Here is a 576716-nt window from a genome sequence, read left to right as displayed (position 1 = left end):
CCCTGTTGGACCCCAGGAGTGTGTGATGGGATGGTGTGGCAGGACATTCACCCTGTCTGACCGCGGGCGTGTGTGATGGGACAGTGTGGAGAGAGCTTCATCCTGTCTGACCCCAGACATGTGTGATGGGTCGGTGTGGAGGGAACTTCACTCTGACCCCGGGCTTGTTTGATGGGACGGTGTGGAAGGAGCTTCACTCAATGTCTGACCCTGGGAGTGTGTGATGGACGGTGTGGAGAGATCTTCACTCTGAGTAACCCCTGTGGTGGTGATTGGATGCTGCGGAGGGAGCTTCACTCTGACTCCTGGAGCGTGTGATGGGACAGTGTGGAGGGAATTTCACTCTGTCTGACCCTGGGATTGTGTGTTGGGAAGGTGCGGAGGGAACTTCAGTCTGAGCCCGAGCGTGTGTGATGGGACGGTGTGGAGGGAGCTTCACTCTGTCTGACCCTGGGCGTGTGTGATGGGACGGTGTGGAGGTAATTTCACTCTGTCTGACCCTGTGCGTGTGTTATGGGATGGTGGGGAGGGACTTTCACTCTGTCTGACCCCAGACGTGTGTGATGGGATGGTGTGGAGCGAGCTTCACTCTGTCTGACCCCGGGCGTGTGTGATGGGATGGTGTGGAAGGGACCTCTCTCTGTCTCACCCCGGGCATGCGTTTTGGGACGATGTGGAGTGAGTTTCACCCTGTCGGACCCTGGGCGTGTATGATGGGATGGTGCGGAGGGAGCTTCACCTTGTCAGACACCAGGAGTGTGTGATGGGATGGTGTGGAGGGAGTTTCTCTCTGTCTGAGCCCAGGGGTGCGCGATGGGACGGAGTGGAGGGAACTTCACTCTGTGTCTAACCCCAGGATTGTATGATTGGATGGTGTGGAGGGAGTTTCACTATGTCTGACCCAGTGCATGTGTTATGGGATGGTGGGGAGGAAGTTTCACTCTGTCAGACCCCAGACGTGTGTGATGGGATGTGGTGGAGGGAGTTTGACCCTGTCTGACCCAAGATGTGTGTGATGGGACGGTGTGGCGGGAGTTTTACCCTGTCTGACCCCGGACGTGTCTGTTGGAAAGGTGTGGAGGAAGCTTCACACTGTATGACCCTGGGCGCGTATGAAGGGACGGTGTGGAGGGACCTTCACCCTGTCTGTCCCCGGGCATGTGTGATGGGACGGTGTGGAGGGAGCTTCACCCTGTTTGACCACGGGTGTCTGTGATGGGATGGTGTGGAGGGAGCTTCACCGTGTCTGACTACGGGCATGTGATTTGGGACGGTGTGGAGGGAGTTTCATTATGTCTGACCCTGTGCGTGTGTTATGGGATGGTGTGGAAGGAACTTCACTCTGTGTCTCACCCCGGTAGTGTGTGATGGGTCGGTGTGGAGGGACCTTCTCTCTGTCTGACCCCGGGCGTGCGTTTTGGGACGATGTGGCGGGAGTTTCACCCTTTCTGACCCCGGGCGTGTGTGATGGGATGGTGTGGAGGGAGCTTCACCCTGTCAGACCCCAAGAGTGTTTGATGGGATGGTGTGGAGGGAGTTTCTGTCTGAGCCCAGGAGTTCGTGATGGAACGGTGTGGAGGGAACTTCACTCTGTCTGACCCTGGGAGAACGTGATGGGATGGTGTGGAGGGAACTTCACTCTATCTGACCCCAGGAGAGTGATGGGAAGCTGCAGAGGGCGCTTCACTCTGTGTCTGACCCCAGGGGTGTATGATGGGACAGTGTGGAGGGAGTTTCACTATGTCTTACCCGGTGCGTGTGTTATGGGATGGTGGGGAGGAAGCTTCACTCAGTCTGACCCCAGACGTGTTTGATTTGATGCTGCGGAGGGAGCTTGACCCTATCTGACCCTGGATGTGTGTGATGGGATGCTGCGGAGGGCGCTTCACTCTGTGTCTGACCACAGGAGTGTATGATGGGACGGTGTGGAGGGAGTTTCTCTATGTCTGACCCGGTGCGTGTGTTATGGGATGGTGGGAAGGAAGGTTCACTCTGTCTGACCCCAGGAGTGTGTGATGGGTCATTGTGGAGGGAACTTCACTTTGACCTCGGGCGTCTGTGTTGGGATGGGATGGAAGGAGCTTCACTCTGTGTCTGACGCCAGGATTGTGTGATGGACGGTGTGGAGAGAGCTTCACTATGTCCCCTGGAGTGTGTGATGGGACAGTGTGGAGGGATTTCACTCTGTCTGACCCTGGACGTGTGTGTTGGGAAGGTGTGGAGGGAGTTTCACTCTGTCTGACCCCAGACGTGTGTGATGGGATGGTGTGGAGGGAGCTTCACCCAGTCAGACCCCAGGAGTATTTGATGGGATGCTGTGGAGGGAGTTTCTCTCTGTCTGACCCCAGGAGTGCGTAATGGGACGGTGTTGAGGGAACATCACTCTGTCTGACCCTGGGAGAGCGTGATGGAATGGTGTGGAGGGACCTTCTCTCTGTCTGACCCCGGGCGTGCGTTTTGGGATGATGTGGAGTGAGTTTCACCCTGTCTGACCCTGGGCGTGTATGATGGGATGGTGCGGAGGGAGCTTCACCTTGTCAGACACCAGGAGTGTGTGATGGGATGGTGTGGAGGGAGTTTCTCTCTATCTGACCCCAGGAGTGCATGATGGGACGGTGTGGAGGGAACTTCACTCTGTCTGACCCTGGGAGAGCGTGATGGGACGGTGTGGAGGGAACTTCACTGACCCCAGGCGTGTTTGATGGGACGGTGTGGAAGTAGCTTCACTCTGTGTCTGACCCTGGGCGTGTGTAATGGGACGGTGTGGAGGGTGCTTCACTCTGTGTCTCACCCTGAGAATGTGTGATGTGACGGTGTGTAGGGACCTTCTCTCTGTCTGACCCCGGGTGTGAGTTTTGGGACGATGTGGAGGGAGTTTCACCCTGTCTGACCCTGGGCGTGTGTGATGGGATGGTGTGGAGGGAGCTTCACCCAGTCAGACCCCAGGAGTATTTGATGGGATGCTGTGGAGGGAGTTTCTCTCTGTCTGACCCCAGGAGTGCGTAATAGGACGGTGTTGAGGGAACATCACTCTGTCTGACCCTGGGAGAGCGTTATGGGATGGTGTGGAGGAAACCTCACTCTCTCTGACCCCTGAAGTGTGTGTTGGGAAGGTGTGGAGGGAGCTTCACTCTGTCTTATCCCGGACGAGTGTGTTGGGAACGTGTGGAGGGAGCTTCACTCTGTCTGACCCTGTGCGTGTTTTATGGGATGGTGGAGAAGAAGCTTTACTCTGTCTGACCCCAGATGTGTGTGATGGGACGTGGTGGAGGGAGCTTCACCTTGTCTGACTCCGATCATGTGATTTGGGAAGGTGTGGAGGGAGCTACAACCTGTCTGACCCCGGGTGAGTGTGATGTGACGCTGTGGAGGGAGCTTTACCCTGACCCCGGGAGTGCGTGATGGGTCAGTGGGGAGGGAGCTTCACTCAGTCTGACCCTGGACGTGAGTGATGGAACGTTGTGGAGGGAGTTTCACTCTGTCGGACCCCGGTCGTGTGTGATGGGACGGTGTGGAGGGTGCTTCACCCTGTGAGACCCCAGGAGTATTTGATGGGATGGTGTGGAGGGAGTTTCTCTCTGTCTGACCCCAGGAGTGCGTAATGGGACGGTGTTGAGGGAACATCACTCTGTCTGACCCTGGGAGAGCGTGATGGGATGGTGTGGAGGAAACCTCACTCTCTCTGACCCCTGAAGTGTGTGTTGGGAAGGTGTGGAGGGAGCTTCACTCTGTCTTATCCCGGACGAGTGTGTTGGGAACGTGTGGAGGGAGCTTCACTCTGTCTGACCCTGTGCGTGTTTTATGGGATGGTGGAGAAGAAGCTTTACTCTGTCTGACCCCAGATGTGTGTGATGGGACGTGGTGGAGGGAGCTTCACCTTGTCTGACTCCGATCATGTGATTTGGGAAGGTGTGGAGGGAGCTACAACCTGTCTGACCCCGGGTGAGTGTGATGTGACGCTGCGGAGGGAGCTTTACCCTGACCCCGGGAGTGTGTGATGGGTCAGTGGGGAGGGAGCTTCACTCAGTCTGACCCTGGACGTGAGTGATGGAACGTTGTGGAGGGAGTTTCACTCTGTCGGACCCCGGTCGTGTGTGATGGGACAGTGTGGAGGGAGCTTCACCCTGTCTGACCCCAGACGTGTGTGATGGGTCGGTGTGGAGGGAACTTCACTCTGACCCCGGGAGTGTGTGATGGACGGTGTGGAGAGAGCTTCACTCTGTGTAACTCCTATGGTGGTAATAGGATGCAGCGGAGGGAGCTTCACTCTGACCCCTGGAGTGTGTGATGGGACAGTGTGGAAGGAGCTTCATTCTGTCTGACCCCTGTCGTGTGTCATGGGTTGCTGCGGAGGGAGCTTCACTCTGACCCCTGGAGTGTGTGATGGGACAGTGTGGAGGGAATTTCACTCTGTCTGACCCTGGGATTGTGTGTTGGGAAGGTGCGGAGGGAACTTCAGTCTGAGCCCGAGCGTGTGTGATGGGACGGCGTGGAGGGAGCTTCACTCTGTCTGACCCTGGGCGTGTGTGATGGGACGGTGTGGAGGGAATTTCACTCTGTCTGACCCCAGACGTGTGTGATGGGACGGTGTGGAGGGAGCTTCACTCTGTCTGACCCCGGGCGTGTGTGATGGGACGGTGTGGAGGGAGCTTCACCCAGTGAGACCCCAGGAGTATTTGATGGGATGGTGTGGTGGGAGTTTCTCTCTGTCTGACCACAGGAGTGCGTGATGGGACGGTTTTGAGGGAACTTCACTCTGAGTCTGACCCCGGCAGTGTGTAATAGGACGGTGCGGAGGGTACTTCACTCTTAACCCGGGAGTGTGGTGATAGGACGTAGTGGAGGGAGCTGCACTCTGTCTGACCCTGGGAGAGTGTGATTGGACAATGTGGAGAGAGCTTCACTCTGTCTCGCCCTAGTAGTGTGTAATGAGATGCTGTGGACGGAGCTTCACTCTGACTCCTGGAGTGTGTGATGGGACAGTATGGAGGGAGTTTCACTCTGTCTGACCCCGGACGTGTGTGTTGGGAACATGTGGAGAGAGCTTCACTCTGTCTGACCCTGTGCGTGTTTTATGGGATGGTGGAGAGGAATCTTCACTCTGTCTGACCCCAGATGTGTGTGATGGGACGTGGTGGAGGGAGCTTCACACTGTCTGACCCCTGGAGTGTGTGATGGGACGCTGCAGAGGGAGCTTCACTTTGATCCCAGGAGTGTGTGATGGGATGGTGTGGAGGGAACTTCACCCTGTCTGTCCCGGGACATGTGTGATGGGACGTAGTGGCGGGAGCTGCACTCTGTCTGACCCCAGACGTGTGTGAGGGACGTTGTGGAGGGAAGTTGACACTGTCTGTTCCCGGATGTGTGTGATGGGACGGTGGGGAGGGAGTTTCACCCTGTCTGACCCTAGGTGTGTGTGATGGGACGGTGTGGAGGGAGTTTCACCCTGTCTGACCCCGGGTGTGTGTGATGGGATGGTGTGGAGGGAGCTTCACCCTGTCGGACCCCAGGAATGTGTGATGGGATGGTGTGGAGGGAGTTTCTCTCTGTCTGACCCCAGGAGTGCATGATGGGACGGTGTGGAGGGAACTTCACTGTCTGACCCTGTGCGTGTTTTATGGGATGGAGAGGAAGCTTCACTCTGTCTGACCCCAGATGTGTGTGATGCAACGGTGTGGCAGGACATTCACCCTGTCTGACCGCGGGCGTGTGTGATGGGACAGTGTGGAGGGAGCTTCACCCTGTCTGACCCCAGACGTGTGTGATGGGTCGGTGTGGAGGGAACTTCACTCTGACCCCGGGAGTGTGTGATGGACGGTGTGGAGAGAGCTTCACTCTGTGTAACTCCTGTGGTGGTAATAGGATGCTGCGGAGGGAACTTCACTCTGACCCCTGGAGTGTGTGATGGGACAGTGTGGAAGGAGCTTCATTCTGTCTGACCCCTGTCGTGTGTCATGGGATGCTGCGGAGTGAGCTTCACTCTGACCCCTGGAGTGTGTGATGGGACAGTGTGGAGGGAATTTCACTCTGTCTGACCCTGGGATTGTGTGTTGGGAAGGTGCGGAGGAAACTTCAGTCTGAGCCCGAGCGTGTGTGATGGGACGGTGTGGAGGGAGCTTCACTCTGTCTGACCCTGGGCGTGTGTGATGGGACGGTGTGGAGGTAATTTCACTCTGTCTGACCCTGTGCGTGTGTTATGGGATGGTGGGGAGGGACTTTCACTCTGTCTGACCCCAGACGTGTGTGATGGGATGGTGTGGAGCGAGCTTCACTCTGTCTGACCCCGGGCGTGTGTGATGGGATGGTGTGGAAGGGACCTCTCTCTGTCTCACCCCGGGCATGCGTTTTGGGACGATGTGGAGTGAGTTTCACCCTGTCTGACCCTGGGCGTGTATGATGGGATGGTGCGGAGGGAGCTTCACCTTGTCAGACACCAGGAGTGTGTGATGGGATGGTGTGGAGGGAGTTTCTCTCTGTCTGAGCCCAGGGGTGCGCGATGGGATGGAGTGGAGGGAACTTCACTCTGTGTCTAACCCCAGGATTGTATGATTGGATGGTGTGGAGGGAGTTTCACTATGTCTGACCCAGTGCATGTGTTATGGGATGGTGGGGAGGAAGTTTCACTCTGTCAGACCCCAGACGTGTGTGATGGGATGTGGTGGAGGGAGTTTGACCCTGTCTGACCCAAGATGTGTGTGATGGGACGGTGTGGCGGGAGTTTTACCCTGTCTGACCCCGGACGTGTCTGTTGGAAAGGTGTGGAGGAAGCTTCACACTGTATGACCCTGGGCGCGTATGAAGGGACGGTGTGGAGGGACCTTCACCCTGTCTGTCCCCGGGCATGTGTGATGGGACGGTGTGGAGGGAGCTTCACCCTGTTTGACCACGGGTGTCTGTGATGGGATGGTGTGGAGGGAGCTTCACCGTGTCTGACTACGGGCATGTGATTTGGGACGGTGTGGAGGGAGTTTCATTATGTCTGACCCTGTGCGTGTGTTATGGGATGGTGTGGAAGGAACTTCACTCTGTGTCTCACCCCGGTAGTGTGTGATGGGTCGGTGTGGAGGGACCTTCTCTCTGTCTGACCCCGGGCGTGCGTTTTGGGACGATGTGGCGGGAGTTTCACCCTTTCTGACCCCGGGCGTGTGTGATGGGATGGTGTGGAGGGAGCTTCACTCTATCTGACCCCAGGAGAGTGATGGGAAGCTGCAGAGGGCGCTTCACTCTGTGTCTGACCCCAGGGGTGTATGATGGGACAGTGTGGAGGGAGTTTCACTATGTCTTACCCGGTGCGTGTGTTATGGGATGGTGGGGAGGAAGCTTCACTCAGTCTGACCCCAGACGTGTTTGATTTGATGCTGCGGAGGGAGCTTGACCCTATCTGACCCTGGATGTGTGTGATGGGATGCTGCGGAGGGCGCTTCACTCTGTGTCTGACCACAGGAGTGTATGATGGGACGGTGTGGAGGGAGTTTCTCTATGTCTGACCCGGTGCGTGTGTTATGGGATGGTGGGAAGGAAGGTTCACTCTGTCTGACCCCAGGAGTGTGTGATGGGTCATTGTGGAGGGAACTTCACTTTGACCTCGGGCGTCTGTGTTGGGATGGGATGGAAGGAGCTTCACTCTGTGTCTGACGCCAGGATTGTGTGATGGACGGTGTGGAGAGAGCTTCACTATGTCCCCTGGAGTGTGTGATGGGACAGTGTGGAGGGATTTCACTCTGTCTGACCCTGGACGTGTGTGTTGGGAAGGTGTGGAGGGAGTTTCACTCTGTCTGACCCCAGACGTGTGTGATGGGACGGTGTGGAGGGAGTTTCACTATGTCTGATCTGGTGCGTGTGTTATGGGATGGAGGGGAGGATTCTTCACTCTGTCTGACCCCGACGTGTGTGATGGGACGTGGTGGAGGGAGCTTGACCCATTCCGACCCCAGATGTGTGTGATGGCTCGGTGTGGAGGGAACTTCACTTTGACCCCGGGCATGTGAGTTTGGATGGGATGGAAGGAGCTTCACTCTGTGTCTGACGCCGGGAGTGTATGATGGACGATGTGGAGAGAGCTTCACTCTGTCTGACCCCTGCAGTGTTTGATGGGATGCTGCGGAGGAGGCTTCACTCTGACCCCTGGAGTGTGTGATGGGACAGTGTGGAGGGATTTCACTCTGTCTGACCCTGGACGTGTGTGTTGGGAAGGTTGGGAGGGAGTTTCACTCTGTCTGACCCCACACGTGTGTGATGGGACGGTGTGGAGGGAACTTCACTCTGACTCTGGGTGTCTGTGATGGGATGCTGCGGAGGGAGCTTCACTCTGACGCTTGGAGTGTGTGATGCGACCGTGTAGAGGGAATTTCACTCTGTCTGACCACGGGTTTCTGTGATGGGATGGTGTGGAGGGAGCTTCACTCTGACCCCGGGCGTGTGTGATTGGATGGGATGGAAGGCGCTTCACTCTGTCTGACCCCGGGAGTGTGTGATGGACGGTGTGGAGAGAGCTTCACTCTGTCTGACCCCTGTAGTGTGTGTTGGGATGCTGCGGAGGGCGCTTCACTCTCACCCCTGTAGTGTGTGATGGTACAGTGTGGAGGGAGTTCCACTCTGTCTGACCCCTGAGGTGTGTGTTGGGAAGGTGTGGAGTGAGCTTCGCTCTGTCTGATCCCCGAAGTTTGTGTTGGGAATGTGTGGAGGGAATTTCACTCTGTGTGACCCCTGGCGTGTGTGATGGGACGGTGTGGAGGGAGCTTCACCCTGTCTGTCCCTGGGCATGTGTGATGGTACAGTGTGGAGGGAGCTTCACCCTGTCTGACCCCAGGAGTGCATGATGTGATGGTGTAGAGGGAACTTCACGCTATCTGACCCTGGGAGAGTGATGGGACGCTGCTGAGGGCGCTTCACTCTGTGTCTGACCCCAGGAGTGTATGATGGGACAGTGTGGAGGGAGTTTCACTATATCTGACCCGGTGCGTGTGTTATGGGATAGTGGGGAGGGCGCTTCACTCTGTGTCTGACCACAGGAGTGTATGATGGGACGGTGTGGAGGGAGTTTCTCTGTCTGACCCGGTGCATGTGTTATGGGATGGTGGGGAGGAAGCTTCTCTTTGTCTGACCCCAGACGTGTGTGCTGGGACGTGGTGGAGGGAGCTTGACCCAGTCTGACCCTGGATGTGTGTGATGGGTCATTGTGGAGGGAACTTTACTTTGACCCCTGGCGTGTGTGTTTGGATGGGATGGAAGGAGCTTCACTCTGTGTCTGATGGCGTGAGTGTGTGATGGACGGTGTGGAGAGAGCTTCAATCTGTCTGACCCCTGTCATGTGTGATGGGATGCTGCGATGGGAGCTTCACTCTGACCCCTGGAGTGTGTGATGCGACCGTGTAGAGGGAATTTCACTCTGTCTGACCCTGGGAGTGTGTGTTGTGACGGTGTGGAGGGAGTTTTACCCTGTTGACCCCAGACGTGTCTGTTGGAAAGGTGTGGAGGGAGCTTCACTCTGTCTGACCCTGGGCGTGTATGATGGGACGGTGTGGAGGGAGCTTCACCCTGTCTGACCACGGGTGTCTGTGATGGGATGGTGTGGAAGGAGCTTCACTCTGACCCCGGGCGTGTGTGATTGGATGGGATGGAAGGCGCTTCACTCTCTGTCTGACCCCGGGAGTGTGTGATGGACGGTGTGGAGAGAGCTTCACTCTGTATGACCCCTGTAGCGTGTGTTGGGATGCTGCGGAGGGAGCTTCAATCTGACCCCTGGAGTGTGTGATGGGACAGTGTGGAGGGAATTTCACTCTGTCTGACCCTGGGAGTGTGTGTTGGGACGGAGTGGAGGGAGTTTTACCCTGTCTGACCCTGGACGTGTGTGTTGGGGAGATGTGGAGGGAGCTTCACTCTGTCTGACCCTGGGCGTAGATGATGGGACGGTGTGGAGGGAACTTCACTCTGACCCCGGGAGTGTGTGATGGGACGGTGTGGAGGGAACTTCACTCTGACCCCGGGCGTGTGTGATGGGACGGTGTGGAAGGAGCTTCACTCTGTCTGACCCCAGTGGTCTGTAATGAGATACTGCGGACTGAGCTTCACTCTGACCCTGGAGTGTGTGATGGTACAGTGTGGAGGGAGTTCCACTCTGTCTGACCCCGGAGGTGTGTGTTGGGATGGTGTGGAGGGAGCTTCACTCTGTCTGATCCCGGAAGTTTGTGTTGGGAATGTGTGGATGTAACTTCACTCTATCTGACCTTGGGAGAGTGATGGGACGCTGCGGAGGGCACTAAACTCTGTGTCTGTCCTTGGGAGTGTATGATGGGACGGTGTGGAGGGAGCTTGACCCTGTCTGACCCCGTGGATGTGTGTGATGGGACAGTGTGGAGGGAGCTTCACTCTGTTTGACCCCTGTAATGTGTGATGGGATGCTGCGGAGAGAGCTTCACTCTGACCCCTGGAGTGTGTGATGGTACAGTGTGGAGGGAGTTCCACTCTGTCTGACCCCTGAAGTGTGTGTTGGAAGGTGTGGAGGGAGCTTCACTCTGTCTGACCCTGGGAGTGTGTGTTGGGACGGTGTGGAGGGATATTCTCTCTGTCTGACCCTGGGCGTGTATGATGGGACCGTGTGAAGGGAGCTTCACCCTGTCTGACCCCAATAGTGTGTGATGGTGTGGAGGGAGCTTCACCCTGTTTGGCCCTTGGAGTGTGTGATGAGACAGCGTGGAGGGAACTTCACTCTGACCCCAGCTGTGTGTGATGGGACAGTGTGGTGGGAGTTTCACTCTGTCTGACGCTGGGAATGTGTGAGGGGATGGTGTGGAGGGAACTTCGCTCAGTCTGATCCTGGACGTGTGTGATGAAATGGTGTGGAGGGAGTTTCACTCTGTCTGACCCCGGGATTGTGTGATGGTACGGTGTGGAGGTAGCTCCACTTTGTCTGACACTGGGAGTGCGTTTTGGGACGGTATGGAGGGAGCTTCACTATGTCTTGCCCTGTGTGTGTGTTATGGGATGGTGGGGAGGGAGTTTCACACTGTCTGACCCCAGACGTGTGTGATTTGACGGTGTGGAGGGAACTTCACTCTGACCCCGAGCATGTATGATGGGACGGTGTGGAGAGAGCTTCACTCTGTCTGACCCCTGTAGTGTGTGTTGGGATGCTGCGGAGGGAGCTTCACTCTGACCCCTGGAGTGTGTGATGGGACAGTGTGGAGGGAATTTCACTCTGTCTGACCTTGGGAGTGTGTGTTGGGACGGAGTGGAGGGAGCTTTACCCTATCTGACCCCGGGAGGGTGCTATGCGACGCTGTGGTGGGAGCTTCACTCTGACCCCAGGAGTGTGTGATGAGATGGTGTGGAGGGAATTTCACTCTGTCTGACCCTGGGAGTGTGTGTTGGGACGGTGTGGAGGGAGTTTTACCCTGTCTGACCCCGGACATGTCTGTTGGGAAGGTGTGGAGGGAGCTTCACTCTGTCTGACCCTGGGCGTGTAAGATGGGACGGTTTTGAGGGACCTTCACCCTGTCTGTCCCCGGGCATGTGTGATGGGATAGTGTGGAGGGAGCTTCACCCTATTTGACCCCGGGATTCTGTGATGGGATGGTGTGGAGGGACCCACACCCTGTCTGACTCCGGGCATGTGATTTGGGACAGTGTGAAGGGAGCTACACCCCGTCTGACCCCGGGAGCGTGTCATGCGACGCTGTGGAGGGAGCGGGGCAGTGGGACTGGGGTGGAGAGGAGAGCGGGGCAGTGGGACCGGGGTGGAGAGGAGAGCGGGACCAGTTGGGCCTGATACGGGGCTGTGGGGAGAGAGCGGGACCAGTTGGGCCTGATACGGGGCTGTGGGGAGAGAGCGGGACCAGTTGGGCCTGATACGGGGCTGTGGGGAGAGAGCGGGACCAGTTGGGCCTGATACGGGGCTGTGGGGAGAGAGCGGGACCAGTTGGGCCTGATACGGGGCTGTTGATAGAGGGTGGGATAGTTGGACTATGGTTTTCCTGCTGGTAACTGGAACAGTGGAAAGTGAAACCACATTTCACCAACGTTTCAGGCCTGACCCCATGAGTGTGTGATGGGACAATGGGGAGGGAGCTTCACTCTGTCTGACCCCGGGATTGTGTGATCGGACGGTGTGGAGGGAGCTTCACTCTGTCTGACCCTGGGAGTGCGTTTTGGGACAGTGTGGAGGGAGCTTCACTATGTCTTACCCTGTGCGTGTGTGTTGGGATAGTGGGGAGGATACTTCACTCTGTCTGACCCCGGGCGTGTGTGATCGGACGGTGTGGAGGGTGCTTCACCCTGTCTCACCCCGGGCATGTGATTTGGGATGGTGTTGAGGGAGTTTCACTCTGTGTCTGACCCCAAGAGTGTGTGATTTGTCGGTTTGGAGGGAGCTTCACTCTGACCCCGGGTGTGTGCTTTGGGACGGTGGGGAGGGAATTTCACTCTGTCTGACCCCGGGTGTGTGCTGGGACGGTGTGGTGGGAGCTTCACCCTGTCTGTACCGGGCGTGTGTGTTGGGAAGGTGTGGAGGGAGCTTCACCCTGTCTTACCCCGGGAGAGCGCGATGCAACGCTGCGGTGGGAGCTTCACTCTGATCCCAGGAGTGTGTGATGAGATGGTGTGGAGGGAATTTCACCCTCTCTGATCCCGGGCGTGTGTGATGAGACGGTATAGAGGGAGCTTCACCCTATCTGACCCTGGTCGTGAATGATGGGACCGTGTGGAGGGAACTTCACTCTCTGACCCTGGGAGTGTGTGATGGGACGGTGTGGAGGGAGCTTCACTCTAACTGGTGTTTTGCTTTTAATTGCAGTGTGAAAAGTGTGACCTGCATTTTCGACACAAAAGTCAGCTGCGACTGCACCTGCGGCAGAAACATGGGGCTATCACCAACACCAAGGTCCGCTACAAGATCGTCCCTGAGCTCTGCCGGGGAGCGCTGCAGGCCTGCTAGTCGCCCGACCTGCGGCCGTCCAACCCTCCCCCATCCCCCACCGCCTGGCCCAATCGATACCCCCCCCCTCCTCCCAACGGACCCAGGGATCATTCCCTATCGCTGCCCCGGAGGTGTTGAGGGCTGATCCTGGGTGAGGAGGTGGACAAGTCTGATCGAGCTCGTTGGAACTCCTGGGTGTCAGCTCCTATTCCCTGTTAATGGACAGGAGAGGGTGGCTCGATTTTGGGGGTGGGTTTGCCTTGTCGGGAGAGGTTTTCAGTGAGGATGGAAGGTGGGCCACCACCTCCCCTGGCCATCCGAAATCCTTGCTGAGTTTGATTGCTGGGTCTGTGGGTTCGTGACTGCAGGAAGGTTACAGAGGGTAGCATGATGTGGGGGGTGGGGGGGGGCTGTTGATTAGCTCCCTCCCGCTGCCCCTTCTGTACGGAGCTCATTGGGGGGGGTGGGGTCACACGTATGCCAACGGCCATATTCCTCGCCTTTCTTCCTGCTCCACCTTTGCTGCTGGCTCCCATTTTAATGCCACTGCAAAAGCTAACGTCCCTCCCGATGGGCAACAGAGGGCTGGTCACTCCCAAGATGAGCCTGCCCCACGGCTCGTTCTATCTCCACTGCCCCCGGTGCTGAACGATTCTTGTCGGCCACGGCTGGGTGAGCGTCTCTAGCAACCATTCTGGTGTAGGTTCGTGGGTTCACCCCCCTGCCTCGTCCCCGATCCCCGCTACTGCCAAGGCTCCGTGAAAACCAAGTGGGCACCGATTGCATGCCCCACTTACAACACGGACCTTCCCAGACCAGACCTGTCTGGGGCCGGAGAGTCAAAGTGTAATTCTGCCTCTGGTTAGAGAATCTCTTCACCCTCCACAGATGCTGCCCGACCCACTGAGTGTTTCCAGCGTTTTCTGATTTTTTTTGTCTCGCATTTGTGGCGTCTGCACTTTTTTTGGTTGTGACTTTTAATTCTTTTCCCAAACGTCCGGGTCTGGGTCGAGAGCTCCCAGCTCCTGCCTGAGGTTTGCTGGATGAATCAAGAGATCTCAAGAGGATGAGGCCTTTCAAATTAAAACCAAAGCCCGCAACAGGATCTGCGCGATACTGCCGGTTCCGAAAACCTGAGAGCAGCTCGCTTTCCCTCCTCCACTCACCCCACCCCGGGATCCTGGGCTAGTTTCCCAGCTGGTCACAGGCCCCCCCCCCCCCCCAACTCTCGGGATCCCTGCGAGCTCCAGTTCCGCCCAGAGTCACACCTTCCCCCTGCCCCATCCACCTGTCGCTAGCAGCTTCAACACTGCAGAACTGTTTGGGACCCAAATCCCAGTTTTCCTGCGCTGAACTGTTGCTGTGAAACCTGCCCGAGTTTGAATCCCACCCCCGGTGCCTTGTGGAAACACAGGCCCGGGAACGCAAGCCCATGTCCGCCTCTTCATCCTCGAGCCATTTGTGAAGGGCGACACAAGTTGGCACGGCGCTTCAGCGCCAGCGACCCACGTTCAAAACCCCCGCTGTCAGGAGTTTGTACGCTCTCCTCATTTCTGTGTGGGTTTCTTCCCACCCTTCAAAAACTATCTGGGGGTGGGGGGGAGAGGTTGTAGTCATTGGACGGCACGGGTTCGTGAGCCGAAGGGCCTGTTACCGGGCTGTATGTCTACATTTAATAAATGTTTCAGGGGCATCGCAGGGAATGCTGGTTCTTCCCTGTGGATACAATGGCTCTCTGAGCATCTTCCCATTTCCACCCTCCCCTCTCACTCTGAATGGGACCCTATCTCTCCCAGCACCCCCCTCCCCCACTGTGCCTTGGGGCCATTACCCTCGCTGTGTGAAGGGGATCCTATCTCCCACCACCCTCCCTTTCATCCCGTGGGCCATTCCCCTTACCCTGTGAGTGGGCCCCATCTCCTCTTCCCCTCCCTCAGTCCCGTGGGCTGTTCCCCTCTCCCACCCAATCCCCGGGTCCTGTGGGCTGTTTCCCTCACCCCGTTAGCAGGACTCTATCTCCTTTCCCCCCTCCCCACCAGTCCCGTGGGCCGTTCCCCTCTCCCCATGGGGCCCTATCTCCTCCCCCAGTCCTGTGGCCCGTTCCCCTCCCCATGGGGCCCCAGTCCCGTGGGCCATTCCCCTCGCCCCATGGGGTTCCCCTCTCCCCATCGGGCTCTATCTCCTCTCCCCCTCCTCCAGTCCCATGGTCCATTCCCCTCTCCTCCTGCTTCGAGTTCTGAGCTTATCTCTGAATAATTTGCATTTTTTAATTGTTGGAAATTTCTGTAAATTTATCTTTGGCTTTAAGCAATTTGCTAAACCGTTTTGCTGAGCAAAAAAAAAATCAAAGAACTTTTGAAAATAAACAATTTTTTTTTACAAAACTGAGAAAAGAACCTGGATCGTTATTTAGTGAAAACAATCCTGGAGAAACTCGGACGGTGAATGTCACAGAGCGAAGATCACGTACTTCACCAATGTTCTGCGGGGAGGGTGGGGGGGGGTCACAAGGGGGGGAGGGAAGCAGGGTAGTGAGGGGATTTGCGTGAAGGAGGGGGGTTGGGGTTTGTGGGGAATGGGGTCGCTTTGGTCTGGGAGGGAGGGAGGGAGGGAGGGAGGGAGGAGAGGCTATTGCGCTGTTGGGGGGAGGGTGGGGGAAAATGAGGAATCTCCCTGTATAAATGAGTAGAACAGCAGGGAAACAGGCCCTTCCACCTCTGTGGTCCATGCTGACCTCTCATTTTACTCTCCATTCCTTCCCCACATTCCACCTGGACTTGGGGGGCATCGACAGCAAATGATCCTGACCTGCTCCCCGCTGTGCAGCACGGTCACGGGGCAACGTGCCCGATGCATACAATAACAGGGACCGGTGTGGGGAGAGTGCGGGGCAGTGGGACCGGGGTGGAGAGGAGGGCGGGGCAGTGGGACCGGGGTGGAGAGGAGGGCGGGGCAGTGGGACCGGGGTGGAGAGGAGGGCGGGGCAGTGGGACCGGGGTGGAGAGGAGGGCGGGGCAGTGGGACCGGGGTGGGGAGGAGGGCGGGGCAGTGGGACCGGGGTGGGGAGGAGGGCGGGGCAGTGGGACCGGGGTGGAGAGGAGGGCGGGGCAGTGGGACCGGGGTGGAGAGGAGGGCGGGGCAGTGGGACCGGGGTGGAGAGGAGGCCGGGGCAGTGGGACCGGGGTGGAGAGGAGGGCGGGGTAGTGGGACCGGGGTGGAGAGGAGGGCGGGGCAGTGGGACCGGGGTGGAGTGGAGGGCGGGGCAGTGGGACCGGGGTGGAGAGGAGGGCGGGGCAGTGGGACCGGGGTGGAGAGGAGGCCGGGGCAGTGGGACCGGGGTGGAGAGGAGGCCGGGGCAGTGGGACCGGGGTGGAGAGGAGGCCGGGGCAGTGGGACCGGGGTGGAGAGGAGGGCGGGGCAGTGGGACCGGGGTGGAGAGGAGGGCGGGGCAGTGGGACCGGGGTGTGGCGAGAGTGCGGGGCAGTGGGACCGGGGTGTGGCGAGAGTGCGGGGCAGTGGGACCGGGGTGTGGCGAGAGTGCGGGGCAGTGGGACCGGGGTGTGGCGAGAGTGCGGGGCAGTGGGACCGGGGTGTGGCGAGAGTGCGGGGCAGTGGGACCGGGGTGTGGCGAGAGTGCGGGGCAGTGGGACCGGGGTGTGGGGAGAGTGCGGGGCAGTTGGGCCTGATACGGGGCTGTCGGGAGAGAGCGGTACCAGTTGGCCCTGATACGGGGCTGTGGGGAGAGAGCGGGACCAGTTGGCCCTGATACGGGGCTGTGGGGAGAGAGCGGGACCAGTTGGCCCTGATACGGGGCTGTCGGGAGAGAGCGGTACCAGTTGGCCCTGATACGGGGCTGTGGGGAGAGAGCGGGACCAGTTGGCCCTGATACGGGGCTGTGGGGAGAGAGCGGGACCAGTTGGCCCTGATACGGGGCTGTGGGGAGAGAGCGGGAGCAGTTGGCCCTGATACGGGGCTGTGGGGAGAGAGCGGGACCAGTTGGGCCTGATACGGGGCTGTGGGGAGAGAGCGGGACCAGTTGGGCCTGATACGGGGCTGTGGGGAGAGAGCGGGACCAGTTGGGCCTGATACGGGGCTGTGGGGAGAGAGCGGGACCAGTTGGGCCTGATACGGGGCTGTGGGGAGAGAGCGGGACCAGTTGGGCCTGATACGGGGCTGTGGGGAGAGAGCGGGATCAGTTGGGCCTGATACGGGGCTGTGGATAGAGGGTGGGATAGTTGGACTATGGTTTTCCTGCTGGTAACTGGAACAGTGGAAAGTGAAACCACATTTCACCAACGTTTCAGGCCTGAGCCCTTCAAGGTGTGAGCAAATAGCAGGCAGATGCCTGGATTTCGGACAGAGGAGTACAGACAGAAGGTGTTAATTCAGGATTGAAGGGCATCCACCTCGAACAGAGGAATTTGTTCAGCCAGAGGGTGGTGAATTTGTGGCCACAGGTGGTTGTGGAGGCCATGTCATTGGGTATATTAAGTTTTGATTAGCCAGGGCATCAAAGGTTATGGGGAGAAGGCCAGGCAGTGGGGCTGAGTGGATCAGCTCATGATTAAATGGTGGGGCAGACTGGATGGACTGAATGGCCTACTTCTGCTCCTGTCTTATGGTCTAATTGGCTGTTGCAGGCAGGGGAGAGGAAAGGTGAGAATTGATGAGGGGAAGGTGGGGTTTTGGCTTTGAGAATGCAGGACTGGGGAGTTCTTCTCAGGACGTGCAGTCGCTGTTCCGCCTTCCTGACAAATGAGGAGATGGTGGGCATCTCGGCGACGTGGGGGGTGACTTTCAGAGATTTTCCCCTACCCTCCGTGACTGGACGCTTCCCACCTGACTGGATGCGCGGGGGCTCCAACCCCAACCTGGGACAAATCGGCCACTCGATTGCCTCCCCACCCCCCTCCCTCCAGCCCCCAGTGACTGCAGAGGGAACCGTCATCAGAACGCTCTGCAGTCACTCCGACAGGACCTCCTGTACTCCGACCCCTGCTATCACTTGTCAGTAAGGCGCCACAGTGACCGCATTTCCTGAGAAGACTGAAACAGGCATGGCCACTGGCCTCCATCACGCCAACCTCCTGCAGGAGCTCCATCACAATGGCATCATGAGGGTTGGTGTCCCCCCACCCCTCCCCTCCCCATGGACCTCCTCCCATACCAGACCATACAGAACTGTTAGGAATTCAGGGAATCTGGGCTCGATCACTCGCTCTGTGGGTTGTGGCCTGCACGTGCTGGCGTCCCTTCCACCAGCAGCAGCCAGATGGGCACAGAGACCCGACCCTGAGCCAGGTGCTGGGTGCCTTCGTGAACCATGCCCCCTTGCAAGTTGCCCATTGCCCTGACTTCAAAAGTAGGAACCCCCCCTTCCTGAATAGTCCCCGACTTGAAATCCAAGATGGCCTCCCCAACAGCACTGTGGGAGCCCAGAGGGACAATTAGAAATGGGCAATGAGGACCACAGGAGCAGAAATAGGCCATTCACCCCACCATTCATCATTTCCCCACTTCCCGGCCTTCTCCCCATTGATTCCATGGCTAATCAAGGACCACACTCCACTACACATCAACAACCCTGGAGTGGAGAGAGAGGAGAGAACAAAGTTCCTTGGAGTTCACTGAACCAGTGACCCATCATGGACACTCAACATCTCACTTGTCAGGAAGGCACAACAATGACCACCGGCCACCATCGCCTCAACCTTCTACTGGAGCTCTATCGAGAGCGTCCTGGCCGTCTGTATCACAGTGGGGGTCCGGTTACTGCAGCGAAATGGATCCACAGAGTGGCAGAGAGGGTCGCATGCTCCAACCGGCACTCCGAGACCTGCCCGCTCCTGGATCTCGCGCATGCGTGATAGCAAAGATGGTTGCGAAAACCCGCAGACGCTTCTGTCGCTCGTGGAAACCAATGGGACGCCGACCTGGTCCCTACGATGCCAATCAACTCTGATTCGGATGCCGGTGAGCGCACTCTCCAGGCTGCAGGGGGTGCGCGCCGAGGGGTGCAGCCAACGTGAGGGCGCTGTGGTGAATGGAGCACAGTCTGGAGTCCGTCCGTCACTGGGCACTGAGACCCGGGGGAAGCTGCTTAACCAATCGGGGGTGGGGGATAACGGTGGCAGTAATAGAAATATATGGATACAAAACTATGGGTGTTTTTCTTTTGCAAATAATTTATTGTGAATAAAGTTTATTTTTGGTTTCTTATATTTAAAAAAATGCAAACATACAGCTCGGTAATAGGACCTTTCGGCCCATGACTCTGTGCAGCCCCATTACATCTCTTTCCCCCCCCCCCCCACTTTTGAAAGGTGGGAGGAAACCGGAGCCCCCGGGGAAAACCAACGCAGACATGGGATGAACGTGCAAACTCCTTACAGACAGCGCGGGATTCTAACCCATGTCACTGGCGGCTGTACTAACCGCTACGCCAATGTTGGAATCTAGGGGTTAAAACATTATGAAAGAAATGATTAATTAATAAGTTTATATGTACTGCATGGGTCAGGGAAAAAGAGGAATGTGATTAAGTGGCAATCACAGCATGGAGCAAAGTTGGCTGAGCAAAATGGTCTGCTCCCAAATACAGGGAGAGGAAATGCAGAAAATGATTTAGGAGGAATGCTCAAACTGAAGGAGGTGGTGAGTAGCACAGGAGACACAGGCCAGACCAGAACAAAGAATGGCCTGCAAGAAACAAAGGGAATGGAAAACCAGTCTAGGAGGAAGATTAAGGCAGGAGGAGGTGTTAAAGAGAACAACAGAAATTGGCCAGACAGGGACAGAATGGTGATTAGAAATATCTGGGGATGAATTAATTTCTGATCAAAACTACAGGATAGTCTGGCCTGGAGGATTAAGATGGGAGCGCTACACCCCAGATAGCTGCAAAACAGGAGATGACTTGTGATAACCCTTATGCAAAAAGATCTAGCAAAGGAAGCCAACTTTTGTTCTGTATGATAAGGTTGATCTATATAAACTGAGCCAACTGGACAATAGGGGTCAGTCTTGGGGAATAGCTCAATGTGCAGGTGACCTATGAACTAACGACTGACCCAGAGCTCTGTTAAGTTTTATTCTTGTGCTGTGTAATAAACTGACTGTTGAACCGAATACCTTCTCCTATCACTTCATTCAAAGGACACGCTGGACTCAGACCACACATAGACTAAATTAAGAGTAAGGTAAAGCCAGAGTCCAACAATTTGGTGACCCCGACGTGACGAAGATGGAGAAGTGACGGAAGAAAAAGATACGAAACACCGGTCGATTGTGCTGTGGTGATAACAAGTGACCATTCAACAAAGGGAGGTAAGCAGACGTCTGCTATTGGCAACGATAAAATTGTGTGTTGTCACTACTCTGCAAAAGTCCTAATTAAAGCCAAAGAATAAAGCTTCAGGGGTTAGAAGCCCCTGTAAGAAGCGAGGGTTAGAGTCCCCCGTAAGGAACTGGGGTTAGAGTCCCCTGCAAGAAAAGGGGGTTAGAGTCCCCCTAGTAGAATGGGGTTAGAGTCCCCTGTAGAAAAAGGGGGTTAGAGTCCCCCTAGTAGAACGGGGTTAGAGTCCCCTCGTAGCGATCTCGAGATATAGGTTTAGACACTTGGCCAAATAGAATAAGGTGTATTGTGTTATAGTTATTTGTTTCTATAGTGTATAATAAGTATTTGGTTAAGAATCGTGTAGTGTATCATAATAGTTTATGATAAGTATTTGTTTAAGGATTGTGTACGGTGTGCCGCTGGTGTTTATAATAACATGGGAAGGGTTGAAGTAGATTGCAGGGTGGCAAAATCCTACCAGGGGAGAGACCCAGTGAAGTACAAAGTCTAAAGGGTTAAAAATCGGAACATAAGATGGAAGGAGTAATTAGGGATGTAGGGCAAGAGTTCGGGGAAGACAGATGGGTTCCCCCATCTGTAAACCGACAGTGGGAAAAAACAAGGAATCAATTTCTGGGAGGATTACCGAAGGGAGAGGAGGTACAGGCTATGATACGGTACGAACAGCTATGGAAAGAGCTGCAGAGTCAGGGGAAGGTACCGCGAGGGTTTGAAAAAATCCGGCTGGTAATGTACTTAGGAGAAGCAGAGAGGGAAGCGGCAAAGGAGGTACGGGAACATGAGGCAAAGGGACAAGGATCTATATGGAATAGAAGAAGGCTTAAACAGCAGAAAGAAGTGAAGGAACAGAGAAGGGCAGATTTACACAATATGACATTGGCTTGCATGGCTGTGGAAGCGAACCTTCAACATGATATTAAAAAGGGACCCCCCTATCATAAAGGAGAAAACGGGGGAGGTTAAGCCATCAGCCCCGCTATATCCAAAGTTACCAGAGACGTTGCCACCACCTTATCCGATTCCACAGATGCCAGTGATGCAGATAAATGAGGGAATAGTGAATGTCACTGAATTAGCAGGTCACGAACTCCAGGAGGTGAAGGAGAGACTTAAGAGAGTTATGCAGGAAAGGGTGGAGGAAATGAAGGAGTTAACAAAGGAAATACAGAATGATGTATGTAAAGTAAGGGAAACTAGTATGCGACTGGAAAATACAGATGAGAGAGAGCTGGGACAAGAAGAGGAGAATAGGAAGGGAAATGACCCAGCGAGTGTCAGATGGGAGCGGGAGAGAGAGCAGAACGAGGAAACTGATATAGCTAGTGTGAGTGTTGAGAGTGAAGAGGAGGAACAGCCAGTCACGATCAGGGGAAGCATGATCACACACAGAAGACAGGGTCAGGATAACCCTCGCTCCCCTTTGGGATATGCGTTGCGGGACAGGGAGGAAGTACGGCTTCCAGAAAGGTATAGACAGATGCCGCTAATTTATGAGGGTCCGCAAATTGGGGAAAGGTATCAACCCTTCTCATTCACCGACATGAATTGTATTTTGGACAAAATGCCACCTCCGACTGAGGGAGGTGGAGCGTGGATGGGAAAGTTCTGCCAATATACGATGGGACATAAGATAGCTATAGGGGATTGGAGAGCATTATTGGGTAAACAGCTTGGGCTGTGGGAGATACAGCAGGTAGAAATGATCACAGGAATCACTAGGTGCCTCGATGCCGAGCCATTTGCCAACCATGCTACGGCAGTAGGAGGGGCAATGCGGGATAAGTTTCCCGTTCCCCCTGGTGTCATGCAGTCCCTGACCTTCTCCATAAAGGAGGATGAGGAGATCTTGACTTTTTTGAGTCAGTGTAAGGAGAGTTGGATGGATAAAGCAGATCCCTTGCAGACTACACTCTTTAGGGCTGCAGTAACGAGCGGACTGCCAGCTGTAGTTAGGGAAGCGTTAGAGAATAACCCTGATATTCCTGGCTGCTCGAATGAGCAATGGGAAAAACATTTGACCCATCACATGAAACGTTACAGGGCTAAGCAAAAGGAGGACAAACATACTACGGAGTCGGCACAAGTGCAACTCCTTAAGCTTCAATTGGAAGAGGCTAGGAAAAAGGCAAATGAGACAAAAAAAGATTTCCTCAAAGGGTGCGAACCAGATGATTCAGCAGCCACCGCAGCCACCACAAGGGAATAATATGAGTTGGCACCCGGCCCCATATTGGGCACCGGGTCCCACCTATGTGGGCAGAACGGGAGGTCCAATGGGGGGATTCCGAGTAAGAGGGAGAGGTCGGGGTGCTCCACGAATGCAGCCAGCCGTATGTTTTGTATGCGGTCAGCCAGGACACTGGAAGAGAGACTGCCCCCTAGTTTGGGGTCCTCAGGACACTGGGGGAAGGGGATATGGACCACCACAAAATGAGCATTGGGTCCAGCCCCAGAGATCGTCAGTGCCACCCCCGGTACATCAGGCACCCCATGCGGCTCTAGCTCCAAAGAGACAATTCCCTTTGCTGACAGAGGAGGAGCAATATTGCCCACAGTGACGGAGCCTGAGCACCCACGAGCAGGCTAGGTTGGCAGACCCTTTCCTCCAGATTAAAGTAATGGACATGGAGGTATCCTTTTTAGTGGATACGGGAGCCAGATTTTCAACACTCACTGGCGCTGAGTTTCAAGCTAAAACATCATCCTCTAGCGTCCAGCTGATAGGGTTCTCGGGTACACCAGAAAATCTGCCATTTTCTACACCACTAGTCACTTCTGTGGCGGGACAGACTTTTACACATCAATACATTTTGTCAGCCAGGTGCCCTACCAATCTTTTGGGCAGAGACCTGTTGGTCAGGTGCGGAGCATCGATCCTTTGTGGACCCAGCGGAATGGAGGTCACCTTTCCAAATGGATATTCTATGAACTGTTCAGTAACTACACTTCATTCCGGTTCTCAGATGTTGTTGGCGGCAGCTGGAGGATCCGCGTCTGAGGGACAATGGGCTGACATTTACTGGGGGCTGTTGGAACCAGAGGACCCACAGAAGGGAGGGCTGCTAAAGCTTTATAATCAATGGAAGCCGTGGATCCAGACGTTACACCAGTATACCCCTCCCTCGGACCCCCCCCCATATGACCCTCTTTTACGATAGGGATGGGGATGAAATGTATCAGCATGCCTTTTATGAAGAGGTAGAGGGCAGGCAATGGGAGATTAATTCGGACTACATAGTGGTAGGAAAGGAGGGAGTGGCCGCTACATCTGACATCTGAACAGCTGGAATGGTACGAGATGGCAGATGAGGACATTCCTCATGTCACCCTTGCAATTGGCACTACTCACCAGGCAAAAGATTTGGGACCGATGTGTCGGAACTTGATGTCCCTTAGTGACTGGTCTGACACCCAAATACCGACAGTGCAGTTCTCCTCATCTGGTCAGGCATACAGAATTTTGTCTCCGACATATGATCAAGTCCTCCTTGAGCATAGACAGATTGAACGCTTTCATGGTAGAGAGAAGATGGATCACCCCGACTCGGCCCCTATGCTAGATTCTCTCCCTGAGAACCTGTGGTCAGTGGGATCAGCAGATGTGGGTTTTTGTCAGCAGGTTGATCCCATAACCTTCGAACTGTCAGATTACACCCCTACTTGGCAGATGCAGTATCCCCACAAACCTGAAGCTGAGGAAGGTTTGGCAGATACCATTGATGGCTTTATGTATTCAGGGGTGTTGGAACATTCGTGTTCTAGTTGGAATACACCCATCTTACCTGTTCCGAAACAGGACACGGGCAAATATCGGATGGCCCATGACTTAAGGCGCATCAATGGTATTGTGCGAACACCCACAGTTTCAGTACCAAACCCATATACTGCCATGACTGCTTTAACCCCTAACCACAAGTGGTTCTCTTACATAGATTTAGCGAATGCTTTCTTTTGCTTGCCGCTGGCAGAACCATTAAGAGATGTGTTTTCGTTCACGTATAAAGGTAGAAAGTTACGGTATACTAGGCTTCCGCAGGGCTTTATCTTATCTCCAGGGATTTTCAATCAGGTGTTGAAAGAACAGCTGGGGGGGCTAGCACTGCCAGGTGGGGTAGTTCTGATCCAGTATGTAGATGACATCCTATTAGCAGCACCTGATCATTCTTCCTGTTTGGAGGCCACCTGTCTCCTGCTAGTGCAGCTGTTCAAGGCAGGCTTTAAAGTCTCTCGCTCAAAGCTGCAATGCTGCAGACAGGTGGTCACCTTTTCTAGGTAGAATGATCTCAGCGAAAGGTACAGGGATATCCCCTGTGCATCGTACAGCGATACTACATCATCCAAAACCAAAGACAGTTAAGGAAATGCCTTCGTTTTTGGGTTTGTCAGGTTATAGTAGGCAGTTTATCCCATCGTATGGTGAGTTGACACATCCACTGCGAACTTTGGTGAATGAGCAGGGGATGAGGAATCTGGGAGCTACACTTGATTGGACTGCACAGGCTGAGATGAGTTTTATTCTATTGAAGCAAGCTCTTACAACAGCTATAGATTTGGCGATTCCAAATTATAGACACCCTTTCTTTTTGGATGTTTCTGAAAAAGCACACACGATTGTTGGTGTCCTTTTTCAGAAAAAAGGGGGTGGAAGATGTGTGCTCATCTATGTGAGTATCACACTAGACCCGACGGAAGACAGACACCCACCATGTATGAGACATGCAGTGGGAGTAGCAAAGATTCTACAAAAGGTGGCACACATAGTAATGGGACATGGCCTGACGGTATTAACAACACATAGTATTGTAGCATTTGTGAGCTCGACAGCATTTACAATGACTTCGCTAAGGCAGACGAGACTAGAAAAGATCCTGAATACTCCAAATGTTACGTTTACCCATGAAGGCATTAACATGGCAGACAATATGGGAGAGGGAGAACCACACTGTTGTGAGAAGAGGGTAGTGAAGGATATTAAAATAAGACCTGACTTACAGGCTACACCCTTAAGAGAACCAGATGAAACCTTGTTTACAGATGGGTGTTGTTACAGACACCCCACAGATGGATTGAAAGTTGCCTATGCGGTGGTACGAAAAACTACAGGAGGATTTGAAGAAATCATTACAGGGACAGTGAGAGGAAAGGAGTCAGCACAACTCGCAGAACTACAGGGAATGATAGCAGCATTAGAATGGGCAGAAGGGCAGGAGGTCAATATATATACAGACTCGGCATATGTGGTAGGGACAATACAGGTTGAACTTAGTCAATGGATTAGAAGTGGGTTTTTAACAGCAGCAATGACCCCAATTAAACACGAGAAGGACGTTAGGAAACTGGCTGAGGCCCTCCTGAAACCAAGGGCATTAGCAGTTCTTAAATGTAAAGGACATGATAGAACAGATACGATGGTGGCTCGGGGAAATCAGGAAGCGGACATGGCCGCTAAAAGGGCAGCAGGATATGGCCCTCAGTTTATTATGATACAGGCAGACAGAACAGCACATGACTTATTACCACCGTGTAGGGTAGAAGTAATAATACAGGAAAAAGCAAAGGCATCACCTCAGGAAAGGATGGTATGGGAGGAAAGGGGGGCAACCGAGGATCAAGGACTATGGAGATCGATAGACGGGAGGCCAGTTTTACCATCTGGACTCATGAAACCCCTCCTCGAGGAGGCGCATGGCCTAACACACTGTGGAAAGAAGCAGATGTTAAGGTACTTGATACATTGGTGGCACCCCTTCCTGCTGGCGATGGTGGAGAACCATATTAGAGAGTGTGAGGTATGTATAACTTTCAATGTCAAGGTGACTGTAAAGCCACATGAAGGACAGTTCCCGTTACCTAAGTTACCAGGGCAGGAAATCGTACTTGATTATACGGACATGATTGAGAGGGTAAGTGGCTATCGATACCTCTTAGTAGCAGTAGATGTGTTCACAGGGTGGCCGGAGGCAATCCCTGCCAAAAGAGAAGATGCAAGGACGGTATGTAAATTCCTGATCAACCAGAATATTCCGAGACACGGATTTCCTAGAAAAATTAGGTCCGATAATGGAAGTCATTTTAAGAATAACAATCTACAGGAGGTAGAAGCAATGTTGGGATTGAAACATGCCTTTGGAACGGTGTACCATCCACAATCCCAAGGGAAAGTGGAGAGGATGAACCAAACAATAAAAGGTAAGATCGGGAAAGTACAGGCACGGACCAAACTAAATTGGGTGGATGCGTTGCCCCTGGCATTAATGTCAATAAGGAGTTCGGTAAGTTCTGTGACAGGATTTACTCCATATGAACTACAAACAGGGCACCAGTTTCCGGGACCGGGGCCAGAATTCAGACTACGAAGAATGAGGTAAGTTCAATGGGATGCAAGCTTTATTATGATAAACTAACGGTTCTGGTGTCAGATTTTTCACAACAGGTCACAAGTCCCAACAGAGAAGGGGAAACACCGATACCTTCAGTCACGGAGTGGGTTCTGCTAAAGGTCATCAAGAGAAAGTGGTCGGAGCCCAGGTGGACAGGACCCTACAGAGTGGTGGAGAGGACGTCCCACGCGGTTCGACTACAGGGAAAAGGCGAGACGTGGTATCATTGGAGTCAGTGAACAGCAACGGACCCACCGAAACGGACACTGGAACAGATTCGAATGGAGGTGACTGGGACTCTGTGAAGAAACCACGGACTAAGAACACTTAACGTCCCTTTAAAGAGACTATTGGATTACGGTGACTGTATTTCAGTATTTGAAGTGATATTTCTATATTGAAGTCAACAGAATTTAGGGGGCTGTGATGGACACTATGTGGAGCCTATGGGTGATGTTGTTCCTAGCCCTTGAAGCATCTGGAGAAGGAAACAACTGTACAAAGTGTTTGTGGTCAGCCTGGGAGGCCCATAACGAACCGAAACAGTACTTTGCGGATTGGACTGACGTTCCTGAACACTGTGTTGGGGCCCCCACTGGACTGAAGTGTGTTCATAATGGCCAACTTTGTGAGGTTAAGTTTAACAAGGGGTCGGAGATGCCGGTCCTTGAAAAAACTCCTGAGGTCTTGGTCCCATAAGTTAACTGGTGGTTGGTCTCATTTTCATGAGACCAAAAGGAGGACTGTTGGAATCTAGGGGTTAAAACATTATGAAAGAAATGATTAATTAATAAGTTTATATGTATTGCATGGGTCAGGGAAAAAGAGGAATGTGATTAAGTGGCAATCACAGCATGGAGCAAAGTTGGTTGAGCAAAATGGTCTGCTCCCAAATACAGGGAGAGGAAATGCAGAAAACGATTTAGGAGGAATGCTCAAACTGAAGGAGGTGGTGAGTAGCACAGGTGACACAGGCCAGACCAGAACAAAGAATGGCCTGCAAGAAACAAAGGGAATGGAAAACCAGTCTAGGAGGAAGATTAAGGCAGGAGGAGGTGTTAAAGAGAACAACAGAAATTGGCCAGACAGGGACAGAATGGTGATTAGAAATATCTGGGGATGAATTAATTTCTGATCAAAACAACAGGATAGTCTGGCCTGGAGGATTAAGATGGGAGCGCTACACCCCAGATAGCTGCAAAACAGGAGATGACTTGTGATAACCCTTATGCAAAAAGATCTAGCAAAGGAAGCCAACTTTTGTTCTGTATGATAAGGTTGATCTATATAAACTGAGCCAACTGGACAATAGGGGTCAGTCTTGGGGAATAGCTCAATGTGCAGGTGACCTATGAACTAACGACTGACCCAGAGCTCTGTTAAGTTTTATTCTTGTGCTGTGTAATAAACTGACTGTTGAACCGAATACCTTCTCCTGTCACTTCATTCAAAGGACACGCTGGACTCAGACTACACATAGACTAAATTAAGAGTAAGGTAAAGCCAGAGTCCGACACCAACCGTGCGGCCCTTTCCGTTCATGGTCTCTACCCATTCATGTTTGAACGGGATCCTCCCGTGTGTGTTTCCGCCTCTGTGCGCACGTCGACCTCTCACTGTGATGCTCCCCCTCGGGTTGTGTGTGTGTGTCTCTCTCTCTCTCTCTCTCTCTCTCTCTAGGCAGTGGCGGGAACTGCAGTCCGCATCCTTGATCATCGAGCTCTGTCTCCGCAGGCCTCCCTCCGCCTACCCCTCTCCCTGGAGGGGGGAGGGGTGCAGTGTCATTTCCTTGATGCCTTGGGCTCCTGACCTTCCTGCTCAGCGAGTGGAGCTGAATGGTTCAGGATGCAGGTGGGCAGGTGGAGAGAGCTCTCTGCCCTTCCTGTTTTCCCCCTCCCACCACCAGTCCCAAGCAACTTCAAACTGTCTCCTCCCTGTCCAAGGCTTGGAACACTTTAAATAATTAATTAACTTTATTTTGCTATCTTACTTGCTATCTTACCCTCTACAATACATACACCATACTGGGTGTCAATAGAACACATGACACTGACCACGTCTGGGCAGCCCGGTTAGCGCAATACTGTTTCACCACCGGGGTTAACACCCCTCTGGGGTTTATTCTTGTCCTGAGAGTTGGCGCCTCTGTACCAGGCAGTGATGCAATCGGCCAGAATGCTCTCCACGGTCCATCTGTTTGCGAGAGTCTTTGGTGACGAACCGGATCTCCTCAGACACCTCACAAAGTCTAGCCGCTGGCGAGCCTTCTTCCCAATCGCATCATCACGGAGGCTCCAGGATAGATCCACGGAGATGTTGACCCTCAGGAATTTGAAGTTCTTGACCCCCCCCCTCCACTACTGAGCCCTCAATGAGCACTGGGTCGTGTTCCCTCCCCCACCTCCCTCCTGAAGTCCATAATCATCTCCTTGGTTTTGCTGACGTTAAGCGCAAGGTTGTTGTGACACCTCTCAACGAGCTGATCCATCTCCCTCCCTTTAAAAGACAAAAGAACGAACTAAGTCGGTTGTGATCACATGTTACAATGCACGTGGGATGCAGATGATCAGGGCAAGGAATTTTATAAGCAAGTTCTGCAAAACAAGGACCTGTTGAGGAGAGTCAAGCTATCAGTGAAATATAATTAAAGGCATGTCATTTAAATACTTATATTTTAATTGGATAAGAAATGAATATTTTGGTAACAGGCTCTGGAATTCAGAGCAAAGCCAGATCTGTGAATGACTGGGCAGGAGGGTCTGTTGGGAAGCTAAATGCTTCATTTTGACTAACAGGGAAGGTCACTTGGAGAGACCGATGCCAGGGTCCTGGAAGCCTCGTGGAGGCCATCCAGTTGAAGACTTGTCTACAAAAGTGAGTGGGAGCATGTTTAGATGGACATTTCTTCAAAGGCAACGCAAGGAGAATGCGGCAGCTGCGACTGCAGCCTCTCCCATCAGTTCAACATTAATTCTGGGCACCAAAATTCAAAGCAAACACTTCCAACACGGAATTTAAACGACTGAAGTAACTTTCTAGATTTTGGCCTGGACTATAATAGCTTAGGTATATCACCTGCAAACACAATGACTACATGCACACACAACACACACTGACACGCAATGCATGCATGCACATGCAACACACACTGACACGCAACACATGCACACACACTGGCACACAACGCATGCACGCACACGCCACTCACACTGGCACGCCACGCATGCACGCACACACAACACACACTGACACTCAACACATGCACACACAACACACACTGACATGCAACGCATGCACGTGCAACACACACTGGCACACAACGCATGCACGCACATGCAAAGAACAGATATGTAAAACACACACGTAAAACATGCACACAAAGCAGATACACAAAGCCCACATGGACGCACCAGCCGCCATCCCCACCCACACACTAGTACCTCTGCGCATAGCTGGATATATTTTTTAGAGTTAAGGAGAGTTGAAAAGTGAAGCCTATAGTTTAAAAGTGTGAGAGATGAGTACAACTGATATAAAAATATGAAAATGAAGAAACTAAAATTGATACATGGGTAGATGAATAAAGCCAGTATGAATAGGATAGGACATGGATATTAGAATGCAGGAAGCAGAATCAGTCTGAGTAAGATAAGATTCTCCTAGCCAGAGATCAGTAACACTGATCATGATCATTGTGAGAGATGAGTAAAACTGATATAAAAATATGAAGATGAGGAAACTAATATGGGTAAATGAATAAAGCCAGTATGAACAGGAAAAGAAATGGATATTAGAATGTAGGAAGCAGAGTCAGTCTGAGTGAGATAAGAATCTTCTAGCCAGCCTTTAGACTGAATCAGCAAGTTCACCATGAATGAGATAAGGATAGACAATAGATAATAGAATAGATAATGGACTTTTACCCCCTCCATAAATCTTCGTCCCCGAAGCCAAGCCAAAGATAATAGAATGTAGGAAGTAGCTGAATAAGATAAGGGTTTTGCATATGTAATTAGTAAGCCCTAGACAGTGTTAGCAAGTTCTACATATGAAGAGTTGGGAAGGTGTAAATTAGAACAAAGACAGTGTGAATAAGGACAATGAGGATAATGACATGATGAGACACCGATAGGATACCCCCTGGTCCTCCAAGTTCACAGAAACAGCACGTAGGCAGGCAGGATTGCCTAATGCCAAACCTATCCAGGAGGCAGAAGAATGTAAGGGGGAGGGTATTCCTATTCTGAAATAAACTGTTAAAAGTTAGGTGAGCCCCAGTGTATGTGTGTATTCCCAGGGTAAGGGGAAGCACCCAACTTTGCATTGTTGTATAATAAATGTTCTTTGTTCTCAATTTTTGTCTCGAGCAATTTCTGTGAAGGTACTTCTGTTTCTTCTCTGGACAGGACGGCTTTGTAAGGTGAGCCTGGTGGGCAGCTCGCTTCTTTGCCAGCAGCTCCTTGATTTCCTGGCTGTTTTCGTCAAACCAGTCCTTGTTTTTCCTGGAGGAGAAGCCCAGTACCTCTTCAGTGGATTGCAGTATGGTAGTCTTCAACTGATCCCAGAGGGTTTCAGGGGACGGGTCCGTGAGGCGGGTTGCATCGTCGAGCTTTGCTTTGAGGTTTGCCTGGAAGTTTCCTCTCGCTTCGTCTGACTGCAGGTTTCCAACATTGAACCTCTTTCTGGGGGCTTTATTGTTCCTGGGCTTTGGCTTGAAGTGAAGGTTGAGCTTGCAGCGAACCAGCCGGTGGTCAGTGTGGCATTCCACGCTAGGCATGACCCTGGTGTAGAATATTCTCCCAGAATCACAGTGCGGCTTTCGCGCAAACAGAGGAACTACTGACATGGTCTTTGCCCTCAGACAGCTCCAAGAAAAGTGCAGAGAACAAAACAAAGGACTCTACATCACCTTTGTTGACCTCACCAAAGCCTTCGACACCGTGAGCAGGAAAGGGCTTTGGCAAATACTAGAGCGCATCGGATGTCCCCCAAAGTTCCTCAACATGATTATCCAACTGCACGAAAACCAACAAGGTCGGGTCAGATACAGCAATGAGCTCTCTGAACCCTTCTCCATTAACAATGGCGTGAAGCAAGGCTGTGTTCTCGCACCAACCCTCTTTTCAATCTTCTTCAGCATGATGCTGAACCAAGCCATGAAAGACCCCAACAATGAAGACGCTGTTTACATCCGGTACCGCACGGATGGCAGTCTCTTCAATCTGAGGCGCCTGCAAGCTCACACCAAGACACAAGAGAAACTTGTCCGTGAACTACTCTTTGCAGACGATGCCGCTTTAGTTGCCCATTCAGAGCCAGCTCTTCAGCGCTTGACGTCCTGCTTTGCAGAAACTGCCAAAATGTTTGGCCTGGAAGTCAGCCTGAAGAAAACTGAGGTCCTCCATCAGCCAGCTCCCCACCATGACTACCAGCCCCCCCACTTCTCCATCGGGCACACAAAACTCAAAACGGTCAACCAGTTTACCTATCTCGGCTGCACCATTTCATCAGATGCAAGGATCGACAATGAGATAGACAACAGACTCGCCAAGGCAAATAGCGCCTTTGGAAGACTACACAAAAGAGTCTGGAAAAACAACCAACTGAAAAACCTCACAAAGATAAGCGTATACAGAGCCGTTGTCATACCCACACTCCTGTTCGGCTCAAAATCATGGGTCCTCTACCGGCACCACCTACGGCTCCTAGAACGCTTCCACCAGCGTTGTCTCCGCTCCATCCTCAACATCCATTGGAGCGCTTACATCCCTAACGTCGAAGTACTCGAGATGGCAGAGGTCGACAGCATCGAGTCCACGCTGCTGAAGATCCAGCTGCGCTGGATGGGTCACGTCTCCAGAATGGAGGACCATCGCCTTCCCAAGATCGTGTTATATGGCGAGCTCTCCACTGGCCACCGTGACAGAGGTGCACCAAAGAAGAGGTACAAGGACTGCCTAAAGAAATCTCTTGGTGCCTGCCACATTGACCACCGCCAGTGGGCTGATAACGCCTCAAACCGTGCATCTTGGCGCCTCACAGTTTGGCGGGCAGCAACCTCTTTTGAAGAAGACCGCAGAGCCCACCTCACTGACAAAAGGCAAAGGAGGAAAAACCCAACACCCAACCCCAACCAACCAATTTTCCCCTGCAACCGCTGCAATCGTGTCTGCCTGTCCCGCATCGGACTTGTCAGCCACAAACGAGCCTGCAGCTGACGTGGACTTTTTACCCCCTCCATAAATCTTCGTCTGCGAAGCCAAGCCAAAGAAGACTTCTGTTTCTAACATTAACAAGCTTTTCCCATGGAGTAATATTATTTTCTCTCTGTATGTATAATGCAAATTAATTTTGAACAGGACGTCCTGTATTTCTCTTTGGTGGTAAATCTGTTACCAAAAGTGCTGGAGGTGAATGCATGGACCCTCGGTGAATCTGGGGAGGGGACTGAGGCGGGCACAGGTTCTGGCCACCTTCTACAGGAGCTCTATCACGGTGCCGCCCAATTGTTGCCAGCATCGGCGGCGCCAGAACGAATGTTGTGGGGGGGGGGGGCATGGTGACGCTCAGTTGGCGGAGAGGGGGTGGTGTTGACATCAATCGCTCCGTTGCAGGAGACGACAGTGCTGGTTTTCTTTGGCTTGGCTTCGCGGACGAAGATTTATGGAGGGGGTAAAAGTCCACGTCTGCTGCAGGCTCGTTTGTGGCTGACAAGTCCGATGCGGGATAGGCAGACACGGTTGCAGCGGCTGCAGGGGAAAATTGCTTGGTTGGGGTTGGGTGTTGGGCTTTTTCTCCTTTGCCTTTTGTCAGTGAGGTGGGCTCTGCGGTCTTCTTCAAAGGAGGTTGCTGCCCGCCAAACTGTGAGGCGCCAAGATGCACGGTTTGAGGCGATATCAGCCCACTGGCGGTGGTCAATGTGGCAGGCACCAAGAGATTTCTTTAGGCAGTCCTTGTACCTTTTCTTTGGTGCACCTCTGTCACGGTGGCCAGTGGAGAGCTCGCCATCTAACACGATCTTGGGAAGGCGATGGTCCTCCATTCTGGAGACGTGACCCACCCAGCGCAGCTGGATCTTCAGCAGCGTGGACTCGATGCTGTCGACCTCTGCCATCTCGAGTACTTCGACGTTAGGGATGAAAGCGCTCCAATGGATGTTGAGGATGGAGCGGAGACAACGCTGGTGGAAGCGTTCTAGGAGCCGTAGGTGATGCCGGAAGAGGACCCATGATTCGGAGCCGAACAGGAGTGTGGGTATGACAACGGCTCTGTATACGCTAATCTTTGTGAGGTTTTTCAGTTGGTTGTTTTTCCAGACTCTTTTGTGTAGTCTTCCAAAGGCACTATTTGCCTTTGCGAGTCTGTTGTCTATCTCGTTGTCGATCCTTGCATCCGATGAAATGGTGCAGCCGAGATAGGTAAACTGGTTGACCGTTTTGAGTTTTGTGTGCCCGATGGAGATGTGGGGGGGCTGGTAGTCGTGGTGGGGAGCTGGCTGATGGAGGACCTCCGTTTTCTTCAGGCTGACTTCCAGGCCAAACATTTTGGCAGTTTCCGCAAAACAGGACGTCAAGCGCTGAAGAGCTGGCTCTGAATGGGCAACTAAAGCGGCATCGTCTGCAAAGAGTAGTTCACGGACAAGTTTCTCTTGTGTCTTGGTGTGAGCTTGCAGGCGCCTCAGATTGAAGAGACTGCCATCCGTGCGGTACCGGATGTAAACAGCGTCTTCATTGTTGAGGTCTTTCATGGCTTGGTTCAGCATCATGCTGAAGAAGATTGAAAAGAGGGTTGGTGCGAGAACACAGCCTTGCTTCACGCCATTGTTAATGGAGAAGGGTTCAGAGAGCTCATTGCTGTATCTGACCCGACCTTGTTGGTTTTCGTGCAGTTGGATAATCATGTTGAGGAACTTTGGGGGGCATCCGATGCGCTCTAGTATTTGCCAAAGCCCTTTCCTGCTCACGGTGTCGAAGGCTTTGGTGAGGTCAACAAAGGTGATGTAGAGTCCTTTGTTTTGTTCTCTGCACTTTTCTTGGAGCTGTCTGAGGGCAAAGACCATGTCAGTAGTTCCTCTGTTTGTGTGAAAGCCGCACTGTGATTCTGGGAGAATATTCTCGGTTTTATTGTGTGGTCATTGGACGCTACTGATGCTTGTCACACACTCGTGACAGGGCCAGGCGGAGAGTTGCGTGCAAGACTTAGTGTTGCGGGAGGGGGCAACCACAGCACCTCGCTTGGGGCGGCAATACCCTGGTTGTCAATCCACAGGACCATAGGTGTGGCAGAGAGGATCAATGGGGTCTCTCTCTATCTCCCCCCATCGATGTAATCTACTGGGATAATTGTCTGAAGAGGGCGCATAAAATCGTCTGGACCCCTCCCCCCACTCAGCGCCGACCCCCTCCACCCCCCCGCCCTCAGCGCCGACCCCCTCCACCCCCCTGCCCTCAGCGCCGACCCTCTCCACCCCCCCCGCCCTCAACGCCAACCCCCTCCACCCCCCCCCCCCCCCGCGCTCAGCGCCGACCCCTTCCACCTCCCCGCACAACAATTTAACAGCGGTTAGTGTGGCCTCTGTCGTCTTATACAACGGGCATATTTTAGATGGGAGTTCTGTGTCGTCTTATACACCAGGCACCCAATACAGACAATGGTCCTCCTGGTGCTGTTCGTCCTCCTGGCCGGCAGGTGGCGCAGGCGCAGTGCGCCGCCTGCCGGTCATTCGGCACGTGCGCGGGGCAGGAGCGGAAGGCTGGAGCCGGCGACCACGGGTATGGGGGGCAGCGACACGGTGAGCCGGCCCTTCGGGAGCGGCGCTGGCGTCGGGGAGCGGGCGACTGTCCTCGCGGACGTCGGAGACACCTTCAGTACCCCTCCCGGGATCGAGCCCTAGTCTTCCCATCCCCCGAGAGCGAGCCCTGGTTCCCCCCCCCTCGAAAGCGAGCCCTGGTGTTTCCTCCCCCCCCCCCCTCCGAGAGCCCTGGTTCCACCCCTCCCGGGAGCGAGCCCTGGTACCCCCCCCCCTCCCGGGATCGAGCCCCTGGTCCTCCCCCCCCCCCCGAGAGCGAGCCCTGGTCCTCCCCTCCCCCGAGAGCGAGCCCTGGTTTCTCCCCTCTCTCCACCCCAAGAGCGAGCCCTGGTGTTGTCCCCGTTCCCCCCCCCCCCCCCCGAGAGTGAGCCCTCCCGCCCTGGAGCGAGTTCTGATCCCCTCCCCTCCTGGAAGCAAGCCTTGGTTTCCCTCCCTCCCGGGTGCGAGTCCTGTCCACCACCCTTCCCCACCCCACTCCTCCTCCCACCGATTGAGCATAGGCCCCCTCAGGAACGAGTTCTCCCCTTTCAAGTGAGTGCCAACCCTTGTTCCCCTTGGAACGAGCACTGACCCCCTTTTGTCCTCTGGAGTGAGCATAGACCCCTTGGTCATTAACAGGGGGGGACCTTGGGGTCCAAGAACATGCATCTCAAGGTTGCTGTGAGGGTTGATAGGAGAGTTAAGAAGGCCTGTGGATGTTGGGCTTCATTAGTCCGGCGATTGAGTTCAGGAGGATTTCGGAGTATCCGATTTCAGATAATTGGAGTTGTACTATCTGCCTCCTGACCAGAGCTGGGATTTTCTCGTTGAAGCAAAGAAGGATGAGAGAAGACTCAATAGAGGTTGACAGGATTCTGAGAGGCATAGATAGGGGCAACGGCCAGTCTGTTTCCCAGGGCAGGAGTAGCAAACACCAGGGGACGTCTGTACAGAGTGAAGGGGAGACATCAGGGAGTTGTAGGTGCTTGAAATGCCTTAACAGGGATGGTGATGGAGGCTGGAACATTGGGGGCATTTAAGAAACTCACATGTATGGAAGTAAAACAGGGTTGCAGGATAGGGCGGGTTTCGTTTTTTTTTAAAGGAACAGTATATTGAGGGCCTGTCTTGTTCTGCAATTTTGTGTTCTAAATTACTGTAGTGGTCAAGGCAGATTCAGCAGATTTCCAAGTTGAGTTAGATGATTTATTGGACAGTGGGATAGGTGGGGAAGTATGGCCAGAGATTTTACAATGACCTGATGGCCCAGCGCCAATTCACTTTCTGGGTTGAACTGAAGTTGTGTAATGATTGCTTGGAAAATTCTTGGACAGAAGAACAATTATTGACAGGTGTCCTCTTCTGTTTTTCTTGTGATCTGCTTCCAATGGCAGGGAGGCAATGAAATGTGACAGTATCTTGGTGGGGGGTGCTGAATTCTAACAGGTGGATCTGCTGGGCGGCACATCAAGCTTCTCGAGCGTTTGGTCTGTCAGTCTCCCATAAAACCAGGGCCGTGGAACTGGAGGCTCTCCAAGCAGGTTAAAGATGCATCCACCTGCCGGAACCTCGCTTGGGAGATAGATTCAAGATTCCCGTACAGGTGCTTAACCTTTTATCCGAGATTCCGAAAAACATCAACCTCCTACAACAGGCACTTTTCTCAGTAGATGACATCTGCTCATCTAAGATGGAGTTTGGCAGCAAACATGACCCGACGCAATCCTTGCTTAACTCCTGTGTATCCCATTGTGTTTCGCGTCCCTAACTAGTGGTATCGTTATAAAGGCCCTACCCATTGAGCACGACCCTCGCTCAACTCACTTTGGAATATCCCAGTTGTTCCGCTACTTTCTAAGCGCCTCCAATTCGCCCTATACTGAGGTCCATCCAGCGTTGTGGCGCTTTCAGTCGTCCCCGGTGACGGCTCAACGTGGGATCACTGGCTGTCGTTGCTACCCTTAATTCCCTATGGGGCTGAAACAGCTGTACCAGTGCCAGGGCAAGGGAACTGAGAAGGGGCTGTTTCCTGGTGCTGGTACAGTAGTAGGGGGTGAGAGCGGGAGAGAGATGGTAGTGCAACATGGGCAGGTGGATGGGGAGAGAGACGGCAGTGCAATTTGGGCAGGTGGGTGGGGGGGGGGTGGTTATAGAGAGATGGTACCATGTCTTGGGCAGCCTTTGGGGAGGAAGAGCAACCTGCGTGTTCTACACCCTCACTGATCCACCACCATGGATTGTCTCTTCTCAAACGGGTTGGGGGGCGGTGTTCTCCCCATTTTCTGGTGTCTGGTGCCAATCCTCAACTTTCCAATGTCTCCTGGCCGCTGCCGATCACAGGCGCCGGCATCTTGGATGCAGACCCCGCGGTTGCAGAACTTTGAAATAAAATCACTGTCAGCTCCAAAAACAGGCCTGTGCGGAGAGGACAGCAGTCACACTGAGCAATTGGACCCTGCGGAGGAGAGCTGTGTCTGCGCTTCCTTCTCTTCGAGGGTCTGCACCAGTGGCAGGTCAGCCATTTTCCACTCAGTTGATAGGGTCAGGATTTTATACCAGGCAGATTTAAAAGGAATGATTGTATTAGTTTAAATAACCCTTCATTTGTCCTGGCAATGAATTGCTCGTCACATTCTTTCAGTGGCACCTTGCTACTCGATGGAATTCCATTTGTGGTGAAGGAGGTGAATGGAGTGAGATGTTCATGGTAAAGTTATTGAGGTAGAAATCACGAGTTTAAGGCTGATAGGATGCACTGCGGGAGGGGCAGTGCTGAGGGAGCTCTGCACTGTTGGAGGGGCAGTACTGAGGGGTGGGAGGTAGGGGGGAGGAGGGAAGAATGGGGGGTAGGATGGTAAGGGGCAGGGAAGGAGGGGTTGGGGAGGAGCACAGACCTACAGCCAAGAGGTCATAGGTGGACATTGGATGGGTTGGCAGGAAAGAAAAGCTGGAAATTTAGCAGCTCATCTTGGGGCCAGACAAGAAGCAGCAAATTTGGACAGTATTTGTTTTAAGTCACTTCTGCTTGTAATTGTTGAGAACTAATCATTCACCAAGATACCAGGGACAAACTCCCCGTATATTCTGGAAACAAATCATTTGGTCATTCCATTTCTACATGAATGGACATTTGTGAGCTTGAAATGTCTCACATCAAAGAGGGCATTTAGGATCATTTGACATGCCTCAATGCTTTCACCGCCAAGTTTGTGTACTAACGATAGCGTAGACGGAAGATTTAGTGCGGGCTCACAGCTATGTGGGATCTAATCATTCTTTAGTAGTGCAAAGGTTCAAAAGTGGAATATTTGTGGTTTTCCTGACAAACAGTTATTAACATTATCAGTGTTAACAGTATCAGCATTGACTAGGTCCCCTCCCTCCCTCCCCCAACATTTAACTAACCACAGTTACACACGACATTCAAGATGTTCACGGAAAAGGTATGAAACATATCAGGAGTTTATGGGTTTGTCACAACATGGTGGGTTTTTTTTCTTGACTTTTCCTGGTTAGGATGGGATGGCCCCTCCCCCCCCCCCCCCCCCCCCCCCCCACTGATTGAGGTATAGATGGGGAAGGGCGAGGCGCAATGGTCCACACTATAATCGTGCTCCTATGGAATTTAAGTCTGGTAGCCAAATTTTCACAAAGGTGTTACACTTTTTCCTTAAGTTGTAAGCAATTTTCTCCCGGGGAACACAACCTTGCAGTTCCGTGTTTCAGCGAGTAATGTTCAGGCAGGAGTCAGATTTCCAGGTAACGTCCTGGCCACTGCCAATGCAGTCATCACAAATTGGATTTGAAATTTGGAAAGGTTCATTGTAAGTCTGATGTCCATTACGTTTCCCAACAGGAGCAACTCTGGGTCCTGTGGGAATTCTTCCATCCAAAAGGGTCTCACCTTGGTACATGTCCAGGTTGTGAAGCATTAGTCTGACAATTCTGATTCAGGTCTGGTCAGTTTTTTTTGTGCAGGAATTTGTACCAGCCTGTACCGCAGATTAATAATTACAGTCATGCTGGTCCGACTCAGGCATGAAAGGGCCCTAATGTCTCACTATGTGACTCTTAAAGTGGAGCTGTCTCCAATAACACCCCTGACTCCAAATAGATTAATACCATTGACGGTAAGTAACAAGATCCTGAACGCCTGACAGCCCCACTTTGATTCCTAGATATTGGTTACTTTTACAAATGAAAATAATTTGTTTTAGTGTAGGGCTACCTGTTTTTCCACATAACAATTTAGCGTCCCATTTATAAATAAAGTCCTCGGCTACCTTCTCACCGATAATGTGCAGGTCATTTTGTTCCCAGGATGGTCCACCTCCCCCTTCAAAAGAGTGAGGCATTTGGCCCTTCCATGCAGTGAAAAAGCCCGACTGTAAAGGCAGAGATTTTCTGCCCTTACCTCGGGAGGTTTACTTCCTTGAAGGCACTGGGGCCGGCTCCAAGGTACCTACTGCGACCCCTCTCGGAGACGGGTGATTGGCGGAGTGCCGCGCATGAATGTAATTCCACTGTAAGCGGCTGGTTAGAGGCAGGCTGATGATGTCAGTCCGAGACACAGGAGTGGGATTTAATGACCTTAATAACGGTGCACGGGATTTCTGCTTGGATACTAAGACTGGCTTCAAACATCGTGATCATCTGTCTTGCCTGCTCTGGGGTTGCTGTGATCCATTATAGGGCTCTTTCTGCGTCGGTGGGCATGAAACTCAGCAGGCAACACTACAGCAGAAGTGGCTCCGGCTCCGGAGAGCGCTACGAGGCATCGCTCAACATAAATGCGACTCAAGAGTGGCCTTTTAGGGCTGCTCTGTGAAAAGTAAATTTATATTTTCCCTCGCTTACAGCTGGCCTCCAGACAGAGGCCTGGGCTGAAAGGGCCTAATATATCTCAACTGGGCTGCCCATTAATAATATACTCAAGATTCTACCAATGTTATCCGCTGCCTCTTTTTTTGCACAAAGCTTGCTTGGTCTTTATTATTTTAAGCAAATGTTTTTCCAATCTACTTGCCAGGCCTTTGTCTAGTATCTTATAGTCTGTGTTTAACAGTGAAGTTGGTCTATAAGAAGATGGCGTTAGCAGATCTTTGTTGTAATGATTGCTGTTGAAAAAGATTCCAGGAGGGTATGGGTCTCCATTACCCAGTCTACCTCCTCCTTATGGAGAGGCATCAATAAATCTTTAAATTTCTTATAAAACTCGGGTGGAAACCCATCCTCCCCTGGAGACTTGCTTTTCCTATATCTTCCTCTGTATAAAGGAAGATCTATGGCTTCCTGTTCTTGGTCTAAATTTGGACAGGAACTTGCTGGCTTTATTGGCCCCCCTCTCAGTTAATTCTGATTTATATAAGCCCTCATAGCCCTGAAGGTCTCATTAATCTCTTTTGGTTTATGTGTGGTCCTGCCGTTTCCCAGTTTCTGTCGCTTTGATCATCCTTGAGGTCTGTTCAGTCCTCAACTGCCAAGAAAGGTCTGTGGGCTCTCTTTCCAAATTCATAGTATTTTTGTTTTGACCACATTATGCCCTTTTCCATTCTATACATTTGGAGCATATAGTATTCCAGTTTTTTTATTTGTTAGAACCCTGTAATGGTCCTTTGAACCTGATTTTTGAAAATCCGTTTCTAGACGAGTAATTCCCTGATCTAATTTGTCCACCTCACTTTTTTTTTACTGTTTGGTGTATTCAATTATTTGACCTCTCAAATATGCTTTGAGGGTATCCCATAGGAGGAATTTATTTGGAGTAGAGGTACAGTTGGTCTCGCAGAACATGTATATCTGTGCTCTTACAAAACTGGTTTCTTTAACGGCAGCGAATTAAGACACCATCTGACACTTCTATTGTTAGTATCAGGAGTGAGTGGTCTAAGAGAAGTCTCGTTGTGTACTCAGCCTCCATAATCCTACCCTCTTCATGGGCTGAAGCCAAGAAAATATATTTTTGAGTAAGAGTAATGTTGTTTTAAGTAGAAGGAATAATCCCCCCTCCCTCAGATATTTCTGTGTCTATCAAGTTCAACTCCTTCATAAATTCAATGGTAGCCCTCACTGCCTTTTAGTTATTTTCTTTGTGGACCTTTTGAAGGATCCAGAAAAAATTTAAAATCTTCCCCAACCAGAATGTCCTTCTTTCCCTCTGCCAATCCCAGGAAAATGTCCAGTATGAATGTCATCAGAGCACGTTTGCTAAGGTCAAGGATTCTGAATATATCTGGCAGTGCACTGTTACAAATCTTCCTGTTTGTGATCACATTCTACACTCTCACTGGAACACTCTTCCCTATAAGGATTTCCACACCCCCCCCCCCCCAGATAAACATTCTTGCGTTCAGTATTATTACTTAGCAATGAATGGCTTCAGTTGGATAAAAACCCACAGAGATGCTGAAGGAACTCAGCAGGTCTCGCAGTGTCCATAGGAAGTAAAGGTACATTACTGATGTTTCGGGTTCAAGCCTTTCTTCAAGGTGTCGGCTAAAAGCAGCCAAACATCTGAATTAAAGACTGGAAAGAGAAAGTGTGAAGAAGGGGAGGGGGAGGAGCCCAGACCAACAGACGAAAGGGATTAATTGGGTATGATAGGAAAGGAGAGAATTGATTTTGGCTCTGTGAAAGGAGACAGAGAAAACAAGGAAATGAGAAGGGGAAGAAGTGAGGGGAGGTGGGTGTTTAACAGAAACCAGAGAAGTCGATGTTAATGTCATCTGGTTGGAAGGTGCCCAGATGGAAGATGAGGTGTTCCTCCAATTGGGGGTGGGGTAGGGAGTCTCAGTCTGGCAGTGTGTGAGACCATGGATAGATATGTCAGCAGGGGAAGGGGTTGGGGATTTGAAATGGGTGGCCACTGGGAGATCCATGCTATTCCGGCAGATGGAGTTGAGGTGCTGAACAAACCATAGTGGGAGCACCGGATGCAGTAGACGACCCCCATTGCTTCATTTAGAGGGGATGCATTGGGGCCTTGAATGGTGGCAAGGGAGGAGGTTTGGGCACAAGTGATCAAGGGTAGGTGGAAGGAGGAGAGGGGAATATGCTTCTGGTGGAAGCATATGTTGGTCACAGGCTAGTGGTGTGGTAGGTGAGGATGAGGGGATTTGGTGCACATGGAAGGGGGCTGGGGCAGATATTTGGGTATTGGAGGATATGTAGGTGTGGGCTGTGTTGATCAAAGTAGAGGGGAAGCTAGGTTTGAAGAAGCCTGGATTGGAAAATTAGTCTTATGAAGCAAGGTTAGCAGAGTTAGGGCTTCTCTCTGGAGTGAAGAAAGATGAGAGGTGACTAAATTGATGTGAAGATTTTGAGAGGCATAGATAGGTGGATGGCCAGCACCTGTTGAGTAGCAAACACCAGAGGACATTGTACAAAGTGAAGGGAGGAAAGTTCAGGGGAGAATCAGGGGTAAGCTTTTTACACAGAGAGTTGTGGGTGCCTGGAACGAGTGATGGAGGCTGGAACAATTGGGGCATCGATTTGACAGGTACATGAATGAGAAAAATCGAGGGTTATGAGGTAAAGTTGACTCGTGATGCAATAAAAACAGCAGCAGAACCGATGGGCATGCAACCAACGTTATGACGTTAGCGGGAGTGAGGGGTACAAAGATTGAGTGGGCTGTGTCACTTGTTCCCTGCACTGAACCTCACTCCATTTATACAGCGTTTTAGTTCATCGTATAAGAATACAGTTTTACATATTTCTTGCAGCTGGTTTGTTCCTGATTTTGTTACCGTCTATTCTTGAAGTGTCTTTAGACATACAATCACAATAATTTTAGATAGGCTAATCCCACTCAATTCCAGTCAAGCTACCTTTGCCAGGTCACTCCATGGCCCTGTGGCTTAGTTTTCAGTCATGTCATGCAGCCTGGTATTTGTGGAACCTTGCTCATATTTCTTAATCATGGTTCTTCACCTGCAAGATGAGCTAATCTCCACTAGCCTTCACCCAACCACAAAACCCTTCCCTTAATGCATTATATTCTTTCACAGTAGGGAGGGTTCCGTTTTTGTTTATGGGTCAGCACAGAACTGTCGGTTGAAGGGCCACTCTTACGCCCAATTAACCTGGTACATTTTTTTAAACGGTGGGAGGAAACCAGAGCACCCGGAGAAAACCCACGCAGACACATGTACGAATTCCTGGCAGTCAGTGTGGTTTTTGAACCCTTGTGCCAACTGCTGGTGCTATAACAGCGGTGTGCTGCCCCCAATGCTCTAAGTGGGGACTTGACGGGAAACATTTCTTCCACCTTGGTGAGTTCTTTCTAAAGCCCTTTGTTTACGCACTGAAAAGCTGTGTTATGTGCCCCCACTCTGGAAGCAGGCTTGCTTGTTCACACAGAAGAAAAGCCGGATCAGTGAGTCCTTTAACAGCAAGCCAGCTTCCCAAAGCTTAAGCTGTTTTCAGGTGGAATCGCTGGGAGAATGCGGCTCCAGAGCCGGATGCGGGTGTCTGCGAAGTGATGTTCAGGTGGTAGCACTGAAGGCGGTGTTCTGCCACCTGAAAGGTCTGCAGCGGGGAGGTGCCACGGAGCAAACACTGGTTCCGGAGTCGGGTCAGGAGCTGCCGGCATGGGATGTCGGGGCAGCCGCCTGACTGCCCCCACCCCGCTGCTGATAGCCCCCAGCGCGGGACGACAGGGCAGGAGTGGCCAACATGGGATTACGGTGCAGGACGATGGGGCTGGCCGGCCGCTCCTGCCCCATCGTCCCACGTTGGCCACTCCTGCCCTGATGTCCCGCGCTGGCCGCTCCTCCCCCGGCGCTAGCTGCCCTAGCCCTGATGTTCCACGCCAGGGGGCTATGGGGGCGGGGGGGGGCGGGGGCTGATTGTCATCCGCCCACTCTCTGCTCGGCACCTGAAAGCGGCTTTCAGATGCTTAGGGGGAGCGCTTGGAAGCAGAGACTACCCCGAGGTGGGTTGAGTAAATGCTCCTTGGAGATGGGCTCGCTGCTTTCAGGTGGCCTCTCGACAGTCGCATTCGGGTATTTTAGGCGGCTTTACATTCGGGTATGATACGTTTAGCCCCCCACCCCCAATCCGCACAGCGCTGGAAAGGCGGACAATACCCGGCTTTCAAGCGCTGAGATATCTTCCCCCTCTATCCCGGGCGCTGTTCTGCACTGTGCACAGATCCTCTCCGTTCTGCGAAGCGTGAGCGACCACCCCGTCCCCCTTTTGCTAATCTCCAGACGCCCCGCTGGGGAAAAGTTTGCCGCCAGGGGAAGAGGGGAGAATTGCAATGGGCAGAGCCTGGTTTTCAAATGCTCTGATCAGCACTTTGGAGACTGTCCCTTGCAAGGTGTTTGCAAAGTTGCGAGCTGGAATTCGAGTTAGTGCAGGTATTTTGGTGGCGGGAGGAAGGCAGGGTTCGGAGATCTTCCGAGACAAAGGGCAGCGAGCAGACCAGGGAGCCTCTGATCGTGGAGGCGCGGGCAGGGCGCGCCGTTCAAAACACGGGCGTGTCGGTGAACTTGGGACCATGTTGAGGTGTCGGAACGTCCCCTGGGGGGACTGCCGGATGGATGGCAGTGAAACAGCTGATTCACTGTCCGGGGGGGTGGGGGGATAGGAGGCAGCCCTGCAAGTCCGAGAGCTCCCCTCAGGGCCGGAACCTGCCAGTGCGTCGGTCCCCAATCTCCCATTGTTTGACCTTCGCCTGTTCTCCACAGGGCAGCTAGGTGGGGCAGAGAGTGGCAGCGTCACGAAGACCACTCGGCTCCGGGCTGGTAAGGAGGGAGGCTCAGTGGGGAGAAAGCGCACCAAGCTCTCCATACGCACTCATCCACACACCACCCCACACACTCACACACACACACTTCCACACACACTCAAAAACACACCCCCACACACACTCAAAAACACACCCCCATACACACTCTCAATCACCCCCCCACAGTTCCACTCTCAAACACACCCCCCCACACTTCCACACACAAACACACACCCCCACACTTCCACTCTCAAACACCCCCCCACACTTCCACTCTCAAACACCCACCCACACTTCCACTCTCAAACACCCCCCCACACTTCCACGCACAAACACACCCCCCACACTTCCACGCACAAACACACACCCCCACACTTCCACACACACTCAAAAACACACCCCCATACACACACACTCATACAAACACTCTCAAACACATCCCCCCACACTTGCATCAAACACATCCCCCCACACTTGCATCAAACACACCCCCCCACACTTCCAACAAACACACTCCAACAAACACACCCCCCCACACTTCCACAAAAACACACCCCCATACACACACACTCATACAAACACTCTCAAACACACCCCCCACACTTGCATCCAACACACCCCCCCCACACTTCCACTCTCAAACACCCCCCCCACACTTCCACACCCCCCCACACTTCCACACACACTCAAAAACACACCCCCACACACACACTCATACAAACACACCCCCCACACTTCCACTCTCAAACACCCCCCCCCACACTTCCACTCTCAAGCACACCCCCCCACACTTCCACTCTCAAGCACACCCCCCCACACTTCCACTCTCAAACACACCCCCCACACTTCCACACACAAACACACCCCCCACACTTCCACACACACTCAAAAACACACCCCCATACACACACACTCATACAAACACTCTCAAACACACCCCCCACACTTGCATCCAACACACCCCCCCCACACTTCCACTCTCAAACACCCCCCCCACACTTCCACACCCCCCCACACTTCCACACACACTCAAAAACACACCCCCACACACACACTCATACAAACACACCCCCCACACTTCCACTCTCAAACACCCCCCCCCACACTTCCACTCTCAAGCACACCCCCCCACACTTCCACTCTCAAACACCCCCCCACACTTCCACTCTCAAATACCCCCCCACACTTCCACTCTCAAGCACACCCCCCACACTTCCACTCTCAAACACAACCCCCACACTTCCACACACACTCAAAAACACACCCCCATACACACACACTCATACAAACACTCTCAAACACCCCCCCCACACTTCCACTCTCAAGCACACCCCCCCACACTTCCACTCTCAAACACACCCCCCACACTTCCACACACAAACACACACCCCCACACTTTCACACACTCTCAAAAACACCCCCATAAACACACACTCATACAAACACTCTCAAACACACCCCCCACACTTGCATCAAACACACCCCCCCACACTTCCATCAAACACACCCCCCCACACTTCCACTCTCAAACACCCCCCCCACACTTCCACTCTCAAATACCCCCCCACACTTCCACTCTCAAGCACACCCCCCCACACTTCCACTCTCAAACACAACCCCCACACTTCCACACATACTCAAACACACATTCTCACTCACCCACACTTCCACACATAAGTACACTCAAACACATACACACTCATTCATACACACACTTCTGCAGACACAAACACCCACACTTTCACACACATGCTCACACACACTTTCGCATAGACACACACAGCCCCACCCCCACGCTTCCGCGAACACACGCGCACACTTCTGCACCCTGTGGTGGGATTATTTTGCATTGTGGATTTATGGACAGTTTTCTGCTGCTGAATATTAAAACCAGTTCCCTTTTACTATCCCACTTTGCAAAAGGTGAATCAACCTGTTTTTAGAAATTAATTACTGTCACAACCAGTCATCCCATATTTTAAATTTTGATCAGCCGCCAATCTCCAAAGGGAGGCACCGCAGGGCTGACTCAAAAGTTCCATTCAATTTCCCTCTGATATTAGCCTGTCTGTCAGTTCCTTCCTGGAATAATGCACCTCTTTTCTCAGCTATATCTGCTTTCCTGAGGAAAAGTCCTGGGGGAAAGTTGCGCCAAAAGGGTCATCAAATGCTGTCTCTGTCCAAATCGGTGAGGAATCTTGGATATCAGAGAACTGATTTCTCAGACTGAGTGGCTGGTTTCTGTGTCTGTACGTGTGTAGCTCTGATTGAAATCTGCTCCTGTTGAAACTGAGAGAGGGTGGAGGTGGTGGTGGTGGGGGGGGGGCAGTGGAGAGTGAGAGAGGGTGTGGGAGAGGGACTGAGGGGGAGAGTGTGAGAGAGGGACTGGGGGAGAGTGGTAGAGGGACTGGGGGGAGAGAGAAAGGGTGTGGGGGAGTGAGAGGGTGGGAGAGGGACTGGGGGAGAGTGAGAGAGGGTGTGGGAGAGGGACTGGGCGGAGAGAAAGGGTGGGAGGGACGGGGAGAGAGAGTGTGGGAGAAGGACTGGGGGAGAGAGAGAGGGACTGTGGAGAATGAGAGGATGTTGGAGAGGGACTGGGGGAGAGAGAGGGATGGGGGAGTAAGAGGGTGGGAGAGGGACTGGGGGAGAGAGAGGGTGTGGGAGAGGGACTGGGGAGAAAGAGGGACAGGGGAGAGTGAGAGAGGGACAGGGGGAGAGAGAGAGGGTGTGGGGGAGTGAGGGGGAGAGTGAAGAAGTGGAGGGGGAGTGTGGGAGAGGGGAGGTGAGAGTGTGGGAGAGTGGAGAGAGTGGGAGAGGGACTGGGAGGAGAGTGGGGGAGGAGAGGGTGTGATGGGGAGAGAGGAAGAGGGTGATGAGAAGTAGGGAGCGGTGGTGGTGTTGGGGGAGAGTGAGGTATTGGAGTGAGGGTGCGTGGGGGAGAGTGGGAGGGGGAGAGCTATAGGGTGTGGGAAGGTGGGAGGGGAAGTGGAGGAGGGAGGGAGTGGGGAGAAGGTTCATGGAGAGAGGGTGTGGGGAGAGAAGGTGGGGGAGTTTGATGAGGGGAAGGAAGGAGAGAAATGGTGGGATAGGCGTGGTGGGAAATGCAGTGTAGAGAGGGAGAATGAGAGAAGGGAAAGGGGAGGTTGTGGGGGAGTGCAGTGGAGCAGGAGTGTGGGAGAGGCAGCAGTGGGGAAAGAGGTAGGGGAATAGGAGTGGGGGTGAGGGAGGTGATGGGGGAAAGGTTGGGAATGGGGAGAGAGTGGAGCAGGTGAGGGAGAGGTGGGGGTGAAGAGGAGAGGTAGGGGACGAGGGGAAAAGGTAGGGGTCATGGGAAGGGTAGAGGGTGTGGGGAGAGGTAGGGGCATAGGGAGAGGTAGGGGGCGAGGGGGAAAGGTAGGGGGTGTGGGGGCGGTGGGGGAGAGGTAGGGAGTGGCAGGGAAAGTTAGGGGGTGAGGGGGAGAGTTAGGGGGCCTGGGGAGAGGTAGAGAGTGTGGGGAGAGGTAGGGAGCGGTGGGAGAGTTAGGGGGTGTGGGGAGAGTTAGGGGTCATGGGGGAGAGGTAGGGAGCGGTGGGGAGAGTTAGGGGTCATGGGGGAGAGGTAGGGAGCGGTGGGGAGAGTTAGAGGGCGTGGGGAGAGTTAGGGGGTGTGGGGGTGAGGTTGAGGCAGTGGGGGCATGGGGGAGAGTTAGAGGGCATGGGGAGAGGGGAATGTGGGGGCGAGGTAGGGAGCGGTGAGGGAGAGATTGAGGCAGTGGGGGTATGGGGAGAGGAAGGGAGTGAGGGGAAAGTTGGGGCGTGGGGAGAGTGGGGGGGGAGGGAGGAGGCGGTGGGGAGAGGTAGAGGCTGTTGGAGAGAGGTAGGGGGGAGAGCAGGCAGATTGTGCATCAGAACATTGAACTGTTGAGTTTGCTTTCTTGTTTCTCTTGGGAGAACGGAGACTGAGGGCAGGGAAAAAGATGGTTGTGATGGTAAATAATAACTAAAAATAGCTTGATTCATCTTTTGTGCATCGCAGCTGCAGGTTCCCATCTGCCAAGTCCAGGTATTTTTAATTAAAACATCGAAATGCTGGAAGCTGTGGAAACATACTGAGCTCCACCAGCGTTTGTGTTTCTACTATAATCACAGAGCCCGCAAACGTTTGTGTTTCACTCAATGTATTTTTAAAACTTCCTTTTTTTATTTCTATTTCCCGGTATTGTAATAGTCAGGTTCTAATGGTCTTCTATTTTTTTCTCCCAGGTTGAAGGTGAGCCCTGGGGCTCCGTGGGCAAAATAAGGCAGTGTCGAAGAGCGAAGGAGCTGTTTAATTTGTTCATTATCCATGACTCGATCGTCATGGGCAGGCCGGCATTTACCACACATCCCCAGTTGTGGTGAGTTCCATCTCGAACCTCTGCCTCCCGCTTTTTTTTACGCCAGCCATTGCAAGGCAGCCATACCGAGAGTCACGCGGGGTGATGCGCTGGGTGGGAGAAGGATGCATCTGTCAGCGGCGTGGGGAAGGGTGGGGAGAGCCCTGTTCCTGGCTCCATCTTGCCATGAGGAGGCCACTTGAGCCTATTCTGATATTCGGTGAGGTTGTAATGAATAAAAGCATAGAACATTACAACCCTTCGGCCCTTCTCATCTGTGCTGAGTCCCACTCCCATTCATGTACCTGTCCAAATTTTTCTTAAATGTTAAAATCTACCCCACATTCACCACTTCAGCTGGCAGCTCATTCCACACTCCCTGTGTGAAGAAGTTCCCTCTAAATGTTTCTCTTTTCACTCTTAACCCATGTCCTTTGATTTGTATCTCACCCACCCTCAGTGGAAAAAGCCGACCTACATTTACTCTGTCTGTCCCCCTCATAATTTTAAATACCTCCATCAAATCTCCCCTCATTCTTCTACACTCCAGGGAATAAAGTCCTGACCTGTTTAACCTTTCTCTACAATTCAGTTCCTGAAGACCGGGCAACATCCTAGTAAATCTTCTCTGCCCTCTTTCTATCTTATTGATATCGTTCTTGTAGGGAGGTGACCAAAACTGCACACATTACTCCAAATTTGGCCCCACTCATATCTTGTACAACTTTATCATAACATGACGGCACGGTGGGTGTAGTAATTCCTTTACAGTGCTGGCGATTGGGACCAGGGTTCGAATCTGGTGCTGCCTGCAAGGAGTTTGTACATTCTCCCCTTGTCTGTGTGGGTTTTCCCCGTGGCTCTGGTTTACTCCCAGCCTTCAAAACATACCGGGGGTTGTAGGTTAATGGGTGTAAGTTGGTTGATACGGACTCGTGGGCCGAAATGGCCTGTTGCTGTGCTGTATAAATTAAAAAAAATTAAAACTCCTATATTATCTGGACATCTAAACTCCGGAAAGCTCCAAAATCTGGCAAGTGGGGACCGGTGGTCGGGGGAGGTGGCCGGGGAAGACTGCTGGGTGGTCGAGGGACCAGCGGCCGGGGGAGACTGCCGGGCGGCTGAGAGAGCAGCGGTTGGGGAAGGCAGCCGAGGGACCGGCGGTCGGGAGAGGCGGCGGGGGAGACTGCCGGGCAGCTGAGGGACCGGTGGCTGGGGGAGACTGCTGGGCGGCCGAGGGACGGGCGGTCAGGGGAGGCAGCTGAGGGACCGAGGTTGGGGGAGGCGGCTGAGGGACCGGCAGTTGGGAGAGACTGCCAGGAAGCTGAGGGACCGGCGGCCAGGGGAGACTTCCGGGCGGCCGAGGGATGGGTGGTCAGGGGAGGTGGCCGAGGGACCGGCGGGCAGGGGAGACTGTTGGGTGGCCGAGGGACCGTGTTCGGGGGAGACTGCTGGGTGGCCGAGGGACCATGGTCGGGGGAGACTGCTGGGTGGCCGAGGGACCACGGTTGGGGGAGGTGGCCGAGGGACCACCAGTCGGTGGAGGTAGCCGAGGGACCGGTGGTCAGGGTAGACGTCCGGGCGGCCGAGGGACCGCGGTCGGGGGAGGCCTCCAGGCGACTGGAGGGGGGTGGGGGTGGATACAGCAGCACAATTCGGGTGGGCTTTCTGAAATTCGGAAAAATCCAAAATTCGGAACACACTGTTCCCCAAGGGTTCTGGATAAAGGATCGTGTACCTGTACTTTGATTTATGATGGCCAATGTGCCAAAAAGCTCTTCTAATCCCCTCCCCCTATCTCTCACTCCCAGATCTAAGATGCATAAACGTGCTGTAAAACTCAGCAGCATCTGCAGGAAGTCAAGATTCAATGTTCCTTTATTGTCATGTAATAAAGCAGGTGTAACATTACACAAAATTTGTTGTAGTCTGCTGTATGGTTATCCATCAGCAGAAATTTCCCAGCAGACCTTGCAGTCAGAAAGAGAAGCAAAAGAGAGTGTTCTCCCCCCCCCCCAACCCCCCCCCACCCCCCCGAGTTAATGAGTGCCCTGGATTTGCCTCCAGCTCTCCCGCAGTTCCCTGGCGCGGAGACATTTTGTCCCCAGCCTCACCCACCCCCCCCCCCCCCCACCCCACCTCAGCAAGTTTGGCTCTGACTCCCTCCTCCTTCCCACTGACTAGAAGACTGGTTTCTGCAAGGATGCCAGATGTCAGAGCAGGAGTTGGCCTCTCCAAGCTGCTGCCTGGCCAATCCGATCATTGTCCTCAGCTGGGTTTTCCTGCACGTCCCTATAACCTTCAACTCCTCCCAAGTGAAAATAAATCTTCTCTATCTGTGTGTTACATATGTTCCCTGACTCTACGCGTGGAATTATCTCTCAATGCACTGTGGAATATTTTAGAACATAGTGGAATTTTCTGGCTGGTTCAGTGGAGTTTCTGTCTGGGAGGGGGGGGTTTGTACAGACAAACACCCCTCCTGGCATCTCTCAGACGTACGACGTCTTTTAAGATGCACGATTCTTTTATTGTCATGTAATAGTGCAGAACATAATATTACACAAAATTGCCATCTGCCTGCCTTACGGATAATCGGCAGGACTTTGTGAATGGAAGGTCATGCCTCACGAGTCTAATTAAGTTTTTTTGAGGAGGTAAGAAAAGAAATTGATGAGGGTTGGGGAGTAGATGTGGTCTACGTGGATTTTAGCAAATCATTTGACAAAGCCCCCTCTCCACTGTGAAAGACTCATCCAGAAAGTCATGGATGGGATCAGTGGAAAATTAGCTGTATGGATAAATAATTGGCTTGTCGGAAGAAAACAGAGAGTAGAGGTGGACGGAAAGTATTCTGTCTGGAGGTCGGTGACTAGTGGAGGGGCCGCAGGGATCTGTTCTGGACCCCCTGCTTTTTGTGATTTTTATAAATGACCTGGATGAAGAGGCGGAAGGATAGGGCAGTAGGTTTGCGGATGACACGAAGGTTGGAGGAGCTGCGGATGGAGTTGAAGGTTGTTGAAGGTTACGAGAGGATATGGACAGGATGCAGAGTTGGGCGGATAAGTATGAGGTGATGCAATTTGGAAGGACAAACCAGAAGGCTGAGTACAGGGCTAATGGTCGGTTACTTAAGAGTATGGATAAACAGAGGGACCTTGGGGTCTCCACACAGGTTGATAGGATAGTTAAGAAGGCCTATGGGATACTGGACTTCATTAATAGGGGGATTGAGTTCAGGAGTAGAGAGGTCGTGTAGTAACTCTACAAATCTCTGGTGAGACCCCACTTTGAGTATTGTGTTCATTTCTGGTCACCTCATTATAGGAAGGATGTGGAAGTTGTGGAGAGGGGATTTTCCAGGATGTCGCCTGGATTTGTTTTATGAGGCAAGGGTAGCAGAGCTGGGACGTTTCTCTTTGGAGCGTAGAAGGATCAGAGGAGACTTGATAGATTCTGAGAGGCATAGACAGGGTGATGGCCAACCCTTGTTTCCCAGGGCAGGATTGGCAAACACCAGAGGACGTCTGCACAAAGTGAAGGGAGGGAAGTTTAGAGGTGACGTCAGGGATGTGTTTTTCACACGGAGAATTGTGGGGGCCTGGGGATAATGGTAGAAGCTGAAACATTGTGGGCATTTAAGAGTTTCTTAGACACATGGATAGAAGGAAAATAGAGGGTTACGGGGTGGGGAGGGTTTAGTGCTTTTTTTTAAAGGTACGAATATATGGGTCGGCACAACATTGAGGGCTGAAGGGCCTGTACTATTGTGACAGAGTATATAGAGGTATTGGAGATAAATTGGGAAAGGTTTGTTAGAGCAGGTCACACACAAACACTTTAAAACACAGAATTTTTACAGGAGCTTTTGCAAGAGGGTTCACAGACTCACGATGGACTGTCATTTGCAAAAGGCAACAAATGTAACAACAGGCAGTAGCAACTTTAGCTGCTTTCAGGTGGCCAGAATACCCGACTGTAAAGCCACCTATTCTACCCCCATGCAGCTGTCGGGTGGACACCTATAGGTATATTCTCCGGCTCCGAGAAACCCCCATTGCACCTGAAAGCAGCAGTGGGACCACGGCCACAGTCCACGGGAGCTGGCATTCACTCGGACGCGGCTCTCCTTTAGCCGGCACGTTCAGGCGACAGAAAGGCGGCTTCTCCGCGGCCACCTGAATGTCCCAGTTGCACTTCCCCAAGCCACGTCTGCCGACGCATTATCTGCATCCGAGTACCTGAAAGCGGCTTTTGTCTGGAAAAGAGCATTTACTCTCTGGCAGGACATGTGATCTTTGCAGGCAGAGAGCAGAAAAAAAACAGGCTTTGCTCTCGGAGTTGGAGGGAGTGAGAGAGAAGAGAGACACAGGGACAAGCTGGCTAGCTTTGGAGGACAGCCTACTCAAAGGAGAGGACTGGCTGTCTGGTGTTTCCCTTGGAATAGGAGAAAAAGAAAGGAACTCTGTGGTGAATTGAAACAAGAAAAACTCTCTCTCTGAGAACCAACAAGAACCCTTCTGAGTGGTAACCATTTATCTGTTATAGACCAAAGCCTGGCGAACTTTATTAATGTTAACTTCTGTGCAGAATTGCCTGCAACCGGTGAGATTGGACTGTGAACCAAAGAACTTTGCAGAGCTTACACACACTTGCGCTTAGAATTAGAAGGGGGTTAACTGAGTCAATAGAGATAAGTTAAAGTTTGATTCTATTTGCATGTTCAAAGATAATTAAAAGCAACTTTTTTTAAGTAACCCTTTGTCGTGGTGCTGCTGGGTTTTGGGGTCCTCTGGATTTGTAACAGTATGCTGTATTGTTCTATGTTCTGTTAGGCAGACAAAGTTAAGAGTCACCATTAGTGTCGTCCGGTGACCCGCAAAAGCGGGTCCCTCCACTGTCACTGAGTGTTCGTGGATTCACCTCTAGTACTCCTGAAGCCTCACGACTCCAGTTCCAACCATCGGCCGCCCGAGCTCCACATCTGAACCTCCGGCACGATCAGGAAACCTTCAGTGCCTGAGGCCCTCCTTGCTCTCGTGAATCCTGGCTCCATTACCTGGTTCCCACGAGCCCGTTTCTAGCGGCCCACAGCCCCTGCGGGTGCCCTGACCATGAGTCGGCAGCAGCCTATCATTGCCCACGGTGCCCACACTGGTGATTTGGAAGTGTTATCCAGCTCGGCTCCACTTCCATCCTGCCCCCCCCCCCCCCCATTTCGGAGAGCAGCTTCTCAAAGTCATGCATGAAACCTTCAGTTTTGCATCTGAATTGGGAAGTGACACAGGGGGCTGATGATTTAATGTTTAGTGGTTCTCAAATGATGCTGACTCTAGTCCTGCCTTTCATCTTCTCTCTGTGATTCACTGTCTCTCCTTTTTCTCTCCATCTCTGCTTACATCCCTTTTCCTCCTCTCCCCTCCCCTGCTCTGCTCTCCTCCTCTCTCTTTCCCTCCCCTCCTCCCTCTCTCTCTTCTTCCCTCCCCTGCCCCCCTCCTCCCTTCCCCTCCTTTTCTCCCTCCCCTCCTCTTCCCCTCCTGTTCCCTCCCTTTCTCTCCCGTCCCCCTCCCTTTCTCTCCTCTCCCATCCCCTCCTCCCCTCCCTTCCCTCTTCCTCCCTCTCCCCACCACTCCCCTCCCATCCTCTCGTCCCCTCCCATTTTCTCGTCCCCTCCCCTCTTCTCCCTTTCCCTCCTTTCCTCCTCCTCCCCTCCCTTTCTCTCCTCTCATCTCGTCCCCTCCCCTCCTCTTCCCTCCTGTCCTCTCCTCCCCTCCTCTCCTCTTGTCTCGTCCCCTCCCCTCCTCTCCCTTTCCCTCCTTTCCTTCTTCTCTCCCCTCCTCTCCTCCCCTCCCTTTCTCTCCTATCCCATCCCTTCCCCTCCTCTCCTCCCCTCCCCTTCCCTCTCTCTCTCCTCCCTTCCCCTCTGTTTCTATCTAATTCTTGCCGTCAGTCTGCTGCTCTTGCTTTCTTTATCACTCTCTCTTGTTCTCTTTCACCCCTTTCCATCCCTTGGGCTCTCGATCTTTCTCAGGGAACAAAATATTCAGGGTTGGATGTCCAGTGGAAGTGAATCTCCTGTGTGGCAACTTCAAATGTGAGTCCCTTTCATAAATAGCCATTGCCTTCCATAAATTCCAACCCCCCCTCCCCCCCCCTTCATATATCTTCATTAGATTTGGACTTTTGGTGGAATTGGAATTGTGTGCCTCTTTACCTTATTTAATGTCTTCCTCCCCCAGTTGATGACTGTAGAATTCTGCGGCACCCGTGTTCTCTAGAACGTCAGTGGCCAGCGACTTCTGAGGTCTCAGAGGGGGGACGGCAAGACCAGGTAGGTTATGGAGGACAAGGTGACTGAGGGGGTGGGGTGGTGTCCTGGGTAAACTTGTATCTCTCACCTTGTTCGTTTTAGATTGGTCACAGTGTTTGAGCTACCGAAAGAAAATAGACATCCACGCTGAGGACACTTCAGTTTATACAAATCTTTATTGCAAATTCTAAAGCTGATATCAAACTACAATATGCAAGCCCTTCCCAATTATACTTATCAACGCCTGGACTGGTCCCAACTGCCGAGGCGAGGCAATGACCGCACACTTGTAGTAGGTTGTCGGGGCGCCGGTAGCAGCTTCTCCACCTCCCCCGACCGGGACGTTGGCTGGACTCTAGAAGTTCTTCTTATTGCTGAGAGATGTTGCCACCTCTCGGAGAGTCTCAAACTTCAGCAGCAGGACCATGGCTTATATTACCCAAAAACTGCTTACCCAAGCACCTATTCCCAGCAAAGAAAGAAAGATAAGCAAGCAAGCCTTGGCTTCTATCGAATAACACAACTTTCAGCTTATCACTTTGAATACAATGGTTTATTTTGCATCAAGGCTAGGCCTCTGACAGTCTGTGACCAAAACAGGCAGGAAGATTAAATGTTCTTGGTACACAGATGTCCTTTTGTCAGATAACTGCATCTTTGGCCCCTCGGTGGCATTTAGCTTATGTCTGCTGATTCTAAAAAACAAGCAGGTTCTCAGCCTTGCAGAAGCAAAGGCTCCAAAAGTAAAAAAAACATGGTTTAAATATGAAGCAAAAAGCATGGTTTAAATTCTCCAATACAGGTGGAGATGGTGGTCACCCTCCTACACAAGTAGGGAGGCACTGAGCATGTGGAAAAGTGTCTGGGCTGCTTGTGTTGCAGAGGAGGATGGAAGACAGCCCATTGGTGTCCCATTGACTCCCTCGGTGGAAGTTAAGAAACTTCCCATTGGAGCAAGGAACCTCGATGCTCCCTCACCCTCTCCAATAGATGATGGACTTGCTTGAACTCCCTGAGATCTGATGTTAAGGATGGTGATCGGTTGAAAGAAGAGATGAGCAGAATTGTAAAAGCACGACGCTGGAGAAACTCAGTAGGTCAAACAAGGTCCTTGTATATAGCAAAGATAAAGATACATCACCAACATTTTGAGCCCTTCATCACGGCATGGATAAAATGTCAGCAGGGGCCCAAACAAAATGGTAGGTTGGGAGGAGCACAGTCCCATGGCAGGAGGTAATAGGTGGGTGAGGGCACAGCAGCGAGCAGAATGGAGAGAGAAGGGGGTGGAAAACTGAGGGGGACGAAGACCAGAGGAAAAGGGAAGGAAGGGAGAGTGGAGAACAGGTTAGCAGAAGTCGATGTTAATGCCGTCCGGTTGGAGAGGGCCCGGACGGAGAATCAAGTGTTGTTCCTCCAATTTGTCTCCTTGCCCTAATGAGTCTTTAAATGAGTATAGATATCCCTATGGTTCAGGAGTCTGGTAGTCGAGGAGTAGTGCGAGTCTCGTGGCACCGAGTCCTCCTTCCTGACGGCAGCAGTGAGGACAGAGCATGTGCTGGGTGTGTGTGGGGTCCTTGATGATCGCTGCTGCTCTCCGACGGCAGCGTTCTCCATAGATGTTCTCGACAGTGGGAAGGGTTTTGCCTGTGTTGTTCCAGGCTGCGTCCACTGCCTTTTGGAGTATTTTTAAAGCTATTTGTTGGTACAGTGCCACTGAAAGGGATAGTGGAAAACATACAAACCGGGAGCCTTGGGAATATTGTATTTGTACAGTTAGAGGGTTGGTAGACTCCCTCTTGTGAGTGAGGAAACAGGTTTGGTGGGTCTCAAAGGCAAGGACTCTGAACACAGTTTTGGTAGGGAAGGATTTTATTTACAGAAGACAAGTGTGGGAAATGGTAACTGATAGAGCACACACACACACACACAATATGAACTGGTACATACAATGATCAAGAAAAATCACTCCGATGCCCCAGGGGTGCCTTGGCTCTATGCTACAGGGGACACTAATTAAATGATCCACGCTATTGCGGCGGACAAAGCCGAGGTGCTCTCTACAAAATGGTCTCCCTGTCTGCGTCCAGGCTCTTCGAAGTAGTGGTGTCTATAATGGGAGCCCTGGATGAAGCGGGCGACCCCCCCCCCCCCCCCAGCAGATTCGCAAGTGAAGAGTTGCCTCACCCGGAAGGACTGTTCGGGGGCAGGTGGAGCCCCTCCTGCGGGCACAGGGGTCGGTCCCAAGGAGGTAATTGGTGGGGAGGGAGGAGCGGACAAGGAAGCGGTCCCTGCGGAAGGCAGAGAGGGGAGGAGAGGGGAAGATGCATCTGGCGGTGGGATGAAGTAGTACGTGGCGGAAATCGTGGAAGGGGATATATTGAATGCGGAGACTGGTGGAGGGGTAATTAAAGATAAAGGGAAACCTGCCCTTGTTGCACATGGGGGCGGAGGGGGCTAGGGCAGTTGTGCAGCTAATCCATGGTATTGCCGATTACATGAATATATGCTGAATGCATCTTTATCTTTGCTATATATAACCTACACTGTTTGGCCTGTTGAGTTTCTCTGACATTGTGCTTGTACTTCATATTCTTTGTCATTGTCTTGTTATCAAGTTTTCAGGATGTGCCAACCCTTCGAGAACTGCTCAGTACGTTCAGGACAGTGTGTTTACTGCGTCTCCCCCCCCCCCACCTGTCCTGCATGGTGCACTAGATCACGTGGGTTGGAACCAGGGAAGTGTCCAGGATCAGGGGATTGGTCTCACTGAGCTGAAGGGAGGAGGCTCCACGGAGCGAGGGCCTATGGGCGAGCAACCTTTGGAAGAGGAAGTCCCTCAGAGTAAGAGGTGGCTCGGGTGGGTCCACTTGAAAGGAAGGGTAGGGGGATGCAGGGACGGGGCGTCCCACGGGACAAGTGATGAGTGAGGCACGACCGTATGGCTGAGATCCGAGGCAATTTGGACGCCATGCCCTTGCCGTTTTTCCCGTATCGAACTTGAGCTGCCTCTCTTAACACAAGGCCACACTTCGGGAGGGAGTCCGGGGACAGAGCTGGGAACACTCAGCAGGCTGGGCAGCCTCTGTGGAAAGGGAAGTGGTTGACGTCTCAGGTCCGTGACTTCATTGGAGCGGGCCAGGAGGAGGAGGGAACAAAGGAGATCCGTGTGTGAAACAAAGGGAATTTCTGAAAATGGGGAGGGCGTGGGGTGAGCTGCCAGCTGGAGCGGTGAGCGCAGGCCCAATTTTGACATTGAAGAGAATTTTGGATAGCTACGTGGAAGGGAGGGGTCTGGAGGGATATGATCCCGATGCGGATCAATGGGACTTGGGCAGAGGGGCAAGTAAGACACGAGAGTCTGCAGACGTTGCGGCTGACGCTGGAGAAACTCAGCAGGTCAAACAGTAACAAAGATAAAGATACAGAACCGACGTTTCGGGGTTGAGCCCTTTCATCAAGATACGAGCAAAATGCTGGCAGGCGTCCAAATAAAAAAATATTTGTTAGTACCTTGATGAAGGGCTCGAGCCCAAAACGTTGGTTTTGTATCTTTATCTTTGTTACTCTCTGACCTGCTGAGTTTCTCCAGCGTTCCACTCAGCAGGAATAATAGTTCGATCAGTGGAAATTTCTGCTTCTTTGCTGTAGTTTTATATTTAACTTTTACATTTTAGACGTACAACACGGTATCAGGTCCTTTCAGCCCATGAGTCCGTGCTGGCCAATTGACCTGCAAACACCCCCCCCCACAATGTTTTGAAGGGTGGGAGGAAACCGGAGTACCCGGAAGAAGCCCACACAGTCACGGGAAGAAAGTACAACTTCCTTACCCGGGTCGCCGGCGCTGTAACAGCGTTGTGCTGTGCTAACCGTGTTGCCCCGTGGTTTTCTGGTCTGGTATGAGAGAGAAGGTTGTTGAAAATGCTTAATTGGTTGTAAAACACTTGGGGAAGGTGCTTTGGGGATGTCCACTCTTGAGGGGAATGGGAAATGTATGTGCGACTTTCATGGAGCATTGGAAAGATGTAATCTTGAAGAAGGGTCACCAGTTGCTGACCTTTGTGAGGTGTTTAAGGCCATTCGGTTCGTCACTGAAGACTCCTGAAAATGACAGGTTGATCGCGGGGAGCATTCTGGCCAGTTGCATCACTGCCTGGTTTGGAGGCACCAACTCTCAGGACGAGAATAAACTCCAGAGGGTTGTTAACTCGGCCCGCGACATCACGGGCACCAGACTGCACTCCATCGAAGACATCGACATGAGGTTCTGCCTTAAAAAAGCATTCTCTATCACCCACCACCCAGCCGTGGTCTCTTCACCGTGCTACCATCAGGAAGGAGGTCCAGGAGCCTGAAGACGAGCACCCAGCGGCACAAGGACAGCATCTTCCCCTTCGCTATCAGATTCCTGAATGATCAATGAACCACAGACTCGGCCTCATTTTGACTTTTCGTGCACAATTTTTATTTATATTTGTAAGGTTTAATGCAAAACAATGTTCATGGCGATATATTCAGATTCTGAAAATGAAGCCACATTTTCCTGTTTTGTTTGTCAGCAGCGAGAGGTTGCAGGCATGGCAACCAAGGTGATAAAGGAAGCACCTGATGGTGGCTGGGGATGGATGATTGTCCTGGCGGCGTTCATGCAGTCAGCTCTGGTGTTCGGCGTCATCCGCTCGTTTGGCGTCTTCTTCGTGGCCTTTGTGGACTATTTCGCGGCAGCCTCGAGCACGGTGTCGTGGATCACCTCCATGGCGGTCGCTGTGCAGCAGTTTTGCAGTGAGTAATGAAGCTGGAGGGCTGTACCCATGGCGATACCCCCCCCCCCACCCCCGGCCAAATCCTGTTTCACAACCACTGCAGAAGAAGCAGCACCATTTGGTTGGGGGTGGGGTGGGGGGGGGGGGGGGGTGGCGGTGCAATCTGCATGTATAAAATGACCTGGAATTTTCACCTAAAATTAGGGTTTCAGGCCAGGCCGTCTGGCTTTCGAGCCGTCTGCCCTCCGTCCGGCGTGACCTCGAGCCGGTCGTTAATTTTTCCTCCATTTGGGAGTGTAGGGGCAGAAAGGGGATGGGGGGGGGTTAAATGCGGCATCCCAGGGTCCGTAGGCTGTCTGCGGCCATGTTTCTGCTTGGGTGCATGCATGAATGCAGCATGGTGCATACACGATCGATTGAGTACCAGGGCCGGCTGGTGGACGCGCGATTGGTTAGTGTACTGGGGCCTGGTTGGCGTGTGCGTGGTGGGCCTGTAGTGTTAGCACGCGATATAAGGTTTGTGCGTTTCGTCGGAGAGGGGAAGGGAAAGTGTGACGGTGGTGCACGGAGATTCACGGCAGGTAAGGCACCCGCACATTTCTCCCCCACCCCCCCGCAAATTTTCCACTTAAACATCCTGGTGTTGAAGATCAATTGGGTTAATTAGGCAGCATGGGTTCCTGGGCCGCCAAAATGGCCTGTTACTGTGCTGTATATCTGTTTAAAAATTTTAATTTACCGCTGACCAGTGGAAGCAAATCACAATATTTTAAGACCGGGTTATCACATATCAGTTTTAATTTTTAATAGAGATATGCAGTGGGGGAACAGGCCCTTCCGGCTCACAAGCCTGTGTCGCCTGGTTGCACTCAATTGACCTACAACCCCCCCCCCACCGAATGCTTTGAGCACCTAGAAGAAACCCACGCAGACAGTGTCAGGTTCGAATCCCGGTCACTGGCACCGCATATTTTAAAATAAACCTCCGTTGGCTGCTTAAAGCCCACACAGAGCTGTGGGCAGTCGGACTGGGCAGATGGACCCCACGGGGGAGTGCTGAGACCCTGGCATTTTTAAGCTGCGAGGATCGTCCTAAGCGATGGCGATGAGCAGCAGCTCCACAAAATTTGCAGAGTCAGCGATTAGTCAGAGTGAAGGTTGCTCACTTTGCAACTTTTCCCAGTGGCTGCTTGTTCAGTTATAAGGGTCGCTCACGCTGGTACTGTACAGAAATGACGTTAATTCACAATGTAGCAGACAGTTAGGGGACAGAAATGTTGTTTTATTCGTAAGGTGACGCACTGTTTCTGTGCCATTGGTCAGGCCCACTCTGGCCAAAAGCAAAATAAAACTGCATGAATATGATGGATGGATATACTGTTGTGTAGGACGATCCTCCAAACTTAAATTGGCCTAAAACAGTGGTTCTCAACCTTTTTCTTTCCACTCACATCCCACTTTAAGTCATCCCTAGGCCATCAGTGCTCTGTGATTAGTCAGGGATTGCTTAAGGTGGGAAGTGGGTGGGAAGGGAAAGTTGAGAATCACTGCTCTGCACCCAATTGTTACTGATATATTTTGCATGAGAAAAATTGTCATTGGCCCATTTCCTTTGGAGTTGTGAAACAGTGCACATAATGAGTCAGTGAGGGACGGTTCAAACAGTGCTGCCCTCGATGCAATCTCGCGCAAGGCCCTTTAGTTATCAGCGAAGACTCAGCTCTTCTCCATGGGGTCCATCCGCCCGGTCCGACTGCCATCGGCTCTGTGCAGGCTTTGTAACGGCCCGTTACAGGAGCTGACGGTGGTTTATTTTAAAATGTCCAAGCAAAATTTAAACCTTAAAATGATAATTTGTCATGAAATTATTGTGATTTGCTTTTAACAGCACCACTGGTCAGCGGTAAGTGGCAGATTTTGGCAAGGGGGGTGTTTGTTTTATACAGAGATGATTGCTCATAAGCCAACATTTTAGGTGGAAATTCAGGAGTCGTCCTATACAGAGTCGTTGTATGCGATGACATATAGGGTACTCGCCTACGGCAGTATTTGAAGAGAGAGAAAAACGCCATTAGTGTTTCAGTCAGTGACCTTGCAGAAGAATGGTGGGGGAGGGCCTCATATTTCGAATGTTGAAAGGCCTGAATGTGGCAAAGTTGTTACCCATGGTCGGGGAGTTTAGGACAAGAGGGCACGACGTCAGGATTGAAGAGTGTTAATTTAAAACAGAGAGGCGGAAGAATTTCTTTAGCCAGAGTAGTGAACCTCAGGAATTTGCCACCACGGATGGCTGTGAGGGCTGGGTCATTGGGTATATTTATAAGGCAGAGGCTGAGAGAATAGTCAGGGCATCAAGGATTATGGGGAGAAAGCCGGGGTGTGGTGCTGAGTGGGAGAACAGACAGGGGAATGGCGGAGTGGACTCGATGGGCTTCTATGTCTTATGGTCTTTTGCCAGAACAGGGAGAATTTAGAAACGAAGTCTGCAGTTGCTGGGGTTGAGTACAATACACAAGCCTGCTGGAGGAACTCAGGAGTATCCATAGGACGTAAAGGGTAAACAACATTTCGGGTCTGGGCCCTTCGTCAGGTACGAACTGCAATCATCTACCCTTTTTTGGCTTATACAGTAGAATCCCCATTTTCCGGCACTTATGGGGATTGCGGATGCCGGATAGGCGAAGTTTCTGGTTGACTGAGACTCACTCTTGCAATGCCTAACGTATACTCCTGCATTAAGAATACACCATTCAAAAAAGACAGTGCAAAATGAAAAGTGATTTGAAAAAAAAAGTCAGCATTGTGTAGTCATGTAAAATTCACTTTATTCAGGTAATTCCTGAATTTAAATGCGAACCCCGGTCACTAACACTGTAACAGCATTGTGGTAACCGTGCCACCATCATAATTAATTTCCCCCCCCATCCCCCAAGTTTACAGATAAAGCCTCACTTAATAATATACTAACAAAACTTTAAAAAAAAACTTATTTATCAGTTTTCAAACTCATACAGTGATCGACGTTCATCAAAACATACAGTCATCATTTCTGTGCAAGGTTCGCCATCGAGTTTGAGCCTTTTTTTCTAGCCCAGGTCCACCCAAAAGTTTCTCTCACAATCTGAATCATTGGTCTGAGATTTCGGAATTTTGATCTGTTCAGTTTTTTGTGGCGTCAGGTGTAGCTGGTGAAGAAAGTTGTACAGGTACACAATCCTTTATCCAGAACCCTTGGGGGACAGTGTGTTCCGAATTTCGGATTTTTCCGGATTTCAGAACAAATGGCAGCTGCCCCAGATTTAAGCCCACCCGAATTGTGCTGCCGTATCCATCCCCTTCCAGTCATGCTGCCGTCTCTCTCTTCCCCCCCCGCCCGTCCGAGTCATGCTGCCGTCTCCCTACTCCCCCCGCCTGCTTGAGTTGTTCTGCTGTCTCTCTCTATCTCTCCCTCCGCTATACCATCACCAGGAAAAAAATGCCAGATTTTGGAGCTTTCCGGACTTTCGATGTCCTGATAAAGGATTGTGTACCTGTACTACATCAGCTTATACTGCGCATTAATGATTGCCGTCGTGCTGATCCGACACAGGGCCGACCAGCACCACTCGTCACACTTTATTCTGAAGTCTGACTCCCCACCTTCACCTTGACTTGTGAAGACCTGGTTTAGGGGCCCCCCCACCTGAATTAAGAAATACTTTGCCAAAAATAAACTTTTCCTTTCAAATCAGGGTCTCGATGTCACTGCACGCTGGTCAGGCCACAGTCGGACCCAGTTTGTCCCTTAGAAATCTTATTTGTATATTTCAGTGGGATGTCCTATTCGAAAAACCATATTTGTTTCTGAGCTGCTCAGATGACATTAACTAATGTAGGCTCTTGCCAGGCAGGGATAGGGAGAGTTGCCCCAGCAGCAAGCAGCATCGGCTGGCTCTTCATCCTGGGTGCCACCGTTTTATTCAAACACAACTTTATTCAACTAGCTGCTGCGGGTGGTACACGATTGGGGCACTCCGCTGGCTGACAGTTTACTCCCAAGGGGGTTGTGCGTTGCTTTGGAGAACATTTACTCCTACAATTTTATTTATTAAAAAAAAATGTTTATTTCCTCGATTTTTTTTTGGCCGGTGGCTTGAGTTTCTGGTTGATTGAATTTCCAGCCCCTGCAGCTTTTGTGTTTCTCAGGAGAAACCTGAGTTGTTGTTGAATTCAGAGCCACGCGCTCCAATCTACCTAGAAGGTTCTGGGCTTTCTTGGAACAATGTAAGACGCCCAAGGCCAGGTTGTAAAAGGGTGGGCAATTAGTGACAGGCAGGTGGAAGCCCGTGGTCACCCTTGCAGACTGAATGGAGGTGTGCAAAACAGACACCCAACCTTGCACTTGATTCCCCGGAGACCACGAATGTGGGGTCAGCTTAGCGCCTACCCTGACGCTATTACACCGTCAGTGACCCGGGTTTGAATCCGGTGCTGTCTGTCACGAGCTTGTACGTCCTCGTGACTTGCATGGGTTTCTTCTGGGGCCCCGGTGTCTTCCCACGTTCCAAAGATGTATGGGGGGGTGGGGTTGTAGGTTAATTGGTCACATGGGTGTATTTGGTAAGTGTGGACTGGAAGGACCTGCTGAATCTCTAAACAAATTAAAAAAAACATACCATATAGTTGAGATTAGGGGACAATCTTTTCAGGTCAAATTTGGGAAGGGGGGGTCGAGTCATACCTGCATCGTTCAAGATGTTGGGAATTTGGATGGCCGGGTCTGGGTGGTAAGTCCGCGTTCGGGGCGTCAAGAGCTTGGATGGGTGGGCGAGCCGGGGCAAGGATCTGCGTCTGGGGGCTTGAATGAGTGGGCGGCTGGGGCGAGGACCCGCAGTCAGGAGCTCGGTTAGGTGGGCAGCCGGGGCGAGGGTCCGCAGTCACGACACTGGGAGTTCCAGTGGGTGGGCGTAGGGAGCTCTGGGTCGGTGGGCAATCGAGGCAAATGACCGCAGTCGGGGCGTTGGAAGTTCCGGTAGGAGGGCGGCCGGGATGACGGGAACTCGGATCAGCGGGTGGCTGGGGTGAGGGTTCATGGCCAGGGCATTGGGTAGCTCTGGTGGGTGGCCGGCCGGGGCCAAAAATAGGAAGGAGGGGTCGACTTTTACACGGGTCGTACAGAAATATTTGGGCCAGAAAGGAGGGTGGGATTGACTATTACACGAATATATACAATACTTTGGATGACGTGCAGCTAAATCACCTGGAGGGAGTACTTGGGTCCCTGGAAGGTGGTGAGAGGGTGAAAGGAGAGGTGTTGCATGGCTTGCAGTTTGGAAGGGGAGTTGTCGGTGGAGTTTGAGTGAAGGTGTTGGGAGGGAGTAATCTTTCTGGAGTGCTGAAAGGGGAGGGGAAGACAAGACTGGCAGTGACACCAAAGACGCCGGGTGATCTGCTGAATGTGGAGGACAAAGGCAACACTTCCTTGCTGTCGGTGGGATTAGGACTGAGAGCTCTGCAGTGAAGTGGGCCATGCAGGCGTTCAGGAGGACAGAAAAGCTCATGGGTGGTTAGCGAGGTGCTATTACAGCGCCAGCGGCCAGAGTTTGAATCCAGTACGGTCTGTGCGGAGTTTGTATGTTCTCCCCGTGTCTGCATGGGCTTCAAAACACACAGGAGTTCTGGATGTAATTGGGCGTCACGGGCTCATGGGCTGAAAGGGCTTGTTTACCGGGCTGCGTATTTAAATTTAAATGTCAGTACAACTGGAAACTGTTGCCCTCCGAACTGATGCTGTGTAAAATAACCACCGTTTCCCCTCCCTCAGGTCCCCTGGCCAGTGCTCTCAGCAACTATTTTGGAGCTCGGCTGGTAGTGATGTCGGGCGGAATCATTGCCAGCTTGGGTCTGATCTTTGCGAGTCAAGCTACAAACCTGATCCACCTCTACCTCTCCATCGGGCTCCTCTCCGGTGAGTTGGGGAATGGAGGCTGGGCAAGGGGGGGGGAAAAGCCTCGGGTTTCCTGCCACTGAGCCATCAAACAGAAAATGCAGTGAAAGTGGAGGCCATTTCCTCCTACCCCCCCAATTGTGTCGGCGCTAGTCCCCTTTCATGGAGCTGTCCACCCTGGTAGCAATTTCCCCCCTCCCCGCCATGAATTGGCCGAGTTTTGGGGGCCACTCACCCACTCTCTTGCCATTCTATGCCTGGCTGATGGTTTATGTGAATGTTAATGCTGTGATTTTGCCGCAAAACAACAAATTTCGTGGCTTGTTCTTGACAATAATTTCTGATACTGAATGTGCACTTTAATTAAATGTAAATTGTTTGATTACAAATTTAAAACTGTAATGTACAGGGCCCTCCATAATGTCGGGACAAAGATACTTTTTTCCTTTATTTTCCCCTGTCATGTCGAGGTTCTCGATGGAGTGGAGTCCGGTGCCCGTGATGCCACAGGCCAAGTTCACAACCCTCTGGAGTTTATTCTTGCCCTTCAATGTGGTCAAACCAAAATGTACACAAATACCCTTGAATAGAATCTGGAATGTGCACTTTAGTGACATGTGAATTGTTTGAATACAGGGGCAAATAAAAGGAAAAAAAAGTGTCTTTGTCCCAAACACTGTATATTCCTGTTGAATTGTTGTCCGATGATGGGGGCAGACACTTACTGCTCTCCCCCATGGAACTCATCGGGACGAAGGCAGGGTTCATTTCTCCATTGTAATCAAACTTAATTTCAAAGCCGACTTGGATGAGCTTTGACCTTCCATTCCCATTTCAGGAGTTTGGTTATTAGTATCAGTAAAGCGCACTCAAGACTGTCGTCCTGTAACCATGGGAATCTGAGTGGGAACAGTGGCTTTATTCTTGGGCAGAATCTGGAATCTGATGTAACCTGTGAGAAAGTTTCACAGGAAATGTAAATTAGATGGAGCTAGACTCCAAATCATGTGACAAAATGGATTTGGGGAGTTATACAGCACAGAAATGGGCCTTTGACCTAAAGGTTCCATTATTGTCATGTAATATGAATGAAATTCTTTAACTTTGTCCACAGTAAAGCAGGCGGGGCCCCTCACAGAAATGAGGCCTCAGTGGGGAACAAACTCACAGCCCCTGGTTTACAAGGCCAGTGCTCTAACCACTGGGCTGTCAGAGCCAAACTTGTCCTTGCTAACCAAGATGCTGATCTAACCTACTCCAATTTGCCCCTATCCTTCTAAACCGTTCCTCTCTGTGCCCCTGTCAAAATGACTTTAAAACAAAGCACAGCAATATCCCCGTTAACTGGAATTCAAGCAACTGGCAGCCTCAAGAAACCGGCAAAAGAAATTGCAGAAAATAAATACCATTTGTATTGGAGCAGTCCATCAGGATCGAGGGTGAGTTGCTTCCGCTCCAGTTCAGAGGAGTGGAAGGTGGCTCTGTGTGGACTCTTTTCTCGCGAGGTGACAAGGGCCCAGATTCTGCTGCATTGATTTGGCACACTCCTGTCCTGTAAGCATTCTGACCATAGGCTCTTTCTACTGTCCTTACTCCTTCACAGCCCCCATCTCAACACCCTCCACCCCCCCCTCCATCCTTTCTTCCTTCAGTCTCACCATCCCACATTTTCTATGAGAACCACTAATCTTCTGTCCGGGCGCTCCCCAACCGGGTGCCATTAACATCGACTTATCTGGTTGTTCCCCATCCTTCCAGCTCTCCATCCCCTTCCCTCTCCATTCACAGGGCTCTCCCTGTTCCCCTCCCTCTGTTTGCTGCTGTACCCTCCCTCCCTCACCTCCTCCTGCTTGTGCTCCTCCCCTGCCCGTGGCCCCCACCATTTTATTCAGACGCCAGCCTACACTCTACTCATACCCTGATGAAGGCCTCAGGCCTGAAAGTTGGTTCTGCATCTTTATCTTAGCTTTTTTGATGGGCTGAGTTTCTCCGGCTGTTTTTGCTTCAACCATGGTGTCTGCATACTTTTGAGTTTTCTCACCATCCCACAAATGGAAACCTCTCCAAGTCTGATGTTACGAGCCCAGAGGACCCCAAAACCCAGCAGCAATAGAAATTCACCAAGACAGATCACAACTTAAACAAAAGTTGCTCTTAATTTTCTTTAAACATAAAAACATGATCAATCTTTAACTTATTACTATTAACCCCCTTCTAATTGTAAGCGCAGGTGTATGTAATGTGTATATGTTCAGTAAAGTTCTTTGATTCAGAGTCCAATCATTCACTTCTCACTCCTCCAAGTTCACCAGTATCAGGCAATTCTTATTCTGTGCACAGAATTTAACATTTATGAATTTTCACCAAGCTCTGGTGCTGAAAGATAAATGGTTACCGCTCAGGAAGGTTCTTGTTGGTTTCAGAGAGATTTGTTGTTCGTTGGATACACACAAACTGATTCCCTCCGATCAGTCACTTTAGTGCTGAAGAAACTTGCCCCATCATGGGTTTTCCATATGATAACCTCTTCTCCCACGTCACCACAGAGTTCCTCTTGTTTCCTGAGAATAGCCAGCCATTTCCTCTTGTATGAACCACAAGGGTTTTCAACAGACTGAACTCCGAACTCAGAACCTGTCTTCAAAATGGGGGTTTCAACAAGCCAACCAGCTCGCCATGATAAGCATGAGGTGTGAGGTGCTTCATTTTGGTAAGAAGAATCAGAACAGGACATACGTAGTAAATGGGAGAGCATTGATGAATGCAGAAGAGCAGAAAGATTTAGGAGTAACGGTACATCGTTCCCTGAAGGTAGAAACTCATGTGAACAGGGTGGTGAAGAAGGCTTTTAGTATGCTGGCCTTTATCAATCATTGCATGGAATATAGGAGTTGGGAAATGATGTTGAGATTGTATAAGGCATTGGTGCGGCCTAATTTAGAGTTCTGTGTGCAGTTCTGGTCGCCTAATTATAGGAACGATATAAACAGAGTGGAGAGAGTGCAGAGAAGATTTACCAGAATGTTACCTGGGTTTAAGCATCTAGAGTATAGGGAGAGATTGGACAGATTAGGTCTTTATTCTTTGGAGCGTAGAAGGTTGAGAGGGGATTTGATAGAGGTATTTAAGATTATGAAAGGGATAGACAGAGTGGATGTGGATAGACTATTTCCGTTAAGAGTAGGAGAGATTGAAACAAGAGGACATGAGTTAAGGGGCAGAGGTTTAGAGGTAACATGAGGGGGAACTTCTTTACTCAGAGAGTGGTAGCGGTGTGGAATGAGCTTCCGGGAGAAATAGTGGCGGCAGAGTCAATTTTATTATTTAAGAAAAAGCTGGACAGGTATATGGATGAGAAGAAGGTGGAGGGTTATGGTCATTGTGCAGATAGGTGGGACTAGAGAGGAGTGTTTGGTTCAATGCGGATTAGAAGGGCCTAATGGCCTGTTTCCGTGCTGTAATTGTTATGTTATGTTGCAGCCTCCAAAAGCTACTGCAGAACTGACCTCTCTCTCTCTCTCTCTCTCTCTGCTTGTAAAAACCAGAACTTCTCCCAAAGCTCCAAACCCAATCTTTGAAAGATCTTTACCAGCACTTGAGCCCAGACTCCTCCACTTGCACCTGCTTCTGAAGTTCTTTCCAAAGTTCCCTTGTCTTTTGCAAAAATTACTGGTGCCTGAATGTCTGGCTTCAGCAAAGCTCTGGCATTTTAAATGAGGTGTGTTTTGTTACCCAGTTTGTGAAGTGACCTACACTGAAACCCCACCCCCCTCCCCGACAATCTATCTCTTTGAAAGACATATTTATATAAAATATCTGTAACACTGAGAAACCTGAAAGCTGAGTTCCTCCAGGAATTCTGTGTCTTTATCTCTCTATGTCTCTTTGCTTTTGATGACATTCTTAACCTCAAAAACTCTCTAACTGGCCAAATTTCTTGAGAAAAAAAACCCAACCACTTTAGTTCTGCAAAGTGCTGCCACAAAAGTCAGCGGACTGTTTTGTAGAAGACAGAAGTGGTTCAAGAGTGGAAAGGAACGTGGCAGTTTTTAAAGCCGTCTTTAGCACAGGTTCTAATTAAAATTTGAAGTTTCGTGAGCATGAAACTTTTATCTGAAACTTCCCCTTCCTCTCTCCCTCTGGTCTTCTCCTGAGCCACCTATTCACGATCTCTGCATTCATTTTGAGCTGCCAAGTACCTGCCCCTTTCACCGATCTGTTTTTGCCCTCCAGAAATATTTCACCACCTTGCCAACTGCTCCTGCTTTTCCAAAAGTAGCAAGAAAACTTGGAAATTGTCTTGGGGTAAGCCGCGAGGAGCCACGTTGTAGTGTCGCCAGTTGTAATCCTAGAATATTCCCGCACAGGAAGGAGGACCTTCTGGTCTGTGTCGAACTATTATTCTGCCTTGTCCCACTGACCTGGACCCTTCCAGACCACTTCCATCCATGTACCTGTCCAAATGTTTCTTAAATGCTAAAATTGAGGCTAGATTTACCACTTCAGCTGGCAGCTCGTTCCACACTCCCATGACTCTCTGTGTTAAGAAGTTCCCCCAAAACTTTTCTCCTTTCACCCTTAACTCACGTCCTCAGGTTTGTATCTCACTCGCCCTCAGTGGAAAAACCTGCCTACATTCACTCTGTCTATAAACACCTCCGTCAAATCTCCCCTCATTCTTTTACGCACCAGGGAATAAAGTCCTAACCTGCTTAACCTGTAACTCATTCTCGTCAGGTCCCGGCAACATCCTTGTAAATCTCCACGACGATCTGGTTCTTCATTGGACATTTTAAAAAATTCTGCACTGCTCTAACATTGTCTGCCAGCCATTTCCATGTCGGCAGCTACGATCAGCCTTGACAGTAGCAAAGGTTAGGATGCCTCACCAACCTTTTGGGCTTGAGCCCTTCATCAAGGTGGGGGGGGGGGGGGGGGGATCATACAGGCACTGTTTGACCTGCTGAGTTTTGCCAGCATTTGTGTGTTTTTTTTCCACTAAACCCACCGTGTCAACAGAATCCTGTGTTGGCAGTAGCTCATTAATCTCAATAAACAAACGAGTTCTTTGCTATCCCCATGTCGTATGACATTTTGGCTCATGGTTGTCTCCTTTCTGCCTCTGTTTATTTGCTGAATCCGCTTCTCTGGCGCCTGCCCTCATATCTGAGACAGATTATGACCCACTATTCCAGCCTTGTTTCCCTCAGGAGGACTTTCTATCAGTTCTTGGCCAGTCCAATCTCCCTCGTCCCTTTCAGTACTCTGATGCAGGACCACCCCTTCTGTTGTTAGGGCAAAGTTTCTTTACAAAGAGGAATAGAATATAAGAGCAGGGATGAGAATTAAGGGATTGGGGAGACCTCGCTTGGAGAATTGTGAGCAGTTATGGGCTCCTCGTTTAAGAAAGGATGCGCTGATGTGAGAGAGGGTTCAGAGCAGGTTCACAAGGATGATTCTGAGAATGAAAGTGTTATCACGTGAAGAGCATTTTGACAGCTCTTGTTGGAATTTCAGAGAATGGGGGAATCTCATTGAAAAATTTGAATGTCAAAAAGCATGTAGACGTAGAAAGGTTGTTTCCCCCACAGTGGGAGAGTCCAGGACAAGAGGGCACAACTTCAGGATTGAAGGGTGACCGCTTAGAGCAGAGGAATTTGTGGTTGTGGACGTTAGGTCATTGTGTGTATTCAAGGCAGAGATCAAAAGGTTCTTGATTAGCTAGGGCATTGAGGCAATGGAGAGAAAGGCTGGGCAGTGGGGCTGAGTGGGGAAAATGGATCAGCTCATGATTAAATGGTGGGGCAGACTTGATGGGCTGAATAGCCTACTCTGCTCCTAGAATATGCCTTATGGTTTCCACTTTAGAGATGTCTCTGTATGAACAAGCCCCTTTTGATTCCTAATCTTCCTTTTGTTCCTGAAAACATTGTGGCTGACTTTAAATCTCTCTCAGTGCTGCAACATTTCCTCATACACTCTCTCTTCCTTTTTGGCTCCCATTTTGAGTGCTCTCTGTGTTATAACATGGAATTTTTCTCAAAGCCGACCCTTGCAACCCTTTAAAGTTCTTTTTTGTGGAAAAAGTTGGCAAATCTGGTAATGGTCTCCCAGAACCAGCCAAGAGATCATGACCATATAACACTGGACAACACTGCTTCCTGAACACTTTTGGGTGTATTTTATGGATTTTGGGCTGCTGATCACAAAAATCACCTGAAAAAATTTCCTATTAAGTGCCTTTTTTTTTTAGATACAACCTATTTTTGTGATTTCCTGTCATATTTTAAGCCTACTAGTATATTGCCCACAAAGCAAGCTGTTTTGGTCAATCCAAGCATGCCTGGGCACGCACTCAGTGCAGGCGCTATACAAATGTTGTCTTAGACCTGGGCAGGATAGATGCAGACAGGCAATAAAAGCAGCTGATGTATACTGATGCTGTGCATTACATTGATATAGATTGAATGCATGTTCTTCAGGCAATAGCACAGTGAGTGTACTTAATAATAGCATTAATTGCCTTCAGGAAGATTCAATACAGGAGAAACGTTTTGTCAATGTCGCCACAGCTGCGATACATTCTGTTACATTTGTGGTGAGTATATGCTTAAGGCACAAAGACGCAGCATGACTGCACTTATTAAGAAAGCCTATGAGCTCTACTTCAGTTGTAAAATTGGTGACCAAGACAAACCCTGGGCTCCTCACATTTGTTGTTCCACACGTGCAGGCAACCTGAGAGCTTGGCTCAGAGATACTCCGCAGTAAATTTGATTTAAAATTGATTTAAATTGATTTAAAATTTTAAACTTAGACATAGAGTGTGGTAACAGGCTATTTCGGCTCACGTGTCCGTGCTGCCCAATTAACCTACAACCCTCGGTAAGTTTCGAATGGTGGGAGGAAACTAGAAACCCATCCAGACACGAGGAGAAAGTACACACTCCTTAAAGCCAGCATGGGATTTGAATCCCAGTTCCATTTGCTGGCGCTATAATGGCGTTGTGCTAACATGATGTTTCTCCAACTTCCTATGTGATGCAGAAAATCTGAAATTATCTTTGTGTTCAGCTCAAAGTTGTGTATTATAATCCCCATTTTTTTTTCAGGAAGCAAACCTTTGACAAAAAGTTGTCCAGTGTTATTTGTTGGTTGATTTATTTTCTCTTGCCTTTAGAAGCAGTGGTAGGGAAGTTTCTGAGGAGAGGGAACATGTTGGCTGGTGGAGTGCAGTATTGGGGGTGGCAGACGTGGTCATGTAGTCAAGTTCCTGGAGTCCACAGTGTCGACCGGGACAAGCGAGCACAGTTCGTTCCCGCTGAACCCTCTGGGGGGTGGGAGCGGGGGGAGGTGTGTTGAACAATCTGAGATTCCGTGCTTGAACTCTTGTCTTTTCCCATTGTGTGGCAGGCTTCGGGTGGGCTTTAGTCTTCACCCCGACGGTCGCTGCTGTCAGTCGCTACTTCACCAAGCGGAGGACCCTGGCGATGGGGCTGGCGTTCACTGGGGTGGGAATTTCCTCCTTTGCCTTCTCCCCTCTCTTCCAGTACCTGCTGGACTCGTACTCGTGGCGGGGAGCGCTGCTGATCATTGCTGGAATGATGCTCAACCTTCTCGCCTGTGGGGCACTGATCCGGCCCCTGACTCTGCAGGAGGACGTGGTGTCTGCGCCGATGCTGAATGCTGGACACGCCTGTTGCCCGGCCCCCTGCAGGATGATCTTTGACCTGCTGGACCTGACGCTGCTCCAACACTTGCCCTTCCTTACCTTCGTGCTGGTCATCACCTTGATCAACACGGGATACTTTGTGCCTTACATCCACTTGGTGGCTCACGCCCGCTCCATTGGCTTCAGTGAGTACCAGGCGGCCTTCCTGATGTCGGCGACGGCAGTGGCAGACCTGATCGGCCGCCTCCTCTCCGGCTGGTTCTCCGACCAGCGCAAGATGCGGCTGGTCCACATCCTGGCACTGTGGACCTCGCTGACGGGATTCAGCCTGATTGTCATCCCCTTGGGCCAAACCTACACACTGCTGATGCTGATCGGCATTGCCTACGGCTTCCTCTCAGGAGCCCTGACGCCTGTGGTGTTCTCCCTGCTGCCAGAGATTGTTGGGATTGGCCGGATTTACGGAGCACTGGGACTGCTGCAGATGCTGGAGAGTGTGGGGGGACTGCTGGGAACTCCCTTATCAGGTAATGGTTGGTCCCGCTCTGTGTCCCGTCAGGGAGGGGGAGGGGAGGTGGTGAGGATAAACGGATCAAGGGTACGAATTGGCCAGGATCTTAGGCAGTGGCAGCGCTGGTTCCAGGAGTAGAAATTCAATCATTATTTACAGTGAGAGGCACAGTTAGCGTAAAGCGACAAGGGATTCAAATCTGGCGCTGTCCGTAAGGAGTTTGTACGATCTCCCCGTGTCTGTGTGGGTTTCCTCCGGGTGCTTTGGTTTCCTTCCAGCATTCAAAACATACAGGGGTTGTAGGTTAATTGGGTAACATGGGCTGGAAGGGCCTGTTGCCATGCTGTACGTCAAGTTTATTATCATCTGATTGTATAAGTACAACCTGGCGAAACTGCATTCTCCAGTCCTCGGTGCAAAACACGCCGACACACAAACAGTCAGGGCACACAATACATATTCCGAACAAGTATAAATACTGAAATATTGTTTTTTTTTAAAATTTTTTTATTTTTCACACCATAAATCACATTAGCCATGATATACACTTTTTCTTTTTCACACATATACAGTGACTTTTTCTCCCCCCCCCCTCCCTCCTCCCAAGCCGCCACCCCCCCCCTCATCCATTTTAGGTATACAATCTAGGTTGCATTAAGCCAGTCAGACAATGTTGTCATTCAGCAAAAATACACCAGAAATTCTACTGAGTCCATTCTTTTCTTTCCTTCTCCTTCCATCAACTTAGGTAATGTTTGTCCCCGGTAGGTTTTCGCTATTGTTTCATGAATACGAGAGTCTCGGAGGGTCAGTGTGAGCAGTTCCTTTGGTCGTTCAGCGTTCTCGTTGCCCGTGGAAAGAAGCTGTTCCACAGCCTGGTGGTGCTGGCTCTGATCCTCCTGTATCAGAAAAATGCCGTGTGCGGGGTGGAAGGGGCCCACGATGATTTTGCGCGTCGTCTTCTGACAACGATCCCGGTAAATTAATTTAGAGACGCAGCCTGGTAGCAGGTCCTACCATCCTGCGCCATCCATGTGACCAATTAACCTAGTAACCTTGCACGTATTGGGAGGGTGTGAGGAAACCGGAGCACCCGCAGGAACCTCGCGCAGTCATGGGGTGAATGAACAAGCTCCTTACACGACAGCGCCAATTCAAAACCGCTAACTGTGTTGCCCTATATTATGTCATGACTCATCCATTTAAACGGTGGATAATTTGAACTGGCCCCATTCACTGAACGTCAGTGGATCTGCACCTTGCCCACCATAATTGAGCTGTGTATGATTAACGCCAGCCCCTGCACAGGCAGCGTTTCAGAGAGACGTCGTTTGAGATCTTAAATGAGTTGGGAACCATTGATTGGGGTGTGTCTGTACTCCCTTTGCCAAACTCTGCAGCCTGGGGCTTGAGCCTCCTGGCATCCACTGTGGATGGTCACTTTTCAGCCTCCTTTGTCCATGTCCAGGGTGGTGCTCTGTTCTTCAGGAATGAAAGGAGTTCTCGGACATTTAAGTTTCCCTAGTACTCCTTTATTACACACAAGCTCGGTGGGAGGTCCATCAACCCCCCTCCCCACCTCACAACGCACCCGAAGGGAGATTCAGGAGCACTCCGAACATACAAAGACATGGGTTTAAATTCTCCATTCTCAAAACAGTCACTCCCTTGGCTGCAAGCATTAAACCATCAACATTAACCCAAAGTCCATCTGCACGAGGCACCACATTGTAGGTCAATCATGTAGACCCGTCACCCCTCCCCTCGGGTATCTTTCCAGTGTCCATTCCCCTCGTTGTAAATCACATGACTCCAGAGAGAAACAAGACTGTTGGAAATTTATCGTCAAGTTGTTGTTACCAGGCAACACACAGGCCCTCTCGCTGACCTTGTTCAGGGTGAATGGAATTTCAGATTGCTGTCTTTGGAAGGCAACGCACATCCTAGCCCCCCACCTCACTGCCCTTAGTTACTGTATATGCTGTATAGGACAATTCATGTAAGGGTCGACCCCAGAATTTACACAAAATATTGACCTTGAGCATCTCCCTTTGTATAAGATTATTCCCCCAGCCCCCTGCAAAATCTGGCACTTACCGCTGACCAGTGGATGCTGTTAAAACCAAATCACAGTATTTTAATGACAAATTACCCTGTAAAAGTTTCAATCATATTTGGATATTTTAAAAGAATCCACCCTCGGCTCTGGTAAAGGCTGTGCAGAGCCAGACAGACTGAGCGCTGGACCCCGGGGGAGAGCACGGAGTCTTCTTGGACAACTAACGGGGACACGCGCGAGATTGCGTTGATGCCAGTAGGAAGATGGCGGCAGCAGAGTTGAAGCATCAGTGGGCAGACTTTAGACCCGGTGTATTAGGACGAATCAGAATCAGGATTTATTGTCACAAACAAGTCATGAAATTCAGTGTTTTGCGGCAAACATTCATGCTTGATTACAACCGACCGGATCGACCTCTAAGATGGCATATACGGTATTTGCAAGTGTCCTAGGATAAGCAAGTTATATTTACTGCATGTGTTAATTAACAGCCAATCTCAAGCAGGAAGACCCTTACCTCCACACCACCTTACCAAGATGATCAGAATTTATCGAACTATTAAACCCCAAAGTAATCCCACCTCTTTGGAAATCAGCTTCTCAGAAAGCAGTCCACTGAATCTAAGCTGCCCCCAAGTAGACCTTTCCTCAATCTATGAATTCCAGGAGAGCCGGCCATTCATTTGTCTCCTTTTACCTTTCATGAGTGGCCTGGTGGGAAGTTTGTGCCCCATCTCTCAGGATCTGCTGTGGTGGACCAGCTCAACTGAATCACCTGCTGGTCTTTTGAACTTAAGGCAGTTATGGCCAACTGCATGTCTCCAAAATCATTCAGGTGGACCCGACCTCACTTCCTCAATGAAGGACTCTCCTTGTGCAGGGGAGCTGCCTAGTGATCTGTGATCGTAGTTAATACAGTAGAATCCCCAGTATCCAGCACCTATGGGGATCGCAGATGCTGGATAGGCAGATTTTCCAGTTGACCGAGACTCATTCATCCAATACCTAACTAAGACACCTGCATTAAGATAAAAGACAGGGCAAAATATAAAGTAATTTGAAAAAAAGATCAGTATGGTAATATAAATTCGAACCCCGGATGCTGGCACTGTAACAGCGTTGCACAGCCACCACACTAAGTTCCATCATCATAATTAACCCCCCTCCCATTCCCCCAAATTTACAGATAAAGTCTTATTAAAATACCTAACTTTGAGAGAGTCGCCCCAGTTGGTGTATTGGACGACCCTCGAAATTTAAAATCTAAAATCCGAACCTGACGGTAAAGTCTCAACATTGCTGCCATCTTCACCCTCCCCCTCCACATTCTCTCCCCATCCCGCCGGGCTCCGATGCAAGTGCCCCGGTTGGTCCCTCGACTCACCCCCCCACCCCCCGTAAGTGTCCCGGTCTGGCCCTCGGCTCAACTTCCCTCCTCCCCACAAATGTCCCAGTCAGACCCCCCGGCCCACCCCCCCCCCCCTATAAGTATCCCGATCAGGCCTCCCGGCGCACCTTCCTTGCGCTGGTGACCGACTCACCTCCACACAAATGGTGACAAAAGAATGCACGTGTGTTGAGGGGCACCGTGGGTTAAACGGGGCAAACCTGCACATGTCAGACGAAGCCTCAGAGCTCCCCCGCAGGCTCCATCCACCCAGTCGTTTCTATTTGTTATTTATTGATTGCCTCGATTTTTACTTTTGCCGGTTTTTTGAGTTTGAATTCCGGATAATGGGGATTCGACTATACACAGAAGTGCAGGAGAAACCCGACACGTCCCGCAATGACCATGGGAGGCAAAGCTGTATTTTAATTTGAATTCGGACGTTCAACACGGTAACAGGCCCTTCCAGCTCATGAGCCCGCGCCAATTGCACACAACTGTCCGTTTTTTTGAAGGGTGGGAGGAAAGCGGACCCCCCCTCGGAGGAAACACATGTAGAATGTACAAACTCCTTACAGACAGCGCCAAATTTGAACCCCAGTTCCAGTTGCTGGCAGTGCAGCAGTGTTGCACTAACTGCACCGCTCGGTATGTGGCCAACGATTTGGGCCTGGGCCCTCCTGTGGACTTTTGTGTATGAACTGCTTAAAACTGAGCACAGTCACTCCAGGCAGATTGCAGTCAAACTCCCGAGGTAAAGTCTAACAAATGCTGTTGTTTCTGGTCAATGAGGAGTGGGAGACACAAACCTTTTCCCCACCAGAGGTCAATTTTAAAAATGATCTGTAGACAACCAAATATCCGTCAATATATCTAGTTCAAAAGTTGTTAAGGACTCGATTGAACCTGCAGCGGCCACAAACAGCACAGTTCTTTCCTACATTCCATTTATAAGGGAGTAAAATGTTAGTTTTTAAATGTTTAAATTTTATTTGCAACAAGGTAGAGCTGATTCTGGCCCCCGTGCCGCCCAATTACTGTATCTGCGGTCATATAGGATGACTTGTGTATAGGAGTATTGGTTTTACCCTTTGTATAAGACAACCCCAAAAGTTTGGCACTTACTGGTGACCAGTGGGTGCTGTTAAAAGCAGATCACAGTATTTTAATCATAAATTACCATGCAAAATGTTTCCATTTAATTTGGATATTGTAAAATAAACCACTGTCAGTGCCTGTACAGGCCGTTTGAAAGCCTGTACAGTGCCGATTGGTGGTCAGACTGGGCAGCTGCGCTGACACTTCGCTGATAACTAACAAGCCACACTCAAGATTGCGTCGGAGCCAGTGGGAAGATGGCGGTGTGTGGAGACCTCTGTCAAGGTATGGATTTTAGACCCGCTGTTTACGACGACCCCGATTTTAAGGTGACTTTTAAAAGTTTCCTATCCAATAGTATATTCCGTATACCCAAATTAACTAACAAGCCCATACGTTCTTAAAGGGCGGGAGCGCCCGGAGGAAACCCATGCAGACACGAGGAGAACGTACAAACTGCTGATGGTGCGGGATTCAAACCCAGGTCACTGGCGCAGTAATAGTGTCGCGCTAACCCTGCCACCCAGTAAGGGTTAGACAGAACAAAGCTCCCCCGACATTGTCCTAATGCACACTCCCAAAGCAAGGGTCACCAGTGTTAGGATATTGTAAGAGGGTTTGACTGTCTTTGTTTTGTACAGTTATTTTTGGGGACTGTGCCAGCAGTTACAGGTACTTCAGAGGAGAGGGACTGCATTCATTGGGGATTCCTGGGAATATGTTAATATTCACAGTTGATTTCTGGAAATGTGACAGTACTTACTAGGGAGGATTGAGAAATGAGTCAATATTTACTGAAAGTCCCCAAGAGTGTGTCCGGGTTAATAGTGATCCTTGGGTTGCGTCAGTATTTACAGGGGGGGGGGAGGTCCTGGGAGTTTATCAGTATTTATAGGGGGGGGATCCTGGGAGCGTGGCAGTATTTAAGGGGATGTCCTGGGAGTGTGTTAGTATTTACAGGGGAAGGGGGGGAGGGTCCTGGGAGTGTGTCAGTATTTACAGGGGGAGTCCTGGGAACAGAACATGTCAGTATTTACATGGGGGGTGGGGATCTGGGAATATGTCAGTGTTTACATGGGGGTGAGACCTGGGAGTGTGTCAGTATTTATGAGGGGGGGGGAGGGTCCTAGGATTGTGTCAGTATTTACTGATGGGGGGTTCCTGGGAACATGTTAGTATTTACAGGGGGTGACCTGGGAGTGTGTGAGTATTTACAGGGGGGTGGGAGTGTGTCAGTATTTATGGGGGATTCCTGGAAACGCAACATGTCAGTATTTACATGGGGGGTGGGGTCCTGGGAACATATCAGTATTTACAGGGGGTGGGACCTGGGAGTGTGTCAGTATTTACAGAGGGAGAGGGTCCTGGGAGTGTGTCAGTATTTACAGGGGGTGGGACCTGGGAACGTGTCAGTATTTACAAGGGTGGGGTTGTGGGAATGTGTCAGTATTTATGGGGGGGGTCCTGGGAATGATTCAGTATTTACAGGAGAGGGGGTCCTGGGAGTGTGTCAGTATTTATGGGGGGTCCTGGGAACGTGTCAGTATTTACAAGGGGTGACCTGGGAGTGTGTGAGTATTTACAGGGGGGTGGGAGTGTGTCAGTATTTATGGGGGATTCCTGGAAATGCAACATGTCAGTATTTACATGGGGGGTGGGGTCCTGGGAATGATTCAGTATTTACAGGGGATGGGACCTGGGAGTGTGTCAGTATTTACAGAGGGAGAGGGTCCTGGGAGTGTGTCAGTATTTACAGGGGGTGGGACCTGGGAACGTGTCAGTATTTACAAGGGTGGGGTTGTGGGAGTGTGTCAGTATTTATGGGGAGGGTCCTGGGAATGATTCAGTATTTACAGGAGAGGGGGTCCTGGGAGTGTGTCAGTATTTACAAGGGGTGACCTGGGAGTGTGTCAGTATTTACAAGGGGTGACCTGGGAGTGTGTCAGTATTTACAGGGGGGTGGGAGTGTGTCAGTATTTACGGGGGATTCCTGGGAACGCAACATGTCAGTATTTACATGGGGGGTGGGGCCTGGGAACATGTCAGTATTTACAGTGGGTGGGACCTGGGAACGTTTCAGTATTTACAGCGGGGTCCTGGGAATGTGTCAGTATTTACAGGGGGTGACCTGGGAACGTCAGTATTTACGGGGGGGGGGGAAGGGGGTCCTGGGAATGTGTCCGTATTTACATGGGGGGTCGTGGGAATGTGTCAGTATTTCCGGGGCGGGGTGGTCCTGGGAATGTCAGTATTTACAAGGGGTGACCTGGGAGTGTGTCAGTATTTACAAGGGGTGACCTGGGAGTGTGTCAGTATTTACAGGGGGGTGGGAGTGTGTCAGTATTTACGGGGGATTCCTGGGAACGCAACATGTCAGTATTTACATGGGGGGTGGGGCCTGGGAACATGTCAGTATTTACAGTGGGTGGGACCTGGGAACGTTTCAGTATTTACAGCGGGGTCCTGGGAATGTGTCAGTATTTACAGGGGGTGACCTGGGAACGTCAGTATTTACGGGGGGGGGGAAGGGGGTCCTGGGAATGTGTCCGTATTTACATGGGGGGTCGTGGGAATGTGTCAGTATTTCCGGGGCGGGGTGGTCCTGGGAATGTCAGTATTTATGAGGGGTCCTGGGAACGTGTCAGTATTTACAGGGGGGTGGGGTGGGAGTGTGTCAGTATTTACAGGGGGGTGGGAGTGTCAGTATTTACAGGGGAATCCTGGAAACGGAACATGTCAGTATTTACATGGGGGGTGGTGTCCTGGGAACGTGTCAGTATTTACAGGGGTGGGGTCATGGGAGTGTGTCAGTATTTATGGGGGGGTCCTGGGAACGAGTCAGTATTTACGGGGGAGGGGGTCCTGGGAGTGTGTCAGTATTTACAGGGGGGAAGGGAGTGTGTCAGTATTTCTGGGGGAATCCTGGAAATGGAACATGTCAGTATTTACATGGGGGGTGGGGTCCTGGGAACGTGTCAGTATTTACAGGGGTGGGGTCATGGGAGTGTGTCAGTATTTATGGGGGGTGTCCTGGGAACGAGTCAGTATTTACGGGGGAGGGGGTCCTGGGAGTGTGTCAGTATTTACAGGGGGGAAGGGAGTGTGTCAGTATTTCTGGGGGAATCCTGGGAATGGAACATGTCAGTATTTACATGGGGGGTGGGGTCCTGGGAGTTTGTCAGTATTTACGGGGGGGGGGTGTCCTGGGAACGAGTCAGTATTTACGGGGGAGGGGGTCCTGGGAGTGTGTCAGTATTTACAGGGGGGTTCCTGGGAATGTGTCTGTATTTACAGGGGGGGTCTTGGGTGTGTGTCAGTATTTACCAGGGGTGGGACCTGGGAACGTGTCAGTATTTACGGGGGGGGGGGGGTCCTGGGAACGTCAGTATTTACGGGGGAGGGGGTCCTGGGAGTGTGTCAGTATTTACAGGGGGGGTCCCGGGAATGTGTCTGTATTTACAGGGGGGTCCTGGGAGTGTGTCAGTATTTACCATGGGTGGGACCTGGGAATGTTTCAGTATTTACAGCGGGGTCCTGGGAATGTGTCTGTATTTACAGGGGGGGTCCTGGGAGTGTGTCAGTATTTACCATGGGTGGGACCTGGGAACGTTTCAGTATTTACAGCGGGGTCCTGGGAATGTGTCTGTATTTACAGGGGGGGTCCTGGGAGTGTGTCAGTATTTACAGGGGGTGACCTGGGAACGTCAGTATTTACGGGGGGGGGGAAGGGGGTCCTGGGAATGTGTCCGTATTTACATGGGGGGTCGTGGGAATGTGTCAGTATTTCCGGGGCGGGGTGGTCCTGGGAATGTCAGTATTTATGAGGGGTCCTGGGAACGTGTCAGTATTTACAGGGGGGTGGGGTGGGAGTGTGTCAGTATTTACATGGGCGTGGGAGTGTCAGTATTTATGGGGGAATCCTGGAAACGGAACATGTCAGTATTTACATGGGGGGTGGTGTCCTGGGAACGTGTCAGTATTTACAGGGATGGGGTCATGGGAGTGTGTCAGTATTTATGGGGGGGTCCTGGGAACGAGTCAGTATTTACGGGGGAGTGGGTCCTGGGAGTGTGTCAGTATTTACAGGGGGGAAGGGAGTGTGTCAGTATTTCTGGGGGAATCCTGGAAATGGAACATGTCAGTATTTACATGGGGGGTGGGGTCCTGGGAGCGTGTCAGTATTTACTGGAGGGGGGTGTCCTGGGAACGAGTCAGTATTTACGGGGGAGGGGGTCCTGGGAGTGTGTCAGTATTTACAGGGGGGGTTCCTGGGAACGTGTCAGTATTTACGGGGGGGGGCGGTCCTGGGAACGTCAGTATTTACGGGGGAAGGGGTCCTGGGAGTGTGTCAGTATTTTCAGGGGGGGTCCTGGGAATGTGTCTGTATTTACAGGGGGGTCCTGGGAGTGTGTCAGTATTTACGGGGGGTCCTGGGAACGTGTCAGTATTTACGGGGGAGGGGGTCCTGGGACTGTGTCAGTATTTACAGGGGTGGGCTCGTGGGAGTGTGTCAGTATTTACGGAGGGGGGATCCTGGGAATGAGTCAGTATTTACTGGGGAGGGGTCCTGGGAGTCTGTCAGTATTTACGGGGGGTCCTGGGAACGTGTCAGTATTTATGGGGGAGGGGGTCCTGGAATGTGTCAGTATTTACGGGGTGGGGTGGGACCTGGGAACATGTCAGTATTTACAGGGGTGGGCTCGTGGGAGTGTGTCAGTATTTACCAGGGGTGGGACCTGGGAACGTTTCAGTATTTACAGGGGGAAGGGGTCTTGGGAGTGTGTCAATATTTACAGGGGGGGGTCCTGGGAATGTGTCCGAATTTACAGGGGTGGGACCTGGGAACATGTCAGTATTTACAGGGGGAGTCTTGGGAACAGAACGTGTCAGTATTTACAGGGGAGGGGGCGGTCCTGGGAACGGAATGTGTCAGTATTTACAGGGGGAGGGGGTGGTGGGGTCCCTGGGAGGGTGTCAGTATTGAGAGTGTCCCGGGGAGCGTGTGTTAATAGAGATTCTCCAGGAGTATATTACAGGGGATAATCGTCTGGAGTATTTCTATATTTACAGAGGGGCATCCCTGGGAGTGTGTCAGTATTTTTAGGGGAGATGGGACAGGGGGATCCCTGGGATTGAAATGTGTCAGTATTTACAGGAGGAGGGAGTGGTGGCGGGGCCTTGGTAGTGTGTCAGTATTTACAGAGTGTCCAGGGGAGTGTGTTAATAGAGATTCTCCAGAAGTATATTACAGGGGATAATCGCCTGGAGTGTTTCTACATTTACAGATGGGGGTCCCTGGGAGGGTGTCTGTTTTAGGAGGACGCTGGGAAATGTGTGTTTTGCAGAAGACCCCAGGAGTGCGTCAGTATTTCCGGGGGTTTCCTCGTAGCCTCTATATTTACTGAGCAGGGTCCCTGGGTGGGTGTCAATGTTTGCAGGAGTGTGTCGGTATTTACAGTGTGGTGGGGTGGGCTGAAGAGTTGGCATGAGCGTGCTTGTATTTAGACGGTGGTCCCCAGGAGTGTATCCATTTGCAGGGCGTTTCACTGAGGTCTGCGTGACTTGTCAGAGGCTGATTATCTGACATGCTTGATGCTGCTGACTGATAAACAAGGGAACTTTGACCTTTCCATAGAACACTGCAGCGCAGAAACAGGCCCCTTTAGCCCTGCTCATCCGTGCCGAACCATTCTTGTGTCACTGACCTGTGCTTACCGCTATGCCGCCTCATTCAATCTCCCCTAATTCTTCGACGATCTGGGGAATAAAGTCCTAACCTGTTTAACTCAGTTCCTGAAGTCCAGGTGGCATGGTTAGCACAGAGTTGTTACTGCACCAGCAATCGGGACCGGGGTTTGAATCCTGAGCTGTCTGTAAGGAATTTGTATGGACTCCCAAGGGTTTCTTCTGGGTGCTCTTGTAAATGTACTGGGACTTGCAGGTTAATTGGACGGCACGGGTTTGTGAGCTGAAAGGGCCTGTTACTGTGCTGTAGGTCTAAAATTTGATATTAAATTTAAAATATTACAGATCTTTTGAGCTTCACTGTATTGTCCTTTGTTTAATGCCTTACCCAAAGGCATTACCACGTGCTGACACGGCGTTGGCGGTCCCTTACCCTAAACTTTCATCCCTCTCCCATCCAGGTTGGCTGCGGGACACCACCGGCAGTTACACGGCTTCGTTCGTGGTGGCAGGCCTTTTCCTCCTGGTTGGCAGCCTGGTCCTCTTTGGCCTGCCCAACGCCTTGTCCTGCTCCCCCTCCCTGCCGGCCAGCCAACCCCAGGGAGAGGAAGAACGCAAGCCCATGGCCGTCCAGAATGACCTTGGATCGAATCAACCGGTGCCCTCAAAAGCGCCAAGTGACACCGCTTCGATGAATATTGAGATTGCCCCCGCGTAGAAATTTGACCTGATGAGGATTGTCAACCACTTGTGTTAAAATCAGAGCTGATAACCAATGTCATGTTGTGCCTCCTTGAACAATGGCTTCCTAACTGACCTCATGATTGAAACTACTGAAAAAAGGATTAATTATTGCAGCAAAGTGCTGTGGCTAAAAGATCACGAATTCAGCGTGTGAAATGAACTTGAGTACAACAGTGGTTGTGATTGGCCGTCATCCAGTCTAACTGGGTCATTTAATGCCAATTTAATACATGATTAACCCTCTCCCAGCTATCCAGGCAGACTTGCAAGATTTCTGGTACCCGTGCAAGTCTGTGCCTGAATGAAACTGATCCTGGACTGGGAGGGGGGGGGGCGGTTAGATGGGATTCCAGAGCAGGGTGTGAGGATGGGGGAGGGATTGGCTTGCTGACCTGCTGCATTGTCTAGCACTAGAAGAGCAGGAGACAGTGCGAAAGCTTTCGCTGTTGAATATCTTGTCTGTGTTTATCCCTGTGTGCTGTTTTGCAACCTCTGGTGGGCGCCCATCGGCGAGAGGAGCAGCCCACGTTTACAGAGCTCCCGCCTTGGCACGGACGAGAGAACTGGGACAGCTGTAGTGGGAGAGGAGGTGGATTCTATTCCCTCTTCCACCAGTGCCTCTGACATCCCAAACCCCACAGCCTGTCAGCAGCGGCCTTTGGTTGGCAATGCTGCCTGCGATTTGCGAACTTGCTGTGTGGCTGCATTCCTGAGAAATGAACTCTGCCCCTTAAATACTCAGGGAAACATCACCCCCCACCTCACTGTCACGGCCCATCCTTTAACCTTGGACAACCGTGATTCAATAATGCTTTACATTCCGAAGATTTTAGTTTGATGTTTTCAACCTTCCTTGAACCCACGGGGGAATAAAAAAGTAAGGCATATTTTGGAGTAGCAAAGGTCACCAAAGGTGGAGGAGGTCCTTGCTCGGAACTCAGGAACTGCATTTAACGACCTGGGGATAAGATGGGGGAGGAAGTTGGGTGAAAGGGCCGTTGGGAGTCGGTCCGTTCAAAACCTCAGGAAATCCTGATGCCTGATCCATCTGGAAAATCCCACCCAGTGGTTACTGCATTTCCCAGAAAGAGAGAATGTTTTAAAATAAAATAAAACATTCTGACGTTTTTTTTGCTGCCCTTTTGTTAAAACCGGTTGTGTTCACCAACGAGACTGTTATTGAAATTGAGTACTTAATCCCTAATAAACAGGGTCAGAAATTTCAATTTTCGTAGTGTTTTATTTAATTCATGTCATATTCTTGAACAGAGTTAGAGAAAATACATCTTTCTAGGGCTTCACCTTTTCTTACCAACGCAAATCTCCACACATTGTAGAGTTTGTGTTTGTTGATAACACTGGACAACAAAGATTTTGCTTTCTGAACACTTTTGGGTGGATTTTATAAATTTTATGATCATGAAAATCACCGTAAAATTTCCCTATCACGTATCCATTGGTGCCAGCCGACTGTTGTTGGACACTGACACGAGAGGCATCAGATGCTGAGGTCAAACGAAAATCAGCGGCAAAGCATGATTAAACATGCAGTGAACTGGAATTCACTGTCTATGGGTAGATTAGACGACCGGCCCCTCCTCTTGGCTCTGCCCCCATCAGTCCCAATAGAAACCCTGTTTTCCCACCTTTCCTCCAGTTTACCTGAAGATAGATACCAGCCGTTAATGGTAAGCTAATAAAAGTGCGTGTGTGCTCCGAGTACCATCAATCACATTACAACATGCTAAATTCAATTAAAGTTAATTTAATGTTTCTCCAACTTCCTACGTGATACAGCAAATCTGGAATTACCTTCGTGTTCAGCGTGAAGTCGTCTATCATAATTTCCAATTGTTTTACAGGAAGCAAACCTTTTAAAAAATCTTTCAGTGCAATCTATCATGTTTTGGATTTCATTTATATATACGAAGAGAATCATGGTATATTCTGTTAATTTCCTTGCAGTATTTTTTTATTCATACTGTGGAGCTGACTCTTGAACTTCCCAAGGCTGCTATGCGTTCTAATAATCTCGAATCCGCTGCTGTTGGTACGTTGGCGTGCTCGCCCCGTGTCCGTGTGAGTTCCCTCCCATGTTCCCAAGACGTACGGTCAGTAGGTTGATTAGTCAGATCGGTGTATTTGACGGTGTGGGAAGGGCCTGTTGCTGCATTGCGTCTCCAAAATTAAATCTACTCCCCATGTCTTTCTGATAAATGACATTTTAAATTAAGACGTACATTTTAAAAAAAGTTTACGGTAACAAGATCTCGGAGCAGGAGTCGCCCCATTAGGCCCGTTGATCTGCTCCGACATTCTAATCATGAGGTGATCCATCCTCCCACTTAGCACCACTCCCTGGCTTCCTCCCCATAACCCCTTGATGCCCCGACTAATCAAATACCCGTTAATCTCTGCCAACGACCCGGCTTCCGTGGCCACCTGTGGCAACAAGCTCCACAGACTCACGACCCTCTGGCTAAAGAAATTGTCTGTTTGCTGTCGTGAATCTGTGAATTTTTAAAATTTAAATGATTAAAAAAAAATCTTGGACATACAGCGCGGTAACAGGCCCATCCAGCCCTCGAGCCTGTGCCACCCAATTAGCCTACAGCCTTAGTATGTTTTTGAACAGTGGGAGGAAACCAGATCACCTGGGGAAAACCCACACAGCTCACAGGGTGACCGTGCAAACTCCTCACAGTCAGCTCAGGATCTGAACCGGAGTCGTTGGACTGTAGCAGCATTGTGATTACCGCTACACTAACAGGGTCAACCTTTTTTGTGGCCATGTATCCAACTAATTATTTAGACATACAGCCCAGGGTAACAGGCCCTTTCGGCCCATGGCGCCCAATTGCACCCAATTGACCTACAACTCCCTGTACACTTTGAAAGGCGGGAGGAAACCCACGCAGACACGGGGGAGAATGTACAAACTCCTTACAGACAGCGTGGGATTCAAACCCACGGTTGCTGGGCCTGTAATGGCGTGACGCCAACTGTTATGCCCTCTGAGCCGTTTGAATGTTTTAAGGAAAGATCTAGACGGGCAAAAAGGGTTGGTGTGCACCGAAGAGTCTTAGCTCCGCGATGTGCTTTTGCACGTGCCCCATTTTGGAATGTGTTGACTGCAAATGATGCCAAGTTGTTGTGACTCAGCAGCTTTCAGAGAGGATGAGCCAAGCAGAAGATTACACAGAGGCTGTGAAGGGACAGACTTTCTCCGTTCAGAAACAGAATTGATTGTCATGAACAAGTCATGAAATTTGATGCTTTGCGGCAGCGTCACAGGGCAAATATTCATATTATAACCATCTTACAACATTACTGTAAAAATAATCGTGCACGAAAAGTCAGGCAGGGTCTGTGGTTCATTCAGGAATCTGATGGTGGAGGGGAAGAAGCCGCCCTTGTGTAGCTGGGTGCTCGTCTTCAGGCTCCTGGACCTTTTCCCTGATGGTAGCAGAGTGAAGGGCATGGCTTGGATGGTGGGGGGTTCTTGAGGTTAGAGGCTGCTTTTTTAAGACTGCCTCGTGTCGATGTCCTTGATGGAGTGAAGTCTTAGTTCATGACCTTCTGGAGTTTATTCTTGCCTCTGTACCAGCCAGTGATGCAACCGGCCGGAACACTCCCCATGATCCACCTGTAGAGGTTTACGAGAGTTTTCGGTGACCAGCCGAATCTCCTCAGACACCTCAAAGTCTAGCCGCTGGCGAGCCTTCTTCATGATCGCATCCATGTGGAAGCTCCAGGATAGATCCTTGGAGATGTTAGCCCCCAGGAGTTTGAAGTTCCTGACCCTCTCCACTACTGAGCGCTCGATGAGTACTGGGTCGTGTTCCCCTGACTTCCCTCCTGAAGTCCACAATCATCTCCTTGGATTTGCTGATGTTGAGCGCAAGGTTGTTGTCGTTTCGGCACTCAACGAGCTGATCCCTCTCCCTCCTGTACGCCTCCTCATTGCCGTTGTTGATTCCTTTGACTTTAAATTTCGACATCCAGAATGGCAACAGGCCCTTCTGGCCCATGAATCCAACCCTCCCAATTACACTGAATTGACCTACAACACCCCTCCCCGCCGGTACGTTTTGAAGAGTGGGAGGAAACCGGAGCCCTCGGAAGAATCCCGAGCAAACACGGGGAGAACGTGCAAACTCCTAACAGTGCGGGATTGGAACTTTAGTTGCTGGCCCAAATCGGCTCACTTGAGTGCTCAATTTCACCTCTGGAGGGAGGCACTGATCCAGGAGAGAAGGTAGCACGGGATATTGGATAAATTCTGAGACGGGACCTGTCACCGGAGACGGAGCGTAATTTAATAGAGCAGAGTTTTATTTTAGGGCTGGGCTTGAGGGCAGGACTGGTGAGTGAGAGGTGTAACAGAATCAGCATTATTCCTTTAATCTTTCATCATCTTCCCGACTTGAAAACAATCTGCGTAACTTAATACTAGACTTGAAACATTACCGAGATTTCTTTCCACAGATGCTGCCTGACTGAATGTTTCCAGCAGCCCACTCTCAACCTTTTTTCAGCTATCGAACGCCCGTTGAGGACAGTGCGGGGGTAGAAATCCCTCTGTACTGTATTTCCAACAGAGTGGCCTTCCCTCAGTTCTCCCCGGCACAGCGATGCCCTCTGTCTTGTCCTGGAGCAGCTTGTTCTGCGGAGACCGGAAAAAAAGCAGCAGAACCCAGGACCGTTTCCAAGAGCATTTCCACTTAGAGTCGTTCAGCAGGGTTTCTGGAATGAGGACATACTGGAAATGCTGGTGTATAGGATGATCCCCGAAACTTAAAACATGTGGCCTCAAAATCAGGGGTCGGGTTATGCTCTGGGTCTAAGATCTGAACTTGATGGCAGTCTCCACTCTGCTGCCATCTTCCCCCTCCATATCCTATCCCCCATCCCGTCAGCTCTGACTCGAGTGTCCCAGTCAGGTGCTAGGCGAACTCTATTACTTCCCCGTTCTGACAACCTGACCTTGCCAGTGTCCCGGTCAGGCCCCTGGCCCTGGCCCACCTCCCCTGTGCTGACAAACCTGGCTCACCTCCACACCAGTGTCCCAGTCAGGCTCCTGGCCCACCTTCCCCGTGCTGACAACCTGACCACGCCAGTGTCCCGGTCAGGCCCCCGGCCCACCTTCCCCGCACTGACAAACCCGGCTTACCTTCACGCCAGTGTCCCGGTCAGGCCCCCGGCCCACCTTCCCCATGCTGACATAACCGGCTCGCCTCCATGCCAGTGGTGACCATGAAAAGAATGTGCCTGAATTGAGGGGCATTGCTAGTTCAGCGGGGCAAACCTGCGTGTGTCCTATGAAGTCTCAGTGCTCCCCACCGCAGGGTCTGACTGCCGTCGGGTCTGTACGGGCTGTAAACGGGCTGTTACAGGAGCCAACAGTGGTTTATTTTAAAATATCCAAATAAAACCTTTACAGGGTTATTGGGTATTAAAATATTGTGACAGCATCACTCCATTGGTCAGAGGTCAGAGCCAGATTTGGGGGTGGGGAGGGGTCATCCCTTACAAAGGGTATAGCTTAAAACCTGTATTTTAGGTGGGAAATCCGGAGGGGGAGGGGGATGTCATCCGACATCGAGTGTTCTATTCATGGTATGATGACAGAAGGAGAGGAGATGACCCACGGCAGCAGGCCAGTGAGGCTCGAGGCGAGGACCCCCCCACCACCCCGCGGGCTGCTGGCAACTGCAGTCGAGGGATTCGCACCGGGCTGCTGGAGACCGGCTGAAGGGGGCACCAGGTATTGGAACTGGGAGCCGAGGGCGCTGAAGGGGGTCCCTGATTCTGTGGGAGGTTGGAGCTCGGGTGGCTGATGGTTTGGACTGGACTCTGCAGGGAGCGCTGGAGGCAAATTCACGGACACTCGGGGGGCTGGGGGGGGGGGTGGAATTCTCTTTGGCTTCTTTCTCTCCGACTGTGAGAGGCACTTCAGGCAATTTCTGTAGATGGCGAATCTGCCTTCCAGCCGACGCAAACAAATTCTGTGTAATGAATTAAATCTTGAATGTTAAATGTCGAATTTCCTGCAACACTTGAAAATCAGCAACTCATTAGGTGCAAAAGCAAAATCCCACAAACAAGAATAGCCCACCAGTTTATTTTGGTACAACGGTCAGGCCCTGGGGAACCACAGAGTGTTGTTGGTTTTCTTCGAGGACTTTAATGGATTCTTACAACTCTATCAGATTTCAGATTTGTCTTAGTACGTACATGACTTCACTTACAACCCTGAGATCTTTTTTCCTGTGGGTGAGGTAGAGTTATCACTTACTGGCAGTGCAAAAATAAACTACTCAACCAACACATGTAAGCATATAATGAACTGTAAGCAGAGAGAGGGGGGGAAAAAACCCATTAAAGTTTCTGGTGTATTTTTGTTGAATGACAACATTGTCTGACTGGTTCAATGCAACCTAGATTGTATACCTAAAATGGATGAGAGGGGGGGGGGTGGCCTGGGAGGAGGGGGGGGGGGGGGGAAGAAAAAGTCACTGTATATGTGTGAAAAAGAAAAAGTGTATATCATGGCTAATGTGATTTATGGTGTGAAAAATAAAAAATTTAAAAAAAAAAGTGCACAAGTCCTAAAAAGAGTCCCTGATCGAGTTTGTCATTGAGGAGTGGAGGGGGAGCAGCTGTTCTCGAAGCTGGTGGGTGCGAGTCTTGTGGCCCCGAGACCTCTTTCCTGATGGCAGCAGTGAGAACAGGTGGTGTGGGGTCCTTGACGATTGCTGCTGCTTTCCGACAGCAGCATCCCCCGTAGATATTCTTGATAGTGTGGAGGGTTTTGCCTGGGATGTCCTGGGCTGTGTCCACTACCTTTGCGCTCAGGGGGATTGGTGCCTCGTACCAGACCGGTCTGCTCACTTTCCACCACTCCTCGAGAAATTTGCCAGGGTTTCATACCAAACCTCCACAAACTCCTGAGGAAGTAGAGGCTTTCTTCACCATGCCATTGGTGTGTTGGGTCCAGGAAGGATCCTCCGAGATAGTGACTCCCAAAAACCAAAAAGTGCTCCCCCTCTCCACCTTTGATCCCCCAACGATCACTGCATCGTCTACCTCTGGTTTTCTCTTCGTGAAGTCCTGGTTTCGGTAACATTGAGTGCAAGGTTGTTGCTGGTTCATCATGCATACAGATACATACACGACATCATATCCAACCCAAAGATTCTTTTACCTGCGGGCGAGGCAGAATTACTACTGTGACAGAGTATATAGAGTATATAGATATGTTTTTGGGAGATAAATTGGGAAAGGTTTGTTAGAGTGGGTCACCTACAAACACTTTAAAACAGATCTTATTTAAAATATTGGAGCTCTGCCCCATGCTAGACATGTCAGTGCCTCAGAGCTTTTGCAAGAGCTTTGGAGAGTGCCCAAGAGACTTCACTAATGGATTGTTGTTTTCAAAAGGAAACAGATGGAAGATCTTACTGAAGCCGCAGATTGTCTGGAAGACAGCTTGTTGTTCTAAGAGGGTCATGTGGTTGCAAGGAGGGAGAGTCAAACAGGCTTTTCTCTGTGTGTGTGTGTGTGTGTGTGTGTATATGAGTGAGTGTGTGTGTGTGTGTGTGTGTGTGTGTGTGTGTGTGAGAGAGAGAGAGAGATTGAGATCAATTCTGCAGAGTTACAGCCAACAGAAGCAGCTAGGACTGGAACAGGACAAGCTGGCAAGCTTGTAGAATGCCCCAATTTGGAAGATGGCCTGGTCACAGCCTTGTGGTTCATGCAAGAGGAGAGGACTGGCTGTCTAATGTTTCACTTGGAATAAGGGAATTATTGGTAATGCAAAAAAGCCTTTACTCAACAAACTGCCATGCAAAGAGGAATAAAATCAATAAAGTGCAAAAGTAAGAGCCCATGATTGAGTTTGTTGTTGAGGAGTCTGATGGTGGAAAGGGAACAGCTGTTCCTGAACCTGGTGGTGTGAGTCTTGTAGCACCGAGATCTCTTTCCTGACGCCAGCAGCGAGAACAGAGCATGTGCTGGGTGGCGTGGATCTGAGGCATCCCTGTGTTTTAATGCTTCAATTAAGTTAATATAGAGCCATAGATCTCTATGGCACAGAAATGGGTCCTTCTAGTCTAAGCTGAACTATTTTTCTGCCTTGCCCCACTGACCTGCTCCTGGACCACTTCCCTCCCATCCATGTCCCTGTCCAAATTTTTTTTCAATGTCAACATTGAGCCTGCATCTATCAATTCATGCTCTGTGAGAAGAAGTTAGCAGAAATAGGCCATTCGGCCCATCAAGTTTGCCCCTGCTGACCTATTTCCCCACTCAGTCCCAATGCCCCACGACCTTTGATGCCCTGGCTAATTAAGAACCCATCAATCTCTGCTCCAGAGATCTCTGTTCAAGCTCCAGATCCGTCTGGGGTCACAGCCCCAACTCCCTCCCCACACTTGGCCTCGTCAGTACACAAACGATGAGCCAACACAGCAAACACTGGGGGATCTCAGCTGGTCTCCCAGCGTGCATCGGAGGTAAGGATATATTACCGATGTTTCAGGCCTGAGCCCTTCAAAGTGTGAGCTAAATGAGACAGACGTCTAGGTTAAAGGCTGGGGAGTCCAAACCAACAGACAAAAGATGCCATTTGGATATGATAAAAGGAAAGGTGAGAAATGACATAGGCTCCATGCACAACTGTACTCCCACCATCAGACCCTCAACAGCAAACACTGACTTCTGCACTTAATTGATTTTTCCCCTCTCTGTATTGCAGAGTCAGTTTGTTTACATTTCTTTCTTTTTTTACACGTTTACATTATATACAGTTTTATTTTGCACTGCCGATAAGTGGTAATTCTGCCTGGCCCACAGGAAAGAGTCTCAGGGTTGAATGTGATCTCATTCTGACAATCATTCTGAAATCTGAAAGGAGAGAGGGAAAAAGGGAAAGAGAGAGAGAGAAAGAGAGATGGAGAGATAGAGAGAGGGAGGGGTCAGAGATAAAGACAGAGAGAGGGAGAGAGCTAGAGGTAATGAGATGGGAGAAGAAGAGGGGTGGGGTTTCTAACGGAAACTGGAGAAGGCAACATTAAGGCCATCCAGTTGGAGCGTTCCCAGACCGAAGAGGAGGTGTTGTTTCTCCCATTTGCAAGTGGTCTCAGTCTGTCCGTGTGTGAGACTATGGACAGACATATCAGGAAGGGAATGAGACAAGGAATTGAAATGGAAGGGGGGCACTGGGAGACCCTCCCTATTGCGGTGGACAGAGCTGAGGTGCTGTAGGAGGCAGGCAGGTGTCTCTACTGAAAGGCTGGTGGAAAGGTGGGGGGAAGGGAGGAGAACAGGTGTTGGATAAGAGGGCAGGAGAGAGAAAGGGTGAGGCACGTGGGTGTGGAAGCGAGTCTGGGCGAGGACATGGTCGCAGAGCTTGAGAACAGCAGGGATTCCAGATGGGGAGCAGTGACAGAACTCCCTTCGAAGAGGGAAGGAGAACGTTTTCAGGGGTCAGCGTCCCTTGAAAGAGATTTCGCAATGGATCAACTGAATGGAGTGAATGATGAACATCTGCAGGCGCTGTGTGGTGAAAACGCACAGAGTTGCTGGAGGAACTCGGAGCAGACAGTTGGGTGCAATCACAACACCATCAATGCAGGGACTATTTAATGTAGGAAGGGTCGGTGAGTCGCCTCATGACCAGAGGAGGTGGACGCCGTGGAAAGGGCGCAGAGGTGACTGAGAAGGACGTCGCCCGGTTTAACGAGACGCCTTAGGAAAGCAGGTGGAGTGGACTCAGCCTTTTCTCCTTGGAGGATGAGAGGTGATCTGATAGAGATGAGGGGCATTGATCATGTGGATAGCCAGAGGGCTGAACTGGTGAATTTAAGGTGGTGGGGAGTAGGTACAGAGGAGATGTCAGGGGTAGGTTTTTTTACACAGAGAGTGGTGGGTGTGTGGAATGGGCTGCCGGCAACGGTAGTGGAGGTGGATACATGAGGGATCTTTAAGAGACTTTTGGATAGGTATATGGAGGTTAGAAAAATAGAGGGCTATGGGGAAGCCGAGGAATTGCTAAGGTAGGGATATGTTCAGCACAACTTTGTGGGCCAAAGGGCCTGTATAGAGCCCTAGTTCTGAGTCAGTACTAGATGAGCACATCGATTGTCCAAATGGGCATTGTCTGTCCAATCAGGGAACTGACAATGGTCACAGGATGAATCCTTCTCAAAAAAATCAATTACCCATCACTGAAAATCGATTGTACACTAATTCAATTTTAATTTAAAATTTAAATATTTATATTTCATTTTAAAAAATTAAGTTTAGACATACAGCGTGGTAACAGGTCCACGAGTCCGCCAAATTTACATCCCATTGATGGGAGGAAACCGGAGCCCCCATGCAGACACAGAGAATGTATGGACAGCGCGGGACTTGAACCCTGGTTCCGATCGCTGGTGTTGTAAAGGCATTGCGCTAACTGCTACCCCAACCATGCCTCCCGGTTAAAATGAATGAGTGTCTGCACAGAGCTACAAAGATTTCAGTGGAATTGCAAATTGGCAGCACGGTCGGTGTAGCGGTGTGGGGGGGGGGGGTGTCAAGGGTCAAGGTTTGTTTCCCCGTGGTGTCATCATGCATTAAAAATCACGAGAAAGTGGTGACACAGGATTAGGTGAGAATGGTTTAGCTCAGGGTGGATTTGCGGAACAGACTCAATGGGCTGAATAACCAACTCCTGTTCTTTGATCTTATGATTAGAAGATATAGAATCATTGTGGGTTGAGTTAAAATAGTCATGTGATGGTCAAGTTTTGGGGACCTATTTTTTTGGGTCAAATTTAGGGGGGGTTGACTTTTACATGGATAGTACTTTTGACCATGGTGGGTTCAAGGCATCGGGAGCTCGGATGGCCAGTACCGGGTGGTAAGTCTGTGTTCTGGGTGGGTGGCCGAGGTGAGGATCTGCAGCCAGGGTGTCAGGAGCTCAGATGGGCAGGCGGACAGGGCGAGGAACTATGGTCTGGGAACTTTGATGGGCGAGCGGCCGGTGGCATCAGGAGCTTGGATGGGCTGGTGGCTGAGGTAAGGATCTGCGGTCTGGGCATTGGGAGCTTGGATGTGTTGGCTGTCGGGGCTCTGAAACGGTGCACAACGAGTCATGAGGGACGATTAAAACCTATTTCTTTCCACTCGTATCCCATCTTAAGCAATCCCTGACTAATCACAGAGCCCTGATGGCCGAGGGATGTGAGTGGAAATAAAAAGGTTGAGAAGTTTCTGCTTTGAGTGGGAGCATTTCAGCATTGACTGTTTCCATTTTAAATTTCCAGCCATCAGCACTCACCTCGTGGGATCTATCCCTTGATTGTTACATGACTCAATGTCTGATTTTGCCTGGACATTACAGGCTGTACCTTTTTAATCTGGCAACGTCGGGACCTAGCCATCGAAAATGACGGAAAACAGAAATTGACCGCTGAGGGAGCCCCCCGATGTTAACATATCAAAGGTAGAACAAACCTTAAAACAGGAAATAACACTGTGGGGCAGCACGGTTAATGTAATACCTTTACAGCACCGGCGATTGGGGAATTAGGGTTCGAGTCCCACGCTGTCTGGAAGGAGTTTGTATTAATGGCGGCAGATTTGACCTTAACAGCGTCAGCTATCGGAACTGGGATTTGAATCCCGTGCCGTCTGGAAGGAGTTTGTACTCACGGTGGCAGATTCAAGCATGCCGGACTGTAGAGCAATGGATAAGAGTGGTACAACCTGCACTGCTGCGGAGTACCTTGGAACATTTAATCGTTTCTAATCTAAAGGTGTGGATTTTCCTCTGGGCGCTCCGGTTTCCACCCTTCCAAAAACGTACAGTTGGTGAGCGTATTCAGAGGGGAGTGAAACACGAAGGCCCACAGTCTGAGATTGTAGTCAACCGGATGGACTTCTCTGGTTTCTGTGGAAAATCCCTGCCCCCATCTTTTTCCCTCCTGTCTCATTTCCCCCAGCTCTCTCCCCCTCTTCCCTTTTCCCTCCGTCTCCTTTCACAGAGCCAAAATCAACTCTCCATGTCCAATTAACACCTTTTGTCTGTTGGTCCTTCCCCTTCCCCCATTCTTCCCCCTACCCCGGTCATCTTCGGAATGTGGGTGGAAACCCAAGCGGTCACAGGGAGAAAGTTTTGTGCCTCCTGCATTGCGACAGAGACAATATTTCAAAACCAACTAAAATGTTGGTAAAGTACTTTGAGATGACACGAGGCCATGGAAAGGTGCTACACCAATGCAAGCCTTTCTTGTTTTCAATAGCGCCTACGATAGAATAATCGGCTTTGACCGCAATAGTCAGGCCTGATTCCCCTCGTGGGGTGAGAAGATTGAGATGAAGAGCTCGCTTGGTCTTGTTTGTCCTTAGAAAACAATTGAAAAGAAACCTTGAATATCTTTTCAACTTTACTCCAGGCGGAGCTACGACCCAATCCAGTAACTGCTCTTTTTCGGGGTTATTGACCCAGACATAGAGAGTTTTTCTGCACCTGTTCAATGGGTTGAGGCCTTCTCTACGTTGCTGGCTAGAAGAGCCATCCTATTCAAATGGAAAGACTCTTGACCTCCAACAGTGATTCACTGATTTTCTCATATTATGTCCTGTTGAAGTTCAGAAGAAATTGGATCCCATCGGTGAAATTTGAAGAAACACGGTGACCTTTTATGCCTTCTTTTCATTTGATGATTAGATGTCCTTCCAGATAAGATATAGTTTTACCTTTGACAGTAGGAACCAAAAGCCACAAAATATACGTAGCCCTGGGGCGAACCGCGTCACTCCATTATCCGTAGTTGCGGCCCCCCCCCACCGCAGGATCAGGAGGAGTTCCCAGAGGGCTGGCTAGAGGGTTGGGGGGTGGGGCACGACGAACTCTGGGAGGCGGGTGATTTCAGAGGTCGTGTGACGGAGGCCGCGCGCGAAGACCTTCCTGTGAAGATCCAGTTCGTCAGTTGTGTGGGGTCCAGCTCGCAGGCAACGTCTGCTGTGGCTTCATTCGCTGCAACCCTTGGGACCAGCTGCTCTGCTGCTTTTTGGTAGTTGGTTAATTCGATCAGAGTCGGTTAGGAAGGGGTTTTTTGTACAATGCTTTTGAGTTTTTATTTCATTTTCCCCCATTGAGGTGGAGATGGGACTAAGTTTCTACTGTTTGAAGTTTTATATTAATATATGATATTGTATTTTCTTCTTTGAACTGTAATTCCTGTAAAAACCAATCAAAAAGATTGATAAAGAAAGGAATGAATTTCAGTATTCCTTGTTGAATGTCTATCCATGGTGGCACGGTTAGTGTAACGTCACGGTTTGTGTAGGGGGGTTTCACGGTTAGCAAAGGGTGTGTGACCATTATCGTAGGGGCAGCATGGTTAGCATAGGTGGAAGCTTGGCTAGAAGGGCCAAATGGCCTGTATTCTGCACTGCAGTTTTCAGTGGTTTAGTCCTCAGGGTGGTCCTACTATATTTAGCACCTAACTAATACAAATGTGTTTGTTGATGAGAGAAGTTGTTGAGGCTTTAACATGAAAATGGATGATAATGTTGGGGCCTCGCTCCTTTTTGACCTGGCACCGCATTCTGCTGCTACCAGTAGCTACCTTCCCAAATCAGCCAATAAATACTTCTGTGCCATTTCCACGAGCTGCTGCCTGGATCGGCTGAGCTCCAGTCATTGTCTCGAGGGGGGAATGTGTTGGGCGCTAGGCTCGTGGTTGGCAGGGCCTCCGGGCCTTTGATCGGACGGGATTGAGGTGCAGACGAAGAATCCTGGGAGGAGGAGGAGGGTAAGCGAGCCGGCCAGGATGAAGCCCCCTGATACCATGAAGGAGGTGTTGTAACTTCCAGTCTGGTCCTCCAGGAGCCCTGGGAGTGGAAAATCAAGCTGCGTTGAGTCATCACCATTGCCGCTTCCCATCTTGAGCTCCCTCCCCATTCCCACTTCGTCCCTCATTTAACACGGGGGAGCCGAGTAAGTACAGGTAGGCTTTTCCCACTGGGGGTGGACAAGAGACAAACTGGAGGATATGGGTTAAGGACGAAAATTTTCAGGGGGGGCATTGGTGGGAGAATGGAACGAGTTTCAAGCTGAAGTGGTGAAGGCCAAATGGAACATTGCAGCACAGAGACCGGCCCTTCCTTCCACCTGCACCCACCACCTCCTCCTATGTCACAATTCGGGGCCCCAATGGTCCTCCCATGTGAAGCAACTTTGTGGATCTGTGGGGGGACCCCGGGTCTGCTGCTCCTGCTGTGGTCTCCTCGGCATCGGAGATACGGCTTCGCCGAGCGCCTCAGCTCTGCCTGCCGTAGCAGTGCAGATCTCCCGGTGCCTGCCTGTTTCGTCTCCCTGCCCCATTCCCTGGCTGACATCCCTGCCCGTGATCTCATGCACCAATAGACTGAGACCCACCCCCCCATCCCAATAAATTGGAGGGCGCCACCTTCATTTTCCAACCGGACAGCATTAACATCGACCGCTGGCTTTCGTTAAACTCGCCTGTCATCTCTCCATTCCTTTTGCACAGATATGAAAAATTCTCACCTAGTCCCTGATCACTTTGAGACATTTAGTTGGTCTGGATTCCTTTCCTGTTGTTTGAATTCGGAGACTCTCTGATTTATCCTGTTCCTGCCTTTTCTGATGTTTCCTTGAGGAAGGGCTCAGGCCTGAAATGTTGGCGACCTACCTTTGTCTCCTACGGATGCATTTCGGGGCTTCTCCTTCAGCCATTCTAGTCTGTGCTGAACTATTTTTCTGCCTCACCCCACTGAATTGCCACAGCCCATACCTCTCCCATCCACGTGCCTGCCCAAATTCTTCATTAAAAAAAAATTGAGCCTGCATTCAGCACTTCAGCTGCCCACTCGTTCCAAGCTCTCTGGGTGAAGAGGTTCCCCCTAATGTTTAAGTGTGAGATTCTAGCATTAAATTTAGACCTACTACACGATAACGGGGCCTTCTGGCCCACGAGCCCGTGCTGCTCAATTACACCCAATCAACTTACAACACGCCCCATCAATACGTTTTGAACGGTGAGAGGAAACTGGAACCCCCCCCAGAGGAAATCCATGCAGACATGGGGAGAACGCACAAACTCCTTACAGAGGTGAAATTGGCTCGTAGGGGGTCCCCCCTAAACGTTTCCCCTTTCACCCTTCACCCAAACCTGTCTAGGTTTTCTCCAATGTTGAAATTAAATTTAAATGGTTGAATTAACGGGGAGGCGGAGAGTGCAACGCTGTTACAGCGCCAGGTTCGGATCCTGCATTGTCTATAAGGAGTTTTACCTTCTTCCCTCCCATGTCTGCATGGATTTTCCCCGGGGGGAAGGCCCTAGTTTCATCGCACCCTCTGAAAGGAGGTGTGACTGGGGGGGGAATGTAGCTTAACTGGGTGTAAATTGGGCTGAAAGGGGCCTGTTATCGTGCGGTATTGTCTAGGCACCAGAGAGTCACGGTGCCGAGCGGTGGGCCTCAGGGATCGGTGTTGGGTCCTTTGTTGTTCATCATTTATATTAATGATTTGGATGACGGAGTGGTAAATTGGGTGAGTAAATATGTGGATGACACAAAAATAGTGGGGGGGGGGGGTTGTGGATAATGAGGAGGGTTTTCATGGACTACAGAAGGATTTGGATTGTTTGGAAATGTGGGCTGAAAGGTGGCAGATGGAGTTTAATGTAAATAATGTAAATAAGCGTGAGGTGCTTCATTTTGGGAAGAATATTGAAAATACGATGTATGCAGTGAAGTGGAGGGGATTGAGGAACAGAGGGATCTTGGAATAATGGTTCAGCGTTCCTTGAAGGTGGATTCCCATGTAGATAGGGTGGTGAAGAAGGCTTTTGGTATACTGGCCTTTATAAATCATGGCACAGTGTATAGGAGCTGGGAGGTGACTGTTCAAGGCATTGGTGAGGCCAAGTTGGAATATTGTGTGAAGTTCTGGTCTCAAAATTATAGAAAGGATATCAATAAGGTAGAGAGGGTGCAGAGAAGAGTTACTAAAATGTTGTCTGGATTGCAGTATCTAGAATACGGAGAAAGATTGAGTCGACTGGGTCTTTATTCATTGGAGCATAGAAGATTGAGGGGGGATTTTATAGAGGTATTTAAAATTATGAAGGAAATAGATAGAATAGATGTGAATAGGCTCTTTCCACTGAGGGTAGGGGAGATTGGACCGAGGGGTCATAAGTTAAGGGTTAGGGGGCAAAACTTTAGGAGTAATATAAGATGTTTCTTCACAAGGAGAGTGGTGGCCGAGTGGAATGAGTGTAGTTGCATCAGGGTCAATTCTGTCATTTAAGAGGAGGTTGGATGAGTACATGGATGTGAGGATTTGGAGGGTTATGGGAATGGGAGTGGGTAGGTGGGACTAGTGGAGTTTCACGTAAATCGGTGCGGACTAGAAGGGCCAAGATGGCCTGTTTCTGTACTGTAAAATGCTATATGGTTATTAAAGAACATCTCACATTTACGAACCACGCGTGGAGTCTTGGAATAAACCGATGGGAGCAGCGAGACCCAGGAGAAAGTGAGGAGGGGTACCAGGAGAGAAGGAGGACTCTGGAAGCCCAACATTCATTACCTGATAGGGGAGGTCCAAGGAGACCTCCGATACTGAGGAGCATCAGAAGGAGGCCGGTTGCATTGAGAATCCGCCAAATCCCTACGATATCTGGGAGAGTGGAGAAGAAGAGAGGGGAGAGGGCTCCGGCACAGAAGCCATAGAAGAGACCGAGCCCCATCAGACTGAAGTATGTGCGGCCCACAGGCAAGAGCAGAAGGCTAAGGCCAGTCAGAACACTCCAGAGGAGTAGCATGTGGATTGACCGGATGAGCTTGAGATCCGCCAACCAGCCCACAAAGAGGCGAGCCACGGTGTCGGAGATGGCCGTGGTGGACAGCAGGAAGGCCGCCTCATAATCTGACAGTCCGAGGTTCTTGCCATGGGCCACGAGGTGGACATAGGGCACGAAGTAGCCCGTGGTCATCAGCGCCAAGGCAAAGGCGTACACCAGAAATCCACGGCGGGCGAGCAGCGTCAAGTCAGCGGCGGAGGTCACTTTCTCCCAACACCCCGCGCCTCCTGCACGGCTATTCGAGGCTGCAAACAGGTCCTCCTGCAAAGTGATGGGTCGGAGCAGGGCTGCACAGACGCACAGGTTCAACATGATTGCGGACAGAACTTGCAGGGCCCCACGCCAGGTGTACTCGTCAATCAGGAACTGAAAGAGCGGTGAGAAGAGAAAAGATGCAATTCCTACTCCAGTAAACGCCAAACCGGTTGCCAAGGCTCTCCGTTTCTTGAAGTACCTGGAGATCATGGCCATCGTGGGTGTGAAGACCAATGCCCAGCCAATACCTGCGGGGAATCAAAACAAGAAACATCGGAGTTGGGGATCACATTGTAATAAGATCATAAGATTTTGGAAGGGCAAACCGAGGCAGGTCATACATAGTAAATGGCAGAGAGACCTGGGGATACAGATACGTTGTTCCCTGAAGGTGAGGGGGTGCAGGTGGACAGGGTTTTAAAGAAAGCTTTTGGCATCTTAGCCTTTATAAATCAAAGTATTGAGTATGGCAGTTGCGATGTTATGTTGGGGTTGTTTAAGAGATTGGTGAGGCCAAATTTGTGTGCAGTTCTGATCACCGAAGATATCAATAAGATTGGAAGAGGCAGAGAGGATTTACTTGGAAGTTGCCCGGACTTCAGGAAAAGGGAAAGTTTAAACTTTATTCCCGGGAGTGTAGAAGAAAGGGGAGATTTGATTTTTAAATTACAGACAGAGTAAATGTCGGTCGGCTTTTTCCACCGAGGGTCGGTGAGATACAAACTAGAGGTCATGGGTTAAGGGTGAAAGTAGAAAGGTTTAGGGGGGACTTCTTCACTCAGAGGGTGGTGGCAGCGTTCAATGAGCTGCCAGCTGATGTGGTGAACGCGACCTTGATCATGCGCTCTGAGAATAAATTGGATAGGTGCATGGATGTGAGAGGCCACAGACTAGAGGGGGCCAAATGGCCTGTTCACTGTGCTGCAACGCTCTATGTTTCTAAGACATACTCAGCTCGAGAGTTCGGTGGCTAGCACGTCGCTGTTACAGCGCCAGCGTCTGGGACTGGGGTTCAAATCCGCCGCTCTCTATAAGGGGTTTGTACATTCTGCCCCGTGTCTGCGTGGGTTTCTTCCGATTTTCTTCTGCCCTTCAAAACTTACTGGGGATTGTAGTTTAATTGGCTGTAAATTGGGCAGCACGGGCTTGTGGACCAGAAGGGCCTGTTACCGTGCTACATTAAAATTAAAAAAAAATCTAAACTAAAAATCGTTAATGTTAACTGACTTCTCTGATTTCTGCTAGCTCACTTCTCGTTCACCCTCTCTTCCCTCTCACCATTTCAATTCCCCATCCCATTCCCTCACTGACATGTCCGTCCATGATCTCATTCCCTGCTGGACTGAGATCACCCGCAAATTGGAGGAAAAATACCTCGTCTTCTGTCTGGGCCCCCTCCAACTGGATGGCGTTAATGCCGACTTCTCCAGTTTCCTTTAGAAACCCCCACCCCTCAGCTTTTTTCCCTCATCTCTCTCCTCTCTCTCTCTCTCTCTCTCTTTCTCTCTCCCCCCCCGCCACCCCTGCCCCCTCCCCTTCCCTCCACCATTTAGTCTGGGCCCTTGTCTACATTTTGCTTATTCTTTGATAAGGGCTAAAACGTCAGTGATATGTCTTTACCAATGTTTCTCCAGCATTGTCTTTTTACTTCAATTGCAGCCTTTTACTCCATTCAGCCCATCGAGTCTGCCCCATCATTTAATCACGAACTGATCCATTTACCCCGCTCAGCCCCACTGCCCAGCCTTCTCCCCAAAACCTTTGATGCCCCTGGCTAATCAAGAACCTGTCAACCTCTGCCTCAAATACACCCAATGACCCGGCCTCTGCGACCGCCTGTGTCCACAAATTCCACAGATTCACCTTCCTCTGGCTGAAGAAATTCCTCCGTGCCTCTGTTCTGAGAGGACGGCCTTCAATCCTGAAGTTATGCTCTCTTGTCCCGGACTCTCCCACCGTGGGGAAACAACCTTTCTACATCGACTCTGTCCACGCCTTTCAACATTCAAAATGTTTCAATGAGATACCCCCTTCATTCTCCAAAGTTCCAACGAGTGCAAGCAAAAAGTTGTCAAACATATCTCACACGGTAATCCTTTCATTCATAGAACATAGGCTGTTACAGCACAGTACAGGCCCTTCAATGTTGTGACAACCTATATATACCTACCAAAAAGTATTAAACCTTCTCTACCCCATAACCTCTATTTTCCTTCCATCCATGTGTCTCTTTAAGAGTCTCTTAAATTCCCCCAATGTTCCAGCCTCCACCCCCTAGCAGTACATTTCAGGACCCCACAACTCTCTGTTCCCCTGATGTCTCCCCTAAACCTCCCTCTCTTCACTATGTACAGACGTCCTCCCACCTAGTAAACAGGCGCTGGCTGTCTACCCTATCGATGCCTCTCAAAATCTATCAAGTCTCCCCTCCTCCTTCTTCACTCCAAAGAGAAAAGTCCCAGCTCTGCTCACCTTGCCCCATGAGACTTGTTTCCCAATCCAGACCACATCCTGGTGAGTCTCCTCTGCCCCCACTCCACAGCTTTCACATCCTTTCTGTAAAGAGGTGACCAGAACTAAACCCAATACCTGAAGTGGGGCCTCGCCAGAGATTTGTAGAGTTGCGACATGACCTCTCGACTCTTGAACTCAATCCCCCGATTAATGAAGCCCAGCGTCCCCTAGATAACTATCCCATCAACCTGCATGGTGATTTTGAGAGATGCACGGATTTGGACACCAAATCCTTGTGAACTTCCTCTGAACCCATAATTTCCTCATCAGGATCTTAAAACCGTCACCTCCTTTTGTCGAAAAACAGTAAAAAATGTTGGAGGGATTCAGTAGGTCCCACAGCGTCCAGGAGGTTAACAGGTATCACCAACATTTTGGGCCTGAGCTCTTCTTCATGTTATGAGACAGAGAGAGAGAGAGAGAGAGAGAGAGAGAGAGAGAGAGGGGAGGGATGGGGAGGGAGAGGGACAGAGAGAAAGAGAGGAGAGGGATGGGAGGGAGAGGGACAGAGAAAAAGAGAGAGGAGAGAGATGGAGAGGGAAAGGGACAGAGGGAAAGAGAGGAGAGGGATGGGAGGGAGAGGGACAGAGAGAAAGAGAGAGAGGGATGGGAGGGAGAGGGACAGAGAGAAAGAGAGAGGAGAGTGATGGAGAGGGAAAGGGACAGAGAGAGAGGGGGAGGGATGGGGAGGGAGAGGGACAGAGAGAAAGAGAGGAGAGGGATGGGAGGGAGAGGGACAGAGAGAAAGAGAGGAGAGGGATGGGAGGGAGAGGGACAGAGAGGAGAGGGATGGGAGGGAGAGGGACAGAGAGAAAGAGAGAGGAGAGGGATGGGGAGGGATGGGGAGGGAGAGGGAGAGAGAGAGAAGGGGAGAGGATGAAGAGGAGAGAAAGAAAAGAGGGAGAGAGAGAGAGAGAGAGGCTGCAGGCTGCTGGAAGCCCGATTCATGGGAACCAAGTATCAGAATCGGGATTCAAGAGGGCGCTGAGGGCAAGAAAGGCGCCTGATGGGCCTTGGGGTGCTCAAGGGCTTCCTGATCGTGTTGGAGCTTTGGATCCGGAGCTCAGGCGGCTGATGGATCGAACAAGGATCTGTGTGGCTGCAGAGGCTGCGGGAGGAGCTGGAGGTGAATCCAAGGACACTCGGTGTCTCTGAAGTATCTCTCTGTTGCTTCTCTATCTCTCATACTGTAAGGGGCGCTGGGCAGTGCTCACTGTTTGCTAAGGCAGACGTACATGTCCTTTTAAATGTAGGCCCTTGTCCACAAGTCCATTGCCCAAAGACCACCCAATTAACCTACAGGTAATATATCAAGTATATTACATATTTCATGTGTTATTACATGACAATGAAATGAACCTTTGCGATCACCGTGTAGTGGTTAGCCGCAACGCCAACGACCCCGGTTCGAATCCGGTGCTGCCTGTGTGGAGTTTGTACATTCTCCCCGTGTCTGCGTGGGATTCCCCCGGGGGCTCCGGTTTCCCCCCCACCCTTCAAAACGCATGGGGTCTGCAAGCTGCTGGGGTGTAATTGGGCAGCATGGGCTCATGAGCTGAGAGGGCCTGTCGTCAGGCTGTATAATATGGGGCCTGGGTTAAGGCTGTTTAGATTGCTTTCAAATATTTACCACCTCCGCATTCTTGAGACAAACAAGGACCTGAAATAAACTTAAATGGAGAGATCAATAGCAGCTGACCCGTAAGTAATCCGATGGAGAGATACAGGTGGAGGAGTCTTTGGGCAAATGAACCAGCAAGCATGCCCACAGAGGCCAAAACTCCTCCAACCATGACGACTGTCCGAGATCCATAATGCTTCCCAAAGACACTCCCTAATGGACCTGTGAACACAGTTAATGCAAGAATTCATTACCTGACACCGACCAACAAAAATTCTCATGAAATCTTAGCTGTATAGATTTCAGATTTATTGTCGAGTACACTGCATTCAACCCTGAGATTCCCTTATCCTGCGGGCGCGGCAGAATTATCACTAATTGGTCGTGCAAAAAATAAACTGTACACATGTAAACAAATAAAAAAATGTAAATAGATAGCAAATGTAAACAAACTGACTGTGCAATACAGAGAGCAAAAAGAAAATCAATGAAGTGCACAAATAAGAGTCCTTAAACGAGGCCCTGATTGTGTTTGTCATTGAGGACTCTGATGGTGGAGGGGGAGCGGCTGTTCCTGAACCTGATGGTGCGAGACTTGTGGCACCGAGACCTCTTTCCTGATGGCAGCAGCGAGAACAGAGTGTGCGCTGGGTGGGGTCCGTCTTTGATGATCGCTGCTGCTCTCCATATCATGTAAAAGACGATGCCCATCCCCCCCTATTTTGGACCAGATCTGAAGGGGCCCTCCTTGTCCTACTGTTAAGGACACCGGGCAAAAAGTCAAGTTATTGCCATCCGATTGTACAAGTCTAACACGAAGAAACAGCATTATCCAGTCCTTGGTTCATAACACGCAGACACATAACCAGACGTGATGCACATACAGACAGACAGTACATATTCAGGACAAGGAGTACAAACTCCTTACAGACACCGCAGGATTCAAATCCCAGTCCCAGTCGCTGGCACTGTAAAGATGTTGCACTAACCGCTACGCCAACCATTTCCCCGCTCAGCCCCACTGCCCAGTCTTCTCCCCATAACCTTAGACACCCTGGCTAATCAAGGACCCATCAATTTCCACCTTAAATACACCCAATGACCCGGCCTCCACAACCCCCTGTGTCAAGAAGTTCCTTGCCCTCTAGATAAACATTTCTCCCCATCTCTCTTCTAAGCGGACACCCTTTAATCCTGAAGTTGTGCCCTCTTGACCTAGACTCTTCCACCATGGGAAGCAACCTTTCTACATCTACTCTGTCCACGCCTTTCAACATTTGAAATGTTTCCATGAGGTTCCCCCACCTCCCTCCCCTCCCCTCCCCTCCCCTCCCCTAGGTCATTCTTCAACCTTTTAATTCCCAGAATCACCCTTGTGAACCTCCTCTGAATCATCTCTCACATCAGCTTCTCCGAGTGTCTCTGAATCGATGATCCGAACTCTGGCCGTTCAGGGCTATCATACCCTAAGACATGCAGGTGAGAGGGGGCCACAGTAACAAGAGGGATACAATCAGATGACAACAAACTTGACTTGCCTGGCACCCCTAACAATAGGAGAAGCAGATGCAAAAGGAGATTCCAAAATAGGGGGTGGGGGCATCGACTTTTAGATGATATGGGGAACACTACCATCTGAGAGCAGCAGCGATCATCTTGGACCCCACGCCACCCAGCTCATGTCCTGTTCTTGCTGTTGCCATCAGGAAAGGGGTCTCAGTGCACCATCAGGTTCAGGGACAGCTGCTCCCCCTCCACCATCAGATTCCTCAACGACAAACTCAATCAGGGGCTCGCTTAAGGACTCTTAACTTGTGCATGTTATTTATTACTGAATGTTGTTTTCTATATTGCAGTCAGTTGGTTTAAATTTCTTTCTTTCTTTGCATTTTTCTCTCTTGTCTACATATCTTTTCTTGAGTACAGTTATTTTTTTACCCTGACAATTAGTGGTAATTCTCCGCGCCCGCAGGGAAAAGGAATCTCCGGGTTGTATGTGATGTCACGTATCTTCTCTGATAATAAATCTGAAAGAAAATTACCAATTATTTAAATCAGTGATTTTCAACCTTTTTCTTTCCACTCACATCCCGTGTTAAGTAATCCCTGTGCCATCAGTGCTCTATGATTAGTGAGGGATTGCTTACTTCCTCAGTGCTGGTCAAGAAACTACAAACCCTGGGGCTCTGTACCCCCCCCCCCACCACCCCCACAACTGGAACCTTGACTTTCTCATGCAAAGACCACAGCCCGTACGAATTGGAAGCAATAGTAGAGGGGGAGACATTAGCCCTTTTCCCACTGGCACCCCAGTGAATTGGCCAGGCAGTGTCCCCGGGATAGGAAGCCCTTTGTGCTGTTTCCACTGGGCACAACTCATCCCCGGGCATTGAGGTGTTCAACCTTCAACGGGGGACATTCTCCTGTGTCAGCAAATGCCAGGGACATGAGTAGAGTTCGAGGCTGTCACTCCCCGACGTGAAATGACATCATTTGACACCAGCATTCGAACAGTGTTCCTTTTCCACTGGACCCTGACTTGGTAAATTCTCCGTTAATTCCTGGGACAGGGCCTGGTGGAAAAGGGGCTATTGATCATCAACACAGGCACACCCCAAGGTTCTGTGCTTAGGCCACTGCTCCACTCGTTATACACCCACGACTGTGTGGCCAGGCATGATTCCAATCCCATCTACAAGTTTGCTGATGACACAGGTTGTCGGCAGAATCGAGACGGCAACGAGGAGGTGTCCAGGAGGGAGATGGATCAGCTTGTTGAATGGTGTAACAACAACAACCTTGCGCTCAATGTCAGCAAAACCAAGGAGATGATTGTGGACTTCAGGAGGGAGTCAGGGGCCCAGTCCTCATCGAGGGCTCAGTAGTGGAGAGGATCAAGAACTTAAATTCCTGCGTGTCAATATCTTTGAGGATCTGTCCTGGAGCCTCCATGTCGATGCGATCATGAAGAAAACTCGCCAGCAGCTGTACTTTGCGTCTGAGGAGATTTGGTTCATCACTGAAGACTCTCGTAAACTTCTACAGGTGGACCGTGGAGAGCATTCTGGCTGGTGGCATCACTGCCTGGTATGGAGGCACCAATTCTCAGGGCAAGAATAAACTCCAGAAGGTTGTTAACTTGGCCTGCAGCATTGCAGGCACCAAACTCCACTCCATTGAGGACGTCTACATGAGGCGGTGTCTTAAAAAAGCAGCCTCTATCCTCAAGGACCCCCTACCACCCAGGCCGTGCCTTCTTCACTCTGTTTCCATCAGGAAGGAGGTCCAGGAGCCTGAAGACGAGCACAAGGACGGCTTCTTCCCCTCCGCCATCAGATTCCCGAATGATCAATGAACCACAAACACGACCTCACTTTTTGTGCACTGTTATTTTTATAGTAATGTCATAAGATGGTTATAATATGAATGTTTGCTCCGTGATGCTGCCACAAAAACCCCAAATTTTGTGACTTGTTCATGACAATAAATCCTGATTCTTATTTTGACTTAAGGTGGGACATGAGTGGGAAGGGAAGGTTGAGAATCCCTGCTCTAGACCCAATTGTTACTGAAGTACTTTGCTTGAGAAAAATTGTCATTGACCCATTTCCTTAGGAGCCCTGAAATGGTGCACATAATGAGTCAATGAGGGACGATTAAAACAAGCCTGGATGTCTATATCTTAGAGTCTAATTGTAGAGTCTACATGTGTACGTTGTCTACAGTTTTCATTTTTGCACTGCTAATAAGTGGTAATTCTGCTGCGTCCATAGGAGAAGGAATCGCAGGGTTGTACATGATGTCATGTATGTGCTCTGACAGGAAATCTGAACTTTGAAAGAAAATTACAAATGACGCAAACTTCTTCAAACCATAGGGCAACAAAAGGACCATGGAACATTACAGCACAGAAACAGGCCCCTTCGGCCCTTCTGGTTTGTGCCGACCCATTTTTTCTGCCTCGCCCCACTGACCTGCATCCAGTACAGAGCCTTCTGGACCCCTCCCATCCATGTACCTGTCCAAATTCTTCTTAAATGTTATAATTGAGCCCACATTCACCACTTCAGCTGGCAGATTGTTCCACCCTCCCACTGCTCTCTGTGTGAAGAAGTTCCCCCTAAACTTTTCCGCTTTCACCCTTAACCCACATCCTCCCCTCATTCTTCGACGCTCCAAGGAATAAAGCCCTAACCTGTTTAACCTTCCCCTGTAATTCAGTTCCTGAAGTCCGGGCAACATCCTAGTAAATCTCTGCACTTTTTCTATCTTATTGATATCTTTCCTGTAGTTCGGTGACCAAAACTGAGCACAATTCTCCAAATTTCTTATACAATACTCCAATGTCGTATACAGTACAACTCCGATAATTCAAAATCGAATTTTCCGAGATCCAATTAAAAAAAAATTTGATAAATGAAGGTATCTGAAACAGATCAAAAGTCGTCATTTATCCAATGTTTTTTCAGAGCAGAACTGACCTCATAGGTTGAAAAAAAATTCACCGGACATGAAATTAGAATAATGATTGTCCTCATTTCAGGTAACTCCCTCTCCTCTCTTGTTCCATTTCTTCTTTATCTTCCCCTAGTGACTTTTCTCTCCAACTCTCCCTCTCCCAACTGCAAGCAGTTGGAAGAATCCCTTGTCCTGGCGTCATCAATGAGAGTGGGATCTCGGGCTCAGTGGCGTTTCCTCCACTTTCCTCCCTTCCTCCTCAGCACCCCGGACTCCAACGCCCAACTCTGAACCCTCCCCTCGGCCTACTCCCGGACTCCCCCAGTGCACGGCAGGCCTGGGGGAGGATTCGGAATTGGGCATTGGGAGCTCCGGTGGCCAGGGAGGCAGGTGTCCACCGACTCGCCAGTGAGCCTTCCACCGGCCTGGGAGTGGCAGTGGTAGGGACGTGTTGGGTCAGTGGTGGGGAGGTCTTGGTGATTGATGGCAGCCAGCATTTTTTTTTTGGTGAGAATCAAACATTATTTTAATGCTTAAAAAGTCTTCCCTTGTTGTTTGTTGATGTTTAAACATGGTTACAAGTGATCTGCTGTTGCTACTGGGCTGTTTTTAAACCATTTACCCGACATAGACCCGGTCCCGACCATTTTGGATATCAGAGTTGTACTGTAGAAACGTTACCATAGAATCCCAACTCCGAAACCCAGTACTTTGAATGATGAAGGCCAAAAGACTAACTTGCAAACTGCTGGGTTGCCATAGCGATGGAAGTTATCCAAGAGACCCGGCTTGATGATTCCTGAAAGTATTGCATGAAGTGGACGAAGAAGACACCGAGGGATCGGGCCACGCCCACCAAAAGGCAGTTGTTCAAAAAGCCAGCCAGGACGACCATCCAACCCCAGCCTCCGTCTGGTACCTCGCTATAGACAGGCTGGGCCATCTCAGCTCGCGGAGCAGAGCTGCAAGTAGAACAATATTGCCGAGAGGCTTAATGGCGAGATCCTAACCGACCATTAGTCTCTGAATATTCAGGTGTAGTTACGAAACTAGGGCGTCCCTATGCAACATTTCGGAAGTGTTTGATTTCTGTGGGAAAAAATTTTAAGCGTTGCCAGATCGAAACCCCCCCCCACCAAATAACACACAAAAGGTTTATTAAAAGCAGGATTGATATGATTTAAAGTCGAAATTTGCTTTTTGAACCTTCCGGTCAGAGCCTCCGATCCCCCACCACTTAGCGTCCCTGCCACCCCAGACATACAAGCGGTATTTCTTCTATGCTTAGTCCATGAGGGGGGTGGGGGTGGGGAGGGTGACACCAACCCTAGGGACGCCAGTGAGTGGGAGGTGCAGGAGACTGGGTCGTAGGAGAGAGGGGAAGAAGGTCACCCTACCTATTGACATCCCATTGTGGATCCCGGGGTAGGGGCCGCATCTGTCATGGCTTGTGAAAGTGACACAGGTTTCTTTGTAAAGGGTGAATCTGTGTAAAGCAAGTACTCGTAAGGCAGGGCGCATCTGTATTCTGTAGCCCACCTTGTCCAAACATCACTGTGTGATTTTCCCTCGTCGGGTACAGTTTCTGTTCTGGGAGAAGAGGGTAGAGGGGGCTCTGGGCAGGAAGGAGGCAGGGGCACCTCGGCTCCGCCCCACCCATTTCAATTCCCCGTCCCACGTGTCGGTCCATGGCCTCGTGCCAGACTGAGAACATCCACAAATTGGAGGAACAACTCCTCATCTTCCGTCTGGGCCCCCTTCAACCGGTCGACATTAACATCGACTTCTCCAGTTTTCGTTAAACCCCCCTCACTCTCTCTCTCTCTCTCTCACACACACACACACACACACACACACACACACACATACACACACACACACACACACACACACTTTCTCTTTTTCTCCCTTTCTCTTTCTCTCTCAGACACACTTTTTTTCTCTCTCTCCCTCTTCCTCTCTCTTTTTCTCTTTCTTTATCTCATTCTCTTTCCCTCTCTCTCCCTCTCTCTCTTTCTCTTTCTCTCTCTTTCCCTCCCTCTTTCTCTCTCTCTCCCCCTCCCTCTCTCTCTCTTTCTCCCTCTTCCTTTTTTCCCTCTCTCTCCTTTCACAGAATCAAACTCAATTCTCACCTCTACTCTAATCATATCCAGTTAGCACCTTTCATCTGTTGGTCTGGAACCCCTCCCCTCCCCTTCTTCCCCCTTTCCATCGCCAGCCTGTAATTCAAACGTCTGCCTGCTTTTTGCTTAGATCTTAAAGAAAGGTTAGAGCAGGCGTTTAAATGTGAAAATCGGCTGCCTGATGCTGGTTCAGACCTGTGGAGAGCGCGGAGTGGGACACAGTGCTCCTGCAGTGTCCAACCGCAGTCTGACAGCTGCCAGCTCCGGGCAGGCTTTGAATGGCCTGTTAAAGGAGCTGATGGTGGCTTTATTTAAAAATCCCGTGGGGTTTGCACCCAAGATGGCGGCGCCTGTGTTCATTAGCGGCCACGAGGGGGCTGCAGACCCCAGGTGTGGTGATATGTTTCCTCCATTGTATATAGTTATGGTTGATGACCGTATATATGGAGCTGGCCTGCCCACTGATGACTATTACCCTATGACTCTTCCCCTGTGGTTCTGGGCCATAAAGGTCGAGCCACCTCTACCTTCCCGCCATTCCTATACCTGGATCCGGGCCAGCAAGGTTCTTCTGTATATTAAAGTCTATCGTTCCCTCAGCCCAGTCTTGGTGGTTACTGGTAGTGCACTACACTGGGGAAGTGAAGGACTGGCGCTGGGCCCCAGAAAACAAGCTCCCCACGAGAAGAAGCAGTGGAGACAACCCACAGGATGGCGACCGCGGTGGTGGACCAGCGAGGGGGGGCTCTATGGCTGAAGAACCAACAGGGTTGTGGTGCTGCTGGCGTCTTGAGGTGAGGGAACCCCCCCCACCACCCATTGTGGGCTGCTGGCAGCAAGGATTCCCTCCGGGCTGCTGGCTCGAGACCAGCTGCACAGGGGCACCAGGTATCGGAACCGGGACGCGAGAGGGCGCTGAGGGGCACTGATCGTGTCGGAGGTTTGGACCTGGAGCCCAGGCTGTGGGAGATGTGACTGTGGTGGGGGAGCGGGAGGAGCGGTGGGGGAGGGGGGACTCTCTTTTGCTTCTCTGTCTCTGGCCGTAAGGGATGCCGGACAATTTTTCCTGATAGTGAAACTTTGCCTCATGATAGATCAAAGGAAATTTTGTTTAATATCATATTTTCTGTTTTATTTTTTACATGACAGTAAAATAATCTTAAATAATAATAAGAAAATGTGAGGTGTTGCATTTTGGAAGGACAAACCAAGAAAGGACGTACACGGTGAATGGTTGGGCACTGAGGAGTGCGGTAGAACAGAGGGATTTGGGAATACAGGTACAGAATTCCCTGAAAGTGGTGTCACAGGTGGACAGGGTTGGAAGGAGAACTTTTGGCAGCTTGGCCTTCATCAATCAAAGTATTGAGTCCAGGAGTTGGGATGTGATGGTAAAGTTGTATAAGACATTGGTGAGGCCAAATTTGGAGCATTGTGTGCAATTTTGATCACCGAACTACAGGAAAGATATCAATAAGATGGAAAGAGGGCTGAGAAGATTTTAAATTTAATTGAGACGGTTACAGGCCATTTCGGCCCATGCTGTCTGATTTACACCCCATTAAACTACACCCCCAGTACATTTTGAAACTGGACCCCACCCCCCCCGTGAAATCCCACACAGACATGGGGGAGAACGTGCAAACTCCTTTCAGAGAGCACAGGCTTCGAAACTCTGGTTCAGATTGCTGGCACTGTAACGGCGTTGCGCTGACCACAATGCCAACTAGGATGTTGCCCGGGCTTCAGGAATGGAGTTACAGGTCAGGACTTTATTCCCTGGAGTGTCAAAGAATGAAGGGAGATTTGATAGAGGTATTTAAATTTATGAGGGGGACGGACAGAGTAAATGTAGGTCGGGTTTTTCCACTAAGGGTCGGTGAGATACAAACTAGAGATCATGGGTTAAGGGTGAAAGGGGAAAAGTTTAGGGGGAACTTCTTCACACAGAGAGCGATAGGAGTGTGGAATGAGCTGAAAAGATGAATGTGGGCTCGATTTTAACATTTAAGAAGAATTTGGACAGGTGAATGGATGGGAGGAGTCCATAAGGCTCTGGACTGGATGCAGGTCAGTGGGACGAGGCAGAAAAAAATGGTTCAGCTCAAACTAGAAGGGCCAAAGAGGCTTGTTTCTGTGCTCTAATGTTCCATGGTCCTTTTGTTACTTTCCTGCACTATTCACTTCATGTTTTGAAGAGGTTTATTTGTAATTTTCTTTCAAAGTTTAGATTTAATGTCAGAGCACGTACATGACATAATGTACAATCCTGGGAGGGGTATGGAGGGCAAGTCTGCAGGATGAGGCAAAAAGAAAATCTTTTGGCACGGACAAGAAGGGGCCTGTTGCTGTGCTGTAATATTTCATGGTTCTAATTGGTACCGGACAAGAAGTTTCAGCGGAGTCTCTGAACTTGGACCTGGACCCTGAAGTTGGACACAATCCCACAAAGTTGTATCTGGGCCGAGAGTGAGACATGGTTATTGCCCCTTACCGATGAATGGTGAACAATTCCAAAACATTGAACTGTTGGTGTGCTATTCCCCACTCCCTTCATACCCTTCTCGTGCCCTCTCACCCCTGCCCCCTGACCCCTCCGTTTTGATCAGGCGCCTGCCGACATTGGCGGAGGGCTCAGGCCCAAAACCTCAGCTCACATGGCGACCTGAAGGACGTTATGCGACCCGCTGAGTGTCTCCAGCATTTTTGTGAAAGCTGCCATCCCAGCGTCGGCTGATTGAACCATGATCGCCCCTGCTGATTTAATGCCTGAGAACGTGTGGAAGAAGAATTTAATGTGGCCTGTGGTTCCTGATCAATTTATTTGAATAACTTACCGACTGCTGTCCGATCAGACGCACCAGGTCAGAGGAACAGACACGAGGGCTTTGGTCAATAGACTTCCTCCCAAAGACGGGTTGGAGAGAAATAGTTCTGGGCGGAACGAGCTGGTTAAGGAATAACCACGGCCACTCTTGGAGTTAGGGATTGTGTTAAAATCACTTCCACTGAAAACAAAGGGAGCAGACATCACAGGCAAAACCCTTCCCCACCGTCGTGAACATCTACGGGGGAACACTGGTGTCGGAGAGCAGTGATCATCAAGGATCCCACACCGCCCAGCACACGCACTGTTCTCACTGCTGCCATCAGGAAAGAGGTCTCAGGGCCACAAGACTCGTACCCCCAGGTTCAGGAACAGCTGCTCCCCATCCACCATCAGACTCCTCAACAACAAACTCAATCAGGGGCTCATTTCGGGACTCTTTTTAGATGTGCAGCATGGTAACAGGCCCTTCGTCCCACAAGTCCATGCTACCCAATTATATCCGAATTACATCACATACAACCCTGAGATTCTTTCTTTCTCCTGCGGGCCTGCTTTAAAAAAATGCATTCAATAAATTACATGAGATTTTCAACACTTTATTCTAGAATGGGCTTTGTGTTAGATGATTTTGCCTAACTGTAGGCTACGGTAAGTGGTCTGAGCTCATTTAAGGTAGTCTAGGCTAGGTCCTTCGGTCCTTGATGTTGTGCTGACCCAAATATTCCTTCATAAAAAAAAGTATTAGACCCTCCCTACCCCATAATCCCTCCATTTTTCTTCCATCCGTTTGTCTGTTTCTTAAATTCCCCCAATGTTCCAGCCACCACCACCACCTCTGGTGAGGTGTTACAGGCCCCCGCAACTCTCTGTGTAAACAAATCTATCCCTGACGTCTCCCCTAAACTTACCTCCCTTCACTCCGTACAGACATCCTCTGGTGTTTGCTGACCCTGCCCTGGGAAACAGGTGCTGGCTGTCCGTCCTGTCTACGCCTCTCATAATCTTGCAGACCTCTATTAAGTCTCCTCTCATCCTTCTACGCTCCAAAGAGAAAAGTCCCGGCTCTGCCAACCTTGCCTCATAAGACTTGTTTCCCAATCTAGACAACATCCTAGTAAATCTCCTCTCCACCCTCTTCATGGCTTCCAAATCCTTCCTATAACCAGAGATTTGTAGACCTCTCTACTCCTGAACTCAATCCCCCATTAATGAAGCCCAGCGTCCCATAGGCCTTCTTAAATGGCGACCTTGAGGGATATATGGATTTGCACCCCAAGGTCTTTCTGTTTACTCTTAAGTAACCGACCATTAACCCTGTACTCAGCCTTCCCGAGTACAATCCCTGGCCTCTGCAGACACCAGCGTTGCGATCAGGCAAGTGTAGGATGGGCAATTGCATTCTGGGATAGAAATGACCCAGGTTTTTTTCATGAGTGCAGGAACGTGAAGGAAGAAAAGATTAAAATGAAGGTATAAACTTTGCCGGGGAATTTGCAGTGTGTGAGAGAGAGAGAGGAAATAAAGAGCAAAAGTGGACAATTTTTAAACAGCATGGGAAAGTTGGTAGCGATATAACGCACAATTTATACAATGTGGGGAAAAAGCTAGCAGTTTCCCCAGTCCCTTATAAAGGTTTATATAGGTTGGAACAACAACAACAGGGGCTGAAGTGGTCGTACTGTGCTGTACATAAACCTTAATTATGTTATGACTAATTTTGCTTGAATATAAGATCATAATACCTTGATCAGGATTTAGGGCAGGTCCCCCATCGCTTGATGCATCATGAGGACACTGGTAGAAGGGAGAACAGTCCTAACCCCAGGGATGACTTCTCGCAAGTGTGAACACGTTCAGTGTCCCAGTTAGGAGTGGTCAGGTGTGAAACGCCAAACACCTATTCCTGTCCCGGGACACTGAACGGCCAATTTAGTGGGTCGCAATTGTATAAAGGGGCTAAAGGTTCAATCCCTTCTCTTACAAATGAGGTGGAGGAGTAAGATCTGTAGCCACCATTTTATATACACAATGCTGGGGAAACTCAGCAGGTCAAACAGTGTCCTTTCTGCATTCAGGCTGGGAAGGAGGGTCAAACTCTCAGGCCAAGAAAAAAAATCTCTATAGGGTTGTGACATCACTCCATTGACGACATCCATAAGAGGTGGGGTCTTAAGAAAGCAGCCTCTATCCTCAAGGACCCCCCTCCCACCAATCAGGCCAGGTTCTCTTCCCTCTGCGACCATCGGGGAAAAGGTCCAGGAGCCTGAAGATGAACACAAGGACGGCCTCTTCCCTTCCGCCATCAGATTCCTGAATGAACCACGGACACGGCCTCACTTTGACTTTTCGAGCACAAATTTTTATTTATTGTTGTGTGGTGGTTTATATGAATGTTGGCCCAGTGACGCTGCTGCAAAACACCAAATTTCGTGATGTTCATGACAGTAAATTTTGATTCAAAGATAAAGGTACATAACCCACAGTGAAATAATGTGAGGTTCAGTCTTTGTAGTTCGTCAATGATGACATGGTAAACCTACAGCACTATACAGGCCCTTCGGCCCACAACGTTGTGCTGAACATATCCCGACCTTAGAGACGACTAGCCCTCTATTTTTCTAACCTCCATGTACTGATCCAAAAGTCTCTTAAAGGACCCTAACATATCCACCTCCACTACCTTTGCCGGCGGCCCATTCCACGCACCCTCTGCATGAAAAACAAGTAGCCCTGATATCTCCTCTGCACCTACTTCCCAGCACCTTAGACCCGTTTCCTCTTGTGGAAGCCATTTCAGTCTCTGACTATCCACACGATCAATGCCCCTCGTCTCTATCAGGTCACCTCTCATCCTCCAAAGAGAAAAGGCCGAGTCGACTTCACCTGTTTTTATAAGGTGTCTCCCAAAACTGGGCGATGTCCTTGTCAATCTCCTCTGCGCCCTTTCCACGGCGTCCATGTCCTCCTGGTCGTGAGGCGACCAGAACTGTGTATTGGAATATATTGGAAACTTGCTATATGTTGAATCTCTGCAATCAAAGTAACCCCAAAACATTTCAATCGAAAGAAATATGTAAACAAGAACTCTATTTATAAAAATTATTTATTTTTTTCCAAACTCTCAAGCAAAGCTCTATTTTAATATAAATATGTTACAAACTAATGTAATAAAAGGGTTTAAAATTAAACTTTATCACAATGCAACTTCAGTCTCGGATTTGGGGTAACGTCTTAGACTCGTCTTTCTGAATGTTAGTTAGCAGGTTGGGAGCCAGAGAGGTTCTCAGAGGGAAAATGTCCTGATTCTGAGTCTGAACTTGTTTTGATCTGTAGATTGAATGATCTCGGAGATAAGGAGAGGGTGAATTTTGAGATTTCATCCAAGACCGCCCTGAGATCTCAGCATTGAGGAAGACTCATGTAGGGCAGGGAGGAGAAGTTGGTGGGACCAGGTGGGATTGGTGTCAAGGGAGAGGGTAGATGGGCGTGCTCTCATCGCTGGAGCGGGAGTGGTGTTTCTCATCAGAGGCCACTCCAAGCTCTGCCAGCACTGTGTGGCCATTCCCGCTGCGCCTTACACTCCGCTGAGTTGAGGAGACGGGGCCGTTTGAAGTCCCGTTCTCCCCAGGCAATTGGAAAATGGCAGTGCTAAAGCGTAGACGTCCTCAATTCATGGCTCTTGCGTTTTAACTTCTCTGGGTTGTTGGAGGCCATTTGAGAGAAATCTCGGAATATATCATTATAGGTTTCATCTCCTGAAGAGAAGGAGGAGAGAGAAAACAGGATTAGAAACGGTGTTCACCGCCAACCAGAGCCTCAATTATTATTTTCATGAACCCATTTAGTTAATAGATATAAATAGTTAATTGATCTGGAAGAAAGCATGTCAGCCCCTCTACTGGATCCAATAGCCCTGTGGAGAGTTTCTGATAGCTCAGTGGTTAGAGCACTGGTCTTATAAACCAGGGGTTGTGGGTTCATTCCTTGCTGGGGTCTCATTTCTACGAGGAGTGCTGGACAAAGTGGTGACTCCCTGTCTGCCTTACGGTGGATGAAAGTTTAAGAAGTTTGTGTAGTTACATTCTAGTTTTACATGACAATAATGAAACCTTTTACCTTTTTACTTCCTCAGGAGTTTGCAAAGGTTTTGTTGTGACATTGGAAACCCTGGCAAATTTCTGCAGAGGGGTGGTGCAAAGTGCGCTGACCGGCCGCGTCGCGGTCTGGTTACGGGGACATCTGAGTGTAAAGCCCTGCAAAAGGGAGTGGACACAGCCCAAGGACATCACGGGCAAAACCCTCCCTCACCGTTGAGATCATCTATGGGGGGGAGGGGGGAACGCTGCCGTCGGAGAGCAGCAGTGATCGTCAAGGACCCCTCCCCAACCAGCACACGCTCTGACCTCGCTGCTGCCGTCAGAAAAGAGTGCCACAAGACTCGCCCCACCAGGTTCAGGAACAGCTGCTCCCCCTCCACTATCAGACTCCCCGATCAGGGACTAATTTAAGGACTCTTGCACTTTACTGATTATATATTTTGTCTGTTTTGCACAGTGAGTTTTTTTACATTTTTTTGCTTACATATGTTGTGAATTTTTTTTTTAATTTGTGCATTTTTTTTGCACTATCAATAAGTGGTAATTCTGCCTTGCCTGCAGGAAAAGGAATCTCTGGGTTTTATGTGATGTCTGACAATAAATCTGAATCTGAGTTATCTATTCAGTCTTGACTAAAAAATTGATAATTCACCCAGTAATTAAGGCATCAATTTCACTCCATCAAGGATATCTACTTGAAGTGGTGTCTTAAAAAAGCAGCCTCAATCCTCAAGGACCCCCCACTACCCAGGCCGTGCCCTCTTCACTCTGCTACCATTGAGGAGGAGGTCCAGGAGCCTGAAGACTGAGAGCACCCAGTAGCACAAGGACGGCTTCCTCCCCTCCGCCATCAGATTTCTTAATGGACCACAGATGTGGCCTGACTTTCTCCTATTTTCTGGCGCTGTATTTATTTTTGAAATGTGATTTATGGAAAGGTTTGCACTGTGATGCTGCCACAAAACAATGAATTTCGTGGCAATAAATTCTGATTCTGAGGTGGATGGTCTGAGCTATCCTCAGGAATGATCTAGCAGGTTCTCCAGCTTGTACTGGCAACTACTGCACGTGGCAGGGGACAGCACGGTTGTGTAGTGGTCAGTGCAGTGCAGTTACAGAACCAGCGACCCGGGTTTGAATTCCACCCCACCCTGCTGTCTGCATGTCCTTCCCGCGTCTGCATGGGGTTTCCTCCAGGAGCTCTGGATTCCGCCCACCATTCGATACGCATCGGGAGTCGAAGGTCAAATGGGTGCAATTGGTCAGCATGAGTTCGAGGAGCAAATGGCCTGTTACCGTGCTGTATGTCCAAATTAAATGAAAAAGTTGTTGGGAGTGTCGTGACCCGCGTGGGGCTGCTGTGGTTCAGGATGGTGGTTAACCACTAGGATCTCAATGCGTGGGTGAGAAATAAGTGCCCCACCAACCCCCACCAGGAAGAAACACAACAATAAACAGCTGGCCTAGTGGTCAGCACCACGCTGTTACAGAGCCAGCAATCGGGACTGAGGTTCAAATCCTGTGCTGTCCGTAAGGAGTTTCTATGTTCTTCCCATGTCTGGGTGGTTTTCCCCGGGGGGGGGGGGGCCTTCAGTTTCCTCAAAATGTACAGGGATTGGAAGCCAGTGGGGTGTAAATTGGGCGCACAGGCTTTTGGAACGAAATGGCTTGTTACTGTGTCTAAATTTAAATTTAAAACATCCCTCCAATTTTCTAGGGCCTAAATTTTAACAACCTGTGGTGTTGAACAGTGGCTGCTTCCTTTGCATCGAGTTAAGGCAGTGGCCTACCACCTGTCTACCCCAACCACCCCCTCGACTGCAGATCAAAGGCAAGAGGTACTGACCCGACTGTCCGAAGACCCCCTCTGCTTCCCGCATCTCTTCATTCATCTTGGCAAGTCGAAGCCTGAAATTCAATGGAGAGATCAAGTCAAGTTATTGACATCTGATTGTACAAGCACAACTACAACCTGATGAAACAGTGTTCTCCGGTCCTTGGTGCAAAACACGCAGACACACAACCAGACGTTACACACGGACAGACAAACAGTACATGCGCAGGACAAGTATTCTTCTGTACAAATAAATAAATAAGTATAGTTTTGTGCAAATTAGAGTCTCGGACGGTCAGTGTGAGCAATTTCTTTGGTCGTTCAGCATTCTCACTGCCCATGGGAAGAAGCTGCTCCTCAGCCTGGTGGTGCTGGCTCTGATCCTCCTGGATCTCTTCCCCCGACAGGAGCAGCTGAAAGATGGTGTGTGCAGGGTGGAAGGGAGTCCTCGATGATTTTACGTACCCTCTTCAGACAATGATCCCGGTAGAATCACGTCAATGAGGGTGGGTGGTGGGGGAGACCCCAGTGATCCTCTCTGCTGCTCTTACGGTCCTGTGGATTGACCTCCGATCATTTCTCTGAACCAACCGTACCCACACTGTGATGCAGCCGGCCAGGACACTCTGGATAGAGCTCCTGTAGAAGGTTGACGTGACGGTGGCCTTGCCCGCTCCAGTCTTCTCAGGAAATGCAGTCGCTGTTGCGGCTTCCTGACAAGTGAGGAGATGTTGAGCGTCCACAATAGGTCACTGGTTCAGTGAACTCCAAGGAACCTGGTGCTCTCCACTCTCTCTCTTCTACAGAGTTCTGCTACCAACCTGGGCAGACTGTGGTCCTTCCGTTAGGAAGCCCAGACCTAGTTACAGAGAGGGGATGTTGAGTCCCCAGCGAGGGCAACTTCTCCACCAGCCTCAGGGGTTGTATTAAACACTGATATGAAGTCAAAGAACAGCGGGCTGTGAAATCGGCCAGCACCATCATCAGTCTTCATCGAGGACATTTGCAAGGGGCGGTGTCTCAAGAAAGCAGCCTCAAGGACCCTCACACCCCACCCCCAGGTAGTGCCCTCTTCACTCTGCTACCATCAGGAAGGAGGTCCAGGAGCCTGAAGACGAGCACCCAGCAGCACAAGGACAGCTCTTTCCCCTTCGCCATTAGATTCCCAAACAGATAATGAAACATCAAATTTCGTGACCTGTTCCTGACAATAAATTCTGATTCTGAATATAGAAACATAGAAGATTCAATGAGATCATGGCTGATCTTAAAGTTCAGTACCCCATCCCCGCCTTCTCTCCGTAACCCCTAATTCCCTTATACTGAAGAAATATATCTAATTCCCTCTTAAATATATTCAATGAACCTGCCTCTACTGCTCTCTGTGGCAATGAATTCCACAGATTCACCACCCTCTGGGTAAAGAAATTCCTCCTCATCTCGGTTCTAAATGGTTTGCCTATTATCCTTGAACCATGGCCCCGGGTTCTGGACTTCCCCGCCATTGGAAACATCCCTTCTGCATCCATTCTGTCCAGTCCTGCCAGAATTTTATATGTCTCTATGAGATCCCCTCTCAATCTTCTAAACTCCAGCGAGTACAATCCCAAATTGCGCAATCTTTCCTCATAAGTTATTCCTGCCATCCCAGGTATCAGCCTGGTGAATCGCCTTTGCACTCCCTCCATTGCAAGAACATGCTTCCTTAGATAAGGTGACCAAAACTGCACACAATACTCCAGGTGTGGTCTCACCAAGGCTCTGTACAGCTGCAGTAAGGTATCCCTATTCCTATACTCAAACCCTCTTGATATGAAGGCCAACATACCATTTGCCTTTTTAACTTCCTGCTGTACCTGCATGCTCACCTTCAGTGACTGGTGCATAAGAACCCCTAGGTTTCTCTGCACTTCCCCATCTCCCAATCTATTGCCATTCAAATAGTAATCTGCCCTCCGGTTTGTATTACCAATGTGGATAACCTCACATTTATCCACATTGTAGTGTATTTGCCATGTATCTGCCCAGTCCCCCAATTTATCCAAATCACACTGGAGCTTCCTGACCCCTTCTTCCGTGCACACAACCCCTCCTAGCTTAGTGTCACCTGCAAATTTGGAAATATTACATCCAATCCCCTCATCTAGATCATTAATGTAAATTGTGAACAGCTGGGGTCCCAGTACAGATCCCTGTGGCACCTCACTGGTCACCGCCTGCCACTCAGAAAATGAGCCGTTTATCCCAACTCTCTGTCTTCTATCTGCCAGCCAGTTCTCAATCCACATCAATACCTTTCCCCCAATCCCATGAGCCTTGATTTTGCATGCCAGTCGTTTATGTGGGACCTTATCGAAGGCCTTTTGGAAATCCAGGTACACCACATCCACTGACTCTCCCCCATCTATTTTACCTGTCACCATCTCAAAGAATTCCAATAGATTTGTCAAGCACAATTTACCTTTTGTAAATCCATGTTGACTCTATCTGATCCCTTCTCTGCTAGTCATATGCTCCGCTATTATATCCTTAATAATGGATTCCATCATTTTGCCTACTACTGATGTAAGGCTCACTGGCCTATAATTTCCCACTTTTTCTCTACCCCCCTTTTTAAATAGTGGGGCAACATTAGCTACACTCCAATCCATGGGCACTGATCCTGAGTCTATCGAGTTCTGGAAAATAATTCTTAAAGCATCTGCTATCTGAATGTCCACTTCTTTAAGTACCCTAGGATGTAGATTATCAGGCCCTTGGGATTTATTGGCCTTCAATCCCTTCAATTTCCCCAAGACCATGTCCTTAGAGATACTGATTTCTTTCAGCTCCTCCCTTGCATTAGTCTCTATGTTTCCCAAAATCCTTGGGAGGTTATTTGTATCCTTTCTTGTGAAAACAGAACTAAAGTAAGAATTTAATTGGTCTGCCATTTCCTTACTCCCCATTATATATTCCCCTGATTCTGACTGCAAGGGACCTACTCTGGATTTCACCAATCTTTTCCTCTTGACATATCTATAAAAGCTTTTGCAGTTGGTTTTTATGTTTGCCGCATGCTTACTTTCGTAATTTATTTTTGCCCTTTTGATTAATCCCTTTGTCATCCTTTGCTGCATCTTGAACTGTTCCTAGTCTTCGAGTTTGGTACTTTTTTTGGCTAATTGATATGCTCTCTCTTTGGACTTAATGCTGTCTCTAATTTCCCTTGTTATCCACGGTTGAATCATCTTTTTTGGTTTATTTTTATGCCATTAGATCTTTGAATGTTTTCCATTGTCTATCAACCGTCAACCCCCCCATAAACACCACCCAATCAATCTTACTCAACTCCCTTCTCATACCATCATAATTCCCTTTATTTAAATTCAGGACCATAGTCTCAGTTTTAATTTCTTCATTCTTCATGTCGAGTGACAATTCGATCATAATGTGATCACTTCTACCCAAAGGGCCTCGTACAACAAGATTGCTGATTAGCCCCTTTTCATTGCATAATACCCAGTCTAAAATGGCCTGCTCCCAAGTTGGTTCCTTGACATATTGGTCTAGATAACCGTCCCATAAGCATTCAAGGAATTCCTCCTCCTCAGTATTTTTATTTTTACTTCCTCATGAATCTTTTGTCTCCCCTTTAGTGGGCGCCAAGTGGGGAAACTCCTGCAGTCACAGGCGTAGCTGCCAAGGTGGGGGGGGGCGATTAGTGGGGAGGGAGTGGCCCCCATGGAAGGCGGAGGAGGGCAGAGAGGGGAAGACGTATCTGGTGCAGATCCCAATATTGGCTCAGTATTAATGACAAGCGCTGGCGAGGAACAAGCGCAGGGAATGAACATTCGGGCCAGTACGAGGAGTGAAACACGAAAATCTGCAGACATCAGATGGTGAAAGCACAGAATTGCTTGAGGAACTCAGCAGGTCTGGCTGCTGTGACAGAGTGTATAGACATGTTTTTGGGAGATATATTGGGAAAGGTTTGTTAGAGTAGTTCACATACAAAAACTTTAAAACAGATCTTATTTGAAATACTGGAGACACCTTTTTGCAAGAGCTTTGAAGATATTTCAGAGAGGTCACTGATGGGTTCTTGTTTACCTAAAAGCAACAGATGAAAGAGCAGGCTGGAGTCTGCAGGAGAGTTGCTGTTGTAAGAAGGTCATGTGGTTTTGCAAACAGAGAGAGTCAAACAGACTGTCGCAGTCTCGGAAGGTGTGTGTGTGTGTGTGTGTGCGTGTGTGTGTGTGTGTGTGTGTATGAGAGAGAGAGAGAGAGATGGGGAGGGAGAGGGGAGAGAGAGAAAGAGAGAGAGGGGATAGGAGGGAGAAGGGAGAGAAAGAGAGAGGAGAGGGATGGGAAGAGAGAGGAGAGGGATGGGGAGGGAGAGGGACAGAGAGAAAGAGAGGAGAGGGATGGAGAGGAGAGGGGGAGAGAGGGGAGAGGGATGGGGAGGAGAGAGAGGGGGAGAGAGATGGGGAGGAGAGAGGGGGGAGAGGGATGGGGAGGGAGAGAGAGAGGGAAAGAGAGAGAGAGAGAGAGAGAGAGAGAGAGAGAGGGAGGGAGGGAGAGAGAGAGAGGGAGGGAGAGAGAGAGAGAGAGAGAGAGAGAGAGAGAGAGAGAGAGAGAGAGAGAGAGATCAATTCTACAGTGTTACAGCCAGCAGACAGCAGCTGGGACGGATTGTAAGTGCTTGATTCAGCCTGGTCAAAGCCTTTGTGGTTCATGCAAGAGGAGAGGACTGGCTGTCTAATACTTCACTTGGAATAAGAGAAACAAAAAGGAACTCGGGGGTGACCTGAAAGAAAGAGGTTATCATCTGGAGAACCCTGAGGGGGCAAGATTCGTCAGCAAGACACTGAGGTGACTGATGGAAGTACCTCAGTTGTGGATGTCCTGGAACAACAACTCTCTCTCTGAAAACCAACAAGAACCTTCCTGAGCGGTAACCATTTACCCTTCGAGCACCAAAGCCTGGTGAACTTTATAAATGTTAAATTCTGTGCACAGTATAAGAATTCCCTGCAACCAGTGAACTTGGAGGAATGAGAAGTGAGATTGGACCGTGAACCAAATAACTTTTTTGAGCTTACACACACATTACACACACGTGCGCTTAGAATTAGAAGGGGGTTAAGTTAGGTTAATAGATAAGTTAAAGTTTGATTCTATTTTCATGTTTAAAGATAATTAAAAGCATCTTTTGTTTAAGTAACCATTTGTCTTGGTGAATATCTATTGCTGCTGGGTTTTGAGGTCCTCTGGGCTCGTAACACAGCATCCATAGGAGGATAAGGTATTTCTGATCAGATACTATTTAATTGCCATGTAATGAAACAGAAATGTAATATTAAGCCAGACAAAAAATTTGCCGTGAGCATTGCCCGGTGCCCCTAACAATAGGAGAATGAGAAGCAAAAGAGAGTCCCTTCAGAGTTGCCAAGTGTCCGTGGATTTACCTCCAGCCACTCCCACAGACTCTAGTTCAGGACCGACCATGGGCCGCCTGAGCTCCAGATCCAGACATCTGTCACGAAGAGCTTGGGGCCTTTCCTGGAGTTCTCCTTGCCCCTCAGTGCCCTCTCGAACTCTTCTTCCTACACCTGGCTCTCCAGCAGCCTGGTGCGGGTCCTTGGACCTCAACCCACCAGCGGGTTGCGCGCCGCCTGTGGGTGTGTCCTTCAGCCACTGGGACCCTCACTGGCCCACCACCGCGGGTCTCCACCGGGGTTGGGGGGGGAATGGGGTGGTCTTCTCGTTACTGATATCCTGTGCCAGTCCTCTGCTGCCTCGGAGTTTGCAACCCTTCAAGGCCGGTGGCGAACAGAGGCGCCGCCATCTTGTGCCCTGACCCCCACGTTCGCAGGATTTTCAGATGTCCATCCGCATTCTTTTTCACTTGAACTTAGAAGAAGGGTTCAGGCCAGGGTGGCCATTTCAAACTTATCAAGTCGGAGGACATGCAGGGTCAGCTTGGAACAGGGGGGCACTTCCCCCTTGTCGAACGTGCGCAAGCCGACACCCGAGATGAAACATGGCCACATTTAACCCAGTAAGTGCCCTTTCTGCCGCTTAATTTGTCCTCCATTAGGACTGTCCAGCCTAAAAGCAGGTGTCTGGCTACCCTAGTTCGGGCCTGAAACGTTGGTAATACATCATTACCTCCTACAGTCGCCGTGAATTTTACCAGCAGTTCTGAATTTTCCCTATTGCACAAGGAGGTTGCCAGAAACTTAAATCTCAGCTGAGGGGATGCATCTCTTACCATTAGGAGTGAGAGAGAAGAGACAAACATGGGTACTCACAAAGTCACAATGTCTGCGTTTGCTGTGTCGATGGCGATTGTAATGGGATCTTTGCCGTTTTCATCCACCGCTGTTCGACGGGCTCCTCGCTTCAAGAACAGGCACACGAGACTATAACAAAACAGGTAAAAAAGGACCGTAAAATATTTTAAAACAGAGTAAAAAACTCACATTGATCAAATTAAACTTAAATTTGGACATGCAATACGATAACAGGTCCTTTCAGCCCACGAACCTGTGTCGCCCCCTTAACCTACTAGCCCCCGGTACTTTTTTGAAAAGTAGGGGACAACCAGGGCCCGCCCCCCGGAGGAAACCCACGCAGGCATGGGGAGAATGCACAACCCCCTTACAGACAGTGTTGGATTTGAACCCGGATCCTGGTGCTGTAGCCGTGCTGCGCTAAACGCTACGCTGAGCTGCCCAATCTTGAACCCTAACCCTAATATGCTGCGAGACCAGGTGATTTCCTCTGGGCATTTCAATGTTTTTAACTACAATCACGGCGTCTGCAGATTCTCATGCTGCACCTTGAGGAAGTGCTCAGGCCCGAAACGACAGTAATATACTTTTACCTTCTATGGACGCTGTGAGACCAGCTGAGTTCCTCCGGCATCTCTGTGGTTTTACTACAACCAAAGGGCACAACTTCAGGATTGAAGGGCGCCCATTTAAAACAGAGACATGGAGGAATGTCTTTACCCAGAGGCATCTGAAACCCCTGACAAATTTCTACAGAGAAAATGCGCTGACCGGCTGCATCACAGTCTGGGACGGGGGACACCAATCCTCCTGAGCATAACACCCTGCAAAAGGTAGTGGATGCAGCCCAGGACATCACAGGAAAAACCCTCCCCACTCTCGAGAACATCTACAAGGAACGGTGCCGTCGGAGAGCAGCAGTGATCATTAAGGATCCACCCCACACAGCACATGCTCTGTTCTCACTGCTGCCATCAGGAAGGAGGTATTGGTGCCACAAGACTCGCCCCACCAGGTTCAGGAACAGCTGCTCCTCCTCCACCATCAGACTCCTCAACGACAAACTCAATCAGGGACTCATTTAAGGACTTTCTTGGGCACTTTCTTGATTTTTTTAATTCTCTGTTTTGCACACAGTTTGTTTACATTTCTTTATTTGTTTACGTGTATGTTGTGTACAGTTTTTTTTGTACTGCCAATAGTGGTAATTCTGCCTCACCCGCAGGAAAAGGAATCTCTGGGTTGTACGTGATGTCTGACATTAACTCTGGAATTTGGTGAACCTCTGGAATTTGCTATCACGGGCACCAGTGGAGACCCAGTTGTTGGGTGTTTTTATGGCAGAGATCGGTAGGTATCTGAATAGTTGCTGATATAGTTGGCAGCATGGTTGGCATAAGGTTAGTGCAACGCTGTTAAACCTCCTGCAACTGGGACTGTGAGTTTGAATCCCGCGGTGTCTGTAAGGAGTTTGTACGTTCTCCCCCCGGGTCTTTCCCAGGGGCTCTGGCTTCCTCCCACCCCTTCGAAACGTACCGGGGTGGGCGTACCCGCTTTACGCAAATTCGTTTTTCTGAAGAAACTTGAGTTCGCTATCACAAAAGGATTTTCGCTTTCCTGAAAGCAGCGAGCTGTAACAGGTGCTGGCCCATGCCCCAAGGAGCTCCTTCCCCAGGAACTAAGATGGGACATCAATAGATGACCCTCTTCTCCCCTACATCCCGTCTCCCCCACCCCCGGGAGGGGCGCTGGACAATGTGGTGACTCTCTGTCTACCTTCCGGTGGACAAAATGTGGAAGAGTTTCATGCAGGTCACATTCTACATGTGACAATAATGGAACCTTTACCTGTAGATACATTATTTCTACTTTTCAGGCAGTGTATTTAAAATATTATTCCTGGTTTTATGATAGAGTATGTAGATATGTTTTTGGGAGATAAATTGGGAAAGGTTTGTTAGAGTAGGTCACATACAAACATTTTAAAACAGATCTTATTTAAAATACTGGAGCTCTGCTCATGCAAGACATGTCAGGGCCAACAGTCTATGCAAGAGCTTTGGAGAGTGCCCAATAGACTTCACTAGTGGATTGTTGTTTACAAAAAGGCAACAGATTGAAGAACTTGTCAGAGCCGCATACAGTCCAGAGGGGAACTTGATGTTCTAAGAGGGTCATGTGGTTTTGCAAGCAGAGAGAGTCAGAGAGAGAGAGAGAGAGAAAGAGGGAGAGAGAAAAGAGGGAGGGAGAAAGAGAGAGAGAGAGAGAGAGGGAGGGAGGGAGAGAGAGAGAGAGAGAGATTACTTCTCAGTGTTATAGCCAGCAAGAGCAGCTGAGACTGGAACAGGACAAACTGACAAGCTTGTGGAAAACCCCATGCGGAAGATGGGTTGTAAGTGCTTGATTTAGCCTGGTCAAAGCCTTTGTGGTTCATACAAGAGGAAAGGACTGGCTGTCTAATGTTTCACTTGGAATAAGAGAAACAAAAAGGAACTCGGGGGTGAATGTTTCACTTGGAATAAGAGAAACAAAAAGGAACTCGGGGGTGACCTGAAAGAAAGAGGTTATCATTTGGAGAACCCTGAGGGGGGCAAGTTTCGTCGGCAAGACACTGAAGTGACTGGGTGTCCATAGTACAACAAATGTCTCTCTGAAAACCCACAAGAACCTTCCTGAGTGGAAGGTTACCATTTACCTTTCGAGCACCAAAGCCTGGTGAACTTTATAAATGTTAAATTCTGTGCACAGGAAAAGAGTTGCCTGCAACCAGTGAACTTGGAGGAATGAGAAGTGAGATTGGACTGTGAACCAAAGAACTTTTCTGAACTTGCACACACATTACATACATGTGCGCTTAGAATTAGAAGGGGGTTAAGTTAGATTAAGTTCTTCTTTGGCTTGGCTTCGCGGACGAAGATTTATGGAGGGGGTAAAAAGTCCACGTCAGCTGCAGGCTCGTTTGTGGCTGACCAGTCCGATGCGGGACAGATTAAGTAAGTCAATAGTGATAAGTTAAAGTTTGATTCTGTTTTCATGTTTAAAGATAATTAAAAGCAACTTTTGTTTAAGTAACTATTTGTCTTGGTGAATATCTATTGCTGCTGGGTTTTGGGGTTCTCTGGGCTTATAAAATTTTAAATAAATGTTAGTGTTATAGATGTGCTATTTGGTATAATTTGATGGGTTTTTTTGGGTCTGGGTACGTTCAACATTTTCCCATAGAAATTAATAGTAATCGCGTCTTCATTTACACCATTTCGGCTTACGAAAGGTTCTGTAAGAATGCTCTCGTTTCGTAAAGTGGGGTAAACCTGTAATTGGGTGGCACAGGCCCAAATGGCCTGTTTACCACACTGTCAAAGGTTATGGGGAGAAGGCGGGGGGGTGGGGAGAGGGTCTGGAATGGCTTAGTGGACTTGATGGGCCTACTTCTGCTCTGGCACCTTGTGGTTTTCAGCAGGACTGCTTTAATTTGTAGGTCCCCATGAAGCACAGCTCACTCACCCCGTGTGCCCATGGATAGTGGCATGGTGGAGGGGGCCACGGCTGTGGATGTCCACCTGGTTTACGTGGGCACCATTCTGCAGCAGAAACTCGCACGCCACCAAGGAACCCTGGGAGAAGAAGAAACAAGGCAGAAAGGACAAGGTAAAAATAAGTCCAATTATGAGCTCCCAAATGTCTCCAGTCATGGGGGTGATTTTTGTAGGAGACACTCAACCCTGCTACCCTCGGCTGTCTAAAGATCCCCCTCTTCTGTTTCAAGCCTCACTCATTCCAGGCCAGGGGTAGGAGTCCGACATGGAGGACCGGGGATGACCACCCTTCCACTGTGTGTTCATAGCTCAGAGGTGGAATGAGTAGAGGGCATCACGTTCCAGGTTCTGTGGTTCTCTGGAAATGGTCTTTGCACACATTTGGGGCCCAGCATGTTGTGACTCCACAGATCTTGAATGGATCCAAAATCAGTCAATGCCAAGACGTGCTGTTGACTCGGAAGGCTCTTGATCAATGCAGGTTATTTCTTTTTTCTGGTTATAGGGCTGCCAGGGACGAAATGATCTCCTCCTGTATTAAAAAAAAATCTTCAAAGTTGCCATGGAGCAGCAGAGAAACAGGCCCCTTCGGCCCTTCTGGTCTATGCCGAGCTATTTTTCCGCCTCGTCCCACTGAGCTGCACCTGTCATACCCCACCCATTCATGTACCTGTCCAAAATCAAGCCCGCATTCACCACTTCAGCTCTTTCCACACCCCCACTGCTCTCTGTGTGAAGAGGTTCTCCCAAAACCTTTCCCCTTTTACCCTTAACCCATGTCCTCTGGTTTGTATCTCACCGACCCTCAGTGGAAAAAGCCCGACTACATTTATTCTGTTTATCCCCCTCATAATTTTAAACACCTCAATCAAATCTCCCCTCATTCTTCCACACTCAAGGGAACAAAGACCTAATCTGTTTAATTTCTCCCTGTAACTCAGTTCCTGAAGTCCCCGCAACATCCTAGAAAACTTCAACGAACTCTTTCAATCTTTGATATCTTTGCTGTAATTCAGTGACCAAAACTGCACACAATCCTCCAAATTTGGCCTCACCAATGTCTTGAACAACTTTACCATAACATCCCAGCTCCTATACTCAATTATTTGATTTATGAAGGCCCAAATCTCTCTATGACCTTATCTACCTGTGACGCCACTTTCAGGGAATTATTCATCTGTATTTCTAGATCTAGAGTTCGAACCGACTCCTCAGTGGCCTACCATATACAGAACAGAAATAGGCCATTCAGCCCATTGAATCTGCCCCACCATTTAATCATGAGCTGATCCATTTTCCCACTCAACCCCACTGCCCGGCCTTCTCCCTGTGACCTTTGACACCCAAGTCTGTCAATCTCTGCCTTAAATCCACCCTATGACCCAGCCTCTGCAACTGCCAGTGGCAACAGATTCCACAGATTCACCACCTTCTGGCTGAAGAAGTTCCTCCGTGTCTCTATTCTAAGTGGGCAAAAGTTATGCCCTCTTGTCCTAGACTTTCCCACCGTGGGGAAAAAAATCTTTCTACGTCTACTCCGTCCACGCCTTTCAACATTCAAAACGTTTCAATGACATCCCCCCCATTCTCCTAAATTCCAATGAGCACAGACCAAAAGCTGTCAAATGCCCCTCATAAGATAACCCTTTCATTCCTGGAATCATCCTTGTGAACCTCCTCTGAACCCTCTCCAACGTCAGCACATCCTTTCTTAAACGATGAGCTCAAAATTGCTCACATTCCTCCACGTGAGGCCTTGACAGGGCCTTGTAAAGCCTTAACATCACATTCCTGCTCTTAGGTTCGATTCCTCTTGAAATGAATGTCAGTATCGCCCCCGACTCAACTTGCAGGTTGACCTTCAGGCCGTCCCGCACGGGGACTCCCAGCTCCCTCCGCCTCGGGGAATTTTCAATTTTCTCCCCATTTTTTTGTCCCTATGGAGGTGCCTGACTGTGCACTTTCCGACTTACTTTTCCACGTTTAGCAGGGCCGTGATTAGATTCGCTAGTCTTCAGATCTTGGTGAAAGCCACTTAAGGTTTAGCTAAACTAACCATAACGCTCTGCAGGGGTTGGTTGGGGTGGGTGGGTGGTGGGTGGGAGGTTAACGTTATAGATTGCCCTTTTACCGGTGTCACTGCCTGTATAAGTGGAGTTTTGTTCTCATCTGATGTGTTCACCCAGTTGACATCAGCTCCATGTGCTAGTGCGTCAGCCATGACTGGGAGATTTTGGAGTGTGGCGGCTCGGTAAAGCAGAGCCCCTGGATGTAGATCTCGCAGGTCTTCTCTGCTTTCCATGGCTGATGGGTTTTTGTTATTCATGTCTGCAGACAGGGAATATAAGCACATCTGAATTAGGGCCAGGAGTTGGCCGTCCATTCAATGATGAGGGGCTCATCTCCACCCACCTGCCTTTTTCCTTCATACCCCTTAATTCCCCAACTATGCAAAAATCCATCCAACCTCATCTTAAATATATTTACTGAGGTCGCCTCCACTGCCTCAATGGGCAGCGGATTCCACAGATTCCCCTCCCTCTGGGAAAAGCCTCCTCATCTCCATCCTGAATCTACTGCCCCGAATCTTGAGGTGATGCCCCCTGGTTCTGGTCTCCCCACCAATGGGAACGACTGACCGACCTCTATTTTATTTATGCCTTTCATAATTTTATATATTTCTGTAAGATCCCCTCTATGTTCCACCCCAGTCGACTCAATCTCTCCTCGCCGGCCGACTCCCTCATCTCTGGAATCAGCCTGGTGAACCTCCTCTGCACCACCTTCAGAGCCAGTCTGTCCTTCCTCAAGCCAGGAGACCGGAACTGCACGCGGTTCTCCAGATGCGGCTGGCCAGGACCATGTACAGTTGCAGCATAACCTCCCTGCTCCTAAATCCAACCCCTCCAGCAGTGAAGGCCAACGTTCCAGTTGCCTTCTCGATAGCTGGCACCTGCAAACCAACCTTTCATGCAACAATACTCCCAAGTCCTTATTTACAGCTGCAATCACTTGTGATTTACATCATAATCTGATCTTCCATTTATCCTTTTGAAATAGATAACCTCCCAAGAGACAAGAGGATGGCAATGGAAACAGGTTCCAGTTCGCATCTCAGTGCCTTCAGAATATATTGAAGCATTTCCAAAGGGCAGGAATTCAGGCAAATGGAACGCACTGAGGCAAATACGAAGAGACCAGGAATGGTAGAATTGAGGGGTTAAAACACCATTGGAAGGGAAGTGTCTTCAAAGTTCAAAGGTTCAAATTTCAGATGTAAAGTCAGAGAACAGTGGGCAGCACGGTTCGTGCTGCCACGCTGTCACAGCAGCAGTGACCCGGGGTTTCAATCCCATGCTGTACGTAAGGAGTTTGCGCATTCTCCCCATGTCTGCGTGGGTTTTCCCCGGTGGGCTCTTGTTTCCTCCAAAACTGTACCGGGGATGGGGGGTAGGTCAATTGGGGAATTTGGTCAGCATGGGCTCGTGGGGCGGAAGGGCCTGCATGTCTGAACTTTTTTAAAAAATATTTAAAAAATTTAGATTTTACATTCATGACATCACATACAGCCCTGAGATTCTTCATCCTGTGGGCCAGGTGGAATTTATAGTTCTCAGTAGTCAAGAAAAGGAACATGTACAAAAGGGAGAAATGTAAACAAACTGAACACAGAGTGGAACAAAATCAATAAAGTGCATGTTGGAGCCTTTAAACAAGCCCCTGATTGAGTTTGTCGTTGAGGAGTCTGATGGTGGAGGGGCAGCACATGAACCTGGTGGTGCTGGTCTTAACATAGAACATTGAACACTATAGCACAGTACAGGGTCTTTGGCCCTCAATGTTGCGCTGACCCATATATTCATTTCTAAAAAAAATACTAAACCCTCCCTACCCCGTAACCCTCTATTTTTCTTTCATCCATGTGTCTGTCTAAGAATCTCTTAAATGCCCCCACCACCACCCTCTGGCAAGGCATTCCAGGCCCCCACAACTCTCTGCATAAAAAACCTACTTCTCTTCACTTTGTACGGACATCCTCTGGCCGTCTGCCCTGTCTATGCCTCTTCATAATCTTGTAGACTTCTACCAAGTCTCCTCTCACCCTTCTACGCTCTAAAGAGAAAAGTTCCAGCTCTGTTAACCTGGCCTCATGAGACTTGTTTCCCAATCCAGGCAACATCCTGGTCAATCTCCGCTTCCCCATTCCTTCCTATTTTGGAGGTGACCAGAACTGAACACAATACTCCAAGTGTGGTGTCAACAGAGATTTGTAGAGTTGCAACATAACCTCTCGACTTCTGAACTCAATCCACCCTATTAATGAAGTCCAGTATCTCAATGGCCTTCTTAACTATCCTATCAACCTTTGCGGTGACCTTGAGGGATGTATGGATTTGGACCCCAGGTTCCTCTGTTTATGTTAGTTTAGGGGGCACGATTAGTGTAGAGGGGGCACAGTTAGTTTAGGGGGCACGGTTAGTGTAGAGGGGGCACAATTAGTGTAGGGAACATGGTTAGTGTAGGGGGGACATGGTTATTGTAGAGGGGGACACAGTTACTGTAGAGGGGGATGCGGTTAGTGTAGGGGGGACACGGTTAGTGTAGATGGGGCACGGTTAGTGTAGAGGTGGCACGGTTAGTGTAGGGGACACGGTTAGTGTAGATGGGGCACGATTAGTGTAGAGGGGGCACGGTTAGTGTAGGGGACACGGTTAGTGTAGAAGGGACACGGTTAGTGTAGAGGGGGCACAGTTAGTGTAGGGGACATGGTTAGTGTAGAGGGGACATGGTTAGTGTAGAGGTGGAGTGGTTAGTGAAGGGGACATGGTTAGTGTAGGGGGAACACAGTTATTGAAGAGGGGGACACAGTAACTGTAGAGGGAACGCGGTTAGTGTAGGGGAGACACGGTTAGTGTAGAGGTGACACAGTTATTGTAGAGGCGGACACAGTTACTGTAGAGGAGGATGCAGTTAGTGTAGGGGACACGGTTAGTGTAGAGGGGGACACAGTTAGTGTAGAGGGGGACACGGTTAGTGTAGAGGTGGGACGGTTAGTGTAGAGGGGGCATGGTTAGTGTAGAGGGGGCAAAGTTAGTTTAGGGGGCACAGTTAGTGTAGAGGGGGCACGGTTAGTGTAGAGGGGGCACAGTTAGAGTAGGGGACATGGTTAGTGTAGAGGGGACACGGTTAGTGTAGAGGGGGTGCGGTTAGTGAAGGGGACATGGTTAGCGTAGGGGGGACACGGTTATTGAAGAGGAGGACACAGTAACTGTAGAGAGGACGTGGTTAGGGTAGGGGGTCACGGTTAGTGTAGAGGGGGACACGATTAGTGTAGAAGGGGACATGGTTAGTGTAGAGGGGGCACGGTTAGTGTAGAGGGGGGCACAGTTAGTTTAGGGTGCACGATTAGTGTAGAGGGGGCACAGTTAGTTTAGGGGGCACGGTTAGTGTAGAGGGGGCACAATTAGTGTAGGGAACATGGTTAGTGTAGGGGGGACATGGTTATTGTAGAGGGGGACACAGTTACTGTAGAGGGGGATGCGGTTAGTGTAGGGGGGACACGGTTAGTGTAGATGGGGCACGGTTAGTGTAGAGGGGGCACGGTTAGTGTAGGGGACATGGTTAGTGTAGAAGGGACATGGTTAGTGCAGAGGGGGCACAGTTAGTGTAGGGGACATGGTTAGTGTAGAAGGGACACGGTTAGTGTAGAGGTGGAGTGGTTAGTGAAGGGGACATGGTTAGTGTAGGGGGGACACAGTTATTGAAGAGGGGGACACAGTAACTGTAGAGGGAATGCGGTTAGTGTAGGGGAGACACGGTTAGTGTAGAGGGGACACAGGTAGTGTAGAGGGGGACATGATTAGTGTAGAAGGGAACACGGTTAGTGTAGAGGGGGCACGGTTAGTGTAGAGGGGGGACAGTTAGTTTAGGGGGCACGATTAGTGTAGAGGGGGCACGGTTAGTGTAGAGGTGACACAGTTATTGTAGAGACGGACACAGTTACTGTAGAGGAGGTTGCAGTTAGTGTAGGGGGCACGGTTAGTGTAGAGGGGGACACAGTTAGTGTAGAGGGGGACACGGTTAGTGTAGAGGTGGGACGGTTAGTGTAGAGGGGGCATGGTTAGTGTAGAGGGGGCAATGTTAGTTTAGGGGGCACAGTTAGTGTAGAGGGGGCACGGTTAGTGTAGAGGGGGCACAGTTAGAGTAGGGGACATGGTTAGTGTAGAGGGGACATGGTTAGTGTAGAGGGGGTGCGGTTAGTGAAGGGGACGGTTAGTGTAGGGGGGACACGGTTATTGAAGAGGGGGACACAGTAACTGTAGAGGGGACGTGGTTAGGGTGGGGGGCACAGTTAGTGTAGAGGGGGACACGATTAGTGTAGAAGGGGACATGGTTAGTGTAGAGGGGGCACGGTTAGTGTAGAGGGGGGCACAGTTAGTTTAGGGGGCACGATTAGTGTAGAGGGGGCACAGTTAGTTTAGGGGGCACGGTTAGTGTAGAGGGGGCACAATTAGTGTAGGGAACATGGTTAGTGTAGGGGGGGACATGGTTATTGTAGAGGGTTCACAGTTACTGTAGAGGGGGATGCGGTTAGTGTAGGGGGGACACGGTTAGTGCAGATGGGGCACGGTTAGTGTAGAGGGGGCACGGTTAGTGTAGGGGACACGGTTAGTGTAGAAGGGACACGGTTAGTGTAGAGGTGGAGTGGTTAGTGAAGGGGACATGGTTAGTGTAGGGGGGACACAGTTATTGAAGAGGGGGACACAGTAACTGTAGAGGGAATGCGGTTAGTGTAGGGGAGACACGGTTAGTGTAGAGGGGACACGGTTAGTGTAAAGGGGGCAAGGTTAGTGTAGAGGGGACACAGGTAGTGTAGAGGGGGACATGATTAGTGTAGAAGGGAACACGGTTAGTGTAGAGGGGGCACGGTTAGTGTAGAGGGGGGACAGTTAGTTTAGGGGGCACGATTAGTGTAGAGGGGGCACGGTTAGTGTAGAGGTGACACAGTTATTGTAGAGGCGGACACAGTTACTGTAGAGGAGGTTGCAGTTAGTGTAGGGGGCACGGTTAGTGTAGAGGGGGACACAGTTAGTGTAGAGGGGGACACGGTTAGTGTAGAGGTGGGACGGTTAGTGTAGAGGGGGCATGGTTAGTGTAGAGGGGGCAAAGTTAGTTTAAGGGGCACAGTTAGTGTAGAGGGGGCACGGTTAGTGTAGAGGGGGCACAGTTAGAGTAGGGGACATGGTTAGTGTAGAGGGGACACGGTTAGTGTAGAGGGGGTGCGGTTAGTGAAGGGGACATGGTTAGCGTAGGGGGGACACGGTTATTGAAGAGGAGGACGCAGTAACTGTAGAGAGGACGTGGTTAGGGTAGGGGGTCACGGTTAGTGTAGAGGGGGACACGATTAGTGTAGAAGGGGACATGGTTAGTGTAGAGGGGGCACGGTTAGTGTAGAGGGGGGCACAGTTAGTTTAGGGTGCACGATTAGTGTAGAGGGGGCACAGTTAGTTTAGGGGGCACGGTTAGTGTAGAGGGGGCACAATTAGTGTAGGGAACATGGTTAGTGTAGGGGGGACATGGTTATTGTAGAGGGGGACACAGTTACTGTAGAGGGGGATGCGGTTAGTGTAGGGGGGACACGGTTAGTGTAGATGGGGCACGGTTAGTGTAGAGGGGGCACGGTTAGTGTAGGGGACATGGTTAGTGTAGAAGGGACATGGTTAGTGCAGAGGGGGCACAGTTAGTGTAGGGGACATGGTTAGTGTAGAAGGGACACGGTTAGTGTAGAGGTGGAGTGGTTAGTGAAGGGGACATGGTTAGTGTAGGGGGGACACAGTTATTGAAGAGGGGGACACAGTAACTGTAGAGGGAATGCGGTTAGTGTAGGGGAGACACGGTTAGTGTAGAGGGGACACAGGTAGTGTAGAGGGGGACATGATGAGTGTAGAAGGGAACACGGTTAGTGTAGAGGGGGCACGGTTAGTGTAGAGGGGGGACAGTTAGTTTAGGGGGCACGATTAGTGTAGAGGGGGCACGGTTAGTGTAGAGGTGACACAGTTATTGTAGAGGCGGACACAGTTACTGTAGAGGAGGTTGCAGTTAGTGTAGGGGGCACGGTTAGTGTAGAGGGGGACACAGTTAGTGTAGAGGGGGACACGGTTAGTGTAGAGGTGGGACGGTTAGTGTAGAGGGGGCATGGTTAGTGTAGAGGGGGCAATGTTAGTTTAAGGGGCACAGTTAGTGTAGAGGGGGCACGGTTAGTGTAGAGGGGGCACAGTTAGAGTAGGGGACATGGTTAGTGTAGAGGGGACACGGTTAGTGTAGAGGGGGTGCGGTTAGTGAAGGGGACGGTTAGTGTAGGGGGGACACGGTTATTGAAGAGGGGGACACAGTAACTGTAGAGGGGACGTGGTTAGGGTGGGGGGCACAGTTAGTGTAGAGGGGGACACGATTAGTGTAGAAGGGGACATGGTTAGTGTAGAGGGGGCACGGTTAGTGTAGAGGGGACACAGGTAGTGTAGAGGGGGACATGATTAGTGTAGAAGGGAACACGGTTAGTGTAGAGGGGGCACGGTTAGTGTAGAGGGGGGACAGTTAGTTTAGGGGGCACGATTAGTGTAGAGGGGGCACGGTTAGTGTAGAGGTGACACAGTTATTGTAGAGGCGGACACAGTTACTGTAGAGGAGGTTGCAGTTAGTGTAGGGGGCACGGTTAGTGTAGAGGGGGACACAGTTAGTGTAGAGGGGGACACGGTTAGTGTAGAGGTGGGACGGTTAGTGTAGAGGGGGCATGGTTAGTGTAGAGGGGGCAAAGTTAGTTTAGGGGGCACAGTTAGTGTAGAGGGGGCACGGTTAGTGTAGAGGGGGCACAGTTAGAGTAGGGGACATGGTTAGTGTAGAGGGGACACGGTTAGTGTAGAGGGGGTGCGGTTAGTGAAGGGGACGGTTAGTGTAGGGGGGACACGGTTATTGAAGAGGGGGACACAGTAACTGTAGAGGGGACGTGGTTAGGGTGGGGGGCACAGTTAGTGTAGAGGGGGACACGATTAGTGTAGAAGGGGACATGGTTAGTGTAGAGGGGGCATGGTTAGTGTAGAGGGGGCACGGTTAGTGTAGGGGACATGGTTAGTGTAGAAGGGACATGGTTAGTGCAGAGGGGGCACAGTTAGTGTAGGGGACATGGTTAGTGTAGAGGGGACACGGTTAGTGTAGAGGGGGTGCGGTTAGTGAAGGGGACGGTTAGTGTAGGGGGGACACGGTTATTGAAGAGGGGGACACAGTAACTGTAGAGGGGACGTGGTTAGGGTGGGGGGCACAGTTAGTGTAGAGGGGGACACGATTAGTGTAGAAGGGGACATGGTTAGTGTAGAGGGGGCACGGTTAGTGTAGAGGGGACACAGGTAGTGTAGAGGGGGACATGATTAGTGTAGAAGGGAACACGGTTAGTGTAGAGGGGGCACGGTTAGTGTAGAGGGGGGACAGTTAGTTTAGGGGGCACGATTAGTGTAGAGGGGGCACGGTTAGTGTAGAGGTGACACAGTTATTGTAGAGGCGGACACAGTTACTGTAGAGGAGGTTGCAGTTAGTGTAGGGGGCACGGTTAGTGTAGAGGGGGACACAGTTAGTGTAGAGGGGGACACGGTTAGTGTAGAGGTGGGACGGTTAGTGTAGAGGGGGCATGGTTAGTGTAGAGGGGGCAAAGTTAGTTTAGGGGGCACAGTTAGTGTAGAGGGGGCACGGTTAGTGTAGAGGGGGCACAGTTAGAGTAGGGGACATGGTTAGTGTAGAGGGGACACGGTTAGTGTAGAGGGGGTGCGGTTAGTGAAGGGGACGGTTAGTGTAGGGGGGACACGGTTATTGAAGAGGGGGACACAGTAACTGTAGAGGGGACGTGGTTAGGGTGGGGGGCACAGTTAGTGTAGAGGGGGACACGATTAGTGTAGAAGGGGACATGGTTAGTGTAGAGGGGGCACGGTTAGTGTAGAGGGGGCACGGTTAGTGTAGGGGACATGGTTAGTGTAGAAGGGACATGGTTAGTGCAGAGGGGGCACAGTTAGTGTAGGGGACATGGTTAGTGTAGAGGGGACACGGTTAGTGTAGAGGGGGTGCGGTTAGTGAAGGGGACGGTTAGTGTAGGGGGGACACGGTTATTGAAGAGGGGGACACAGTAACTGTAGAGGGGACGTGGTTAGGGTGGGGGGCACAGTTAGTGTAGAGGGGGACACGATTAGTGTAGAAGGGGACATGGTTAGTGTAGAGGGGGCACGGTTAGTGTAGAGGGGACACAGGTAGTGTAGAGGGGGACATGATTAGTGTAGAAGGGAACACGGTTAGTGTAGAGGGGGCACGGTTAGTGTAGAGGGGGGACAGTTAGTTTAGGGGGCACGATTAGTGTAGAGGGGGCACGGTTAGTGTAGAGGTGACACAGTTATTGTAGAGGCGGACACAGTTACTGTAGAGGAGGTTGCAGTTAGTGTAGGGGGCACGGTTAGTGTAGAGGGGGACACAGTTAGTGTAGAGGGGGACACGGTTAGTGTAGAGGTGGGACGGTTAGTGTAGAGGGGGCATGGTTAGTGTAGAGGGGGCAAAGTTAGTTTAGGGGGCACAGTTAGTGTAGAGGGGGCACGGTTAGTGTAGAGGGGGCACAGTTAGAGTAGGGGACATGGTTAGTGTAGAGGGGACACGGTTAGTGTAGAGGGGGTGCGGTTAGTGAAGGGGACGGTTAGTGTAGGGGGGACACGGTTATTGAAGAGGGGGACACAGTAACTGTAGAGGGGACGTGGTTAGGGTGGGGGGCACAGTTAGTGTAGAGGGGGACACGATTAGTGTAGAAGGGGACATGGTTAGTGTAGAGGGGGCACGGTTAGTGTAGAGGGGGGCACAGTTAGTTTAGGGGGCACGATTAGTGTAGAGGGGGCACAGTTAGTTTAGGGGGCACGGTTAGTGTAGAGGGGGCACAATTAGTGTAGGGAACATGGTTAGTGTAGGGGGGGACATGGTTATTGTAGAGGGTTCACAGTTACTGTAGAGGGGGATGCGGTTAGTGTAGGGGGGACACGGTTAGTGCAGATGGGGCACGGTTAGTGTAGAGGGGGCACGGTTAGTGTAGGGGACACGGTTAGTGTAGAAGGGACACGGTTAGTGTAGAGGTGGAGTGGTTAGTGAAGGGGACATGGTTAGTGTAGGGGGGACACAGTTATTGAAGAGGGGGACACAGTAACTGTAGAGGGAATGCGGTTAGTGTAGGGGAGACACGGTTAGTGTAGAGGGGACACGGTTAGTGTAAAGGGGGCAAGGTTAGTGTAGAGGGGACACAGGTAGTGTAGAGGGGGACATGATTAGTGTAGAAGGGAACACGGTTAGTGTAGAGGGGGCACGGTTAGTGTAGAGGGGGGACAGTTAGTTTAGGGGGCACGATTAGTGTAGAGGGGGCACGGTTAGTGTAGAGGTGACACAGTTATTGTAGAGGCGGACACAGTTACTGTAGAGGAGGATGCAGTTAGTGTAGGGGACACGGTTAGTGTAGAGGGGGACACAGTTAGTGTAGAGGGGGACACGGTTAGTGTAGAGGTGGGACGGTTAGTGTAGAGGGGGCATGGTTAGTGTAGAGGGGGCAAAGTTAGTTTAGGGGGCACAGTTAGTGTAGAGGGGGCACGGTTAGTGTAGAGGGGGCACAGTTAGAGTAGGGGACATGGTTAGTGTAGAGGGGACACGGTTAGTGTAGAGGGGGTGCGGTTAGTGAAGGGGACATGGTTAGCGTAGGGGGGACACGGTTATTGAAGAGGAGGACACAGTAACTGTAGAGAGGACGTGGTTAGGGTAGGGGGTCACGGTTAGTGTAGAGGGGGACACGATTAGTGTAGAAGGGGACATGGTTAGTGTAGAGGGGGCACGGTTAGTGTAGAGGGGGGCACAGTTAGTTTAGGGTGCACGATTAGTGTAGAGGGGGCACAGTTAGTTTAGGGGGCACGGTTAGTGTAGAGGGGGCACAATTAGTGTAGGGAACATGGTTAGTGTAGGGGGGACATGGTTATTGTAGAGGGGGACACAGTTACTGTAGAGGGGGATGCGGTTAGTGTAGGGGGGACACGGTTAGTGTAGATGGGGCACGGTTAGTGTAGAGGGGGCACGGTTAGTGTAGGGGACATGGTTAGTGTAGAAGGGACATGGTTAGTGCAGAGGGGGCACAGTTAGTGTAGGGGACATGGTTAGTGTAGAAGGGACACGGTTAGTGTAGAGGTGGAGTGGTTAGTGAAGGGGACATGGTTAGTGTAGGGGGGACACAGTTATTGAAGAGGGGGACACAGTAACTGTAGAGGGAATGCGGTTAGTGTAGGGGAGACACGGTTAGTGTAGAGGGGACACAGGTAGTGTAGAGGGGGACATGATTAGTGTAGAAGGGAACACGGTTAGTGTAGAGGGGGCACGGTTAGTGTAGAGGGGGGACAGTTAGTTTAGGGGGCACGATTAGTGTAGAGGGGGCACGGTTAGTGTAGAGGTGACACAGTTATTGTAGAGGCGGACACAGTTACTGTAGAGGAGGTTGCAGTTAGTGTAGGGGGCACGGTTAGTGTAGAGGGGGACACAGTTAGTGTAGAGGGGGACACGGTTAGTGTAGAGGTGGGACGGTTAGTGTAGAGGGGGCATGGTTAGTGTAGAGGGGGCAATGTTAGTTTAGGGGGCACAGTTAGTGTAGAGGGGGCACGGTTAGTGTAGAGGGGGCACAGTTAGAGTAGGGGACATGGTTAGTGTAGAGGGGACACGGTTAGTGTAGAGGGGGTGCGGTTAGTGAAGGGGACGGTTAGTGTAGGGGGGACACGGTTATTGAAGAGGGGGACACAGTAACTGTAGAGGGGACGTGGTTAGGGTGGGGGGCACAGTTAGTGTAGAGGGGGACACGATTAGTGTAGAAGGGGACATGGTTAGTGTAGAGGGGGCACGGTTAGTGTAGAGGGGGGCACAGTTAGTTTAGGGGGCACGATTAGTGTAGAGGGGGCACAGTTAGTTTAGGGGGCACGGTTAGTGTAGAGGGGGCACAATTAGTGTAGGGAACATGGTTAGTGTGGGGGGGGACATGGTTATTGTAGAGGGTTCACAGTTACTGTAGAAGGGGATGCGGTTAGTGTAGGGGGGACACGGTTAGTGCAGATGGGGCACGGTTAGTGTAGAGGGGGCACGGTTAGTGTAGGGGACACGGTTAGTGTAGAAGGGACACGGTTAGTGTAGAGGTGGAGTGGTTAGTGAAGGGGATATGGTTAGTGTAGGGGGGGACACAGTTATTGAAGAGGGGGACACAGTAACTGTAGAGGGAATGCGGTTAGTGTAGGGGAGACACGGTTAGTGTAGAGGGGACACGGTTAGTGTAAAGGGGGCAAGGTTAGTGTAGAGGGGACACAGGTAGTGTAGAGGGGGACATGATTAGTGTAGAAGGGAACACGGTTAGTGTAGAGGGGGCACGGTTAGTGTAGAGGGGGGACAGTTAGTTTAGGGGGCACGATTAGTGTAGAGGGGGCACGGTTAGTGTAGAGGTGACACAGTTATTGTAGAGGCGGACACAGTTACTGTAGAGGAGGTTGCAGTTAGTGTAGGGGAACGGTTAGTGTAGAGGGGGACACAGTTAGTGTAGAGGGGGACACGGTTAGTGTAGAGGTGGGACGGTTAGTGTAGTGGGGGCATGGTTAGTGTAGAGGGGGCAAAGTTAGTTTAGGGGGCACAGTTAGTGTAGAGGGGGCACGGTTAGTGTAGAGGGGGCACAGTTAGAGTAGGGGACATGGTTAGTGTAGAGGGGACACGGTTAGTGTAGAGGGGGTGCGGTTAGTGAAGGGGACATGGTTAGTGTAGGGGGGACACGGTTATTGAAGAGGGGGACACAGTAACTGTAGAGGGGACGTGGTTAGGGTAGGGGGTCACGGTTAGTGTAGAGGGGGACACGATTAGTGTAGAAGGGGACATGGTTAGTGTAGAGGGGGCACGGTTAGTGTAGAGGGGGGCACAGTTAGTTTAGGGGGCACGATTAGTGCAGAGGGGGCACAGTTAGTTTAGGGAACATGGTTAGTGTAGGGGGGACATGGTTATTGTAGAGGGTTCACAGTTACTGTAGAGGGGGATGCGGTTAGTGTAGGGGGGACACAGTTAGTCTAGATGGGGCACGGTTAGTGTAGAGGGGGCACGGTTAGTGTAGGGGACACGGTTAGTGTAGAGGTGGAGTGGTTAGTGAAGGGGACATGGTTAGTGTAGGGGGGACACAGTTATTGAAGAGGGGGACACAGTAACTGTAGAGGGAATGCGGTGAGTGTAGGGGAGACACGGTTAGTGTAGAGGGGACACGGTTAGTGTAAAGGGGGCAAGGTTAGTGTAGAGGGGACACAGGTAGTGTAGAGGGGGACATGATTAGTGTAGAAGGGGACACGGTTAGTGTAGAGGGGGCACGGTTAGTATAGAGGGGGGACAGTTAGTTTAGGGGGCACGATTAATGTAGAGGGGGCACGGTTAGTGTAGGGGACTCGGTTAGTGTGTAGAGGGGGCACAGTTAGTGTAGGGAACATGGTTAATGTTGGGGGGGACATGGTTATTGTAGAAGGGGACACAGTTACTGTAGAGGGGGATGTGGTTAGTGTAGGGGGGACACGGTTAGTGTAGATGGGGCACGGTTAGTTTAGAAGGGACACGGTTAGTGTAGAAGGGACATGGTTAGTGTAGAGGGGGCACAGTTAGTGTAGGGGACATGGTTAGTGTAGAGGGGACACGGTTAGTGTAGAGGGGGAGTGGTTAGTGAAGCGGACATGGTTAGTGTAGGGAGGATACAGTTATTGAAGAGGGGGACACAGTAACTGTAGAGGGGACGCGGTTAGTGTAGGGGAGACACGGTTAGTGTAGAGGGGACACGGTTAGTGTAAAGGGGGCAAGATTAGTGTAGAGGGGACACGGGTAGTGTAGAGGGGGATGCGGTTACTGTAGGGGACACAGTTAGTGAAGTGGGACACTGTTAACGTGGGGTGGCATGGTTGGTGTAGGGGACGTCCCGGTTATTGTAGAGGACAGCCTGGTCAGCGTTCAGACGGCCCACTTAGAGTAGGGACAATATGGTTAACAAGGAGGCGGACCAGTTAGTGTGACACTGTTCCAGCGCCAATGACCTGGTTTCGAACTCAGCCTTGCCTGTACGGAGTTTTTACATTTTCCCCGCATCGCGCGGGTTTCCTCTACGGTCTCCGGTTTCCTCACCTCGTTCAAAAACATATGAGGGTTGTCGGCCTATTGGGAGTATTTAGGTGGATTGACCTTGTGGGCCGGAAAGGCTGTACATCCAAACTGAAAATTTAAAAACACTAAAATCATGTTACCTCTTCCCCGAGGCTTTACGAAGGGCTTAGGAGGTTTCTCCGGTTTGGGTGGTTTTTCCAGGGTGGTGGTGCGTGGGGCAGGTTTTAAGCTGCCTTTATACAGCTGAACAGCACTTTCGGGCAACTTCTGAATGAATTTCTTCTCCACGTACTTGGCCTGGATCCACGCCTCTTTCTCTTGCCTGTGTGAAGAAGCAGTGAGAGGCCTTTGTTTACCGCCAATCATCGGGACAAAACGGGCCCTCCCCGAGCGATGGGCCCTCCCTGAACGTAGGGCCAGCCTTCACCATTCTTACCTAGGAGATCCAGGGTGAGGTTTCTTAACTGTCATCTCTTCTACACGAGCTTCGTAGATCTGGTTGATGTTGGAGTTCCCCAGCTCGCACATCAGCTGTGGGCGGGACGGCAAGGAGAGTGAGCGAGGGTGACGGGGAATAGCGGCCACAGAGCTGGTGGCGGGGGGCGGGGGTGGAGGGGGGTAGAGAGAGAGCAAGATGGCAGTGCATTTGTTTGGAAGAGAAGGAGTATGCAACAAGAAAGAGTAGGGGGAATGAGAGAACATCGAAAATCACAGGCCCTTCAGCCCACAGTATTGTGCTGACCTACTCAACAATTTAAACCAGTGGTTCCCACACTTTTTCAGGCTGGTGCCCCCTTGGCCTCCAGTCCACATTCAAGCGTCCCCCTCCCATACAACAGCACTGGGGGGGGGGCAGGGTTAGTGGCGGTGCTGAGAGGGAGTTAGTGGCGATGCTGAGAGGGGAGGTTTAGTGGTAGTGCTGACCACTCCCCTCTTCTCTCACCACCCCAGACCACCACTCATTTCCTCACTACCCCTGACTGCCCCCTTGGATCTTTCCACCGCCCACAGTGGGAGGTGGCAGCACCCGCTTTGTGAATCACCGATCGAAACCTTCCCTCCCCCACACCTATAACCCTCTATTTTTCTTGCATCCGTGTTGCCGGTTGCAAGACACACAATGTGGCCACCCTCCGCTGGGCAGATGTGACAGCAAACCGTGAAGTAAGTTCGCAGAAATGAGTATCGCCCTTCAACCTCTGAGAGTGAAAGACTCGGTGGAACTGTAACCAAAAAGCAAACTGAAGGAATGGTAATATCAAAGAAACCCAACAGTCCAAACTGTACTGGGAAATGAAATTCTGAAACAAGTTCACAACTTGGATCACGGCCAATAACCGATGGCAAATGCAACAAAGACATGAAAGCAAGGCTAGCAGCATTTTTTAGAAATGGGAAGCTTCCCAACAAACAAGACGTCTGTTCTATTACTGACTGTCACTCACACAGATGTACTTGTGTATTGGCTACTGCTGTTGGAATGTTGGCCTAGCTGGTCTATCAGATGGTGCTCTGTGTCCCACTGGCCAGACTAAGGTAGCATGGAGTCTGTTAATAACAGCCAAATATTATTCCATTCACTTGTCTGAACGCTCCTACACAGATGTACTGCTGTGTGGACCATCACAAATGCAATGGGACCAAGAATCAATGCAGTTGAGATGTGGTTCTTCGGGAGAATGCTACGCAGATTGTAGTCGGACATACGAAGCAGTTCTACAGAGAACGGAAACAAAACGTACATTCACTTAAAAGAATCCGAAGAATCGTTTGGACACGTTGTGCGATGAGACGCTCTGCAGCTGGAAGGAGAAGCAGAGGTGGAGAGAGGAGAGAGAGAGAGAGAGAGAGAGAGAGAGAGAGAGAGAGAGAGAGAAGAGAGAGAGTGAGAGAGAGAGAGAGAGAGAGAGAGAGAGAGAGAGAGAGTGCAAAAACCAGAGATGGATTAACGTGGTGGTTAGAAACAATTTGGAGGATCAGGGATCGTGATGGGCGTGATTGGCCACCGTGGGCGGCAAAGGCGCCTGGACGAATGATGTGCCTGTCGTTTGTCCTTAATGTACCAGCCTCCATGATCTCGCGCCCTACCCCTCGGCAAATCGTCACTAGGAACTCATGGTGTCAGCCCCACACCCTGGACTTCCTCCCGTACTAGACCATACAGAATCCTTAGTAATGCTTTTTGTACTAAGGTTAACGGAAATTCCCTTTAGATCACCGAATGTAACAGTGATTGTAGTGAGATAAACAACCAGCAAAATTAAAATTACACCTTTAAACTACAATATCATACACATGGCTTCATTGTATTTACATTTACGTCATTTCATAGGGTTAAAGTGAAAATTCAGTAAGAAAAAATAGAATTTGAAATGAAAACGTTTAAGAACTACATCAAAGTTATGTTGATTTAATGTTAAACTTTATTAAGACCTCAGTCAGTACGAACTAGAAACATCTCCTCCTCGCTGATTATCAACACTGGCGCACGCCAAGGACGTGCCCACTGCTCTACTCATTACACACTCACAACTGTGTGGCCAGGTACAATTCCAATGCTATCTACGTTTGCTGATAACACCACAGTTGTCGGCAGAATCGCAAATGGCAACGAGGAAGTATACAGGAGGGAGAAGGATCAGCTCGTTGAGAGGTGTCATGACAACAACCTTGCACTCAATGACAGCAAAACCAAGGAGATGATTGTGGACTGTGGGAGGGTGTCGGCAGAACACGGCCCAGCCCTCATCGAAGGCTCAATGGTGGAGAAGGCCGAGAACTTCAAATTCATGGGTGTCAACATTTCTGAGGATCTGTCCCGGAGCCTCCATGTTGATGCAATCACAAAGAAGGCTCACCAGTGGCTAGACTTTGTGAGGTGTCTGAGGAGATTCAGTACGTCACCATAAACTCTCGTAAACCTCTACAGGTGGACCATGGAGAGCATTCTGACTCGTTGCATCACTGCCTGGTATGAAGGTGCCAACTCTCAGGACAAGAATAAACTCCAGAGGGTTGATAACTTGGCCTGCGACATCACGGGCACCAGACTCCACTCCATTGAGTACACTGACATGAGGCGCTGTCTTAAAAAAGCAGCCTCTATCCTCAAGGACCCCTCCACCACCCAGGCCGTGCCCTCTTCACTCTGCTACCATCGGGGAAAAGGTACAGGAGCCTAAAGATGAGCACAAGGACAGTTTCTTCCCCTCCGCCATTAGATTCCTGAATGATCAATGAACCACAGACACGGCCTCACTTTTTGTGCACTGTTATTTTCACAGTAATGCTGAAAGATGGTTATAATATGAACGTTTACCCTGTGACGCTGCCGCAAAACACCGAATTTCGTGACTTGTTCTTGAGAATAGATTCTGATTCTGATTGTTACGAGATCCTTCTTTTCCTTTAATTACTACTTCATTCTCAATAAAGTTATTGATATCAGTTCTCAAATACTAATGACCCCAATATTGTAGCTAAAACACCAGAAAATATGACAAAAGCAGCGACTATAAAAACACCGGCAGCAACACAAACAACAGCGCTTGCTGATGGGCACGTGCAGACGGGACCACGTGATTCAAAGCGCCATGGTCATAACGACAGTTCTGACCGGAGCGTGTTAGAAGGTTCAAAGAGAAAATCAAGTTTTAGTCTCGTTGGTCTATTCATACATGTCAGCTGGGCTGATGAAAAATGTTTTTGTTGTTATTACAAACAACTGGGATATTTTTAATAAAAAAATACATTTCTGCTGAAACACTGAACAAAAATTTTGGGGTCACCCCCCCCCCCCCCCGATGGTGTCACCCAGTGTGGTCTGCACCCTCCTCGTGTTACGTCTGGTTGTGTGTCTGTGTGGTTTGACACCGAGGACCGGAGAACACTGTTTTGTTGGGTTGTACTTGTCCAATTGGATGACAATAAACTTGAACGTGGTCAGCATTTCAGCGCAGGGAGGGATGCGAGAGGTGTGAGAAAAGCAAGCAGGTAAGGGTGAATGGGATTCAAACGGAGAGGGGTTGGGTTCGAGGGCATAACAGTGAGGAGAGATAGAATGGGAAGAGAGGAGATAATCGGAGCAGAAAGTTGGGGCGGGGGAAAGAGAGAGAAAGGGCGAGTCAGTGAAATGATCAGGAAAAGGGTGAGAGGGAAAGAGAGAGTTTCATCTCTTGCTGGGTGGAGCTTGGATTTTCCTCACCTTCAGTAATTCTGGTTCCCAGGAATCAAGGGTCAGTGACCGGACTTTGGAAAAATGCACTCCTAAACTCCTGTCAAACACAAGAGAAACGCTTAGTTCTCCCACTCTCGGGGTTCCAGGATCTGGAGATTTAGACACACAGCACATGGCGACGGGTCCTTGTGGCCTGGAGAACGACATTTCATGTGCCAGGCTGCCGTTCATCGACTTTACCTCGGCGTTTAACCCTCCCTTTCAACCCTCTGGCGTTTTTTGACCCCTTGGATAGTCCCATCAACCCCCAGGGGTCAATAACAACCACTTTGGAGACCCCTAATATGTAATTTAATGTAACTTAATGACACTTTATTCTATTCAACGAAGGGTGGGGCAGGGGGGCAAGGTCAGAGGGAGTCTTATTAAAGCTCAGCCCATGGGCCCAGGTGGTAGTTAATCCAACACTGTTTACAAGAGCATCACAGTGGGATCCGGTCACTGCAGAGAAATGGATTGGAGGTCAATTCACAGGACCATCAGAGCAGCAGAGAGGATCATTGGAATCTCCCTCCCCCCACCACCCCTCCATCGATGTGATCTACTAGGGTCATTGTCTAAAGAGGGCAAAATAATTGAGGACCCCTTTCCACCCTCCCTGTGCACAGCATCTTCCAGATGCTCCCATCGGGGAAGAGATACAGGAGGATCAGAGCCAGTCAAAGAACAGCTTCTTCCCATAGGCAGTGAGAACACTGAACGACCACAGGAACTGCTCACACTGACCACCCGAGACTCTCATGTTTACTAAAATATTCATTTATTTATTGGAGAATGCTACTTCGTTGCTGTTAGTATGCAACCTCAAGCAACCGGAAAATGTACTTATTCGGCATCTACCAATCCCCATAGGTGCCGGATACCAGAGGTTCTACTGTAATTTAAACTCACGTAATCTCCATGTGGCACCAATTGTGGACATTTCTGTGCATTTCATTAAGATGTAATGTGAGATTTTTAAACTTAATTTTTAGGATAGATGTGTCACTGAATTGGACCATTTCAAAAGGGAGTTAAATTCGTTGATATGTGCCTGGAGATATACATTGGCCAGAGAAGGTTAAGAACTGAAGCACGCAAGGAAACCGAAGAGATTTTAATGGCAACCTTAACTCCATTCAGGGGCAGGACGGTTGGCGTAGCAGTCAGTGAGACACCTTTACAGTGCCAGCGATCGGGACTGGGGTTTGAATCTGTAAGGAGCTTGTATGTCCTCCCTGCGTCTTTGTGGGTTTTCCCCACAGTGTGGGGGGGGGGGAGGGGGGGAGGGGCTCCGGCTTCCTCCTACCGTTCAAAACGTACTGCGGGTGTAGGTTAATGGGGTGTAAATTGGGCAGCACAGACTCGAGGGCCGCATTGGCTTGTTACTGCGCAGAAGGTCTAAATTTAAAAAAAGTTAAGAGAGAATAGCTATTCTTTTTAAGTTGAGATTTATTCCATTAATGGAATTTAAATTTCCCAGCTGCTGTGACTGATTAAAATTTTAAATTGCGACCTGCAGTATGCTAACGGGCCCTTTCGGCCCACGAGTCCGTGCCGCCCAATTACATCCATTCGATCTACGACCCCACCCCCAGTATGGTTTGAAGGATGGAAGGCGGGGACGGGGTACTGAACTTTAAGATCAGCCATGATCTCGTTGAATGGCGGAGCAGGCTCGAAGGGTCGAATGACCTACTCCTGCTCCTATCTTCTATGTTTCTATGTTTCTATGTTTCTATGGAAGGAAACCCCCACGTGCACGGGGAAAGCACGCAATCTCCCAACAGGCAGGATTCGAAACCCAGGTCGCTGGGGCTGTACTAGCGTGGCACTAACCGCCGCCCTCTTGCACTCTAGATCAGCCAATCTCAACGTGGGGCCTATGGCATCCCAGGGGCGGGGCACAGCACATAAAAGTAAAAGCCTTGTTTTTATCTCGTGTAACATACATTAAAAAAATTTTTTTATGTAGTCAGTAAGAAAGAAACAAAAACCTGACTGTTTCACGGGGTAAGGGGGCCAGAGCCCAAAGATTGAGAATGGCTGCTCTTGGTCCAGGCCTGCACGATTACTAGTCCAATCACGGATAAGACAGGCTCAGACGGAGCGTGTTTGAGCTGCACCCAGGCTCTCGTTACCTGTGGATTCCCGAGCATTCAATACAGAGGGCAATCCCCAGGTTGATACTGGCCCATTCTGGCAGCGGCTCATTGCAGTCACAGCACTGGGCATTGCCAGGAATGGTTTGCACTTGTTCCAGCACCTTTTCCTTTCCTGGTTTGGCCTCGCTGGGGAACGCAAAGACACCCGGTGACATGGTGGCTGAATGCTTCAACTTCTGGAAAAGAAAAGCCAGGATCATGACTTGTTATCGTGAACGAATCGCTTTGCATCACAGGGAAAACATTTCATATTTACAGCAGTAAATAAAAATCGTGCATGAAAAGTCAAAGTGAGGCAGGGTCTGTGGTTCATTCAGGAATCTGGTGGCAGAGGGGAAGAAGCCGTCCTTGTGCCGCTGGGTGCTCATCTTCAGGCTCCTGGACCTCCTTCCCGATGGTAGCAGAGTGAAGAGGGCATGGTCTAGGTGGTGGGGTTTCTTTGAGGATAGAGGCTGCTTTTTTTTAAGAAGCCGCCTCATGTAGATGTCCTCGATGAAGTGAAGTCTGGTGCCTGTGATGTCGCAGGTGGAGTTAACAGCCCTCTGGGGTTTTGTCCTGAGAGTTGGCGCCTCCAGGCAGTGATGCAACCAACCAGAATGCCCTCCACGGTCCACCTGTAGAAGTTTATGTCTTCGGTGACAAACTGGATCTCCTCAGACACCTCACAAAGTCTAGCCACTGGCGAGCCTTTTTCACGATCGCATCAATGTGGAGGCTCCAGGACAGATCGTCAGAGATGTCGACACCCAGGAATTTTAAGGTCTTGACCCTCTCCACTGCTGAGCCCTCGATGAGGACTGGGTCGTTTTCCCCCGACTCCCTCCTGAAATCACCAACGCCCATGTTCACAACTCCATCTCCGACAATGTACAGAAGGGAAAGCTCAAAATAGGTGCACCCTTGAGTTCAGCAGGAGCACAAGGCCATTCAGACCCTCCTTTGATCATGGCCAATTCAAGTCCATCTCCCACCCAGTACCTCCTGCCCATGGGACCGTGCTCCTCCCCCTGGCCCCTCCTTTCCCACCATTTTGTTTGGATGCCTGCAACATTTTGGCCACACCTTGATGAAGGGCTCAAGCACAAAACGTCGATGATGCATCTTTATCTTTGCTACATAAAGGACACCATTTGACCTGCTGGCTTGTGTTTTTGTTTCAGTGTTGGAAGACTAACCACCCCAGAAACATCGCTCTCGCCCTCTTTCTCTCCCTTTTCACCACACTCATTTCATCTCTCCCTTACTCTCTCTCTCCCATTTACACACTCTCACTTTCTCTGGTTCACCCCTCTCTCTCTCTCTCTCACACACATTCTTTCTCCCTCTTCATTAAACTTTCTCACTCCCTCTCGCTCTCTCCACCTTTCTTTCTATGCTCACGTGCTCTGTCTCCCATTGACTTTTTGTCACTTTCTGCCTCTCCCTCTCTCCACTCTCTCTCACTCACTTTCTCTCCTTCTCCCTCTCTACCCCACCCCCACCCCGCCACTAATTCTCGTACACTGTCAAACTGAGGCTACCTGTAAATTGGAGGATCAACACCATCTGAGCCCTCTCCAACCAGGCGCTGTTAACGCCGACTTCTGCTAGCCCACTCCCTGTTCTTCCTCTCCATCCCTCTGCCTCCTTTCCTCCAGCTCTCTGTCCCCTTCCCTCTCCCTTGGGAGGATTAATCAAAAGAGGTTATATGCAGTGAAGGGGAGGGCATTGAGGAATGCAGAGGAACAGAGAGATCTTGAAAGGTGGATTCCCATGTAGATAGGGTGGGGAAGAAGGCTTTTGGTATACTGGCCTTTATAAATCAAAACATAGAATATAAGAGCTGGGAGGTGATGTTGAGACTGTTCAAGACATCTGATGAGGCCAAGTTTGGAGTATTGTGTGCAGTTCTGGACCCCAAAGTATAGGAAGGATATCAATAAGGTAGAGAGGGTGCAGAGAAGATTTACTAAGATGTTGTCTGGATTGCAGTATCTAGAATACGGAGAAAGATTGAGTCGACTGGGTCTTTATTCATTGGAGCATAGAAGGTTGGGGGGGGGGATTTGATAGAGGTATTTAAAATTATGAAGGGGAAAGATAGAATGGAGATGAGATTGGAACGAGGGGTCATAAGTTAAGAGTTAGGGGGCAAGAGTTTAGAAGTAACATCCCACCCTAAGCAACCCCTTACTAATCACAGAGCACCAATGGCCTAGTGATTACCTAAAGTGGGATGTTAGTGGGAAGAAAATGGTTGAGAACCACTGGGTTAGGGTCAGTGTGGGACCTGACCCCAGTGAGGGTCAGTATGTGTGTGGGACCCATCCCCCAGTGAGGATCAGTATGTGTTTGGAAGCCGTCTCCCAGTGAGGGTCAATGTGGGACCCGTCCCCCAGTGAGGGTCAGTGTGAGTGGGACCCATCCCCCAGTGAGAGCTTGTCAGGAGTAAGGGAGATAAAATATCACGTGGTTGTACATCCGTACCGTGTAATTATCCTCTTGCCTCTCATTAAACGCCGTTGCAATACTTGACTGTACCGCCTGGATCCACGTTTGCTGGTGTTTTTCCGAATCAGCTTGAAGCACACAGCTCCTAGTGGGATATGCAACAAGGGGTTGAAAATAGATGGCAAGCAACCTTTCAAAATCAGTCTCACTGATTTACACTGGACAACGAAGATTGTGCTTTTGGAAAGCTTCCTGAACCTTTAAAGTTTTCCTATCAAGCACCATTTTTCAGATATAACCAATTTTTGTGATTTCCTGTCATGTTTTACGTCTTCAAAACCATGAAGTGCAATGTGTCATTGAAAGTTCATTTCCTGCATTCGCCCTTAGACGTCTTCCCTGCTGATCTCGGCGTGGTCAGCGACAACCATGGTGAAAGGCTTCACCGAGACATTGCAACCATGGAAAAATGCTATCAGGGCAACTGGAATCCATCAGTGCCGGCCGACTATTGTTGGACACTGACATGAGAGGCATCAGATGCCGAGTACAAATGAAAATCGGCAGCAAAACATCTTTAGGTCAGTTGAACCAACGCAGTGTGTCAGCATCAGGCTAAATTCAATAAATGTTTAAGGGTTCTCCAACGTCCTGCGTGATACAGCAAATTGGAAATGATCTTCACGGTCAGCTTGAGGTTGTTGATCATATTCTCAATTTTCTTTCAGGAAGCAAACCTTTTGAAAAAAAATTTGTCCAGTCCATTTGATGCTTTTGGTGAAATTGCTTGTTGCCGGCAGCTTGTACGCAGGACGGGGTAAATGCAAAGTGAACTGTCCCACTACAGTTCCCCAGGGTGGAGCAGCATTACTTGGTGTGCTCCGGGCATGATGGGCTCGCGGGCGGGAATAGCATCTGTACGTGCTGCATGTCTAAATTTAACTCTAAAGCCGAACACCGATTAATTTAAGTACATGTTTAGACAGGCCCAATTACACCCAATTAACCTACAATGTTTTTGAACGGTGCTGGGAAACCAGAGCACACGGCAGAAGTCCATGGGAGAACGGACAATCTTCTCTGAACCCTCTCGAATGCCAGCACGTCCTGAAATAACACTGTTCCCCATACTTCAAGCGGGGCCTCTCTTTATTGACCTGCAACCCCCCCCCCCCCGGTACATTTCAAAGGGTGGGAATAAATAGGAACCCCCCGAAGACAACCCATGCAGACTCAGGGAGAACGTGCAGACAGCGGCAGATTCGAACCCGGGCTTCTGGCGCTGTAGCAGTGCTGCGCTAACCGTCCCACCCCATTTTGTGAAGTGGGCATCAGAGGACCGGAAGAAATTTGCTCAGATTGTTGGTGGAAAGGGCTGGCAGGCCTAAGGGCCTTGTTATTCAGGGAGAACCTGTGCTTATCTGTCACACCTGCAGGACGTCTTGTCCATGTTGAGTTTCTGGTTGTTAGTTTTGTACCGTATCACGAGTTTTCCCACTTCTTCCCCGTAGGGCGACTCCTTGCTGTTGCTGATGAGGCCGACGACTGTGGAGCTGTTGGAGCTGGATCTGGCGATGCCGTCGTGGGTCAGTAGCGTGGACAGGAGCGGGCGGAGCACGCGGCCCCAGGTGTGCCACAGATCAGCATGATGGTGCTTGACATTTTGCTACTGACCCGGATGGGAGGGTGGGTGGGGTGTCGGGAGCTCGGATGGGAGGGTGGTTGGGGCATTGGGAGCTTAGATGGGCGGGTGGTCGGGAGCTCGGATGGGAGGGTGGTTGGGCGTTGGGAGCTTGGACGGATGGGTGATTGGGGCCAAATATTGGAGGTTGACCATTACACGGGCATAAACGGTAAGCAAAATATGAAATCACATTACCGTTGCTACATTGGGCTACACGGTTGGTAGTGGCAAACACAACACCTTTAACAGTGCCAGAGAGCTGGACCAAGATTCCAATCCCGCGCTATCTATAAGCAGTTTGTACGTACTCCCCATGTCTGCCCAGGTTTTCCCTGGGGGCTCCGGTTTCCTCCCACCTTTGAAATGTACCGGGGGTTGTAGGTTAATGGGGTGTAAATTGGGCAGCGCGGGCTCATGGGCTGAAAGGGCCTGTTACCATACTGTGTGTCTACATTTAAATTTAAGGATGTGTGTCATACGTGTTTGACGTTATATATTCAGGGTTACATTGTATGGGGAAGTTCAGTTTGGTGCTATTTTGGCCCGAATAATGTTGCTTCCAGGTTCTCCCAAGTGAGATTATTTCCAAAGGGAAAGTACACGACAGCACGCTGTGTGACATTTCTGTGTCAACTACAACTGCAGGCGTTCTTGTTTAACTGGTGGGGAGTCCACATCAAAGTGCTAGCTCTGCTAAGAGTGCAATTAGACAGCCAATAAATGCTGGCCAGGCCATTAAAACCATGATCTGAAAAATTAATAGCTTAAGAAGGCTAACATCAGTAAGTAGTAAACACGGACAGAGATGCCGGAGGAACCCAGCCAGTCTCGCAGCATCCGTAGGAGGTAAAGATACATCACTGACATTTTGGGCCTGAGTCCTTTCTCAAGGGATACGATGAGGAAGGGTTCAGGACCGAAATGTTTGAGGTATCTCTTTACCTCCAGTTGATGCCGCCTGACCGGCCGAGTTCCTTCAGCATTTCTGTGCGTGTTTACTACAAGCCCAGCATCGTGTTTCACTCAATATCATCAATATCCCTAGAAGTTGGGAGCCCACGGAAAGTTTCAGTCCAGTTACTACAGGTAAATGCTCCCTTTCACTGGAATGAGTGTGTGTGTGTGTGTGTGTGTGTGTGTGTGTGTGTGTGTGTGTGTGTGTGTGTGTGTGTGTGTGTGTGTGTGTGTGTGTGTGTGTGTGTGTGTGTGTGTGTGTATGTTTATGTGTGTGGGTATGTGTGTGTGGGTGTGTGTGTGTGAGAGAGAGAGTGTGGTGTGTATGCCTGCGTAAGTGTGCGTGCATGTGTCCAAGTGTGTGTGTGTGTGTAAGTGTAGGTGGGTGTATAAGCATGTGTGTGTGTAAGCATGGGTGTGTGTGTAAGTGTTGGTGGGTGTGTAAGTGTGTGTGTGTAAGTGTGTGTGTCACTGTGGTTGCTTCTCATCAAAGTCCTGAGATTCAGGGGAAATTAAGCAAATCTCGTTTCTGACTTCTATTCATTCACTAAACTCTCTGTCGAGGCTGTAACTCCGTGGAATGACAGTCAAAGGCCGATTTCCTTCTCTAAACAGGACTCGTGAACCCCTTCCATTTCCATGCACGTTCACAGCCACTTTATCGATTCCTGAATCGATGAGCCGAATTCAAACTCTAAACCGCTTTGCCGGGGATTTAAGCTCTTTATTTGCCCAGTAAAGTGACTGAGGCTCTCTTACTCAGCAGGACGTCAGCAGGCGTTGTGTTTTGACAACTCTCTCCTTACAATGAGCTGGGAAATAACAGATATCGTTCCTCAGCAGCCCGTTCCTGTGTGGAATCTGATAGTGCTGCGGTGTTCCAGTCGTGGAACAGACAGGTAGTCAGTAGGGACTCGTAAGGGGGATTGGCTTCCACTGACAGGATAATTACACTGTACAGTTTCCAAACAACAGGAATGAAAAAGCAGGAGAGGCGTGGATATCCAGCACGTGCTGAGCTGAAATATCCTGCCAAAAAGACCGGTGAATTTAAGGGTGTAGCGGTTAGTACAACGCTGTTACAGTGCCAGCGATTAGGACTGGCGCTGTCTGTAAGGAGTTTTCACCTTCTCCCCATGGGCTTTCCTCTGGGGGCTCTGGTTTTCTCTCAAACTTTGAAACGTACCAGGAGAGGGGTGTGTGTATGTTAATTGGGTGTCATTGGGCAGCCTGGGCTCGTGGGCAGGAAGGGCCTGTTACTGTGCTGTATGTATGAAAAAAATGACCTTCTCATGTCGTGGGAGGCTGCCATTTGGCCTCACAGGGCAAATCCCACATGAGTTTTTTTCCCCTTGTAATCTATTTCCTCTCATTCGGGTATATGGTTTCAGGCCCTCGCGATGGAGCCATTGGCTGGGTGGGTAGTAGGACACCCCGAGATTGTAAAACAGGTCACTGTGGGAGGGCACTTGGGGAGGATGTCACATCTTGTACCTTCCCCATACAGCTTGGAACGGTCGTGACTCATGCCTCAGGGTCACAGTTACATTAAGTCAAGTTTATTGCCATCTGTCCAACTTGACGAAACTGCGTTCTCCGGTCCTCGGTGCATAAATGCACAGGCACACAACCAGGCGTAACCCATACAGACAAACAACACATATGCAGGACAAGTACTTCATCTATACAAGTAAATATTGTTTTGTGAATAAAAGGGTCTTGGAGGGTCAGTGCAAGCAGTTCCTTTGGTCATTCACCATTCTAGCTGCCCATGGGAAGAAGCTGCTCCTCCTCCTGTATCTCTTCCCCGATGGGAGCAGCTGAAAGATGCTCTGTGTGGGGGTGGAAGGGGGTCCTCAATGATTTTGCGCACCCTTTTCAGATGACGATCGCAGTAGATCACGTTGATGGGGGTGGGGGTGGGGGGAGGAGGGAGACCCCAGTGATCCTCTCTGCCACTCTTATGGTCCTGTTGATTGGCCTCCGATCCATTTCTCTGCAGCAACCGGACCCCTACTATGATGCAGCTGGTCTGGACGCTCTCGATAGAGCTCCTGTAGAAGGTTGATGTGACGGTGACTGGTGGTCTTGCCCGCTTCAGTCCTCTCAGGAAGTGCAGTCACTGTCGCGCCTTCCTGACAAGTGAGGAGATGTTGAGTGTCGATGATAGGTCACGAGTTACATGAACTCCAAGGAGCTGCTCCAGTCGGGGGGAAGAGATATGGGAGGATCAGAGCCAGCACCACCAGGCTGAGGAACAGCTTCTTCCCACAGGCAGTGAGAACGCTGATCGATCAAAGGAACCGCTCACAATGACCGTCCTAGACTTTCATGGTTACGAAACAAAATTTATTTATTTATTTTTATAGCTGAATATTTGTCCTGTGGATGTGTTGTTTGTCTGCCTGCAGGCATGTGTTACATCTGGGTGTGTGTCTGCGTGGTTTTGCCCTAAGGACCGGAAAACGCTGTTTTGCCAGGTTGTACTTGTGCAATAAGATGACAATAAACTTGACTTAACTAAAGAACCCTATTTGACTGGAGAACAAGGAATGAAATATGCTCTCTTTATCCAGTCTGAACTCTACGTGACTCCAATTCTTGCCCTACAATTGACTCCTAACTGCTGTCAAAATTGGCCAAGGTAGTCATATGACCGGCCAAGCCAAGGACAGCCACTCTCCAAAACAGAGTGGCTATGACTGATTGAATGTTTCGTTCTCTGGCTCAGTGGGATTTCCATCAACTGCCGTAGGTAATTGGAGATTAAAATCTAATCTGAATAAGGGATTTAGTAGTACGGTTGGTGTAGCTTCAGCGCAACGCTGTTACAGCACCGACGATCGGGACTGGGGTTTGAATCCCATGCTCTCTGTAAGGAGTTCGTAGGTTCTCCCCCTGGGGGGCTCTGGTTTCTTCCCACCATCTGAAATGAATCGGGGTGGCGGGGGGAGTAGGGGTGTAGGCCAATGGGGTGTAAATTGGGCGGCGCGAGCTCGGGGACTGGAGTGGCCTCTTACTGCGTTGCGTGAAATTTACTCACTTTGAAGGGGACACGACTTCAAAACAGAATCGCCGCTCACTGTCAGCTCCGGTCTTCACTGTACACAGGCGAAGGTCTTCAACCACAACCGTTAGATGATCCTGCGGCCGCAAAAATAACGGGAGAAGATGTATCGTCAATCAACCGAAGAACACGTTCCGCAAGCACGTGGGCTTTCTAAACATCTCGTCATTCAGGATGGAATTCGAGTTGACTTGTTGGTAGCATCGATGTGTTTTTCAAACTTTTTCTTCCCACTCACATCCCACCTTAAATAATCCCTATGCCATTGGTGCTCTGTGGTCAGTAAGGGGTTGCTTAAGATGGGATGTGGGTGGAAAGTTTGAAAACCTCTGTTTTAATCGTCCCTCATTGACTCATTCTGTGCACTGTTTCAGAGCTCCAAAGGAATGACAATTTTTCTCGAGCAAAATATTTCAGTAACAATTGGGTCGAGAGCAGTGGTTCTCAACCTTCCCTTCCCACTCACATCCCACCTTAAGCAATCCCTTACTAATCACAGAGCACTGATGGCCTAGGGATGACTTAAAGTGGGATGTGAGTGGTAGGAAAAAGGTTGAGAACCATGGTTTTAATCATCCCTCATTGACTCATTATGTGCACCGTTTCAGGGCTCCAAATGAAATGGGCCAATGACAATTTTTATCAAGCAAAATCTTTCAGTAACAATTGGGTCTAGAGCAGGGATTCTCAACCTTCCCTTCCCACCCACATCTCACCTTAAGACTTCTTTCAATTCCTTTCAGTCAGTTTGTGGGGGTTGATATGAGGACATCCCACTCCCCAGACGGGAACAGCATGTGCGTGAATGGATATTCAGTGAGTCAGGTGGGGGGGGTTGCACAGGTCTAGACCCACCCTCTCAACATCCCGTCCCCGGATCCAACAGCACGGTGAGGTCCAAGACAGCTGGGGGGTGGGAGAGGGAGGAGTTCTGTCACAAGTGAATGGCTGGACTGAGCTTCCATGCAGACAATGCCCTTCCCGTGCTTCACGGCGCGCACTGGCTCGGTGGCCGTTGATCCTACGAGAGGGTTCGCCCGCCCTTTGACGGGTCTTGTTCCACATCCTAGTCTAGCCTCCCCCTCTCTCCACACCAGACAAAGCTGGTGGGGGGAGCTGGTTTAGTCACTGATCACCCGACCATGTGGCAGGTAGTCCTGGGTCACATGATGAGTGACCTGACCACCTTAAGCAGCCCCTTACTAACCACAGAGCACCTATGACATAAGGATTACTTAAGGTGGGATGTGAATGGGAAGAAAAGGTTTGAAAACCACTGATTTAGATGGATGCACCTATGAAACGTGTAAGGAGCGCTGCATGGTTGCACATGGGGCCATTTTGAATGGGGGGGGTCAGGTAAATCGGCCTTCTTGGGGCTGATTTAAATCCAGCGAAAACCGGAAAATGTTGGAGGAACTCAGCAGCGTCCATTGGAGGGAGCAATACATCCCCGACGTTTCGGCCCCTTCCTCAAGGTGTGAGTTGGGAGCAGGGGGGTGCCTGAATTCATAGGCTGGGGAGAAGGGAAGAAAGGTGGCAGGGGTCAAGGCTGACAGGCAAAAGGGATGGATAGGAGGACAGGAGGAGAGAGTTGATTGGGGAAGGATCTGTGAATATACAAGCCGGTGCTACCCCAATTAACCTTAACCCCCCCAACCACTGCTGTGGTGGGAGTAAACTGGAGCCCCTCAGGGGGTGGGAACCCACGCTTACGTGGGGAGAACGAACAACTCCTTACAGACAGGGTGGGATTCGAACCCTGGTCTCTGGCGCTGTAACAGTGTTATGCTAACCGCTGCACCAAGCGTCCTGCACCTGATGTTAAAGATGTTGCAAATTCCCCTCCCCACAACCCCAGCCTCCTCTTAATCCATGATTGGCTTGAGTGATAAATAAAGTCAAGTTTATTGTCATCTGATTGTATAAGTGCAACCCGATGAAACAGCGTTCTCTGGTCCTCGGGGCAAAACACAACCGGACATAACACACATGCAGACAGACAATACTTAAGCAGGACAAATATTTCATCTGTACAAATGAATATTGCTTCATGAATACGAGAGTCTCGGAGGGTCAGTGCGAGCAGTTCCTTTAGTCGTTCAGCATTCTGTTCCTCAGCTTGGTGGTGCTGGCTCTGATCCTCCTGGATCTTGTCCCTGATGGGAGCAGCTGAAAGATGCTGTGTTCGGGGGTGGAAGGGATCCTCAATGGTTTTGCGCGCCCTCTTCAGGCAATGATCCTGGTAGATCTTGTCGATGGTGGTGGAGGGGAGTGGTGAGGTAGACCCCAGTGATCCTCTCTGCTGCTCTTACAGACCTGTGGATTGACCTCTGATCCACTTCTCTGCCACAACCACACCACATGGTGATGCAGCCGGCCAGGACGCTCTCGATAGAGCTCCTGTAGAAGGTTGACGTGACGGTGCCTGCCTCAGTCTTCTCAGGAAGTTGCAGTTGCTTCTTGAGGAGATGTTGAGTGTCCGCGATAGGTCACTGGTTCAGTGAACTCCAAGGAATTTGGTGCTTTCCGCTCTCTCTCCACTACAGAGTTGCTGATGTGTAGTGGAGGATGGTCGTTCCTGGTCCTCCTGATGTCCACGACCATCTCCTTCATTTCATCCAGGTTGAGATCCTGGTTTTCGACGTGCTCTGCAGCTAGTTCTCTTTTCTCATGAACTGGAAACCCCACCTCCACAAACAAGGCCCCACCATGACTGTCTTACCTTTAGCTTTTTCTGATACACCAGTTGGTTGTTCTGGATGGAAAACCACCGTCTATCAACAGGAGAGACATTGATAAGATCAGAACAATGAATATGGGCAGAGAATACGCTACAGTTAGCCCACACACCATTTTCATCGGACCAGTTCCCTAGCAGGAAGAGCAAGACCCCATCTCCCAGCACTCATTTTAGTAATACCTCCCTCTGTTAATCGACATAGACTATTGAAGACACAAAATACAGTGCAGAACGGTCTGGAGATACAACCTCCCGGTGGCCAACTAATTCCGCGCCCCACTCCGGCGATGACATGTTCCACCAAGACCACCTGAGCTTTGGAGGAACAACACTTGGTTTTCCATCTGGTGGCATTGACAGCGACTTCTCTGGCTTCTGCTGCTCTGTTCTCCCTCCCTTCCCCTTTCCCTTCAGGGTAACTCTGTCTGCATGCAGACATGGATTCCTCAAGGGAAAATCTTGCTCGACCCACCTCTTGAGGAAGTTAAGAAGCAGGCTGGGTTAAAGGATGTTCTGTATTTGGGATTTTCAGAAGGCCTTTGGCAATGCCCCGCACATTTGGCTTGGCTTCGCGAATGAAGATTCAGGAAGGATTGTAGACGTGGGCATGTCCTTCGAGCCTGAGCAATGGTTTTTTTTTAGGGGGAGTGCAGAGTGCAGAGTACAGGCCCCATCCGTTACACTCGGGGGTTTGTCTGCCATGGCCCAGGACGCTGGGATGGTGACAGCCAGGTCCGTGGGTTGCAAGTGTTATGTTGGAGGGTCCTTCTCCCAGATGGATGGTCTGATGAGGCTAACGTCCCCCTTCTGCCTGGGTTTTCCTTCTCTTAGGTTGATTGATGAGCCCAGCCTACCCGTCCAGTTCTATCGCCGGTGAAACCGGGAGGGGGGTTGTGGGACCAACGAGAAGGTGTTGTGACAGACGCCGTGATGTAGGAGAGGCCATTTGCAGTGACCTCCCGCATGATGAGCCAGACAGCGGCCACACAGCTACACCGAGGAAGGATTACGCGTGCACTTTCCCTGGGTGAGTGGGACATTAGGTCCAGACCTCACCCTTCCATGGTAATGAGGAAGCGTGGGTAGAGTGCTGACTGACTGGCAGCGAGTTGGATTCCAGGGATCCTGCTCTGGTCAGCTGTCAGTTGCTGGTGGCATTCCACAGAGGTCGGGGTCGGGGCCGTTTCATTTTATGTAGTGATTCAGATTATGGGTTGAATGGCTTTGTGGCCAAGTTTGCGGATGAGACGAAGGTCGGTGGAGGAGCAAGTGGTGTTGAGGCAACAGGGAGGCTGCAGAAGGCGTCCTGGGCCATGACAGATTGGGAGAAGGGGGCAAATGAGATATAATGTCAGAAAGTTCACTTGGGTAGAAAAAATAAATGGGCCGACTATTTTTTTAAATGGGGAGAAAATATCATACAGGATGGCCTGAAGGAAATTTGCAGGTTGATTCAGGAGGCAAAGAAGGCGTTCATTTCAAGAGGTATAGAATCTAAGATCAGGGATGTATTGCTGAGGCTTTACAAGGCCCTGGGGAGACCTCACTCGGAGGATTGTGAAGAGTTTGCGGCTCCTCGTTTATGACAGGATGTGCTGATGTTGGAGAAGGTTCAGAGGAAGTTCAGAGGATGGTTCTGGGAATGAAAGGGTTATCACATGAGGCTCGTGGCCTGGGCTCATTGGAATTTAAGAGAATGGATCTCATTGAAACATTTGGAATGTAGATGCAGAAAGGTCGTCTCCCTGCGGTGGAAGAGTCCAGGACAAGAGGGCAGATCTTCAGGACTGAAGGGTGTCCACTTACAGCAGAGACACGGAGGAATTTCTTCAGCCAGAGGGTGGTGAATCTATGGAATTTGTGGCCACAGACGGACCATTGGGTAGCTTTAAGTCTTGATCAGCCAGGGCATCAAAGGTTATGGGGAGAAGGCCGGGGAGTGGGGAAAATGGATCAGATCATGATTAAATGGCGGGGCACTCTCGATGGGCCGAATAGCCTACTTCTGCTTCTATGTCATGGTCTATGGTGTTAAAAATGGTCCATTTCTTCTCTAAGTCACGCATATTGGTTCAATTTTTCTCTCTCCATTAGTCCCCGTGTATGTTCACAATTAGCAATATATCATGGTTCTTTGTCTACATCAGCCATTCTCAATGGGGGCAATACAGCCGTCCCTGGGGGTGGGGGGGTGGGGGGCACAGCACATTTAAAGGGGGCCATAAATTGAAATCGTAACGTTTTTAACGTTACTTTGTGTTGTTGGTGGGAGAGAAGTACAGAAGAACCCAACGAAACTTGACTGCTTCTCAGGGAAGAGGGCCCAGAAAGTTTGGGCGGCACGGTTGGCCAGCAGTCAGGGCCGGGGTTCGAATCTCTCGCTGTCTGCAAGGAGTTTGTATGTTCTCCATGAGTTTGTATGTATCTGCATGAGTTTTCTTCGGGGGGGGCGGTCCGGTTTCCTCCCACTATTCGAAACGTACTGGGGGTTGTAGGTTAATTGGGCAGCATGGACACGTGGACCAAAATGGCCTGTTACCGTGCTGAATATCTAAATTTTAAAAAATTCTCTAACTCCCTTCAATGATCCCTATACAATTCATATTTACAGTGATCCTTCCCTCCACCAGGACAGTTTTTTTAAATGATTTTCTTTTACTTGGATACAAATTTGGAGGATTGTGTGGAGTTCTGGTCACCGAACTACAGGAAAAATAGCAATAAGATTGAAAGAAGGCAGAGAAGATTTACTAGGACTTAGTCAGGACTTCAGGAACTTCAGGTTAAACAGGTTAGGACTTTATTCCCTGGAGCGTAGAAGAATGAGGGGAGATTTGATATTTAAAATTATGAGGAGGATAGATCAACTTTTATCACTGAGGGTGGGTGAGATACAAACCAGAGGACATGGGTTAAGGGTGAAATGGGAAAAGTTTAGGGGGAACTTCTTCACACAGAGAGTGGTGGGAGTGTAGAACCAGCTGAGGTGGTGAATGCCGGCTCGATTTTAACATCTAAGGAAAATGTGGACAGGTACATGGACAGGAGGGGTATGGAGGGCTACGGGCTGGGTGCAGGTCAGTGGGACGAGGGAGAAAAATAGTTCAGCACAGACTGGAAGGGCTGAAGGGCCTGCTTTCTGTGCTGAAATGTTCCATGGTTCCAAGGCTCTTGCCCAGGGCTGTAAGAAAGCATTGTTCTCCGTCTCAGAAGATGGGTTGATGGATGGCCCATTACGCGATTCGTAATCCCGGGCATAGAATGATTACATCACCTGTTCCACGTTTTAAAGGCATTGCTCGCTCGCTTGTACAAGTAACCCTCCATTACCACACCGTTTGTGGCCTCCATGTTAAACTCCAGCAACGAATCATCGTAAATCACATCCTGTTGGAAGTAGAAATGATAATTAAATCCTTACCCTTCACCTGTCTAAAAACTCTATCCCGGAGGTTATCCAGAACTGAGCTCGATTGGACTATCAGTAGGACTGTGGCAGTCACATTCCAAGGTTCTCAAAACATGTGGCTTCCCCTGTCCCGCCATCGACTGAGCTCTTACCTGTGTCTAGATTCCACGCCCAGCTGACACAAGGATAGGATTCCCTTTGGTCCTTACCTACTGCCCCACCAGCCTCCGCATCCAACATATTATCCTTTGTGATTTCTACCACCGTCGACATGACACCGCCACCAGGCACACCTTCCCCTCCCCTCTCCACAGGGATCACTCCCTCCATGATTCCCTTGCCCACTCATCCCTTCCCCAAGCACCGCCACCCCGACACCGGCCCTGGTGACCCCAAGAAATGCGCCCCCTCCCTCACCACCATCCGGGGCCCCAGGGCGGTCCTTCCCATGTGAAGTGACTCTTTTCTTGAGAATCTGCAGGGGTGGGCATCTGCAGCAACCCAATGCTCCCGCTGCAGTCCCCTCTGCAGACTAGACGCAGACTGGGAGATCGTTTCGTGGAGAGCCTTCATTCTGCCTGCTGCAGTAACAAGGAAGCTCCCACTTCACTCCATACCCCTCCCTCCCCGCCACGACGATCCTGTATGGCCTCAAACACTGACAAACTGAGACCATCCACAAATCGGAGGAACAGCACCTAATATTCTGTCTGGGAACCCTCCAACCAAATGGCATTAACACTGGTTTCTCCGGATTCCGATGAACCCCTTCCCCCTGAGTCTCCCTCTTTCCCTAACCCTCTGTCTCTTTCCCACCAGCTGCCCACCCCCTTCCCTCTCCATTCAGAGATATACTTGTTCAGAGTTTGAGGAGATTCGGGACTATCACCAAAGACTCGCAAATTTCGACAGTGGAGAGCATTTGGTCCAGTTGCATCACTGTCTGGTACGGAGGGTCACATGACAGGATACAGAGAGGTGTGGACTTCACTTAGTTAAGGACATCTTCAAGGGGTGGCACCTCAAGAAGGCAGCTTCTATCAAGGACCCCACCACCCAGGCAATGCCCTCTGCTACCATCTGGATCTGGGGGGGGGGGATACGGGAGCCTGAAGATGAGCACAAGGGCAGCTTCTTCTTCTCCGCCATGGACATTACCTAATTAGTTAAAATTAAAATTTAGACATACAGCACTAAATCTTGGCCCACTAGCCTGTATCACCCAATCACTTTCAAGTGACCTACAACCCCTGTACGTTTTGAAGGGTGGGAAGAGTCAAGATCTTCAAATTCCTGGGGGATCAACATGTCCAAGGATCTGTCCTGGAGCCCCCACATCAATGCCATCACAAAGAAGGCTCACCAGTGGCTAGACTTCATGAGGGGTGCTGAGGAGATTCAATTCATCACCGAAGACTCTCTAAAGCTTCTACAGGCGGACCGTGGAGAGCATTCTGGCCAGTTACATTACTGACTGGTACGGAGGCGCCAACTCTCAGGACAAGAATAAACTCCAGAGGGTTGAGAACTCAGCCTGCAACATCACAGGACCCAGACTTCACTTCATTGAGGACATCAACACGAGGCAGTGTCTTAAAAAAGCAGCCTCTATCCTCAAAGACCCCACCACACCCCAGGCTGCGCCCTCTTCACTCTGCGACCATCGGGAAGCTGAAGACGAGCACTCAGCAGCACAAGGACAGCATCTTCCCCTCCTCCATCAGATTCCTGAATGATCAATATACCGCAGACACAGCCTGACTTTTCGTGCACGATTATTTTTACAGTAATGTTGTAAGATAGTTATAATATGAATGTTTGCCCCGTGATGCTGCCCCAAAGCAACGAATTTCATGACTTGTTCACGACAATAAATTCTGCTTCTGATTCTGAAAAACCGGAGCACCACGCAGACACGGGAGAGCATACAAATCCCTCACAGACAGCGCGGGATACGAACCCCGGTTGCCAGTGCTGTAACGGCATTAGCGCTAACTGTGCTGCCCGTTTTTTTTCCATCTTATATTTACCAAATTGTAACTTATAGTAATTTTTGCACCTTTTTCTCCACTGCCGCAAAACAACAAATTTCAATACACGTGTTCATGTCAATAAACCTGATTCTGAGTTTCTCCAGCAATTTTGTGCATGACCTGAGCTTAAATTTCCCAGGAAAAAATTCCACCTGCTGTTTGCTCTTTACTGAGCCTGGCATGAGGGGCACTAATCCCTTCCACCGACCCCCCCCATCGCCCTCGAGCCTGAAGTCCTGCTGAAGGTAGTGGACACAGCCCAGGAGATCGCGGGTAAAGCCCTCCCCCCACCATCGAGAACATCTACAGGGAACGCTGCCGTCGGAGAGCAGCAGTGATCATCGAAGATTCCCACACCGCCCAGGGATTAATGGAATTTTATCCACTATTGGTATATTATGGAACAAATTAATTGGTTCACAGACCTGCCAATGAATTATGGAACAGACTCAAGTGGTTAAGTAACATCTTCCTGCTTCTATGTTCTTGCAAAACTTTCTCGACTTTAAAAATTTTTTAGACATACAGCACCATAACAGGCCCTTTCGAGTCTGCCATCTAATGTATGCCCCATTAACCTACAACCCTCCCCAGTAAATTTCGAACGGTGGGGGGAAACCGGAGTCATAGGGAAAACTCATGCAGACACGGAGGAGAACGTACAAACTCCTTCTCGAATCCCAGTCCCAATTGCTGGTACTGTAAAGGCTTTGTGGTAACCACTAAGCCAACCATGCTGGCCGACCCTTACGCTAACTGTGCTTCCCTGTTGTGGTCTGATGCACCATCTCTGATCTCATCACTCCCTTCCACGGCCTCCAACCTCATTGCTTCCAGCCCCCCATTGCCTGGTTCTACCTACCTCCTACTCAAGATCCACAATCCCAATTGTCATGGTAGACCCATCGCTTCCGCCTGCTCCAGCTTCCCCCAACCCCACCCCACCCCGAACTGGCATCTACCTACCTCGACTCCACTTTGACTTCCCCCACCTCCCCCGCCCAGTCCTTCCCCACCTACCTCCGCAGTACTTCACACACCCTCCGTCGCTTCGACAGCTTCCAGTTCCCCGAGCCCGACCACCCCATCTTCAAGGTTTGTGTTGCAGTTAACGGGAGACTTTTAAGCGCCAGCAACGCAGGTTTGAATCCTGCGCTGTCTATAAGGAGTTCATACATTCTCCCCACAGCACCATGGTTCATTGGGAACATGGAATTTTAGGTGGGGGGGGTGGGGTCCAGCCTCCAGTGGTGATGTATTATATACTCGTGGGGCAATGAAATCGTAGCGGGAATAAAGCACGTGTTTAAAAGGCCATGGGAAAAATCGCACATATTTTAATAAGACATACAAGCTCAAAGTATAAAGGACATGGAAAATCTACTGCAGTTCATACTGTTCACATGTACGGCAAACCCACAGACCATTACTCCCTAAACAATGGAGTATAACACCTATTTACATAGCATTACATTGTATCAGGTATTGGAAGTAATCTTGAGATGATTTAAAACACTGATAAGTGCTGACAGCCCTGCCAGGCTCACTGTGAAATCTAACTGGCAGTCGGCTGGGCTGTCAGAGCATGGCCGGTGATGACGTCAGCTCGTACCTGTGCTTTAAATCATCTAAAGATACTTACCAGACTGAAACAAGCACGCAGGCGCTAATGTCGCTAACGGTACCTGGTAACTTCGAGTAGACCATTCATACCACCACAGAGTGATTAACATGGCCAGGTTCTGACACTTGTCCACCCCCACCAAAATGTCAGAGCCCGGTTGAATTTAACTCATCCTGTCTGGTTGGGACCTTTCACACCACCTGATTACCTGCTACGGACCTGCTAAATTGGCCGGTTCAACCCACATGCACTTGGGTGGAATTTGCTGTGTTATGTAGGAGGCCTTGGGAGGGCTTGTGCATGAAGGTTGGTTTGCAGGTGCCATCTATCGAGAAGGCAAGTGGAACGTTGGCCAATGCTGGAGGGATTGAACTTAGGAGCAGAGAGATTCTGCTGCAACCGTACACGGTCCTGGCGAGGCCGCGACTGGAGAACCGCGTGCAGTTCTGGTCTCCTTACTTGAGGAAGGATGGACTGGCTTTGGAGGAGGTGCAGGTTGATTCCAGGGATGAGGAGGTCAGGCTATGAGGAGAGATTGAGGAGTCTGGGACTGTACTCACTGGAATTTAGAGGAGATCTTATAGAAATGTACAAATTATGAAAGGCGTAGATAAGATAGAGGTAAGTTTTTTTCCATTGGTGGGGAGACCAGAACTAGGGGATGTGGACTCAAGATCCAGGGGAGTAGATTTAGGACAGAGATGAGGAGGCTTTTCCCAAAGGGGGGGGGGGGGTGAATCTGTGGAATTCACTGCCCGTTGAAGCAGTGGAGGCAACCTCAGTAAATAGATTCAAGACAAGGTTGGATGTATTTTTACATAGTCAGGGAATTAAGGGATATGAGGAAGAGGCAGGTGGGTTGAGATGAGCCTGTCGTCAGATCAGTCACAAGGAAGATCGTGGCTGACTCCTGCTCCTCCTTGTTATGTTGCTATGTTGAGTTCCATGGCCGGTCTGGGCTGATTGTCGGCCACTGCACGTGGAGACGCAACGGCTCTTGGAGACTCACCTTCTGCTTGATAACAGTGTGTCTCTGTTCCATGTCTCTCTTATCCCGTGCTGAGTTGAGCTCCAACTGATGTAACTGGGGCAGGGAAAGAAACGCATCAAACAGGTCAATGCAGGGAACTCTCTGCCCTGCTCCCCACCTCCCCATCCCATCCCCTACCCTCCCATCTGTGATACCTTGAAATTCGGGGTTCTCAAGAAAGGTACTATCAAGTCATCATTTGTAAACATTTGCTGGAAAACGGGCATGACATCGGAAACCCTGGCAAATTTCTATAGAGGGGCGGTGGAAAGTGTGCTTTGTGGTCCAGTATGGGGGAACACCAATACCCCTGAGCGGGAAGTTCATCAGAAGGTAGTGGACACAGCTCGGGATATCAAAGGCAAAATCCTCCCCACCAATGAGAACATCTACGGGGAACGCCGCCGTCGGAGAGCAGCAGCGATCACCATCTGTTCTCACTGCTGCCATCAGGAAAGAGGGGTCGGTGCCACAGGACTCACACCCACCAGGTTTAGGAATAGCCACTATCCCTCCACCATCAGACCCCCCATCGACAAACTCAATCAGGGACTCGTTTAAGGACACTTACTTGTGCACTTTACTGATTACTGAATATTTATATTTCAGTATTTGCACAGTCAGTTTGTTTAAAGTTCTTTCTTTGCTTCTTTGAGTAGAATAGCAAAATCAAGGAGATGATTGTGGACTTCAGGAAGAAGTCGGGGGTACACAACCCAGTCCTCATCGAAGGCTTAGTGGTGGAGAGGATCAAGAACTTCAAATTCCTGGGGGTCAACATCTCCGAGGATCTGTTGATGCGATCACAAAGAAGGCTCGCCAGTGGCTAGACTTTGTGAGGTGTCTGAGGAGATTCAGTTCGTCACCGAAAATTCTCAAAAACCTCTACAGGTGGACTGTGGGGAGCGTTCTGGCCGGTTGCATCACTGCCTGGTATGGAGGCGTCAACTCTCAGGACTAAACTCCAGAGGCTCACTAACTCGGCCTGCGACATCACAGGCACCAGATTTCACTCCATTAAGGACATTGACATGAGGCTGTGTCTTAAAAAAGCAGCCTCTGTCCTCAAGGCCGTGCCCTCTTCACTCTGCTACCATCGGGGAGGAGGTCCAGGAACCTGAAGACGAGCACAAAGACGACTTCTTCCCCTCTGTCATCAGATTCCCGAATGATCAATCAACCATAGACATGGCCTCCCTCTGACCTATTGTGCACACTTTTTATTTACTTTTGTAAGGTTTTTAATAGCACTGCTTCCGCAAAACAATGAATTCTGTGACTTGTTCATGACAATAAATTCTGATTCTGGGTACGTTACTGGCAATTAGAAATTCTACCATGCGTGCAGTGAGAAAGAACCTCAGGGTTGTATGTGGTGTCTCTCCGACTTTGAAACAACTGTCTGAGGATTTTAATTTCAGGTTCCCTGATATGTAGTTTTTTTTGGGGGGGTCAGCATGGTTGGCGCCAGCAACCTGGTTTCGAATCCCACGCTGTCCATAAGGAGTTTGTATGTTCCCTTACCATGGATGGGGGCTCCGGTTTCCTCCCACCCTTCAAAGTGTACAGGTTTGTAGGTCAATTGGGTGTAATTGGTCAGCATAGGCTTGTGGGTTGAAAGGGCCTGTTACCATGCTGTAGGTCTAAATAAGCAGTCATCTTAACAAATACTCCTTTGTGTCCATAGAGATGCCCATCCCCGTGAACCAGGCAGGCAATATTATTGGTCTTCAGGAAAGCTGGGCTGAATTAGGTATCCGAGCACATTCAGGGGACGATGCTACAGGTCAAGGTCACATCTGCCTCCTGACATCAAAACAGGAAGAGATAGGTTACTGGGAGGTTGCAATATTCAGAGGAGAATTGGAGGAAGTAATTCAAAAGATAACTTACTGAGGGTGGGAACAGCTCCTCATTGAAGGAACAGATAAGGCGTGGACAGAGTAGATGTAGACTCTGTTTTTCCTGCTTAGTTACATCCACCAACTCCCCGACCCCATCCTGGGGATGTTGATGGAATGTAACAGCGCAGAGTCAGGCCCTTCGGCCCTTCTGGTCTGGGCCTAACTATTATTCAGCTTCATCCCACTGACCTGCACCTGGGCCCATACCCCCTTCCCATCCATGTACCTGTCCAAATCCTTCCTCAGTGTTAAAATTGAGCCTGCATTCACCACATCCCCCCCACCCACAGCTCTCTGCATGGAGATGTTCCCCTTAAACTCTTTCTCTTTCACCCTTAACCCACGTCCTCTGGTTTGTATCTCACCGAGGCCCTAGTGGAAAAATCCTGCTTGCATTTACTCTGACTACACCAGTGGTTCTCAACCTTTTTCTTTCCACTCACATCCCGCTTTAAGTAACCCCTAGGTCATAGGTGCTTAAGGTGGGACGTGAGTGGGAAGGGTTGAGAATCACTGCTCTCGACCTGATTGGTACTGAACTATTTTGCTTGAGAAAAATTGTCATTGGCCCATTTCCTTTGGAGCTCTGAAACAGAGCACATAACGAGTCAATGAGGGATGATTAAAACAGTGGTTTTCAAACGTCTTCTTTCCACCCACATTCCACCTTAAGCAACCCCTTACTAATCACAGGGCACCAATGGCAGAGAGATTACTTAAAGTGGGATGTGAGTGGGAAGAAAAAGGTTGAGATCCGCTATTCTGGACTCTCCCACTGTGGGGAAACCACCTTTCTACATCTACTCTGACCACGCCTTTCCACATTCGACTCATTTCACTGGGATCTCCCCTTGTTCTCCTCAATTCCAACAAGTTCAGGCCAAGAGCTGTCAGAGGATAACCCTTACATTTCCGGAATCATCCAGGTGAACCTGCTCTGAACCTTCTCCAACGTCAGCATGCCTATGTTGAACGAGGAGCCCAATACTGCTCACAATTCTCCACTTGAGGTCTCACCAGGGCCTTGTAAAACCTCAACATCACATCCCTGCTCTTAGATTCTCTACCTCTTGGGCAGCACGGTTGGGGTAACGGTTAGCGCCATGCTGATACAGCGCCAGCGAGCAGGACTTGGGTTTGAATCCCGCGCTGCCTGTAAGGAGTTTGCACGTTCTCCCTGTGTCTGCGTGGGTTTCCCCCGGTGGCCTCCGGTTTCCTCTAACTGTTCAAAACGCACCGGGGGTTAATTGGGCGGCGGGGCTTGTGGGCTGAAAGGGCCTGTTACCGTGCTGTATGTCTAAGTTTAAAATTAAAAATTAAATTATAACACTGGGTAGATAGGTCAATGGTCACCTGATTGGGCCCTTGGAAGCCTCTCCTGACAGGGCAGGGTTCTCAGAGCCCTGACCTCGGGAATACCAGACCGAATTTTCTGCTTCAGTCCCTGGACTGGGGATTGAACCCGCAACTGAACTCACAGGAAAGAGAGGATTCCGCCCACTGTCTTAAGGTTAGAGGACGAGCACGCCTTTCTTGCGCAGTGAACTGATACTGACCCTGCCCCTCTCCTGGAGCCAGCAGATCCAGATTGGAAAGCAAGAAGATTCAATGCCGCTCCTGGTCATCGTGGAGGATGTCTTGGAACTGCTTTCCTGATGCTCATCCCTGGTTTTTTGCCTTGCCTCAAGTATCCCTGAGAGTAAATTCTGCAGGAACATCCTGTTGTTTCACGAGAGCCGGGGCAGGATTACAGGCTTTTGCCTGGCTTCCTGTTGGGCTCCTTCTGTGGATTGGGGGCAGGCTGTTAACCGGTGCTCACTGGACTCCTGGTCCATGCACTGTGGGTCAGAAATCAGCACAGGAAGATGTTTAATGGACAGGGAGGCAGGACTCTGTTTTGTGGCGTATGGGAGAGAGCAGGGGGTTAAGACCATACAACAGAAGAGCAGAAATACCGTATGATAGTATAATAGTTAAGTATTTTGGTCTAATTTTTTGGGGCAAATTTTCTGGATGGGGGTGGGGTTTGAGATTTACACGAGTCATAATTTTGACCGTGGTAAGGCGTCGGGTGGCCAAGGTGTCGGGTGCTCGGATGGCCGGGACTGGGTGGTAAGTCCGTGTTCGGGGTGACGGGAACTCGGACGTTCAGACGGCTGCAGCAAGGGTCCATAGTCAGGGCGTCGGAAGCTCCATTGGGCAGGTGGCTGGGGCATCGGGAGCTCAGATGGGCAGGAGGTCAGGGCCAAAAATGGGGGAGGGGGGGTCGAATATTACACGGGATCGATCACATACAGAAGGCTATTCAGCCCTTGATGATGTGTGGGATAGAGGAGGGGATAAGATGATAAAACATAGGAGCAGAAATAGGCTATTCAGCCCATCGAGTCTGCCCTGTCATTTAATCATGAGATGATCCATTCTCCCACTCAGCCCCACTTGTCTGGCCTTCTCCCCATAACCCGGCTAATCAAGAACCCGTCAATCTCTGTCTTAAATATACCCAATAACTCGGCCTCTACAACCACTGGTGGCAACAAACTCCACAAATTCACCGCCCTCCAGCAGAAGAAATTCCTCCGCGCCTCTGTTCTGAGCAGACGGCCCTTCAATTCCAAAGTTGTGTCCTCTTGTCCGAGATTCTCCCACCGTGGAAAGCGACCTTTCTACTCTGGGATGGAGGGCGATGGTAAAGGGAGCGGAGAGAGGGGAAGAGAAGCAAGTGAGAGCAGATGAAAAGGGAGGAAACGTTTTTTTTAAACCCCTTCTGTCTGTGCCTTTCCTGCCTTAGTCCAGCTGCCAGTTATATAATTGCTTTGCAACACTTGGCTGGAGATGTGGCTAATTCTGGAGCACAGATCTCCAGTCCCTCAGCTGGACTGCCTTGTGGTTTTCAGTAGTCACTCATCTGGCTTCAGTGATGGTGGGGTAGAGATTTGGGTGAACGTGCTGCGCCCCACCATCATCAAGGGTGGGGTTGCTTCTTGAAGGCTTCTTGTCCCACCAGCTGTTTAACTGTCTGCCACCATTCCTGACAAGGTATGGGGTTTGTTGCATGCTCTTCGGCGAAGACACAGAAATGCTGGAGGAGCTCGCAGGTCGTTTTCTCCTCTCCCCCCTTATCCGCTGGGGGGGATATGTTCCAAGACTCCCAGTGGACGCCTGAAACCACAGATAGTACCGAACCCCACAGGTACCCCCACCTTACGAGTACTCGCTTTGCGCAGTCTCGCCCCTTACAAAGAAACCTGCGCCACTTTTACGAGCCGTGACACATGTGACCCCTCCCCTGGGATCTGCGATGGGATGCCAATAGGTAGGTGGCCCTCTTCCCCCCTCTCTCTCTCTCCTATGACCCAGTCTCCTGCACCTCCCACCCACTGGTGTCCCTAGGGTTGGTGTCACCCTCCTCCCCCCCCCCGCTACCACCTGGACCAAGCGTAGAAGAAACACCCTTGTATGTCTGGGGTGGGGGTGGCAGCGCTGAGCGGTGGGGGGGGTTACAAAACGTTCTGCTCTAGCTTTGTAAAGCGAGATATGTTTTTTTTCCCTGAAGCACCCCCCTCACCTAAATTGCCATCTGGTAGGAGGTACTGTGGCACTCAGGGCCCTTATGTCCACATCGGGAAACAAGATTTTCCCCCAAGCCATCAGGTGGCTGAACTCTCAGGACATTTGTGGATGGTGGACTTCACCGTATATGTCTTAATATTTTAATGTTTCAACATGTTTAACTTCTGTTCTAACGTATATTTATGAAAATAATTAGAATGTCCAGAGTGTTCACGGACATTTTCGACCTCTCACTGCTAGTCAGGGGTTCCCACCAGCTTCAAAAGGGCATCAATCATCCAGGTGCCCAAGGAGAGCAGCATGGGCTGCCTCGACGACATCTACTTGAAACGCTTTGAGAGGCTGGTTACGGCCAGAATTAACACGCACCGAAGTAAAGATCTGGACCTGCTGCAATTCGCCTATCGTCACAACTGCTCCGCAGCAGATGCAATATTGCTGGCTCTCCACTCAGCTCTGGATCTCCTCGAAAACAGCTGCTCTTCATTGACTACAATGCCATTATTCCCTCAGTGCTGGTTAATAAGCTCCAAACCCTGGGGCCTCTGCACCCCCCTCTGCAACTGGATCCTCATTGGAAGATCACATTCGGTGCAAATCGGAAACAACATCTCCTCCACCTTGATCATCAACGCAGGCGCACCCCAAGGGTGCGTGATTAGCCCACTACTCTACTCATTGCACACCCACAACTGTGTGGCCGGGCACAATTCCAATGCCGTCTACAAGTTTGCCGATGACACCACAATTGTTGGCAGAATCGCAAACGGCAATGAGGAAGCATACAGGAGGGAGATGGATCAGCTCGTTGAGTGGTGCAACGACAACAACCTTGCGCTCAACGTCAGCAAAACCAAGGAGATGATTGTGGACTTCAGGAGGGAGTCAGGGAACATGACCCAGTCCTCATCGAGGGCTCAGTAGTGGAAGAGGTCAAGAACTTCAAATTCCTTGGGGTCAACATCTTCGAGGATCTGTCCTGGAGCCTCCATGTTGATGCAATCACAAAGAAGGCTTTCCAGCGGGTGGACTTTGTGAGGTGCCTGAGGAGATTCGGTTCATCACTGAAGACTCTCGTAAACTTCTACAGGTGGACCTTGAAGAGTATTCTGGCTGGTTGCATCAATGCCTGGTATGAAGGCGCCAGTACTCAGGACAAGAATAAACTCCAGAGGGTTGTGAACTCGGCCTGTGACACCAGACTTCACTCCATCAAGGATATGAGGTGGTGTCTTAAAAAAAACATCCTCTATCCCAGGCCAGCCCTCCTCACTCTGCTCCCATCAGGGAAAAGGTCCAGGAGCCTGAAGATGAGCATCCAGTGGCACAAGGACGGCTTCTTCCCCTCCGACATCAGATTCCCGAATGAGCCACGGACACTGTCTGACTTTTCGTGTACTATTATTTTTTCAGGAATGCTATAAGATGGTTATAATATGAATGTTGGCCCCTGTGATGCTGCCACAAAGCACTGAATTTCATGACTTATGACAATAAATCCTGATTCTGAAATCTGCTTCGTGGTCCTGGAGAAATGCTATCTTGTCTTTACCGTGGGAGCAGGGTATGAACGATAAATAAACTATGATAAGGTTTAATTTATAAATTAGGCACATTAAGTGATTTAACCGCAATAACTACTAATAAAATAGAACAAATTATAACAATATTAAAAAAGGGTCACTTGAACACACGTACCGTGATACTGCGACAGATGGTCTGGTAACCGAGATGGCTACGAGATGACTAATGGGTGGGTGGTGTCAACAGAATGGATACGTTGGACAAAGGGATGGTGCGCGGGACAGCGCGAGATTTCATCACGCTTCTCAGAAGGGCGCACAATTCAAAACCTACGAATTGTTTATTTCTTGGAAATTTCCATTTGATATTTTCGGACCGTGGGCAACTGAAACCACGGAGAACAAAGCCGCGGATAAGGGGGAAGGCCACTATATTACCGACGTTTTGGGCCTGAGCCCTTCTTCATGGGCAGGCAGGCAGGCAGGCAGTCGTCTGAATTAAAGGCTGGGGGAGAGAAATGGTGGGGGGGGGGGGTAGAGTCCTGACCAACAGACACAAGGTGTCAATTGGATATGGTAAAGCAGACAGGGAGTTGCCACTTTGACCAACTTAAGGTGGGATGTTAGTGGGAAGGGAAGGTTGAGTCCATGTGGACAACATCCATTGCCTTTTCCTCATGAACCTACCTGAAAAATGCTATTCGATTAGTTAAACATGACCTACCAGGTACAAAGCCACACTGACTATCTCTAAGCATTTCCGGTCCATCCAAATACTTGCACATCTGATCTCTTCGAACACCTCCCGACTTAAAGCAGGATAGGTAAGTGAGGGTGTGCAGAGGGAGATTAACTGTCATGGCCCATGTGCAGCCTGAGGGACCAATGAGGATTTGCAACTCACTTAAGAAACATAAGCAGGAGTCAGCCATCCAGCCCATCGAGCCTGCCCCGCCATTCGATGAGACCACGGCCGATTTGATGATCAGCTCATCTCCACTGACCTGCCTGTTCCCCATAGCACTACGATGTAAAAATCTGTCCAACCTCACGCACCTGCTCTGCAAGTTTCTTCTTGTATGTATCAAGTTGACGGAGTGTCTCATAGCCTTGAGTGAAGAAACTGGATTGTGCATCCATAAAAGATATCATCTGCAAATAATCAGATTACAGATATTGAGTGTCCAAGTATATTTTTATCACCTGTCACAGAATATAGATATGTTTTTAGGAGATAAATTGGGGCAGGTTTTTTAGTGTAGGTCACATACAAACACTTTAAAACAGATCTTATTTAAAATACTGGTGCTCTGCTAATGCTAGACATGTCGGGCCAACAGTTTTTGCAAGAGCATTGGAGAGTGCCCGAGAGACTTCATTAACGGATTGTTGTTTACAAAAAGGCAACAGATGAAAGAGGTTGTCGGAGCCACAGACAGTCTGGAGGGGAACTGGAGGGTCATGTGTGTGTGTGTGTGTGTGTGTGTGTGTGTGTGTGTGTGTGTGTGTGTGTGTGTGTGTGTGTGTGTGTGTGTGTGTGTGTGTGTGTGTGTGTGTGTGTGTGTGTGCATGCGTGCATACATGAGAGAGAGCGAGAGAGAGAGAGAGAGAGAGAGAGAGAGAGAGAGAGAGAGAGAGAGAGAGAGAGAAAGAAATCAGTTCTGCAGTTTTAGAGTCTGGGACAGTTTTGCAGTAGCTGGGACTGGAAGAGGACAAGCTTGTGGAAAACCCGATTTGGAAGATGGGTTGTGAGTGTTAAGTTCAGCCTGGTCAAAGCCCTTGTGATTCATGCAAGAAGAGAGGACTGACTGCCTAATGTTTCCCTTGAAATAAGTGAAACAGAAAAGGAACTCTGCGGTGACCTGAAAGAAAGAGGTTATCATCTGGAGAACCCTGAGGGGGCAAGTTTCATCAGCAAGACACTGAGGTGACTGATGGAAGTACCTCAGCTGTGGATGTCCTGGAACAACAACTCTCTCTCTGAAAACCGACAAGAACCTTCCTGAGCGGTAACCATTTACCTTTCGAGCATCAAAGCCTGCTGAACTTTATAACTGTTCAATTCTGTGTGCAGTTTAAGAATTGCCTGCAACCAGTGAACTTGGAGGAGTGAGTTGAACCGTGAATCAAATAACTTTTCTGAACTTACAAGCACATTACACCCACGTGCGCTTAGACTTAGAAGGGGATTAAGTTAGGTTAGTTAAGTCAATGGAGATAAGTTAAAGTTTGATCTTGTTTTCATGTTTAAAGATAATTAAAAGCAACTTTTGTTTAAGTAACCATTTGTCTTGGTGAATATCTATTGCTGCTGGGTGTTGGGGTCCTCTGGGCTCGTAACACACTCAATCAAAAGATAGTGGAAGCTCATTTGATACAGTTAGGATCACAATTTTGTTCAATGTGATGCTGTAAAGGCGCAGAAATGCTGGAAGAATTCAACAGGTCCTGTTGTGTCCACAGGAAGTAAAAATGCACCATGGACATTTCGGGCCTGAGCCCTTGCTCAAGGTGTGAGCGTAAAGCAGGCAGGTGTCTGAATAAAGACTGGGATTGTGCATGGTAGGTCATGTTTCACCAATCTTATAGAGTTTTTCGAGGAGGTTACCAGGGAATTTGATGAAGGGAAGGGCTGTGGATGTTGTCCACATGGACTTTAGTAAGGCCTTTGACAAAGTCCTGCATGGGAGGTTAGTCAGGAAGGTTCGTGGTGAAGTAGTGGATTGGATTCGGCAACGGCTGGATGGGGCAAGTCAGAGAGTGGTGGTGGATGGTTGCTTCTCAGACTGGAGGCCTGTGACCAGTGGTGGGCCTCAGGCATCGGTGTTGGGACCATTGCTATTTGCCATCTCTATCAATGATCTGGATGATAATGTAAATCACAAAAAAGTATTGTTGAAGTAAAAAACACAAAATGCCGGAGGAGCTCAGCAGGTCGAACAGTGTCCTTTACACAGCAAAGGCAGAGATACGTCACCGACATTTCAGGCTTGAGCCCTTCACCAAGGTGTGGGAAAATGCCGGCAGACATCTGAACAAAATGTTGGGTGGGGGACGTGGGGGCAGGGTGGGGGATGGTAAGGCAGGAGATGATAGGTGGAGAAAGGAGGGAGGGGACAGTAGCAATGAGGGGGAGGGGGAATGGTAGGTCTGGATAGGTAGAAGGAAAGGCAGAGGGGGGAAGAAAAGGCAGGCAGGTCTAGTGGAAGACAGTGAAGATGCCATGTGGCTGGAGGGGGTCCAGATGGAAAATAAAGTGGTGTTCCTCCAATCTGCAGGTGGTTGGGGTGGGTCAGTACATAAGGCCATGGACAGACATGTGAGTGTGAGAGTGTGACCCAGAATTGAAATGGTTGGCCACTTGGAGGTCACCGTTGTGGCAGACGGAGAAGAGATGTTGAGGGAAGTGATCTCCCAGTCTGCGACCAGTCTCTCCGATGTAGAGAAAGCCACAAAGGGAGTCCCGTACACAGTAAATAAGTCCTCTGGATGTACAAGTGAAATGTTAGTTCACTTGAAAGGCCTGTTTGGGGCCCCCGGACTCGTGGTGAAGGAGGAGGTGTGGGGGCAAGAGTTGCACCTCCTGCAGGCATAGGAGAAGGTGCCGGGGGATGTGACGGGTGGGGAGGGATGAGTGCACCAGGGAATCGCGGAGGGAGCGGTCACTGTGGAAGGCCGAGAGGGGGAGGAGAGGGGAAGATGTGTCTGGTGGTGGGATCCTGTAGTAAGTGCTGGAAGTTCTGGCAGATCATGTGTTGGATGCGGAGGCTAGTGGGATGATAATGTGGCGAATAGGATCAGCAAGTTTGCAGATGGCGCTAAGATTGGAGACGTTGTGGCCAGTGAAGAAGGATTTCGAAGCTTCCAGAGGGATCTGCACCGGCAGAAAAATGGGTTGAAAAATGGCAGATGTGTGAGGTGTTGCATTTTGGAAGGACAAACCAGGAAAGGACTTACGTGGTGAATGGTCGGGCACAGAGGAGTGCGGTAGAACAGACGGATCTGGGAATACAGATACAGGTACACCATCCTTTATCCGGAACCCTTGGGACACAGTGTGTTCCGAATTTCGGATTTTTCCAGATTTCGGAAAGCCAGATTTAAGCCCACCTGAATTGTGCTGCCGTATCTACCCCCACCTCCTTCCAGTCGTGCTGCCATCTCCCACCCCCCCCCCCGCCCAACTCGCGCTGCCGGTCTGTCGCCTGCCCAACTCGCGCTGCCTGTCTCCCCCTCACTCGCTCAACGTGCTGCTGTCTCTCTCCCCACTTTCCGGTTTTTGGAGCTTTCCGGATTTTAGATGTCCAGATAAAGGATTGTGTACCTGTACATAATTCCCTGGAAGTGGTGTCACGGGTGGGTAGGGTTGTAAAGAGAGCTTTTGACATATTGGCCATAAATCAGAGTATTAAAGTACAGGAGCTGGGATGTTATGGTGTGGTTGTACAAGACATTAGTGAGGCCAAATTTAGAGCACTGTGTGCAGGGAAGATATCAATAATATAGAAAGATTGGGAAAGTCGGGGAGAGAGGGGGGGATACAGCTAGAGGAAAGGAGATGCGGAATGAAGATGGGGTTTGTGGTCATGGAAATGGGAGAAGTCGATGATAATATTATCCAATTGGAGGGTGGCCAGATGGAAGAAAGTCTTACAACGAGCCTCTCTCCGTCTCAGACTTGTTGCTCACACCCTTTTGCAAATTATGAGGAAGTGGGGATTTGCTGATCACAAATTTCACGGACACATCTTACTCCGAGCGCCTATTCCCTGACAGCAGTGGAAGGGGCTGACTGGAACGGCCCGTCTCTGCATTCAAGATCAGGGTGACGTAAAGCTCGCTGGACACTGTAACACCACTCCCCCCACCCCTGCAGCAAGTTCCCTCTCGGAAATCGCCAATGGCGTACTCACAAAATGCAGCAACTCATTCTTCTTCTTTGCTTGGATGACGTTGATCTGAAAACAAGAGGACGACTGGTCAAAGAATTTGGAAGCATATTCATGGGGAAAGCTCAGGTTAAAGGGACGCAAAAAATTCCCCCTGCACCGTGAAGTCTCAGACTTGGAGAGTGAGTTTAACACAGAATGGTCATCCCTCTGCAGTGTCTTGTCACATACAACCTGAGCGCGGGTCAGGCACGTAAGGGAAAGGTAAAGGTTCCATTACTGTCACGTAACGCCACATTTAGAATGTAACATACCTGAAATCCTTTCCCTTTTTGTCCACTGTCAAGTAGACGAGGAGAATCCATTTTGTCCAGTGCCCCTCACAGAAATCTACAGCCCCTGGTTTTCCCCTCTGACTTCTGGCCAGGCCCGAGCCTGCTTAGCTTTCCAAGGTCAGACTATGGTGGTAGACCACTGTGTATATGTGCTAGGACACGCCCCTCACTGACGGTGCCTGAGGCTCCACCCACTGACCCCTGACTAAAAGCGACTGTGCCACGGGACCCCCCCCCCCCACCACCGCCAGTCCAGTTGACCCACCATTCCTCCATTCGGTCGTGAATAAAAGCCTATCGGTTTCTCTGCAGCTTTTAGCCTTTGAAGTCAGTGATGGTGCATCGATTGTATTCACGACTGTGGGGCTGCTGGTGGCTTGCAATGGTAGGACGTACATCAAGGCTGCAGAATGTCGGAGGCAGGCGCGAGACTGGCCGAAGGGGCATCAGCACCGGAATGCAAGAGGGTGCCGAGGGCAGGAGGGTCTCCTGGGCGCTGAAGGCCTCCTGACCATGTCGGAGGCTCTGATCTTGAGCTCGGGTGGCCGATGGTTTGGAATGGGGCTGTGGGAGCGCTGGAGGAGAATCCACGGACACTCGGTGACTCTGGGGGTGGGGAGGGGGCACTGTCTTTTGCTTCCCTTTCTCGGACTGTAAGGGATACTTAGCAACTTCTGCTGAGGGCGAAGCTTTATCTGCCTCACGACAGACTAAAGGCAATTTCATGTAAAATTACATCTGCTTTATTACACGGCATTTAAAAATAATCTTATTGTGGGGAAATGATTGTGGATCCCAATCAGCTGTCATAGGATAAGATTGAGGTGTTACCTGGAGCACGTAATCCAGCGAGATTTGGCGGAAGGACCTTCGGGCTATCACAAGAGCGCTGGTGACTTCATCCATCTCGTGTTGCTTCTTCGGGGTTGCCTGAGCATTCCTGTTGAGGGCGTTCTCCAGGTCCTCACTGCTTTTATCAAAGTGCTTCTTTGTATCCTTAAACATCCTCACATCCCTGCCAAGGAGAGAAAGGCGTCGTAAATTGCGCGGAGTGGGGAGGAGGGAACGGCCTCTGCTTGTAGTCAGGAGGAGTGACTTCAATGCCTGCTCTCGGCACCGGAGGAAGGAAAGTCATGCGGGCAGCCTCCCCAGTTCCAAAGCCCATGCCAGGTTCCCAAAAAAGGATGGCGAGTGCAGAAGTAGGCCTTTCAGCCCATCAAGTCTGCGCCATCATTCAATCATAAGCTGATCCATTTTCCCCTCTCAGCCCCACTGCCCAGCCTTCTCCGCAGAACCTTTGATGCCCTGGCTGATGAAGAACGAATCAATCAGGTGGGAGGGGGTTATGGCGTGATGGCATAGGGAGAAGACGTGGAAAACGCCTCTCCTGGCAGAATTAATTAATTTAATTTAACTTTTAATTTAAAAAAAATATTGATTAATTTTAAAACTCTTCTAAGGGTCTGAAAAGATGGCTGAAAAAAAAAATCTAGAACACAGACTGCACAAAACAACGGTTATAACCGAAGTTACAGTGATGGAAGAAGCTGGGCCTACCCTGAGGACTCAGCCTCCGATCCTGGTTCCTCTCCATCTCCTCGGGTAAGGATTCAAACCCCAGCACCATCTCCTCGGGGAGCTAGAGAAGATGGGCGCTGGAGCTCGGAAGAAAACTACAGAGGTGACAGTAGGATCAACATGCCCTGCGGAAGTGAGGGAGTCGGAGCCCACGGACCTGGCTTCAGCTGCGGTGGCAGGTCAAACGGGGGCCCAGCAGAGAGGCCGTCTGTAATTTCAACCACTGGCAACTTCTACAGAGGAAGGAGAGGAGGAGGTAGAGGTGGAAGAGGAGAGTCTTGTGCCACAATTGCTGGGAGAGGAGTCAGAAGGAGGAGGAGGTCAATATATTCAGGGTAAAATGGGTGCGTACCCCCAAAACCTCTTGATACAGAGATTTTTGATAAAATTTTTGAAAAAATTAATTCAATCAGTGAAAAAATGGATGCAAATTTTGTTGGTGAAAGCAGATTTTTACCACTCAATTATATAACCATATAACAATTCTAGTACGGAAACAGTCTGCCCTGAAATAAGTGATCTCCACTAGTCCCACTGACCCACTCCCTGTCCATAACCCTCCAACCCCCTCCCATCCATGCACTCCTCTTAATTGACCCTGCTGCAACCACCTCTTCCGGAAGGTCATTCCACTCAGCCACCCCTCTCTGAGTGAAGAAGCTCCCTCTAAACTTTTGCACCCTAACCCTCAACTCACAACCCCTCGTTCCAATCTCACTTCCCCTCAAGGGGAAGAGCCTATTCACATGTACTCTATCTATCCCCCTCATAATTTTAAATACCTCCATCAAATCCCCCCTCAACCTTCTACGCTCCAATGAATAAAGACTCAATCTTTCTCCATATTCTAGATACTGAAATCCAGGCAACATTTTAGTAAATCTTCTCTCCACCCTCTCTACCTTATTGATATCCTTCCTCTAATTTGGGGACCAGAACTGCACACAATATTCCAAACTTGGCCTCACCAATGGCTTGAACAGTCTCAACGTCACCTCCCAGCTCCTATATTTTATGCTATGATTTATAAAGGCTAGCGTACCAAAAGCCTTCTTCCCCACCCTATCTACATGGGAATCCACCTTCCGCCTTCAAATTGGGAAAAGAACTGACTGCAATGAAGACAGATCTGGCAAAGTGTAATAAAACTGTTGATAAAGTGAAAGTTGAAGTTCAAAAATTTGAAGACTTTCAGGAAGGGAGGTAGAATAATGTAAAGATACGGTTAATAAGAGAGAAGATACTTTTACGGTGTGGGAAATTCAGAAGAAGGATTTATTGCAAAACCAGAGGGCCCTAATCCAGGACTGTTTTTTTCAAAATTGGTTGCCTGAAATTTTGGGGCCAGAGAATTTTCCAAATGGTTTGGAACTCGATGGAGCACACATCACACTGAGGGAAAAAAAACATATCTGGGACAACCGCCACGTTCTATTTTGATTAAATGTTTGCGTTGATCAAGATAGAGAAATGATTTTGAAGATGGTGGCTCTAAAAGCCAGGGAACCGCAAAGTCCTTTCATGATCCCGGATCCTTCTCTGAGGATTTGAGGAATTAAATTGTCGTAAGGAGAAAAAGAATTTAACCCAGCAAAGTCAGTTTTGTGGACGATGGGATAGAGATTTGCTTTTCGACGCCCAGAAGTTCCAAACGTTTTTTTTTATGAGCAATTTCAAACACAATTTTTTTGCCCAAGCTTTAGAATTTGCCAATTCACTGCCTAATAATAAGCAGAATTAGAAGACAACGTTGCTCATCTCAACAAGTGGAAGGGGATCAGGAAAAATTGGAGGGAGGGATTCCAGCAGGAAGGCAACAGCTGACTGAGGTTCAAATCGAAATTGAGGATGATCAAGTCAACAGAGACCTTGATTGACTGATTGAAATTAAATCGTGATATTCTGTCGGGGGGGTGGGGGGCGCGGATTCTCTTTTTCCCGCTTTCCTCCTCCGGGAGTCTCGTGCCACTAGTGGCGAGAGCCCATTCTTGTAATTAAGGGAGTTAGTGCTGACCTAATCGGCGGATGGGGGGGGGTTCTCTTTCTTATTTTATTAAGGGGGAGGAGGGTGGGTGTCAGTGGGGTGGATGAGGGAGGTGGGGTCTTATTCGATTGTATACTTTCTGTATGAATATGTTATAATTGATGTTATATGATTTAAAAATTATAAAAAAAATCTATCACCTCTGCCTTAAATTCACCCAACGACCCGGCCTCCACGACCTCCTGCGGCCACAAATACCGCAGATTCACTGTTCCCCCCCCCCCCCCCCCCAAGGCTGAACAGCGTCTCTGTTCTGAGCCCTTCAGCCCTGACGTTGTGCCCTCTGGTCCTAGACTCCCCCACCATGGGGGAAACAATCTTTCTACGTCTGCTCTGCCTACGCCTTTCGACATTCGCAAGGTTTCGATGAGATCCTCCCCTCATTCTCCTGAATTCCAATGAGTTCAGGCCAAGAATCCTCAAAAGGTCCTCACGTGATCACCTTCTCATTCCTGGAATCATCCTTGCGAAGCCCCTCTGAAACCCTCTCCAACGTCCGCACATCCTTTCTTAAACAAGGAGCCTAAAACTGCTCACAATGCTCCGAGTGAGGTCTCCCCAGTGCCTTGTAAACCCTCAATATCACATCCTGCTTTTGAACTGAATGCCAGCTTTGCGTTCGCCTTCTTCACGCCCGACTCCACCTGCAGGTTGACCTCCAACTGATCCTACACAAGGACTCCCAGCTCCCTCTGCATCTGGGTACTTTCAATTTTCTCCGCATTTAAAAAATAGTCTACCTGTTTATTTTTTTCAACCCAAGTGCATTTCTGCACACTTTCCGACACTGTATTTCATCTGCTGCTTCTCTGCCCAGCCTCCCAATCTGTCTCAGTCCTTCTGCAGCCTCCCTGTTGCCTCAACACCACCTGCTCCTCCATTGACCTTTGTCTCATCCGCAAACTTGGCCACAAAGCCACTCAGCCCATAATTTGAATCACTACTACCACATGTGCCACTAAACAGAGTGACTTGCGCACAGGAATATTCACCTTGGAGCGATTCCCTTTGAATAAGATGACCTCCCCCCAATTGGGCACTTACCGCCGATCAGTTGAAAGCAAATCGCGGTATTTTTATAACAAATGACCGTATAAAGCTTTAAAATAGACCACCATCAGCTCCTGTAATGGGCTGCTTAAAGCCTGCTTAAAGGCTTAAAGGCGGATGGACCCCGCGGAGGGGGGGCAAAGAGAATGTTGTGAATGGCACAATGGGAACGGAGGCAGACATACAGCCATGGACACAGTAATTTGAAACGGGCCGGGAGGCAGTAAGAAAACGGACACTGAACACGATAGAAGTTCAACACGAAAGCCTCCAGACCCCGTGAAAGTTCAACACGAAAGCCTCCAGAGCCAGAGAAACTCAGCTGGCCCAACAGGGTACTTTAGATTAGGTGAGACAGGCAAGTCTACAGACCCTGTGATTGAGGCAAAAGCTCAATACTGGAGAAACTTAATTCCCTGATGAAGGGCTCAAGCCTGAAGCATTGGTTAGGCAGCTTCATCCTTGCCCTCTAAAGGACACTGTTTGATGTGCTGAGTTTCCCCGGTGATGTGTTTTATATATGTGACTACAATCCAGTACAATCCACTTACTCCTTGATGAAATTATACAGATGCTGTCTGACTGATTTTTGCGTCACGTCGATAAGGGTCTGAAACATACAAGAGGCAAAGTTAACTGAAGCACTGAGAAGACCAGAAACGGTGAGAGGTGCTGGCACTGCCCCAATTTAACAGAAGGGCGAGAGGCAGGAGTGAACTGCTAGTCCCTTGTGTGCCATCGGCAAACTGTGGTCAATGGTGAGGCCGAGTTTGGAATATTGTGTCCATTTCTGGTCCCAAAATTAGAGGAAGGATATCAACAAGGTAGAGAGGGTGCAGAGAAGATTTACTAAAATGTGACTTGGATTGCAGTATCTAGAATACAAAGAAAGATTGAGTCGACTGGATCTTTATTCATTGGAGCGTAGAAGGTTGAGGCGGGATTTGATGGAGGTATTTATGAGGGTGATAGACAGAGTAGATGTGAATAGGCTCTTCCCCTTGAAGGGAGGCGAGATTGGAACAAGGGGTTGTGAGTTAAGGGTTAGGGGGCAAAAGTTTAGAGGGAGCTTCTTCACTCAGAGAGGGGAGGCTGAGTGGAATGACCTTCTGGAAGAGGTGGTCGCGGCAGGGTCAATTCTATCATTTAAGAGAAGGTTGGATGAGTGCATGGATGTGAGGGGGTTGGAGGGTTATGAGCAGGGAGTGGGTCAATGGGGCTAGAGGAGATCGCTTAAATCAGTGCGGACTAGAGGGGCCGAGATGGCCTGTGATTTTTATATGGTTGTATAGTAAGGGATTATTAAGGGAAAAATAGGTGGAGAACCACTGACTTACACTAACTTCATTCAAGACCATGAGATATTTTTAATTTCATTTACATTTAGAGCTACAGCACGGTAACAGGCCCTCTTGGCCCATGAGCCCGTGATGCCTAATTAACCTACAACCCCTCCCCCGGTATGTTTTTTTGAAAAGTGGGGGGAAACTGGAGCCCCCGGAGGAAACCCATGCAGACACGGCGAGAGGGTGCAAACTCTTCACAGACAGCGCGGGATTCAAACCCCCGGTCCCAATTGCTGGCACTGTAACAGCGCCACGCTGACCGCCACGCCAACCGAAGAGCAGAAAAAGGCCATTCAGCCCATCACGTCTGCCCCGTCAATTAATCACGAGCTGATCCATTTTTCCCACTGTCCGGCCTTCTCTCTGTAACCTTTGGTGCCCCTGGCTAATCAAGAATCTCTGCCTTAATTACACCCAACGACCCAGCCTCCACCCCCGCCAGTGGCAACAAATTCCACAGATTCACCACCCTCTGGATGAAGAAATCCCTCCAAGTCTCTGTCCCGAGTGGACGCCCTTCAATCCTGAAGTTGTGCCCTCCTGTCCCAGACTCTCCCACCGTGTGGAAACAACTTTTCTACATCAACTCTGTCCATGCCTTTCAACAGTCGAAATATTTCAATGAGATTCCCCCCCCTCATTCTCCTAAATTCCAACGAGTACAAGCCAAGAGCCGGCAAACGTTCCTTGTATGATAATCATTACGAGAATCATCTTTGTGAACCTCTGCGAAACCTTCTCCACGTCCTTTCTCAAACGAGGAGCCCAAAACTACTCGCAATCCTCCGCGTGAGGTCTCCCCAGGACCTTGTAAAGCCTCAACATCACATCCCTGCTCTTAGATTCTATTCCTCTTGAAATGAACACCAGCATCGCATTCGCCTTCTCCATCCTCGACTCAACCTGCAGGTTGACCTTCAGGCTCCCCCGCATGAGGACTCCCAGCTCCCTTTGCCTCTGGGAATTTTCAGTTTTCTCCCCATCTAGAAAATAGTCAGTCCGTTTATTTCATCCACGAAAGTGCTTGCCCCACATTCCCCACAAACTCCCTCAATTTCCAAAATTCAACTGACGTGCATCTATGCAGGAACTCATGGATTACCCCATCTTTGCTGAGGGAACTTTGTAGGAAATACGACTCAAAACAGTTGCCACTCCTCTCTGGGGTGCACCCTCTTCCTCCCTCCCTCCCTCCCTCCCTCCCTCCCTCCCTCCCTCCCTCCCTCCCTCCATCCAGATACTCACAGTCTGGTACTCAATCAAATCAGTCAAGCAGCAGGAGAACTTCTCCAGGCAGCCCTGTGTGAATAACGAGTCAGGGATTAAAAGGAATGCTCACATCGGTGGGGTGCGGATGGTGGTGGGGTGGGGGGGGGGGAAGACGGGGGAGAGGAGGGGTTGAGGCTTCTCACTTTCTGCAGTGTGGGTGACATGAGTAGGGGCTGCCTCATCTGAAACAGCCAGCACTTACCTTCTCAGCTCAGTTAGGGGTACATATGGTGGGGGGTGGGGTTCAGGGAGCACTGCCCTGCTGTTTCACATACGCACACACACACACACACACACACACACACACACACACACACACACATGCACCCACCCGCACACTCTTGCACACACACACCCACGCGCATGCACACACACACACCCACACATCTACACATCACACCCACACACATGCACACACATGCACACACACGCACACACAAACACCCACACACACCCCCACACACACACACCCACACACACAGACACACACACCCTCACACACACACACCCGCACACACACACACCCACACCCATACACATGCGCACAAGCACACACTCATACTCTCACACACACATGCACACACACACTTACACACACACACATGCACATGTACACGTGTACCCACACACACACACCAATACATACACACACGCACACACACACACATGCACCCACCCACACACTCTTGCACACACACACCCATGCGCATGCACACACACACACCCACACATCTACACATCACACCCACACACACGCACACACATGCACACACACGCACACACAAACACCCACACACCCCCCCACACACACACACACACACACACACACATGCACCCCCACACACACACACACACACCTGCACACACAGACACACACTCACACACACCCTCACACACCCTCACACACACACACCCACACCCATGCGCACAAGCACACACTCATACTCTCACACACACAAGCACACACACTCTTACACACACACATGCACATGTACACGTGTACCAACACACACACACAAACACATACACACACGCGCACACACACACACACACACACATGCACCCACCCACACACTCTTGCACACACACACCCACGTGCATGCACACACACACCCACACATCTATACATCACACCCACACACACGCACACACATGCACACACACGCACACACAAACACTCACACACAGCCCCACACACACACACCCATGCAACCACCACTCACACACACCCGGACACACAGACACACACTCACACACACCCTCACACACACTCATTCACACACACCCGCACACACACACCCACACCCACACACATGCGCACAAGCACACACTCATACTCTCACATACACAAGCACACACACACTTACACACACACACATGCACATGTACACATGTACCCACACACACACACCAACACATACACACATGCACACCCACACACACATGCACACACACATGCACACACAGACACGCATGCACACACACAACCCCACACACATGCACACACAGACACGCATGCACACACACAACCCCACACACAGACACAGACACACACACATACACACACCCTTTATAATCTGTTCTATTATAACCAACATTCTTTTTCTCTTGAACGATTGTTTTGTATAAGCAAACCTTGCCATGGCCCCACATGAATGATGCGTTCATACTGTAGCCCTACATCCTTGCAGTGGTCCACATCTTCAGCGCTAGGGCAGAGGTTGTGTGGTAAAGGCTCTGAGACATTGAACGCGAGCTGCCAAGAACGTAATGACCATTCCGACTGAGCGTGGGCTGGAAGAGCGCTGAGGGGCTAGAATGATGCAGAATTGGCCCATTTGGGTAAACAGTTGATGTGGCAGGAGATATAGAATTTCCATCAAAACTTTCCTTCAACATTCCCTCTCTTGGCTGTGAACAAACTTCTTCATGGATTATCCGGTCAAGGTCTGAGCCTTGATCGGATATCAGATACACAGTTATTTTAGATTTATTGTCAGAGTACGTACATTAAAGGGGGTGTGGCTTGGGGGGGGGGGCGGGGAGGCAGGTGAGGTCTGGGCCTGATCTCCCGCTCACCCAGGGAAAGTGCATGCATAATCCATCCTCGGTGTAGTGGTTACTGCGTGGCTGCTGTCTGGCTCGCCAGGCTGGAGGTCACTGCAATGGCTTCTCCTATGTCATGGAGTACATAGCAACACCTTCTCGTTGGTGCCTCATCTGTTTTTTCACCGAGTTTGCTACGTCATGGTGCGACTGCGTGTCCAGCCGCATAACCGGACAGGTAGCCTTGGTTGGCAATTCTGATCTCAAACCCGGGCAGATGTCCATCCGGGGGGAGGACACTCTGACGTAACACCTACGACCCGAGGTCCTGGCTGTCACTGTCCCAGCGAGCAGGGCCGGGGCAGATAAATCCTTGAGTGTAATGGGTGGGGGCAGCATTGCAGATGCTGCAATCCCACTAAAACAATCCATTGTGCAGGCTCAAAGGACTTGCCACGTTCACGATCCCTCCCAGACATTCGCTCGCGAAGCCATGAATATTCATGACATCACATACAACATTGAGATTTTTTTTTTGCGTGGAATCTGTCAGAAGATACAGCAGTGGCAGATTAACCATTAGGATGAGTAGGGATAAGCCTAGGGGCCTAGAAAAGTGGGGGTGGGGGGGAGGGTGGTGTCAGGCAAGAGTAGGGATTTCAGGCTCCCAGCAGGAGCTGAGACGTCGGGTTCCTGGCAGGTGTGGAGACCTCAGGCTCTCAGCAGGAGCGGGGACGTCAGGTTTGACGGCAGGGATCGATATTGACTTAACTTAACGTCACTTTATTCTATTCAAAGAAGGGTGGGGCAAGGTGGTGGTGGGGGGGGAGGGGTGCAAGGCCTTACTAAAGGCCTTGCCTAGGGCCCCTAATGGTAGTTAATCTGACACTGAGATACAGCGAGAGACAAACTTGCATGCAGGCACAAATGGAGTCACTGGACACACATGTTGAGAAATGCACGTATATATGCATCTTCAGATACACAGGAACACAGGCGTACGCAGTCGGAAGGATAGCCCATATTGACGACAGGGCCTGGCAAGACAAAAGTTTGAAATTGATGCACGACTAACTCACGGTCATCATCTCGTCGCCCTTGCAGTGAACTGCCAGATCGCGGATTCCGTTCACAAAGTGCCTAGAGTTGGCGCTGTATGTCCGGCCAGCTTCGAGCATGGCGCTGCACAACTTCAGCAGCTGCAACGAGAGGGCCACACAACCAGTCACGTCACTCCGGAAGGCCGTTGGTCCCTAGAGTTCCCTTGAATCGAAAGCTTGGTGATAGGTCACGCGGGCATCTGGATGGTGACTGGGGGTGGAGTACTTTTAAATGCGGGCGTGCGGCATGGTAACAGGCCCTCTCGCCCCCCCCCCCAATCACAAGATCACAAGGAAAAGGAACAGAAGCAGGCCATTTGGCCCATCGAGTCTGCTCCATGAAACCTCCCTGTTCTTGTGTCTAGTTGCAGGTTCCGGCCTTGTCCCCATATCCCATGATCCTCTGACTAAGTGGAATCCTATCAATTTCCCCAACGATCGGGTCTCCACAGTGGACCTGGCAATGAATTCCACAAATCTACAACCCTCTGGCTAAAGAAATTTCTCCAATCCCATCCCTGTCCATTTGTAGAGAATGAATGGGGCCGGGGGGGGGGGGGGGGGCGGAATGTTGAAAGGTGTGGACAGAGTAGATGTAGAAGGGTTGCCAGTTCACGGCCCCAGCACTATCCCACCAAGACCACCCGAAAATTGTAGGAGTTACACCTGATTTTTCCGTCCAGCCGCGCAGCATTAACGTCGACTTCTCCCTTGTCTGCTGGCCCGCTCCCCGTTCTACCTCCCTCCCTTCCCTCTTCCCTCCAGCTCCCCACCCCCCTTCCCTCTCTATCCACAGAATCATCCCCCAGTTCGCTGCTGTATTCTCCCTCCCTTCTCCACCTATAACCACCTGCCCGTGCACGCGTGTTCCTCCCCCTTCCCACCACCACCATTTTGTTCGGGCACCTGCCGACATTTTGTCCGCACCGTGATGAAGGGCTCAACCTGAAACGTCGGTTCTGTATCTTTACCTTTGCTACATAAAAGTCACTGTTTGACCTGCTGAGTTTCTCCAGCGTTGAGTTTTTACCTCAACCGTGGGGTCTGCGAACTTAAGTGTTTTATTACACCAGATGTAGAAAGGTTGTTTCCCCACGGTGGGAGAGTCCAGGACAATTTTGGGATTGAAGGGCGATCGCTTAGAAGAGAGGAATTTCTTCAGCCAGAGGGCAGTGAACCTATGGAATTTGTGGCCACAGGCGGTTGTGGAGGCCGGATCATTGGGCAGATTTGAGGCAGAGCTTTACGAGTTCTTGATTAGCCAGGGGCATCAAAAATCACGGGGAGAAGGCCAGGCAGTGAGGAAATGGATCAGGTCGTGATTAAATGGTGGGGCAGAATCGATGGGCTGAATGGCCTATTCTGCTCTTATGGTCTTGGGTGATGCATGAACTTGAACTATAGACTGTGGTGATATGTTTCCTCCATTGTATATAGTTATGGTTGACGACCGTATATATGGAGCTGGCCTGCCTACTGATGACTATTACCCTATGACTCCTCCCCCATGGTCCTGGGCTATAAAGGTTGAGCCACCTCTCTCTTCCCACCATTCCTTAACCTGGATCCAGGCCAGCAAGGGTCTTCTGTACATTAAAGCCTTTACTGACAATAACCACACCAGCAGTGCAAGTATAAGACAGCTTTAATAAACTAATATGTACACTAAGAGGTCTTGTCTCTCTGCAAGACAAACCTGGAAGGATAGACTAGCTCTGGACTGCTTTATATACAAGGTCACCGGGATGACCCCTGGTGACCTAGTAGTGTAATTACATATTACCGCAAAGTCTATCGTTCCCTCTGCCCAGTCTTGGTGGTTACTGGTAGTTCACTACGGAGACCAAGCAGATGATGGAATCTGGAGCAATAGTCTCCTCACCTCAGTGCCTGAATGGATCACCCAATGCACTAGGGGGCATCACGGTTACCGTAACACGATGATAGCGCCAGCGACTGGGATTTGAGTCCCGCGCTGTCCGTGAGGAGTTTGTACGCCCTCCCCGTGTCTGCGCGGGCTTACTCCAGGGAGGGGGGGTCTCCGGTTTCCTCCTGCCGTTCGGAGCAGACAGGGGTTGTGTCAAATTGGGTGCAGTTGGGCGGCGTGGGCTTGTTGCCGTGCTGGACGATATCCTGCCCAAGGCCCACAGAAACTGTAGAGGGTCATGAACAAGGCAAAGTCTGTCACACAAACCCCCCCTCCCTCCTCCATTGACTCCCACTGTCTGAGAAAAGCAGCCAACATGAAAAGACTCTTCCTCTCCTCTAGGCAGAAGCGTCTGCTGTTGGGCCTTCTCTCTCTAGTGGATATTGTGGTCAATTGGGAGGCAAACCGACTGAACCTGCTGACACTTCGTCGTCCCCCCCCCCACACTTTCCCTCACACTTACCTTCTCAAGTTTGACTTCGAGCTCGGTTACCTCCAACTCAACCCCTTCGATGGAAGCCCTGTCGGAGAAATCGATAGGTCAACGAGTGGCGGGAACCTTCCTTCGAAGGGCAGGCCATGATACTGAGCTGCCATGGGCGACTCAGGAGGTGATGCCAGTCTGTGCACCTGTTCAGCGGAGGGCAAGAGACGACGCAAGATAGCTGCGGATCTGAGGGGGGGGGAGGCTACCATTGGGGGAAAGGTCCAGGAGCCTGAAGACGAGCACAAGGACAGCTTCTTCCTCTCCGCTATCAGATTCCTGAATGATCAATGAACCACAGACACGGCCTGACTTTTTGTACACTGTTATTTTCACAGTTATAATATTTCATGACTTGTACATGACAGTAAATCCTGATTCTGATTCATATTGTGGAAGTGGCAGTGGGGAAAGAACATACAATAGAACACAGAACATTCCAGCACAGTGCAGGCCCTTCACCCCTCGATATGTCGACCCATATATTCTCACTAAAAAGTACTAAATCCTTCCTACCCTGTAACCCTCTATTTTTCTTCCATCCATGTGCCTGTCTAAGAGTCTCTTAAATTGCCCCAATCTTCCAGCCTTCACCACTAGCCCTGGTGAGGCATTCCAGGCCCCCACAACTTTCAGTGTAAAACACTTAACCCTGACATCTCCCCTAAACTTCCCTCTCTTCATTTTGTCCAGACGTACTCTGGTGTTTGCTGATCCTGCCCTGGGAAACAGGTGCTGGCCGTCCATCCTATCTACACCTCTCAGAATCTTGTAGATCTCTATATCAAGTCTCCTTTCATTCTTCTACGCTCCATAAGGCATTTCTTAATCCAGGCAACATCCTGGTGAATCTCCTCTGCACCCTCTCCACAGCTTTCATATCCTTCTTGTAATGAGGTGATCAGAACTGAACACAATACTCCGTGTGGTTTCACCAGAGATTTGTAGAGTTGCAACGTGACCTCTCGCCTCTTGAACGCGATCCCCCAACTAATGGAGCCAAGTGTCCCAGCGGGACTTCTTAACTATCCTATCAACTTGTGCGCCGACCTTGAGAGATGAGTGGATTTTGACCCCAAGGTCCCTCTGTTCATCCACACTCTTAAGTAACCGACCGTTAACTATATAACATATAACAATTACAACACAGAAACAGGTAATCTTGGCCCTTCTAGTCTGCACTGAACCAACTCCTCTCCTCTAGTCCCACCTACCTGCACCCTGCCCATAACCCTCCATTCCCTTCCCATCCATATACCTATCCAATTTTTCCTTAAATGACAAAATTGGCCCTGCCGCCACTACTTCTCCCAGAAGCTCATTCCACGCAGCCACAACTCTGAGTGAAAAGGTTCCCCCTCATTTTACTTCCAAACTTTTGCCCCTTAACTCTTAACACACAACCTCTTGTTTCAATCTCTCCTATTCTCAATGGAAAAAGCCTCTCCACATCAACTCTATCTATCCCCCTCATAATCTTAAATACCTCTATCAAATCCCCTCTCAGCCTTCTACAGTCTAAAGAATAAAGATCTAATCTGCTCAATCTTTCTTTGTAAACTAGATTCTGAAACCCAGGTAACATTTTGTAAATCTTCTCTGCACTCTCTACCTTGTTGATATCCTTCCTATAATTTGGTGACCAGAACTGCACACAATTCCAGATTTGGCCTCACCCCCAATGTCTTGAACAACCTCAACATCATTTCCCAACTCCTGTATTTTATGATTTACCAGCATACCAAAAGCCTTCTTCACCACTCTATCCACATGAGATTCTACCTTCAGAGAACAATGAACCATTATTCCTTGATCTTTCTGCTCCTCTGCATTCCTCAATACGTGTGTCCTGTTTTGATTATTCCTTCTAAAATGAAGCCCTTCACACTTACCAGTGTTAAACTCCATCTGCCATCTTTCAGCCCACTCTTCGAAGCAGTCCAAATCCCTCTGCAGTCTTTGAAAGCCTTCTTCATTATCCACAATTCCATCTATTTTTGTATCTGCATATTTTCTAATCCAATTTACCACCCTGTCATCCAGATCATTAATGTATATGGCAAACAGCAAAGGACCCAATACAGATCCCTGAGGCACACCGTTTGTCACTGGCCTCCAGCCTGACAAACTGTTGTCCACTCCGACTCTCTGGCATCTCCCTTCCAGCCACCGTTGAATCCATTTTACCACCTCAAAATTAATACCTAGCGCTGAACTTCCCTAACTATCCTTCCATGCGGAACCTTATCGAAGGCCTTACTGCCGTCCATATAGACAACATTCATTGCTCTACCCCCATCAACATTCCTAGTCATCTCTTCAAAAAATTCAACAAGATTGGTCAAACATGACCTTCCATGCACAAACCTGTGTTGAGTGTTCCTGATCAGACCCTGTCCCTCCAGATACTTGTATATATTATCTCTAAGAATGCTTTCCATTAACTTACTTACCACAGATGTCAAACTTACAGGCCGATAATTGCTAGGCTTGCTACTCGAACTCTTTTTAAACAAAGGAACCACATGTGCATTTCACCGCTATACCCATCTCTAATGGCATTTGAAAAATCACTATCAGAGCCGCTGCTATTTCCTCACTAACTTCTCTCAAGATCTTGGGGAAAATCCCATCAGGAAACTTATCCACCTTAATATACTTCAAAAGCTCCAGTACTTCCTCTTAGTCACTACAGCCTCCATAATGACCCTCTTTCCTTCTTTTACTCTGCACAATTCAATATCCTTCTCCTTAGTGAACTCCGAAGAAAAGAATCTCCCCTATCTCATTCGGCGCCACACACGGTTGTCCGTTTTGATTCTCTAAGGGACCGATTTTATCCCTTGCGCTGTACTTGAATTTTTGGTTTGTCTCGTAAAATGCCAAGGCATCTGAACTGTGGGTGAGGAAAGGGGGTGGGATGGAGCTGAAGGCAGCTGTGTTGGAGGGCAGCACTGCCAAGGGAGGGGTAGTACTGAGGGAGAGCTGCTCTATTGGGGAGGTGATGGGGAGCCGGACCCAGGAGGCCAAACACAATATTTGTATTAAAAACAGAGAAATGCCGGAGGATCTCAGCTAGAGGTAAAGCTATACAGTGAATCCCCTGGTATCTAACACATATGGGGATTGGTAGATTCTGGATAAGGATGTTTTCCAGTTACCTGAGACTCACTCTTACAGTGCCCAACTAATGCATCTACATTAAAAATAAACAGTTTAAAAGACAAAAATACTACACTGTACTTCCACTGAACAAACTTTATTTTCAGTCACATTCTTTGAAAACATTTAACCGTCACTGAATCTGCAGGTTCCTCCCCCTCCACGGAGCTGCCCAAAAGATGAACAATAACATCATAGATAATTAACCCCCTCCGCCCCACCCCAGGTTTACAGGTAAACCCTCTGACCTAGGTGACTCTTATTCAGCGGGGATAAGGAGACATTTTAAGAGAGTCACCCCAACGCCAAGCGGCATTAAGCAGCTTTTCATCCTGGGTGACGTCATCGCTGTTTCACACGACTTTATTCAAACAGTTGCTATGAGCAAAGCCCGACCGAGGCCCTCCCTCTGCTGGCGGAATATTTGCTCCCATCTTCACCAAAGGTCAGAGGTTCTCAATCTTTTTCTTTCCACTCACGTCCACTTTAACTAATCCCTAGGCCATCAGTGCTCTGTGATTAAGGTGGGATGTAGGTGGGAAGGGAAGGATGAGAAACATTGCTCTAGACCCAATTGGTACTGAACTATTTTGCTTGAGAAAAATTGTCATTTAGTCCATTTCCTTTGGAGCTCTGAAACGATGTACATAACGAGTCAATGAGGGACGATTAAAACAGTGATTCTCAACTTTTTTCTTCTCACCCGCATCCTACTTTAAGTAATCCTTAGACCATCAGTGCTTTGTGATTGGTAAGGGATTGCTTAATAAGGGTATGGGTGTGGGTGGAAAGAAAATGTTTGAAAACCAATGTTTTGGAAAAGGATATAAACAAGCAGATTATCATTTGGATGGGGAGAAAATTCAAAATTCAAAAGTGCAAAGGGTCTTGGGGGGTCCTCGTGCAGGATACCCTAAAGGTTACCCACCAGGTTGGATCGGCAGTAAAGAAAGTGAAAGCTATGTTAGCATTCATTTCAAGAGAAATAGTGTATGAGTAAAGGGATGTTGATGAGACTCTATGGTGTACTGTAATGGAGGATTTAGACCAGCTTATGCAAGAAGGGATGCAGTTGCATCAGAAGACATAATCTAAATTCCACCATGGGGCCCAGGGATGCATATGAATTAGTAGATACTAAATTCCACCATGAAGCCCAGGGAGGCAGTTGTCTTTTGTTGGTCGCAGACTGTCAGGAGACCTTGAAGATAATTAAATAATTTATTCAAAGAGATAAGCTATGAGTAAACAATTTTTTGGGTAATATAAGCCATGGTCCCACTGCTGAAGTGGAGACTCTCTGAGGAGTGGAAATGTCTCTCAGCAAGAAGAAAAACTTCTAGAGTCCAGCTAACGTCCCGGTCGGGGAAGGTGGAGAAGCTGCTACCGGCACCCCGACAACCTACTACAAGTGTGTGGTTATTGCCTCGCTTCGGCAGATGGGACCAGTCCAGGTGTTGATAAGTATAATTGGGAAGGGCTTGCATATTGTAGTTTGAAATCAGCTTTTGAATTTGTAATAAACATTTGTATAAACTGAACTGCTCTCGGTGTGGGTGTCTATTTTCTTTCGGTAGCTCAAACACTGTGACCAATCTAAAATGAACAAAGTGAGAGGTACAAGTTTACCCAGGACAATTGGCGCTGTGAGCAGGATTGGTCTTGAGATGTTTCGCCGAGAGAAAGAGGTGAGCCCTGAGCAGTTCTTGATTCCAGGATGGACTTCCAAAGACGATGGGTTTGGCATGTTGGCCAATACCCTGTCTTTGTTGGGACCACCCATTAGTTTGGATGAGAAGTTAGATCCATCAAGTGCACCTCTGGGAGAGCGGGTTGCCACTCTCCTTCGAGAAAGTAAATTTCCTGTTATAAAGGGGACACTGACGGACGGTTTTTGGCTGCTGGCCACAGCCTTACGCCACTACGTTCAGCGTGAAGCAGAATCAGTTCAGCGAGAAGTAGAATCTCAGCACAAGAGAGAGCAACTAGAGGAGGAGGTAGAAGCCCTGCGACAACGCTGTTCTATGATGAGCGAGATTGTTCGCACCAGTCAGGACCGAGCCAAAGAATGGGAGGATAAGCATGTCCAAACGATCTGCCGTAATATTAAACTCCGGCAGCAGTTCTGTGCAGATAAGGAAAAGCATGGAGTAGACTCCGATCCACATCGTATTTGTGCTATGATAAGGAATGGCGACGATCCTGATGTAATTGATGATTGGGATGGGAATATCTGGAATGATGACAATGGTAATAATGCAGATACCCCTCGGCATGTGCCTAACATACTGCCCGCTCCACCCGCTGTTCACGCCCGCCCTGTAAGGCAGCGGATTTTCCAAAAAGACAGAGAGGGAGAGGGAGGGGTGGAATGTAACTGATGAGATTGAAGAGGTAGATGATCCCCTGATCTCACTAGAGGACCCAGGGGAAGGTACCCGAACCCCTGCTTATGCTCAATGGCCCACCCCCTCTTCGGGAAGGCCTAGGCCTTGTCCCGTCCACTGGCAAAGGACCCTATGGGCCAAAGTGGGAGCAGAGGTCAAGAACATTCAATGATACGTGACTTCTCTATAAAAGAGCTGGCTGCCATTGGAGATCGATATAGGCAAAAGGCGGGAGAAACTCTGGCGGCCTGGCTCCTGCATGTTTGGGAGCAAGGAGGGGGGGGGGGTAATGTATATTTAACCCCTGAGGAATTGTTGGGATTAGGAACATTGACTACTGATATCTGGGTCACTGCTGAGCTGCGGGGTAGAGGAAGAGAGGTGGATTACTTACTCGCCACTCTAGGGGATGCCCTGCTACGAGTATACCCATCACCAGAAGATTGGGATTTATATTTGCAGAACAATTGGGGCAAGGAGGGTATAGCAGTAATTCGTCAACAGGCCTTGTATGCAGGGCGTTTGAGGCTGTGGGTACATGGGGGGGAGCCCTGATGAAGAGATATTCACGGCCGGAAGGCATACCTGATTGGTTCGTTCTGCCCAACCCACTGTACGGGGACTGGTTCTGTCCGTAACTAGTCCGCTAATTGGGCACCCTGTGTCTGAGGTGGTGCATGCCTAATCTGGGCTTCGAGAATTAGAGTTGGGAGGTAAAATCCACTCATGTACAACCCAGGTTAAATCAGACAAGGAGGATGAAAGGAGAGGGCCTGCTGCTAATAACGGACCGACAAGGAAGGACCTTTTTCTAACCTTGTTAAAGTTAGGCGTACCTAAAAGTGATATTGATGGGAAACCTACTGCAGTCCTTTAAGCCCTTTATAAGAGGAAGGCAGGGGAACATCATCCCCAGCTGTTGAGTCCTCCTGGCCCAGCTGTGCCTTCTGCTCCCACTGCTGCTCCTATTGAGCCAGCTTCTCTTGCTCCAGTTATCCGTGATGAGATACAACAAATGGTTAAAAAGGCTCTTATGGATAATAGTGGCATGTGGGCCTGGAAGCCCGCGAACCCTACTAAAGCATGAGGGTGTGGGCAGGGCCCCTGTGTCTGCTCCCACGGCAATACACGGGGACCCACGGCCCTACATACCATTAATAGTCCATTGTGGTGGGGGTAATGACCGCCAATATTTGGCCTTGGTCGATACCGGAGCGGAGCACTCGGTGATTCCGGGTAACCATCGATGCTTTGCAAGAGGAAGGGGTAGTGAGGCCCGCAACGTCACCCTTTAATAGTCCTGTTTGGCTGGTCCAGAAGCCGGATGGCTCCTGGAGAATGACAGTTGATTATTGTTTCTTAAACAAACATGCCCCACCACTTGCTTTGGCAGTTCCGGACATTGTTACCCTTATTGAAAACATCGCTACTGGGAACTTGGGAACATGGTACGCTGTCATTGATCTCGCTAACGCCTTCTTCAGTATTCTTATACCTGAGGTCTCACAGGATCAGTTTGCCTTTACCTGGAAGGGGTGCCAGTATACCTTCACCCACCTCCCTCAGGGCTATGTACACTCTCCCACTATTTGCCACAGCCTAATTGCCCGTGATTTGGAGACGGTCCCAGTATTGCCTTCTCTCTCGATTCACCATTATATTGATGATGTGATGATCCAAGGGGCCATGGAAGAGATGGTACAGGAAGCAGAACAAGAGGACACCTGGTTTATTGATGGTAGCAGCTGGTGGGTGCAAAGAAAGCAGAAGTGGAAGGTGGTGGCTTACCATCCCAGGTCAGGAACTCACTTATTGGAGGAGGGGGATGGTGGCTCCCGTCGGTATGCTGAGTTCAAGGCGGTCACTTTACCACTAGACTCCCATGATCACCCTCTTCGGCTGTTTACTGATTCCTGGGCTGTGGCTAATGGACTAGTGGTATGGATGCCTGATTGGCAAAAGAATGACTGGCTGGTACATGACTGCCCAGTATGGGGAAAACAGTTGTGGCAGCTGTTATGGGATGCTTCCCATCATCATGAGATAACCGTATATCACACCCATACCAATGCAACAACGAACATGGCACAACATAATGCAGTAGCAGATCAGCTTGCCACTATCAGCCGCGCCGATACCGTCCTCCTGGCTCGATGGGCACATGAACAGAGTGGCCATTTGGGGGAGAAGGGATCAGCTATGTGGGCCCGTATACATGCTTTACCTGTCCATCAGGATGATGTCCGCATTGTCGTGTGGACATGCCCAGCATGCCAGCTTGTTCCTCCTGGTCCATATGGCCGAATAAGACGGGGAGGTTGCTCAGCTGCGGTCTGGCAAATTGATTATATAGGCCCTATGCCAGACTGTATGGGTAAACGTTACGTCCTAGTAATGGTTGACACCTTTTCGGGCCTGGTTTTTGCTTTTCCCACCAAGACGGCTGACCAAGCTAGCACTATCCAAGGACTAAACCATTTAATTTCTCGTTATGATGTACCAGAAGAAATTCAGTCTGATAATGGCTCACACTTCTCCGGGAAGGCAATCTGTGATTGGGCAACTGACAACAGTATCTTATGGGTCCACCATATTCCTTTTTACCCGCAGGCTGCGGGGTTAGTTGAACGAATGAACGACTTACTGAAGGAACAAATTCATTTGTTAACACCACTGGGGACCCTGAAGAGGTGGTGCCATGTGCTGCAGCAGACAGTCAACAATTTGAATCATCGCCCTTTAAAGGGATGTACACCTTTCCACCGACTTCTTCACGCTTCTGAACTACAGCTTATTCCAGAGGAAAAACAGTCATTACTCCCCATTCCCGAGCCAGAGAATGCCGGACAAAAGGTATGGGTGGCACCACCAGGTAGTGGCCCTCCTGTAAAAGGGGAAATAGTGACACCTGCCCAGGGTAAGTCTCGGTGGGTAGCTATTGAGGGACAGGATGATTTAGTCTGTTTAAACAATGAACGCTTACGGCATCGTGAGTGACATATTTCAGGCTTCTTTGTTCCAGGTCCTCCATCTTGTGCTCCTGCTGATCTGGCTTAACTGCTGCTTTGATGCCAGCAATTGGATTTTTAATGTTGAGGACGTTCCGAGGGAGTTGCCCATGGGGGACACGGCCCGATGTATCCACTAATATATCTGATATTGTTCAGCATGTTTCAAAATCTGTTCGTGAGCTTCAGTGTCTGGGTATTGTGCCCCAAAAGGATAGTTTGAGCCTTGATTGGAATCCTTTTTCATGGTTAGCTGGTAGATTTGGGGGATTGGGCCACAATATTCTCCGTTGGTTGCTCACATTATTGCTTATTTTTGTGTTTATTATAGTTTTAGTTTCTCTTTTTCGCTCCTTCTGTACTCAAATGCTTGTTAAGTCTTGTGTCTGACAGCCTGCGACCAAGGGGTGGAATGTAATGGAGGATTTAGACCAGCTTATGCAAGAAGGGATGCAGTTGTATCAGAAGACATAATCTAATTTATACCATGAGGCCCAGAGATGCAGTTATCTTTTGTTGGTCACAGACTGTCAGGAGACCTTGAAGATAATTAAATCATTTATTCAAAGAGATAAGCTATGAGTAAACAATTTTTTGGATAATATAAGCCATGGTCCCACTGCTGAAGAGGAGACTCTCTGAGGGGTGGAAATGTCTCTCAGCAAGAAGAAGAACTTCTAGAGTCCAGCCAACGTCCCGGTCGGGGAAGGTGGAGAAGCTGCTACCGGCACCCTGACAACCTACTACAAGTGTGGTTATTGCCTTGCTTTGGCAGTTGGGACCAGTCCAGGCATTGATAAGTATAATTGGGAAGGGCTTGCATATTGTAGTTTGAAATCAGCTTTTGAATTTGTAATAAACATTTGTATAAACTGAACTGCTCTTGGTGTGGGTGTCTATTTTCTTTCGGTAGCTCAACAACTGTGACCAAACTAAAATGAACAAAGTGAGAGGTACAAGTTTACCCAGGACAGGTACTGGTGACATCTCCTTCGGAGTAACTGCAGTTTTTGGCCCTTATCTCAGAAGGGATGGAATAATGTTGGAAGAGAGTGCATAGAAGATTTACCAGGATGATACCTGAATACAAGGGCTAACATGTAAGGAGCATTTATCGGCTCCTGGACTGTATTTATTGGAGTATAGAAGAATGAGAGGGGATCTCATAGAAACATTTCAAATGCTGAAAGGATTGGACAGAGTTAATGTGAATAAGATGTTTCCCTTGGTGGGTGAATCCAGGCCAACAGAGATGAGGAGAAATTTCTTTAAGGCAGAGAGCTGTGGATTTGTGGAATTTGTTGCCTTGCCGTATCACTGGATGAGTTTAAGGGGGAGATTGATAGGTATCTCATTAGTCAGGGTATCAAAGAATAGGGGGAAAAGGCCGGAACTTGGAACTAGAAGTGAGAACGGTTTAGCACAGGGTGGATTTGCAGACGCGATGGGGCGAAAGGCCTACTTCTCTTCCTTTTACTTGTGATCTTGTGAGTGGAAAGAAAATGTTTGCAAACCACTGCAACATTAAGGTTTCATTAAACATATCAATCTTTAATTGTTGTGGCTAAAATATAAACAAACTATTAAATTGTTCATTGCGGAATCTCATGTTAGAAATCGGTAGCAGGGCTGTAAATCAATTTGTGAGTTGCTTCTGCAGGGATGTAAACTAATCAAGGTTCTACTTTTCCATTTCCTCTTAATTTTACTCTCATTTTGGTGGATTTAACCCTTTGGACTCCGGGCATTTTTAACCTTTAATAATATATTCTTTGGACTGGGTCTAGGAGTAAACACCAGTATGGTTGGGTATAAAATCAGTCCCGGAAAACCAGGACATGGAGTATATGCACCAGTCTGGCGTCCCTGAAAACCAGGACATGGAGTATATGCACCTGTCTGGAGTCCCTGAAAACCAGGACACAGAGTATATGCACCAGTCTGGAGTCCCAGAAAGCCAGGACACAGAGTATATGCACCAGTCTGGAGTCCCAGAAAGCCAGGACACAGAGTATATGCACCAGTCTGGAGTCCCAGAAAGCCAGGACACAGAGTATATGCACCAGTCTGGAGTCCCAGAAAGCCAGGACACGGAGTATATACATCTGTCTGGCGTCCCTGAAAATCAGGACATGGAGTATATACACCAGCCTCGAGTCCCTGAAAACCAGGACACGGAGTGTATGCACCAGTCTGGAGTCCCTGAAAACCAGGACATGGAGTATATGCACCCGTCTGGAGTCCATGAAAACCAGGAATCGGGGTCCAAAGGGATAACAAATAGAGTCTCGGATGGTCAGTGTGAGCATTTCCTGTGGTTCCTGTGCGTTCTCGCTGCCCGTGGGAATAAGTTGCCCGTGGGAAGACAACCTGGTGGTGCTGTCTCTGATCCTCCTGTATCCCTTCCCCAAAGGGAGCAGCTGGAAGATGCTGTGTGCGGGGGTGGAAGGGGGTCCTCAACGAAACGGAGTCCAAAAGGTTAACATCTGCCTTCAGACTCAAAAGTTTCAACATGGAAAAAAAAATCGCCTCCCAGATCTGAGGTGTGACATGGGTCAGAGTGCAAATGGAAAGCGGTTTCAGCCAATCAGAAACATTCCCTTTTCTTTGAGAATCATTCTGCAATCTACTTTCCTCTCCGTTCGGGTGCAATTGGACGTCTGCACGGTTGGTGGGATAGATCTCCCACCTCCCCCGAGAGCACAGGAAGGTTTGACGGGGGGGTTCTGCAGGACACTATTAGGAGATACTTTATTCAGGACCAGAGTTGCCTGTTACGCTTTTGAGTTCTGCCTGCGGTTACCTTCACTTCCTATGAGCTTATATCATCCCCTGCCATCAATCAGCCGAGCGGTGCTAGCTTCCTGTAGTCACAGCTGCTGCTTGAATAATGATGTGTGGTAAAGGTCCACAGCATCATCAAGCCAAGTTTATTGTCATCTAATTGTGCAAGTACAACCCGACAAAACAGCGTTCTCTGGTCCTCGGTGCAGACGCACAACCAGACATCAAACACACACACACACACACACACACACACACACACACACCCACACTCACACCCACACCCACACTCACACTCACACTCACACCCACACTCACACACACACACCCCCACACTCACTCTCACACCCCCACACTCACTCTCTCACACACACACCCACACTCACACCCACACACACACACACACACACACACACACACACACCCACACACACACACACACCCACACACACACACACCCACACTCACACACACACACAGACAAACAATACATATTTGGGACAAGAATTCATCTGTACAAATATATACGGTTCTGTGAATATGAGAGTTTTGGAGGGTCAATGCGAGTGCTTCCTTTGGTCGTTCAGTGTTCTCACTGCCCGCAGGAAGAAGCTGTTCCTCAGCCTGGTGGTGCTGGCTCTGATCCTCCTGTATCTCTTCCCCCGACGGGAGCAGCTGGAAAATGCTGCATGCAGGGGTGGAAGGGGGTCCTCAATGATTTTGCGCGCCCTCTTCAGATGACGATCCTGGTAAATCATGTTGATGGTGCGGGGGGGGGAGGCGTGGGGGGGGAGACTCCAGTGATCCTCTCTGCCGCTCTTATGGTCCTGCGGATTGACCTCTGAACCATTTCTCTGCAGCATCTGTACCCACATGGTGGTGCAGCCATCCAGGATTCTCTGCATAGATCTCCTGTAGAAGGTTGACATGACAGCGGCTGGTGGCCTTGCCCGCTTCAATCTTCTCAGGAAGTGCAGTTGATGTTGCGCCTTCCTGACAAGTGAGGGGATGTTGAGTGTCCACGACAGGTCACTAGTTCAGTGAACTCCCAGGAAGTGGAGGCTGCGGCCTTCTTACTACCAACTGGAGCAATTCTCTGACACATTCTCTTAAAGCTGCCTTGTGCGAGACGGTTGAAAGGAATCAAAACAAGGGCTGTTCAAGTTGACCACATGGATTTAGGGAAAATTGAATGGCTCCTCCATTACCTTTCAATTCTGCTTCCTTCTGGGAAGAATTCCAAATTGGAACCTCAAAGCGGAACTTCACACAGTTATGTTCATGTCAGTCACTTCTGGGTGTTAAAGATGAGGAATACATTTCAAATATCAGTCGCAGCTCTCCTTTCGATCTGTGCCTGCTTCGAGAGTGTGTGGTATCAAGAAAGATTGTTTTGGCTGCAGTGTTCCCGCACTGGGCTGTGTGATGGAACAGTGTACAGAGAGCTTCCAACCCATCCTCTGCCACCCTTCTGGGGGGTGTGTGTGTGTGTGTGTGTGTGTGTGTGTGTGTGTGTGTGTGTGTGTGTGTGTGTGTGTGTGTGTGTGTGTGTGTGTGTGTGTGTGTGTGTGTGTGTGTGTGTGTGTGTGTGTGTGCATGCATGTGTGCGTGCGTGTGTGCGTGAGTGTGTACATACGTGTGTGCAAGTGTGTGTGTGTGTGTGTGTGTGTGTGTGTGTGTGTGTATGTTATGGTCAGGCATGCTGTCATCATGTGGCCATTTTAGTTAATAGGGATTTGTGCATAAAACTTCAGTGGTATAACTGTGGGCAGTCCCAGTGTTTGAGGGAGTTTTACTTTTCAGTTCTGTTAAGAAAATATACCCCATGGCCAGAGAAAATGAAATTCCTGTTGCAGGTGACCAGAGGGAAGAGGCAGGGTCCACATCACAGTAAACATCTTGCAAGTCTGGGTCACATGGTTAGCACAGCAGTTAGCACAACACTGTTACAGCGCCAGGGACCCAGGTCCGAATCCGGCCCTGTCTGCAAGGCGTTTGTATTTTCTTGCCACATCTGCGTGGGTTTTCACCGAGGGGGGGAGAGCTCCACTTTCCATCCACTGCTCGAAACGTACCAGGGGTTGTAGGTCAATTGGGGGAGGGGGCGCGAACTCATAGACCGACAGGGCCAGTTAAAGTGCTGGACGTCTAAATTTAAAACATTGAACATTTAAATGTAAAATTTGAAGTCCCCAGTAGTAATTAGGACATAATTAGCACTCGGTGAAAACCACAACAGAAACAGTTTCCTTGGCAGGAGGTCAAACCCTCAGACTCAGTCCTACAAGAATAAACTGCAATCACACAGCAAAGTGGCCAAGACCTTTGATCTCAGATCAAAACACAGGGGCCGAGGCAGAGGACGATTTTGGGGAAAGCATAAGGAACCAGTGTAAAGAAAGCACCTCGACTTCCTCAGGGGTTTGCGGAGGTTCAGCACAGTGTCGGAAACCCTGGTGAATTTCTACAGAGGCGTGGCGATGGAAAGTGCGCTGACTGGCTGCATCATGGTCTGGCACGGGGGGTGGAGGGGGCACCAATATCCCTGAGCATAAAGCCCTGCAGACGCAGCCCAGGACATCCACAGTGGTGGGGGGGGGGGGGGGGGGGGGAATATCACTGCCATTCAGAGAGCAGCAGCAGACCCCACCTGGCCCGCACTCTGTTCTCGCTGCTGCCCTCAGGAAAGAGGTATAGGGACCACAAGACTTGTTCCCTCAGGTTCAGGAACAGCCGCTCTCCCCTCCATCATCAGACTCCTCAACGACAAACTCAATCGGTGATTCGTTTAAGGACTTTTACTTGAGCACTTTATTGATTTTTTTTCTCTCTCTGTATTGAACAGTCAGTTTGTTTACATTTATTTATCTGTTTACATGTATGTTGAGTTTTTGCACTGCCAATAAGTGATGATTCTGCCTGACCTGCACGGAAAATAATCTTAGGGTTGTATGCGATGTCATGTATGTACTCTGACAGTAAATCTGAAATCTAAAAATACCCTACCTTACGCTGAGCATAGATCCCAGGTGCTCCAGCATCTGCACCCTCTGTCAGTCTTGAATCCACCATCTGTTCCTCTTCTACCTTTCGTCACCAGCCCCTGTGCCGGGAATGAGGGAGATAAACGGGCAGCAGAGCTTCGAAAACCGCTGCAACACATCACTGGGGACTTCACCGATGATAAAATTAAAAGCACTTGGGGGCTGGAATTGCAAGAATCGCTTCCAGATGAGTGTGTGCTGGGTGGCGGGGATCCTCGACGAGTAAATACTTCATCTGTTGGTGCCCGCCATTCCTGGACTCAGTTCAAGATGGTACATCAGGCTCATACAGTGAAAGGTGAGTGGGCCTGTGTTTTTCCCAATGTAAACCTGACGTTAACTCCCTTGTTCTGGTCATGTTCAAGGCTAGATCATGTCTTTGAAACCCGAACTAAAGTTCAAGAATTCACAACCAAATCTATCTTCAGAATGATACCAGTGGAGACTGGGCATGGGCCAGTCTCCTCGCCGCAAATACTTGCTCTTCCAATGCTATCGGCTAGAAAAGCCCTGTGACTTCAACAGAAGGGGTCCGAACCCACTGACTCGAGATCAGCGGCTCTCAGCGGTCACATCAAGTGTGGAGAAGATGAGGAGTTGGGCGTTCGATGCCATTTCTAAATATGAAGAGGTTTGTGCAATATTTCCACATCGCTCCAGAATCATAATTTTAGACTGGATTCTCTCTGTGTTCCATATATTGGTTTTAACCAGGAGAACCTTTGTTTTCCGATTTTACTCTTAGAATGCGCCAGCCAAGCCATTAAACGCTCATAAGCATCCGTGAAACCAAATGTCCCACACATTATAGTGCCCTGAAATGAGGGGCCTATGTATTAAAACATGCTGTAATTTCTACGTAGTCAAACCTGTGGGTATATATTCACCTGTGGCCCCTCCCAGAGGCTCCTGCTCCACAGCCCCATTCACAGTGCAGGACAGTCGAGTAGAATGGGCGTGCCTTACTAACCACAGAGCACCCAGGATGATTGGCTCAATCAATAACTCCAGAGCCGTAGAGCGGGATACGAGAGGCTTTATTACATGTTAGACCTGATTCCAAGTGCTTGGCTGAGAATAGGGAGAGGGAGGCTGGCCTTTATTCTGGGGTCACAAGGTGGGGGGGAGTTACAAGCCACCAGTGGGGGACGGGCCAGCTACCCGTGTCACAAGTGAGGAGCACAAATGCGCTTTTAATAGCTTACAATCAGTGGCCGGTGGACACAGTAGTCCTCAGGTGAATCTGAGGTAAGGCGGGAAAACCAGGTGGGTGAGGGGGAACCAGCATCTGAACAACGCACAGACAGTGAATTCCAGTTTACTGGCATTCACCCCACAGGTGGTTAGCAAAGGATTACTGAGGTGGTATGTGAGAGGGGGAGAAATAAGAAGGTTGAGAATCACTGCCTTTGTTTATCCAGGTCGAGGACCCCTCGTCCAAAATGCCTGGGACCAGAAGTGTTTCGGATTTTGGAACACCATTTAAAAAATGCACTAATTCACTCAGACTTAAAGATACAGGCAATCGCATTACAATACAAATATTTACATCTGCATAAATTAACTGAAGTACATTGAAATATAATGCACCACATATGTCTGATTGGAATTTCTGAATTCTATTAAGTATTACCTTAAGGGAACATGGACAAAAAACATTTCGAATTTTTGGTCATTTCGGGTATTCGGATGAGGGGGATTGAGCCCTGTGCCTCTCCTCTCACCCTGTGATGACTCCCTCTAACTTCCCGGAAATCCCCCAGCGTTGCTTCCCAGCCTTGCCCTACTCCACCCCGGCCCGACGCTGAGGAGTCAGGAGTTTGACCTCAAGGCCGCAGCTGCCGTGGCCAGCAGGACAAAGGGGGTGCTCAGAGCCTGCGAGGAATTCAAGGGAAGGATGGGAAAGATCGTCCTCTCTCCCCCCAACTCCCCCCACCACCGCCCACCTGCATTGATGTGATTTATCGTTGTCTGAAAAGGACGCCTCTAGAGGTTGTCCTAGCCGAAGGAAGAGTGGTGGTGGTGGGGACAAACTGCTGCACAAACGCACGTCATGGTGTGCGTCTCAAACAGCCTCTCACCACCAGGTCCAACTCCCGGCCTTCACGTGTGACCCAGTCTTTAGGCCTGGGGCAGCACTGGTGTCTCGAAACCAATTGCCCCAGGTAGATTGGGGCTCGTTACCTCTTCCGGGAGAGGGAAAGCTCCGACTTCAAACCTCCACTGCCTTGTGGGAAAACCACGAGAAAAAATCCGGACTTGGAGTCCCGAAGGTGGCTGCATGCTGTCCCCAGCGCCAGCTTGGAGACTCCTGCAATGCTGCTGGCACCAAACTGCCTCAACCTTCGACATTCCTTTGGGCCTGCTAATGCATGGAGGTGGGGGAGAGGGAGGGGGGGTCCTACTGCACGGGCAACAGAGGAATCTCCATATCAATGCTGCCCTGGCTTGTACTGGAGAGGCCACTCCACAGCGACGGCCTGGGGGGCGCAGTGCCCACGGTCGACCACGACCGACGGAGGGTGTGTAAGATCATTGCAGACCCCTATTATTCCGTCACACAGCATCTTCCAGCCCCTCCCGTCGGTGGGAAGAGATACAGGAGGATCAGAGCCACCACCGCCAGGATGAGGAACAGCTTCTTCCCACGGGCAGTGAGAACGCTGAACAATTGAATGAACTAATTCTCGGTGACTTTAGACCAGGGGTTCTCAACCTTTTTCTTCCCACTCACATCCCACTTTAAGTTATCCCTAGGCCATCAGGGCTCTGTGATTAGTAAGGGATTGCTTAAGGTGGGATGTGGGTGGGAAGGGAAGGTTGAGAATCCCTGCTCTAGACCCAATTGTTATCGAAATATTTCACTTGAGAAAAATTGTCATTGGCCCATTTCCTTTGAAACTCTGAAACAGTGCACATAACGAGTCAATGAGGGTGTAGAGCTCGTCGAAAGAATCAAAGACTTGTTGATCCAAACCAAGGCTTTTATTAGCAAAAGACAGGAGCTCTTCACAGGTGGCCGACCAGTCCGGAATGATCCGACCTGGCTAGGGACACAACCCTTTAAGGCCCAGACAGTAGGCGTGGCTTAGCTCTCAGCCAATCGCTGTAAGCACAGTCTAGATACTGTAACTATATACACTATATACATTGGTGATAGATCTGTACTATCACAGAGGGGGCAATTAAAACAGTGGTCTTCAAACTTTTTCTTCCCACCTACATACCACCTTAAGCAATTCTTTACTAATCACAGAGCCCGATGGCACAGGGATTACTTAAAGTGGGATGTGAGTGGAAAGAAAAAGTTTGAAAACCACTGTTTTCATCATCCCTCATTGACTTGTTATGTGCCTCTTAGAACAGCAACCTCCACTCAAACAGACTGTGGCTCCAAACCTAATCCTCTGAGTTCTTTCATCTATTGCTTTTCTAAACAATAATCCATTAGAGAAGTCCCTTGGGCACTCCCCAAAGCTTTTACAAAGGCATTCGAAGCCGGACGAAAGCAGTTCATATCTAGAGGTATAGGACCCAAGAGCATGGATGTGATGTTGAGGCTTTGTAAGGCACTGGTGAGGCCTCACTCAGAGGACGGGGTACAGTTTTGGGCTCCTCATTTAAGAAAGGATGTGCTGGCATTAGAGAGGGTTCACAGAAAATACACAAGAATGATTTGTGGAATGAAAGGTTTAGCACGTGAGGAACGTTTGACTGTGCTCCTTGGAGTTCCGGAGAATGAGGAGGGGGATGTCATAGAAGCCTTCTGAATGTTCAAAGGCTCTAGACAGAGTAGATGTGCAAAGTTGTTTCTCATGGTAGGGGAGTCTAGGACAAGAGGATTGAAGGGAGCTCATTGAAAGCTGAGACATGGAAGAATTTCTTCACCCAGAGGGCGGTAAATCTCCGGAATTTGCTACCATGGGCGGCTGCGGAAGCCGGGTTGTTGGGTGCAGAGATTTGCAGGAACCTGATGAGCCAGGGGGATGAAAGGTTATGAGGAGAAGGCCGGGAAGTGGGGCTGAGTGGGGGAATGGGTCAGGTCACGATGGAATGGCGAAGCGGACTCGCGTTTAAAGTTGTGAAATTTATCGTTTAGCGGCAGTGGTCACTATGCATTACAGGTGCAAAAATTGCTAAAAATTCCAATTCCGTAAATAAAGATGTTTTTAAATAGAAATGAGTGCAAAGGAAGTTGAGGGAGTGCCTACAGGCTCAAAAATCCGATGGTGGTGGTGGGGGTGGGGGGTGGGGGAAGAAACTGCTTTTGTAACCATTCTGTGCTTGTCTTCAGGCTCCTGGACGTCCTTCCCAATGGTAGCAGAGTGAAGAGGGCACGCACGGCCTGGGAGGTGGGGGATCCTTAAGGGTAGAGGCTGCTTTCTTGAGATACTGCCTCTTGTAGATTTACTTCATGGAGTGAAACATGGAGCTGGTGCGCCTGCCGCCACCGATGCGCACTGCCGCAGGTGGTGAAATGAAACCTCAGCCAGGCATCTGAAATTTGGTTTGGTGCGCGTTGAGGGAGTGGAATTGCAAAGTCAGATTCCAATGTTATCTTTCAAGTTCAAGCTGAAGTTTATTCCCGTCTGATTGTACAAGTGTGACCCGACAAAGCAGGCTGTTACATTTTTCTTGACCTTACTTGTTTGGGATGGAATGGACCCCCTCTGTCCCTCCCCTCGGTAGATGGACAAACAAGGGAGGCAGGGCAGAAAGACACACAGATCCACATGGTAACTGCGCTCCTATACAATTTAAACACGGTGGCCAAATTTTTGGAGAATTACAGGTAATCACAGAATGCCTTTTGAACAGAGAAGTTTGTTTGGCTGCCCTGGCTTGTGGAAATAATGACAACCCTTACAAGGTGCAAGGACCTGCCGGCGCAACGACCTGTGGTTTTGTTTCTGCTAGAGTGTGTATCGCAACATCCTGTGAGTGAATCTGCTTCGGGACAACATTGCTTCCAACCACACACAGCCTTCCCCTCCCTGCCCGCCCCCCCCACCCCACCCAGGCTAGAATCTGAATCCAGAATCAGAATTTATTGTAATGAAATCTGTGCAAACATTCATTAACAATGGACACAGGAGTAGGCCGCTCGGCCCCTCACTGTGATCCATGATCAGTAACCCCATCCCTGCCTTCTCCCCATATCTGCTATCTTTAGGAGCTCGATCTAACTCTTTTTTGAAAGCATCTGGAGAATTAGCCTCGACTGCCTTCTCAGGCGGAGTGTTCCACAGATCCACAACTCCCTGGGTGAAAAGGTTTTTCCCTCCGCTCCATTCTAAATGGCCGACCCTCATATTCTTAAACTGTGGCCTCTGATGCCGGAAACCACCTTACAAAAATAAATAGAAATAGTTCATGAAAAGTAAGGCAGGGCCTTTGGTTCATTGATCATTCGGGAATCTGATGGCCGAGAGGAAGAAGCCGTCCTTGTGTCTCTGAGTGCTTGTCTTCAGGCTCCTGGACCCTTTACAAGTTACATTTATGTGTCATTCATACCAAAGCCCAATGGTTCTCAACCTTTTTCTTTCCACTCACATCCCACCTTAAGCAACCCCTCACTAATCACAGAGCACTGATGGCCTAGGGATGACAAGTGGGATGCGAGTGGAAAGAAAAAGGTTGAGAATCCCTGTTACCAGTGAAAACGAGATAGTGTTTCTCCGGACCATGGAGCTGGTTATTTACATGGATAAATTACATCAGAATTTAAAAAAAATAAATATCATGTTCCATATGCTGGCCCTGTGTCCCCGGAGTTCAGAAGCCTCATGGCTTGGGGGGAAAAAGCTGCCTCGTAATCTGGTCGTGAGGGCCCAAACGCTGCAGTACCTCTTCCCGCACGGCAGGAGGGAGAACAGATTGCGGGAAGGGTAGGTGGAGTCCTTCACGATGTCCGGGGCTTTCCGCAAACAGCAGGCCATTATAAATGTCCGTCCTGGCAGGGAGAGAGACCCCAATAATCCCCTCAGCAGTCTTCACTATCCGTTGGTGGGACTTGCATTCTGGGATGGTGCAGTTCCTGAACTGGGTGGTGATGCCGTTACGTAGGATGGTCTCAATGCAGCCCCGATGGTAGCAGAGTGAAAAAGGCAAAACCTGGGTGGTGGGGGTGGGGGGGTCGTTGAGGATAGAGGCTGCTTTCTTAAGACACCACCTCATGTAGACGTCCTTGACGGAGTGAAGACTGGTGCCCATGATGTCGCAGGCCTAGTTAACAACCCTCTGGAGATTTTTTTCCTGTCCTGAGCGTTGTCGCCTCTGTAAAAGACAGTGATGTAACCGTCCAGAATGCTCTCCACTTGTGGAGGTTTTTGAGAGTCTTTGGTGACATACCAAATCTCCTCAAACTTCTCACGCCTCAGGAGGCGGGTCTCAGTGAGGCAGGGCAACCAAGCGCGGCAGAAAGACCACCACCCACCTCCCAAACCTCAGCAAGGCCCTCCATCGAGGAGGGACCGAGGTTCGAATCTGGTGCTGTCTGTAAAGAGTTTGTATGTTCTCCCCGAGACTGCGTAGGTTTTTGGCGGGTGCTCCGGTTTCCTTCCATGGTACTGGGGGCTGGAGGTCAATTGGTTGTAGGTCAAATGGCCAGCACAGGCCTGTGGGCCGAAACTGTGCTGTATGTCTAAATTTAAATTTAGTATTAGAATTTATCACCCTTGGAATCAGAGAAAGGGCAGTGGAGGTTCACGTCAAGTCAAATTTATTGTTATCCGATCGAACCAGTCCAACCCGATGAAACAGGTCCTCGGTGCAAAACACGCATACACACAGCCAGGCGTAACACACAGACAGACAGACAATACACACGCAGGGCAAGTATTCATACAGAACACTACAGCACAGAAACAGGCCTCTTTGGCCCTTCTAGTCTGTGCTGAACCATGCTTACTGACCTGCACCCAGTCCATACCCCCTCCAGACCCCTCCCCTCCAGGTACCGTTCCAAATTCTTCTTAAATGTTCAAATTGAGCCCACATTCAGCTGGCAGCTTGTTCCACACCCCCACTGCTCTCTGAATGAAGAAGATCCCCCTCATGCTCCCCCTAAACCTTTCACCCTTAATCCATGTCTTCCGGTTTGTATCTCACCCACCCTCAGTGGAAAAGGCTGACCTGCATTGACTCTGTCCGTCCCCCTCATAATTTTAAACACCTCCATCAAATCTCCCCTCAATCTTTAACATTCCAGGGAATAAAGTCCTAACCTGTTGAACCTTTCCCTGTAACTCAGTCTGGGCAACACCCTAGTAAATCTTCTCTGCCCCCTTATTGATACCTTTCTTGTAGTTCAGTGACCAAAACTGTGTAAATAAATATTGTTTCATGAATACGAGAGTCTCAGATGGTTAACCTGAGCAGTTCCTTTGCCCGTCTTTACATACATTGCTGTAGACCTGGAGTCACAAGTAGGCTGGAATGGGTAACAGAAGAATTTCTTTGCTAGAGGGACTTTCAGGATATCCCTAAAGTCTCCTCACCAGGTATGCAAATGGATAGGACGTGCACATCTCCCTTTTTCTCGGGGAACGTCATTCACTCAGATTCTTCCACTTCTATCCAGGAGGCGGATTTATAATGATCAGCAGACCCTCCGAGGGGCCAATCTCTTTATCATAAGGAGCAGAAATGGGCCATTCAGCCCAACGAGGCTGCCCCACCATCACGAGCTGATCCATTTCCCCATTCGGCCCCATCCGCCCGGCCTTCTCCCCATAACCTTTGATGCCCTGGCTAATCGAGAACCTATCTTAAACACACCCAATGACCTGGCCTCCAAACTCATCCATGGTAGCAAATCCACCTCCCTCTGGCTAAAGAGATTCCTTCGCCTTTAAATGGGTGCCTTTCACTCCTAAAGTTGTGTCCCCTTTGTCCTACCATGGGAAACAACTTTGCCACGTCTACTCTGCCCAGGCCTTTCGATCTTCTAAATGCTTCTCTTGAGACCCCCTTCTTCTTCTGAACATCATGGCATCCCGTTCAAGAGCCATTGAACATTCTTCATCGGCTGATCCCTTCATTCTTGTGAATCTTCTCTGAACCCTCTCTCTCATGCCAGCACATGCTTTCTTAAACGAGGAGCCCACTGGTTGTGGAGCATATTGAGAATGAGGGGGGTGGGATGAAAACACGATGCTGGAGAAACTCTGCAAATCAAACAGTGTACTTTATGGAGCAGAGAATCGTAACCAACGTTTCGGGCTTGCGCCCCCTCATCAAGGCAATCCAGACGCCCACAACTCCTTATCCCTGATGTCTCCCCTAATTTGTTGCAACTCTTCAAATCTCTGGTGAGATCCCCACTTGGAGTATGATGCTCGGTTCTGGTCACCTCATTACAGGAAGGATGTGGTTGGTATGGAGAGGGGGCAGAGGAGATTCACCAGGACGTTGCCTGGATTGGGAAACGAGTCTTGTGAGGCAGACTTTGGAGCGAAGAAGGTTGATAGTAGACTTGATCAAGATTATGAGAGGCCTAGACAGGGTGAACGCCCAAGGGAAGATCAGCAAACAGCAAAGAACGCTTGTACAAAGTTAACCATATAACAATTACAGTTTGGGAACAGGCCATATTGGCCCTTCTAGTTTGCGCTGATTTAAGTGAAACTCCACTAGTCCCACCTACCTGCTCTCTTCCTATTACCCTCCAATCCCCTCACATCCAACTTTCTCTTCAATGACAAAATTTGACCCTACTGTGACCATCTCTTCCAGAAGGTCATTTCACTCAGCCACCCCCCTCTGACTGAAGAAGCTTTCTTTTATGTTACTCCTAAGGGTAGGTTTTTTACACAGAGAGTTTGGGGGGCTGGAATGCCTCGCCGGGGATGGTGGTGGAGCCTGAAATATTAGGGGAATTTAAGAGAGACAGACGCATGGATGAGAGAAAAATAGAGGGTTATGGGGTAGGGAGGGTTTAGTACCTTTTTTTTGGAAGGGAATATATGGGTTGGCATAACATTGAGGGCCGAAGGGCCTGTACTATACTGTAGCAATCTATGTTCTAAACTTTGTACACATGTCCTCTGGTGTTTCCCACCCTGGGAAACAGGCACTGACTGTCTATCCTGTCCAAGCCTCTCAGGGTCTTGCAGACCCCCATTAAGTCTCCTCTCATCCTTCTACACTCCAAAGAAAAAGGTCCCAGCTCTGCTAACCTCGCCCCATAAGACGTTTCCCAATCTAGGCAACATCCTGGTAAATCTCCTCTGCCCCCTCTCCATGGCTTCCACTTCCTTCCGATAATGAGGTGGCCAGAACTGAACACAATGCTCTGAAGTGCAGTTTCACCAGAGACTTGTCAGGTTGCAACGTGAACTCTCGACTCTTGCACTCAGCCCTCCCATTAAAGAATCCCAACTTCTTGTAGCCCTTCTTAACTATCCTATAAACCTGCAGAGCAAACTTGAGGGGTGTATGGATTTGGACTCCCACGGTCCTTCTGTTCACCCATACTCTTAGGTATACCTCCATTAACCCTGTACTCAGCCTTCTTCCAAAATACAAACTGGAGCCCCTGGAGAACGTACAAACTCCTCACAGACAGCGGCAGATTCAAACCCTGGTTGCTCGCGATGTAACAGCATTTGCAATAGCTGCTACGGTAACCATGTTGCAGTCCGTAACGATTTCAGGTATAGGAGGGGACTCTGGGGTTGATTCTGGGCTGCTGGAGAAAATAGGGCAGTGGAATTAGTTTGGAGTTAATGAAGGGCTCCTTGATTCAGAGGGTTTGGAATTGAAACGGTGCGATAGGGAGACAAATAGATGACTTTCGGATCAATACAGAGCGGTTTGGAGAGAACGGTGGCAACGGGATTAATCTGGGTCAGGTTCAAATTTCATTGCCAGACATGACATCCCTGAGATTCTTCTTCTGCGGGCCAGGCAAAAAATTCTCATTACCGGCACTTGTAAACTGTACTCAAGAAAAAGAAATACATACAAAAGAAAGGAATATAACGAAATAAAGTAAATGTAAACAAACTGACAGTGCAAATGCAGAAAATAAATCTTCAGTAATAAATAAAGTGCACAAGTGCGAGTCCTTAAATGAGTCCCTGATTGAGTTTGTTGTTGAGGAGTCCGATGGTGGAGGAGTCCGATGGTTCAGCTGTTCCTGAACCTGGGGGGGGGGTTCAAGTCTTGTGGCCCCGAGTCCTCTTTCCTGATGGCAGCAGCGCGAACAGAGTGTGCGCTAGGTGGTGATCGCTGCTGCCCTCTGATGGCAGCGTCCCCCCCATAGATGTTCTCAATGGCGGGGGAGGGTTTTGCCTGTGGTTGTCCTGGGCTGTGTCCACTACCTTTTGCAGGGATTTACGCTCGAGGGGATTGGTGTCCCCGTACCAGACCATGATGAAGTCGGTCAGCGCCCTTTCCACCGCACCACTGTGGAAATTTTCCAGGGTTTCCTATGTCATGCCCAACCTCCACAAATTCCTGAGGAAGTCAAGACGCTGACGGGCTTTCTTCATGATGCCATTGGTGTGTTGGGTTCAGGAAAGATCCTCCGAGATAGAGACTCCCAAGAGCATCAATTTGCTTCCCCTCTCCACCTTGGATCCCCCAATGATCACTGGATTCTACACCTCTGGGTTTCCCTTCCTAAAGGATGGGGCGGTGGGATTATATTGGGAATGAGGGCTAGTGGGATTCGTTCGCATTGGTTCAATATTGGCTTCCATCATACTTTTCGAGTACTTACTGTTAAACAAAAATCTACTTCCTCCTGCAGTTTGTTCTCTTGCTCAGCATGTTAAACCTCTGTGGTGTGGTTACTGAGCCTCCTGCACTAGGAACGATTTCTTCAAACACTTCCCAACTTTCAACACAACAATTGTACAAGAGTAATGTTTTTATATGGAAGGAGGCGATTTGACTCATCAAATCTGCACTGGCTCCCTTCCGAGCAACTTCAGCGGTGTCACAAAGCAATACTTTTTACCGCGATCCTTCGACTAATTGAAGGCCTTTTGAACGCCCTGGATCCATCACCCCCTGACCAGCAGGGCTTTCCAGATGAACACAGAAGTGCACTTGAAGTCATCCCTACGCCATCGTTACTCTGTGATTGGTAAGGGATTGCTTAAGGTGGCATGTGAGTGGGAAGGGAAGATTGAGAACCACTGCCCTAGACCCAATTGTTACTGAAACATTTTGCTTGAGAAAAATTGTCATTCCCTTTGGAGTTCTGAAACGGTGCACATAACGAGTCAATGAGGGATGATTACAGCAGTGGTTCTCAACCTTTTTCTTTGCACTCACATCCCACTTTAAGCATGACCTATGCCATTGGTGCACGGTGATTAGCAAGGGTATGTGGGTGGAAAGAAAAAAAGTTTGAAAACCACTGTTTTAATTGTCCCTCAACATTCTGTGCACTGTTTCAGAGTTCCAAAGGCCAAAGACAATTTTTCTCAAGCAAAATATTTCAGAAACAATTGGGTCTAGAACAGTGATTCTTAACCTTCCCTTCTCACTCACATCCCAACTTAAGCAATTCCTTACTAATCACAGAGCACTGATGGCCTTGGGATGACTTAAAGTGGGATGTGAGTGGAAAAAGTTGAGAACTACTGTGATAGAGGAACTCAGCTGGTCAAGCAGTGTCCGTTGGGGATGAAGGTATATTGCCGACATTTCGGGACTAAGTCCTTCCTCACGGTGCTGGACGCTGTGAGACCCGCTGAATTCCTCCAGCATTTCTATGTTTTGACAACGATCACAGCCTCCTTTCGAATCTTTTTCCAGATGAGAACCACTCACTAACTTCCCCTCACACCTGACTCCCACCATCCAAAGAAAAGATGTTCCCTCACACCTCCCCACACCACAGGAAATAGGAGCAGGAGTGAACAACTTGCCTTCTTCCCTGACCTGCTCCTCCACTGATAAGATTTTGGCCTCAGCTTCCACAGAAAATTCCCAAGCTTCCCTTGGGGAATGAATTCCTCCTCCGTCCCTTTGGATCCCGTGTCCCAGTTTTCGGGGACTAGTGTGCTGACCAGCTGCGTCATGGTCTGGTACGGGGACCCCAATACCCCCGAGCGTGAAGCTCTGAAAAACATAGTGGACACAGCCCAGGATGTCACGGGCAAAACCCTCCCCCAGCCATTGAGGACATCCATGCCGTCAGAGAGCAGCAGCCATTGTCACCCAGCACACGCTCGGTTCTCGCCGCTGCCACCAGGAAAGAGGTCTCGGTGCCACGAGACTTACACCACCAGGTTCAGGAACAGCTGCTACCCACATCCACCATTGGATTCCTCAATGACAAACTCAATGAGAGGCTGTTTGGCCCATCATGCCAATGGTGACTCAGAAAGCAATCCCATTTCGGCACTCTCCCACATTCCCCTCAATTCAACTCTTTGTCCACACAATTAGATTACTTTCGGATTGATACAGAGCTGTTTGGGGAGAATGTGGCAGTGGGATTAATTTAGGACAGTCAAGTCAAGTCAAGTTTGTGGTCCTCTGATTGCACAAGTACAATCCGACGAAACAGCGTTCTCCAGTCCTCGGTACAAAACACGCAGACACATAACCTGACATAACACATGTACAGACAATGCCCAGGACAAATATATAAATGACTATTGTTCAGTGAAATACTAGAGTCTCAGATGGTTAGTGTGAACAGTTCCCTTGATGCAAATCAATGGGATCTGTAGTCAATCTACACACGTGACATCTCATACAACCCTGAGATTCATTTTCCCGCGGGTGAGACAGAATTCCTAGTTATGGGTAACTAAACTGTACTTAAGAATAAAGAAATGTATACAAAAGGAAATATAAATAAACTGTGTAAATGCAGAAAATAAATATTCAGTAATAAATATTGAGCAAATTAAAAGTCCCTGATTGAGTTTGCCGTTGAGGAGTCTGGTGGTGGTGGGGGGCAGCTATTCCTGAATCTGGTGGTGAGAGTCTTGTGGCCCCGAGACCTCTTTCCCGACGGCAGCAGCGAGAGCAGAGCATGTGCTAGGTGGCGGGGGATCCTTGGTGAGCGCTGCTGCCCTCTGACGGCAGCGTCCCCCCCACCCCATAGATGGTCTCGATGGTGGGGGAGGGTTTTTGCCTGCGATGTCCTGGGCTGTGTCCACTAACTTTTTCACGTGTCTAGTGGAACCACTACCTGTTTCCTGATGCAGCAGCGAGAACAGAGCGCGTTCATGATGTCACATACAGCCTTGAGATTCTTTTTATTTCTATTTTCCTGTGGGTCAGGCAGAATTTCTACTTATCTGTAACTGTAAGCAAGAAAACAACATGGAGACAGAAGAGAGAAATGTGAACAAACTGACTGTGCAAAACAGAGAAAAAAAATGGGCTATTCAGCCCTTCTAGTCTGTGCTGAAACATCATTCTACTAGCCCCAATGACCTGCACCCAATTCTATCAGCCTCTTGACCTTTCCCAACCACGTATCTATCCAATTTATTCTTAATCAATGAACCAAAGACACTGCCTTACTTTTTGTGAACTATTATTTTTATTTTTTATGGTAATGTTGTAATATGAATGTTTGCTCTATGACACGCTGCTGCAAAACATCGAATTTCATGTCTTGTTTGTGACAATAAGTTCTGATTCTGAAACTTAAGAGTAAGCCCACATTCGCCACGGCCGATGGGAGCTCGTTCCACACTCACTGAGTGAAGAACTTGCCCCTAAACTTTTCTAAAGCTGTGTCCTCTCGCATTTATCTCCCCCAATCTAAGTGGAAAGAGCCGACTCGCATCCACTCTGTCCGTACCCCACATAATCTTGTAAACCTCGATCAAACCTCCCCTCATTCTTCTAAACTCCAGGGAATAAAGTCCCAGCCTGTTTAAATTTTCCCTGGAACTCAAGTCCTGAAGACCCGCAACATCTTAGTAAATCTTCTCTGTGCTCTTTGAATCTCACTGATATCCTTCCTGTAATTAGGTGATGAGACCTCACACAATGCTCCAAATTCGGCCCCACCAACATCTTGAAGAACCTCACCATAACACAGTGCTCAACACTTTGATTTATGAGGGCCAAAAGCTTTCTTTTCAGTTATGTATTTTTACCTATAACATCTTGACCTGCTGAGTTTCTCCATCTTTGTGTTTTCACATCGACCGTGGTGACTGTAGATTTTTGTGTTTTACTTCAATGTAGCACACCGAGGTTAGGGGTGGGGGGGAGGGAAAAGGTGCAGGGGGAAGAACAGAAGGCCCTCGGCCGGGAATACAATCCTCATCAGATTCACCAATATGATTTAAAGAAAGACAATGCCATATCATAAGCCAGCTACATATTAGAGCACTGCCTCACAGTCCAGATCCATACCCTTACAATACCCCCTGTACAAAGGTGAAGAATCTGGTCAGAGATGTTCAATCATCAGCTCTTTCACACCACTACCATGAGGTCAAAGGGATGAATGGCCTCTTCCTGAACAACATTATCCTTTGATTGCACAAGGTCAACATTTCAAGGATTAAACGGCCCACAGCCAGCTTGGCGGACGGCCCCAGACCAGAAGCAAATTGGTTGCTTTGAAGACAATGTGCAGGCACGATTACATTCCCAAAATCGCAAGGCAAGCAGAGCCGGGGCTTTTCTCTCTGGCGCAAAGGAGGATGAGAGAGAGCTACGAGGTTATGAACAGTGGACACGCCTGCTTCCCAGGGCAGGATCAGCCAACACCAGGGGACGTCTGTAGAAAGGGAAAGGAGGGAAGTTTAGGGGGAGACATCAGGGCTGCGTTTTCTTTCACCCAGAGAGTTGTGGGGGCCAGGAAAGTATTGGCCAGGTGTGGTGGTGGAGGCTGGAACAATAGGGGGCATTTAAGAGACTCTTTGGCAGGCCCACGGATGAAAGAGAAATGGAGGGTTGTGAGATAGGAGAGACGTCAGGGGTGTTTTTTTTCACACAGAGAGTTGTAGGTGCCGGGAATGTGGTGATGGTGAAGGGTGAGACAATAAGGGGCATTTAAAAGACACTTAGACAGGCATATGAATGCAAGGTGTGAGCTGGGGAAAGATTAGATTGTTGAGTAGGTCAGCATGACATTGAGGGTCGAAGGGCCTGTACTGTTCTATATTCTTAGAGATAATATATAAGCATCTGGAGAGACAGGGTCTGATCAGGAACACTCAACACAGATTTGTGCATGGAAGGTCATGTTTGACCAATCTTGTTGAATTTTCTCAAGAGGTGACTAGGAACATTGATGAGGGTAGAGCAGTGGATGTGGTCTATATGGACTTCAGTAAGGCCTTCGATAAGGTTCCGTATGGACAGTTAGTTAGGAAGGTTCAGCTGCTAAGTATTAACTTTGAGGTGGTCAAATGGATTCAATGGTGGCTTGAAGGGAGATGCCAGAGAGTTGAAGTAGATAACTGTTTGTCAGGCGAGAGGCCAGTGACAAGTGGTGTACCTCAGGGATCTGTATTGGGTCCTTTGCTGTTTGTCATATACATTAATGATCTGGATGACGAGGTGGTAAATTGGATGTAAATATGCAGATGATACTAAAATAGGTGGAATTGTGGATAATGAAGAAGATTTTCAAAGATTGCAGAGGGATTTGGACTGCTTCGAAGAGTGGGCTGAAAGATGGCAGATAGAGTTTAACACTGAGAAGTGTGAAGGGCTTCATTTTGGAAGGAATAATCAAAACAGGACATACGTAGTAAATAGGAGGGCATTGAGGAAGGCAGAGGAGCAGAAAGATCAAGGAATAATGGTTCATTGTTTTCTGAAGGTAGAATCTCATGTGGATTGGGTGGTGAAGAAGGCTTTTAGTATGTTGGCTTTTATAAATCAAAGCATAGAATACAGGAGTTGGGAAGTGATGTTGAGATTGTTCAAGACATTGGCGAGGCCAAATATGGAGTTCTGGTCACCGAATTATAGGAAGGATATCAACAAGGTGGAGAGAGTGCAGAGAAGATTTACGAAAATGTTACTTGGGTTACAGCATCTAGATTACAAAGATTAGGCCTTTATTCCTTGGAGTGTAGAAGGCTGAGAGGGGGATAGAAGTATTTAAGATTATGAGGGGGATAGTTTAGAAGTAACACCTCTTCACTCGGGTGGGGGGTGGGGGCTGTGTGGAATGAGCTTCCGGGAGACGTAGTGGTGACAGGGTCCATTTTGTCATTGAAGGAAAAATTAGATAGGTATATAGATGGGAGGGGAATGGAGGGTTATGGGCAGGGTGCAAGTAGGTGGGACTAGAGGAGAGGACTTGGTTGGGTGTGGACTAGAAGGGCCGAGATGGCCTGTTTCCATGCTGTAATGGAAATTATATCTGGCTTAATGCTTCTGTGCACATGACATCTGGTGTAGGGAATCACATGAAGAGAATGTGAGGATAGAGCGGAGGGTGTCTACACTGGCCAGTCGTTAACACCATGCCTTATGTACATTGGCCCTACCTGAACCTTGGCGAGTCCTTCAGGCACTCCTCAAAATCAATGGAGATGGTCATCTTTGCCTGATATCCGTGCAGTGAAGGAATAAATGTCTTCAGGAAGGGCCCGTCAGTGGCCCATTGTCTTCACGAGAGGCTGAAAGCTACGGGTTCTAGCCGAGCGAACGGCTTCTTGCAAGAGGAACAGCAGTGTGGGTGGAGCAGAGCCTTCTGACCACATCCTGGAAACACAGAGCCAACTATGAAAAACATCTCCGAACTGAACGAGGGGAGTAAACTGTGTCACAAAGTGACGGGCTTCCATCAGACAATATCCATCCGTGCGACAGCAGAGAGAAAGGTTTCAGTAATGGTCTCAGTACGGAGTCAATCTCCCTTTACGTTCACTCCCAAGGTAGGGTCAAATTGGTGGATTGTAGAGTGAAGCTCAACATTCTGTCCCAGGGCAGAATCTACCAGTGGGATACAGAGTAAAGCCCCCTGTACATTCACTCTCAGGGTAGGATTTGAATGCCGGAGAAACTCAGCAGGTCGAACAGAGTACTTTACGTAGCAAAGGTAAAGGATGCATCGCCAACATTTTGGGCTTGAGGCCTTCATCGAGGTATGAGCAAAATGCCCGAACAAAATGGTGGGATGGGGGAGGAGCACGGTCCCACTGACAGGAGGTGGATAAGGGAGGGTGTACAGGTGGGTCAGTTTGACCCTGCTGTATTATGTTTTTACTTCAACCATGGGGCCGTGCTTTCCATTAGAATAGTTGGATCTTGAGTAAAGCTCCCTCCACATTTACTCCCAGGGCAGGATTTGAATGGTGTGAGCCAGAGGAAAGCTCCATCTAAACTGTCCCATCACCCACTGCCTGGACAGTGGTAGCAGGGATTAGATACAGAATTTCCTCCATCAAAAGATGTGCAAGTTGGCAGATTTGTTTACATCTGTCAGGTTGATAGGTAGTTAAGAAAGATTATGGGATGTTGGGCTTCATTAATAGAGGAATTGATTTCAGTAGAGAGGTTCTGTTGCAACTACAAATCTCTGGTGAGACCGCACTTGGATTATTGTGTTCAGCTCTAGTTGCCTCATTAAAGGAAGGACGTGGAAGCTAGGGAGAGGGGGCGGAGGAGACTTACCAGGAGCTGGCCTGGATTGGGAAACAAGTCTTATGAGGCAAGGGTAGCAGAGCTGGGACTTTTCTCTTTGGAGCGAAGAAGGATGAGAGGAGACTTGATAGAGGTCTTTGAGGTTCTGAGAGGCAGAGATAAGATATCTCTGATATCTCAGGTTGGAGTAGCGAACACCGGAGGACGTCTGCACAAAGTGAAGAGAGGGAAGTTTAGGGGAGATGTCAGGGGTGTTTTTTTTTACACAGAGAGTTGTGTGGGTGCAGAGACTCTAAGACAGGGTCACGAATGAAAGAAAAATGGAGGGATTATGAAGTAGGGAGTTTTTTTGGGGGGTAAGTATGCGTCAGCATAACATCGAGGGCCGAATGGCCTGTACAAGTGTTGTAATGTTCCATGTTCTAAATGGTGACTGTAACTCAATGTTGGTTTGCATGGATAATATGCCTGACAGTTCAAAGGTTCCTTTTGTTATCTTGTAACAAGACGGACCAGCTGCTGGCTCACGAGAACTGGGTATCAGAACCAGGATTCGAGAGGGTGCTGAGGGGGAGGAGGGCACCCCTGGGGCGCTGAAGACTTCATCATCGTGGAGGAGGTTAGGACCTGGAGGTCGGGTATCTGGTGGATATAATGTGGCTGCAGAGGCCACGGGAGCTCTAGAGGCGAATCCACGGACACGGTGGGGGGACGACAACTCTCTTTTGCTTCTCCTTCTCTGACCGCAAGGGGCGCCGGCCAATGCTCACAGCGACTCTTGGTTTGCCTTACGGCAGACTAAAGGCAACTTCATGTAATACTACATTCCTGTTTTGTTACATGACAATAAATTATATCTGATCTGAAAAATGTAATATTCATGATGTACTTCAACTTTTACTTGCTGTATGCAAACAGAAAGTCGCCAAGAGCATTGCCTGGCGCCCCTTACAATACGAGAGAAAGAGAAGCAATGGAGAGACCCTTCAGAGACACCGGGAGTCCGTGGATTCGCCTCCAGGCCACTATTGGACCCATTTCTGCTCATTCTGACTCACTGATTTCTTCTGGGATGAGAGAGCCACTGAGTACCTGTCGTGTTTCTTTAAATGTATGGTAACAGCACGGTAGCAGGCTCTTAATGCCCACAAGCTCATGTTGCCCATTTATACCCAAAATGACCTGCAACCCTGGTGGGAGGAAACCGGAGTCTCTGGGGAAATCCCACGCAGACATGGGGAGGATGTAGACTCCCTACAGGCAGTGCGGGATTCGAACCCAACCACCACGTTAACTGTGCCGCACTTCTGAGTCTCTTTAATGTCAAGAAGCTACAAACCCTGGGGCCTCTGTACCCCCTCTGCTACTGGATCCTCATTGGAAAACCAAAAATTAGAAACAACATCTCCTCACTGATCATCAACGCAGGCGCACCCCAAGGGTCCATGCTTAGCCCACTGCTCTACTTGTTATACTCCCACAACTGTGTGACCAGGCACAATTCCAATGCCGTCTACAAGTTTGCCAATGACACCACAGTTGTCGGCAGAATCACAAATGGCGATGAGGAAATGTACAGGAGGGAGCTGGATCAGCTCGTTGAATGGTGCAACGACAACAACCTTGCGCTCAACGACTGCAAAACCAAGGAGATGATTGTAGACTTCAAGAGGGAGTCGGGGGAACATGACCCAGTCCTCATCAAGGGGTCAGTGGTGCAGAGGGTAAAGAACTTCAAATTCCTGGTGGTCAACTTCTCCGAGGATCTTTCCCGAAGCCTCCACGTTGATGCGATCACGAAGAAGGCTCGCCGCGGCTAGACTTTGTGAGGTGTTTGAGGAGATTCGGTTCATCACCAAAAATTCTCGTAAACTCCTACAGGTCGATCACGGGGAGCGTTCTGGCCAGTTGCAACGCTGCCTGGTACGGTGGGCGCCAACTCTCAGGGCAAGAATAAACTCCAGCCGGTTGTTAACTCGGCCTGCGACATCACAGGCACCGGACTCCATGAGGCGGTGTCTTAAAAAAAGCAGCCTCATTCTCAGGGACCCCCATCACCACACAGGCCGTGCCCTCTTAGCTCTGCTCCCATCGGGGAAAAGCTCCAGGAGCCTGAAGATGTGCGCCCAAGGATGGCTTCTTCCCCTCCGCCATCAGATTCCTGAATGATCCATGAACCACAGACTCGGCCTCACTTTTCTGCACTAATATTATTTATTTTGTAAGGTAGTTTATATAAATGTTTGCACAGTGATCCTGCTGCAAAACAACACATTTGGTGCCTTGTTCATGCCAATTAACTTCATTGTGGTCTGGAGTGAGGTATGCATGTGATTAGTTAGTTGTTTACATTGACCAGAAGCCTCCCATTGGACAGGGTTTATGGACTGTTTAGGGCTGAGGTGAATCGAACTGGGTTGCAGGCAGTTCTCTCTCTCATTGTTTCTGGGCAGGTGGGAAGGAAGAGGGTCAGCGATGTTGCTCCTGCTTTCAATACTGCTGTCAGCCGGGGCAGTTTGCCCGTTTCGCTGGGAGGGCCAGGAACTCCAGCGGCTGCCGTGGAACAGGGCTGGAGCTGCCTGGATTCTGGATTCTCCCCCATGGGCGGGTCCCTCCTCCTCCTCGTCCTCGCTGCCTGTCGTGGCTTGGTGTGGGGAGCGCGGGCTGTCGGTGCTGGTCAGGCTGGGGCTCCTCAGGACAGAGCGGCCGGTTCGAGCCGTCGTGCTAATGCTTGGCTGGACCCGCTGCCCCACTGTGTGGGTGGACACTGAGACGAACGTGACTCTCTTTCGCTGTCACCTCTTGGACTGTGACCTCGCTGTGATGGTGAGGGTAACGTGTGTTCTCTATTCAACTGACTCTAATGGTGTGTCTCAACTTTTCCTCTGTAACCTGTTTTGGGACCTGTCCTCAATGTTTACATTTTAAATTTAGATCTGCAGCATGGTAATGGGCCCTTTTGGCCCACGAATCTTTGCTGTTCATTTACACCCAGTTAACCTACAGCCCCGGTTTAAATTTTTAAAGTTAGAATTACAGCATGGTAGCAGACCATTCCAGCTCAAGTCTATACTGCACATGCACAATTTGCACCCAATTAACCTACACCCCTATGTTTGGAAACCGGAGCCCCTGGGGAAAATCCACCCAGACATGGGGAGAATGTTCTGTTAGAGTCCAGAGGACCCCACCACGATGAAAGGTTACTTAAACAAAAGTTGCTTTTAATTATCTTTGAACATGGAAATAGAATCAAACTTTAATTTATCTCTATTGACTCACTTAACCCCCTTCTAATGCTAAGCGCACTATAATGGTATGGATTGGATATGCTAATTGGCTTGGGCTGGGCTGGCCCGCCCTCTGATACTCTTACCTGGACTCCTCCCTGGGACCCAGGCCATAAAGATTGGGCCACCTTTCCCTTCCCTAGTTTGGACCACCTTTCCCTTCCCTAGTTTGGACCTGGGCCAGCTCAAGTCTTCTGTGCAATAAAGCCTATTGTTCCCCTTGAGTCTTTGTCCTTGCAATTATTGGGGCAACTGATAGTGCCCAACACGCACGTGGATGTAATGTGTGTGCAAGTTCAGCAAAGTTCTTTGGTTCACAGTCCAATCTCACTGGTTGCAGGCCATTCTTGTACTGTGCACAGAGGTTAACATTAATAAAGTTCACCAGGCTTTGGTGCTTATCAGGTAAATGGTTACCACTCAGAAGGGTTCTTGTTGGTTTTCAGAGAGAGAGAGAGAGAGTTGTTCTTGTTCCAGGACAACTGCAACTCATTCCTTTTTAATCAGCCACTCCAGTGTCTTGCTGATGAAACTTGCCCCCTTCAGGGTTCTCCAGATGATAACCTCTTTCAGGTCACCACAGAGTTTCTCCTATTCCAAGGGAAAGACCGGACAGCCAGTCCTCTCCTTTGATGTCTCTGTCCACATGACCCTCTTACAACAGCAAGTTCTCTTCCAGATAGCAGTGGCTCCCACATACTCTTTCATCTCTTGCCATTTGCAAACAACAATCAATTAGTGAAGTATCTTGAGCACTCTTCAAAAGCTCTTGTAAAAGCTCTGGAGCCAAATGGTATACCATGGGGCCGAGCTCCAGTATTTTAAATGAGATCTGTTTTCAAGTGTTTGTACGTGACCTACTCTAACAAACCTTTCCCAATTTAACTCCCAAAAACATATCCACATACTCTGTCACATACCTCGCTGTTCAAAAACGTGTAGGATTATTGGGTGGCACTGGCTTGTGGGCCAGATAGGTCTGTTAAGGTACTGCAAGTCTAAATTTAAACAAATTAAAATAAATATTTAAGGGGCTGGGTCAGCATTGCTCTAACTGTGCTGCCCAATCTGAATATCTTTCAGGTGTTTGTGGACCAGCTCCGCTACTCTACCCACTTGTACCTGGTGCCACAGGACGTTGGATCAGCCGTTGAGGAATCTAGAGTGGCGATTGCTTCCATCGAATGCCATGACCCCAGGTAATCTTTTATTTCCCCTCCTCCCCGTACACTCAGTCCTGGTTGTCAAATAGAGACTGGAGAGTTGTCGGCAATTGTCTTGCAGAAAGGTGAATGTTGACTGGCAAATGGGGCTCCCTCGAATCCCATTGATCCCCCTCCGGACTAAAGGAGGGCTGGTCCAGTCCTCCCTGCGCCTGATGAATGGTAAGATCTAAATGTTAGCTTCTGTTCGAGGATTTGTGGGGAAGGTTTAACCCCCGGTGTTGAACTGTGGCCATTTCTCCCAGCTGACTGGACCGCGGAGCGCACCTCCAAAATTTACCGGTGGGGTGACTTCATCCACGTCGAGGTGTCTGTGACCATCAGCTACACACCTAGGAGTGTCTACGTTGACAGATGTGAGGCAATACCAAGCCTGGTCCAAGACTTTGCTCCCAGATATCACCTCATCAGCTTCAATGGGTAAGGATCTTCTCTTCCACTGTCAGACTCAACAACAAACTCAATCTGGGACTCCTTTAAGGACTCTTACTTTTGCAATTTATTGAATTTAAAAAAAAAATGTTGTTAGTTAATTTAGAGATTTAGGAAGAGAGGATCCAAGAAGAGAAATGAGAAAATTTTCCAACAGAATTAGATCCAGAGATATCCATATTGCTCAGTCTTCACTGTTATTCTAATACATAATAACCAAAACGTAAGGGTTTGTATATTGACTGCCCAATAATAAAACCTAAAGTTTGATAAAGCTAAACCTCCATTCTTAAGTTTTTGTAAATGGATGTTATTTAGGCGGGGATGTTTATTCTTTGACATACGATTGAGTCAAGGGAATCAAAAAAATCTTTATTCACTTGCTCATTGATCTTAATCATTTCTTGATGCTTTGACCTTGAAGCTTTTAATACTTATAAATGAATGGTTTAATATCGATTCTGTCTGGGGGGGTCAGATTTTTAATCTTCTCCTGTTGTGTTGTGGTGAAGGCCACTTCCTGCACAATAGAGGGATGTACAACTGGTTCTTATCAGTATTTAATTTTTTCCCCAAGGGGCTTTTGCAGTTTTTCTTATTCATTTCTGCTTGATGTCAAATGTAATTGAAGGTTTTTATGGGGTTCCAATGCAAGAGGGGGTTGGTGAGAGTTGTTTTAATATAAATGGGCTTAATAATGAAATTAAGAGAAAATGTTTTGGCTACTTTTTTTTTTAAAAAAAGAAAATTTTTATTACTTAAAACAAGAGACATTTAACTGAGAGGGCATCAAATGTTCGAGATTGGGTAGGTCAAGTTTTTGGAGGAGATAGATTTGGGGTGGAGTGGAGGTCACAAACAAACACCATTCATAAAATGGATCTCTCTTAAAATGCATGGGTTTTGCTGAGATTAAATCATGCAGGCACCAAGAGCCTTTGCAAAGACAATAAAACAAGGAGACTGCTTTGCTGAAGAATTTCAAAAGCGGGTGTAAATGATTATTGTTTTGAAAGCGACAGATGAACGGGCTCCGAAATTTGGGCCTGGTGCCGCAATTTGTCTGCTTGCAGTTCTAAGAAGGACATGTGGTTTTGCAAGAGGAGGCGAATGGGCTTTGTGTGTGTGTGTGTGTGTGTGTGTGTGTGTGTGTGTGTGTGTGTGTGTGTGTGTGTGTGTGTGTGTGTGTGTGAGAGAGAGTCATGGCGAGCTGGCAGCTTGTTGAAGACTGGTTGAGTTCAGAGTTCAGCCTGTTGGAAATCCTTTTAGTCCATACAAGAGGAAATGGCTGGCTAGAGTGTATTATCTGAAATGAGGGAAACAAAGGAATTCTGGTGACCTGCAGAAGAGGAGGTTTTAATTTGGAAAACCCTGATGGGGCAAGTTTCTTCAGCAAAACACTGAAGTACTGATTGGAGGGAATCAGTTTGTGTCCAACGAGCAACAAATATCTCTCTGAAACCAACAAGAACCTTCATGAGCAGTAATCAATTACTTTTAAATACTAGAGCTTAGTGAAAATTCAAATATTAAATTCTGTGCACAGAATAAGAATTGCCTGATACCAGTGAACATGGAGGAGTGAAATTGGACCGTGAATCAAAAAACTTTTCTGAACTTGTACACATTACACATGTGCTTATTATTATTAACTTAATCCCCCTTCTAATTCTTTCTTTTCCAATCTTTTTATTATTATTATAATTTATAAACACATACAGTTCAAAGAGATATGAAAAATACATAGTAAATAACAAATTAATACAGAGATATTAAACAATATTGCAGAATAAAAATATATCATAAAAAATTTTTTTTTGATCAGTTTAGAGTATGAACTATCTCTAAAAAAAAGATATAATTAATAAAAATATATAAAAAAAGAGAGAAAAAAAACCCCAAAAAGGAAGAAAAAACAAATCTGAATTAAAAACTAAAAAAAATACCTACCGATATAGCTAAACCACGCCGATCACTCCGATCTCATCTAACAGCCCAATTATCATACATAATCATAAAAAGAAAACAGAGCCAGATCAACTCACCACAAATGAAAATATTGAATAAATGGTCGCCAGGTTAACTCAAACTTAGAAGGGGATTCATAGACAGAGTTTCTAATTTTCTCTAAATTTAAACATAGTATAGTTTGGGTAAACCATTGGAAAACAGTGGGAGGATTAACCACTTCTCATTTCTTTCGATATTTGCAGATTAGGAGTTTCTTAGTTTCGACTTTACCCTCTTTTCCCAATCGGGAGACTACGACTGTTTTAGAGGATATACTATATTCAAAATTCCCTCCAAAAGGTGTGATATCTAAATTATATAATATAATTACAAAAATAAATTCTGAGACTTTTGGAAAGTTTAAAAATGATTGGGAAAGAGAACTCAACCTTCATATTTCCAATGAAAATTGGAATAAAATTCTGCGACTGGTAAACTCCTCTTCTCTATGTGCAAAACATTCACTGATACAGTTTAAAGTTGTTCATAGAGCTCATATGTCTAAAGATAAACTCCATCGCTTTTATTTTCATATCGATCCTATATGTGATAAATGTCAATTGGAAATAGCTTCCCTTACTGTAAGGTAAAACATCATGAGATGGGAATGTGTAGGGAGTTACCCTGTACAGGGCAGTAACAAGAAGGGGAGGTGTCCTTGTACTCCTGTTAGGTAAAACATCATGAGATGGGACCGGAGAAGGAGTCACCCAGTACTAAGGAGTAACAGAATGCATCCTTGTACTTACAAGATAAGAGAGACATTGATGGATTGAGAGGCAGGAAGCTAGCAGGGAAAGGATAGCAACAGTTTTAGTCATTGGACAAGTAATGATATGATGATGTTCTAAGCATGTATCCAAGGGTATAAAAAATCACCATTTTGCTGATAACGGCAGAATGCATTCTCCGACTAACTTTGTTAGTCGCAAGTGTTACAATCCGGTAATAAAGAACAAAGAACCCTGATTTCGACTCAGCCTGGTGTTTGTCTCACTCATTCATGAACAAAGCAGACCTAACAATTTGGTGACCCCGACGTGATGGGTGAGTGAACACTGGACGACGGTTTCTGTTTTTTCTGACAATCATCTCAGCCGGCTGATAAAAAGGTCCAGAGAAGCCTGTTTTAACAAAATTCTCTTTTTTTTTTAAATCTTTATGATTGTCAGTAAGAACTGGAGATCGGACAAATTAGACGACCACAATTGAAGGTCGCATGCCAGGATTGTAACACGTAAGTGATTACAGACAAGATAAAAGTCCTTAAGGTGTTTGAATGACATTTATTAAGTGCTTCGCAAGAAACTACTAGAGTTTAAAAGTCTTTATTGTGTCGTTGCAAAGTCCAATAGAGTGAGAAGGTGGTCTATAAACAATTGAGGACCTGAGTTTTCTGCCCTAAACTGGTTATTAAGAGGAGAAATCTCCCACGTGAAGGTTGGGCTTTGAAAGAAAACAAAGGTTCAGGCTTATTGGCCTCAATTGTATCTGAGAGACTGACTTATAAATGTCCGGTAGGTATGATAATGTCTGTACACTTGAGAAGTTAAGAATTTATTTCCCCAATTCGCCGTGGTGGAATACCACAGCAGACACTAGAGACCTTGAGACAACAAAAAAAAGTACTCAGGGACGCCTGCCTGGTGAACAAGAACGACGACAGAAGGCTGCGACAGCTGTGTCCGGATCAGGTAGGAGATATTAATGAAAAAGTTGACAAACTCCTAAGAGACACCCAGTTTATTCGAAATACTTTTGATAAGTTAAATGAGGGTATTCCCAACATCACCAAGGAGATAAAGTTACGTAAATTCATAGATTGGTACAGGGAAACAGGACAAAAGTATAGCCCAAATATTTGGTTTTCTAGTTGTAATTTAACTTTCAGACCCCTTTGGGAAAACAGAGAGTGGAAAACGAGCAATCAGAGTATACAGGACAGTCTGAAGTCAATTGGAGGACAAGACTTCGAGACTGTTCTTTTAAAAGATATTAGTCATCCAGCTTGCAAGGGGACATTTTTAAAAGCAATTTTCGTTGACATAGATCCCCTAAACAGACAAAAACCTAAATTAAAACAGGCATTAGAAAGCGGTCCCGCAGCTATGGCTGTACAGTTGCCTGCTAAGACTTTTGACCAAGTTATTGAGGAAATTAATCAGGAATTAGAGGAGCGAAATACCAGTAATGCGGCATTGGAAAAACAAAATGCTCCGAAAATGTGTAGACCGCTGGAGGAAGAGGGGTTGGTTACCCGGGGGCACTGAGATGTTCCTGACAGGTGAGAGAAAAAAAAATTTTTTAAAACGTAGTGTCTTAGATAAGCTGGAAGAAACAAAACACAGAAGGGAAAGGAAAAGTGCCTGTTTCCAGTTTCCAGCCACGAAGTGTCCGGGTTTGCTCTCTCCCTCCCTCCTTTCACCCTCCCCCCTCTCTCTTCTCTCCCCCTCTCTCTCTTCTCCCCCCCCTCCTCTCTCACCCACTCCCCCTCCCAATCCCAATCTGTGGCGGTGCTGCCCTGAAATCCCCAGGTTGGGCAGGGCAGAGAAATACAATTTGGTTTTAATTTTGTGCCCACAATTCCAGCTCCGCATCAAATGGGATCCTGTTTTATCCTCTCTCCCTCCCTCTTTCCCGCACCCCCACCATTGCGGGATCAGGGCAGACATTGTGGGCTGACGTGTAGCTCACTCGAGGTGGGAGGGAAGGAAGGAGTGATAGTTCCCAGTGGTGGGAGACCCAATCTGATCCAGACCAGTGATCACAGGATGAGAACCTTTTAAAACCTTTGAAACGAAAGTGTTAATCTGAAGACTTTTCTCCCGGTGGGGCCAGTGCAAGGCATTTTCTCTCTCTATCTCTTGTCCTCTGTGTATCTGCCTCTCTATCTCTTTCTCTCGCTATGCTCTCTCTCTCTCTCTCTCTCTCTCTCTCTCTCTCTCTCTCTCTCTCTCTCTCTCTCTCTCTCTCTCTGGCACCCCAGATGGGACACTGGAGTCACGTCCCTTATATTCAGATATTGAGACACTGGGGTGTGACAAGAACCACGGGAATAGGGACACATCAGACGAGGTACAGGCCCCTTTAATAAAAATAGAAGGGGGAGTAATAGATGTAGAGACCCCTCTGGAGTCCAAGAAAATAGAAAAGGAGTTAGAGATACAGAAATGGAACATGAAAAAGGTTCAGGATAACATTAAAAACTTAAACAGAGATATTAATGTGCTGGGGCAGATCAGTGAGGATCAAAAAGAATTAATGGTAGGTGTATTTAAGGAAGTGGAAAAGATAACTACAACACTGTCAGGAGAAATTAAAGCTGAAGGAATGGTAATAGGAGTAAAGGACGAAAAGTGTAGTACAGATGAGGAAACGAGATACGATCCACCATGGGAGGAAAGTAAAAGGAAAAGACTCGGGAGGGAGAAAAATAGACATGCCTACCTGGACATAGTTAGAACAAAAGAGAAAGATGTGAAACAACTAAACTATGGCCGAAAAGATTATCTTAGAGATGAACGTGACCAATATACCTTTGACCCTGAGACATTGGAAGCTGATAGGGACAGTGACAGTGACGAAGAAGAGTCAGAACAAGGTGGGATAAATAAATGCATGCCAAGAGTAAAGAAGGAGCAGAAATCCCCAAAATTGAGATATCAATGCCCATTACTGATCACGGGACGGGGAACTCAAAAATATGTACCCTGGTCACGAATGGACTTAGAGAGTTTAATGAAAAAACTACCTCCGTTGAGTAATGGGGCTAGTCCATGGATTTCTTGTTTTGAGCGAGAAACCTGCCAAGAACAATTAGCACTCGCAGATGTCAGAACTATCATGATAAAATTAAAGGCAGAAGGGGCCCTGAAGCAAATAGAGAGAATTGTAAGAAGCAGTAAATTGGGGGATGAAATAGAATTTAACCCACTTCGGAATAAATTTTGGGAAGCACTTAGAGAAACATTTCCTACACCCTATAGTTTGGATGCCTTGGTAACCCTTCAACTAAAGGAAGGAGAGACTGCACACGAGTATTTCACTCGAGCATGGGACTTATGGGAAACAGGGACTGGAGAAAGACCCGACCACAGCCCCTTAGGAAGGGCTCACTTTCGTAATGGGATAATAAACGGACTACCTGCTACGGTTCAAGCAAAATTAAGGGACATTGTGGGATTAGAGACAATGTCAGAGGATTTGTGGAAAAGACACCTGACACATGCAATCAAACGACATCGTCAATCAGAGCATGCTAAGTCAGAAAGTGCGTCCCAGAAGGAGGTGGACAAAACAACCGATAAATTGGTGAGAGCCATAGAACATATAGGGGTTAAATTAGCGGCCCAACAGATAGTCCCACAGGTCATGGGGCCAGTGATAAATCCGGGACCCCAAGTAAGAAATGGTTGGGAAAGACAGCTAGGTACAATGTATAGAGGGGAACATGCAGTATGCTGGTACTGCCAAAATCCTGAACACTACCAGCGGAACTGTCCGGAGGCTGGGAGAGCAAGGGGAAAAAGATTACCCTCTATTAGAGGCTATCGGGGAAGAGGAGGAAACTTAAGAGGACAAGCAAGGGGTAGGGGTGGACATATTGATGGGCCCCAGAGAATCGGGGGGTGGCAGAGTGATCAACAAGTCCAGGCACCTCAGTGTAATGACTATATTGAGGAAAGTGCTGAATTTGATTATTGAAGGTGCCCAGGAGAATCAAAAATCACGCCTCCCTGGGAGCCACCAAAAATTTGGGGGACGGTAAATGGAGAAAAAATTGAATTTATGGTTGACACAGGGGCAGCAGTTACGACAGTGATTAAAAAACCCCCAGGGAGCACATTTTCGGGCAAAACATTATCTACAATAGGATTCTCCGGAATAAGGGAAACACAGCCCTATACAGATAACATCGACATGACATTTGGACGACAAAGGGTTAAAACGCCTGTCCTGGTTGTGCCAAGTTGCCCCATTAATTTATTAGCAAGGGACATTCTTACCAAACTAGGAATAACCATACGATGTTCTGAGAAGGGCCTTCGGTTAACATACCCAGGGGATACAATAAGAAGGGAAGGACAGTTTATAGTAATGACCCCATCTAACGCTTCAGAAGACTCTGTGGAGGTTAGTATTTTCTGGAGTCGGCTACTGTATGATGAACCAGGCCCAGGGCTGATTAAACAGTTTTTTGAGTGGAGGGCCAGTATTCCTCGGTATGGGGATTACCATTATCCACTAGATCCTATGCATGTTACATTAAACTACACCATCCACCCGGACCAGGAATATGAGGAGAGGTGGGACTCTCTAAAAGAAGGGAAGACAGAAACGATACATTGTCCATTTATCTTTGTAGGTAAGGAGGGAATAGCTGCTATGGTTGTCATGACAGAAGAACAAATGGAGTGGTTCTGCTTAGGAGTAGAAAGTGTGCCTCATGTGACCTTGGGTATTGACAAAGATCATCACGCTCGACAGCTGGGTCCGATGGTAAAGGAAGCGATAGGGTGTGAATACAGGCAGACAGAAATCCCGGGATATTCCACCTCGGAGGGAGGAAAATTTGTCAGACTGAATATTGAAGCATGGGACCAGGTAGTGAATGAGAAAGTAGAAAGAGACCGAGCCATAGAAGGAGAAAATATTGATCACAGAGACTCAGACAAATATCTTTCTAATCTGAGTCCACATATATGGACAACGGGGCCCTATGATGTGGGAGTAATAAAAGGAGAGGTATTTCTAGAATTGGCCAACCCCGGGCAGAAACCAATATGGAGAAAACAATACCGCTTGTCGCCCAGTCAGGAGGAGGGTATTAAAGGAACGATAGAAGGGTTAATGGAGTCAGGGGTTTTAAGGGCGGCACCTGACAGTATGTGGTACACGCCCATCATGCCTGTTCCCAAACCGGGTAGAAAAGACTGGAGGATGGTACACGACCTCCGGGAGATTAACTTGGCTACCAAGACCATTGGGAGACCAGTCCCAGACCCATATGTAGCACTTAGGGCTCTGAGTCCGGAGCACGAATACTATACTGTCATTGATCTGGCAAACGCATTCTTCTGCTTGAATTTAGCTGAGGAATGGCAAGACTGGTTAACTTTCACTTACCAAGCACATCGGTACACATACACTAGATTACCTCAGGGTTATAAGGACAGTCCAGGACTGTTCAATCAGGCCCTTAGCGAAATCCTAATGAAATTAAAGCTCCCGGAAGATGTTACACTGATTCAGTATGTAGACGACCTACTATTAGCAGGGAAAACGCCACATGGGTGCCTGACAGGGCAGCCAAACAGGTTACTGGTTATCATGAACATATACAGGGGATGATTTTGAGGTCCCATAACAAAAAAAATGAATCTGAAACTAAGGAGACTTGTAGCAGATTGAATGACTACACAGATGAGTTTTCTGGAGGAAGAGTGCTGTACAACTGGCTCCCCGCTAACTGGGATGGTCGGTGTGCTCTAGTAACCCTTAATGCGCCAGTGCTGATTGTCAAAAGGCAGGAGGGAGACGAGGATTCCCTAGAATTGCGCCACACAGAGAGTTGGCTGTGGAGAAAAAGGAGGAGTGTTGGACTCTTGGGGCCGGGAGGAAGGAACCCTGATGGGGTATGGATTGATGCCATTGGCCAAGCCCGGAATATTCCGGACGAATTTAAATTAGCCGATGAGATTGCAGCTGGGTTTGAAAGCTTTCCTGTTTTTAGTGCAATTTTTCCCATCACTGTAAATAAGAATGTTAATAGGATCAACCTTATTCACTATAATGTCCAGCGCCTTGCAAATTTGACCAGGGACGTTGTTGAGGCAATACATCAACAACTGTCAGAAACTTCCCTTATGACACTTCAGAATAGGATAGCGATTGATATGGTCCTGGCAGAGAAAGGTGGAGTGTGTGCTATGTTTGGAGATCTATGCTGCACTTCTATCTCTAATAACACAGGGCCAGATGGATCACTCACTAAGGGGTTAACGAAACTTAGGGCATTGGCGAAAGAATTAAAAGCCCAGTCTGGAGTCTCCAATCCTGTTTTATCCTGGTTACAGGGAGTGTTTGGGAGATGGAGCACATTGTTAGGACAACTTTTGCTGGGTTTGTTCATTTCTGTATCAATTTTTATCACTTGTGGCTGTTGTTGTATTCCATGCATTCGAACGCTGGTCACGCGGACCATAGAGAGAGCCTTTGCTGACCGTGATGAACTGCCTCCGAAATATCAAGCTGTGCAGGCTGTGGAGCAAGACTTTCTCACATTACAGGAGGCGGAGAAAGTTGCTGAGATCGATCTGGAGTCGGAAGGGGAATGTGATGGGAAGGAGGGATTGTGAATTAGATTGTTACACATATAATTTTAACCTTGCTTGTAACCCAAATATTATAAAATTGATTGTAACACAAACATTATTAATCAGATTGTAGAACAAGTATTATGAATTAGATTGTAGACCATATGTTAACTTGGGAATTTACTAATGTACGGGAGGTTAGCTAGTTTTTTGCTTGGGGGCAAATGGGATGAAACTTGTAAACGGGCAATGGGATCGGGGTGACGGATGGGGGGTGTACGCAAAGGAGGGTTGGGGGAGCCCTCGCCCACCAGCCGAACTGCCCTGTGAACAGAACCCGTATAGAGCTTGGCAATAATAGGCGAACTGTCGTCGTTCTTGTTCACCAGGCAGGCGTCCCTGAGTACTTTTTTTGTTGTCTCAAGGTCTCTAGTGTCTGCTGTGGTATTCCACCACGGCGAATTGGGGAAATAAATTCTTAACTTCTCAAGTGTACAGACATTATCATACCTACCGGACATTTATAAGTCAGTCTCTCAGATACAATTGAGGCCAATAAGCCTGAACCTTTGTTTTCTTTCAAAGCCCAACCTTCACGTGGGAGATTTCTCCTCTTAATAACCAGTTTAGGGCAGAAAACTCAGGTCCTCAATTGTTTATAGACCACCTTCTCACTCTATTGGACTTTGCAACGACACAATAAAGACTTTTAAACTCTAGTAGTTTCTTGCGAAGCACTTAATAAATGTCATTCAAACACCTTAAGGACTTTTATCTTGTCTGTAATCACTTACGTGTTACAATCCTGGCATGCGACCTTCAATTGTGGTCGTCTAATTTGTCCGATCTCCAGTTCTTACTGACAATCATAAAGATTTAAAAAAAAAAAAGAGAATTTTGTTAAAACAGGCTTCTCTGGACCTTTTTATCAGCCGGCTGAGATGATTGTCAGAAAAAACAGAAACCGTCGTCCAGTGTTCACTCACCCATCACGTCGGGGTCACCAAATTGTTAGGTCTGCTTTGTTCATGAATGAGTGAGACAAACACCAGGCTGAGTCGAAATCAGGGTTCTTTGTTCTTTATTACCGGATTGTAACACTTGCGACTAACAAAGTTAGTCGGAGAATGCATTCTGCCGTTATCAGCAAAATGGTGATTTTTTATACCCTTGGATACATGCTTAGAACATCATCATATCATTACTTGTCCAATGACTAAAACTGTTGCTATCCTTTCCCTGCTAGCTTCCTGCCTCTCAATCCATCAATGTCTCTCTTATCTTGTAAGTACAAGGATGCATTCTGTTACTCCTTAGTACTGGGTGACTCCTTCTCCGGTCCCATCTCATGATGTTTTACCTAACAGGAGTACAAGGACACCTCCCCTTCTTGTTACTGCCCTGTACAGGGTAACTCCCTACACATTCCCATCTCATGATGTTTTACCTTACAATTACACATATGTTTTGGTCCTGTCCCTCTTTACAGAATTATTGGAAGGAAATTTTTTCCATTATATCTACCGTTTTGAATATTGATTTACAACCACATCCCATTACTGCAATTTTTGGATTACCTATGATAGATTTGACTTATTTATCTCTTCCTGCGGATCGTATGATTGCTTTTCTTACACTAATGGCTAGAAGATCTATACTATTGAATTGGAAAGAGGTTAATCCCCCTTCTAATTCTAAGTTAGAGTTTGATCTTATTTTCATGTTTAAAGAAAATTAAGTGATATTTGTTTAAGTAACCATTTGTCTTGGTGAATTTCTATTGCTGCTGGATTTTGGGGTCCTCTGGGGCTGTAACAGCTTCATCGTTTAATTCTAGAGCAAGGGGCTGGCTATTTTGATTGATAAGAATTTACCTGTTAAGATTCAATCTATAGTTACGGATCCTGCTGGGGGCTTTGTTGTGCTACATTATCAAATTTATTCCAAGATGTGGACACTTGTGAGTATTTATGCACCTAATGTAGATGATGAAAGATTAATTCATGATGTTTTTAGGCATCTTGCTGAAACTCATGAAAAGGGTTTAATTGGAGGATATTTGAATTGCTGTCTTGATCCAGTTGTGGATAAGTCACAAGTCGGTTACTAGGACTAAAACTGCAAAAAGGTATTTGGACTTTGAAGGATTTGAATTTGATAGATATTTGGTGAAGGTTAAATCCTAAGGAAAGGGATTATTCTTAAAGGCAAGGCTCTTTCTTGAGAATAGATGTTTTTAATGTCAGTGCAGTTACAAGAATGAGTTCTGCAAGCAGAGATTTTATTTGATCATTCACCACTTTTGATGCCGTGTTTCTGAAAAGGAAAACTCATTTTAACAGATATTCAATTCAATGCTGTTGAAAAGGGTAGATTTTTGTGATTATAGAAAACGAATTCAAGAATTTTTAGAAATGTTAATTCAGTGGATAATATATTTTATGGGATGCTTTGAAAGTGTATTTGAGGTCAGATAATAGGTTAAAATGAAGGATTGTACTAAAGAAATTGATCATTTGGAAAAAAATTGCAGAGGAAGGCATCTGACAAAGAAAGGAAGTTTAATAAAGAAGTTTTATTATAATACAATTCAGACGTAGAACTAAAAAATTGAACTAAGCAAAGGTATTATAAATTGGGAGAAAGAGCTCAAAGTTCTAGCTTGGCAATTAAAACCAGAACAAACTTCTAGAACAATTAAAGCTATTAGGAAATCTAAGATTACTTATAAACCTCAAGAAATAAATGATTAATTTAAGGATTTTTAATTTTTATAGATCCCAGTTTAATAGTGATGAGGTTAAGGATTTTTTTCTCCAATTAAATTTATCTAGTTTATCAAGCAGTTGATAAACTAAGTCCTAGTTTGATATTACCTGGACAGAATGAATTAGAATTATTGATTTGTCAGGGCAGCTTGAATAAAATTTATTTTGCTGATGTACAAATTGCTTCAAAAAACAGCTCGTAAGTTAGGAATCCATAAATCGAGATCGAGGTAGGAGGTTGGTTTAAATAGATGAAGTTGAAAATTATGCAATTATGACAAGTGGACTAGTTCAATGTAATTTTTTTTTGCAGCAATTGTACTCAAAAATTAACAAAATTGAATCTTATAGTATTAGATATGTCAGGAAGTCTGTTCATTTTTGCATTCTACTTGGAAGTGTCCTTGCGTAAAACCTTTTTGGTTAGAGGTAGGGAATATTTTTGGAGAAAATATTAGGGGTTAAACTCCGACAGGACCTGAATGTTATTTTTGTTGGGTAATGTTAAAGTGGTCAGACCTAAATTAAGGTTAACTCTGTATCAAACTGAATTTTTCTGACTAGCTTTAGCTGCTTCTAGGAAGTGCACAGCCATTGCTTGGAAATTGGATACGGACTTGAGGATGGAGAGGGGACGCGCTAAATTTTGCATTCTTGCATTCCATTTGAGAAAATAACATAATTTGTGTAATAAGTATCAATTTAAAAAAAAATATGAAGCCATATGTTGGTTTGAAAATTTAAAGGGCTCTCTGAAATCCCATCCTGTTGATAAACCCCCAGCCCCATTATTAGTAGTATTGAGATTTTTTTTGACACTCTCCAAACTTTTTATTTTTTGGTATATTCTTGGTGGGGGGGGGGGGGTTGTTAGAACACATAATTTTTCTTGTGGTTTTATTGAATATGTATACATTAATGTTTTAAAAATGGTAAATAAAATAATTTTAAAAAGACTAGAATTAAAAATAGGCAAAACCTGAAAAAGATGTAAAAAAAAATTATGTAATATATTAATTTAACCATCCAATGATAAAGGGATAACCAATTTGATTACACCCCTTCTGCCAAAAATTTTCTCTGAATAAGGTTATGGTTTATAGTACAGTACCACACAACTCTTGGATTCCCTGAAATCCTGATTTATCCAAATTTTAAAAATTTCAGATAAATGAGGATGCCCCAAACAAATCATTTATCCAAAATTTCTTGAACTGAACTGACCTCGCATATTGGGGAAAAAATTTCACTCGTCATAAAATTAGAATGACAATTGTCCTAGTTTCAGGGAACTCCCTCCCCTTTGGTTTCATTTCTTCTTTACCTTCCCCCATTGACTTTTCAAATTGTGCACCGCTGTCTCCTAGCTGCAAGTCGTTAAAAGAATCCCTTGTTATCGAGGAGAGCGGCCTTCCAGGCAGGAACACAAAATCCCTTGTCGTCATCGAGGAGAGCGGCCTTCCAGGCAGGAACACAGGATCTCGGGCTCGGTGGTGTCCCCTCCCTCCCTCCTTCCCTCCCTCCTCAGTGCACTGGAGCTCCTGACGCTGATTCTGAACCCTCCCCTCGGCCTACTACTGGACTCCCCGGTGTGCGGTAGGCCGAGGGGAGGATTCAGTCAGGACTCTGGCATTGGGAGCTCCGGTGACTCGCCAGTGAGTGTTCCACCAGCTCAGGAAGCAGCAGCGGTTGGGAGGCTTCAGTGACGGGAGGCGGTGGTGGGGATTAGCCATGGCCAACATTTTTTGGTGAGAATTAAACATTATTTTAATGCTTAACAAGCATTGATCTTTGATGTTTAAACACTGTTGCAAGTGATTTGCTGTTGCTACTGGGCTGCTTTTATAAAATGACCAGTTCTTGGGGGGTGGTGGGGAGTGGTGGGGAGGAGAGGAGGGGGAGAGGAGGAGCAGAGAAAAAGACAAAAACCAGTCCTGACCATTTGGATAATCGGAGATGTAATTGTTGCATCTAAAAGGGTAAATTCCTTTCTTACAGTTTTAAAAGGTTGGTATTAGTGCCAAATTATTCAAAGGTAAAACCTCACTCTTATGAAGATTTAACTTATAACATGAAAATAGACTGAAATTAGTGTTTAAATTTAAAATTTAGACATAGTGCAGTCACAGGCCATTTCAGTTCAATTTGCACCCCATTAAAATTTAATCTTATAATATTATAATCTTATAATATACCTGGTACATTTTGAATGGTGGGAGGAAACCAGAGCCCCCGCAGGGAAAACCCATGCAGGCACAGGGAGAACTTGCAAATTCCTTATAGACAGCACGGGATTTGAACCCAGTCCCTGGTGCTGTAAATGGTGTTGCGCTAACCGTGTGGCCCTATCGGTTTATTTTCATGTGTACAGTTTATGTATTACACTACCATTAAGTGGTAAAGAATCTCTGTGATGTCATGCATGTCCTCTCACAATGGACTTTTATCACCAAGGGACACAAATAGTTGTTGTGGCTGCTCTGACTGCACGTCTCTCCTTTCAGTTGCCTGTTGGACAGCAGATATGCTGAGTCCTTGTCCTCCACATTACTGAGACCTCACCGAGGCAAGCTCCAGATCAAACTGGACACATTCTGGATCCCAGCTGCCCAGACCTCAGTAAGTTGGGATGCCTGCGGAGGGGCATGGATGAGAAACTGGGAGGAAGGTCCATAACAAGAGGGTGTGGAAGTAAGGGTCTGCCTGGTGTAGACCGATCAGTGTTAATGCCTACACATGCCTTTCTCTGTAGAATTCACTGGGGGGAGGGGATGGGTGGTAAATACCATATATACTGGTGTTTTGGACCAATTCTGAGTCAAATTTGAGGGCTTCTACTTTTACATGGATACTACTTTTGACCACAATAAGTACCTGTATTTTTCAAGGTGTCATGAGCTCAGAGGTCCAGGACCAGGAGGTAAGCCCATGTTCAGGACATCAAGAGCTCAGTTGGTGAGGAGTCACGTGATGGAGTAGTGGCCGGTCGGGGAACTCCAGCCCTCTCCGGAAAAGTTTAAAAAAAAAACACACAAAACACAAAGGCACAAACGTAAAAATTAAAATAAAGTGAAAGTAAAGGTGGAAAACAACGAGAACAAGAAAGAAGAGAGTAAAAAGAAAACAAGGAAACAACAGATGACCAACCCAGAGGAAGAAGAAGAAGAACAAAGAGAAATGGAAGAAGAAGGGAAAGGCAAGACAATGGATATATTTTTTTTAAAGAATATATGGAATCAGTAAAAGAATGGCAATTACAAGAATTTAGTGAAATAAAAAGAAGAATTAAAAGTACAGAAGAAAAAGTGAATAGATTAGAGATGATCATGTCAGATATAGGAAAAAGAGTGGACAAGGTGGAAGAACGAGAAACAGCCGTAGAAATGGAAGTAGAGGACTTAAAAAAGAAATTAGAAGAATCTAATAAAAAAGTTAGAGACACAAGAGCTGTTAGTTCAGAAGATCGATATAATGGAAAATTCTAATAGAAGAAATAATATAAAGATAGTGGGCCTTAAGGAAGATGAAGAAGGCAAGAATATGAGAGAATTGATAAAAGATTGGATCCCCAGGGTCCTAGGAAGACCAGAATTACAGGAAGAAATGGAAATAGAAAGGGCACATAGAACATTAGCCCCGAAACCACAGCCACAACAAAAACCAAGATCCATTTTAGTAAAATTCTTAAGATATACAACAAGAGAAAATATATTGGAGAAAGCAATGAAGAAAATAAGAGAAGACAAAAAGCCACTGGAATACAAAGGTCAAAAAATTTTTTTTCTATCCAGACATAAATTTTGAACTCCTGAAGAAGAGAAAGGAGTTTAATACAGCAAAAGCGATCCGATGGGAAAAAAGGATATAAATTTATGCTAAGGTACCCAGTGGTACTTAAAATAGTTATTCCAGAGCAGCAAAACAGACTATTCTCGGATCCGGAGGAAGCACGAAAATTTGCAGAACAACTACAAAACAGACAGAGAGATGAAGAGATGTAACGAGAGTAAAAATGACCACGAACTATATGTATGTGTGTATATGGGTGTATATATATATATATATATGTATGTATGTATATGTATGTATATATATATGTGTGTGTGTGTGTGTATATATATGTGTGTGTGTGTGTATATATATATATGTGTGTGTATATATATATGTGTGTGTGTGTGTATATATATGTGTGTGTGTGTATATATATGTGTGTGTGTGTATATATATATGTGTGTGTGTGTGTATATATATGTGTGTGTGTGTATATATATATGTGTGTGTGTGTATATATATATGTGTGTGTGTGTATATATATATGTGTGTGTGTATATATATGTGTGTGTGTGTATATGTGTATATATATATATATGTGTGTGTGTGTATATGAGTGTATCCGTATTTAAAGGAAAATATAAAGAGTATAGATAAGAATTAATAAGGGAAAGAAAGGGAAGAGAGGAAGTAAGGAGGGAATTAAGAGAGTGACCTTTATTGTATATGAAAATTAAAATCTTTTCTGGGGGGGGCTGGGTGGGGAGGAGTTACGGTCACTGCGAAATCAGTTGACGCTTGCGAGTGAATTCGTAAATCCAAATGGAGAGGGGAGATGTGGTTGCCCGACAAGGGATAAAGGGCAACTCAGGAAGGGGAGGGGATAGTGGGGTTAAAGAAATTTTAGATAGGAGAATAAAGGAAATGTTTGATGTTTTAGAAATGTTGTCTTATAAAGTGTTCAAAACAAGAAAGCAGAAATGGATAAGAAGGAAAGGCGATGATGAGGAAACGGAAAGGAAAGATAAACAAAGTATGAAATGGCTACGTTGAACTATATGACTTTAAATATTAACGGAATACATAACCAAATCAAAAGGAAGAAACTGCTAAATTTACTGAAAAAAGAAAAAATTGATATAGCATTCGTGCAAGAAACACATTTAACTGAAATGGAGCACAAGAAATTAAAGAGAAATTGGGTAGCACATGTAACAGCAGCGTCATATAATTCAAAAGCTAGAGGAGTAGCTATATTAATCAGTAAAAATGTACCAATTAAAATAGAAGAGGAAATAATAGATCTAGCAGGGAGATATGTAATGATAAAATGTCAGATATATTCGGAGTTTTGGAATGTACTCAATGTATATTCACCTAACGAAGAAGATCAAAAATTTATGCAAGATATTTATTTGAAGATAGCAGACACGCAAGGGAACATACTAATAGGAGGGGATTTCAACCTTAATTTGGATTCAAACATGGATAAAACTGGGAAAAAAATTAACAGAAAGAACAAAGTAACCAAATTTATAATTAAATCGATGCAAGAAATGCAACTTTTGGATATATGGACGAAACAACACCCAAAGGAAAAGGAATATTCATATTATTCGGGTAGACATAAAACATACTCAAGAATAGACCTATTTTTGTTATCAGCTCGTATGCAAGACAGAGTAAGAAAAACAGAATATAAAGCTAGAATATTATCGGACCACTCACCCCTGATATTGACAATAGAGTTAGAGGACATCCCTCCAAGAATGTATAGATGGAGATTAATCTCCATGCTACTTAAAAGGCAGGATTTTAGAGAATTCATTGAAAGACAAATTAAAATGTACTTTGAAATAAATACGGAATCAGTGAAAGATAAGTTTATACTATGGGACGCAATGAAAGCGTTCATCAGAGGGCAAATAATAAGTTATGTAACCAAGATGAAGAAGGACTACAATCAGGAAACAGAGCAGTTGGAAAGGGAAATAGTAAATATAGAAAAAGAATTAGCAATGAAGGAAGACACAACTAAAAGAAGAGAATTGGCAGATAAAAAAATAAAATATGAAACACTACAAACATATAAGGTGGAGAAGAACATAATGAAGACAAAACAGAAATATTATGAACTAGGAGAAAAAACACACAAAATTCTAGCATGGCAGCTTAAGACAGAACAAACTAAGAGACTGGTATTGGCATCAAGGAAAAAAGACAAACAAATCACATATAATCCAACGGAGATTAATGAAAACTTCAGAGAATTCTACGAACAATTAAACCAAACTGAAAACGAAGGGAAATAAGGCAAAATAGATAAATTTTTAACTAAAATTGAACTACCAAAATTACAAATAGAGGAACAAAACAAATTAACAGAACCATTTGAAATAGTAGAAATACAAGAGATAATAAAAAAAACTACCAAATAATAAAACACCAGGAGAGGATGGATTCCCAATAGAATTTTATAAAACATTTAAAGATTTATTAATTACTCCCCTCCTGGAAGTAATCAACCAGATTGATAAAACACAAAGCTTACCAGATTCATGCAAAACAGCAATAACTACAGTAATACCAAAGACAGGGAAAGATCCACTTGCACCAGCGTCATATAGACCAATATCTTTACTTAACACAGATTATAAGATAATAGCTAAACTATTAGCAAACAAATTAGCCGACTATGTACCAAAAATAGTAAATCTAGTCCAAACTGGATTTATTAAAAAAAGACAAACAACAGACAATATTCGTAAATTTATTAACTTAATTCATGCAGTAGAAGGAAATAAAGCTCCAACAGTAGCAGTTGCTTTAGACGCAGAGAAGGCCTTTGACAGGAATTATTTATTCAAAGTATTACAAAAATTCAGTTTACCAGAGAAATATATTAATTGGATTAAAGCATTATATAAGGGGCCATTGGCGAAAGTGACAGTAAGTGGATATATATCAAAGCAATTTAACTTAAGCAGATCAACAAGGCAGGGATGCCCACTATCACCCTTATTGTTCGCGTTAGCTATAGAACCACGAGTAGAATTGATAAGAACAGAAAATAAAATAAAAGGGATAAAAATAAAAGACAAGGAATATAAAATCAGTTTATTTGCAGATGACGTTATAGTATACTTAACAGAACCAGAAATATCAATAAAAGAATTACATAAGAAATTGAAGGAATATGGAGAAGTGTCGGGATACAAGATTAACGCAAATAAAAGTGAAGCAATGCCAATGAATAATGCGGATTTCTCAAAATTTAAGAAAGAATCACCATTCAGATGGCAAATGCAAGCAATACGATACCTAGGTATACAAATAAATAAAAACCTCGGCCATCTATATAAACTCAATTATTATCCACTAATGAAAAAATTACAGGACGACTTAGAGCATTGGAAAGACTTACCACTAACACTAATAGGAAGGATAAACTGTATTAAAATGAACATTTTCCCAAGGATACAATACCTATTTCAGGCATTGCCAATACACTTGATGGAGAAATTCTTCAAGGAGTTAAAGAAAATAATAAGGAAATTTTTATGGAAAGGGGGGAAACCGAGGATAGCACTAGATAAATTAACAGAATGGTATAAACAAGGAGGCTTACAATTGCCAAACTTTAAAAATTATTATAGAGCCGCACAATTAAGATACCTATCAGATTTTTACCAAACAAGGGAAAAGCCAGATTGGGCTAGATTAGAACTAGATAAAATAGGGGAAAAGATACCTGAACACATATTATATAAGTGGGATGAAAAATTGGTACAACGTAGGAGTTCTCCAGTATTACATCATCTGCTCAATATTTGGAAGAAGATTCATGTAGAATGGAATAAAACAAATTACCAATTACCAAAACTAATAATGACGCAAAATCAGTTACTCCCTTTTACAATAGATAACCTTTCCTTTAGAGAATGGGAGAAAAAAGGGATCAAAAGAATAGAAAATTGTTTTTCAGGAAATAGATTATTATCCTTTGAACAAATGAAGGATAAATATAATATAACTCAAGATACAGTGTTGGCATATTACCAATTGAGATCCTACTTGAAGGACAAATTAGGAAGTAGTCTGAGGTTACCAGAGGGATGTAACTTTGAATATGTGATTACAGATACATTGACAATCAAAAGATTTATAACAAATATGTATATTAAACTGCAAGAAAAGGAGAATGAGGAAACAAATGGTAAAACTAAACAAAAATGGGAACAAGATCTAAATATAAAGATAAAGAAGGAAACATGGGAGAAGTTGTGCTCTGGAACGATGAGAAATACAATAAATACGAGGTTACGTATGATACAATATAACTGGATACACAGGCTATACATTACACCTCAAAAGTTAAATAAATGGGACCCAACAGTATCTGATAGATGTTTTTGTTGTAAGTAACATAAAAAATAAAGAATTTTGACTTGATTTGGATGGTGCACAAAAAAGATTTGTTATGATAGCCCTAGCTGTAGCAAAAAAATGTATTATGTCAGCCTGGAAATTAGAAGATAACTTGAGAATACAACAATGGTATATGGAAATGAATAAATGTATTCCATTCGAAAAAATAACATATAATTTAAGAAATAATATTACAATATTTGAACAAATATGGGAGCCATACATGAAACACAATAGAGAAAACCTACCGGGGACATCTACCACCTAAAATGACAGAAGGAGAAGGAAATGAAAAGAATTGACTCGGTGGAATTTCTTGTTTATTTTTATTGAGTGACAACATTGTTTGACCGGTTTACTGTATCTTAGATTGTGTACTTTAAATGAATGGGAGGGGAGGTAGGGAGGGTGGGATGAGAAGAGGGAGGGGGGGGGAGAAAACGACACTGTATATATTTGAAAAGAAAAATGTATGTATCTTGATCAATGTGGTTTATAGTGTGAAAAATAAAAAATTTGAAAAAGAGCTCAGTTGGTATGCGGTGGGGGGGGGGTGGGGAAGAGTCTGGCTGGGGCTTGAGGCCTGAGGTGGGAGGGGGAAAGAGTCTGTGCCCGGGGCCTGAGGTGGGAGGGGGAAAGAGTCTGTGGCCGGGGCCTGAGGTGGGAAGGGGAAAGAGTCTGTGGCCGGGGCCTGAGGTGGGAAAGAGTCTGTGGCTGGGGGCTGAGGTGGGAGGGGGAAAGAGTCTGTGGCTGGGGTCTGAGGTGGGAGGGGGAAAGAGTCTGTGTCTGGGGCATGGTGAGCTCTGACAGACAGCTGAGGCGAGGATCATCGATCGGGGTGTCAGGGCCAAGAATAAAGGGGGAGATCATCATTTACACGGATCACACAGAAAATGCACTAATTTTGGGGGGGGGGGCCCAAAACGGGGGTAGACTATGACAAGAGTATATATGGGAAGTGAAGGGTCCCGTGACTTGTGCTGCTGGCCAAACCTGCCGTGCCAACCAGTTTCCACCCTGGTGGTTTCCCCAGATCCGGTGATGTGCATGGACAATTCCTGAAGAAAGGGGGGGGGGGGGGTTTCACATATTGGTTCATATATTACTGCAATTTGCAGATGAATGGCGTGCTAATGGGGTAATGCTTGTCATGAGGGAGAAGACTTTTTTGATTGGTTAAGTCAGATTGCGGTGGGGTGGACAAATCCATGTAATTGTATGTGTGGGGTGCTCCTCGATCCCCTACAGGGCGATGGACCTCCTCCTCTCTTTGTGAAGTAATAAAGGAGAAACTGAACCCTTGTGTTTGCTGAAGAATAGAGCATTGCCCTGGATGAAAAGGGTTTGATGCCCAGTAACCTGGGGTTATGAGAAAGAGAGATTAGTTGGCTATCACTTGGAGTATCCGATTCAATGGGCTCAGTAGCTCCCTTGTGATTTGTATTGCAGATCTCCATAGTCTGCCATTTCAAAGTGGTTCCAATAGAAGCAAAGCCTGATTCTATCAGCAAGGCATGCATGTTCAAGAAGCCAGCCAATCAGTAAGTGCTTCCTACTTGGGTCCCTGGAGTTTCTCAGGGTTCTGATCTGACAAGTGGGAGAAAATTGATAAGACCCAGATGCAGAGGGAGCTGGGATGGCCCGAAGGTCAACTTGGAGGTTGAGTCGGGAGTGAAGGAGGCGAATGCGATGCTGGCGTTCGTATGAAGAGGAATAGAATCTAAGAGCAGGGATGTGATGTTGAGGGTTTACAAGGCCCTGGGGAGACCTCACGTGGAGGATTGTGAGTAGTTTTGGGCTCCTCCCTCGAGAGGAAGTGCTGATGTTGGAGAGGGTTCAGAGGAGGTTCACAAGGATGATTCTGGGAATGAAAGGGTTATCACATGAGGAAAAATTGACAATTCTTGACCTGCAATTGTTGGAATTTAGGACAATGAGGGAGAATATCATTGAAACCTTTCCAATGTTGAAAGGTGTGGACAGAGTAGATGTAGAAAGATTGTTCCCCACAGTAGGAGGGTCTTGGACAACTTCAGGATTGAAGGGTGTCCACTTAGAATAGAGGTGCGGAGGAATTTCTTCAGCCAGAGGGTGGTGAATCTGTGGAATTTGTTGCTCCAGTTGGTTATGGAGGCCGGGTCCTTGGGGTTAAGTGGGGGAGAATAGATCAGATCATGATTGAATGGCAGGGCAGACTTGAATGGCAGGGCAAACTTGATTGGCTGAATGGCCTATTTCTACTCCCGTCTTGTGGACTTTCAGATGGATTCCAGTGGAGGGACCTGCTGGCATCTGTGCGTGCTGCAACCAGGACAACTGTGGAGGTAGCAGGAGAAGGCGGAGCACTGGCTTTGGAAGGAAAGCAAGAGGTGGGTAACATACCCCATGCTGGGCTCCCCTGCCACCCCCAGTGGTCAGACTGCAATCCCTCCAATGTCTTCATGAACCACAAACCCACCCTGAGGAAGGTCTCAGGGCCTGAAATATCGCTCGCGTATCTTTACATCAGATAGACTGGCTGAGTTCCACCAGCGTTTGTTTTTACTGCAATTAGACTTTCATGTTTCCACTCAAACGGTTACAAAACTCTAACAACTTCCAGACCTACAAACTAGTTCTTGTGTCCAACCATGGCCCCCTAATTACTGCCCCCTGTCTCTCATTACTGTACATTGGAATCTGACTCTCCTCTTCCTAGGGTTGATGCCAAGGGCAAACATTTCCCCAAGTGAGGTGCTGTGCCCCCATACAGTCATGACCATCACTTACCATCAGAGCTGCCCCACCCCCTCCCGTGTCTAGGTTGATGCACGCTCGCGACTCTCCACCTGCTCTCGGCCGTGCCACTAGCGTCCGTCAAGTGTCAGTAGCACCTGGTGCAATAAAAGCACCTGTGTCTCCAACAGCGGAAGGGTGGATGGTGTTCGTGGGTCCTGGCATCTAACAGCACCCCCTGCTGCTGAGCAAGTTTGAGCATTCCCACTGTGCCCCCTCTAACATTTGTTCTGGCGCTGACCCTCTTCCATAGTTGTCCAACAATACCAGTTGGATAAAAATTAAGACATGGAAGTAAACCCTCAACACTGGAGAAACTCAGTAGGTCAAACAGTGTCTTTATATGGTAAAGATACACCAATTTTCACCTTTGCTCTGTCCACATCGGTGCTGGGCGTCTCCCAGTGGCAATTTCTCATCCCATTCCCACACTCATATCTCTGCCCATGGCCTCATGGACTATCCCACCAAGACCACCCATAAATTGGAGGAGCAACACTTGATTTTTTTTCTGTCTGAGCCCTCTCCAACCGGATGACATTAACATCTCTGGTTTCTGCTAACCCTCCCTTCCCTCCAACTCTCCATCCCCTTCCCTCTCCATTAACAGAGCCTGTTCGCTGCCATGCCCTTCCTCCCTTTTCCCACCTCTGGGACTGTGCTCTTCCCTGACCCTCCCCACCCCTTCATTCAGATGCCTGCTGACATTTTGTCCCTGCCCATTGAAGGGCTCAAGCCTGAAACGTTGATGCAGCTTTACTCTAACGGATGCTGTTGACCTGAGTTTCAACAGTTTTTAAAATTTCAACTACTATCTGCAGACTTTAGTTTTACTTCCAGAGCAGAAGTAGACACTGGTCTAATTAGTTCTGAATGTTGTATTCTTACCCATTTCCAGTGAAATTTTGCCACATTCTCTATCAACACCTGCCCTAAACATCTTTTAATTTCAATTTGGAAAAATATTCAGACTCTTTGAGAGATTTCTGAAGACTTGAGAGCATTTCAAGTTTGCTGGTTGTAAATGGTTGACATTTTATTAAAGTGGACCCTTGTTCTATTTTTCCCTTGAGAGGTTATGACTGATTCAGCATCAAATAAGCCCCTTTAAGTCTATCAGAGCCCCTACAGAACCATGATGTGGTGTTTGCTTTTGTGTGTAGCCTCTCAATTTGAGGGTGAGGAGGTTCGGATGGGACCATTGCAAATCGTGCCTGCTGATCTTGGAGACCCCAGTCGCGGGGCACAGCTGGGAAGCCACAACGGATCACATGGGGAAGAGGCTTTGAAGCATAGTAAGAAACTGCCTATCCGGCTTACACCGTTCTACAACTCCAAGGGACTTGGGAGCAGAAATAGGGTATTCAGTATATTGGGTCATTTCCCCATTCAATCATGAGCTGATCCATAGAATATTTACAGCACAGAAATGGGCCTCTTTGGCCCTTCTAGGCTGTGCTGAATTTTTTTGCCTAGTCCCACTGACCCAGCCCATAGCCCTCCATACCCCTCCTGTCTATGTATCTGCCCAAATTCTTCTTAAATGTTAAAATTGAGCCTGCATTCACCACTTCAGCTTGTTCCCTGCTCCCACCACTCTCTGAAGAAGTTCTCATCCTAAACTTTTCCCCTTTCACCCTTAACCCATGTCCTCTGGTTTGTATCTCACCCACCCTCTGGAAAAAAGCTGATTCTCATTTACTGTCTATCCCTCCCTCAATCTTAAATGCCTCTATCAAATCTCCCCTCATTCTTCTACATTTCAGGCAATAAAGTCCTAACCTGTTTAACTTTTCCAGTTCCTGGAGTCTGGGCAACATCCTAGTAAATCTGCTCTGCCCTCTTTAAATCTTGTATCGCTCCTGTAGTTTGGTGACCAAAACTGGACACAATAGTCCAAATTTGGCCTCACTAATGTCTTGTACAACTTTACCATAACATTCCAGCTCCTGTACTCAATACTTTGATTTACGAAGGCCAAGATGCCAAAAGCTCTCTTGAACCCTGTCCACATGTGATGTCACTTTCAGGGAATTGCGTATCTGTATTACTAGAACCCTCTGTCCCACTGCACTCCTCCGTGCCCGACCATTTACTGTATGTCCTTTCTTGGTTTGTCCTTCCAAAATGCAACACTTCACACTTGTCTGCATTAAATTCCATCCATTTCCCACTCAGCCCCACTGCCTGGCCTTCTCCCCATAAATTTTATACCCTGGCTAATCAAGAACCCATCAATCTACCTTAAATACACCCAATGATATGACCTGGTCTCCACAACTGCCTGTGGCAACAAATTCCCCTGATTCGCCACCCTCTGGCTGAAGACATTCCTCCACTTCTCTGTTCCGAGCAGATGCCCTTCAATCCTAAAGTTGTGCCCTCCTGTCCTGAACTCCCCCACCATGAGCAAACAACCTTTGTACATCTACTCTGTCCATGCCTTTCAACAGTTGAAATGTTTCAATGGGATTTGGATGTATTGTCAGAGAACATGCATGGCATTACATACAACCCTGAGATTCTTTTTTTCTGTGGGCCAGTGCAAAAAAAACTACACAAAATTCACATGTAAACATAGGCAGAGCTCATCATTTCTTACACAGAATTGTCCTTGTGAACCTCCTCTGAACCCTCTCCAATATCAGCACATCCTTAAACGAGTAGCCCAAAACTCCTCACAATCCTCTGTGTGAAGCCTTAACATCACATTCCCAGCTCTTGTATTCTATTCCTCTCAAAGCTTCGCATTTGCTGCCTTCACCCCTGACTTGACTTCCAAGTTTACTTGCCTTTTTCTTTCCTCTAAAATTAACTCCGGGCACTCTCCAACCACAAGGCATTATCGTTGCCTTTTCTGCAAACCTCCTTCCCATTTTCAGTTCTCTTCTCTTCCTTCTCCATCCATCACTTCCTGCCTTTGTGACCACATCTTTCCCCCCACACTTTTCAGAAATGTCACCTGGTGACATTTTTCCGTGTCTTGAAGAGCTCAAGCTGAAAGTCGGCCATGTATCTTTGCTATAAGGAAGGATGCTGTGTGACCTGGGTTTCTCCAGTGTTGTGTGTTTACTTTCACCTTGACTTTTCTTCAGATGTGGACACCAAGACTCTGCTGACTTTGGCGGGGCTGGCCGGGGCCGTAGCTCTCCTGCTCTCTGTGCTGATGGTTGGGGGAACTGTCTTCTGCGGAGCTCTTGTGATCTTCAATCTGTACAGCAAGCTGAAAAAACCTTCTGCTTGGCGCCGAGGGTGAAAAATGCCATTGCCGGTTGCAAAGTTCTGGCGTGAAGAATTGTTGACAAATTGCTTGGAGAGGAGTTTGGGGAAGAGGAGGCTCTGCAAAGGCCTCCACTGTCTGGTGGATGTTCATTTACCTCAGAGATGGAAGGCAACCAAACTCTTCACTCCTTCAACCCTTGTCTGCTCTCAGACATTGCTCCTCCAAATGTCACCATCATTGACACTGTGGTAATTGGATGAGGATAATGCAATAAATTCTTCACAAACAGTAACTATGAACTATAATTTTGATGGTGGAGAGTTTGACTTGCAATTGCACTTTGGCTCTTAATTGCCTGAGCTGGTTATTGTTGGTGAATGTTAAACTCCAGTTCTTTGCTGTTAGGTTCATTTTGTTTAACAAATTGTTCTGAACACAAGGGAGCAGATCTGATGCTTCACTCAAGAGTCTGTAAATAAATTAAATACCCTGTCCCACCTGAATTACTACTTGTGTCCAAGTTCTTTACTGTTAGGCTGAGAACCACTGGGCTGAGCAGTGAACCTTTCTCTTCCCACTCACGTCCCACTTTAAGTAATCCCTAGGCCATTAGTGCTCTGTGATTAGTTAGGGGTTGCTTCAGGTGGAAAGAAAAAGTTTTAAAACCTCTGTTTTAATCATCCCTCTTTGGACTTGTTATGTGCACAGTTTCAGAACTCCAAAGAAAATGGGCCAAAGACCATTTTTTCAAGCAAAATATTTCTGTAACAATTGGGTCTAGAGCAGTGATTCTCAACCTTCCCTTCCCACTCATTACTTTTGACTGTGATAAGTAACCGTGTCATTAGGGGTGGTGGGAGCTCAGATGCACAGATTGAGGGGGCCTAGGCGAGAGACTGGTCAGGGTGTTGGGAGCACAGGTGGGCAGCTGGGGCCTAGGTGAGAGAATCTGGTCAGGGTGTTGGGACCGAGGTGAGAGTGCAGTTGACGTGGCAGGAGCTTGGATGGGTGGGTGGCCTGCTGGTAGTCTGGTCAGGGCTTTGGGTGCTCAGATGGGCAGGTGATATGATGGTAAGTTTGTAGTCAGGGTGGTAGGAGTTTGGATGGGTCGGTGGGCAGCTGGGGCCTAGATGAGAAATAGGCCCTGGGACAGAAATAAGGGGTCAGCTTTTAAATCGTACACACATACTCTTACAATACCCAATACACCTATGTTAAGAATTCAGCTTAAAGGACAAAATACTAGGAATTTGTTCCTGCTATGAATCTGAACTATGAACCTATTAGCCAGGCCCTAAGCCAACAGGTAAGATACCAAACCCACCAGCCAGTGTCAAAATGGCAGGATTCTTGAGAGCATAGACCAATGTTGGGTGCAATCCTTACACCTCTTGAGGATGCTGCACAAAGTGATCGAGTTAAGAAGGCCAATGACTTCATTAATCAGTGGGACTGAGCTCGAGATGAGAGGCCATGAGAGGCCACTCCTCAAATCTCTGAAAATATTGTGTCCAGTTCTGGTCGCCCCCATGACAGGAAGGATGTGGACGGTATGGAGAAGGCGGCAGAGGAGACTCACCAGGAGATTGCCTGGATTGGGAAACAAGTCTTATGAGGCCAGGTGGGGGCGCTGACCCTGGAATGCCGCGGTCCTCCGGCGGCGGCACTGTCGGTGGAGGACCGAGTGCACCCCGTTATTCCGTCCCCGCCGGTGCAACGCTGATCCGTGTTCCCCGGAGGGAGAGCAGCAGGATGGTGGAGAAGAAGCGGGAGAGCGCGGGTAAGAGACAGGGAGGGGAGGGGTTTCCCGGGGACGGAGGGTTCCCTGGGACGGAGGGGAGGGGAGGGGGTTCCCGGGGAGGGGTCGCGGGCGCCCCTCCGGCCCAGTCTAAACCGCCGCTGTGTCCAGGCAGGTGGCAGGACGGCGGGCAGCGCCGTGTGCTGGACCAGGCCACCCGCCAGCGGCGCCTCCACCGGCAGCTCGACGCCCTGGAGCGGGACAACTTCCAGGACGATCCGCACGCCAACCTCCCGCAGCTCAAGCGCCTGCCGCAGTTCGACGACCCTCACGCCGAATCCGGTAGGAGGAGGGGATGGAGGGGGAGGGGACTGGGGGGGAGCGGGTGGTGGGGAGGGAAGGAGGTGGGTGGGGGAGGAGTGGAGGGGGAGGGATGGAAAGGAGGGCGGGTAGGAGGGGTGGATGAGGGAGGGGGAAGTGGGGAGGGGATAGGGAGGTGAGAAGGTGAAGGGCAGGGGACTGGAGGGTGGGAAACGGGTGGGGAGGAGGAAAGGTCAAAGGAAGAAGGGGAGGGATTTGGAAGAGGGGGTGGGCAGTAGATGGAAAGAGGGAGGATGATGGGTGGGAGATGGTGGGGTAAAGGTGGAGAGAGACTGCAAGGGTGGTGGGTGGGTGACAGAGGGAGGATTGGTGATTGAGGTTGGTCCAGAGTGTTAGTGGAGAGGAGGGTGATGATCTGAGAGGTTATTGGGCAAGTTAGGTGACAAGATGTCATCGGAAGCACAATGGTGTTGTGGGCTGGGTGTAGCGGGCGTTTGAGGGGGCAAGTTGGTTATAAGGTGGTTATACTCATGTTGCAGCAAAGAAAAAGAAAAAAACACGTGGGGATCACTTCAAGCAGCGATTCCGCAAGAATTTCCAGTCCCTGTTGGAGGAACAGGTCAGGTTTATTACTCTCTGTGCTTGTACACGACCTGTATCTGGAGGTGGGGTGGGGGGGAGGAGAAATTTCTTTTCTATCTGTGCAACAAACTGATGCCAAAGTGAAAGTGGGTGTGATCTTTTAGATCAGTGGTTTTCAACCTTTTTCTTTCCACCCACAACCCACTTTAAGTATCAGGGCACTGATGGCATAGGGAATCTTTAAATGGTGATTGATGCAGAGTGAATCTTGAGATGAAAACCTGTTTTTTGTTTTTTTTTTGCTTCATACCTTCAAGTCAAGTTTATTGTCATCTGATTGCTCAAGTCCAACCTGACGAAACAGCATTCTACGGTCCAGACGTAACACACACACAGACAAACAATACATATGCAGGACAAGTATTCATATATATAAAATATTGTTTTGTGAATATGAGAGTCTCGGAGGGTCAGTGTGAGCAGTTCCTTTGGTTGTTCAGTGTTCTCGGTGCCCGTGGGAAGAAGTTGTTCCTCAGCCTGGTGGTGCTGGCTCTGATCCTCTTGTATCTTTTCCCCTGATGGGAGCAGCTGGAAGATGCTGCGGGCATAGTGGAAAGGGTCCTCAATGGTTTTGCGCCCCCTCTTCAGACTATGATCCTTCTGTCCCCGATGTGACTTTACCATAAGTGGTTATGCAATGGACTTTATTAGGTGAAGTGAACATAACAGGCACCTGCCTTTTGATCCTCTGCAAGGGTTCCAAAGCACCATGTATGGTTTACAGTGTTATTTACCTCTGATTTCATGTGATCTAATGCACCCATTCAGGGGCAGCCAAACTTTCTAGCCTATTTACATTTACTCTGTCTATCCCCCTTATAATTTTAAATACCTCTATCAAATCTCCCCTCATTCTTTTATGCTCCAGGGAATAAAGTCCTAACCTGTTTAATGTTTCCCTCTATCTCAGTTCCTGAAGTTTGGGCATTACTTAAAGTGGGTTGTTTCTCTGCCCTCTTTCAATCTTGTTGATATCGTTCCTGTAGTTCGGTGTCCAAAGCTGCACAGAATGCACCATATCTGGCCTCACCAATGTCTTGGACAACTTTACCATAACATCCCAACTCCTAGACTCAATACTTTGATTTGTGAAGGCCAAGATGCCAAAAGCTCGCATTACAACCCTATCCACCTGTGACGTCACTTTCAGGGAATTCTATATCTGTGCTCCCAGATCCCTCTGTTCTACCGCACTCCTCAGTGCCCGACCGTTGACTGTGTAGGTCCTTTCTTGGTTTGTCCTTCCAGATTGCAGCACCTCACACTTGTCTGCATTAAACTGCATCTGCCATTTTGTAGCCCATTTTTTTCAGCTGGTCCAGATCCCTCCGCCAGCTTTGAAAGCCTCCCTCACTGCCCACTGCTCTTCTTTTCCCAGTTGTGCTTCTGGAGGTGATTTGTGGTTGTGGTAGGGAATTATATTGTGGTTCCTTTCCGGCGAAACAGAACCTGAGTTCCTCCGAGGGGCCAAACTACCTGACGGCCTGCATAGGACCCTCCAAACTACCCCAGCGCCACTTCTGTGCTGTGTGTGGCTTTCCGTCCAACTACACCTGTGCGTCGTGTGGAGCTCGGTACTGTTGTGTCAAGTGCTTGGGGACACATCAAGAAACCAGGTACAGTTGCTATCCGGCTCTTGGGGGGGGGGGGATTGGTAGGTGCCAGATACACAAGTTTTCTGTTTGCTTGAGACTCGCTCTTAAGACTGTTAAAGCATGAAAGTCTGTAGACACTGCGGTTGAAGTAAAAACATGATGCTGGGGAAACTCAGTAGGTCAAACAGTGTCCTTTATGTAGCAAAGATAAAGGTACAGAACCGACATTTCAGGCTGGAGGCCTTCAAGGATAACAAAAATGGAGAGGGAAGGGGGTGGAGCCTGAAGGAAAGAAGACAGGGGGAAAGGGAAGGGAAGGGGAACGGGGAGTGGGCTTGCAGAAACCGGAGAAGTTGATGCCAATGCCAATGTTGGAGAGAGGGAATATTAAATGTTGCTCCTCCAATTTGTGCGTGGCCCTGGTTTGACGGTACACAAGGCCATGGACGAGGATGGGGAGTGGAACTGAAGTGGTTAGTCACTGGGAGATCCCTGTCACTGATGCAGACAGAGCAAACGTGGTCAGTGAAGTGATCTCCTGGTCTGCGCAGGTCGATGGTTGAACGCAGATCGGTGGAGGGTTGGTGGGGTCCAAACCCTGGGTGGCCTGAGGTCGTGGACGGGTGGGGATAGATCTGAACCCTGGGTGGCCCAAGGTCATGGGGGTGTCCGAACCCCAGGTGGCCCGGGAGGGGGTCTGAAACCTGGGTGGACCAAGGTTGGAGGGGGGCCTGAAGGCCAGGTGGCCTGAGGTCATGGGGAGGGTCTGAACCCTGATGGCGCAAGGTTGTTGGGAAGGGGGGTCTGAACCTCAGGTGGCTCTCGATCATTGGGAAGGGGTCACCCCAAGTGGCCCGATGTCACGGGGGAGGGTCTGAACCCTGGGTGGCCCGAGGTCATTGTGGGGGGGGGTACTGAACCCCGGGTGGTCCGAGGGGGAGGGGGTCTGAACCCCGGGTGGCCTGAGGTTGTTGGGGAGGGGGATCCAAACCCCGGGTGGCCCGAGGTCGTTGGGGAGGGGGGTCCGAACCCCAGGTGTCCCAAGGTCATGGGGAGGATCTGAACCCTGGGTGGCCCGAGGTCATTGTGGGGGGTCCGAACCCCAGGTGGCCTGAGGTGGGGGGGGGGGGCTTCAGATGCACCAGTCTTTTGTTTTTGCCCTTTCCTGGCTGCAGCCCACAGGAGATGGTCATAGGGTTGGTTCGATCGGGTAGTTTAGTTGGACAACCAGTTATTTCCTGCAGGTTAACACCTTGTTTTGGTGCAGGTGCCTGAAGTGGACGGTGTGAAGCTGCCAAGTTTTCAACTGACTCCTCTTGGCACTGGATTCAACGTGACTTCTGCCCCATCGTCGTGAACATCTGTAGTGCGCTTCACGGTTTAGAGTTTAAAACATCTTGAACTTTGTACAGAACTAGTTTGTTAAATTTATTTTCCAAAATTGTTACCACAACATAAGAGGAAATTGGGCATAGTTGCTGTAAAGCGTCAGGGGCGAAGAAAATGCTGCCAACAAAAGAACTGCTGTCTTAAATTAAATGTAGACGTACAGCAGGGTAACAGGCCCTTCCGACCCACCAGCTCGTGCCACCCAATTAATCTACAACCCCCAGTATGCCTTGAACGGTGGGAGCCTCTGGGGGAAACCCCACGCAGACACGGGGAGAATGTTCAAACTCCTTGTGAGCAGTGCGGGATTCGGACCCAGGACCTGATCGCTGGCGCCAGAACAGCGTCACGCTCATCGCGCCATTCTTGATTTGGGAGCTCTTCTACTTGGCTGAAAATTGTAAATGTTTCTCCGCTAGTCGGGGGAAAATTTGGCAAGGCACACTGGGGAATCATGGAGCAGCTGGCCCAGGGGGTCTCCAGAGTGATCGGTCTCCATCCCGGCGGCGGGGCGGGGGAGGTTGTCGATTAAACTTTTGCAGTGGAAAACAGGGGGAGATCAACAGAAAATGCCACCTGCGGCAGGGGTGGCCAATTTTCTAGCAAGAGCTGGCTGCCATGTTGTACTGGGCTTTGGCCTTTGAATAAGTTGAGAACGAATGGGAGGACGGACTGAGCGAGGATGAAAGATGTGTGTGCTCTTTGGCTACCCCCACCTCCGGCCCAGTGCCGCGATTCTATGGCTGGGGGTCAATGAGGGATCAAGTGGTCCATGAAGGGGTCGATGGTTGTTTGGAGATCCATGAGCTGGCCGAGGAGCTGCTGAGGGGATTACTCAGTGATATTAGAACAGTAACTTGGTTTGTTCCCTTTTTAAGCTGCTGAAATGCCCATCTCACTCCGCAAGGGCCAAATCTTTGCTTCATTTGCATGCAGATGTCACAGTGGAGCCTAGGAGACCAAACGATGGGTCGGGTCTCCAGACCCATGGGTAACAACGCAGGTATTTATCAGAACTTATTGTCATGAACAAGTCGTGAAATTCATCGTTTTGCAGCAGCGTCACAGGGCAAATGTTTTATATGAACCACCTTACAACAATAAATAAAAATAGTGCATGACGTCAAAGTGAGGCCATGTCTGGTTCGTTAGGGTATCTGATGGCGGAGAGGAAGAAGCTGTTCTTGCGCTGCAGAGTGCTCATCTTCAGGCTCCTGTACCTTCTCCCCCCGCCCCCCCGATAGTAGCAGAGTGGTGGGGGTCCTTGAGGATAGAGGCTACTTTCTACATCGCTGCCTCTTGTAGATGCCCTCAATGGAGTGGTGTGATGTCGCAGGCCGAATTGGCAGCTGTCTGGACATTGTTTCTCTTGTCCTGAGTGGTTGGCACCCCTGCACCAGACAGCGATGCATCCCTCCAGGGTGCTTTCCATGCGCAGGAGGTTTTCGGGGTCTTCGGTGACGTACCGAATTTCCCCACAAAATATAGCCACTGGCGAGACTTGTTTGCCACCTACACAGTGACAAACCAGCGTCTACTTGGTCTTGCACATTAGCAGTGCATCAAGTAGTTGTCTGTAGCTGCATTGTGTGGGAAGGGAAAAGTTCAATGAGTTTAAAGAATAGAGGGTCTGGACACAGGTTGAATGCAGAAATAATTTTTATTGAAATGAACGTAAGGGGATAAATGCATGCAAGTATTCTCAGTCACTCAACACACTGCAGCCAGTAACATCAGACAATACTAACTGTTTATGCAACCACAGCTGCAATACACTACCCACCATTTCTTGTCTAATGTGGGTGTGGCTCAGATGCTATCTACAACAGTCCCCGATCCCTATGCATTGCACACCTTACCGACCACTCCAGCGTTGTCCACAACGGGGCTTGTCTAATGACTGAGAGGCAAAGCAGAAAGGGCCTCTGCACTTGTTGGACTTTCTAGTGCAGTGAGCTGGAGGGTCCGGCCCAGGTGATCACTGGGCGATTACATGGGCCAACGGTCAGGTGTGGATCTTCCAACTAGGTTCCAGGCGGCGAGGTCACGTGAAGCGCTGTCACAGAGTCAACCATCGGGTCCGGGGTTCGGATTCGGCGCTGTCTGTAAGGAGTTTGTGCTCTCTCCCCGTGTCTGAGTGGGTTTTCTCCGGAGCGTCCGTTTTCCCCCCACCATTGGGGGGGGGGATTGTAGATTAATTGGGTGGCATGGGCTTGTGGGCTGAAAGGACCTTTTACCATGCTGTATGTCTAAATTAAAGAAATTTAAATTTAAGTTAGCCTCCGCAATTCCCACTCCCACCTGGTTCCGGATGGAGAGGTCACATGACCTTCCACCATCCACACTCCCACCAGGTTCTGGACAGAGGTCACGTTACCCTCCACATTCCCACCAGGTTCCAGGCGGAAAGGTCACATGACCCTCCACTATCCACACTTCCACCAGATTCCAGGCAGAGATGTCATGTGACCACCCACACTCCCATCAGGTTCCAGGAGGAGGGGTCACATGACTATCCACAATCCACACTTCCACCAGGTTCCAGATGGAGAGGTCACGTGAACATCCACACTCCCAGGTTCCAGGCGGAGAGGTCACATGACTATCCACGCTCCCACCAGGTTCCAGGCGGTGAGGTCACATGACCATCCACATCTACAAGCAGTTACCAGTGCATCTTTGGAACCATGTCCTGGGGGTGTCAAAACAACACTTGGTTGACGTGGTTAGCGCAATGCCATTACAGCACCAGCGACCTGGGTTCAAATCTGGCGCTGTCTGTTCTCCCTGTGTCTGCGTGGGTTTCCTCCGGGGGTTCCGGTTTCCTCCCACCATTCAAAATGCATGAGGGTTGCAGGTTAATTGGGTGGCACAGGGTCGTGAGGTGAAAAGGCCCGTTACTGTGCTGCATGTCTAAATTAAAGATGATACATTTCAACACATTTTAAGTTTTCACCTCACATTGCCGCAGAATATTGGAAAAATGTTTGTTGCTCGGGGAAAACCAACAATAACCAGTAAATGGGAAGTTGGTATATCTGACCTAATCTTTTTCTTATTTTGGAGAATCGATTGAATTCGTGCAGAAGGGATTTTCTGTACAGTTCTCGGCCTCGTGAGATCGCTGGATAAAGTTGAATCCTGAATGTGGTAACGTGCCCCCTCATTTCTGATCTCTGCCCAGATTCCCACTTGATTGTGTGTTTCCTTTTGCCTGCTATCGGCATAAAATTTAGACACGCAGCATGGTTACAGGCTCTTCCTGCTCACGAGCCCTTGCTGCCCAATTGAGTCACAAATCACCCCCCTCCAGAATGTTTAGTACGATAGGAAGAAACCAGAGCAGGGACACTCGTGCAGAATGTACAAACTCTTTACAGACAGTGCTGGATTTGAACCCAGGTCCGTGTTGCTGGCACTATAACAGCGTTGCGCTAGGCGCTATGCCAATTGCGTCGCCGTGAAAGTCGTCCCGCGCTATAATTAAACAAACAGCAGAACCAATGAAGCCAATAAAGTTCCTTTATTCAGCCTTGATAATGCTAGTGGGAGTGAGGGGCACAAATAAAGAGTTCAGTAATTCGTTCTCTGCACTAAGCCCCACTCAAAGCATACAGAGTGTTCATCCCGTTTCGGCCGGGGTCTGCGTGAGACCCTACAAGGTTCACGCAGCTGGCGATTCTTGTTTTTACACAGCATATTCCGTTTGGCACTCAGTTCACCGGGATGGGTTTTAAATCTATAAATAACTGACTCAGCCATGGGTATGACTGTTCAAGGTTCTGTTACTACTTTGCTTCATATATGTCAAAATAACTATCAATATAGATATATTTATTGAAAAGTGCACAATTATTGGATCCTGACAATATATTAATTTTACATGCATAATATACAATGCCCTTTGACTGAATACTTCAATGAAAAAGAGGCCGCGTTTGGTGACAGTACCTGACTCTTAAGCACCCTTGTGCAATGTGAAGGAATTGTTACAGTGATGGAGAGTCTCAAATATTTTTCAACAGACCCACCAAGAGGGCTGCTCCAGTCAAGGGCAGCAGGTGTTTGGGAACATTTATCGCATCCACGGTTCCTTATCGGTAACCCAACGGCTTTCACCTGGAAGTAGGCTGCGGATCCTTCACACTCCGAGGCCTGGCCATTTCCCGTCCTCCACCCCCCCAACTCCATGACCGCACTGTCAGGAACCCACACTAATTTTTCTTGAAGCATTATTCCTCCAGTGGTGGACCGCTGAAATCCAACAGGGCCTCGGCAGTTCGGGCAAACCAATCAGTGCCTCCAGCTATTCCTGGCTTTCCAACAGTTTGCTGAAGGGTGGGGAAATAGCACATTTGCGGGAGGCACGTATCAATTTGTCAAAAATGTGGAGTGCCTTTTTCCCCTGCCAGGAGTCGTAATTTGGTTGCAATTAGATCTCCTCTGGCATCGTTTTCATGTGACTGGGTCACTATGCCCTGCATAGTACACACAAAGTTATGGCGCTGCTGTGCTCGATATTTGAAGAGAACATTGCTCGTTACAGCAGAGTTTATTTTGCTCCAGATTCCACTGTCTGCAGCCTCCTGTCCGACTCCAGTTAACGAGTAATTGAACCACAGAAGCAGGCCCCTTCTGGTCCGAGCTGAACCCCTCTGACGTGGACTCAGTCCATAGCCCTCCATGCCCCTCCTGTCCACGAGCCTGCCCAAGTTCCTCTGAAGCATTGGAATCTGAATCTTTGCTATGTAAAATACGCCATTTGACCTGAGTTTAAGGGTTAAGGATTCCCCTGCTTGGAAATCCTGGTCACTCCCCTTGGGGGGGGGGGGGGGCGGGGGGGAAGGGAAGAGACCTGGTTGTTAGCTGGCAAAAATCTAGCAGGGGAGCCAATTTCTTCTGTTCCTCTTCACATTACTGTTTGGTGAATGTTGTTGCATTGTTTTTAGATGTGAAGTAAAAAGCATGATGCTGGAGAAGTTCAGAAGGTCAAACGATGTTCTTTATGTTGCAAAGATAAAGATTTTAACATTTAAGAAGAATTTGGACAGGAACCTGGATAGGAGGGCTATGGACTGGGTGCAGGTCAGTGGAACTGGGCAGAAAAATAGGCCAGCACAAACTCAAAGGTCCTGTTTCTGTGCATTAATCAACATTTCAGGCCTGAGCTCTTCATTAAGGTTACGAGCAAAATGTAGTCAGGTGCCTGATGAAATTGGGGGGTGGGTAGGGTGGAAGAAAAGGGCTAATGGACAGGAGTAAAACTCGAACGTCCGCTGATGCCATGGTCGAAGTAAAAGTACAACACACAGCGGTCAAACTGCATGCTTTATACAGCCTGGTCCAGAGCCGCATCTGATGGTGTCCGCTCTGTGATTAGTAAGGGATTGCTTAAGGTGGGAAGGGAAGGTTGAGAACCACTGCTTTAGACCCAATTGTTAGTGAAATATTTTGCTGGAGAAAAATTGTCATTTCCTTTGGAGCTCTGAAACGATGCACATAACGAGTCAATGAGGGATGTTTAAAACAGTGGCTTTCTAACTTTTTTCTTTCCATCCACATCCCATCTATATACAGCTGGAACCCTTCAGTGAGGTGTGGGCAGGAAGGCAGCAGGTGCCTTAACAGAGTGGTGGGAGAGAGGAGCGTAGGCAAAAGGTAGACAAGGGAGGGGAGGCACAACAGCAAACTGGATGGGGGGGGGGTGCGGAGGGGGATGGTACGTAGATGTTCAGATATGTGCCTAGTTTATCCCAATGTATCAGGAATAAAAGGCTTGTATTTCACCCTTGGGTATTTTCTTTCAAGTGCACTCATTGTAAAGAATCTCGGGGTTGTGCATGTATGTATTCCGACAATAAACCTGAAAACTAGACTCCCCCCTCCCCCACCCCAGTAAAAGAGTGGCCATGTTTACCAGGTCCAGTCAGGGTGGTTTGCCTCTTAATTCAGTAACGTGAATTTTCTGTTTGAGACGGGCAGACGGAGCCTTTTAATGCAAAGTCTCATCCAGAAGATAACGGTGCAGCCCTCTCCATCCAGAGGACGTCCAGAGTCCGGGAGGAGGGGGCTAAATCCAGGATTTGTCGATGCAGTGGTGAAAATGAGACCACGGTGGCAGCGTTTGGGAATCGTCAGTTCGAGATCCAGTCGTGCATTCTCTCCAATCTGCTTCAGTCCCAAGCAGCTAAATTGCCTCCGTTCAAGAATGAGCCCCTCAAAAGCAGATTTGCAATGATGGATAAGCCTGCGAAGACCCGCCAGGCGCTGCCTCTTTGGGGAAAAGCACACAGTTTTGCACTTGTATCTCAAAGGATTTATACCCAGGGGGATGTTCAAAGTGGGATCAGTTTCATGCCCAAACTGAGAAGTGAGCCCAGTCGTCTAGACGCAGTGGGTGGGTGATGCCTGCAGATATTCCAACGAACAGTGTCCAACGGCCGATTGAAATGCAGGAAAACATATGAGGGGAGTGAGGTGAGCTCAAAGTGTGCATGTGGCAAGGTGGTAATTTTAAAAAAGAACTTTAGATGTGCAGTACGGTAACAGGCCATTTCAGCCCATGAGCACGCGCTGCCCAATTTACACCCCATTGACCTACAACACCCCCCCCCCCCCGTATGTTTTGAATGGTGGGACCCACCCAGACACGGGGAAAAGGTACAAAGAGTGGGATTCTGGCCCCGGTCCTGATTGCTGGTGTTGCGCTGACTGCTTTGCCAACCTTCTCACTAAATGCACGACCTGCACATGTATTGTTTGGATGCATGCCACATCTGGCTGCGTGCCTGCCTGTGTGTTTTTTTGCACTGAGGACCGGAGAACGCCGACCTGTTGGGCGACAATAAGCTCAAAATGGCGCGCGGAATTGGGAAGCATGCGTTGAAGGGAATGTTCCTTCCAGTGACCGGAGGCTGGGCAACGGATGACTGGGGATGCAAAAAGTCCGCCCTTGGAGGGCTATGTCGTACTGGCAGCAGCCTGGTCCAGAGCCACAACTGGCAGTGCCTGCTCTGTGATTAGTGAGGGATTGCTTAAGTTGGGAAGGGAAGGTTGAGAATTATTGCTCCAGACCCAATTATTACTGAAATATTTTGCTTGAGAAAAATTGTCATTTCCTTTGGAGCTCTGAAAGGGTGCACATAATGAGTGAATGAAAGATGACTAAAATGGTGGTTTTCAAACCTTTTCTTTCCACTCACATCCCACCTTAACCAACCCTTTACTGATCACAGAGCACCGATGGCAAAGGGATTTCTTAAAATGGGATGTGAGTGGAAAGGAAAAGATTGAGAACCACTGGACGAGGCAAAGAAAAATGGTTCAACATGGACTAGAAGGGCTGAAGGACCTGTAACATCCTATGGTTGATGAGGGGTTCAGGCTCAAGGCGTTCATTCATCTTTGCCCCTTGTAAGTGTTGTGGACACTTTGAGCTGAGTCCTCGGGGTAGAGGGCGGGCAGGGGCAAGGGGAGTAAAGGTTGAGAATGGCCTGTTGATGATGGGGAACTGCAGAGCGATTGTTGGGGTACCAGGCATCTGGTGGGGGGGGGGGAATCTGTATCTCTATCAATAAAAAAAATCACCGAGGGGTTCGGATGGGGGGGCTTGTCCACATTTTTGTTTGGAAGTGGAAAATCCAAGGCTTTGGAGCATGTCAGTGTTGCAAGTGGAGAGGATGTACCTTTAATTCCAGGGATATGCAGTTGTTTTGAGAAAAGCTATTAGATTGGCACCATACTGGGGGGGGGGGGGGGAGTGGGCAAAGGACGGTCTGTGGTGTAGAATTCTAGGCCAGGAGGCCATTTGGCCCATTAAGTATGCTGGCTCACAGACCAGTCCCATTAAGTTTCCCAATCACCCGCCCCACCCCCCCTTTTCTAAATTCTACACACAAAAACACTGGTGAAACTCAGCTGGTCCACACAGTATCCATAGAAAACAAAGGGTAACCAATGTTTCGGGCCGGGGCCCAAGATCAAGGTGGGAACAAAATTCAGGCAGGCATCTGAATAAAAAGGAGAGGGGAGGAAGGGGTGGGGGAGAAAGAGGAGAGTCATGGGGAGGAGAGGAGGGAGGAAGGGGCAGGGGCAGGGGAGGAGGAGAGGTGGGGGCAGGGGAGGAGGAGAGGTGGGGGCAGGGGAGGAGGAGAGGTGGGGGCAGGGGAGGTGGAGAGGAGGGGGCAGGGGCAGGGGAGGGGACAGGAAAAGGCAGGGGAGGAGGGGAAGGGAGGAGGGGAGAGGGCAGGGGAGGAGGGAGGAAGGATCAGAGAGGAGGAGAGGGAGGAAGGGGCGGGGAGGGAGGGTTGGGAAGGTGGAGAGAAGGGAGGGGCAAGGGGAGGAGAGGAAAAGGCAGAGGAGGGAAGGAGGAGAATGGGGAATGATGAGGAAAAAAATCTGTGAGGCTTCTAAATCTTTGGAACTCTCTCAGGAGAAGTGAATGAGTATTGAGGTCTGGAATTGATATTTGGGCAGATGGGAGCTGGAGGATCTGATCATTGGGCAAGGAACTGGATAAAGCAGAGAATTGGCCAGAATCACCCAGATTTGTACAGTGAAGGGCCACTCGGGAAGGAGAGCAGGTCTTTTGGGGAGTTGGGAACTCTGAGATGAAGGGGTAGGGAGAACTTGTGGAGAAGAGGGGAAGCAGGTAGAGCAGTGGTTCTCGGCCTTCCCTTCCCACCCACATCCCATTTTAATCACAGTGCACCTAGTGGAATGTGAGTGAAAAAAGTTGAGAACCACTGGGGTAGAGTGAATAGGAGACAGGAGAGAGAGAAAGAGAAAGGGACCAGTGATGGATTACCCATTAGGCTGGGTAGGGGCCCAGAAAGGGAGGCGGGCGGGGGGGGGGGGGTGGGGGTGGTCAGAGAGCAAAAGTTAAATGGTTTAGATGTGTATTTTGGATGATATTAGCGAGCTGCCCACCAGGCTCACCTTACAAAGCCGTCCTGTCCAGAGAAGAAACAAGCCTTCCGTCGCGCATGCAGCCATCTTCAGCGCAAACTCCGGGAGATCCAAAATGAGTGGTGGACTAGCCTCGCCAAACGAACACAGCTCAGCGTGGACATTGGCGACTTCAGGGGTTTCTACGAGGCTCTAAAGGCTGTGTACGGCCCCTCACCCCAAGTCCAAAGCCCGCTGCGCAGCTCAGACGGCAAAGTCCTCCTCAGCGACAAGATCTCCATCCTCAACCGATGGTCAGAACACTTCCAATCTCTTTTCAGTACCAACCGCTCAGTCCAAGATTCCGCCCTGCTCCAGCTCCCTCAACAGCCCCTAAGGCTAGAGCTGGATGAGGTTCCCACCCTGGATGAGACATATAAGGCAATCGAACAACTGAAAAGTGGCAAAGCAGCAGGTATGGATGGAATCCCCCCAGAAGTCTGGAAGGCTGGCGGCAAAACTCTGCATGCCAAACTGCATGAGTTTTTCAAGCTTTGTTGGGACCAAGGTAAACTGCCTCAGGATCTTCGTGATGCCACCATCATCACCCTGTACAAAAACAAAGGCGAGAAATCAGACTGCTCAAACTACAGGGGAATCACGTTGCTCTCCATTGCAGGCAAAATCTTCGCTAGGATTCTACTAAATAGAATAATACCTAGTGTCGCTGAGAATATTCTCCCAGAATCACAGTGCGGCTTTCGCGCAAACAGAGGAACCACTGACATGGTCTTTGCCCTCAGACAGCTCCAAGAAAAGTGCAGAGAACAAAACAAAGGACTCTACATCACCTTTGTTGACCTCACCAAAGCCTTCGACACCGTGAGCAGGAAAGGGCTTTGGCAAATACTAGAGCGCATCGGATGTCCCCCAAAGTTCCTCAACATGATTATCCAACTGCACGAAAACCAACAAGGTCGGGTCAGATACAGCAATGAGCTCTCTGAACCCTTCTCCATTAACAATGGCGTGAAGCAAGGCTGTGTTCTCGCACCAACCCTCTTTTCAATCTTCTTCAGCATGATGCTGAACCAAGCCATGAAAGACCCCAACAATGAAGACGCTGTTTACATCCGGTACCGCACGGATGGCAGTCTCTTCAATCTGAGGCGCCTGCAAGCTCACACCAAGACACAAGAGAAACTTGTCCGTGAACTACTCTTTGCAGATGATGCCGCTTTAGTTGCCCATTCAGAGCCAGCTGTTCAGCGCTTGACGTCCTGCTTTGCGGAAACTGCCAAAATGTTTGGCCTGGAAGTCAGCCTGAAGAAAACTGAGGTCCTCCATCAGCCAGCTCCCCACCATGACTACCAGCCCCCCCACATCTCCATCGGGCACACAAAACTCAAAACGGTCAACCAGTTTACCTATCTCGGCTGCACCATTTCATCAGATGCAAGGATCGACAATGAGATAGACAACAGACTCGCCAAGGCAAATAGCGCCTTTGGAAGACTACACAAAAGAGTCTGGAAAAACAACCAACTGAAAAACCTCACAAAGATAAGCGTATACAGAGCCGTTGTCATACCCACACTCCTGTTCGGCTCTGAATCATGGGTCCTCTACCGGCACCACCTACGGCTCCTAGAACGCTTCCACCAGCGTTGTCTCCGCTCCATCCTCAACATCCATTGGAGCGCTCACACCCCTAACGTCGAGGTACTCGAGATGGCAGAGGTCGACAGCATCGAGTCCACGCTGCTGAAGATCCAGCTGCGCTGGATGGGTCACGTCTCCAGAATGGAGGACCATCGCCTTCCCAAGATCGTATTATATGGCGAGCTCTCCACTGGCCACCGTGACAGAGGTGCACCAAAGAAAAGGTACAAGGACTGCCTAAAGAAATCTCTTGGTGCCTGCCACATTGACCACCGCCAGTGGGCTGATAACGCCTCAAACCGTGCATCTTGGCGCCTCACAGTTTGGCGGGCAGCAGCCTCCTTTGAAGAAGACCGCAGAGCCCACCTCACTGACAAAAGGCAAAGGAGGAAAAACCCAACACCCAACCCCAACCAACCAATTTTCCCTTGCAACCGCTGCAATCGTGTCTGCCTGTCCCGCATCGGACTGGTCAGCCACAAACGAGCCTGCAGCTGACGTGGACTTTTTTACCCCCTCCATAAATCTTCGTCCGCGAAGCCAAGCCAAAGAAGAGTACTTTTGCATATTTTATCTCACCTCGTACTGCAGCCACGAGATTGTGTTTACCATGATGATGTTATGACATCACGAGCTGGCGTTAACATGTGCGTAAACCGGTTAAAGCAGCGGTTCTCAACCTTTATCCTTCCAACTCAAGTCCCACTTTAAGTAATCCCTCTGCCATCGGTGCTCTGCGATTAGGAAGGGGTTGTTTAAGGTGGAACGTGAGTGGGAAGGGAAGGTCGAGAGACACTGCTCTCCGGAGCAGAATTGTTCCTGGAATATTTTGCTTCAGGAAAAATTGTCCATTTCCTGAAACTGTGCACATAACGAATCAACGGGGGACGATTAAAACAGGGGTTTCAAACTTTTCCTTTCCACCCACATCTCACCTTCAGCAACCCCTTACTGATCAGAGAGCATTGGTGGCATAGGGGGATTACTTAAAGTGGGATGTGAGCGGAAAGAAAAAGGTTGAGAACTAGTGCTTTAATCGTCTTTCATTGACTCGTTATGTGCACCATTTCAGAGCTCCAAAGGAAATGACAATTTTTCTCAAGCAAAATCTTTCAGTAACAATTAGGTCTAGAGCAACCTTCCCTTCCCACCTTAAGCAATCTCTGACTAATCACAGAGCACCAATGGCCCAGGGGTTACTTAAAGTGGGATGTGAGTGGAAAGAAAAAGGTTGAGAACCAACCGCTGGGTTAAAGGCGGGGAGTGAAGCTGGTCGGAACATGTGAATGTTACTTTAGTAAGTCCATGTTTTGCCGCTCCCTTACAAATGGCGAGAAATTCAGGGGAAGTTGGCTGTGCTACTTATCCAAGCATGGGGATTCTGTTTTAATTGTAAACTGCTTTCAAGGGAAGACCCTGCTTGATTACTCGATGACACCAGTCAGAGTTACATTTCTTTAGTATACATGTAGTACATTTATACACAGCACAACGATATAAGTTATTTAACGTAACTTAAACGTGACTTTACTCTATCTGACAAAGGGTGGGGCAGGGTCAGGGGGAGCCTTACTGAAGCTCAGCCTAGGGGCACGAGTCGCCGTTAATCCACCATTGGCAAAGGGATTGGAATGGTTGCTGACGAGCACGGGTGGGTGGAGAGTGGGAGGGTAGTGGCAGGGAGAGGGTTGGCTGCAGATTTGCGAGTGGCGGTGTGGGTGAACGAGGTATGACAGCCTGGGGTGGGGTGGGTTAGAGGAGGGATGGGGAGGGAGGCAGTCTCAGTTTGGCCGGGGTGGGAGGTGGTGGTGGGGGGTTTAGAGGCAGGACCTCCAGACTGGGGTGTCTAATCAATAGCGTTCTCTGCTCTCTGCCTCACCGGGCGACCTGCAGGGCAGAGCTCACAATTCAGCACAGCTCTCGTGTCTGCTGTAGTGATCGAATTGGTTCTTCCAGTGAGTCATGTAGGAACTCCACCGATGAAACTCCGTCTTCCACTGGCGTTCTGCCTCATCAATGGTCTCTGGAAGGGAACATTGGAACATCAGTGGTGAAGACCGAGGCCACCAAAACCAAGATTGTTGTCTTCAGGAAAGGGAAACCAGAGGTTTATGATCACTGAGGGAATTGGGGGAGGGGGGAGAGGGTGAGCATGTACAAGTTCTTGGGAGTCACTATGTTGGAGGGCTCAACAGCCAATGGCATCATGAAGAAGGCACGTCAGCGCCTGTGCTTCCTCAGGAGTTTGCAGAGGTTCGGTATGACACCAATTTCTGCAGGTGTGTGGTGGAAAGAGAGCTGACTGGCTGCGTCAGTACGGGGACACCAATACCCTGCAAAAGGTAGTGGACGCACCCCAGGACGCATCCCCCTCCACTGAGAACATCTACAGGATCCCACGCTACCCAGCACGCGTTCAGTTCTCGCTGCTGCCATCAGGAAAGAGGTGCAGGTGCCCCAAGTCTCGCCCCACCAGGTTCAGGAACAGCCGCTCCCACTCCACCTCAATGACAAACTCAATCGGGGACTCGTTTAAGGGCTCTGACGGGCACTTTATTGATTTTTTTCCTCTCTGTGTTGCACATTCAGTTTGTTTACATTTCTTTATTCACTTACATATGCACGTTGAGTCAGTTGTGTTTTTTTGCTCTGCCAATTAGTGGTAATTCTGCTGTGCCTGCAGGAAAAAGGAAACTCGGGGCTGTATGTGATGTCGTGTACGCACTCTGACAATAAATGTGAATCTGAAGGGGATGAGACCCTCTACAAAGGAGGGTCAAAAATCTGGCAGCAGGACCATTGCGTGAAACTGTTCGCAAATGAGTGAAACACGAAAGTCTGTGGACACCATGACTGAAGTGAAGACATAAAGCTGGGGGTAAGTGCAGCAGATCAAGTGTTCAAGCCTGAAACGTTGGCTATGCATCTTCATTGCTGTTCACTGACTTTCCCCACCTTGCTCTTTTTACTGACACAAAACGGTTCATTTGGAGAGGAAAGGACATTTGCAGGTGTGGCAGACGGCCAGCGCCTCTTCCCCAGGGGCAAACACCGGCGGGCGTCTGTACGAGGGGAGGGGAGTTTATAGGAGACATCGGGGGTAAGCTTCTGTACACAGAGAGGGTTGTGGGGGACTGGAATGCCTCGCCAGGTGGAGGCTGGAAGAGACCCTTAACTAGGCACACGGATGGAAGAAAAACAGGCTTAAGGGGGGTAGGGAGGGTTAAGTATATTTTCTTGAGGTAGGAATACAGTAAAACCCCTGGTATCCAGCACCTATTGGTAGATGCCGGATAAGTGAATTTTCCGGTTGCTTGAGACAGCGTGGATTGGTGAGCTAATGGTGAGGTGTGCCAATTTTAAACCTGTGTTTCTTTTTTAACCTTTTATTTTTCCTCAATTTTTTATTGCTTGCATTCCGGATAACAGGGTTTTTACTGGATATGGGTCGGCACAACATCGAGGGCCGAAGGGCCTGTGTGGTGCTGTAATGTTCTATGTATCGAGACAGTCAGAGATTTCAGACCTCTGGGATATGGAGGGTGTGGTTCAGGATTCTCAAAAGGCCACGGTGCAGGAACGGCGAGTGCATGTCCTTGAGCTACACGGCACGGGCCTGCCTTCAGGTGAACTTGCCAACCAACCTGCCCGCCCGAGCTAGCCGCACTTGGCCAAGCTTCTCCCAGGGCCCCTCAAACCTTTTAGACCATTGAACCCCTTCACGGAATCCCTGATCCCACATCACCCCCAACCCCCAAGCATGGAATCCCCCCCCATTGGTGACATTCTTTGTATGTCAGGAGGGAGGAGAGTGGCAGCACTGGGTGGCAGGGGTGGTGGTGGGGGAACAACCTCCCCAACATACAAAGAACACACACCTTTGCTTTTTCCACCCACCCGTTCGCTCTCAGTTTACTAAAAGGCAGAAGCCAAATACAACTTGGCAGCCACCGAGACCCGCTCTCACGAGAGGTTAGCCACCCCCGCCATAGATGCAATTTTTCCATAGATATGCCCCTGGTTTCGACCTCAATCACTTCCCCCAACCTCCCAGCATTGATCGATCCCTCCCACTTCGACTCCCAGGGATTTATCGACCCCTTGGAAACTCAGTAGGTTGAACCATGCAGGTGCTTAAGGCATCAAGGGGGAGGAGTTTTATCCAATGCTGGATTTACCATGCAGCTCAACTAGAGCCTCAGAAAACCCACCCCCCCCCACTTCCACAATAAACGCAGGTTCTATTTAATACAGTTGTGGGTCCGGCTTGGAAGAAAATTGAATTTTTGATCTATTATTTCACATTCACCACTTATTTAATGCTGACTCTGGGGAAGCGGAGGAGTGGCGCAGGGCACCAGAGGACGGGAACATCACCCCCCCCCCCACCACCGTCTGAGAAGCGGAGGAGACAACCTGTGCGGACGGGGGAGCCGCCGGAGGGGCTCCTGACCGCGCTGGAGGTTCGGAGCTGGAGCTCAGCCTGCTGATATTTTTGGGCTGGACTCTGTGCGGCTGCTGCGGATGTGCTGGAGGCAAATCCACGGACTCGATAACTCAGGGTGGGGGGGGAGGGGGACCTCTCTTTTGCTTCTCTTTCTCTGACTATAAGAGGCACTTAGGCAATTCCTGCTGGTGATGAATCTGTTTGCCTTACGAATCTGTCTTGACAGTTAGAAAATGGAAGGGTCAACGGTGCTCTGCTTAGGGCATCAGTTGGCCCTTATTCGGCCCTGGGTTGAATGGTGAACAAAGATGAACCAAAGTCACCCCACAGGCCCCTTTTTTAAGGTTTAAAAAACCACTCCCCTCGAGTTGAATATCCCTGGGGAAAAGGTGGGGAGACTGACTGCGGCCCCCGTGATTTTGTATACTTTTTGGATGTTTACCACCACCCCCCCCCCCACCCGTGCTCCATCATGAAAGGTCTGAGCCTGCCACTTAATGCAAGCCTTTCAGTCCTGCTGAGATCCTCAGAGCGCTGCCGTCGGAGAGCAGCTGTGCTCTGTTCTTGCTGCTGTCATCAGGAAAGAGGTGTAGGGCCACAAGCTCGGACTGCCAGGCTCAGGAACAGCCGGTCCCCACTCCACCACCAGATTCCTCAACGACAAACTCAATCAGGGTCCCATTTAGTGACTTTCTTTGTACAACATTCATTACTGAAGATTTATGGTTTATTTGCAGTCTTTGTTTACCTATTTCTTCTTGAGTACAGTAACCAATAAGTATAAATTCTGCCTGGCCCACAGGGAAAAGAATCAGGGTTGTATGTGATGTCATGACAAAAAATTGGCGCCAAAATCTCTCGGAAACTTCTACCGTGGAGAGAATTCTATCAGGTGCCAGTGCTCAGGACCAGGACCACAAAAACCCTTCCAGAGGGGTCGTTGACTTGCTCCACGATGCCACGGGTGCCAGTCTCCGCTCCATCGAAGACATGGTGTCTGAAGGAAGCCGCCTCTCTCCCCTTGAGGTTGTCCACCCAGGCCCAGCTGCGCCCATGCTCCCGTCGGGGAAGAAACGGTGGCACAAGGACAACCTCTTTCCCCACTCCCGCCACCAGATTCCCGAAGGATCATTGGTCCGTGGACATCGCCTCACTTTCACTTTTTCCTTGCACTGATTTCATTTGGTAAGATGGCTTTTATCAATGCGATCTTTTTCTCTATCTTTTCCAGTTTAATAAACCCCTTCCTGCAGGTGGACAATCAGAACTGCACACAGTTTATTGTTTAAAGTTCAATTTATTATCTGTAATAATATACCATCCTGGGATTCTTTTACTGTGGGCCAGGCCTATCAAATCTATAGATTAGTAGCGGTAAACAAATTGCAATGGCACATATAAATAGACAGCAATAATTAATGAGTCCAATTATTCCCAATTAGTATTCCAAGTATAATCTTGCCCATGTCAAGCAGAGCTGTGAGATAATGACCAATGCTCTCCTGTACACCGTGCCCTGACTGGTGAAGACAAACATACCAAACCCCCTCCTTCAACACCCCGTCGCCATGTTTTGCCACTTTCTACCATATTTCCTGGGGTGAGGGTGGAGTGAGGGGGGGAATCTGTTATTTTGGACCAGAAGACATAGGAGCTGAAACAGATAAGGTCGTCCCGCCGCCCGATCGCGAGCTCACCCATTCCCTCACTCAGCCCTTATCGGCCCGGCCTTCTCCCTGAGACCTTTGATGCCCCGGCTCATCAAGAACCTCTGCCTTAAGCCCACCCAGTGGCCTGGCCTCCACGGCCTCCTGGGGCCACAAATCCCACAGATTCACTGCCCTCTGGCTGAAGAAAACCAACTTTAATAATTTTCCTTTAGATTTAAATGTTAAAATGCAAATTCAGACATGCGACCCTTTCAGCCACCCAATTAACCTATGACACCCCTGGCTCATTTTGAATGGAAACCAGAGCCCCCCCCCCCCCACCCCAGAGGATGCCCACGGGGAGAATGTACAAACTCCTTACAGACAGCGCGGGATTCGAACCCCGATCCCTGGCGGCTGTAATGGCATTGCTCTGACTGCTACACTAACCTTGCTGGCCCTAATACCCACGCATCTCTATTCTGAGCGGACGCCCTTCAATCCTGACATTGTGCCCTCTTGTCCTGGATTCTCCCACCGTGGGGAAACAACCTTTTTACGTCTACTCTGTCCATCTCTTTGAAACATTTCAATGAGATCGCTCCTAAGTCTCCTAAATTCCAATGAGTCCAGGCCAAGAACTGTCAAACGTTCCTCATATGATTAACCTTTTCGTTCCCAGAATCATTCTTGTGAATTCTCTCTGAACCCTCTCCAATGTCAGCACATCCTTTTTTAAACGAGAAGCCCAAAACTCCTTATAATGTCCCATGCAAGGTCTCACCAATGCCTTACGAAGCTTCAACACCACATTTCACCATGCAAGTCCTGTCTTGGGACCCCCAAAGTTTTTAACCATCGACCCTTTCGTGGAATCTTTGATCCCTCATTGACCCCCCAGGCATGGAATCCTCCACCACCCGGTGACATTCTTTGTCTGTTGGTGTGGGGTGGTAGTGCTGGCCAGGAGTGGGAGGGAGTTGTTAGGGATGGCCAGGGAGGGGGTGCTGGCGATGGCTGGGTGGGAGGGGGTGGCTCCTGGCCTGCGCCACACCCCCCCAGGACATACAAAAAACAAACACCGCTCTGTCCGTCCTTCCTCGCCCTCCTGTTTGCTCTTAACCTATTAAAAGGCCAAACCAAACACAACATGGCAGCCACTGAGGCCTGGCCTCAGAAAGTGCCCCTTTCCGTAAAAATTCCCCCGCTTTCGACTGCCAAAATTCAATCGACCCCCCCCCCCCACTCTGGCATTTATCGGCCCCTTGGACAGTCCCTTTGACCTCCAGGGGTCGATATCAACCACTTTGGAGATCCCTGGTTGAACGTAACGAAACATAAAAACTTGGATTTAAATGCACGAGACATTTACTATTCCTTGGCCCCACTAAATTGTTCAAGATCCTGTTGTAAATATTGTAGCCTCCGCCACTGACCACGAGGACACCATTCCCTGCATTATAAGAAATAGGAGCAGGAGTAGGCCATCCGGCCCAGTTGGAAATTTATTGCCCTGCCTCTGACCTTCTTTTCCCGATCATTAAAATATTACTGATGAATGAAGAGTGGACTTAGCCTTGGGAATTGAATGCACCAAGTAGGAAGGAAAGGTGCCAATATGTAAGACACTGATATCGTAGGTAAGATTTCCCGTTGCCATCAGGAAAGTAGTATCGGTGCCAGCAGACTCACACCACCAGGTTCAGGAACAGCCGCTTCCCCTCCACCATCAGACTATTCAACGACAAACTCAATCAGGGACTCGTTTAAAGACCCTTGCAATTTATTGATCTCTCTTTTTTCTCTGTATTGCACAGTCAGTTTGTTTACATTTCTTTATTCCCTAACATGTTTTTGGCACAGGCTAGAAGGGCCATTTCTGGCTGGGGTTTTATTCCTTGGAGCAAAGAAGAATGAGGAGAGATTTGAGCAAGGTTTACAAGATTATGCGGGGTATAGACAGAGGGGGTGCGAGTGCGCTTTTCCCACTTAGATTGGGGGAAATAAATAGGAGAGGATGGTTTTAAGCTGAAGGGGGAAAGGTTTAAGCAGTGGTTCTCAACCACCTTTTTCCACTCGCATCCCACCGTAAGTAATCTCTAGGCCATTGGTGCTCTGTGATCAGTTAAGGGGTTGCTTAAGGTGGGATTTGGGTGAAAAGAAAAAGGTTGAAAACCACTGCTTTAATCATCCCTCATTGACTCGTTATGTGCATGGTTTCAGGGCTCCAAAGGAAATGGGCTAATGACAATTTTTCTTCAGCAAAATATTTCAGTAACAATTGGGTCTAGAGCAGTGATTCTCAACCTTCCCTTCCCCCCCACATCCCACCTTAAATCCCTTACTAATTACAGAGCACCGATGGCCTCGGGATTAGTTAGAGTGGAATGTGAGTGGAAAGAAAAAGGTTGAGAACCCCTGGTTTAGGGGGAACTTTAGGGGGTAGTTTTTCACTAAGGGAGTGGTGGGAGCTGCCCTCTGGTGTGGGGAATGTGGGCTTGATCTTAAGTTTTAAGAATAAATTGGATAGATACATGGATGGGAGGGGTATGGAATGGTAGCAGGTCAATAGGACTAGCGGAATAATGGTTGGCACAGACTAGAAGGGGTCAGTGGCCTGATTCCTGTGCTATAACGCTGTATGGTTCTATCAGGTAGACTGGCAGCACCTTTTTCCCAGGGACGGAATAGCAAACACCAGAGGACGTGTGCAAAGGGGAGACACCAGGGGTAAGTTTTTTTACACAGAGTTGTGGGTACCTGGAATGTCGGGGTGGTGGTGGGGGTTGGAACATTGGGGGCATTTTAAAGATTCTTAGACAGGCTCATGGATGAAATAAAAGTAGAGGGTTACAGGGTGGGGAAGGTTTAATTGTTTTAGGTATATACGGGGCGGCACGTTGTGCCCCACCTCAATCAGCCTTGATCCACATCAACCACATTCTTCCTTAGATGGCAGTGGGATCAGTGTGGACACCGATGGGGCTGTGGGGAGAGAGTGGGGCAGTGGGATCAGTGTGGGGTTCAACACGGGCTGTGGGGAGAGAGCAGGGCAGTGGGATCAGTGTGGACAGCGACATGGGGCTGTGGGGAGGGAGTGGGGCAGTGGGATCAGTGTGGGGACTGACACGGGGCTGTAGGGAGAGAGTGCGGCAGTAGGATCAGTGTGGGGACCGATACGGGGCTGTGGGGAGAGAGTGCAGCAGTAGGATCAATGTGGCGACTGACATGGGGCTGTGGGGAGACAGCGGGTCAGTGGGATCAGTATGGGGGCTGACATGGGGCTGTGGGGAGAGAGTGCAGTAGTGGGATCAGTGTGGGGACCGACATGGGACTGTGGAGAGAGAGCGGGGCAGTGGGATTAGTTTGGGAACCGACATGGGGCTGTGGGGAGACACTGAAAATCGAAGTATGGTGTGAATTCAAACCAATGTAACCGAAATTCATAATTTGGGGTCTATCTGTAGTTCTGTTCTCCCCCTGTCTCCTTTCACAGAACCAGAATCAATTCTCACCATTCCTCTGATCATATCTAATTAATACCTTTTATCTATTAGTCTGGACCACTCCCCACCCACCCTGAACACCCCCATTCTTCCCTCCTCTCTTTCCAGCCTTTAAATTTAAAAATAGACCTATAGTGCGGTAACAGACCATTTCGGCCCCAAGTTTGTGCTGCCCATTTACACCCGGTTAACTTACCACCCCTGGTGCATTTTGAATGGTCGGACAAAACTAGAGCCCCATGGGGAAAACCCACACAGATGTGGGGAGAGCATACAAACACCTCACAGACAGTGTGGGATTCGAGCCCCAGTCCCGTGCCTTTTTATTCAGACGCTTGCCTGCTTTTTGCTTGTACCTTGAAGAAGGGCTCAGGCCCGGAATGTTGGTGATAGATCTTTCCCTCCTGTGGGCACTGCGAGACCGGCCGAGTTCCTCCAGCGTTTACTGTGTGTTTTTACAGCAAGACCCGGACCACTCTTAAGAAAGGGAGAGGAGGGGATCCAGATGCCAGGCGATGGCCATCTCCAACAAGAGAGAGCCTGACCTCCTGTCCTATTTAATGGTATTTACCGTTTCTCCCCCACTCATTTGTTCAGACACCTGCCAACATTTTTCCATAGCCAACCATTTCATTTCTGTGCCACTCACAATGTCTGTCCATGGTCCTTATGCACTGTCCCACCAAAACCACCTGCAAATTGCCTGATTGTCCATCTTGGCACCCTCCAGCATTCACCCCGACATCCCCGGTTTCTGCTAGCCTACTCCCTCCTTTCCCTTCCCAGTTCTCCACTCTCCCATCCCTTCTCCCCCTCGATCGCTGCGGTCCCCTCCCTCCCTTCTCCACCTATCACCTCCTGCCTGTGTGACCACCTCCCCTCACTCTTTAGTTCGGGCCGCCTGCTGACATTTTTCCACACCTTGATGAAGGGCTCGCGCCCAAAACGTCGGCGATGTATCTTCACCTTTGCTCGATAAAGGATGCCTGCTTAACCTGCTGAGTTTCTCCAGCCTTGTGTTTTAACTTTGACCGCAGAGTTTGTGGATGTTCATGTTTTACTCCTTCACAAGAATAGTCTGGAGTTCAGAGTGAAAGACGAACGTTGACAGATGCCGGGATTGTAGTAAAAACACACAGAGGAGATGGAGAAACTCAGCCAGTCTCACAGTGTCCAGAGGAGGTAAAGATACTTTACCGACGTTTCAGGCCTGAGCCCTTCTTAAAGGAATAAGCAGAAACGCAGGGGCGAATCTGTGGAATTTGTTGCCGCAGGTGGTCGTGGAGGCTGGGTCACTGGGCGCGTTTAAGGCAGAGGTTCTCGATTAGCCAGGGGCATCAAAGTTTATGGGGAGAAGGCCGGGCAGTGGGGTTGAGTGGGGAGAATGGATCATCTCCTGATTGAACGGTGGGGATAGACCCGAGGGGCTGAATGGCCTGTTTCTGCTCCTTATGACCTTAATTCGTGGCAGTCCTGCAGTAGTTCTTTCCTGAAGCGTCGAACTCCGAGTGGGGACGTTGACCGGGATCATGTACGGAGCCTTTGATTTGACCGGAGTTGGTGGGTTAACTCACCACGGGACAGAGTGAAGTGCACACAAAACATTTTGACAGATGGAAGCGGGTGAACAGAGATTTTTATTTTCGATATTTACACATGCGGGAAGCAAAGAACATAAAAGGATCACGCAAAATTTGGAAAACGGATTAGATGTGTATTTTACATGCAAACAAACTAAATTGTACAATCAAATATGGATCAAAATGAACTAAAATATCACAGGGAGATTCACTCAGACAACACGGCACAATGAAAATTGCAAATCATAATACAATTAACGGAGGAAGAAATTGTTCTTGTTTCGTTTGGAGAAACGATATGTTGCAAACTGGAGGGGAGATGGTGGCGGGAGAAATAGACCCTGAACCAGGCTGTAGCATGAGGGCAGCTGGGAATGATGAAAGAAGGAAGGACCAGTGTGGGGAGGAATGATGGAAGACCAAGAAGAGGTGGGAAGGAGTGAGCAAGAAATCTGAAGGAGGAGAAGGACGGAAGGCTGCAGCCGGTGCGATTGTAATAAAAACGCATGAAGGAATGCCGGTCTCGTGGTGTCCAGAAGAGGCATCACTGACGTTTTGGCCCCGAGCCCTTCGAGGTGTGTGCAAGAAGCAGGCGGGCGCCTGGATTAAAGACTGGGGAAAGAAAGGGGGAAGGTGGGGGGAGGGGGTCCCAGACCAACAGATGAAAGGTGTTGACTGGGTAATGAGAAGGGTGAGAAATGATTTTGGCTCTATCAAAGGAGGGGGGAGAGAAAGAAAGGGGAGAAAGAAGGAAGAGAGAAATAAAGGAGAGAAAGGGGAGAGAGAAATAGAGAAAGAGGAGAGGGAGAGAAAGAGAGGAAAAGAGAGAGGGGGCATGTGAAGGAGAGAAATGGAGTGGGAAAGAAGGGAGAGAAAGAGGAGGAGAGAGCAATAGAGAAAGGAGAGGGGAGAGAAGAGAGGGAAAGAGGGAATGAGAAAGAAGAGAGAAAGAAGGGAGAGGGAGAGAGAAAGAAAGCGACAGAGAGAACAAGAGGAAAGGAGACTAGGGGGAAGAAGATAAGGAGATTTCAACGGAAACTGGAGAAGTCAACGTTAGCGCCATCCGGTTGGATGGAACCCAGTTGGAAGACAAGGTGCTGTTCCTCCAATTTGTCTCAGTCCGGCAGTTGCACGAGGCCACGGACAGACCCGCCTTTTGATATTTACCAGGGCCTCGCGCTTCTCGATTTCATCCCGAAGGGTGTGGGAGGAGCAGTGAGGAGGAAGCTCCCCACTGTGGGAGGGGTGGTACTGAAGGAGCACTCCACTGTGGGAAGAGCAGTACTGAGGGAGCTCCCCACTGTGCGAGGGGGCAGTGAGGAGGGAACTCTCCACTGTGGGAGGGGGCAGTGAGGAGGGAGCTGTCCATGATGGGAGGGGGTAGTGAGGAGAGAGCTGTCCACTGTTGGAGGGGCAGTGAAGAGGGAGCCCCTTGCTGTGGGTGGGGCAGTACTGAGGGAGATCCTCATTGTTGGATGGGTGATACTGAGGGAGCTCACACTGTGGGAGGGGTGATACTGAGGAAGCCCCTCGCTGTGGGACAGGTGGTATTGAGGGAGCCCCGCACTGTTGGTGGGGGCAGTAAGGAGGGAGTCCCTGTGTGGATCTGTGAGAGCTGCTGTGGGCAAACTAACTGATAGGCTAATTATATTACAATATTAAATACAACTTCTAAACAACTTCATCAGTTGTGAAGGGTCTCGGATCTCCGAAAGGGATGAGACAGATGCCAAAATTGTCGTGTCCTGGACTGGATTCAAAGTACCGGAAATGGCTTGCATTTCCATCCAAATTTCCATTTCCTCACCTTGAGTCTCCTGATGATCTGTGTTGTGTGAGGTTGACTGAGAACAGGGGAGAAGGTTCCCCAGTTGTTATTCAAGGATTCATGAAAACCCAAGCCAATGAATGACCTATGAACATTCTCCCCCCTTTAATTCAGGCGCCTGCCTGCTTTTTGCCCACACCTTGAGGAAGGGCTCAGGCTCGAAATGATGGTGATAGATCTTTACCTCTAATGGACACTGCGAGACCTGCTGGGTCCCTCCAGCACTTCTGTGTTTTTTAATGACAATCACAGTGTCTGCAGGCGATTGCAACCTGTAGCGTTAACCTCCATCCCTGTGCTCTGCTCTGAGGGTCTGACTCGGCCAAGCACAGTTCGTTTGCAAAATCCCCCCCTTCGTCCATGACCCCAGCCAGGTCGCAGAGCCTTGATCCCCTCGGGAAGAAACTGAGCGGGGAGCTGGCATTGAGATTTCGTAGGGCACTGGTGAGACCTCGCTTGGAGGGATTGGGAGCAGATTTGGGCTCCTCGTTTGAGAAAGGATGTGCTGACATTGGGAGAGGGTTCAGAGGTGGTTTGGAAAAATGATTCTGGGAACGAGAGGGTTGTCATATGAGGAGCGTTTGACGGCTCTTGGCCTGAATTCGTTGGAATTTAGGAGAATGAGGGTGGGATCTCATTGAAACATTTGGAATGTTGAAATACGTGGACAAGAGTAGATGTAGAAAGGTTGTTTCCCCATGGTGGGAGGGTCTAGGACGAGAGGGCACAACTTCAGTATTGAAGGACGTCCGCTTAGAACAGAGAAGCGGAGAAATTTCTTCAGCCCGAGGGTGGTGAATCTGTGGAATTTGTGGCCACAGGCGGTTGTGGAGGCCGGGTCACTGGGTGCATTTAAGGCAGAGGTTTTTGCCTTAAATGGGGGTCGACTTGTATTCCAAGTAGAAAATCTAAACCAGTGGTTCACAACCTTTTCTTTCCACTCACATCCCACTTTTAGTAATCCCTAGGCCATCGGTGCTCTGTGATTAGTAAAGGGTTGCTTAAGGTGGGATGAAGGGGGGCAAGGTTGAGAATCACGCTCCAGATCTGATTGGTACTGAAATATTTTGCTCGAGAAAAATTGTTGTTGGCCATTTCCTTTGGAGCTCTGAAATGGTGCACATAACGAGTCAATGAGGGACGATTAAGGTGAGTGGAAAGAAATAGGGTTGAAAACCACTGTTTTAATCGTCCCTCATTGACTCGTTATATGCACCGTTTCAGAGCTCCAAAGGAAATGGGCCAACGACAATTTTTATCAAGCAAAATATTTCAGTACCAATCGGGTCTGGAGCAGTGGTTCTCAACCTTCCCCTCCCCCCACATCCCACCTTAAGCAATCCCTTACTGATCACAGAGCACCAATGTCCTAGGGATGACTTAAAGTGGGATGTGAGTGGAAAGAGAGAGGTTGAGAACCCCTGGTACACACTCTGTGTGCAACGCACTTTCCTGGGCTTTACAATTCAGTACATTTCACTTCATAAAATGTTCTCGCTGATTGTAAACAAGATGATGATTCCAAGAACTGATCCTTGCCCTCAGCTGCCCTGTGAGTTTGTCGGCAGGCGTCGTTCTTGTCTCTGCCCTCTCTTTGGTCTGCACCAGCCTGTTCTACTCTCCTTCAGCGAGCCTACCTCCCTACCTGCGGAAGTCATTCTGCGTCCCATTCCACTGCCTTACCAGTTTAAACCCTCCTGAGCAAACCTTCCTGCAAGGACATCCGTCATCTGAGGGGTTGTGGGGGGGGGGGGGGGGTAACTTGTCCTTCTTGCACTGGTCACCCGTAGAATGCTACAGCACAGTAAAAAAAAACAGGGCATTTGGCCCCTCTAGTCCATGCTGACCATCATATCCCTCGTCCCACTGACCTGCTCCCATTCCCTAACCCTCCAGACGTCTCCCATCATGTATCTATCCAATTTATTCTTAAAACACACAATTGTGCCCGTGTTTGCCATACCAAATGGAAGCTCGTCCTACTGCTTTCTGAATGGCGAACTTCCCCTTAACGTTCCCCCTAAACCTTTCTCCCTTCAGCTTAAAACTCCTATTTATCTCCCCCAATGTAAGTGGAAAAAGCCCACTTGCACCCACTCTGTCCATCCCCCTCATTAACCTCGATGAAACCTCCTCTTGTTCTTCTTTGCTCCAAGGAATAAAGTTCTAACCTGTTTAATCTTCCCCTCTAACTCAGTTCCCGAAGACCCGGCAACATCCTAATAAATCTTCTCTGCACTCTTTCAATCTTGTCAATATCCTTCCTATAGTTTGGTGCCCAGAACTGCATAAGATGCTCCAAATTTGACCTCACCAATGACTTAAACAACTTCAACATAACATCCCAACTCCTGTATTCATGACTCAAGAACCTGGTTTCCCCCCTCCCCCCCCCCCCCCCCAACCACCCTCTCATTTCCAGTTACAGTAAAGTCCCTGGTGTCTAGAATTCAAGCATCCGGCAGCCTCAAGCAACCGGAAAACAAATTCTGTCATGGAAGTTGGCAACTCCTTGGAATCCTCTACTCCTGAGTATTTATTTTAATTTTTAAGCACGGTACCAGGCCGTGCCGCCAAATTTACACCCAATTAACCTACCCCCAATGGGAAAAAAACTGGAGCTTCCTGGAGAAAACCCGCACAGACACGAGGGAGAACGTACAAACTCCTGGCAGACAGCGCGGGATTTGGACCCAAGTCCCGGTCGCTGGCGCTGTAAAGGCGTTGCGCTCACCAACCATATTCTCTACTCCTTTCCCTAATTCCAAAGCATTCTTTGGAACTCTCCAGGAGTGGGGCACGGAATCGAAGGGGTCAGCCCACCAGGAGATTGCCAAGCGAAGGGATCCCCCCCCCCACCCTGTTTCTCCGGCGCACAGAAGGCCACAAAGTGTGCACCCCTGCCTGCCACTTCTTGGATCTCTGGCTGAACCGGTGGTATGTCCATCACGCGGATCCCCCTACCCATGGCAATGCAACTAAAAAGCATTAGTCATCTCCTCATCCTAACTTAGGCTGACATGGGGTTGGTGAGATACCTACTGTCATAGAACTTGGGAGAGGAAGTTCTGGGGATTGTCTTATACACCCAGTCGCATGACCTTGGAATCCTCTACTGGGTTTTCTCACTGCTTTAATTCCAAAGTATTCTTTGGGACTCTCCAGATGAGATCATTCAGAGGATTTAAGGAGGAGGTGGATACATTTTTGAAAGATGAGGGAATTGAGGTCCAAAGCACAGAGGAGGTTATGATACAAACATGAACAACCAGCAGGAACAATGGCCAACCACCTTGCACAATTTTCTAGAGCTCTTGTGATTTGATTGTAAATAAGTCAGCAGGTCAGAGAAACACCACCCCACCCCTCCCATTATATCCCCAGCTGGGTTACGTTGGAAAAGCATCCCAACAGGACATTCCCATTGGGTGAGGGGAAGAGAAAGTAAAGAGAGATAGAATGAAGGGAGAGAGAGAGAGAGAAAGGAGAGAGAGTGAACACAGAGGAGTAGAGAAAGGATGGAGAGAGAAAACAGGAGTAGAGAGAAAATGGAGAGAGAGAGAAAGGAGAGAGAGAGAACACAGAGGAGTAGAGAGAAGATGGAGAGATAGAGAGAGGAGAGAGAATGTAGAGCAGTAGAGACAGAGAGAGAACGTAGAGTAGTAGAGAAAGGACGGAGAGAGAACGTAGAGTAGTAGAGAAAGGACAGATAGAGAGAATGTAGAGCAGTAGAGAAGGGATGGAGAGAGAACGTAGAGCAATAGAGAAAGGATAGAGAGAGAGGAGAAAGAGAACGTAGAGCAGTAGAGAAAGGATAGAGAGAGAGAACGTAGAGAAAGGATGGAGAGAGAGAACGTAGAGAAAGGATGGAGAGAGAGAACGTAGAGAAAGGATGGAGAGAGAGAACGTAGAGAAAGGATGGAGAGAGAGGACATAGTGCAGTAGAGAAAGGACGGAGAGAGAGAGAGTAAAAGAAGCAGACAGAGAGGGAGAGAGAGAAGGGGAGAAGGTAGAAGTGGGAGGGTGGCAAACAGACAACAGACACGCGCTCCTAGTTACCAGACCGGGTGTGTGTTGGGGGCAGCGACTGGCTACTGGGGAGACTTACCCACAGACGTTCAAGTTCTTAACTGCAAAGATGCCGCGGTGGATATTGAAAACGCACTCGTCTATTGGGAAACAGGGACATGTTAAACTGCTAAGGTGAACGACCTGAGAAACAGCTCAAGGCCGAAGTGGGAGCCAGGTTAGAGGAGACAAAATACATTGGTAGCACCAGTTGTGACCACATGGTCAAAAAGCAATCTGCTGAGGAACGAACTGGCCAAGCACCGTCAGTGATGGGGGGACAGTTGGCACTTCTTGGAGAGGGGAGCTGGATGCTATAAAGAGAAGGTGAGAGGACAGAGTCTGGTGGGGGGAGGGGGGACAGGTCAACCTGGGAAGGGTGAAGGATGCTGGATGGATGGGGGAAGAGCGAGGGGATGGGTTCTGGACTCAGGGGGGGCAGAGAGATGGGTGGAGGGCCAGGTGGGGCAGGAGTGGGGGAAGGGGAGGGGAGGAGGAGACAAATGACACGTGGGGCCCAGATTTGAACGAGGACCGGGGCTGGAGACGGAGGGTGGACAGGTCCATGGGAGAGTGGGCAGGGGTTTGAAATGGTGAGCGATCCACGATTGGCCCCCCTCTCGCCTTCTCCCCCATCTCGCCTCTCTTGATTCAGGGTCCCACCCAATTCCCTCCTTTCCCACCCCCCCCCCCCCCCCCACCATTTGAGTCTCTCGAGCAGATTCCTCTTTGCTTCAGATCCCAGCGTCGAGTGGACATTAATAGAGCATTGAAATACAACCAAGGCTATAATATATTCAACTGAACCTGTTGCTTAACAGGAGTTTTCCAGTCATACAATTTTGTTAAAGGTGGGCAGGGTATCGGGTCTGGGGTTACGAAAGGGGAGAGGCATGAGGAAGGAAGGGAGCAGGGTATTCTCTGAGATAGAGAAGCGTGCAAGGCTGGGAACGCGAGTGAGTCAGGGACCACTGAGGGAGCGGAGTGAATGACTTTCGGCCCCTTTCGTTGATTTATTTTCTCCTCAGTCATGTTGTTTACACTTTTTAAAAACAAACTTGGATGCACAGGATGGTGACGGACCCTTCCGACCCACGAGCCCGCGATGCCCAATTATAACCCTAACCCCACCCCACCCCAGTATGTTCTCAACCCCACGCAGACACGGGAAGAACAAGGTTATGAGGCGGGGAGGGTTTCGGCTTTGTTCTAAGGGCAGTGCAGTTGGCGCCACTGCCTTTGCAGTGCTGGCAATCGGGACTGGGGTTCGAGGCCTGCGCTGTCTGTCAGGAGTTGGGACGCTCTCCCTGTTGCGTCCGCACAGGTTTTCTCGTGGGGTGGGGGGATGTATTGGGGTGGGGGTGGTAATGGAGATCAATGGGGTGTAAATTTGGCAGCACGGGCTCGTGGGCCTAAAGGGCCTGTTACCATATCGTGTCTATGGGTCACTGCAACATCATGGGCCGAAGGGCCTTTACTGCACTATAATGTTTAAAGTTAGTCAGCATGGAAACAGGCCCTTTTGGCCCACGAGTCTGTGCCGCCTAATTGCCGCCCCAATAATGCCCCCCTCCCCATACGTATTGAATGGTGGGTGGAAACTGGAGTCCCTGGGGAAAACCCATGCAGACTTGGGGAGAACGTACAACCTTCATACAGACAGCACGGGATTTGAACCCACGGGTCTCTGGCGTTGTATCGGCGTGGTGCCGACCACCACACCAACCATTCCGCCCTTATTTATTAGCAGTTGGCTACAGTCTTTTGGCACCACCAGTGAGTGGTGATTCTGCTTTGCCCATGGGAAGGAGAATCATGAGGTTGTAGGTGATGCCACGCACATGCTCTGACAATAAACCTGAGGAGGGGGTTGGTTAGAGGGCTTTGGGGTTGAGGAGGAGTTCAGGGGTTGGGAGGCGTTGAGAATGGGGGGGGGGCTTGAAGGGGAGAAGCACTCGGCGTATGGCGTATGATGAAGGGTTTTTGCGTATAATGTGCAGGGGGGGGGATACGTTTTCAGGACTGGGCGACGGGAGGGAGCTTGGGCCTACATATGAATCCAATGTCACCCTAATCCACTCGCCAAATTTGACTGGTCCTGGATCACACGCGAACTCTTGACAAACATCCCTCCTTCTCTGGGCCCTCCTGCATGGACTTGCACTCGGAATACCACACACCCTGGGAACTACATTGGCTTAATAAAAGATCAGATACACAATGGGAACTAAAACATAGAAACTGCTCCCCTTAGAACTAGATGTCCCGGAGCTAGACAGTTCTCCATCACAAGCTAAAAATAAAAAAAAAGGGAAGAAGTTAACTCAAAACATAGAATTAAAATGAACAAATTAAAATGTAGAAAGATTTTACAAAAATTCTTTGAATGCATAATTCCCTGTCTTAATATTTGAATCCTTTCTCCATAGTGGGGCTTTCTTCAGAGTGGGGGTGAGTGGGGAAATGGATAGACTTGATGGGCTGAATGGCCTTTTTCTCCCCCGATGCCTCGTGATCTGGCGATGATCACTCTTCCCACTTTTTTTTGGGCAGCAGGACACAGCGGGGGTGGGGGGGAGACTCACCCATGTATCCAACCTGCATCCCGTCGCTGCGCTTCCCTCTGCCGTGGGCTGAGGGCAGTGAGGCGTGATGCTCGCCCGGCAGGGCAAAGGGGAAGGCTGGGGAACTTGGAGTGCCAAGGCAGCTCCGATCCCTGCTGTTACTGAGCCACTGGCAGGCCCTTAAAGGGGGGGCCGCTTCCCAGTCGGCTGTCAGGTGGCCTTCCTCAGTGCCATTGGGCAGAACAGCATTGATGGATCAAGGAAGCTCTCAGAGTTTGCGTTCATCATACAATTGCACGGTGGACAATTTAATATTCATGGTTACCTGTGTCAAACGCAAGGGAACTAATGGTAAAACGTGAACTCTGGCCAAGCCTTAGATGGAGTTCTGGGCTCTGTGGTACCCCCTGAAGAAGACGGAGGACGACTTCCATTGTTGAGACTGCATCGCACGGACATTTTCCGCCAAGCCTTACAACGTAGGAGACCACACAGCCCACAGTCTGTGCTAGTTCCTGAAGGTACCCCATTTCCCCTGTGAATTTTTATCCTGCCATCTGTTCTCCCCATGTTCCTTGCAGTTCTATTATCCACCTGGGATAATTGGTCACCTACCAACCCGCCTTTCTTTGACAAATGGGGAGGAAGACAGAGCATTTGGAGGTGGGGGGGTGGTGGTGGAAATTTGGGCAGTTAATGAGCCACTCAGACAGCAGGAGTGACCCTGGGCCCAACGAACCAACACACCCTTGATCCCAGTGTGGTCCGCACCGTTGTTGGGAGAGGGGTGGCCACTCCAGAGCTCGCACCCCTCCTTCCCCGCACCAGGAGAGCTGCAGAACCTGAGCCCAGCTCTCTCCAACACCGGCGAGGGCATGATGTGGGGTGGGGGGGGGGAGGCGCGTCCACCATTTGGATGATATCATGGGAGAGATAGGGAGGTGGGCAACGGTTACACCAAAGGTTTTGATGTGGATTAGAACTTCCTGCATGTGGCAAGCAAACACATTACCTGTGGCATTGAGGAGCTTGGGAAGGAACTGGTTCCAGAACACGCACATCTGAACTCGAAGCTGCTGGTGGACTTTCAGGGGCTCCGTGTTGAGGTCAATAAATTTCTGCTCCTTGGTAGTGAAGAGAGGCCATTTGGTCTCCTGTGAGTGGGGTTCATTTGGGTTTCTGCAAAAGAAAGAAAGAGGAGGTCCAAAGGGAGCGAAACAACAATGCCTGCAGTGTAACAGACCATTACATTACAAAAAACAGGCCCTTTGGCCCTTCTAGACTGTGCCAGACAATTATTCTGCCTCGTCCCATCCTGCACCCAGTCCCATCCGTGTACCTGTCCAAAACGTTAAAACTGAGCCCACATTCGCCTCTTCTACACTCCCGCTACTCTCTGTGTGAAGTTGCCCCTGAACCTTTCACCCGTAACCCATGTCGTCTAGTTTACCCTCAATGGAAGAAGCCCATCTACATTCACTCTGTCTCGACCCTTCATAATTTTAAATACCTCCATCAAATTTTTCTACGCTCCAGGGAATAAAGTCCTGGCCTGTTTAACCTTTCCCTGTAACTCAGTTCCCGAAGTCCCAGCAACATGGTTACCAGTGTAATGGTATTCATTGGCCGGTAAAGGCTTGGGCTGGCCTGCCCTCTGATGACACTCTCCCTGTGACCTAGGCCATGAAGGTCGAGCCCCTCTCTCTTCCTTGCACTTCCCTAGCTTGGATCCGGGCCAGCTCAAGTCTTCTGCTCAGTAAAGCCTATTGTTCCCCTCAGTCTTTGTTCTTGTAATTATTAGGGCAACTGGTAGGCCCCAGCAGCCAGTAAACCTTCTCCGTGCTATTTCCATCTTGTCGATATCTTTCCTGTAGCACCACGCCCTTACTGCGCCAGCGATTGGGACCCGGGTTCGAATCCCGGTGGTTGGTGTCTGTAAGGAGTTTGCGTGTTCTTCCCGTGTCTGCGTGGGTTTCCTCCAGGGGGTGGCGGGCTCTGGATTCCTCCCACCCTTCAAAAACGTAGCGGGGGGGATGAAGGTTAATTGGGGTATTTGGTCGGCATGGGCCATGGGCCGAAAGGGCCCGTTACTGGGCTGGAAAGGGGTACTGATAGTAGTGATCAGCCATGATCTGTAAAATGGTGGTGCTGGCTCGACGGGCTGAAGGGCCTACTCCAGCTCCTATTGTCTATTGTCTATTGTATGTCTACATTTATAACATTTTTAAACTCAGCGGTGTTCTTTAGAGCAAAGGTGTTTCGGGCTGAGCCCTTTGACAACGTGTTAACCATGTTAGTTTATGTCTTCTATATCTTGACCCAATGGTTTCTATTCTGTACATCCCTTCCTTGTTTTCACCTACCCATTCAAACCTCAACCTGCACAGCTCTGCACCAACCCCAATCAAGCCCGCAGGCAAGGGAGTGGGAGAGGTGCACCGTAGTGGGCTGCTGAACTACCTCACTGAAAGCAGGCACTAACCTCCTCGTGACTACCCCTCTGCCAATGAACACCAGGCCGCTGCCTCTCACTGTGCCAGAGGCCTCGTCGCATCGGACCTCCCATCCGCGGCCTCCAACCTGGCCCTGCACTCTTTGCCCAAGGCCCAAGTTGCATCTACCCCATTCTCTCCCTCTAATCCCAGCTTACATCCGGGATACCTCCCCACGCCCTTCACCTGTTGGACAGCTTCCGGTGCCCCCGCTCATCGGTTTCTGTCCACTTCCATCGGGAAGGTCTCAAAGCCACCCGCCTCTCCGCGGAACAATGCTCCGACCAACCTCCCTCCGCTAACGTTCATAGACCCGGCCGAACTTCTGACATTGAACAATTTGGCTTTTGATGCCTCCATTCCTTCAAATCAAAGTTGTTGCCAAGGGCGCCAAGTGGGTCCCTCTTCTGGTGGCCATTTTGTTGGCCATATGGAATGGTCTTTTTTCTGAACCTACCCTGATGAACGCTTCCTGTATCCACAGCAACTTGTTGATTTGACCAACTTTGCCACTAAACTCCAGTCTGAAATTAAATTTTTAGACACACAGTGCGGTAACAGGCCCTTTTGGCCTGCGCCACCCAATCACTCCACTGATTTGACCGACAACCCTTGCATGTTCTGGAGAGTGGGAGGACGCTGGCAATCCCCCCCCCACAAACTGGTACATTTTTGAAGGGTGGGAGGAAACCGGAGCCGCCTGGAGGGGAAAAATCCCGGGGAGAACGTGTAAACAGTGCGGGATTCGAACCCGTGCCGCTGTAACACCGTTCAGCCCACAGATTCACGGATCACTTCAGACTCCTTTCTTGATCTCCAGTCCAGAAGCCAAGTACCTTTGATGCAAACCTGCTGACAGCCACAGCCACCCTTCCGCTCCCTGTCTGCCATTTCTGCAACTCCGTGGCCCTCCACTCCGGGGGACCTGAATGGGTTGTCCCCTCCACTGTGGTCAATAGAGCTAGTACCTTTCAGAACTCCTGATGTCAGCCTCATGGACATCACAGACCAAATGAGGGCTTCAAGATTCAATTTATTGTCATTGTAATGGTGTTATGTTAAATGCTGTGAGGTGGACAGATTTGCTGTCAGCAGAAATTGCTCTGAAGAGCCTCTTACAGTCAGAGAAAGAGAAGCAGGGTGTCCCCCCCCCCCCCCCCCCCCCCACTCCCAGAGCCATCGAGTGCCCATGGATTCGCCTCCAGTGCTTCCGCAGCTCACGGGCTCCAGTCCGAGCCATCGGCCGCCCGACCTCTGACCCTTCAGCGGCCCCTCGGATCCTGACGACCCTCACCCCCCCCCCAGCCAGTTTTGAGTCAGTCTCCAGCTGTCTGCAGCCCTGCGTGGATCTTCCAACAGCCATCTCCTGGCTTCTGTGGGATTCCTCGCTTCAAGTTGTCAGTGCACCACCCCCCCCACCTGGCCTAATGCACGAGTCTGTCAGCTGCGGAGCCCCCTCTTGTTGGTTTGTCACTGTGGTCACCATCCCGTGGGTCATCCCCTTCTCGAACTGGGGGGTGGGGGGGTGGTCTCCCTGCTTCCTGCCACCCTGCTCCAGTTCTCCACTCCCCTGGAGTTTGCAACCCTCTCATGGCCGCTGCCGATCAGAGGCGCTCGCATCTTGGGCCCAGACCCCGCAATCGCTGGATTTTAAATAAAATTACTGTCGGCTCCTTTAACAGGCCTGCGTGGAGCTGATGGCAGTCGATTGGACCCCGTGGAAGCGTTGTATCTCCACTCCTCACTCCCCACGAATTCACTGCCATATTGGAAATTGGGATCTGCCACTTGGGAACTGATCACCTCAGGATCCACATTAGTCGCCCTGAGCTCCCATTCCAACTTTGCCTCCCTTCCGTCTGCCCTGAATCTGCTCCGCTACCAGAATAAGGCCCGACACTACCTCGAAGGTCAACAGCTGATATTCTGCCTGGGCCATCCACAGTTCAGTGGTAGGTCCTGAGAACTTCAAATCCCACTCATTCCTGACCCAGGTCAACTCCCCCCCTCCTGTCCTATCCCTCACCACCCCCATCTCCCCACTTGATTCTTCCATTCTCTACCCCACCCCCACCGTGCACATACATGCACACCACTACTACTAGCGCCACCCAGTCTCTACTACCCTCCAAACCTTCTAACCCAGGAGTTCTAAACCTTTCCCTTAACGCTCACATCCCACTTTATGTATCCCCTACGCCATTGGTGCTCTGTGGAGACTGGCTGAAGGGGTTACCATGTATCGGAACTGGGATGCGAGGGGGTCCTGAAGATGCTGAAGGGTCCCCGACCGTGTAAGGGGTTGCTTAAGGTGGGATGTGGGTGGGGAGGGAAGGTTGAGAATCACTGCTCTAGGCCCAATTGGTACTGAAATATTTTGCTTGAGAGAAATGGCCATTGGCCATTTCCTTTGGAGCTCTGAAATGGTGCACAGAATGAGTCAATGAGGGACGATTAAAATAGTAGCTTTCAAACTTTTTCTTTCCACCCACATCCCACCTTAAGCAATCCCTGACTGATCACAGAACACTGGTGGCCTAGGGATGACTTAAAGTGGGATGTGAGTGGAAAGAAAAAGGTTGGTTCTAAATTTAAATTTAGACATGCAGCATGGTAACAGGCCCTTCTGGCCCACGAGCCTGCTGCCCAAATATACCCCATTAAGCTACGATTTGAAGAGTGGGAGGAAACCAGAGCACCAAGAAGAAACCCGTGCAAGCTCCTGACAGGCAGTGACAGATTCGAACTCCAGTCGCTGTAACAGCATGGCACCTAACTCAGATTCCAACACTGGCATCCATGTCTCCTCAGCACGCACCCCACCTCATGTGGCTCATCTCCCTCCTCCTGGGCCCCCTCCCCCCAGTTTTCTCTTGCCCCTCTTTCTCCCCCTTGGCCTGGCACCTGCCTCTATCCACCTCCCCCTGGTTCACCAATCCCACTTGACAGACTTCTCCCTTTACACTGGTTTCCTTGCTCTCCATTCCCAATCTTGGATGCAGCCCAGGACATCACAGGCAAAACCCTCCCCCACCATTGAGAATGTCAAGGGGGGAAATGCCATTGTCGGGAGCAGCAGCGATCATCAAGGACCCCACACCCACCCAGCGCACGTTCTGTTCTTGCTGCTGCCATTAGGAAAGAGGTCTCAGTGCCACAAGACTCGCACCACCAGGTTCAGGAACAGCCCTCCCCCTCCACCATCAGACTCCTCAACATCCAACTCAACCAGGGGGCTCATTTAAGGATTCTTGCAAGTTTTACTTTTTTTCCTCCTCTCTGTATTGCACAGTTAGTTTGTTTATTTGTTTAAATGGGTATGTTGTGTACGTTTTTTTGCACAACTACAAAGTGGTAATTCTGCCGCGCCCACAGGAAAAAGAATATCAGGGTTGTATGTGACGTCATGTATATACCCTGCCAGTGAATCTGAAATCTGATGAGGAGTTCTGATCTGAAACGTCAACCATTCCTTAGCTCCCATAGATGCTGCTCGATCTGCTGGGCTCCTCTAGTGGATTGGGTTCAGTTTCAAGTTCCAGAACCTGCAGTCTCCTGAGTCCGAGGGTTGTCCATCCCACCTTTATGCCTTCTCTCATTCTTCCCACCAAAATGTATCATTGGCAAGTATTAAACTATATTTGCCACCCATCTGCCCAGTTTTTCTGTGGTGACCCTCTGCTATCCTCCTTACTGTTCCTTGAAGATTGCAAGACAGAGGGGCAGAAATAGGCCATTTAGTCCATCAAGTCTGCCCTGCCATTTACCATATATATACGAATTCTGTGGACCAATCTTAGATTAAAATTTAGAAGGTTGACTATTATATGCATTCTACTTTTGACCATGTAAATACATGCGCTGTTCAAGGTGTCAGATGCTAGGACGAGCAGGAGGCCAGGGTCTGGGTGAAAGTTCGCTGTTGTGGCTTCAGGAGCTCGGATAGGCGGGCAGCCAGGGTCTTGGCGAGATTCAGTGGTTGGGGCGCTGGAAGCTCAGATGAGCGGGTGGCCGGGGCCTAGGCGAGAGTCCACGGTGGGGGTGTTGGGAGCTTGGATGGGTGGGCAGCCGGGCCTGGGCGAGAGTCTGCAGTTGGGGCATCAGGAGCTCGGATGGGTGGGCAGCTGGGGCCCAGCCCAGAGTCAGCGGTTGGGGATTTGGGAGCTCGGATGGGTGGCATTCATGGCCAAAAATAAAGGGGAGGGTCAAATTTTACATGCAATATAGGGAAAATACCAGATTTTTGGGCCAAAAATAGGGAGTTAACTTTTGCATGGCAAGAACTATTTCGGTAATCATGAGCTGATCCATTTCCCCACTCAGCCCCACTGCCCGGCCTTCTTCCCATAACCTTTGATGCCCTGGCTAATCAAGAACCTGTCAACCTCTGCCTTAAATACACCCAATGACCTGGCCTCCACAACCGCCCTTGGCCACAAATTCCACACAGATTCACCGCCCTCCAGCCAGAGAAATTCCTCTGTTCTGAGCGGACGCCCTTCAATCCTGACATTGTGCTCTCTTGTCCTGGACTCTTCCACCACGGTGAAACAGCCTTTCTACATCGACTCTGTCCTACACGCTTTCCCCTGAAAATTCTGGAAAATGTTCCTTAAAACTCAGGTATTGGAGCACAAAAACATTAAGCAAATTTCCTACATTCCCCCCTCCCATCTACAAAAAGAGATTCCTGTTATTTAGCCACCTCTTTACAGACCCTGCTGCTACATTTTCATCTTTTGCCTCAACTCTTGATGACCATCCTGTTTTTGGCTCTTCTAATCTGTGTCGAATTATTATTCTGCCTAGATCAGTGGTTCTCAACCTTTTACTTTCCAAAAACCTGCGCCCAGTCCATAGTCCATAGCCCATCCATGTACCTGCCCAAGTTCTTTTAAGTATTAAAGTTGAGCCCACATTCACCGCTTCAGCTCGTTCCACACTCCTACCGGCCTCTGTGTGTGAAGATGTTCTCCCTCATGTTCTCCTTCAACTTTTCCCCTTTCACCCTTAATCCACATCCTCTGGTTTGTATCTCGCTGATCCTCAGTGGAAAAAGCCGAACTACATTTACTCTGTCCCCCTCATAATTTTAAATACCTATATCAAATCTCCCCTCATTCTTCTACACTCCAGGAAATAATGTCCTAACCCAGTGGTTCTCAACCTTTTTCTTTCCACTCACATCCCACTTTAAGTAATCCCTAGGCCATCAGTGCTCTGTGATTAGTCAGGGGTTGCTTAAAGTGGGATGTGGGGGGGAAGAAAAAGTTTGGAAACCCCTGTTTTAACCGTCCCTCATTGATTCATTATGTGCACCATTTCAGAACTCCAAAGGAAATGGGCCAATGACAATTTTTCTCAAGCAAAATATTTCAGTAGCAATTGGGTCTAGAGCAGTGGTGCTCAACCTTCCCTTCCCACTCATCTCCCACCTTAAGCAACCCCTTACCAGTCACAGAGTGGACGTGGAGAGGTTTCTCCTTTAAGAAAGGAGGGGATACAGACAAGAGGACATGGCTGAGAGTTAGGGGGCAGAGAGTTAGAGGAAGTGTGTGGGGTGGGGGGGGATTTCTTTACTCAGAGAGTGGTGGGTATGTGGAACGAACTTCTGGATGAAGTGGTAGAGGGAGGCTCGATATTTAGTGTTTAAGGAGAAGTTGGGTAGGTACATGGATGGGAGAGGAATGAAGGGTTATGGGTGGGAGAAAGTGTGGACTAGAAGGGCCTGTTTCTGTGCTGTAATTGTTACACGATTATTATTCTTTTTGCGTTTTTGCTACCTTGCTCTTTGCTTACCCAGTCTTTGCGAAAGTCGCCCAGTAGTGCATGATCCTCCGGCTCAGCGCCTCCTCCTCTGCCGTGTAGTTCAGCTCCTTCACCAGTGGCAGCCCAAAGACAAATTCAATTTCATAGCCGTGGATGACGCCCATCCACTCTGGCCATACCAGGTTTGAGGCTCGGTGGTTGAAGAAGTACAGGTAGGTGCCATTACCATACTTGGTATACTTGTTGACAAAGTGCATCAAGGGGCATATGACGTTGTGGTCCCCTACGATGTCGTCTAATCCATCTCTGTTCTTTATGCCATTGTGTTCATCCATCCAGTCCGTGTACTGCAGGGTGACAGCATCCCACCCTATGTCATTGGCATGGGGGACACTTAGCTTGACCCCAGACACGAAGTCTTCTCGAGAGATTTTGCTCTCAGTGTCCTTGCTGAAACCTGGTGATCCGTACAAGAGGAAAAATGAGCCCTCGTCCTTGTTGACTCCCAGTAAGATCTGAGTCTTCTTGAAGTTGCCTGAGTTCATCATCGATTCTATGGAGGTCGGGAAGAAATCCCCATCGATAATGGGGACGAAGGCGAACCTGAAGACACTGTCAAAGGGAAGGACGTTCCACTCCACGTCAATCAACTCCTGAGGCTTCTTTTCCCTCAGACACTGGACAAGCTCTTCATCACTGTTGAGGTTACAGTTGAGGTTCCTTCCCAGTTCGACCGCCCTCCTACGGCCTTCGGCCACGGACACAGATGCCCAGGGGCAATTGGGCGAGCCACTCTGAAGGATGGCCCGGTGGAAGAGGCCTCGGCTCCCCGGGGAGAGAATGTGCATGCCGACCGAGGCGCCGCCGGCACTCTCTCCGAAGATGGTCACCGTCTTGGGGTCCCCGCCGAAGAACTGGATGTTGTCGTGCACCCACTGCAGCGCCATCCTCTGGTCGAGGAGGCCCACATTTCCCGGCGCCTCCTGGCTGCCGTGGAGGGCGAGGAAGCCGAAAGCGCCTACCCGGTAGCTCAGGGAGACCAGCACCACCCCCTCAGTGTAGGCGAGGTACTTCCCATTGTAGACGTCCAATGTCGAGGACCCACTGTAGAAACCACCTCCATAGATCCACACCATGACTGTTGCACTTTTTGGTCTTGGAGAAGGCACCCAGATGTTGAGGTACAAGCAATCCTCGCTCATCTCTCTGTTCGGATTCCACATCTCCGAACCTGGAAATCCAGGGAACTGCTGGTCAACGTACTGCTGGCAGTTGTTGGGTAAGGTGGAAGCGTTCCAGACCCCCGACCAGGGCTTCTTGGGCTCTGACCTCCTGAACCTCATGTTCCCAATTGGAGGCTCAGCAAAGGGGATCCCCAGGAAACCGGTGATGTGGCTGGAGAGGACAGGGATTCTTATTCCCATGACTTTTCCCGACTTGGTGTTAACCAGGAGCTCAGAGGTGTCGTCTGTCTGGCACAGTGTGAGCGAGAGCAGAAGCGTGCCCAGCGCAGAGGTGAGCAGCAGGTTCATTGTTCTCCCAACTGATTTGCAACTGGAAGGGAAGAAAAGAGGGGAAATGAAAGAATAATTCCTGAATTTCTGAAAAATCAACAAGGTTGCAAATCTGAAATTATAAAACAGAAAATCTCATGGTATGGTGTAGTGGGGATTGTGGAGGGCCACGTGACCATCTAGGACCTGGTGGGAGTGGGGATTGTGGAGGGTCACGTGACCATCTAGAACCTGGTGGGAGTGGGGATTGTGGAGGGTCATGTGACCATCTAGAACCTGGTGGGAGTGGGGATCGTGGAGGGTCACATGACCATCTAGAACCTGGTGGGAGTGGGGATTGTGGAGGTTCACGTGACCATCTGGAACCTGGTGGGAGCAGGGATTGTGGAGGGACACGTGGCCTCTCCGTCTGTTACCTGGTATAGGTGTAGATTGTGACCTCTCTGCCTGGAACCTAGTCAGTAGTCGCATCAACTGCCAAACAAGGTCAGACTCTGCCCCCCCCCATTGGTGCACACCTGACCATTGGCCCCTTTAACTCCCTTGGTGATCACCTGGGCCAACCTGGTCAGCTCACTGCACTTTAAAAAGCCCACCACCTGTGGCCGACTAGTCTCTCTGCTCCTTGGCCCTGACTATGAACGCTGCTGGGCGACAGGCCGTGAACTGTGGACATCGCCGGAGGAGTCATTGGTAAGGTGTGCTCTACACTGAAAGTAGGACTACGGTTTTGTGTGGAAATACTTAGCATTGGGCCGTACCCCATTGGAACAGGGAACTGGGAGTACATGTTGAAGTCCCCGTATAGTAAGAGTGTGCTGGTCACTGAATATTATTGCTCGGAGGTATGAGAGAGAGAGCAAGCTGTCACTGGTATCGGAGATCGCCGTGTCCGATGTTGTTTGGTGCCCTGTTACTACTTCCCCATGTTTGCAATAAAGATCATTCTTCGTTTAGCCTGGACCTGTCTCTCTGCGGACCCATTGAACCCGATTTGATCTCACTTTATATACGAGAGTAACAACCTGAGTCTCCACGTGAATAAGAGGAAGGAGATGATCGCGGACGTCAGGAGGACCAGGCATGTCCACCCTCCACTACACTAACTGGTAGAGAGAGCGGAGAGCACCGAGTTCCCCAGACTTCATTTAACTCGTGACCTTCCGTGGACACTCAACATCTCATTTGGCCTAGGGATTACTTAAGGTGAGATGAGAGTTTGGTGGGGTGGGGGGGGGGGGGGGGTGCAGTTTGAAAGTGACTGTTTACAACAGCTAAAATATTCCCATTTCTTCATTGAATCTAAACCGATGGTTCTCAACCTTTTTCTTCCCACTCACATCTCACTGTAAGTCATCCCCAGGACACCGCTGGTCTGTGATTACTCAGGGGTTGCTTCAGGTGGGATGTGAAGGTTGAGAATCACTGCTCCAGACCAAATTGTCACTGAAATATTCTACTTGAGAAAAATTGCCATTGGCACATTTCCTTTGGAGCTTTGAAACGGTGCACAGAATGAGTCAATGAGGGACGGTTAAAATAGGAGTTTTCAAACATTTTCTTCCCACCTGAAGCAACCCCTGACTAATCACCGATGGCCTAGGGTTGACATAAAGTGGGATGTGAGTGGAAATAAAAAGGTTGAGAACCCCTGCTCTAAAACATGTGCGATATATTGACATTTAATTTAGGCAATTTCTGCGGGGTAAGATAGAGCTGATGCAAAAAAATTATATTATACCAATCTGTATTTTACATTAATATAAGTCAGACATTTACCCTCTCCATAAATCTTCGTCCGCGAAGCCAAGCCAAAGAAGAAGAAGCCAGACCATTTCTTGTTGCCAACGCTAATATTCAAGCCAGAATCCCATCCTTGTTTGCAATCCCACTCGGGAGTGCCCGACTGAAATAAAGGAATACATCGGGACTCTCATATTCATGAAACTATATTTATTTATTCATACAGACGGACACTTGTCCTGCGTATGCTTTGTTTGGCTGTGTGCGCGTCATGACCATCTAGAACCTGGTGGGCACGTTTTGCACCGAGGACCGGAGGTCGCCATTTCGTCGGGTTGAACAATCGGATGACAATAAGCTCGACTTGGCTAGTGGATGGGCCTTGCATCGGGCCAGCGTTGTTAAAGCTAGTTTGCAGCAGATGTCCCAAGCTCAGCTCTTATAAATAAACACACTAAAGCCCAACACCATAAATAAATGCAATCCTTTATAAATAAACATTCTATTAAATGTTTGGCTTAGAAGGGGCATACAATGCTGGGTCAAGAGAGCTGGTGCCAGAATTCTGTATGGCAATGGGATGTCCCCGATCTCAGGACGACTTCAAACATCCTCTGGCTGGGCTGGCGTCCAATTTGATGAGCGGATCAGATCTCCTTACGGCTCAGGACCATTTTTGAGCCAGGAGGGTGAGTAGCATGCAATCCAGTGAACGCCACGATATGGTGGCGCTGCTGCTGGTGCAGACCCCCCCCCCCCCCCGGAGAGTAGGGAGCAGAGTCACGGTGCTCCCTCCCCTCCTCCCACCCCAGCAGGGTGCAACTGCCCCGTACCGTGCAGGCTGTAAATGGCCCGTCAAAGGAGCCGGCGGTGCTCTCGTTTAAAGTCCCTCAGCCATGGTGGGGGTGGGCCCAAGACCCACTGTGGTGCCCGCAATCAGCAGCGATCTCAGGGGGGGGGGGGGTTGCAGACTCTGGGGAAATGGGGGACAAGGGGCAGGGGAGATCACACACTGAGGAGGTGGCCCCACAGAAGACCACCGAGGGGGTCACAGAGACCGGCTTAAGGGGGGGGACCCTGGTGCTGAAGGAGCTAAAGGGTCCCTGACCGCGTCGAAGCTTCGGATCTGGGTGGCTGATGGCTTTGACTGGGCTGCGGGAGCCCTAGATGCGAATCTACAGACATGGGGCGGGGGCGGGGGGGTCTTTGCTTCTCTTTCTCTGATTTTTACAAGCCAGTGCAGCTCTATTACACCCAATTGACCCCCGGTCCATTTTTGAATGGTGGGAGGGAACTGGAGCCCCCCCCCCCCCCCCCCCCCCCGTGGAACCCCACAACACAGATACGGGGAGAACATACAAACTTAGCGTGGGATTCGAATCCCGGTCCCGATTGCTTTCAAACTGCAGGTTATACAGGGTGTGGGGGGGGGGTGGGGAGGGGTGGGCTGCAGAGATCTTGCTTCCTGAACACTTTAGGGCATCTTTTATGGATTTTGGGCTGCTGATCACGAAAATCACCTTAAAATTTCCCTATTGCGTACCGTAATTTTGTAAATTTCCCGTCATATTCTGTCTACCCTGTAAATTACAGGACGACGTCAGGAGGAGGTAAATTATTGGAAGGTGTTCGAAGAGATCGGATATACAATTATTTGGACAGCCAGGGACTAATGAGGGATGGTCAGCATGGCTTTGTGCATGTTTAACCAATCTTATAGAGTCTTTCGAGGAAGTGACCAGCAAAGGCGCGACAGATGTGGTCGATATGGACTTTTAGTAAGGCTTTTGACAAGGTCCCACTTGGGAGGTTAGCCAGGAGAGGTTCAGGCGCTTGGTGTTTACGACAAGTCAGCAGCAAAAGGTTTTTAGGTCAGTCAAACTGCCACGATGTGCCAGCACACGATTAAACCCGCTAAGTTCCATGAAAGTTAAATGAATGCCCCTCCAACTTCCGACGTGATACAGCAAATCTGAAATGATCTTTTCACTCAGCTTGAAGTTGTCTATCATAACCCCCCATATTTTTTTCCAGGAAGCCGACCTTCTGAAAATAACTGGTCATACAGTGTGTTGGGGTGAGCCTGGAAATGTTGGGTTGTATATCTTTGCCTCCTGCTGAGTCCTCCCAACACTTCTGTAAATTTGCACCTGATTATATAGAACACTATTGTACAGGCCCTTCAGCCCTCGATGTTGTGTTGACCCACCAAAAAATCCCCTAAACCTTCCCTGCCTCGTAACCCTCTATTTTCCTCTCATCCATGTGACCGTCTAAGAGTCCCTTAACTGTCCCAATTGTTCCAGCCTCCACCACCACCCCCGGCAAGGTATTCCAGACCTCCACAACTCTCTGCATTTAAAAAGAAACCCACCCCGATGTCTCCCCTAAATTTCCCTCCCTTCACTTTGTATAGACGTCCTCTGGTGTTTGCTTCTCCCACCATGGGAAACAAAGTGGTGACCGTCCACTCTGTCTATGCCTTTCAGAATCTTGTCAGCGTCAGAACAAATCTAATCGAGAGGCATTAGGATACCTCTGGCGGGGCACTGATTTTTTGACTGTGTCGGTCCAAGGGGTGGGGGACGTGTGGCAGGAGCAGTGTTGGACCGGGGTCAGGGGTCAGGGGAGGCTGGCAGTGGACAGGGGTTGAGTAGTGTCGGACCGAGGGGTGGGGATGTTGTGACAGCACAATAACCTAATTTGGGGGGGGATCATGGCCCACGAATTCCTCCCCCCCTTCCACCAACCCCCAACATGACGCTGACCCTGAATCCATCCCATCCTTTTTCGGTCTGAAGAGAAAAGCCTCGGCTCTGCTCCCCTTGCCTCATAAGCCACGTTCTCCCATGCAGGCAACATCCTGGATGGTCGGATGTTGAAGTCACATGGGAAATGCCAGAGAAAGTGATTGATAGGACAACTGGGACTCACTTCCAGAGCCGCACTCGGGCAATTACATCCCAGACATTAACGATCAGAGCTCCTGGATATCAGCTCAGTATATGGGGGCTGGCGGCGTGCAAGTGATTCCTTGTTTTTGGTCCTTGCCATTAAAAACAAATATTATAAAATGTGGCAAAGTTTCTGCTGCGGAAGGAGAAAAAGTTAATGTTACAGGTCAAAGATCCTTTCCTGTCCATGCCTCTCATAATCTTGTCAGAAAGAATCTTAATTTGAGGGGCATTGGGGTATTTTAAAAGGTTTAGATAGGGTGGATGCGGGTAAGATGTTTCCCTTGGTGGATGAATTGAGGACAAGGGGGGTCATAGTCTGAAAATTAGAGGTATCCTTATAAAACAGAGATTAGGAAGAACTTCTTTAGCCAGAGGGTCGTAGATCTGTGGAACTCGCTGCCGCATACAGCAGTGGAATCCAGATCACTGGGAGTATTTAAACAAGAAACACACAAGTATCTCATTAATGAGGGTATCAAGGGATATGGGGAAAAGGACGGAAATTGGAACAAGTGTAGAGTAGCTTAGTGTAGATTTACGGAACAGACTCCAATGGCCAAGTGGCCGCCTTTTGTACCTTTATCTTGTGATCGTGATATGGTGGGGCACTGCATCGGTCCGGGGGGGGGGGGAATAGGGGGGCATGTGGCATCAGCACTGTCAGACTGGGGTGGGGGCTGGCGGTGTGGGGCTGGAGTATATAGTGTTCTACCCAGGTGGGCGCAGGGGGGATTTCTAGCATATTGGCTTGTTTGACCTGCCTTTACTCTGCAGATCTGACCTGGGGTGTCTCTCCAGCACCCCCCTCCCCTAGGTTTCTGCTGGAGTGGCATCATTCCACCCCACGAGGCTAATTGAGTCTTTTTTGAGTGGGATTTTGGAAAGGCGTCTGGCAAGGCCCCCCACTCCGTGGGAGACTCATTCAGAAAGCCACGAGGCACGGGGTCCGCAAATCTTTGACTGTGGGGACTCTGAATTGGCTTGCCCATAGGAAGCAGAGAGTAGTAGCGGACGGAAAGTATTCTGCAGGGATCTGTTCTCGGATCCGCCCCCCCCGCTCTCTCTGAATTTTATAAATGACCTGGACGAAGAAGTGGAAGGATGGGTTTGCGGATGACACAAAGGTTGGAGGTGTTTTGAAGCGTGTAGAAGGTTGTCATAGGTCACAACAGGATATGGGCAGGATGCAGAGTTGGGTGGAAAAGCGGCAGATGGATTTCAATCTGGATAAGTGTGAGGTGATGCATTTTGGAAAGTCAAACTTGAAGGCGGTGTACAGGGTTAATGATGGGATATTTAACAGGGTGGAGGAACAGAGGGGGGCTTTGGGGTCCAAATCCACAGATCTCTCAAGGTCGCCACACAGGTTGATAGAACAGTTAAGGCCTGTGGAGCGTGGGGCTTCATTAATCAGGGGATTAAGTTCAGGAGTCATGAGGCAAATCTACAAATCTCTGGTGAGGCCACACTTAGACTATTGTGTTCAGTTCTGGTCACCTTATTCGAGGAAGAATGTGGCGGCTATGGAGAGGAGGAAGAGGAGATTCACCAGGATGTTGCCTGGATTGGGAAACAAGTCTTATGAGACAAGGTTTGCAGAGCTGGGACTTTTCTCTTTGGAGCATCGAAGGATGAGAGGAGACTAGATCGAAGTTGACAAGATTCTGAGGGGCATGGACAGGGTGGATGGCCAGCATCTGTTTCCCAGGGCAGGATCAGCAAACACCAGAGGATGTCTGTACAAAGTGAAGGGAGGGAAGTTTAGGGGAGACGTCAGATTTTAAATTTTTTTATACACAGTGGGGGCCTGGAAGGCATTAACAGGGATGGTGGAGGAGGCTGGAACATTAGAGCCATTTCGGAGACTATTAATCAGGCACATGGATCAGAGAAAAATAGAGGGTTACTGGGTAGGGAGGGTTTGGGTTTTTTTTTGAAGGACAATATAGGTCAGCACAACATCAAGGGCCTAAACTGTGATGTAGTGTTCTATGTAGAAGCGGGATTGGGCAATGCCTCTACCTAGGCCTGTGTGTTATGCACATCCTACACAGTACAGGCCCTCCGGCCCTCGATGTGTATTCCTTAAAAAAAGTGCTAAACCCTCCCTACCCCGCAGCTCTCGATTTTCCTTCCATCCACACGCCCGTCTAAGAGTCTCTTAAATACCCCAATGTTCCAGCCTCCACCACCACCCCTGGCAAGGCATTCCAGGCCCCCGCAACTCTCTTACCCCTCAACTTCACTTTGTGCACTTGTCCTCTGGTGTTTGCTACTCCCACCCCAGAAAACAGGCTGCTGGTCATCCACCCTATCCATCTACAGCCCCTTTCCCACTGGCATCCCAGTGAATGGGCCGGGCAGTGCCCCAGGTTAGGAAGACCTTTGTGCTGTTTCTGCTGGGCTGCCCTTAAGTGGGACATTAATTGCTTTTCCACTGAACACAGCTCGTCCCCCGGGGATCGGGGTGTTTAACCTTTAACTGGAAACAGGTGACTTTCTGCTGTTTATTTTCCATTGGTTTTACCAGCAAACACCAGGGATACAAGAAGGGGGTTAATCCCCGGAGTGAAATGACGTCATTTGACACTGGTGTTCGGACAGTGTTCCTTTTCCACTGGACTCTGTCCCAGTAAATTCCCTGTTAATTCCTGGAACAGGGTGCCAGTGGAAAAGGGGCCTCATCTTCCACCTGGCTACCCTCCAACCGGATGGCATTAGCATTGACTTCTCCAGTTTCCGTTACACACCCCACCCCCGGCCTGCTATCTTCTTCTCCCTATGTCCTTTCCTCCCTCTCTCTCTCTTCCCTTTTCACTGTCACCTTTCAAAAAATTAAAATCCTCACCTCTCCTCTTATTGTATCCAATTACCATCTTTTGCTTTGGGTCTGGATTCCTCCCCCCACCCCCGGCCAGTCTTCAGCCTTTATCTGATGCCTTCTCTCTCCTTTGCTGATTCCTTGAAGAAGGGCTCAGGCCCGAAACGTCAGTAATGTATGGACGCTGCGAGACTGGCTGAGTTCCTCCAGCTATTCTGGGCGTTTTTAACTACATTCGTAGTGTCTGTGGACTTTCAGGCCTCAGCCCAGTTATTTTCTTGCTTTCGAGCAGTTTGTCATGTTCACACCTGCTTTTATATTTCTGTTTCCTATCAGCAAGACTTTGGAAAATATTACCAAAAGGTAAGGCATTTTTCAATGCCCTACGATTCTACCAGAGATGGACCTCTGACCACTTTGGCAAGCCAGTGAAAACGGCCCAAACGATCCCGAAGCCTGGAGGTCAGCCACAAATCTTTCCTCTTTCACTCTCACAGCCGCTGTCTGCATTCCTCAGACACGCTGAACTATTCGCTGAACCTCAAGGATGTTTATCGATGGTGGCCACATCAGCGCAACAGGCGGTGGTGGGAGGAGGAGGGCCACTGCGGAAAGTACACCATCTTCCCCATCCCCCATCGTACGATTAGTCCAGTTCAGCCTGTCGTCGACGTAGAGCGATATGCTTGTCTGGTTGGCACCACCACCAGCATTGAGTTATCCCCCCACTTTAATTCTCTGCAATTTACTACCTTTCCGATGCCTATGGGTAAGAGTTGTTCCCTTTGTTGAGGGAGGCGAGCACTAGGGGACATAGCCTCAAGATCCAGGGGAGTAAATTTAGGGCGGAGATGAGGAGGAACTGCTTTTCCCAGAGGGTGGAATTCGCTGCCTGTTGAAGCAGTGGAGGCGACCTCAGTAAATGTATTTAAGATGCGGTTGGATCGTCGGGGAATTAAGGGATATGGGGAAAAGGCAGGTTGGTGGAGATCAGCCACGATCTCAGCGGAGCCGGAGGGCCGACTCCCGCTCCCATTTCTTATGTTCGAACTGACTCATCAGTCCGTCGCCAACACAAGGAGGAACTTGTAGCCGGGAGTGAACACAGGAGAAGCTGGACGTGGCCACAGAGGAAATGCACAATCTCTATACAGTCAACCCCACAGATCAAGCACTGGCTGGGAGAAAGCTATGAGGGCAGACGGCCCGACTGGTCATTCCTTTTCCAAAATATCCATTTTGCAAGCGGTCGAATGCTCTAAAACAGTGGGGCTCAACCTTTCTCTTTCCGCTCACATGAAAAAGGGGGCTGTCTCTGGGAGAATCGTGGGAGATCAGAAGCAGGAAGGCTCGTCCTACCTGAAGTAATCCCTTACTAATCACAGAGTACCGATCCCACTCACATCCCACTTGAAATAATCCCTAGGCCATCGGTGCTCTGTGATCAATCAGGGGTTGCTTAAGGTGGAATGTTGGTGGGTAGAAACAGGTTTGAAAACCACTGTTTTAATCGTCCCTCATTGACTCGTTCTGTGCACGGTTTCCGAGCTCCAAAGGAAATGGGCCAATGACAATTTTTCTCAAACAGAATATTTCAGTATCAGTTGGGTCTGGAGCAGTGATTCTCAACCTTCCCTTCCCACCCGCGTCCCACCTTAAGCAACCCCTGACTAATCACGGAGCACCGATGGCCTAGGGATTATTTCAAGTGGGTTGTGAGTGGGATCGGTACTCTGTGATTAGTCAGGGATTACTTCAGGTAGGACGTGGGTGGGAAGGGAAGGTTGAGAACCACTGCTCCAGACCTAATTGGTACTGAAATATTTTGCTTGAGGAAACATCGTCATTGGCCCATTTCCTTTGGAGCTCTGAAACGGTGCACAGAGCGAGTCAATGAGGGACAATTAAAATAGTGGGTTTCAAACCTTTTCTTCCCACCCACATCCCACCTTGAGCGACCCTTACTAATCACAGAACCCCGATGGTGGTGTTGGGGGGGTGGTGGCCAACCTTTGAATTTAGCTATGCAGCAGGCCATTCCGTCCACGAGTACATGGAGGTGAGGTGGGGGGGGGGGTGGTACTTGTGGCCTGACATGGCCTGTTTACCGGGTGACTCGTCCCAATTCAGAGGTGGCCCTCCCCTGAGTCCCAGCGATCCCTTCAGGCAGTTCGGTGCATGGGAATAAAATGTTTTGAAGGCCACTGCTCCCAAACCAGGAACCTGATTTTCCCCCCCTATTGCCCTCTTTCTTCCAGATCTCCCGGGGGGGATGGGGGGGATGGGGGAAGGACATCAAGAGTCAGAACTGAAATAAATGAAAGGGGGTGGGCATGTACCGCAAAATGGTGCCAGCACCGGGGACAAATCAAGCTCCCTCAATCAGCTGAGGCTATTTAAAGGGTACAGCTGTCCAGCAGGAAAGGTTTCTTCACTGTTGATGGTGGGTGGGTGATTTCAATGCTTGGTAGGGGGTGTCAAGGCCCATGAATAACCACAGAGCGACTGTTTAAAGAGACTGCATGTTTTGTATTCATCAATAAATCTCTAAGAGGAATACCAGTTCTTAACCCTTGGCTGACCTCTCCATAGCAAGTGGTCAGTGACATTTGAGGGTTGCGTGTTAATTAAGAGTCCACTGAATCTATTAAAATGGTGTCACAGCTGGACCCAGGGAAACAATATTGCACTTATGACAATTTTAAGGTGGGGTGGGGGGGCGATAAAGGCTTGTATTTAAGCAGCCACGTCTCGATTCTGGGCAACAACAGGGCCTCAGAGAGCAGAACTGGGATGTAGGAAATGGGACGACCGATTTGCATGCGGCAGGACAAAGGAGATCAAGTGTGAATTTGGCTCAAGGGTCTTGGGGAAGTTGATTGCTTCCCCCCCCTCCCCCATTGCCTCTTCGCATCGAACCAGTGAAGAGCGCAACTTTGGTACAATGTCTCATTCTGCAGATAGGCAGAGCAAGCAGTGGGGTACATGCCCGCCAACCAGGTGGCATTAGCATCGAGTTCCCCGTTTCAGTTAAAACCCAGCTTCTTCCCCTGTCTACTTTCCTCTAGTGATTTCTCTCTCTCTCTCCCTCTCGTTCTTTCTCTCCTTCTTGTTCTCATTCTCGCTTTATCCTCTCACTCATTCTCTCTCTCATTCTCTATCGTTACCTTTATCTCTCTATTCTCTCTCTCATTATCTCTCTCTTGTTCCCTCTCTTGTTTTCTTTCTCTCCCTCATTCTCTCTTTCTCTCCTGCTCGCTCTCTCTCCCATTCTCTCTCTTGTTATCTCTCTTCTCATTCTCTCTCGTTATCTCTCTCGTTCTTGCTTTCTCTCCCTCTCATTTTCTCTCCCGCTCGTTCTCTCTTCCTCTCCCTCCCTCATTCTCTCCCTCCCACACTCCTTTCACCTCTGTCTCCTTTCCCAGAGCCAAAATCGATGCCCATCCCTCCTCATACCCTGCCTGTTCGCTATTGGCTGCTGAATAACCGAACGAGTCGGCAGGCGAGGTAAACCAAACCACTTTGCGGTCCACAATTGGAGGGGGAGATGCCCACAGCGGGCCGACTGCTCCCTGCTCAGTTCAACTAACGTGGCATCGCGGAGCTCGCGCATGGGCTAGTTGACAGTACAGTGTTAGTGATGCGATTGCGGCTGTCTATAATATCCAATTAACATCTTTTGTTGGTCTGGACATCCCCTCCTCCTCCCGCTCCCTTCCTTTGCTTATCCTTTGAGGAAACATCAGCCACATATCTTGACCTGCGAGACCGGCCGAGTTCCTCCAGCCCTTACTGGGTGCCTTTACTACCTGCGGACTTTCGAGTTTCCCCACCCTCAACGCTGCTCCTGGGGATGTTGGCACAGACAATGCAGTCCAACATCCTGACTCTCAATGTCCCCAGAAGGTAAGAGATAATGGACAGTGTGGCCCAGGGTTACAGTCCCTTGGCCCTAGCAGAGTCAAATTTGAGCATCTGGTTGCTCAAGTCTAACCTGACGAAACAGCGTTCTCCGGTCCTTGGTGCAAAACACGCAGACACACAACCAGACATAACACACAGACAGACAGGGGAAGTATTCCATCTATGCAAATAAATTCTGTTTTCTACATATAAGAGAGAGAGCCTCACATGGTCAGTGTGAGCCGTTCCTCCCATTAAGCTGATCCTCAGCCTGGTGGTGCTGGCTCTGATCCTCCTGGATCTCTACCCCCGACAGGAGCAGCTGCTGCGCGTGGGGGTGGAGGGGGTCCTTGATGACTTTGCCCTCATCAGACAATGATCCTGGTAGATCACGTCGATGGAGGTTGGGGGGTGGGGAGACTCCAGTGATCCTCTTTCTGCCACAGAATCGGGGGGGTGGGGGGGTGGTGTGGTGTTCAACAGCCACATCTCAGGGAGTCCTGATGGTTTACAATGTGACCGTGGAAATGATCAAAATCTCTGACCAGAGGGGTAGATACACTTCCAATGTACCATACGAATGAAGAGCTGGTAAATAAGATGAGTTTTGATCAATACTGATTAAATGGTGGGATGAAGACTAGACGGTTAAACCAATCCAATTCAATATGCAGTGTTCAGGAATTTTATAATCGGACGCAGATTTGAGGGACTAATTAGAAAATTCTGCAGATCAATCCATCAACATCTGTGACTCAAACAATCTCTAGCAATGTTTCCCTCTCTCCACCCATTTTTTTCTTCTTCTTGTTCCTTTTCTCTAACAACACACTCCATTCATCTAGATTTCACTGTCAGAGTACATATACGACATCACATACAGCCCCTGAGATTCTTTTACCTGCGGGCATAGCAGAATTAACACTTACTGGTCACGGAAAGTGCGCTGACCGGCTGCATCACGGTCCAGTACAGGAGACAAATACCCCTGAGTGTAGAGTCTTGCAAGACGTAGTGGACACAGCCCAGGGCAAAACCCTCTCCCACCATCGAGAACACCTATGGGGGGGGGGGGAACAGTGATCATTGAGGACCCCGCCCCGCCCAGCGCACACTCTGTCCCCTCTGCTGCCATCAGGAAAGTGGTCTTGGGGCCACAAGGTGCAGGTGCCTTGAGGCTCGCCCCGCCGGTTCAGGAACAGCCTCTCCCCCTTCAACATCGGACTCCCCAACGATAAACTTGTTTAAGGCCTCTTACTTGTGCACTTTATTGATTTTCTTTTTACCCTCTCCATATTACACAGTCAGTTTGTTGACATTTGTTTATAGTTTGTTTGCATGTTCACGCTGTGTACATTTCTGCCGTGCCTGCAGGAGAAAGGGATCTTGGGGTTATATGTAAAAAGTTCCCTTTCGTCACGTAATACTGCATTTAGAATGTAAAATACATGAAATTCTTTAACCTTTTGTCTACTGTCAGGCTTTGTCCACTTTGTCCAGTGCTCCTACCACCAGCTGGTGCTCCCAGGCAGTCTTGCCTCCAAGCCCTGAGCTTGCCGAGTTATCCAAGCTCAAGCGTATTCAGGCTCACGTGACGTCACGTAGATACCCGGGCCAAAAATCGGGAACCTGAGCATCCGCAAACCTGAAAGCGGCGTGCAACGTGCACGTGCACACACTTAATGTTAGCAAACTGCCCACACACCACAGAGAGAATAAGAAAAAATCAACAAAGTGAACGGGTGCCCGATTGAGTTGGTTACCAAGGAGCAAAGGCACTCCAGAGCATGCTCCAGATTTGTAAACCGTAGATTAACCGTCCTTTAAGTACCCGAGACTTTAAAAAAAAGGCTACAGAAACAAGATTTTCAGTAATTAATCTTCTGAAATGAACCTACGTTGCAGGAGCCGGTCTTAAGCTCCAAGGGCTCCCAACTGCGTCTCTAAGGGGTGTCCTCCGCTGGGATGATACTTGCTGTCTCACACGCACAACGTGGCAGGTTCTATAGCGAACATCAACCTTTTCAATTTTCTTCTTAAAAGGTCACGAGCGTCTGTTGAGATTTTGAGTTTTTAAAAAACTATATAAGTAGAAGTCGAAAATAGTGGATTATCTGAGATTTCTTTTTTAGAAATCCGATAAAAGATTATTTTGTTCCCAACTGCACTGCTCTATTGCATTTTGAATTTTTTTCTTTCTAAAACAAAAAATAACATTAATATTTTTACAAAATCATTTTACAAGCAAGTGGTTTGGTAGCAATTTACTTTTCAAAAGTGACGCAATAATCACACGAGACTGAAGTTGGGAAACTAATGGGCTTTTCCCTGTGGTGTGGAGAGGCCGGCCCCAGGATATTTTAAACGGGTCTGGGCTGCGGCCCTGGGAAATCTCCTCGGTCCGCCCTCTCCCCTGTGATGAGTAAACGCACTGTGCTGCGTCAAGTGGGTGGCTAAAATTAAAAGATGCCTACCTCCTTGGCCACAGCGGGGGGCCCGCCGCGACAGCAGCACAATGCGGGATGAATGGCTGGTCACCATTAGCTGGACTTCCCAGAGCGTGAGGGGTTTGGGGGAGCGAAGCCGGCTGTCCATCCCATGTCCTGCCGATGTGATGGGAGCGGAGGGAGCCGGGCGGTGGCAGAGGGAGGGAGTGGGTGAGCGACGGACGGACTGATGGGGTTACTCTTACTCCTGTGCATGCGTGACGCGTCATCAGTTGGGGACAGGAACCGCCCCCCCTTCAATTGCTGGGGAAGTGCTGAATTCACGGGAATTTCACCAGGACAAAGTAGGGTCACCATTTGCCTGTGGTATGAAGACACTGGTGACTGATCAAGGCAAAATGGAAGGGGTAGGATTGGTGTCGGGAGGCATGTCCAGCTGGCCGCAGCATAACACTGGTCCACTGCACAAAGATGATCCACACAATTTGCTTCCATGTAGGCAATTTAATATTAAAATGAGCTTTGATCCGTTTGGACCAGGCACTTTTAAAGTACACAATTTGATCACTTTTCCATTCTACCACAGAGGTAGAAAGTTTACGATAAACTTTATTTATAACTCTCAGGTTCTATAGACCTTGGCTGTGAACCTGGGGCCCTGCAAAATAAGGGCTTGTGGAATGTGGGGGGGGGGGGCGGGGGGAGGTTTGGGCTTGTGGATGAGGGAAGGGTTAGGGCTTGTTCTTTATTCTTACTCAAAATCAACATGGAATTATAAGATTATGTTTCTTTTATGTAATTGATGAATTTCATGTTTTCATGTTGATTGGAAAATAGAACTAATCAAGGCATCCCTCTCTGTGGAGTCAGTGGGTCTGATACTGACTGCTTCCCAATCCTCCGTCGTGGCCACCGCCTCCCCAACCGCTCGGAGGGCTGCCGGTAATGAGATGGAACGATGCCGCCCCTCCCAAGCGATGGCCGAAGGCGGGCCAAAACCAATTGGCTTTTATTCGCAATAAAACGGAAGCACATCCCTGGTCGGCTGTCCCAAACCAAGGAGGTGGGGGATGGGGTGGGGGTGGGGGACAGTCGCCTTTACTGGGAAGGGGTCAACGAGTGCGCCTGGACGGACCTCGGCCGGCCTTTGGTTCGAAGGTTGGGGTGCAGTTCACCTGCGGACACGAGGGTGACTCCAGAAGCACAATGCCCAGTATAATAAGCATGGCTGCTGCTCTACGGCCTGGTTCATGGTTTTCCCAGACATGAAAAATATAGCGGTTGACCACAGTGGCGTGTTTGACTTGGGGGGGAAAAATCGGATGCCCCACGACTGAAATGAATCTTAACTTTGTTTCCTACTGATTCGGGGGGGGGGGGGTGGGTGGTGGGATCCTTTCCCATCTCGAGAGGCCAAGAACAAGTCACTGATCTACAGGGTTTTATTCCCAATGGATGGGCTGGTCAAAAGAGGGAGGGGGGGAGAGTGGCACACAGGTCGGGGATACAATTACAGTCCAGCAGTTCACCACAGCCAATTACTTTCAAGATCAATTGACTGTTGTTTTTTTGACCCTACCCCATTGCTTCTTTCTCTTTAGATTATTCAGCAATGGATCGTTTATGTTTAGACAGCAGCGTCAGAAGGGAGAGGATTGATAATTAGTATAGAGTGGCGGTTCTCAACCTTTTTCTTTCCACTTTAAGTAATCTCTAGGGCATTAGTAAGGGATTGCTTAAGGGTGGGTGTGGGCGGGAAGGGAAGGTCGAGAACCACTGCTCCAGACCCAAATGTTTTGCCTGAGAAAAATTGTCATTTCCTTTGGAGCTCTGAAACGCTGAACATAATGAGTCAATTAGGGACAGTTAAAACAGCGGTTTTCAAACTTTTTCCTCCCACTCACATCCCTCCTTAAGCAACCCTTTGTTGACCACCGAGCACCGATGGCACAGGGATGACTTAAAGTGGGACGTGAATGGGAAGGGAAGGTCGAGAATCACTGCTCTTGACCTGATTGCTACTGAAATATTTTGCCTGAGAAAAACTGTCATTGCCCCATTTCCTTTGGGAGCTCTGAAACGGTGCACATCACGAGTCAATGAGGGGGCGATTAAAACCTATTTCTTTCCACTCGCGTCCCACCCTGAGGCAATCCCCTACTAATTACAGATAGCCTAAAAGTGGGATGTGAGTGGGAAGAAAAAGGTTGAGAACCCCTGATCGAGAGCTGAGGGCATGCGAGTTCGTCACAGTGCAGCAATAAAACGGGGTTTAGTTTGCCCAAAATAAAATGTTTTTTTAAAAATGTACTGTAGGCTTTACTACTATTTCAATTGATAGATGTAATCTGTTAACGCTTTATCTAGTATCACGTCTCTATGGATTCTCATGTAGACAAGGTGGTGAAGAAGGCTTTTGGTATGCTATGATTTCATCGCATAGAATATAGGAGCTGGGAGGTGATGTTGAGACTATTCAAGGCATTGGTGAGGCCAAGTCTGGAATATTGTGTGCAGTCCTGGTCCCCAAATTATAGGAAGGATATCAATAAGGTAAAGAGGATGGAGAGAAGATTTACTAAAATGTTGCCTGGATCGCAGTATCTAGAATACGGAGAAAGAATGAATCGACTAGGTCTTTATTCATTGGAGCATTTTAAAATTATGAGGGGAATAGACAGAGTAGATGTGAATAGGCTCTTCCCCTTGACAGGAAGTGAGATTGGAACGAGGGGTCAAGTTAAGGGTTAGGGGGCAAAAGCTCTTCACTCAGAGAGGGATGGAACGACCTTCCAGAAGTGGTGGTCATGGCAGGGTCAATTCTGTCATTTGAGAGGAGGTTGGATGAGTGCATGGATGTGAGGGGGTTGGAGGGTTATGGACAGGGAGCAGGTTGTTGGGACTAGAGGAGATCACATAAATCAGTACGGACTAGAGGGGCCGAGGTGGCCTGTTTCTGCACTGGAATTGTTATATGGTTATTTGCTTGACAAAATGAATGTAATTATTTGAAAAGGAGAGGGTGGATGAGAAGGGGAAGCTTTAAGACAGAGGGCTGTTGTAGCCCAGTGTGGTAATGCAACCCCTGAACGGTTGTTCAGTGACTGCCCGTGCCTGTCCGCTGCTTACTGCAGAGGGTGGCTCACTGTACCTGCAGGGAGGTCACCTGGGAGGCCCCAGGTAAGGGCTCATGCCGGCCCTTGGGTTGAAGTAGAGCACACGGAGCCAGAAGGGATACTGAACCTTGTTTTAAGCTCATTAAATTGTGATATGCTGCAGTGCAGACAAACAAGCTCTGTTTAGCTGAAAGGTTCAGAATCTCTTCTGGCTCCACGTGCTCTACTCTTACCCAAGGGCCGGCGGGAGCGTTTATGTGGTGATTGGCAGGGAATAGATGGGACCAGCCTTCCAAGTGACCTCGCTGCAGGTACGGTGGGTCGCCCCCCCCCCCCCCCCCCACTGCAGTAGGCAGCTCATGAGTGCGAACAGGCGCAGGCTGTCACCGACCGTTCGGTGGTTGTATCGTCACACCCAGCACTACCTGTTGTGTGGGCAAGTGGCTGGTGACTAAACTGGCTCCTCCCCCCACCCCCCCACCCCTGCCAGGCTAGACTAGGATGAGACACAAGACCCGCCGAAGGGCGGGCAAACCCTCTCGTAGGGCCAACAAGCTGAGGAAGGGCATCCCTTGGATCGAAGCCTGGTCCGGCCACAGAACCTTCCCACCGCACCCCCCACCACCCCAGGACCTCACCGTGCTGCTGGATCTGGGGAGGGGATGTCGAGAGGGCGGGGTCTGGGCCCCAAAAATCCATTCACGCGCACACTGCTCAGGAGTGGGGGGGTAGGGGAGGTCGCCTCCTATCAAACTGATGGAGAGGAACTATGGATGGAGAGCCCAAAGAATAAAGGAGGCCTCAGGCCCAAAACGTCAGTATACTTGCCCTCCGCAGACCTGCGGAATTTCCCCAGCGCCTTTTTTATATCTCTCGTCTGCAAGCGTGTTGACCCCCTGTCCCCCCGGACCACTTCCTTCATGCCAAATTGAGAGAGGAAGGCAGAAAATTTCAGAGCCTCGCGCGGGGCATAACTGAAGGCAATGGTGGTGATGGAGGGCAGCGCGAGCTGAAGAAGGTGGCAGGCGAAGGGAGTGGTGGGGTGGGGGGGAGTGTGGAAAACACGGATGAGAACTTGAAAGCCGATCTGTATCAGGCAGCAATGATTGCACTCAAGTGGTTTGCCCAGTACTGCTAATCTCCACATAAATTCAATTTATATGAGGTAACTCAGCGCGTGGCCAGATTAAATATACGCAGGGAGATGTCCGATGTGTTTACCACTTATTTCTCTTTCCATCTCTTCCCCGCAGGTCTGACCTCGATCTGTTCGGTTCATTTCATTGGTGGTGCGGGATTGGGCATTCACTTGGGGCTTCAAAACATTCACAACTAAGGGGAATGGAGGCTCTCTCAATTTAAAAAAATGTAGCACGGTAACAGGCCCATCCCCAAGCCGCCCAATCAACCTACTATTTCCCCCCCCCCCACCCCTCCTGGTACATTTAGAAGGGTGAGAGGAAACCGGAGCCCCTCCCCCTTCGGAGAAAACCCAGCCAGACTCGGGGAGAGCATACAAACTCCTCACAGACTGCACTAGTACTTGAGCTACACTTAGCCAGGCTGCCGGCCTATGTCATATTTGTGAAGGCCTTCCTGCCATCGTCTTACTGGGGCCCTCACATCCAGGGGGGTGGGAGGGGAAAGCAAGTTTTTTTCCCCCTCCAAGCCTTGAGGCTCGTGAACTCCTGGAACATTTGGGGACTTTTACCATAAACTCCTTAATGTGTTTAACTTCTGCTTATGTGAATCCGCTCCACAGTCCTGGAGAAATGCCATTTCATCTTTACCGTGCGAGCAGGGTATGAACGGTAAATAAAGGTGGCTTGACTTATTACTCCCTCGAAGTCATCTGCGGCAAATACGACCATAAGGCAGTGGAGCAGAAATAGGCCATTCAGCCCGTGGAGTCTGCTCCACCATTTATTCGTGAGCTGATCCATTTTCCCCATTGCCCGGCCTTTCTCCCTGTGACCTTTGGTGGACTGGCTCATCAAGAACCTCTGCCTTAAATATATGAATCAGGAGGTGCCCCCTCCCCTCCCGTGAAAGACGGTTTTGAGATCGTCCCACCCAAGGGACTTTTTGGAGCCTGAAATGAAGAGTGATGCTCCAAGCGTTGAGGGCTGCGTGGTTAGTTGGGGTGGATAGGGCATTTTGAGAGTGGCATGGTTAGTGCCACACGGTTCAGTGAATCTGGCGTGGCCCGTAAAGAGTTTGTACACTGTCCACCTGGGTTTATTTATTTTATTGAGACAGATAGCATGGTGACAGGCCCTTTCGACCCTTGGGACCACGCCGCTTGATTAACCTGCAACTCCCAGTGCATCCCGATCAGTGGGAGGCAACCGGAGCCGGTGGGGGGTGGGGGTGGGGGGAAGAACTCACGTGGACACAGGGGAAGATCATACAAACTCCTTATGGACAGCGTGGGGATTCGAACCCTGGTCCCGACTGCTAGTACCATAGAGGTGTTGTGCTGACCGCCGCGCCAACCATGCCACCGGGCTACCCCATTCCTGGGCACTCCAGTTTCCACCCACCCTTGAAAAAAATCGTACAAGGGTCTGCAGGTTAATACGGGGCAACATCGGGCAGCAGGAGTTTAAATGGCTGGAATAATCTTGTAAACAAAATTTAAAATTATAGAGGCCCCGACCCTGATTCGTGCAAAAGATATTGTGTTAAGAAAAGTGCCAGTGGCCAGAGAGAAGTTGGATCACCCTGCCAGTTTATTTTTAGGAGTATTTCAAAGTCAGGGTTGGTGGTACCTTCCCTCTCCAACTTGCTGCCTAATTGAGCAGGGGACACTAATTAAAAGGCAAGAATTCACAATAAGCTCTTTTACTGACATACAAGGGGCAATATTTCAGAGATCAGAGAACATCACATACAATCCTGAGATTCTTTCCCTGTGGGCGCGCAGAATTACCACTAATTGGTCATGCAAAAAATAAACTGTACACAGCGTAAACATGTAAACAAATAAAGAACTGTGAACAGATAATGACTGCAAACAAACTGACTGTGCGATACAGAGAAAATCAATAAAGTGCGCAAGTAAGAGTCCTTAAATGAGTTTGTCGTTGAGGGGTCTGATGGTGAAGGGGGAGCAGCTGTTCCTAAACCTGGTGGGGCGAGCCTTGTGGCACTGAGACCTCTATCACTGACGGCAGCAGCGAAAACAAAGCGTGCGCTGAGGGTGGGTGTGGGATCCTCCATGATTGCTGCTGCCCTCCGATGGCAGCACCCCCCCACCCCGTTGATGTTCTCGGTGGGTGAGGGGGGTGGGGAGGGTTTTACCCATGGTGGTCCTGGGCTGCGTCCGTGACCTTTTGCAGGGCTTTACGGTCAGGGGTGCTGGTGTTCCCCCCCCTCCCGTCCTGGGCCGTGACGCACCCGGTCAGCGCACTTCCTTCCGTGCCTCTGTAGAAATGTGCCGGGGTTTCCAGTGTCGTACCAAACATCGGCAAACTCCTGAGGAAATTGGTGGTGACGTGCTTTCTTTGTGATGCCATTAGTGCGTTGGGTCCAGGAAAGATCCTCCGAGATACCAAGAAGTAAACAGGCTGGGCTAATTATATCAGAGAGGAAGCTGAAAGAGGTAAGTGTAGACCTGTGCGTCTCTGAATACATTCTTTCCGGTGACTTGGCAGCTTTGGATGTGATTGACACTAAGAGCGTTGGATTAGACGGTGTCAAGAACAGCTGTCACTGCTTGGCCTGGATTTACAGGGCCTTGCGCAACATTTTCCAACAACCCCACCCCACATCCCCCCCCCCACCACCCCCCAACTCCTCCTGATGCAAACTTTGGTTCAGTGTCATGATTTTCAGATTTAAGATTTATTGTCAGAGTACATGCATGAGATTGGAGAATTGTGTGCAGTTTTGGTCACCGAACTACAGGAAAGTTATCAATAAGATAGAGAGAGGGCAGAGAAGATTGACTAGGATGTTGCCCAGAACTGAGTTACAGGGAAAGGTTAGGACTTTATTCCCTGGGGTGTAGAAGAATGAGGGGAGGTTTGATAAAGGTGTTTAAAATCATGAGGCGGTGGGGGTAGACAGAGTAAACGTAGACAGGCTTTTCCCACTGAGGGTGGGTGAGATACAGACCAGAGAACTTGGGTTAAGGTGAAAGGGAAAAGTTTAAGGGGAACTTCTTCATAGAGAGAGTGGTGGGAGTGTGGAACGAGCTGAAGTAGTGAATGCGGGCTCGATTTTAACATTGAAGAGTAATTTGGACAGGCACATGGATGGGAGGGGTATGGACTTTGTGGAGAGAGGACTCCAAGTTACTGAGAGGCAATAGATCAGGTGGGCAGTCTGTGCCTTCTCCCCAGGGAGCAGCAAAATGACCAGCGGGGGGTGGGGGGGGAGTGAAGGGAGGAACGTTTTGGGAGACATCAGGGGATAAGTTTTTTTAAAAGAAAATAAAGAGAGTTGTGGGTGTCTTGGGGCAGTGACAGTTCAAAGCCTCTTAGGCGGGCACACGGATGGGTTACAGGGTAGGGAGAGTTTAGTGCTTATTTTTGGCAGGACAGTACAACATCAGGGGCCTGTATGTAGAACAGTTCAGGCCCTTTGGCCCTTGACGTTATGCCAACCTTAAAAAAAAATGAAACCCTCCCTGTAACCCTCGATTTTTTTTCCATCCGTGAGCCTGCCACTGAAATGCCCCTAGTGATCCAGCCTCTGTCCCCCCGGGCATTCCACGCAGGTCCCTGTGTGGGAAAACATCTTAGACCGGGCACATGAATGCAAGGGAATCAGAGGGTGATGGTGCCACATGGTCGGATAATGTGAACCGGCTGACACAAGATGTGATGGTGGAAATCTTTAAATATCAGGCAAAGCCGGCAACACCGTGAGGCATCGAGTGAAGAGGCCACAACCACTAACTGAACAGGATAATGTGAACTATTTTGTGACCGTGTAAGAATATGCGCTTCTCACTGTAGTAGGTGCAGTGCACCACTGTGGGGCATATGAATATAAGAATGTGTGAATGGTTTCCTGAGATGGTGGAAGGCATCAGTAAGTAAAGTCTCTTCTGTTATTTGAATCTTGCATCTCTAGGTTATTTAAGAAGCCTCCCAAGTAATGCAAGGCACATAACAGATGGGAGGGTAGTGAAAGTTTTGATCGCAGAATAGATTTAAAGGGGAAGGCACTGCAATGGGGCCGACGAGTCTGTGCTGCGATGTTCTATAAATCTCTCCCCTCTCACCTTCAACCTCTAATCTGAGAATTATCTGCCCTGGGAAAAAGATCACAGATAGGCGCCGACTTACGATGTTCTGATCTATGACAACCAGAATCCGTTTGGAATAAACGAGGCATCAACAAGGAAGATTGTCCGATCAGCGCATGCAGACCACTTCCCACTGCCCCCACCCCACCCCTGAGATGTCATTATTTTGGTGTTCTTTTTGTAGCGACGTCAAGGAAGTGCACTTTGTCGGAACTAATGCCGAGGTTTTTTAAAAAGACTATTTGGAACTCGCTGGGGAGAGGGAGAGAAAGAGAGACTGAAGGCCGTCGGTGCGCGTGTTCCAAATCAGAACATAGGCTGCGAGGTGACACTGCCACCCCTAGTTACCTGGCGCCGCCTCTAACCCCTGACAGCAGCGGGGACATTGGCCTCCTGGCATCTTCTTGCTCAATACAAGAGGGCACGGGTGGTAATTTCAAGGGAGATATTAGAGGAACTCTGGGTGGTTGGTGTGTGGAATCGACTGCCTGGGTGGAGGCAGGGACATTGGGGAACTTCAAGGGACAATTGGACAAGCCTATGTGGGAATTTAAAGTGGAGGGTGATGTGGGAGGCAGGGTTTAAAAGTCGGCACAACATTGTGGGCCGAAGGGCCTGTACTGAACTGTACTACTCCATGCTCTACGTTCTATGCCCCGCCCCCTTGGTCTTTATAAAGCCTATGACACACCTCTTTAGCCTCCCACATAATGACCCAATTCATCCATCCTCTTCAGAGAACGTTACATCAGGGAAACAGGCCCTTCGGCCCTTCTAGTCTGTGTCAAATCATTTTCCTTTGCTTAGTCCCACCGACCTGCATCTCCATCCCTCTCCCATCCATGAACCTGTCCAAATTCCTCTTAAATGTGAAAATTGAGCACACATTCACCACCTGGCAACTCGTTCCTCACTCTCACCGCTCTCTGGGCGAAGATGCTCCCCCTAAACTTTTCCCCTTTCACCCTTAACCCACATTCTCTGGTTTGTATCTCACCGACCCTCAGTGGAAAAAGCCGACCTACATTCACTCTGTCCATCCCCCTCATAATTTTAAATATCAAATCTCCCCTCATTCTTCCACGCTCCAGGGAATAAAGTCCTAACCTTTTTAACCTTTCCCTGTAACTCAGTTCCTGACGTCTGGGCAAAATCCTAATAAATCTTCTCTGCCCTCTTTCAATCTTATTGATATCGCTCCTGTAGTTCGGTGACCAAAACTGCACACAATCCTCCAAATTTGGACCCACCAATGTCTTGTACAACTTCACCATAACATCCCAACTCCTCTACTCAGTACTCTGATTTATGAAGGCCAATGTGCCAAAAGCTCTCTATACAACTCTGTCCACCTGTGACACCACTTTCAGGGAATTCTGTACCTGTATTCCCAGATCCTTCTGTTCTACCACACTCCTCAGTGCCCGACCGTTCACGCTGTCCGTCCAACCTTGGCTTGTCTGCCTAAAATGCACACCTCACATTTGTCTGCATTTTTCAGCCCATTCGTGGTGAATCTCAAAGCTGAAGGCTGAGTACAGGGTTAATAGTCAGTTACTTAAGAGTTACTTACAGAGGGACCTTGGGATCCAAATCCATACATCCCTCAAGGTTGCCACATGGGTTGATAGGATAGTTAAGAAGGCCTATGGGACACTGGGCTTCATTAATAGGGGGATTGAGTTCAGGAGTCGAGAGGACATGCTTCACCATTACAAGTCTCTGGTGAGACTTAGAGCATTGTGTTCAGTTCTGGTCACCTGATTATATGGAGAGGCGGCAGAGGAGATTCTCTGGATTGGAAAACAAGTCTTATGAGGCGAGGTTGGCAGAGCTGGGACTTTTCTCTTTGGAACAAAGAAGGATGAGAGGAGACTTGATCAATGTCGACAAGATTCTGGGAGGCATAGACAAGGCGGATGGCCAGCGCCTGTTCCCAAGGGCGGGATCAGCAAATACCAGAGGATGTCTACACAGAGTGAAGGGAGGGAAGCTTAGGGAGTGGGGAACGTCAAGATTAAGTTTTTTAACAGAGTGTTGTGGGGGCCTGGAATGCCTTGGATGGAAACGGAAACATTAGGGTCATTTAAGAGACCCTTAGGCGGGCACACGGATGAAGGAAAAGTAGAGGGTTACGGGGTTTTGTTATATTTTTGGTAGGAATATACAGTATAGGTTGGCACAACATCAAGGGCTGAAGGGCCTGCACTATGAATCTCCTCCGAATCTTTCCCAATGTATTGTCCTTCTTGTAGCTTGGGAGCCTAAACTGGTAGGCAGCAATCCAAGTGTGGTCTCAGCAAGGCCTTGAAACACGAAAGTCTGCGGACGCTGTGATTGTAGAACACACCGAGAGATGCTGGCAGCTGGTCTCACAGTATCCACAAAGGGATATTCCTGATGTATCTGGCCTGAGACCTTCCTCCAGGGCGAGTGAAGATCAGGCGGGCGCCAAAATTAAATGGCTGGGGAGAAAGAGCAGGGGGAGGAATAGAGACTGACAGACACGTGGTTCAGGACACAGCACAGAGGAAAGGTGAGAATTGATTGGGGGAGGTGGGGTTGCTTTGGCTCTGGGGAAGCAGAGAGGTGTGGGAAAGGAGACAGAGGGAAAAGTAGATATCTATGGGGGGGGGAGAGAGAGACAGAGAGACAGAGAGAGAGAGAGAGAGGCAGAGATAAAGAGAGAGAGAGAGACAAGGGGAGAGAGAGAGAGACAAGGGAGGAGAGAGATAGACAAGGGAGGAGAGAGATAGGCAGAGACGGGGGAGAGAGAGGCAGAGATAGGGAGAGAGAGAGAGAGGGGGAAAGAGAGAGAGAGACGGGGAGAGAGAAAGAGACAAGGGGAGAGAGAGAGATAGGCAGAGACAGTGAGAGGGGGGAAGAGAGAGAGAGAGACAGATAGACAGACTGAAAGGGAGGGAGGGAGGGAGAGAGGGACACCTAATGTCTCTGTTTGTCTGTCTGCCTGCCTGTCTGTCTGTCTGTCTGTCTGTCTCTCTCAACACTTTTCCCTCTGTCTCCTTTCCCCCAACTCTGCCAAAGTCAATGTTAATGTCATCTGGTTGGAGGGAGCCCAGATAGAAAATGAGGTGTGGTTCCTCCAATTTGTGGGTGGTTCTAGTCTGGCCATGCACGAGGCCATGGACAGACATATCAGTGAGGGAATGGGGCAGGGAATTGTATCACGAATGCTTTCCACAGCTGAATCCTGAGATCATTATCCTGCCCATACATTTTTAAATTAAAAAAACATTTAGACAAACAACGTGGTGACAGGCCATTTCGGCCCCTCAAGTCTGCGCAGCCCAATTTACACCCCAGTAACCAACACCCCCCGTAGTTTTGAAGAGTGGGAGGAAACCGGAGTGCCCCCCAGGGAAAACCCATGCAGGCAAACTCCTTACGGACAGCGTGGGATTTGAATGCTGTAAGGGTGTGGCGCTAACCGCTGTGCCCACCATGCCACCCAGGTCAAACTCCATCTTCACCACCCTGCCCACCTGAACCAAATGCAGTCAAACCTACAAAAGGCATTCACGGGCGAATAACTTGCCACAAAACCATCGGAGGCAGCAGTGGGACATCAGGGTTAGGAGGTTTCGACCTGGGGCTCGGGCAGCTGATGGTTTGAACTGTGTGGCTGTGGGGGTGGGGGGGGGGTGGCAGGAGCGCTGGGGGCGAATCTATGGACACTTGGGGATAGATGTTGGTTCAGGATCCCCGATTTAAGGTGTACAAGGTATAGGATATACAGTGAAACCCCTTGTATCCAGCACCTCCAGGGATTGGTAGAGGCTGGATAAGTTGGTTGAGATTGCGTGCCACATGATTGGAAACCGTGTGCTTTTTTTCCCCACCTATTTTCGGGGCAGTCGGCACCACGCTCTTGCAGAGTCGGTGATCGGAAGCGGAGCCCGAATGAGTTTGCGCACTCTCCCCCCCCTCCGTATCTGCGTGGGTTTCCACTGGGGGCTCTGGTTTCCTCTCACCGTTTGAAATGGGGGGGATGTAATTGGGTAGCAGGGACTCATGGGCTGAAATGGTGTATGTCGAAATAAATTTCCCTGATGATTTTGCCGGTTGCTTGAATTCCAGATAACAGGGGTTTTATTGGACATGTTATATTTTCCAGTGTATATAATGAAGACTTACCTGGATGACGCAGCTCGAAACTATGCTCAAAAATCTCAACGCAATGCTGGACGAAGTATTTAATCAGCGCCCCATCTGCTATCGTAAACATTCACTCACTCCCACCAATGCTGTCACTCAAGGCCACTCTGGCAGCTCCTCCTGCTACAACCCCCCTGCCCCCAGGAGGAGAACAGGCCCGCGGCGTGGCGCCCATCCCCACTATCCTTCCAGTCGCACAGCATCCTGATCTGGGCGTGCACTGTTGTGAGACACACAAGACCGTAGCCAAACCATACACAGAGACACCGGAGGAACTCAGCCGCTCTCACAGCAGGAGGTAAAGATGTCTCACCAAAATTTCAGGATTTAAAAAAAAATTAGGCCCTCGGCACGGTTACAGGCCATTTCGGCCCGTGGGACCGAGACGTCCAATTTGCAACCCATTAACCCACAACCCCCGGTCCATCTCGAAAGGTGGGAGGAATCCCACGCAGACACGGGGAGAACGTATCAACTCCCTCGCAGACAGAGTGGGATTCGAGCCCCTGTCCCAATCGCTGGTCCTGTAAAGGCATGGCACTCACCGCCGTACCAACCTTGCCTTTTTCAAGGTATAAGCAAAAAGAGGGCAAGTATCCTAATTAAAGACAGGGGTGGGGGGGGGGGGAGAAGGAGCTGGGGGGGGGGGAGGAAGAGGAACAGGAATTTTTTTTTCCCCAAATAAGGTGCCCAAGACTGTACACGTCTCCAAGTGAGGTCTCACCAGTGCTTTGTAGAGTCTCAACGCCATATCCATGCTCTTGTCTGCTCTTCCTCAAGAGATGAATGCCAACATCGCCTTCGCCTTCCTTAACATCGACTCCACCTGGACATTAATCTTTAGGGTAACCTGCACGAGGACCCCTCCACAAGTTCCTTCACACCTCAGAATTCTGAATCTTCTCCCTATCTGAAGAATAGTCTGCCCATCTATTTCTTCTATCAGTGTGCACTTTCCGATGATGAATTTCATCCGCTGCCTCTTTCCCCTTTCCAGTTCCTCCACGTCTCTCCGCAGTCTGTCCGTGTCCTCAGCCCCATCCTCCCCTACCCCTGGTTCTGGATTCCTCTGCAAATTTAGCTGCAAAGCCACCTACTCCATGATCTGAATAATATATTGACAACACAACAAGAAGCGGCCCCTCCCATGGGACACCACTGGTAGCTGGTCGCCGACCAGAACAGGATCCCTTAGTTTCCACTCTTTGTGTCCGGCCGACCATGCTAGTATCCACTTGCGAAGACCAACCTCCATCCCTCCGCACCTATAACTGGCTCAGTGCAGCCACGTCGCCGACAATACCACAGCGGTGGGCTGTATAAAATGGGGCGATATTTACATGCAGGGGGGAGATTGGAAACTGAATGGGGCATCTCACACTCGGTGTCTCCCACACCAAGGAGCTGACTGTTGACTTCAGGAAGGGGAAAGCCAGAGGCGTGTGATCTAGGAATCACTGGGGGAATCAGAGGAGGAGAGGGGGAGCACATTTAGGTTCTTGGGAGTCACTATATCGGAGGACCTTTCCTGGACCCAACATGCCAATGAAGAAAGCACATCAGCGCCTCTACTCCCTTGGGAGTTTGTGGAGGTTCGGTACGGCATCGGAAACCCTGGCAAATTTCTACAGAGGAACGGTGGGAAGCACGCTGACCAGCTGCGTCATGGTCCGGGATGGGGACACCAATAGCCTTGAGAGTAAAAGGTAGTGGACGCAGCCCAGGACACCACAGGCAAAACCCTCCCCCACCATTGAGAACCTCAACAGGGAACGCAGCGGCGATCATCGAGGACCACCCCCAACCAGCTCTGTTCTCGCTGCTGCCATCAAGGAAGAAGTCTCGAGGCCAGAAGACTCTCACCACCAGGTTCAAGAACAGCTACCCCCTCATCCCCCTTCACCATCAGATTCCTCAATGACAAACTCAATCAGGGACTGTTACTTATGCTTGTCATTGAATGTTTTTCTCTCTGAATTGCAGAGTTTGTTTTCATTTCTTTGTCTACAGTTAATGGTAATTGTGCCGCATCCAGAGGGAAATAAATCTCAGGGCCGTATGTGATTCTGACAATAAATCTGAATCTGAAGTCTGGTTTTCCATGCTCTGCTTTCCAGATCAAGACAATTTAAATCTTTATATTCATGTTTCCATTACTGAAGAGAAAAAATGCCCTCTTTTGAGCTTCTTAGTCTAACAATCTTAGGTTATCTTAAACAGTTAAAGCTCAATGCTGGAGAAACGCAGCAGGTCAGACAGTGTCCTTTATGTGGCAAAGATAAAGATACAGACGTTTCGGGCTTGATCCCGTCATCAAGGTACAAGCAAAATGTCAGCAGGCGCCCGGACAAAATGGTGGATGGGGAGAGAAGAGAACGGTCCCACGGGCAGGAGATAATAGGCGGATCGGTGGGGGGGGGGGGTTCAGTAATAAATGGGGGGAGAGGGGACGGTTCTGTGAGTGGAGAGGGAAGCGGGTGGAGGGTGGAGGAAAGCAGGCGGGGGGAGGGAGGGAAAAACCGATGTTAATGCCATCCGCAAATCAAGCACTCCACCCCTCCCTTCTCTTTCCCCTCTGTCTCCTTTCCACCGGCTCTCCACCCCCTTCCCTCTCCATTCACAGAGCCATCTCCCCTCTCCCACCCTCCCCCTGTTTGACCCAGCCATGAACCTCCTGTTGGCTGTTCCCCCAATTTACGGGCAGGTGGTCTTTGGCGGGATAGTGCATGGGGCCGTGGACAGACATGCGAGTGCTGGAGTGGAGTGCAGAACCAGTGTGACAGAGGGCTCTCTGATCTTCAGGTCTGTTCCTGGGGGTGCGCCCATCCGGAACTGCTGGAAGACCACCGACTCGGTGAAAGAAACCCCCCCACTTCAGGTCTGCCCGAGTCCCGCTGGTCTTTTGGCACATGGAGCTACCGGTGGGGGGGGGGAGGGCTGCCGACAGGTGCATTCCAGACTGTGGGGGTACCTGCCGATGGACACGCTGAGGCTCAGCACAGCCAATGCGAGGGCACTGTGGGGAAGGTCCAGAGTCTGTCCGTCACCGGGGACTGAAGGGCTGCGACCGAGGGGATGTCCCTCAACTAACATAGAGGGGAGTGACAACAGGGAGTCACAGTGGTGGTAGTCGAAATGTGTATAACAATGTATAGTGATCCACTCACATCCCACTTTAAGTCATCCCATGGCCATCAGTTCTCTATGATTAGTAAGGGGTTGACTTAAAGTTGCTTAAAGTGGGTGGGACGTGAAGTGGGAAGGGAACATTGAGATTCACTGCTCCAGACCTAATTGTTACTGAAATATTTTGCTTGAGAAAAATTGTCATTGCCCCATTTGCTTTGGAGCTCTGAAATGGTGCACAGAATGAGTCAAGGAGGAACGATTAAAACAGGGGGTTTCAAACGTTTTCTTTCCATCCATATCCCACCTTAAGCAACCGCTTACTGATCACAGAGCCCTGATGGCACAGGGATTACTTAAAGTGGGATGTGAGTGGAAAGAAAAAGGTTGAGAACCACTGGTTTGGATGCAAAACTAAGAGAATTTGAATGGTTTTCTTTTGTTAATAGTTTATTGTGAATAAAGTCTACTTTCGGGAAAAAATATTGAACGTTCTGGTGCAATAATTACATTGCAGTATTTTTTTCCCCAAAGTATGTTGTTATTCATCAGGAGACCATCTTTGTCCAGGGACAGAGGGGATACTATCCCTGCCCAATAGCCAGTTCAACCCTGGCCTCCAGTGCTGCCTATGTGGGGTTTGCACGTTCCTACTTGTGACTGCGTTGGTTTCTCCCAGACACCAGCGTCTCGTCTCCCATCCCTAAACGTTGCTCCTAGTACGTCGGGTGGGCAGGCCAGCACGTTTAGCGTAGCTTGGGGGGGGGTGGCGGTACAGTTGGCATCACGCCTTTGCGCCGCCAGTAACCAAGGAAGGGGGGGTCAAATACTGCACTGTCTGTAAGGGGCTTGCCCATTCTCCCTGTGTCAGTGTGGACTTTCCCCGCTGCGCTCCTGCCCTTTCAAAACAAGTCCCGTCCTCGGGAGGCTGTTATCCTGCTGGACGTCTCAATTTAAAATCTGGAAGGGGAGGGCAACTTATGAACGGGTGCTTGAGGGTCGGTGTAGAATCCCCAACCCAACTAGTACTGCAACTGCAGTGTTATGGATTTAAAATATTTTCTTATAGAAACTTGCAGTGTGTTTTGTGGGGGGGTGTATGTCGGGGCCTGTTTGTGTGTAGGGGTTGTGCCGGGGTGTGTGTATGCGGGGGCGAGTACATGCAGTGACTCTGATGGGGGAGTGCATATGTGGGGTTGGGTATGGGGGAGGCGTGTGTGTGTGTGTGTGTGTGTGTGTGTGTGTGTGTGTGTGTGTGTGTGTGTGTGTGTGACTATACTAAGTGAACAGTTTGAGGGGATTCGGCACGTCACCGAAGACTCTTGCAAATGTCTCCAGGTAGGCCGTGGGGAGCGTTCTGGGTTGGCTGCGTCACTGCCTGGGATGGAGGCGCCAACCCTCAGGACAAGAATAAACTCCAGAGGGTCGTTAACTCAGCCCGCGCCAGACCTCACTCCATCGAGAACGTCTACGAGAGGTGGTGTCTCCAAAAAAAAAAGCAGCCTCTAGGAGGATCCCCCGCTCCGCTACCATCAGGGAGGGGGCCGAAGACGGGCACCCAAAGGCAGCCCCTCGCCCTCCAAGATTGCAGAGTGGACAAATGACCCTCCCTCGCTTTCCCACTACCTGACTCCTTTTTCAGACGCCGTGCCTCCGTGCCAAAAGAAAAAGGCAACCGAATTTCCTGGCCCTAAAATCTGGAGCCATTGCACAGTGCAACCTCGGAGCAGCAAGTGGGAATCACTGCAGATTCTACAAATTTGGACCCCCCCACCCCCCCGGATGATCCAACATTTCCAACGCATTCGGCAGTGGGGAACCCCCCCCCCCCCACCTTCCCAGCACCCAGTGGAATCTGGCCCCAGAGCAAATCATGCCCCATCCACTACCAGATCTCCCCCACCCACCCCATAGACCAGCCCTTTAAACATGCTGGGATTTAAACTGGGTCAGATTCAGCTCTCAAGACCTGCTGCATCTTCCAGAGGTTCCCAGTGATAAACATATCAGAAATCTTTTTGTACATCATGGTCGGGGTGGAGGGGGGTGGGGGCGGGGATGGTTAAACACACACACACACACACGCACACACACACACACACACATAAACAAAATGCAGGGGAAATTCAGACAGAGAAATAGCCCAGAAATAGCCCAGGCGCCTTGTTATAATGGTGTTGTCACGGACACGATTGGGAGGTGGATCCATTGCTTCCTCAATCTCTCTCTCTCTCTCTCGTTTACAAGGTAATGCAATGCAAAAATCTGTAGCATGTTTTTTTTAAAAAAAGGAAAACAAAAACGTGTTAAGGGGAGAGAAAATAAGCACAAGGCAGAATGGATACAGGCTTCCCCGGGATCTCCTGCCCATTCGACTGCAGATGTTCACGCTACCCACCCTGAAGGCGATGGATCTCAATCAAATAACAGAGCAAGATTTGTCCTTAAAATTAAAAGGGTTGCAGAAGTCAGACATAAAGACCGAGGCTTTACCTGTATGCAATCAGACGGGGCACTCTCTGGGTTGGAGAGGTGGTGAAGCTGTCAATACAACCCGACCTCGCTGTTTGATCTCACCCTCTGTGTGCATGGTACATATAGATATATATATCTCTCTCTCTCTCTCTCTCTGAGTGGGAGGGGAGGGGAGGGTCAGGAGCGAGAAGGGTGTCGCCCTGCTGGCTGTCAGTGTGGGGCCGAGTGGCCGCCCTTGCGCCTTGGGGGTGAGGTCTGGGCGGATCAGCTTGGCCCTTAGCCACCCACCACCACCACCCCTCTCTCCCTCTCTCTCTGGCATTTACCTTCACTGTAGCAAGAGACATGAGCACAAGCAACTCTCTCTCTCTCTCTCTCTCTCCCTCCCCCCAGAGGGTGGGCTTCCTGAATTAAAATTGGGGATTACTGCAGACCAAGTTGAAGGCAAAGATCATTTCAGGTTTGCCGCACTGCCTTGGAAGTTGTCACGCTTGGTGTCGGTGCGCCCGCCCTGAAAGTGTTTGGCCGCTGATTTTCATCGGTGGAGTCGACTGGGATTCACTAGAGGTGTCCTGTACTGATGGCTGGTCCCGCCTCCTGGCCCCTCTCCCATATATGATCCTGCCGGAACCCTACCTGTGTTGAGAGCTAATAAAAAGCTTTTGCTCTCCCTCTGTTCGAGCGTGAGTTTTTATCTCCGTTACGATTTTATGAGCTTAACAACCAAGGATGGAGGCGTTGCTCAAGCCCAGTATGCTGTTGGTAGATCCCACCCCCCTCCCCCGCCCACCAGTCCCCTGACACGGCTGAGGATTTCACAGATTGGCTAGGCTGCTTCCAGGCCTACCTGAGTGCGCGACCAGGGGTGTCTTCTGTGCCGATGAGCTCTGGAGGTCGGCGCTCATCTCATGGATAGGGACAGAGGGGTTCCCAATGTATGAGGCCGCCGTTGAGGCACTGAAAGCCTGCTTCATGAAGGCCCCAAGCGAGGCCCTAGCGAGGCACTGGCTCTCCCTATGCCACGGTCGGCCCGGAGAGCCGATCGAAGGCTACCTGCTGGATCTGCGGATGCTGGCTAAGAGGTGAGGCCACTTTGGGCTGTGTCCGGGAAGACGAATAGATCTGGGACGCCATGGTCGCAGGGGGTCCGCTCGACGTACATGAGGCAGTGACTGCTCGAGCCAGGAAGGAAGGACCTCGCTGGCCACGTCAAGCTGGCCAAATCACTGGAATAGGCCAGTCTCGAGAATGACGACCCGGAGCCCAGCGAACTCATGCTCTCAGGTAAGCACCTCCAAGGACTAGTGGCCTCCTCCCTAACGGCTGCCGCTTCCTGAGCACGGGAGTGCTTTCTCTGCGGCAAGGGACAGCATCCCCCTGCCCGCTGCCCGGCCAAAGACTTGGCATGCTTCTGCTGTGGGAAGAAGGGACATTGGGCGAGGGACTGCCACACGAAGGGAGGTCCAGGGAAGTCCATGGCCTGTACCGCTCCTGAATCTGCCCCGGACTCACCCGAGCGCCTGCTGATTTTGAATTCAGCTCCATCATCGTCATCAGAGGAGGAGGGAGGGCGGCCATCTTGCTGCGCCACGAGGTCGGCACCATCATACCTGCACAGGTCAACTCAGGACGGAGAGGGCCACTCGAGGGAAGAATACAGTGTCTCCAGCGACCTGGCATCGCTGGTCCTCGACCAGAACAGACCACACCAGCTCAGCAACTCGATGGTGACAATGAAGGTAAACGGACATTCGACCAAGTGCCTGATTGACACAGGCTCCACGGAAAGTTTTATAGACTCATGGACTGTGCAAAAATATAACTTAAAAATGTACCCATCTAATGACCGAATCTTCCTAGCATCCCAGACCCATTCGGCACATGTACAGAACCATTGTATAGTTCATCTGTCATTTGAAGGGGGAATTTTGTAAATTTCGCATGTACATTGTAGATGAATTGTGAGCTCCAGTATTGTTGGGTTTGGACTTCCTGTGTCACCTTAAAAGCTTGACCTTGGAGTTTTCTGGTCCCCTTCCCCCAGTAATGGTTCGGAACAGAGGGCCCTCAAAACCAGGACCCACTTGCAGCCTCTCCATGCTGAACATTGACTCCCCGCCTCTGTTCCCAAACCCATTTGCCAACTGTAAGCCCATCGCCACCAAGGTACAGCGTGGCAGACGGGGAGTTCATAAATGGAGACCCAGCGCCTGCTGGAGGAGGGGATCATCGAACCCAGAACCAGCCGGTGGAGAGCATAAGTGGTGACTATAGCCAAACAATGAACAGATACACATTCCTGGACACACACCCCCTCCCTCGCATTTCAGATATGGTGAATGATATCGCGCAGTATCGGGTCTATTTGATCATCGACCTGAAATCTGCCTATCACCAGCTACCAATCTGTTCTGAGGACCGCCCGTACATGGCATTTGAGGCCAATGGTCGACTCTATCAGTTCCGGAGGGTCCCTTTCAGTATCACCAATGGGGTCTCTATATTCCAGCAGCAGATGAACAGGATGGTGGACGAGTACGGGTTGAAGACCACCTTCCCCGACCTTGACAAAGTCACCATCCGTGTTCACACCGGGAGACCATAATGCCAACCTCCAAGAGCTTTCTCCACACAGCGAGAGCCCTGAATCTCACCTACAATTCTGACAAATGTGTATTCAGGACTACACGACTGGCCATCCTTGGCTATGTGATGAGGAATGGCGTCATTGGCCCTGACCCTGATAGGATGTTAGAGCTTCCCCTCCCCGAGACCACAAAGGCTTTGAGGAGATGTCTGGAGTTTTTCCCGTATTACACCAAGGTGGGTCTCTCAATACGCTAACAAGGTTCGTCCCCTCTTAAAGGCCACCACTTTCCCCCTTTCGGCCGAAGCCCAGATGGCTTTTAAATACCTCCAAAGTTACATTGTGAAAACTGCCATGCACGCGGTGGACAAGTGGAAAGTGACACTTCGGACTTAGCCCTGGCTGTTACCTTCAATCAGGCGGGCAGGCAGGTTGCCTTTTTTTCACGGGCTCTTCAAGGCCACAAGTTCCAGAACCTGTCTGTGGAAAAGGAGGCTCAGGCCATTGTAGAAGCCGTAAGGCATTGAAGACACTACCTGGCTGGTCTCCTCACGGACCAGCGCTCGTCGTATTCATATTCAGCAACGCCAAAAGGGGAAAAATCAAGAATGACAAAATCGCTAGATGGAGGATCGAACTTTCCACCTACAGTTTTGACATCGCCTACCGGCCAGGGACCCTTAATGGCCCTCCAGATGCCTTGTCCAGGGGATGCTGTGCCTCCGCACACACTGGTCAACTGTGGACCACACACAATGAGCTCTGCCATCTAGGGGTCACCAGCATGGCTCATTTTGTCAAGACCCGCAATTTGCCCTACTCGGTAGAAGATGTCAGGGGAAATGACCAGGTATTGCCAGGTTTGCCCTACTCGGTAGAAGATGTCAGGGGAAATGACCAGATATTGCCAGGTATGCGCTGAGTGCAAGCCACACTTTTTTCACCCCGCGAAAGCACTCCTGATTAAATCAGCCAGGCCCTTCAAATGGCTCAGCATCGATTTTAAAGGACCTCTTCCCTCCACGAATGGGAACACCTACTTTTCCTGGGTCATCGACGATGACTCCTGCTTCCCGTGCCCAGACACATCTGCCTCGTCCGTTATGAAGGCCCTAGACTCTATTTTCACCCTGTTCGGGTATCCCGGCTATATTCATAGCGACCAGGGCTCAGACTGGTCTGGTCTCAGATGAACTGCATCAGCAGGTTGAAAAAGAGAATGCCACAATCTGGAAGGCTGTCAACCTTGCCCTGAAACAAAAAGGCCTTCCAGACTCGCGCTCCACTCAATTCGATCACTACTCTGCACTGCGACCAATTCTATTCCTCATGAGCTCATGATTACATTCAACAGAAAGTCAACATCAGGGAGTACATTCCCAGCCTGGCTCACTAGTCCTGGTCTGGTCCTTCTCATGAAGCACATGAGGAGAAGCAAGATCCATCCCTTGTTGGAAAGGGTGAAACTGCTCCACGCCACTCCCACATACGCCTACATGGAGTACCCGGGTGGCAGGGACACATCAGGGACCCGGCACCCATCGGAACAGAGGATCCATTCCCTCAGGTGCCCCACGAGCTACAGAGCTTTTTCTCCCCACCCCCTGTCCAGGGCCTCAGCGGACCCAGATCAGGAGGAACATGACCCCCCCCCCCCCCTCTATCGTCATGCCAGAGCCCCAGCCCACTACCCTTCCATCACAGGCGGACCAGGAGATGCAAGGAGCCCAAGGCCCCCCGGTGCTAAGGCACTTCACCAGGATCTCCAGACCCCCGGACCATCTGAATCTGTAAATAGTGTTGTAAATATTCCCGGCTTCTGATCCTTGTTTCCTTCATCCACAGACCCTTAATTCTGAAGGAAGGGGTGAATGAAGTGAATGAAGGGATTCACCTTAAGTGTGCTGCTGTCCGGATGACTGGTCCGTATATAACCCTGGTTTCCCACCTAAACCCAGAACCCCTCAGAAGCCTGTTCATGAACTCTATCTGTGTTGTAAGTTAATAAAAACGTTAGTTCTCCCTCCAGTCGAGGGCGAGCTTTTATCTGCGCTACTCTCGGCATCGGTGCCCCATGATAGTCAGCCGGCATCGATGGATTCCGGTTGCGGCCCCCCCCCCCCCCCCCCGATGCCGCTTTTCCACTGGGCTTGTCTTGTCGCTGATCAGCGGGGAAGAAGGCAAGGGTGAATTTCCAATGACATGTCGCACTCCAGTAAGGACAGGAATTTGGAATTAAGTATGCTCTGTGCATAGAAGGGTGAACTTGCGAAAAGAAAACAGGAAATTTCACTGCTGATCCAGTCACAGGCACCAGACTTTTTTTTTATATAATTTTTTATTTTTCACACCATAAATCACATTAACCATGATACACATTTTTTCCTTTTCACACATATACAATGTCATTTTCTCCCCCCCTCTCCCTCCTCCCCTCCCACCCTCCCCACCTCCCCCCTCCCGTCCATTTAAGGTATAAAATCTAGGATACATTAAACCAGTCAGACAATGTTGTCATTCAATAAAAATACACCAGAAATTCCACTGAGTCCATTCTTTTCATTTCCTTTTCCTTCCGTTAACTTAGGTAGTGACTGTCCCCGGTAGGTTTTCGCTATTGTGTTTAATATAAGGCTCCCATATTTGTTCGAATATTTCAATATTATTTCTTAAACTATGTGTTATTTTTTATAATGGAATACATTTATTCATTTCTATATACCATTGTTGTATTTTCAAATTATCTTCCAATTTCCAGGTTATATTGTATCATACGTAACCTCGTATTTATTGTATTTCTCATCGTTCCAGAGCATAACTTCTCCCATGTTTCCTTTTTTTTATCTTTATATTTAAATCCTGTTCCCATTTTTGTTTAGTTTTACCATTTGTTTCCTCATTCTCCTTTTCTTGCAGTTTAATATACATATTTGTTATAAATCTTTTGATTATCATTGTATCTGTAATCACATATTCAAAGTTACTTCCCTCTGGCAAACTCAAACTGCTTCCTAATTTATCCTTCAAGTAGGATCTCAATTGGTAATATGCCAGTGCTGTATCTTGAGTTATATTGTATTTATCTTTCATTTGTTCAAAGGATAATAATCTATTTCCTGAAAAACAATTTTCTATTCTTTTAATCCCTTTTTTCTCCCATTCTCTAAAGGAAAGGTTATCTATTGTAAAAGGGAGTAACTTGTTTTGCGTCAATATTAGTTTTGGTAATTGATAATTTGTTTTATTTCTTTCTACATGAATCTTCTTCCAAATATTGAGTAGATGATGTAATACTGGAGAACTTCTATGTTGTACCAATTTTTCATCCCATTTATATAATATGTGTTCAGGTGTCTTTTTCCCTATTTTATCTAATTCTAATCTAGTCCAATCTGGCTTTTCCCTTGTTTGATAAAAATCTGATAGGTATCTTAATTGTGCAGCTCTATAATAATTTTTAAAGTTTGGCAGTTGTAAGCCTCCTTGTTTATACCATTCTGTTAATTTATCTAGTGCTATCCTCGGTTTCCCCCCTTTCCATAAAAATTTCCTTATTATTTTCTTTAACTCCTTGAAGAATTTCTCTGTCAGTTGTATTGGCAATGCCTGAAATAGGTATAATATCCTTGGAAAAATGTTCATTTTAATACAGTTTATCCTTCCTATTAGTGTTAATGGTAAATCTTTCCAATGCTCTAAATCATCCTGTAATTTTTTCATTAGTGGATAATAATTGAGTTTATTTAGTTGGCCGAGATTTTTGTTTATTTGTACACCTAGGTATCTTATTGCTTGCATTTGCCATCTAAATGGTGATTCTTTCTTAAATTTTGAGAAATCCGCATCATTCATAGGCATTGCTTCACTTTTATTTACGTTGATCTTGTAACCCGACACTTCTCCATATTCCTTCAATTTCTTATATAATTCTTTTATTGATAGTTCTGGTTCTGTTAAGTATACTATAACATCATCCGCAAATAAACTGATTTTATATTCCTTGTCTTTTATTTTTATCCCTTTTATATTATTTTCTGTTCTTATCAATTCTGCTAGTGGTTCTATAGCTAACGCAAACAATAAAGGTGACAGTGGGCATCCCTGTCGTGTTGACCTGCTTAAGTTAAATTGCTTTGATACATGTCCATTTACTGTCACTTTTGCTAATGGTCCCTTATATAATGCTTTAATTCAATTAATATACTTCTCCGGTAAACTAAATTTTTGCAATACTTTGAACAAATAATTCCATTCTACTCTGTCAAAGGCCTTCTCTGCGTCTAAAGCAACTGCTACTGTTGGTGCTTTATTCCCTTCTACTGCATGAATTAAGTTAATAAATTTACAAATATTGTCTGTTGTGCGTCTTTTTTTGATAAATCCAGTTTGGTCTAGATTTACCATTTTCGGTACATACTCTGCTAACCTGTTTGCTAATAATTTAGCTATTATCTTATAATCTGTGTTAAGTAAAGATATTGGTCTATATGACGCTGGTGTGAGTGGATCTTTCCCTTGCTTTAGTATTACTGTAATTATTGCTGTTTTACATGAATCTGGTAAGCTTTGCGTTTTATCAATCTGGTTGATTACTTCCAGGAGGGGCGGAATTAATAAGTCTTTAAATGTTTTATAGAATTCTATTGAGAATCCATCCTCTCCTGGTGTCTTATTATTTGCTAATTTTTTTATTATCTCTTGTATTTCTACTATTCCAAATGGCTCTGTTAATTTATTTTGTTCCTCTATTTGTAGTTTTGGTAGTTCAATTTTAGTTAGAAATTCATCTATTTTCCCTTCTTTCACTTCGTTTTCAGTTCGGTATAATTGTTCATAGAATTCTCTAAAATTTTCCTTAATTTCTTTTGGATTATATGTAATTTGTTTGTCTTTTTTCCTTGATGCCAATACCATTTTCTTAGCTTGTTCTGTCTTAAGCTGCCATGCTAGGATTTTGTTCGTTTTTTCACCTAGTTCATAATATTTCTGTTTTGTCTTCATTATATTTTTCTCCACCTTATATGTTTGTAGTGTTTCATATTTTATTTTTTTATCCGCCAATTCTCTTCTTTTAGTGATATCTTCCTTCATTACTAATTCTTTTTCTATATTTACTATTTCCCTTTCCAACTGCTCTGTTTCCTGATTATAGTCCTTCTTCATCTTGGTTACATAACTTATTATTTGCCCTCTAATGAATGCTTTCATTGCATCCCATAGTATAAACTTATCTTCCACTGATTCCGTATTTATTTCAAAATACATTTTAATTTGTTTTTCAATAAATTCTCTAAAATCCTGCCTTTTAAGTAACATGGGGTTTAATCTCCATCTATACATTCTTGGAGGGATGTCCTCTAACTTTACTGTCAATATTAAGGGTGAATGGTCCGATAGTATTCTAGCTTTATATTCTGTTTTTTTTTACGCTATCTTGCATACAAGCTGATAACAAAAATAGGTCTATTCTTGAGTATGTTTTATGTCTGGCTGAGTAATATGAATATTCCTTTTCTTTTGGGTTTTGTTTCCTCCATATATCCAAAAGTTGCATTTCTTGCATCGATTTAATTATAAATTTGGTTACTTTGTTCTTTCTGTTAATTTTTTTCCCAGTTTTATCCATATTTGAATCCAAATTCAGGTTGAAATCCCTTCCTATTAGTATGTTCCCTTGCGTATTAGCTACCTTCAAAATGATATCTTGCATAAACTTTTGATCTTCTTCGTTAGGTGAATATACATTGAGTAGATTCCAAAACTCCGAATATATCTGACATTTTATCATTACATATCTCCCTGCTGGATCTATTATTTCCTCTTCTATTTTAAATGGCACATTTTTACTAATTAATATAGCTATTCCTCTTGCTTTTGAATTATACGATGCTGCTGTTACGTGTCCTACCCAATCTCTCTTTAATTTCTTATGCTCCAATTCAGTTAAATGTGTTTCTTGCACGAATGCTATTTCAATTTTTTCTTTTTTCAGTAAATTTAGCAGTTTCTTCCTTTTAATTTGGTTATGTATTCCATTAATATTTAAAGTCATATAGTTCAACGTAGCCATTTTATACTTTGTTTATCTTCCCTTTCCGTTTCTCCATCATTACCTTTCCTTCTTATCCATTTCTGTTTTCTTGTTTTGAATCCTTTATAAGACAACATTCCTAAAACAAAAAACATTTTCCTTATTCTCCTATTTAAAACTTCTTTAACCCCAATCTCCCCTTCCCCTCCTGAGTTGTCCTTTATCCCTTGTCGGACAACCACATCTCCCCTCTCCATTTGGATTTGCGAATTCACTCGCAAGCGTCAGCTGATTTTGCAGTGACCGTAACACCCCCCCACCCAGCCCCCCCCAGAAAAGATTTCATTTTTCATATGTGACAAAGGTCACTCTTTTAATTCCCTCCTTATTCCCTCTATTCCTTTTCCTTCCCTTACTAATTCTTGTCTATACTATCTATATTTTCCTCTAAATACGGATACATTCATGTATGCACATTATACATATACACACATATACCTCTTTACCCACATACATATAAATCGTGGTCATTTTTACTCTTATTACATGTCTTCATCTCTCTGTTTGTTTTGTAGTTGTTCTGCAAATTTCCTTGCTTCCTCTGGATCCAAGAATAGTTTTTTTCCATAAGATCGTTTTCGATGTTTTGAACTCCTTCCTCTTCTTCAGGAGTTCAAAACTTATGTCTTTTTAGTTCGCAGTCTTTTGTACTCTCGTTACACGTCTTCATCTCTCAGTCTATTTTGTAATTGTTCTGCAAATTTTCATGCTTCCTCTGGATCCGAGAATAGTCTGTTTTGTTGTCCTGGAATAAATATTTTCAATACCGCTGGATGCTTTAGTATAAATTTATACCCTTTCTTCCATAAAATCGCCTTTGCTGATTTGAACTCTTTTCTCTTCTTCAGGAGTTCAAAACTTATATCTGGATAAATGAAGATTTTTTGCCCTTTGTACTCCAGTGGCTTATTGTCCTCTCTTACTTTTTCCATTGTTTTCTCCAGTACCTTTTCTCTTGTAGTATATCTTAGGAATTTTACTAAAACAGATCTTGGCTTTTGTTGTGATTGTGGTTTAAAGGGCAATGCTCTATGTGCCCTTTCTATTTCCATTTCTTGCTGTAGTTCTGGACATCCTAGGATCCTAGGGATCCAATCTTTTATAAACTCTCTCATATTCTTGCCTTCTTCATCTTCCTTAAGGCCCACTATCTTTATGTTATTTCTTCTGTTATAATTTTCCATTATATCTATTTTCTGAGCTAACAGCTCTTGTGTCTCTTTAACTTTTTTATTAGATTCCTCTAATTTCTTTTTTAAGTCCTCTACCTCCATTTCTACTGCTGCTTCCCCCTCTTCCACCTTGTCCATTCTTTTTCCCATTTCTGATAAGGTCATATCTATTTTATTCATTTTCTCTTCTGTATTGTTTATTCTTCTTCTTAAATCATTAAATTCTTGCGCTTGCCATTCTTTAAATGACTCCATGTATTCTTTAATAAGAGAAAGTATATCCTTTATCTTGCCTTTCCCTTCTTCTTCTATTTCACTGTACTCTTCCTCTTCCTCTTCTTCTTCCTCTGGGTTGGCCATCTGTTGTTTCTTTGTTGCCCTTTTCTTCTCTTCTTTCTTGTTTTCGTTGTCTTCTATGTTCTCCTCTTGCTGCAGGTGTTCTGTAGCTGTCATTGCCGGCTGTGGAGATCGACTCCCCAGCTGGTCCCCCCTCCCGTCGGTGTGTTTTTTTTCATGCGCATCGCGCATGCGCGACTCCTCGCTCATGCGCGGTTGCGCACTTTTACTCGGCTCATCGAGCCATTTTTGTAGTCCACTTTCTACCGACCTGAGGGAGCGGGTTTCTCTCTCCACCGCGGGCCTCTTTGAACAGGTAAGGCCTTTTCCTTCATCTTCCGTTGTCTTCTCTTCCTCTCTTCTTACCGTTGGTTTCAACTTTTCTTTTTTCGTCGCCATCTTCTTTCCACCTTTATATTCACTTTACTTTGATTTTTATTTTTGTGCCTTTGTGCTTTGCTTTGTTTTTTCTGACTTTTCTGGAGAGGGCTGGAGTTCACCGTCCGGCCACTACTCCATCACGTGACTCCTCAGGCACCAGACTTCACTCCATCGAGGACATCTACATGAGGCCACAGTACAAATTCCACTCCTGGCATTGAACCATGAGGATGGTGACCTTGGCGGAAATTCACTGGATCGACTAGGGTTTCATATGAGCCTCCTTCAAGTTCAAGTTTATTCATCATCTGATGGCACAAGTACAACCAGACGAAACAGCATTCCCTGGTTCTTGATGCAAAAATGTGCAGGCACAAGACCGGATGGGTGAAAAGAACAATCATAGATATAAAAGAGTAAATGCAGTTTATTAAATATTCGAGTAGTGGTCAGCGTTCTCGCTGCCTGTGAGAAGAAGCTGCTCCTCCCCTGGTGGTGCTGGCTCTGATCCTCTGTTTTCCTGAGTGCAGCTAGAAGATTCCACAGGCGGGGTGGGAGGGGCTTTCTTAAAATCACCCGTCTTTCACCCAAACTTCCCCTCAAAGCTTTCAGGACGGGAACAAACTCCAGATCTGGGGTGGCTAACTCGGCCTGCGGTATCACAGGCTTCACACCACCCGGGGCATCTACATGGGGAAGCGTCTTTAAAAAAGCAGCCTCTGTCCTCAAGGACCCCACAATCACTCAGGCCGCGCTTTCTTCACTCTGCTACCCTCGGGGAAAAGATCCAGGAGCCTGATGACGAGCACAAGGACGGCTTCTTCCCCTCCACCACCAGATTCCTGAATGATCAATGAACCACAGACACTGCCTGACTTTTTGTGCATCAATATTTTTAGAGTAAGATGGTTATAATATGAATGTTTGCCGCAAAAACATCGAATTTCTTGACTTGTTCACAATAATAAATCCTGATTCTGATATCCACAGATGATATTGGCCACAATTTTACCATCTCACCGTTCTCTGTGGGCAGAAGCTCCCTACTGTAGAGCGCGTCAAAAGAACCAAAGACTTGTTGATCCAAACCAAGGCTTTTATTAACTAAAAGGCTGGAGCGTATCACAAGTAGGTCGACCAGTCCAGAATGACCTGGTCTGGCTAGGAGCAATCCTTTAAGACCTGCCAGTAGGTGTGGCTACACTCTCAGCCAATCACAGTCATCCTACACTACCATCTGTACGAATACACATTGGTGATAGAATCTGTACTATCACACCCCCCCACCCCCTAGCTTCTCGAATGGATTTTCTTTCAATGCTTTCAGCGATCCTCTGTTGGCAAATGTGAAACCCCAACCCCCCCCCACCCCTCGGACAGACAGAAGTCGTTGCACTCACACATTGGATTCTCTTGTGCCCCAGTCAGGAGAGATCTCAAGCCAAAGGGCACCAATGAATGAATCAGAATTTAATGTGGGCCACAAAATTCATTATTTTGTGGCTGGGATTCTAGGTACAAAATTGCTCTGAATTATAGTTTTGCAAATTTTTTTTAAAATGGGCAAACGTCGAGAAAGTGAGGCAGAGCCTGCAATTAAATATAAATTTCAAATTCAATTTTGAATGATTAAGTTTTAAAATTTTCAATTGTAAACGTTTACATTTTTAAATTTAGATATAAAACACAGTAAAAGTTCCATTATTGGCATGGAATGCTACATTTAGAATGCAATCTACTTGAAATTCTTTAACTTTGGTCCACTGTAAGGCAGACAGGGTGTCTCCACTTGGTCCAGTGCCCTCTCACAGAAACCTGACATTCCCAGGCGGTCTCCCCTCCAAGGACTGACCTGGCCCAAGCCTGCTTAGCTTCCCGAGGTCAGACAGTCCCAGTCATTATTCAGGCTGCTGGAGCAGGCCCTTTCAGCCCATGAGCCTGTGCCGCCCAATTGATCTACAACCCCTCCCCCCTACCCCAGTATGTTTTGAACAGTGGGAGAAAACCGAAGCCTTTCACCCCATGGGAAACCCACGCAGGCACGGGGAGAGCGCACAAGCTCCTGATGGACGGTGAGGGGGATTCGAACCCTGGTCCCGAATGCTGGAGTTGCAACACCGCCATGCTAACAGTGCCACCTGAGTGATGCTATTAGACTGAAGCGAGGCTGTAAAGAGAGTTTTGAGTTTTTACTTCAGCCTCTCGTGTCAGTGTCCAACAATATTTGGCCAGCATTGCTGGGTTCCAGATGCCCTGGTACCACTTTATCCTGGTCGCAATGGCCCCCGGGATGAGCTATTATTGCTGAAGTAGCAGTGAGTACATAATTGTATGCAAGAGGGCTTTTCTGAGGTTATTTACTTTTCTGAGGGCTTTGAAAGCTGCGTCCAAACAAGAGATTCTCTTCATTGCTGCTGACATTTTCAAGGCTTTGCCTGTTAAAACACTGAAAACGTTGGAGGAACTCGACCAGTCTCCCAGTGTCCACAGGAGGGAGAGATCTATCACTGACGTTTCGGGCCTGAGCCCTTCTTCAAGCAGGTGGGCACCTGAATGAACAGAATTTGGAAGAGGATTAGCTGGAATAAGATATCTGGGGAGAGGAAGGTGGGGGAGGGAGGGGGAGGGGTACAGACACAAGGGGCTAATTGGATACTGCGAGAGGAGAGGCGAGAATTGATTTTGACTCCATGAAAGGAGACGAAGGGAAAAGGGGAGAGAGAGGTGGAGCGAGAGGAAAGGAGGGAGGGGGGAGATGAGAGGGTGAAGGGGAAGGGGTTTGACGGAAACTGGAGAAGTTGACGTTGACTGGAGGGGGCCCAGATGGAAGATGAGGGGCTGCTCCTCCAGTTTGCGGGTGGTCTCAGCCCGGCAGTGCATGAGACCACGGACAGATGTGTCGGGAAGGGGATGGGGAATTGAAATGGGAGAAAGTGGCCTCTTATTCTTTATCTTCCCTGATTGAAATTGTAATTATATGCACGGTTAGCATTGGGGGGCGTGGCCAGGTTCTAACGTTAGGGGGTGGTGCCACGCCACATACCAGATGGCGATTCAGTGATTGAATAGTTGATTTTCCAGCGGTGTTGGTCCAGGGTGGGCGGGGCTGTGGCAGCGTCGGACCTGGGGCAGGGGTGGGGCCCCACCACTGTGACACAGGAGACTGAGCATTTCGAAAAGGCACCGCTTTTGAAGTGGGAGGGGGAGGGTGGAGGAGAGAGCAGTTGCTCTCTCCCCCCTGCTAGATACTAGTTGGCGTAGCGATGAGTGCCATGCAGTTACAGCACCGGCGATTGGGACCAGTTGGGGGGGGGGGTTGTTTGAATCCTGCGCTGCCTGCGAAGAATTTGCGTGTCCTCCTCTCCCTTATCTGCATGGGTTTACCCTAGGGTGAGGGGGCTCTGGTTTCCTCCCTCCATTCAAAACATACTGGAGAAGGGTGGGGTTGTAGGTTAATTGGGAAGCATGGGCTCGTGGGCCGAAGGCCTGTTACCTCGCTGTGTGTTGACATCTTTAAAAGATATTTGGTGTATGTGTGGGTGTGTGCGTGCATGCGTGCATGCATCCATGTGTATTTGAGAAGGTGTGTGTGTGCATGTATTAGAGGGTGTGGCTGTGAGTGAGTGTGAGTGAGTGTGAGAGTAAGTGAGTGTGAGTGTGAGTGAGTGTGAGTGTGAGTGAATGTGAGTGACTGTGAGTGTGAGTGAGTGTGAGTGAATGTGAGTGTGAGAGAGCGTGTGAGTGTGAGCATGAGTGAGCATAAGTGAGTGTGAGTGAGTGAATGTGAGTGTGTGAGTGTGATTGAGTGTGTGAGTGTGAGTGTGAGTGAGTGTGAGAGTAAGTGAGTGTGAGTGTGTGTGAGTGAGTGTGAGAGTAAGTGAGTGTGAATGTGAGTGAGTGTGAGTGTGTGAGTGAGTGTGAGAGTAAGTGAGTGTGAATGTGAGTGAGTGTGAGTGTGAGTGAATGTGAGTGACTGTGAGTGTGAGTGAGTGTGAGTGAATGTGAGTGTGAGAGAGCGTGTGAGTGTGAGCATGAGTGAGCATAAGTGAGTGTGAGTGAGTGAGTGTGAGTGTGTGAGTGTGATCGAGTGTGTGAGTGACTGTGAGTGTGAGTGAGTGCGAGTGAGTGCTAGTGAGTGTGAGTGGGTGAGTGTGAATGTGAGGGGTGTGAGCGTGTGTGAATGTGAGTGAATGAAAGTGATTGAGTGTAAGTGTGTGAGTGAGTGTGTGTGAGTGTGATTGAGTGAGTGTGAGCAAGTGTGAGTATGATTGAGTGAGTTTTTGTGAGTGTGTGTGAGTGTGATTGGTTGTGTGAGTGAGTGAGAGTGAGTGAGAGTGAGAGTGAGTGAGTGTGAGTTAGTGTGAGTGAGTATATTTGAGCACATATGAGTGTGATTGACTGAGTGTGAGTGAGTGTGAGTGCGTGTGAGTGAGTGTGAGTGTGAGTGTGTGGGGGCAACAGTGTCTTACCGAAACCGAAAAACTGTGGATGTTGGAATCAGGTTCGATGGCAGCAGGAGCTCAGCAGTTCAGAGCGTCCATTGGGAAAAATGGTTGGCCAACAATTTGGGCGTGAGACCTTTGAATCAAAACCACAATTCGTCATCGGGAACATGTTTTCAAATATGTGGTTTTGTTGCATCCGTTACGAATATGGCTATAAATAGGTTTCAAAAGGGTTTCATCAAGGGGTCTCAACCATTTTCTTCCCACTCACATCCCACTTTACGTCTTCCCTAGGCCCCGGTGCTCTGTGATTAGTCAGGGATTGCTTAAGGTGGGTTGTGGGTGGGAAGGGAAGGTTGAAAACCACTGTTCTTATCATCCCTCATTGATTCATCATGTGCACCATTTCAGGAAATGGGCTAATGACAATTTTTCTCATGCAAAAGATTTCAGTAACAATTGGGTCTAGAGCAGCGGTTCTCGGCCTTCCCTTCCCACCCACGTCCCACCTTAAGTTTCCCTCTGCCATAGGTGCTCTGTGATTAGTCAGGGGTTGCTTAAGGAGACTCAGAAAAGTCATAAGCTGGACCATTGTAAGTTGGGGAGCACCTGTAGTACAAGAAAATAGGAGAGAGCGAGGGAGGGTCTGGGGTTCATTGTCCATTCGGGAATCTGACGGCAGAGGGGAAGGAGCTGTCCTTGTGCCGCTGGGTGCTCGTCTTCAGGCTCATGCACCTCCTTCCCGATGGTAGCGGGGTGAAGAGGGCACAGCTTGGGGTGGTGAGGGACTGTGAGGCTAGATAGAGGCTGCTGTCTTAAGACACCACATCTAGTAGATGTCCCTGTGGTGCCTGTGATGTGGCTGGCTCAGTTCGCAACTGTCTGGAATTGTTTTCCTCTGAGTTGTCACCTCCATCCCAGGCAGCAACGCAACAGCCAGAATGCTCTCCACGGTCCACCTGTAGAAGTTTTCGAGAGTCTTTGGTGACAAGCCGAATCTCCTCAAACTCCTCATAAAGTATCGCCGTCCCTTCTTCGTGATGGCCCCAGGACAGATCCTTGGAGGTGTTGGCACCTGGGAAGTTGAAGTTCTTGACCCTCTCCACTACTGACCACCCCACCCCCCACGACTCCCTCCCAAAGTCCTCAATCAGGTCCTAGGTTTTGATAGCATTGAATGAAAGGGACACCACCCAACAAGTTGATCCATCTCCCGCACACTTCCTTGTGATCCTCCCAATGACCGCGGTGCCATCGGCCAATCTGTGGATGGTGTGTGAGTTATGCCTGGCCACAGGGTCGTGGTTGTGGAGTAAATGAAGCAGCGGGCTAAGCCCGCATCCCTGGGGCGCGCCTGCATTGATCGCCAGTGAGGAAGAGACCTTCGTTTCAATTTGGACCGATTGCAGTCTTCCGCTGAGGAAGTCGAGCATCCTGTTGCAGAGAGGTCCAGGGTTTGGCACTTTAAGAGCTGCTGTCGACGTATGGGTGACCCGGAGCTGTGGGGCGCTGGTGACAGTAGGTGAACTGCAATGGGTCCAGATCTCTTTGCGTTGAAAATTTTATTTACCATTGAATGAATACAAAAAAAATTCAATAATAGAACATTAATCATTTAGTCATATGTTATAAACATTTTCAACTTGATTCCTTAGATTATATGTTATTTTTTCTAAAGGTAACCAATTTTGCATTTCACTTTGCCATCTACTGAATGTTATTGCTGTACATTTCTTTGCTATACTTAAAACTTTCTCTTGACATTTATCCAATTTAAACTTTACATCCCAGGTAAAAATATTCTTGGATCCTTTTGTGTCATAAGTTAAGGGTCAGGGGGCAAAAGTTTAGAGGGAGTTACATTTAGGGCGATGCATTTAATAGAATTGTTCATTCTGCGTAGGTGCGCTTTGAACTGCTGAATGTTTCAAGTATTTTTCGGCTCCTGCTAAGATTTCCAGTATCACCTTGTAGAGCGCGTTGAAAGAATCGAAGGCTTGTTGATCCAAACCAAGTCTTTTATTAACTAAAAGGCTGGATCGTATCACAAGTAGGTCGACCAGTCCAGAATGACCTGGTCTGGCTAGGAGCAACCCTTTAAGATCTGCCAGTAGGTGTGGCTACGCTCTCAGCCAATCACAGTCATCCTACACTACAATCTGTACATGTACACATTGGTGATAGAATCACACAGCTGTTCTGCAATTTTAAACGTTGTGATTTAAAACGTTAAAATCCAAAATTATCACGCCACTGAGTTGAAAAGGGGATCTTTATGAATTTGCTCGGAAGGGTTTATATTCATTAATTCGGGGTGTAGTGGTTAGCGCGGCGCTGTCTCAGTGCCAGTGACCGGGAGTTTGAGTCCGGCGCTGTCTCGAAGGAGTGTGTTTGTTCTCGCCGCTCCTGCGTGAAATCCCCCCCCGGCACTCCAATTACCTCCCACCCTTCAAAACGTACTGGGGGGTTGTAGGATAATTGGGGTATTTGGGTGGCACAGGCTCGTGGGCCAGAAGGGCCCGATACCGTGCTGTACATCGAAATTTAATTTAAAAAGAACAATTAAAAATCAATTCATGGGATTTGTGCTTCATTGACCTGGTGGAGAAGGTGAGCACATTTAAGTTCTTGGGAGTCACTGTCTTGGAGGACCCAACACATTAATGGCATCGTGAAGAAGAACTTCAAATTCCTGGGGGGGTCAACATGTCTGAGGATCTGTCCTGGAGCCTCCACGTCGATGCAATCACAAAGGCTCGGCAGCAGCTAGACTTTGTGAGGTGTCTAAGGAGGTTCAGTTCGTCACTGAAAACTCTTGTAAACTTCTACAGGTGGACCGTGGGGAGCGTTCTGGCTGGTTGCATCACTGCCTGGTACGGAGGTGCCAACTCTCAGGACAAGAATAACCTCCAGAGGGTTGTAAACTCGGCCTATGACATCACGGGCACCAGACTTCACTCCATCGAGGACATGAGGTGGTGTCTTAACAAAGCAGACTCTATCCTCAAGGACCCCACCACCCCCTAGGCCGCACCCTCTTCACTCTGCGACCATTGGGAAGGAGGTCCAGGAGCTTAAAGACAATGACACAAGGACAGCTTCTTCCCCTCCGCCATCAGATTCCTGAATGATCAATGAACCACAGACACGGCCTGACTTTTTGTGCACAATTATTTTTACAGTAATGTTGTAAGATGGTTATAATATGAATGTTTGCCCCGTGATGCTGCTGCAAAACTCCGAATTTCATGCCTTGTTCACGAAAATAAATTCTGCTTCTGATTCTGAATTTATTACCTATTGCTAATTGATATCTGAATGGAATGAATTTCTAGGCAAATTAAAAGTAAACCATTACTTGTGGGTCAAAAGTCGCAGGCTGCATCTTTTCTTAAGGGATTGAGGACAAGTTTGTTATTTTAAGATAATCCAGTAACTTAACGCTAATCACATCAGAAGTAAAACATGAACATCTGCAGACTCCGTGATTTTTTTTTGATTTTTTAAAAAAAATTTTTTTATTTTTCACACCATAAATCACATTAGCCATGATACACACTTTTTCTTTTTCACACATATACAGTGACTTTTTCTCCCCCCCCTCCCTCCTCCCAAGCCACCCCCCCACCACCCCCCGTCCCATCCATTTTCGGTATACAATCTAGGTTACATTAAACCAGTCAGACAATGTTGTCATTCAACAAAAATACACCAGAAATTCTACTGAGTCCATTCTTTTCTTTCCTTCTCCTTCCATCAACTTAGGTAATGATTGTCCCCGGTAGGTTTTCGCTATTGTATTTAATGTAAGGCTCCCATATTTGTTCGAATATTTCAATATTATTTCTTAAACTCTATGTAATTTTTTCTAATGGAATACATTTATTCATTTCTATATACCATTGTTGTATTTTCAGATTATCTTCCAATTTCCAGGTTGACATAATACATTTTTTTGCTACGGCACATCTTAACAAATCTTTTTTGTGCATCCTCCAAATCAATTCCAAATTCTTTGTTTTTTATGTTACTTAGGAGAAAGATCTCTGGATTCTTTGGTATATTGTTTTCTGTTATTTTATTTAATATCTGATTGAGATCTTCCCAAAATTTTTCTACTTTTTCACATGTCCAGATTGCATGAATTGTTGTTCCCATTTCTTTTTTACATCGAAAACATCTGTCAGATACTGTTGGGTCCCATTTATTTAACTTTTGAGGTGTAATGTATAGTCTGTGTAACCAGTTATATTGTATCATACGTAGCCTCGTATTTATTGTATTTCTCATCGTTCCAGAACATAATTTCTCCCATGTTTCCTTTTTTATCTTTATATTTAAATCTTGTTCCCATTTTTGTTTAGTTTTACCATTTGTTTCCTCATTCTCCTTTTCTTGCAGTTTAATATACATATTTGTTATAAATCTTTTGATTAACATTGTATCTGTAATCACATAGTCAAGTTTACTTCCCTCTGGCAAACTCAAACTGCTTCCTAATTTATCCTTCAAGTATGATCTCAATTGGTAATATGCCAGCGCTGTATCTCCAGTTATATTGTACTTATCTCTCATTTGTTCAAAGGATAAGAATCTACTTCCTGAAAAACAATTTTCTATTCTTTTAATCCCTTTTTTTTCCCATTCTCTAAAGGAAAGGTTATCTATTGTAAAAGGGAGTAACTTATTTTGCGTTAATATTAGTTTTGGTAATTGATAATTTGTTTTATTTCTTTCTACATGAATCTTCTTCTAAATATTGAGGAGATGATGTAATACTGGAGAAGTTCTATGTTGTACCAATTTTTCATCCCATTTATGTAATATGTGTTCAGGTATCTTTTCCCCTATTTTATCTAATTCTAATCTCGTCCAGTCTGGTTTTTCCCTTGTTTGATAAAAATCTGATAGGTATCTTAATTGTGCAGCTCTATAATAATTTTTAAAGTTTGGCAATTGTAAGCCTCCTTGTTTATACCATTCTGTTAATTTATCTAGTGCTATCCTCGGTTTCCCCCCTCTCCATAAAAATTTCCTTATTATTTTCTTTAACTCTTTGAAGAATTTTTCTGTCAGTTGTATTGGCAATGCCTGAAATAAGTATAATATCCTTGGAAAAATGTTCATTTTAATACAGTTTATCCTTCCTATTAGTGTTAGTGGTAAATCTTTCCAATGCTCTAAATCGTCCTGTAATTTTTTCATTGAGTTAATATAATTGGCTGAGATTTTTGTTTATTTGTACACCTAGGTATCTTATTGCCTGCATTTGCCATCTAAATGGAGATTCCTTCTTAAATTTTGAGAAATCCGCATCATTCATAGGCATTGCTTCACTTTTATTTACGTTGATCTTGTAACCCGACACTTCTCCATATTCCTTCAATTTCTTATATAATTCTTTTATTGATAGTTCTGGTTCTGTTAAGTACACTATAACATCATCCGCAAATAGACTGATTTTATATTCCTTGTCTTTTATTTTTATTCCTTTTATATTATTATCTATTCTTATCAATTCTGCTAGTGGTTCTATAGCTAACGCAAACAATAAAGGTGATAGTGGGCATCCCTGCCGCGTTGACCTGCTTAAGTTAAATTGCTTTGATACATGTCCATTTACTGTCACTTTCGCTAACGGTCCTTTATATAATGCTTTAATCCAATTAATATACTTCTCCGGTAAACTGAATTTTTGCAATACTTTGAACAAATAATTCCATTCTACTCTGTCGAAGGCCTTCTCTGCGTCTAAAACAACTGCTACTGCAGGTGCTTTATTTCTTTCTACTGCTTGAATTAAGTTAATAAATTTACAAATATTGTCTGTTGTGCGTCTTTTTTTGATAAATCCAGTTTGGTCTAAATTTACCATTTTCGGTACCTGCTCTGCTAATCTGTTTGCTAATAGTTTAGCTATTATCTTATAATCTGTGTTTAGTAAAGATATTGGTCTATATGACGCTGGTGAGAGTGGATCTTAACATAACATAACATAACATAACAATTACAGCACGGAAACAGGCCATTAGGCCCTTCTAGTCCGCACCGAACCAAACACCCCTTTCTAGTCCCACCTCCCTGCACAATGCCCATAACCCTCCATCTTCTTCTCATCCATATACCTGTCCAACCTTTTCTTAAATAATACAATTGACTCCGCCGCCACTATTTCTCTCGGAAGATCATTCCACACGGCTACCACTCTCTGAGTAAAGAAGTTCCCCCTCATGTTACCTCTAAACCTCTGCCCCTTAATTCTCAACTCATGTCCTCTTGCTTTAATCTTTCCTCCTCTTAACGGAAATAGTCTATCCACATCCATTCTGTCTATCCCTTTCATAATCTTAAATACTTCTATCAAATCCCCTCTCAACCTTCTACGCTCCAAAGTATAAAGACCTAATCTGTCCAATCTCTCCCTATACTCTAGATGCTTAAACCCAGGTAACATTCTGGTAAACCTTCTCTGCACTCTCTCCACTCTGTTTATATCCTTCCTATAATTAGGCGACCAGAACTGCACACAGAACTCCAAATTAGGCCGCACCAACGTCTTATACAATCTCAACATCACCTCCCAACTCCTATATTCCATGCAATGATTGATAAAGGCCAGCATACTAAAAGCCTTCTTCACCACCCTATTCACGTGAGTTTCTACCTTCAGGGAACGATGTACCGTCACTCCTAAATCTTTCTGCTCTTCTGTATTCCTCAATGCTCTCCCATTTACCACGTATGTCCTATTCTGATTCTTCTTACCAAAATGAAGCACCTCACACTTATCAGCATTAAATTCCATCTGCCATTTTTCAGCCCACTTTTCTAAGCAGCCCAAATCCCTCTGCAATCCTTGAAAACCTTCTTCATTATCCACTATTCCACCTATCTTAGTATCGTCTGCATATTTACTAATCCAATTCACCACCCCATCATCTAGATCATTAATGTATATAACGAACAACAATGGGCCCAATACAGATCCTTGAGGCACACCACTGGTCACCGGCCTCCAACCTGACAGACAATTATCCACTACCACTCTCTGGCCTCTCCCTTTCAGCCAATGTTCAATCCATTTGACTATCTTAAAATTTATACCTAAAGACTGCACCTTCCTAACTAACCTTCCATGTGGTACCTTATCGAAGGCCTTACTGAAGTCCATATAGACAACATCCACTGTGCTACCCTCATCCACATTCCTAGTCACCTCTTCAAAAAATTCAATCAGATTGGTCAAACATGACCTTCCTCCCACAAATCCATGTTGAGTGCTCCTGATCAGACCCTGTCTATCCAGATGTTTATAAGTACTATCTCTAAGAATTTTCTCCATTAATTTACCTACCACAGACGTCAAACTTACAGGCCGATAGTTGCCAGGCTTCCTCCTTGAACCCTTTTTAAATAACGGAACCACATGCGCAATGCGCCAATCCTCCGGCACTATCCCCATATCTAATGACATTTGGAAAATTAGCGCCAGAGCCTCTGCTATTTCCTCCTTCACTTCTCTCAATGACCTGGGGAAGATCCCGTCTGGTCCCGGAGACTTATCCACCTTTATATTCTTCAAAAGCCTTAAAACTACACCTTTTGTAATCTCTATATTCCCCATATTTACCCAATTTGTTTTTTTTATCTCACATCTCCCAATATCCTTCTCCTTAGTGAATACCGAAGAAAAGAAACTGTTCAATATCTCCCCCATTTCTCTAGGCTCCACACACAGTTTTCCGCTCTGATTTTCTAAGGGACCAATTTTGTCTCTAGCTTTCCTCTTACCATTAACATATTTGTAGAACTCTTTTGGATTAGTTTTCACCCTGCTTGCCATAGTTTTCTCGTACCTTCTTTTAGCTTTCCTAATTCCTCTCTTAAGATTCCTCTTACATTCAATGTATCTTTCAAACATCTCCTTAACTCCATGCTTCTTATATCTAATGTATGCCTCCCTTTTTCTTCGAACCAAGTTTCCACTATTCCACTATTCCTTGAAAACTACGGCTCTCTCAAACCTTTTTCCCCTCCTAACAGGAATATAAAGCTTTCCCTTGTTTTAGTATTACTGTAATTATTGCTGTTTTACATGAATCTGGTAAGCTTTGTGTTTCATCAATCTGATTGATTACATCCAGGAGGGGCGGAATTAATAAGTCTTTAAATGTTTTGTAGAATTCTATTGGAAATCCATCCTCTCCTGGTGTCTTATTATTTGCTAATTTTTTTATTATCTCTTGTATTTTTACTGTTCCAAATGGTTCTGTTAATTTATTTTGTTCCTCTATTTGTAGTTTTGGTAGTTCAATTTTAGTCAAAAATTCATCTATTTTCCCTTCTTTCCCTTCGTTTTCAGTTCGGTATAATTGTTCATAGAATTCTCTAAAGTTTTCCTTAATTTCTTTTGGATTATATGAATTTGTTTGTCTTTTTTCCTTGATGCCAATACCATTTTCTTAGCTTGTTCTGTCTTAAGCTGCCATGCTAGGATTTTGTGCGTTTTTTCACCCAGTTCGTAATATTTCTGTTTTGTCTTCATTATATTCTTCTCTACCTGATATGTTTGCAATGTTTCATATTTTATTTTTTTATCCGCCAATTCTCTTCTTTTAGTTGTATCTTCCTTCATTGCTAATTCTTTTTCTATATTTACTATTTCCCTTTCCAACTGCTCTGTTTCCTGATTATAGTCCTTCTTCATCTTGGTTACATAACTTATTATTTGCCCTCTAATGAATGCTTTCATTGCATCCCATAGTATAAACTTATCTTTCACTGATTCCGTATTTATTTCAAAATACATTTTAATTTGTCTTTCAATGAATTCTCTAAAATCCTGCCTTTTAAGTAGCATGGAGTTTAATCTCCATCTATACATTCTTGGAGGGATGTCCTCTAACTCTATTGTAAATATCAAGGGTGAATGGTCCGATAATATTCTAGCTTTATATTCTGTTTTTCTTACTCTATCTTGCATCCTAGCTGATAACAAAAATAGGTCTATTCTTGAGTATGTTTTATGTCTAGTCGAGTAGTATGAGTATTCCTTTTCTTTTGGGTTTTGTTTCCTCCATATGTCCACAAGTTTCATTTCTTGCATTGATTTAATTATAAATTTGGTTACTTTGTTCTTTCTGTTAATTTTTTTCCCAGTTTTATCCATATTTGAATCCAAATTCAGCTTGAAATCCCTTCCTATTAGTATGTTCCCTTGCGTATTAGCTACCTTCAAAAAGATATCTTGCATAAACTTTTGATCTTCTTTGTTAGGTGAATATACATTAAGTAGATTCCAAAACTCCGAATATATCTGACATTTTATCATTACATATCTCCCTGCTGGATCTATTATTTCCTCTTCTATTTTAAATGGCACATTTTTACTAATTAATATAGCCACTCCTCTTGCTTTTGAATTATACGATGCTGCTGTTACATGTCCTACCCAATCTCTCTTTAATTTCTTGTGCTCCAATTCAGTTAAGTGTGTTTCTTGCACAAATGCTATATCAATTTTTTCTTTTTTCAGTAAATTTAGCAGTTTCTTCCTTTTAATTTGGTTATGTATTCCATTAATATTTAAAGTCATATAGTTCAACGTAGCCATTTTATACTTTGTTTATCTTCCCTTTCCGTTTTTCCATCATTACCTTTCCTCCTTTTCCATTTCTGTTTTCTTATTTTAAACCCTTTATAAGACAACATTCCTAAAACATCAAACATTTTCCTTATTCTCCTATTTATAACTTCTTTAGCCCCAATCTCCCCTTCCCCTCCTGAGTTGTCCTTTATCCCTTGTCGGACAACCACATCTCCCCTCTCCATTTGGGTTTGCGAATTCACTCGCAAGCGTCAACTGATTTTGCAGTGACCGCTATTCCCCCCCACCTAGCCCCCCCCAGAAAAGATTTCACTTTTCATATGTAACAAAGGTCACTCTTTTAATTCCCTCCTTATTCTCTCTATTCCATTACCTTCCCTTATTAATTCTTGTCTATACTATCTATATTTTCCTCTAAGTACAGATACATTCACGTATGCACATTATACCTATACACTCTTATACCTCTTTACCTACATACATATCAATCGTGATCATTTTTACTCTCATTACACGTCTTCATCCCTCAGTCTATTTTGTAATTGTTCTGTAAATTTTCGTGCTTCTTCTGGATCCGAGAATAGTCTGTTTTGTTGTCCTGGAATAAATATTTTCAATACCGCTGGATGCTTTAGTATAAATTTATACCCTTTCTTCCATAAAATCGCCTTTGCTGTATTGAACTCCTTTCTCTTCTTTAGGAGTTCAAAACTTATATCTGAATAAATGAAGATTTTTTGCCCTTTATACTCCAGTGGCTTGTTGCCCTCTCTTACTTTTTCCATTGTCTTCTCCAGTACCTTTTCTCTTGTAGTATATCTTAAGAATTTTACTAAAATAGATCTTGGTTTTTGTTGTGGTTGTAGTTTAAAGGGCAATGCTCTATGTGCCCTTTCTATTTCCATTTCTTGCTGTAGTTCTGGACATCCTAGGATCCTAAGGATCCAATCTTTTATAAACTCCCTCATATTCTTGCCTTCTTCATCTTCCTTAAGGCCCACTATCTTTATGTTATTTCTTCTGTTATAATTTTCCATTATATCTATTTTCTGAGCTAACAGTTCTTGTGTCTCTATAGCTTTTTTATTAGATTCCTCTAATTTCTTTTTTAAGTCCTCTACCTCCATTTCTGCTGCTACTGCCTGCTCTTCCATCTTGTCCATTTTCTTTCCCATTTCTGTTAAGGTCATATCTATTTTATTCATTTTCTCTTCTGTGTTGTTTATTCTTCTTCTTAGATCATTAAATTCCTGTGTTTGCCATTCTTTAAATGACTCCATGTATCCTTTAATAAGAGCAAGTATATCCTTTATCTTGCCTTTCCCTTCTTCTTCTATTTCACTGTACTCTTCCTCTTCCTCTTCTTCTTCCTCTGGGTTGGCCATCTGTTGTTTCTTTGTTGCCCTTTTCTTCTCTTCTTTCTTGTTTCCATTGTCTTCTGTGTTCTCTTCTTGCTGCAGGTGTTCTGCAGCTGTCGTTGCCGGTTGTGGAGATCGACTCCCCAGCTGGTCCCCCCTCCCGTCGGTGTGTTTTTTTTCATGCGCATCGCGCATGCGCGGTTGCGCACTTTTACTCGGCTCATCGAGCCATTTTTGTAGTCCAATTTCTACCGACCTGAGGAAGCGGGTTTCTCTCTCCACCGCGGGCCTCTTCGAACAGGTAAGGCCTTTTCCTTCATCTTCCGTTGTCTTCTCTTCCTCTCTTCTTACCGTTGGTTTCGATTTTTCTTTTTTCGTCGCCATCTTCTTTCCACCTTTATATTCACTTTACTTTGATTTTTATTTTTGTGCCTTTGTGTTTGGCTTTGTTTTTTCTGACTTTTCTGGAGAGGGCTGGAGTTCACCGTCCGGCCACTACTCCATCACGTGACTCCTCCCCCAGACTCCGTGATTGATGTAAAAACACAAAGAAATTCAGCAGGTCAAACAGGGTCCTTTATGTAGCAAAGATAAAGATACAGAACTGACTTTTCAGGCTTGAGCCCTTCATCAAGGTGTGAACAAAATGTCGGCAGGCGTCCGATCAAAATGATGGAGGGGGAGGGAGGGAGGAGGTAGCAGGTGGATAAGGGAGGGAGGGTACAGCAGTAAAGAGGGGAGATGGGTCTGGGAATGGAGAGGGAAGTGGACAGAGGGACAGGGGAGGGAGGGAGAGCGGGGAGCGGGCTAGCAGAAACTGGGGAAATCGACATTAATGCCACCCAGTGGGAGAGGGCCAGGACGGAAAAACAAGTGTTGCTCCTCCGATTTACAGGTGGTCCGTGCGGTGGGGGGGGGGGTCCCTCCAATATACCACCTGTAAATTGGAGAGACAGCACCTGATTCTCCGTCTGGACACTCTCCAACCAGGCGGCACTAACGTCAACTTCCCTGGTTTCTGCTAACCTGCTCTCCTCCCTCTCCCCCCCCTCTCTCTCTCTCTCTCTCTCTCCCTCTCCTTTCCTCCTACTCCCCACCCCCTTCCCTCTCCATTCCCCCTCTCCCCTGTTCACTGCTGTTCCCTACCTCCCTTGTCCACCTGTGACCTCCCTCCTATGGGATTGAGCTTCCCCCTCCCCTTGCCCCTCTGCCTTACCATTTTGCCTGTCATTCTGCTCATACCTTGATGAAGGGCTCAATCCTGGAATGTTGATGACGCACCTTTACTTTTGCCAGGTAGCATCCACCGCCTGTCCTGCTGGACTTCTCCTGCTGGACTCACAGCAGCTTTGGAATCATTAACTGGCTTTAGACCCGACTAGTGGGTGGTTTAATAGCACTATTTTCCAAAGTTCAAGGCTAACTCTACGGATTGAAGTGCACCAACCCACTGAGGCAATCAACCCATTTAAAAATTTCAATGACATCATCTCTGCAGAAGCCCTGGAGTGTTTGAACAGCAAGAGAATCTAATTGCACTTCAAAACTTCACAGCTCAGCAAACTGTTATCCTGCAAAACACATCTTCCCACAGGAAGCTGCCTGACATCCCTCGATTTAATCCACAGCAGGTGTAAATCAATGCCACTGCCTGCACTCAGTGGACGCTCCATATGTCTTCCTTGACTATCTTAGTTCATTTACAAAATTGCTTTTCGATTTAGTTCAAATCCGACTGCGGAGGGCAGGAGAAAGGAACTTGGCAGATAATCAGCCTCTATTTCAAAATTGTAGATTGTGTGTAAAGAGAACTGGGCCCGGCATCCGTCTTGGAAGCTGGAGTGCTTTTGCCAAGTGGAAGGAGCTCTCTGTTATTGGTCACTGCCTGCATACCAGAGGCATTGGGGAGAAAGCCCATCAGCGCCTCTACTTCCTCGGGGGGGGGGGGGGGTTTTGCGGAGGTTCAGTCCAAACACCCGAAACCCCTGGCAAATTTCCATGGAGGTTGCGGTGGAAAGGGCGCTGACCTGCTGCGTCGTGGACTGCTGCGAGGGGATGGGGTGACACCAATAGCTCCGAGCGTAAAACCCTGTAAAAGATCGTGGACACAGCCCAGGACATCATGGGCAAAATTCTCCCCCACCATCGAGAACATGTATGGGGAACCATGCCCACATGTGAACGTGCTCCATTCACCCTGCCTGTGTGTAAACACACTGCATTCACACTGCTCGCAAGTAAACGTGCACCATTCACCCTGCCCGTGTGTAAATGTACACCACCCAGCACATGTGCTGTTCTCGCTGCTGCCATCGGGAAAGAGTTATCGGGGCCACAAGACTCGCACCACCAGGTTCAGGAATAGCTGCTACCCCTCTACCGTCAGACTCCTCAGTGACAAAGTCAATCAAGGACTCGTTTAAGGGCTCTGACTTGTGCACTTTATCAATATTTTTAAATTCTCTTTGTATTGTACAGTTTGCATTTTGTTATTTGTTTGCAAATATACGTTGTGTACGGCTTATTTTTGCCCTACTAATTAATGGTAATTCTACCACACCCGCAGTAAAAAGGATCTCAGAGTTTGTACATGATGTGTTGTGTATGTACTGTGACAGAGTATATAGAAATGTTTTTGGGAGATAAATTGGGAAAGGTTTGTTAGAGTAGGTCACATGCAAACACTTTACAACAGATCTTATTTGAAATACTGGAGACATAGTGGCTTCTCACACCTTTTTGCAAGAGCTTTGAAGAGATTTCAGAGAGGTCACTGATGGGTTCTTGTTTACCTAAAAGCAACAGATGAAAGAGCAGGCTGGAGTCTGCAGGAGAGTTGCTGTTGTAAGAGGGTCATGTGGTTTTGCAAGCAGAGAGAGAGTCAAACAGGCTGTCGCAGTCTTGGAGTGTGTGTGTGTGTGTGTGTGTGTGTGTGTGTGTGTGTGTGTGTGTGTGTGTGTGTGTGTGTGTGTGTGTGTGTGAGAGAGAGAGAGAGAGAGAGAGAGAGAGAGAGAGAGAGAGAGAGCTTATCATCTGGAGAACCCTGTTGGGGCACTGAGGTGACTGATGGAAGTACCTCAGTTGTGGATGTCCTGGAACAACACATCTCTCTCTGAAAACCAACAAGAACCTTCCTGAGTGATAACCATTTACCTTTCAAGCACCAAAGCCTGATGACCTTTATAGATGTTAAATTCTGTGCACAGTATAAGAATTGCCTGCAACCAGTGAACTTGGAGGAGTGAGAAGTGAGATTGGACTGTGAACCAAAGAACTTTTCTGAACTTACACACATATTACACACACGTGCACTTAGAATTAGAAGGGGGTTAAGTTAATAATAGATAAGTTAAAGTTTGATTCTCTTTTCATGTTTAAGGGGTTTAAGTGACCTTTTGACGGTGAATATCTACTGCTGCTGGGTTTTGGGTCTTCTGGGCTCGTAACAGTAGTCAGATAATAAATCTGAAATCTGAATCTGAGAGGAAACAGCCAGTAAAGAAATAAGATTCTGGGAGGAGAGAATCAATGACAGTAGAGGAAGGGTTAGAACACCGAACATAGGACACCGCTGCACAATGCAGACCCTTGGGCCCTCAATATTGGGCCGATCCATATCTATCTACCAAGAAAACAACCCATTATCCTCTATTTTCCTTTCATCCATGTGTCTGTCTAAGAGTCTCATAAATGCCCCCAGTGTTCCAGCCTCCACACCATCCCCAGGCACCCACAAATCTTACCCCTGACGTCTCCCCTAAACTCTCCTCCCTTCACTTTGTACACATGCCCACTGGTCTGAAAAACAATCTCCACCCCCATCCTGTATCCTCTACCCTACTGAGCCAGTTTTACACCTTCATCCCATGTGATGTTTCGGATGAGCCCAGCTTGTTCAGATTTCAGATTTATTGTCTGAGCAGAAACATCACATCATCTACAACCCTGAGATTCCTTTATGCTGTGGGCCAGGTAGAATTACCACTAATTGGCAGTGCAAAAAAAAAACTCTACACAGTGTGAACATGTAAACAAATAAAAATTGTGAACGGATAATGAACATAAACAATCTGCAAAAGAGAGAGAACAAAGAAAATCAATAAAGTGTACAAGTAAGACGGTTCCCTGATTGAGTTTGTCATTGAGGGGTCTGATGGTGGAGGGGGAGCAGCTGTTCCTGAACCTGGTAGTTGGGTCTTGTGGCACCTACACCTCTTTCCTGATGATAGCAGCGAGAACGGAGCATGTGCTGGGTGGTGTGGGTCCTTGATGATCGCTGCTGCTCCCCGACAGCAGCGTTCCACGAAGATGTTCTCAACGGTGGGGGAGGATTTTGCCCATGACATTTTGGGCTGCGTCCGCTACCTTTTGCAAGGGCTTTACGCTCGGGGGTAATGGTGCTCCCTGTACCAAATTGTAATGCAGCCGGTCAGCGCCCTTTCTACCACGCACCTCTGTAGAAATTTTTCAGGGGGTCCAATGTCACACCGAACCCCCGCAAACTCCTGAGGAAATCGAGGCGCTGACAGGCTTTCTTCACAATGCCATTGGTGTGTTGGGTCCAGGAAAGATCCTCTGAGATAGAGAGTCCTAAGAACTTCAATTTGCTCACCCTCTCCACCTCTGATCCACCCAATGATCACTAGATCGCACACCTCTGGCTTTCCCCTCCTGAAGTCAACTACCCCTTGGAAGGTTTTGCAAAAGTCCATGAAGGCAATGTCTATTGCCTCATGGTTCTACAAATCTCCTTTTTAAAAACAAACCTCAATTTTGAGTGGCAAAATTTCCCATGCACAAAACCATGTTGACTCTACCTATGCACTCCTTGACATTCCTAACGCAGGTGGATCCTGTCTCCAGTAATGATCCCTCCACTGATGTTAGGTGGACCATGGCCACACCGTCACATTGGGCCAAACTGAGGCCACCACAAGCTGGAGGATCAACACCTCATTCTCTACAACCAGATTGAATCAGCGTCGACTTCTCTGGTTTCTGCCAATCCACTCGCTTTCCCGGCCCCTCTGGCTCCTTTCCTTCATCATCCCATCTCCACACATCTGCCCTGGTCCCCTCTCCCCCCAACTTAGGGTTCCCCTTGGCCTCCACGTCCAGCGCATTATCCTCCACAGTTTACAGCACTTGGACAGGATCCCACCGTCAGACACGTCTTCCCCCCCTCCGCCTTCCTCCGCATCTCCATCCCCACCAGTCGCACCCACCCCCCAGCACCTGCAGGACGTGCCACACTTGCGCCAACACCTCTTCCCTCACCACCTTATGGGGTCCCAAACCAAGCCTTTCAAGTGAAGCCACGCTTCATCTCTGATTCCACAGGAGCGATCTGGTGCTCCTGTCATGGCGTTCTCCACATCGGAGAGACTGTGTGCAGACTGGGACATCTCTTCGTCGATCACCTCCACTCTGTCCGCGTCAGTGACAGGGATCTCCCAGTGGACAGCCACTCCCAAGCTGACATGTCTCTCTATGCATCATACTGTCCCATTAAAGGCCTCCTGTAAATCAGAGGAACAGCACATGATTTTCAGTCTGGTATGGTTGCCATTAACTTTGACCTCTCCGGTTTCTGTGAACCCACTCCCTGTTCTCCCCCATCCCTCTGTCTTCCTTCCTCCAGCTCTCTTCTCTCTTCCCCCTTCATTTCCAGAGTCATCCCCCTACCCCCTCTTTGCTGCTGTGCCCTCCCTCCCTTATCCACCTATGGGGGAGGGGCCATGCATCTTCACCTGCCTTTCCCCGCCACCATTTCATTCAGGCACCCGCCGACATTTTTCTACACCTTGATGAAGGGTCAAGCCTGAAATGTTGCTTATGTATCCTTACCTTTGGTGTATAAAGTGGACTGTTTGACCTGCTGAGTTTCTCCTGTGTTATGAGCCCAGAGGACCCCAAATCCCAACAGCAATAAATATTCACCAAGACAAATGGTTACTTAAACAAAAATTGCTTTTAATAATCATGAAAACAAATTCACACTTTAATTTTATCGCGATTGACTTAGCTGGAAAAAAATAACATGAAATGGTCTGATATAATCCGACTTTTATACTCAACCTGTAGATGCGCCGAAACCAAGAAAAAAATCTATTCTAGAAAATGAACCATGTCTACATGAATAAAAAGAAAAGTCTTTCTCTGTAGGATTTACTCTCCTTCAAACATCAAACAAATTCAGATCTTTCATCAAAGCTCCTATTTGTGTGGCCACCTTTAATTTCCTTATACTTTTCAGAAATCTATCCAATAAAAGGTCCAAAACACAATAAAATCTCCCCAACCAAAATATTATTATTGGCCTGATTAAGCAGTAAAAAGCCTCTGACATAAACCGTTCATCGTCTACATTAGGTGCATAAATATTTAACGAAGTCCACGATTCAGCAAAAATTTTACATTGACCATCAAAACCCTCTCCGTGTTTCCCTCAAATGATTCCAATTCAAACGGTAACTTCTTATGAATTAAAATCAATGCACCCCTCACCTTAGAATTAAAAGAAGAGAACACATGACCAGCCCCCTCTCTTTAATATAAAAATTGTTTTTTCTTTCTTCTGTTATGTTTGATGTAAGTTATTTAAAGTTTTCAAATAAAGTTTAAAAAAAAACGATTGACTTAACTAACCTAACTTAACCCCCTTCCAATTCTGAGCACACGTGTGTGTAATGTGTGTGTAAGTTCAGAAAAGTTCTTTGATTCACAGTCCAATCTCACACTTCTCATTCCTCCAAGATCACTGGTTGCAGGCAATTCTTATACTGTGCACAGAATTTAACATGTCTAAAGTTCACCCTACTTTGGTGCTCGAAAGGTAAATGGTTACCACTCAGGAAGGTTCTTGTCAGTTTTCAGAGAGAGATTTGATGTTCCAGGACACCCACACTTCAGTGCCTTGCTGATGAAACTTGTCCCCTCAGGGTTCTTCAGATGATAAGCTCTTTCTTTCAGGTCATCACAGAGTTCTTTCTTGTTTCTCTTATTCCAAGTGAAACATTAGGCAGCCAGTCCTCTCCTCTTGCATGAACCACAAGGGCTTTGACCAGGCTGAACTAAGCACTCACAACCCATCTTCCAAATGCAGATTTCCACAAACTTGCCAGCTTGTCCTGTTCCAGTCCCAGCTGCTGTTTCTGGCTGTAACACTATAGAAGTGATCTCTGTATGTGTCTCTCTCTCCTTCTCTGAGAGAAAGCCTGTTTGACTCTCTCTGCTTGCAAAACCACATGATCCTCTTAGAACAGCAAGTTCCCTTCCAGACAATCTGCAGCTCCAACAAGCTCTTTCATCTGTTGCCTTTTTGTAAATAACAATCTATTAGTGAAGTCTCTTGGGCACTCTCCAAAGCTCTTGCAAAGACTGTTGGCCCCGACATGTCTAGCATGGGGTAGATCTCCAGTATTTTAAATAAGACCTGCTTTAAAGTGTTTGCATGCGACCTACACTAAAACCTGCCCAATTGTTCTCCCAAGAACATATGCATACTCTGTCACACCAGCTTTGTGTTTTCATTTCAACTGCGGTGTCTGCACACTTTCGTCCCATTCCCTTCCCTTCTCTTATCAGAGAGCTACCTTCTTAGCCCCCTGCCCTTTCCTCCCACCACTTCTCAGCTTCTACTCTCTGTGGTGATAGAGTGCTAGAGATATTCCTGACCACTAGAGGGAGTCAGAGATGAATGCTGCACCTCGGACATGAATCGTTGTCGACGTTCCCAGTCCAATTCACAGCTTCAAGTTCCTTCACACTCTCCATGTTTCCTGATGACTGCGAACAACACTTCCCTGCCCTGCAGACCCAAACAAGAGCAGAGGGATCAAAGAAGACAAAAAAACAAATGATGGCAGGTTAGTGAGAAGCCACTGGCACAACACAGCACAGTGAGATTCCAGCACCTGGGGCAAGAAGGCCACTGTTCTAGAGGAAGCGAATCCATGATCCTACTCTGTCAGGACAGAGGATGGTCAAATACTGAGGAGGAATCGAAAGAGCCTGCTGAATATGCAAGAGGCACTGCAGGCGCAGACAAATGCGGAAGACCCAGCCTACACAGCAACAGAAGAAACACGACCACTGCTAGACAGTAGTACGCAAGCACCTGTGTTAAGAAGATCCACTCACGTTATCAAAGCACCTGACAGACTGAATCTCTAAAAGAAAAAGAACATTGCACCTTAAAAATTTGGAGCTGCTGATATTTGTATTTAATTTTAAATTGAAACGTATCTTGTATTCATGCGCCATGTTGCTAGATTGAACACCTCGAGGATAGTGATACTCCTGACCACTAGAGGGAGATGAGTGTGGCACCTCAGGTAAGATACAAAATAAAATGGCTTCCCCACAAAGTCCTGAGCTATTAATATAAAAGAACCCAAGTTTTTTTATTGCTAAAAAGAAACATCTCACCCTCCCACCTGTGACCACCTCTTAACCTGGTAACCTGCTCTCCTCCCCACCCCCCCAACCCCAATCACCCTCTCCTCCCCCCTCCTCACCTTCATTTCCAGATTCCTGACCAAGGGCTCAGACCCAAAGCGACGGCCGCCTTTTACTTCCAACGGACGCTACACGTCCTGCCAAGCGTATCTAGCGCCCATGGGTATTACACCAGCTGCCAGTGCCTGCAGATTTTCTTACTTAATTGTCTTCTCATCCCTTCTCAAGTAAAGGCACAACCTTCTGGCTCCTCACCCATAGATAATCTACTCCTGCACTTAATTATCTTGTAAGAACTGAACTCAACACAAATAACAGTGCAGAGTCTCCCTATCTATGATTCCAACAAGGATCCCCACAGCATATTGATTGTGACTCAAGTCGTAAATTTATTTATAATTTCTTGATAATCTTATCGCTAGAGACTTTAAGTACACATTCAGGGATGCCAGGATAATAAGCACATATCATACACAAATCATATTGCCACATGCATGCACAAACATGCGTGCACACACACACACACACACATGTACACACACTCACACACACACACATACATACACACACACACACATAGACTCACACACCCTCATACAGGTGCACACCACACAAACACACAGACACACACACACACATACTCACACACCCTCATACAGGTGCACACCACACAAACACACAGACACACATAGACTCACACACCCTCATACAGGTGCACACCACACAAACACACAGACACACACATAGACTCACACACCCTCATACAGATGCACACCACACAAAGACACAGACACACACACACACACATAGACTCACACACCCTCATACAGGTGCACACCACACACCCACATAGACACACACACACACACACACACACACCCGGCTCCAGATGGTGACTATTTGACCTAACCTACCTCTTTCAAGGAATATCTAGGACAGTAAATCTCTTCTTTGCAGATAAGTAAACTACTGTGTGGGAAAAACCCTTAATTCCCCACTACCACAAATCACCTTAAATATCTTGTCACCGGTGAGAACATTACAGCACAGTCCAGGCCCTTCGTCCCACGATGTTGTGCTGACCCATAATATACCCACCAAGAAAAAGGAAAAACTCTCTGCTGCATAATCCTTTATTGACCTCCCCCCCCCACCCCCCTACAGTAGGTGGTCATCTCCCCTGCACAATAGGTCCTTTCCCCTTTCTGGGCAACCCATTCAGTTAAGGGTCCAATCTGGTGAATCAATGCTGCCCAGCCTTTGATGGAAATGCATCCGTCTTCAGATGCAGAGATTAAAACGTCCCTCTCTGCTTCACGTGTTCTCGTTAAAAAGAATCAATATACAGGTCACGTGCTCGAAGTTCAGAAAACCGAAATGATACAAAACACGTCACGTGGGAAAAAGTTCAACACCTGACTTGGCCATGTGGGGCCCTGATGCTCCGCTGGCACTGGTTTGATTACAAAAAAAGTTTAAAAAACCCCCAAATCTTTGCTTCTGGCTGTGTCGATGCCAAATGGAGCAGGGTCCAAGTCTTCAGCACCAGCTGTAGCCGGAGATGGCGACTCCACTCTCAACTTTGGGTGCAGTGCCGTCAGCATAGAAGAAGTCACCTCGGGCTCGCCACAGGAGCGGTGACCTCGGGCTCACAGCAGGAGTGGGGACCTCAGGGTCCCAGCAGCAGCAGGGACCTAGGGGCCCCTGGGCAGGAGAGGGGACCTCGGGCCCCTAGGCAGGACAGGGATCTTGGTGCCCTTGGGCAGGAAACGAAACTACAGGCTCCTGGCAGGAGAGGGGACCTCAGGCTCCTGGGCAGTAGCGGGGACCTCGGGTTCCTGGGCAGGAGAAGTTATCTCAGGCCCCTGGGCAGGAGAGGAGACCTCAGGCCCCTGGGCAGGAGCGGGGATCGTGGGCCCCTGGGCAGGAGCGGGTCCTCAAGATCCTGGGTGGGAGAGGGGACCTCAGGTTTCTTGACAGGAGAGGGGACCTCAGGCCCCTGGGCAGGAGAGGGGACTGGTGGCGGCAGTTGGGAGGTGTTGGTGACCAGTGACAGAGATCAAGTTTCTTTTGGGTACGTATTAAACATTATTTCATGTGAATTTTCATGTTGTTTGTTGTTTAACCGCTGATACAGGTATTCTGAGTTCCAAAATCTGAAAAAAAAAACAAAATACCGAAAAATTTCTGGTCTCAAGTGTTTTGGATATGGGGTCCTTTTCTGTAAACCATTTGTAGCAAAAGCACAAAAATGCTAGAGGAATTCAGCAGGTCTCGTAGAGTCCCTTGGAGGTAAAAGGAAGTAAATCACAAAAGTCTGAAGACACTGTGGTTGAAGTAAAGACACAGCGCTGGAAAAACTCAGCTGGTCAAACCATGTCCTTTATGTATCAAAGGTAAAGATACAGAACCGACGTTTCAGGCTTGATCCCCTCATTGAAGTATGGGAAAATGTTGGCAGGCATCCGAACGGAAGAGAGGAAATAAAATTAAAGTGCACAAGTAAGAGTCCTTAAATGAGTCCCTGATTGAGTTTGTCGTTGAAGAGTCTGATGGTGGAGGGGAAACAACTGTTCCTGAACCTAGTAGTGCGAGTCTTGTGGCACGGAGACCTCTTTCCTGATGGCAGCAATGAGAACAGAGCGTGTTCTGGGTGGGTGTGGGATCCTTATTGATCGCTGCTGCTCTCCGATGACAGCGTTCCCCGTAGATGTTCTCGATGGTGGGGGAGGGTTTTGCCTGCAATGTCCACTAGCTTTTTCAGGGCTTTACTCTCAGGACTATTGGTGTCCCCTTACCAGACTATGATGCAGCCGTTCAGTGCACTTTCCACTGCACACCTCTGTAGAAATTTGACAGGGTTTCTGGTGTCCATACCGCAAACTCCTGAGGAATTAGAGGCTCTCTTCAGGATGCTATTGGTGTGTGGGGTCCAGGAAAGATCCTCCGAGATAATGATTCCCAAGAACCTAAATTTGCTCCCCCTCTGGTCCCCCAATGATCACTGGATCGTACACCATATAACCATATAACAATCACAGTACGGAAACAGGCCATCTCGGCCCCTCTAGTCCGCACTGATATAAATGATCTCCTCTAGTTCCACCCACCCGCTCCCTGTCTATAACCCTCCAACCCCCTCACATCCATGCACTCATCCAACCTTCTCTGAAATGACAAAATTGACCCTGTTGCAACCACCTCTTCTGGAAGGTCATTCCATGCAGCCACCCCTCTCGGAGTGAAGAAACTCCCTCTAAACATTTGCCCCCTAATTCTTAACTTATGACCCCTCATTCCAATCTCACCTCCCCTCAAGGGGAAGAGCCTATTCACACCTACTCTAACTATTCCCCTCATAATTTTAAATACCTCCATCAAATCCCGCCTCAACCTTCTACGCTCCAGTGAATAAAGACCCAGTTGACTAAATCTTTCTTTGTATTCTAGATACTGCAATCCAGGCAGCATTTTAGTACATCTCTGCACTCTCTCTATCTTAGTGATATCCTTCCTGAAGTCAACAATCAGCTCCTTGGTTCTGGTGACATTGGGTGTGAGGTTGTTAAGGGTACACAATTCAGCCATGTTTTCAGTCTCCCTCCTGTATCTGTAGGAGAATAAGGATTGTCAACATCTTGGGCCATACCCCAGCACTAGGAAAGAGTGCGTAAGGAAGATAGCTCATCTAATGCAGACAAGGTGGCCGTGGTTAGACAGTGTGTGGTTAGTGAGGCGGGGAGCTGTCAAAGAATTTCCACTATCTGTAGCATGATCCAATCACCAGAGACATCTTCCCCTTCACTCTCCTCTCCTCTCCACCTTCCATAGGGAGCACCCTTTAGTGGTCCCCAGGATGATCTCAGGGAACTGAGGGGGTGCCAGGCAACTTTGAGAAAAGAGTGAGTTTTAAAATTGTGTGTGTCCAGGAAGGAGTCACTATCTTGGAGGAGCCTTCCGGGACCCAACACACTGACGGCATCATGAAGGAAACCCATCAGTGCCTCTCCTTCCTCAAGAGTGGGCGGAGGTTCATCAGCACGACAGCAGGAACCCCAGCAAATTTCGACAGAGGCGCGGTGGAAAAATGCACTGACCTACTAAGTCGCGGTCCAGTATGGGGACACCAATCTGTCCATCCCCCACCCCGAGCGGGAAAAATCCTCCCCCACTGCTGAGAACATCGACAAGGGAGGTGGGAGAGCAGCGGCGATCACCAAGAACCCCACACACGCTCTGTTCTCGCTGCTGCCAGCGGGAAAGAGTTGCAGGGGCCACGAGACTCACCACAGTGGGTTCAGGAACAGCTGCCCCCCCTCCACCATCAGACTCCTCAATGACAAACTCAGTCAGGGACTCATTTACGGACTCTTACTTGTGCACTTTATTGATTTTCTTTTTGTTCTCTCTGTATTGCACAGTCATTTTGTTTACATTCATTATCTGTTTACCTGTGTATGTTGACTCAGGTTTGTTTTTGCGCCTACCAGTACGCAGCAATTCTGATGCTCCAACAGGAAAATGAATCACAGGGTTGTAGGTAGGAACTCTGACAATAAATTTGGAATCTAAGTCATTCCACCAAATTGATTCCCCGAGATTCCAGCATTTCCTGTAATTAGTTACGCAAAGACTGAAGTTATCGGAACTGAAGGCTTTTATTAGCAGGAGATGGACAGTGTTGCTGGCTCATGCTGACCCCGGCTCAAATCAGAAGGGGCAGGCTTGTGGCACGACAGGGGAGAAAGGGAACGAGTCACAAGCCAGCCAGTAAGAGCAGGGTCATGTCATTTACCTACAATAGTGGTTTCACCATATTTACCCCCTCTTTTAAAAAGAAGTCCCAGGGTGGGTGGTGCAGTCAACAAACCTCCTAAGTTCAGTCTGTCTGCCGGCTTCCTCTGGTGTTGTGACCGGGGGGGGGTCCATGGTTGTCTCCATCGGCTTCGGCTGCTCCACCTCGGTTGGCCCGGCTGGGGTGCTTAGTTGGGCCAGGGGGAGGGGGACGATTGTAGGGATCTGAGGCTCTGGAAAGGTAGAGGGAGGGGCGTTCCTGTTGGCTGGTTGAGGGAGGAGGTGGGCGTGTGTGTGTCGGCTGGCGGGTTAGCTGAGGTGGTAGGGGTAGGAATCTGAGGCCCTTGAGAGGTAGGGAGGTGGGCATTCATGTTGGCTGGTTGAAAGGGAGGGGGGGGTCCAGACATTCCTGCGTGTGTCCTTGCTTCCATCCGAGAACTACGGGTTAGTGTGGAGCAGCTGGACCCTCTCGACCAGAGGGCCGGATTTATGGGTCCTGGCGTGCCTGTAAAGTAGATGTTTCCCTGCACCATGTATTTTCACCTGCCTTTAGATGGGGGCAAAAGATTTCCTTAAGTCACAGGCAATCATAGAAAATTTGTCATTCAACACCCGAGGGACTGGGCCAAATAATTTAGGCTCCTTATCTCCCCAAGATGGCAAAGACCTTTTCAATGCTTTGTTTGTTAAAGAATGCAGAACAGGTTGAGAAAGTGGCTAAAATTTGGATTGGCGGGGGTGGGGTGGATGGGCTGGGGGGTGTGGGTGGGTGGAATCCAAAATTCAGAGGTGCAAAGGGCCTTGGGGAGTCCTCGTGCAAGGATACCCTCCAGGCTGAGTCAGTAGTAAAGGGGCAAATGCAGCGTTGGCGTTTGTATCATGGGGACTAGGCCGCAAGGGCGGGGAGGTGATGTAAGGCGCTCACTTGGAGTATGGGGTGCAAGTTTTGAGCTCCGTGCTGCCCATTCACACCTGATTGACCCATCATCCCCCTGGCACACTCAGAAGGGTGGGAGGAAACTGGAGCACCTATAGGGGAGCCCACGCGGACACGGGGAAGACTCCTGGTGGATTCAAACGGATTCAGGCACACCGAAGAGTCAGCAGGATCCAGATTTATGTGAGGGGGGAAGGCCAGGGAGTGGGGCTGAGTGGGCAAATGGTGGTAAAATGGTGGAATGGACTTGATGGGCCGAATAGCTCACTTCTGCCCCTACAGTTCACAGTCTGAAAAGTATACGGCTTCCTGAGGTTTAGAAAGGATGGACAAAGTCTTTGCAGCAGGAGGATTTGAGTACAGGAGCAGAGAGGGTCTACAGCAGCCGTACAGGGCCTTGGTGAGACTACACCTGGAGTATTAGTCTCCCTCTGCAGAAAAGATTCACTGGGCCGATACCAGGGATGGCAGGACTTACATATGAAGAAAGTCTGGATTGATTAGGCGTATAGGCTGGTATTTAGAAGATTGAGTGGGGATTTTATAAAAACGTATAAAATTCTCAAGGGATTGGACAGGCCAGTTGTAGGAAGGTTGTTCCTGATGTTGGGGAAAACCAGAACCAGGGGTCACAATTGAAGGATAAGGGGAACTGAGATGAAAACATTTTGTTTCTCTCAGTGAGGGGTGAATCTGCGGAATTCTTGCCAAAGGAAGTAGTTGAGGCCGGTTCCTTATCTCTATTTAAGAGGGAGTGAGATTTGGCCCTTGTGGTGAAGGGGATTGGGGGGGGGGGGTGGGTTGCGGGGAGAAGGCAGGGTCTGGGTAGACAATCAGTCACGATCATAAGGAGCCGCGGTGCAGGCTTGAAGGGCTGAATGGCTGACTCCTGCACCTGGTTCCTTGGCTTCGAACTCACCGAGCCGCATGCTGCTGCCAATGCAGTGCCCCATTCTCTGGAGACCCACCAGGGCTTTGGTGGGGGTGGGGGGGAGGCAGAGAAGGTGCCTGGAGTTTGATTGCCAGGAGCGACGGCCTCTGTCGAGCCCGGTGCGCTCCTCTGAAAGTCATGAAGACAAAGAGAAACTGTTCTCATTGGTGGTGGTGGTGTGGAGTGGGGGGTCAAGGGTCAAGGATAAAGGAGACAATGAATGGTTCAAATGATCCAAATATAAATGCAGTTTTTAATGAGGTGACCGGTTGTGGAGTTCAATTCTCCCAGTTTCAGGGAAAGAATTTCCAGTGCCACGGGGAAGGGGTGGGAGGAGTGAGACTGAATGGGTTGTTCTTTGATTATGTCTCCTTCTCGGCCATGACGAACTGATGATTTTCAAGAAGCCAAGCGATCTTGGGCCCAGACCCAGCGGTCGCAGGATTTTTTAATTATAAAAAAATCCCCTAATGTATTTCCTCTTGTCTCTCACTGTCACCAGTGGTCATTGGGTGGGCAATGAAGTCGCTATCTCGGAGGATCTTTCCCGGGCCCAATGGCATTGTGGAGAAAACCCGTCAGATCCTTTGCTTCCATCGGGAGTTTGTGGAGGTTCGACACGACACCAGACACCCTGGCGAATTTTGACAGAGGCGCGGTGGAAAGTGTGGTCTGGGACAGGCTCGGCAGAAGAACTACCACTGATGGGGAGTGCAAAATATTCACCGTGTACAGCATCAACAGGTAAACAAATAAAGAAATGCAAACAATTTCAAGAAAATCAATGAAGCGCATGAGAGTCCTTAAATGAATTTGTTGTTGAGGAGCCTGACGGTGGAGGGGGAGCGGCTGTTCCTGAATCCACTGGGGTGAGTTTCGCGGCACCTGCACCTTTTTCCCGATGGCAGCAGCGAGAAGACAGTATCGCTGTACTCCTGTTTCCCCCCCACCCTGTAGATGCTCTCGACGGTGGGGGAAGGTTTTGCCCACGACATCCTGGGCTGTGCGCACCTACCACTTTCAGGGTTTTATACTTCAGGGGTGTTGGTGCCCCCTTCCCAGACCGTGACATGCACTTTCCTCCGCACCTCTGTAGAAACATGCCGGGGTTTCTAGTGTTCAGACCTAACCTCCGTGCGGAGTTAGTGAGTTCCAACAGTTTGATCTAATCATTTTTTCAACTATTCTCAACCTTTTTTTTAAACCTATGGCCCCATTAGGACATGGGTCGAGGTTTATAGGCCCCCATCCACATGAAGCATTGCAGTTGAGTTGGTTTCTTCTGAACTTCTCTCCCGCCGATGACATAAAAACCATTAAAAAAGTTATATGATGTCAATCCCTCCTCCCACCCCCCCCTTAAATGTGAAAGAATAACTGCTCTAAGGTAAAGGTAAAGATTCCATTATTGTCACATTTAGGATGAAATACATGAAATTCTTTAATGTTTTGTCCACCATAAGGCAGGTGGGGAGTTGCCACTTTGTCCGACGCCCCTCGTGGAAACCTACACCCCCCCAAGTGTTCCGAGGCCGTCTCCCCTCCAAGTACTGACCAGGACCCAGGCTTCCCGAGATCCAACAGTCCCAGGCCTATTCAGGCTCGGAGGTGCCAGCGGCCGGTGTCAGGGACCTGAGGATGGGATCCGGGGCTTGGGCCGGAGTCTGTGTGCCTGTGGAGGGGGATATCCACAGATGCTCGGGCGACCCTGGTGTGGGGGGGGGGGGGGTGGGGACTCTGGTTTGCTTGTAAGGGGGGTGCTGGGCGATTTCTGCTGATGGCGAATCCTTGTCTGCCTTAGAAGGGCTGAAGGAAATTATGACGCATCGAATTTTCTGTTTAATCGCCTGGCAATAAAATAATTTTGAACCTTTAAGTTCCTCATTCCACAGCTCTTCCCTCATTCTGTTGATATGGAGTCATACAAAAAAAATGTTTTATGACGCGTGTTCACGACAAATAAATTCTGAATTTGATTCATCGTCTTGTTGACAGAAACTATCTCTGCCTGTCCCATTTCTTTGGACATGAGTGAAGCAAGATGTTTAAGAATGCCATCTTTATGACTCTGAATACACCCATAGTTGAGTGCATGATTCACTTACAGCCCTAACTTCCATCCTGCCCAACATTGCTCTGCCCTCCACCTCATCTTATCCACAGCTCATCCCTGTACCTTTCTCCTAAATTGCCTCCCCACCCCCCCAACCCCGCATCTTGAGGTGATGTCACCCAGTTCTTGTCTCGCCTACCCGTGTAAATAACACTCCTGAGGTGGGGGGGGGGGGCTGCCTGCTGGGTCCGCTACATCGGAGAGGCTGGGAGGTGGCCTTGGTGCCGCCCACTGCCCATTTCAATTCCCCACCATGTTCCCTTGCCAGTTTCTTGCACTGCTGGACTGAAGCCACCACAGATTAGAGGAACGACAGCTCATCTTCTGTCTGGGCACCCTCTAACCGGATGGCGTTAATGTCAACCTCCATTAAAACCACCCCCTCCCTTACCTCTATCACCTTTCTTCTAGTTCTCTTCCTCTCTCATTCTCCTTTTCCCTTTCTCTCTCTCCCTCTCCATCTCTCTCTCTCCCCTTTTCCCTCTGCCAAACAATTCTCACCTCTCCTCTCATCACGTCCAATTAACATTTTTTGTCCATTGACCTCAATTCTTTCCCTTCGCCTCTTCCCCTTTTCTCTCCCCAGTCTTTAATTCAAACACCCGCCTGCTTTTCACTCACACCTCGAGGAAGGGCTCAGGCCCGAACCATCGCTGATAAATCTTTACCTCCTATTGACGCTGTGAGACAGGCCGAGCTCTTCCAGTGTTTCTGTGTGCTTTACCCTAAGATCCATCCATCAGGGCAGCTGGTGCACACTTCAGGGTCAGTATTCAGGCTACATACTTACATTTCAGTGTTTTTAAACACCAGTCCTGTCCATATTTAATCCTTTTAGATGTTTCTATGCGATCCTCACTCAATCTTCTGAATTCCAGAACATTCAACCAGATAAGATTAAGATTCAAAGTTCTTTTCATGTAATAAAACAGAAAAATTAATCATACACATAATTTCCTTTAGTCAAAGAAGGTCCTCTTACAGTCCCCCAGAATTACTGAATGTCTGTGGATTTGTCTCTTAGTGGAGCTAAATTTTTTTGGTGCCAGAGCTCACCAAAAACGGTGACAAGGAGGTTTTCTGCAGCGATGGTCCAGTACGGCAGCACTGGACCCCACCCCTGCCCACCCACCTCCAGCGCTCCCGCAGCCCCACAGGCTTCCAGCCTAAACTGGGTTGACGCGATCAGGGCCTGTGGGCCTTCAATCACTGCCTCTCACACCCTCTCCAGTCCTGGTGTCTCCAGGCTCCAGCAGGCCATGTGGGGACCCTCAGTCCGCTGAACCCCCTCAGTGGCCCACCGCTGTAGCCGGTGGGGTCGGCTCTCCCCGTTTTGAGTGCCCTCCCTCAGAATCTGCAGCCCCTCGTGGTCCGTCCCCTGAGCATGGGTGCTGCCATCTTGGGCACAATCCCCGCCATCTTGGGCCCAGATCCCTCCAGCCCATTTCGTGCATATTCATTTGTCAATCTGATAGCCTCTTAAAAGCTACTCCCACACACCCTTCCTGGCAGCCCATTCCATGCCCCCATCACTCTCTGCACAATAAACAGGCCCCACGCATCTTTTTAACATTAAATTCAGTCATCCAACATGGCAACAGGGCCTTCTGGCCCATGAGCCCATGCTGCCCAATTACACCCACTTGACCCAGTACTTTTCAAAGGGTGGGAGGAAACCGGACCCCCTGGAGGAAACCCCACAAATCTCCTTACAGTCAATGCAGGATTTGAACCAGGGTCCCTGGAGCTGGCTTTTCTCTCCTTTTCTCTCCTTCAGTGGTGTCACCCAGTGGTGTCACCCCCCCCCCAACCAACCATGGACCTCTTCCCATCCCAGACCATTCAGAATTCTTAAAATGTTTTTAGTATTAATGTTACTCGTAAATCAAAAACACAAATGACCACAATATTATTGCTAAAACATTTGACAAAAGCAGCAGCAGCAACAAAAACAACAGTGCTTGCTGATGGCGTGTGTGTGGATGGAACTGCGGGACTCAAAGGGTCGTTGTCAGCAGGCCACAGTGCGCTGACCGGAGCGTGTTAAAAGGTTAAAAAAGGTAAATGAGCATCGAGTTTTCACTTCGTAGGGACATCAATACATGTCAGCTGGGCTAACGAATAATGTTTTTGTTGTTATAATGAACAATAGGGATAGTTTTATGAAAAAATAATAAATTTCAGCTGAAACACTGCACAAAAATTTTATAGACCATCATTTTGGGGTCACCCCCCCACCCACTCCCCGGAGCAATCTGCACCCCCCTCGTGATCTCCTTCCTCGTTTGAACATTTTACAGGCTCGGTATTAGCCAAGTATTATTGGGGAACAGTCCTCCCCTTTCACAGGTCTTTGTTTACCGAGTCCTTCCCACCTTCCCCCCCCCCCCCCCCATCCTTCACCCTCCCTTCCACTTCAACCCAGGTAAAAGCGTAAAAATCGATGATTAAAAATAACTATACAGATGGATGAGGCAGAGGGTGGGAGGGGCGGGGAGAGAGCCGGCAGATTGTCTCCTCCTCCTCCTCAGTGTTTCAGGGCTTGCACGATCCCATTTCCTCTACTGGGAAAGCTGCATCCCGGCGCGCCACTCCTCAATGAATACGCCAAGTCACCCTCTCGAGTTAGAAGCCATTTTCTCCACGGTCGATCTGCTCCAACTTAAGTGCACGATCTTCAGTGCATGTGACATTGTGATTTCCACGGGCAGGTCTGAACAAGAATTCATTTAAAATTTCTTAACTGAATGTGAACATACAGCAGGCCCCCTTTCAGCCCACAAGCCAATTGACACCCAACCAACCCCGGTACGTTTTTGAATGGCGGGAGGAAACCCCACCCCTGCAGATGCACGGGGGGAGATGGCGCCAACTCTTTGCAGGCAGCGCGGGATTCGAACCCCCGTCCCGATCGCCGGCTCTGCGACGGCAATCGGGCTGACTGCCAAAATCGGGGCCCATGCATCAAACAGGCACTACGGCTTTCAATTTATTTTTACCCGTGTTTTTTTCTTATTTCCGTGACTTTGTCCAACAGGGAGATGGCGGACACCCAGCATCTTAAAACCAGCTGAAATCCAGCTCTGTTAATCGCCGCAGTTCCATTCCTGAGAGTTTCTTGCATCCAGTAGATCATTCTTTCCCTGCAGATATTTTGACCTTTATTTCAACAAACTCTGAATATGATTATCGCTCTGTAAAAGCAGACCTTTCTTTTCCCGATGGTGGATTGCAGAAAAAGTGAAGTTTCAGAAGTAAGTCACATTCCTCCAATTCCTCTTCAGTCAGGACATTTGAAGATTCATTGCACGATTGCTTGCAACCCCCCACCCTCCTTCTCAAATCGTTACAGCTCTTGGCCTTTCCAGCTGCCCCAATATCTTACACTGGACATGTTGTTAAATGTTTGTCAGGTTTTTCACAGTCTCTGACTGCGTCATGCAAGACGTCGGGAACACGGATGGCCGGGACCAGGTGGTAAATCTGCAGTCGGGGCGTGGGGAGATCCAGTAGGTGGGTGGCTGGGGTGAAGGTCCACGATTGGGGCATCAGGAGCTCCGGCGGGTGGCTGGGGTGAGGGATCAACGGTCGGGAGCTCCAGTGGGTGGGCAGTCGGGGTGAGGGTCCACGGTCAGGAACTCCAGTGGCAGGGCCAACAATAATGGGGTTTGCTTTTATGCACGATGTATGGCAAACACGCGATTCTTGGCCAAAATAAAGGCGGGGTGGGGTCAATTTTTACACGGGATCGATTATTACATGATTATATACAGTGTTTACAACAATCACAGTGGCTGCAGATTATTAAGATCACTGGAGAGCTATTGTTAAATGACCCACCAGCACAGATTGGCTTAACAAGATGAGTGATTAAAGAGCAATAAAAAGCCAATGGAGCAATCACCATGAAAAAAAAACTGTAATCTATACAATGTTTATTCAGGCAATAAAGAGTCAAACTGGTTGATATTGATCAATTAAGTCAAGTCAACAAACTTAGTTGTTTAAGGGAGTAAAACATGAACATTTTCGGATGCTGCGGTTGCAGTAAAAATCCGACACTGGAGAAACTCAGCAGGTCAAACCGTGTCCTTTATGTAGCAAAGATGCATCACCCATGTTTCAGGCTTGAGCCCTTCGTCAGGGTGTGGGCAAAATGGCGGCAGGAGCCTGAACAAAATGGTGGCGGGGAGGAGCATGGTCCCACAGGCAGGAGGTGGATAAGGGAGGGGAGGGTGCAGCAGTGAACGAGGGGAGGGGGGAAAGGGGACGGCTTTGGGGGTGGAGAGCTGGAGGAAAGGAGACCGAGGGACGGGGGGAAGAGAGGGGAGCAGGTGAGCAGAAACCAGAGAAGCTGGAGCATGCCCCCGGGCGGGAAAATCAAGTGTGCCTCCCCCGATTTAGAGAGGGAGGGTGAAGCGCCTTGTATTCTGCCCGGGCCCCTCTCCAGCCATCGACGTCTCTGTTTACTGTTCGCCCACTCCCCATCTTCCCTCCCTCCCCCCCCCCCCCGTCCCTCTGTCTCCAGCTCTCCTTAACTCTCCAATCAGAGCTGCCCCACCTTCGCTGCTGTGACCTCCCTCCCTTCTCCATCCGTTACCTCCTGCCTGTGGGGCCATGCTCCTCCCTTCCCCGCACCTCCCCCCCACCCCACCATTTTGTTCGGGCGCCTGCGTGCATGTCTTGATCTTTGCTCCATAAAGTACATGGTTTGACCATGCTGAGTTTCTCCAGCACCGCGTGTTTTGCATCCAGGTTTTGGGTCTGAGCCCTCCTTCCAATGTTGCCTCGCAAAATGGCGACTGCCGTTTGGTTCCCATGGATGCTGAGTTTCTCCAGCATTTTTCCGACCTGGATTGAACCCTCCCAGGTGAGTTATCTTGCTGAGCCAGTAGGAAAAGCTGCAAATGTTTGACAGCTCCGCCCCTGTTTTGAGGTATTTGTCCTTTATCGATGCCAGTTGCTAAGGCTGTTGCTAAAGTAATCGCATTGGAATTGGAAACCAAGGCCCTCGTGCAGTGGTTTGGTTTTGCCTCCTAAGGTGAACGATCCTGGTCTCAGCGGCTGACCCTAATGTGCATGCATCATGTCGGCTGACTTAAGTAATGAACGCATGCAGCAATAATGTATTTTTTAGACATAGAGCAGAGTAACAGGCCTTTCTGGCCCACGAATGAAACTATAACCCCTCCACCATCAGACTCCTCTACAACAAATACAGTTTAAGGACTCTTGTGCACATTATTGATTTTTCCTTTTTGCTCTCTCTCTGAGGCATAGTTTGTTTACATTCGTTGTCTGTTCACAGATCTTTATCTGTTTACATGTTCATGCTGCATCGAGTTTATTTTTTGCACCCCCACATTAGGGGTGATTCTGTCTTGCCTGCACAAGAAAAAGACAAGAAAAAGATGTAGATATTCTCGATGGTGGGGGTGGGGGGCTTTGCCTGTAATGTCCTGGGCTGCGTCCATTGATAAGGAAAGGAACCTTGCGTGATGTATGCTTGTATGTACTCTGACAATAAATCTGAAATCCGAAACCAGGGCACCCAGAGGAAACCCACACAGACGCAGCAGGGAGCGCACAAACTCCTTACAGACAGCGCGGGATTCGGACCCGGGTTGCTGGTGCTGTGAAAGGGTTGAGCTCGCCGTTGTGCCAACCGTGCCGCTCCCCCCCCACTGCTCCCCCAACAGCTAACACCATTCCCTGGATAGCATGGATGAGCATTTAGGGCAGCGGTTCTCAACCTTTTCCTTTCCACTCGAGTCCCACTTTAAGTCATCCCAAGGCATCCCAAGTCATCCCAAGGTGCTCTGCAATTAGTCAGGGGTTGCTTAAGGTAGGATGTGGGTGGGAAGGGAAGGTTGAGAATTACTGCTCCAGACCCAGTTGTTCCTGAAATACTTTGCTTGAGAAAAATTGTCATTGGCCTATTTCCTTTGGAGCTCTGAAACAGTGCACATAATGAGTTAAAACAGTGGTTTCAATCCTATGCTGTCTGTAAGGAGTTCGTACACTCTCCCCCTTGTCTGTGCGGGTTTTCCCCAGGGGCTCCAGTTTCCTCCCACTGTTCGAAATGCACTGGGGGGGGGGTGGGTGGGCATAGGTCAATGGGGTGTAAATTGGGTGGCATGGACTCATGGGCCGAAAGGCCGTGCTGTATGTCTAATTTAAAAAAAAATTAAATTTAACCAACATTTCAGGCTTGAGCCCTTCATCGAGGAATGCAGAAAGTGTGGGTGGGTCCCTGAATAGTGGGGGGGGGGGAGGACCGCGGTCTCACAGGTAGGAGGTAATAGGTGGGTGAGGGAGGGGGATTGCACAGCAGTGAATGGGGGGGGGGGGGAAGACTCTGTGAATGGAGAGGGAAAGGGGTGGGGAGCGGGAGGAATTGGATCGAGGGATGGGGGAGTGGTCGAGCAGAAAGTGGGGAGGTCTATGTTGGGGCTGGAGAGGGCCCAGGTGAAATATTAGGTGTTGTCCCTCCAACTTGCGGGCGACCTTGGTTGGACAGGTCGGCGCAGGAGTGGGGCAGGGAAGGGTGGGCCACTGAGGGATCCTTCTCACCGATGTGGATGTAGCGAAGGTGCTCGGCGACGGGACGGCCTACGATGTATATATGAATGAAAAGGTTGTGAGGGGTCAAAATGATTGGTCAGAGCTAGTGTTTCAGGGCTGCCACTTATGGTTGGATGGATTCCTGGAGATTGTGTCCTCAGATCGCCAGGGGTCCTATGTCAACTCTTGACGTCCCACCTCATTCATCCTTCAGAGACCCTGCCTTCCAAGGACAACTCGAGAGTAAGTAGGCTACTGGATACACTAGACAATGAAGATTTTGCTTCCTGAACATTTTTGAGTGTATTTTATGAATTTTGGGCAGCTGTTCAAGAAAATAATCTGAACGTATTACCCGGTTATTTTTTTTTAAAGTGTCCTATTTTTGGGATTTCCTGTCATACTTTAGCAGGCAAAACGACGAAGAGCAACATGGTGTTGAAAATTCATTTTCTGCATCCGCCCTGCTGATCTCAGCACTGTCCGCACAATGAGAGGTTTCACCGCGGTGCGGGCGTGGAAATCAGGGCAACTGGAATTCACTGACTATTGTTGGACACCGACCCGAGAGGCATCAGATGTCGAGTACAAACGAAAATCACCGGCAAAACATTTTTAGATCCACACCAGCGGCATCAGGAAGAAAGCACGTTAGCGTCTCTTCTTCCTCAGGAGCTTGCGGAAGTTTGTTATGACATCAGAAATGCTGGCAAATTTCAACAGAGGTGCGATGGAAAGCGTGCTGACCAGCTGCATCATGGTCTGGGATGGGGAGATCAGTGCTCCTGACCGCAAAGCCCTGCAAAAGGTAGTGGACACAACCCAGGACATCACAGGCAAAACCATTGAGAACATCTATGGGGGACATTGCCATCAGAGAGCAGCAGCAATCATCAAGGATCCCACACCACCCAGCACATGTGGTTCTCACTGCTGCCATCAGGAAAGAGGTCGGGGAGTGGGGGGGGCCACAAGACTTGCACCACCAGGTTCAGGAACAGCCGCTCCCCCTCCACCGTCAGACTCCTCAACAACAAACTCAATCAGGGACTCATTTAAGGACTCTTACTTGTGCACTTTATTGATTTTTTTATTCTCTCTATGTTGCACAGCCAGTTTGTTTACATTCATTACCTGTTTACATTGTTACGAGCCCAGAGGACCCATAACCCAGCAGCAACAGATATTCACCAAGAAAAATGGTTACTTAAACAAAGGTTGCTTTTAAATATCTTTAAACATGAAAATAGTATCATATTTTAACTTATCATTATTAACTTAACTAACCTAACTTAACCCCCTTCTAATTCTAAGTGCACGTGTATGTAATGTGCGTGTAAGTTCAGAAAAGTTATTTGATTCACTTCTCACTCCTCCAAGTTCACTGGTTGCAGGCAATTCTTATACTGGACACAAGATTTAACATTTATGAAGTTCACCAGGCTTTGGTGCTTGAAAGGTAAATGGTTACCTTCCACTCAGGAAGGTTCTTGTCAGTTTTCAGAGAGAGATTTGTTGTTCCTGGACACAAACTGATCCCTTGTAATCAGCCATTCCAGTGTCTTGCCAAAGAAACTTGCCCCATCAGGGGTTTTCCAGATGATAACCTATTTCTTTCAGGTCACCACAGAGTTCCTTCTTTCTCTTATTCCAAGAGAAATATTAGACACCTCCTCTTGGATGGACCACAAGGGTTTTGACCAGGCTGAACTAAGAACTCACAACCCATCTTCCAAATGGGATTTTTTCCACAAACTTGCCAGCTTGTCCTTTTCCACTCCCAGCTGCTGCTGTTGACTTTAAAACGGTAGAACTGATCTCTCTCTCTCTTTCTCTCTCTCTCTCTCTCTCTCTCTCTCTCTCTCTCTCTGTGAGAAAGCCAGTTTGACTCTCTCTGCTTGCAAAAGCACATGACCCTCTTAGAATAGCTCCAGACAATCTGCAGCTCTGACGAGCTCTTTCATCTGTTGCCTTTTTGTAAACAATCATCCATTAGTGAAGTCTCTTGGGCACTCTTGCAAAGGCTCTTGGTGCTGACCTGTCAAGCATGAGCAGAGCTCCAGTATTTTAAATAAAATCTGTTTTAAAGTGTTTGTATGTGACCTACAGTAAAAAAACCTGCCCCAACTTATCTCCCCAGAACATATCTATAATCTGTCACAACATTTTGTTTACATGTGTATGCTATTTTTACATGACCAATTAGTGGTCATGCAAGGATTAAACACAACCTCCTAGTTTTTGTTACTCTCAGTGAAATGGAGAGGACACATAGATCTTCAGGCTGTTTTGCCCACTTTAGAACATCTCAGAGTGGACTTGCAAACTCACAAAATGCATCTCCCAATCCTGTGTTCCAAGGAGTCTGACCATCTGAGTCTTGGATGTAGAAAGAATGAGGATGGATAGACATTACAAGAAATCTCCAACCTCAGATGCTCCCCTCGTAAGTGAAATGAAGAAGGCGGAGGATTCTAATTGAATAATTTTGCCTGGCCCATAGGAAAAAGGAATCTCAGGGTTGTATGTGATGGACTCTGTCAATAAATCTGAAATCTGCTAAATTTAATAAAAGTTAATTTAAAAAGCACATGAAATGATCATCTGATCATAATCCCCAATTTTTAATTCAGGAAGCAAACCTTTTGTCGTCCAATGTTATCCAATGGGATACTCTGCAAACGTGAAGCAATGTATTTTTTCTTGATCTTCAATATTTTATGACTAACTCACCACATTGTCCAAAGGACAACTGCTTTTATTTGTTTGTACCAGTGTTGTTTCTATGGTTTTGGTTGTACAAGTTTATAAGTTGATAACCTTCAATTCTGGGTCACTCCTCGAACAAAGCCCCAGTAGCATTGTTCAAGGTGCTACGGCAATCACCTCAGTTCAGAACTGTTAGGATCAATGATCATTTGGCGTCACATTCAACAATGCAATCAGGACCAAAGTACAATTGCATTGCAATGTGAAGCAGGTCATCCAATTGATGAGTGAAGCTCTTAATGACGCAAATTCATACAATGACTTTATGATGGATTTTTTCTCAGCTCACGGCAAACTCTTCTAGAGGCTTTGCAGATCTGGGTCACGACTTATCGGATTCTGTGTCGGACTCTTTAACACAGCATTTTCTCCTTATAAATAGTTCCACACATCTTTATTTTTTGATTGTCTACACTGTGAGCGGCAAATGTCAGACCACGTGGAAAAATCCACCTGCAATCATCTACGAGTGGTCTTTCTCTGTTTCTTCATTTCTCTGGTGCTGCTTGTGGAATCAGGTGAGTGAATACCTTTCTCGACAGCTGCACTGAAATATGCCACGGGGTTGAAGAGTTGTGCAGAGCTTATGCGACATGTTAATTCTCGAAATATAGGGGATTAATGGAAAATTAAGCATGATTTCTAATATTCGTTCAACTTGGCAAGCAAAGGAGAAAAGTTCCTCCCTATTCAGTTCTTTGATGTTTTAAAACAAATTTGTTGTTTGTGATTGTAAGTGAATTAATTTCGAGGTTTAAGATTCCTTTGTTTTCATGTCATAAAATACTACATGAAATTTCCTTTTGATTTCTGTAAGGCAGATAAAGATTCGTTATCAGCAGAAATGGCTCGCGGCCCAGAAACAGACCCGGTTTCCCCCCCGTCACCCCACCCGGGTCACTGAGTGTCCGTGGATTTGCCAAACAGGGTCATCCCAGACATGATTAGTAAGCCCCCTAGGCACCCTCTCGCATCCCGGTTCTGATACCTGGGACCCCTTTAGCCAGTCTCCAGTAGCCTGGTGTTAGTCTTTCCACACGCATGCACGCACGCACACACACACACACACACACACACACACATATTTTGATTTCAAAATTCTCATCCTTGTATTCAAACATGTTCATGTCCTCCCACTTTTCCAATCAGTGCAAAGCTTTCCAGCCCTTTCGCCCTCTGCTAACTCCTCTACATCCTTCGCCTTCTTCATTTCACTTACGAGGGGAGCATCTGAGGTTGGGGGTTTCTTGTAATGTCTATCCATCCTCATTCTTCCTCCATCCAAGACTCAGATGGTCAGACTCCTTGGAAAACAGGATTGGGAGGTGCATTTTGTGAGTTTGCAAGTCCACTCTGAGATGTTCTAAAGTGGGCAAAACAGGCTGAAGATCTATGCGTCCTCTCCATTTCACCAAGAGTAACAAAAACTAAGTGGTTGTGTTTAATCCTTGCAGATTACAGTTTTGACCACAGAGAAGTGAAGTGACCAGTTCTCGGATGTGATATTTAGAGCAGTCATTATGATTTTGTAGATGGTGTCAAAAAGACCTACGTGGTAGCCCAAGGTTTGAAATGCATGGGGAATGTAGATGAACTCGGGCGGCACGATTTAGTGTAGCAGTCAGCGCAACGCAACTTTAGCGCCAGCGACCCGGATTTGAATCCAGTGCTGTCTATAAGGAGTTTGTATGCTCTCTCCGTGCATGCATGGGTTTCCTCTGGTGGTGGTGGGTGGGTTCCCTCCCACCCTCCAAAAAAAAAGGATGGGGTCCATTGGGTGCATTTGGGGGCCACGGCAGAGAAGAGGCTGTATGCCTGGCTGCATGCATGGAGCATTCATGGAGGGGGTTCTCTGCCGCACGGCATTCTGGGAAGGCAGGTCCTTCATTGCTTTTCTCCCACAGGGTTTATAAATTGCGCTACCAACTTTCCCATGCTGTTTAGAAAAATTGTCCGCTATGGTTATTTATTGCTATTTATTCTCTCTCTCTCTCTCTCTCTCTCTCTCGCTCTCTCTCTCTCTCTCTCTCTCTCCCTCTCTCCCTCTCTCCCCCCCTCCCCCCTCCCCCAGCGGCGACTTTCCCATGACAAAGTTTACGCCTTAATTTTCATCTTCCTTCATGTTCCTGCTCATGACCTGGGTCATTTCAATCCCACAATGCAATTGCCTGATCGCAACACAGGTGTCTACAGATGCCAGGGATTGTACTAGAGGTCGGGGCCATCAACCTCGTGATCTCACGTTGGGATTGAGAAGATTTTCCTTTCACAGTAGGCACTTTGAAGGTCCATTGGCTGTTAATTTCTGGGATCACTTGCAAGTGTGGAAGGGGTTACACACACACACACACACACACACACACACACACACACACACACACACACACACACACACACTATATTAAAATAAATATTCTTAACTGGAAGATTGATGCACAACCTGACACAAGCAAAGGCCAGGTTTGGCACAAAGAAAAAATTCAGATTGTAACAGATTTGTGTTCATCTTTAAAGTTAAAATCTTTAATAGAGAGAATCTGACAGCTCAGTTGTAAGACAGCTGGTCGTGTAAACCAGGGGTTGTGAGTTCGTCCCTCAATGGGGCTTCATCTCTGTGAGAGGACAAAATGCCTTATGGTAGACAAAAGTTAAAGAATTTCATGGTTGTTACATTCTAAATCAGTGGTTCTCAACCTTTTTCTTTCCACTCACATCTCACTTTAAGTCATCCCTAGGCCATCGGTGCTCTGTGATCAGTAAGGGGTTGCTTAAGGTGGGGTGCGAGTGGGAAGAAAATGTTTGAAAACCACTGTTTTAATTGTCCCCCATTGACTCTTTATGTGCACCATTTCAGAGCTCCAAAGGAAATGGGCCAATGACAATTTTTCTCAAGCAAAATATTTCAGAAACAATTGGGTCTAGATCAGTGGTTCTTGACCTTCCATTCCCACTCACATCCTGCCTTAAGCAACCCCTTACTAATCACAGAGCACTAATGGCAGAGAGATGACTTAAAGTGGGATGTGAATGGAAAGAGAAAGGTTGAGAACCACTGTTCTAAATGTACTTTTACCTGACAATAATGGAACCTTTACCTTTATAAAATATAAAGTAAGTTACAGTTATGGAATTGCAGGCTGGATATAGGGTGGCACACTGGATATGGAGCAGTTTTTGCAGAAAGGCAAGAGGTTTGGCAGAAATGAAATTAAAACTGTGGTGATATCATGTCACATGATGTCAGAGAACAATATACTGAAACCAGAGGGACATTTTGAATTGGAAGACTGAAGAAACATGACATTCTGGAAAGACAGGTTTGGGGCGGTAATATTTAGAAAGAGGGGGAGAAGCTGTTCTGTGCTATATTATCCTTATAGGAGACACACAAAATGAGTGTCTTTTAAATAAGTAAGGCCAATTCTGACAGCTCTTTTAAGAAGAGAGAGGCAGCCTCGTGCCCAAAAAATAGTCACTCTTAGTTTACATTGTAAATTAAGAAAAAGGAGACAATGCACAGATATCACTCAAGGGTCCATGACTTTAACAGGAAGCATAACAAAAGGAGAGCTGTCAACGACAGGATCACCTTCCACTGAGACACCACCAGAAACAAGCAGTCTGTCGTTACGTTCGTTTATGGGAACTTCCACTTCACATATCAGTTGATTTAATCAACGGTTAGCTAAAAAAGTTCAGCGTCAACAATTGAAATGCACCTTTCCACCCCAGAGGAATGAAAGGCAACATTGGAAGGTCAGATGTCCCATCGTGGCACCAATCTACGAGTTCATGAATCGCAGGAGAAGCTACAGATTCTGACCATGTGTTTTCCTCATCTGGACTCTGATTACAATCGGGAAACTTAACAAACTCAACGCTAACAGTAGAAATTTGGGCACGACCGCAGGAGAAAGAATCTCAGGTTTGTATGAGATTGTAGTGGCTATTAGTGTAGAGGCTACAAAATAAAGGCAAACACAAACAAAGGCAGTCAACTCAAGACTGGATTATTACAGACATATACAGATCTTTTATTCCCTACCTGTTCATGATCTCATTAGTGAAGAGCAGGTTAAAGCTATGAGCCATTAGTGCCCCATACATTTATGCAGGTGATTTATCTGATGTACTCGCTGTACTATGGCGCCCAACATTGCAAGCCCACGATGTGTCAGGTAAGTCTGTGAACTGATGGAGGCGGTTCGCAATGTGCGCCCGCTACAAGATGTTATTTATTCTGACAATAAATGTGAACTATGAATTTTGAACATTTTAAATTTTAAGCTGAGATTGTGTTGAAAAAGTTTGTGTTGAGAAAACTTATTTGCGTTTTAACAGGTTCTGAAACAACTGTACAAGTGAAAACAGTGGAAATGACCTCATCAGAAACTTCAACTTTGACAAGCCCGACATCACCCACCAGAACTCAGACCACAGAAGGTAATGACAAAGTCAAATTTTGATGCCAATCAGGGCGAGGCTGTTGATTTTAAGGAGGTGAACGGAGAAATGGATCAGCTTTAATTGACCGTTTCGTCTGTAACCGATCGCTTGTGCCGTGAGGTTGGATGTTGGGTGGTGAATGCAAATTGGACATGATGCACAAATCTCATTCGAGGGTCCGTGTCTTTAACGGAAACTACAAAAACAGGAGAGCCGTTAATGACAGGATCACCTTCCACTGAAAATCGAACAGCAACGAGCTCAGTTTCAAACTCGTTCACAGGATCTTCCCCTTCAGCAGGTAAATGGAAGGGAGCAAGGCCCTTACCTCCAAATTTGTGCCTCATTGACCTCTGCAGGAAGCGGGAGGACAGAAAAAAACATAGAATTGACCATTTAAAAAACAATGGTTCCACTGAAAAGGGAGATATATAAAGGGTTTGCGCAGGAGAACAGGCGGAGCTCCAACGTGTAATCCAGATGAGGACCAGAATGTCCAGGGTGGTCACAGGGATTAACTCAGGGAACCACTAAAGACCCTCAACATACATTGTGACGAGTTTCAGAAACTTGACATTGATGTGCAGCCTCTCTGTAAACCTTGGACAATCCCTCTCTGTGCCAAATATCTTAATGTCTAGCGATTGTCACATATCAGTTGATTTGATCGTCTGTTTACTAAAAAACAATAGCACCAAAAATTGACATGCACCTTTCCACCCCACTGGAAAGAACGGCAACATTGGAAGGTGAGATGTCCCATCGTGGCTCCAATTTATGAGTTCCTGTTTCACTGGAGAAGGTATAGAGACTGACCATGTGTTTTCTGCATCTGGGCTCTGATTACAATCAGGAAACTCAATGCACTCAACACTAACAGTAGAAATTCTGGCTTGCCTGTGGCAGAAAGAATCTCAGGGTTATATGAGATTGTAGTGGCTACTATGGTCGATGCTACAAAATAAAGGCAAACACACACAAAGGTAGTCATCTCAAGACTGGGTTATTGCAGACATACGCAGACCTTTTATTCCTTGCCAGTTAATGAGCTCGTTAGTGACCAGCAGGTCAAAGCCATAAGCCATTAGTGCCCCATGATTTAGGCAGGGGGTTCATCTGATCTACTCACTGTACTTTGTCGGCCTGCACTGGCAGCCCACGAAGTTTCAGGTAAGTTTGTGAACTGATGGAGGCGGTTCACAATGTGCGCCCGCTGCAAGATGTTATTTATTCTGACAATAAATGTGAACTATGAAATTTGAACATTTTAAATTTTAAGCTGATATTGTGGCGAAAAAGTTTGTGTTGACAAAACTTACTTGCGTTTTAACAGGTTCTGAAACAACTGTTCAAGTGACAACAATTGAAATGAACTCATCAGAAACTTCAGCGTTGACAAGCACGACAGATGTTTCCACGTCACCCACCAGTACCCCGACCACAGAAGGTAATGAAAAAGTCAAATTTTGATGCCAATCAGGGCGAGGCTGTTGATTTTAAGGAGGTGAACGGAGAAACGGATCAGCTTTAATTGATCGTTTCGTCTGCAACCGATCGCTTGTGTCATGAGGTTGGATGTTGGGTGGTGAATGTAAATTGGACATGATGCACAAATCTCACTCGAGGGTACGTGTCTTTAACAGAAAGTACAACAACAGGAGAGCCGTTAACGACAGGATCACCTTCCACTGAAAATCCAACAGCAACGAGCTCAGTTTCAAGCTCGTTCACAGGATCCTCCCCTTCAACAGGTAAATGGAAGGGAGTAAGGCCTTTACCTCCAAATTTGTGCCTCATTGACCTCTGCAGGAAGCGGGACGACAGAAAAATACATAGAATTGACCATTTAAAAAACAATGGTTCCACTGAAAAGGGAGATATTTTAAGGTTTTGTGCAGGAGAACAGGCGGAGCTCCAACGTGTCATCCAGATGAGGACCAGAATGTCCAGGGTGGGTACAGGGATGAACTCAGGATCCACTAAAGACCCTCAACATACATTGTGATGAGTTTCAGAAAATTGACATTGATGTGCAGCCTCTCTGTAAACCTTGGACAATCCCTCTCTGTGCCAAATGTCTTAATGTCTAGCAATTGTCACATATCAGTTGATTTGATCATCTGTTTACTAAAAAACAATAGCACCAAAAATTGACATGCACCTTTCCACCCCACTGGAAGGAACGGCAACATTGGAAGGTGAGATGTCCCATCGTGGCTACAATTTACGAGTTCCTGTTTCACTGGAGAATCTATAGAGACTGACCATGTGTTTTCTGCATCTTGGCTCTGATTACAATCAGGAAACTCAATGCACTCAACAATTCTGGCTTGCCTATGGCAGAAAGAATCTCAGGGTTGTCTTAGATTGTAGTGGCTATTATGGTCGATGCTACAAAATAAAGGCAAACACACACAAAGGTAGTCAGCTCAAGACTGGGTTATTGCAGACATACGCAGACCTTTTATTCCTTGCTAGTTAATGAGCTCATTAGTGACCAGCAGGTCAAAGTCATAAGCCTTGCCCCATGCATTTAGGCAGGGGGTTCATCTGATCTACTCACTGTACATTGTCGCCCTGCACTGGTAGCCCACGATGTTTCTGGAAAGTCTGTGAATTAATGGTGGCGGTTCGCAATGTGCGCCCGCTGCAAGATGTTATTTATTCTGATAATAAATGTGAACTATGAATTTTGAACATTTTAAATTTTAAGCTGAGATTGTGGTGAAAAAGTTTGTGTTGAGAAAACTTATTTGCGTATTAACAGGTTCTGAAACCACTGTTCAAGTGACAACAATGGAAATGACCTCATCAGAAACTTCAAATTTGACAAGCACGACAGATGTTTCCATGTCACCCAACAGTACCCCGACCACAGAAGGTAACGAAAAAGTCAAATTTTGATGCCAATCAGGGCGAGGCTGTTGATTTTAAGGAGGTGAACGGAGAAACGGATCAGCTTTAATTGATTGTTTCGTCTGCAACCGATCGCTTGTGCCGTGAGGTTGGATGTTGGGTGGTGAATGTAAATTGGACATTATGCACAAATCTCACTCGAGGGTACGTGTCTTTAACAGAAAGTACAACAACAGGAGAGCCGTTAACGACAGGATCACCTTCCACTGAAAATCCAACAGCAACGAGCTCAGTTTCAAGCTCGTTCACAGGATCCTCCCCTTCAACAGGTAAATGGAAGGGAGTAAGGCCTTTACCTCCAAATCTGTGCCTCATTGACCTCTGCAGCAAGCGGGAGGACAGAAAAAAACATAGATTTGACCATTTAAAAAACAAGGGTTCCACTGAAAAGGGAGATATATAAAGGTTTTGTGCAGGAGAACAGGCGGAGCTCCAACGTGTAATCCAGATGAGGACCAGAATGTCCAGGGTGGTCACAGGGATTAACACAGGGAACCACTAAAGACCCTCAACATACATTGTGACACGTTTCAGAAATTTGACATTGACGTGCAGCCTCTCTGTAAACCTTGGACAATCCCTCGTCTGTGCCACATGACTTAATGTCCAGCATCTGCCACATTTCAGTTGATTTGATCATCTGTTGACTAAAAAACAATAGCTCCAAAAATTGACATGCACCTTTCAACTCCACTGGAAGGTAATGCAATGTTGGAAGGTCTGATGTCCCATCTTGGCTCCAATCTACGAGTTCCTAAATCACAGAAAAAGCTACAGATTCTGACCATGTGTTTTCTGCATCTGGGATCTGATTACAATCGAGAAACTTAACACACTCAACATTAACAGTAGAAATTCTGCCTCGACTATGTGAGTAAGAATCTCAGGGTTGTATGAAATTGTAGTGGGTACTATGGTAGATGCTACAAAATAAAGGCAAACACACACAAAGGTAGTCAACTCAAGACAGGCTTTTTACAGACATATACAGATCTTTTATTCCCTACCTGTTCATGATCTAATTAGTGAAGAGCAGGTTAAAGCTATGAGCCATTAGTGCCCCATACATTTATCCAGGGGATTTATCTGATGTACTCGCTGTACTATGGCGCCCAACATTGCTAGCCCTCGATGTGTCAGGTAAGTCTGTGAACTGATGGAGGCGGTTAGCAATGTGCGCCCGCTACAAGATGTTATTTATTCTGACAATAAATGTGAACTATGAATTTTGAACATTTTAAATTTTAAGCTGAGATTGTGGTGAAAATGTTTGTGTTAAGAAAACTTATTTGCGTTTTAACAGGTTCTGAAACCACTGTTCAAGTGACAACTGTGGAAATGACCTTATCAGAAACTTCAACTTTGACAAGCCCGACAGATGTTTCCACGTCACCCACCAGAACTCAGACCACAGAAGGTAATGACAAAGTCAAATTTTGATGCCAATCAGAGCGAGGCTGTTGATTTTAAGGAGGTGAACGGTGAAACCGATCAGCTTTAATTGATCGTTTCGTCTGCAACCGATCGCTTGTGCCGTGAGGTTGGATGTTGGGTGGTGAACGTAAATTGGACATGATGCACAAATCTCACTCGAGGGTCCGTGTCTTTAACGGAAAGTACAACAACAGGAGAGCTGTTAACGACAGGATCACCTTCCACTGAAAATCCAACAGCAACGAGCTCAGTTTCAAGGTTGTTCACAGGATCCTCCCCTTCAACAGGTAAATGGAAGGGAGTTAGGCCTTTACCTCCAAATTTGTGCCTCATTTACCTCTGCAGGAAGCGGGACAACAGAAAAATACATAGAATTGACCATTTAAAATACAATGGTTCCACTGAATAGGGAGATATATAAAGGTTTTGTGCAGGAGAACAAGCGGAGCTCCAACGTGTAATCCAGATGAGGACCAGAATGTCCAGAGTGGGTACAGGGATGAACTAAGGATCCACTAAAGACCAACATACATTGTGACGAGTTTCAGAAAATTGACATCGATGTGCAGCCTCTCTGTAAACCTTGGACAATCCCTCTCTGTGCCAAATGTCTTAATGTCTAGCAATTGTCACATAGCAGTTGATTTGATCATCTATTGGCTAAAAAACAATAGCTCCAAAAATTGACATGCACCTTTCAGCTACACTGGAAGGTAAGGCAACGTTGGAAGGTCATATGTCCCATCATGGCTCCAATCTACGAGATCCTAAATCGCAGAAGAAGTTACAGATTCTGACCACGAGTTTTCTGCATCTGGGCTCTGATTACAATCGAGAAACTTAACACACTCAACATTAACAGTAGAAATTCTGCCTCACCTGCGTGAGTCAGAATCATATGGTTGCATGAGATTGTAGTGGGTACTATGGTAGATGCTACAAAATAAAGGCAAACACACACAAAGGTAGTCAACTCTAGACATGTTTTTTGCAGACATATACAGACCTTTTATTCCCTACCTATTAATGATCTCATTAGTGAAGAGCAGGTTAAAGCTATGAGCCATTAGTGCCCCATACATTTATGCAGGGAATTTATCTGATGTACTCGCTGTACTATGGCACCCAACATTGCTAGCCCACGATGTGTCAGGTAAGTCTGTGAACTGATGGAGGGGGTTCGCAATGTGCGCCCGCGACAAGATGTTATTTATTCTGACAATAAATGTGAACGATGAATTTTGAACATTTTAAATTTTAAGCTGAGATTGTGGTGAAAATGTTTGTGTTGAGAAAACATATTTGCATTTTAACAGATTCTGAAACCACTGTTCAAGAGACAACAGTGGAAATGACCTCATCAGAAACTTCAACTTTGACAAGCCCGACAGATGTTTCCACGTCACCCACCAGGAGTCAGACCACAGAAGGTAATGACAAAGTCAAATTTTGATGCCAATCAGGGCGAGGCTGTTGATTTTAAGGAGGTGAACGGAGAAACGGATCAGCTTTAATTGACCGTTTCTTCTGCAACCGATCGCTTGTGCCGTGAGGTTGGATGTTGGGTGGTGAATGTAAATTGGACATGATGCACAAATCTCACTCGAGGGTCCGTGTCTTTAACGGAAAGTACAACAACAGGAGAGCTGTTAATGACAGGATCACCTTCCACTGAAAATCCAACAGCAACGAGCTCAGTTTCAAGCTCGTTCACAGGATCCTCCCCTTCAGCAGGTAAATAGAAGGGAGCAAGGCCCTTACCTCCAAATTTGTGCCTCATTGACCTCTGCAGGAAGTGGGAGGACAGAAAAAAACATAGAATTGACCATTTAAAAAACAATGGTTCCACTGAAAAGGGAGATATATTAAGGGTTTGTGCAGGAGAACAGGCGGAGCTCCAACGTTTAATCCAGATGAGGACCAGAATGTCCAGGGTGGTCACAGGGATTAACTCAGGGAACCATTAAAGATCCTCAACATACATTGTGACGAGTTTCAGAAAATTGACATCGATGTGCAGCCTCTCTGTAAACCTTGGACAATCCCTCTCTGTGCCAAATGTCTTAATGTCTAGCAATTGTCACATAACAGTTGATTTGATCATCTGTTTGCTAAAAAACAATAGCACCAAAAATTGACATGCACCTTTCCACCCCACTGGAAGGAATGGCAACATTGGAAGGTGAGATGTCCCATCGTGGCTCCAATTTACGAATTCCTGTTTCACTGGAGAAGCTACAGAGACTGACCATGTGTTTTCTGCATCTGGGCTCTGATTACAATCGAGAAACTTAACACAGTCAACATTAACAGTAGAAATTCTGCCTCGCCTGCGGGAGTAAGAATCTCAGGGTTGTATGAAATTGTAGTGGCTACTAGGGTAGATGCTACAAAATAAAGGCAAACACACACGAAGGTAGTCAACTCAAGACAGGCTTTTTACAGACATATACAGATCTTTTATTCCCTACCTTTTAATGATCTCATTAGTGAAGAGCAGGTTAAAGCTATGAGCCATTAGTGCCCCGTGCATTTATGCAGGGGATTCATCTGATGTACTCGCTGTACTTTGGCGCCCAACATTGCTAGCCCACGATGTGTCAGGTAAGTCTGTGAACTGATGGTGGCGGTTTGCAATGTGCGCCCGCTACAAGATGTTATTTATTCTGACAATAAATGTGAACTATGAATTTTGAACATTTTAAATTTTAAGCTCAGATTGTGGTGAAAAAGTTTGTGTTGAGAAAACTTATTTGCGTTTTAACAGGTTCTGAAACCACTGTTCAAGTGACAACAGTTGAAATGACCTCATCAGAAACTTCAATTTTGACAAGCACGACAGATGTTTCCACGTCACCCACCAGTACCCCGACCACAGAAGGTAACGAAAAAGTCAAATTTTGATGCCAATCAGGGCGAGGCTGTTGATTTTAAGGAGGTGAACGGAGAAACGGATCAGCTTTAATTGATCGTTTCGACTGCAACCGATCGCTTGTGCCGTGAGGTTGGATGTTGGGTGGTGAATGTAAATTGGACATGATGCACAAATCTCACTCGAGGGTACGTGTCTTTAACAGAAAGTACAACAACAGGAGAGCCGTTAACGACAGGATCACCTTCCACTGAAAATCCAACTGCAACGAGCTCAGTTTCAAGCTCGTTCACAGTATCCTCCCCTTCAACAGGTAAATGGAAGGGAGTAAGGCCTTTACCTCCAAATTTGTGCCTCATTGACCTCTGCAGGAAGCGGGAGGACAGAAAAATACATAGAATTGACCATTTAAAAAACAATGGTTCCACTGAAAAGGGAGATATTTTAAGGTTTTGTGCAGGAGAACAGGCGGAGCTCCAACGTGTCATCCAGATGAGGACCAGAATGTCCAGGGTGGGTACAGGGATGAACTCAGGATCCACTAAAGACCCTCAACGTACATTGTGACACGTTTCAGAAATTTGACATTGACGTGCAGCCTCACTGTAAACTTTGGACAATCCCTCGTCTGTGCCACATGACTTAATCTCCAGCAATTTCCACATTTCAGTTGATTTGATCATCTGTTGACTAAAAAAGAATAGCTCCAAAAATTGACATGCACCTTTCCACTCCACTGGAAGGTAAGGCAATGTTGGAAGGTCTGATGTCCCATCTTGGCTCCAATCTTCGAGTTCCTAAATCACAGAAAAAGCTACAGATTCTGACCACGTGTTTTCTGCATCTGGGCTCTGATTACAATCGAGAAACTTAACACATTCAACATTAACAGTAGAAATTCTGCCTCGCCTGCGGGAGTAAGAATCTCAGGGTTGTATGAATTTGTAGTGGCTACTAGGGTAGATGCTACAAAATAAAGGCAAACACACACAAAGGTAGTCAACTCAAGACAGGCTTTTTACAGACATATACAGATCTTTTATTCCCTACCTGTTAATGATCTTATTAGTGAAGAGCAGGTTAAAGCTATGAGCCATTAGTGCCCCATACATTTATGCAGGGGATTTATCTGATGTAGTCGCTGTACTATGGCGCCCAACATTGCTAGCCCACGATGTGTCAGGTAAGTTTGTGAACTGATGGAGGCGGTTCGCAATGTGCGCCCGCTTCAAAATGTTATTTATTCTGACAATAAATGTGAACTATGAATTTTGAACATTTTAAATTTTAAGCTGAGATTGTGGTGAAAATGTTTGTGTTGAGAAAACTTATTTGCGTTTTAACAGGTTCTGAAACCACTGTTCAAGTGACAACAGTTGAAATGACCTCATCAGAAACTTCAACTTTGACAAGCCCGACAGATGTTTCCACGTCACCCACCAGAACTCAGACCAGAGAAGGTAATGACAAAGTCAAATTTTGATGCCAATCAGGGCGAGGCTGTTGATTTTAAGGAGGTGAACGGAGAAACGGATCAGCTTTAATTGATCGTTTCGTCTGCAACCGATCGCTTGTGTCGTGAGGTTGGATGTTGGGTGGTGAATGTAAATTGGACATGATGCACAAATCTCACTCGAGGGTATGTGTCTTTAACAGAAAGTACAACAACAGGAGAGCCGTTAACGACAGGATCACCTTCCACTGAAAATCCAACAGCAACGAGCTCAGTTTCAAGCTCGTTCACAGTATCCTCCCCTTCAACAGGTAAATGGAAGGGAGTAAGGCCCTTACCTCCAAATTTGTGCCTCATTGACCTCTGCAGGAAGCGGGACGACAGAAAAATACATAGAATTGACCATTTAAAAAACAATGGTTCCACTGAAAAGGGAGATATTTTAAGGTTTTGTGCAGGAGAACAGGCGGAGCTCCGACGTGTCATCCAGATGAGGACCAGAATGTCCAGGGTGGGTACAGGGATGAACTCAGGATCCACTAAAGACCCTCAACATACATTGTGACACGTTTCAGAAATTTGACATTGACGTGCAGCCTCTCAGTAAACCTTGGACAATCCCTCGTCTGTGCCACATGACTTAATGTCCAGCAATTGCCACATTTTAGTTGATTTTATCATCTGTTGACTAAAAAACAATAGCTCCAAAAATTGACATGCACCTTTCAACTCCACTGGAAGGTAAGGCAATGTTGGAAGGTCTGAGGTCCCATTTTGGCTCCAATCTACGAGTTCCTAAATCACAGAAAAAGCTACAGATTCTGACCACGTGTTTTCTGCATCTGGGCTCTGATTACAATCGAGAAACTTAACACACTCAACATTAACAGTAGAAATTCTGCTTCACCTGCGGGAGTTAGAATCATATGGTTGCATGACATTGTAGTGGGTACTATAGTAGATGCTACAAAATAAAGGCAAACACACAGAAATGTAGTCAACTCAAGACATGTTTTTTGCAGACATATACAGACCTTTTATTCCCTACCTATTAATGATCTCATTAGTGAAGAGCAGGTTAAAGCTATGAGCCAATAGTGCCCCATACATTTATGCAGGGGATGTATATGATGTACTCGCTGTACTATGGCGCCCAACATTGCTAGCCCACGATGTGTCAGGTAAGTCTGTGAACTGATGGAGGGGGTTCGCAATGTGCGCCCGCTACAAGATGTTATTTATTCTGACAATAAATGTGAACGATGAATTTTGAACATTTTAAATTTTAAGCTGAGATAGTGGTTAAAATGTTTGTGTTGAGAAAACTTATTTGCGTTTTAACAGGTTCTGAAACCACTGTTCAAGTGACAACAGTTGAAATGACCTCATCAGAAACTTCAACTTTGACAAGCCCGACAGATGTTTCCACGTCACCCACAAGAAGTCAGACCACAGAAGGTAATGACAAAGTCAAATTTTGATGCCAATCAGGGCGAGGCTGTTGATTTTAAGGAGGTGAACGGAGAAACGGATCTGCTTTAATTGATCGTTTCGTCTGCAACCGATCGCTTGTGCCGTGAGGTTGGATGTTGGGTGGTGAATGTAAATTGGACATGATGCACAAATCTCACTCGAGGGTCCGTGTCTTTAACGGAAAGTACAACAACAGGAGAGCCATTAACGACAGGATCACCTTCCACTGAAAATCCAACAGCAACGAGCTCAGTTTCAAGCTCGTTCACAGGATCTTCCCCTTCAGTAGGTAAATGGAAGGGAGCAAGGCCCTTACCTCCAAATTTGTCCCTCATTGACCTCTGCAGGAAGTGGGAGGACAGCAAAAAACATAGAATTGACTATTTAAAAAACAATGGTTCCATTGAAAAGGGAGATATATAAAGGGTTCGTGCAGGAGAACAGGCGGAGCTCTAACGTGTAATCCAGATGAGGACCAGAATGTCCAGGGTGGTCACAGGGATGAACTCAGGGAACCACTAAAGACCCTCAACATACATTTTGACGAGTTGCAGAAAATTGACATTGATGTGCAGCCTCTCTGTAAACCTTGGACAATCCCTCTCTGTGCCAAATGTCTTAATGTCTAGCAATTGTCACATATCAGTGGATTTGATCATCTGTTTACTAAAAAACAATAGCACCAAAAATTGACATACACCTTTCCACCCCACTGGAAGGAACGGCAACATTGGAAGGTGAGATGTCCCATCGTGGCTCCAATTTACGAGTTCCTGTTTCACTGGAGAAGCTATAGAGACTGACCATGTGTGTTCTGCATCTTGGCTCTGATTACAATCAGGAAACTCAATACACTCAACAATTCTGGCTTGCCTATGGCAGAAAGAATCTCAGGGTTGTATGAGATTGTAGTGGCTATTATGGTCAATGCTACAAAATAAAGGCAAACACACACAAAGGTAGTCAACTCAAGACAGGCTTTTTACAGACAAAAACAGATCTTTTATTCCCTACCTGTTAATGATCTCATTAGTGAAGAGCAGGTTAAAGCTATGAGCCATTAGTGACCCGTGCATTTATGCAGGGGATTCATCTGATGTACTCGCTGTACTATGGCGCCCAACATTGCTAGCCCACGATGTGTCAGGTAAGTCTGGGAACTGATGGAGGCGGTTCGCAATGTGCGCCCGCTACAAGATGTTATTTATTCTGACAATAAATGTGAACTATAAATTTTGAACATTTTAAATTTTAAGCTGAGATTGTGGTGAAAATGTTTGTGTTGAGAAAACTTATTTGCGTTTTAACAGGTTCTGAAACCACTGTTCAAGTGACAACTGTGGAAATGACCTCATCAGAAACTTCAACTTTGACAAGCCCGACAGATGTTTCCACGTCACCCACCAGAACTCAGACCACAGAAGGTAATGACAAAGTCAAATTTTGATGCCAATCAGGGCGAGGCTGTTGATTTTAAGGAGGTGAACGGAGAAACGGATCAGCTTTAATTGATCGTTTTGTCTGCAACCCATCGCTTGTGCCGTGAGGTTGGATGTTGGGTGGTGAATGTAAATTGGACATGATTCACAAATCTCACTCGAGGGTCCGTGTCTTTAACAGAAAGTACAACAACAGGAGAGCCGTTAACGACAGGATCACCTTCCACTGAAAATCCAACAGCAACGAGCTCAGTTTCAAGCTCGTTCACAGGATCCTCCCCTTCAACAGGTAAATGGAAGGGAGTAAGGCCTTTACCTCCAAATTTGTGCCTCATTGACCTCTGCAAGTAGCAGGACGACAGAAAAATACATAGAATTGACCATTTAAAAAACAATGTTTCCACTGAAAAGGGAGATATATAAAGGTTTTGTGCAGGAGAACAGGCGGAGCTCCAACGTGTAATCCAGATGAGGACCAGAATGTCCAGGGTGGGTACAGGGATGAACTCAGGATCCACTAAAGACCCTCAACATACATTTTGACACGTTTCAGAAATTTGACATTGACGTGCAGCCTCCCTGTAAACCTTGGACAATCCCTCGTCTGTGCCTCATGACTTAATGTCCAGCAATTGCCACATTTCAGTTGATTTGATCATCTGTTGACTAAAAAACAATAGCTCCAAAAATTGACATGCACCTTTCAACTCCACTGGAAGGTCAGGCAATGTTGGAAGGTCTGAGGTCCCATCTTGGCTCCAATCTACGAGTTCCTAAAGCACGGAAAAAGCTACAGATTCTGACCACGTGTTTTCTGCATCTGGGCTCTGATGATAATCGAGAAACTTAACACACTCAACATTAACAGTAGAAATTCTGCCTCACCTGCGGGAGTCAGAATCATATGGTTGCATGAGATTGTAGTGGCTATTATGGTCGATGCTACAAAATAAAGGCAAACACACACAACGGTAGTCAGCTCAAGACTGGGTTATTGCAGACATACGCAGACCTTTTATTCCTTGCCATTTAATGAGCTCATTAGTGACCAGCAGGTCAACGCCATAAGCCTTGCCCCATGCATTTAGGCAGGGGGTTCATCTGATCTACTCACTGTACTTTGTCGCCCTGCACTGGTAGCCCACGATGTTTCAGGAAAGTCTGTGAATTAATGGTGGCGGTTCGCAATGTGCGCCCGCTGCAAGATGTTATTTATTCTGACAATAAATGTGAACTATGAATTTTGAACATTTTAAATTTTAAGCTGAGATTGTGGTGAAAAAGTTTGTGTTGAGAAAACTTATTTGCGTATTAACAGGTTCTGAAACCACTGTTCAAGTGACAACAGTGGAAATGACCTCATCAGAAACTTCAACTTTGACAAGCACGACAAATGTTTCCACGTCACCCACCAGTACCCCGACCACAGAAGGTAACGAAAAAGTCAAATTTTGATGCCAATCAGGGCGAGGCTGTTGATTTTAAGGAGGTGAACGGAGAAACGGATCAGCTTTAATTGATCGTTTCGTCTGCAACCGAACGCTTGTGCCGTGAGGTTGGATGTTGGGTGGTGAATGTAAATTGGACATGATGCACAAATCTCACTCGAGGGTACGTGTCTTTAACAGAAAGTACAACAACAGGAGAGCCGTTAACGACAGGATCACCTTCCACTGAAAATCCAACTGCAACGAGCTCAGTTTCAAGCTCGTTCACAGTATCCTCCCCTTCAACAGGTAAATGGAAGAGAGTAAGGCCTTTACCTCCAAATTTGTGCCTCATTGACCTCTACAGGAAGCGGGAGGACAGAAAAATACATAGAATTGACCATTTAAAAAACAATGGTTCCACTGAAAAGGGAGATATTTTAAGGTTTTGTGCAGGAGAACAGGCGGAGCTCCAACGTGTCATCCAGATGAGGACCAGAATGTCCAGGGTGGGTACAGGGATGAACTCAGGATCCACTAAAGACCCTAAACATACATTGTGACACGTTTCAGAAATTTGACATTGACGTGCAGCCTCACTGTAAACCTTGGACAATCCCTCGTCTGTGCCACATGACTTAATGTCCAGCAATTGCCACATTTCAGTTGATTTGATCATCTGTTGACTAAAAAACAATAGCTCCAAAAATTGACATGCACCTTTCAACTCCACTGGAAGGTAAGGCAATGTTGGAAGGTCTGATGTCCCATCTTGGCTCCAATCTACGAGTTCCTAAATCACAGAAAAAGCTACAGATTCTGACCACGTGTTTTCTGCATCTGGGCTCTGATTACAATCGAGAAACTTAACACACTCAACATTAACAGTAGAAATTCTGCCTCGCCTGCGGGAGTAAGAAACTCAGGGTTGTATGAAATTGTAGTTGCTACTAGGGTAGATGCTACAAAATAAAGGCAAACACACACAAAGGTAGTCAACTCAAGACAGGCTTTTTACAGACATATACAGATCTTTTATTCCCTACCTGTTAATGATCTTATTAGTGAAGAGCAGGTTAAAGCTATGAGCCATTAGTGCCCCATACATTTATGCAGGGGATTTATCTGATGTACTCGCTGTACTATGGCGCCCAACATTGCTAGCCCACGATGTGTCAGGTAAGTCTGTGAACTGATGGAGGCGGTTCGCAATGTGCGCCCGCTGCAAGATGTTATTTATTCTGACAATAAATGTGAACTATGAATTTTGAACTTTTTAAATTTTAAGCTGAGATTGTGGTGAAAATGTTTGTGTTGAGAAAACTTATTTGCGTTTTAACAGGTTCTGTAACCACTGTTCAAGTGACAACTGTGGAAATGACCTCATCAGAAACTTCAACTTTGACAAGCCCGACAGATGTTTCCACGTCACCGACCAGAACTCAGACCACAGAAGGTAATGACAAAGTCAAATTTTGATGCCAATCAGGGCGAGGCTGTTGATTTTAAGGAGGTGAACGGAGAAACGGATCAGCTTTAATTGATCGTTTCGTCTGCAACCCATCGCTTGTGCCGTGAGTTTGGATGTTGGGTGGTGAATTTAAATTGGACATGATGCACAAATCTCACTCGAGGGTACGTGTCTTTAACAGAAAGTACAACAACAGGAGAGCCGTTAACGACAGGATCACCTTCCATTGAAAATCCAACAGCAACGAGCTCAGTTTCAAGCTCGTTCACAGGATCCTCCCCTTCAACAGGTAAATGGAAGGGAGTAAGGCCTTTACCTCCAAATTTGTGCCTCATTGACCTCTGCAGGAAGCGGGACGACAGAAAAATACATAGAATTGACCATTTAAAAAACAATGGTCCACTGAAAAGGGAGATATATAAAGGTTTTGTGCAGGAGAACAGGCGGAGCTCCAACGTGTAATTCAGATGAGGACCAGAATGTCCAGGGTGGGTACAGGGATGAACTCAGGATCCACTAAAAACCCTCAACATACATTTTGACACGTTTCAGAAATTTGACATTGACGTGCAGCCTCACTGTAAACCTTGGACAATCCCTCGTCTGTGCCTCATGACTTAATGTCCAGGAATTGCCACATTTCAGTTGATTTGATCATCTGTTGACTAAAAAACAATAGCTCCAAAAATTGACATGCACCTTTCAACTCCACTGGAAGGTAAGGCAATGTTGGAAGGTCTGAGGTCCCATCTTGGCTCCAATCTACGAGTTCCTAAATCACAGAAAAAGCTACAGATTCTGACCACGTGTTTTCTGCATCTGGGCTCTGATTACAATCGAGAAACTTAACACACTCAACATTAACAGTAGAAATTCTGCCTCACCTGCGGGAGTGAGAATCATATGGTTGCATGAGATTGTAGTGGGTACTATGGTAGATGCTACAAAATAAAGGCAAACACACACGAAGGTAGTCAACTCAAGACAGGCTTTTTACAGACATATACAGATCTTTTATTCCCTACCTGTTAATGATCTCATTAGTGAAGAGCAGGTTAAAGCTATGAGCCATTAGTGCCCCGTGCATTTATGCAGGGGATTCATCTGATGTACTCGCTGTACTTTGGCGCCCAACATTGCTAGCCCACGATGTGTCAGGTAAGTCTGTGAACTGATGGTGGCGGTTTGCAATGTGCGCCCGCTACAAGATGTTATTTATTCTGACAATAAATGTGAACTATGAATTTTGAACATTTTAAATTTTAAGCTGAGATTGTGGTGAAAAAGTTTGTGTTGAGAAAACTTATTTGCGTTTTAACAGGTTCTGAAACCACTGTTCAAGTGACAACAGTTGAAATGACCTCATCAGAAACTTCAACTTTGACAAGCACGACAGATGTTTCCACGTCACCCACCAGTACCCCGACCACAGAAGGTAACGAAAAAGTCAAATTTTGATGCCAATCAGGGCGAGGCTGTTGATTTTAAGGAGGTGAACGGAGAAACGGATCAGCTTTAATTGATCGTTTCGTCTGCAACCGATCGCTTGTGCCGTGAGGTTGGATGTTGGGTGGTGAATGTAAATTGGACATGATGCACAAATCTCACTCGAGGGTACGTGTCTTTAACAGAAAGTACAACAACAGGAGAGCCGTTAACGACAGGATCACCTTCCACTGAAAATCCAACTGCAACGAGCTCAGTTTCAAGCTCGTTCACAGTATCCTCCCCTTCAACAGGTAAATGGAAGAGAGTAAGGCCTTTACCTCCAAATTTGTGCCTCATTGACCTCTACAGGAAGCGGGAGGACAGAAAAATACATAGAATTGACCATTTAAAAAACAATGGTTCCACTGAAAAGGGAGATATTTTAAGGTTTTGTGCAGGAGAACAGGCGGAGCTCCAACGTGTCATCCAGATGAGGACCAGAATATCCAGGGTGGGTACAGGGATGAACTCAGGATCCACTAAAGACCCTAAACATACATTGTGACACGTTTCAGAAATTTGACATTGACGTGCAGCCTCACTGTAAACCTTGGACAATCCCTCGTCTGTGCCACATGACTTAATGTCCAGCAATTGCCACATTTCAGTTGATTTGATCATCTGTTGACTAAAAAACAATAGCTCCAAAAATTGACATGCACCTTTCAACTCCACTGGAAGGTAAGGCAATGTTGGAAGGTCTGATGTCCCATCTTGGCTCCAATCTACGAGTTCCTAAATCACAGAAAAAGCTACAGATTCTGACCACGTGTTTTCTGCATCTGGGCTCTGATTACAATCGAGAAACTTAACACACTCAACATTAACAGTAGAAATTCTGCCTCGCCTGCGGGAGTAAGAATCTCAGGGTTGAATGAAATTGTAGTGGCTACTAGGGTAGATGCTACAAAATAAAGGCAAACACACACAAAGGTAGTCAACTCAAGACAGGCTTTTTACAGACATATACAGATCTTTTATTCCCTACCTGTTAATGATCTTATTAGTGAAGAGCAGGTTAAAGCTATGAGCCATTAGTGCCCCATACATTTATGCAGGGGATTTATCTGATGTAGTCGCTGTACTATGGCGCCCAACATTGCTAGCCCACGATGTGTCAGGTAAGTTTGTGAACTGATGGAGGCGGTTCGCAATGTGCGCCCGCTGCAAAATGTTATTTATTCTGACAATAAATGTGAACTATGAATTTTGAACATTTTAAATTTTAAGCTGAGATTGTGGTGAAAATGTTTGTGTTGAGAAAACTTATTTGCGTTTTAACAGGTTCTGTAACCACTGTTCAAGTGACAACTGTGGAAATGACCTCATCAGAAACTTCAACTTTGACAAGCCCGACAGATGTTTCCACGTCACCCACCAGAACTCAGACCACAGAAGGTAATGACAAAGTCAAATTTTGATTCCAATCAGGGCGAGGCTGTTGATTTTAAGGAGGTGAACGGAGAAACGGATCAGCTTTAATTGATCGTTTCGTCTGCAACCGATCACTTGTGCCGTCAGGTTGGATGTTGGGTGGTGAATGTAAATTGGACATGATGCACAAATCTCACTCGAGGGTACGTGTCTTTAACAGAAAGTACAACAACAGGAGAGCCGTTAACGACAGGATCACCTTCCACTGAAAATCCAACAGCAACGAGCTCAGTTTCAAGCTCGTTCACAGGATCTTCCCCTTCAACAGGTAAATGGAAGGGAGTAAGGTCTTTACCTCCAAATTTGTGCCTCATTGACCTCTGCAGGAAGCGGGACGACAGAAAAATACATAGAATTGACCATTTAAAAAACAATGGTTCCACTGAAAAGGGAGATATATAAAGGTTTTGTGCAGGAGAACAGGCGGAGCTCCTACGTGTAATCCAGATGAGGACCAGAATGTCCAGGGTGGTCACAGGGATGAACTCAGGATCCACTAAAGACCCTCAACATACATTTTGACACGTTTCAGAAATTTGACATTGACGTGCAGCCTCACTGTAAACCTTGGACAATCCCTCGTCTGTGCCTCATGACTTAATGTCCAGGAATTGCCACATTTCAGTTGATTTGATCATCTGTTGACTAAAAAACAATAGCTCCAAAAATTGACATGCACCTTTCAACTCCACTGGAAGGTAAGGCAATGTTGGAAGGTCTGAGATCCCATCTTGGCTCCAATCTACGAGTTCCTAAATCACAGAAAAAGCTACAGATTCTGACCACGTGTTTTCTGCATCTGGGCTCTGATTACAATCGAGAAACTTAACACACTCAACATTAACAGTAGAAATTCTGCCTCACCTGCGGGAGTCAGAATCATATGGTTGCATGAGATTGTAGTGGGTACTATGGTAGATGCTACAAAATAAAGGCAAACACACACAAAGGTAGTCAACTCAAGACATGTTTTTTGCAGACATATGCAGACCTTTTATTCCCTACCTATTAATGATCTCATTAGTGAGGAGCAGGTTAAAGCTATGAGCCATTAGTGCCCCATACATTTATGCAGGGGATTTATATGATGTACTCGCTGTACTATGGCGCCCAACATTGCTAGCCCACGATGTGTCAGGTAAGTCTGTGAACTGATGGAGGCGGTTCGCAATGTGCGCCCGCTACAATATGTTATTTATTCTGACAATAAATGTGAACGATGAATTTTGAACATTTTAAATTTTAAGCTGAGATAGTGGTGAAAATGTTTGTGTTGAGAAAACTTATTTGCGTTTTAACAGGTTCTGAAACCACTGTTCACGTGACAACTGTGGAAATGACCTCATCAGAAACTTCAACTTTGACAAGCCCGACAGATGTTTCCACGTCACCCACCAGAACTCAGACCACAGAAGGTAATGACAAAGTCAAATTTTGATGCCAATCAGGGCGAGGCTGTTGATTTTAAGGAGGTGAACGGAGAAACGGATCAGCTTTAATTGATCGTTTCGTCTGCAACCGATCGCTTGTGCCGTGAGGTTGGATGTTGGGTGGTGAATGTAAATTGGACATGATGCACAAATCTCACTCGAGGGTACGTGTCTTTAACGGAAAGTACAACAACAGGAGAGCCATTAACGACAGGATCACCTTCCACTGAAAATCCAACAGCAACGAGCTCAGTTTCAAGCTCGTTCACAGGATCTTCCCCTTCAGTAGGTAAATGGAAGGGAGCAAGGCCCTTACCTCCAAATTTGTCCCTCATTGACCTCTGCAGGAAGCGGGAGGACAGCAAAAAACATAGAATTGACCATTTAAAAAACAATGGTTCCACTGAAAAGGGAGATATATAAAGGGTTCGTGCAGGAGAACAGGCGGAGCTCTAACGTGTAATCCAGATGAGGACCAGAATGTCCAGGGTGGTCACAGGGATGAACTCAGGGAACCACTAAAGACCCTCAACATACATTGTGACGAGTTTCAGAAAATTGACATTGATGTGCAGCCTCTCTGTAAACCTTGGACAATCCCTCTCTGTGCCAAATGTCTTAATGTCTAGCAATTGTCACATATCAGTTGATTTGATCATCTGTTTACTAAAAAACAATAGCACCAAAAATTGACATACACCTTTCCACCCCACTGGAAGGAACGGCAACATTGGAAGGTGAGATGTCCCATCGTGGCTCCAATTTACGAGTTCCTGTTTCACTGGAGAAGCTATAGAGACTGACCATGTGTTTTCTGCATCTTGGCTCTGATTACAATCAGGAAACTCAATGCACTCAACAATTCTGGCTTGCCTATGGCAGAAAGAATCTCAGGGTTGTATGAGATTGTAGTGGCTATTATGGTCGATGCTACAAAATAAAGGCAAACACACACAAAGGTAGTTAACTCAAGACAGGCTTTTTACAGACAAAAACAGATCTTTTTTTCCCTACCTATTAATGATCTCATTAGTGAAGAGCAGGTTAAAGCTATGAGCCATTAGTGACCCGTGCATTTATGCAGGGGATTCATCTGATGTACTCGCTGTACTATGGCGCCCAACATTGCTCGCCCACGATGTGTCAGGTAAGTCTGTGAACTGATGGAGGCAGTTCGCAATGTGCGCCCGTTACAAGATGTTATTTATTCTGACAATAAATGTGAACTATGAATTTTGAAGATTTTAAATTTTAAGCTGAGATAGTGGGCAAAATGTTTGTGTTGAGAAAACTTATTTGCGTTTTAACAGGTTCTGAAACCACTGTTCAAGTGACAACTGTGGAAATGACCTCATCAGAAACTTCAACTTTGACAAGCCCGACAGATGTTTCCACGTCACCGACCAGAACTCAGACCACAGAAGGTAATGACAAAGTCAAATTTTGATGCCAATCAGGGCGAGGCTGTTGATTTTAAGGAGGTGAACGGAGAAACGGATCAGCTTTAATTGATCGTTTCGTCTGCAACCGATCGCTTGTGCCGTGAGGTTGGATGTTGGGTGGTGAATGTAAATTGGACATGATGCACAAATCTCACTCGAGGGTCCGTGTCTTTAACGGAAAGTACAACAACAGGAGAGCCGTTAACGACAGGATCACCTTCCACTGAAAATCCAACAGCAACGAGCTCAGTTTCAAGCTCGTTCACAGGATCTTCCCCTTCAGTAGGTAAATGGAAGGGAGCAAGGCCCTTACCTCCAAATTTGTGCCTCATTGACCTCTGCAGGAAGCGGGAGGACAGAAAAAAACATAGAATTGACCATTTAAAAAACAATGGTTCCACTGAAAAGGGAGATATATAAAGGGTTTGTGCAGGAGAACAAGCGGAGCTCCAACGTGTAATCCAGATGAGGACCAGAATGTCCAGGGTGGGTACAGGGATGAACTCAGGATCCACTAAGGACACTCAACATACATTGTGACACGTTTCAGAAATTTGACATTGACGTGCAGCCTCACTGTAAACCTTGGACAATCCCTCGTCTGTGCCACATGACTTAATGTCCAGCAATTGCCACATTTCAGTTGATTTGATCATCTGTTGACTAAAAAACAATAGCACCAAAAATTGACATGCACCTTTCAACTCCACTGGAAGGTAAGGCAACGTTGGAAGGTCATATGTCCCATCATTGCTCCAATCTACGAGTTCCTAAATCGCAGAAGAAGTTACAGATTCTGACCACGTGTTTTCTGCATCTGGGCTCTGATTACAATCGAGAAACTTAACACACTCAACATTAACAGTAGAAATTCTGCCTCACCTGCGGGAGTCAGAATCATATGGTTGCATGAGATTGTAGTGGGTACTATGGTAGATGCTACAAAATAAAGGCAAACACACACAAAGGTAGTCAACTCAAGACAGGCTTTTTACAGACATATACAGATCTTTTATTCCCTACCTGTTAATGATCTCATTAGTGAAGAGCAGGTTAAAGCTATGAGCCATTAGTGCCCCGTGCATTTATGCAGGGGATTCATCTGATGTACTCGCTGTACTTTGGCGCCCAATATTGCTAGCCCACGATGTGTCAGGTAAGTCTGTGAACTGATGGTGGCGGTTTGCAATGTGCGCCCGCTGCAAGATGTTATTTATTCTGACAATAAATGTGAACTATGAATTTTGAACATTTTAAATTTTAAGCTGAGATTGTGGTGAAAAAGTTTGTGTTGAGAAAACTTATTTGCGTTTTAACAGGTTCTGAAACCACTGTTCAAGTGACAACAGTTGAAATGACCTCATCAGAAACTTCAACTATGACAAGCACGACAGATATTTCCACGTCACCCACCAGTACCCCGACCACAGAAGGTAACGAAAAAGTCAAATTTTGATGCCAATCAGGGCGAGGCTGTTGATTTTAAGGAGGTGAACGGTGAAACGGATCAGCTTTAATTGATCGTTTCGTCTGCAACAGATCGCTTGTGCCGTGAGGTTGGATGTTGGGTGGTGAATGTAAATTGGACATGATGCACAAATCTCACTCGAGGGTACGTGTCTTTAACAGAAAGTACAACAACAGGAGAGCCGTTAACGACAGGATCACCTTCCACTGAAAATCCAACAGCAACGAGCTCAGTTTCAAGCTCGTTCACAGGATCCTCCCCTTCAACAGGTAAATGGAAGGGAGTAAGGCCTTTACCTCCAAATCTGTGCCTCATTGACCTCTTCAGGAAGCGGGAGGACAGAAAAAAACATAGATTTGACCATTTAAAAAACAATGGTTCCACTGAAAAGGGAGATATATAAAGGTTTTGTGCAGGAGAACAGGGGGAGCTCCAACGTGTAATCCAGATGAGGACAAGAATGTCCAGGGTGGTCACAGGGATTAACACAGGGAACCACTAAAGACCCTCAACATACATTGTGACACGTTTCAGAAATTTGATATTGACGTGCAGCCTCTCTGTAAACCTTGGACAATCCCTCGTCTGTGCCTCATGACTTAATGTCCAGGAATTGCCACATTTCAGTTGATTTGATCATCTGTTGACTAAAAAACAATAGCTCCAAAAATTGACATGCACCTTTCAACTCCACTGGAAGGTAAGGCAATGTTGGAAGGTCTGATGTCCCATCTTGGCTCCAATCTACGAGTTCCTAAATCACAGAAAAAGCTACAGATTCTGACCACGTGTTTTCTGCATCTGGGCTCTGATTACAATCGAGAAACTTAACACAGTCAACATTAACAGTAGAAATTCTGCCTCGCCTGCGGGAGTAAGAATCTCAGGGTTGTATGAAATTGTAGTGGCTACTAGGGTAGATGCTAGAAAATAAAGGCAAACACACACGAAGGTAGTCAACTCAAGACAGGCTTTTTACAGACATATACAGATCTTTTATTCCCTACCTTTTAATGATCTCATTAGTGAAGAGTAGGTTAAAGCTATGAGCCATTAGTGCCCCGTGCATTTATGCAGGGGATTCATCTGATGTACTCGCTGTACTTTGGCGCCCAACATTGCTAGCCCACGATGTGTCAGGTAAGTCTGTGAACTGATGGTGGCGGTTTGCAATGTGCGCCCGCTACAAGATGTTATTTATTCTGACAATAAATGTGAACTATGAATTTTGAACATTTTAAATTTTAAGCTCAGATTGTGGTGAAAAAGTTTGTGTTGAGAAAACTTATTTGCGTTTTAACAGGTTCTGAAACCACTGTTCAAGTGACAACAGTTGAAATGACCTCATCAGAAACTTCAATTTTGACAAGCACGACAGATGTTTCCACGTCACCCACCAGTACCCCGACCACAGAAGGTAACGAAAAAGTCAAATTTTGATGCCAATCAGGGCGAGGCTGTTGATTTTAAGGAGGTGAACGGAGAAACGGATCAGCTTTAATTGATCGTTTTGACTGCAACCCATCGCTTGTGCCGTGAGGTTGGATGTTGGGTGGTGAACGTAAATTGGACATGATGCACAAATCTCACTCGAGGGTACGTGTCTTTAACAGAAAGTACAACAACAGGAGAGCCGTTAACGACAGGATCACCTTCCACTGAAAATCCAACTGCAACGAGCTCAGTTTCAAGCTCGTTCACAGGATCCTCCCCTTCAACAGGTAAATGGAAGGGAGTAAGGCCTTTACCTCCAAATTTGTGCCTCATTGACCTCTGCAGGAAGCGGGAGGACAGAAAAATACATAGAATTGACCATTTAAAAAACAATGGTTCCACTGAAAAGGGAGATATGTTAAGGTTTTGTGCAGGAGAACAGGCGGAGCTCCAACGTGTCATCCAGATGAGGACCAGAATGTCCAGGGTGGGTACAGGGATGAACTCAGGATCCACTAAAGACCCTCAACATACATTGTGACACGTTTCAGAAATTTGACATTGACGTGCAGCCTCTCTGTAAACGTTGGACAATCCCTCGTCTGTGCCACATGACTTAATCTCCAGCAATTGCCACATTTCAGTTGATTTGATCATCTGTTGACTAAAAAAGAATAGCTCCAAAAATTGACATGCACCTTTCAACTCCACTGGAAGGTAAGGCAATGTTGGAAGGTCTGATGTCCCATCTTGGCTCCAATCTACGAGTTCCTAAATCACAGAAAAAGCTACAGATTCTGACCACGTGTTTTCTGCATCTGGACTCTGATTACAATCGAGAAACTTAACACACTCAACATTAACAGTAGAAATTCTGCCTCGCCTGTGGGAGTAAGAATCTCAGGGTTGTATGAAATTGTAGTGGCTACTAGGGTAGATGCTACAAAATAAAGGCAAACACACACGAAGGTAGTCAACTCAAGACAGGCTTTTTACAGACATATACAGATCTTTTATTCCCTACCTGTTAATGATCTCATTAGTGAAGAGCAGGTTAAAGCTATGAGCCATTAGTGCCCCGTGCATTTATGCAGGGGATTCATCTGATGTACTCGCTGTACTTTGGCGCCCAATATTGCTAGCCCACGATGTGTCAGGTAAGTCTGTGAACTGATGGTGGCGGTTTGCAATGTGCGCCCGCTGCAAGATGTTATTTATTCTGACAATAAATGTGAACTATGAATTTTGAACATTTTAAATTTTAAGCTGAGATTGTGGTGAAAAAGTTTGTGTTGAGAAAACTTATTTGCGTTTTAACAGGTTCTGAAACCACTGTTCAAGTGACAACAGTTGAAAGGACCTCATCAGAAACTTCAACTTTGACAAGCACGACAGATATTTCCACGTCACCCACCAGTACCCCGACCACAGAAGGTAACGAAAAAGTCAAATTTTGATGCCAATCAGGGCGAGGCTGTTGATTTTAAGGAGGTGAACGGTGAAACGGATCAGCTTTAATTGATCGTTTCGTCTGCAACGGATCGCTTGTGCCGTGAGGTTGGATGTTGGGTGGTGAATGTAAATTGGACATGATGCACAAATCTCACTCGAGGGTACGTGTCTTTAACAGAAAGTACAACAACAGGAGAGCCGTTAACGACAGGATCACCTTCCACTGAAAATCCAACAGCAACGAGCTCAGTTTCAAGCTCGTTCACAGGATCCTCCCCTTCAACAGGTAAATGGAAGGGAGTAAGGCCTTTACCTCCAAATCTGTGCCTCATTGACCTCTTCAGGAAGCGGGAGGACAGAAAAAAACATAGATTTGACCATTTAAAAAACAATGGTTCCACTGAAAAGGGAGATATATAAAGGTTTTGTGCAGGAGAACAGGGGGAGCTCCAACGTGTAATCCAGATGAGGACAAGAATGTCCAGGGTGGTCACAGGGATTAACACAGGGAACCACTAAAGACCCTCAACATACATTGTGACACGTTTCAGAAATTTGATATTGACGTGCAGCCTCTCTGTAAACCTTGGACAATCCCTCGTCTGTGCCTCATGACTTAATGTCCAGGAATTGCCACATTTCAGTTGATTTGATCATCTGTTGACTAAAAAACAATAGCTCCAAAAATTGACATGCACCTTTCAACTCCACTGGAAGGTAAGGCAATGTTGGAAGGTCTGATGTCCCATCTTGGCTCCAATCTACGAGTTCCTAAATCACAGAAAAAGCTACAGATTCTGACCACGTGTTTTCTGCATCTGGGCTCTGATTACAATCGAGAAACTTAACACAGTCAACATTAACAGTAGAAATTCTGCCTCGCCTGCGGGAGTAAGAATCTCAGGGTTGTATGAAATTGTAGTGGCTACTAGGGTAGATGCTACAAAATAAAGGCAAACACACACGAAGGTAGTCAACTCAAGACAGGCTTTTTACAGACATATACAGATCTTTTATTCCCTACCTTTTAATGATCTCATTAGTGAAGAGCAGGTTAAAGCTATGAGCCATTAGTGCCCCGTGCATTTATGCAGGGGATTCATCTGATGTACTCGCTGTACTTTGGCGCCCAACATTGCTAGCCCACGATGTGTCAGGTAAGTCTGTGAACTGATGGTGGCGGTTTGCAATGTGCGCCCGCTACAAGATGTTATTTATTCTGACAATAAATGTGAACTATGAATTTTGAACATTTTAAATTTTAAGCTCAGATTGTGGTGAAAAAGTTTGTGTTGAGAAATCTTATTTGCGTTTTAACAGGTTCTGAAACCACTGTTCAAGTGACAACAGTTGAAATGACCTCATCAGAAACTTCAATTTTGACAAGCACGACAGATGTTTCCACGTCACCCACCAGTACCCCGACCACAGAAGGTAACGAAAAAGTCAAATTTTGATGCCAATCAGGGCGAGGCTGTTGATTTTTAGGAGGTGAACGGAGAAACGGATCAGCTTTAATTGATCGTTTCGACTGCAACCGATCGCTTGTGCCGTGAGGCTGGATGTTGGGTGGTGAATGTAAATTGGACATGATGCACAAATCTCACTCGAGGGTACGTGTCTTTAACAGAAAGTACAACAACAGGAGAGCCGTTAACGACAGGATCACCTTCCACTGAAAATCCAACTGCAACGAGCTCAGTTTCAAGCTCGTTCACAGTATCCTCCCCTTCAACAGGTAAATGGTAGGGAGTAAGGCCTTTACCTCCAAATTTGTGCCTCATTGACCTCTGCAGGAAGCGGGACGACAGAAAAATACATAGAATTGACCATTTAAAAAACAATGGTTCCACTGAAAAGGGAGATATTTTAAGGTTTTGTGCAGGATAACAGGCGGAGCTCCAACGTGTCATCCAGATGAGGACCAGAATGTCCAGGGTGGGTACAGGGATGAACTCAGGATCCACTAAAGACCCTCAACGTACATTGTGACACGTTTCAGAAATTTGACATTGACGTGCAGCCTCACTGTAAACCTTGGACAATCCCTCGTCTGTGCCACATGACTTAATCTCCAGCAATTGCCACATTTCAGTTGATTTGATCATCTGTTGACTAAAAAAGAATAGCTCCAAAAATTGACATGCACCTTTCAACTCCACTGGAAGGTAAGGCAATGTTGGAAGGTCTGATGTCCCATCTTGGCTCCAATCTTCGAGTTCCTAAATCACAGAAAAAGCTACAGATTCTGACCACGTGTTTTCTGCATCTGGGCTCTGATTACAATCGAGAAACTTAACACATTCAACATTAACAGTAGAAATTCTGCCTCGCCTGCGGGAGTAAGAATCTCAGGGTTGTATGAATTTGTAGTGGCTACTAGGGTAGATGCTACAAAATAAAGGCAAACACACACAAAGGTAGTCAACTCAAGACAGGCTTTTTACAGACATATACAGATCTTTTATTCCCTACCTGTTAATGATCTTATTAGTGAAGAGCAGGTTAAAGCTATGAGCCATTAGTGCCCCATACATTTATGCAGGGGATTTATCTGATGTACCCGCTGTACTATGGCGCCCAACATTGCTAGCCCACGATGTGTCAGGTAAGTTTGTGAACTGATGGAGGCGGTTCGCAATGTGCGCCCGCTTCAAAATGTTATTTATTCTGACAATAAATGTGAACTATGATTTTGAACATTTTAAATTTTAAGCTGAGATTGTGGTGAAAATGTTTGTGTTGAGAAAACTTATTTGCGTTTTAACAGGTTCTGAAACCACTGTTCAAGTGACAACAGTTGAAATGACCTCATCAGAAACTTCAACTTTGACAAGCCCGACAGATGTTTCCACGTCACCCACCAGAACTCAGACCACAGAAGGTAATGACAAAGTCAAATTTTGATGCCAATCAGGGCGAGGCTGTTGATTTTAAGGAGGTGAACGGAGAAACGGATCAGCTTTAATTGATCGTTTCGTCTGCAACCGATCGCTTGTGTCGTGAGGTTGGATGTTGGGTGGTGAATGTAAATTGGACATGATGCACAAATCTCACTCGAGGGTACGTGTCTTTAACAGAAAGAACAACAACAGGAGAGCCGTTAACGACAGGATCACTGTCCACTGAAAATCCAACAGCAACGAGCTCAGTTTCAAGCTCGTTCACAGTATCCTCCCCTTCAACAGGTAAATGGAAGGGAGTAAAGCCCTTACCTCCAAATTTGTGCCTCACTGACCTCTGCAGGAGGCGGGACGACAGAAAAATACATAGAATTGACCATTTAAAAAACAATGGTTCCACTGAAAAGGGAGATATTTTAAGGTTTTGTGCAGGAGAACAGGCGGAGCTCCGACGTGTCATCCAGATGAGGACCAGAATGTCCAGGGTGGGTACAGGGATGAACTCAGGATCCACTAAAGACCCTCAACATACATTGTGACACGTTTCAGAAATTTGACATTGACGTGCAGCCTCTCAGTAAACCTTGGACAATCCCTCGTCTGTGCCACATGACTTAATGTCCAGCAATTGCCACATTTTAGTTGATTTGATCATCTGTTGACTAAAAAACAATAGCTCCAAAAATTGACATGCACCTTTCAACTCCACTGGAAGGTAAGGCAATGTTGGAAGGTCTGAGGTCCCATCTTGGCTCCAATCTACGAGTTCCTAAATCACAGAAAAAGCTACAGATTCTGACCACGTGTTTTCTGCATCTGGGCTCTGATTACAATCGAGAAACTTAACACACTCAACATTAACAGTAGAAATTCTGCTTCACCTGCGGGAGTTAGAATCATATGGTTGCATGACATTGTAGTGGGTACTATGGTAGATGCTACAAAATAAAGGCAAACACACAGAAATGTAGTCAACTCAAGACATGTTTTTTGCAGACATATACAGACCTTTTATTCCCTACCTATTAATGATCTCATTAGTGAAGAGCAGGTTAAAGCTATGAGCCATTAGTGCCCCATACATTTATGCAGGGGATGTATATGATGTACTCGCTGTACTATGGCGCCCAACATTGCTAGCCCACGATGTGTCAGGTAAGTCTGTGAACTGATGGAGGGGGTTCGCAATGTGCGCCCGCAACAAGATGTTATTTATTCTGACAATAAATGTGAACGATGAATTTTGAACATTTTAAATTTTAAGCTGAGATAGTGGTTAAAATGTTTGTGTTGAGAAAACTTATTTGCGTTTTAACAGGTTCTGAAACCACTGTTCAAGTGACAACAGTTGAAATGACCTCATCAGAAACTTCAACTTTGACAAGCCCGACAGATGTTTCCACGTCACCCACAAGAAGTCAGACCACAGAAGGTAATGACAAAGTCAAATTTTGATGCCAATCAGGGCGAGGCTGTTGATTTTAAGGAGGTGAACGGAGAAACGGATCAGCTTTAATTGATCGTTTCGTCTGCAACCGATCGCTTGTGCCGTGAGGTTGGATGTTGGGTGGTGAATGTAAATTGGACATGATGCACAAATCTCACTCGAGGGTCCGTGTCTTTAACGGAAAGTACAACAACAGGAGAGCCATTAACGACAGGATCACCTTCCACTGAAAATCCAACAGCAACGAGCTCAGTTTCAAGCTCGTTCACAGGATCTTCCCCTTCAGTAGGTAAATGGAAGGGAGCAAGGCCCTTACCTCCAAATTTGTCCCTCATTGACCTCTGCAGGAAGTGGGAGGACAGCAAAAAACATAGAATTGACTATTTAAAAAACAATGGTTCCATTGAAAAGGGAGATATATAAAGGGTTCGTGCAGGAGAACAGGCGGAGCTCTAACGTGTAATCCAGATGAGGACCAGAATGTCCAGGGTGGTCACAGGGATGAACTCAGGGAACCACTAAAGACCCTCAACATACATTTTGACGAGTTGCAGAAAATTGACATTGATGTGCAGCCTCTCTGTAAACCTTGGACAATCCCTCTCTGTGCCAAATGTCTTAATGTCTAGCAATTGTCACATATCAGTGGATTTGATCATCTGTTTACTAAAAAACAATAGCACCAAAAATTGACATACACCTTTCCACCCCACTGGAAGGAACGGCAACATTGGAAGGTGAGATGTCCCATCGTGGCTCCAATTTACGAGTTCCTGTTTCACTGGAGAAGCTATAGAGACTGACCATGTGTGTTCTGCATCTTGGCTCTGATTACAATCAGGAAACTCAATGCACTCAACAATTCTGGCTTGCCTATGGCAGAAAGAATCTCAGGGTTGTATGAGATTGTAGTGGCTATTATGGTCAATGCTACAAAATAAAGGCAAACACACACAAAGGTAGTCAACTCAAGACAGGCTTTTTACAGACAAAAACAGATCTTTTATTCCCTACCTGTTAATGATCTCATTAGTGAAGAGCAGGTTAAAGCTATGAGCCATTAGTGACCCGTGCATTTATGCAGGGGATTCATCTGATGTACTCGCTGTACTATGGCGCCCAACATTGCTAGCCCACGATGTGTCAGGTAAGTCTGGGAACTGATGGAGGCGGTTCGCAATGTGCGCCCGCTACAAGATGTTATTTATTCTGACAATAAATGTGAACTATAAATTTTGAACATTTTAAATTTTAAGCTGAGATTGTGGTGAAAATGTTTGTGTTGAGAAAACTTATTTGCGTTTTAACAGGTTCTGAAACCACTGTTCAAGTGACAACTGTGGAAATGACCTCATCAGAAACTTCAACTTTGACAAGCCCGACAGATGTTTCCACGTCACCCACCAGAACTCAGACCACAGAAGGTAATGACAAAGTCAAATTTTGATGCCAATCAGGGCGAGGCTGTTGATTTTAAGGAGGTGAACGGAGAAACGGATCAGCTTTAATTGATCGTTTTGTCTGCAACCCATCGCTTGTGCCGTGAGGTTGGATGTTGGGTGGTGAATGTAAATTGGACATGATTCACAAATCTCACTCGAGGGTACGTGTCTTTAACAGAAAGTACAACAACAGGAGAGCCGTTAACGACAGGATCACCTTCCACTGAAAATCCAACAGCAACGAGCTCAGTTTCAAGCTCGTTCACAGGATCCTCCCCTTCAACAGGTAAATGGAAGGGAGTAAGGCCTTTACCTCCAAATTTGTGCCTCATTGACCTCTGCAAGTAGCGGGACGACAGAAAAATACATAGAATTGACCATTTAAAAAACAATGTTTCCACTGAAAAGGGAGATATATAAAGGTTTTGTGCAGGAGAACAGGCGGAGCTCCAACGTGTAATCCAGATGAGGACCAGAATGTCCAGGGTGGGTACAGGGATGAACTCAGGATCCACTAAAGACCCTCAACATACATTTTGACACGTTTCAGAAATTTGACATTGATGTGCAGCCTCCCTGTAAACCTTGGACAATCCCTCGTCTGTGCCTCATGACTTAATGTCCAGCAATTGCCACATTTCAGTTGATTTGATCATCTGTTGACTAAAAAACAATAGCTCCAAAAATTGACATGCACCTTTCAACTCCACTGGAAGGTCAGGCAATGTTGGAAGGTCTGAGGTCCCATCTTGGCTCCAATCTACGAGTTCCTAAAGCACGGAAAAAGCTACAGATTCTGACCACGTGTTTTCTGCATCTGGGCTCTGATTACAATCGAGAAACTTAACACACTCAACATTAACAGTAGAAATTCTGCCTCACCTGCGGGAGTCAGAATCATATGGTTGCATGAGATTGTAGTGGCTATTATGGTCGATGCTACAAAATAAAGGCAAACACACACAACCGTAGTCAGCTCAAGACTGGGTTATTGCAGACATACGCAGACCTTTTATTCCTTGCCATTTAATGAGCTCATTAGTGACCAGCAGGTCAACGCCATAAGCCTTGCCCCATGCATTTAGGCAGGGGGTTCATCTGATCTACTCACTGTACTTTGTCGCCCTGCACTGGTAGCCCACGATGTTTCAGGAAAGTCTGTGAATTAATGGTGGCGGTTCGCAATGTGCGCCCGCTGCAAGATGTTATTTATTCTGACAATAAATGTGAACTATGAATTTTGAACATTTTAAATTTTAAGCTGAGATTGTGGTGAAAAAGTTTGTGTTGAGAAAACTTATTTGCGTATTAACAGGTTCTGAAACCACTGTTCAAGTGACAACAGTGGAAATGACCTCATCAGAAACTTCAACTTTGACAAGCACGACAAATGTTTCCACGTCACCCACCAGTACCCCGACCACAGAAGGTAACGAAAAAGTCAAATTTTGATGCCAATCAGGGCGAGGCTGTTGATTTTAAGGAGGTGAACGGAGAAACGGATCAGCTTTAATTGATCGTTTCGTCTGCAACCGAACGCTTGTGCCGTGAGGTTGGATGTTGGGTGGTGAATGTAAATTGGACATGATGCACAAATCTCACTCGAGGGTACGTGTCTTTAACAGAAAGTACAACAACAGGAGAGCCGTTAACGACAGGATCACCTTCCACTGAAAATCCAACTGCAACGAGCTCAGTTTCAAGCTCGTTCACAGTATCCTCCCCTTCAACAGGTAAATGGAAGGGAGTAAGGCCTTTACCTCCAAATTTGTGCCTCATTGACCTCTGCAGGAAGTGGGAGGACAGAAAAATACATAGAATTAACCATTTAAAAAACAATGGTTCCACTGAAAAGGGAGATATTTTAAGGTTTTGTGCAGGAGAACTGGCGGAGCTCCAACGTGTCATCCAGATGAGGACCAGAATGTCCAGGGTGGGTACAGGGATGAACTCAGGATCCACTAAAGACCCTAAACATACATTGTGACACGTTTCAGAAATTTGACATTGACGTGCAGCCTCACTGTAAACCTTGGACAATCCCTCGTCTGTGCCACATGACTTAATGTCCAGCAATTGCCACATTTCAGTTGATTTGATCATCTGTTGACTAAAAAACAATAGCTCCAAAAATTGACATGCACCTTTCAACTCCACTGGAAGGTAAGGCAATGTTGGAAGGTCTGATGTCCCATCTTGGCTCCAATCTACGAGTTCCTAAATCACAGAAAAAGCTACAGATTCTGACCACGTGTTTTCTGCATCTGGGCTCTGATTACAATCGAGAAACTTAACACACTCAACATTAACAGTAGAAATTCTGCCTCGCCTGCGGGAGTAAGAAACTCAGGATTGTATGAAATTGTAGTTGCTACTAGGGTAGATGCTACAAAATAAAGGCAAACACACACAAAGGTAGTCAACTCAAGACAGGCTTTTTACAGACATATACAGATCTTTTATTCCCTACCTGTTAATGATCTTATTAGTGAAGAGCAGGTTAAAGCTATGAGCCATTAGTGCCCCATACATTTATGCAGGGGATTTATCTGATGTACTCGCTGTACTATGGCGCCCAACATTGCTAGCCCACGATGTGTCAGGTAAGTCTGTGAACTGATGGAGGCGGTTCGCAATGTGCGCCCGCTGCAAGATGTTATTTATTCTGACAATAAATGTGAACTATGAATTTTGAACTTTTTAAATTTTAAGCTGAGATTGTGGTGAAAATGTTTGTGTTGAGAAAACTTATTTGCGTTTTAACAGGTTCTGTAACCACTGTTCAAGTGACAACTGTGGAAATGACCTCATCAGAAACTTCAACTTTGACAAGCCCGACAGATGTTTCCACGTCACCGACCAGAACTCAGACCACAGAAGGTAATGACAAAGTCAAATTTTGATGCCAATCAGGGCGAGGCTGTTGATTTTAAGGAGGTGAACGGAGAAACGGATCAGCTTTAATTGATCGTTTCGTCTGCAACCCATCGCTTGTGCCGTGAGTTTGGATGTTGGGTGGTGAATGTAAATTGGACATGATGCACAAATCTCACTCGAGGGTACGTGTCTTTAACAGAAAGTACAACAACAGGAGAGCCGTTAACGACAGGATCACCTTCCATTGAAAATCCAACAGCAACGAGCTCAGTTTCAAGCTCGTTCACAGGATCCTCCCCTTCAACAGGTAAATGGAAGGGAGTAAGGCCTTTACCTCCAAATTTGTGCCTCATTGACCTCTGCAGGAAGCGGGACGACAGAAAAATACATAGAATTGACCATTTAAAAAACAATGGTTCCACTGAAAAGGGAGATATATAAAGGTTTTGTGCAGGAGAACAGGCGGAGCTCCAACGTGTAATTCAGATGAGGACCAGAATGTCCAGGGTGGGTACAGGGATGAACTCAGGATCCACTAAAGACCCTCAACATACATTTTGACACGTTTCAGAAATTTGACATTGACGTGCAGCCTCACTGTAAACCTTGGACAATCCCTCGTCTGTGCCTCATGACTTAATGTCCAGGAATTGCCACATTTCAGTTGATTTGATCATCTGTTGACTAAAAAACAATAGCTCCAAAAATTGACATGCACCTTTCAACTCCACTGGAAGGTAAGGCAATGTTGGAAGGTCTGATGTCCCATCTTGGCTCCAATCTACGAGTTCCTAAATCACAGAAAAAGCTACAGATTCTGACCACGTGTTTTCTGCATCTGGGCTCTGATTACAATCGAGAAACTTAACACACTCAACATTAACAGTAGAAATTCTGCCTCACCTGCGGGAGTGAGAATCATATGGTTGCATGAGATTGTAGTGGGTACTATGGTAGATGCTACAAAATAAAGGCAAACACACACGAAGGTAGTCAACTCAAGACAGGCTTTTTACAGACATATACAGATCTTTTATTCCCTACCTGTTAATGATCTCATTAGTGAAGAGCAGGTTAAAGCTATGAGCCATTAGTGCCCCGTGCATTTATGCAGGGGATTCATCTGATGTACTCGCTGTACTATGGCGCCCAACATTGCTAGCCCACGATGTGTCAGGTAAGTCTGTGAACTGATGGTGGCGGTTTGCAATGTGCGCCCGCTACAAGATGTTATTTATTCTGACAATAAATGTGAACTATGAATTTTGAACATTTTAAATTTTAAGCTGAGATTGTGGTGAAAATGTTTGTGTTGAGAAAACTTATTTGCGTTTTAACAGGTTCTGAAACCACTGTTCAAGTGACAACAGTTGAAATGACCTCATCAGAAACTTCAACTTTGACAAGCCCGACAGATGTTTCCACGTCACCCACCAGAACTCAGACCACAGAAGGTAATGACAAAGTCAAATTTTGATGCCAATCAGGGCGAGGCTGTTGATTTTAAGGAGGTGAACGGAGAAACGGATCAGCTTTAATTGATCGTTTCGTCTGCAACCGATCGCTTGTGTCGTGAGGTTGGATGTTGGGTGGTGAATGTAAATTGGACATGATGCACAAATCTCACTCGAGGGTACGTGTCTTTAACAGAAAGAACATCAACAGGAGAGCCGTTAACGACAGGATCACTGTCCACTGAAAATCCAACAGCAACGAGCTCAGTTTCAAGCTCGTTCACAGTATCCTCCCCTTCAACAGGTAAATGGAAGGGAGTAAAGCCCTTACCTCCAAATTTGTGCCTCATTGACCTCTGCAGGAGGCGGGACGACAGAAAAATACATAGAATTGACCATTTAAAAAACAATGGTTCCACTGAAAAGGGAGATATGTTAAGGTTTTGTGCAGGAGAACAGGCGGAGCTCTAACGTGTAATCCAGATGAGGACCAGAATGTCCAGGGTGGTCACAGGGATGAACTCAGGGAACCACTAAAGACCCTCAACATACATTTTGACGAGTTGCAGAAAATTGACATTGATGTGCAGCCTCTCTGTAAACCTTGGACAATCCCTCTCTGTGCCAAATGTCTTAATGTCTAGCAATTGTCACATATCAGTGGATTTGATCATCTGTTTACTAAAAAACAATAGCACCAAAAATTGACATACACCTTTCCACCCCACTGGAAGGAACGGCAACATTGGAAGGTGAGATGTCCCATCGTGGCTCCAATTTACGAGTTCCTGTTTCACTGGAGAAGCTATAGAGACTGACCATGTGTGTTCTGCATCTTGGCTCTGATTACAATCAGGAAACTCAATGCACTCAACAATTCTGGCTTGCCTATGGCAGAAAGAATCTCAGGGTTGTATGAGATTGTAGTGGCTATTATGGTCAATGCTACAAAATAAAGGCAAACACACACAAAGGTAGTCAACTCAAGACAGGCTTTTTACAGACAAAAACAGATCTTTTATTCCCTACCTGTTAATGATCTCATTAGTGAAGAGCAGGTTAAAGCTATGAGCCATTAGTGACCCGTGCATTTATGCAGGGGATTCATCTGATGTACTCGCTGTACTATGGCGCCCAACATTGCTAGCCCACGATGTGTCAGGTAAGTCTGGGAACTGATGGAGGCGGTTCGCAATGTGCGCCCGCTACAAGATGTTATTTATTCTGACAATAAATGTGAACTATAAATTTTGAACATTTTAAATTTTAAGCTGAGATTGTGGTGAAAATGTTTGTGTTGAGAAAACTTATTTGCGTTTTAACAGGTTCTGAAACCACTGTTCAAGTGACAACTGTGGAAATGACCTCATCAGAAACTTCAACTTTGACAAGCCCGACAGATGTTTCCACGTCACCCACCAGAACTCAGACCACAGAAGGTAATGACAAAGTCAAATTTTGATGCCAATCAGGGCGAGGCTGTTGATTTTAAGGAGGTGAACGGAGAAACGGATCAGCTTTAATTGATCGTTTTGTCTGCAACCCATCGCTTGTGCCGTGAGGTTGGATGTTGGGTGGTGAATGTAAATTGGACATGATTCACAAATCTCACTCGAGGGTACGTGTCTTTAACAGAAAGTACAACAACAGGAGAGCCGTTAACGACAGGATCACCTTCCACTGAAAATCCAACAGCAACGAGCTCAGTTTCAAGCTCGTTCACAGGATCCTCCCCTTCAACAGGTAAATGGAAGGGAGTAAGGCCTTTACCTCCAAATTTGTGCCTCATTGACCTCTGCAAGTAGCGGGACGACAGAAAAATACATAGAATTGACCATTTAAAAAACAATGTTTCCACTGAAAAGGGAGATATATAAAGGTTTTGTGCAGGAGAACAGGCGGAGCTCCAACGTGTAATCCAGATGAGGACCAGAATGTCCAGGGTGGGTACAGGGATGAACTCAGGATCCACTAAAGACCCTCAACATACATTTTGACACGTTTCAGAAATTTGACATTGATGTGCAGCCTCCCTGTAAACCTTGGACAATCCCTCGTCTGTGCCTCATGACTTAATGTCCAGCAATTGCCACATTTCAGTTGATTTGATCATCTGTTGACTAAAAAACAATAGCTCCAAAAATTGACATGCACCTTTCAACTCCACTGGAAGGTCAGGCAATGTTGGAAGGTCTGAGGTCCCATCTTGGCTCCAATCTACGAGTTCCTAAAGCACGGAAAAAGCTACAGATTCTGACCACGTGTTTTCTGCATCTGGGCTCTGATTACAATCGAGAAACTTAACACACTCAACATTAACAGTAGAAATTCTGCCTCACCTGCGGGAGTCAGAATCATATGGTTGCATGAGATTGTAGTGGCTATTATGGTCGATGCTACAAAATAAAGGCAAACACACACAACCGTAGTCAGCTCAAGACTGGGTTATTGCAGACATACGCAGACCTTTTATTCCTTGCCATTTAATGAGCTCATTAGTGACCAGCAGGTCAACGCCATAAGCCTTGCCCCATGCATTTAGGCAGGGGGTTCATCTGATCTACTCACTGTACTTTGTCGCCCTGCACTGGTAGCCCACGATGTTTCAGGAAAGTCTGTGAATTAATGGTGGCGGTTCGCAATGTGCGCCCGCTGCAAGATGTTATTTATTCTGACAATAAATGTGAACTATGAATTTTGAACATTTTAAATTTTAAGCTGAGATTGTGGTGAAAAAGTTTGTGTTGAGAAAACTTATTTGCGTATTAACAGGTTCTGAAACCACTGTTCAAGTGACAACAGTGGAAATGACCTCATCAGAAACTTCAACTTTGACAAGCACGACAAATGTTTCCACGTCACCCACCAGTACCCCGACCACAGAAGGTAACGAAAAAGTCAAATTTTGATGCCAATCAGGGCGAGGCTGTTGATTTTAAGGAGGTGAACGGAGAAACGGATCAGCTTTAATTGATCGTTTCGTCTGCAACCGAACGCTTGTGCCGTGAGGTTGGATGTTGGGTGGTGAATGTAAATTGGACATGATGCACAAATCTCACTCGAGGGTACGTGTCTTTAACAGAAAGTACAACAACAGGAGAGCCGTTAACGACAGGATCACCTTCCACTGAAAATCCAACTGCAACGAGCTCAGTTTCAAGCTCGTTCACAGTATCCTCCCCTTCAACAGGTAAATGGAAGGGAGTAAGGCCTTTACCTCCAAATTTGTGCCTCATTGACCTCTGCAGGAAGTGGGAGGACAGAAAAATACATAGAATTAACCATTTAAAAAACAATGGTTCCACTGAAAAGGGAGATATTTTAAGGTTTTGTGCAGGAGAACTGGCGGAGCTCCAACGTGTCATCCAGATGAGGACCAGAATGTCCAGGGTGGGTACAGGGATGAACTCAGGATCCACTAAAGACCCTAAACATACATTGTGACACGTTTCAGAAATTTGACATTGACGTGCAGCCTCACTGTAAACCTTGGACAATCCCTCGTCTGTGCCACATGACTTAATGTCCAGCAATTGCCACATTTCAGTTGATTTGATCATCTGTTGACTAAAAAACAATAGCTCCAAAAATTGACATGCACCTTTCAACTCCACTGGAAGGTAAGGCAATGTTGGAAGGTCTGATGTCCCATCTTGGCTCCAATCTACGAGTTCCTAAATCACAGAAAAAGCTACAGATTCTGACCACGTGTTTTCTGCATCTGGGCTCTGATTACAATCGAGAAACTTAACACACTCAACATTAACAGTAGAAATTCTGCCTCGCCTGCGGGAGTAAGAAACTCAGGATTGTATGAAATTGTAGTTGCTACTAGGGTAGATGCTACAAAATAAAGGCAAACACACACAAAGGTAGTCAACTCAAGACAGGCTTTTTACAGACATATACAGATCTTTTATTCCCTACCTGTTAATGATCTTATTAGTGAAGAGCAGGTTAAAGCTATGAGCCATTAGTGCCCCATACATTTATGCAGGGGATTTATCTGATGTACTCGCTGTACTATGGCGCCCAACATTGCTAGCCCACGATGTGTCAGGTAAGTCTGTGAACTGATGGAGGCGGTTCGCAATGTGCGCCCGCTGCAAGATGTTATTTATTCTGACAATAAATGTGAACTATGAATTTTGAACTTTTTAAATTTTAAGCTGAGATTGTGGTGAAAATGTTTGTGTTGAGAAAACTTATTTGCGTTTTAACAGGTTCTGTAACCACTGTTCAAGTGACAACTGTGGAAATGACCTCATCAGAAACTTCAACTTTGACAAGCCCGACAGATGTTTCCACGTCACCGACCAGAACTCAGACCACAGAAGGTAATGACAAAGTCAAATTTTGATGCCAATCAGGGCGAGGCTGTTGATTTTAAGGAGGTGAACGGAGAAACGGATCAGCTTTAATTGATCGTTTCGTCTGCAACCCATCGCTTGTGCCGTGAGTTTGGATGTTGGGTGGTGAATGTAAATTGGACATGATGCACAAATCTCACTCGAGGGTACGTGTCTTTAACAGAAAGTACAACAACAGGAGAGCCGTTAACGACAGGATCACCTTCCATTGAAAATCCAACAGCAACGAGCTCAGTTTCAAGCTCGTTCACAGGATCCTCCCCTTCAACAGGTAAATGGAAGGGAGTAAGGCCTTTACCTCCAAATTTGTGCCTCATTGACCTCTGCAGGAAGCGGGACGACAGAAAAATACATAGAATTGACCATTTAAAAAACAATGGTTCCACTGAAAAGGGAGATATATAAAGGTTTTGTGCAGGAGAACAGGCGGAGCTCCAACGTGTAATTCAGATGAGGACCAGAATGTCCAGGGTGGGTACAGGGATGAACTCAGGATCCACTAAAGACCCTCAACATACATTTTGACACGTTTCAGAAATTTGACATTGACGTGCAGCCTCACTGTAAACCTTGGACAATCCCTCGTCTGTGCCTCATGACTTAATGTCCAGGAATTGCCACATTTCAGTTGATTTGATCATCTGTTGACTAAAAAACAATAGCTCCAAAAATTGACATGCACCTTTCAACTCCACTGGAAGGTAAGGCAATGTTGGAAGGTCTGATGTCCCATCTTGGCTCCAATCTACGAGTTCCTAAATCACAGAAAAAGCTACAGATTCTGACCACGTGTTTTCTGCATCTGGGCTCTGATTACAATCGAGAAACTTAACACACTCAACATTAACAGTAGAAATTCTGCCTCACCTGCGGGAGTGAGAATCATATGGTTGCATGAGATTGTAGTGGGTACTATGGTAGATGCTACAAAATAAAGGCAAACACACACGAAGGTAGTCAACTCAAGACAGGCTTTTTACAGACATATACAGATCTTTTATTCCCTACCTGTTAATGATCTCATTAGTGAAGAGCAGGTTAAAGCTATGAGCCATTAGTGCCCCGTGCATTTATGCAGGGGATTCATCTGATGTACTCGCTGTACTATGGCGCCCAACATTGCTAGCCCACGATGTGTCAGGTAAGTCTGTGAACTGATGGTGGCGGTTTGCAATGTGCGCCCGCTACAAGATGTTATTTATTCTGACAATAAATGTGAACTATGAATTTTGAACATTTTAAATTTTAAGCTGAGATTGTGGTGAAAATGTTTGTGTTGAGAAAACTTATTTGCGTTTTAACAGGTTCTGAAACCACTGTTCAAGTGACAACAGTTGAAATGACCTCATCAGAAACTTCAACTTTGACAAGCCCGACAGATGTTTCCACGTCACCCACCAGAACTCAGACCACAGAAGGTAATGACAAAGTCAAATTTTGATGCCAATCAGGGCGAGGCTGTTGATTTTAAGGAGGTGAACGGAGAAACGGATCAGCTTTAATTGATCGTTTCGTCTGCAACCGATCGCTTGTGTCGTGAGGTTGGATGTTGGGTGGTGAATGTAAATTGGACATGATGCACAAATCTCACTCGAGGGTACGTGTCTTTAACAGAAAGAACAACAACAGGAGAGCCGTTAACGACAGGATCACTGTCCACTGAAAATCCAACAGCAACGAGCTCAGTTTCAAGCTCGTTCACAGTATCCTCCCCTTCAACAGGTAAATGGAAGGGAGTAAAGCCCTTACCTCCAAATTTGTGCCTCATTGACCTCTGCAGGAGGCGGGACGACAGAAAAATACATAGAATTGACCATTTAAAAAACAATGGTTCCACTGAAAAGGGAGATATTTTAAGGTTTTGTGCAGGAGAACAGGCGGAGCTCCGACGTGTCATCCAGATGAGGACCAGAATGTCCAGGGTGGGTACAGGGATGAACTCAGGATCCACTAAAGACCCTCAACATACATTGTGACACGTTTCAGAAATTTGACATTGACGTGCAGCCTCTCAGTAAACCTTGGACAATCCCTCGTCTGTGCCACATGACTTAATGTCCAGCAATTGCCACATTTTAGTTGATTTGATCATCTGTTGACTAAAAAACAATAGCTCCAAAAATTGACATGCACCTTTCAACTCCACTGGAAGGTAAGGCAATGTTGGAAGGTCTGAGGTCCCATCTTGGCTCCAATCTACGAGTTCCTAAATCACAGAAAAAGCTACAGATTCTGACCACGTGTTTTCTGCATCTGGGCTCTGATTACAATCGAGAAACTTAACACACTCAACATTAACAGTAGAAATTCTGCTTCACCTGCGGGAGTTAGAATCATATGGTTGCATGACATTGTAGTGGGTACTATGGTAGATGCTACAAAATAAAGGCAAACACACAGAAATGTAGTCAACTCAAGACATGTTTTTTGCAGACATATACAGACCTTTTATTCCCTACCTATTAATGATCTCATTAGTGAAGAGCAGGTTAAAGCTATGAGCCATTAGTGCCCCATACATTTATGCAGGGGATGTATATGATGTACTCGCTGTACTATGGCGCCCAACATTGCTAGCCCACGATGTGTCAGGTAAGTCTGTGAACTGATGGAGGGGGTTCGCAATGTGCGCCCGCAACAAGATGTTATTTATTCTGACAATAAATGTGAACGATGAATTTTGAACATTTTAAATTTTAAGCTGAGATAGTGGTTAAAATGTTTGTGTTGAGAAAACTTATTTGCGTTTTAACAGGTTCTGAAACCACTGTTCAAGTGACAACAGTTGAAATGACCTCATCAGAAACTTCAACTTTGACAAGCCCGACAGATGTTTCCACGTCACCCACAAGAAGTCAGACCACAGAAGGTAATGACAAAGTCAAATTTTGATGCCAATCAGGGCGAGGCTGTTGATTTTAAGGAGGTGAACGGAGAAACGGATCAGCTTTAATTGATCGTTTCGTCTGCAACCGATCGCTTGTGCCGTGAGGTTGGATGTTGGGTGGTGAATGTAAATTGGACATGATGCACAAATCTCACTCGAGGGTCCGTGTCTTTAACGGAAAGTACAACAACAGGAGAGCCATTAACGACAGGATCACCTTCCACTGAAAATCCAACAGCAACGAGCTCAGTTTCAAGCTCGTTCACAGGATCTTCCCCTTCAGTAGGTAAATGGAAGGGAGCAAGGCCCTTACCTCCAAATTTGTCCCTCATTGACCTCTGCAGGAAGTGGGAGGACAGCAAAAAACATAGAATTGACTATTTAAAAAACAATGGTTCCATTGAAAAGGGAGATATATAAAGGGTTCGTGCAGGAGAACAGGCGGAGCTCTAACGTGTAATCCAGATGAGGACCAGAATGTCCAGGGTGGTCACAGGGATGAACTCAGGGAACCACTAAAGACCCTCAACATACATTTTGACGAGTTGCAGAAAATTGACATTGATGTGCAGCCTCTCTGTAAACCTTGGACAATCCCTCTCTGTGCCAAATGTCTTAATGTCTAGCAATTGTCACATATCAGTGGATTTGATCATCTGTTTACTAAAAAACAATAGCACCAAAAATTGACATACACCTTTCCACCCCACTGGAAGGAACGGCAACATTGGAAGGTGAGATGTCCCATCGTGGCTCCAATTTACGAGTTCCTGTTTCACTGGAGAAGCTATAGAGACTGACCATGTGTGTTCTGCATCTTGGCTCTGATTACAATCAGGAAACTCAATGCACTCAACAATTCTGGCTTGCCTATGGCAGAAAGAATCTCAGGGTTGTATGAGATTGTAGTGGCTATTATGGTCAATGCTACAAAATAAAGGCAAACACACACAAAGGTAGTCAACTCAAGACAGGCTTTTTACAGACAAAAACAGATCTTTTATTCCCTACCTGTTAATGATCTCATTAGTGAAGAGCAGGTTAAAGCTATGAGCCATTAGTGACCCGTGCATTTATGCAGGGGATTCATCTGATGTACTCGCTGTACTATGGCGCCCAACATTGCTAGCCCACGATGTGTCAGGTAAGTCTGGGAACTGATGGAGGCGGTTCGCAATGTGCGCCCGCTACAAGATGTTATTTATTCTGACAATAAATGTGAACTATAAATTTTGAACATTTTAAATTTTAAGCTGAGATTGTGGTGAAAATGTTTGTGTTGAGAAAACTTATTTGCGTTTTAACAGGTTCTGAAACCACTGTTCAAGTGACAACTGTGGAAATGACCTCATCAGAAACTTCAACTTTGACAAGCCCGACAGATGTTTCCACGTCACCCACCAGAACTCAGACCACAGAAGGTAATGACAAAGTCAAATTTTGATGCCAATCAGGGCGAGGCTGTTGATTTTAAGGAGGTGAACGGAGAAACGGATCAGCTTTAATTGATCGTTTTGTCTGCAACCCATCGCTTGTGCCGTGAGGTTGGATGTTGGGTGGTGAATGTAAATTGGACATGATTCACAAATCTCACTCGAGGGTACGTGTCTTTAACAGAAAGTACAACAACAGGAGAGCCGTTAACGACAGGATCACCTTCCACTGAAAATCCAACAGCAACGAGCTCAGTTTCAAGCTCGTTCACAGGATCCTCCCCTTCAACAGGTAAATGGAAGGGAGTAAGGCCTTTACCTCCAAATTTGTGCCTCATTGACCTCTGCAAGTAGCGGGACGACAGAAAAATACATAGAATTGACCATTTAAAAAACAATGTTTCCACTGAAAAGGGAGATATATAAAGGTTTTGTGCAGGAGAACAGGCGGAGCTCCAACGTGTAATCCAGATGAGGACCAGAATGTCCAGGGTGGGTACAGGGATGAACTCAGGATCCACTAAAGACCCTCAACATACATTTTGACACGTTTCAGAAATTTGACATTGATGTGCAGCCTCCCTGTAAACCTTGGACAATCCCTCTCTGTGCCAAATGTCTTAATGTCTAGCAATTGTCACATATCAGTGGATTTGATCATCTGTTTACTAAAAAACAATAGCACCAAAAATTGACATACACCTTTCCACCCCACTGGAAGGAACGGCAACATTGGAAGGTGAGATGTCCCATCGTGGCTCCAATTTACGAGTTCCTGTTTCACTGGAGAAGCTATAGAGACTGACCATGTGTGTTCTGCATCTTGGCTCTGATTACAATCAGGAAACTCAATGCACTCAACAATTCTGGCTTGCCTATGGCAGAAAGAATCTCAGGGTTGTATGAGATTGTAGTGGCTATTATGGTCAATGCTACAAAATAAAGGCAAACACACACAAAGGTAGTCAACTCAAGACAGGCTTTTTACAGACAAAAACAGATCTTTTATTCCCTACCTGTTAATGATCTCATTAGTGAAGAGCAGGTTAAAGCTATGAGCCATTAGTGACCCGTGCATTTATGCAGGGGATTCATCTGATGTACTCGCTGTACTATGGCGCCCAACATTGCTAGCCCACGATGTGTCAGGTAAGTCTGGGAACTGATGGAGGCGGTTCGCAATGTGCGCCCGCTACAAGATGTTATTTATTCTGACAATAAATGTGAACTATAAATTTTGAACATTTTAAATTTTAAGCTGAGATTGTGGTGAAAATGTTTGTGTTGAGAAAACTTATTTGCGTTTTAACAGGTTCTGAAACCACTGTTCAAGTGACAACTGTGGAAATGACCTCATCAGAAACTTCAACTTTGACAAGCCCGACAGATGTTTCCACGTCACCCACCAGAACTCAGACCACAGAAGGTAATGACAAAGTCAAATTTTGATGCCAATCAGGGCGAGGCTGTTGATTTTAAGGAGGTGAACGGAGAAACGGATCAGCTTTAATTGATCGTTTTGTCTGCAACCCATCGCTTGTGCCGTGAGGTTGGATGTTGGGTGGTGAATGTAAATTGGACATGATTCACAAATCTCACTCGAGGGTACGTGTCTTTAACAGAAAGTACAACAACAGGAGAGCCGTTAACGACAGGATCACCTTCCACTGAAAATCCAACAGCAACGAGCTCAGTTTCAAGCTCGTTCACAGGATCCTCCCCTTCAACAGGTAAATGGAAGGGAGTAAGGCCTTTACCTCCAAATTTGTGCCTCATTGACCTCTGCAAGTAGCGGGACGACAGAAAAATACATAGAATTGACCATTTAAAAAACAATGTTTCCACTGAAAAGGGAGATATATAAAGGTTTTGTGCAGGAGAACAGGCGGAGCTCCAACGTGTAATCCAGATGAGGACCAGAATGTCCAGGGTGGGTACAGGGATGAACTCAGGATCCACTAAAGACCCTCAACATACATTTTGACACGTTTCAGAAATTTGACATTGATGTGCAGCCTCCCTGTAAACCTTGGACAATCCCTCGTCTGTGCCTCATGACTTAATGTCCAGCAATTGCCACATTTCAGTTGATTTGATCATCTGTTGACTAAAAAACAATAGCTCCAAAAATTGACATGCACCTTTCAACTCCACTGGAAGGTCAGGCAATGTTGGAAGGTCTGAGGTCCCATCTTGGCTCCAATCTACGAGTTCCTAAAGCACGGAAAAAGCTACAGATTCTGACCACGTGTTTTCTGCATCTGGGCTCTGATTACAATCGAGAAACTTAACACACTCAACATTAACAGTAGAAATTCTGCCTCACCTGCGGGAGTCAGAATCATATGGTTGCATGAGATTGTAGTGGCTATTATGGTCGATGCTACAAAATAAAGGCAAACACACACAACCGTAGTCAGCTCAAGACTGGGTTATTGCAGACATACGCAGACCTTTTATTCCTTGCCATTTAATGAGCTCATTAGTGACCAGCAGGTCAACGCCATAAGCCTTGCCCCATGCATTTAGGCAGGGGGTTCATCTGATCTACTCACTGTACTTTGTCGCCCTGCACTGGTAGCCCACGATGTTTCAGGAAAGTCTGTGAATTAATGGTGGCGGTTCGCAATGTGCGCCCGCTGCAAGATGTTATTTATTCTGACAATAAATGTGAACTATGAATTTTGAACATTTTAAATTTTAAGCTGAGATTGTGGTGAAAAAGTTTGTGTTGAGAAAACTTATTTGCGTATTAACAGGTTCTGAAACCACTGTTCAAGTGACAACAGTGGAAATGACCTCATCAGAAACTTCAACTTTGACAAGCACGACAAATGTTTCCACGTCACCCACCAGTACCCCGACCACAGAAGGTAACGAAAAAGTCAAATTTTGATGCCAATCAGGGCGAGGCTGTTGATTTTAAGGAGGTGAACGGAGAAACGGATCAGCTTTAATTGATCGTTTCGTCTGCAACCGAACGCTTGTGCCGTGAGGTTGGATGTTGGGTGGTGAATGTAAATTGGACATGATGCACAAATCTCACTCGAGGGTACGTGTCTTTAACAGAAAGTACAACAACAGGAGAGCCGTTAACGACAGGATCACCTTCCACTGAAAATCCAACTGCAACGAGCTCAGTTTCAAGCCCGTTCACAGTATCCTCCCCTTCAACAGGTAAATGGAAGGGAGTAAGGCCTTTACCTCCAAATTTGTGCCTCATTGACCTCTGCAGGAAGTGGGAGGACAGAAAAATACATAGAATTAACCATTTAAAAAACAATGGTTCCACTGAAAAGGGAGATATTTTAAGGTTTTGTGCAGGAGAACTGGCGGAGCTCCAACGTGTCATCCAGATGAGGACCAGAATGTCCAGGGTGGGTACAGGGATGAACTCAGGATCCACTAAAGACCCTAAACATACATTGTGACACGTTTCAGAAATTTGACATTGACGTGCAGCCTCACTGTAAACCTTGGACAATCCCTCGTCTGTGCCACATGACTTAATGTCCAGCAATTGCCACATTTCAGTTGATTTGATCATCTGTTGACTAAAAAACAATAGCTCCAAAAATTGACATGCACCTTTCAACTCCACTGGAAGGTAAGGCAATGTTGGAAGGTCTGATGTCCCATCTTGGCTCCAATCTACGAGTTCCTAAATCACAGAAAAAGCTACAGATTCTGACCACGTGTTTTCTGCATCTGGGCTCTGATTACAATCGAGAAACTTAACACACTCAACACTAACAGTAGAAATTCTGCCTCGCCTGCGGGAGTAAGAAACTCAGGGTTGTATGAAATTGTAGTTGCTACTAGGGTAGATGCTACAAAATAAAGGCAAACACACACAAAGGTAGTCAACTCAAGACAGGCTTTTTACAGACATATACAGATCTTTTATTCCCTACCTGTTAATGATCTTATTAGTGAAGAGCAGGTTAAAGCTATGAGCCATTAGTGCCCCATACATTTATGCAGGGGATTTATCTGATGTACTCGCTGTACTATGGCGCCCAACATTGCTAGCCCACGATGTGTCAGGTAAGTCTGTGAACTGATGGAGGCGGTTCGCAATGTGCGCCCGCTGCAAGATGTTATTTATTCTGACAATAAATGTGAACTATGAATTTTGAACTTTTTAAATTTTAAGCTGAGATTGTGGTGAAAATGTTTGTGTTGAGAAAACTTATTTGCGTTTTAACAGGTTCTGTAACCACTGTTCAAGTGACAACTGTGGAAATGACCTCATCAGAAACTTCAACTTTGACAAGCCCGACAGATGTTTCCACGTCACCGACCAGAACTCAGACCACAGAAGGTAATGACAAAGTCAAATTTTGATGCCAATCAGGGCGAGGCTGTTGATTTTAAGGAGGTGAACGGAGAAACGGATCAGCTTTAATTGATCGTTTCGTCTGCAACCGAACGCTTGTGCCGTGAGGTTGGATGTTGGGTGGTGAATGTAAATTGGACATGATGCACAAATCTCACTCGAGGGTACGTGTCTTTAACAGAAAGTACAACAACAGGAGAGCCGTTAACGACAGGATCACCTTCCACTGAAAATCCAACTGCAACGAGCTCAGTTTCAAGCCCGTTCACAGTATCCTCCCCTTCAACAGGTAAATGGAAGGGAGTAAGGCCTTTACCTCCAAATTTGTGCCTCATTGACCTCTGCAGGAAGTGGGAGGACAGAAAAATACATAGAATTGACCATTTAAAAAACAATGGTTCCACTGAAAAGGGAGATATATAAAGGTTTTGTGCAGGAGAACTGGCGGAGCTCCAACGTGTCATCCAGATGAGGACCAGAATGTCCAGGGTGGGTACAGGGATGAACTCAGGATCCACTAAAGACCCTAAACATACATTGTGACACGTTTCAGAAATTTGACATTGACGTGCAGCCTCACTGTAAACCTTGGACAATCCCTCGTCTGTGCCACATGACTTAATGTCCAGCAATTGCCACATTTCAGTTGATTTGATCATCTGTTGACTAAAAAACAATAGCTCCAAAAATTGACATGCACCTTTCAACTCCACTGGAAGGTAAGGCAATGTTGGAAGGTCTGATGTCCCATCTTGGCTCCAATCTACGAGTTCCTAAATCACAGAAAAAGCTACAGATTCTGACCACGTGTTTTCTGCATCTGGGCTCTGATTACAATCGAGAAACTTAACACACTCAACATTAACAGTAGAAATTCTGCCTCGCCTGCGGGAGTAAGAAACTCAGGGTTGTATGAAATTGTAGTTGCTACTAGGGTAGATGCTACAAAATAAAGGCAAACACACACAAAGGTAGTCAACTCAAGACAGGCTTTTTACAGACATATACAGATCTTTTATTCCCTACCTGTTAATGATCTTATTAGTGAAGAGCAGGTTAAAGCTATGAGCCATTAGTGCCCCATACATTTATGCAGGGGATTTATCTGATGTACTCGCTGTACTATGGCGCCCAACATTGCTAGCCCACGATGTGTCAGGTAAGTCTGTGAACTGATGGAGGCGGTTCGCAATGTGCGCCCGCTGCAAGATGTTATTTATTCTGACAATAAATGTGAACTATGAATTTTGAACTTTTTAAATTTTAAGCTGAGATTGTGGTGAAAATGTTTGTGTTGAGAAAACTTATTTGCGTTTTAACAGGTTCTGTAACCACTGTTCAAGTGACAACTGTGGAAATGACCTCATCAGAAACTTCAACTTTGACAAGCCCGACAGATGTTTCCACGTCACCGACCAGAACTCAGACCACAGAAGGTAATGACAAAGTCAAATTTTGATGCCAATCAGGGCGAGGCTGTTGATTTTAAGGAGGTGAACGGAGAAACGGATCAGCTTTAATTGATCGTTTCGTCTGCAACCGAACGCTTGTGCCGTGAGGTTGGATGTTGGGTGGTGAATGTAAATTGGACATGATGCACAAATCTCACTCGAGGGTACGTGTCTTTAACAGAAAGTACAACAACAGGAGAGCCGTTAACGACAGGATCACCTTCCATTGAAAATCCAACAGCAACGAGCTCAGTTTCAAGCTCGTTCACAGGATCCTCCCCTTCAACAGGTAAATGGAAGGGAGTAAGGCCTTTACCTCCAAATTTGTGCCTCATTGACCTCTGCAGGAAGCGGGACGACAGAAAAATACATAGAATTGACCATTTAAAAAACAATGGTTCCACTGAAAAGGGAGATATATAAAGGTTTTGTGCAGGAGAACAGGCGGAGCTCCAACGTGTAATTCAGATGAGGACCAGAATGTCCAGGGTGGGTACAGGGATGAACTCAGGATCCACTAAAGACCCTCAACATACATTTTGACACGTTTCAGAAATTTGACATTGACGTGCAGCCTCACTGTAAACCTTGGACAATCCCTCGTCTGTGCCTCATGACTTAATGTCCAGGAATTGCCACATTTCAGTTGATTTGATCATCTGTTGACTAAAAAACAATAGCTCCAAAAATTGACATGCACCTTTCAACTCCACTGGAAGGTAAGGCAATGTTGGAAGGTCTGATGTCCCATCTTGGCTCCAATCTACGAGTTCCTAAATCACAGAAAAAGCTACAGATTCTGACCACGTGTTTTCTGCATCTGGGCTCTGATTACAATCGAGAAACTTAACACACTCAACATTAACAGTAGAAATTCTGCCTCACCTGCGGGAGTGAGAATCATATGGTTGCATGAGATTGTAGTGGGTACTATGGTAGATGCTACAAAATAAAGGCAAACACACACGAAGGTAGTCAACTCAAGACAGGCTTTTTACAGACATATACAGATCTTTTATTCCCTACCTGTTAATGATCTCATTAGTGAAGAGCAGGTTAAAGCTATGAGCCATTAGTGCCCCGTGCATTTATGCAGGGGATTCATCTGATGTACTCGCTGTACTTTGGCGCCCAACATTGCTAGCCCACGATGTGTCAGGTAAGTCTGTGAACTGATGGTGGCGGTTTGCAATGTGCGCCCGCTACAAGATGTTATTTATTCTGACAATAAATGTGAACTATGAATTTTGAACATTTTAAATTTTAAGCTGAGATTGTGGTGAAAAAGTTTGTGTTGAGAAAACTTATTTGCGTTTTAACAGGTTCTGAAACCACTGTTCAAGTGACAACAGTTGAAATGACCTCATCAGAAACTTCAACTTTGACAAGCACGACAGATGTTTCCACGTCACCCACCAGTACCCCGACCACAGAAGGTAACGAAAAAGTCAAATTTTGATGCCAATCAGGGCGAGGCTGTTGATTTTAAGGAGGTGAACGGAGAAACGGATCAGCTTTAATTGATCGTTTCGTCTGCAACCGATCGCTTGTGCCGTGAGGTTGGATGTTGGGTGGTGAATGTAAATTGGACATGATGCACAAATCTCACTCGAGGGTACGTGTCTTTAACAGAAAGTACAACAACAGGAGAGCCGTTAACGACAGGATCACCTTCCACTGAAAATCCAACTGCAACGAGCTCAGTTTCAAGCTCGTTCACAGTATCCTCCCCTTCAACAGGTAAATGGAAGAGAGTTAGGCCTTTACCTCCAAATTTGTGCCTCATTGACCTCTACAGGAAGCGGGAGGACAGAAAAATACATAGAATTGACCATTTAAAAAACAATGGTTCCACTGAAAAGGGAGATATTTTAAGGTTTTGTGCAGGAGAACAGGCGGAGCTCCAACGTGTCATCCAGATGAGGACCAGAATGTCCAGGGTGGGTACAGGGATGAACTCAGGATCCACTAAAGACCCTCAACATACATTTTGACACGTTTCAGAAATTTGACATTGACGTGCAGCCTCACTGTAAACCTTGGACAATCCCTCGTCTGTGCCACATGACTTAATGTCCAGCAATTGCCACATTTCATTTGATTTGATCATCTGTTGACTAAAAAACAATAGCTCCAAAAATTGACATGCACCTTTCAACTCCACTGGAAAGTAAGGCAATGTTGGAAGGTCTGATGTCCCATCTTGGCTCCAATCTACGAGTTCCTAAATCACAGAAAAAGCTACAGATTCTGACCACGTGTTTTCTGCATCTGGGCTCTGATTACAATCGAGAAACTTAACACACTCAACATTAACAGTAGAAATTCTGCCTCGCCTGCGGGAGTAAGAGTCTCAGGGTTGTATGAAATTGTAGTGGCTACTCGGGTAGATGCTACAAAATAAAGGCAAACACATACAAAGGTAGTCAACTCAAGACAGGCTTTTTACAGACATATACAGATCTTTTATTCCCTACCTGTTAATGATCTCATTAGTGAAGAGCAGGTTAAAGCTTTGACCCATTAGTGCCCCATACATTTATGCAGGGGATTTATCTGATGTACTCGCTGTACTATGGCGCCCAACATTGCTAGCCCACGATGTGTCAGGTAAGTCTGTGAACTGATGGTGGCGGTTCGCAATGTGCGCCCGCTACAAGATGTTATTTATTCTGACAATAAATGTGAACTATGAATTTTGAACATTTTAAATTTTAAGCTGAGATTGTGGTGAAAATGTTTGTGTTGAGAAAACTTATTTGCGTTTTAACAGGTTCTGAAACCACTGTTCAAGTGACAACTGTGGAAATGACCTCATCAGAAACTTCAACTTTGACAAGCCCGACAGATGTTTCCACATCACCCACCAGAACACAGACCACAGAAGGTAACGACAAAGTCAAATTTTGATGCCAATCAGGGCGAGGCTGTTGATTTTAAGGAGGTGAACGGAGAAACGGATCAGCTTTAATTGATCGTTTCGTCTGCAACCGATCGCTTGTGCCGTGAGGTTGGATGTTGGGTGGTGAATTTAAATTGGACATGATGCACAAATCTCACTCGAGGGTCCGTGTCTTTAACGGAAAGTACAACAACAGGAGAGCCGTTAACGACAGGATCACCTTCCACTGAAAATCCAACAGCAACGAGCTCAGTTTCAAGCTCGTTCACAGGATCTTCCCCTTCAGTAGGTAAATGGAAGGGAGCAAGGCCCTTACCTCCAAATTTGTGCCTCATTGACCTCTGCAGGAAGCGGGAGGACAGAAAAAAACATAGAATTGACCATTTAAAAAACAATGGTTCCACTGAAAAGGGAGATATATAAAGGGTTTGTGCAGGAGAACAAGCGGAGCTCCAACGTGTAATCCAGATGAGGACCAGAATGTCCAGGGTGGTCACAGGGATGAACTCAGGGAACCACTAAAGACCCTCAACATATATTGTGACGAGTTTCAGAAAATTGACATTGATGTGCAGCCTCTCTGTAAACCTTGGACAATCCCTCGTCTGTGCCACATGACTTAATGTCCAGCAATTGCCACATTTCAGTTGATTTGATCATCTGTTGACTAAAAAACAATAGCTCCAAAAATTGACATGCACCTTTCAACTCCACTGGAAGGTAAGGCAATGTTGGAAGGTCTGAGGTCCCATCTTGGCTCCAATCGACGAGTTCCTAAATCACAGAAAAAGCTACAGATTCTGACCACGTGTTTTCTGCATCTGGGCTCTGATTACAATCGAGAAACTTAACACACTCAACATTAACAGTAGAAATTCTGCCTCGCCTGCGGGAGTAAGAATCTCAGGGCTGTATGAAATTGTAGTGGCTACTAGGGTACATGCTACAAAATAAAGGTAAAGACACACACAAAGGTAGTCAACTCAAGACAAGCTTTTTACAGACATGTACAGATCTTTTTTTCCCTACCTGTTAATGATCTCATTAGTGAAGAGCGGTTAATGCTATGAGCCATTAGTGCCCCATACATTTATGCAGGGGATTTATCTGATGTACTCGCTGTACTATGGCGCCCAACATTGCTAGCCCACGATGTGTCAGGTAAGTCTGTGAACTGATGGAGGCGGTTCGCAATGTGCCCCCGCTACAAGATGTTATTTATTCTGACAATAAATGTGAACTCTGAATTTTGAACATGTTAAATTTTAAGCTGAGATTGTGGTGAAAATGTTTGTGTTGAGAAAACTTATTTGCTTGTTAACAGGTACTGAAACCATTGTTCAAGTGACAACTGTGGAAATGACCTCATCAGAATCTTCAACTTTGACAAGCCCGACAGATGTTTCCACGTCACCGACCAGAACTCAGACCACAGAAGGTAATGACAAAGTCAAATTTTGATGCCAATCAGGGCGAGGCTGTTGATTTTAAGGAGGTGAACGGAGAAACGGATCAGCTTTAATTGATCGTTTCGTCTGCAACCGATCGCTTGTGCCGTGAGGTTGGATGTTGGGTGGTGAATGTAAATTGGACATGATGCACAAATCTCACTCGAGGGTACGTGTCTTTAACAGAAAGTACAACAACAGGAGAGCCGTTAACGACAGGATCACCTTCCACTGAAAATCCAACAGCAACGAGCTCAGTTTCAAGCTCGTTCACAGGATCCTCCCTTTCAACAGGTAAATGGAAGGGAGTAAGGCCTTTACCTCCAAATTTGTGCCTCATTGACCTCTTCAGGAAGCGGGAGGACAGAAAAATACATAGAATTGACCATTTAAAAAACAATGGTTCCACTGAAAAGGGAGATATTTTAAGGTTTTGTGCAGGAGAACAGGCGGAGCTCCAACGTGTAATCCAGATGAGGACCAGAATGTCCAGGGTGGGTACAGGGATGAACTCAGGATCCACTAAAGACCCTCAACATACATTTTGACACGTTTCAGAAATTTGACATTGACGTGCAGCCTCACTGTAAACCTTGGACAATCCCTCGTCTGTGCCACATGACTTAATGTCCAGCAATTGCCACATTTCAGTTGATTTGATCATCTGTTGACTAAAAAACAATAGCTCCAAAAATTGACATGCACCTTTCAACTCCACTGGAAGGTAAGGCAATGTTGGAAGGTCTGATGTCCCATCTTGGCTCCAATCTACGAGTTCCTAAATCACAGAAAAAGCAACAGATTCTGACCACGTGTTTTCTGCATCTGGGCTCTGATTACAATCGAGAAACTTAACACACTCAACATTAACAGTAGAAATTCTGCCTCGCCTGCGGGAGTAAGAGTCTCAGGGTTGTATGAAATTGTAGTGGCTACTCGGGTAGATGCTACAAAATAAAGGCAAACACATACAAAGGTAGTCAACTCAAGACAGGCTTTTTACAGACATATACAGATCTTTTATTCCCTACCTGTTAATGATCTCATTAGTGAAGAGCAGGTTAAAGCTTTGACCCATTAGTGCCCCATACATTTATGCAGGGGATTTATCTGATGTACTCGCTGTACTATGGCGCCCAACATTGCTAGCCCACGATGTGTCAGGTAAGTCTGTGAACTGATGGTGGCGGTTCGCAATGTGCGCCCGCTACAAGATGTTATTTATTCTGACAATAAATGTGAACTATGAATTTTGAACATTTTAAATTTTAAGCTGAGATTGTGGTGAAAATGTTTGTGTTGAGAAAACTTATTTGCGTTTTAACAGGTTCTGAAACCACTGTTCAAGTGACAACTGTGGAAATGACCTCATCAGAAACTTCAACTTTGACAAGCCCGACAGATGTTTCCACATCACCCACCAGAACACAGACCACAGAAGGTAACGACAAAGTCAAATTTTGATGCCAATCAGGGCGAGGCTGTTGATTTTAAGGAGGTGAACGGAGAAACGGATCAGCTTTAATTGATCGTTTCGTCTGCAACCGATCGCTTGTGCCGTGAGGTTGGATGTTGGGTGGTGAATGTAAATTGGACATGATGCACAAATCTCACTCGAGGGTCCGTGTCTTTAACGGAAAGTACAACAACAGGAGAGCCGTTAACGACAGGATCACCTTCCACTGAAAATCCAACAGCAACGAGCTCAGTTTCAAGCTCGTTCACAGGATCTTCCCCTTCAGTAGGTAAATGGAAGGGAGCAAGGCCCTTACCTCCAAATTTGTGCCTCATTGACCTCTGCAGGAAGCGGGAGGACAGAAAAAAACATAGAATTGACCATTTAAAAAACAATGGTTCCACTGAAAAGGGAGATATATAAAGGGTTTGTGCAGGAGAACAAGCGGAGCTCCAACGTGTAATCCAGATGAGGACCAGAATGTCCAGGGTGGTCACAGGGATGAACTCAGGGAACCACTAAAGACCCTCAACATATATTGTGACGAGTTTCAGAAAATTGACATTGATGTGCAGCCTCTCTGTAAACCTTGGACAATCCCTCGTCTGTGCCACATGACTTAATGTCCAGCAATTGCCACATTTCAGTTGATTTGATCATCTGTTGACTAAAAAACAATAGCTCCAAAAATTGACATGCACCTTTCAACTCCACTGGAAGGTAAGGCAATGTTGGAAGGTCTGAGGTCCCATCTTGGCTCCAATCGACGAGTTCCTAAATCACAGAAAAAGCTACAGATTCTGACCACGTGTTTTCTGCATCTGGGCTCTGATTACAATCGAGAAACTTAACACACTCAACATTAACAGTAGAAATTCTGCCTCGCCTGCGGGAGTAAGAATCTCAGGGCTGTATGAAATTGTAGTGGCTACTAGGGTACATGCTACAAAATAAAGGTAAAGACACACACAAAGGTAGTCAACTCAAGACAAGCTTTTTACAGACATGTACAGATCTTTTTTTCCCTACCTGTTAATGATCTCATTAGTGAAGAGCGGTTAATGCTATGAGCCATTAGTGCCCCATACATTTATGCAGGGGATTTATCTGATGTACTCGCTGTACTATGGCGCCCAACATTGCTAGCCCACGATGTGTCAGGTAAGTCTGTGAACTGATGGAGGCGGTTCGCAATGTGCCCCCGCTACAAGATGTTATTTATTCTGACAATAAATGTGAACTCTGAATTTTGAACATGTTAAATTTTAAGCTGAGATTGTGGTGAAAATGTTTGTGTTGAGAAAACTTATTTGCTTGTTAACAGGTACTGAAACCATTGTTCAAGTGACAACTGTGGAAATGACCTCATCAGAATCTTCAACTTTGACAAGCCCGACAGATGTTTCCACGTCACCGACCAGAACTCAGACCACAGAAGGTAATGACAAAGTCAAATTTTGATGCCAATCAGGGCGAGGCTGTTGATTTTAAGGAGGTGAACGGAGAAACGGATCAGCTTTAATTGATCGTTTCGTCTGCAACCGATCGCTTGTGCCGTGAGGTTGGATGTTGGGTGGTGAATGTAAATTGGACATGATGCACAAATCTCACTCGAGGGTACGTGTCTTTAACAGAAAGTACAACAACAGGAGAGCCGTTAACGACAGGATCACCTTCCACTGAAAATCCAACAGCAACGAGCTCAGTTTCAAGCTCGTTCACAGGATCCTCCCTTTCAACAGGTAAATGGAAGGGAGTAAGGCCTTTACCTCCAAATTTGTGCCTCATTGACCTCTTCAGGAAGCGGGAGGACAGAAAAATACATAGAATTGACCATTTAAAAAACAATGGTTCCACTGAAAAGGGAGATATTTTAAGGTTTTGTGCAGGAGAACAGGCGGAGCTCCAACGTGTAATCCAGATGAGGACCAGAATGTCCAGGGTGGGTACAGGGATGAACTCAGGATCCACTAAAGACCCTCAACATACATTTTGACACGTTTCAGAAATTTGACATTGACGTGCAGCCTCACTGTAAACCTTGGACAATCCCTCGTCTGTGCCACATGACTTAATGTCCAGCAATTGCCACATTTCAGTTGATTTGATCATCTGTTGACTAAAAAACAATAGCTCCAAAAATTGACATGCACCTTTCAACTCCACTGGAAGGTAAGGCAATGTTGGAAGGTCTGATGTCCCATCTTGGCTCCAATCTACGAGTTCCTAAATCACAGAAAAAGCAACAGATTCTGACCACGTGTTTTCTGCATCTGGGCTCTGATTACAATCGAGAAACTTAACACACTCAACATTAACAGTAGAAATTCTGCCTCGCCTGCGGGAGTAAGAGTCTCAGGGTTGTATGAAATTGTAGTGGCTACTCGGGTAGATGCTACAAAATAAAGGCAAACACATACAAAGGTAGTCAACTCAAGACAGGCTTTTTACAGACATATACAGATCTTTTATTCCCTACCTGTTAATGATCTCATTAGTGAAGAGCAGGTTAAAGCTTTGACCCATTAGTGCCCCATACATTTATGCAGGGGATTTATCTGATGTACTCGCTGTACTATGGCGCCCAACATTGCTAGCCCACGATGTGTCAGGTAAGTCTGTGAACTGATGGTGGCGGTTCGCAATGTGCGCCCGCTACAAGATGTTATTTATTCTGACAATAAATGTGAACTATGAATTTTGAACATTTTAAATTTTAAGCTGAGATTGTGGTGAAAATGTTTGTGTTGAGAAAACATATTTGCGTTTTAACAGGTTCTGAAACCACTGTTCAAGTGACAACTGTGGAAATGACCTCATCAGAAACTTCAACTTTGACAAGCCCGACAGATGTTTCCACATCACCCACCAGAACACAGACCACAGAAGGTAACGACAAAGTCAAATTTTGATGCCAATCAGGGCGAGGCTGTTGATTTTAAGGAGGTGAACGGAGAAACGGATCAGCTTTAATTGATCGTTTCGTCTGCAACCGATCGCTTGTGCCGTGAGGTTGGATGTTGGGTGGTGAATGTAAATTGGACATGATGCACAAATCTCACTCGAGGGTCCGTGTCTTTAACGGAAAGTACAACAACAGGAGAGCCGTTAACGACAGGATCACCTTCCACTGAAAATCCAACAGCAACGAGCTCAGTTTCAAGCTCGTTCACAGGATCTTCCCCTTCAGTAGGTAAATGGAAGGGAGCAAGGCCCTTACCTCCAAATTTGTGCCTCATTGACCTCTGCAGGAAGCGGGAGGACAGAAAAAAACATAGAATTGACCATTTAAAAAACAATGGTTCCACTGAAAAGGGAGATATATAAAGGGTTTGTGCAGGAGAACAAGCGGAGCTCCAACGTGTAATCCAGATGAGGACCAGAATGTCCAGGGTGGTCACAGGGATGAACTCAGGGAACCACTAAAGACCCTCAACATATATTGTGACGAGTTTCAGAAAATTGACATTGATGTGCAGCCTCTCTGTAAACCTTGGACAATCCCTCTCTGTGCCAAATGTCTTAATGTCTAGCAATTGTCACATATCAGTTGATTTGATCATCTGTTTATTAAAAAACAATAGCTCCAAAAATTGACATGCACCTTTCCACCCCACTGGAAGGAACGGCAACATTGGAAGGTGAGATGTCCCATCGTGGCTCCAATTTACGAGTTCCTGTTTCACTGGAGAAGCTATAGAGACTGACCATGTGTTTTCTGCATCTTGGCTCTGATTACAATCAGGAAATTCAATGCACTCAACAATTCTGGCTTGCCTATGGCAGAAAGAATCTCAGGGTTGTATGAGATTGTAGTGGCTATTATGGTCGATGCTACAAAATAAAGGCAAACACACACAAAGGTAGTCAGCTCAAGACTGGGTTATTGCAGACATACGCAGACCTTTTATTCTTTGCCAGTTAATGAGCTCATTAGTGACCAGCAGGTCAAAGCCATAAGCCTTGCCCCATGCATTTAGGCAGGGGGTTCATCTGATCTACTCACTGTACTTTGTCGCCCTGCACTGGTAGCCCACGATGTTTCAGGAAAGCCTGTGAATTAATGGTGGCAGTTCGCAATGTGCGCCCGCAGCAAGATGTTATTTATTCTGACAATAAATGTGAACTATGAATTTTGAACATTTTAAATTTTAAGCTGAGATTGTGGTGAAAAAGTTTGTGTTGAGAAAACTTATTTGCGTATTAACAGGTTCTGAAACCACTGTTCAAGTGACAACAATGGAAATGACCTCATCAGAAACTTCAACTTTGACAAGCACGACAGATGTTTCCACGTCACCCACCAGTACCCCGACCACAGAAGGTAACGAAAAAGTCAAATTTTGATGCCAATCAGGGCGAGGCTGTTGATTTTAAGGAGGTGAACGGAGAAACGGATCAGCTTTAATTGATCGTTTCGTCTGCAACCGATCGCTTGTGCCGTGAGGTTGGATGTTGGGTGGTGAATGTAAATTGGACATGATGCACAAATCTCACTCGAGGGTACGTGTCTTTAACAGAAAGTACAACAACAGGAGAGCCGTTAACGACAGGATCAACTTCCACCGAAAATCCAACAGCAACGAGCTCAGTTTCGAGCTCGTTCACAGGATCCTCCCCTTCAACAGGTAAATGGAAGGGAGTAAGGCCTTTACCTCCAAATCTGTGCGTCATTGACCTCTTCAGGAAGCGGGAGGACAGAAAAAAACATAGAATTGACCATTTAATAAACAATGGTTCCACTGAAAAGGGAGATATATAAAGGTTTTGTGCAGGAGAACAGGCGGAGCTCCAACGTGTAATCCATATGAGGACCAGAATGTCCAGAGTGGTCACAGGAATTTACACAGGGAACCACTAAAGACCCTCAACATACATTGTGACATGTTTAATAAATTTGACATTGACCTGCAGCCTCACTGTAAACCTTGTACAATCCCTCGTCTGTGCAAAATGACTTAATGTCCAGCATTTGCCACATTTCAGATGATTTGATCATCTGTTGGCTAAAAAACAATAGCTCCAAAAATTGACATGCACCTTTCAACTCCACTGGAACTTAAGGCAACGTTGGAAGGTCATATGTCCCATCATGGCTCCAATCTACGAGTTCCTAAATCGCAGAAGAAGCTACAGATTCTGACCACGTGTTTTCTGCATCTGGGCTCTGATTACAATCGAGAAACTTAACACACTCAACATTAACAGTAGAAATTCTGCCTCACCTGCGGGAGTCAGAATCATATGGTTGCATGAGATTGTAGTGGGTACTATGGTAGATGCTACAAAATAAAGGCAAACACACACAAAGGTAGTCAACTCAAGACAGGCTTTTTACAGACATATACAGATCTTTTATTCCCTACCTGTTAATGATCTCATTAGTGAAGAGCAGGTTAAAGCTATGAGCCATTAGTGCCCCATACATTTATGCAGGGTATTTATCTGATGTACTTGCTGTACTATGGCGCCCAACATTGCTAGCCCACGATGTGTCAGGTAAGTCTGTGAACTGATGGAGGCGGTTCGCAATGTGCCCCCGCTACAAGATGTTATTTATTCTGACAATAAATGTGAACTCTGAATTTTGAACATGTTAAATTTTAAGCTGAGATTGTGGTGAAAATGTTTGTGTTGAGAAAACTTATTTGCGTTTTAACAGGTTCTGAAACCACTGTTCAAGTGACAACAGTGGAAATGACCTCTTCAGAAACTTCAACTTTGACAAGCACGACAGATGTTTCCACGTCACCCACCAGTACCCCGACCACAGAAGGTAACGAAAAAGTCAAATTTTGATGCCAATCAGGGCGAGGCTGTTGATTTTAAGGAGGTGAACGGAGAAACGGATCAGCTTTAATTGATCGTTTCGTCTGCAACCGATCGCTTGTGCCGTGAGGTTGGATGTTGGGTGGTGAATGTAAATTGGACATGATGCACAAATCTCAGTTGAGGGTCCGTGTCTTTAACGGAAACTACAACAACAGGAGAGCCGTTAACGACAGGATCACCTTCCACTGAAAATCCAACAGCAACGAGCTCATTTTCAAGCTCGTTCACAGGATCTTCCTCTTCAGTAGGTAAATGGAAGGGAGCAAGGCCCTTACCTCCAAATTTGTGCCTCATTGACCTCTGCAGGAAGCGGGAGGACAGAAAAAAACATAGAATTGACCATTTAAAAAACAATGGTTCCACTGAAAAGGGAGATATATAAAGGGTTTGTGCAGGAGAACAAGCGGAGCTCCAACGTGTAATCCAGATGAGGACCAGAATGTCCAGGGTGGTCACAGGGATGAACTCAGGGAACCACTAAAGACCCTCAACATACATTGTGATGAGTTTCAGAAAATTGACATTGATGTGCAGTCTCTCTGTAAACCTTGGACAATCCCTCTCTGTGCCAAATGTCTTAATGTCTTGCAATTGTCACATATCAGTTGATTTGATCATCTGTTTGCTAAAAAACAATAGCACCAAAAATTGACATGCACCTTTCCACCCCACTGGAAGGAACGGCAACATTGTTAGGTGAGATGTCCCATCGTGGCTCCAATTTACGAGTTCCTGTTTCACTGGAGAAGCTATAGAGACTGACCATGTGTTTTCTGCATCTTGGCTCTTATTACAATCAGGAAACTCAATGCACTCAACAATTCTGGCTTGCCTATGGCAGAAAGAATCTCAGGGTTGAATGAGATTGTAGTGGCTATTATGGTCGATGCTACAAAATAAAGGCAAACACACACAAAGGTAGTCAGCTCAAGACTGGGTTATTGCAGACATACGCAGACCTTTTATTCCTTGCCAGTTAATGAGCACATTAGTGACCAGCAGGTCAAAGCCATAAGCCTTGCCCCATGCATTTAGGCAGGGGGTTCATCTGATCTACTCACTGTACTTTGTCGCTCTGCACTGGTAGCCCACGATGTTTCAGGAAAGTCTGTGAATTAATGGTGGCGGTTCGCAATGTGCGCCCGCTGCAAGATGTTATTTATTCTGACAATAAATGTGAACTATGAATTTTGAACATTTTAAATTTTAAGCTGAGATTCTGGTGAAAAAGTTTGTGTTGACAAAACTTACTTGCGTTTTAACAGGTTCTGAAACAACTGTTCAAGTGACAACAATGGAAATGAACTCATCAGAAACTTCAGCATTGACAAGCACGACAGATGTTTCCACGTCACCCACCAGTACCCCGACCACAGAAGGTAACGAAAAAGTCAAATATTGATGCCAATCAGGGCGAGGCTGTTGATTTTAAGGAGGTGAACGGAGAAACGGATCAGCTTTAATTGATCGTTTCGTCTGCAACCGAACGCTTGTGCCGTGAGGTTGGATGTTGGGTGGTGAATGTAAATTGGACATGATGCACAAATCTCACTCGAGGGTACGTGTCTTTAACAGAAAGTACAACAACAGGAGAGACGTTAACGACAGGATCACCTTCCACTGAAAATCCAACAGCAACGAGCTCAGTTTCAAGCTCTATCACAGGATCCTCCCCTTCAACAGGTAAATGGAAGGGAGTAAGTTTACCTCCAAATCTGTGCCTCATTGACCTCTGCAGGAAGCGGAAGGACAGAAAAAAACATAGATTTGACCATTTAAAAAACAATGGTTCCACTGAAAAGGGAGATATATAAAGGTTTTGTGCAGGAGAACAGGCGGAGCTCCAACGTATAATCCAGATGAGGACCAGTATGTCCAGGGTGGTCACAGGGATTAACTCAGGGAACCACTAAAGACCCTCAACATTCATTGTGACGAGTTTCAGAAAATTGACATTGATGTGCAGCCTCGCTGTGAACCTTGGACAATACCTCTCTGTGCCAAATGTCTTAATGTCTAGCAATTGTCACATATCAGTTGATTTGATCATCTGTTTGCTAAAAAAAAATAGCACCAAAAATTGACATGCACCTTTCCACCCCACTGGAAGTAACGGCAAGATTGGAAGTTGAGATGTCCCATCGTGGCTCCAATTTACGAGTTCCTGTTTCACTGGAGAAGCTACAGAGACTGACCATGTGTTTTCTGCATCTTGGCTCTGATTACAATTAGGAAACTAAATGCACTCAACATTAACAGTAGAAATTCTGGCTTGCCTGTGGCAGAAAGAATCTCAGGGTTGTGTGAGATTTTAGTGGCTATTATGGTAGATGCTACAAAATAAAGGCAAACACACACAAAGTTAGTCAGCTCAAGACTGGGTTATTGCAGACAAACGCAGACCTTTTATTCCCTGCCTGTTAATGAGCTCGTTAGTGACCAGCAGGTTAAAGCCATAAGCCATTTGAGCCCCATACATTTAGGCAGGGGGTTCATCTGATCTACTCACTGCACTTTGTCGCCCTGCACTGGTAGCCCACGAAGTTTCAGCAAAGTCTGTGAATTAATGGTGGCAGTTCGAAATGTGCGCCCGCTGCAAGATGTTATTTATTCTGACAATAAATGTGAACTATGAAATTTGAACATTTTAAATTTTAAGCTGAGATTGTGGTGAAAAAGTTTGTGTTGACAAAACTTACTTGCGTTTTAACAGGTTCTGAAACAACTGTTCAAGTGACAACAATGGAAATGAGCTCATCAGAAACTTCAGCGTTGACAAGCACGACAGATGTTTCCACGTCACCCACCAGTACCCCGACCACAGAAGGTAACGAAAAAGTCAAATTTTGATGCCAATCAGGGCGAGGCTGTTGATTTTAAGGAGGTGAACGGAGAAACGGATCAGCTTTAATTGATCATTTCTTCTGCAACCGATCGCTTTTGCCGTGAGGTTGGATGTTGGGTGGTGAATGTAAATTGGACATGATGCACAAATCTCACTCGAGGGTACGTGTCTTTAACAGAAAGTACAACAACAGGAGAGCCGTTAACGACAGGATCACCTTCCACTGAAAATCCAACAGCAACGAGCTCAGTTTCAAGCTCGTTCACAGGATCCTCCCCTTCAACAGGTAAATGGAAGGGAGCAAGGCCTTTACCTCCAAATTTGTGCCCCATTGACCTCTGCAGGAAGCGGGAGGACAGAAAAATACATAGAATTGACCATTTAAAAAACAATGGTTCCGCTGAAAAGGGAGATATATAAAGGTTTTGTGCAGGAGAACAGGGGGAGCTCCAACGTGTATTCCAGATGAGGACCAGAATGTCCTGGGTGGTTACAGGCATGAACTCAGGGAATCACTAAAGACCCTCAACATACATTGTGACTCGTTTCAGAAATTTGACATTGATGTGCAGCCTCTCTGTAAACCTTGGACAATCCCTCGTCTGTGCCAAATGACTTAATGTCCAGCATCTGCCACATTTCAGTTGATTTGATCATCTGTTGGCTAAAAAGCAATAGCTCCAAAAATTGACATGCACCTTTCAACTCTACTGGAAGTTAAGGCAATGTTGGAAGGTCTGATGTCCCATCTTGGCTCCAATCTACGAGTTCCTAAATCACAGAAAAAGCTACAGATTCTGACTACGTGTTTTCTGCATCTGGGCTCTGATTACAATCGAGAAACTAAACACACTCAACATTAACAGTGGAAATTCTGCCTCACCTGCGGGAGTCAGAATCATAGGGTTGTATGAGATTGTAGTAGTCAACTCAAGACATGTTTTTTGCAGACATATACAGACCTTTTATTCCCTACCTATTAATGATCTCATTAGTGAAGAGCAGGTTAAAGCTATTAGCCATTAGTGCCCCATACCTTTATGCAGGGGATTTATCTGATGTACTCGCCGTACTATGGCGCCCAACATTGCTTGCCCACGATGTGTCAGGTAAGTCTGTGAACTGATGGTGGCGTTTCGTAATGTGCACCCGCTGCAAGATGTTATTTATTCTGACAATAAATGTGAACGATGAAATTTGAACATTTGAAATGTTAAGCTGAGATTGTGTTGAAAAAGTTTGTGTTGAGAAAACTTATTTGCGTTTTAACAGGTTCTGAAACAACTGTTCAAGTGACAACTTTGGAAATGACCTCATCAGAAACTTCAACTTTGACAAGCCCGACAGATGTTTCCACGTCACCCACCAGAACACAGACCACAGAAGGTAACGACAATGTCAAATTTTGATGCCAATCAGGGCGAGGCTGTTGATTTTAAGGAGGTGAACGGAGAAACGGTTCAGCTTTAATTGACCGTTTCGTCTGCAACCGATCGCTTGTGCCGTGAGGTTGGATGTTGGGTGGTGAATGTAAATTGGACATGATGCACAAATCTCACTCGAGGGTCCGTGCCTTTAACGGAAACTACAACAACAGGAGAGCCGTTAACGACAGGATCACCTTCCACTGAAAATCCAACAGCAACGAGCTCAGTTTCAAGCTCTTTCACAGTATCTTCCCCTTCAGTAGGTAAATGGAAGGGAGCAAGGCCCTTACCTCCAAATTTCTTCCTCATTGACCTCTGCAGGAAGCGGCAGGACAGAAAAAAACATAGAATTGACGATTTAAAAAAGAATGGTTCCACTGAAAAAGGAGACATATAAAGGTTTTGTGCAGGAGAACAGGCGGAGCTCCAACGTATAATCCAGATGAGGACCAGTATGTCCAGGGTGGTCACAGGGGTTAACTCAGGGAACCACTAAAGACCCTCAACATACATTGTGACGAGTTTCAGAAAATTGACATTGATGTGCAGTCTCTCTGTAAACCTTGGACAATCCCTCTCTGTTCCAAATGTCTTAATGTCTAGCAATTGTCATATATCAGTTGATTTGATCATCTGTTTGCTAAAAAACAATAGCACCAAAAATTGACATGCACCTTTCCACCCCACTGGAAGGAACGGCAACATTGGAAGTTGAGATGTCCCATCGTGGCTCCAATTTACGAGTTCCTCTTTCACTGGAGAAGCTATAGAGACTGACCATGTGTTTTCTGCGTCTTGGCTCTGATTACAATTAGGAAACTAAATGCACTCAACATTAACAGTAGAAATTCTGGCTTGCCTGTGGCAGAAAGAATCTCAGGGTTGTATGAGATTGTAGTGGCTTTTATGGTCAATGCTACAAAATAAAGGCAAACACACACAAAGGTAGTCAGCTCAAGACTGCGTTATTGCAGACAAACGCAGACCTTTTATTCCCTGCCTGTTAATGAGCTGGTTAGTGCTCAGCAGGTTAAAGCCATAAGCCATTAGTGCCCCATGCATTTAGGCAGGGGGTTCATCTGATCTACTCACTGCACTTTGTCGCCCTGTACTGGTAGCCCACGAAGTTTCAGCAAAGTCTGTGAATTAATGGTGGCGGTTCGAAATGTGCGCCCACTGCAAGATGTTATTTATTCTGACAATAAATGTGAAGTATAAATTTTGAACATTTTAAATTTTAAGCTGAGATTCTGGCGAAAAAGTTTGTGTTGACAAAACTTACTTGCGTTTTAACAGGTTCTGAAACCACTGTTCAAGTGACAACTGTGGAAATGAGCTCATCAGAAACTTCAGCGTTGACAAGCACGACAGATTTTTCCACGTCACCCACCAGTACCCCGACCACAGAAGGTAACGAAAAAGTCAAATTTTGATGCCAATCAGGGCGAGGCTGTTGATTTTAAGGAGGTGAACGGAGAAATGGATCAGCTTTAAATGACCGTTTCGTCTGCAACCGATCGCTTTTGCCGTGAGGTTGGATGTTGGGTGGTGAATGTAAATTGGTCATGATGCACAAATCTCACTCGAGGGTCCGTGTCTTTAACGGAAAGTAGAACAACAGGAGAGCCATTAACGACTGGATCACCTTCCACTGAAAATCCAACAGCAACGAGCTCAGTTTCAAGCTCGTTCACAGTATTTTCCCCTTCAACAGGTAAATGGAAGGGAGCAAGGCCCTTACCTCCAAATTTGTGCCTCATTGACCTCTGCAGGAACTGGGAGTACAGATAAAACATAGAAGAGACAATTTGGAAATCAATTGTTCCGCTGAAAAGGGAGATGGTTAAATGTTTTGTGTTGTCGTTCAGGCGGAGTTCCAACATGTAACGCAGATGTGGACCAGAACGTCCAGAGTGGTCACAGGGATTAACTCGGGGAACCACTAAAAACCCTGAACATACATTGTGCTTGGTTTCAGAAATTTGATGTTGATGTGCAGCCAATCTCTAAACTTTGGGCAATCCCTCGTCTGTGCCAAATGTCTTAATATCCAGGAATTGTCACATATCAGTTGATTTGATCATCTGTTTGCTAAAAAACAGTAGCACCGAAAATTGACATGCTGCTTTCCACCCCACTGGAAGGAAAGGCAATATTCGAAGGTTAGATGTCCCATAGTGGCTCCAATCTACGAGTTCCTGATTCGCTGGAGAAGCTACAGTATCTGACCAAGTGTTTTCCGCATCTTGGCTCTGATTACAATTGGGAAACTTAACCCACTGAACATTAACAGTAGAAATTCTGCCTCACACGCTGGAGAAAGAATCAGAGAGTTGTATGTGATTGTAGTGTCTACTATTGTAGATGCTACAAAATAAATGGAAACATACACAAATGTTGTCAACTCAAGACTGGTATACATAGGAACATAGCAACTTAGGAAGTAGGAACAGGAGTAGGCCAAAAATGGCCCCTCTAGCCTGCTCCAGCATTCAATACGTTCATGGCTGATCTAATTTATGAGCTAATTCCACATACCTGCCTTCTCCCCATATCCCCTAATTCCTCTATCATTAAAAATTAATGTAACTGAATTTTAAATATGTTTAATGAGGCAGCCTCAACCACTTCCCTGGTTAGATAATTCCAAACATTCACTACTCTCTGGGAAAAACTATTTTTCCTCATCTCTGTCCTAAATCTACTCCCACGAATCTTGAGACTGTGTCCTCTCGTTTTAGTTTCCCCAGCCAGCTCAAAAAACCTTCCTCAATCTATCCTATCCATACCCTTCATAATCTTATATGTTTCTATAAGATCTCCTCTCATTCTTCTGAACTCGAGCGAATACAATCCTAGACGATTTAATCTTTCATCATAAGTCAACCCCTTCATCCCAGGGATCAACCTAGTAAACCTGCTCTGGACTGTCTCCAAAGCCAGTATATCCTTCCTCAAATATGGAGACATAGTACTCCAGGTGCGGTCTCACCAGTACCTTATACAGTTTCAACATTACCTCCCTACTCCTGAATTCAATTCCTCTAGAGATGAAGGCCAACATTCCATTTGCCTTCTTAATAACCTGCTGCACCTGCAACCTAACTTTTTGCGATTCATGCACAAGCACTCCCAAGTCCGTCGGCACAACAGCATGCTGTAGTTTTTCACCCTTTAAATAATATTCAGCTCTTTTATTTGTCTTGGCAAAGTGGATAACCTCACACTTAGTAACATTGTACTCCATCTGCCAGACCTTTGCCCACTCATCCAGCTTAACTATATCCCTCTGCAGACTCTCCACATCCTCATTACAATTTGCTCTTCCACTCAATTTGGTGTCATCCGCAAACTTGGCTACACCACATTTTGTCCCCTCCTCCAAGTCATCAATGTAAGTGATGAACAGTTGTGGGCCTAACACTGACCCCTGCGGAACCCTACTTACCACTCTCTGCCAACCTGAAAAACTCCCATTTATCCCGACTCTCTGCCTCCTGTCAGACAACCAATTTTCAATCCAGGCCAATATACTTCCCCGGACTCCACTTTCCTGTAACTTACTGAGAAGTCTCTTGTGCGGCACCTTATCAAACGCTTTCTGGAAATCCAAATATACTACATCAACCTGTTCCCCTCTATCCACCGCACCCATTATATCCTCAAAGAACCCTAACAAGTTTGTCAAACAAGATCTTCCCTTTCTAAAACCATGCTGTGTCTGCTTGATTGAACCCTTACATTCCAAAAGTTTCACTATTTCATCTTTAATGACGGCTTCAAGCATATTTCCAACCACAGACATCAAGCTAATTGGCTGATAATTTCCAGTCTTCTCTGGCTACATCCCTTCGTAAAAAGTGGCGTGACATTTGCTGTCTTCCAGTCTGCCGGGACTTGCCCAGAATCCAAGGAATTTTGGTATATGACCACCAATGCATCAACTATAACTTCTGCCATTTCCTTCAGAACCCTTGGATGCGTATCATCAGGACCAGGTGATTTGTCTGGCTTTAGTCCCATTAGTTTCTTCATCACTACTTCCTTTGTAACAACTATTTTATCAAGGCCCTCCCCAACATTCGCATCCTTAACTCCGCACATGGGCATGCTGGACATGTCTTCCACCGTGAAGACTGATACAAAATATTTGTTTAATGCCTCGGCCATTTCCTCATTTTTTGCTATCAGTTTTCCTTTCTCATCCTATGTTAACTCTGGCCACCCTCTTCCATTTTATATATTTATAAAATTTTTTGCTTTCTGTTTTTTATATTTTGTGCCAATTTACTTTCATAATCCTTTTTCCCATTTCTTATTACCCGCTTTGTAACCCCTTGTTGTCTCTTAAAGTTTTCCCAATCTTCCAGTTTCCCACTGCTCTTTGCAGCTTTGTACACCTGTGCCTTCAATTTTATACTCTCCTTTATTTCCTTTGTTAACCACGGTTGATTTTTCCCTCCCTTGCTGCCCTTTTTCCTGACCGGAATATATTTTTGTTGAGCATTACAAAATATTTCTTTGAAAATCTTCCACTGTTCCTCAACTGTTTCATCAATTAGCCTGTGCTCTCAGTCCACTCTGCCCAATTCCTCCCTCATCCTATGGTAGTCACCCCTGTTTAAGCATAATATATTAGTTTTAGATCTAACTATTTCCCCTTCCATCTGAATGAGAAATTCAATCATACTATGATCGCTATTTCCCAGATGGTCTCTGACTATTACATCATTTACTCTACCTATCTCATTGCACAACACTAGATCCAGGAGAGCATTTTCTCTTGTGGGTTCCTTAACATGTTGCTCAAGAAAGCTATTGCGGATGCATTCTATGAAGTCCTCTTCCAGACTCTCACGACCAACTTGATTTTCCCAATCTATGTGGAAGTTAAAGTCCCCCATGACGACTGTCGTATCATTATTACATGTCTCACTTATCTCTCTATCTATTTCCTGTGCCACTAAACTATTGTTATATGGTGGGCGATAGATAACACCCACCAATAATTTTTTCCCTTTGTTATTCTTTATCTCTACCCAAATGGACTCAACATTATGCTCTTTAGATCTTATATCATTCCTCACTACTGCCTGGAGCTCATCTTTGATTAAGAGTGCAACTCCACCTCCCTTACCATCGTGTCTATCTCTTTGCACCACCTCATACCCTTGAAAGTTTAATTCCCACCTTGAAGCCATGTTTCCGTGATGGCCACCAAATCATAGGCATGGGTACTGATTTGCGCCTCAAGTTCACTAACCTTATTTCTAATACTGCGGGCATTCAGATAAAGTGCCCTTATGCTCTTTGTCCTTTTAATATCTAGTGACTTCTGTAACCTTTTCTTTTGATTTTTCTGCCCACTACTTTTCTTTGTAATTTTCTTAAGACTATCATTGACCCGAAAACTCACTGCACCATCTGATTTTTTACTTTCTCCTCCCAACATTACTTTTCCTATTTTACTTTTCCTGGCCATTACTTTATCTTCCCTAAGCTTTTCCCTATCACTCTGGTTCCCATACCCCTGCCAAATTAGTTTAAACCTTGCCCCACTGCTGTACCAAACATACTTGCCAAAATGTTGACACCTTTTGGATTTAGCTGCAACCCGTCCCTCTTGTAAAGATCATGCCTTCCCCAAAAGAGATCCCAATGATCCAAGAAAACAAATTCTTGCCTCGTACACCAGCACCTCAGCCACATGTTCATTTTCCTTATCCTTACATTCTTTTCATCACTTGCATTTGGAACAGGTAGTAATCCCGAGATCACCACCCTGCCGTTCCTGTCTTTCAGGTTTCGTCCCAGCTCACTGTAATCCCTTTTCATTACCTCCTCCCTTTTCTTGTCAATGTCATTTGTACCCACATGTACCAAGACATCAGGCTGCTCTCCCTCTCCTCTCAGAAAATTTTGGTCCCGATTTGTGATATCTCGTACCCTTGCACCAGGGAGGAAGCACACCATGCGGGTATACTTATCTGGCTCACAGAACCTCCTGTCTGTACCCTTGACAATAGAGTCCCCAATAACTACTGCATTTCTTCTTTTCCTTTTCTTTTGCACCACTCTGCCAGGCTCATTGCCATTGACCTGGTGCCCGTGGCCACCTTCTGTCCGGTCATCTCCCTCAACAGAATCCAACACAACATAACTGTTGCTGAGTGGGATAGTCACTGGTGTGCTCTCCATTTTTCTCGCTTTTTTCTTCCCCCCCTGACGGTTTCCCACTTACCTGACACGGGTTCTGGAGTATTTATCACCCTGAAAGTTGAGTCGATTAACTCCTCACTCTCCCTTACAAGCCGCAGGTCATCAATCTGCAACTCCATATCCCTATTCGCTCCCTTAGTAACTGCATCTCGGTACACCTGGTGCAGATGTGGCCATTTGGGAGGGTGAAGGTCACCCATTGTTCTCACATCTGACACCCAGTACAGAGCACTAACCCTATTGGCATGACTCTGAATACAAAGACAAATAACTCAGCTTACCTTTTCTCCTTGCCTGCTTTCTCCGAAGCCTGATAAGCCAAGCCAAGAAGTTTAACTCCTTCACTGCTCCACTCACTCACTGAGCCACTCCTCGCTGGCCGCTCCCTCCCCTTTCACTCCTTTTATTGGCCCCTTGACCAATTAACCCTGTCACTGTCAGCAAGCTCCTCCGCCTCTGATTCACAGCCCGACTCTCTCCAAGCTCCCCCTCCGACTCCCAGCCGAACCAAGTTTATTGCAGACATATACAGACCTTTTATTCCCTGCCTGTTAATGAGCTTTTAGTGACCAGCAGGTTAAAGCTATGAGCCATTAGTGCCCCACTCATTTAGGCAAGGGCGTCATCTGATCTACTGACTGTACTTTGGCGCCCAGCACTGCTAGACCACGATGTGTCAGGTAAGTCTGTGAACTGATGGTGGCGGTTCGCAATACCGCGCTGTGCGTATACTACAAGATGTTATTTATTCTGACAATAAATGAACTATGAACTTTGAACATTTTAAATTTTAAGCTGAGATTGTGGTGAAAAAGTTTGGGGGGATGACAAAACTTATTTGCGTTTCAACAGGTTCTGACACTACCGTTCAAGTGACAACAGTGGAAATTACCCCATCAGAAACTTCAACGTTAACAAGCACGACAGATGTTTCCACGTCACCCATCAGAACCCCGACCACAGAAGGTAACTACAAAGTCAAATTTTGATGCCAATCAGGGCGAGGCTGTTGATTTTAAGGAGGTGAACGGAGAAACGGATCAGCTTTAATTGACCGTTTCGTCTGCAACCGATCGCTTGTGCCGTGAGGTTGGATGTTGGGTGGTGAATGTAAATTAGACATGATGCACAAATCTCACTCGAGGGTCCATGTCTTTAACAGAAAGTACAACAACAGGAGAGCCGTTAATGACAGGATCACCTTCCACTGAAAATCCAACAGCAACGAGCTCAGTTTCAAGCTCATTCACAGGATCCTCCACTTTAGCAGGTAAATGGAAGAGAACAAACTCCTTTCCCCTAATGTGGAACTCAATCACCACTGAGGGAACGTGTTGTGTGGTAACAGTGTATATATTAAAGCACAGGCAGATTGAAATTGGAGAATATTAAATCTGTCTGTAGTAGCTACGGCAGAGTTTGGGTTTAGGATCTGAATTTTTAGGATGGATTCGGGATGGATGGATTTCCTCAGGGAATGTTCAAGTTAACAAAACTTATTTGCGTTTCAACAGAGTCCGACACTACAATTCAGGTGACTACAGCAGGAACGAGCCCATCAGATACACCAACATTAACAAGCACGACAGATGTTTCCACGTCACCGACCGGTACCCTGACCACAGAAGGTAACGACAAAGTCAAATTTTGATCCTAATCAGGGCGAGGCTATTGATTTTAAGGAGGTGAACGGAGAAACAGATCAGCTTTAATTGGCCATTTCCTCTGCAACCGATCGCTGGTGCAGTGAGGTTGCATATTGGGTGGGGAATGTAAATCGGATACGATGCACAAATCTCACTCGAGGGTCCGTGTGGCCGCGTCCAATGTACTCACGACACGCCAATATTTTGTGTCTTCCGCCATTATACCCCGAAGACAAAACTGGTTTTCAGCTTGAAGAAACCAAATTCAAGGCTGATGTGTCCAGAAAGGAGGCAAATGAAGCCCAATTGCATTAACTGCCATGGCGGCGGCAGTTGTTCCTGCTGTTGAAATTTCCTCCTTTTCCATAATGCATAATGATTGAAATTTGTTGAATCTTAACTTCGGGGTCACCAATTTGTAGTGGCTACTAGGGTAGATGCTACAAAATAAAGTCAAACACACACAAATGTAGTCAACTCAAGACTGGTTTATTGCAGACATACACAGACCTTTTATTCCCTGCCTGTTAATGAGCTCGTTAGTAACCAGCAGGTTAAAGCTATGAGCCATTAGTGCCCCGCGGCTTTAGGCAGGGTCTTCATCTGATCTACTTGCTGTACTTTGGCGCCCAGCACTGCTAGACCACGAGGTGTCAGGTAAGTCTGTGAACTGACTGCAGGGGAATCTGCAGATTCTGACCATGTGTTTTCTGCATCTGGACTCTGATTACAATCAGAGAAATTAACACACACATCACTAACATTTCAAAATTTTTGCAGAATTCAAAGCTTTTAGTTAACAAAACTATTTGCCTTTGAACAGGTTCAGAAATGACCATCAAGGTGACAACAGCGGGAACAACCCCATCAGAAACTTCAACAAGCACGACAGTTCGTTCCACATCATCCACCAGAACCCCGACCACTGAAGGTGATGACAAAGTCAAAGATCAATGCAGATCAGGGTGTTGAGATTTACAGAGAGCTTTCTTGGATTATGAGTGAAACCATAATTCACCAGAAAACCCCACCCCCCTCAGGATGGGAGGAAAATGGAGCACCACACAGACACGGGGAGAACGTACAAACTCCTTACAGACAGGAGAATGGGGTGGGTGGGGAATCTCATTGAAACATTTTGACTGTTGAAAGGTGTGGACAGAGCAGATGTAGAAAGGTTGTTTCCCCATGGTGGGAGAGTCCAGGACAAGAGGCACGACTTCAGGATGGAAGGGCGTCCGCTTAGAACGGAGACGCGGAGGAATTTCTTCGGCCAGAGGGCAGTGAATCTGCGGAATTTGTTGCCACAGGCATTTGTGGAGGCCGGATCATTGGGTGTGTTTAAAGTATAGGTCCATGATTAGCCAGGGCATCAAAGGTTATGGGGAGAAGGCTGAACAATGGGGCTGAGTGGGTCAACTCATGATTGAATGGCGGGGCAGACTTGATGGGCTGAATGGCCTATTTCTGCTCCTATGTCTTTTGCCAGATTCAGAGCTGGGTCGCTGGCTCTGTGACAGTGTCGCGCTAACCATGCTCCAATGTCTATGAAATTTTCACTGTTTATTTTTAAAAATTTAGACTACAGCAGGGTAACAGGCCCTTCCGGCCCAAGAGCCTGTGCTGCTTGATTACACCCCATTAACATACTCCCCTCCCAGCACATTTCAAACGGTGGGAGGAAACCAGAGCCTCCACAGGGAAAAGCCATGCAGACTCGGGGGGAGAACGTGCAAACTCCTTGCTGACAGCGTGGGATTCAAATCTCGGTCCTAATCGCTGGCACAATAACAGCATTGTGCCGACTGCAATGCCACAAAAGAGTAAGGGTAAAGGAAAATCGTGCACAGGATGCTTCTCTTCTGGTGTCTCACAATGATGAAAAATGTAGGATCATCCTCGGTTTCCCCTCTCAGCCAAATAATGGTGGAGTAAACCATTCAGCAATCTCATTCTCCTACAAGGGATTGGGAGCCAAATTCCTGACCTTCGGTCACCTGCTTGAGGCTCAAGCATCCCGGACAACAATACTTGCACATTTCCCGTAATATGAAGCATTTCAAAGTTAAAATCTAAAGCAGGGGTTCTCTCACATCCCACTTTGAGTAATCCCTAGGTTATCGAGAAGGCCAATGGAACATTGGCCCTCACCACTGGAGGGGTTGGATTTAGGAGCAGGGAGATTCTGCTGCAACTGTACACGGTCCTGGCGAGGCCGCATCTGGAGAATCGCGTGCAGTTCTTGGCTCCTGGCTTGAGGAAGGACGGACTGACTTTGAAGGCGGTGCAGAGGAGAGTCATCAGGTTGATTTCAGATAAGAGGGGGTCAGTCTATGAGGAGAGATTGAGTCATCTGGGACTGTACTCGCTGGAATTTCGAAGAATGAGGGGGTATCTTATAGAAGCTTATAAAATATTGAAAGGTATAGATAAGATAGAGGTGGGTAAGTTGTTTGCATTGGTCAGGGAGACTAGAACTAGGGGACATGGCCTCAAGATTTGGGGTAGTAGATTTAGAACTAAGATGAGGTGGAATTGCTTTTCCCAGCGGGCGGTGAAACTGTGGAATTCCCTGCCCATTGAAGCAGTGGAGGCAACCTCAATCTTCAGGTTGGACAGATTTGTACATAGTCGGGAAATTGAGGGATATGGGGAAAAGGCAGATCGGCGGAGATGAGCCGATCATCGGATCAGCCATGATCTCATTGAATGGCAGAGCAAGGCTTGACGGGCTGAATGGCCAACCCCTGCTCTAGACCCTTATGTTCAATTACTCTATTCCAACACTGAAAAACAAATCTAATGTGTCTATTTTAATTCTCAAACAGCCTCTATACTTACAACCAAATCGGTAACCTCCACTGCTGGACAATCAATCACAACTGAAGTGGTGTCCACCACAGGTAACAATCACCGATTACGTGTTGTATGTACTGAACAAAAAGACATTTGTTTATGACATTTTAGAAATATACCAATGTCGAGTTTAAAAAAAAAACCCTGGTATCCACCTTTGGGGATTGGTAGATGCCAGAAAAGTGAATTTTCCGGTTGTTTGAGCTTGCGTGTTGCGTGATTGGCAAGCTGACAGTGAGGCGCGCCGAATTTAAACTTGCATTTATTTGCAACTTGGTTGAGGCCATCAGTTGCTTGAATTCCGGATAATACTGTCTAAGGATTTAGTATTGCGATAAATTCCACAAGGTTCCACAGCAGCATTGTGTTAATTGAAGTTGACTCCGCGGGGTGGTCTGTGCGACGCCGTTGCAGCTTAAGTGACCCAGGTTTGAATTCTGCACTGTCTGTATGGACCGTGTACATTCTCCCCCCATGTGCATGCGGGTTGCCTCTGGGGGCTCTGGTTCCCTCCCACAGTCTAAAGGGGTAAAAGTTCAGAAAAATTAAATGCGTGGGACCACACCCAGCACTGCTCTTTGTAATGCAGTGGCAGCTAAACCATGGCTCGTGAGCCACATAGAACCATAGAACACTATACAGCACAGAAAACAGGCCATTTGGCCCTTCTAGCCTGTGCCAAGGCATCATCCCATTGGTCCCACTGGCCTGCCCCCATTCCTCTCCCATCCATGTGTCTATCCAATTTATTCTTAAAATGTGAGAGCCACATCAGATGGCAGCTCATTCCACACTCCCACCGTATTTCCTAGACCATCAGTGCACTGTGATTAGTCAGGGGTTGCTTAAGGTGGGAAGAAAAAGTTTGAAAACTTTTAATCGTCCCTCATTGACTCGTTATGTGCACGGTTTCAGAGTGCCAAAGGAAATGGGCCAATGACAATTTTTCTCAAGCCAAATATTTCCAGAAACAATCAGGTCTGGAACAGTGATTCTCAACCTTCCATTCCCACCCATCTCCCACCTTAAGCAACCCCTGACTTCTTTCTATTCTTTGGCTTGGCTTCGTGGACGAAAATTAAATGGAGGGGTAATGTCCACGTCAGCTGCAGGCTTGTTTGTGGCTGACAAGTCCGATGCGGGACAGGCAGACACGGTTGCAGCGGTTGCAAGGGAAAATTGGTGGGTTGGGGTTGGGTGTTGGGTTTTTCCTCCTTTGTCTTTTGTCAGTGAGGTGGGCTCTGCGGTCTTCTTCAAAGGAGGTTGCTGCCCGCCGAACTGTGAGGCGCCAAGATGCACGGTTTGAGGCGATATCCGCCCACTGGCGGTGGTCAATGGGGCAGGCACCAAGAGATTTCTTTAGGCAGTCCTTGTACCTCTTCTTTGGTACACCTCTGTCTCTGTGGCCAGTGGAGAGCTCGCCATATAACACGATCTTGGGAAGGCAATGGTCCTCCATTCTGGAGACGTGACCTACCCAGCGCAGTTGGATCTTCAGCAGCCTCTGCCATCTCGAGTACTTCGATGTTGGTGATGAAGTCGCTCCAATGAATGTTGAGGATGGAGTGGAGACAACGCTGGTGGAAGCGTTCTAGGAGCCGTAGGTGATGCCGGTAGAGGACCCATGATTCAGAGCCGAACAGGAGTGTGGGTATGACAACGTCTCTGTATACGCTAATCTTTGTGAGGTTTTTCAGTTGGTTGTTTTTCCAGACTCTTTTATGTAGTCTTCCAAAGGCGCTATTTGCCTTGGCGAGTCTATTGTCTATCTCGTTGTCGATCCTTGCATCCGAAGAAATGGTGCAGCCGAGATAGGTAAACTGGTTGACCGTTTTGAGTTTTGTGTGCCCGATGGAGATGTGGGGGGGCTGGTAGTCATGGTGGGGAGCTGGCTGATGGAGGACCTCAGTTTTCTTCAGGCTGACTTCCAGGCAAAACATTTTGGCAGTTTCTGCAAAACAGGACATCAAGCGCTGAAAAGCTGGCTCTGAATGGGCAACTAAAGCGGCATCGTCTGAAAAGAGTAGTTCACGGATAAGTTGCTCTTGTGTCTTGGTGTGAGCTTGCAGGCGCCTCAGGCGCCGTGCGGTACCGGATGTAAACAGCGTCTTCATTGTTGAGGTCTTTCATGGCTTGTTTCAGCATCATGCTGAAGAAGATTGAAAAGAGGGTTGGTGCGAGAACGCAGCCTTGCTTCATGCCATTGTTAATGGAGAAGAGTTCAGAGAGCTCATTGCTGTATCTGAACATTTTCGGCGACACGAGGTATTATTCTATTTAGGAGAATCCTAGCAAAGATTTTGCCTGCAATGAAGAGCAGCATGATTCCCCTGTAGTTTGAGCAGTCTGATTTCTCGCCTTTGTTTTTGTACAGGGTGATAATGATGGCATCACGAAGGTCCTGAGGCAGCTTTCCTTGGTCCCAGCAGAGCTTGAAAAACTCATGCAGTTTGGCATGCAGAGTTTTGCCGCCAGCCTTCCAGACTTCTGGGGGATTCCATCCATACCTGTTGCTTTGCCACTTTTCAGTTGTTCAATTGCCTTATATGTCTCTTCCCGGGTGAGGACCTCATCCTGCTCTAGCCTTAAGGGCTGTTGAGGGAGCTGGAGCAGGGCGGATTCTTGGACTGAGCGGTTGGCACTGAAAAGAGATTGGAAGTGTTCTGGCCATCGGTTGAGGATGGAGATCTTGTCGCTGAGGAGGACTTTGCCATCTGAGCTGCGCAGCGGGCTTTGGACTTGGGGTAAGGAGCCATACACAGCCTTTAGAGCCTTGTAAAAACCCCTGAAGCCGCCAATGTCCGCGCTGAGCTGGGTTTGTTTGGCGAGGCTAGTCCACCACTCATTTTGGATCTCCCGGAGTTTGCACTGAAGATGGCTGCATGTGCGGTGGAAGGCTCGTTTCTTCTCTGGCCAGGACGGATTTGCAAGGTGAGCCTGGTGGGCAGCTCGCTTCTTTGCCAGCAGCTCCTGGATTTCCTGGTTGTTTTCGTCGAACCAGTCCTTGTTTTTCCTGGAGGAGAAGCACAGTACCTCTTCAGTGGATTGCAGTATGGCAGTCTTCAGCTGATCCCAGAGGGTTTCAGGGGACGAGTCCATGAGGCGGATTGCATCCTCGAGCTTTGCTTTGAGGTTTGCCTGGAAGTTTCCTCTCACTTCGTCTGACTGCAAGTTTCCAACATTGAACCTCTTTCTGGGGGCTTTACTGTTCCTGGACTTTGGCTTGAAGTGAAGGTTGAGCTTGCAGCGAACCAGCCGGTGGTCAGTGTGGCATTCCGCGCTGGGCATGACCCTGGTGTGGAGCACATCTCGTTTGTCTCTTTCTTGCACCAGGATGTAGTCCAGGAGGTGCCAGTGTTTGGATCAGGGATGCATCCAGGTGGTCTTAAGGGTGTCCCTCTGCTGAAAAAGGGTGTTTGTAATGACAAGCCGCTGTTCTGCGCAGAGCTCCAACAGGAGGCGCCCGTTGTCGTTGCACTTGCCGACACCATGCTTGCCCAGGATTCCTGCCCAGGTTTCTGAGTCTTTGCCGACGCGAGCGTTGAAGTCGCCAAGGATGACAACCTTGTCGGCTCTAGGGGTGCGTGAATGAGGTTGTGCAGATCAGGGTAGAACTTGTCCCTTTTTGCTGGTTCCGCCTGGAGGGTTGGAGCATAGACACTGATGAGGGTGATGTGACGCTTGTTTTGAAGGGGGAGTCGCATGGACATGATCCGGTCCGAGTGGCCTGTCGGGAGATTTTTGAGTTTGGAGGCAATGGAGTTCTTGACCATGAAGCCTACACCAGATAGGCGTCGTTCATCCACAGGCTTGCCAGACCAGTATAGTATGTAGCCCGCGCCGCATTCTTGGAGGCTGCCTACATCTTCTCAAGGTGGACTTCACTGAGAGCGGCTATGTCGATGTCAAGTCTGAGGAGTTCAAGTGCGATGAGGGCAGACCGACGTTCAGGTCGGTGGCTGTCAGCCTTGTCTAGCATGGTTCTGATGTTCCAGCATGCTAGCTTGAGTTTGTGAGCATCTTTTGAGAGGGAGGACGTGGACATGTCCTCGGGCCTGCGCAAAGGAGCTTTTAGGTGGAGTGCAGTGTGCGCAGTACTGGCCCCACCCTTTACACCCATGGTTAGTGTGCCATGGCCAAGCAAACTGGGATGTGGCAACGAGGTCCTTGGGTCGTAGGTTTTATATCGGAGTGGCCTTCTCCTATGCAGGTTTCTTACCCGGGCTGGAGGGACCTGCCTCCCCTCCTAGGTCGGACCATACCCTGACTAATGACTCGTTATGTGCACGGTTTCAGAGTGCCAAAGGAAATGGGCCAATGACAATTTTTCTCAAGCCAAATATTTCCAGAAACAATTGGGTCTGGAACAGTGATTCTCAACCTTCCATTTCCACCTATCTCCCACCTTAAGCAACCCCTGACTAATCACAGAGCACCGATGGATAGGGATTGCTTAAAGTGGTCCGGGGGTGGAAAGGAGAATCACTGCCCTAAACCTTTCCCCTTTCACCTTAAAGCCACATATTTATCTCTCCCAAGAGCCAACCCACATTGATTCGGTCCACCCACCTCATAATCTTGTAAACCTCGATCAAATCTCCCCTCATTCTTCTATGTTTCAGGAAATAAAATCCCAAACTGTTTAATCTTTCCCTGTAACTCAACTCTTGGAGTCCGGGGAACATCCTAATCAATTTTCTTCGCACTCTTTCAATCTTATTGATATCATTCCTGTGGTTAGGTGACCAGAACTGCACACAATGCTCCAAATTTGACCTCACCAATGTCTTAAACAACCTCACCATAACATCACAGCTCCTGCACTCAATACTTTGATTTATGAAGGCCAAGGTGCAAAAAGCTCTCGATACAACCCTGTCTACCTGTGACGCCACTTTCAGGGAATTACGTATCTATATTCCCAGACCCCTTTGTTCCTCCGCACTCGTCACTGCCGTTCTCCAGCAGTCTGCGGCCGATGCTAGTCGCCGACTGCAGTCCCCAGCAGCCCACAGCTTCCACACCAGCAGCCCACCACACCTGCGGGTCCCTCAGCCGCAGAGTTCCCCCACCCCCCACCTGTCCGCCTGCCACTATGGTTGCCGTCACCCCTCCTTCTCCCCTGGTGCCCCACTCCAGCCCACCTGCAGCCCCCCCCCCCTCGCGGCTGCTGCTGGCAATCAAGTTCCATTACCTTGGGCGCAGGCAGGATTCCACCTAAAACCCTTCCCCCCCGTTGGCTCCCTCGACGGGCCCTTCCAAGCCTGCGCGGAGCTGATGGTCACCGTACCCAGCGGGAGCACTACATCTCCACTCCCCTGCCCCAGCGGCAGCACCGTCATCTTCAATCTCCGCTTCCGGTGTCGCAAAAACCTCGGCAAACTCCTGAGGAAGTGAAGGTGCTGGACATGCTTTCTTCACGATGCCTTTGGTCCAGGAAAGATCTTCTGAGGTAGAGACTCCCAATTTGGAGTCAAGTTTTAAAAGTGGATGACTCAGAATTATATTCCTTGTTCTAAACTGCCTTGATCTTGTTTCCACCAGTTAATCCATGTTCAAATGAAGGTTCCTGGGATGGCCAGAAATGTATTTGCCAAAATCCCTATATAGGACAGTTCTGCGAATTCATTTCTGAATCTGTCCAAGGTGAGTTGAATTTGTTTAAATATGAAACAAGAAAATGGAGCGTAGAAGGTTGAGGGGGGATTTGATAGAGGTATTTATGAGGGGGATGGATGGAGTAGATGAGAGGAGGTGAGATTGGAATGAGGGGTCGTGTTAAGGGTCAGAGGACAAAAGTTTAGAGAGAGCTTCTTCACTCAGAGAGGGGTGGCTACGTGGAATGAGCTTCCGAAAGAAGAGGTCGCGGCAGGGTCAATTTTGTCTTTTAAGAGAAGATTGGATGACTGCATGGATGGGAGGGGGTTGAAGGGTTATGAGCAGGGAGCGGGTCGGTGGGACTAGAGGGGATCACTTAAATCGGTGCGGACTAGAGGGGCCAAGATGACCTGTTTCCGTACTGGAATTGGTGATACAATCACCAGCTGACTGTAGGGGGCGATCTCTGTACCTGCAGGAAGACCACCCAAGGGGGCTGACTCCATCTGGGCCGGCTGCCCATCAGCCGACCTGACTGTAAACCTGAGCTGGTCCACACGGGGAGCCACCAAGGCATGGACTGGTGTTCAGACTTTCACTGGAATAAAGCCTGTGGTACGGTTGTGATAGTACGGATTCTATCACCGATGTATATATGTGTATATTGAAGTATAGGATGGCTGTGATTGGCTGAGAGCTAAACCATGCCTACGGCAGGTCTTAAAGGGTTGCTCCTAGCCAGACCCAGATCATTCTGGACTGGTCGACCTACATGCGATACACTCCAGTCTTTTGGTTAATAAAAGCTTTGGTTTGAATCAACAAGCCTTTGACTCTTTTGAAGTGCACTACAACGGTCCTTTCTGAATTTGTGCTCATTCGCTGCTACCTCAGCCTGCCACAATTTACTCCAGTAAAGGTCTGATCACCAGTTCAAGCTTTGGTGGCTGATCTGCTCAACGAAGGTAGGATGTAAAAATGAGGGTCTGATGGCTAGTGAGGAAACGGAAACTCTGCATCTTTCAGAAACTTGGGAATTAATGGCCTGGGGATCATTCCTTTATCAAGATTTCTTCACGGACATGGAATAAGATGGGTGTACTGTTACACAAAGGCAGACAAAGCTTCGCCATCAGCAGAAATTGCCCCATACCACTTACAGTCAGAGAAGGAGAAGCAAAAGAGAGTTCCCCTCCCCTCCAGAGTCACCAATTGTCCGTGGATTTACCTCCAGTGCTCCTGCGGCCTCCCCAGTCCCAACCATCGGCCGCCCAAGCTCCAGATCCGCATCTCCTTCATCACCCTCGGTGGCCTGGTTCCGATACCTGGTACTACTCCCCCCTTCAGTCAGTCTCGAGACAGCGTCCGGCGGTCCACAGCCCATTCAGATCCCCCCCCGAGTCACCAACAGCCCCGCCGCCTGGGCACTCTTCAGCTGCAGAGGTTTCCCGCACCGGTCCGCTGCCGCTGTCGCCCCTTTCCTCTGCCTCTTCTCAAATAGGGTGGGTGGTCTTTCCGGTGCCCTAGTTCCCCAGCGTCTGTAACCCCTCAAGGCCGCTGCTGGACACAGGCGCTACCGCCTCGGGCCCTGGACCCCCTGGTGGTGAGAGGTGGGGGTGGGCAGGATTTTAAAATAAAATCAACCACATTTGGCTACCTTAACAGGCCAGGAAAAGCCTGTACGGAGCTGTTCGCGGTCAGGCTGGATGGTAGAACCCTGCAAAGGAGCGCAGGGGTCTCTGCTTTCCATGGGTCCACACCAGTCATTACAACAGCACTGTAATTTTTATTCCCTCATTCCACCCTGATGATAAGACAGGGATGTTGATGCCTAATTCTCATTCCTCTTTCCCCCTCACAAAGGGGGATGTAAAGTATTGACACACATGGTATTGTATTGCAGGGAATGTTTCATATGCTATCAGCGTAACCATGGAGATCAAGAACCGGAATTACACCAAAGAACTGAATTCCACAAATTCTCCCACATTCAAGGAATTTTCAAAGGAATTTCAGAAGCAGGTTGGCTGATTTCGACATGAAGACATGGGCCCTTCAGCCCCGCCACTTAATCATAAGCTGATCCATTTTCCCCACTGCCCGGCCTTCTCCCTGCCAACTCAAGAACCTCTGCCTCAAACACACCCAGCGGCCTGGCCTCCATGACCGTCAGTAGCTACAAATCCCACAGATTCTCCACCCTCTGGCTGAAGTAATCCCTCCATTCTGAGCGGGTCCCGAAGTTCTCCCGGACTCTCCCACCGTGGTGAAACAGGCTTTCTACACCAACTCTGTCCGCACCTTTCGATAATCAAAATGTTTCAATGAGATTCGGCCCCCCACCCTCCCCCACCACCCCTTTCTCCTAAATTCCAACGAGTACAGGCCAAGAGCTGCCAAATGCTTCTCTACTCTTTCATTTCCGGAATCATCCTAGAGAAACCTTCGCTGACATCAGCAATTTCTTTCTTAAATGTGGAGCCCAAACTCCTTCCAGGCAGCGCGGGATTCGAAGCCTGGTCCTGATCGCTGGCACTGTAACGGCGTTGCGCTGACCGCTGCGCCAGCCCAGCTGATCTTGGCTTCCCTAACCTCAGACGGCACAAAGTCTGCAAATGAAACTTCGCACCTTAACTCGTCAAGTTTATTGACGTCTGATTGTACAAGTCCAACCCGAAAAAACAGCATTTTCTGGTCCTCGGTGGAAAACATGTAAACACACAACCAGACGTAACACATGGGCAAACAAACAATACACACAGGATATACAAATAAATAAATATTGATTCGTGAATAGGAGAGTCTTGGACGGTCAGTGCGAGCAGTTCCCTTGGTTGTTCAGCGTTCTCACTGCCCGTGGGAAGAAGCTGTTCCTCAGCCTGGTGGTGCTGTCTCTGATCCTCCCGGATCTCTTCCGCCCCTGATGGGAGCAGCTGAAAGATGCTGCGCATGGGGTGGAAGGGGGTCCTTGATGATTTTGCGTGCCCTCTTCAGATATCAATCCCGGTAGATCATGTCGATGGGAAGAGGAGAGAGACCCCAGTGATCCTCTCTGCCGCTCTTATGGTCCTGCAGATTGACCTCCGATCCATTTCTCTGCAGCAACTGTACCCTTAAATACTTTTCTAAAAAATTCAAAGCAACAGACCTGTCTATGCTCACAGCCTGTCCATGTTTCCCTTTCAGATGGAACATATTTATGGTGAAATTCCTGGATATTATAAATCAGAAATTATAAAGTTAAGGTAAGTATCTGGAGAACATGAACCCTGATCTGATACATTTATGACCGCTGAGAAAAGATGGCTTTAAAACTTACTGGTATTTTATAAGATTAGTGTTTGTACTGACAATAACTACACTAGAATTGTGAGTATAAGACAGCTTTAATAAACTAATAAGTACACTCAAGAGGTCTTATCTCTCTGCAAGACGAACCTGGAAGGCTAGACTGTAGCTCTGGACTGCTTTCTATACAAGGTCACTGGGATGACCCCTGGTGACTTAGTGGTGTAATTACATATCACCACAGTGTTATCTGGACATCAGTTGAGGGTAAAAGCACACAGAAGAGCTGGAGGATCTCAGCCAGTCTTGCAGTGCCTGTAGGGATGTAATGGTACATTACTGATGTTTCGGGCCTGAGCCCTTCTTCAAAGAACAGGAAGGCATCCGAGTAAAGACGAGGCTGGCTTGGGGGGGTGGGAGCACAGACCAACAAAAGGTGTTAATTGGACATGATAAGAGGAAAGGTGAGAATTGATTTTGGCTCTGTGATAGGAGACAGAGGGAAAAGGGAAGAGAGAGAGAAAGGGTGAGTGATAAATGACCTCAATAATCAATATTTCTACCTTGGTAACAAATCAAAGATTACAACAGTAATTTAAAAAGGGTCCCCATGGTGTTTGAAAATTTACATCCAAATCAGAAATTGAGCATCTAATCATCTCTTAAGTTTAAACATGACGTCATGTAGCCATTGAGCGTGATTAGGCGGGGTAACATCTGAACAACACTGGAGCGTCTACCCTCGAAAGGAATGGATGGAAGTTGTCCTTTCCCCGACAAATTGATCGGCACACCAGTGTCGGCTGATGCTGGGGGGGGTGGGTGGGGGGGGGGTGGGGTGGCAGCTGAGGAAGTTGATCCCCGGTGTGATTCGGCATCAGCATCACCAAGCGCTTCCCTCTTCCATTGGGCCCTTAAGTGGTTGATTTTCCCCCCCCCCCCGCCATGAATTCCTGGGACAAGGTGCCAGCAAGAAAATGACCCCTAAATGGCCCCCACAGCATTTACCTGAATTATTAGTTGAATCACGAACCTTTTCAAAGGTCATACATGGATATAATGTGTCCCAGCCACTGAGCATGAGTGTGCAGGGCAACATCAAGCTTCAAGACAGAACTGAAACCCTTAGAGAGTTTCACTCAGGTCGTTTAAGTTAATGACCCAATCTTCTGGCCTCATTTTGACTTGGTGTGACTGTCCACTCTATCAGAATCTTGTAAACCTCCATCAAGTCTCCTCTCATTCTTCTTCACTTCAAAGAGAAAAGTCCCAGCTTCTGCCAACCTTGTCCCATAAGACTTGTTTCCCAATCCAGGCAACATCCTCTGCCCCCTCTCCATAGCGTCCACATCCTTCCTATAATGAGGTGACCAGAACTGAACACAATACTCTCAGTGTTGGTCTCACCAGAGATTTATAGAGCTGGAACATCACCTTTCGACTCCTGAACTCAATCCCCCCATTAATGAAGCCCAGCATCTCATTGGCCTTCTTAACTCTACTATCAACCTGAGTGGCGACCTAGAGAGATGTATGGATTTGGACCCAGTTACCGTGTTCTCTGCTTTCAAATTTCACCTTCCAAAATGCATCACCTCATACTTATCTGAATTAAACACCCTTTACCACTTCTCTGCCCAACTCGGCATCCTGTCCAGATCTTGATGTAAACTATGGCAGCCCTCAACGTGAAATTCCATCCCATCGTAGATTTCGTAGATTCATGTCAGAACTTAATGGAACTTATCCAGATCTTACTTTTGCTTTCTTCATTCTGTGGCAGTCCAGGAAGTATTATCGTTGATCACAAGGCTTTATTTGAAACTGGAACACAAATGTTTGATGGAGACGTGATAATGAAAACCAAGACCATGATTAAGAGAGTATTAGAAGAGAAAAACTGCACAAGTTTGATCGTTTCAGGTGATGAATCCATTCCATTTTCAGCTATTATTTAAATTTAAATGTAGGCATACAACGTGATTACAGGTAACCAGCCCGTGCCACCCAATTACACCTAATTGACCTACAACCCCCATACATTTTGAAGGGTCGAAGGAAAATTCACCCAGACACGGGGAGAGCATACAAACTTCTCACAGACAGCATGGGATTTGAAGCCCAATCCCTGATCACTGGCTCACTAACCGCTCTGCCAACCGTGCAGCCCGTACCCTTGTCTTTAGCCCCCCACCCACCCCCAGTCTGATGCTCGTGTGGCTTCCCCTTAGTGCCGGGGACTCTAGACTGTGGTCCCTCCCCTTGCATTGGCCTCCGGGCGCGCTCCCGCAGCCTGGCATGTGCCCGCCGTGCAGCACTGCCATGTTGACATCTCCACGCGCTGTAAGACTGACAGACCCAAGGGCGTCTTTCGCCGAGTTGACGGTCTTCCAGCAGGTGTGGGTGTCTGGCTCCATGTGTGCCCCCCGGGAATAGCCCATAGACCAGAGAGTTCTCTATCATGCTGCTGTTACCGTGACCAGGACACTTGACTCCTTGTTCTGCCCTGAACGAAGCAGGTGTTTGTGAGCCAATGCTTCTGTACCATGCTCCAACAAGCCACTCTGTTCATTTAGGAATTGAACACGAGAACTATCCTGGCCCAGCCACAGTTACACCTTTGTTAACAAAGACAAGAGATAATTATCTTCCCTCTTCACTAAAAAAATACAAGGAGGTTAAAGTTCAAATGAACATTAACATCTGGAAAACAGAAAATTACCGCATGTCTTTTGGCCCACAATGTTATATCAACCCATATACACCAGCAGAATGAAATCCCCCCCCTACCTTGAAACCCTCTATTTTTCTGTCTAAAGACTGGATTTTCTCCACCTTCGAGCTCTGCGTTTAAAAAAAGTATCGAAGGCGGATTATGGTGGGGGTGAGGGTGGGGGATCCAAACTCACCCGTCTTCAATCTGCCAAGAGGGATACCACCAGCGGTGGAGCGTGGCTCTCTGCCACAAGTCTAAAAGGAAGCATCCCCGTCTTGCTGGGTCGAAGCGGGAAGGCCTGATGACCTCGCGGTGACCGTCTTCAGCCTGTGACGAAAGTGCGGGAAATTCAAATTCATCTCGGGTGCGCAGCCGTGACACCTCTGGGCGCGAGTGCTTGACGTCGCAGTTGACGGTGGCATTGATGCCAGAAACTCCCCGCTTCCTTAGCTTCGGGAAGCCACCAGTAGTTTTGGTCTTGTAAACCGGGGTGGGGGGGTCGCAGGTGTGTCCCTTGCTGGGGCCTCATTTCTGTGAGGGGCGCTGGACAAAGTGGTGACTCTCTGTCTGCCTTACGGTGGACAAAAGTTAAAGAACTTCATGTATGTTACATTCTAAATATGACAATAATGGAACCTTTACCTTTATCGCACGGAGCTAGCTTTTTGATGCTCAGTTTAAACACGGAAGCCAGCTTCCCAAGGTGGGTCATGTTTAAGGAGATAATACGGCTTCGCGGTCTTAAACTCTCCATGTCAAAAACTTACCCTTGATGTCCCCCCTAAACATCCCTCCCTTCACTTTGTATAGATGCTTGCTATTCCCGCCCTGGGAAACAGGTGCCGGCTGTTCACCTTATCTATGCCTCTCAGAGTCCGGTAGAGATTATTAAATCTCCTCTCATCCTTCTCCAATGAGAAAAGTCCCAGCTCTGCTAACTGTCAAGAAAATTCTTCTCGACTTAGTTAATTAAATAACTACTGCAAGTGGTAAGATTCAAGCCTCCGCTTTATTGAGGGAGTGTCCCACAGAGGTCTGGCGTCTGCACGAGTCTCGCCTGACCTAATGTTACAGGAGTTGGTCTTTTATAGGCAAGGTCTTTTCTCATATTTAACATGATCACAAAATTATTGAGACAAACAACTTTTACAGAAAGATGTGATCATGGGAACACACAAAGGTTGATTAGAGAGCATTCTGTTCTTATCTAGCAGTTTGTTTGAACGTTTGTTTTTGGAAGACCCCTATTGATTAATCATTCCCTGCAATAACATGTTTTAAGCGGAGTCATTCCCTTTTGCTTAGTCCAACATTAATTCAATTTCTTCCACACTAACCTTGCCTCATACAACACGTTCTCTAATCCAGGCGACATCCTGGTAGTCTCCTCTGCCCCCTCTCCTCAGCTTCCACATCCTTCCTGTCATGAGGTGACACAGAACTGAACACAGAACTATATAACACAATATTTAACCGAAACCCAACCAAGTCTGTTTTTCTTTCCATTTGTTTGAGAAGTGAACTCTGCTGACTTCACTTAACAGACTTTGTAATTCTGTTTTTAATTGATATTTCAGAAAGGTGTGAAGGATTTCTGCTCTCATCGGATTATAAAAATGTCTCATTCACAAACACGGATTTTAAAGGTAAGTTTTACTTTCTCAAAACTAAAATCTAAACTTCACAAAAATACCATCTCAAGTAATGTCACCTTTATTTGCTGTTCATGCCATTCTTGCATGGTAAAAACAGGATAATGGGACCACAGAGCTGATTTACATCGATATAAAATGAGGGAAGCAGTTAAGACATTAAAATATTAAGGCGTAGTCCACAGCACACTATCCATATCTGTACTGGGAGTTCAGGAGACTGACAGCTTGTGGGGTGAGGGGGGGGGCGGTGGTGGAATGCTGTTTCCCACTCTGGGCGTAAGGGGCCCAAGTGATTCAGTACCTGAGCCCTCATGAATGTTTGAAATACGATAACTAATTAAAAATTTGCTTTATACTTCCTGCCACCTCCTGTGACTGAATATGGGTTCTCTGCAAATAAATTGTTTTAAGGTTTGAGAAACCATCTTGCTGCCACCTTTCTGGGCTTTTTAGAAAGAGTCACCATTGGAGTCAGTCTTGGTGCTGAGATAATCCTAAGGGGCTGTTGTCAGCATTTTTGGAACCCCCATTGGTATTCGGGAAGGGGGGCCGGCTGGCGTAGCAATCAGCGCAATGCCTTTACAGTGCCAGTGATCGAGACCCGGGGGTTTGAGTCCCACGCTGTCTGTACATTCTCCTCGGGGGGAGGGGGGCTACGGTTTCCTCCCACCATTCAAAGTTGAAATGTGCAGGGCTGTAGGTGAATGGAGTATAAATTAAAATTTTAAAAGAATTAAGGCCACAGTTTCCACAAAGGAGAACTGAGAGGTGGGATCTCTCAATATGGTGAAAATTTCACAGTTTGTGGTCAAACTCATAGGGCTTTACAGCAGAGGAAACAGGCCCTTCAGCCCTTCTGGTCTGTGCTAAACTATTATTCTGCCTTGGCCCACTGACCTCCACCCATTCCATACCCCATCCCATCCAAATTAAATGCTGAAATTGAACACGCATTCACAACACAGTTGGCAGCTCATTCCACACTCCCACCACTCTCTGCATGAAAAGATCCCCCTGAATGTTCCCCCCAAACCTCTCCTCTTTCACCCTTAACCCACATCCTCTGGTTTGTATCTCACCCACCCTCGGTGGAAGAAGCCTTTACTCTGCTGAGGTGAAAGATGAGTCTGTCTGAAGCAATTTAACAATTCACTGTATTTAAGAAGGGCCCATCATACTATTATGTCTATGCTGGTCAAGAACGAGAAATTATAATGAAAAAGGGTTTATTATCTCATGCAGTGGTTTTCAAACTTTTTCATTCCATTCACCTTAAGTATTCCCTATGCCATCGGTGCTCTGTGATTAGTAAGGGTGTGTGTGTGGAAATATAAAGTTTGAAAACCACTAATAATACCCCCGCTATCCGGCACCCACGGGGATTGGTAGATGTCGGTTATGCAAATTTTCTGGTTGCTTGAGACTTGCCCTTACAATGCCTAATTAGTACACCTGCATTAAGAATAAACATTAAGAGTCATTATACTTCAGTGCTGGTCACCTCATTACGTTAAGAGCGCAGAGGAGGTTTGCCAGGATGTTGCCTGGATTGGAAAACGAGGCAAGATTAACAGAGCTGGGACCTTTCTCTTTGGAGTGAAGAAGGATGAGAGGAGACTTGATAGAGGTCGATAAAATTCTGAGAGGTGTAGATAAAGGGGACAGCTGGCACCTGTTTCCCAGGGCAGGAGTAGCAAACATCAGAGTGAAGGGAGAAAAGTTTAGGGGACTGTAACGAGTTCAGTGAACCCCTTACACCAGCAGAAATCGGAATACACCAAAGCAATAGTTCCTTAAACAAAATTAGTTTAATTCTCTGAGTATAGAATAACAAGATCAATACTTAACTTATCAACACTAAGTTATTTACACAATCCCTCCACACGTCTGTGTAATGTGCCTTCAACAAAGTCCTTTTTGCTGGCCAATCTTCCACTGTCCACGTTTCCAAGGCTACAGTGTCCAGTAATCTTTACAGAATCAAATAGTCATTACATTCAAGCAAACTTCCAGCAGTTTACTACGAATGACCAGGCAGGAAAGTTGTGGAGGGTTACGCAGAGATGGTGTTGCTTGTTGGACACCCCCAAACAGGAGTCTCCCAGAAGAAACATGCCTTCCCACAGAGTTCTCCTCCTCCTCGCCGCACCGCCACTCCTGATTTCCACGGAGAGGTGACCATTTCAGAACTCTGCCTAGTCTTGAAGAAGGATGCCTTTACAGCGAGCCCCTCTTCCACCCAGCCTTTCTCCGACTGCCTGCTCTCTCGTTCTCTGCACCCCCACCCCGATGTTCCAGGCCCTGTTATTTTTCTTTTTTGGTTTCAGTTTGCAAGTGTTGCGATTTCCAGGCTATCACAAAAAAACACGCATGGCTGCCAAACTCTTGGCAAATGTTTCAGGCTCTGGGGTGTAAAGCATCTGCCCTCGGAACTGTGCAAGGCAGAACAATTTCTGTCTGTGAAATGCATGCAATCCAACAGCTAATCCCTTTTATAAGCATATATTTAATGAACCCATTGTGTCAAAGGAGACGTCAGGGGTATGTTTTTTGACACAGAATTGTGGGGCCCTGGAATGCCTTGCCAGGGGTGGTGATGGAGGCATTCCAGGGGCATTTAATAGATGATCAGACAGGCACGAGGATCACAGAAAAATAGAGGTTTTTCTTTTTGGTAAGGAATAGATAGGTCAATGTAGAGGGCTGAAAGGCCTGTACTATGCAGTATGTGTTCCATGTTGAAAGGCTTGCTGGGAGGGTGGACTGTATTGGGGAGTAAGTGATGTTATGATTCAGTAACAGATTATATTCACTAGTTGATTGTACCACGAATGTCATGGACGATTTCAAGACCTATTATAAAGCTGAAAACACGTCGCTGGGATGGTTCTGTATATCAAGATGTCACCGCGAGAGCAAGGATGCTTTACAGTGCAAATATGGAAAGTGTGAGCTCACCAGGAACGGACCGACATGCTTGTAAGTTTTCAGATTTATTGTCGGAGTACAGGCACGACACCACGCACATTTCTTTCCCCCCGCGGACGCGGCAGATTTCCCACTTATTGGTACTGCAACAATAAACTGAACACAGCATAAACAAATATAGAACTGTAAACATATAACGAATGTAAACAAACTGGGCAATACAGAGAGAACAAAAAAAGACCATAAATAAAGTGCACAAGTAAGAGTCCCTGATTGAATTTGTCGTTGAAGACTCTGATGGTGGAGGGGGAGCGGCTGTTCCTGAACCTGGTGGTGCAAGTCTTGTGGAACTGAGACCTCTTTCCTGATGGCAGCAGCGAGAACAGAGCGTGTGGATCCTCGACGATTGCTGCTGCTCCCCTCCACCCCCCCGTAGGTGTTCTCGACAGTGGGGAGGGTTTTGCCTGTGAGGTCCTGGGCTGGGTTCATCACCTTTTGGAGGGCTTTATGCTTGGGGGTATTGGTGTCCCCATACCAGGCGATCAGCGCACTTTCCACTGCACCTCTGTCGAAATTCGCCAGTGTTTCCTGTGTTGTAATGAACCGCAAACTCCTGAAGAAGTAGAGACGCTGATGGGCTTCCTTCGCAATGTGTTGGACCCAGGAAAGATCCTCCAGGATAGTGACTCCCAAAAACTTAAATTTGCTCCTCTGATCCACCCCCCCCCCCCCCCCCCCCCGTGATCACTGGATTGTCCACCTCTGGCTTTCCTTTCCTGAAGTCAACAATCAACTCCTTGGCTTTGGTGACATTGAGTGCGAGGTTGATGTTGGTGCACTGTTCATCTGAGTTTCCAATCTCCCTCCTGTATCCGTGGTAACAGGTAATAAGAACAGAAAGTTGGAGATTCTCAGGAAAGAAGGGAAAACTGGGTTTCAGGCGGATGACTAATTATGTGTTGGGATTAACAAACTCACAGCATTGCCTTGGATTGAATTTACTTTGAGTTCAGAATGTATGGGGGGATTATAGGTTAATTGGGCGGCAGTGGCTCGTGGGCTGGGAGGGCCTGTTACTGTTGTTACATTGAAACATAGAAGATAGGAGCAGGAGTAGGTCATTCAGCCCTTCGAGCCTGCTCCGCCATTTAATGAGATCATGTGTGATCTTAAAAGTTCAGTACCCCGTCCCCGCCTTCTCTCCATAGCCCCTAATTCCCTTATACTGAAGAAATATATCTAATTTCCTCTTAAATATATTCAATGAACCTGCCTCCACTGCTCTCTGTAGCAATGAATTCCACAGATTCACCACCCTCTGGGTAAAGAAATTCCTCCTCACCTGGGTTGTAAATGGTTTGCCTATTATCCTCAAACCATGGTCCCGGGTTCTGGACTCCCCCACCATTGGAAACATCCCTCCGCATCCATTCTGTCCAGTCCTGCCAGAATTTTATATGTCTCTATAAGATCCCCTCTCAATCTTCTAAATTCCAGCGAGTACAATCCCAATTTGCGCAATCTTTCTTCATAAGTCATTCCTGCCATTCCAGGTATCAGCCTGGTGAATCGCCTTTGCACTCCCTCTATTGCAAGAACATCCTTCCTCAGATAAGGCGACCAAAACTGCACACAATACTCCAGGTGTGGTCTCACCAAGGCTCTGTACAGCTGCAGTAAGGTATCCCTATTCCTATACTTAAACCCTCTTGATATGAAGGCCAACATTCCATTTGCCTTTTTAACCGCCTGCTGTACCTGCATGCTCGCCTTCAGTGACTGGTGGACAAGAACCCCTAGGTCTCTCTGCACTTCCCCATCTCCCAATCTATTGCCATTCAAATAGTAATCTGCCCTCCGGTTTATATTACCAAAGTGGATAACCTCACATTTATCCACATTGTAGTGCATTTGCCGTGCAGCTGCCCAGTCCCCCAATTTATCCAAATCACACTGGAGCTTCCTGACCCCCTCTTCAGTGCACATAACCCCTCCTAGCTTTGTGTCGCCTGCAAATTTGGAGATATTACATCCAATCCCCTCATCTAGATCATTAATGTAAATTGTGAACAGCTGGGGTCCCAGTACAGATCCCTGTGGCGCCCCACTGGTCACCGCCTGCCACTCAGAAAATGAGCCGTTTATCCCAACTCTCTGTCTTCTATCTGCCCCCCAGTTCTCAATCCACATCAATACCTTGCCCTCAATCCCATGAGCCTTGATTTTGCATGCCAGTCGTTTATGTGGGACCTTATCGAAGGCCTTTTGGAAATCCAGGTACACCACATCCATTGGCTCTCCCCCATCTATTTTACCTGTCATCATCTCAAAGAATTCCAATAGATTTGTTAAGCACGATTTACCTTTTGTAAATCCATGTGACTCTGTCCGATCCCTTCTCTCCTAGTCATATGCTCCGCTATTACATCCTTAATAATGGATTCCATCATTTTTCCCACTACTGATGTAAGGCTCACTGGCCTAAAATTCCCCACTTTTTCTCTACCCCCCTTTTTAAATAGTGGGGTAACATTAGCTACCCCCCAATCCATGGGTACTGATCCTGAGTCTATCGAGTTCTGGAAAATAATTCTTAAAGCATCTGCTATCTGAATGGCCACTTCCTTAAGTACCCTAGGATGTAGATTATCAGGCCCTTGGGATTTATCGGCCTTCAATCCCTTCAATTTCCCCAAACCATGTCCTTAGAAAAACTGATTTCTTTTAGCTCCTCTCTATGTTTCCCAACATCCTTGGGAGGTTATTTGTATCCTTTCTTGTGAAAACAGAACTAAAGTAAGAATTTAATTGGTCTGCCATTTCCTTACTCCCCATTATATATTCCCCTGATTCTGACTGCAAGGGACCTACTCTGGATTTCACCAATCTTTTCCTCTTGACATATCTATAAAAGCTTTTGAAGTTGGTTTTTATGTTTGCCGCAAGCTTACTTTCATAATTTATTTTTGCCCTCTTGATTAATCCCTTTGTCCTCCTTTGCTGCATCTTGAACTGTTCCCAGTCTTCGGATTTGGTACTTTTTTTGGCCAATTGATATGCTTTCCCTTTGGACCTAATGTTGTCTCTAATTTCCCTTGTTATCCACGGTTGAGTCACCTTTTTTGGTTTATTTTTATGCCAAATGATTTCTGCAATTCTTCCATTAGATCTTTGAATGCTTTCCATTGTCTATCCACCGTCAACCCCCCCCCCCCCCCATAAACACCACCCAATCAATCTTACGCAACTCCCGTCTCATACCATCATAATTCCCTTTATTTAAATTCGGGACTTTAGTCTCGGTTTTAATTTCTTCACTCTCCATGTCGAGTGAGAATTCGATCATATTGTGATCGCTCCTACCCAAAGGGCCTCGTACAGCAAAGTTGCTGATTAGCTGCTTTTCATTGCATAATACCCAGTCTAAAATGGCCTGCTCCCGAGCTGGTTCCTCGACATATTGGTCTAGATAACCGTCCTGTAAACATTCAAGGAATTCCTCCTCCTCAGTATTTTTACTAATTTGGCTAGTCCAATCTATATGTAAATTAGAGTCTCCCATGATGACAGCTGTTCCCTTATTGCACGCTTCTCTAATGTCTCTCTTTATGCCTTCCCTCACCTCTACATTACTATTTGGAGGCCTATATACCACCCCCACTAACGTTTTCCGCCCCTTGCTATTCCTCAGTTCTACCCATATAGATTCCGCATCTTCCGAGTTAATATCCTTCCTGTCAATCGTGTCGGCCCCTTCTCTCACCATCTAAGCTACCCCACCCCCTTTTCTTTCTTGCCAATCCCTCCTAAATATTGTATACCCCGGGATGTTAAGTTCCCAGGCTTGCCCACCTTGCAGCCATGTTTCTGTAATCCCAATCAAATCGTATTTGTTTGTCTCAATTTCCACAGCCAATTCATCTACCTTGTTCCGAATGCTTCTTGCATTAAGCCTTCAGATTTGCTTTTTTCACCATCCTTGCTCTTTCTGATTTTTTACTTTCGCTGCCTAACCTAACTTTTCCTATTTTATCTTTCCTGTCCTTTGCCCTATCATACAGGTTCTCATCCCCCTGCCAAATTAGTTTAAACCGCATCCGATGGCTGTACCAAACCTAGCGGCCAATATATTGACCCCTTTTGGGTTTAGGTGTAACCCATGCTTCTTGTAAAGGTCATGCCTTCCCCAAAAGATTCCAATGGTCCAAGAAGCCAAAACCCTGTCTTTTACACCAGCCCCTCAACCATACATTCATTTCTCTTAACCTTCCATTTTTGTCCTCAGTTGCACTTGGCACAGGTAGCAATCCAGAGATCACCACCCTGGTGGTCCTGTTTCTTAGCTTCTGTCCTAGCTCACCGTAATCCTTTTTTAGTACCTCCTCCCTCTTTTTATTTATGTCATTGGTTCCCACATGTACTAAGACATCAGGCTGCTCGCCCTCTCCTTTCAGAATACTCTGGACCCGATTTGAGATATCCCGTACCCTTGCACCAGGGAGGCAGCACACCATGCAGGTATACCTATCTGGCTCACAGAATATCTTGTCTGTACCTCTGACAATGGAATCCCCAATGACCACTGCATTCCTCCTTACCTTTTGTATCACCGTGCCAGGCTCAGTGCCAGTGACTTGATCACTGCGGCCAGCTTCTGTCAGGTCATCTCCCTCAACAACATCCAACACAATATACCTGTTGCTGAGAGTAGTCTTTTGTTTCAGGTGCAATACATCCAAGAAGTATTGGTACATTGGAGAAAACTGCCAGTTTCCAGTCAATATCCTGGCACTAATCCTGGTCACAGTAGCAGTGGCTCTAATAATCATAGCTCTTCTAATCACGGTAGTCGTATACTACACAAGACGTCAGTACAGATACAATGGAGACTTTAAATCCAGGTACTTTATCGTTTGAACAATTTCAACCTCTTGCATTCAATGGCATTTGTGTTGGTCAATCGTATGGTGTAATTTGCGCTTTTATTCCGTAAGTGATTGTGTAACTGTCGAATTTTTAGGGGGTGAAATTTCGCAGGGAGTCATACTTTTGACCTCGGTAAATACTCATGTCGTTCAAGGCGTTAGGAGCTTGGATGGCCGGGTCCAGGCTTTAAGCTAGCATCCGAGGTGCCAGGAGCTCCGGATTGGCGAGTGGCCAGGGCGAGGGTCAGCGGATGAGGCGTCGGGGGTTTGGATGAACGGACGGTTGGAGCGTTGGATGGGCGTTTGGCTGGGCATCGGGTGCTTGGATGCACGGGTGGCCATAGGCCAAAAGATGCGGGGGGGGGGGGGTCGACTTTTACAAGGTATCGACAGTTACACAGGTGTATATTGTGAATGTACATTGTCTCAGGACATTGGAATACTTTGCATGAATACACGGATTATTAGCCTCTCCCAGCTCAAAAATCCAAGAGAACAAAATAGAAAATGTCATATTATGTGAAATTTCCTTTAGTCTACTGTAAGTCAGACACAGATTTCCCATCAGTAGAAATTAACCAGACCCACACAGTCTGAGAAAGGGCAGCAAAAGAGAGTCCCTCCCCCAGAGTCACTGAGTGCCCGTGGGATGTAAACTTGTTTGAGACATTGGTGAGGCCACATTTGGAGGATTGTGTGCAGTTTTGGTCGTCTGACTACAGGAACTATATCAATAAGATAGAAAGAGGGTAGAGAAAATTTACTAGGATGATGCCCGGATGTCAGGAACTGAGTTACAGGGAAACGTTAAACAGTTTAGGACTTTATTCCCTGCAGTGTCGAAGAATGAGGGGAGATTTGATATTTAAAATTATGAGGGGGATAGATAGAGTCAATGTAGGTCGGCTTTTTCCATTAAGGGTGGGTGAGATACAAACCAGAGGACATGGGTTAAGGGTGAAAGGGGAAACGTTTAGGGGGAACTTCTTCACCCAGAGAGTGGTAGGGAGTGTGGAACGAGCTGAGGTTGTGAATGCGGGCTGGATTTTAATATTGAAGAGCAATTTGGACAGGTCCATGGATTGGAGGGGTACGGACTAGGTGCAGGGCAAGAATAAAAATGGTTCGGCACAGACTAGAAGGGCCGAAGGGGCCTGTTTCAGTGTTGCAGGGTTCTACGCTTCTGTGGTGCCTCCCCTAAACCTCTGCAGGCTAAATCTTTGCAAGAGGGTAGTCCATTTTTATTCCCCACCATGCTGGTAACATTCTTAATTCTTAATCCAACAGTGAGATGAAAAACATGTGGATGGAGGACAAGTGGGACTGGCGCGGGTCGCGATACTTAACTCTGAGAAATCCCGCTCCTCAGAATTTTTATGGTAAGACTCATCTGGGATAACTCTGTTGGGGGCGGGGCCTCTGTACCAGTTTATGAGCCCACATTTATGACACAAATTCGTCCTAACTGCTGCTGGCACTACAGTTTGTCTGGTAGCAATTATGGACGTTTTGGAGAAGCAAGGAAAACGCTGGAATCCAAGTTAAGAAAAGAGTCAAACACGGACATCTTCAGATGTTACGCTTGTAGCAAACTCCCAGTAACGCTGGAGGAACTCAGCCGGTGTTTCCAGCGTCCATAGGAGACAAAGATCCATTGCCAAAGTTTCGGACCTGAACCCTTCTTATCTATGACAGTGCCGGCTGGGGGAGGAATCCAGATCCCCAAAAGGTGTTAGTTGGCCATGATAAGGGGACAAGGTCATGTCTGAGAAGAAGGGAAAAGCAGATAGAGGAAAGGCGATGGGGAAGAAAGTTGGGGAGGGCGGGGGAGAGGTTTAACGAAAGCCAGAAAAGTCGATGCCGATGTTGTCCGGTTGGAGGGTGTCCTGTTGGAAGATGAAGGTGCATTTCCTCCAAGTTGTGGGTGGGTTCAGTGCCTTAGGAACTCAGCCGGTATCACAGCGTCCATCAGGAGGGGGAAGGAGATCTCACCGGTGTTCCGAGACCGAGTCCTTCTTCAAGGAGTGAGCAAAAAAAAGCAGGCAGGTGCCTGAATTAAAGGCTGGGGAGGGGAAGGGGGGAGAGAGTGGGGAGGGTGGGGTCGGAGGAGTCCAGACCAACAGACAAAAGGGGGTTAATTGGATATGCTGAGAGGAAAAGTGACAATTGATTTTGGCTCTGTGGAAGGAGACATAGGGAAAAGAGAGAGAGAGGAAAGGAGACAGGGGAAGAGGATTGGGGATGTGACAAGAGTATATAGAAATGTTTTTGGGAGATAAATTGGGAAAGGTTTTTTTAGAGTAGGACACATACAAACACTTTAAAACAGATCTTATTTGAAATACTGGAGACATAGTGGCTTCTCACACCTTTTTGCAAGAGCTTTGAAGAGTGCTCAACAGATGTCACTAATGGATTCTTGTTTACCAAGGCAACAGATGAAAGAGCAGCTGGAGCCGCTATTGTCTGCAGTAGAGTTTTCCTGTTGTAAGAGGGTCATGGGGTTTTGCAAGCAGAGAGAGTCAAACAGGCTTTCTCTCAGTCTCGGGTGTGTGTGAGAGAGGGAGAGTGAGAGAGAGCAGAGATCACTTGACAGTGTTACCAGCAGAATTTGCTGGGACTGAAACAGGACAAGCTGGCAAGCTTTTGGAAAGCTCCATTTTGGAAGACAGCCTGGTCGAAGCCCTTGTGGTTCATGCAAGAGGAGAGGACTGGCAGTCTAATGTTTCATTTGGAATAAGAGAAACAGAAAGGAACTCTGTGATGGCCTGAAAGAAAGAGGTTATCATCTGGAGAACCCTGGCAGGGCAAGTTTTGTCAGCAAGATACTGAGGTGACTGATGGAAATAAATCAGTTGTGGATGTCCTGGAACAACACATCTCTCTGAAAACCAACAAGAACCTTCCTGACTGGTAACCATTTACCCTTCGAGCACCAAATCCTGGTGAACTTTATACATGTTAAATTCTGTACACAGTATAAGAATTGCCTGCAACCAGTGAACTTGGAGGAATGAGAAGTGAGATTGGACTGTGAACCAAAGAACTTTTCTGAACTTACACACACATTACATACACGTGCGCTTAGAATTAGAAGGGGGTTAAGTTAGGTTAGTTGATAGTGATAAGTTAAAGTTTAATTCTGTTTTCATGTTTAAAGATAATTAAAATCAACTTTTGTTTAAGTAACCATTTGTCTTGGTGAATATTGCTGCTGGGTTTTGTGGTCCTCTGGGCTCGTAACAGGGGGGATAGGATTTCTAACAGAAACCAGTAAAGTCGACGTTAATGCCATCTGTTTGGAGGGGGCCCAGACGGAAGATGAGATGCTGTCCCTCCAATTCGCGGGAGGTCTCAATCTGGCAGTTGCACGAGACCATGATCAGACATGTCATTGAGGGAGAAGGGCGGGGAATTGAAATGGGGTGGCCGCTGGGAGATCCATGGCGGCAGTTGGAGCCGAGGCATTCAACGAAGTGTCCTCCCAGTCTGTACCTTGTGTAGCGGAACCTTTAGGGTCTGGGATGAAGGAGGGTGTTGGGTGAGCATGGGTTGGCATCAAAATGTCGCTTCCCGGCATATGTACAAGTGCAATCTGGGCTGTAGTACATTCTCAAAGCGTCGGACAGGATGCATTTGTGAACATCTCCCAGATTTTGAGGCCTTCTAACACCTGCGCTTCAATATTCAGGTGGATCCAACTCTGCAGAATTAAAGAACTTCACCTCAAGATTCGGTGACACGAGCTCATCTTCCAGGGTATGTTTCTAACATAATGTGATCATTCGGAGGGGATGGTGAGAGACTGTGGTCTCATGGGTCTACACAGGGTAGCCTACTACAAAGCAGATGTCAAAGCCACAAGGGAGGTGAATAGTTGAAACAAACCAGCAGGTGTGGGCCAGCGAAAGAGCCCCTGGTTTTCAAGATTCAACTTCTTTTAACCATATAAGAACTTACACTACGGAAACAGGCCATATCAGCCCTTCGAGTCCGCACCGATTTACAGGAAAGTCCACTAGTTCCACTTCCTTGCCCCATAACCCTCCAACCCCCTCACATCCATGTACTCATCTAACCTCCTCTTAAATGACAGAATTGACCCTGCCGCAACTGCACTCATTCCACTCGGCCACCACTCTCTGAGTGAAGGAACTTCCTCTTATATTACTCCTAAAATTTTGCCCCCTAACCCTTAACTTATGATCCCTGGTTCCAATCTCCCCTACCCTCAGGGGGAAGAGCCTATTCACATCTAATCTATCTATTCCCTTCATAATTTTAAATATCTCCATCAAATCCCCTCTCAACCTACTACGCTCCAATGAATAAAGTCCCAGTCCACTCAATCTTTCTCCATATTCAAGATACTGCAATCCAGTGTCTTGTCATATAATGAAAAACAGTGCAACATTGCACAAAATTGCCTTTTGTTGGTTGTAGGGCAGACAGATTCTCTCTCGACAGGAGTTTATCTTACAGACAGAGAAAGAGAAGCCCCTTTCACTCTTGCCAGTGATCCCAGGAATCGAATGCCAGTCGGCCTTTAAAGTGTGAGAGCAAAACCTGCTCAATGCCGGCGTCAGATGCCGTCATTTCATGCCGGGGGACTGCCGGCCTCGACCCCTAGTACAATCCCTGCAGTCTGCAGTTGAGATCAGGCAAATGTGAAACTGGCAATTGCAGGCACTTCCTAGAAAAGAGTAAACGCCGGGGATAGATGCTTGCAAGTGTGAAAGCGTTCAGTGTCCTGGTCTAGTGCAAAAGGCCAAACCCCCCCCCCCACCAATTCCTATCCTGGGACACCGAACGGAAGATTTACTGGGACGCTTGCGGAAAGGGGGCTAGAGTCCCCCCAGAGTCACCAAGTCACCACTCGCAGCCTCCGGTCCAAACCATTGGCAACCTGATTAGGGAACCCTTCAGCACCCTTGCTCACCCTCCAAATCCCGGTTCCGATAGCTGGTACCCCCTTCAGCTGATCTCCAGCCGTCCGCAGCGCCAGTGGGGAGTCCTTTACAATGTGAACCAAGGGCGGGGTTTTCTCTCGCAGTAATATGCCACCCGGCATGTTGACCCAGGGGAGCCTATTCAGGCTTCAGTTCGCCACTGCTCAGTTAAGTCTGCAGCCAAACCACATCTCCTCCACGCTTTGTTAACCTTGCCAACAAAATTCAACCTTTTGCAATGTTGCTTGAGCAATCCCATTCAGAGAAAAATTAGTAAAAAAATGTCCAGTGTAAATTTTAAATTTACATGTAGACATACAGGAGGGTAACAGGCCCTTCCAGCCCAGGAGCCCGTGCCAGGCCAATTGACCTACAGCTCTCCCCGTATGGCTTTGGAAGGTGGGACAAAAGCCACAGAGAGAGTGTAGAAACTCCTTAGAGACAGCGCTGGAATATAACTTGGGTTGCTGGCGCTGTAACAGTGTAGTGCCAGTTGATGAATTAGACAAAGACGATGTGGTCAAACAATATTCATGGCTTTTATTAGCAGAAACTTCTGGTACAATAATGAAAGACAATGGGTGCATACACAGTTATACTCAAGGGGAGTGTCTTTAACAGTAGAGATAATGCACCGCCAATGTTAGTACAGCAAGGCTCACCAGAGGGGAGACAGGCAACTTAGCAGACATTAACCACAGTCTTCCCCCGGCAGAAGAAGGGTTAAAATCAAAAGGACAGCTGCTAGGTAAATTTTAAGCAAGAAATACATGGATACCATGTTTGGCATTGGGAATTCTCTGACAGCCAAAATACACCAGTAACTAGCAAAGCAATTGAAATATAATGAGATGTTTTATAAATACTGCAACCTCTCAGGTTGTTTACAAACTCTAGTTGATTTTCTCAGAGGAACAGGTGCAGGCCTTGTACGCTTTGCAACCTTGGGAACTGGTACAAGTCCCGGGTCTGTAGTGCGGGGAGATTGGACTTCTGTACCCGCTCCAGAATCGCCAGCGTGAGGCAGTGGAGCCTCAGCATGGCCATCTGAACGCTTACTAGGGGTCACAGGCTGGGAGGGGGTTGAGTCCAACCTCTCAGGCTCCCTCTGAGTAGGGGTGCGAGGAAGGGGCGAACCAGGTGAGGCCAGATCTCTTAGGGGTGCAGTGTCTGTGCTCCCGTCTGGGAATTTAATATGAGCGTAGTTGGGGGTTAGTATGCAGTAGCTAAACTGGTTGGACTAGGGGGTCTGTTTTATGCGCCCGAGCATGGCTCTTCAGCAGCACGGTTCCAGGGTCAGATAAACAGTCTGGCCAGTCCATCACAGTTCCTGATTTCCTTGGAAAGGCAAACATATGTTCATGAGGTGTTTGATTTGTTGCAGTACACAATAAAGACCGAATAGAATCTAGCACCTCAGGCAGCACCTCCTGCTACCGGGTAACAGGGTAACCATGTGTCTTTAAAGCAAGGTTAACAGTCTTCCAGACTGTAGCATTTGCCCTTTCAACCTGCCCATTGCCTGTGGGTTGTAGCTCGTGGTACATAGCAGGGCTCGCTGCAGTGCAACACTCATGAATGCTGAGCCTCTATCTGTTTGAATGTAATTGGGAAAACGCTGAAAATTCTGTAAAGTGCCTTAATGACAGACGCTGATGAGACGTCAGGGCAGGGTATCACGAAGGGAAACCTTGAATATTTGTCGATTGCTGTAAGGAAATATACATTTTTGTTTTTGGAAGGTAACGGCCCTTTAAAATCTAAGCTAATCCTCTCAAAAGGTCAGGTTGCCTTGATGAGAATGGCCTTCAGAGCTTTAAAGTCCTGTGGTTTGGATTCTGCACAAACAGGACCGCTTTTAGTCAGTTTCCTGACTTCTTCCAGGGAGTAAGGAAGGTTGTTAGCCCTTATGTAGTGGAAGAATCTCGTGACCCCTGGGTGGCACAGTCTACTATGGATCTCTTTTAGCCCCTCCAGCTGAGCACCGGCAGCATATTGTGACAATTCATCATAGGGATCATTTAACCTGCCAGGTCTGTACTGGATCTCATAATTATAAGTTGAGAGTTCTATTCACCAGCGTGCCATCTTATCGTTTTTGATTTTACTTTTGTGTTTAGTACTGAACATGTAGGCTACAGATTTTTGATCAGTGACCAAGGTAAATTTTCTGCCAGCTCGAAGTGTCTCCAGTAGCGCAGAGCTTCAATGATAGCCTGGGCTTCTTTTTCAATGCCAGGATGTTTAAGTTCAGGTCCGCGTAACGTGTGGGAGAAGAATGCCGCAAGTCTGCCCTTTTGATTAAGGGTTCCTACCAAGGCACAATCTGAGGCATCAGTTTCCACTTGGAATGGGACATCCTCATCAATGGACGAGTGCAGCTTTGGCAATATCAGCTTTAATTCTCTCGAAAGTCTTCAAGGCCATAGCAGAGAGAGGAAAAGATTTAGTGTCAAACAGAGGGTGTGCTTTCGTAGCATAGTCACGAACCCATTTGCAGTAGTAGGAAAAGAATCCCGTATACCTTTTAAGGGCTTTTGGTGAGTCTGGGGGAGCCATTCTTTCCAGATCGGGGCAGATTTTGCCTTTGCGGACAATGTAGCCCAGAATGGGCAGCTCAGTCGCGTTGAAAACACAATTGCCCTCGTTAAATGTAAGGTTGAGTTCTTTAGCTGTTGACAACAACTTAAAAATTTTTTTAGTGTGCTCAGCCTGTGTTTTCCCACAGATAGTGACATTATCCAGATAGGGAAACGAACCCTGTAACTCATACATTCTAACATCTTATCCATCTCTCTCTGTAACACTGACACATCATTAGTGATTCCAAAAGGTACCCTTTTAAACTGGTATAACCCCTCCCCCCCAATCAGCCTCAAAGGCCGTATAGAGTCGTTCCCTTTTTTTAATAGGGATTTGGTGGTAAGCTGCTTTAAAGTCGATAGTGGAGTACACTTTGTATTGTGCTAAGTGATTAATCATTTCGTTGATGCTTGGCAGGGGGTAGGCACCCAGGTTAGTGTAACAATTGATTGTCTGGCTGTAGTCAATAGCCAGTCGTTTCTTAGTGTGATTTTTCACAACTACCACCTGGGCTCACATGGACTCTTACTGGGTTCAATCACTCCCTCTTTAAGCAATCTCTGGGTCTCAGCTTTGATAAACTCATGGTCCTCCTTGCTGTAAGAATGGCTCTTAGTAGCAATTGGCTGACACTCAGGGGATAAATCACTGAAAAGGGATGGAGCTTTGATCTTTAATGCGGACAGACCGCAGTAACTAGCGTAGGGATGGTAAGCGTAGGTAGTGGCCCATTGAAATTTAACACTACACTTTTCATGTGAGATTGAATATCCAACCCCAGTAACACAGGAGCGCAGAGCTCAGGCATTACAAAAAGCTGAACATCGGCAAGGCAAAGTTCCTGCAAGTTTAAAGCAACTTTACACTTGTCCCATACAGTTTTTGACTACAAGCCATCGATATCTTTCGGTTTGCTGGATATCTCTGCAAATTTAAGGCTTTGGTGACTTTCTTGTGGATGTATCTGTCAGTACTCCCCAAGTCTATTAGGCAATTGAGAGTCTCACCATTCACCTCCCCCTTCATAGTCGACTGTTCCAGTCCGTAACATCCCCCAAGTTTTACTTATCACAGGGGAACTTTGTGCTGATCTTACCTGACTGTCACTTGAAGCCAATTCAGTCGGCTTGTCTGAAGATTCCCCCTTTTCACAGTTGTCTTCCATTCCTGCAGCTCCAGGATGCATTTTCTTGGTGCTTCTCTTCTTATCAGTGGGAGTACTTTTCGCCTTACACGCTTTAGCGAAGTGGCCGAGTTTCCCACATTTGCTGCAGGTAGCAAATTGGACCAGGCACTTCTGTCTGGGGTGCCAGCTCTTATCACAGAAGTAGCATTTGCCAGGGGTTCACCCTTTTCTTTCCTTCTTGGTTCCAGATCTCCTGGATGTTTACTTTTCGGTTTCTAGCATTTCAATGGACCGCATAGCACTTCTCAGTGTTTTGGCTAGAGTGACTGCCCAATAGTAGGTTAAGGGTTCCATCTCCAGCAGCCTTTGATGGATGTAACTGGAGTTGATTCCGTTGACAAAAGCATCCAGTTTCAAGGCATTGCATGTTGTTGCACATTGACTGCCCAGACATCACATTCGTTTGCCAGCGAGTTGAGGGCTAGTGCATAGGCAGCATCACTTGCCCCAGGTTTCTGGCGTCTAGTCAGCAACTGGTGTCGAGCAATCACCACACTCCGTGGCGCCACGTAGTAAGCAGTCAGACATTCCCGGGCCATAGCCAGAGTGGTAGCTCCTTGCATTACAGCGAAGGGGACTTCACCCAGCAGAGAGTTCAGGTGGCCCCACTGTATCGCCTCATCGACCACATTGTTTTGAGCCATGTAGTAATCGAAACAAGCAATACAGTGGTTGAAAATTTCTCTGGCCCTCGGGGCAGACTGGTCAATAATCAGCCGCTCTGGCTTTTTTTTTAATTTAATTTTTTTATTTTTCACACTATAAACCATACTGACCAAAATACATACAGACATTTTTCTCTTGAATATAAATGTCATTTTCTCCCCTTTTTCCCCCTCCCTTTCCTCCTTCCCTCACCCCCCTTCCTATTTATTTCGTTCAATCTATGAAATACATTAAACCTGTTAAACAACGTCGTCACTTAATAAAAATAAACAAGAAATTTCACTGAGTCAGTTCATTTCGTTGTCTTTTCCTTCTGTCATTTTAGGTGGTGGAAGTCCATGGTAGGATTTCTCTATTGTATTTCATGTATGGTTCCATATTTGTTCGAATATTGTGATGTTATTTCTTAAATTATAGGTTATTTTTTCTAATGGAATACATTTATTCATTTCTATATACCATTGTTGTATTCTCAAGTTGTCTTCTAATTTCCAGGTTGACATAATAAATTATTTTGCTACAGCTAGGGCTATCATAATAAATCTTTTTTGTGCTCCATCCAAATCGAGTCCAAATTCTTTATTTCTTATATTACTTAGAAGGAAGATCTCTGGGTTTTTTGGTATATTGCTTTTTGTGATTTTATTTAATATCTGGTTTAGATCTTCCCAAAATTTTTTCACTTTCTCACATGCCCAAATTGCATGTACCGTTGTTCCCGTTTCCTTCTTACAATGAAAACATCTGTCTGATACTGTTGGGTCCCATTTATTTAACTTTTGGGGCGTGGTGTATAACCTGTGTAACCAATTATATTGTATCATGCGTAACCTCGTGTTTATTGTATTTCTCATAGTTCCGGAGCATAGCTTTTCCCATGTTTCATTCTTTATCTTTATGTTTAGATCTTGTTCCCATTTTTGTTTAGGTTTACAGTTTGTTTCCTCGTTCTCCTTTTCTTGCAGTTTGATGTACATGTTTGTTATAAATTTTTAAATTATCATTGTGTCTGTAATCACATATTCAAAATTGCTTCCTTCTGGTAACCTCAGACTGTTTCCCAATTTGTCCTTCAAGTAGGTTTTCAATTGGTGATATGCAAACATTGTATCGTGAGTTATATTATATTTGTCCTTCATTTGTTCAAAAGATAATAATTTATTTCCTGAAAAACAATTTTCTATTCTTTTGATCCCTTTTCTCTCCCATTCTCTAAAGGAAAGGTTATCTATTGTGAAAGGGATTAGTTGATTTTGTGTCAATATTAATTTTGGTAGTTGATAATTTGGTTTATTCCTTTCTACGTGAATCTTCTTCCAAATGTTGAGCAGATGGTGCAATACTGGTGAATTCCTACGTTGCACCAATTTTTCATCGCACTTATATAGTATATGTTCAGGTATCTTCTCCCCTATTTTATCTAGTTCTAATCTGGTCCAATCTGGTTTTTCCCTTGTTTGATAAATATTTGATAGGTATCTTAATTGTGCTGCTCTATAATAATTCTTAAAGTTTGGTAGTTGTAAGCCTCCTTGTTTGTACCATTCTGTTAATTTATCTAGTGCTATCCTCGGTTTCCCCCCTTTCCATAAGAATTTCCTTATTATTTTCTTTAGCTCCTTGAAGAATTTCTCTGTTAGGTGAATTGGTAATGATTGAAATAGGTATTGTATCCTTGGGAAGATGCTCATTTTAATACAGTTTATCCTTCCTATCAGTGTTAGTGGTAAATCTTTCCAGTGCTCTAAGTCGTCTTGTAATTTTTTCATTAATGGCTGATAATTTAGTTTATATAGATGGCTGAGATAATTATTTAGTTGTATACCTTGGTATCGAATTGCTTGTGTTTGCCATCTAAATGGTGATTCTTTCTTAAACTTTGTGAAATCTGCATTATTCATTGGCTTTGCTTCACTTTTATTTGCATTGATCTTGCACCCTGATACTTATCCATATTCCTTCAATTTCTTATGTAATTCTTTTATTGATATTTCTGGTTCTTTAAGTATATTATAATGTCATCTGCAAACAGACTGATTTTATATTCTTTCTCTTTTATTTTTATCCCTCTTGTTTTATTTTCTGTTCTTATCAGTTCTGCTAGTGGTTCTATAGCTAACGCGAACAGTGAGGGAGATAATGGACATCCCTGCCTTGTTGATCTGTTTAATTTAAATTGGTTTGATATATATCCATTACTGTCACTTTTTCAAATGGTCCCTTATATAATGCTTTAATCCAATCAATATATTTCTCTGGTAGGTTGAATTTTTGTAGAACTTTGAATAATTAATTCCATTATACTCTGCGTCTAAAGAAACCACTACTGTTGGAGTTTTGTTTCCTTGTACTGCATGGATTAAGTTAAAGAATTTACAGATATTGTCCATTGTTCATCTATTTTTAAAAAATCCAGTTTGGTCTAGTTTTACTATTTTTGGTACACAGTTGGCCAATCAGTTTGCTAATAGATATTGGTCTATACGATGCTGGTGTTAGTGGATCTTTCCCCGTCTTTGGTATTACTGTAATTATTGCTGTTTTGCATGAATCTGGTATGTTTTGTGTTTTTTCAATCTGGTTCATTACTTCCAGGAGAGGAGGAATTAATAAGTCTTTAAATGTTTTATAGAATTCTATTGGGAGTTCATCCTCTCCCGGTGTTTTATTGTTCGGTAGTTTTTTTAATATCTCCTGTATTTCTTCTATTTCAAATGGTTTTATTAATTTATTTTGCTCCTCTGTTTGTAATTTCGGTAGTTCAATTTTAGTTAGAAATTCATCTATTTTGTCTTCTTTTCCTTCGTTTTCAGTTTGATATAGTTGTTCGTAGAATTCCCTGAAGTTTTTGTTGATCTCCGTTGGGTTATATGTAATTTGTTTGTCTTTTTTCCTTGATGCCAATACCGTTCTTTTAGTTTGTTCTGTCTTAAGCTACCACACTAGTATTTTGTGCGTTTTTTCTCCTAGCTCATAATATTTCTGTTTTGTCTTCATTATGTTCTTCTCCACCTTATATGTTTGTAGTGTTTCATATTTTATTTTCTTGTCTGTCAATTCTCTTCTTTTAGTTGTATCTTCCTTTATTGCTAATTTTTTTTTCTGTATTTGTTATTTTCCTTTCCAACTGTTCTATTTCTCAATTGTAGTCCTTCATCTTAGTTACATAATTTATTATCTGACCTCTGATGAATGCTTTCATTGCGTCCCATAGTATAACTTATCTTTCACTGATTCCGTATTTATTTCAAAGTACATTTTAATTTGTTGCTCAATAAATTCTCTAAAATCCTGTCTTTTAAGTAGCATGGAGTTTAATCTCCATCTATACATTCTTGGTGGGATGTCCTCTAGCTCTATTGCGAATAACAGAGGTGAGTGATCCGATAACAATCTAGCTTTATATTCCATTTTCTTAACTCTTCCTTGAATGTGGGCTGATAACAGGAATAGGTCTATCCTTGAGTATGTTTTATGTCTACCCGAATAATATGAATATTCCTTTTCCTTTGGGTTTCCTCCATATATCCAAAAGTTGCATTTCCTGCATCAATTTAATTATAAATTTGGTTACTTTGTTCTTTCTGTTAGTCTTTTTTCCAGTTTTATCCATGTTTGAGTCCAAATTAAGGTTAAAATCCCCTCCTATTAGTATATCCCCTTGCGTATCTGTGATCTTCAAAAAAATATCTTGCATAAATTTTTGATCTTCTTCATTAGGTGCATATACATTGAGTAAATTCCAAAATTCTGAATATATCTGACATTTTATCATTACATACCTCCCTGCTGAATCTATTATTTCCTCTTCTATTTCGATTGGTACATTTTTATTGATTAATATAGCTACTCCTCTAGCTTTTGAATTATATGATGCTGCTGTTACACGTCCTATCCAATCTCTCTTTAATTTCTTGTGTTCCACTTCAATTAGATGTGTTTCTTGCACAAATGCTATATCAATTTTTTCTTTCTTCAGTAAATTTAACAGCTTCTTCCTTTTGATATGGTTATGTATTCCATTAATATTTAAAGTCATATAGTTCAACATGGCCATTTCATACTTTGTTTATCTTTCCTTTCTGTTTCCTCATCACCACCTTCCCTTCTTATCCATTTCTGTTTTCTTTTTTTGAACACATTGTAAGGCAACATTTCTAAAACAAAATATTTCCACTATTCCCATATCTAAAATTCCTTTAACCCCAATAGTCCCTCCCTTCTCTGAGTTGCCCTTTGTCCCTTGTTGGGAAACCACATCTCCCGTCTCCATTTGGATTTGTGAACCCATTCGCAAGCGTCAACTGATTTCACAGTGACTGTTATTCTTCCCCACCCAGCCCCCAGAAAATATTTTAATCTTCATATATAACAAAGCTCACTCTCTTAATTCCCTTCTTACTTCCTTTTTTCCCTTTCTTTCTCTTCTTAGTTCTTACTTATGCTTTATTCTTTTTCTTTATATATAGTTTGTTGTCATTTTTGATCTTGTTACATCTCTTCATCTCTCTGTCTGTTCTGTAGGTGTTCTCCAAATTTTCGTGCTTTTTCCGTATCTGAGAACAGTTTGCTTTGCTGCCCCGGGATAACTATTTTAAGCACCGCTGGATATTTTAACATAAATTTATAACCTTTTTTCCATAGGGTCGTTTTTGCTGCGTTAAACTCCTTCCTCTTCTTCAGGAGTTCAAAACTTATGTCTGATAGAAATTTTTTTTTTGACCTTTGTATTCCAGTGGTTTTTTTTGTCTTCTCTTATTTTTTTCATTTCCTTCTCCAATATATTTTCTCTTGTTGTATATCTTAGGAATTTTACTAGAATGGATCTTGGATTTTGTTGTGGTTGTGGTTTAGGGGCTAATGTTCTATGTGCCCTTTCTATTTCCATTTCTACCTGTAATTCTGGTCTTCCTAGAACCCTGGGGATCCATTCTTTTATAAATTCTTTCATATTTTTGCCTTCTTCATCTTCCTTAAGGCCCACTATCTTTATATTGTTTCTTCTATTATAATTTTCCATTATATCTATCTTCTGAGCTAACAGCTCTTGTGTCTCTTTAACTATTTTATCAGATTCTTCCAATTTATTTTTTAAGTCATCTACTTCCATTTCTATGGCTGTTTCTCGTTCTTCCACCTTGTCTACTCTTTTTCCTATTTCTGTCATGATCATCTCTAATCTATTCACTTTTTCTTCTGTACCCTTTATTCTTCTTTTTATTTCACTGTATTCTTGTGTCAGCCATTCTTTTAATGTTTCCATATATTCTTTAAAATATTTTTATCCATTTACTGTCCCTTCCCTTCATCTTCCATTTCTCTGTGTTCTCCCTCCTCTTCTTCTGTCTCCACTCCAGGATCTGTGTCTTTTACCTCTGTCTCTTCTGGTTTTCTTGTTGGGTTGTTTATTTTATTTTGTTGGGTATTTTTGTTCTTCTTATTTTTATTAAAAGTGTCTTGGTGTTGGTCTTCTTCCTCTGGGTTGGTCATCTGTTGTTTCTCTGATTTCCTATTTTTATTCTCTTCCTTCTTGTTCCCGTTATTTTCTATGTTTTCCTGTTGAGAGTCTTGCTGTGGTGTTGTAGTTGTCTGTTTCAGCTGTGGAGATTTACTCCTCAGCTGGTCCCCCCTCCCGTCGATGTTGTTTTTGGCTTGTGCTCTGGCTTGAGTGCTGATCCATTTCTGCTAATAAAATTGAAGTGCCAGTTAATGAAGTAGACAAAGACGATGTGGTCAAACAATAATCATGGCTTTTATTAGCAGAAACTCATGGTACAATAATGAAAGACAATAGGTGCATATACAGTTATACCCAAGGGGAGTGTCCTTAATGGTAGAGATAATGCACAGCCAATGTTAGTACAGCAAGGCTTGCCAGAGGGGAGACAGGCAGCTTAGCAGAGATTCACCACAAATGGGTGTTGCGCTGACCGCTACGCTAACCCTGCGCTGTAAGATTGGCCCTTTGGCTAAATTTTGCCAAAGCTTCTGCAAGGCGCCTCGCGATACTTTACAGCGTCAGGTGGCACCGCATATGGAATTAGATTCCTCATGACCTGCATATCCCTTTTAGGCCTGGCATCGAGGAGGGGGTGTATGCTGCGTCCAACCTTTCAGAGATGCCAGTGTCACCAGGGTGTTGTTGCCCAGATTGGAAAGAAAAATGTCTTGCATTAGCAGAGCTGGGGCTTTTCCCTTTGGAGAGAGGAGGCTACGAGAGGCCTTGTGGTTGTGCTGAGGTTTGTTTGGGGTTCAGAAGGAAACGAATCCAGGCGCAGGGAATGATAATGATTGGGTTTATTAACACCGAAACAAACAGGCTGGCTGTCCCAGCCACACAGAGGCAGATCAGGAGCATTTAACAGCACAACTAGCTATTTACAAGTAGTTGGAAACTAAACTCAGCAGCAGAATCCAATCAGAAGCAGTTGCGGGGTGGGGGAATGCAACCAGCTAATATGCGCCCATAGGGAAAGGGGAATTCTGACTATGGAGGGACCCTACATGTGGGCTACCTACAGGGATATACAGGCTCCCGTACCCCTGATAATTGGGAGCGTTGCGGCAATACCGGTGTCGTCTGCGTCTACAGCGATATCCTGGTTAGCTTAAGGGGCTGCGAGCCCCTTACCTGCAACCCCAGGGCAAAGAGAAAGTGAAACAGAGGTGCTGCAGTTTTATAACCTGCCCTCCTCAGCTGGGGCTGGGATGTGGAGCTGGCCAAGGGGAGAGGGTGCTCTGGCTGGTGGTCTCACACCTGATTGGCAGGTTGGAGAGGCTCTATGTTGATGGACAGCTGGTTGTGGCTTCACACATACCAGGAAATGGGTGCTGTCTAGGTAACACGGCCAGTGCCTGTTTCCCCAGGGCAGGGGTAGCAAACACCAGGGATGTCCGTACAAAGTGAAGGGAGGGAAGTTTTAGGGGAGACGTCAGTGTTTTTATTTACACAGAGAGTTGCGGGGGCCTGGAAAACCTTGCTGGGGATGGAACATTAGGGATATTGAAGTGACCTGCGCTGGTTTCCTCTGTGTGCTCCAGTTTCTTCCCACCCCCCCCTACCTCCCCAAAGACATACGGGAGGGTTGGAGGTCAATTGGATGTGATTGGTCACCATGGGTTCATGCATGAAAGAAAAAATAGAGGGTTATGGGGAAGGGAGTGTTTTTTTTTGGGTGGGTAGGTAGATATGGGTTGACACAACATCGTGGGCCAAAGGGCCTGTATGGTGCTGTAATGCTCTATGTTCTAAGTAGAACTTTAAAAAGCATTGTTTTACAAGTCATTCCAGTTAACAGAAATGTTCACGTTTTGTTGTGTTTTTCTTCAGATCAAAATTGCAAGACCACAGGTCACAGGATTTCACAACAGTTGATTTCTACTCCAAGCTCCTCAGTGCTGTTGCATCAAATCTTATCCTTTGGAGTGTGATTATTAATATTAAGATTTTTTTTCTGCTTTTGAATTCCAGCAACAAAATTAAATATATTTAATATGCTTCTCCCCCTCATCCCACCCTCTCAAGACGATGAAGTCTATTGGAAGTCAACGGAGTTAAATTTGCTAGAGGACATTGATGGATTGAGTCACAGCCACGGCTTTTAGAGGGTGCAGCCGAGAGAAACGGGATGGGGTCTTCTTACACACAAGCCACCGGACAAGCCAAATTGTCTCCTTTCCTCGGAGACCTGGAGCCACTTTTCCCCTCTGGTTCGGTCTTCAAATTGGCCAGAGACAAATTCGGGACTTACCAAGATTGTGTGCGCCCGATAGAGGTGCGAGTGGGGAACGCGGAAGGGCTGAGATCTGAATGCGAGAGAACTAAACCCCAAGAAAAGAATGTAAGGAGCAGGAGTCGGCCCATCCAGCCGGCCCTGCCTTTCAATGTGATCTGATGGCGGGTCATCTCCACCAACCTGCCTTCCCCCCCACTACATCCCTTAATTCCCCAACTGTGTCAAAATCCACCCAGCCTTGCCTTCAATATGTTTTACTGAGGTTTGCCCCCCCCCCCCCAATGCTTCAATGGGCAATGAATTCCACAGATTTCCCGCCCTCTGGGAAAAGCAGTTCTCCGTCCGAAACCCTGTGCATGAGTCCCCCCAGCTCTGGCCTCCAACGCCAATCAAAACAACTTACCGACTTCCATCTGCTCTATGGGCAATGGGGTTGTAGGTTAATTGGTGTGTTTGGGCATCACAGGCTAGTGGTCTGGAAGGGCCTGTTACCGTGTAATTTTGCTCTACATATAATCCATATCATCCTTAAACATGGGGCAATGTACTCTGGACTTAATTTGCATATTGTGTCATAATTTAACATGTCTTTTAACTCAATGTACAGATTCATTGTTTATTTTCAATAAAAAAATTTTTAAATGACTTCCTTGTATTGATCTGGACTTGGTCAGTTAGAATTTATTTTATAAAACAGCCTTTAATGTTGGTACTTCCTTAACAAGTGATTAAAGTTGAGCTGGTTAGATCTCAGGTGGAAATTAGGGCACCGGGGGGGAGGCACACTCTCTGTGACAGCACCAGCGATCGGGACCGGGGTTCGAATCCCACGCAGTCTGTAAGGATCTCCCACGCGTCTGCATGGCTTTTCCCCTGGAGGCTCCCATCGTTCAAAGCATCCCGAGGGTTGTAGATTAAATGGGGTGTAAATTTGGGGCTGAAATGGTCCGTTATGTCTAAATCATTAAAGATAGAATTTATAATAAATTGACCGAACGTTTAAAAAAAAAAGAAGAAAAATATTGAAAAACTGACTAAAGGGGCAGTCTTTTGATGAAATACTGAGGCGGGCGAGACTACCGGCCACCATCATGTCAACTTTCTACAGGAGCTCTATCCAGAGCGTCCTGGTCGCTGCAGAGAAATGGATTGGAGTTCAATTCACAGGACCTTAAAAGCAGCAGAGAGGATCATTGGAGTCTCCCTCCCCCTCCCCATCAACATGATGAACCAGGATCATTGCCTGAAGAGGGTGCACGCGCAAAGATCCTTAAGGACCCCCTTCCACCCATGTGCGCAGCACCTTTCAGCTGCTCCCATCGGTGGGGGGGGGGGGAGAGATACAGGAGGATAGGAGCCAGCACCACCAGGCTGAGGAACAGTTTCTTCCCACGGGCAGTGAGAATGGTGAACGACCAAAGGAACTGCTCACATTAACCGTCCAAGACTCAACTATTTATTTAAAAATACAGTAAAACCTCTGGTATCCGGCCCCTATGTAGATTGGTAGATGTCGTGTAAGTGAATTTTCCAGTTGCTTGAATTCTGAATAACAGGGGTTTTACCGCATTTAATTATTTCTATATAAGCACACTGCACATGAATCTTTTGTAATATGTGTGCTATGCCTGCATATGTAGTTGTATGTTTTCTCACCGAGGATTGAAGACAATAAACTTGAACTTGAAGAGCCTATAGTGGTATTGCTCTTGCCCATCAACCTCACTGAGTGGGAGATTGGTCTGAAAGGATTCGGACAGGGTGGGTTTAGGCTGCATGGGGTGTAAGTACGAAGCTCTTTTCCGCCATTGCCTGCTGCTGGCTCTACCCGTTTCTCCCCCTCGGAAACCCTGGCAAATTTCTACAGATGTGCATCACAGTCTGCCGGTGAGAACGCTGAGCGACTGAATGAGCTGCCTGTACTTATGCTCCTTCTATTGGCGAATCCAGGTATATTTATTTGTACATGTATACACGTCCTGTGTGCATATCATTTGTCTGTGCATGTGTGGGGTCTGGTGGTGTGTCTGCGTGTTTCTTTGCACCAAGGAGTGGAGAACGCTGTTTCGTTGGGTTGGACTTGTACAATCGAATGGCAATAAACTTGAAAGGAATTGTGTCACAAATACGAACAAATTTGAAAGTGAAACAGAGGATCGGGGCTGATTTTGAAAAGGAAAAGTGATAATCTATCTTGGAATGTCATGTTCATGCCGATCACAAGGTAACAACAACGGTAGAAGCCCATCAAAGATTTTGTTTTGGTATTACAGGTACCCCTCAACTTCTGACCTAAGCGAGGTACGCTCATGCGCACATGCGACCAGAAATGTCTCATCAATGTCGCCACAGCTGCGGTACATTCGGTCACATTTGTGGCAAGTATCTGCTTAAGGCTCAAAGATGCGCCCTGACTGCACTGATTTAAAAAGCCTATGAGCTTTACTTCAGTGACAGACGCTGGGCTCCTCACATTTGCTGTGCCATGAGGGCAGTCAACTTGGCTCAGAGGTGCCCAGGATGAAACAAGCTGAATTCGATGCAAATTAATGTTTACTCCAAATTCTGATGTTCAGCAAATCTGAAATCATCTTTAGGTGGTTGGTCTCAATCCCCCATTTTTGAGGAAGCAAACCTTTGTGGGAAAAAAATTGCTGTAATTTGGGACGGCAAAGGCTTAAAGGCCAGAAGGGCCTGTCTACAATAAAATCATTGATTATGAGGATCAAGGTTCAAACACAAGTTTCATGGTAAAAACAACTTGAGCACAATGTATCAGAGACTTAAAATTATCTGTTTGTTGGTTGTCAGGCAACTTCAGCAATAAAAGGACCTTGGCATTATTATTATCACAAGTAAATATATGAGAAGTGTTGATTGCATAACTTATCAAGGAGTATTCAGATATATCTTGATCCTTTGCTCATGTTAATTTGGACAATATAGGCCCTTCAAAGTTGTGCCGAACATGTCCCTACCTTAGAAATGACTAGGCTTACCCATAGTCCACTATGCTTTCAACCTCCGTGTACCTATCCAAAAGTTAGGATCAGGATCAGAAATTATTGTCGTGAACAAGTCATGAAATTCGGTGTTTTGTGGCAGCATCACAGGGCAGCATCATATTATAACCACCTTACTACACTAATGTAAAAATAAGAGTGCACGAAAAGTGAGGCCGTGTCTTTGGATCATTGATCATTCAGGAATCTGATGGCGGAGGGGAAGAAGCCATCCTTGTGATCGTCTTTAGGCTCCTGGACCTCCTTATGGTAGCAGAGTGAAGAGGGCACAGCCTGGATGGTGGCGGGGGGGGGGGGGGGGAGGGGGGGTCCTTGAAGATAGAGACTGCTTTATTAAGACACCGGCTCATCTAGATGTGTCCTCGATGGAGTGAAGTCTACTGCCTATGCTGAGTTAACAACCCTTTGGGGTTTATTCTTGTCCTGACAGTTGGAGCCTCCATACCAGGCAGTGATGCAACCAGCCAGAATGCTCCTCACGGTCCACCTGGAGAGGTTTTCAAGTCTTTGGTGATGTACTGTGACAGGTTATGGATATGTTTTTGGGAGATAGATTGGGCCAGGTTTTTTAGTGTAGGTCACATACAAACACTTTAAAACAGATCTCATTTAAAATACTGGAGCTCTGCTCACGCGAGACAGGTCGGCACCAAGAGCCTTTGCAAAAGCATTGGAGAGTGCCAAGAGATTTCACTAATGGATTGTTGTTTACAAAAAGGCAACAGAATTTGTCGGAGCACAGGCTGTCTGGAGGAGAACTTTCTGTTCTAAGAGGGTCATGTGGTTTTGCAAGCAGAGAGGGTGAAATGGGCTTTTTTTCTGAGAGAGAGAGAGACACACACACAGATCAGTTCTACAGTCAGCAGCAGCAGCTGGGACTAGAACAGGACAAGCTTGTAGAAAACCCCATTTGGAAGACAGGTTGTAAGTACTTAGTTCAGCCTGGTCGAAGCCCTTGTGGTTCATGCAAGAGGAGAGGACTGGCTGTCTAATGTTTCACTTGGAATAACAGAAACAGAATGGAACTCTGTGGTGACCTGAAAGAAAGAGGTTATCACCTGGAAAACCACTGATGGGGTAAATTTCTTTGGCAAGACACTGGCGTAGCTAATTACAAGGGATCAGTTTGTGTCTAGGAACAACAAATCTCTCTCTGAAAACCGACAAGCACCTTCCTGAGTGGTAGCCATTTACCTTTTAAGCTCCAAAGCCTGGTGAACTTTATAAATGTTAAATTCAGTGCACAGTATAAGAATTGCCTGCAACCAGTGAACTTGGAGGAGTGAGAAGTGAGATTGGTCTGTGAATCAAAGAAATTTTCTGAACTTACACACACACACACACACACACACACATTACATACACCTGCGCTTAGACTTAGAAGGGGATTAAGTTAAGTTAATAGGAATAAATTAGAGTTTGATCCTGTTTTCATGTTTTTTTTCTTTGGCTTGGTTTCGCGGACGAAGATTTATGGAGGGGTAATCTCCATGTCAGCTGCAGGCTCGTTTGTGGCTGACAAGTCCGATGTGGGACAGGCAGACACGGTTGCAGCGGTTGCAAGGGAAAATTGGTTGGTTGGGGTTGGGTGTTGGGTTTTTCCTCCTTTGTCTTTTGTCAGTGGTCTTTTGTGAGGTAGGCTCTGCGGTCTTCTTCAAAGGAGGTTGCTGCCCGCCGAACTGTGAGGCGCCAAGATGCACGGTTTGAGGCGATATCAGCCCACTGGCGGTGGTCAATGTGGCAGGCACCAAGAGATTTCTTCAGGCAGTCCTTGTACCTCTTCTTTGGTGCACCTCTGTCATGGTGGCCAGTGGAGAGCTCGCCATATAACACTATCTTAGGAAGGCAATGGTCCTTAAAAACAACTTAACCATTTGTCTTGGTGAATATCTATTGCTGCTGGGTTTTGGGGTCCTCTGGGCTCGTAACACTCCAGCCTTGCACTTTTACTATGACCTGCAGCTCTGGTAGGTTTTGAACGGTGAGAAGAAACCCACGCAGGTCATGGGAGGACATTCAGAAGGCATCTTGTAAAGTTTAAGTTTCTTGTCATATTCAATTGGGGGTAATAAATTCTTATTTGAATTTGGGGCTGGATCTTAGACTTTAAATGGATCAGAGATACAAAGGTCAATCCTGTGTGTAATAGTTTTCAGTCCAATGGTTCATCAGCTTTCTCTCTCACCCTGCAAAAGACAATTGACTGCCAGAGTTTTGAATTGCATTTAGTTTCCGCTCAGGATATCTGTGAAGAGCTTCACTCAGAAATTTCTTTAAGCTTTTGCTTTGATCCAGAATTTTAAATATGAAAAGAAGCCGGCTCAAAATAAACACTGCGGTGTTTTTCTGCTACCTGCATTTTTCTTCGTTCTTCGGTAAGTTATTTTCTGAGATTATTATTGTTAATTTTGCTTTTATTGGATCTCTGAATCATGTGAAACAAGGTTCTTATCGGGTTTCAGAGTGAGATTTGTTGTTCCTGGACACAAACTGATCCCTTGTAATCAGCCATGCCAGTGTCTTGCTGAAGAAATTTCCCCCATCAGTGATTCTCCAGGTGATAACCTCTTTCTTTCAGGTCACCACAGAGTTCCATTCTGTTTCCGTTATTTCAAGTGAAACATTAGATAGCCAGTCCTCTCCTCTTGCATGAACCATAAGGGCTTTGACCATGGAACATCTCAGCATAGAAATAGGCCCCTTTGGCCCTTCTGGTTGGTTCCGAGCACCACTGGCCTGCACCCCACCCCATCCACATACCTGTCCACATTCTCCTTCATCGTTAAAGTCAAGTCTGCATTCCCCACCTCAGCTTGTTCCATGCCCCCACTCCATGTGAAGATGTTCCCCCCCCCAAACTTTTCCCTCGTTATCTCACCTGCCCTCAGCAGGAAAAATGTATCTACATTTAGTCTGTCCATCCCCCTCATAATTTTCAATACCTCCCCTCATTCTTCTACACTCCAGGGAATAAAGGCCTAACCTGTTTAACCTTTCCCTCCAACTCAGTTCCTCAAGTCCAGGCAACATCCTCGTAAATCTCTGCCCTCTTTCAATTTTATTGATGTCTTTCCTGTAGTTCGGTGACCAAAACTGCGCACAATGCTCCAAATTTGGCCCCACCCGTTGTCTTCACCATGACATCCCAATGCCTGTTCTCAATACTTTGATTTATGAAGGCCAATATGCCAAAAGCTCTCTTACAACCCTATCTACTTGTGTCTAGGGAATTATGAAGTAAATCACAAAATTCAGGGGTTGAAGTAAAAGCACAAAATGCTCAGCAGGTCGAACAGTGTCTTTTATGTAGTCAAGGTAAAAATACATCACTGACGTTTCAGGCTTGAGCCCTTCATCGAAGTATGAGAATTTCAGAAAGGACTCAAACCTGAAGCATTCGGTCTCGTATCTCTGCCTTTGTAACATAAAGGATGCTGTTCGACCTGCCGAGCGTCTCCAGCAGTGTGTGGCAAGGGAATCACGTATCTGCACTCCCATATCCCTCCGTCCAACCACACTCTTCCCCCCCCCCCCCCGCCACGCCCTACCATTCCCCGTGTATGTCCTTTCTTGGTTTGTCTGCAGATTCATCCAGTTACAGCGCTGCTGCCGCGGGACTGGACAAATTCTTCATGTAATTAGGAAGCTTTAACAAACGGTTGCTTCTTCACAACGACGGAGAGGTCAGGCTACTTGTCCAGCTGAACCACAGTAAAGGTTGCGGTGATGCTGATGCACCAAACTGGTCTTTTCCATGCGATTTTTAGTTTTCCAAACTTTACGCTGAGGTGCAGTGCATAACAGGTGAGAGAGAAACCGCACTAGATAAGTTAAGCTACAATTATTCCCAGAGCTTCCAACGCACTTTATTAGCTAAAAAGATTCCAAGTTGCTTAAACACTGGTACTTTCTTGGTGCCACAGGGCTGAGTATTTGTACTCAATTTGGAATTGACTGTCAGACAAATAAGAGAATTGAATATGTGACATAAGGTCCTGGTGAGACCTCACTTGAAGGATTGTGGGCTCTTCATTTAAAAACGGACGTGCTGATGTTGGAGATGTTCAGAGGAGGTTCACTTGGATGATTCTGGGAATGAAAGGGTTATCCTATGAAGACCAGCTCTTGGCCTGTACTCATTGGAATTGAAGAGAATGACAATGGGGGGTGGTGGGGTGGATTTGGAGGGAATCTCTCTGAAACATTTTGAATGTTGAAAGTCACGGACAGAGTAGATGTAGACAGGTTGTTTCCCCATGGTGGAAGAGTCCAGGTCCAGAGCGGAAGAACTTCTTCAGCCAGAGACCAGTGAACCTGTGGAAGTTGTTGCCACTGCAGGTGGTCGTGGAGGCCAGGTCGTGGTGCTTACAGCAGAGATCGATAGATTCTTAATTGACCAGGGCATTGAAGGCTACAGGGAGGAGGGCTGGGCAGAGGGGCCATGGAGAAATGGTTCAACTGAATGGTGGGGCAGACTCGATGGGCTGATTGGCCTATTTCTGTTCCAGTCTTATGGAAAAGGAAGGGGGACATGGAGGGGTAGGGGGAACTGCCTACCCCCACTAAAAACCTACTAAACTAAAAAAATATTAAAAAATAGATAGATATTAAATTGGATTGCTTTAGGAAACACTCAAAGATTCCAAAAACATTTCACAAAGGAACATAAATTATAAAGGGAAGATTTCACCAGAGGATTCAAAGGAATTATTTATAAATTCAAACAATGTTCAAACAAACAGGGCCCAAATCTGTAAAAATATAGAATATATTTATACGTAATATAATTATACATAATTTTTTTCTAACGGAATAGAACTTTGAGTCTCTGTTTGCCATCTTCCTGATGTTAAAGAAACACCTGATTTTGAAATAAGACTTTAGTAAGGCCTTTGACAAGGTCTCACATGGGAGGTTAGTCAGAAAAGTTCAGAAGCTCAGTATATACATTCAGTGGCTTTCCACTCCCATCCCACCTTAAGCAATCCCTAGGCCATCGGTGCTCTGTGATTAGTCAGGGGTTGCTTAAGATGGGACGTGAGTGGGAAGGGAAGGTTGAGAATTATTGCTCTAGACCCAATTGTTACTGAAATATTTTTTGAGAGAAAAATTGTCATTTCCTTTGGAGCTCTGAAATGGTGCACATAACGAGTCAAAACAGTGGTCACTGTGGACGATGTGGTCAGTGACGTAAATTCTGTGGTGCTTGATGTGGTGGTCTCTTTGGACCAGGTGGTTTCTGTGGTTGATGGGGTCACTGAGCTGGTCTCTGTAGTTGATGCTGTTGGTAAGGTGGTCCCTGTGGTGGAGTCTGAGGTTGATGTGGTCATGTCTGTGGTCAAGGAAGTGATTACTGTGGACGATGTGGTTGGTGAAGTAGATTCTGTGGTGCCTGATGTGGTGGTTTCTTTGGAGAAGGTGGTCTCTGTAGTTGATGGGGTCACTGAGCTGGACTCTGTAGTTGATGCTGTTGGTGCGGTGGATTTTAAGGTCCCTGTGGTGGAGTCAGAGGTTGATGTGGTCGTGTCTGTGGTCGAGGTAGTGATAACTGTGGACGATGTGGTCGATGATGTAGATTCTGTGGTGCCTGATGTGTTTGTCTCGGTGGTCTCTGTGGTTGATGGGGTCACTGAGGTGGTCTCTGTAGTTGATGCTGTTGGTGAGATGGACATTTTGTATGCTGTGGTGGAGTCTGAGGTTGATGTGGTCATGTCTGTGGTTGAGGTAGTGATCACTGTGGTTGATGTTGTCTGTGAACTAGATTCTGACGTGCCTGATGTGGTGGTCTTTTAAGACAAGTTGGTCTCTGTGGTTGATGGGGACACTGAGCTGGTCTCTGTAGTTGATGCAGTCAGTGCGGTGGACATTGAAGTCACTGTGGTGGAGTCAGAGGTTGATGTGGTCATGTCTGTGGTTGAGGAAATGATCACTGTGGATGATATGGTGGGTGAAGTAGATTTTGATGTGCTTGATGTGGTGGTCTCTGTGGTCAATGTGGTCTCAGTGGTCTCTGTGGTCAATGTGGTCTCAGTGGTCTCTGTGGTCAATGTGGTCTCAGTGGTCTCTGTGGTTGATGGGGTCACTGAGCTGGTCTCTTTTGTTGATGCTGTTGGTGAGGTGGTCATTGGGGTCCCTGTGGTTGGTGCAGATCTTGTGTGGCCTGATGTGCTGGTCTTTTTAGTTAAAAACGTGGTCGATGTGGTTGAAGGGGTCAGTGTGCTGGGGATTGCAGTTGATGTGGAGGTCACTATGGTTAACGTGGTTGGTGCAATGGTCTTCATGGTGGATGTCATGGTGATTGCGGTTTTCTCCCCAGTTGTGGTCGCTGCGGTGCTTCTCAATGTGGCCAACATGCTGGTCTTTCCTCTGATGTGAACAAAACAGGTAAAACAATGGTTTTCAAACTTTTTCTTTCCACTCACATCCCATCATTACTAATCACAGAGCACCAATGGCCTAGGGAATACTTCAAGAGGGATGTGAATGGAAAGAAAAAGGTTGAGAACCCCTGGTCTAGATTCAACATTGGCCGAAAGTGGGTGACTGTCTCTCTGACTGGTGTGATTCAGGGATCGGTGCTGGCACCATTGTTGTTTAATGATAATGTGGTTTGGATCTGCAAGATTTCAGATGACACTAAGACCGGGGGTGTCGTGGAAAGTGAGGAAGGTTTTCAAAGCTCGTGAAGGAATCTGGACCAGCTGGAAAAATAGGATGAAAAGTGGCAGATGGCGTTTAATGCTGAGAAGTGTGAGGAATTGGATTTTAGGAGAAATGAAGGAAGGAGATACTGTATAAAGGTAACTGGCAGGGCACTGAGGAGTGCAGTTGGAATACAGATGCACCATTTCCCCCGAAATTGGCATTACAGGTAGATGGGGTTACAAAGACAGCTTCTGGCATATTGGCCTTCGTAAGTCGAGGTTGCCCGGGCTTCAGGAATTGAGTTACAGGGAAAGGTTAAACAGATTAGGACTTTATTCCTGGGAATGTAGGAAATTGAGGGGAGATTTGATCGAGGTATTTAAGGTCATGAGGGGTCTTGATAGAAGAAATGCAAAGACTTGAGGGTAGGTGATATTCAGGGGGTTTTGCCTGTGATGTGCAGTGCTGAGTCAACTCCCTCTTGCGTGTACAATGTACAATCTTTCATCCACCTTTATCATGTGCAATTATTCCAAATTTAGACAGTGATCCCTTCCAGCCTCCGGGTCCGTGCTGCCGATTACACCCAATTAACCTACAACCCGAGTTCAATTTTTTCAAATGGTGCAGACACAGGGGAGTACAAACTCCTTCCGGACAGTGCAGGATTCAAACCCCGGTCCCAATCGCAGGTGGTGTAACAGTGTTGCGCTGACCGTTACGCCAATCATCCCACTCATACACAAGTTTCCCCTATGCTCAAAGGAGATTGCTCAAATTCCAACTCACTGTGGAATGATCGACTAGCAGCGTTGACTAGAGGAAGCAGAACTTATTTCCACGGACTGCAAATACGCGTGAAATAGCCAATACCGTGGCATAGTTGACTCACCCATTTCTGGCTTTAAAAAAAATCACCCATTTTCTATATGACCTGTGTAAAAGTCAATCCCTTTATTTTTGGCCTCACCTACCCAGCCACCAGAGCTACTGACGCCCCGGCTGCAGATTCTTGCCCCAGCCGGACGCTCATCCAAGCTCCCAGTGCCCTAACCACAGACTCTTGAACTGGCCCCCTACCCACCTGGGAACCCAACGCACAGGCCTCCCGATGGCAGAAACCAGTTTCTGCCCTTGCCGCAGACTCTCTCCTAGGTCTGAGCCAGCCGCCCGTCCGAGCTCCTGACGCCCCACGGATTTGCCATCTGGTCCCGGCCAGTCAAGCACCCGGTGCCTACTGTGGCCAAAAGCAGTATCTGTGTAAAAGTCCACCATCCAAATTTGACCTGAAAATTGGTCACCGAAACTCAACAATTGTACAAGCATTTACAGTAGTGTTCAAGCTACATTGAAGCAGGGTTAGTTGTGTTGTGTAAAAATGTTAAAAATGATAAAATCCTATTTTCTCTTTGCTATTTTAATCAAGGTACCACATCAGGCACCACAGAATCTACGTCACCGGCCAAATCATCCACAGTGATTACTACCACGACCACAGACATGACCACATCAACCTCAGACTCCACCACAGGGACCAAAATGTCCACCACACCAACAGCATCAAATACAGAGACCAGCTCAGTGACCCCATCAACCACAGAGATGACTGAGACCACAGAGACCACCACATCAGGCACCACAGAATCTACTTCACCGATGACATCTTCCACAGTAATCACTACCTTGACCACAGACATGACGACATCAACCTCAGACTCCACCACAGAGACCAGCACATCAAAAGCATCAACTACAGAGACCAGCTCAGTGACCCCATCAACCACAACGACCACCAAGACCACCTTGACAAAAGAGACCACCACATCAAGCACCACAGAATCTATGTCACCGATGACGTCTTCCACAGTCATCACTACCTTAACCACAGACATGATGACATCAACCTCAGACTCCACCACAGGGACCACAATATCCACCACACCAACCGCATCAAATATAGAGACCAGCTCAGTGACCCCATCAACCACAGAGACCACCGAGACCACCTTCACAACAGAGACCACCACATCAAGCACCATAGAATCTACTTCACCGACGACATCTTCCACAGTAATCACTACTTTGACCGCAGACATGACCACATCAACCTCAGACTCCACGTCAGGGACCACCAAACCAACATCATCAACCACAGACACCAGCTCAGTGACCCCATCAACCACAGAATCCACAGAGACCACCTTGACCATTGAGACTACCACATCAGGCACCACAGTATCTACTTCACCGACGACATCTTCCACAGTAATCACTACCTTGACCACAGACATGACGACATCAACCTCAGACTCCACGACAGGGACTACCACACCAACAGCATCAACTACAGACACCAGCTCAGTGACCCCATCAACAACAGAGACCACCGAGACCACCTTGATCATGGAGACCACCACATCAGGCACCACAGAATCTACGTCACCGGCCAAATCGTCCACAGTGATTACTACCATCACCACAAACATGACCACATCAACCTCAGACTCCACCACAGGGACCAAAATGTCCACCACACCAACAGCATCAAATACAGAGACCAGCTCAGTGACCCCATCAACCACAGAGATGACCGACACCACAGAGACCACCACATCAGGCATCACAGAATCAACATCATCTACCACACCGTCCACAGTGATCACTGCCTCGACCACAGACATTACCACATCAACCTCTGACTTCACCACAGGGACTAAAATGTCCACCTCTCCAACAGCATCAACTACAGACATCAGCTCAGTGACCCCATCAACAACAGAGACCACCAAGACCACCTTGATCACAAAGACCACCATATCAGGCACCACAGAATCTACTTCACCGATGACATCTTCCACAGTAATCACTACCTTGACCACAGACATGACGACATCAACCTCAGACTCCACCACAGAGACCAGCACATCAAAAGCATCAACTACAGAGACCAGCTCAGTGACCCCATCAACCGCAGAATCCACAGAGACCACCTTGACCATTGAGACTACCACATCAGGCACCACAGTATCTACTTCACCGACGACATCTTCCACAGTAATCACTACCTTGACATCAGACATGACGACATCAACCTCAGACTCCACGACAGGGACCACCACACCAACAGCATCAACTACAGACACCAGCTCAGTGACCCCATCAACAACAGAGACCAGCGAGACCACCTTGATCATGGAGATCACCACATCAGGCACCACAGAATCTACGTCACCAGCCAAATCGTCCACAGTGATTACTACCACGACCACAGACATGTCCACATCAACCTCAGACTCTGCCACAGGGACCAAAATGTCCACCACACCAACAGCATCAAATACAGAGACCAGCTCAGTGACCCCATCAACCACAGAGATGACTGAGACCACAGAGACCACCACATCAGGCATCACAGAATCAACATCATATACCACACCGTCCACAGTGATCACTGCCTCGACCACAGACATGACCACATCAACCTCTGACTTCACCACAGGGACTAAATTGTCCACCTCTCCAACAGCATCAACTACAGACATCAGCTCAGTGACCCCATCAACAACAGAGACCACCAAGACCACCTTGATCACAAAGACCACCATATCAGGCACCACAGAATCTACTTCACCGATGACATCTTCCACAGTAATCACTACCTTGACCACAGACATGACGACATCAACCTCAGACTCCACCACAGAGACCAGCACATCAAAAGCATCAACTACTGAGACCAGCTCAGTGACCCCATCAACCACAGAATCCACAGAGACCACCTTGACCATTGAGACTACCACATCAGGCACCACAGTATCTACTTCACCGACAACATCTTCCACAGTAATCACTACCTTGACCACAGACATGACGACATCAACCTCAGACTCCACGACAGGGACCACCACACCAACAGCATCAACTACAGACACCAGCTCAGTGACCCCATCAACAACAGAGACCACCGAGACCACCTTGATCATGGAGACCACCACATCAGGCACCACAGAATCTACGTCACCGGCCAAATCGTCCACAGTGATTACTACCACGACCACAGACATGACCACATCAACCTCAGACTCCACCACAGGGACCAAAATGTCCACCACACCAACAGCATCAAATACAGAGACCAGCTCAGTGACCCCATCAACCACAGAGATGACTGAGACCACAGAGACCACCACATCAGGCACCACAGAATCTACTTCACCGATGACATCTTCCACAGTAATCACTACCGTGACCACAGACATGACGATATCCACCTCAGACTCCACGACAGGGACCACCACACCAACAGCATCAACTACAGACACCAGCTCAGTGACCCCATCAACAACAGAGACCACCGAGACCACCTTGATCATGGATACCACCACATCAGGCACCACAGAATCTACGTCACCGGCCAAATCGTCCACAGTGATTACTACCACGACCACAGACATGACCACATCAACCTCAGACTCCACCACAGGGACCAAAATGTCCACCACACCAACAGCATCAAATACAGAGACCAGCTCAGTGACCCCATCAACCACAGAGATGACTGAGACCACAGAGACCACCACATCAGGCACCACAGAATCTACTTCACCGATGACATCTTCCACAGTAATCACTACCGTGACCACAGACATGACGATATCCACCTCAGACTCCACGACAGGGACCACCACACCAACAGCATCAACTACAGACACCAGCTCAGTGACCCCATCAACAACAGAGACCACCGAGACCACCTTGATCATGGATACCACCACATCAGGCACCACAGAATCTACGTCATCGGCCAAATCGTCCACAGTGATTACTACCACGACCACAGACTCAGACTCAGACTCCACTACAGGGACCAAAATGTCCACCACACCAACAGCATCCATTACAGAGACCAGCTCAGTGACCCCATCAACCACAACGACCACCAAGACCACCTTGACAGCAGAGACCACCATTTCAAGCACCTCAGAATCTACATCATCGATGACATCTTCCACAGTAATCACTACCTTGACCACAGACATGACGACATCCACCTCAGACTCCAACACAGGGACCACAATGTCCACCACACCAACAGCATCAAATACAGAGACCAGCTCAGTGAACCCATCAACCACAGTGACCACCGAGACAACCTTGACAACAGAGACCACCACATCAGGCACCACAGAATCTACTTCACCGATGACATTTTCCACAGTAATCACTACCTTGACCACAGACATGACGACATCAACCTCAGACTCCACCACAGGGACCACCACACCAACAGCATCAACTACAGACACCAGCCCAGTGAGCCCATCAACCACAGAGACCACCAGGACCACCTTGACCACAGAGACCACCACATCAGGCACCAGAGAATCTATTTCACCGACCACATTATCGACAATGATCACAAGCTCGACCACTGACATGACCACATCAACCTCAGTCTCCACCATAGGGACCAAAATGTCCACCTCACCAACAGCATCAACTACGGAGACCAGCACAGTGATTCAATCAACCACAGAGACCACCGAGACCACCTTGTCCACAGAGTCCACCACATCAGGCATGACTGAATCAACTTCATCGAGCACTTCGTCCACAGGGATCACTACCTTGAACACAGATTTCACCACGTCAACGTCTGTCTCCACTACACGGATTGCAATGACCAACTCCCCATCAGCATCAATTACAGAGACCAGCTCAGTGACCCCATCAACCACAACGACCACCAAGACCACCTTGACAAAAGAGACCACCACATCAAGCACCACAGAATCTATGTCACCGATGATGTCTTCCACAGTCATCACTACCTTGACCACAGACATGATGACATCAACCTCAGACTCCACCACAGGGACCACAATGTCCACCACACCAACCGCATCAAATATAGAGACCAGCTCAGTGACCCCATCAACCACAGAGACCACCGAGACCACCTTCACAACAGAGACCACCACATCAAGCACCACAGAATCTACTTCACCGATGACATCTTCCACAGTAATCACTACTTTGACCGCAGACATGACCACATCAACCTCAGACTCCACGTCAGGGACCACCACACCAACATCATCAACTACAGACACCAGCTTAGTGACCCCATCAACAACAGAGACCACCGAGACCACCTTGATCACAGAGGCCTCCACAACAGGCACCACAGAATCTACTTCACCGATGACATTTTCCACAGTAATCACTACCTTGACCACAGACATGACGACATCAACCTCAGACTCCACCACAGGGACCACCACACCAACAGCATCAACTACAGACACCAGCCCAGTGAGCCCATCAACCACAGAGACCACCAGGACCACCTTGACCACAGAGACCACCACATCAGGCACCAGAGAATCTATTTCACCGACCACATTATCGACAATGATCACAAGCTCGACCACTGACATGACCACATCAACCTCAGTCTCCACCATAGGGACCAAAATGTCCACCTCACCAACAGCATCAACTACGGAGACCAGCACAGTGATTCAATCAACCACAGAGACCACCGAGACCACCTTGTCCACAGAGTCCACCACATCAGGCATGACTGAATCAACTTCATCGAGCACTTCGTCCACAGGGATCACTACCTTGAACACAGATTTCACCACGTCAACGTCTGTCTCCACTACACGGATTGCAATGACCAACTCCCCATCAGCATCAATTACAGAGACCAGCTCAGTGACCCCATCAACCACAACGACCACCAAGACCACCTTGACAAAAGAGACCACCACATCAAGCACCACAGAATCTATGTCACCGATGATGTCTTTCACAGTCATCACTACCTTGACCACAGACATGATGACATCAACCTCAGACTCCACCACAGGGACCACAATGTCCACCACACCAACCGCATCAAATATAGAGACCAGCTCAGTGACCCCATCAACCACAGAGACCACCGAGACCACCTTCACAACAGAGACCACCACATCAAGCACCACAGAATCTACTTCACCGATGACATCTTCCACAGTAATCACTACTTTGACCGCAGACATGACCACATCAACCTCAGACTCCACGTCAGGGACCACCACACCAACATCATCAACTACAGACACCAGCTTAGTGACCCCATCAACAACAGAGACCACCGAGACCACCTTGATCACAGAGGCCACCACAACAGACAACACAGTATCTACGTCAATGACCAAATCGTCCACAGTGATCACTACCTCAACCACAGACATGACCACATCAACCTCTGACTCCATCGCAGGGACCACAATGTTCACCTCACCAACAGCATCAACTACAGAGACCATCTCAGTGACTCCATCAACCACAGAATCCACAGAGACCACCTTGACCATTGAGACCACCACATCAGGCACCAGAGTATCTACTTCACCGACAACATCTTCCACAGTAATCACTACCTTGACCACAGACATGACGACATCAACCTCAGATTCCACGACAGGGACCACCACACCAACAGCATCAACTACAGACACCAGCTCAGTGACCCCATCAACAACAGAGATGACCGAGACCACCTTGTCCACAGAGTCCACCACATCAGGCATGACTGAATCAACTTTATCGAGCACTTCGTCCACAGGGATCACTACGTTGAACTCAGATTTCACCACGTCAACCTCTGTCTCCACCACAGGGACTGCAATGACCACCTCCCCATCAGCATCAACCACAGAGACAAGCTCAGTGACCCCATCAACCACAAAGGCCACTGAGACCACCTTGACAACAGAGACAAGCACCACAGAATCTACTTCACCGATGACATCTTCCACAGTAATCACTACCTTGACCACAGACATGATGACATTAACCTCAGACTCCACCACAGGGACCACAATGTCCACCACACCAATAGCATCAAATACAGAGACCAGCTCAGTGACCCCATCAACCACAGAGATGACTGAGACCACAGAGACCACCACATCAGGCACCACAGAATCTACTTCACCGATGACATCTTCCACAGTAATCACTACCTTGACCACAGACATGACGACATCAACCTCAGACTCCACCACAGAGACCAGCACATCAAAAGCATCAACTACAGAGACCAGCTCAGTGACCCCATCAACCACAACGACCACCAAGACCACCTTGACAAAAGAGACCACCACATCAAGCACCACAGAACCTATGTCACCGATGATGTCTTCCACAGTCATCACTACCTTGACCACAGACATGATGACATCAACCTCAGACTCCACCACAGGGACCACAATGTCCACCACACCAACAGCATCAAATACAGAGACCAGCTCAGTGACCCCATCAACCACAGAGATGACTGAGACCACAGAGACCACCACATCAGGCACCACAGAATCTACTTCACCGATGACATCTTCCACAGTAATCACTACCTTGACCACAGACATGATGACATCAACCTCAGACTCCACCACAGAGACCAGCACATCAAAAGCATCAACTACAGAGACCAGCTCAGTGACCCCATCAACCACAACGACCACCAAGACCACCTTGACAAAAGAGACCACCACATCAAGCACCACAGAATCTATGTCACCGATGACGTCTTCCACAGTCATCACTACCTTAACCACAGACATGATGACATCAACCTCAGACTCCACCACAGGGACCACAATATCCACCACACCAACCGCATCAAATATAGAGACCAGCTCAGTGACCCCATCAACCACAGAGACCACCGAGACCACCTTCACAACAGAGACCACCACATCAAGCACCATAGAATCTACTTCACCGACGACATCTTCCACAGTAATCACTACTTTGACCGCAGACATGACCACATCAACCTCAGACTCCACGTCAGGGACCACCAAACCAACATCATCAACCACAGACACCAGCTCAGTGACCCCATCAACCACAGAGATGACCGAGACCACAGAGACCACCACATCAGGCATCACTGAATCAACATCATCTACCACACCGTCCACAGTGATCACTGCCTCGACCACAGACATGACCACATCAACCTCTGACTTCACCACAGGGACTAAAATGTCCACCTCTCCAACAGCATCAACTATAGACATCAGCTCAGTGACCCCATCAACAACAGAGACCACCGAGACCACCTTGATCATGGAGACCACCACATCAGGCACCACAGAATATACATCACCGGCCAAATCGTCCACAGTGATTACTACCACGACCACAGACATGACCACATCAACCTCAGACTCCACCACAGGGACCAAAATGTCCACCACACCAACAGCATCAAATACAGAGACCAGCTCAGTGACCCCATCAACCACAGAGATGACCGACACCACAGAGACCACCACATCAGGCATCACAGAATCAACATCATCTACCACACCGTCCACAGTGATCACTGCCTCGACCACAGACATGACCACATCAACCTCTGACTTCACCACAGGGACTAAAATGTCCACCTCTCCAACAGCATCAACTATAGACATCAGCTCAGTGACCCCATCAACAACAGAGACCACCTTGATCACAGAGGCCACCACAACAGACAACACAGTATCTACGTCAATGACCAAATCGTCCACAGTGATCACTACCTCAACCACAGACATGACCACATCAACCTCTGACTCCATCGCAGGGACCACAATGTTCACCTCACCAACAGCATCAACTACAGAGACCATCTCAGTGACTCCATCAACCACAGAATCCACAGAGACCACCTTGACCATTGAGACCACCACATCAGGCACCAGAGTATCTACTTCACCGACAACATCTTCCACAGTAATCACTACCTTGACCACAGACATGACGACATCAACCTCAGACTCCACGACAGGGACCACCACACCAACAGCATCAACTACAGACACCAGCTCAGTGACCCCATCAACAACAGAGATGACCGAGACCACCTTGTCCACAGAGTCCACCACATCAGGCATGACTGAATCAACTTTATCGAGCACTTCGTCCACAGGGATCACTACGTTGAACTCAGATTTCACCACGTCAACCTCTGTCTCCACCACAGGGACTGCAATGACCACCTCCCCATCAGCATCAACCACAGAGACAAGCTCAGTGACCCCATCAACCACAAAGGCCACTGAGACCACCTTGACAACAGAGACAAGCACCACAGAATCTACTTCACCGATGACATCTTCCACAGTAATCACTACCTTGACCACAGACATGATGACATCAACCTCAGACTCCACCACAGGGACCACAATGTCCACCACACCAACAGCATCAAATACAGAGACCAGCTCAGTGACCCCATCAACCACAGAGATGACTGAGACCACAGAGACCACCACATCAGGCACCACAGAATCTACTTCACCGATGACATCTTCCACAGTAATCACTACCTTGACCACAGACATGATGACATCAACCTCAGACTCCACCACAGAGACCAGCACATCAAAAGCATCAACTACAGAGACCAGCTCAGTGACCCCATCAACCACAACGACCACCAAGACCACCTTGACAAAAGAGACCACCACATCAAGCACCACAGAATCTATGTCACCGATGACGTCTTCCACAGTCATCACTACCTTAACCACAGACATGATGACATCAACCTCAGACTCCACCACAGGGACCACAATATCCACCACACCAACCGCATCAAATATAGAGACCAGCTCAGTGACCCCATCAACCACAGAGACCACCGAGACCTCCTTCACAACAGAGACCACCACATCAAGCACCATAGAATCTACTTCACCGACGACATCTTCCACAGTAATCACTACTTTGACCGCAGACATGACCACATCAACCTCAGACTCCACGTCAGGGACCACCAAACCAACATCATCAACCACAGACACCAGCTCAGTGACCCCATCAACCACAGAGATGACCGAGACCACAGAGACCACCACATCAGGCATCACAGAATCAACATCATCTACCACACCGTCCACAGTGATCACTGCCTCGACCACAGACATGACCACATCAACCTCTGACTTCACCACAGGGACTAAAATGTCCACCTCTCCAACAGCATCAACTATAGACATCAGCTCAGTGACCCCATCAACAACAGAGACCACCGAGACCACCTTGATCATGGAGACCACCACATCAGGCACCACAGAATATACATCACCGGCCAAATCATCCACAGTGATTACTACCACGACCACAGACATGACCACATCAACCTCAGACTCCACCACAGGGACCAAAATGTCCACCACACCAACAGCATCAAATACAGAGACCAGCTCAGTGACCCCATCAACCACAGAGATGACCGACACCACAGAGACCACCACATCAGGCATCACAGAATCAACATCATCTACCACACCGTCCACAGTGATCACTGCCTTGACCACAGACATGACCACATCAACCTCTGACTTCACCACAGCGACTAAAATGTCCACCTCTCCAACAGCATCAACTACAGACATCAGCTCAGTGACCCCATCAACCACAGAATCCACAGAGACCACCTTGACCATTGAGACTACCACATCAGGCACCACAGTATCTACTTCACCGACGACATCTTCCACAGTAATCACTACCTTGACCACAGACATGACGACATCAACCTCAGACTCCACGACATGGACCACCACACCAACAGCATCAACTACAGACACCAGCTCAGTGACCCCATCAACAACAGAGACCACCGAGACCACCTTGATCATGGAGACCACCACATCAGGCACCACAGAATCTACTTCACCGGCCAAATCGTCCACAGTGATTACTACCATGACCACAGACATGACCACATCAACCTCAGACTCCACCACAGGGACCAAAATGTCCACCTCACCAACAGCATCAACTACGGAGACCAGCACAGTGATTCAATCAACCACAGAGACCACCGAGACCACCTTGTCCACAGAGTCCACCACATCAGGCATGACTGAATCAACTTCATCGAGCACTTCGTCCACAGGGATCACTACCTTGAACACAGATTTCACCACGTCAACCTCTGTCTCCACTACAGGGATTGCAATGACCAACTCCCCATCAGCATCAATTACAGAGACCAGCTCAGTGACCCCATCAACCACAACGACCACCAAGACCACCTTGACAAAAGAGACCACCACATCAAGCACCACAGAATCTATGTCACCGATGACGTCTTCCACAGTCATCACTACCTTGACCACAGACATGATGACATCAACCTCAGACTCCACCACAGGGACCACAATGTCCACCACACCAACCGCATCAAATATAGAGACCAGCTCAGTGACCCCATCAACCACAGAGACCACCGAGACCACCTTCACAACAGAGACCACCACATCAAGCACCACAGAATCTACTTCACCGACGACATCTTCCACAGTAATCACTACTTTGACCGCAGACATGACCACATCAACCTCAGACTCCACGTCAGGGACCACCACACCAACATCATCAACTACAGACACCAGCTTAGTGACCCCATCAACAACAGAGACCACCGAGACCACCTTGATCACAGAGGCCACCACATCAGACAACACAGTATCTACGTCAATGACCAAATCGTCCACAGTGATCACTACCTCAACCACAGACATGACCACATCAACCTCTGACTCCATCGCAGGGACCACAATGTTCACCTCACCAACAGCATCAACTACAGAGACCATCTCAGTGACTCCATCAACCACAGAATTCACAGAGACCACCTTGACCATTGAGACCACCACATCAGGCACCAGAGTATCTACTTCACCGACAACATCTTCCACAGTAATCACTACCTTGACCACAGACATGACGACATCAAACTCAGACTCCACGACAGGGACCACCACACCAACAGCATCAACTACAGACACCAGCTCAGTGACCCCATCAACAACAGAGATGACCGAGACCACCTTGTCCACAGAGTCCACCACATCAGGCATGACTGAATCAACTTTATCGAGCACTTCGTCCACAGGGATCACTACGTTGAACTCAGATTTCACCACGTCAACCTCTGTCTCCACCACAGGGACTGCAATGACCACCTCCCCATCAGCATCAACCACAGAGACAAGCTCAGTGACCCCATCAACCACAAAGGCCACTGAGACCACCTTGACAACAGAGACAAGCACCACAGAATCTACTTCACCGATGACATCTTCCACAGTAATCACTACCTTGACCACAGACATGATGACATCAACCTCAGACTCCACCACAGGGACCACAATGTCCACCACACCAACAGCATCAACTACAGATACCAGCTCAGTGACCCCATCAACAACAGAGACCACCAAGACCACCTTGATCACAAAGACCACCATATCAGGCACCACAGAATCTACTTCACCGATGACATTTTCCACAGTAATCACTACCTTGACCACAGACATGATGACATCAACCTCAGACTCCACCACAGGGACTACATTGTCCACCACACCAACAGCATCAACTACAGACACCAGCTCAGTGACCCCATCAACCACAGAGACCACCAAGACCACCTTGATCACAGAGGCCACCACAACAGGCACCACAGAATCTACTTTACCGACCTCATTGTCCACAGCGATCAATACCTCGACCACAGTCATGACCACATCAACCTTAGACTTCACCACAGGGACCAAAATATCCACCTCACCATCAGTATCAACTACAGACACCAGCTCAGTGACCCTATCAACCACAGAGACCACCGAGACCACCTTCACAACAGAGACCACCACATCAGACACCACAGAATCTACTTCACCGACGACATTTTCCTCAGTAATCACTACCTTGACCACAGACATGACGATATCAACCTCAGACTCCATGACAGGGACCACCACACCAACAGCATCAACTACAGACACCAGCTCAGTGACCCCATCAACAACAAAGACCACCGAGACCACCTTGATCACAGAGACCACCACATCAGGGACCGCAGAATCTACGTCACCGGGCAAATCGTCCACGGTGATTACTACCACGACCACACACATGACCACATCAACCTCATACTCCACCACAGTGACCACAATGTCCACCTTACCAACAGCATCAAGTACGGAGACCAGCACAGTGACGCCATCAACCTCAGAGACCACCTTGTTCAAAGAGACCACCACATCAGGCACCACAGAATCTACTTCACCGACCACATCATTAACCGTGATCACTACCTCGACCATTGACATGACCACATCAACTTCAGATTCCACTACAGGGACCCTCTCACCAACAGCATCAACTTCAGAGACCAGAACCTCCAACAGCTCATCAACTCCAACCAACATGATGAGCACAGATTCCAGTGCAACGATCGCAACATCAACCAGTCTGCCAATTACATTATCTAGCACATCGGTCAGCCCACTCACCCCAGAGTTCAGCATAATGACCACACTAAGCACCACATCATCTGCCCTGAGCACATTGACCGCAGAGACCACATCGATCACAGAGATCACATCAACCGCAGAGACCTCATCAACCACTAAGGCCACATCGACCGCACAGACCACATCGACTGTAGAGACAACATCAACCACATCGACCACATCGACCGTAGAGACAACATCGACTGCAGAGACCTCATCAACCACTAAGACCACATCGACCGCAGTGACCACAGAGACCACATCAACTGCAGAGACCACATCGACTGCAAAGATAACATCGACCGCAGAGATCACATCTACCGCAGAGATCACATCGACCGCAGAGACCTCATCAATCACTAAGACCACATCGACCGCAGAGACCACATTGACTGCAAAGATAACATCGACCGCAGAAACCACATCAACCGCAGAGACCACATCGACCACAGAGACCACATCGACCGCAGAGACCACATTGACCACAGAGACCACCATATCAAGCACAGAAACTACACTGACCTCAAGCACAACAGAATTCAACAGAGCCACCAGTACTCGGCCCACCACGATACTGACCACGACAAGATCTACCACAACAACAGGTTACTTGATATTTAAGTTATGATTTTTGATAAGCTGCCATTTAAATGTTGCTTTTTCCTGATTTATGGACCTCAGTGGTTCTTTCAAGCAAGGCTGAATGTCCAGACAAGTTTTCAGTACAGGAACTCTTGACTTGTGACCTATTCGACTTACATCCATCCGCACGTATGACTGGTCTTTTTTAAAAAAATAAAGAAAAAATATAAAACAAAGCAATTATGGTGAAAATTTATAGTGGCCGCCATGTTGGCTGGCGGCCAGCTTCTCCCATGTGAACTGGCATTGGTGGCCGCCATTTCAATATGTTTCGCCACACTTTACCTCCTTGTGTCCATTTTTTTTCCCAATTCTGTTGCTCAATATTCTGATGGTCAGACAGACTTTATAGGCCAGTAGAGTGGGCAGGGGGCTCAGGGCCCCCAGCCACAGAGAGAATGAGAAGGATTTGGAGAGAGAAAATGGAAGGAAATCTATTGTTTTTTGAACTCTTCAATACCACAGGTAGGGAAATTCCCCGAAATAACGTCCATTCTGAGATACAAACGGAACGCAGATGTATGTCGGGGAGTACCTGTATTTTCTAATTAAAAAGAAAATCAGAATCGGAATTTATTGTCATGAACGCGTCACAAAGGCTTCGTGGCACCTGTTACATTGCTACAAATAAATAGGACATGAAAATATGTTCAGGAATCTGAGGGTGGAGGGGAAGGAGCTGTCCTTGTGCTGCTGAGGGTCCAGTACCTCCTTCCCGATGGTGGCAGAGGGAAGGGGTCATGGCCTGGGTAGGGGTGGTGGGGGTCCTTGAGCATAGCGGCTGCTATCTCAAGGTACTGCCCTCTGGTAGGCATCCTTGATGGAGTGAAGTCTGGTGCCTGTGATGGCACAGGCTGAGTTAACAACCCGCTACCCCCACCCCCGGAGCTTTCTCTTGGTCTGCACAACAGGTACTCCTCAACGTACGATGGGGTCATGTCCCAGCATGACCATTGTAAGCTGGAAAATAAAACATAAGTCGATAAAGAATACTGCACCTACTATTTTGCAATAATTAAATGTTGAATTCTTTTATTTCACACTGAAAAAAAACCCATTAACGTGCACAGCTGAAAGCACACCATGCCTAAGGAATGTTTGAAGCTTTGGACTAAAATTAATTACTGGATGGTAAAGCGACAGGGTCATTAATTTCACTCTCGTATCTGCCTATCACAGGTGCAGGAGCTGATCAGAATTCAAAATTGAAAATACTGAACCATTGTATCTTCAAAAAATCCATAAGTCAAGGAGCACCTTTTTGAGTTGGAATTGTTATGAGCCCAGAGGATCCCAAAACCCAGCAGCAATAGGAATTCGCCAAGACACATGGTTACTTAAACAAAAGTTGCTTTTAATTTTGAGTTGGAATTGTTATGAGCCCAGAGGACCCCAAAACCCAGCAGCAATAGAAATTCGCCAAGACACATGGTTACTTAAACATAAGTTGCTTTTAATAATCTTTTAAAAATGAAAACAGGATCAAACTCTAATTTATTACTATTAACTTAAGCCCCTTCTAATTCTAAGTGCACGTGGATGTAATGTGTGTATAAGTTCAGAAAAATTCTTTGATTCACCATCCAATCTCACCTCACTCCTCCAAGTTCACTGGTATCAGGCAATTCTTATACTGTGCACAGAATTTAACATTTATAAAGTTCACCAGGTGCTTGAAAGTTTACCATTCAGGATGGTTCTTGTTGGCTTTCAGAGAGAGATTTGTTGCCCGTTGGACACCCACAACTAATTCCTTCCGATCAGTCACTTCAATGTCTTGCCGAAGAAATTTGCCCCATTGAGGTTCTCCAGATGATAACCTCTTCCTTTCAGGTCACCACAGAGTTCCTTTTTTGTTTCTCTTATCTCAGGTGAAACATGAGGCAGCGAGTCCTCTCCTCTTGTTTGGACCACAAGGGCTTTGACCAGGCTGAACAAAGAACTCACAACCCGTCTTCAAAATGGGGTTTGTCCACAAGCTTGTCCTGTTCTAGTCCCAGCTGCAGCTGCCGAACTGTGGATCTGAATTCTCTCTCTCTCTCTCTCTCTCTCAGTAAAACCACATGACCCTCTTAGAACAGCAAATTGGACTCAGACAGATTTTGGCACTGGATTGGGTCCATTCATCTGCTGCTTTCCAAAACAATAATTTATTACTCCACAGCATGTCCAATTAACACCTACTTGTGATGCCCTTATAGACATTCTTCAAATGTTTTTGCAAAGGCACCCGGAGCCTGGACTGTCTGGTTTGAGCAGAGCTCGGGTGTTTTAAATGAGATCTGTTTTGAAGTGGTGTATCTGTGTGTGACCTGACTAAATAAAAACCTGCCACAATTTATCGCCTTTAAAACATATCTACATACAATCTAAAATCTAACATAATCTATCACAGAATGCTCTCCATGGTACACCTTTCGATAAGGGGACTGGCTAGCACTAAAGGCCTGTTTCAGGGCATGCAGAACCTTGGATATTATGTGAGATTGGATACTCTCACACAGGAAAAATGGAGGATGGCCCTAAAATATAGGTGCAGAACAATTTCTAGACTGTAGAACATAGAACTCTACAGTACAGTACAAGTCCTTCCACCCTCGATGTAGTACTGACCCATATATTCCAATAACGAAACCCTCCCTACCTCATAGCCCTCTGTATTTCTTTCATCCATGTGCTTTTCCAAGATGGTCTTCAATGCCCCTAATGTTCCATTCTCCACCACCTCCAGCAATGCATTCCAGACACCAGCAACTCTGTATATAAAAAAAATATCCCCCTGACATCTCCCCTAAACTTTTCTCCCTTCACTTTGTACACACATCCTCTGGTGTTTGTTGATCCTTCCCTGGAAAACAGGCACTGGCCATTCACCCTGTCTATGCCTCTCAGAATTTTGTAGACCACATCTCCTCTCATCCTTCTCTGCTCCAAAGAGAAAATCCCCAGCTCTGCTAACCTTGAGGCAGTTTCCAATGCAGGCAACATCCTGGTAAATCCCCTCTCTGTAGCTTTCACATCCTTCTATCCTCAAGGACCCCCCTGCACGCAGGCTGTGCCATCTTCACTTTGCTACATCAGGAAGGAGGTGCAAGAGCCTGAAGGCGAGCACAAGAACAGCTCCTTCCCCTCCGCCATCAGATTCCTGAATGGACAACGAACCACAGACATGACCATGCTTTCTCTTCTTTTGCACCAATTTTTTTGAAAAAGTGTATTTAAAGCAACTTTTGCACCTGTAATGTACAATTACAGGTGCCACAAATGACAAATTTTGTGGCACGTGCTCACGGCAATAAATTCTGATTCTGATTCCTGTTATGAGGTTACCAGAACTGAACACAATGCTCTAAGTGTTTGTCTCACCAGGGATTTGTACAGTTGCAACATGACCTCATGACTCAATCCCCCAACTAAATGGAGCCCTACATCCCATAGGCCTTCTTAACTCTCCTGTCAACCTGCGCAGCGACCTTGAAGGATGCATGGATTTGGACCCCAGGGTCATTCTGTTGAGTATCAGACCCTTAACATTATTTTTTTTTTAAATGGAGGTTAAAATGTATAATTTATTGTTGCAGGAAAAATTCAGTGTCAGAATGGAGGGATCTGGGATGGTCAAAAATGTGATTGCAAAGACAATTATGAAGGGACCTACTGTGAATTTATGAAAGATAGAATCGAAATTGGTGAGTTCATTTTAATTTAAGATATTTTTATTGATATTTTTTACAATTTCATTTTCCTACAAGCCCAGAAAAAATGTTCTAAAAGTGATCAATAGTACAAGTTCCAAAGCCCAATCATGAGAATAAAATTGAACATAACTAAAGTAAAGGAAATATATAATTTCAAAACTCTTTCCCAAAACAAGGTTGAAAATGAACATTCATAAATTCAATTGGCACAATCTGTAGCCCCTTTTACACTTGCGTCCCACTAAATCCTAGGATAAAAATGGGCGTTTTTGCTGTTCACATTTAACACCTCCTAACAGGGACAGTGAATGTGTTCACACTTGCAAGGAGCCATCCCCAGGGTTAGTACCATTCTATCTCCTCCCAGTGACATCATGACGCATCGAGCAATGGGGGACCTGCCCTAAATCCTGATCAATGTACAGGTATTATCAACTTGTATTTGAACAACATTAATCATGCCTAGTTACCGTTTTGAGTTTTGTGTGCCCGATGGAGATGTGGGGGGGCTGGTAGTCATGGTGGGGAGCTGGCTGATGGAGGACCTCAGTTTTCTTCAGGCTGACTTCCAGGCCAAACATTTTGGCAGTTTCCGCAAAGCAGGACGTCAAGCGCTGAAGAGCTGGCTCTGAATGGGCAACTAAAGCGGCATCGTCTGCAAAGAGTAGTTCACGGACAAGTTTCTCTTGTGTCTTGGTGTGAGCTTGCAGGCGCCTCAGATTGAAGAGACTGCCATCCGTGCGGTACCGGATGTAAACAGCGTCTTCATTGTTGGGGTCTTTCATGGCTTGGTTCAGCATCATGCTGAAGAAGATTGAAAAGAGGGTTGGCGCGAGAACACAGCCTTGCTTCACGCCATTGTTAATGGAGAAGGGTTCAGAGAGCTCATTGCTGTATCTGACCCGACCTTGTTGGTTTACGTGCAGTTGGATAATCATGTTGAGGAACTTTGGGGGACATCCGATGCGCTCTAGTATTTGCCAAAGCCCTTTCCTGCTCACGGTGTTGAAGGCTTTGGTGAGGTCAACAAAGGTGATGTAGAGTCCTTTGTATTGTTCTCTGCACTTTTCTTGGAGCTGTCTGAGGGCAAAGACCATGTCAGTAGTTCCTCTGTTTGCGCGAAAGCCGCACTGTGATTCTGGGAGAATATTCTCGGCGACACTAGGTATTATTCTATTTAGTAGAATCCTAGCGAAGATTTTGCCTGCAATGGAGAGCAACGTGATTCCCCTGTAGTTTGAGCAGTCTGATTTCTCGCCTTTGTTTTTGTACAGGGCGATGATGGTGGCATCACGAAGATCCTGAGGCAGTTTTCCTTGGTCCCAACAAAGCTTGAAAAACTCATGCAGTTTGGCATGCAGAGTTTTGCCGCCAGCCTTCCAGACCTCTGGGGGGATTCCATCCATACCTGCTGCTTTGCCACTTTTCAGTTGTTCGATTGCCTTATTTGTCTCATCCAGGGTGAGAACCTCATCCAGCTCTAGCCTTAGGGGCTGTTGAGGGAGCTGGAGCAGGGCGGAATCTTGGACTGAGCGGTTGGCACTGAAAAGAGATTTGAAGTGTTCTGACCATCGGTTGAGGATGGAGATCTTGTCGCTGAGGAGGACTTTGCCGTCTGAGCTGCGCAGCGGGCTTTGGACTTGGGGTGAGGGGCCGTACACAGCCTTTAGAGCCTCGTAGAAACCCCTGAAGTCGCCAATGTCCGCGCTGAGCTGGGTTCGTTTGGCGAGGCTAGTCCACCACTCATTTTGGATCTCCCGGAGTTTGCGCTGAAGATGGCTGCATGCGTGATGGAAGGCTTGTTTCTTCTCTGGACAGGACGGCTTTGTAAGGTGAGCCTGGTGGGCAGCTCGCTTCTTTGCCAGCAGCTCCTGGATTTCCTGGCTGTTTTCGTCAAACCAGTCCTTGTTTTTCCTGGAAGGTTTATGTACAGTTCTGCACAGTATGAGCCCTTCAGCCCCTGTTTTTGTTGTTCCAACCTATATAAATCTTTATAATGGATTCTGGGAAAGTGCTAGCAATAAGTAGCAATAGTGGACAATTTTTAAACAGTGTGGAAAAGTTGGTAGATATATCACGCACAAATTATACAGCGTGGGAAAGTTGGTAGCACTATTGTACAATTTATACAGTGTGAGAAAGTTGGTAGCACTATCGTGCACAATTTACACTGTGTGGAACAGTTGGTAGCACAATCTCGCACAATTTATACAGTGTGTGAAAGTTGATAGCAATATCTCGGACAATTGATACAGCATCGGGAAGTTGATAGCACTAGTGTATACAATTTATACAGTGTGGGAGAGTTGGTAGCATTATCCCACACAATTTGTACAGCATTGTAAAGTTGGTAGTGCTATCGCACACAATTTATAGTGTGTGAGAAAGTTGGTAGCACTATCGTGCACAATTTATACAGTGTGTGAAATTTGGTAGAACTATCACGCACAATTTATACAGTGTGAGAAAGTTGGTAGCAGTATCGTGTACAATTTATACTTTGTGGGAAAGTTAGTAGCACTATCGTGCACAATTTATACAGTGTGAGAAAATTGGTAGCAGTATCGCGCACAATTTATACAGTGAGAGATAGTTGGTAGCACAATCTCGCACACTTTATACATGTGGGAAAGCTGGTAGCAATATCGTGCATGATTTATACAGTGTGAGAAAATTTGTAGCACAATCTCGCACAACTTATACAGTGTGGGAACTTTAGTAGGACTAACGCGCACAATGTATACAGCATGGGAAAGTTGGTATCCCTATCGAGCATAATGTGTACAGTGTGAGAATGTTGGTAGCGCTATCATGCACATTTTATACAGTATGGGAAAGTTTGTAGCGCTATCATGCACAATTTATACAGCATGGGAAAGTTGGTAGCACTCTCGCGCACAATTTATAGGGTGTGAGAAAGTTGGTAGCACTATCGTGCACAATTTATTCAGCATCAGAATGTTGGTAGCACTAACATGTACATTTAACAGCATGTGAAATTTGGTAGCACTATCGAGCACAATTTGTACAGAGTGAGTAGGTTAGTAGCGCTATCACGCACATTTATACTGAATGGGAAAGTTGGTAGTGATAACGCCCACAATTTATACAGTGTGGGAAATTAGGCAGAACTATCATTCACAATTTATACAGTGTGGGAAAGTTGGTAGTGCTATCGCGCACAATTTAAAAAACATGAAAGTTGGTAGTACTATCGCATACAATTTATACAGTGTGGGATAGTTCATACCACTACCGCGCACAATTTATTAAGCATCGGAAAGTTGGTAGCTCTATCACGTACAATGTATATCGTGAGAGAGAGTTGGTAGCACAATCTCGCACAATTTATTACAGTGTGTGAATGTTGGTAACAATATCTCGGACAATTGATAGAGCATTTGGAAGTTGATAGCACTATCACGTACAATTTATAAAGTGTGAGAAAGTTGGTAGCACAATCAGGCACAATTTATACAATGTGGGATAATTGGGAACACTATCGCTCACAATTTATACAGAGTGGGAAAGTTGGTAGAAATATCAAGCACAATTTATACGGCATGGGAAATTTGGTAGCACAATCGCTCACAATTTATACAGTGTGAGAAAGTTGGTAGAACTATTGCACACAATTAATAAAGTGTGGGAAACTTGGTAGCACTATCACGTATGATGTATATCGTGAGAGAGAGTTGGTAGCACAATCTCGCACAATTTATACAGTGTGGGAAAGTTTGTAGCACTATTAAGCACAATTTGTACAGTCTGAGAATGTTGGTTGTGCTATCACGCACATTTTATACAGTATGGGAAAGTTGGTAGTGCTTCCGCGCACAATTTATACAGCATAGGAAATTTGGTGGCACAATTGCACATAATTTATACAGCGTGAGAAATTTGGTTGCGCTATCGTGCACAATTTATGGTATGTGAGAAAGTTGGTAGCAGTATTGCGCATAATTTATACTGTGTGAGAGGGTTGGTAGAACTATTGCGCACAATTTATACAGTGTGAGGAACTTGGTAGCATTATCGCACGCAATTTATACAGTGTGAGAAAGTTGGCAGCACTATCGTGTACAATTTATACTTTGTGGGAAAGTTAGTTGCACTATCGAGCACAATTTGTACAGTCTGAGAATGTTGGTAGCAATATTGCGCACAATTTATACAGTGTGAGAAAGTTCGTAGAAATATCATGCACAATTTATACAGTGTGAGAAATTTGGTAGCAGTATCGCGCACAATTTATACAGTGAGAGATAGTTGATAGCACAATCGCATACAATTTATACAGTGTGGTTAAGTTGGTAGCACTATCGAGCACAATTTGTACAGAGTGAGTAGGTTAGTAGTGCTATCACGCACATTTATACTGAATGAGAATGTTGGTAGTGCAATCAGCCACAATTTATACAGTGTGGGAATGTTGGTAGAAATATCACGCACAATTTATACGGCGTGGGAAAGTTGGTAGCACTATTGTGCACAATTTTAACAGTGTGGGAAAGATGGTAGCACTATCGCTAACAATTTATACAGAGTAAGAACGTTGGTAGCACTATCGTGAACAATTTATATTGTGTGGGAAAGTTAGTAGCACTCTCGAGCACAATTTGTACAGTCTGAGAATGGTGGAAGCACTATCGCACACAATTTATACAGTGTGAGAAAGTTGGTAGCACCATCGTTTACAATTTGTACAGTCTCAGAATGTTGGTAGCGCTATCTCGCACAATTTGTAAAGCATGAGAATGTTGGTAGAAAAATCACGCATAATTTATACAGTGTAAGAAAGTTGGTAGCAGTATCGCGCACAATTTATACAGTGTGGAACAGTTGGTAGTACTATCGCACACAATTTAAAAACATGAAAGTTGGTAGCACTGTCGCGTACAATTTATTCAGCATCAGAAAGTTGATAGCACTGCCACGCATGATGTATATCGTGAGAGAGAGTTCGTAGCACAATCTTGCACAATTTATACAGTGTGTGAACTTTGGTAACAATATCTTGGACAATTGATAGAGGATTGGGAAATATATAGCACAATCGCATACAATTTATAGAGTGTGGGAAACTTGGTAGCACTACCTCATACAATTTATACAGTGTGAGAACGTTGGTAGCACTATCGCGCACAATTTATACAGCGTGGGAAATTAGGCAGAACTATCACACAATTTATATAGTGTGGGATAGTTGGGAACACTATCGCTCACAATTTAAACAGTGTGGGAATATTGGTAGCACTATCGTGCATAATTTATACTGTGTGGAACAGTTTGCAGTACTATCGTGTACAATTTAAAAAACATGAAATTTGGTAGCACTATCGCGTACAATTTATACAGAGTGGGAAAGTTGGTAGCACTACTGCGCACGATTTGTACAGTGAGAGATAGGTGGTAGCACAATCTCGCACACTTTATATATTGTGGGAAATTTGGTAGCATTAACGTGCACAATTTAACAGCATGGGAAATTTGGTAGCGCTATCAAGCACAATTTGTACAGTGTGAGTAGGTTAGTAGTGCTATCATGCCCATTTATACTGAATGGGAAAGTTGGTAGCACTATCGCTCTCAATGTATACAGTGTGAGAAATGTGGTAGCACTATCGAGCATAATGTGTACAGTGTGAGAATGTTGGTAGCGCTATCATGCAGATTTTATACAGTATGGAAAAGTTTGTAGCGCTACGGCGCACAATTCATACAGCATGGGAAAGTTCGTAGCACTATCGCGCAAAATTTATTCAGAATTAGAAAGTTGGTATTGCTATCGCGCACAAGTTATACAGCATGGGAAATTAGGCAGAACTATCACACAATTTATATAGTGTGGGATAGTTGGGAACACTATCGCTCACAATTTAAACAGTGTGGGAGAGTTGGACGCACTATTGTGTACAATTTATACAGTGTGGGAAAAATAGTTGGACTATCGCGCACAATTAATAAAGTGTGGGAAAGTTGGTAGTGCTATCATGCAAAATTTAGACAGAGAGTGAAAGTTGCTAGTGCTAATGCTCACAATTTATACAGTTTGGGTAAGTTGGGGGCACTATCGTGCACAATTTATACAGTGTGGGAAAGTTGGTAGTTCTATCGCGCAAAATTTATACAGGGAGTGAGAGTTGTTAGTTCTCTCACGCACAATTTATACAGTATGGGAATGTTGGTAGCACTATCGAGCACAATTTGTACAGTCTGAGAATGTTGGTAGCAATATTGCGCACATTTTATACAGTGTGGGAAATTTGGTAGTGCTATCGTGCAAAATTTATACAGAGAGTGAAAGTTGCTAGTGCTAACACTCACAATTTATACAGTGTGGGAAAGTTGGGGACACTATCGTGCACAATTTATACAGTGTGGGAAATTTGGGGACACTATCGTGCACAATTTATACAGTGTGGGAAATTTGGTAGCGCTATCACGCAAAATTTATACAGGGAGTGAGAGTTCGTAGTTCTATCACGCACAATTTATACAGTATGGGAATGTTGGTAGCTCTATCGCGCACAATTTATACAGCATGAGAAAGCTACTAGCACTATCGCGCACAATTTATACTGTGTGAGAAATTTGGTAGCCCTATCGCGCAAAATGTATATGGCGTGTGAAACTTTGTAGCACAATTGCTCACAATTTATACAGTGTGGGAATGTTGGTAGCACTAGCACACACAATTTATACAGTGAGAAATAGTTGGTAGCACAATCTCGCACACTTTATACATTGTGGGAAATTTAGTAGCACTAACACGCACAATTTAACAGCATTATCGAGCACCATTTGTACAGTGTGAGTTGGTTAGTAGTGCTATCAGGCACATTTATACTGAATGGGAAAGTTGGTAGGGCTAACTCCCACAATTTATACAGTGTGGGAAAGTTGGGGGCACTGTCGTGCACAATTTATACAGTGTGGGAAGTTTGGTAGCGGTATCGCACAAAATTTATACAGAGAGTGAAAGTTGGTAGTGCTATCGTGCACAATTTATACAGCATGGGATGTTGGTAGCACTAACGTGCACAATTTATACAGTATGAGAAAGTTGGTAGACGTATCGTGCACAATTAATAGAGCATGAGAAAGTTGGTAGACGTATCGTGCACAATTAATAGAGCATGAGAAAGTTGCTAGCACTATCGCGCACAATTTATACAGTGTGGGATATTTGGTAGCGCTGTCGAGCAAGTTTATACAGAGAGTGAAAGTTGGTAGACATATTGTGCACAATTAATACAGCGTGAGAATGTTGCTAGCACTATCGCACACATTTTATACTGTGTCAGAAAGTTGGTAGCTCTATCGCGCACAATTTATACAGTGAGAGATAGTTGGTAGCACAATCTCGCACAATTTATACAGTGTGGGAAAATTTGTAGCGCTATCAAGCACAATTTGTACAGTCTGAGAATGTTGGTAATGCTATCGCACACATTTTATACAGTATGGGAAAGTTGGTGGCGCTACCGCGCACAATTTATACAGCATGGGAAATTTGGTGGCACAATTGCACATAATTTATACAGCGTGAAAAATTTAGTTGCGCTATCATGCACAATTTATGGTATGTGAGAAAGTTGGTAGAACTATCGCGTACAATGTATACTGTGTGAGAAAGTTGTTAGCAGTATCGCGCGCAATTTATACAGCGTGGGAAATTTGGTAGAACTATCACGCACAATTTATACAGTTGGGGAAAGTTTGGGAAACTATCACACACATTTATTCAGTGTGAGAAAGTTGGTAGCACTATCGAGCACAATGTATACAGTGAGGGAATGTTGGTAACACTATCGTGCACAATTTATACAGTGTGGCAATGTTGGGAAAACTATAGCTCAAAACAAGCAGTGTGGGAGATTTGGAAGCACTATTGCGCATAATTTATACAACATGAGAAAGTTGGTAGCACAATCACGCACAATTTGTAGAGTGTAATAAAATTGGTAGAAAGATCACAGATAATTTATACAGTGTGAGAAAGATGGTACCACTATCATACTCAATGTATACTATGTGAGAATGTAGGTAGCACTATCGCACACAATATATACAGTGTGGGAAAGTTGGTAGCATTATCACGCACAATTTATACAGTGTGAGAAAGTTGGTAGCACTATCGTGTACAATTTATACAGGGTGGGAAAATTGGTAGCACTACTGCGCACGAATTGTACAGTGAGGGATAGTTGGTAGTACAATCACGCACACTTTATACAGTGTGGGAAAGCTGGTAGCAATATTGCGCATGATTTATACATTGTGAGAAAGTTCGTAGCACAATCTCGCACAACTTATACAGTGTGGGAAATTTAGTAGCACTAACACGCACAATGTATACAGCATAGGAGAGTTGGTAGCACTATTGAGCATAATGTGTACAGTGTGAGAATGTTGGTAGCGCTATCATGCTCATTTTATACAGTATGGAAAGGTTTTTAGCGCTACTGCGCACAATTCATACAGCATGGGAAAGTTGGTAGCACTAACGCGCACAATTTAACAGCATGGGAAATTTGGTAGCACTATCAAGCACAATTTATACAATGTGAGCAGGTTAGTAGTGCTATGATGCAAATTTATACTGAATGGGAAAGTTGGTAGTGCTAACGCCCACAATTTATACCGTGTGGGAAATTAGGCAGAACTATCATTCACAATTTATACAGTGTGGGAAAGTTGGTAGCACTATCGTGTACAATTGATACCGTGTGGGAAAGTTCATAGCACTACTGCGCATGATTTATACAGTGAGAGATAGTTGGTAGCACAATCTCGCACAATTTATACATTGTGGGATAGTTGGTAGTACTAACGCACACAATTTAACAGCATGGGAAATTTGGTAGCACTATCGAGCACAATTTGTACAGTGTGAGTAGATTAGTAGTGCTATCATGCATATTTATACCGAATGGGAAAGTTGGTAGTGCTAACACCCACAATTTATAGAGTGTGGGAATGTTGGGGGCACTATCGTGCACAATTTATACAGTGTGGGAAATTTGGTAGCGCTATCGCGCAAAATTTATACAGAGAGTGAAAGTTGGTAGTGCTATTGCGCACAATTTATACAGTGTGAGAAAGTTGGTAGACATATCGTGCACAATTAATACAGCGTGAGAAAGTTGCTAGCACTATCGCACACAATTTATACAGTGTGAGAATGTTGGTAGCTCTATCGCGCACATTTTATACAGTATGGGAAAGTTGGTAGCGCTACCGTGCACAATTTATACAGCATGGGAAATTTGGTGGCACAATTGCACATAATTTATACAGCATGAAAAATTTAGTTGCGCTCTCGTGCACAATTTATGGTATGTGAGAAAGTTGGTAGCACTATCACGCACAATTTATACAGTTTGGTAAAATTGGGAAAACTATCACACACATTTTATACAGTGTGGGAATGTTGGGAAAACTATAGCTCACAATTTAAACAGTGTGGAAGATTTGGAAGCACTATTGCCCATAATTTATACAGCATGAGTAAGTTGGTAGCACAATCGCACACAATTTATAGAGTGTAATAAAGTTGGTAGAAAGATCACACATAATTTATACAGTGTGAGAAAGATGGTACCACTATCATACTCAATGTATACTATGTGAGAATGGTGGTAGCACTATCGCACACAATATATACAGTGTGGGAAAGTTGGTAGCGCTATCGTGCACAATTTATACAGCGTGAGAATGTTGGTAGCACTATTTGGTACAGTGTGCTATTTGGTAAATTGTGCGCGATAGCACTATCAACTTTCACTCTCTGTATAAATTTTGCGCAATAGCGCTACCAAATTTCCCACACTGTATAAATTGTGGGCGTTATCACTACCAACTTTCCCATTCAGTATAAATGTGCATGATAGCACTACTAACCTACTCACACTGTACAAATTGTGCTTGATAGTGCTACCAAATTTCCCATGCTGTTAAATTGTGTGCGTTAGTGCTACCAACTTAACCATGCTGTATGATTTGTGCGCAGTAGCGCTAAAAATTTTTCCATACTGTATAAAATGTGCATGATAGATTAGCGCTACCAACATTCTCACACTGTAAACATTATGCTCGATAGTGCTACCAACTCTCCCATGCTGTATACATTGTGCGTGTTAGTGCTACTAAATTTCCCACACTTTATAAGTTGTGCGAGATTGTGCTACCAACTTTCTCACAATGTATAAATCATGTGCGATATTGCTACCAGCTTTCCCACACTGTATAAAGTGTGCGTGATTGTACTACCAACTTTCCCACAATTTATACAGTGTGGGAATGCTGGGGGCACTATCGTGCACAATTTATACAGTATGGGAAATTTGGTAGAGCTATCACGCAAAATTTATACAGAATGAGAAAGTTGGTAGTGCTATCGCGCACAATTTATACAGTGTGGGAATGTTGGTAGCACTGTCGCGCACAATTTATACAGTGTGAGAAAGTTGGTAGAACTATCGTGCACAATTTATACAGCGTGGGAAATTAGGTAGAACTTTCACTCACAATTTATACAGTGTGGGAAAGTTGGCAACACTATTGCACACATTTTATACAGTGTGGGAGAGTTGGTAGCACTATAATGTACAATTTAATACAGTGCGAGAAAGTTGGTAGCACTATCGTGCACAATGTATACAGTGTGGGAAAGTTGGTTGCGCTCTCACGCACAATTTATGCAGCGTGAAATAGTTGGCGCCACTATTGCACACAATTTATACAGCGTGGGAAAGATGGTAGCGCTATCACATACACTTTATACAGTGTGGGAAAGTTGGTAGCACTATCGCGTACAATTTATACAGTGTGGGAAAGTTGGTAGCGCTGTCACGCACAATTTATACAGTGTGGGAAAAATAGTTGGACTATCGCGCACAATTTATACAATGTGGGAAAGTTGGTAGTGCTATCACGCACTATTAAACAGGGTGGGAAAGATGGTAGCGCTATCGAGTACAATTTATACATAGGAACATCGGAAGTAGGAACAGGAGTAGGGAACAAATTGCCCGTTGAGCCTGCTCCACCATTCAATATGATCATGGCTGATCTAATTTATGACCTAACTTCACCTATTTGCCTTCTCTCCATATCACCTGATTCCTCTATCATGTAAAAATTTATCTAACTGAATTTTAAATATGTTTAATGAGGCAGCCTCAACCACTTCCCTGGTTAGAGAATTCCAGACATTCACTACTCTTTGGGAAAAACTATTTTTCCTCATCTCTGTCCTAAATCTACTCCCCCGAATCTTGAGACTGTGTCCTCTCGTTTTAGTTTCCCCGGCCAGCTCAAAAAACCTTCCTACATCTATCCTATCCATACCCTTCATAATCCTATATGTTTCTATAAGATCTCCTCTCATTCTTCTGAACTCGAGCGAATACAATCCTAGATGATTTAAAATCTTTCATCATAAGTCAACCCCTTCATCCCAGGGATCAACCTAGTAAACCTGCTCTGGACCGTCTCCAAAGCCAGTATATCCTTCCTCAAATATGGAGACCAGAACTGGACACAGTACTCCAGGTGCGGTCTCACCAGTACCTTATACAGTTTCAACATTACCTCCCTACTCCTGAATTCAATTCCACTAGCGATGAAGGCCAAGATTCCATTTGCCTTCTTAATAACCTGCTGCACCTGCAACCTAACTTTTTGCGATTCATGCACAAGCACTCCCAAGTCCGTCGGCACAACAGCATGATGTAGTTTTTCACCCTTTAAATAATATTCACCTCTTTTATTTTTCTTGCCAAAGTGGATAACCTCACACTTACTAACATTGTACTCCATCTGCCAGACCTTTGCCTACTCATTCAGATTAACTATATCCCTCTGCAGACTCCCCACATCCTCATTATAATTTGTCTTCCACTCAATTTAGTGTCATCTGCAAGCTTGGCTAAACCACATTTTGTCCCCTCCTCCAAGTCATCAATGTAAATGCTGAACAGTTGTGGGCCTAACACTGACCCCTGCGGCACCCCACTTACCACTCTCTGCCAACCTGAAAAACTCCCATTTATCCCGACTCTCTGCCTCCTGTCAGACAACCAATTTTCAATCCAGGCCAATATATTTCCCTGGACTCCACTTTCCTGTAACTTACTGATAAGTCTCTTGTGCGGCACCTTATCAAACATTTTCTGGAAATCCAAATATACAACATCAACCTGTTCCCCTCTATCCACCGCACCCATTATATCCTCAAAGAATCCTAACAAGTTTGTCAAACAAGATCTTTCCTTTCTAAAACCATGCCGCGTCTGCCTGATTGAACCCTTACGTTCCAAAAATTTCACTATTTCATCTTTAATGATGGCTTCAAGCATTTTTCCAACCACAGATGTCAAGCTAATTGGCCGATAATTTCCAGTCTTCTGCCTACATCCCTTCTTAAAAAGTGGCATGACATTTGCTGTCTTCCAGTCTGCTGGGACCTGCCCAGAATCCAAGGAATTTTGGTATATGACCACCAATGCATCAACTATAACTTCTGCCATTTCCTTCAGAACCCTTGGATGCATATCATCAGGACCAGGTGATTTGTCTGGCTTTAGTCCCATTAGCTTCTCCATCACTACTTCCTTTGTAACAACTATTTTATCAAGGCCCTCCCCAACATTCGCATCCTTAACTCCCCACTTGGGCATGCTGGACATGTCTTCCACCGTGAAGACTGATACAAAATATTTGTTTAATGCCTCGGCCATTTCCTCATTTTTTGCTACCAGTTTTCCTTTCTCATCCTCCAAGGGTCCTAATTAACTCTGGCCACCCTCTTCCATTTTATATATTTATAAAATTTTTTGCTTTCTGTTTTTTATATTTTGTGCCAATTTACTTTCATAATCCTTTTTCCCATTTCTTATTACCCGCTTTGTAACCCCTTGTTGTCTCTTAAAGTTTTCCCAATCTTCCAGTTTCCCACTGCTCTTTGCAGCTTTGTACACCTGCGCCTTCAATTTTATACTCTCCTTTATTTCCTTTGTTAACCACGGTTGATTTTTCCCTCTCTTGCTGCCCTTTTTCCTGACTGGAATATATTTTTGTTGAGCATTACAAAATATTTCTTTGAAAATCTTCCACTGTTCCTCAACTGTTTCATCAATTAGCCTGTGCTCCCAGTCCACTCTGCCCAATTCCTCCTTCACCCTATGGTAGTCACCCCTGTTTAAGCATAATATATTAGTTTTAGATCTAACTATTTCCCCTTCCATCTGAACGAGATATTCAATCATACTATGATCGCTATTTCCCAGATGGTCTCTGACTATTACATCATTTACTCTACCAATCTCATTGCACAACACTAGATCCAGGAGAGCATTTTCTCTTGTGGGTTCCTTAACATGCTGCTCAAGAAAGCTATCGCGGATGCATTCTATGAAGTCCTCTTCCAGACTCCCATGACCAACTTGATTTTCCCAATCTATGTGGAAGTTAAAGTCGTATCATTATTACATGCCTCACTTATCTCTCTGTTTATTTCCTGTGCCACTAAACTATTGTTATATGGTGGGCGATAGATAATAATAATTTTTTCCCTTTGTTATTCTTTATCTCTACCCAAATGGACTCAACATTATGCTCTTTAGATCTTATATCATTCCTCACTACTGCCTGGAGCACATCTTTGATTAAGAGTGCAACTCCACCTCCCTTACCATCCTGTCTATCTCTTTGCACCACCTGATAACCTTGAAAGTTTAATTCCCATTTAGGGTCACCTTGTAGCCCTTGCAGCAATATCGCACACAATTTAGACAGTGTGGGAAAGTTGGTAGTGCTATCGGGTACAATTTCTACAGTGTGGGTAGCTGGTACTGCTCTCACACACATTTTCTACAGTGAGAGAGAGTTGGTAGCACTATCGCGCACAATTTATTCAGCATGGGAAAGTTGGTAGCACTATCGCCTACATTCAGTGTGAGAAAGTTGATTGTGCTATTGAGCACAATGTTTACAGTATGGGAAAGTTGGTGGCACTATCGAGCACAATTTATCCAGTGTGGGAAATTTGGTAGAGCTATTGCGCAAAATCTTTGCAGAGTAGGAAAGTTGGTATCGCTATCAGGTATAATTTATACAGTGTGGGAAATTTGGTAGTGCTATCGTGCACAATTTATTGTGTGGGAATGTTGGTAGCACTCTCACGCACAATGTCTACAGTGTGAGATCTTTGGTAACACTATCGGGTACATTTTAAAGAGTGTGGCAAAGTTGGTAGCATTAACGCGCACAATTTATACAGTGTGAGATAGTTGGTAGCGCTATCGCGCACAATTTATACAGTATGGGAAAGTTGATAGCGCTATTGTGCATAATTTATACAGTGTGAGGAAGTTGTTAGCGCTAGCTCGTACAATTTTTACAGTGTGGGTAAGTTGGTAGCACTATCAAGCACATTTTATACAGTGTGGGAATGTTGGTAGCGCTCTTGCACACAATTTATGCAGTGTCGGAAAGTTGGTAGTACTATTGCGAACAATTTTACAGTGTGAGAAAATTGGTTGCAATATCGCATACAATTTAGAAAGTGTGGGAAAGTTGATAGAAATATCGCGTACAATTTATATAGTGTGCGAAAGTTGGTAGCACTATCGGATACAATTTATACAGTGTGGAAAGTTGGTAGCGCTATCACGCATAATTTATACAGCATGGGAAAGATGGTAGCGCTATCGAGTACAATTTATACAATGTGGGAATGCTGGTAGCACTATCGCGTACAATTTATTCAGTGTGAGGGAGTTGATAGCACTTTCTTTGGCTTGGCTTCGCGGACAAAGATTTATGGAGGGGTAAATGTCCACGTCAGCTGCAGGCTCATTTGTGGCTGACAAGTCCGATGCGGGACAGGCAGACACGGTTGCAGTGGTTGCAGGGAAAAAATGGTTGGTTGGGGTTGGGTGTTGGGTTTTTCCTCCTTTGTCTTTTGTCAGTGAGGTGGGCTCTGCGGTCTTCTTCAAAGGAGGTTGCTGCCCACCGAACTGTGAGGCGCCAAGATGCAAGGTTTGAGGTGATATCAGCCCACTGGCGGTGGTCAATGTGGGAGGCACCAAGAGATTTCTTTAGGCAGTCCTTTTACCTCTTCTTTGGTGCATCTCTGACACGATGGCCAGTGGAGAGTTCACCATATAACACGATCTTGGGGAGGCGATGGTCCTCCATTCTGGAGACGTGACCCACCCAGCACAGTTGGATCTTCAACAGCGTGGATTCGATGCTGTCGGCCTCTGCCATCTCAAGTACTTCGATGTTAGGGATGAAGTCGCTCCAATGAATGTTGAGGATGGAGCGGAGACAACGCTGGTGGAAGCGTTCTAGGAGCCGTAGGTGATGCCAGTAGAGGACCCATGATTCGGAGCCGAACAGGAGTGTGGGTATGACAATGGCTCTGTATACGCTTATCTTTGTGCGGTTTTTCAGTTGGTTGTTTTTCCAGACTCTTCTGTGTAGTCTTCCAAAGGTGCTATTTGCCTTGGCGAGTCTGTTGTCTATCTCGTTGTCGATCCTTGCATCCGATGAAATGGTGCAGCCGAGATAGGTAAAATGGTTGACCGTTTTGAGTTTTGTGTGCCCGATGGAGATGTGGGGGGGCTGGTAGTCATGGTGGGGAGCTGGCTGATAGAGGACCTCAGTTTTCTTCAGGCTGACTTCCAGGCCAAACATTTTGGCAGTTTCCACAAAACAGGACGTCAAGCGCTGAAGAGCTGTCTCTGAATGGGCAACTAAAGTGCCATCGTCTGCAAAGAGAAGTTCATGGACAAGTTGCTCTTGTGTCTTGGTGTGACCTTTGAGGCGCCTCAGATTGAAGAGACTGCCATCCGTGCGGTACCAGATGTAAATAGTGTCTTCATTGTTGAGGTCTTTCATGGCTTGGTTCAGCATCATGCTGAAGAAGATTGAAAAGAGGGTTGGTGCAAGAATGCAGCCTTGCTTCACGCCATTGTTTATGGAGAAGGGATCAGAGAGCTCATTGCTGTATCTGACCCGACCTTGTTGGTTTTCATGCAGTTGGATAACCATGTTGAGGAACTTTGGGGGGCATCCGATGCGCTCTAGTATTTGCCAAAGCCCTTTCCTGCTCACGGTGTCGAAGGCTTTGGTGAGGTCAACAAAGGTGATGTAGAGTCCTTTGTCTTGTTCTCTGCACTTTTCTTGGAGCTGTCTGAGGGCAAAGACCATGTCAGTAGTTCCTCTGTTTGCACGAAAGCCACACTGTGATTCTGGGAGAACATTCTTGGCGACACTAGGTATTATTCTATTTAGGAGAATCCTAGCGAAAATTTTGCCTGCAATTGATTCCCCTGTAGTTTGAGCAGTCTGATTTCTCGCCTTTGTTTTTGTACAGGGTGATGATGGCATCACGAAGGTCCTGAGGCAGATTTCCTTGGTCCCAGCAAAGCTTGAAAAACTCATGCAGTTTGGCACGCAGAGTTTTGCCGCCAGCCTTCCAGACCTCTGGGGGGATTCTATCCATACCTGCTGCTTTGCCACTTTTCAGTTGTTCAATTTCCTTATATGTCTCTTCCCCTCACCCCAAGTCCAAAGCCCGCTGCGCAGCTCAGACGGCAAAGTCCTCCTCAGCGACAAGATCTCCATCCTCATCTGATGGTCAGAACACTTCCAATCTCTTTTCAGTGCCAACCACTCAGTCCAAGATTCCACCTTGCTCCAGATCCCTCAACAGCGCCTAAGGCTAGAGCTGGATAAGGTCCTCACCCAGGAAGTTGATAGCACTATCGCATCAAATTTATACAGTGTGGGAAAGTTGGTAGCACTATCACACACAATTTATACAGTGTGAGAGTGTTCGTAGCGCTATCGCGCACAATTTATACAGTGTGGGAAAGTTGGTAGCGCTATCACGCATAATTTATACAGTGTGGGAAAGATGGTAGAGCTATCGAGTACAATTTATACAATGTGGGAATGTTGGTACCAGTATCACGTACAATTTATACAGCATCGAAAAGTTGGTAGCACTATCGCGTACACTTTATTCAGTGTTGGAGAGTTGTTAGCACTATCGCACATAATTTATACAGTGTGAGAAAGTTGGTAGCACTATCTCACACAATGTTTACAGTGTTGGTAAGTTGGTAGCACTATTAAGCACATTTTATACAGTGTGGGAAAGTTGTTAGCGCTATCATATATAATTTATACAATATGGGAAAGTTGGTAGAACTATCGCATACAATTTATACAGTGTTTGAAAGTTGGTAGCACTGTCGCGCACTATTTATACAGTATGGGAAAGTTGGTTGCGCTATCACGCACAATTTATACAGTGTGAGAACATTGGTAGCGCTATCACACATAATTTATTCAGTGTGAGAAAGTTGGTAGTGCTATCCCGCACAATTTTTACAGTGTTGGTAAATTGGTAGCGCTATCACATACAATTTATACAGTGTGGGAATGTTGGTAGCACTATCACGTTCAATTTATACAGTTTGGAAAAGTTGGTAGCGCTATCACATACAATTTATACTGTGTGGGAAAGTTGGTAGAACTATCGCATACAATTTATACAGTGTTGGAAAGTTGGTAGCACTGTCGCACACTATTTATACAGTGTGGGAAAGCTAGTTGCGCTATCACGCACAATTTATACAGTGTGAGGACGTTGGTAGCACTATTGCGCACAATTTATACAGTGTGGGAAAGCTAGTTGCGCTATCACGCACAATTTATACAGTGTGGGAATGTTGGTAACGCTGTCACATACTATTTATGCAGTGTGAGAAAGTTGGTAATACAATCACGTACAATTTATACAGCATCGGAAAGTTGGTAGCACTATCGCGTACAATTTATTCAGCGTGGAAAGTCAGTGCTGTGCGTACAGTTTATAAATGCCATGGTAAAACGTGATGGTGGACCTGCCCCCCAAGAATGCTGAGCGGCAGAGAGTGGGCTGTATTCTTGACTGCATGCGTGGAGCATTCATGGAGGGATTTCTCTGCCGCACAACATTCTGGGAAGTCAGGTCTGCCATCACATTTGCCTCACAGTCTTTATAAATTGTGCATGATGGTGCAACCCACTTTACCACACTGCTTAAAAATTGTACACTCTTGCTATTTATTTCCTCTCTCCCTCTCTCTCCTGCTATGACTTTCCCATGTCATAGATTATACCTTCATTTTAATATTTTCTTACTTTACATGCCTGCATTCACGCGAAAACCTGGGTCATTTCAATCCAGAATGCAATTGCCTGATCGCAGGTGCCTGCAAACGCCAGGGATTGTACCAAGGGTTGAGGCCATCAATCCCCATTATCTCACGCCAGCATTGAGAAGATTTTTGTTTCACATGAGACCCTTTTAAAGCCAACTGGCTGTTATTTCCTGGGACCACTTGCAAGGTATGAGAGGTGCTTTAGAGTTGGACAGCACAATACCAAGATTCCAGATTAACACTAAATCTTAAGGTTGCGATAGTAGTTCAAGAATGAGGCCCATATCATTTGGAATTTAATAAATGATTGTATATCTAATTATTTCCAAATGTAAACGAGACATAATGTCCTTTTGTCATTGTGCATGTGTAGGAGTATTTTACCTTTCAATTTAATCCAAATTGCACTACTGGCCATCAATGAAATAAAAGATAAAATTCAGCTTAGAATAAAGATTAGTAACAAATCAGCTTCTCAGAATGTTCCAAAGTGAGTAATTAAAGGGCTAGGTTCCAATGTTAAATTGAGCATCAGTGATAATGTTTGAAAAGGCTTCATTCTAAAATGAATTATAAAAACATCACATGTTTTACATTTATCACATTGGGGATTTATGTCCGAATAAAAACGAGACCATTTAACTTTTGACATAAATGCTCTGTGAGCCACTTTGAATTTCTGCAGATTATGCCATGCACAGAAGGATGCGGTGTTAATCAGTTTAGAAATAGTGGTCCAATCCTCATAGGACAGTGAAAGATTCAAATCCGGCTCCCAGGCATTCTTGCTTCTAACTAACCGGGCCTGTCTTTGATCAGCCAATTAAGAGCAATGAAGCTTTACAAGAAGGTTGTAATTCAGAAAATGTATCAAGGAGATTCGCCTCGGTGGACTAGGAAATTCAGGAATCTGAGATTGAATAAAATGTCCAAATTATAAATATCTAAAAAATGACCTTTAGATAGGTTAAATTTTGCCACCAATTGTTCAAAAGATGTGAAATTGTTGTCAATAAAAGAGTCCATTTTCAAATCAGTTGCAAATTCATGTTGTTATTGATTTACTGTATATACTCATGTAATATTCAAATTTTTTTAGACCAATCTTTTGGGTAAAATTTTGGGCAGGTCGACTCTTACACAGGTCGTACATTTTGACCAAGGTGGTTCAAGGCATTGGGAGCTCGGGTGGCCATGACAGAGTGGGGCAACGGGAGCTCTGGCGGATGAGCAGCTGGGGCAAAGATTGGCGGGTGGTCAGGACCAGAAAAAATGGGTGGGGAGCGCGTGGGTCAACTATTACTCAAGTATTTACGGTAGTGTTTGAACAGGTGTCCTCTAGTATTTGTTATTGTTATCCTGAGAAAAAGATGGTGACTGTCCACACTATGTTCCTCAAATTCAGAGTCTAGGGAAGCAGATATTCAGTGGATTTACTAGAATGGTACCAGGAATGAAGGGTGAGCACATGAGAACAATTGTCAGCTCTTGGTTTGAACTCCAACGAGAACAGAAGGGTGAGGGGGGACTCATGGAGGCATTTTGAATAATGAAAGGCCTGAACAGAGTAGATGTAGCAAGGATGTTTCCCATGGTCGGGGGGTTGGTCTCGGACAAGAGGGCACAACTTCAAGTTAAAAAGGCATCAATTTAAGAGACGTGCAGAGAAATTTCTTTAGCCAGAGGGTCGAGAGTCTGTGGAGCTTGTTGCCACAGGCTGCTGCGGGAGCCAGGTCATTAGGCCAGAGATCGCCAGGTATTTGCTCAGTCAGGGGCATCGGGTTTTGGGGAGTGGGGCTGAGGGAGAGGATGGGTCAGCTCATGATTAGAATGGCGGAGCATGCTCGATGGGCTGATTTCTGCCCTTATATCTTGTGATATTCTCAAGCGCAACTATTAAGTCACCTCTCATCTATAACGGGAGAGGAGGGAGTGGACGCAGGGTCGCTCTGCCTGCTCATGAAGCTGACTGCCCACTTTGGGGTGTGAATGGCTTGTTGAGCACTGTCGCACCTCGGGGCCACACGCTCAGCTGCTCCTCTTCACACTACTGGCCCACGGTGGCTTCACCAGATCCAGCTCCAACAGGGTCATCAAGTTGGTAGGGGAAACGACAATCGTCGGCCTCAACAGCAACAGCCATGAGTCACCCTTCGGAGACGAGGTGGAAAATCTCGTGAAATGGCGTGAGAGTAACAACCTGAGTCTTAACGTGTACAGGGTGAAGGAGATGATCATGGTCGTCAGGATGACCAGGAAAGACCACCACCCTCCCCTACACATCAACCACTCTGTAGTGGAGAGAGTGGAGACACCACATTCCTTGGAGTTCACTGAACTAGTGACCTATTGTGGACACTCAACATCTCCTCACTTGTCAGGAAGGCGCGACAGCAACTGCACTTCCTGAGAAGACTGAACCGGGCAAGGTCATCAACCACCGTCATGTCAACCTTCTACAAGAGCTCTATCGTGTGCGTCCTGGCTGGCTGCATCACAGTGTGGGTACAGTTGCTGCAGAGAAATGGATCAGAGGTCAATCCACAGGACCATAAGAGTAGCAGAGAGGATCACTGGGGTCTTCCTCCCCCTCCCATCGATGTGATCTACTGGGATCGTTGCCTGAAGAGGGCGCACAAAATCATCGAGGACCCCCTTCCACCCCCACACACGGCATCGTCCAGTTGCTCCCGTCGGGGAAGAGATACAAGGAGGATCATAGCCAGCACCACCAGGCTGAGGATCAGCTTCTTCCCATGGGCAGTGAGAACACTGAACGACCAAAGGAACTGCTCGCACTCACCCTCCGAGGCCCCCATAGTTATGAAACAATATTTATTTACTTGTAAGGTGGCAGCACGATTGGCATAGTGGCGAGTGCAACACTGTTACAGTGCCAGTGATCTGGGTTTGATCCCGGCACTGTCTATGAGGAGTTTGTGTGCTCTCCCCATGCTGTATGTCTAAATGTGAAGATCTTAAAATTTAAGGCTCCTTCAGATCTTGATCAATGTTGATTGAATTGTAATTGATACTTTACAGATGAAGTTGAGGCAACTGTCAATGTCACACTCAAAATAAAGAGTGAAAATTTTACAGAAGAACTGAAGAACAAAGAGAGCAAAGAATATAAAAAATTTGAAGAAGATTTCAAAGACCAGGTTGGTACCAAGATCCATATACTATCACTGGTGTCACTAGCGAGGAGCGGAGGGTGCATACCGCACCAGGTGAAACTATCGGCGGGGGCATGGGGGTGACCCAAAAATAGCTGTCTATAAAATTTCTGTGCAGTGTTTCAGCAGAAATTTATTAATTTTTATTTTAAAATATCCCTGTCGCTTGTGATGACAACAAAAACATTCTTCATCAACCCCGCTGACATGTATCAATGTACCTAAGAGGCTAAAACTCGATGCTCATTTACTTTTTGAACCTTCTACTGCTCTCCGGTCAGAGCTGTCGTTATGACCCGATAACAACAACCCTTAGAATCACGTGGTCCTGTCCACATGCGCCCATCAGCAAGCGCTGTTGTTTTTGTTCCTGCTGCCGTTTTTATAGTCGCTGCTTTTGTCACATTGTAATAATTACTTTAACCACATGAATGTGCATATAATAATTTAATAATATAATAATTTAAAGGTGTTGCCAAGCCAGGGCAAGGGAAAGAAACACACGGGGCGGATGTGATTTGGCTTCCGGGCCGAAGCCTTTCCCCGCACTGAGAATCCCTGTGAATGGCTAGGGACTCACCCGCAACTGCTGGAGCTGGTTTGCTCGCCGCGTGGGAGAGCCACCAGAGTTTAATTTTTCTGGTCGTTTACCTCACTACTGTCGCCGCTGCATTCAGTGATCCACAGGAATCAAGGGTAACATTAATACAAAAAAAACATTACTGAGGATTCTGTATGGTCTGGTAGGGGAGGAAGCCCATGGAAGGTGGGGGGGGGGGGTGGGGGGCTGCAGTCCTCTAACAGGCCTGTTCAATGAATAAAGGGCATTGGCTCAGATCTCTGACCATCATTTCTCAGGAGGGTAAACTGCCTATTTGGATCTCATCCCAGAACCTGGATCGACACTGATCCTCCATACAAATCTGGCTGGTTTGGAGCAGCTGCTTGCATCAATGTTTCTACAGAGGCACCAATACTCAAGACAAGAAGAAAGACTCCAGCGACATCATGGGCACCAGCCTCCACTCCATTGATGACGTCAACATGAGGTGGTGTCTTAAGAAAGCAGCCTCTCTCCTCAAGGCCCCCCAGGCCGTTCCCTCTTCACTCTGCTACCATTGGGAAGGAGGTCCAGGAGCCTGAAAACGAGCACAAGGATGGCTTCTTCCCCTCTGCCAGCAGATTCCTGAATGATAAGTGAACCAAAGACACAGCCTCACTTTGACTTTTAGTGCACTATATTTATTTATTGCTGTGCGGAGGCACAACATGAAGACAATAAATCCTGATTCCAAAATTTGCGCTATTCTTTAAGCAATCCCATTTGTCTGAGTGTCTTAATCAGTGATTACTTTTGCAACCTTCCCTTTGACCTAGTTTAAAGAGTCTGCATTATTCGGGCGGCAGGGTCAGCATGACGCTGTTATAGCACCAGCCACCTGGGTCCGAATCTGGCACTGTCCCGGAGGAGTGTGTGCATTCTCCCTGTGTCTGCACGGGTTTTCCCTGGGGGTTCCCAGTTTCAAAACATAGCGAGAGTTGTCAGTCAATTGGGTGTAATCGGGCGGCATGGGCTCGTGGGCCGGAAGGGCCTGTAACCGTGATGTTGGCCAAGGTTTAAAATTTATGAAATCCTCAATTACCAAAATCTAGCATCGCACACCAGGATCTTCCTTCGTAGATTGTGTATTTTTGAGGGAAGGCAATTGAGCATTGACTCCACTCACCTACACAAGATCAGTGTTACATTTAGACATACCGTGCGGTGACAGCCCCTTCCGGCCCATGAGCTGCACCACTCAATTTACACCCCATTGACCTACAACCCCCCACCCCCCTGGAATGTTTCAAATGGTGGGAGAAACTATGGAGCTTCCGGGGAAAGCCTATGCAGACACGGGGAGAACATGCAAACTCCTTACAGACAGCGCAGGATTGGAACCGCGGTCACCACAGCTGTAACGGCGCTAACCACTACGCTAACCTGGCCACCCTAAAGCTTTCCTTCCCTCACCAGGCTGCGGCAGTGAGAAGGTTGAATCCTAACCACTTGACCACCAGGGAAATGAAGTCTAGCTAATTATAGTCTCACCATCTTCCTTTAACAAAATAACATTTACAGACATAGATACAGACACATCATTCCCTGAAAGTGGCGTCACAGCTTTTGGCACATTGGCCATCATTCAAAGTGTTGAGTACAGGAGTTGGGATGTTATGTTAAAGTTGTATAAGATCTTGGTGAGGAAAAATTTGGAGCATAGTGTGCAGTTTTGGTCACCAAACTACAGGAAGGATATCAATAAGATTGAAAGAGGGCAGAGAAGATTTACTAGGATGTTGCCCGGATTTTCAGAACTGAGTTACAGAATGAGGGGAGATTTGATATTTAAAATAATGAGGGGGACAGACAGAGTTCGACTTTTTCCACTGAAGATGGGTGAGATGCAAAACAGAGGATGTGAGTTAAAGGAGAAAGGGGTAAAGTTTAGGGGGAACTTCTTCATGCAGAGAGCGGAGGGGGTGTGGAACAAGCTGAGGTGGTGAATGCAGGCTCGATTTTAACATACGTGGGCAGGTACGTGGATGGGAGGGGTACGGACTAGTTGCAGGTCAGTGGGACTAGTCAAATAAAATGGTTCAGCACAGACTAGAAGGCCCAAAGGGGCCTGTTTCTGTACTGTGATGTTCTACGGCTCTATGGTTTCATTCTATTTATGGTCATGTAATAAAACAGAAATGTAATATTACATGAAATTGCCTTGCAAAGATTCGCCATTAACATTGCCAGGTTCCCCTTTCAGTCAGAGAAAGAGAAGCCAAAGACAGTTCCCCACCCCCCCCCCCCCCCAGCGTTCCCACAGACACTTGCAACCACCAGTCCAAACCATCGGCCACCCGAGCACCAGATCTGAACCCCTGATGCGATGAGGATGCCCTCAGCACCTCTCGAATCCTGGCTCCGATGCCCGGTTCTTGTGAGCCAGTCGCCAGCAGCCGGCAGCCCGAGCGGGTTCCTCACCCACATGTCGCCAGCAGCCCCGCCGCCTGCTTGGGTCCTTCAGCTGCAGGACCCCCTCGCTGGTCCGCCGTCATGGCTGCCATCCTTAGGGCCGTCTCCTCTGCCTCTCCTTCTCAACGGAGGGTCGTCTCCCCGTTTTCTGGTGCCTGGAGTCTGCAACCCCTTGTGGCCACTGTTGAACACGTGCCGCTCACTTGGCCCCAGACCCTGCAGTCACAAGGTTTTAAATAAAATACCATTTGGCCGTCTGCAGCCTGTACTGATATCAGTAATATGACTGGGCAGTAGGACCCTGCGGAGGAGCACTTTGTCTCCACTCCCTGCTCTCCCTGAGTCTACAACAGCGGAAGCTCTGCTGAAACACCAGTCCCAGGTCTTCAAATTTCAGATTTATTGCCAGAGTACATACTTATATGGAATGTAAACAAATAAAGAACTGAAAACAGATAATGAATGTAAACAAACTGACTGTGCAATTCAGAGAGAGCAAAAAGAAGATCAATAAAGTGCACAAGTAAGAGTCCTTAAATGAGTTTGTCGTTGAGGAGTCTGAAGATGGAGGGGGAGCAGGTGTTCCTGAACCTGCTGGTGCAAGTCTTGTAGCACCGAGACCTCCTTCCCAGTGTCAGCAGTGAGAAATGGGGGGTGTGGGGTCCTCGATGATGGCTGCTGCTCTCCGACGGCAGCGTTCCCCGCAGATGTTCTCAACGATGGAGGAGGGTTTGGCCTGTGATTCCCCGGGCTGTGTCCGCTACCTTTTGCAGAGCTTTACGCTCAGGGGTGTGTGTTGATGTTGTTCCTCCCCCCCCCCCCCCACGTACTGGACCGTGATGCAGCCGGTCAGTGCACTTCCCACTGCACCTCTGTAGGAATTCGCCAGGGTTTCGGGTGTTGCACCAAACCTCCGCCAACTCCTGAGGAAGTCGAGGCGCTGACATGCTTTCTTCACAATGCCATCGGTGTGTTGGGTTCAGGAAAGATCCTCTGAGATAGTGACTCCCAAGAAGTTAAATGTACTCATCCTCTCCATCTCTGATCCCCCTGTGATCACTGGATTGTCCACCTCTGGCTTTCCCTTCCTGAAGTCAACAATCAGCTCCTTGGTTTTGGAGACATTGAGTGCGAGGTTGTTGTTGGTGCACCATTCAGCCAGGTTCCAATTACATTCAAATACAGGGACGTTCACAAGCCATTCTTTGTTTCTTTTCAGATGGACATCATTTATAAGAGCATACCGGGATATAGAGGAGTGAAGATTCTAAGAATTAGGTAAATCATGTTTAATTTGGGTTTGGCTCCAGAACTTTTTACAGTATTGTTCCTAAAGAACAACAGGAGCAGGAGTCGGCCCATCAAGCCCTGCTCCGCCATTCAATGAGATCATGGCTGATCTGATGATCGGCTCATCTCTGCCAACCTGCCTTTTCACCATATCCCTTAATACCCCCTATTATGTAGAAATTGATCCAACCTCATCTTCAATATATTTACTGAGGCCGCCTCCACTGCTTCAATGGGCAGTGAATTCCACAGATTCACCGCCCTCTGGAAAAAGCAGTTCCTCCTCATCTCCGTCTTGAATCTATTCCCCTGGATCTTGTCCCCTCGTTCTGGTCTCCCCCATCCATGGGAACAACTCTCTATCTTCTCTATGCTTTTCATAATTTATGACGGGTTCCGTAAGATCCCTCTCTTGTTTTGTTCCGTCGCCCGCCGACTTTTTTCCCACACCTTGATGAAGGGCTCAAGCCTGAAAGGTTGGTGATGTCTCTCTATCTTTCCTGTATAAAGGGCAGCCTTGTGTTTTCACATTGGCCATGGGCTTTTAAAACATAGACCATATGAGAAATTGATTGTTGGCTCTTTGTCTTGGGTAAACTTGTACCTCTCACTTTGTTCGTTTTAGATTGGTCACAGTGTTTGAGCTACCAAAAGAAAATAGACACACACACCAAGAACAGTTCAGTTTATACAAATATTTATTACAAATTCAAAAGCTGATTTCAAACTATTATATGCAAGCCCTTCCCAATTATACTTATCAACGCCTGGACTGGTCCCAACTGCCAAAGCAAGGCTACGACCGCACATTTGTAGTAGGTTGTCGGGTTGCCGGTAGCAGCTTCTCCACCTCCCCCGACCGGGACGTTGGCTGGACTCTAGAAGTTCTTCTTCTTGCTGAGAGATGTTGCCACCTCTCGGAGAGTCTCAAACTTCAGCAGCAGGACCATGGCTTATATTACCCAAAAACTGCTTACCCAACCACCTATTCCCAGCACAGTAAGAAAGATAAGTGAGCAAGCTAGCATGCTAGGCTTCTATCGAATAACGTAATTTTCAGCTTATCACTTTGAATACAATGGTTTATTTTGCATCAAGGCTAGGCCTCGGACAGTCTGTGACCAAAACAAGCAAGAAGATTAAATGTTCTTGGTACACAGATGTCCTTTCATCAGATAACTGCATCTCTGGTCCCTCGGTGGCATTTAGCTTATGTCTGCTGATTCTAAAAAAACAAGCAGGTTCTCAGCCTTGCAGAAGCAAAGGCTGGAAAAGTAAAAAACATGGTTTAAATCTTCCATTACTCTCTTGGACTGAACTTGGAAAACAGAAGGATGAGGGGGGACTCATAGAGGCATTTAGAATGCTGAAAGGCCTAGACAGAGTAGATGTGGCAAAGGATGTTTCCCCATGGTCAGGGAGCCTAGGACAAGAGGGTACAACTTCAGGGTAAAAGGACGTCGATTTAAAACAGAGAAGTAGAAAACTTTATCCAAAGGGTTGTCTTTGTTCCCGCGGGCGGCTATGGAAATGAGGTTATTGGGTGCATTTAAGGCAGAGATTGACAGGTATTTGATTAGTTGGGGCATCAAGGGTTACGGGGAGTGGGGCTGAGTGGGAGATTGAATCAGCTCGTGATTCGAATGGCAGAGCGGAGTCGATGGGCTGAATGGTCGACTTCTACTTTTATATCTTTAGAACTTGCAAGAGCTTAGAACAACTACAGCACAGTTACGGGCCCTTCAGCCCCTAATGTTGTGCTGACCTATATATTTCTACCAAAAAAATGAGACTCTCCCTACCTCCCAACCCTCTATTTATCGTTCAGTGATGTGCCTGTCTAAGAGTCTCTTAATTACCCTTAATGATTCAGAGCCTCCATCCCCGTCTCTGGCAAGGCGTTCTAGGCCCCCACACCTCTCTGTGTCTAAAACACTTCCCCTAAACTTCCCTCCCTTCACTTTGTACAGACATCCTCTGGTGTCTGCTGATCCCGCCCTGGGAAACAGGCGCTGGCCGTCCGCCCTATCTATGCCTCTCATAATCCTGTCGACCTCGGTAAGATCTCCCCTCGTCCTTCTTCACTCCAGAGAAAAAAGTTCTCAGCTCTGCTCACCTCGTCTTGTTTTCCATTCCGGGCAAAATCTTGGTGAATCTCCTCTGCCCCTTATCCGTAGCTTCCATATCCTTCCTGTAATGAGGTGACCAGAACTGAACACAACTCACGAAATGTGGTCTCATGAGAGATTTGAAGAATTGTAACAAATTAGGGGAGACATCAGGGGTAAGTCTTTTACACACAGAGAAACGTGACGCGTTTTCTCCATGATGCTGTTGGTGAGTTGGGTCCAGGAAAGATCCTCCAAGATAGTGACTCCCAAGAACTTAAATGTGCTCCCCCTCTCCACCTCTGATCCCCCAATGATATTTTGATAGCATCTTCCAATTCTGTTACCCCAACCCCCACCACCCCCATCAAGGACAGCACTCTTCAAGATAATTTTCCCAAAGAATACCAAAGTCGGCAAGAGCCATTACTTCAATTTAAGTGACAGGGTTATTTTATTAACCCTCCATTATTCAAAAGCCAAGATTAAAAGTACATTTTATTTCTTCCCAATAGGAAAGGAAGCATCGTTGTGGAGCACGACGTTATACTCGTTATGAACACCTCGGAAGAAGTTTCTCCTGACGTTTTAGAGAACAAAGTTAAAGAAATTGAAACAACTCTCATAAATATAAACTCATCAGAAGGTAGGAATCAATCCAGCCCTCCCGCAGCATCTCCTGCCATGCAAAGTCCAGTCTGAGCCTCCGACACGGTCAGGTAGCCTCTGGTGCCCTCGCGTTCCAGTTCCCATACTGGTTCCCCCCCTTCCTCTGGGTCTCGTGCCAGCGCCCAGTGCAAGTCCCTTGACCACCATGTCCAGCAGCCCGTGTGGGTTTCTCGCCTTGAGCCATCGACGCCAACCCCCCCCCCACTGCTGGTCTCCACCCCCCCATTTCCCAGTGCTTCCCCACAGTCTGCAAACTGCCCCCCCCCCGGTGCCATCTTGGGCCCAGGCCCCGTGGTCACGGAATCTTAAACCAAAGTCGGCTCCAATTACGGCCGGCAGTCGGGCTGGGTGGTTGGACCCCACGTGGGGAGAGCTGCATCTCCACTCCCCGCTCTCCCAGGGTCCACACCAGTGGCAGTGCTGGCAGTGCCACCATTTTATATTCTACACCCCAGAACTAATATTCTTCATTTAAACTGCCATCATATTCATAGAATTTACATCCTTTTAAACTTGGGTTTCATTTCATTGGGTTTTTTTTCTCTGTGAAAAGAAATTATTAATTGAATCTTGAATCTTAAAATTTCAGACAATGTGTTCACATTTGACACTTCGGATTTGAAAATTGAAGATGTTGTTTTGAATGGTAAGACATGCAATTTAATACTCTTCTGGGTGATGAATATTTAGATTATTAATTGTAAATTGAAGTTTGCACACAGCTTTTTTCGCATACTTTTGAAACTTTGGGTGAAATGTTTACAGCAGCGACATGTCACCAAGCAGATAACTATTATCAGTTTATATATTGAACGCTACAGCACAGAAAATAGGCCATTTGGCCCCTCTATTCTGTGACGACCATCATCTCCCTAGTCCCACTGACCTGCTCCATTCGAGGCCCCTCCCATCTATGTACCTGCCCAATTGATTCTTAAAGCCCATGATCGAGCCTGGGTTCCCCACGCCAGATGGCAGCACTCCCACCGCTCTCTGAGTGAAGAACTTCTCCCTCAACCTTTCCCCCCTCCAGCTTAAAGCAGCATCCTCTCGTATTTATCTCCCCCAATCTAAGTGGGAAAAAGCCCGCTCGCACCAACTCTGTCAATACCCCGCATAATCTTGTAAACCTCGATCAAATCTCCCCTCGTTCTTCTACGCTGCAAGGAATAAAGTCCTAACCTGTCTAATCTTCCCCTGTAACTCAACTCCTGAACACCCAGAAACATTCTAGTAAATCTTCTCTGCACTCTCTCAATCTTATCGATCCTTCTTGTAGTTTGGTGCCCAGAACTGCACACAATTACTCCAAATTTGGCTTCACCAATGTCTTAAACAACTTCAACATAACATCCAAATTCCCATACTCAATAATTTGATTTATAAAGGCTAAGATGCCTAAAGCTTTCTTTACAACCTTGTCCATCTGTGCCCCCCACCATCAGGGAAGAATGTATCTGTGTTCCCAGATCTCTCTGCTCCTCCACATTCCTCAGTGCCCTGCTATTTACTGTGTATGTCCTACCTTGGTTTGCCCTTCCAAAATGTATTACTTCAATCAACTAAAGATGGCAGAAGTAAACCCTTCTACTCACTCTACACCCACGAGTGGGTGGCCAGTCATAATTCCAATGCCATCTACAAGTTTGCCAATGGTTGTCAGCAGAATCACAGATGGCAACGTGGAAGTGTATAGGAGGGAGAGGGAACAGCTCGTTGAGTGGGGTCACACCCACAACCTTGCGCTCGTCGTCAGCAAATCCAGGAGACGATTGTGGACTTCAGGAAGGGGAAATCAGGAGAGCCCAAACCAGTCCTCATCGAGGGGTCAGCAGTGGAAAGGGTGAAGAATCTCATATACCTGGGCATCCATGTCCCTGGGCCTCCGTGACGATGCAATCACAAAAAATGCTAGACTTCGTTAGGAGATTTGGTACGTCACCAAAGACCCACAAAAATTTCTACATGCACCTTGGAGAGCAATTTGGCTGGTTGCATCACTGCCTGGTATGGAGGTGCCAACTCTCAGGGCAAGAATAAACCCAAGAGGGTTGTTAACAGCCTGCAACATCACAGGAACAAGACCCCACTCCATCAAGGATGTCTACAAGAGGCGGTGTCTTCAGAAAGCAGCCTCAAGGACCCCCCGCCCACCCACCCAGGCCATGCATCGGGAAGGAGGTTCAGGAGCCTGGAGATGATCCATACCATGAAAGACTGGATTCATGCATGAAGGAGTGGATTTTATTATGAAATCAATGGTCAATAAATTAAGGTCAACTCTCCGCCCCATTCTCTTGCTGACATGTCTGTCAATGGACTTATGCATGGCCAGACTGAGACCATCTGCTTATTGGAGGAAAAACATCTCATCTTCTGTCCGTGCCCCCTCCAACTGGATGGCATTAACATCGACCTCCAGTTTCCATTAAACTAACCGCCCCTGCACTTCATCTTTCCTGATGTCTCCTCTCCCCCTCTCTCTCTCTCTCTGTTTCTCTGTCTCTCCCTCTGTCTTTGTGTCTCTCTGTCTCTCCCTCTCTCTCACTTTCTCCCTCTCTCTCCCCCTCCCCTTTCTCCGAACCAAAAACAATCCCCAAATTAATCCTCACCTGCCTTCCATTTACTGGTCTGGACTCCTCCGCGCCCACCCCCCCCCCCACTCTACCTTTTCATCAGACTTTAAATACAGATGCTTACACCTTGAAGAAGGACTCAGGCCTGAAATGTCAGCAATAGGTCTTCACCAGCTGTGGATGCTGCAAGGGAGGCTGGTTGAGTTTCTTCAGCATCTGCTGACATTTGTGATTCACGTTAAACTTGCATCAGGCACGTTGCTGCAGAGATGTTTCTAAGCATCAGCACATCACACAGGAAGACTTCGGTGCAATGTCCCAAGGCAAGCTGCTGTGGAAATATTGATCGGTTTTTGAAAGTCTCCATTGTTACGCACTTTTCATTATGTTTGGGACTAACACAGGAATAGCAATAGAAAATTCATCAGACTATGGCAAATTCAAAATAATAGTTTTTATTAAACTATTAATAACATAACATTTCTTACTTTTCTCCAACCTTAACAACACTATGCGCAAATGTAAGTGTGTGTGTGTGTGTGTGTGTGTAATTCAAAGTCCCTCTCTGAAAAGTCACTCTTTAGAAGTTCGGCATCATTTTAGTCTTGCTTGAAGGTCGTAAGTTCTCAGTTCAGAAATAATTATAAAGTGCTTTTAAACATTCTATCTTCAGGCCTCTTTTACTCACAATTATGTTTCCATATGAAGAATCTGCCCTCTTCTCAAAGACAGCAAATGTGGCCATTTTCTTCCACGATGAAGTCACAAACCCAGACAAGGGTTAAATAAAGTGGCCAAACACAAAAATAGAGCCAGTAGAAGTCTGTCCTCTTTCCCAAAGAGACAGCAAGTGGTATTTGCTAATTCAAAAGCCACTGATTCTGTGCTCCCCTTCTTCCAGGAGTAATATGCAACAAACAGCACCAATTCTGGTTGCTATAACTCAACCCTGACTTTCACAAGGTTTCAACCCCTGTATGTCACAGGGTTTTGACTTCTGTGAACTCCAAACTGAACTGTTCCAAAATGTCTGAATTAAGTAATATATGTCTCCAAGACATGTAACCGTTACATCATAGATGAGGTGAGTCCCAATTCTTGGAAACCACATGACTATCAGTATTATTTCTACCAAACTTTTGTTCCCTTTTCAAAACCCTTGTTATGCCCATAACAAACTCTGGCTTCATCTCTGTTCAAGAGGCTTAAGTGGTTTTGATTTAAAAACAGATGGCTTCCTCATCTTGAATAATTAAGACCCATTTGAAATCTATCAGCTCTGTCTGTCCAAGACACGATGACTCTGAGAATGATCACTCTTCTCAGAAATCAATGATTCTCTAAAAATATGCTGTGCCCCTGTATCAACCCACAGCTAACTTATTAAGAATGCAGATACAATATTTTAACTCTAATTTACTAAGATAATTTTATAAAAATGATATAGTTCAACATTAAATTAAAGATTGACATCAATCCGTTACACAATGCAGTGAATTCAGTGGAATGAAAAGGAACTTGCTCTTTGCTGTTCAACTCTACTTCAGATTTCAGACTTCTTGTCTGAGTACATACACGACATCACATACAACCCTGAGATTCCTTTTTCCTGAAAGTGCGGCAGAATTACCATTAATAGGTAGTGCGAAAACAAAACTGTACACAACATGAATATATAAACAATCAAAAGAACTATAAACAGATAACGAATGTAAAAAAGCCGACTGTGCAATTCAAAGAGAACAAAAAGAAAATCAATAAAGTGCACAAGCAAACTCTTTAAATGAATCCCCGATTGAGTTTGCCATTGAGAAGTCTGATGGTGGAAGGGTAGTAGTTGTTCCTCAACCTGGTGGGGGCGAGTCTTGTGGCCCCAATACCTCCTTCCTGATGGCAGCAGTGTGTGCTGAGATGGGGTGGGGGGGTGTGGGCTGAGATGGGGTGGGGGTGGGGGTGAGATGGGGTGGGGGTCTCTGACGGCAGCCCGCTCTGTAGATGTTCTCGATAGCGGGGAGGGTTTTGCCTTTGTGATGTCCTGAATACTTCTGCTCAAAACATTATTTTCTGAAATAAATTTAGAAATTAAATTTGATAACTTTTTTTTCACATTGGCAGATACATGCGACTCTCTGGTTCCCACGAATCTAATCCAGTATTATAAACTGATTTTGACCAGTAACAAAGCAATGTGTGTGTCAGTCTGTGATCCAGCAAGAAAAGATTCAATGAAATGTGGAAAAGGAATGTGTGGAATGACAAACACTGGACCCAAGTGCTAGTAAGATTTGATAATCAACTAAACAATAGTCTCTGAATATGTTCATAAGGCCATGACGTAGGTGCAGAAATAGGCCATTCAACCCATTGAGCCTGCCTACCCTTTAATCATGAGCTGATCCATTTCCCCGCCCAGCCCCACTGCCCAGCCTTCTTCCCATGACCTTTGATGCCCTGGCTCATCAAGAACCCATCAATCCCAGCCTTAAAAGCACCCAATGACCCAGCCTCCACGACCGCCAGTGGCCACAGATTCGCCACCCCTCTGGATGCCCTTGAGCCTTCGTGTCAACGCGATCACGAAGAAGGCTGGCCAGCGGCTATACTCACCAAAGACTCTCGTAAACCTCTACAGCACTCTGGAAGGTTGCATCACTGCCTGGGATGGAGGTGGCAACTCTCAGGACAAGAATAAACTCCAGAGGGTGTTAACTCAACCTGCGACATCACAGGCCCCAGACTTCACTTCATTGAGGACATTGACATGAGGCAATATCTTAAAAAATCAGAGGCACCCCCCCCCCCCACCACCCAGGCCATGCCCTCTTCACTCTGCTCCCATCAGGGAAAAGGTCCAGGTGCCTGAAGACGAGCACAAGGACGGCTTCTTCCCCTCCGCCATCAGATTCCTGAATGATCAATGAACCATGGACACTGCCTCACTTTGACATTTTCGTGCACGATTTTTATTTATTGTTGTAAGGTGGTTTATCTGAACGTTTGCCCTGTGGCGCTGCTGCAAAACACTGAATTTCGTGACTTGTTCACGACACTGAATCCTGATTCTGAAGACAGTGAACAAAGGCAATTTCTGCTTTCTCTTCATTTTTTTACAGTTGTGACATGTCTGAAGACTACTGGTATATTGGCAATTACTGTAACCAGAAGATTCACAAGAAAGGCTTCATTGCTGGTTTATCTCTAACATTAATTATGCTACTTCTTGGCCTTTTGGCTCTTATACTCTACAATGTGAAGTTTCGCAGGAGCATAAAGCTCACAGTGATCAAAAGGTTTGATAAAATGTCCATATTTATATTATTGTATCTGTGCCATGTAATTTTAAATTTAAATGTCGACCAACAGCGCGGTAACAGGCCCTTTCGGCCCACGAGCCTGTGCTGCCCAATTAACCCCGGAACGTTTCGAAACTGGAACCCCCAGGGAATACCCTCGCAGACACAGGGAGAAAGTACAAACTCCTTCCAGACAGCACAGGATTTGAACCACCCCCCCCACCCCGACCCTAATGCTGGCACTGCAAAGGCGTTGCAGTAACTGCTATGCCACCATATATAACAATTACAGCACAGAAACTGGCCAGTTTGGCCCTTCTAGTCCATGCTGAACACCTTCTCCAACCTAGTCCCATTTACCCGCACCTGGCACCATAACCCTCCACACCTCCCTCGTCCACAGACCTATTCAACCTTTCCTTATCAAGCCCACGTCTACCACTTGAGCCGGAAGCTCATTCCACACTCCCACTGCCCTCTGAGTGAAGAAATTTCCCCTCATGTTTTCCCTAAACTTTTCCCCCTTCAATCTCAACCGACGTCCTCTTGTTTGAATCTCCCCTACTCTCAGTGGAAAAAGTGTAGATTCTATCTGTCCCCCTCATAATTTTAAATACTTCTTATCAAGTCACCTCTCAATCTCCACGGAATAAAGTCCCAGCCTGTTTAACCTTTCCCTGTAACTCAATCCCTGAAACCCAGGCCACAGTCTTAATCTTCCCTGAATCTCTCTCTATTCTGTTTACATCTTTCCTATAATTTGGTGAAAATAACTGCCCGCAATATTCAAAATCTGGCCTCACCAATGCCTAAAGTTGAGGTTCTGGATTGGAGAAGAGCAAATTTCGAAGGAATAAGAAGGGATTTGGGGAGTATTGAGTGGGACAGGATATTTTCAGGTAAGGATGTAAATGAAAAATGGAGGATATTCAAAAAAGAAATTTTGAGGGTACAGAGTAGATATGTCCCAGTGAGGATCAAAGGAAAGGCTGGAAATCATAGGGAGGCTTGGTTTTTGAGGAATATTGGAAATTTGGTTAGGAGAAAAAGGGAGGTGTACAAGAGGTATAAAGAGCAGAGAGCTGAGAATTTGAAGGAGGACTACAAGGAGTGTAGAAGGAATCAAGAAAGAAATTAGAAAGGCCAAAAAAAGGCACGAAGAGGCTTTGGCAGACAGAGTAAAAATAAATCCAAAGGATTTCTATAGGTACATTAAAAGTAAAAGATTAGTGAGGGATAAAATTGGACCCCTTGTAGATAGCAAGGGTAGGCTGAGTGAGAAGTCAGAGGAAATGGGGGAAATTTTGAATGATTTCTTTGCCTCAGTATTCACTAGGGAAAAAATATTGAACTAGTTGAAGTAAAGAAAAATAGTGGGGAGGTCATGAAACATATAAGGATAACCGAGGAGGTAGTGATGGCTGTGTTGAAAAAGATAAAGGTGGATAAATCTCCGGGACCGGACAAAATATTCCCAAGGACACTCAGGGATGCTTGTGGACAGATAGTGGGGCCATTAACAGAGATATTTAGGATGTCACTGGCCACGGGGGTAGTTCCAAAGGATTGAAGGGAGGCGCATGTGGTTCCGCTGTTTAAGAAAGGGTCCAAATATAAACCTGGGAATTATAGGCCCGTGAGTCTGACGTCGGTGGTGGGCAAGTTGATGGAAAGTGTTCTGAGGGATGGTATTTACAAATATTTGGAGGTACAGGGATTGATAGGGAGTAATCAGCATGGTTTTGTCAGGGGTAGATCATGCTTGACAAACCTGATTGAGTTTTTTGAAGGGGTTACAAAAAAGGTTGATGAAGGGAAAGCTGTGGATGTTGTCTATTTAGACTTTAGTAAAGCTTTTGACAAAGTTCCCCACAGGAGGTTAGGAAAAAAGGTGGAGACATTCGGTATAAATAAGGAGGTAGTGAAATGGATTCAGCAATGGTTGGATGGGAGGTGCCAGAGAGTAGTGGTAGAAAATTGTTTGTCCAATTGGAGGCCGGTGACTAGTGGAGTTCCTCAGGGATCGGTCCTAGGTCCACTATTGTTTGTTATATATATTAACGATCTGGAAGTAGGGGTGGAGAATTGGATAAGCAAGTTTGTGGATGATACAAAGATTGGTGGTGTTGTGGACAGTGAGGAAGATTACCGTAGATTAAAAGGTGATTTAGGAAGGCTGAAGGTGTGGGCTGAGAAATGGCTGATGGAATTTAATACAGATAAATGTGAGGTGTTACATTTTGGAAAGGCAAATCTAAATAGGTCATATGCATTAAATGGTAGGCCATTTAAATGAATTATGGTAAATAGTACCCTCAAGGCTGATACTCAGGTAGATGGTGTGGTGAAGAAGGCATTTGGAATGTTGGCCTTCATAAATTGGAGTATTGAATTCAAGAGTAGGGAAGTTATGATGAAATTGGACAAGGCATTGGTGAGGCCAAATTTGGAGTACTGTGTACAGTTTTGGTCACCAAATTATAGGAAAGATATAAACAAAATAGAGAGAGTGCAGAGAAGGTTCACAAGAATGTTGACTGGATTTCAAGGTTTGAGTAACAGGGAAAGGTTGTGCAGACTGGGGCTTTTTTCTCTGGAGCGTAGAAGATTGATAGAGGTTTTTAAGATTTTAAAAGGGACAGAGAGTAAATGTGGATAGGCTTTTTCAATTAAGAGTGGGGGAGATTCAAACTAAAGTGCATGGTTTAAGATTGAAGGGGGAAAATTATAAGGGGAACATGGGAAATTTCTTTACGCAAAGGGTGGTAGGGATGTGGAATGAGCTTCTGGAAGACATGGTTGAGGCGGGATCATTGGTTACATTTAAGGAAAGACTGGATAGTTACATGGAGAGGAGAGGACTGGAGGGGTATGGACCGGGTGCTGGTCAGTGGGACTAGGAGGGTGGGGATTTGTTACGGCATGGACTAGTAGGGCCGAACTGGCCTGTTCTGTGCTGTAAATGGTTATATGGTTATACGGTTATACAACTTCAACGTGGGGAGGGGCTGGGTCTTGCTGCTCTCCGACGGCTGCGCTCCCCATCATCGCTGGGGGGAGGGTTTCGCCTGTGACGTCCTGGGCTACCTTGCGCAGGGCTCAAGGGTATTGGCATCCCCACGCCAGGCCAAAATGCATCCCGCCAGTGCGCCTCGGCAGACATCTGGCAGGGATTCTGGGTGTCACACCAAACCTCCTGAGCCAGCAGAGGGGTTTCCCTCCCTCGCTTTCCTTTCTCGGGACATCCCAAGACACCTCCAGCACACTCTTGAAGAAGGGCAGCTGTCTACTTGTCAATCAACATTACTGGAACACTATCGCTATGGTTTCTGTAGAAGCTTGCAAATTGCCCTGTGCATGTCCCATTAGAAATGTGTCTGTGTTTCAGAGCTAATTTCATCCAATGTGCAGCATTATTGAATTGCTGATTTTCCTTTCACTGCAAGTATTTTTTAGCTTGCCTTCATGTCTGACGCTTGTGTCTTACAGAAAAGATGAGCAAAAGAAAGAAATAATGGAGAAATGGACAGATGACTGGGAGTGGCACAATTCTGGCTCCTTCGTTATCGATAACATGGACAACCCTGACTTTGAGGGTGATGCTTTTACCTAAATTTAACCACGACACCAAAAGGATGAGTAAAGTCGGCAGACGCCGCGGTCGAAGTAAAAGCACAAGGCTGGAGAAACTCGGCAGGTCAAGCAGTGTCCTTTATAGAACAAAGATTAAAAGACGTCACTGACGTTTTGGGCCTGAGCCCTTCATGGATGTGTGAGTTTTGTCTGGGCACCTGCCGACATCTTGCCTGTACCTTGATGAAGGGCTCAAGCCCGAAACGTTGGATATAGTTCATCTGTGCTCTAAAAAGGACACAGTTTGACCTACTGAGTTTAGAGCCATGGAACGTGACAGCACAGGAAACAGGCCATTCAGCCCCTCCAGTCTATGCCGACCATCATCTCCCTAGCTCAGTGGTTCTCAACCTTTTTCTTTCCACTCGCATCCCACTTGGAGAAATCCCCTAGGCAATCTGTGATTAGTAAGGGGTTGGTCAAGGTGGGATGTGGGTGGGAAGGGAAGGTTGAGATTCACTGCTCCAAACCCAATTGTTACTGAAATATTTTGCCCGAGATAAATTGTCATTGGCCCATTTCTTTTGGAGTTCTGAAACGGTGCACATAACGAGTCAATGAAGGACAATTAAAAGAGGGGTTCTCAACCTTTTTCTTTCCACTCGCATCCCACTTTAAGTAATCCTTAGGCCATCAGTGCTCTGTGATTAGTAACGGGAACTTACCTTGATGAAGGACTCGAGCCCGAAA

General features: G+C 47.3%; 9 protein-coding genes across 31 annotated transcripts in view; 6 read left to right on the top strand and 3 right to left on the bottom strand.

Annotated features, from left to right (window-relative positions):
- Nucleotides 1-15297, top strand: part of LOC138754954 (B-cell CLL/lymphoma 6 member B protein-like) — a 73660-nt gene extending 58363 nt beyond the window's left edge. For all 3 annotated transcript variants that reach the window (XM_069920018.1, XM_069920016.1, XM_069920017.1), the window contains exon 10: nucleotides 12791-15297. In XM_069920018.1, the coding sequence (XP_069776119.1) occupies nucleotides 12791-12931 (141 nt within the window). In that variant the 3' untranslated portion in view covers nucleotides 12932-15297. The remainder of the gene's footprint in view (nucleotides 1-12790) is intronic.
- A 20063-nt stretch (nucleotides 15298-35360) lies between these two features.
- Nucleotides 35361-86910, top strand: slc16a13 (solute carrier family 16 member 13). 15 transcript variants are annotated; one of them, XM_069919995.1, is made up of 10 exons: nucleotides 35366-35441; nucleotides 45131-45187; nucleotides 47280-47359; nucleotides 49414-49547; nucleotides 55477-55620; nucleotides 55766-55857; nucleotides 60399-60621; nucleotides 66406-66549; nucleotides 73942-74727; nucleotides 85402-86910. In XM_069919995.1, exons 4-10 carry the CDS (start codon nucleotides 49496-49498, stop codon nucleotides 85656-85658), a joined length of 1698 nt encoding a protein of 565 aa, XP_069776096.1. In that variant the 5' UTR covers nucleotides 35366-35441; nucleotides 45131-45187; nucleotides 47280-47359; nucleotides 49414-49495; the 3' UTR covers nucleotides 85659-86910. The 15 variants fall into 15 exon arrangements, with proteins under 15 accessions (XP_069776104.1, XP_069776094.1, XP_069776105.1 ...); XM_069919994.1 differs by lacking the exon at nucleotides 47280-47359; XM_069919997.1 differs by lacking the exons at nucleotides 45131-45187; nucleotides 47280-47359 and adding an exon at nucleotides 36833-37041 and having other exon boundaries at nucleotides 35381-35441.
- Nucleotides 86911-95920: 9010 nt separating this feature from the next.
- LOC138754953 (monocarboxylate transporter 13-like) lies at nucleotides 95921-119413 on the bottom strand. 3 transcript variants are annotated; one of them, XM_069920014.1, is made up of 5 exons: nucleotides 119261-119413; nucleotides 112163-112386; nucleotides 107045-107188; nucleotides 102303-103079; nucleotides 95921-99574 (listed from the first exon to the last, which is right to left on the bottom strand). In XM_069920014.1, the coding sequence occupies exons 2-5, from the start codon at nucleotides 112365-112367 to the stop codon at nucleotides 99381-99383; spliced, it is 1320 nt and encodes a 439-aa protein (XP_069776115.1). In that variant the 5' UTR covers nucleotides 112368-112386; nucleotides 119261-119413; the 3' UTR covers nucleotides 95921-99380. The 3 variants fall into 3 exon arrangements, with proteins under 3 accessions (XP_069776115.1, XP_069776116.1, XP_069776114.1); XM_069920015.1 differs by lacking the exon at nucleotides 119261-119413 and adding an exon at nucleotides 116385-118345 and having other exon boundaries at nucleotides 95921-98918; XM_069920013.1 differs by lacking the exon at nucleotides 119261-119413 and adding an exon at nucleotides 116385-117376.
- A 49-nt stretch (nucleotides 119414-119462) lies between these two features.
- acap1 (ArfGAP with coiled-coil, ankyrin repeat and PH domains 1) lies at nucleotides 119463-228782 on the bottom strand. 2 transcript variants are annotated; one of them, XM_069919992.1, is made up of 23 exons: nucleotides 228577-228782; nucleotides 212097-212193; nucleotides 197729-197786; nucleotides 195318-195437; nucleotides 192169-192222; nucleotides 190129-190187; nucleotides 185737-185920; nucleotides 184595-184639; nucleotides 180738-180833; nucleotides 172661-172735; nucleotides 167860-167972; nucleotides 164568-164619; nucleotides 161819-161919; nucleotides 156174-156282; nucleotides 153684-153883; nucleotides 151531-151600; nucleotides 147763-147857; nucleotides 147467-147648; nucleotides 134254-134450; nucleotides 132091-132200; nucleotides 128605-128715; nucleotides 122321-122382; nucleotides 119463-120132 (listed from the first exon to the last, which is right to left on the bottom strand). In XM_069919992.1, the coding sequence occupies exons 2-23, from the start codon at nucleotides 212129-212131 to the stop codon at nucleotides 120026-120028; spliced, it is 2235 nt and encodes a 744-aa protein (XP_069776093.1). In that variant the 5' UTR covers nucleotides 212132-212193; nucleotides 228577-228782; the 3' UTR covers nucleotides 119463-120025. The 2 variants fall into 2 exon arrangements, with proteins under 2 accessions (XP_069776093.1, XP_069776091.1); XM_069919990.1 differs by lacking the exon at nucleotides 212097-212193.
- LOC138754952 (zona pellucida sperm-binding protein 3-like) lies at nucleotides 228505-261414 on the top strand. 3 transcript variants are annotated; one of them, XM_069920011.1, is made up of 9 exons: nucleotides 228505-228966; nucleotides 234049-234164; nucleotides 234250-234350; nucleotides 234434-234608; nucleotides 249219-249333; nucleotides 256363-256454; nucleotides 257176-257282; nucleotides 258852-258983; nucleotides 260784-261414. In XM_069920011.1, the coding sequence occupies exons 1-9, from the start codon at nucleotides 228814-228816 to the stop codon at nucleotides 260942-260944; spliced, it is 1152 nt and encodes a 383-aa protein (XP_069776112.1). In that variant the 5' UTR covers nucleotides 228505-228813; the 3' UTR covers nucleotides 260945-261414. The 3 variants fall into 3 exon arrangements, with proteins under 3 accessions (XP_069776112.1, XP_069776110.1, XP_069776111.1); XM_069920009.1 differs by lacking the exon at nucleotides 228505-228966 and adding an exon at nucleotides 232047-232501; XM_069920010.1 differs by lacking the exons at nucleotides 228505-228966; nucleotides 258852-258983 and adding an exon at nucleotides 232047-232501.
- A 1156-nt stretch (nucleotides 261415-262570) lies between these two features.
- Nucleotides 262571-267724, top strand: znhit1 (zinc finger, HIT-type containing 1). The gene is made up of 5 exons (XM_069919989.1): nucleotides 262571-262691; nucleotides 262821-262991; nucleotides 263510-263589; nucleotides 265059-265228; nucleotides 266475-267724. Exons 1-5 carry the CDS (start codon nucleotides 262664-262666, stop codon nucleotides 266494-266496), a joined length of 471 nt encoding a protein of 156 aa, XP_069776090.1. The 5' UTR covers nucleotides 262571-262663; the 3' UTR covers nucleotides 266497-267724.
- A 10861-nt stretch (nucleotides 267725-278585) lies between these two features.
- Nucleotides 278586-338690, bottom strand: ache (acetylcholinesterase (Yt blood group)). Of its 2 annotated transcripts, XM_069919987.1 has the most exons (5): nucleotides 338601-338690; nucleotides 308341-308467; nucleotides 305078-306601; nucleotides 297799-297965; nucleotides 278586-279167 (listed from the first exon to the last, which is right to left on the bottom strand). In XM_069919987.1, exons 2-5 carry the CDS (start codon nucleotides 308394-308396, stop codon nucleotides 279046-279048), a joined length of 1869 nt encoding a protein of 622 aa, XP_069776088.1. In that variant the 5' UTR covers nucleotides 308397-308467; nucleotides 338601-338690; the 3' UTR covers nucleotides 278586-279045. The 2 variants fall into 2 exon arrangements, with proteins under 2 accessions (XP_069776088.1, XP_069776089.1); XM_069919988.1 differs by lacking the exon at nucleotides 308341-308467.
- Nucleotides 338691-468123: 129433 nt separating this feature from the next.
- LOC138752582 (mucin-17-like) lies at nucleotides 468124-510249 on the top strand. The gene is made up of 14 exons (XM_069915372.1): nucleotides 468124-468208; nucleotides 468453-468566; nucleotides 469408-469515; nucleotides 471413-471487; nucleotides 476985-477086; nucleotides 478942-479060; nucleotides 480225-480283; nucleotides 482110-482249; nucleotides 484620-484688; nucleotides 487514-487676; nucleotides 492350-492526; nucleotides 493838-493929; nucleotides 496242-496309; nucleotides 509265-510249. The coding sequence occupies exons 1-14, from the start codon at nucleotides 468127-468129 to the stop codon at nucleotides 509307-509309; spliced, it is 1413 nt and encodes a 470-aa protein (XP_069771473.1). The 5' UTR covers nucleotides 468124-468126; the 3' UTR covers nucleotides 509310-510249.
- An 11183-nt stretch (nucleotides 510250-521432) lies between these two features.
- LOC138753059 (mucin-2-like) lies at nucleotides 521433-526587 on the top strand. The gene is made up of 2 exons (XM_069915651.1): nucleotides 521433-526529; nucleotides 526582-526587. The coding sequence occupies exons 1-2, from the start codon at nucleotides 521433-521435 to the stop codon at nucleotides 526585-526587; spliced, it is 5103 nt and encodes a 1700-aa protein (XP_069771752.1).
- Nucleotides 526588-576716: the final 50129 nt, after the last annotated feature.

The sequence above is a fragment of the Narcine bancroftii genome, chromosome 2, assembly GCF_036971445.1.
Source record: "Narcine bancroftii isolate sNarBan1 chromosome 2, sNarBan1.hap1, whole genome shotgun sequence".
NCBI lineage: Eukaryota > Metazoa > Chordata > Chondrichthyes > Torpediniformes > Narcinidae > Narcine > Narcine bancroftii.
This window is presented reverse-complemented; position numbering and strand designations above follow the sequence as displayed.

Coding starts and splice junctions, on each gene's coding strand:
- slc16a13 (XM_069919993.1), top strand. CDS start 49,496: ATGACTCGATCGTCATGGGCAGGCCGGCATTTACCACACATCCCCAGT. Junction 49,548..55,476: donor ACCACACATCCCCAGTTGTG/GTGAGTTCCATC, acceptor TCTTGCCGTCAG/TCTGCTGCTCTTGCTTTCTT. Junction 55,858..60,398: donor AGGGGGGACGGCAAGACCAG/GTAGGTTATGGA, acceptor TTTGTTTGTCAG/CAGCGAGAGGTTGCAGGCAT.
- LOC138754953 (XM_069920014.1), bottom strand. CDS start 112,367: ATGGCCCAGCCTGTCTATAGCGAGGTACCAGACGGAGGCTGGGGTTGG. Junction 103,080..107,044: donor CTCCATCGGATTACTTACGG/GTCAGCTGCTAT, acceptor GATTCCCCGCAG/GTATTGGCTGGGCATTGGTC. Junction 99,575..102,302: donor CCTTGGACCTCCCCTATCAG/GTAATGAATGTT, acceptor TTCCACTCCCAG/GGCTCCTGGAGGACCAGACT.
- acap1 (XM_069919990.1), bottom strand. CDS start 228,629: ATGACCATCTCCATTGATTTTGAGGAGTGCCTGAAGGACTCGCCAAGG. Junction 192,223..195,317: donor AGGGCGACGAGATGATGACC/GTGAGTTAGTCG, acceptor TTATTCACACAG/GGCTGCCTGGAGAAGTTCTC. Junction 185,921..190,128: donor CTGTATAATTTCATCAAGGA/GTAAGTGGATTG, acceptor TCTCCTTGGCAG/GGATGTGAGGATGTTTAAGG.
- LOC138754952 (XM_069920009.1), top strand. CDS start 232,151: ATGTTGCTCCTGCTTTCAATACTGCTGTCAGCCGGGGCAGTTTGCCCG. Junction 234,351..234,433: donor CTCCCTGCGCCTGATGAATG/GTAAGATCTAAA, acceptor CATTTCTCCCAG/CTGACTGGACCGCGGAGCGC. Junction 234,609..249,218: donor CACCTCATCAGCTTCAATGG/GTAAGGATCTTC, acceptor CTCTCCTTTCAG/TTGCCTGTTGGACAGCAGAT.
- znhit1 (XM_069919989.1), top strand. CDS start 262,664: ATGGTGGAGAAGAAGCGGGAGAGCGCGG. Junction 262,992..263,509: donor CGACCCTCACGCCGAATCCG/GTAGGAGGAGGG, acceptor CTCATGTTGCAG/CAAAGAAAAAGAAAAAAACA. Junction 263,590..265,058: donor AGTCCCTGTTGGAGGAACAG/GTCAGGTTTATT, acceptor CCGGCGAAACAG/AACCTGAGTTCCTCCGAGGG.
- ache (XM_069919987.1), bottom strand. CDS start 308,396: ATGGTCTGGCTTCTTCTTCTTTGGCTTGGCTTCGCGGACGAAGATTTA. Junction 306,602..308,340: donor GACGAAGATTTATGGAGAGG/GTAAATGTCTGA, acceptor CTTCCCTTCCAG/TTGCAAATCAGTTGGGAGAA. Junction 297,966..305,077: donor GCGACTTTCGCAAAGACTGG/GTAAGCAAAGAG, acceptor TTTCTTTTGCAG/AAACCCAAATGAACCCCACT.
- LOC138752582 (XM_069915372.1), top strand. CDS start 468,127: ATGACAGGATCACCTTCCACTGAAAATCCAACAGCAACGAGCTCAGTT. Junction 468,209..468,452: donor AGGATCCTCCACTTTAGCAG/GTAAATGGAAGA, acceptor GCGTTTCAACAG/AGTCCGACACTACAATTCAG. Junction 477,087..478,941: donor CATTTCTGAATCTGTCCAAG/GTGAGTTGAATT, acceptor ATTGTATTGCAG/GGAATGTTTCATATGCTATC.
- LOC138753059 (XM_069915651.1), top strand. CDS start 521,433: ATGACCACATCAACCTCAGACTCCACGTCAGGGACCACCAAACCAACA.